General features: G+C 41.2%; 1 protein-coding gene, 2 long non-coding RNA genes and 1 pseudogene across 9 annotated transcripts; all 4 read left to right on the top strand.

The window, feature by feature from the left end:
• Nucleotides 1-62698: 62698 nt before the first annotated feature.
• Nucleotides 62699-76255, top strand: LOC100453731 (ferritin light chain-like; annotated as a pseudogene).
• Nucleotides 76256-110485: 34230 nt separating this feature from the next.
• CADM1 (cell adhesion molecule 1) lies at nt 110486-441193 on the top strand. 7 transcript variants are annotated; one of them, XM_024254578.3, is made up of 12 exons: nt 110545-110797; nt 374580-374726; nt 376327-376479; nt 383469-383606; nt 385684-385842; nt 397380-397479; nt 400613-400785; nt 405736-405819; nt 416972-417004; nt 424459-424512; nt 436639-436770; nt 438853-439164. In XM_024254578.3, the coding sequence occupies exons 1-12, from the start codon at nt 110665-110667 to the stop codon at nt 438969-438971; spliced, it is 1425 nt and encodes a 474-aa protein (XP_024110346.1). In that variant the 5' UTR covers nt 110545-110664; the 3' UTR covers nt 438972-439164.
• Nucleotides 118583-151164, top strand: LOC134759430 (uncharacterized). The gene is made up of 2 exons (XR_010135557.1): nt 118583-124240; nt 133445-151164. It is a non-coding gene; the product is annotated as an uncharacterized LOC134759430 (long non-coding RNA).
• Nucleotides 441194-504907: 63714 nt separating the features above from the next.
• LOC129048995 (uncharacterized) lies at nt 504908-509336 on the top strand. Its single transcript, XR_008511691.1, has 3 exons — nt 504908-505159; nt 507142-507202; nt 509204-509336. It is a non-coding gene; the product is annotated as an uncharacterized LOC129048995 (long non-coding RNA).
• The last annotated feature ends 67380 nt before the right edge of the window (nt 509337-576716 follow it).

Genomic DNA, 576716 nt, shown 5'->3' with positions numbered 1-576716 from the left:
TAGATGTGAGCAACCATGCCCAGCCAAGTCATTTCTTTATTCAACAAACATTCATCTAATGTTGGCTGTGAGACAGGCACTATGCTTGACACACAAACACACATAAAAAAGCCTTTGAGAAAGGGGATTAGAAGGAATATGGGTTTGGGCTTGGTTAAGCGTCTGTGTTGGGAGTAATGGAAAGTACTGGAAAAATGCCTCATGGGTGCACTTGGAAGGCTTGGCTGAGTAGTGGGACGAGGCCTGGCTCTGACCTTCTATGGAGTGAAGCTTAGGGGTCAACACTGAGGCCTTGAGTAACAGACACCTACATTGCAATCCTGGCTTGGCCGCTGTCAATGTTTAGCCATGTAACTTAACCTTGAGAGGCTCATGTCTTTAGCTTCAAATATGGGGAATATAACTGCTACCTCATTTGGCTGTTGTGAAGGCAAAATAATCTAAGTCATGTTAAGGGCTGAACAGAAATGAAGTAAATGCTCAATAACCATTGACCATCATTACTGCATTGGTGGGAAGTGGACAGGTTGGTGCAGGTCTGAGAAGATGTAATGGACCCTACATCCCCAGCTCAGTGACACATTGGGTTCTGATCTACCTACATTCTCTGTATAGACATTGGGCCCCTTTAATGCTGACCTCAGGGGATGATGTGGAGTGATCCAGCTGGCTCTCTGATAGGGCAAAAAGAAATAAAGCAGAAGACAAAAACAAATAAGAATATTGCCCACCCCCAGTGGCCATGAGGTCCTGAGGCTGGATCACTTCTGTTCACCCAACACTACTCCTGCCTGCTGTTGCAACGGGCCTGCTGGCCAAGTTTGCAGGAGCCGCTGTGGAGGCTTGCTCCTGTCTCACACAACAGGTACCACAGGGAGTCTCTGTGAGCCTATGATCTACCTATTTGTCCAGTGACTGCCCGTCAATCTCCCTCGGTGTCACTTCCGATAAACAGCTCAGAGAGAGCAACACCTTGATACATCAATTCCATCTGAGATTCCCCTGACAGGCCTCCCAGCGTCTGAACCATCTGGGTGATTCATGGCCCAGCATAAGCACTGATGAACCCTTTCAACCACGGCTGGGCGCTGCATCAGCCTCACGCTTGTCAAACAGACTCCAGGCTCCTCCTCAGACCAGCCTCGTTTTACTGTCTCCTACCTACTTCCCAAGGATGAGGGGAGTCTGTTTGTCCATCCTTTTAGTAAACATGAATAAATCCAGGGCTGGCAGAGGCTAAAAGAGAAAGGGAGAGGACTGAAATCATCGTCACAAGATCCAGGTTCTAGAACTGTTTCTGCTACCAGCATTCCTGCAGCTCCTAAAAAGTCATTTAACCTCTGTTAGATGGGATAACTACAAACATCTCTATTCCACACATAAGAAGATATACAGGTAAAGAATCGTAGAACGTTAACCTCAAAGGAGAGGTCTTCAAGATCATCAGGTTTAACTGTCTTTATGTTTATTCATTGAACAAATACTTAACTGAGTGTCTATTATGTGCCAAGAACCATTCTAGCATTGGGAACATATCAGTCAACAAACAGACAAAAAATATCCTACACTCATGTGGCTTACAACCTTTATGAGAAGAGACAGAGAGCAAACTAAATAAATAAGTAAAATAGATAGTATATTAGATGGTGATAGGCACTAGGGAGGAAACTACATCAGAATAAAAGGAATGGAGATTATCTGGGTTTAATTTTAAATAAGGTAGTCAGAGATGGCCTCCCTGAGAAGGTGATCTTGGAATAGATCTGAAGGAGGTTAGAAAGCAAACCATGAGGCTCTCTGGGGAAATGTGTTCCAGGCAGAGGAAATAACAAGTGAAAAGACCCTAAGAAAGGAATTGCCTGGTGTGTGCCAGGAAAAGTGAGAACGCCCACAAGGCTGGAACAGAATAAAAACAGAGGAAGTACCAGAGGTCAGCTCACCTAGGGCCTTGTTGCCTTTCCAACTTTAGATTTTATTCCAGGGGAGATACTGGAAGGTTTTGAACAGAGGAGTGACATGGCCTGATTTATGTATCAACAGGTTCACTCTGAGGCTGTGCTAGGAATAATACCAACAGTAATAAAAGCTAATGCTTACGTAGCACTTCCTATGTGCCAGGTACCATTTTAAGTCCCTTCTGCATATTAAATCATTTAATCCTCACAACAACTCTTAAGACGTAGGTCCTAGCATTGTTCTCATTTTACACCGAGAAAAGGAAAGCACAGAGAGGTTATAAGTAACTTGCCTAGGTCACACAGCTAGTCAGCCACAGCGCCAGGTGAGGCAGTTTAGCTCCAGATTCTGTGCTTTTCCCACCCTACTCTGCTGCTCGATCGGGGCAAAGGTGAAGGCAGTTAGTAGCAGTGATAGGGGTCTAGGAAAAGGTGGCTGTAGTGGAGAGAATGGATCAGATTCTGGCTATCTCTGAAGGTAAAACCAATAGGTTTTGCTGTCAGATCAGATGTGGGTGGAGTAGAAAGAGAGGATTCAAGCAACTGGATGGACGGAGTTGCTTCTAACTGAAGTGGGGAAGATCAGAAGGAGAGCAGGAGTTTGGTTTGGGACACACTGAACTTCCCATGGAACATCTGAGTCACAGAGATAGGAGCTTGGAAGAAAATGAGGAGCCAAGAATCTCAAATATTTGCTCAATGCCATAGAGCTAGTTAGGAAAAGGAGGTTAAACCTTCTGGGTAGGAGCTTTTCCCCCTCTTTGTGTTTCTAAGCACCTTTTCCATTCACCGCGGGGAACCCAATCTACAGTCACACGCCATTTGTCTATCAAAGTGGAAATCAGGCACTGGCTCCAGAGTGAAGAGCCTTCTTTTCACCTCCTCATCCCTTGCTCGGGGTGACAGTGTATGCATGCTAAGGTCTGCAGTGGGAAAGGGAGTCCAAGGGGGCTGGTAACCTAGGAGACTCTCCCCAAGTGGTGAGGAAGAGACAGCTTTAAATGTTTACAAAAGTCTGTGATTTCTCCCACTACAAAGGGAAGGCCCCCAAGACCTGCTGGAGCTGGGGCGTTTGGCCACCACAGAAGGCCATTCCATGTAGCCTGGGAAGGCAATTACAGCCTCTGCCGTGTGGAGCTGGATAGAGCTGCCGGTGTTTATTTGGGTGGTGAGCTGCTATTTAAAATCAGGCTTTGTTTCTGAAAATGAGACAGCTGGGGCTACATTTGGTGGATAAAGACATTTTGTTGAACTTTCAAAATGGGGTATTATTTTCCATTTACACTTATTTCACGGAGAATTGTAAGAAGATGAGATTGTAGACGTGTCTGTGATATGCAGTAATGAGTGATGGATCTTTGAAGGTAAAAATATCTCTAGGATATTTCTTTTTCTTTTTTTTTTTTTATCTCCTCTCTCTCTCCTCCAGGCCTCCAGTTGGGTGGATTTAGGTTTTGTTTTGTTTTGTTTTTTAATATCAAAATGGAGAGTGTCTCTAGTGGGAGTATAGACAGTTCTCTGCTCAATGTTTGTCTTAATAAAGGTTAAAAGAAATGAAATAATATTAAAAAGGCTCTCAGGAGACAGGAGCACCAGATGCTTCCAACTCCCCGGACTGTTGCGGAAGAAGGCAGGATAGCAAGACTGGGGAACCTATGGGACAAACGGAGCAGCTGATCCCTCCAGACCACCCAGCCCCAGGCTGAAAAACTCAGGAAACAAAGGAACAAGCGAAGGCAGAGAGGGCTGGAGAAGCAGACAAAGGAAAGGAGAGGAATTCAGATGCCAAGAAGATGCTTCTCTCTCTCTCCACATTCAAGGCCCTCTCTTTCTCTGGGGACTGGCATCGGGAAGGGTATGTATCCCAGAGGAGTCAAATTCGATATCTTCCCCTCTCTCTACCTTCTCTTAATTGCTTTGGAAGAAAACCAAGAAAAGAGATACCAGAAGGAAGAAAAACATTCAGCTTGATTTTCTTGGATAAGAGCTTGTATAAAGAAATCCAATGATGTTTATTGAATAAATAAATGAATTAATCATTAATCTATCAGGCATTATATCAAAGAATCAATACATGAATCAGGGAATGAATTAGGGAATCAGTGAATCTGGCATAAATTCTCAGATTTCTTAACCTCTTGCTTTAGCACACAGACCTCTCTATCTTTGCGTATTGACAAAGGTCAGTATCCTCCATTAAAAAAAAAAAAAAAAGAGCTCACCACTGTCAAAAGCCTGAATCTCGCTATGTACTTATGAAAATACTGGAGAGACCCCATACCCTTCTCAGGGAGGAAAGGAAATATTTTCCAATATACTGAGTTCAAAGCAGACACTGCATGCTTGTAGCTTAACCCTGCCACAGGGCAGGGTTAAACTTTCAGTGTTGCAACTTTTGAAGGTCCTTTTAACTGTGCTTTGCTTCTCTGAATGTTTGAGATACAACTACCCTGCACCCTATCACTACTAACTGGGCAGGGTCTATGTCTTCTTCCTCTTGGTGTCTTCCTGCATCTGTAGTGGCCAGGACTGTGGTGGGAACATAGTGGCCATCAGTAGATGCCTCTTCAGTTGAATTCAAAGTAGTCATGTCCAGTGTGGCGATCCCTTAAGGATCTAGAACTAGAAATACCATTTGACCCAGCAATCCCATTACTGGGTATGTACCCAAAGGATTATAAATCATGCTACTATAAAGACACATGCACACGTATGTTTATTGCGGCACTATTCACAATAGCAAAGACTTGGAACCAACCCAAATGTCCTTCAATGATAGATTGGATAAAGAAAATGTGGCACATATACACCATGGAATACTATGCAGCCATAAAAAAGGATGAGTTCATGTCCTTTGCAGGGACATGGATGAAGCTGGAAACCATCATTCTCAGCAAACTATCACAAGGACAGAAAACCAAACACCACATGTTCTCACTCACAGGTGGGAATTGAAAAACGAGATTACTTGGACACAGGGCGGGGAACATCACACACTGGGGCCTGTGGGAAGGGGGGGAAGGGGGAGGGATAGCATTAGAAGAAATACCTAATGTAAATGACAAGTTGATGGGTGCAGCAAACCAACATGGCACATGTATACCTATGTATCAAAGCTGCACATTGTGCACATGTACCCTAGAACTTAAAGCATAAAAAAAAATAAAAACAACAAAGTAGTCATGTCAGGATTCCCAGCTTTTCTCCCATATTTTATGAAGCTACAAGCAGATGCTAATCAATGGTCAATTGTGAATAGCAATTCTATTATTTAAGGCCAAATACCCTGGAGTTATCCTTGAGGTCTGCCTGGGATAAAACTCATAAATTCCCCTGGCATTGGAACCAGGCTAAAAGAGACAACAGCAAGTTGCCAATTAACTCTTCCTAATGACTTGAAGTAGCTGAGAACTTGGATGCATAAGATTCCATTGAGAGAAAGTGTCCTGCATTTTGAGCTGGGGACAATAAGATCATAAGAAGCAGGAAAGGAAGAGATATTTGTCTCTGAGAGCATAATTTATATTCAATAAATTAAGAAGGGCCACCCAGGGATCCAACACTCAAGTATGGAGTAGGAAGCTAAAAGAAATTCTCCAGTCTGGGAAGAAAGGACTACATGAAAGCAGAAAATGGCCCAGATGTCCTGAGCAACACAGAGTAGATCAGTAGATGATTTTCGGGGGCTTTATTTGGACAAGGGGTGGGGTGATCTGCTTTGGGACCCCATCTTTGTTTAATGGGGATGGAGTGAGAGATGAAGTGGGAGACAGATGGAACAGAGGCCAGAGAGACTCCTGTTGTGCTGAGGAGGCAACAGGCTATGCTGTGAGTGATACATAAGGTGCTCCAACTTCTTTTCCACACCTAGAAGCTGAAATGTTCTTCCCTGATATTAGGCCATGGGGGAATAAGTTTGGCCTGAAGACTGGAGAATCCTAGAATTCTAAGAAGGAAGGGCTTTTAGTGATTGCCCTTACCGATCCCCCTATCTTACCGATAAGGCGACTCAAGCTCCGAGATGGGAGAGTGAACGTCTGTACCTGAGCTCACCTCCCTTTCCATAGTGCTCTATAAGTTCACACCTCCCACGTTCATCCTCCCCCAGGCAAGTAGGCAGATGTTAAAGAAAAGCCTGCCACATTTCAGATCACTTTTTCTCTTTTTTTAATTGCCTCGCAAATGAGACCTGGATTTTGAAAATACCATCTCCAGCCCTGACAAGTTTGAAAACTTGCAGAATGAGGAGGAGGGCACAGGGATCAGGAGGCTTCCAGGAGGTAAGGAGCTGGTCTCCCCCTGCTTAGAATGTAAGGACGTGCCTGGTGCAGTGGTTTCCAAATGGCAGTCCCATAAGGGGGACTTGGGAAGCCTGTTAAAAATATTGAAAACCTTGGCCACCCCTGAGAATTCTGATTCCATACATCTATCCCATACATCTAGTGTGAGAATCTGTATATTTAATGAGCACCTTAGGTGATTCCTATCAATCGGTTTGGGAGAGGTGATTGCTCAGACAAAAGCGGAGAAGCATGAGCTGCTGCATAGATATACACGGTTTCTTTTGTCCATCCATAAAATGGGAAGGAGAGTCTCCACTCACACCTTCTGGCCTCCCTAATGGGTCAATGAAGACAAACAAAAACCGATGACTCAGAAAAGGCACTGCACTCCTCTGAAGATGCTCTGTGTATCTGGAGTAGCATTAATTCAGGTTTTGATTATTGTCAGTTCTATCACTGAGTCCTGGAGGGAAGAGATGATCTGAAATAGCCCCATCCACGTGTGCCCAAAAGTGACCCTCTAACCCCTCGCCCACCTTTTGCCAGCCCACCTGAGACACATACCCCAGCAGCTGACTCCCATTCTGGATTCACCCTGGATTTAAGGCCACCGGGGAAGTAATTAAAGATAATTGAGGCTGCAACTTCTAAATGAAGAAATACTGCCACCCAGGCAGTAATTAATCACCTCCTCCACCTTCCCCCACCCACCACCCAAACCCCCCTTTGGTTCAAACCAAACTGGGTCTTTATATCCACATGTTCAGGCAGACTTCCAATTCTCCCAAAACCCTTGTCATGATTGGCAGTCTTTCATTACCAACATAGCTCAACCACAATGCTTAACATTCCATTTTCTCCCTACTTAACATTTTTTGATGTGCACTGAAAGCAACAGAAGTCCCCACCCAGGGCTTCTGACCGTCTCACTTCCCCAAGTCTACTATGGAACATTCCAAAAAAGATAAAGAGCGACGCTCCCCAGTTGGTAAATGTCAACCATCTAGGTTTTCTGCACAAGCGCAGGGTTTTACGTGCCCCACACTATTCTAAGCTGATCACATAGATAACCCATCTGGTCATGGCCTGCTTTCCCTCCCAGGGTGGGCAAAGGATTATAGCTGTTTTAACGCTGGGAGACTCAGAGCTTGTAAAGAGCCTGTGCTCTGAACAGGGGTACAGTTACATAAGTCCACGGAGCTCTGGCACTGCAGGACAGCGGGCTCCACGTGGCTTCTAATTACAGGGAGGCTGATGGCCGCGGTTGAAGATACTGTCACAGGACCCAGGTCTCAGCCCGCTGATGTCTCGCCAGCCATTGCACTAAAATGGAAATTAAGCACAGTGTCATGGCCATTTAGGACATTAGGAACGGAAGGCACCCAAGAGCTGCTTCCTGGCCCTTTGCCCACCTTATTAACAAGGTGCAAACGAGGACCTCGGCTGGGAGAGGGAAACAGCTGGAGAAAAGAGAGCTTCTCTGCAGGTAGAGATATAAGGAGAGGAAGGGGATGCAGGGAGGCTGTGTCCCAAATCACCTTGGCTGAGAAGAAAATTGGCTTGATAAATGAGAAAAAAAATAATCAACTTCTGATGAAACTGTTTAAGGAATATTTTCTAGGTTGCAAAGTTTCTCCAGTTCCTGAATTTGCACTCTGCCCTCTGAACACACACACACACACACACACACACACACACACAATTGGGGGATGGTCATGAGGGGGTCTGGGAAAAGAAATAGGACCAAGCAACATCCGCATTCTTTGACACCCACCTCTCATCGTTTGTAATTTGTTTGAAACCTTCAGGCTAGTGGCTCTCTGCAAGGCTTCACCAGCCTGCCAAGTTCTCTAGCTCAGAATCTGGGGAAATCCTGGCCTTGGCTGGAATCCAACCCTGGATACCAGGGCTATCTGCTAAATAAAGACCACAAGCCCCAGTGCTGGGGGATGGACGGGGAGCTGCTGTGAGCTCGCCCCCACTCCACTTCCACACTCCCCTACACACTCCCTATTTCCTCTCTCCTCAGTGACCCCGACCTTTATTTCTGGCAATTGTCCTGGCTACATGACTGACAAGGTTTCTCTTAGAAAATGTAAAAAGTCACACAGATTTGGGTAACTTGGCAAAGAGAATAAATGCCATGGTTGCCCTCTGCCTCTTCTTCACCTCCTTCTCACAGACACAGCCACACACTCCAAGGTGCTTTCTTCACTTCTGGCCCAAGGCAGGTCAGGGTCAGGAGGACCCTGGGAGCTGCCACACAGCTGGCCCGAACCTTCTGCGCAGGGCCAGGCTTTCTCGCTTCTTTGCCAACAGCTGCAGCAGAGGTGAACTGGGACATGGGAAACACCAGCTCCCTTTGGAGAGAGGAAAAAAATTAAAAAGCCCGTTTTTCTGTCCTGTCAGGTCTATTTAAGTATTTAATGAGGTGAGATAGTACCAATAAATTTAACATGGCACAATAACTCTGATGATGTGGGCCACAGACTAATAAGTTTCCATCCCGGGGACAGAAGAGTGATCTTGCCTTCGCTAGATCTTATCGGGTTTGATTGCTTTGTTCAGATATTAAAAAGGTTGAGCAAGGACTTTCAGGCACTGCCACAAATCTGTGCGTATCCTCCCAGCCAAGATAGATTGAAGCCAGGCCGTGGAATACAAGGCTGTTTATTTTAATTGACAATCGAGAGGAGTGGAATAGGTGGAAGGTGGAGGGTGGAGGGTGGGTGAGGAGCCGCAGGGGCCCCTGTGATTGGGTGGTTTGCATGTGTTTTCTCCCTCTCTTCAGACTCTATGGCAGACCTTCAAATCCCAGGCGCTATCCAATTGAGTGCTCCTGAGGCTTCAAAGAGTCTCTTCCTTGTGTGTCTTGAGTCAGGAGACAGGCCATTGACCCATGTGTCACCTGTAATTTTCATCCTTGCCTCCCGGGGAATGAGACCTGCTGCGGATGTTTCCCAGCCACTTGTGTCCAGTCCCGAAGCTGCTCCCATTTTCGCAGTCTGTCCTCTCCTTCTGCAGATTGATGGGATGCACACTGGAGTCCTTTGAGGTCAGGGACCACATGACTCACTTCTAATTCCCCCACAGCACAAAACACAGATCAGAACTTCTAAAGTGTGATATACATATATTAGAGGGTAAGTGAAATAATTGTACATGGCATATGTGTGAACATTTTAAAGTTAACGTTTAGATATATTAATGTGTATTGTACTATATAAATATAACTAATATAAGACACTTAATTTCACAGATATTATTACTCAGGATAAGGCTAAGGTAGAACATAAGTTTAAAGATGAGTCACGTGGCTGGGCACGGTGGCTCACACCTCTAATCCCAGCACTTTGGGAGGTCAGGAAATCGACACCAGCCTGACCAACATGGTGAAACCCTATCTCTACTAAAAATACAAAAATTAGCCAGGCGTGATGGCACATGCCTGTAATCCCAGCTACTTTGGAGGCTGAGGCAGGAGAATCGCTTGAACCTAGGAGGCATAGGTTGCAGTGAGCTGAGATCACACCATTGCACTCCAGCCTCAGCAACAAAAGCAAAATTCTGTCTCAAAAAAATAAAATAAAATAAAAATGAGTCACGTTCAGATATACTATTAAATAAATAATGGTACGGGGAGTATCCAAATGAGTAAAGTTTGGAGAACACTGTCTTAGCTGACTTACTAATTGATTGGTTAGCTGTTTGGTCATTTGGTTGGTCAGTTATTGGTTTCAGATCGACAGATATTTTTCCCAACATTTTATTATGAAAGTTTTAAAGCATAGCAAAAAAGTTGAAAGAACTGTATAGTGAACACCCATATACTCACCTCCTAGATTCGCCAATTATCATTTTTCTATATTGATCACATAGCTGTCCATCGACCATCTAGCCATCTCTCATATCCCCCATCGATTTACCTTATGTTTTTGGATGCTTTTCAAAGTAAATTGCAGACATCAGGGCAGTTCACTCTGAAACACTTCAGCATGCAAATCATTAGTCTTCAATATTTGTTTATGGTTATTTTTGTTAAAGAAAAATTTACATACCATGAAATGCACAAATCTTAAGTGTATCAGCCAGGTGTGGTGGCTCACGCCTCTAATCCCAGCACTTTGTTGGATCACTTGAGGTCAGGAGTTTGAGACCATCCTGGCCAACATGGCAAAAACCCATCTCTACCAAAAAATACAAAAATTAGCTGGGCGAGGTGGTGCATGCCTGTAGTCTCAGCTACTCAGGAGGCTAAAGTGGAAGAATCACTTGAACTCAGGAGGTGGAGGTTGCAATGAGTCAAGATTGCTCAACCACACTCCAGCCTGGGCAACAGAGTGAGACCCTGTCTCAAAAAGAAGAAAGAAATCTTAAGTGTAACATTCAATGAGCTTTGATAAATGCATATCCATGTGTAACCTAAAATCCTATCAAAGTATAGAACATGACCATCACCCCAGAAGTTTTCCTCATGATCCTCCCAATTAAACCCCACTCCTGTCCTCCAGAAGACACCACTGTTGTGATTTTTTCACTTTATATTAGTTTTGCCTATTATAGAAGTTCATATAAATAAAATAATGCAGTATGTACTCTTGGTGCCAGTCTTCTTTCACAATGTAAGGCACAACATTTTTGAGATTCATCTGTATTGAGGCATGTATCAGTAGTTTGTTCCCTTTTACTGCTGAGTGGTATTCTTTTATTTGTATCCATTCTCCTGTTGATGAACACCTGGGCTGTTTCCAGGTTGGGGCTTTAATCAATCAAGTTGCTATGAATCTTCTACAAGTCACTTTACCGATACTTGTCTTTACTTTTCTTGGATAAATAACTAGGAGTGGTATTGCTGAGTCATAAGATAGGTGTATGTTTAGTTTTACAAAAAAACTACCAGACTGGTTTCAAAAGTGTCTGTGTACTACAACTCATAATTCATGAGAGTTACAGTTAATCCTCATCTTTGCCAACATTTGATGTTGGCTGCCTTTTACATTTTAGCCATTCTTATAGATATGTAGTGGTATCTTATTGTTGAGTATATTTTCATGTACTTATTGGCCATTTGTAAACTTTGTTTAGTGAAGTATCTGTTCAATCTGTTGCCCATTTTTTTATTAATGTTGTCTGTCTTTTCATTATTGTGTTGTGCCAGTTCTTTTATTTATTTGTTTATTTATTTATTTATTTCGAGATGGAGTCTTGCTCTGTCACCCAGGCTGGAGTGCAATTGCATGATCCCGGCTCACTGCAACCTCTGCCTCCCAGGTTCAAGCGATTCTCCTGCCTCAGCCTCCCAAGTAGCTGGGACTACAGGCACATGCCACCACACCTGGCTGATTTTTTGGTATTTTTTGTAGAGATGGGCCTTCACCATGTTGGGCAGGCTGGTTTTGGCACACAGTCCTTTTTTTTTTTTTGAAACAGTTTTGCTCTGTTGCCCAGGCTGGAGTGCAGTGGCTCAATCTCTCTTCACTGCAACATTTGCCTCCTGGGTTCAAGCAATTCTCATGCCTCAGCCTCCGAAGTAGCTGGAACTACAGGTGCGTGCCATGGCACCCAGCTAATTTTTGTATTTTTTTAGTAGAGATGGGGTTTCGCCATGTTGGCCAGGCTGTTCTCAAACGCCTAACCTCAAGTAATCCACCTGCCTTGGCCTCCCAAAGTGCTGGGATTACAGGCTTGAGCCACTGCACTTTGTTTTTTTTTAGGACAGGGTCTCACTCTGTCACACAGGCTGGAGTGCAGTGACACGATCATGGCTCACCGAAGCCTTGACCTTCCAGGCTCAAGCAATTCTCCCACCTCAGCCTCCCTAGTAGCTGGGACTACAGGCGCTTGCCACCACACCTGGATAATTTTTGTATTTTTTGTAGACATGGGGTTTTGCTGGGTTGCCCAGGCTGGTCTGAAACTCCTGGACTCAAGCGATCTGCCCACCTCAGCCTCCCAAAGTGCTAGGATTACAGGTGTGAGCCACCACACCTGACCTAGAAACTTTGTAGTTTTAGCTTTTACATTCAGGTCTGTAATCCATCTCAAATTAATTTTCATATATGGTAGGGACCAAGGAAAATTTTTTTCCATATAAATATCCAGTTGTTTTCAGTAAAAATTGTTTCCAGTGTGGTGGCTGACGCCTGTCATCCCAGAATTTTGGGAGGCTGAAGCAGGATGACTGCTTGAAGCCAGGGGTTTAAGACCAGTCTGGATAACATAGCAAGACCCATGCTCTACAAAAAACAAAAAAATTAGCTGGGCATGGTGGCATGCAGTTGTGGTCCCAGCTACTCAAGAGGCTGAGGTAGGAGGATTGCTTAGTGACAGAAACAGAGCCTGTCTCAGGAAAAAAAAACTGTTAAAAGACTTTTTTTTCCCTTCTTTATGGCTTTTGTACTTTTGTCAAAAATCAAATGACTATATAAGTGTAGGTCTATTTCTGGGCTTTTTGTTCTGCTCCATTGATTGATGGATTTTTTAAAAACAGTCTTAGAATGTTAGAGCTTGAAGGAAACAAATATTCTTTATTGGTTTGTAAACTTTCTTAGATTACAGACCCCTTTAAGAATCTGATAAATATTTTGAATCATTTCTAAAGAAATTGCACATAGATATAAATGTTTGCATGTGATTTTAGAGATCATAGGCCTTTGAAGCCTTTATCCCAACACTCATATTTTACAAAAAAGAAAACTGAGGCCTAGAGAAGTGATGTGGTTTGTCAAAGGCTACAGACTTTAGCAAATGACAGAGCTCATGCTAAAACCCAGAACCTTCTAATCTATTACACTGGCCCCCTCAAAAATGTGTATGTCACAGTCCCTATTCACCGAGAGCTCACATTTCAGTGAGGAAGTCAGACATGTTTACAGCTAGGCATAATAGAAGACATTACAGGATAAGAACCAAACCAGAATAGATTTGGGGTGATCAGGAAAGGCTCCGTGGAGAAGGGATGCTACAGGGTGCGGTGACTCATGCCTGTAATCCCAGCACTTTGGGAGGCTGAGGTGGGCAGATCACTTGAGGTCAGGAATTTGAGACCAGCCTGACCAACATAGTGAAACCCTGCCTGTCTCTACTAAAAATACGAAAAATTAGCCGGACGTGGTGGCACTCGCCTGTAATCCCAGCTACTCAGGAGGCTGCGGCAAGACAATCACTTGAACCCAGAAGGTAGAAGTTGCAGTGAGCCAAGCTCATGCCACTGCACTCCAGCCTGGGAGACAGAGCAAGGCTCTGTCTAAAAAAAAAAAAAAATGTATGCTACAGTCTAAAACATTCTAGAATGAGCCAAAGCTCTGCAGGAGAAAAGACTCAGAAAAGACTAAGCTCCTCAAAGCTAAAATCTGGGTCTGTGTAGGGATGGACAAATAGACATTGCATATTTATAATAAAAGTATTTGGAAGATCATAACGACACCCTTTACATTTTTTTTCTGATGGGAAAAAAGTGAATAGCTGGAAAGAAACTTCCTACAGGGTTGTTTTTTTGTTTTTTTGTTTGTTTGTTTTTCTCACTTTGTCCCTGAAGCCATCACTATTATGAATTGAAAACTCTGTGTTTCTGGGTGTACTTAGAAAGGCAGGCTGAACCATCCTCAGGGGGAAAAAAAAAAAATGGTAGGGGGAGGCAGAAGACATTGAGCAGAAAGAATTCATAGGCTGGTATCAGCAGACCCCAAATTGAAACATGTCTCTAAAATTTACTAATTGTGTGATCTTGCACAAGTCACATAACCTTTTTGACCTCTTGTTTTTTCATTTGTGAAATGAGATTAATCATAACGCCAACCTCACTAGTTGTTGTGATGTGTCAGCGAAGTAAAATATGTGAAAGCACATTACTCTGGGCAGGGAACTGGGCAAAGGAAAGTGGCATCATCATTATGGAGAATCACTGTGGGACCCAGCTGGAGGAACCCACACACTGGTGCTGGGCAGTGGCTCAGGGAGGCAATTGCTGCCAGGGAAACTCAAAGCACCATGCTTACAGCCAATCCCTGAACAATACCTTCCCTCCCCGAAGGCAAAGAGTTGGGTGGGAACTCCAACTGCACACACATGGACAGGCTTCATTTTTGACATTTCTCATTCAAAGCTGCCTTTGAAATTCTTTAACTCTGCCCTGTGTCTTAAGAGTGAGGGTGGGTCTGAGAAGGGGGGAAAAGGAAACCAAATATTGCTATTTCTTTAAGCTATATTTACTTGACAAGTCAGGATAGAGTAGGTTATGCTGCAGTAACAAACGACCTCAAAGTCTTGCTGACTTGTAGCAATAAGAGGTATTATTCTGTAAACTATACAATATGGAAGAGAACAGAACTAGGGACTCTGTTCTATGTCTCCTCCCTCCACACCTACTCTAAGAGAACAGCTGCCATCTTAAATATTACCGGTCACTGTAATAAAAGAAAAGAGAGTTTGGAAAGTTTTCGTGTCAATAATAAAATGCCCTAGCACAAGTGACTTCTGCTCACTACTCATTGTCAAATGGCCATAGAGTGGAACCCAACTCTAAGGAGGCCAAGTACAAGCCCACTGTATTAGTCCATTCTCACATTGCTATACAGAATTACCTGAGACTGGGTAATTTATAAAGAAAAAAGGTTTAATTGGCTCACAGTTCCACAGGCTGTACAGGAAGCATGGCTGGGGAGTTGTCAGGAATCTTACATCATGGAGGAAGGCAAAGAGGAAGCCAGCACGTCCTGCACGACAGGAGGGAGAGAGAGCAAAGAGGGAGGTGCTACACACTTTCAAACAACCAGATCTCATGAGAACTCTATCACAAGACAGAACAAGGGGGATGATGCTAAACCTTTAGAAACTACCTCCATGATTCAATCACCTCCTACTAGGTCCCACCTCCAACACTGGGGATCACAACTCAACATGAGTTTTGGGTGGGGACACAGAGCCAAACCATATCACCAACAAATACTAAGAAGCTAGAAAACTGGGCTAGCCTCAGTGGCTCACACCTGTAATCCTCACACTTTGGGAGGGCAAGGTGGCTGGATCACTTGAGATCAGGAGTTTGAGACCAGCCTTGCCAACATGGTGAAACCCTGTCTTTACCAAAAAATTCAAAAAATTAGTCAGGCATGGTGACATGCATCTGTAGTCCCAGCTACTCAGGAGGGTGAGGCACGAGAATTGCTTGAACCTGGGAGGCAGAGATTGTAGTGAGCCAAGATGGTGCCGCTGCACTCCCGCCAGTGAGACTCTGTCAAAAAAGAAAGAAAGAGAGAAAGAAAGAGAGAGAGAGAGAAAGAGAGAAAGAAAGAAAAGAAAGAAAGAGAGAGAGAAAGAAAGAAAAAGAAAGAGAGAGAGAGAGAGAAAGAAAAGAAAGAGAAAGAAAGAAAGAGAAAGGGGGGGAGGGGAGGGGAGGGGAGTGAAAGGGAGGGGAAGGGAAGGGAGGGGAGGGGAAGAGGAAGGGGAAGGGGAAGGGGAAGTGGAAGGGGAAGGGGGAGAAAGGAAAGTAGAAAACTTGAAATAGGATAAATAACTTTTATGACTTCCCTCTTACATCCCCTGGGACCCGTTGTGCTGTTGCATATTTGATGGCTTTGTATGTTCTGTTTCATCTTCTGTTTGGAATGCCAATATCTCTTCCTAGTAGCACCTATTCATCTTCTAAAACTCATTCAAACATCTCCTTCTCTAGAAGCCACTGCAGAACCCCTTATCACAGGGCCTCACAAGTGTCAGTTTATCTGTTTGTTTCCCTACTTCATTGAGGATGCCTTGAGGGCACAAAATAAAAGCGCATGCAATGGATGAATGGATGAATGAATGAATTATGATATTCCTTGCCCAAGATAACCTGACCTGAATCCCCCATCCTACTCCACCCGGTGAATGTCCCTGACTGTCCTGGAAGGAGAAAAGCAAGCTTTGCCACACCCTTTCCCAATTTCTTCACCATTAATAGTTAACATTTAGTAAGCACTCACTAAGTGCCAGGCACAATTAAGAGTGCTAATTATATTATCTAATTTAATCTTCACAACAACATTACAAGCTTCCTGTTTTAGAGATTATGTATTAGAGATTATAGTAATCAAGTTTAGAGAGCTTCAGTGATTCGCCCAACACCACACAGATAGTAAGAGAACCATTCCTGAACTCAGGTTTATCAGAGGCTAAAATCCATACTCTTAACTGCTCAGTGTGGTGCCTCCACAGGTTACAGAAATAGGCCACTGACACATGTGACTCAGATTGTTCTACTTTCTCTAAGCACAATGCTGACAACAAAGACAGGAGAATCTCTCTGTGCATAGCCCCTAAACAAGTGTGTGCAAAGGTTAGAGAACTAGAATACAATAGAAGCCCCATCCTATTGTAGTTCCTTTTAGCCAGAGAGCCCACAGCAAAGCCCACCATTGAAACTGGCCTGCTCTGACCATGACAAGAGAAGACTGATATGAATAGTTCATTGAATGGAGATTATTTAGCTAGAAAAAAGAAAACTGTGAGTGATTTAATAGATGTTGGTTGGTCACCAGATGTTCACTAAATCCACTGAGGATAAAAAAGACAGCACTTAAAATTCAGCGTGGGGGATTTCAATTAGGCAGCAAGAAGGCTTTCTCAACAGTAAGAAGTATTAAATATCTTTGACTAATGAGCAGTGATGGAATGCTTCCTTAAGTCTAGGGTCCTTATTCAGGGATTTATTCGTTTATGTATTTAGCTACTTACTCATTCACTCTTTCAGCAATCGTTTATTGGCCAAGCACTGTGGTAGGTACAGCCATCCCTTGGTATCTGCAGGGGATTTGTTCCAGGACCCCTACCCCTAGATAACAAAATCCACAGATACTCAAGTCCCTTATATAAAACGGTATAGTATTTGCATATAACCTATTCACATCCTTCGATGTACTTTAAATCATCTCTAGATTACTTATAATACCTAATGCAATATCCATGCTGTATAAATAGTTGCTATACTATATTTTCATTTGTATCATTTTTTATTGTTGTATTTTTATTTTTATTGTTTTTTTTGCAAATGTTTTTGATCTGTAATCAGCCAAATCCAGGAATGTGGAACCTGTGGATATGGAGGGCCGACTATACTAGAAATACAAATGTGCATGAAAACGTTTCTGTTCTTCATGCTCTCTTCCTGGAATCTTTTTTTCTTGATGTAAAATTTCTTGGAAAGCTATACAACAACTCATAACACTTTAATGCAAACAAATTTTCCCATTTCCCAGACAGGGCCTAGTTATCAGACTTGGTATATGTTGGTTGGATGGTAGAAGCTGAAGAGAAAGGGAGGGAAATTTGGGGGGCTTAGGACTTTATTTGGTTTCCTATTGCTACTGTAACAGATCATTGCAAACTTAGTGGCTTAAGACAACACATACTTTCCTCAGGACTGGAGGTCAGAAGTTTGAAGTCAATTTCACCTTGCTATAGTCAAGAGGTCAGTAGGACTGATTCTTCTGGAGGCCCCGAGGGGAGAATCTGTTTCCTTGACGTTTTCAGATTCCCATGGCAGCCTATATTCCTTGGCTTGTGGCCCTTTCCTCCATTTTCAAAGCTCATCATTCCAGTTTCTTCCTCCTGTTGTCCTATCTCCTACTATCTTTGATTCTGACTCCTCTGCTGCCCTCTTATAAAGACTGTTTTATTTATATTGGACCCATCAAGATAATAAGATAATATTCTCCCTATCTCAAGATCCCTAATTTAAGCACATCAGCAAATACCCTTTTGCCAAATACCCAATGACATTCACAGGTTCTGGGGACTAAGACATGGGCATATTTGTAGGACCATTATTCAGCCTTCTACAAGGACAGAAAGCCTATTACAGCAACTTTACCTATGTGGCAATTGTGCCCAGGATTGGCCCTGACGTTCAACCCTGCTGAGGTTATTATAGACTATGGGAAAAGTCCTCACCAAAGTCACACAGATGATTGACGCTGGCAGAGTCACTGGATTTACCCAATGATATCACCAGCCCTGTGGGGGAGTTTAGCTGTTGGCCTGACTAAAGGCAGGGGAATGGACAAAATAATCTTTTCCTACACACTCTAGTTCTGTAATGATGGTTAATGTTTGTTTATTTATTTATTTATTTATTTATTTATTTTTTATTATTTTTGAGACAGTCTCACTCTGTCACCCAGACTGGAGTGCAGTGGTGCCATCTTGGCTCACTGCAACCTCTGCCTCCAGGGTTGAAGCGATTATCCCACCTCAGCTTCCCAAGTAGCTGGAATTATAGGCACATTCCACCACTCCCAAGTAGCTGGAATTACAGGCACACTCCAACACACCAGCTAATTTTTGTAGTTTTGGTAGAGACGGGGTTTCGCCATGTTGCCCAGGCTAGTCTCGAACTTCTGACCTCAAGTGATCCACCCGCCTCGGCTTCCCAAAGTGCTAGGATTACAGGTGTGAGCTACCGTGCCCAGCCAATAATGTTAGTTAATGTTTATTAAGACTTTAATATGTGCTAAGCACCATGCTAAGCACTTTGTATGTACTATCTTTCTAAATTAATTTTATCAGAGTAATCTATATACATGGTTTTACAAATTAAGTCGTACTGAAAGACTCATATCAACCAATAGCTCTACTCCTCCTTACCTCCTCAGTCCCACAGAGGTAACCTCTCTCAACTCTTAGCAATTTCTACTGGCATTTACCTTTACCATTTTAAATAACATATTCATATTGCTATTTCTCAAGTTAACCATTTTAGACAGTTTCTACTAAATTCCTTTTATTGCCATTGAGAATTTTGTTCTCTAATACACTGCCACCTTCTTCCTACTATTGCTCCCCTATCCTTCTGGTGTAATTATATCACATTTGGGGTTGAATCAATCATCTGCATCTATATTATGATGACTGTGTAAGTATTGCTCTCTGCTGAGCCAGGTCGTCCAAATCCACGCATATCCAAGTCCCACAGTCAGCCCTGAGCAACCTGCCTATATGAAAAGTCGACCCTCCATGTACATGGGCTTCACATCCTGCAAATACTGTTTTTCAACCAACGTTTAGTTGGAAAAAAATACCTGTGTACAAATAGACCATGGAGCTCAATCAAGCCTCTGTTGTTCAAGGGTCAAATGAACTCCCCACCACCACTGCCAAATACTCCAATTGATCTATTGCCTAGCAATAATTTTTCAAACATTTATATCCATCAGATAATCTATTCGCTCCTTTTCTCCCCATGATCCTCCACGGAGTAGAATTCTACATTTTGCTCTTGAGGCTAGAAGCAGGGTGCTTCCCCAAGACTGTCTATACCATCTTCCTACACTAGATGCCCCAAGGCCCCACAATGGATAAGTGTCAGACCTGGGATTTGAACCCAAGTTTGTCTAAGTCAAAATCCCTCATCCTCAACTGCCATCATATATGGCTTTTATAAGTTAAGAATTTGAAAAAGTGGCTATAATGTTTGAGTAGGAGGTAGTTGCTACATAAAAGTAATTACTGCTGATGGTTGCATTGCATTTGAACTCTATCCTTATACACACTCTCAAAACAGACAACAGTTCTCAAAGTGCTGGGACCTGTCTTCACACCTGGGAGAAACAACATTCAAACAGGGAATTTGTTTTTTTTAATCTTGCAGACATTTCCATACGGATTTGTTGACACTTTGGGAATCCTTCTTTCCTATTGTAAGGCTTGGGTGGCTGTGGCTGTGGGGTTTTGTTTTGTTTTATTTTGTTTTTGTTTATTTTGTCTTTCTTCCTGATTTATTTTCTCTAGTTTTTCCTGAGGTCTGGGAAGACTCTCAGTGGGCATATAGCCTGCCAACCCCAGGGGCAATATAGCTTCTATCTGAACGTGTACCCTTCTATCCATCCACCCCCACTCCTTGCACATACATATCCACACACACATACACACACACACACACATTCACACACACACTCTCTCTCTCTGAGCCCACAGCTCCAACCCTGCTGAAGTAAAGAGTCTAGTCAGTGTCACAAAGTATCAGTCTCATCAACCTGTTTGGACTGGAATCATGAGGATGAGGGACACAAGGAGGGGGAAAGAGGAAAGGAGATATGGGTAGACTTAAAGGTGTTCCAAATATTCCTCAATGCTGTTTTGCATCTTTTCCTCTTCAGTTCTCCCAACTCTTCTACAAATACAGACATATATCACAGAGAAGTTAAATTTACAATCAGATTTTACTCTCTGCCTAGGTGAAACCACGAGTACCCCAGAGGGTATAAATCTTTTCAGGAGCAATGCTCCATTGATCCAGCAGTTCCACTAAAATGGTCCTGAACCATAGCCCTCTTTCCTAATTTCTCCCCTTCTCTTTTTTCCTTTTTCTTCTTCTTCCCTTTTTTTTTTTTTTTTTTTTTTTTTTTAGACAGAGTTCCACTCTTGTTGCCCAGGCTGGAGTGCAATGGCATGATCTCAGCTCACTGCAACATCTGCCTCTTGGGTTCAAGCGATTCTCCTGCCTCAGCCTCCCCAGTAGCTGGGATTACAGGCCCCAGCCACCATGCCCGGCTAATTTTTGTATTTTTAGTAGAGATGGGGATTCACCATGTTGGCCAGGGTGGTCTCGAACTCCTGACTTCAGGTGATCCACCCTCCTCAGCCTCCCAAAGTGCTGGATTACGGGCGTGAGCCACCGCACCCCTCCATTTTTTTTTTCTCACTCTCTCCCTTGTTTCTCTGGTTCTCCTTCAAAAAAAAAAAAAAAAAAAAAAAAAAAACCCATAACAAAACAAAACAAAAAAAACAGCCACCCTCTTGTTTATCTGTTTGTGTTCTGTGTGTGGAGCTCAAGGACCTCCCAGAATAGTTTATTATGGCTTTTCTGTTTAGCTCAACTGCAGTATAGCAGAGGTAATACAATCATGTCTCAGCTCAGCTCCATATGGTCTTGGAGGCTGACAAGCAGAACAACCTCTGCTTTGTTTGTGTTTTACTTATGGTATTATGTGAGCCGCGTGGGGCTGCTGTGCTAGGTTCCTCCCGCAGGACAGATCAGAGAAGGAGCCAGGCTCCATGTTGTCTCTCTCCACCCCCTTCCACTACCACACACACAAAACACACACACAAACACACACACTCCACAACTCGGGGCATAGTGGAGATAAGGGGCGATGATCAACCCCAGAGAACGTTAGGGACACACAGGAAAGGTGGTGTTGTGGGGAGGAGGAGGGTGAGAAGAGGAAAGTGAAGGAATATTTATGGAGGCATGCTACACATCTTACTATAGACACGTAATTCTCATACATCTCTTTGGAATATATATTGTTGCCCTATTTTCTCTTGGAAAAAACTGAGGTCAGTAAGCTACTAGGCCTTTTCCCCAAGTGATATACCTGGAATTGAATGCTTATTTGTTTGATCCCCAAACTCACACACAGTCTATTACAACCTTTTTGTCTACAATGTGGGGCTGGGGGGATTGGGGAGGGGGAGTCTTACAAACTCTTCTAGGCAAAGAGCCTAGATGCTGTAGATGATGACAAAGGATAAACCATTACGCTCCCAAACTTGAAACACAATGTGGTTATGACAGTTCTCAGGGGCTTAGTGTCACCTTTATCCACACTCCAATCAGGCATAGGCCTCCCTGGCCATTGGAGCCAATGAGGTACTGTATCTTAAAAGCATTTTCAAAACAGTGAGATTTCAGTAGAACATACTTTCTAGGTAATGTCTTCATTCCTGCAGTTACGTTAATGAGGTTTTACCTAAAAATGCAGAGAGGAAGATTCAGTGGGGTTGAGTCAGGTATATATTGCAGCTGGAATAATGGAAGACCCAAGCCATAAGTAATTGTTGTACCTTCAAGGTGCTTAGGTGCAAAAAGTTGCAGGGAAGCATATGTTGGACAGATTCACTGACCATATAGCCTGTTTTTCTAGACAATTCCAATTCCATACATTCTCTCTAACAAAGAGAACCAATGACAAGTCCTGGATATTCCAAAATGTTGGCATCTAAACCATATGAAATAATGACAATAGCTAACGTGTGTTCCATGCTTTCTAGCTGAGTGTATTTCATACAATATCTCATCTATTCCGTGCAGATCCTCATCTATTGACCCGTGATGTCAATGCCATTTGTAAACTGTACCTGGCACACAGAGGTGATTATTAAATATTTGTTGAGTGGATCATCACTGCTGCTTTCTAGACTAGAAAACTGACCCACAGAGGGGTTTCATAACATGTCTGGCATCACACAGCTGATGAGGGGTGGGGCAGGAAGGTGAGCCCAGGCTACCTGCCCCTGTCACTTGCCTGCTGTCACTACCCAGTCCAGGAACCTCATCCTGCTGCTTCCCCAAGCCTCCCACATTGGCTTTCCCACCTGAAAGCAACCCCAAATTTTTCATTAGATCATGAGATCCAATGTCAAATTTGAAATATAACACCATACTACATGCAAAACATGGCAGAGGATGCCCGGAGAATTAAAGAAGCACTAAGTGGAGAGACCCAGCTCCCAAGGAGAAGTAAGGGGACTCACTGGAGGATACTGAAAACAGGGCTGGGAGTGGTGGCTCACGCCTGTAATCCCAGCACTTTGGGAGGCCAAGATGGACGGATCGCTTGAGGTCAGGAGCTCGAGACCAGCCTGTCCGAGATTGTGAAACCCCATCTCTACTAACAGTACAAAAATTAGCTGGATATGGTGGCACATGCCTGTAACCCCAGCTGTTCAGGAGGCAGAAGCAGGAGAATCGCTTGAATCTGGGAGGCAGAGGTTGCAGGGAGGCAGAGGTTGCAGTGAGCCGAGATTGCACCACTGCACTCCAGCCTGGGTGCCAGAGTGAGACTTCATCTCAAAAATAAATAAATAAATAAATAAATAAATAAATAAATACTGAAAACAGCCTGCATCCTGAGCACCACCATTTGGAGAAACCCAGTGGTGGCTCTTGATCAGTCTGGGCCTTGAGAAAGGACTGGTAGGGAATCTGTTATCAGAAGAGGGACACCAGCCCTCAGGAAATATGGTCCCAGTCAGGAACAGCTTGTCTTCCTCTTTCCTCTTCCAGCCTCAGGCCTGAATCACAAAGAGCAATCTTAGACTCACATTTGTGTTGAGGAACAATAATTAGTTTTAGTGGTAGTAGCTGTGGTACGCAATGTTAGCATACATGGGGCAGCTCTTACGTGCTAGGGGCTTCATCATACATTAATTCATTTATTTTCTTGACCACTTGATGAGATCAATTTTATGAAGCCCATTTTGCAAATGAGACAACCGATATGTTAGAGGTGAAAAATCAAAGTTACATAAATAGCCAGCATCCAAATAGGAATAAGTAATGTTATGGGTAGCCTTGAAGAAGAAAGGAAGTTATAAAAAAAAAATCATATGCTTGGGGGTTTAATTGTGGGAGAAAGCAGAAAAGGAGGGTTCTGCTCTTTCCCTTGGTAACAGTAGAAGGTTATGGGGTGGGTGATATGTATATGAGCATCTGAATTTTCTAGTGCAAGCTAATTGAACCACCTGATTTTCCTCCACCATCTGTCTCCCACACTCACTATCATCCTGCCCAACCACCCCCAGCAGCAGTCACTATAGCAGCCTGGAGCCCAGAATAGCTCCTAAATTCACCAAAGCCAAGAAGAAATGATCTTGTACTATGCACCCCTGTCAGGGTGGCCCTAAAAACCAGGATGCCTAGCCGTTCATTAATTCTACAAATACTTAATTGAATGCCTATTTTATGCCAGGTACTTTTCTAGACATCAGAACAGATGAGTGAACAAAGCAGACAAAAAAATCCCTGCCTTCATGGAGATTATGTTCTGCCAAAGAGGTTTCTAGTGCTCAAAATTGTCAGTCCATTCACCTTCCTAAGAGAAAAGTCAATCCATGGAGGAGCCCAGAGATCATGATAGACGTCCTAAACTGAGCTTCACAGTCCTAAGTTCCTCAAAGGAGACCTGTGGTCACATCCTTCCAGCACCTGCCCTTCCCTCATCAGCCTTTTGTTCCAACAATGAAAGACAAAAAGGGGTGAGCTACTCCCCTAAGGCAAACTCTGCCCCACCTGTGCCTCAGGCCCCCCTCTCCAGACCCTGCGCTCTGAACCCTTGCTTCTTCATTGGTTTGCATCATAAATGTGTAATGCCAGGCTAAGAAAAGCACCCAGCCCAACCCGCTCTGCCTTGCATCCATAACAACCTTATCAAAGGGTTTTTTTTCTGAGCACAGAGAACAGAGAGCCCTCCAGGTTTTGATTCATAGCAGGTGAAGGCTGGATGTGCTGAAAGCTGATTGAAATCAGCGAGGTCAACAAAATACAGCTGAGAGTGCACAATAATTGGGAGAGAAGCATCGCTTCCTTGTTTTTTTGTGATCCCCTGCACTTTCAAGCTCCCACTTCTAAAGGAAAGTCTTTGTCTTACACACTTTATTGCATTGGTGTGTGCTTTATTTTTATAAACTTGGGATTTTGCTGACCCACAATTTCCTCTCCCTTTGCCCTGTAACTATCTAGACATTTTGAAGAGGGAGGGTGGGGGTTGGAGATTGAAGAGAAGAGGCTTTAGGACCCTCTGGATTTTCCTGCCTGGAGGAACCCCCTCCCATGCATGTGTATGCAAACACACACACACACAGACACACACACACAGACACACACACGCATACACAGACACACACACACAGAGACACACACAGACACACACACATACACAGACACACACACATACACAAACACACACACAGACACACACACGCATACACAAACACACACATACACAAATACACACATACACAAACACACACACATACACAGACACACACATGCATACACACAGACACACACAGACACACAAACACACACACACACAAACATACACACAGACACACACACAGACACACACACACGCATACACAAACACACACAGACACATACACACACGCATACACATACACACACACGCATACACCTGCAAGCCCTTCCATTTTGTTTCAGGAGAGGGAAGTCTGCCCTCTAGCCCTACAGTCCTTTGATGCTGATAGGAGTACTGTTTTGCTAAACAGTTCTAACTAATTGAAGGGCAAGTGACTGCATTCTAACTAAAGCCTAAATTCTCACATACACATATTCTTTCTCAATGTCGTGTGTGTGTGTGTGTGTGTGTGTGTGTTTCTCTTCCTTTATGGAGGTTCTGCCTGGACTGAAAGTTATCTGAAGGTAGGGGCTTTGTTTGTCTTGTTCAGTGCTCAAGAGGACTTAGCACAGAGCACAGCGTGTGGTTGAGAATCAATAAATATTCATCGAACGAAAGAAGGCTCACTGACACTGAGTGTTACTGCTCCAAGCCTCCTGGGCCTCTGCTGTCTCTTCAGGGCAAGAGGAATCTGTAGGTGAGCCTTGGCCTTCCTAAGAAAACAGAAAACCATCATGTGGCCACTGCCCAGAGGCGAGACTGGGACTAATGCAGGACCTTGGAGAATACTGGTAGCATGGCAAGGACTTAAATGGAAAAATGACATTCTTGAAACTCTCACATCAGAGAGTGTTTTTGTTAGCCGAGCTTCGTATATTGGAAGATGGTACTGGTTTGGGGTTTTGTTTTGTTTTGTTTTGTTTTGTTTTGTTTTTGAGACGGAGTCTCACTCTGTCACCCAGGCTGGAGTGCAGTGGTGCGATATTGGCTCACTGCAAGCTCCGTCTCCCGGGTTCACGCCATTCTCCTGCCTCAGCCTCCCGAGTAGCTGGGACTACAGGCGCCCGCCACCACGCCTGGCTAATATTTTTGTTTTTTTAGTAGAGACAGGGTTTCACCGTGTTCACCAGGATGGTCTCGATTTCCTGACCTCATAATCCACCTGTCTCGGCCTCCCAAAGTGCTGGGATTACAGGCGTGAGCCACCGCGCCAGGCCGGTTTGGAGTCTTGACTAGGCTGGCCCAGAGAATTTTATCCACTGGATTCAATCCCATAAGAAGGAACTCATTATCCTGCTTTCCAGAGTTAATGATTGTTTTTCCATCTCATTCTCTGCCCAAAGAAGATTTTGTCTATTTTGAGTACCTCCCTGTGAAAACAAGGCAAAATTCCTTAATCCCTGTTACACAGCTGACTAAGAAAGTCCTCACAACTACCATGTAACCGAAGAGAACAGTACCAGTAAACACCAGAAGTATATTTCTTCTTTGATTGAAATCCTTTCCTGCTGGCTTCAATGGGACCCCATGGAAGGGGAGAGGAGACTTCTTCCTCACAGTAGAATGCTCATGTCCGCACTTGTAGATCCACAAGAGAGAAACTGGATCAAGAAGTCTATACACTCAGTAACAGTATTAGTATTGGCAGCCAGTACTGCTATCATCTCTCACGTGGGTCACTGAAATGGCCTCCTAAGGGGTCTACACCTGTCTACCCTTCAAACTGATGCCCTAGCAAGCCTGCTGAAAAACAAATATGACAGATAATAACAAGAGTTGGCAAAGATGTAATGAAATTAGAACCTTTATACATTGCTGGTGAGAGCGTAAAATGGTGCAGCTGTTTTGGAAAACAGTCCATCAATTTCTCATAAGATTGTTAAACATAGAGTTACCATATGATACAGCAATTCTAGTCCTAGGTATATACCCAAAAGCAATGAAAACGTAGGTCCACACTAAAACTTGTATATGAATGTTAATAGCAACTTTATTCACACTAGCCAGAAAGTGGAAACAAACTAAATGTTCATCAACTGATGAATGGATAAACAAAATGTGGCTTATCCAAAACAATGGAATATTATTTGGCAATAAAAAGGAACGAAGCACAATTAGAACACAGAGAAATAATTATGTTAAGTGAAAGAGGGCAGTCACAATAGGCCACATATTATATGCTTTCATTTACAGGAAATATCCCAAATAGGCAAAGCTATAGAGACAGAAAGTAGATACCTGGTTATGAGAAAGGAGAAAGAAAAAAAGCAGGCAGGCAGTTAGGGTGGGTCCTCGGTTGAATATTTTCAAACAAAAAAACAGCCTGCAGGCACAGATTAGGGAACTCGTACAGGAGGACTTGCCTAAGACATGCCCACAGCTGCACAGATAAGAAAGGCTACACAGGTGACTTGCCTGGAAATGCCCATAATAGAAAATTCCATCCCCTGACACATGCGCAGGAAGGGGAACAAAGCAATATGGAGTAACTCAAGCTAAGGGCCCACATGTGCCTTAGGAGGACGGGATGGAGCGACCAGAAATTTGCACCTTATGCAAATGAGACACCAATCCCTCAGCGGTTTCCTATAGAAGCCTTTGCATTCAACTGTAAAAACAGCAACCCCCCTCCAGGTCCCTTCTCAGCAGCAGAGAGCTTTCTTTCACTTATGAAACTTTCGCCTCAACCTCACTTTTTGTGTCCACACTCCTTAATTCTCCTGGTCTTGAGACAAAGAACTCTGGGTGATACCTTACAACGAGAGACTGCAACATCGTGGTGCACAGGTGAGACTGTAACAGTTACCTAGAGCTGGAGAGAGACTGGGGGAAGAAGGGGTGGGTGTTCTTACCATTAAAGGATATGAAATTTCTTTTGGGGGTGATGAAAATGTTCTAAAATTGATTGTAGTGATGGTTGAACAATTCAGTGAGTATAGTAAAAACCATTTAATTCTACGTTTTAAATAGGTGAATTGTGAATTATATGTCAATGAAACTGGTACCCCCAAAAAGAAAAAAAAATTCAACCTGCTCATTCCCCTACCAAAGGCTTCTGCTGGTTTCTCATCACCCAAAAATAAAGCCCACGCTCCTTGGCCCACCATGAAACTCTCCCTTGACAATTTGGCCCCACCTCATTTTTCAGCCTCATCTTCCTCTCTTCTTGACATGTACCCCAAATGCTGAGCTTTTGAGCTTGCCCTGTTCCTGAACGTACCACGCTGTGGCTGCCACAGGAGTCCAGGCCTTTGCATTGTGTTCTTCTCTCCTGCAATGCCTTTTCTTTGATCTCTATCTGACAAATGCTGATTTATTCTTCAGGATCCAAGATGAGCATCACCTGTTCTATGCAGCCTTTCCCAGCTTTCCCAGGAAGAGTTTATCTCACTCCTGGGCTGCCATGACACTCTGTTTATAGTCTATTTTTGTGCTTATCACATTTTATTTTAATTACCTCTCTGCATAGTACCTTCCCCACTAGCCTGGACCATGGGCACTTCAAGGACAGAATCTATGCCTTATTTATCCTTGTACTCGTCTCTCCACCCTACTCCCACCACATGTGATTAAACGCACAGGAGAGAAAGAGAGAGAGACATGCATGCACAACTTAGAGTCCAGCCTATAAAAAGTAGTTAACAAATGTGAAGAAGGGAGAAGGAAAGCAAGTGAAAGAGGACAGTCTCTGGCATTGGAGAACTAGGTTTCATCTCATCCCACTCCATACTGGCTGAGCAACCTTGGTTAAAACTTAACCTCAGTCAGGAGTTCGAGACCAGTCTGACCAACATGGTGAAACTTCATCTCTACTAAAAATACAAAAATTAGCCGGGTGTGGTGGCACGCAACTATAGTCCGAGCTACTCAGGAGGCTGAGGCAGGAGAATCACTTGAACCCAAGAGGTGGAGGTTGCAGTGAGCCGAGATGGCGCCACTCATTGCACTCTAGCCTGAGTGACAGAGTGAAACTCCGTCAAAAACAAAACAAAACAAAACAAAAACACTTAACATCAGTTTTCTCTAGTACAAAAGATGGTTAGCTGGGCCATTTGTGTTACACTCATTAAGCCCTACAATGACGCTTTGAAGGAGGTATTACTATGTATATTTCACAAGTAAGGAGCTCAAGGCCACACTCCTAGCACCCTAAGTGATCTAGATGTTCCAAGTTCGTTCGGGAGGTTTGTTTCTCTGACCCCAAGGCCTGAGCTTTCAACCTCCTCAACAATTTGTAGGTCATAAGCTGATAGTTGCTACCTATTATTTAACTTTCTTCCAACTATCAGAGGACCCTGGAGTCAAACAGCGCCAGGTCCCACTCTCCGTTGATGTGAACTGTATTCAGTTCAAAGTGCTCTGCCTCTCAAACTCAGTTTACTACCCTGGGGATTTCCAGAATGTTACCATGAGGCAAATGCACGCCTGAAACTTCCATTCACTGCTCTCCACCCAGCCAGAGCGCACTCATTTTTTAGCACCCAACTCAAATTCAATGTCCTTTAAGACATCTTCTTAACTCTTTTTTGTATTCTTCGAGGTCTTACATTCTGAACCACTTATTTTAACCACACATCTCTAAGTTTCACTTTCCGTTTACAGACAAAATTGTCCATTCATACCCCTACTCTCGTCTCCTTCCTGCCAAGTCATTTGGTGACACCCTGCGATACGCATTCCATCCTCACCACTCCGTTAGAGCTACATTCTCCCCATTACCTACAAACCTACCTCTGTGCCGGATTAAATGCATTTTTCAGAGCTCTTCTCCCTCCCTCATCCACTGCAGCATTTGACAGCATTCTCTCCTCCCTCCGCCTCCTCCTGGACACAGTGGACTGCCTTCTTCACTGGCCTTCCCACTCCCCACTCCCTCACTCCTTTTTCTCACTGGGCCTGCCTGAGGCTCAGGTGGGTCCCTTGCTTCTCCAGCCTTCACATCTTCTTCCTCGAAGTGTGACATCTCTCATATCTCAAGCAATAGCCCTGACTTCTTTCCTTAGCTCCAGCTGAGTGTCTCCAACTGTCTTCTGGGCTTTTCTACTTGGATGCCTCACTGTCACTCAGCATTTAATCTGTCTAGATCCTGGAAGTGCTATTAATACTTATGTACAAAATGAGCTGTAGATACCAATATCGTGATGAACTATAAAATGCCTCTCCCATTGTTCTGCACCCCCACCCCAACCTGGTCTCTATCAGAATGGCACACGAATTTGTTTATCCCACCAAATGAGTCATCGAGAGCTCCGAGATGAGAATGTACACATATACACACACTGCCTGAGATATTTTGGCCTGGATTTGTCACCAGGACCCTTGCAACTAATAGTCAACCCATTATCATGTAGTGCCTGTTCTGTGCCCAGCACCGTGCTAGATGCTTCTAGAGTACAATGATGTTTCCTGCATAAAACCTATCATTAAACAGATTACAGCACGTACCTTCTCAAAAATAGCATAGCATAAAACCACACTCATCATCTTCCCCCACAGTTGACAATCATTTTGGTCATCCATGTTTATGACAGTGGGGGGGTCCCCCCTCCTCATTACTTCTTCCTCTTCTCCACGTTTTTCCCCAAATCTGATCAATTCCAAATCCTGCTAGTTCCTGTTGGGGGTCAGAAACTGATACCACAAAATATGGTACTTTGTCATGACAAACTGAAGAAGCCTCAAGGTCTCTCTGACCTTCCCCCTGGCCTCCAGCCCCAACCGTCTCTCCCAAAGCCTTTATCTAAGGCCCAGACCCATCAAAAGAAGCAGTTGTTTTTTTCTTCCCCTCCCTCAAGACCAAGAATATCACCACACCTGAACAGACCCTTTCGCAAGATTACGTACAAGTTGATCTTTGCTCCCTGACCCGTTCATTTAGTAATCCCCTCAACAGAATTCTTCTTCTCTCTCCTCTCATAACCTGTTTTGCCAGGATGGTGTATAAGCTTCTGATCTATCTTGAGGGGTAATTATTCTGTGATCCTTCCCATGAATACTCTGTGCATACATTAAATAAATTTGTATGCCTTCTCTCTAATTATTCTACCTTTCGTGAGTTGATTTTTCAGAGAACCTTCGGAGGACCCAGGAAAAAGCTCTCCCCTTGATCCTCACATTCCTCTTCCTTAGCACCCATTCACCCACATTCTTTCTGTCTCTGCCTTGGCACATACATTTATGTCCCCATGATTTTATGACTAGGTCTCTGCAATGAGGCCTTTCCTCTGGGAGCCTTTCTACCTCTTTTGATGTGTCTCTCAGAACTTCCAGATTAATTCTCTTAACGCACCCATTCTAGGAACTCACTTCCTTGTTCAAAACTGGCATTTCCTACAGCAGCTTTCACAACATTATGGACCCTCAAAGTTAGAAAAAAACATGTGGGTCTTTGAGTCAAAACACCTACCCATTGTTGTCCTCCCTTCCACAACACACCCTCCTCTTAAATTCATTCAGGAATGAGAAACACTCAACCAATCCATTCCATGATTACCCTGATTGTTACAAAATCCTTCTCCAGTTGACTTGGGTCTCTTATTTCTACCCATTGGTTCAAGTTATCCACTTTTACCTCCTCCTAGCTCCTTCAACACTTTGTTACAGTACGTAGTCAGGTATGAGCAGGGCAGGAGAGGGCCCCCTACCACCAGGAATGTCAGGTGACCATCAGGTGATGGTCAGGCAGTTGTTAGCTATTTAAAATAATAATTGGTTACAGCCAATGCCAGGGAAAGGCAGTTTCAATAGATAGAAAAAACCTGAAACTGGGGCCGGGTGCAGTGGCTTATGCCTGTAATCCCAGCACTTTGGGAGGCCGAGCCAGGCGGATCACCCGAGGTCAGAAGTTTGAGACCAGCCCGGCCAACATGGTGAAACCCCGTCTTTACTAAAAATACAAAAATTAGCCAGGCATGGTGATGGGTGTCTGTAATCCCAGCTACTCAGGAAGCTGAGGAAGGAGAATTGCTTGAACCTGGGAGGTGGAGGTTGTAATAAGCCAAGATCACACCACTGCACTCCAGCCTGGGTGACAGAACAACACTGTCCAAAAAAAAAACAAAAAACAAAACAAAACAAAAAAAACAAAAACAAAAAACACCTGAAACTGGTGATCAGCAGCTGCCCAATAAGATCTCAGGAGTTGGGTGAGTGGGCCCAGGCATGCACACCAAGAGGCGAAATGGCAGCATTTAACTGGTATGTGACCTTCCTCTAGGAACACTGGACTAGTAAGGGAAGAACGCCTGCGACTCCAGTAAACACACTGCGCAAGCTCCCCTCCCAGGTGCTAACAGGCCACTGAGCACGTGGTCATCCCACCCCAAGGGAAGAATCAGGGGAGAGGTAACCCAAGACCCCAGAAGTATGCCAACGTATAAAACCCCAAATCAGGCTGGGCGCAGTGGCTCATGCCTGTAATCCCAGCACTTTGGGAGGCCGAGGCGGGCGGATCACCTGAGGTCAGGAGATTGAGACCATCCTGGCTAACATGATGAAACCCCATCTCTACTAAAAATACAAAAAATTAGCCAGGTGTGGTGGTGGGCGCCTGTAATCCTAGCTACTCGGGATGCTGAGGCAGGAGAATTGCTTGAACCTGGGAGGCGGAGGTTGCAGTGAGCCAAGATCACACCACTGCACTCCAGCCTGGGCGACGAGCGAAACTCCATCTCAAAAAAACAAACACAAAACAAAACAAAACAAAAAACAAATCAAAGCTCAAATTACGCACTTGATCTCTCAAGTCACCTGTTTGGCTCTCTTCCAAATGTACTCTTCTTTCATTCCTGCTCTAAAGCTTTTTAATAAACTTCCACTCTTGCTCTGAAGCTTGCCCAGGTCTCTACTTCTGCCTTATGCCCCTTGGTCAAATTCTTTCTTCTGAGGAGACTTGAGGTTGCTGCAGACCCATGCAGATTTGCTGCTGCTAACAACTCCATTCTAGTTCCCTTATAGCCCAGGGTGTTCTTGGTGCTGTAACTCAACTCCACCCAGCCTCCCCACCTCCAGACCAGCTCTTGTCCATCCTGTCCCCATCTACTGGGCAAAAAAGGAAAAGTGCAGGAGTTTGACAAGGAAAGTGTGCTGGCTTTCTCACCTCCCTCTTTCTGAAGATGTTTGATGTGTGTGCGTGTGTTTTGCGTATTCACTGCAGCTGGTTCAGTTTTCTGTGTTCACCTAGCGTTTCTGGAGGACAGAATCGTGCATGAGCAAATGTGAAATCTGCTTTGTGCTCACGTTGTTCAGTATATCAATCACATCGGAGCCAATCTGCGTTTCCCTGGGGACAGCTCCTACAGTCATTTGCTATGGCGCACATGTGCACACATGTACACACACACACACAGTACATCAAGAGCAAAATGGCAGCGTTTAGAGAATAGACCCATAGATTAACACTAAAATAATGAAAAAGTTGAGCGGGTGTGTTCACGTTACTGTTTATCACAGTTTTGGTTGCCATCTTGCTAAACATCCTACACTGCTCAGAACACTCCAGAACAAAGCATTGTCTGGCCCAAATTAAAGTAGATTGAGAAACCTTGCTGTGAACCTACTCCTCTGAGTTTTTATTTTCTCTTCCTGGCCAGCATAGATTTGAAATCTTGTGTAGGGTGTGGCCAGCCAGAGTGCTGGGAGGCTGCCAGAGGAGCCGCCTACTCCCAGGGGACCTGGAGGCTTGTGGTGTGGCCTCCCATCCATTCCCTGACCCTCTGTGCCCCAGGCAAGCCCATTGAGATAATTAGGTTAAAAAGCAGGCACTTTGCTAACTATCAGCTGCTGTGTCTGGGCTGAGTTCCGCTTGCGGGTGGAAGCAGAATGGGGGGAAAAAAACAGAGGCAGGAAGATAAACTACAGGCCAGCGAATTGGTGGGAGGGCAGGGGGAGTCCAGGCAAGCAAGAGCAGGGGAGGTTGCATCCGTATGCAAGTAGGGGCTGCTCACCCACTCCCTCAGCTAATGATAAAAACATTTCTCCTTACAGCTTAGTAAAACCTTACAGTTTACAAAGTGTTTTGCATTTGTTATCTCATTGAAATCTCACAATCACCCTGTACCACAGGGAGGGCAATTATGATTGGCCTGGATGTAGAAGGGAAAACAGAGTATCAGGGAGGCTCAAGATCACAGTAGATTAAAAGAGGGAGAAAGGGAGGGGAAGAGGGAGACAGAGGGGAGAGAAAAAAAGAGTAAGCGAGGTACTGAATGTGGAGCCAGGACAAAGAGAAAGTCTTTAAACATAATAGAGGCTCCACAAGTGCTTATTCATTCATTCATTCTTGGCATTTAAGAAAGGAACCTATGTTAGCAAAACAAAGGCATTATCTTCACAGAGGGCAATGGAAAGAACTCTAGACTAGGGAACCAAAGTCCTGGGGTGTACCCCACTTCTTCTGCTACCTGACCGGGCTGCCTCTCCTTGCTGATCTGAACTCCTCTAAAAGTGGGGAGGTCGAATTCTGCCATGTCTGGATCTCCTACCCCTTTTTCAATTTCCTAGGCTGCCTGACCCCAAGTTGAGCCTCTGGCCACAACCTGTAGCCGCAAGGCAAGAGTGGAGGGTTACAGCCTAATTAGGAGTTGGTTAACTGCACTTGTGACTCTTCAGAGCTTTGTCACAGGCTCTATCTTTTCATCTTCAGCACAACTGTTTGAGGAAGATAGGGCAGCGTTAACAAATCCTTCTGTTTCTGGGAAGAGACCGCACATGATAACAGAAAAAACATGAGTCTAGGAATCAGGAGAGGTGAGCTCTCTGGAAGGATGACTCTTGCCCTGTGCTGAATTGGTTTGCACTTAGAAAACTCCAGAAGCTGCGATTTGCCATTAGAATAGAACAAAGCAGAGGGCCGGCCTCTGCTATCTTACTGACTTTAGCCTCCATCGTTGCCTGTTTTCTTACTCACTCCAGCAGCGCTGCCTTGCTTTCTGCTCCTTGAACACACCAAACTCCCTCCCTCTTTAGAGCTTCCACCCACTCCCCCCACTTCCCCCAACCCCACCCCCACGTCTTGAGAGCTCCTTTCCAAATATTCACACAGTGGCTCATTCCCATCATCTGAGTCTCTAATCAAATGTCACCTCCTCAGAGTGCCTTTCCTCACCATTCAGGCTAAAGTAATCACCATGTTCCCCCACCCCTCATTCTCCAGCCTATCATTCTACACTGTTTACCCCACAGCATTAGGAGGGGACAAGGTCCCACGGTTCCCTTCCATCAGACAGAGTAACACTACTGGTCTCCCCAGCCCTTACCCATTCCTCCGCAGAGCAGGTGTGTCTTATCTGGTTGGCAAATTCGGAGAAGTTCCTGGGACTACATGGGCCCCTCCCTTTCTTGTTGGGACATACTTCAGGCAGAGAACATGAGTGCTGATCGGCTATGAGCCAGGAAGTAGGCTTTGGGGTAGAGGCTCTGCCCTTGCAGATGGAGGCCTGTGGTCAACCATTACTGCCTGAAACTGGATGTGCAAATCTGCCTAATTCCAGGGTACAGTGCCGTGAAGCCCATGGTTGCTGCACTCCAACCGTGGGCTGGAGCCACATCCTCCAACCTAGCTATGATTAGCCATGGGGCTTGGGTCTCCACTGTCTGACTCATATATCTGTCTCTCCAACCATTCAGAACACAGGCTGGGAACACGTATGTTATATATTGGGCTCTGCAAAACCACATTTGCCTCTCCCTGAAATCATTATATTTATTGGTTGATTCATTTGTTTACACATCTTTTGCCTTACCCCCAACTGATACATACCACATGGACACACACCTCCCCTTTCTTACCATCCCCTACAGAACATAAACTTCTTGAGAACAGAGACTTTGTCTCTTTTGCTCATACATTCTGAGCAAACCAAACAGTGTTTGGTTCAAGCAGATGTCAAAAAGTAGTCACTGGATGAATAAAAGACTTCCAGATGCCTCTGCACTGCATAAGATCCCAGGACCTTTGCACAGCCCTAGGGCGGGGAGTCTCCTCAATGACTAAGACGAAATAATTATCCACTTGCTTAGAAGAATAGGAACCAAGAACTGGGTTCCAGTTGATTTAAAGAAGTTTTTAGAATATTTCTTATAAGCCTACATTGTAGATGAGATTTTTATCTATAAAATATGATTTCCCCAAGATAAGGAAACTAGGGTGCATGGAGGTTGGGTTATTTCCGTAGGGTCCCACGGTCAGCTGGCAGCAGAGCTCTGCATGGCTGTGGCTCTGCTCCATACTCTTCTCCACTTGCAGAGGCAGCTTGGGCTCCTGCTGTTTCCTCATGGCAAGAGCCACTGCGTGCTGGTTTCCCCGTCCTTCTTTCTCCCTGAGTCTATTCAGCCCCTGCCAGCTTTCAGTCCCATTCTGTTGTAGGCCTCAAGGACCTTTCGTCTGCAGGCTCACACTCTCCTAGACTCTGAGTAGAAGCTGACCCCAGCATGGGGCATGTGACAGCTCCATCTGTACAAGGAGGCACGGTCTGAATTTTGCTATCTTCAATTCAGCATCTAGTGGGCTTGGGTGACCTAGGTGCTCATCAAGGTTTGCATAGATGGCCCCACTCATGATGGCCCAGACAGCACAGTGGGCTCCTGCTTTGGTTCCCTGGTAGAGTCTGCGGCTGGAGAATGGCCCTGAATCTTCATCCACATGGCCAGGATTCCATCGTCTTACATAACTCTTGCCAGCTTTCTCTGCCTCTCCCTCAAGGACTGTAGCCATCTCTGTAGCTGAGTCACTACAGGAGGTCCTGTGACAAAGTATAGGAACCTCCCTGAAGCAAAGCCCTGCCTCCTAACTGAAGTTAAGAATTTCCATGGTCTGTAAGGTCCAGCTTTGGATATTGGGCCTGCCCTGGCACTAATGTGACTTTATCCCTTGGGGAGTGAGTTTATTTACTTATTATTTATTTATGTATTTATTTATTTTACTAGTTGTCAAATGGTCCTTTATCGAAATACTTTCCTTTGTGCTTTTTAACTAGCTGGGCACTCCTCTGCCCTGCCATCGATGTTGTCTGTGATGTCATTAGGGTGGCAGCCGTCAACACTGCAGCCCACAGACTGGACAGTCCCCAGGGTATCTTTAATGGTTCCAGAGAATTCTCCGGCTAAAGATTGGTGGTGCATCTGTCAAGCAATGTTGACAATCTCATCAAAAGCAATATTTCCAGGGCAGTACACAGCTGTCGCCACCATTTCCCTAAAAGAAATCCTTTAGGCCCACCCAGTCGACCTACCAGCCTCACTCCTAGCTTCCCCTCCTGCCCGTCATCGTCCCCTGCACCACAGTCTCAGCCTGGCCCTCCATGAAGCCATTCCCCGAGCAAGGCCTCAGTCTGTTGCCTGAGCAGCTGGAGGACAGCCCCTCCCTCAGAGGTGGGCTCCTCTCTCAGGGGATGGCTGGCCATCCTCCAAAAAGGCCCCTCTTTTCTGAGCATTCCAGTCATCTGCCTCAACTTCTCTCTCCTCCCCCAGGCCCTTCCTGTAAATTTCACATTTGAAACAAATATTGATTTTCTTACTTATGCCCCTTGCCAGGGTTGTAAGACACACACACACACACACACACACACACACAGAAAACAAAAGGCATGGACCTGCTACCACTTCTGGAAATGAATGAGGCGAAAACAGGGAAAGCACAAAGAAAAAAGATGTGGCTTCTGGGCAAAATGCAGCCATTGCTATTATTTTCAGAGTTTCTCCCTGACTCCGGCCCTGAGTTAAGAGCTTAGGTAGTGTGGTGAGTGTTAACTGGGAGTGACAGACCCAAGAGGGCTGTTTTCTTCATTTAAAAATAATAATAAAAGGGCTCTAACTTATCCATCTTGTTACCTGAAATGAGAGCAAAGACCAGGATCTGCTCAGATTCTGTGGCTGCAGGACTCCCAGCCTCATCTCCTTCCCCAATCACTCTCCCCAGCTCCCTTTTCCCTTGGCTAATAAGTAATCCTGAGAAGGTTTGAGCACTTTGCTTATTGTATTTGGCTCAGAAATACATTCTCTTTTTCACCCCCAACCTCAGGCAAATGCTTTCTGATATCCATTTGTATGCCTGAACACATGTGATTGGGCTTAATGTCATTTTCTGAGGAAGTGCGGGAAGGTCACTGGGCACAGTGAGAACTTGGCTCCTCTGGGGTATCAGATGCCCAAGGCCTGGTCAGCTGCTGTCTCAGGCTCAGACACCTTCCCCAAGCCACCATGACAGGCCTCTGGGACACCTAACTAGTTCCATGTCTTCATTATGCTCTCCTCCAGGGGTGAATCCTGAATCTACCAAAGACCATGCTCACATTCCAGAGAGTTTGCATTAATAGCAAGGCAACTTATTGAGGCTTTAATGGAGCAGAATAACTGACTCAGAAATTACCTGTGTCTTGTTTTTCTCTGCAGTAGGCTCAACACAAAGGCACGAAAGGTATTTCCTTTCCTCCTCCCCACCCCTCCTTCTATCTCTCTTCCAGGCTTTTGTGTCCTTGAGGTCTAAGTTTCTTTACTCGGTTAATAACATTTACCTCTGTTTCATAGCACAAAGGAGAAGTTGCCAGATGCCATTATTTTTGCTAAACTCGAGAACCACCAAGCGATTAAATGCGATTTGACATATAGGGGAGAAACCTGGTGGGTGTGTAGTGTGGGGTTTGAAATGAAAAGGGCTGGCTGAGGAGGAGGGCCTACCTCTGACCCTGGAGAGGATAGCCAGATACTCAGGAAGGGAAAGGAGGAGAAGGAAGAGGCCTGCGGTTTCCATTGAGGCAGATACCTGAGCCCCAGGGAATGCAGATACCTGAGCCCCAGGGAATGCAGATCCTCTGAGGAGGGAGGATCAGGTGGCTCTGGAGGGCTCCATGGGTGTCCATGAGGATTGAGCACCCAGGCCATGGCCTTGGGACTCTCCATGGTATCAGTTCACCTGTGTGGACCTGGATGAGGAGCACAGCCAAGAGCATCATAGACTGAGGACCAAACAGAGGACATCTCACCTCCACCTTCTGAGACCTGAGAAGCCCAAGTTTTGTTGTTGCTGTTTTTTGTTTGTTTTTTATGTGAGAATATTCTGAAAACATGCAGACATTGGCAACCTCGGGGGTGTTAGACCAGTTATAATTCTTTTTTTGGCTAATCTTTTCTGTATTATTCCAGTTTTAGTGGATATGCTGCTGAAGCAAGCACTCAGACCAGCTACAATTTGATTTAGACAAAGAAATGTTCTGGACATGTTTTTATCACATGCTCACCATTTCATTGATGGGAGGTGGGCTGCTTGCCTTCAGAGAACGTGGCAGCAAGGGATGCCCTCTGCGGGGCAGAGGTAAAATGGACTTTCCACAGCTCCTCCAGGCTCCCAGAGGCTGTGTACAATGTCTGTAGCCAGCAGGATGACTAGACGTTTAAATGGATCCCTTATTAGTCTGATGGCCTCATTCAATTATTGGACCTCTCCCCACTTATCCCCCAACTCTCTGTGTTCCGATGCTTCCTCTGCTTTGCTGTTCTTTGATCTTTGGCTCACATTTGTGTCTGTGACCCTATTACCTCCCAATCAGGGCTTGGTGTTTTCCTATTAGTCCTGGGCTTCATTGTACTTGCCTTTAGGATCAAGGATATGCTTTTGTTACTTTCTACATTAAATGTTGGCTGCTATTGTTTTCAGCCTTTTGGAGCAAAACCTCATGTTGAAACAAACAGGTCTGTTCAATTGCTCCTCCTCTTTTGAGCTCCAACTTCCAACGTCTCTTCCCCTTGTCACACTCTTCGCAGTCCCACTGAAGCCATTTGCTGACCTCAGTCACTCTCGCAGATTCCTACAGATCTTCCACTGCTAGTGCTTAAGTCTTCTTCCCACCCAAATCTCTGTCATCATCCCAAATGGCTTCAGTCTCCAAACAGGTGCCTCATCTAATAACTTGAACTCACAGTTTCTTGATTTCCTTCGTGACCGACAAATTTCACCTTCATCTCATTTAAATGACCCACTTCCATGGCAACACCCTGGATCTTGTCATCACCTAGAACTGTTTCATTAGCAAACCCTTAAGTTTAAAAAGCCGAATCCCTAAAGCCAATTTCTTATTTTTCTACCTGTGGCTCCTTTAAAACCATGCATCTCCCTTTTCCAGACCTCTAGTCTTTCAAACTCTTTCCATCTTCTCTCCACCAGCCCTCTGGTCCTTCCTTGACCTCCAGATTCAGCCACACAGTTACTTTTCTGGTAACAGTGGCAAACACATAGCATGACTTTTGCTGGGCCCTATGGAAAGCCCTTTATATATATTAACTGTCTTCATCTTTTTCATCAGTTTGCAGATAAAGAAACTAAGGTTGGGTAATTTGCTCAAGGCTCCCAGCCAGGGCCAGCTGCATAATCTGTGGACCCAGTGTGAAATGAAAATTCAGGACCCCTTGTTCAAAGAGCAGGGAGGGAAAAGTAGCCTTTAATATACTCGCCTATATAGCTTTTTTCTTTCTTTTTTCTCTTTTTTAAATTTTTAAAGAATTTTTTGTAGAGATGGGGTCTCATTGTATTGCCAGGCTGATCCAAACTTCTGACTCAAGCAATCCTCGTGCCTCGACCTCCCAAAGTGCAAGGATTACAGGTGTGAGCCACCACACCTGTAAAGCTTATTTATTTATTTGTTTGTTTTTCTTTTATTTTTTTCCTGACTTTTAAGTTCCGGGGTACATGTGCAGGATGTGCAGGTTTGTTACATAGGTGTACCATGGTGGTTTGCTGCACAGATCAACTCATCACCTAGATATTAAATCCAGCGTCCATTAGCTGTTTATCCTGATGCTTTCTCTCCCCTATTCCCCCCATAGGCCCCAGGGTGTGTTTTTCCCCCGATATGTCCATGTGTTCTCACCATTCAGCTCCCACTTATAAGTGAGAACATGCTGTGTTTGGTTTTCTGTTCCTTCTTTAGTTTGTTGAGGATAATGACTTCCAGCTCCACCCATGTTCCCGCAAAGGACTTGATCTCGTTCCTTTTTATGGCTGCATAGTATTCCATGGTGTATATGTAACACATATTCCTTATCCAGTCTATCATTGATGGGTGTTTGGGTTGATTCCACATCTTTGCTATTAGCTTTTTTCTTTAAAAATACTTTATTAGGGCCGGGCATGGTGGCTCACGCCTGTAATCCCAGCACTTTGGGAAGCCGAGGCAGGCGGATCACGAGGTCAGGAAATCGAGACCATCCTGGCTAACATGGTGAAACCCCGTCTCTACTTAAAAAAAAAATTAGCCAGGCGTGGTGGCGGCTCCTGTAGTCCCATCTACTCAGGAGGCTGAGGCAGGAGAATGGCGTGAACCCAGGAGGCGGAGCTTGCAGTGAGCTGAGATTGCGCCACTGAACTCCAGCCTGGGCAACAGAGCGAGACTCCATCTCAAGACAAAAAAAAAGAAAAAAAAATACTTTATTACATATAAAACATGAGAGGTAAGTAAAGTTAAAATTTTAAACCATTAGCATACATTTTACTGTTTTATGTTGTGCAATGCCAGTTTTAGACGCAAATGTAAGAATACACACACACACACACACACACACACACACACATACATACATACAGAATCACTTCACTGGAATTTCATAGCTTGGGCATACACTTGTATCTTGTTCTTACCAGAACAGTGGAAATACTGCACAAAACTGGTTTTGTTTCACTTCTTGGTATGCACACATTCTATCAATACTTTTTACCTTTGGCTCACTGGTGAATAAGCAAAGACTGAAAGGGAAAGGAAATATGTGTTGCTCTGTTTTCACTTTCCTCATATGTCATCATTTTCAGCATAAGTGGTTGGCTAATACAGGAAAGTAATGCACATAGAAAGGGATATGATAAGACTTCTTGGTTGTTTGTGCTTCTTAGAATGCCACTGCCTCCTTTCTGAGTTCAAAGCAAGTTCTGGATGAATGAAAAGTATGGCCTGGTGGGTTGGAAGTGTCTTGCTTACTCGGTTATAGACATGTTGATATGAAGCATGAGCACAGAATTCTGTGAAGGCGCGATGCATGAGAACTCAGCGAGACTGAAAATGAGTACAAATTAAGCATGTGCTGGAAGTTTCACAGTGATCCTGAATGCTCTCTCCAAAGGAGGTAGCAAGAAATGAGGGGCATTCATCTGGGCCGTTTTCCCTCTGTTCACACGTGTGCTCCATTGTCCCATCAGATTAACACAACACAAATTCAAAGATAAAATCACTGAGAATTTCAAGATAGTCTCAGCAGAGCTTTTAACCAGGCAGAAGGACCCTTCTGAGAGAAAGATGTGGGACGCCCCAGGAAGAGCTGTGGCCTTGCTTAAGGTGACTCTTCAACTGAGGCCATTCTCAAAGAAGAGGGGAAACTCAGCAGCTGGGAGGACACATCCTACAGTACTGATGTGTGGATGTGGGCAGCTCAGCTCAGCATTCAGGATGTCTTCCCTATTCCCCTGCAGTAAGGGCGGATTCTCCCTCTTCCCCTGCAGAAAGGGCGGATCCTCCCTCTTCCCCTGAAGAAAGGGCAGATCCTCCCTCTTACCCCGCAGAAAAGGCAGATCCTCCCTCTTCCAGAACTAACCACTCTCTCAGTTCCAGGCCAATCCACCCACGTGTACGCTTATCTCTTCCCCTCCCACATCCTTCCAATCTTGTCCATTATTCATCCCCACTTTCCCTCATCTCTTCAATTTCTTCGCTAATAATGGCTCCTTTAACTCAACCTAATTACATCCCAAGTCTCTTCTGTTAAAAACATCCCATTATTCAACTCTGCTTCCCCCACGAAATCCATGTCCTCTTGCATTCCTACCCACAAAGATCCCTCAAAGAGTAAACTCCACTTGCCATCTCCAATGTTTCGCAGTGCAGCAACACCCAGCCCAGACCAGAGTCATCCAAGAGCTCTCCGACCTGCTGTTTTTTTTTTTTCCCGACGACCGCCCTTCAGCCTTCAACCTACTGGACCTCTTTGTTGCCCACCACAGTGATCACTTCATTCTTTAAGAAACCTTCTTCTTCTTTGATCTTTATCACAGAGCACGACTTGCTTTTGATCAACCACCATTCCTCCTACTATTCTTTCTCAGGAAATCTTAATGAATTTCCCTTCACTAACTCCATAAATCTTGTTAATCTCAAGGGCTCACTTTTTGCTTTCTTTTTTTTTCTTTTTTTGAGACAGGATCTCACTCTGTCACCCAGGCTGGAGTGCAGTAGTGCAATCACAGCTCACTGCAGCCTCGACCTCTTGGGCTCAAGCGATCGTCTTACCTCAGCCTCCCCAGTAACTGGGACTAAAGTTGCGCACCACCATGCGTGGCTAAGTTTTTTTGTTTATTTTTTGTAGATACAGGGTCTCACTATGTTGGCCAGGCTGGTCTCAAACTCCTGGGCTCAAGTCATCCACCTACTTCAGCCTCCCAAAGTGCTGGGATTACAGGTGTGAGCCACAGCATCCAGCTTAGTTTTTGCTTTCACTCTCTGCCTGCTCTCCATGGGTTGTTTCATCCACTCTCATCTATAAGCCAGTGATTCCCAATTCTTCACCTTTAGTACTCATCACCTGCTAAGCTTCAGATTCATCCCTTCTGTAAAAGTAATCTTGATTACCCAAAACTTTAGACTTTTAAGTTACTGTTTAAAATTCCACAAGTAATACATGATTTTTTGGGTTTTTTTTTTTTTTTTGGGATGGAGTCTTGCTCTGTTGCCCAGGCTGAAGTGCAGTGGCATGATCTCGGTTCACTGCAGCCTCCACCTCCCGGGTTCAAGCAATTCTCCTGCCTCAGACTCCTGAGTAGCTGGGATTACAGGTGCCCGCCACCACTCCCGGCTAGTTTTTGTATTTTTGGTAGAGACGGGGTTTCACCATATTGGCCAGGCTGTCTTGAGCTCCTGACCTCAGGTGATCCGCCTGCCTTGGCCTCCCAAAGTGCTGGGATTACAGGCGTGAGCACCATGCCTAGCCTGTAATACATGATTTCTGTAGAAAATTGGGAAATGCAAGGAAACAAAGAAAATCCAAAAGGCAAAAACCTGAAATTCCAACTTCCAGAAATAATCACTACTAATAGTTTGATGTGTCTCTAACTTTATAAACATTTGTGTGCAATATATTGAATATTTGTTATAAAAATCTATCTTTGCTAAAATATTGGCCATACATATTGACCAAATATTATTGATGTAATTACACATTGCTTGGTGATTATTTTTTGTTGTAGTCTTCCCAGATCACTAAGTATAATCCTACACCATTATTTTAATAACTGCACAGTATTTCACGACATGACTATCAAAATTCTTTTAAACTTTTCTTCTAATTTTTGTACATTAGCCTTGTCCAATATTTTATACTACCATAAACAATATGGTGATGGCATTCTTGTGGCTAAATTGCTGTGTTCAAACATACAAACCTTTTTAAAGTTGCTCATAAACGAGGCCGGGCATGGTGGCTCATGTCTGTAATCCCAGAACTTTGGGATGGGCCAAACCAGGAGGATCACTTGAGCCCAGGAATTCAAGATCAGCCTAGACAACATAGCGAGACCCTGTCTTTATATAATAAAAATAAAAAGTTTCTCATACATTCCCTCAAAAAAAATTACCCTCAAAAAAAAAGGTTGTACCAATGTATGTTCTTCACCAACAGTGGATGAGAATATTAGTTTTCCCAAACGCTTACCAAGAATACAAAATGGCATTGTTTTTCATTTTGCCTATTTATTTTATCATTAGTTCAAAAGAATTTCAGTTTTTATTTGTTAATTTTTGGTTAATTGTTCCTTGTATTTCTCCCTTTGAAAATTGTGGTTTTGTTTACTTTGTCCATTTTATTCTATAAAGATGTTCTTTTATTTATTGGTTTGTAAGAAACACCTACTATTTCTAAGTACCTATAACTAGATTTCCCTAGAGCACTTCAAGATCAAGTTTTCAAAACTAAACTGATCATCTCCCCGATAAAAACCTATTATGCTCATATTCCCTTAGTTAATAGTATCACCATCTCCCAAGTTAGTCAAGAGAAAAATGTGAGAAATAATCACATATCCTCCCTCTCCTTCTCTTTAACCCATTTACAAAGTCTTGTCTGTTTCTTTCAAATAGCCCTCAAGCCTATCCCATCTTCTCTATTCTGCATGTTAGTGCCTTAGCTTGATGGTAGTCACCACCTCACAGCTTGTCTAATTTCATTGTCTCTTGTTTGAACCATTGCAAATGGCTTTTTGTGGTATCTGGCCTCCTCCCCCTCTATTTCTTCCTCCATACTGATACAAGAATATGTGTTTTTTTGAGACAGAGTCTTGCTCTGTTGCCCAGGCTGGAGTACAGTGGTGCAATCTCAGCTCACTGCAGCCTCCATCTCCAGGGCTCAGGTGATCCTCCTGCCTCAGCCCCCCAAGTAGCTGGGACTACAGGTGAGTGCCACCACACCTGGCTAGATTTTTTTGTATTTTTTGTAGAGACAGGGTTTCTCCATGTTGCCCAGGCTGGTCTCAAATTCCCAGGCTTAAGCAATCCACCTGCTTCAGCCTCCCAAAATGCTGGGATTACAGGTGTGAACCACTGCACCCAGCATAATTTTTCTAAAGAAAAAATCTGTTAGTTATAATCCCCTCCTTAAAGTTCTTCCATGGATCCCCATCACTTTCAGCATAATGTGATCATTCCTTAGCATGGCATATGAGACCCTGTACAGTCTGGTACCATGTTACTTTCCATATTCATCTACATTATTCTAGCCTATGCACCCACAACCAAGCCTGCTGAATGCTGCTCCCCCAAAATGTCATGCTCTTATACAACTTCATGCCTAATATATACATTTTTTGCCTAGAGCTACCTGGTCACCGCTCAAGACTTACAGCACATCTTGCCCCTAGAAACACCCAAGACATAAGTCAAACATACAAGCTTTGGATTTTTCAGCTAGCTAGGAACTGGGATAAAAAGTTGACTCCTTATAGCTAGGAAACCTGGCTCAAAAAATAGCAGAAGGAATCCTTCTTAGTATAGCACAGCACTTAAAAGATAGACTGCCTGGGTTCAAATTCCAGTTTTGCATTTACTGATTCTGTAATCCAGGGCAAGTTACTTACCCCTTCTGTATTTCAGTTTCCTCATCTTTAAAATGGTAATCATAAGAATGACTTCTTTTTTTTTTTATTTGAGATGGAGTCTCGCTCTGTCACCCAGGCTGGAGAGCAATGGGGCAATCTCAGCTCACTGCAGCCTCTGCCTCCCAGGTTCAAGCAATTCTCCTGTCTCAGCCTCCCAAGTAGCTGGGATTTCAGGCACATGCTGCCATGCCCGGCTAATTTTTTGTATTTTAGTAGAGACAGGGTTTCACTCTGTTGCCCGGGCTGGTCTTGAACTCCTGAGCTCAGGCAATCCACCCACCTTGGCCTCCCAAAGTGCTGGGATTATAGGCATAAGCCACCACACCTGGCCAACCATGACTTCTTGTAGGGTCTCATGAATTAATATACGTAAAGCACTTAGAAGAATGCCTGCCATGAATGAGTTATTTGAATAGATGATATATTTGGGGTAACTAATGTTAGTGCCATCTGACTGTATATGTAAGTGGTTAAGTGGATGAGATGATATAATGTGTGTGCAAGCTCTTTGGAAAATTTAAAGCACTATGGAATTGTCCAGTATTACTATCACTCTTAATTTTAAACAAGATACGTCTCTATACTTCCAAGAAAGTATATATCATCTTGAACTCATAAGATTGCTGCAAGGATTAAATGAGATTAAAAAAAAATATATATATATATACACCCCATCTCATTCCAAAGTGGTGTTGAGTAGTTCAATTCAACCCCAAATTCAACTTACAAGGGAACATGATGATGTAGTAGTAAGAGCACTTAAGATTCCACACACTGGGGTGTAAATTCAGGTTCTCCCACTTATTAAAACGATGACTTCTCCAAGGCCCAAAGATATTTGTGAATCACTGGGCACTCAGAAATTGATCATTATTGTTATTTGGCTGAAAGAAGTCTACATCAAGGCATTCTTCTCAGGAGGAATAGGGCAGACATTCAGAGGAAGAAATAAAAGGTTGACTTATATTGAGTTAGTTCAGAAGAGGTAGAGGACAATAGACATACTTCTCAGGTAGCCAGGGGCTCAGCCTAGACTCAGAAAGCAGCAGATTGAATCTCAAGGCAGAAGTCATTTCAAATGCTGCTATTTAGCCCTTATTCCATTCAGCTTTCTATCATAGTTAATTATTTCTATGTCTGTCTCCTGCATTAAATTGTATCTTCCTTGAAGTCAGTGAGCTCGTCTTTGTAAACCCAATGCTTGCACCGTGCTTGGCATTCAGAATCAGGCACAAATGCTTGTGAGTGAATGCAACAGCAAATGCCATCTGCCTGGTGAACTCTTAGACACGTGTTAAGGCCCAGTTTAAATATAATCTGCTCTCTGAAATGGACTGAATTGAGAAAAGAAGGATATAGATTTCAAGACAGAAGTAATGAGAGACCTGGATGGAGAATCCCAATCCTGGAAAAATGTATCCAGAATTATGGAAATTCAGAAAAACTCTGCCAAAGTAGATGCTGCATTTATACCTATATTACAGACTGTGTGCTCTTTAACACACACAAGTCCTCATAGAGACTGAGAAGTCATCTCTCAAGGGGGCTGATCCTGTGGGAAAAGCTATTGTCAGAGCTGCCTATGAGTTGAGTGTGGCTAGAACAGGCAGCTGGGATCCCAAGGGCTCAGACCATGGCAGAGCCAGGCAGAGCTGCAGTCACCCCTTAGGGCTCACTCTACAGCCTGGGTGAGTTGCGGGTGCTCACTCTGGACTGGACGGGAGCTAAAAGGGACTCTACTATGTCCCCCTTCCCCATCCCACTGCACTCTGCGTTTGCTCTGCCATAAACTCTTCATGATGAGAGTCACAGTCTCAAGTCTGCCAGATGAGTTTCAGATTTCTAGAGTTTTCAAGGCATGTTGAGTCTCTGTATTGTTTTCTTTAGTATACTTCCTTCCCTTCATTTTCTGCAAATCCTGCTCACCCTAACAGCCGACCTTTCAAGAACTGGTCAATGCTCAGAGACAGCATTGCCTAAAACAAACAAACAAACAAAAACAAAAACAAAAAATAGTGACCGAGTGTTTCAAAAGGTCTAGACATCCAGGGATGACAAAGGGCTTTTTTCCCATCTGTCTTTCCCTGCTGCCTGAGCATCCTCTCCCGGCCCGTAGGACCCTCCACCCAAGGCAACAGAACCCAGGCTGGTCTGGACTTGGCTGGGGGTAACCCTCATCTCCCAGATGGATCTAGAACACAAGGTTCCTCCTGTGGTTTCCCAGTGATGTCTAGAAGTTGCATCTGCTCACAGAACTGTGCAGCTATAAGACTAGGTGCAGTTATGGTTGTGCAGAAAACAGTACGCAATCGCCACTGGCCTTGTCTGGGTGAAATAAGGGCCAAAACCACACAGCCATGTGTGTAGACTTCCTTTCCTTTCTCTTCTTTGTTCCTTTTCCTCCCTGTAAATGTTTTCTTTCCTGGACCTGGGGAGTCAGAGAAACCCAGCAAACTGTTATTTCCTTCAGCATTACAACAACTTGTGCTCAGATTAGCCCTGCTGGTTTTAATCGGAACATTTGCAATTCCTGAAGCAGTCGGGTCCTTAGGATGCCAACCCCAGATCACATCACTGCAGGGTGTGCCTATCTCTGCCGATGGGGGCAGGGAGCAGCACCAGAGGGTGAGCTGGAGGAGGGAGTCACACACAGTGGGCTTTTGTCCTGGACTGTGTGTTAAAACAGGTACAATGTGAATCAAAGAGGAGACAAAAGGGGGAGGCTGCCCTGTGTCCCAGTGTGAAGAAAACAGCCTGCTCTGAAGTTATCGCGTCTCTGAGTACAATGTAATTTCTTCTCGGGCAGTGCTCTGATAGCCTGACCAGCAGGGAGGGCTGGAAGTCGTGCACGCCAGACAGAGGGAGAAGTCATGATGAGTGATATCGCGGTTTCAGGCACCAGACTCAGGTTTCCCCAGCCTTCATTTAGGGCACAAATCGCTGACCCAATCTTCAGCCAAAGCTTTCCCAAGGCCAGTCACACCTTCCTCCCTCCCTTCCCCCATGCCTTTTGCCTCTTTTGTCAGGACTATAAAGAATACCACCTGGGCATCTGAAGTTATAAGAAAATTCCTGCAAAGAATTTCAAAATATCCAGGGTCTCAAGAGCACAGGAAATATCCAGGCAATTCTCCTGTCCTGGGCAAGCCTCCACTCATATCCTCCCAGAAGTATGACACCCCCTTAGGTAAGAAGCCCTTCAGGCCAGGCACGTGGCTCACTCCTATAATCCCAGTACTTTGGGAGTCCAGGGTAGGAGGATTGCTTGAGACCAAAAGTTCAAGACCAGGTTGGGCAATATAGTGAGACCCCCATCTCTACAAAAAATTTAAAAATTAGCCAGGCATGGTGGTGTGCATCTGTAGTCCCAGCTACTTTGGAGGCTGAGGTGGGAGAATTGCTTGACCTTAGGAAGTCGAGGCTACAACAAGCCGTAATGGTGTCCCCTGCACTCCAGCCTAAGCCACAGAGTGAAACTGCATCTCAAAGAAAAAAAAAAAAGCCTTGAGAGAAAGACTCATCCACATCCCTCTGTGCCCCATTCTAACCTCCACCAAACCCCACAGCATCTTTTTTTTTTTTTTTTTGAGTCTTGCTCTGTTGCCCAGGTTTGAGGGCAGTGGTGCAATCTCAGCTCACTGCAACCTCCACCTCCTGGATTCAAGCAATCCTCTCACCTCAGCCTCCCGAGTAGCTGGAATTACAGGCGCCGGCCACCACACCTGGCTAATTTTTTGTATTTTTAGTAGAGACAGGGTTTCACCATGTTGGCCAGGCTGGTCTTGAACTCCTGACCTCAAGTGATCCACCCGCCTCGGTATCCCAAAGTGCTGGGATTACAGATGTGAGCCACCGCTCCCTGACCCATTTCATCTTGAGTCCCTTCCCTACCATTCACTCCCCAGAGGCCAGGAGCTGCCTCTCCTGAGTAGGTTCTCCCCCCACCACCACACACCAACTTTCTACCACCTTTTATAGGGCCTGGAAATCTGGGGACTCCAGAAGGTGCAGCCAGTAACATCTATTGTTTAGAGAAGCCGAGACTAGGCTGAGTCAGGTAACCCATGCAGGAGCAAGGTGTCATTTCGTTTTTCTAGGTCATTGTGTCCGTGTGGCCCTGGCCAGAAACCTGCCTTTCTTTCCCTGCCAGGTCACGAGGGAGGGAACACTCCTCTGCTGGTCGTGTCTCCAGGGTTCTTAGGGTGAACAGAAGGAAAGGCCCTGATTGATTTCCCCCTGCCTCAGGGGCCTGAGGCTTGAAAGAGGCCTCCAGCATAGGCCTACGATTCCCATGTACTTTAGCAGGAAGTGGGGGGTGGAACTCTTCAGGGATGAAGGAACAGAGGGGCGTCCATTGTTTCCTGACCCCCAAAAGCTCTCAGTGGGGAAAATGGCTACAATGTGGGGTGAAGGACTGTAGGGCTGAGCTGACAAGCAACTATGGATTGGCTGTGGACAGCCCACAATTTTTCTTAATTAGCCATGGCATCTTGCCCATCATGGAAATAAATAACAGGTGTCCCCTGAGGGCAGCACTTGAGAGGCGCCATTTATCGCCGTTCTGAGAGGAAACTGACAACATGACGGGTGACATAGCAGAAATAATGAAGAAAAATGGTAGTGGGCAAGGAAAAGCCCTGTCAGAGGAACCTTGCAATCAGTCCCCAAAGGGAAGACCCCTGCCCAGCACCCCTGGGAGGGCAGCACCTCCCCAGCAGGCCTGTTCTCCAGGCAGGAGTTCCATCTCCCATTAGCACTAGGCAGGCACCATGCAGTAGCATTTCAGGGTCACTGGCAACCCCTCCTGTACCATCATAGGTCACTGCGGATGTGTGTCAGAGTCCCTGAAATGCCACTTTGAGAGTTTTATTATTTTAGATATTTCAAGTTCAGGCAACTCTAATTTGTCTGTGTGGATTATCTCTGCCAAACGTTAAGAGTGTAGGCCACTGATCTGCCACCTGACATCCTTCTGGTCATTCTCTCTGTCTAATAGGTGGTTGCTAGATCTAGTCTAAAGGTGAAGAGGGGTCCCTCTCCTGTCGAAAGCTCGTGTTTCCACCTGTGCTCAGCATCACATTTCTCTTCATTAGCCAGGCATAGTGGCATGCACCTGTAATACCAGCTACTTGGGAGACTGAGGCAGAAGGATTGCTTGAGCCTGGGAGTCTGAGACCCACCTGAGTAACATGGAGAGACCTCATCCCTAAAAATTAAAAAAAAAAAAAATTAGCCTAGTGTGGTGTCACATGTCTGTGGTCACAGCTACCTGGGAGGCTGAGACAGGAGGATGACTTGAACCTAGGAGTTCGAGGCTGCAGAGAGCTGATTGCACCACTGCACTCCAGGCTGAGCAACACAGTGAGATCCTTATCTCCAAAAAGAAAAAAGGAATTTCTCTTTATCATGAATCCCCTCTCTAACCTCAATACTTAACTCTCCCTGTCTACTTTCCTTGAAGAATCACATACACTAAAGTCTCTTCCATTAAAAAGGAAACAGTCAAGCAGACTGTGATGGTTAATTTTGTAGCAACTCGACTGGATTAAGGGATGCCCAGATAGTTGGTAAAACATTATTTTGGGTTAGGGTGTTTCCAGAAGAGGTTAGCATTTGAATCATTAGACTGAGTAAAGATCTGTCCTCACCAACATGAGCAGGCACCATTTAATCTGTTGAGGGTCCAAATAGAACAACAACAACAACAAAAAGGCAGAGAAAGGGTCAATTCTCTCTCTCTTCTTGAGTTGGGACAGCCATCTTCTCCTGCCCCCAAAATAGAGGAGCTCCTGGTTCGTAGGCCTTCAGACTCAGACTGAATTACACCGCCAGTTTTCCTGGTTCTCCAGCTCACAGATGGCAGGTTGCGGGATTTCTTGCTTTCATAATTGTGTCAGCCAATTCCCATAATAAATCTCCTCTTATATCTCTGTACATATCTATTGGTTCTGCTTCTCTGTAGAACCCTGACTAACACACCAGGCCTCCCTGTAGGCTACATTGCTTTTCAGCTACCACCTTCCACACCTCTTCCCTTCCCAGCCAGCTTTTTAAAAATGTCCTCACCTTCTTACTCCAAAGTCCACACCAGTTTGACCTTTGCCCCAAACTGAAACATCTCTTTCCTAAATCACTAGTGATGTCTGTGACTAAAGCCCATGGACACTTTTCGGCCCTTATCTTACTCATCATTCCTCTTTTTTGAAATTCTTTCCTCCCTTGGCTTTGGAAAGGCTACATTTCTCAGATTCTCTTTGTACTTCTCCTTCTCAGACTCCATGGCAGCTCATTTTCCACTGTCTATAGCATAAATATTGGGAATCTTCCAGGCTCAAGACTCAGCTCCCCCTTCTCATTCTGCACTATCTTCCTAGGCAGACTCATGGATTCAATGACCTTAGGCGTCTCGATGATTCCCAAGTCTATGTCTGTAACCCAGGTTTCTCCCTTGAGTTCTATCACTGTAGATCTAATCTCTTACTGGAAACTCTCTGGGTATACTCTATAAGCACCTCACTTTGAACATATCTCAAACTGAATTTCTCTTTGTCTCTCTTTCACACTTATGTGCACGAATACACACTCATGTGTATTTTCCTGCCCTCAAATACAGGAGCTCCTGGTTCATAGGCCTTCAGACTCAGACTGAATTACACCACCAGTTTTTCTGGTTCTCCAGCTCACAGATGGCAGGTTGTGGGACTTCTTGCTTCCATAATTGTGTCAGCCAATTCCCATAATAAATCTCCTCTTATATCTCTCTATATATCCTATGGGTTCTGCTTCTCTGGAGAACCCTGACTAATACACCAGGCCTCCCTATAGTCTACATTGCTCTTCAGCTACCACCTTTCACACCTCTTCCCTTCCCAGCATGAATGCATGCCCAGCCAAACCTCCTGCTTAGGAGTGGCACCTTAACCTACCCTTACAAGGAACAATGAAGACAGCCATACAGCTTTTACACTGCTTCATGTAGTCCTCAGTGCTTTGGGAGCAATTAGCCAAATTTTACTGGCTGGGACCTTGGGGTGGGCCCAATGAGTCTAGTATGTATATTCTTGTTGCCTATACAAAATTGGGCAAAGCCAAACACAGGTCTGAGAAGTTCAAAAGATGAGATTAGGTGAGGCCAAAGGGAAGGGGATACAGCATCCATGTTCCATCAGTATACAGCAAGCCCCTTGCAATGGGCAAAGGGATGTAGAGATGCAACCAATCCTAGGAAGAAAGACAAATAAGAAGCAGATGGCCTCCCAGAGACCCCATCATTGATGAGTTTCAGAGCAGCGGTCCCAGCTGCAAGGGGCTTAGTAATACCAGACAGAGAGCCCAGAAAATTATAGAGTGGGAGAAAATTACAGAGTGGTGCATCAAAGCAGAAGTCTTGGCCTATGGATTGAATAATAGTAGAAGCATAGGAAATGCCCTGACTAGGAGGTTTCTTGGGTACCCAGTGCTCATCCAAGCACACCAAATCTTGAGTCTCAGAGAACAAAACTTAGTTCTCATCCTCACCAGATGATTGCACTGAAGTCCCTGCCTCATTCAAGACTGCCTTAGAAACTAGGATGTGCCTGAGGCTCCAGTTCAGATCCCTTCGGGAAAAGGAGGGATGGGAGAAAACAAAGTCAGGATAACAAGTTGAAGAGGCTGATAGCCTGTGTCTTATACAATGATTTATTTGTATGTATTTTGCACTGTGGCTTCTGGGGGTCAGTTTTCTGTGGCAAGCTGGCCTTTTCTCTTTCTGGACTTGGTTTTGCACGTGGTGTTGCATGTTTGGGGAATGAGTAGACCAGGGTGGCCGAGGGTATTTTCTATGGAGCAGCAACAGTAGGGTGTTGTCCTACCAGAAGTTTTGACCTTGGACTTATTGATGGGCCAGAAGAGGCTTTCTAGTGTTTCAATTGAGGCCATTGAATACAACTGCAGGAAAAAATAGCCTTGGTGATGTAATAAATCTAAGCCAAATGCCTGCCAAGTATAGATACAGTGTGGATCTTTATGTGTTGCTTGAGGATGTCTTTTGTATGGGAATGAGGCTGTTCTCTAGCCTTCAAGTTTTCCTTCTGATGGTAACATAAAAGGGAGTCTGGAGAGGCTAAGATGGGAAAAAAAAATAGAAATAGGGAAGAGAAGAAGAGATAAGTAGTACTACTTTATGTTTACTAAACTGCTACTGGATGTCAGGCTACTGCATAGATGCTAGAAGAGTCTATGGTCAGGGAGTTCACAGATTTGGGGAAACAAATATGAAAATGAACCATATATATATACATACATATATATATAGAGAGAGAGAGAGAGAGAGAGAAAGACGCAGTCTCGCTCTGTCGCCCAGTCTGGAGTGCAGTGGCGCAATCTCGCTCATTGTGACCTCTACCTCCCAGGCTCAAGCGAATCTCCTGCCTCAGCTTCCAGAGCAACGGGGATTACAGGCACCCACCACCACACCTGGCTAATTTTTGTATTTTCAGTAGAGACAGGGTTACGTCATGTTAGCCAGGCTGGACTCCAACTCCTGACCTTAGGTGATCCACCCACCTTGCCTTCCCAAAGTGCTGGGATTACAGGTGTGAGCCACCATGTCCGGCCACCTCTAATATTTTAATACTATGTGACAAATACACTAGTAAGAGTAATGATGATAATTGATACAGTCTGAGCACTTATTACAAACCAGATGCCATGTGAAATGCTCTACATGCATTGTATTATTTAAACCTATCAATCCTATGAGCACGACACCATTATTTCCATATTATAGATAAGAAAATTAAGGTTTCCAAAGGTCAGATAACTCATCCGGGATCACTCAGCTACAAGTTGAAGAGCCAAGATTCAAACCTATAACATCTGAGTCTAGAGGTCATACAGTTAATGCCTCCACCTGCAGCTTACTCTAATTAGAGTAAAGGCAGAGGAAAACACAGGGGAGAATGATCAGCTCTTCCCAAAGAGCTCAAGGATGGCTTGAGAGATGATATGAGTTGACTCTTGATCAATTAAAAGGAGTTTACAGGATAGGGAAGGAGAGAAGAACATTTCAGGTGGAGAGAGAAGAATGAATAAACCCGAAGTCTATTTGGAGCACTAGTCAGTGTGAGTACCCCAACGCACAAACACACTCACACACTCACTCAGAACTACATTTATATGCACACATGGACATGCTCATTTGTGCATAAGCATATGTGCACATATTATCACACATTCTTACACACAAATGCACTTATTTCACACACACTTAAGACATCAGTCAGACCCATGCACAGGTACACATATGTGCACACACTCACTAAGTAAGCACACACAGGCCAGGCACGGTGGTGGCTTATGCCTGTAAACCCAGCACTTTGAGAGGCCAAGGCGGGTGGATCATTTGAGGTCAGGAGTTCGAGACCAGCCTGGCCAACATGGTGAAACCCTGTCTCTACTAAAAATACAAAAATTAGCCAAGTTGCAGTGGTGTGCGCCTGTAATCCCAGCTACTTGGGAGGCTGAGGCAGGAGAATTGCTTGAGCCTGGGAGGCAGAGATTGCAGTGAGCCAAGATCGTGCCACTGCACTCCAGCCTGGGTGAGAGAGTGAAACCCTCTCTCAAAAAAAAGTAAGCACACACACTTTACCTGCTCTGTGAGATGTCTGCCTGAGGGGTGCATTCATTCCCATTCATCCTCTTTTCCAGTCTTCAACTCCAGTGGTCCAATAATAGTAAATGTTGTCCTTCACTGAGTGTCTCTGTTCTTCAGGAATTGTCCTATGTGCTCTCCATACACTATCCCTAATGCTTACAAGAAAAGGCAGGTGTTGTGGTTACATTTCACAGATGCGGTTAAAGGGCCCCAGGACAGGCTCGGGATCTTCCCAGAGGCAACATAGCTCACCAGTGGCTTTAAACCCAAGCCCATCTGTTTCTAGAGCCTGAGCTCTTTAAGCCAGTGGTCACCAACCTTTTTGGCACCAGGGACCATTTTCGTGGAAGACAATTTTTCCACAGACTGGAGGTGCAGGGGAGGGTTTGGGGATTATTCAAGTGCATTACATTTATTTTGCACTTAATTTATATTATGATTACATTGTAATGTGTAATGAAATGATTATACAACTCACCATAATGTAGAATCAGTGGGAGCCCTGAGCTTGTTTTCCTATAATTAGATGGTCCCATCTGAGGATGATGAAAGACAGTGACAGATCATCAGGCATTAGATTCTCATAAGAAGTGTGCAACCTTGATCCCTCATATGCACAGTTCACAATAGGGTTCATGGTCCTATGAGAATTTAATGCCATGGCTGATCTGACAGGAGGTGGAGCTCAGGCGGTAATGCAAGCAATGGGGAGTGGACGTAAGCACAGATGAAGCTTCACCAGCCACTCACCTCCTACTTGGAGTTGGGGACCTCTTCTTTAAGCCACCAAACTGCCTCTGCAAATATCAATGCCCCTAGAGCAGACTTTGTCCCAGAAGGGATTGGTCAAGCCCATGTGGCCTAGAAAGCAATGGGCTACAGCTGGGACCCACAGTGATGGTCCACACTGAGGCAGCCCTTTCTCCCTTCAAGCTGAGGTGCCTGTGAATGATTGCCAAGATGTGGAAGCATCACTGAGAGGAATGAGAATGCTTCATATCACTGTGGTCACAACTTCCATCAGTGCAGAAGTTTGGTGTTCAGAAGTATATTAAAGAATGAGGAAACTGAGGTGCTGGCCAACAGTTAGCGGACTGGACAGAGACTTGGAGAGAAGCCTTATGAGGCCTGATTCCAGGCCCATGTCCTTCCCACTGACTGCACTGCCTCCCAATTCCTACAGGGCTGCTTAGAAATCTTCAACATGAGTATGTTATATTAATTAATTTGCATGAGGAAATATGTAAGGTTTTAATAATTTGCGTGTACGAATTTATTTTGTTTCTTTGCACATGCTCTAATTTCCAGGAATGCACAAAGCTGAGTGAGTGCATGGTGGGATCCCACCTTAACAGATGGCCTAGTTGTAGCCCAGAGAGATTAGCTAAAGCAAGAAGCTTAGAATAACATCTTGAAGACCAGATTCAAGATCTCCTTTGTCCCAGATCTGGCCCTGCCATGTTAGTATAATTTTTTCTCCATGTTATTTCCTCAAAAGAGCATTCTTCCTTCTTCCCTCCCTTTCTGGGTCTCACACCTCAGATCTGTATGCTTCTCAGTGGCTACTTTCCTCCTTCCTGTATCCCTTTCTTTATTTTCCCACTTCATACTGAGCTGATTTATAGGCCAGAGTTGTCCCTTGGGCTGGACAGAAAAATAGCAAGGAGACAGATTAATGATCCCCTCAGCATTGCTCAGGAAAATGCCAGCACAGGCGCGAGACTGTGGTGTGGCTCCGCAGAAGGTAGGAAGCCAGCATCCACCCCCTGCGAGCGACTATGGTGCCATCTCAAGCCAACACCTGGTTTGGAGGGAGGGAGAAAGGATTGGGAGGCCTCCCCCATCTACTCCACTCATTGCTTTCCTTTTGTTAAGGTAGAATGGAGAGCCTTGGGGCAATGAGGTGAGGAAAGAAAGAGGGGTAAGTACAAAAAGATTCCCCAGAGAATTTGTACCCCAAAGATGACATGGATTAAAGTTTCTGGATTAAAAAGAATCCTTTTCTGCATTGCTCTCGCTTCAGAAGCACAACACATGATTAATCCATACCCACATCCGTACACATCTTTACACACATGTGCACATACTCACATTTTGCTATATACATATTTAGATGCAAAGCCATGTGTTCCTGGCCTTGCGTTGGCCCCTCCCAGACTTTAGCACAGGGCCTGCTAAAGTCACAGGTTAAAAGGGAAGAAAGACATTGAAACCTTTGCAGCTCAGGGTCCCCAGCACGCAGTCCCAACTCCCTCTAAAACCCTGGTGGGCTAGGATGGCTCCCCCCTTTCCTCCTTTTCTAATTATGACAGGCCCCAGGGGGCCAGAGCAAAGAGAGGGAAGGCTGAGTGAGGACTGCAAGTGGGAAAGGAGGGCAGAGAAGGGAGGGAGGGAACGAGGGAGCTGAAACAGACATTTTGTTCTGGGAAAAAACAAGTGCATGGCCAGGCATGTGGCCAGACCACATGAAGAGTGGTCACCCCTCACTTTCCCTGCTTCCTCAGGGAGATGAACCCATGAGCGGTCCAGGACCAGTGCAATGGAAAAGGGAAAGAATCTTTAGGCCTGAGTTTTAATAGCAGGCTGATTTGTCTCCATACTACAGTCAGGTTTAATGTCATGTATTCTGCTGGTCCCTCTGTGAAGCCAGGAGATACTAAGAGTTTGTATCATTACTTTACATGAAGGGACCCTGAGCTGTTAGAACCACTTGCCTGCAGCCATGGCATGCAGGTCTCTTTGCCCCTACTCCAATGCACATTTCACTGCTCTGATGGAGAAGGACTGGCTTCCCCTTGTATTCCTGGGGCTAGGATATATTAATAATAACCTCTTGCAAGTGAACAAACAGAGATGTACAAAATAGTCCCTCACAATTTACAAAACTAATTCATAGGCATTTGATCTAAATGTATATATATATATATATATACACAATCTAGATCTAGATCTATATGGTTTTTTAATTGAGATGGGGGTCTCACTATGTTGCCAGGCTGGTCTTAAACTTCTGGGCTCAAGCAATCCTCCTGCCATGACCTCCCAAAGTAATTCAACACATTTTTATTGAGCATCACAATACGTGCCAAGTACCACGCTGAGTGCTGGGGAGGAAGGAATGGATAAGTCCAATCCTGGCCTCCCTGAGCTCATGGCCAAGTAGAGAAAGCTAAACAGAAGATGATAAAGCCTTGTTATTTCATGCGTGATCCTAGGAACCTGTTAGGGAAAAAAACCATGGGAAGAATAGAACCTTCTGCTCACTTGTCAGCCAAAAAGAGGAGGATAATCCCAGAGCCGAGGAATTCTCCACGACATCTACTTCCGTCTTTGTCAGCAGCTCTTGGTTAATCCAGTTCCCCAGGCCTCTTCTCCTCCCCAAGACTTAGAATTAAGTTAAAATGTCAGGTCCTCTCCAGATGATAGAGTTTCTTCTCTTCCCAGATCTGTTTTGTTGTGGTCGTGAAGACTGCCCAGCCAAAGATTTGGAAACAGCAACTATTCCAATTATGTAAAATGTGATTAAAGGAAGTGTCATGGCCCTTCACATGAGCCTTTCACTTAATTCTTGCCTTGCAACCCTGGCTTGGGCTGACAAGCATAATAGATCTACTTGATACATCTTGTGCTAAAATAAAATGTCTGTTCAAAAGTGCTTAGAATCCCTCTAGGCTGGAGTTGCCTAATGATGTCATTACTCCACAGGGCCTGGCGTTATTTTTAGGATGGCCATTTCCTCCCGTACTAAGGCTCATTAGGATTTTTTTTTTTTCTGTAGTACTCTACGCAAACAATAGAGGTCACAAACAGAGAGATGAGGCCTGGTCTGGGCCTGGACAGCTCACTTACCCTTTCTGTACAGCTGAGCTCCAAGTAAGGCCATTTGAAGCTGAAGGAAGCTTTTCTTGAATGGTGGGAGATCAAACCAAGGTCAAAGTCTGTCTGGGTCAGCCTTGCGTCAATACAGCCAGCATGCTCATATTGCAATGGCCAGGTTTATGCCATTCATCATCCACTCCCACTGACCTCTTATCCCTTTATACGGCACAACTACTGATCAGTTTAGGACACTTCCAGCCCAGCTCAAATCATGGGGCTAAAATAGCCTGGCAAATGTTCTATCATCGACAAGACAAAGTCTCTGACTCTAAGGTGAGGCAACCTCTACTATGCAGGGAAAAACGTTGATTGATTTTTACCAGCATAGGCTTTGCAATCAGATGAATATAGGTTCAAATCCTAGGTTTGCCATTTAATGGCTGTGTCCTCTGGGGAAAGTTTCTTAATATCTCTGAGCTTCATTTTCTTCATCACTAAAAGGAAAACAATACTACCAACCTCACAAGACTGTTACAGAACAAGTAAGAAAATAGATGCCAAGCACTTAGAGACCCTGACACAATGAAAACATTTATTAAATGCAACTGGGTTATTATTTATCATCATCTCTATTATCACTATAAATCAACAAAATGCAATTTTGAAATCCAAAAAGCTCTGAATACTAAAAGATTTTTTCATAACTCATTTGGCAGCAAAACCTGACCTGACCTGAGTTTGTAGGCTTCACTTATCCCACTTAAGATAAATATTTGTTACAGAAATCTGAATGTTTTTTGCTCAGAAGTTATTGCCCCAAACTCTGCTGTAGGTCTTACATAATATACACTAACAGCACCTTATTACCTTTTTAAATTTTTTCTTTTTTGAGAGTCTTACTCTGTCACCAAGGTTGGAGCGCAGTGGTGCGATCTCAACTCACTGCAACCTCCGCCTCCTGGGTTCAAGCAATTCTCCTCCCTCAGCCTCCCAAGTAGCTGGGATTACAGGTGTTTGCCACTACCTTCAGCTAATTTTCCTATTTTTAGTAGAGATGGAGTTTCATTGTATTGGCCAGGCTGTTCTCAAACTCCTGCCCTCAAGTGTTACTCCCGCCTCAGCCTCCCAAAGTGGGACTACAGGCATGAGCCACCATGCCCAGCCCATACTAGTTTTTTAAAATCTGAAAAATTCTGAATTCTTAAACATATCTGGTCCTAAGGGAGTTTGTTAAAGGTTTGTCAGCATTCCTCTTTACGCCAGATGCAGGGCCCAAGCCACTGCTGTTCCTTCCTACCTAGGAATATACAAAAAGTGTTCATTCCTTACTGGCTGTGAGGCAGTTGCCCATCTCCACAACAAATCATAAAGACTCCCAGCCCCAGGGCAGCAAAATTAGCCCTTTTTGCCATTCAGAGACTCAGTCTCTTACTACACCTAGATAGTTGATTCTTGGCAAATCTGGACAGAAAGGGCAACAAAAGCAATTCAAGGCCAGGTGTGGTGGCTCATGCCTGTAATCCCAGCACTTTGGGAGGCTGAGGCAGGTGGCTCACTTGACGTCAAGAGTTTGAGACCAGCCTAGCCAACATGGTGAAACCCTGTCTCTATCAAAAATACAAAAATTAGCTGGGCTTGGGGGTGGGTGCCTGTAATCCCAAGTACTCGAGAGGCTGAGGCAGGAGAGTTGCTTGAACCCGGCAGGTAGAGGTTGTGGTGAGCCAAGATTGTACCACTGCACTCCAGCCTAGGCGACAGAGCAAGACTCCATCTCAAATATATATATTTGAGAGATATATATATATAAAATGATATATATATTTGATATATATATCAAATATATATACACATATATATATATTGCTCCTGAATAAGTAACACTTTTATTTGCTGAGCACCTATTATGTGCCATGCCCTTTACATACACCCTGAACCTCACAACAATAATGAAGAAAGTACTATTATTCCCCACTTTATAGTTTTTTTTTTTTCAGAGGTAGGGGTGGTGGGGAAGAAAAAGTTTCACTATGTTGCTGAGGCTGGACTTGAACTCCTGGACTCAAGTGATCCTCCCTCCTCAGTTTCCCAAGTAGCTGAGACTACAGGCACGAGCCACCTGACTCAGCCCCACTCTAGAGATTTGTAAACAGGAACATAGAAATGATGGGAACTCAAATTCCAGTCTGATTTCAAAACTACTGCTTTTTCCTCTGTAGACTTGCTTGCTGACTTTCATAAAACCATAGAAAAAATACAAAAAGGGAAAGCTTATTTAAATTTATTTTAGTCCCATTGTCTATTATATTTGAAGCATGTGGTATTATCTCTTTTAAGACTAAGGCCCTACATAGGGATCAATTTGCAAGTCTGGGAAATGGCCACTTTGTCAGGTGCCAAATATTCTCTAAGTGCCAGTGTTCTCAGAAAATGACATTGACCTTTATTACTCAGTCACCTCTCCCTTTAATCCTTCCTCAACCTCTTGCAACTTGATTTGTGGGAGGAGTTTTAGAACTGCGGTGGTGGTGGAGGTGGTTGTGTTTGGGGGGGCGTATTTTGTATCTGCGTGCCTAGTTCGGTCCGATGAGATCATTTGAGCATAAAGGTCAGGAAAGGAGATCTGTTAACCTTGGCCCTGGACCCACTGGTGAATGTTCAGTGTTATGCTCCTCCAGCGCACGGCATGCTAAGCCAGGCACAAGGCTCTATCCGGGACAGCCCACCTTTCCTCGCGCCAAAAGGGAAAAATCAAAGGCAGCAAAAAAGATCAAAAAGCAAGTGTCCAAATCCAGAGAGAGCAACTCGCCCTCCCTTGCGACACCCGATGAGACAAAGACCATGAAGCAAAGGTGTCATGCAGCCCTCAGATTAATCTACACTATGCAGAAATGGTCAGAGTCCTCCTTTCCCCCATAATAGGATGCCCAGGAAGCCTCACAATGAATGCTTCAGTCAACAAGATAGCAAGAACTCAGCCTGGCTGGCGGTGCATTGTTTATCAGCTACCTAGGGCTTTGGATTATGAAAAGATGTCTGAAAGAGTCTTTGTTATCTCATTGTACTTCTGCAAGTCACCACTCAGTTCCGTGAGCAGCATTGCTCCTCTTAGAATCCCTGACTTTTGATTTGAGGATGTGATTGTTCGTTAGACTGATAATAGTAGGCTTAAAACCCAAGGGTAGAAAGCCAGGCCTGTGGTTGCCTGCAAAATGGAGGTGCAGCTGGGGCTTCTGACAGGCCCCGGTGAATTCCAGGCAGCTTGCCAGGTGGCATGGCTGTCAGTGATCCATGAGGTCGCCAAGGTATGAATCAACGTTGGCGGCATCCATGGTTGCATCCATAATATAGATGGTTCATGTAGCATGTCACAGGCCAATGAGAAAGTGACTTGTCTTGGAGGTTTTTTCTTTTTTTTTTTTAATCCCAGTAGCAGAGAAAGCAATCATCCAAGAAATGGAGAGTATGAAACAGAGCCCTATCTAGGTGGGATCCTCCTGCGGCTCTGAAATGTGGCCACGGAGCAACTTATATGCTGGCCATTGTGTCCCAAATTATCCAGAAACTCTGATCTCCTTCTGGGCCATAGATATCTAAGCCCATTTTCCTGCTCTACTTTCTCAGTAACAACTCACAGACAAAGTAAAGATTAGAAGAGACCTTAGAGATTATCTTATCTAATACCAACATTTTACAGATGGAGAAACCGACCAGAGAGAGGATGTGAATTTCCCAAGGTCACAGAGCACGCCATGAGAAGACAAGATGGAAGTCATCTCTCCTGGTTCCCAGTGCTTTCCTTACTACTACTCACTCAGAAACAAAGGCCCCCAAATTTTCTAATCCTGCCAATGAAACACTTACATAAGAAAATGTAACTTAAAGTGAAAAGATGTTCTAGAATGCTAATGACAATAGCTGATGACTACTGACTTGAATATAGAGATAGCTTGACACTAACAAAATCAAGTGCTATGAGTGAATGAATATGATGATAATAGACAAGTCTACATAATATATTTTTCATGAGCAAATGAGAGGATATGAAATATATATTATGGATGATGGTGTTAACATCACGTTTATTTACTCTGCAGCAATCTGATTCTCTGAGCATTATAGTTTCTCTACAACAAAAATGGCTATGATTCTCTGAATCTTGAAGTTGGTCCCAAACTTCCACAAATGCAACTAAGGGTCTGTCCCCGCCCTCACTGCCACACATTCCACACCCACACCCATTGAAAGATGACTTCAAAAGAGAGGTCTGGGCCAGGCGTGGTGGCTCACACCTGTAACCTCAGCACTTTGGGAGGCCGAGGCGTGCAGATCGCTTGAGTCTAGGAGTTTGATACCAGCCTGGGGAATATGGGAAAACCTCGTCTCTACAAAACATACAAGAATTAGCAAGGAGCTAAGGTAGCCTCCTTGCCTGGAGGATCACTTGAGCCCAGGAGGCAGAGGTTGCCATGAGCTGAAATCATGCCACTGTACCCCAGCCTTGGCAACAAAGCAAGACCTGTCAAAAAATAAATAAATAATGAATAAAACAGGTCTGTATTTTTAACAAACTGGTGAACCAGTAAAGAACCCTGTCCCCACCGCCCCTCATCGTGTGCTGTCATCTGATTCTTAGCTGGTTCCCATTTTGCTGTGGTATCCTTCCCAAAGCACCTCCCCTCCCTCCCTGCCATAACTGTATTCACACGTTCAAGTCAGCCAGCGTTTTTAGAGCCCTGCATAAAGCACAGCCCAGGGATGAATGCCGGAGAATTCCCTGGGGATCACACACACCCTTCAACTCAGGGAGAAGCAGGGGTCACCCCCCATTCTTTCAGTGAAGGCCTGCCTGCGTCCTCTGCCAATGGTGGCGGCAGCTCCCTGCGAGGGCATCCCTCTCTCCACGTCTGGCACCGAGGCAGGCAAAGTTAGACTGACAACAACACTAACAAAGATTAATTCCTGTGTCTGATGAGAGTTAATTTCTCTGATTAGAGGACTCTCAAAAATGTGCAGTGACTAAATCTTGACTGGAAATTTTCAAAATGCAGAACGGCCAGGCAAAGAGCCCCAGTCACACACCAGTGACTTAGAGGGCCTCCCTGAGACCAGGCAGAGTATGAGTAAGACAGGTATGCGAGATAAACCCACAAGGGCAGGCTGCTTTGGCCAGCTAGGTCTTTATGCATTTATCCATTTCATTCCACTTATTATTTGTTGTGTATTTTCCTTTACAGAGCTTCTTGCAAGATCTGGTCTGAAACCAGACCAGAAAGTATTCAGAAAGATAGGAGGAGAGGTGGGGAAGGCCCATCCACCTGGAGAAACATTATCTGTTCTGACGGAAATTGGCAACTAACAGCTAGCTGTTGTGCTGGTCCATCCACCCATCCTCCAGAAGTGTGCTTTGGGTCATGGAAGGGAAGAAGATGATGGAAAGTGGAGATGAACCACTTCTAGACTGCTTTCTGATGAAGGGCATGTGCACGCATGTAGAACAGGTGGAAAAGGCCATCTGTCTTGAGTCAGTGAATATTCAGAATGACACTCCTCATGGGCTCTGTGGTCAGAGGGAAAACGAGGTGGCTGGGAAGAAAGACTGCGAGCCTGGAAGGCAGACCCACTTGGACTGGAACTCTGGCTCTATCATTCATATGTTTGTGGACCTGCAAAAGGCACATACTTATGAGAGACGCCATTACATCACCTAGAAAGTGAAAATCCTTCCCATCTATGTTGATTTCTCAGCATATAGAACTTGCAAAAGAGCCTGGCAACCAGGGGTCCTCCTTCCCCCGTGCCATTCCTCACCTTTGGGGCCTAACAAGAAAAAGTTCCTCTGGCTTCTCTCTGGGGAGACATGGAAGGCTCTGAAGTCTCCTATTTGTAGAAAATTCAGCAGGTGGGGGACAGAGGGAGGAGCTACTTTTCCTTTTCTCTCACATCATCCTTTCCTTTCACTTCCCAACCCGCTGTTTGTCCTACCTGTCGGTCATCCATCTCATAAATGTATATTAAGCACTCACCAAGGGCCTGGAGCTGTCCATAATACGGTGCTCCAGGTCCTTTTAGTAGCTGACCCCCCTCCAAACTCATTTATCAATTCCATCAACATTTATTGGGAGTCTATTTCGTGCCAGGCACCAAGCTACATCCCAAGGATAGGGAGACAGGGTTCCTCTCCTATGGCGTCCACAGCGTGTCGACGAAAAAGAAGCTAGCTTTGGTCAGAGGCAGTTTGTTCCTTGGGGTTCAGGATATGAGTGCCCAGCGCTCCCCTCCTAAACTGGGCTAGTCCAGATGTAAAGCTGCAGTCAGCACACTGCTAATGGGGCTTTGAAAGTCTCTGCTTTATTAGGGCAGCCAGGAAAGCCGATTTCAGCTGCAAATGCCTTCATTGCCTCCCCAGCAGAAATGGCTAATACCTGCTTTCTGGGACGTGCTCATCAAAAGGAGACTCTCAAAGCCCCATTAGCAGTGTGCTGACGCTGGCTGTACATCCTGAAAGGGCAAAGTCCAGCCGAGTGAAAGGAATCCAGTCTATTTGTCAACACTAGAATGAATCAGAGCTCCCCCCCCGCTCCACCTTCCCAGCCCACCACCCCCTCTTACTTCCTCCCTCTTACCTGGTCCACAGGGCCGGAATTACAATTTCTCAGCAGGGGGCTCTGCAGTCCTGTAACCCACACACTCCCCCTCCTTCCTCTGGCTCACCATCTCCTCTTCCTGCCATTCTCAATTTATCCCACAAGCCTGCAGATGCCTAAACAAGCATAGAACTGTGTGCCCAGGACTTTCCACTCTGCCCTCACCTGAACCCCACCACAAGAATCTTGGGCCATCACCATTGCCTTAAGTGGTCACCCAGGCTCCTAGAATCTGGGGAAGGGTCTAGCCCAACTACTACCCAACAGAGGAATTTCTCCCACAACATATGGGCATTTGGTCTCCTCAGAGTGAAGATGGTTATTACCATAGAGCCTTGGAAACAGACCCACCTGGGGGCCCAGCCCAGCGCACAAGCTGTGGGACCCTGCTAGTGCACATTAGGCTGAAAGAAAGATGCTGTGAACCCCAAGAAGATTGTCTCCCTTGAGATTTTTACCAGACAGCTGCCCCCCATCCCAGCCCTCATATAACCTCATCTCAACTTCTGCAATCATCCAGTCTCATGTTTAAAAGATGCCCAGTACCAAGAAATACTGGCCTCGTCTTCTCCTTGGGGGCCCCCCAAGAAAAAAGGACAGGACAGGAAATGAGATTCTCTCAATTTTGTTTACTGTCTCATTATTAATAGACAAGCAGGGTGATGTGGACCTCGAAGGAACAGGAGTCATTAGAGAGTCTCATAACAAAAATAATATTTTGACCACACTGAGAACGTTCTGCTATGCTGTAGGCATGTGTTAGCCTCTGGATATACAAGGCTGAATAACAAACTTGACCCCTTACATTGAGGACTCATGGCTTAGGGGTGAAGACAGACACAAACAAAAATTATATGTGGTCTGACACTTGCTTTCTTAGCCATCTGAACAAACAGCTTTGTTTTATTCCTGATCTTACTTGTGTTGGCCATTGTTGACCGCTACCTCTTTCTTGAAATTCTCTAGTTATTGAGCTTCTGGTTTCACTTTCTCCTTGGTCATCTTTACTTCTGAGACCACTCCTCAGTCTCCCTCATTGCATCTCCTTCTCTGCTTGCACCTTAAATATTGGTATCCCCTAAAGAATCCATTTCTTCCTTCTTTGCCACTCAATTTGCAGCTTACATTCTCTCTGCAAAATATATTTTGCTCCTAAATACAGACAGCTCCCAAATCCATATCTCCTATCTGGACTTTTTCTGAATGACATCTCCAGAACATATATTTGTTGGAAAAACATTTCTTTGGTATACCATGTACCAATAATAGTCTATGTGCTTTACAAGTATTAACCCTCATTTACTCTTTTTTTTTTTTCTTTTTTTTGTTTTTTGAGATGGAGTCTTGCTCTGTCACCCAGGCTGGAGTGCAGTGGCGCTATCTCTGCTCACTGCAAGCTCCACCTCCCGAGTTCTCGCCATTTTCCTGCCTCAGCCTCCTGAGTAGCTGGGACTACAGGCGCCTGCCACCACATCCGGCTAATTTTTTTGTATTTTTAGTAGAGACGGGGTTTTACCGTGTTAGCCAGGATAGTCTCGATCTCCTCACCTCATGATCCGCCCTCCACAGCCTCCCAAAGTGCTGGGATTACAAGCGTGAGCCACTGCGTCCAGCCCTCATTTACTTGTAACAACATAACAACTCCATAAGGTGGCTGCCATTATTATCCTCATCTAAAAATCAGGAAATGGGGGCATGGAGGGGTTACCTAACACAAGATCACACAGCTTATGAACAGTAGGGGTGAGTTCCAAACATGCATGGTCTGCCTCTAGAGGCTACCGTGCCACACTACCTCTCCATTTCTACAAATTACAGGAATATGACACCTATTTTGGCAAATACAAACTTGCTTACACTTTCTCCTCCAGTCTCCTCTTCCATCTTTATAACTCAACTTTCCACTTTGGTTAATAGCATCTTCATCAACTCAGTCTCAAAGAAAGAAAACACCTGGTACATAAAAAATGTTCAGTGAAGGCTTCTGAATTGAGTTGAACTGTTCTAAATGGAATTGAATTGAAGTATGGAACTCAGGATGGGAACTTCCATTGGAGAACTGGGGAAGATTTTAGAGAAGAGGTGACATGTGAGGTGTGAAAGGTGTATATAGAACCTTGCATTTTAGCATTGTGAGGGGATAAGAGATCAGGCAGTTCAATATTCTCATGTCACAAATGGTAAATCTCAGGTAGGTAAGAGGAACCTGGGATGCAAACAAGTCTAGAGCCCAGTGTGGGAGGAGCACTAGCTCCTTACTACTCATGGCTGGTCCACAGACTGGTGGAACCAGTGGTATTGGCAGTACATGGAAGCTTGTTCTGAGGCTCTCCCATAGGCCTACTGAATCAGAAACTGCATGTTAATGAGATCTCCAGATAATTTTTCTTCACATTAAAGTTTGAGAACTATTGGTCCAAGACTGTTTTTATAATGGGCAAGGGGATCATATTATTTAGCCAAACTTCATAGAATCCTAATGGTTTTATTTCCTCTGGAACACCTCTAAATTTTTGGAAACATACCTCTCCCCTCACCTGCACCCCATGGAGTTAAAATCAATAAATATGATTGCATTCATGTATTCTCTGCTGTGTAGAAAAGGCTTTATCCTGAACAGCTCAAAGGAGACACAGCTATTAATGATGTTGGTAAATGTTCAGCAGTTGATTTTGGTGGGAAGTAGGAGAGAAAGAAAGAGGATGGTTTCGTCTGTGGTGTTAACCCAATCCCAAGCATTTATGATTAATGAGGACACTGGGCCTGCTACAAGTTAGTCATAGGCACTAGGAAGGGAGTGAAAAAAAAATTGTTGAAACAAACTGATTTGATTAACATGGTCCAGGTGGGTGTTGGTTAAAATCCTAGAATCTAGAAGTACTGGGATTATCTAGGCTTCAGAGTACGAATGGGACCTAGATAAAAATTAGATATGATAGAAACTTGGCCAGTGCACTAAGTACAAAGGAAGCCAAGATCTTGAGGCTTGGGCTGGCATTGAGAATGGATGCTGTTTGGATGGAAGGCATAACAGGCTGAGTAGGACCAATGATGGATGGTGGCAAACAAGGTCAGGAATCAAGGGAAAGTGGAAAAGCATGGGCTCTGTGTAAGTAAGAAGGAAATAGTTAATTAGAATAAAACTAACTTTAGCCACAGCTGCTGTGGCTGAGGGCCATTTGCTGGTTGGACTCAGGATGCAACCATACAGGAAAGAGCTACTAATGGAAGGGGGAAGTCTTCCAGGCAGCTCTTCACCCAAAAGTTACTCTTTTCCTGTCTAAACCCATGGAAGACGATAAAACCTCTTCTACAACAGCTGGGAAAGACATTCACAGACATCCACAGACATTCTGTAGAGGGATTTTATTGCAGAAGGCATTCACAGAACAGGTTTACATTGGAAGAGAATTGTACCTCGTGAAATTCCTGCATTTGCATGAATATGTGTGATAGCAAATAGCCGAAATAGCTAAAGTAGAAGAAACACAGGGAGACATCTGTATACTCTAGAGTGAACAGTTGGAGGCAGACTACGGTTCTGCAGTTGGCCTATCAGCTCTACTGCAAGGAAGTGACGGGTCCAAATTAACACTGGCAGGAGCTGCAGAAGGAGACTTGTGGTCAGTGCTGATCCAGCAGGACAAGAAGAGGGTTCAGAGCATATCAGACCAAACTGGCTAGGGGGACAGGACCCAGCCAGAGTTCTACGGGTCTCCTAGATGCAGCAGTTAACTATAAATCATATTGTTCATTCCAGGAAGTCAGGTAAGTCTTGAAGTAATCCATCTTGTTGCTGTCCCTGTAGAGTTTAGAGTCAAGAATCCACTCAAGTATTAACAAGCAGATGGGTGTGATCTCAGAAACAGAAGATCAAGGAGGCAGTACCCTTAGAGATGGTGCCTAACCGGCCTGTCCCTTTCCTTCTCTTCCTCTCCTGCTCTAATCTCTAACCTCCTTTCTTTTCTTTTCTTTTTTTCCTCATTTTTTTCTCCTTTTCCCTGGCCGCCTTCTGACTCTTCTGGCTATAAAATGAAACAAAGTTTGTATTTTATTATTTATTACAGAGAATTTTATGTTTCCTGGTTTGGGTTTAGAAAATGCACTAGTGGAATAGCTTTATTTATTTATACATTTAAATAGACTAAATTAACTGGATTTTATGTTTTATGTGCCTACCCACACTGCCTTTGCCCTAAAAGATGGCACTTTCAATGCCAAAATGGCATCCACCCAGGTCTGTTACTAACATAGCATTTGCAAAGGCTGTTTACAGAGAAATAGTGTTGTAGATGCCTTCTGAGCTTGCCTAGTAAACCCAGCCTTTAAGAGGGTAACACAAAACCTCTTATCTAACACAATGGATTGGGGACAAAGCCAGGACACAAAGACAGACAGTCATGTAGTGATTTGACTCTGTCCACTGATTCTGGGGATATCTCTGTTTGAAGGTCACAGAGTTCCTACCTGCTCACCTCTTAAATCATCTGCTTCTGTCTGCAGGTGGTGACAGAGATTCCAGAAAACTAAAATAGTCATCTTTCAAGGTTAACAAGGAGCTGCTTAGAAGCCTCAGCATGACTGCCAATAGCCAATTCACAGGGAGCTGTCACTGCTCCCCCGAGGAAGGGTTTTGGTTAATGAAGAGATGGGGCTGGGGTGGCTGCCTATGCAGAAGAGCCAGCTGTTAGGCTTCCTGTGTTGGAGCCCTACGCTGAAGGCAAAGGGAGTGGGCTGTTGCCATTCCCCCAAGCTGAACAGACCAGAATGGTCCCTGTGAGATGTCTGCAACCAGGGAAAACTTGCTACAATCTGAGGCTCATTCAGTGAAGTCCATTGTCCTCTCCCATGAGAGGGGTTCTCAATTAAATTTCTCCTGAGGTCCTTTTTCTCCCCTAGTGATCTATTTCTTGCAAGGTTTTTTTAATCTCTCAGATACTGCAAGGTTGACTCAAATAAATACTATAATTATAGTTTAGGGTCCGATTTATGCAATGCCCTTTACTGAACATAATACTCAGTTTTCTTATTTGTAAAATGAGGGAGTAGGCAAATACAAAAGGGCAGCACATTAACTCAGTCCTACAAGAATACTGTCAGGATTTTTTTTTTTACGAGAGTTAACAGACTAATAAAAAATAAAAGGATTTTACTCCAGATTCTCCCATAGCCTTTCCCCCTTCAAGATGAGTGCAAGAAGAAGAGAAGAGATCACTACCTGAGGCAGGTGACATAATGCTAATAAACAGCAGAGAGAGAAGAGAACTTTGCAACTCCTTTTACTTCTACCTTGTCTACCAAGAAGACTAATCTTCAATCTTGGAAGAGTAGAACAAACTCAGGAATAGACTGAAGCTCATGATGGGTGGAGAGATAATGAAAGAATACCTGTAAATGAGTTCAAGTCTTAAAGCCTAGACAAATTGCATCCCAGAAAGGTAAAACTGGGGAACTATAATCTGTAATCTGGAGAAATAGTGAAAAAGACAAGGTATCCAGTAACTGGAGAGATGCACATTTGTCCCCATTTTTGAAGAGAGGTAAAAGCTGCATTCTGGAGACTGTAACTTGGTAAGTGTCATATCAACCCTTTGCAAAATTCTAGATTGCACTATTAGGTGAGTGCAGTGGTGCACACCTGTAGTCCCAGCTATTTGGGAGGCTGAGGCCAGGAATATCACTTGAGCCCAAGAGTTTGAGTCCAGCCTGGGCAACATAGCAAGACCCTATCTCTTAAAAAAGAAAACAGCCAGGTACAGTGATGCACACCTGTGATCTCAGCACTTTAGGAGGCTGAGACGGGAACTCCTCTCCAACTCAAGAGCTCAAGAGTTCAAGACCAGCCTAGGCGCAAGAAGAAACCTCATCTCTACAAAAATACCAAAAAAAAAAAATTAGCCAGCCATAGTGGTACGCATCTGTAGTCCCAGCTACTTGGAAGGCTGAGGTGGGAAGATCCTTGAACCTGGGAGGTTGAGGCTGCAGTGAGCCAAGATCACACCATTGTACTCCAGCCTGGGTGACAGAATGAGACCTTGCCAAAAAAAAAAAAAAAAAAAAAAAAAATCAGAGATTGCCCCATTAAAGAGATGGTTGCAGACATTTAGTAAAGAAAACAGGAATCATCAGAAGCTGGCCTGGGTTCATTAACACAAAGTTGTTCCAGGGATAGTTCTAACATAAGGTCAATTTGGGGGAAAAAAAAAAGCAGGATATTTTTGAATCCTGGGAGATTGTGTTTATTTATTTACATATTTATGTATTTATTTATTTATTTATAAGCCTCGACTAGAATACAAACTCCTTGAGAGCAGGAATTTTAGGGAGGAGTGTTTTTTGTTTACTTTTGCACCTAGAACTATACCTGATGCGTGGAAGACACTCAATAAGTAGGAGGTTGCAGTGAGCTGAGATAGTGCCACTGCACTCTAGCCTGGGTGACAGAGTGAGACTCTGTCTCAGAAAAACAAAGAAGGAGACATAGCAAAAGTTAACTGTGACTATCTCTAGGTGGTTTGATACTGGGCAGTTTTAATTTTCTTCATAATAATTAATATTAAAAAATGCCTATATTTTCCACATTTTCTATTAATGAGCATAAGTTACCTTTATAATCACAAAAATAAAACAACCTTTGACTTACTCATGACAAATTAGCCTAATTTTCTTCTTTTTGGAAGTATAACCAGACTGGTAGACTAAGAGAATGTGGATTTCCATGAAGGATTTCCCAAAAACTCTCATGTTATCCTTTGACCCAGATGGAGGGCCATGAGTCCAGTTAAGGGTTAGTTAGGGCTCAGCTAGGTGAATTTGTTGCATGACTGCACACCAGTTCAGTCTTGCATCGATAACAGTGGGGATATGTCCTGAGAAATGGGTTATTAGGTGGTTATGTCATTGTGCGAACATCACAGAGTCAACTTACACAAACCTCGGTGTTATAGCCTACTACATACCTAGGCTATAGGATTTAGCCTATTTCTCCTAGGCTACAAACTTGTACAGCATGTTACTGTACTGAATACTGTGGGCAATTGTAACACATTGGTAAGTGTTTGTATATATAAATATAACTAAACATAGAAAAGGCACAATAAATATATGAGATTATAGTCTCATGGGACGACTGTCACACATGTGGTCCATGGTCGACTAAAACATTGCTACACAGCTCATGACTGCAGTGTAGGTGAAAGGATCAATGCCAATTCCAAGGAAGATTTCTGGTGTTGCGATACAGAGATCTGTCACATTCACCACATTCTTCAGAGGCTTGGATGAAGATAAAGAAGGCCTACTCACTTACGTTGTAGGCAACACATAGCAGGGAAACCTAGCTGATACGTTGGCGGGCAGGACTCAGATAAAAAAGATCTCAACCTCTATAACTCCTTTAACTTTATTGGCCCTGAACCAATAAAGTTAAACTTGATAGGCCTTATATTCCACTTCCAAAAAGTCGATAGCCCAAGTAGTGAAAGAGAAAGACCTACTTAAGGATGGTTGTGTGAAAAAAGACCCAAGCATTTTAGCCAGCCTACAGCTCCTGAGAAGTCAGCAGAGTGATGTGGCTGCTCAAAGAGCTAATGTAACCTTGGATCACATTACTAGAGCTCTCATATCTAGAATTACAGTTGATTCCAGATGTATCATTCTATGACAGCATTATCCAAAGTGCCTTTTGGAATATTTCATATTAAGTGGATGGTCAAATATATTTGGGAATTATGTTATACTGAGCTTCTTTTATGGAGATACACAGTATATGTTAGCAAACTAAAGATTCTGAGAAGTCCTGCAATAAAGAAACCTGTTTATTTGAACTCAGGTCTTCCTAAATTATTTTACCAGGAAATATTTTTTGTTGTTTTGTTTTGTTTTGCTTTGCTTTTGTATAACATCCATTAACAATCAGAGCACATTTGGGGAAATGCTGATGTACCATAAGCTACCCTAGGCATGAATATATCACTCTATCTTTGTACTCTTCGGCAAATAGCACAGTGCAGAGCACAGGACAGGTCCTCAGCGCATGCTTGTTGAATGAATGAATATGAATGTACCCGAATACTTCAGTATTGTAAAGTCTCCACATCCCATCACGTAGAAGGTGCACAGGCAGCTGGAACATATCCAAAGGCGAGCCAACAGAACGGAGGGTTTGGAACCTTGGCTATCTAAGGGAAGCTTTGCTTGGAAATGGAGAAGATATTGGTCAGAACAAAGGCCTGGTTAGCCTGGGGTTCTTGGGGGTGGGATGGGCTTGACTGAGCCTGGCTGGAGTTTGGAAATGAGACATACTCTCCAGGAAACAATAGGACATCACAAGCTACTAGCAAAGTCCCAAGGCCAAGCATGGGTAGAAGAATATAGTTAGGAGTCCCAAGGTCTTGGAGCACTCTGCTGGGTGACAGACCCCTGAGAGACCACCTAGTCCAGCGATTCCCTACCCTGGCTACACACATTAACCCCTGCCTAGTTTTTCAAAATACCATTATCGGGACTTCTTCCTGGACTACATAGATTAGAATCTCTGGTGTTATTGCCCTGGTAATGGCAGGACTGGGGCCAGGGTGAAGCAAGCCAGGCTCCTAGGGGAGCAAATGTAAGGAGACAGTCACTCTCAGGGCCCTCCCAGGGCAGGGCTAGCACCAGAGAGGGATGCATTTTACATTTTGCATGCTAGGCACCTTTCACTTCTCATCCCGGTTCCAGCCCTGGACACTGGCACTCTATAAAGTTTCCCCCAGGTGATTCTTAGATGGGGCTAGTTTTTAAATCCACCAATGCATTAAAACTCATTCCATTTGCTGGCTGGAAAACAAGGAATCCAAGGCCATGCAGGAAGTTCATGTCAAAGACAGGACCAGAAAGGACCAGTGGAGTCTGGCAGCAGGTAAGGGGCCAAGGAGAAGGCAGGCAGAAGAACTTGGCAGCAACTGCTGGGGACTCACCTACAGGGACAGAGGTTTGGCTCTACTCCTAGGGAGGCCTTGTGAGGTAAGACAGGGCCCCAGTCCAAGGTAATGGATCCCAGGCAGGGAGACAAAACAGAAATCTGGTAATTAAAGAATAAATACGGTCACAGGGGCTAGACTACATGACTTGGTCCTCGTGACCAGATATGGCCTAGTGATGGGGTTGGGAGTATTGGCCAGGGGTGCCTGCAATTCAGGGCTCTCAATGTTCCTTCCCATGGTTGCAGAGCCTGTGCAGAGCTGAGCCAGCAGGACAGGGCTCCACAGCGTGGTAGGAAACATGGGCGGTTCTCCATCTTGGGGAGGCTTAATGGCCATCTTCCAACATTCAAATGGAAATCATATAGAAAAGGAATCAGATTTAATTGAAAGGGTTTCAAAAAGAGAACTCACACCAATAAGAGAAATGGCAGGCAGAGTGTTCAGCAGTCCCATGGATATGTTTCTTCTTCAACAGTGTTTGGATGGAACAGACCCGGGGACTCCCTCTCTGCCAGCCTCCAAGCATCCTCCAGTCTCCTCTTCACTTGCAAACTCCGGGATCATCTTTTTGGCCATCTCCTGCTTCTGGGATCAGCCCACACAGTTGTTGTGGTTAGCTCCTTCTTGCCAACCAATGAGGAGCTCCCAGATTCATCAGAATTATTCCACCGATGTGGAGGCAGCCGCCAACCTCCTGGTCAATTTGCATCGGTGAGCCTCCTCCACCCACTCTCGCTGGGCTTCTGTTTCCATCATGATGATGTGGCTCTGGAAGCTGTGGGCCACTTCTATGAATTGGACAAGGAGAAGCGCGGGGCTCCAAGCATCTCTTGAAGATAGAAAACCAGTGTGGCAGCAGTGCTGTATTCCAGGACATCCATAAGTCACCTCAAGATGAGTGGGGTAAAACCCTGGATGCCATGGGAGCTGCCACGGCCTTGGAGAAGAAGCTGAACCAGGCTCTTTTAGATCTTCGTGCCCTGGGTTCTGCCCACACAGACCTCCATATCTTGACTTCCTGGAGAGCCACTTCCTCAATGAGGAAGTGAAACTCATCAAGAAGGTGGACAACCACCTGACCAACCTTGATAGGCTGGCTGGCCCCCAGGCCAAGCTGGGCAAATTCCTCTTCCAAAGGCTCACCCTCAAGCATGACTAGGAGCCTACTGGGCCCAAAAACTTCTGAAGGATCCCCTTCAAGGTGTCAGGGCTTCTGCCTGAGCCTCTCCCTCCAGCCACTAGGCAGCTTTTTAACCACCTTGGAGTTTTTCTCAAGCCTTGGACCAAATGGAAATAAAACTTTTTGCAGTAAAAAGAGAAAGAGAGAGAGGACAACTCTGCCCCAACATTAGGCATTTCTACTAGCTGGCAATTTCCAAAAATGGAATAAGGCAATGCTTGTAACCTGTCAGATGTGTAAGGAGGTTTGAAGACAGCTGTCTCCACTGGAGAAGCGACCACTTTGCATTATATAAATTTTTTTGTGGCCATGTTTCACACTGTTGCCCAAGTTGGCTCACTGCAGCCTGGACCTCCCAGGCTCAAGTGATCCTCCTGCCTCAGCCTTCCAAGTAGCTGGGACCATAGGTGAGTTCCACCATGTCTGGCTAATTTTTTATTTTTATCTTTGTAGACACAGGGTCTTGTTATGTTGCCCAGGCTAGTCTCGAACTCCTGGACTCAAGGGATCCTCCTGCCTTGGCCTCCCAAAATGCTGGGATTTACAGGTTTGAGCCACTGCACCTAGCCTCCACTTTGTATTGAACGACTGCTGTTGTCTTTCAACTCAAAGATCCTGAATTCCTTGTCTTTTTTGTTTTCTTCCCTTAAGGAGCTCCACTGTGGTTCTCCAAAATGCTCTATCCAGGTATTCAAGACGGTAAGGAAGATCACAGGGGCATTTGCATATAATTGGATTATGAAAGACTGAGGTTTGAATAAACTGTGCGCACTATTTACAGACAATTTTCAGGTTAAAATTACATCACAGCTCCCCTTATAGTCATCATCCTTTGATTTCTCTCTTCTGTTTCTCCTCCTGCACCTATTTACATTGACCCAGATCAAATCTAATCAAATCAGCTAGCATTTGTGGAGGGCTCTCTGTGAGCCAGGCACTGCGTTAGATGCAGATGCTTACCTTGGAAGCCCGGGCAGAGAAGGTTGGGCTCAAAGAGTCAGGGTTGGGGAGCATAAGGAACATCAGGGCCTGGGATGAATTCTCCAAGGCCAAAAATGCTCACTCCCCATTCAGGTAGGCCCAGTGTAGAGAATAAAGATCTTGAATTCCCTGGATGCACTCCCTACAACTGCTGCTTCAATGCTCAGATCAAAAGCCAAGACTGGGCAGGATCCTGGGAATTCCAGGATGTGTGCACATGGCTTCCATGACAGTACAAAAGGGAAGGTTCGCAGGCTGAGGAAAACAGCTGTTGGTTCCACTATAGACAGGGTGGGCTATGCTGAGCCAGGAGGAGAGACACAGATAAGCCCTGCCTGCCTCAGGGCCCTTGTCCATGCTGTTCCTTTGAGGCTGAAAGGCTCTTCATGTCCCCCCTGCCTCCTCATCCCAGCCTCCCAGAGTCCCTTCTTCTTGCTTCTAAAGGACAGCTTAAAACTCCCTTCCTTCAGAAAGCATTCCCAGATCCGCCAGAGGAAGTTGGGCACCTTTCCATAGCATCTTCAGACTTTTCTGTGTAACATTTTTCATAACTATAACCAATAACTGTGCAATTGCTGTCTCTCTAGACTACAAGCTCCTTAGGAGCAGGGAACTTGAATGAATAAATGAATGAATGCTGTGAAAAGGTAACTGGAAGCAGGAGAAGCAGAAACTAAGGCATTAAAGATAGAGGGTTGGCTGGAGCAAACAGAAAACCAGACGGGCAAAACCGAGGGTCAGGTACAGACCAGGTGCGGAAGAAGCAAGGGCTGTAGGTCAGGACTGTGAAGACAAGGCTTGCAAATGCTGGATTTAAACAGTATCCCCTTGAGGTGAGGAGTGGGGCTCCTTTTCTGGGCATGGGGCAAGCTTTAGAGAGGAGGGCTCCCACTTGAGCTCCCCTGGTTTCCAGCACAAGCAAGATAACCTTCCTATGGCAGAATGAACCAACCAATATAAATGAGGGTTTATGGGACATCTGTCCTCAGACCACAGGGACTTGAGATCCGTACTTAGCAAGGTTGCCATGTCTCACTTACAGCTGCCCTGATCTTCTGTTGGGTTTTTGTTGTTGTTGTTGCTTGTTTGTTGTTTTTTGTTTTTGTTTGTTCCTTTTTTTGGTTTTGTTCCCGCCCCCCCAACCCCCACCCCAACTAACCTAAGGGAACTCCATTAGCCTCTATCTCCATTACCTGGTCATCTCATTATCAGATACTCTGGGTTTTCTTGATTATTCAATTGAGACCTCTGGGGGAACTTAAAAGATGGAAGAAGGATGGTGTGTCCCAAGTTGAAGGCAGAGTCCTATCTTAGAACACAGCTGGGTGTGGTCTGATTAATTGAATTATGACAGGAAAGACAGCAGGGGTTCTGAGATCAGGAATTAGACATCTACTCAGATGTGGCAAGCCCCAAGGGGAGAGCAGAGCCATCAATCCAGGGGCCACATGAGAGTTGGGGCCGGATGTTAGCTCTGGGGCTTCAGCAGGAAATATTAGGGGTCACCCACTAGGTAGATGGGCAGAGATGCACATAAGAAATAAGTCAAATACGGTCAACACACAGAAGTCCCAGCAGGCAGGAAGACACCTTTGGGGATGTCTGTTTATAGGAAGCAAGCTAAAAGGACAAGATGTAATCCCCGAGGAGACTGGAGGCCAGGGCAGGACACTTGTCTGAGGAAGGAATGTCCTCAGATTCTGAAGGCCTGAGTAGAAGGAAAATAACCAAGGAAGGACTTAGGGACAAAGGCATATGTCAGACGATCCACTTGTCAGAATGAAGCACAAGATTAGGGACAAGAAGCAAGCAGCCAGGGTGACAAGACCAAATCAACACAATTGGACTGCAGCAGCTTAAATTCTTCCTGCCTGAAGTCAGAATTGATCCTAGAGCCTGGGGCAGAGCTGAGCCTGCAGATCTGGCAGCCAAGTAGATTCAGCTCAGGGAGGAAAGAGGCACAAAGCCTGGGAACCAGGTGAAGCCTGACAGATGGAACACAAATGATGCCCAGTTCTGCTCCAGCTGTTTTTGATAGCCTGACTTCTTGCTCATAGGTTCAGGAAGGATGAAGAATGGGCTGACATGGCCTTGGAGAGCAGCTGCTTCTTGCGAGGAGTGGGGGAGAGGAGGTTTGTGGATGCAGATTTGCAGAGCACTCTGAGTGTCTTAAAAGGGAGTGGGTATCTTATCAACTGAGGGGAGAACCTTAATTCAAATGAAGAAGAGGGGCTTAAGTCCTCCATTCGCAATAAGAATATGGCCCCTCCAAGAAGTCTGAGAAAGCACATCTTGCTGTATGAAATCACTTTATATGTGGTCTCTTTTTTTATTCTGTGTATTTTCTTAGTTTCTCTCTTCCTCATTAGAAAAAAGAGCAAGGGCTTTTTCTATCTTGTTCACCTCTGTATCCTCAATGTTTGTAATAGTTGGAACCCAATAAGTATTGGTTGAGTAAATGAATGCATACATGCATGAAGGAATCAATGAAGTGACGCATGGTTCTGCAGTTATCATGCAGGCTACTTCTCAGGACTCATGAAAGAAAACCTTGCTCCACGTTGCCTGGGAGGTACCTGGACCCAAACCAGCCTCACAGGTCCAGGAGTGCTAGTCTCAACAACAAACCCATCTACTGACTCTTTAACTAAGGGCAGCAAAGCCCAAACCAAGGTTAGGCTCCCATGTCCACATGTCTTCAGACCGCGTCCTCCCTGGCAAGTTTGAGTTCAGACTGTCCATGTGTGTTTGTGAGAATCTGAAGCAGCTGAGGAGAGAGGCCCTGACCAACCGGGAAGGACTGGCAATTCATGGATATCCATGTCCAGGTGACATGCAGGATGTGCTGGCATTCAGAATCCTGGGTGAGGAACCCGGGAACAATTCATTATGTCACGCAGCTCTGGGCAGGGGAAGTCACCACTTTAAGTGAAATGTTCCAAGAAGAGCAAAAAGTAACAAGAACAAAACAGAAAATCAGGGTTAGTAATGGTAATTCATTGATTTCTCTTGTGAGTGTAAATTACAAATGGATGGGGAAGACAGTAGGTAATAGTAATGGAAGCTGTTACAGGGCAGCATGGCTGTGGCAGAGCTTCACCTGTTGGCTGAGTACCTACTGTGGTCCAGCACTGTATCAGGTGCTAAAGATATTATCATGAACAATGATAATATTCTCAGAGACTCAGTGTTTGGAGAGTACAGACACTAAAAGGGCAAACACTAAGATAAGAACTTTAATAGTTCCGTGGGCACACAAAGCAGGAGCACTTATCTCAACCTGGCGGAGTGAAGCGAGGGCAAGGAAGCCTTCCTAGAAGAAATGACATCCAGGTTGAGAGCTAAATAAGAAAAGAATTTGCCAAGCAAAGAGGGAGGGGAGAGAATTCCAAAGCAGGGGAAGTAATAATGTGCCCCACAACCTGGAGCTAAAAGAAAGCATGGAGCATTTAGGAAACTACAGGGACTTCAGCCTGGTTGGGGTGTGAAAGAAAGAGTGGTGAGAAGTGAGAGGTGAGTGGAAGCTTGCTCATGAATAACCTCATAAATCAGCTCAAGAAATTTAGATTTCTCATTTTGTCAACGGTGGGATGGGCGTGAGGGAAGATGGGAAGCACTAATTGAAGGGTCTTAAGAAGGGGAGTGTGTTCTGGAATAGTCTCTATTTCCCCATTGATTCCTTTTTTTTTTTGTGGGGGTGGGGGGAGACAGAGTCTTGTTCTGTTGCCTAGGCTGGAGGGCTGGAGTGCTGTGGTGCGATCTTGGCTCACTGCAACCTCCACCTCCCAGGTTCAAGCGATTCTCCTGCCTCAGTCTCCCAAATAGCTGGGATTGCAGGTACCCACCACCACAACTGGCTAATTTTTGTTATTTTTATAGAGACAGGGTTTCACCATGTAGGCCAGGCTGGTCTTGAACTCCTGACCTAAGGTGACCCACCCACATGGGCCTCCCAAAATGCTGGGATTACAGGTATGAGCCACCACACCTGCCCCCCCATCCCATGGATTCTTCCCACAGGAGGAGGGATCTTTCTGTTTCACCGAGGTGTTCCTAAATCCTCCTCGGGACACTGTGTGTCACTATCCACATTCCCTGGCACAGTGCCTGACACCTAATGGATTCTCAGCACACAGATGTTGCCCCTTGCATGAGGATCATGGTATCATTTAACCAGCCTAAGGGACATGTTGGCTGCTGTCCTGTCCTCATGTTGGAGCGGTAGGGAGAGAAGGAGCCCAAACATATGGGGCAACCAGAGGGAAACAGTGAAGCCAGAAAACAGTCCCAGCCTGCAGCAGAGATTGTGATACACTCAGCAGAGTCCAGTTTTTTCCTCCTAGGCAAACAGGTAGATGCCATCTCCCAGCCTCCCTGAGAGTAAGTGTTACCAGGTGACTGAGTTTCGAACAATGAAATGGTGGCAAAAGAGATGTACTCCTCTTACAGGTCTGGCCCATGAAATCTCTCCTGGCCGGGTGCAGTGGCCCATGCCTGTAATCCCAGCACCTTGGGAGGCCAAGGTGGGCAGATCATGAAGTCAGGAGTTTGAGACCAGCCTGACCAACATGGTGAAACCCCGTCTCTACTAAAAATATAAAAATTAGCCGGACGTGGTGGCATGTGCTTATAATCCCAGCTACTCGGGAGGCTGAGGCGGGAGAATTGCTTGAACCCAGGAGGCAAAGGTTGCAGTGAGCTGAGATCATGCCACCGCACTCCAGCCTGGGTGACAGAGCAAGACTCCATCTCTGAAACAAAAAGGAAAAATATCTTCTCTCTTATAATCCCAGATCTCCTTTCTCCTCTTCCAGCTGAATGAAGAGGAGTCTGAGGGTCTGGAGAGGGGTAGACCACAAGATGGACAAGGCTTTTGTCCCTGAATTGCCACATGGAAAGCCACAAGACTAGGACCAGCTTCACTGAAATATAATGTGAGTGACTAATCGACTTCTGTTGCTGAGCCACTGACTGGGGTGTAGGGGTTTATCCGCTGTAGCTGATAGCCCTGTTTATTCTAACAGTTACAGCCGTCCCTCAATACATGGGAGATTGGTTCCAGGACCCCTGGGTATACTCAAGCCCACACATGCTCAAGTCCACCAGTCAGCTCTGCAGAATTACCTGTAGGAAAAGTCAGCTTTCCGTACACGCAGGTTTCACATCTCAGGAATAGTCTTATTTTTGATCCGCGTTTGATTGAAAAAAATCCACTTGTAATGGTCCCACACAGTTAAAAACTGTGTTGTTCATGAGACAACTGCACGCAGCTTCCTTAGCCCCACCTTCAGCAAACTCATTCCAAAAGGCTCAGAGAAGAAACTTCAACTATGCCGAGCGAAGTCTCAGGTCCAATGAGGAGAAGCAAGACAGCGCAGAAAATGCCTCTCTCTGAACGAAGGTCTCCTACTGGAAGAACACAGTTCCTCCCACGGAGACAGTCTCAAGACCTCTTTTGGAACATTTTATATTGCTTGTTTTGATGCCCAGCTTATGGAATTAAAAATAAAGCCTCTCACTGAAATATGCAACCGACTCAATCATTTAATTCTGTGTTCTCACTACACATAAAAGTTCATATCTTCACATGGATATGAGCATGAAGTTGTTTAGTAAAAATCACCTAGAAATGAAGTAACACAAGACATAATATATAGTCAATGCGTTTTATATGGTGAAGAAAACTTTTCCAGTTATTACTAAGACGAGGAGTTATTTTCTTCTTACAAAAAAATAAGTCAGAGACTAAAAAATCCCTCGCAATGCCTCACAATGGCTCAAAGAACACACGAAGCAGAAAGACAGAGTAAGGCTATGGTTTATAAAAAAATAATGTTGTTAGAGTTATAGGTAATTTCATGGAAAATTCATAGAATGAATACACAAATGGTTCAGTATTACATGGACCTGTATAGTAGCTATTATAAACAGCAGTAGCTAGAGCTACAGAAATACAGTTAATGGAGATTCTGTACTTAGAGGGAAAACTTCAAGAAATTGCTGCCAAAGAGACTGAGAATTTCTTTTTACAATTGGTATAAAAAGAAGCAACCATTCAAAAGTAGGTGGTCGGCTAAAGCAGCAGGGGATATAGTGAAAGATAAAGAACCAAGAAGATAGAAAAGAATTCAAATAGAAACAGGACCTGCTTGGCTAAAATTTTTAAATTCTTAGAAAGAAACTGGAGCTAGAACCACATTAAATATAACAGCCTGCTTGGGATGTGTCTACAGTTAATTCCATCAGATATCATTCAAGAAGGATACCTGAACCAATAGACCCTGGCTATAAATCACAGTCTAGTTGATTTTATCCCAGAGTGGTGAGATCAAATCCTCAGTCCTCTAAATGAATGAAAACCCAATGAGGATTTATTCTGCAAGTGTGTGCATATATTATATCATTTATTAGAGACCATCTCCAGATTATCAAGATTCTTCCCCAACAAATAACCCCCGTGGAATTCCAGTTGTGCCTGATTAAGAAATGTGAGTCGGGTAGTGTGATTAGTGGGTGTTATCTAAATTCAGGCAAAGCCACCTCTCCACCCTTGCTTCCCGCATCTTTCTCTCCTTTCTTTCCCCATCCAGTCCCATCTCTCAGACTCTCTTTCTCCTCTCCCCGTGCATCCTCTTCTTTATCACAAGCCCTTGGTTCTCTTTGTCTACAGACTCCAGAAAGAACGAACCTGGGCCACCAGGCTGTATCTATCACCTTAAGTATGTCCTCATCCACTTGGACTGATGGAGTGGGTGCACCTTTCTACCAAGAAGGACCCTGACCTTCTGCTGCAATAATCGTTCATGATGGTCTCTCCTCCCTGGCAAGGCCTCTGTATCTGCTGTGAGAATACTTCCTCATCAAAGGGCCCGATGTGAACACCAGCCGCTCAGCTGCGCCCCCAGCTGCAGTGTGAGAGCTTGGCTGCTGTCCTAAGAGATAGAGAGAGCTGAGGGGATGGGAGAAAATAGCAGAGAGGAGATTGGAGGGAGACAGTCAATGGGAAGTGTTCTTGCTATTCCTCCTCCCCTCGAGAAGGAGCAGCCTGGGATGAGCTGATTGTCCAAGCTGAAAACAATCCTCTCTCTGGGCTGTGAATGCAGAGGAAGTCCCAGCCTTGCCTTCAGAAAGAGAATGATTTCTGTGCTCTATCTCAGGACTTCAAAGCATCCCTTCAACTAATTATTATGAAGACGTATATTAATCAGGAGGCTACAACAGCTTCTTAATACTTGCTCTAGTACCAGTTTGAAAAGCAACTCTGAAGGGAAAATCCAATTGTGTCTAAGGTGATTGGGGTAGGGAGTAGGGGGTGGTGACAGGGGCTGATGCTAGCCCTCAAAGCATTGGCAAATCAAAGCAAAAATCACAGGACCTGTGTTTCTTATGAGCAGAAGCAGCAACCAGATCATTACTACCACCAATATAAAAATATGCGCTGGTCCATTTTTCCCCTTCCCCATCATTCCACTACCCTTCCAGCACCTCAAAACTAGGTTCGCTAAGTGAAACAAGCTAGAAACAAAAGGACAAATATGGAATGATTCCATTTATATAAGTTATCTAGAATATGCAAGTTTATAGAGACAGATGGTAGATTAGAGGTTACCAGGAGCTTGGGGGAAAGAAGGTAAGGGAGTTGTTGCTTGCTAGAGTTTCTGTTTGAGGTGATTAAAAAGTTTTGAAAATGGATAATGGCAATGGCTGTATAACATTGTGAATATAATGAATGTCACAAATAATACGTATAAAATTGGTTACAATGGCAAATTTTATGTCATCTACATTGCACTATAATTTAAAAACTTAATAATAATGTAATGTACCAAAATCATTGAATTGTACACTTTAAATTGATAAATTGTATGGTATGTGAATTATATATCAATAAAGCTATTAAAAACACCAAAAACCAAGTCTACTAACAATCTTCACTCACAGGCACAAGTCTGATCCAGCTTCTTTCTTTCTCATTTGTTGAGAACCCTTCCTTGCCAGGTACTCTGCTAGGTGCTGATGAACAGAATAGACATGGCAGGAATTGTTTAAGTAGCTTAAATCTCCTTTCAAGCATCTGATGGTTTTAGCATTGAGTATCCCTTTATGTTATTACCTAGGTTTACTGTCCTAATGCTGACCACAGAACTAGATAGCTCCAACTTTATTTCTGAGTCCAGGCCCCCTGGTAGTTCCTGATTCGGGTAGAGAAGTCTCTGTTTTAATCTCCTCCCTGAGTTCCTATTGCACCAGCCTGACCAATCTCTGTTGTCCTGGATGTCTCTGCTTTCATACTAATAAGTCCCTTTCTAACCACCCAAGGTCAATGGTTCCAACCTAAACTCCATCAAACTGCCTGGGGCCCTGATAGCCTGCAGAGAGACCACACTGATATCCACTGCTCATCTGTCTGAACTTCTAAACACCCTCGTTCCAATTTACTTTTACCACATTATTCTCCCTTCTGGCAGGTAACTTCGCAACTTTCCCATGGATCCCCCGTTACCAACTTCGTATCCGCGCTACAACTGAAAAGACCATTTTCCAGCCATGCTTGCAAATATGTTGGCTTCCCTATCAAATGTTCCAAATAGGAGGTTCTGGTACTACCTCATCTCCCTTGCCCCCTTGCCACCTGAGTAATTAACCATGGCCACAGAATCTCAAGATATAACAATTATAGTGAGTGCTATTTCTGAAACACAAACATGGTCCTTCCTAGCCCAGGAGATGACATATAAAACACACAGATACTGGAGTGGAAGCTCTGTACTCTGTAATCACCTGGGGAGCATGCTAACCTGGCCGCACGTTAGAATCACCTGGAGACCTTTTTAAAAATACTGATTCCTAGACCACAACCCCAGAGATTCTGACTTTAATGTTCTGGAGTGGGGTCCAGATAGGGGAGAATTTTAAAAGTGCCCCAGGTGACTCTAATGCATATCCAGGGTTAGGAGTAGCTGATCTAAGAGAAGGGGACCAGATGATATAGAAATGTATTTGTTCATTCATTCAACAAGTATTTATTGACCACCTACTATGCACCAGCGATAGAGTCTAAGATGCAGTGGGCTAGTCAGTAAAGTTTCAGGTTCTCATGGAGTGTCCAGTGGTTGATGTAAAGCAGGCTCACTGTGCACTGGTCACCAACTTGTCTGAGTCCAGTGAGACAGAAAACACTCATATGCAGCGAGTTATATGAAGTGGATTTATGACTTCCAGACAGGCAGCAAGGAACAACAAAAGCCTACGATTCATTGCCAGCTGGTCCCTCCAGGCTCAGGAAAGCTGCCATGGATGGATGGAGTCTCATCAGCACGTGCCCCGCTTGCACGGCAGCTAAGAGATTCCAGAAAGCAGCCCACCCTGGGTTTTATTCCCAGGGGCCACATGACATGCTGGGCTAAAGAACTGAAGGACGTCCTGTTTCTAAGGGGGAACTGGAACAGGGCCCAGGCTGCTCTTGTCATTCCTTCCTTATCTCAGGATGTTGCAGTCCCAGAACATCCTACAGTTAGTCTTGAGAACTGCAAGGAAGAAAGGAGACGAACTGGGTCAGTCTGAGGCCACCTGGAGAACTGTCCTGCCATTGGTGGAAAATGAAAAAGAAAACAAAAAAGTATAATTGTATAGCTAGAGATAAAGCAACTCTAAAATATATAAAGTGTATTTTTATAATATGAACACAAGTTTCAGGGTTCCTGGATCTAGGTTTTTGGAATTTATGAGCAGATTACCGGCATTAGCGGAGTGACAGCGGGGAGCCCACTAGCCTTCAGAGCTAGGCATGGAGTAGGGAAGTACTCTTTTAGAGAGAATCAGAAACTCTTTCTCTATCTCTTAGTGAGCTTTAAGCCATTCAGAAAACCAGGGTGGTATTTGAAGACATAGCAGCTGTGATTCCACAGGGGAAAGAGCCAATGACAGAGCTCTCTTTGGAACAGGGCTTTAAAAGTGAAACAGGATAAACAGGTTTGATGGCAGCCTGTGGGAGGCAGAGGGGGCATTGAGCCTTCCACTTCCTTCTTTCTACAATTGACTCTTTTTCTCTCACTTCAAGTTGTTAAAAAGGAAACAATATGGAGGGGGTAGGTTTTCCCAAATCATCCTCCCTACCCTGGGCTCAGCAAAACTTTGATTAAGAATCCCAGGAGAACCAGGCTGACTTAATCCTTGCCAATTTATGCGTGAACCAGATCCTGTGAGTCTGTACTGGGATCTGCGTACTCCATATTTCTGGAGAAAAAAAACAAAAACACAAAACACACAAAAAACAAAGCAGGATAGCCATTAGTTAGCTCACACTCAAACATAGGGCCAGTGTGTGGCCCTGCTATTGCTGCTTTGTGAAAATCCCTGCTCTCAGGTGGCTTACATTCTGGTAGGAGTATTTAATAATCATGTGTTAAACAAATGAAACATATATATATATATATATATGCAGGGAAGTGGACAGAAAGCCAAGTAGGGTACCATTTTAGATGGTGTTTTCAAGGAAGTTCTTTCTAAGGAAGTGATATCTGAGAAGTGGTATAAATGAAGTAAAAGAATGAATTCAAAACTCCTAACAAACAGAAAGTCTATCACTAAGATATGGCTCTTTCTTTTACTCATTCAAATAAAAAAAACTCTCTGCTTCTAACCAGCTTTAACCAAATTCTCTTCCTAAAGATTTTCCTTCAATGGTTCTGGATTACAAGCCACCTGGACCTGGGATCTTGCTGTCTGCCCATCTCAACAATATGCCTCCTTCTGTAAATGTCTTCCTATAAACAATGCCCATGGACCATAATTTCTGCTACTGAATTCAACCTTATAAAGCTGCAATCCACCGAACTGAGGCCCTCCAGTGCTTCCAGCCAGTTCTTACTCATATTCACAGATGGAACTAGAAACCCCTTTCCAGGTGCTGTTTCATCCTATACCATATGTTAACTGAGGGAGGCTGGTTTCCCAGAGGCAATCATAGCCACCAAGTCATCAACCATGATGCTCCCTGCAAGCCCTATTGGCTAAAACTGGGTGAGCAGAGGGAACTCCTCAGACAGGCTTCTTCTCCCAGAGTCCAGGCACATGAGGTCAAGGTCTCTTCTGTTCCCCAGGGAACAATTGTTGGGAAGTTCTTATGTGTACTAGACTTTAGTTTCTTTTGTTCTAACATCATTCTTTCTATTGTCCTTACTTGTGTTTCAGCCATGAGCTGGACAGCAAAGGGGCAGGCCTTGCTCAGCCAAAATTTACCTACAAATTTCTCTTGCTTATTCTGTAAGTGAAGAAGAGGCCCGAGTGAGTGGTAGAGGAGAAGACAAGGGTGGAGCAAAGCCTTAATAGCCATTCTTCCTGCAGTTATGGAGTTCAGGGCTGGTGGGCATGTCACAGCCAGAAGGATGATATAGACAAATTGGATAAAACTCAGGAAAGAGCAACACACCAAAAAAAAAAAAAAAAAAAAAAAAGATGATGAAGAGGCTGGAGGGATTGAATGATGAGGAAAGATTAAAAGAACTAAATATGGACAGACTGGCTAAACGCCGATTAAAAGCAGCGATCAGAACTGTCTGCGGGTATCTGAGCACCAGCAGGGAAGAGGGGCCGCACTAGCAGGTGTAGGGTCAGGCAGGGGGGAAGTGAGGTGGACTGCGAATAAATGAAGGGAAAGTGTTAGTGGCAAACTGCTGGGTAGTAAAAGAGCCTCTATAAAGGAAAAAGGTGGGAGGGGGTGTGGACCAGTAGATAGAGGGGTAGTGGGTATAGAAAAGGGGGACATTTAACATATGGACCTCCCTCTGAGACGTCTAAATATAGTCAATGACGTTAGGCAAATTCTGGGGTGCAGAGGTGGGGAGAAGGTGTGCTCCAGGAGACCTGAGGTGTGTCACCTGAGCCATGTCCTTATCTAACATCTAAGCTATAGCAGTGAGTCCTGCAGGCCTGGATCCAGGATGATCAGAGACCAGGAAGGATAGGACCATCAATCGGAGCATTGGGACAACACAAATATTACACCATATGACTGTCCAGCTGATAGTGACCTCTGATGCCCCTTTGTGTTTTAAAAGTAAAATCCTGAACCAGAAATATTTCCCCTTCTGCAGAGAAAGAGGCAGCTGGTCAGCTTGACAGGCGGAAACTGCAGCTTTCTTGTTAATGTGCAATCCTGAAACGGTGATGTATGGCTGGTGATAGATCATGTTGGGTTTCCGGAGAGCAGGGAAGGCTAAAGCCGGAGCCTAATTCATGATGCATGAACGCATTGATCTTCTTGGCTCTGAAAATACAGTGTAATGAACCCCCGCTAACACATCATTTTTATTCCACTGCACCTCGCTAATATCTAATGATTTCACCTTCTACTGTGATCAAACATAATTGTATGGGAGTTTCAACTTTGTTCTTTGATATGGGAACACTGCTGCCCAGCACTGTTTTGCTCTTTACTATTGGTAGAGCAAGTCTGGAACTTACACATATAATGATTAAGATCCTACAGAACTATCTTGCAGCCTTTTGAGCACCTTATGTGTTTACATATTCATAACATGTGTGTTTCTGCGTGTATGCAGGTAAATTCAAGTATGTGTTATATGCATATGTTAAACCAAAAGCTAACTGAAGGCAAGAAAGATATTCAGAAGCAGGTACATCTTCCCTGGGATGGTAATACTCTTTCCCACGAATTGGCCCTTAGGAAATGGCAATTACTTTGAATGGAGATTACCTTGTAAATGTTATTGTTTGCAGAATCTCATCTGCTGATTGAAATCACTATAATAATTTGGTTTGAAGTCCATGAAGCTTCTGGAGCACCTCTTGCCAGCCTGTCCTTGACAGCATCATACCCTATGCGCATCTCATGTTTCTTGGACAGAGTTTTTGATTACACTGATCCATTTTCCATTTTAAAAGAGCTTTTAGGAAAAAAATTAATATTAATTTTATAACCCTAGCCATCTGGCCTGAAGGTAGTTTGTTTCTGATGAAGGAACATTTACAGCCCTTCTGTGGATGAGTTGGGCTCTCCTTTGCCAGCACTGTGCTTGGAAGCAGGGCACCAGGGCTGAGTCCCAATTCTGACACTTGCTAACTGTGTGACCTTGGCCAAATCACTTGACCAGTTATTTCATCTGAATCCCAGTTTCCCCCAGATAGAGAAACGCTAATACCTTTCCATGTCTGAATACAGGCGACTGAACCAGATCATTTTTAATGTCTCTTGCAGCTCAAAGATTTATGTTTCTGTGATACCTGAACACACTCTTTCACTCCTCTGTATCTCAAAAGCTCCTTTCTTCCTTATGTCTCTGGAGTTTGGGTTCCTTAAACATCCCAATCCTCCTCACAATGAGAGTTGGATATGAGCAAATCATAACCTCACAACTTGGATAAACAGAGAGAGCTGCACTTTCGGTGTCTTTTGTTTTGTTTTGTTTTTAACCTTAGTCTTGATTTAAAACAACAACAACAACAAAAGAATGACAAAACAAGAGTGAGTTAGGCAGAATGGTGGCCCAATTACTTAGGTTCTTTAAAGACTCTGTAGCAATATTAAGTTAATGCAAAACTTGGTTCTCAAGGTCATGCTCCTGCATGGCTTAATAGGTAAAACTTTGACCCCTACCCAGGCCTTTGATTTTGGCCTGCACTCTGTTCCATGGGGAGGTGGTGGAAGGTTATTACATAAAAAGCTAGTATCCCAGAGAAATACAGTCCAGAACTTGTGATGCAGGTCAGGGTACAGTATCTGACTGCGATCAATATGCACTTAAATGTTTGGATCATCTAAACCTCCACTTAGCACAAAGGATCTCCAGAGAGAACTTTCTTCAGAGCAGAGAAATTACTATTCCAGAGCTGTGAGTCTTCTTGGCCCATTTGTGTTTCAAGGGAGATGCTGGTGAAAGGGGCAAAGGAGGTCTCTTTGGGATGAATTGGCTGAACAGTAAATATGGGATAAAGAGCCTTGACTCTAATTCTGGCCACCACTGCCGAGAACAACTTGGCCCAATTCCTAATTATTCTCTCTCACTTTCTGCCTCTGCAATGGGGGTAATTATTGAAATATGTTAACAAGGTGTGTTGAGATCATTGGATAGAAGGCAAATATCATTTATACTCACAGATTTGACAGAGCTAGAAGAGAAAAAGCATTAAAGTTCCAGCCACTCATTGTTCTAACGCTGAAACTTCGAAAGAATGGAAAATATCATCTATTTACTTAATCTTTCGACTCCCAAATCTATTAATTCCAGAACAGGGTTTGCATTCCTTGTTTTAACCTTCAATGAGTCACAGTCCAAAACTGGATTAGAACTAGAATCTTTTTCTTGTTACTTTACCAATTCCTTGAGAGAGACAAGAAATGGAAAGTTGAAAGAAATGGATAGACCCCAAGGATCATGGACTAAAATACGGGGATAGGGATGCAGAGCTAGACATGGGGTTGAAGGAAAGGAGCGATACTGGCTCCTGGTTAGGGAAGGAACAGAAAAAAAAAAAAAAAACCAGAACCATAGCAAGATAGATGTGTATTGTAATTATTATAATACTTATATGTCAATATAAGTATTATAATCTTATTATATAAGTATTATACTTATAGATGTCAATTCATATGTTTTCTTTCTTTTTTCTTTCTCTCTCTCCCTCCCTCCCCCTTCCTTCCTTCCTTCCTTCCTCTCTCTCTCTCTTTCTCTTTTTCTTTCTTTCTTTCTCACAGTCTAGCTCTGTTTCCCAGGCTGGAATACAGTGGCATGATCTTGGCTGGCTGCAACCTCCACCTCATGGGCTCTAGTCATCCTCCCACCTCAGCCTCCTGAGTAGCTGGGACTACAGGTGCACACCACCATGCCCAGCTAATTTTTGTATTTTTTTTTGTAGAGACAGTGTTTCACCATGTTGCCCAGGCTGGTTTCAAACTTACGTGCTCAAGCAATCCACCCTCTTTGGCCTCCCAAAGAGCTGGGATTACGGGCATGAGCCACCATGCCCAGCCTCATACATTTCCTTAAAGCAAGCCTAAATGATAAGGAAAATATCTTTGATTGGTAATGAAACTTAATTATAGGCAATATCCCAGCTTAGAACAATGTTAGCGATGGGTGATTTTGGAAGACCACCAGTAAATAAAAAGGACAGGCTAGAGACAACGTCTTAAATTGTAAGAGAAGAGTTGGGTAAGACAGAGCTTATTGGTCTTGTTCAGAGATCGAATACCAGAACAAGCAACTGAAAGAGCTAGAAAATCTTCTACAAAAAATGTGGAAGTGAGATACCCTTTCCTGTGTGATTTGTATATGCTACTCCCTAGAGACTTAATACTTTACCAGATAACCTGGTGAGGTTTCTTGCAGGTCTACAGTAAATAAAGGCAAGTCTTAGCTTAGCATAGAGATCAGTGAATTCTTTTGGTAGGTGCCTCTTGTTCCAACTATTCATCATTTGGAGTTTTAGGACACTTTCCCTCCACAAAAGTACTAAATGTATTTTTTACAAAAAAAATACTTAAATGTTAATGCGAAACCTGGGGTGGAAGGAGGATGTCAAATAGCTGAGCAATGCTCTGAAGGCACGATGTCTCTGCCGAAGGATTTGACCCCAGTAATCTAATTTGCTTTAAATTTGAAATGATCCTTCATTCTCTTATTATAAGGCTGCATGTCATTGGCTCATAAAGATTACAGTTTCTTTTCTTCCAATTGTAATAAATCCAATTCAAGCACCCTCTTGACTTGAAATTCGTCACAACAACACACAGAGGGCAATGCTCCCCTGATGTGCCTCTTGGGGAGGGCATTCTAGTCTCATCTGCTGGAGAGAGATGATGCAAGACTATAAAGTGAGGCTCTCTCCCTTCCGCTTTCTCCCCCCAACTTCAGTATAATCTGTGAAAAGAATACTGTGTCTAAATTATAGCTGATTCCTCATTATCCAGCAGTAAAAAGGTTAGGGGAGCCAGAAAGCCAGACTGACTGCAGCTTCACATTTTATCTTTCCGCCTGGGAACAGTTCAGTTTCTCAAATCCATTTGAAAACACTTCAGCCCATTCCATCCAATCTAGGGATTTTAACCTTTCTCTTCCTTTATTTTCTGTTCTTTTTTTTTTAAACTGGCAGCTTAGAATTATAACTGATCAGCCTATATCCTGCATATCTGTCTATCTGTCTATTGATTAGTCATGGGTCTAGTGTCTTACAACAGAACTTGACTTTTGGATAACATTTGGTATTGATTCAAGGCTAAATTGGATAGATCTTTGAAGGACTTGGTTGTACTATTGAGGGGCTTTTGAGTGGTAAATCATCACAATAATTATAGCACTTGGTATGAACTTAGTAATCATAAGGCCTCTGGCACCTAAAGATGTCTTTTTGCTAACCAGTAACTATCTTGATATGAATGGGAAACTTGAGTTTCAAACTACCACAATTTGTTACTTTAATACGAGCTGGAGGAGGAGCCTGAAGATGGAGAGCAAAGGACAAAGAATGAATGTGAGTGCTCTAGAGACAGTAACCCCAATCCATTTGGAACAGGTAAGTCTACAGGTGTAATCTCTATTAACAAAAACGACACATCCCATAACTTCTATGTGATAAACATCATTACCAGGGCCGGGCACAGTGGTTCACGCCTGTAATCCCAGCACTTTGGGAGCCCGAGGTGGATGGATCACCTGAGGTCAGGAGTTCGAGACCAGCCTGGCCAACATGGTGAAACCCTGTTTCTACTAAACATACAACAAATTTAGCTGGGCATGGTGGCACACGTCTGTAATCCCAGCTACTCAGGAGGCTGAAACACAAGAATCGCTTGAACCTGGGAGGCAAAGCTTGCAGTGAGCCGAGATCATATGCTGGCACTCCAGCCTGGGCAACAGAGTGAGACTTTGTCTTAAAAAAAAATCATTACCAGACATAGAAATACATGGGTAGTAGAAGGTGTGTGCCAAGATTCTGGGCAAAAAGGGTTATGACTAAAACAGTATTAAATAGTAGTCAAAATATAAAATGGTAACTAAAATAACTAAAGAAGGCATCAGGAAACTTAAACTGTCTTGTCTCCCTGGGAAAAACAGAAGGAAGGGGAAGAGCCAGATTAATGCTGTGGGAGGATTGGCAGAAGAGAAGAGAAGCGACTTAACCCCCAGAGTGGTTCTCAATGTTGGCTATGCCTCAAAAGCATTAGTGGGGCTTTTAAGGCAACAGTTTCCTTCCCAGAGGCTCTGAGTCAGCTCTGAGGTGGGGTCCAGGGAAACTCATCCCACCAGGTATTGTGCTGCACATCCAGGGTTGGGAACCACTGCGTTAGCTGATATGTTTAACGAGAAGAACAATTCCTTGCCCAAGTGGCATCTCCAGTGGCCAGTGTAGTGCCTGGCTCATATTATATATACAAAAATGTTTACCTAGATGACTGACCAAATGACAGACTGACAAATGGAATGAATAAATAAGCATTTATTAAGTGTCCATGAAGTACAGGATCTGTCCTAGAAGCCTTATTTATAATATCGCTTATCATTCTCACTGTTTCCAGTGAGGAACATATTATTTCTATCTCAAAATCCAGGAACTCAAGACACAGAAAGGCCAAGTAATCTGTCCAAGTTCATGTGCTAGACTGGAAGAAGGAGCCTACCCTCAAGTCAGGTAAGAAAGGGAGGGGAGGGGGCAGAGAGAAAGTCTGGAACCCTGATTGTTTCAAAATTTCTACAGAGGGGCTGCAGTCATGGCAATCTGGCTGGGTGGAGTTTGAGGACTGTCCTCAAATTCTGTTTGCAAGGAAAGCACATTGATTTTACCTATATTTTTACTTGGGGAAATTGAGAGGCTGTTCATGGAGATTCTGGGAGCCTCCCACACCCACCTCATCCTATCCGACACCCCACTAAGCCACTTGTCTGGAAGAAAGAATTTGACAGTTCCCAGTTCATTCGTCTAATATCTCGGGGAAACAGAAGATATCCCAGGGTTCTCTTAACTTCCCTCATTTCTCTCTGTCTGGCAGCTAATGCCTGAAATTTATGCTAATGAAGAAAAAGTTTTGGTTCCCATAATTAAATATGAAAGACTTAAAATACAGATGTGATTGTACATTGAAGCTCATTCATGCTAAAGTCAATCTACCAATAAGAGCAAATGACTGATAGCAGGCACTTTCTTATTTTGAAAAGGAAAAGGAGGAAAGAGAACACCTGACATTTGCCACTGAGGTGGAATAAAGGAATCGTCTTCGTCTTTACAGGTTTGCCTGCGATGAGCCCTATTTACATTCAACTGGGAGGGGACAAATAGAAGCTGTGCTCAGAGGTATTTTTGTCATGGGCAGCTGTGAATACATGCAGCTTTTCTTCAAATGATTTATGAAGGGTTTTTTGTTTGCTTTTAAAATGTGGAATAAAAGAGCTTCATTCCCAGAGGCTTCATTAACTGAGGTACCACCATCCCCAAAGCTGTCTATAGAATCTGCAATGTGCTGGAATTATTCAAACGGGAGTCCAGGCCTGCAAATAAAGAGGCTCTAGATCAGGAAGCTCAGCTTTGCCCCCAGCAGGTGGGGGTCCTTGTGCAAGTCCCTTATTCTTTTGGTGCCTCATCTGTAGAACTAGAACAACTGCACCTGTGTTCGTGGAGTATTTACCAAATGTCAACATGTGAGGCGATTTTCATGAGTTATAGCCATTAATCGTCACAACACCACCCTGAAGTATGCACTCTTATTTTTCAATTTTAGAAATGAAGAAATGAATCTTAGAGAGCTTAAAGTGAGTCATCCAAAGAAGCACAACTAGTAATTGGAAGATCGGTTAAGTCAACTAAGGCCTATCTGACCTCAGAGTCCACTGCCTCAGACACACAATGTCATAATGAATGCTACTCCATGGAGGAAATTATGTGGATAAAGAGAAATGATCTGGCTAAGCATGCTTTGAACAGTTATAAATTCATATTCACATATATTGTGATATATGCACATATGTATATATAAATGTAGATATACGAGATATATATAGATATATGGATATATAGGTAGGCCCCCATTTAGCACTGTCCCATGCAACCCAGATTAGTTCTAACATTATTTAGTTCTAAATCAATTTCTTGATACCAGTGGTTTTTAAAATGTGCCACTGAGGTCAGCAGTCAGTCTCGGCATCACTTGGGGACTTGGTAGATCAGAAATGCAGATTCTAGAGCCCCACCCCACACTACTGAATCAAGAACTCAGGGAGTAAGACTCAGTCTTCTGGTATTTTGTTGGGGTAGTGGAGGGAAGGGGCGCCGAGCTTCCATGTCCTCCCTTGGTGCACCACCCTCCAGGAACCTCCACATGTTTGACTATCTAGAAGCTCCAGTCATCTGGGCTTTAACAAGCCCTCTGGATGATTCCGATGCATGTTCAAGTTTGAAAGCCACTGAGCACTGTTGAGCTAACATGGCAGACAGTCCATTCTCAGCCAGGAACTATAAAGGCACCAGACTGCAGTGCAGTCAGCCATTGAGCTCTTCATTGTCATATAAAGAAACCTATAGCTTGTCTTCTTGTTATTTCATTTTGTATTCTGGCAACTGGTTTTGACTCTCAAAGACTAAAAAAATTGTGCATGTAATATGCCGGATTTACCCCAGGGCAAGAGAGGATGAGTATTAGGTTGAGTATTAAAACAAAGCCTTCCCAGAAAATCAAGGTGTGTTCAAAGAAATGGTCCAGAAAACAGGGAATTACAGATGAATTGATACTTTTATGTTATGGCGGGCATGATAAGCATTAATGCCTCCTAGGACAATTGACCGGCATTTCTAGAAAGAACAGCAGAAAGACATTGGTTGAAGCCATGTCATGGCATCAGGGGATTTGAAGAAAACCGAAGAGGTATTACAGAGAACCCTACCATAAACATGATGCTAGAGGGTGTGTGTGTGTGCACACATGTGGGCACATACCCATATTACTTACCATATCTTTGGCATATAACATGGACTTCAGAATTAGTCCAAGTTCCTAGTTGGTTTCTGGTTGGGTCCGCCACTTCCTAATGGTTACCTTGGGTAAGCTACTTAATATTCCCAATCTACAGTTTCTTTATCTGGGGAATGTGGGTAAAAATAGTATAACCCTAGTACAGAGAGCATTATTTTGATACAGCACTTAGCACAAACCCTGGCATGTACATGGTAATTGTTCAATAAATTTTAATTATTATCATTATACATAGTAGCCATATTGATATTGCTTCCTTAAACTAGGAAAGCTTCTTCAAAAAAAAGAGTTTTCAGGCTGGGTATAATGGCTTGTGCCTATAATCCCAGTGCTTTGGGAGGCTGAGGTAGGAAGATGGCTTGAGGCCAGAAGTTCAAGACAAGCCTGGGCAACATAGCAACATCTTATCTCTACAAAACATTTTTAAAATAAGCTGGGCATGGTGGCATACACCTATAGTCCCAGCTACACAGGAGGCTGGGGCAGGAGAATTGCTTGCAGCCAGGAGGTCGAGGCTGCAGTGAGCTGTGATCATGCCTTTTTGCTCCAGCCTGGGCAACAGAACTAGACCCAGTCTCTTTAAAATAAATAAATAAATAAATAAATAAATAAAGATGAATTTTCAGGTAAGTCCCCAAGGAGAGGAAGGCAGTACCTAATAGAATCCAAAAACAGCCTCAGAAGTTTTCACTTGAGCTTGTTCATGGCTGATGCTTGCCTTCTTTGTGAGAAGACCTCTTTTTTTGTAATTGTTTCTTCCTAATCTTGTGGCTTGCTAAGCATGGCCCCTTCCTCAATCCTTCATAGAGTCTTAACTAGTTGCCTTGCTAGAGTCTCCGTTTCTTTCTTCCTTTCAAAGCTACCTCTTTCGAATTTTGTTTTGTCTCCACTTTCTTATCTCCACCTTTGGCTGTTTCCAATCATTTGGTCAGTAAGATCTCCAGGGATCTTATTTGCAGTCTTTGGGATTCTTTTGATGGCATCTATGCATGTCTGCTGCAGTAGACAGTCATCCTCTGAAAGATTTTTCTTTTTTTCTGAAGGAAAGGCTGAGCTGGATTCTACTCACAGCACTTTGCTACTTGCTTGTTGCCCTTTCCATGCAGCTGCTGTGGCTTACTTCCTTGGCACTAAGCTAAGCCTTATTACAGCACAAACTGTAGTGCATTGTACACTGTAGGTGCTTAATGAATGCTTGTGGCTTGACTAGGCCATGTAGAAGGTTAACATTTTAATAGAAAGAAAAAAGAAGAGGTAGAGAGGTCAGCCCCTGAAATTGCAAAAGAATTTGGAAAGGAAGTGACACAGAGAAGAGGGTGTAAAGAAACAAAAAGAAGGAGACAGATGGCCTTTCCCAGTTTTTTTTTTTTCATCACAGATAATGACCTGGAGAGGAGAATATAGGGTGAGAAGTCAATGCTAAGAGTCATAAAACTCTTGTCCAGATAATGAGCTGGAGAGGGGAATATAGGGTGAGAAGACAATGCTAAGAGTCATAAAACTCTTGTCCAGAGCTGATCCTGCTTAAGACCTCACCACCAAGATACCGGGTGGGATTTGTTACTTGGCAGCTCTCAATGTGGAATACCCCAGGGAAAAAATGCTGCAATAGGGCACACCTCCCAGGCTGGGGAGGGAAGGCAACAGCTCCTCAGTCTTCTGCCAGTGGTGTCTGGGCAGCTGGCATCCCCTCCCACCATGCTGTGTATTTACCCAACTTCAAAGACCAGGGCAGCCATCAAAGAGACGAAGACGAAAGAGAGACAAGATTAACTTTCTCCCTCCCTACCTCTCCCTATCCCTCTTCTCCATAAGAAAGCCTCCATTGCCAAAATGCTAACTAGCAGCACACGCTGTGATGAGATTTGTGTGTTTGCAGCAATAGACAGGAAGAAATTTTCAATCTAGGGCTGAGATATGACTTCCCCAGGCAGGTAGGGATGAAGCTATTAGGGCGTGTTCCAAAGGGTGACCCTTAGGGACAAATCACTGCCAGGTTCCACAGCAAGAGGGCAATGGTGCTTTTTGTTTTGTTTCAAACTAAGGTTCCGAGAGTATCTGTTGGATTAGAATGGAACCTGTGGAGCACACAAAAAAGAAAGAAATCCATACACGTACATGTTGAAGCTGGTTATACTTCATATCAGCCTGGGTTATCTTAACGTGACATGAGAATAACAGACAATCAGGGAAAAAGGTGTTGAGAAAATATAGCACTGTGTAAAGGGCATGGGCTTTGTTTGAAGTGAGATAGATCTTTGCAAGTTGCTCTCACCTTTTTGAGCTGCAATTCCCTCATCCTAATAATAATAGTTGTTACAAGACTTAAATGAGATGTTTCATATAGAATAGTTCATAGTGAACACTCAATAAACATTAGTGTCTATATTTGCTTTCTTAAGGCTGCTATATCAAATACCACAAAGTTGGTGGCTTACAACAAGAGAAGTTTATTCTTTTGCAGTTCTGGAGACCAAAAATCTGAAATCAGCACCACTAGACCAAAATCAATGTGTCAGCAGAGCTGCCCAGCCTCCAGAGGCTCTGTGGGAGAATTTGCTCTTTGCCTCTCCCAGCCTCTCGTGGCTGCTGATATTTCTTGGTCTGTGGCCATGTCATTCCAATCTTCAAGGCCAGCATCTTTAAATCTCTGCTCCATCTTCACCATCTCTTCTGTGTCTGTGTGTATATCAAGTCTTCCTCTGCCTCCTTCTCATAAAGATAATTGTGATGGCACATAGAGCCCACGTGGATAGCCCATCACAAGATCCTTAACTTAATCACATCTGCAAAAACTCCTTTTCCATACAAGGTAACATTCACAGGGGCCAGGAATTAGAAACTGAATTTTTTTGGGGAGGGAAAAAGAGCATTATTCAGCCTGCCACTGTGCGTGACCTTTAAGTTTTCAATGGCAGGAAAGAAGTGAGAAAAAGGCAGGAAACAAGAAGGTACCTTTTCATATGCAGTGAAATTATATGCAAATTTAGTATCCAGTTTTTTTTTTTTTTTCTTCAGATTGACAACTCAGAATAACAAGGCAGCAATGTAAGTAGGTATATTATTTGGATGTATACACGTAGTCTTGTTTTTTGAGATTTATTTGTATTTATTGTCAATTATGTCATATAAGATCTTTTGATTTTGTCAGTATAAGGTACATAAGCCGATTATTGATGTAATTAAATCTGTACCATAAGGAATTGTTTAAGGGGATTTTAATATATTTGCATAGCCTTTTCCTCTACCTATTAAAAGCTTCTCATATATAGCCTTGAGCTATAAGTTAACTTTTCACAGATCTTGCCTCTTTAACTTGATTATAAATTATTTGAGATAAGAGATCATGTCTTTACATCTTTGTAACTTTCTTGGTGCCTAACATAGTATATTGGTCAATAAATATTTGCTTGACTGATTAATTTTAAAATACTCAGGAAGGCAATTGTGAAGAAAGATGAAGGCAGGTCCATTCAACATTTGAGCTTCATGAAGAGAGATATTGGGAAAAAAATATCTTAAACCTTGAGGGAGATATTGATGCTTCTCTCTCTTATTCCATACTTCTCAGCTCTGATTAAAATTTGTATACCTTTGTCAAAATGCATTTCAAACTAATGAAGAAAAAATAGTAATATAGCATTTGAATACAGATCCTATCTCTATTATTGCTTTTATCCAGTGAAGTAGTTTGACGATCTGGATCCCTTCAGCAAAAATTCAAATAATGTCCCTTTAACCTTTTTTAGAATCAGAATAATCTGATTTCAAATTTTTCTGCCAGAAAGGGCCTTTTATATGATATGCTTATCAGTGAGGGAAGAAAAGGGAGAGCTTCTAAAAAAAAAAAAAGATTATGCATTTAAGGCAAGCTAACACATTTCCTGGCACATAGTTTCTAAAGATTATTAATTTATTCCTGTTCTCCTTTTTGCTTCTTTTCTCTTAATAATAAATAAGCTTAATTGTGAAGAGAATGAGTCACTAACTTTCAGAAAAATGATAATTCCTTCAAGACTAGAGGGTTTAACTGAAATGCAAAATGCTTATAAATGATGGATTTCATAGCGGTCTAGACGCCTAAAAAGACATCCAATAAAATTCCTGAAATAAAAAGACTGTTTATTAGTAAGTAGGGGGCTATGCTCATAGTCTTTCTACTGTGACTTCTAGGTGTCCCCTGAGTATCCTTTCAGGGATTCTGAGTTTTTGAACTTTGCAGGAGAGGCTAGGGTCTAAGTGTTAAGCTACCTTAAGGTTGTGTCTTTCCAGAGAGAAAGTGGATTTTTTTCTTTTTCGTGTGTTTATTTGCAATGCTTTTCAGAGTTGAATAGCAATCTTTCAAAAATGATGAGAATATGGAATTGGCCACTGTAACCTGATTCAGCAAACCAGTTCCATTTGGGTGATTTTTAACCTGCCTCTGAGAAACAGAAATGGGCAGGTTGGAGTCTCCCCGGACCCCAGATAATTGAGTTGAACTTGTGTTGTGTACTAGATGGTTGTACATTAGCTTCAGCCCTCTTGCCCTCTGCAAAAACATCTCTTTTTCTCAATTATTTAAAATAAATAAATCAATGATATCATAAAAAAGGAAGAATAAAACATTAGAAATAACCGCCCCTCTGCTTCTGCATGGAAAGCACAGTCTAAACTTCAGTGATTTTAAAGACAATTTTAGTGAAGGGAGAAAACCCATCTGTATGGCTCAGCAAATTAATTTTGAACATTTGAAGATAAAAAGGCTGAGTTCCTTGGAACTGGCTTTAAAAGTCACAATCCATGGCAATCTGAGGTATTCATTGACTAGGGGCTCTTCTGTTTATTCCAAATACCCCTTTATCATTGGTTTTGAAAGAATATGGCTCTCTGTAAAGCACTGCCAATTGGGAAAAGAATTAGATAATGAAGAAGTGATCTTACTGTGATGACACCCCTTTAGGCCCTCAATAGGATTTCTTCTAAATCAAAAGACTTTGCTTTATTAGTGCATTCGATGGAGGAGGGGGAAAAGAAAAGAGGGGGGCTTTCCATTTTTCTTTTGCATCTTCATAACAAAACACATATTGAATAAAAGCCCCTGGATGAGCCACAGTGTAAACCCAGAGGGTGGAAGAGATAATTTTGTAAATTGTAAATCAGAAATTCTATTTGCAGTAGATGCTGAACACATGTAATTTACCAGCATAACATTGTTACCCTGAATATAAGTGTGATGGATGCCTTGTAAGTTTGAGAAGAGGGGCAGAGTCATTTAAATATCAAGTATGCACAATGTTCCTGGGTTCTCTGGATATCAAATCTTAGCCTCCTTGGGAGATTCTTTAGGAGCAGGACATTGATCCATTGGCACTGCTTCGAGACAGAACAGTGGACAAATGACCTGGGAGCCTCCCTTGGGCTTGTTTCGTGATCAAATATGTATTAAACTAGCATGAAGTGAGTTGGTGGCACCTGGTGCTAAGATGATCATGCTTTACAAAATGCATCTTTAGAAGACTAATATTCCAGACATCTTACCAACTTGGAATTGCGAACCCTTTCTAAGTTTGAATTGACTTCATGAGATTTTCTCTCCTTCACATTAGCAAGCAAAATATACTGTTCAGGTTGGCTGTATGAACTGGGAAGCCAGGTAATTGACCCTGGTGGGAGGACATGAGTGGATGGCAGAGCAGAATAAGATCAATCCAAAGTCCCGTGGAGTAGCTCTCCAAGAAGAGTAGTTAGCTCTAGGGTCCTGATCCTCAATTTCTCTTTCTTATCCTAGTGTGGTGAGCAGCCACTATACACCTTCCCCACTGGCAATGCTGTTTCTAGGCCACAGCTGACACAGACAAGAGGACCACTTCAGAGGAAAGATAAATAACAATTATTAGAAATCATAAGGGCTTTTTTTTTGTAATTGGAGTCACAAACTGTACTAATTGCCTCTGAAACTATATGCTATTTACTGTATTTTATTAACTACACTGTAGGAGAGTATGCCCATTGTGTTTATTGGCATCTTGTAGATATATTGAGATTTTTGCATAAATGTGTTATTCATCACAGACCAAGCCACATAAATAAAATATATAGAAAGATATAGTACTGTAACCAAAGTCTTAGAGAAATAGCTTAGCAAGTGACAATGCTGTCAGTGAACATGAAAGACTGAAATTAAGCGTTGCTTTTCTTCAAAACATGATCTTTAAACAAACTGAACTTCAGTTCTTCACAGTCTGGGGACAGGTAAAAGAAGATATTCAAAGCACCACATGGGGTTCCTGCTAGCTGATAGAGAGGCATCCTTGGAGAGCCAAAGTAACTTTTAAAAAAGAAAAAGACAGAACTTGCAATACTTAAATCTGCAAAAGAGTAAGATGATTATTCCTCTTCTGGAACCCTTTTGACAAACCCCTACATTTTCAAAGAGTTACATGGGATTTAGCGAGGCATTGATTTTAATGTGAGTTGCATTGCTAAACTACATGCAGTCCTTTGGAAATTTAGGGTTTGTTGTTCATTACAGAGTCAGACAATAGTTTGATTTATATTGACAGAGTTTGAAGAATGAATAAATATAGACACTTTGGTGCAAAAATATCAATCTCTAAGTTGCCCACTAGTCAGGCAGGGACAACCAGAAAGAAGGAAAAAACAAAAGTCGAATCTCCAGTTCAAAATGCAGTTGAAAAATTTAAGTTTCATTTGAAACCAGAGGAACAAACATGAAAAGTTGGACAGGGCCATCATAAGGCCCCAACAATTGGCTTTTGAGAACATTCTCCTAAAAAGTTTTCCTGTTTGGGACTGCAAGATAAATTATCAAGACAATTTCTATTCAGAACTTGTCCTGTTTACAACCCATATTACAAAAAGTTATATTACCATTGTCATCTTTTAGCAGCATGAGTGATACAATCTCATATTCATAATATGGCTATTTTATATTTGCAGCTTTATGAAAATCTATAGATATCAATATCTGTTTTTTTTAATGGATCTTGCTGAAATCCTGCTGCCTGGGAAGTTGTGCGGTACTGCTATGGAATTATCACAAAGCCTCATCTGACAATTATGATATCATATCAGGAAAATATTACTTTTAAAGTATGGAAGAAAACTTTTACAGTATCATAACCAATCACATTTTAGTTTGGAAATAAAAACTAAGGTCTATATGTGATAATTAGTTGAGTTACCTCAGTTGCCACAATCCCTCTATCCCACCCAAGGCTGTCTGTCAGTGTCAATGAAATTGAACGTCAAATTGAAAAACTCTAAAGCTATTTCTTTCATCTTAGAAAATCACTAGCAAACATATCTTCCTGCCCTACTGGAAAGGTAAGCAAAATTAGCACATATCCCTCTCCTTGTTTTGTCAAACTTCAATCAAACTGTTTATATAGACTGTGAGGTGATCACATACTAGACCTTAGCATAAGAAGATCTGATCTCTAATGCTAACCTTTGATAATCTTTGTGAAATATATTCATTAGACTTCTCTGTGAGCAGTTGGCATGGTTAATCTTTGCATCTTCCCTCTTTGGCTTCCTTCCTCTTTTCATTCTTTTCCTATCCCCATGTCCCTCCTTCTCAAGCTCCGTCCACTCCTTAAATAATTTGTGTTCATCATAGTGGTACCCCTAGCTTATTTTGTTTAAAGTCCTTCAATATACTCTATCTGGGTGAAACTCTCCTCCCCTCCTTCAAGTCCACGACTTCAATTTCTACCTACATGCTCTTGACTCCCAGCTAAGTTGTCTGGCTGAATATTTCAAAGGCATCTCAAAGCCTCCTTGCCCCAAGTTAAAATTATCTTCTTTCCAGCACCTATCCCCCAAACAAACAATAAACAATCAAACCAACCTTTTCCATGTGCCCATACCTGTCTTTGATGAATGACACCAACATCTACTCCAATGCTGCAAGTACAATTTTTTTTTTTTTTTGGAGACAGTCTCACTCTGTTGCCCAGGCTGCTAGGCTAGAGTGCAGTGGTATGATCTTGGCTCACTGCAACCTCTGCTTCCCAGGTTTAAGCAAGTCTCAATTCTCATGCCTCAGCCTCCCAAATAGATGGGATTACAGGCACTTGTCACCATGACTGGATAATTTTTGCATTTTCAGTAGAGATGGGTTTCACCATGTTGGCCAGGCTGGTCTCGAACTCCTGCCCTCAAATGATCCACTGGCCTCAGCCTCCCAAAGTGCTGGGATTACAGGTGTGAGCTACTGCACCCAGACCAATGGGTTCTAATTACCTATAAATATTGAAACTTTTTAGCATGTTAATCAAGACATTCTCTAGTCCCTGTATATCTTTTCCAGCTTCCTTTCATGCCACTCATCCTCTGACAATCTGCCATCCGGCCATTTGATTTGTAATTTCCCAAATATACATGATGCTGTCCCAAGCTTTTGGGCCTTGTAAATGACTTCCCCTCTCGTCACACCTCCCCCCTGCCCCAATAATATCCCTCTCTAACTTGTGGACTCTTACTTAAATTCTAAGACTTGGCTCAAGAATTTCTCCTGTGTGAAAATGTTCTGAGATACACACATATTCATACTTGCCTCCTGAGTAGGTGCCTCCTTTTTGTGTTCACATAGAGCTGTGTGCACATATTGTAAAAACATTTATTACATATAATAGTTGTGCACGTTGCCTCCCCTAACTATACTCTGAGTTCCTTGGCAGTAACTACAGTTTTTCATTTGCCTTTGTATTCCCAAAATTTAACAGTGACTGCTCAGTGAAAGTACACCACAATGTTTTTTTCTTTTACTGAATACATATTTGGATCAGCCACATATATCTGGATATATTCCTAGATATTTGATTGGAAAAAACTATGACTTGAGTCCCAATGGAAAATTCCCTTTCATGGGAATTGGGGCTGCTCCTTGATCCAGTTCATGTGTGGTTTTTCTGCAACCTGCTTCAGTACTTTCCTTCAAATTGGTATTTGACTTGATATTCAAGAGTGTACAGTCAACTCTCTTATCCTAGAAGAATAAACCTTTGGGTAAACTGTTTACACATTTAGAAATATGTTTAGCCGGCTTCATATTTCATAAAGATTCATAGACTGATACCCCTAAAGATGAGCTTCTTAGTCTTAATCTAAGTATATAAGAGCTACTAAATGAGACCAATAGTCTATCTAGTCCAATATTCTAATATATTGCTAACTTACTTGAATGTATGGAATGCTTTTCTATCAAAAGCTGACATTTATGATACTTTTAATGCACCTTTTGAAAATGGCAGCTGAGGCTTAGTGATTGCTTTAGTCTGCTCAGGAGGATATAACAAAATACTGTAGACTTGGTGGCTTAAAAAACAGAAATGTATTTTTGTGCTCTTCTGGGGGCTGGAAGGCATCATTAGGTTCTGATGAGGGCCCTCTTCCTGGCTTGCACAGGGCTGCCTTCTCGCTCTGTGATCACCTGGCCTTTCCTTGGTGCATGCTCACGGCAAGACAGAACTCTGGTATCTCTTGCTCTTCTTATAAGGACTTTGATCCCAGTATGGAGGCCCACCTTCATAATCTCATCTAAATCTAATTACCTCCCAAAGATCCCATGCCTAAATACCATCATATGGGGGGAGTTTAAGCTTCAACATATGAATTTTGGGGAGACACAAACATTTAGTCCATAACAGAGATTAAATCACTTTTCTATAGGTACTTAAATAATCCACCTGCCGGGCAAATGCTGACTCCAAATACTGTTTTCTTTTCCCTGATAATTTGTCTTTTTTGCTTTTTATACCCAGGTACTCAAATAATTAGTCCTTTACAAAGCGAGATGATGCTAGTTCTCATTGATTGTCTCTAATGTATTCCTCAAACATGAATCATCTTTTAATGGTTATTTTTCATATATGTTTATCCATGTTTCTTAACTGTTTTAGTGAAAGCAAACAATATAAGGTCTCTCTCTCTCTCGCTCTCACTCTTGCTCTTTAAAGTTTCTCACAACAACAAAAGGAAAAAAAGAAAAGGAAAACCTGGGCTCTTGGTGCTTCTGGCAATTATATTCAAACACAAGAAGCACCCAGATTGTAATTCTGATAAGTATTTCAGTTCTTTCTTGAAAAATTAAATTCACAAAACAATTGATTATCAGTTATAAATGGCAAAAACACCATCTGGTTTTCAAAATTGGTTAAATCCATGTAGCAAAGGGGAAAATTTTGGAACTTGTAGTTGGCGAGGAGTTCTAGTCCATGAAGCAGAAAATGACGAGCTTTACTATGAGAAAGCCAGAGTAGTCATAACTTGTACTTAGCGGCTGCGGGAATTTGATGCGTTCTTCACATGTTCCATATGTTAAATTGCTTGGCGAGATCTTCAGTGTGAAGGAGCTGGGGGTGGGAAAGGCGTGTGGCTAGTGGATAGACTAGAAACAGCTTAATCCTAAATTCTCTGCTCTGCTTCTTGCTTGTAGACCCAGTCTAAAGGTGACCCAGGACTCAGTTTCTTTACCTGGGGAATTGTACGTGCAAGTTCCTTAACCTTATGGTACAGGTGGCATTTTGGTGGAAATTTCTAAAGCTATTTGCATTCCTCTAGTGAGGTAAATCATACGACATTAGCATTTCTTACAGAAATGTCCCATGTTGTTCTTTGCCAACTGGAAATTTGAGTAGGTGTTCATTTGATGTGCCAAGAGAATGAAGGGAGATGAAAACACCCCACATCTTCCAATGTCCCCATACTGTGTTCTGAGTGTGGGAGGACTGGGGCCTGGCTAGATTCTCCTGGAGATTCAGCTTCATGAGGAATGCTTTTCCTTAGGAGTATACTGCAATTCTGTTATTTAAAAAAAAAAAAAAAAGTTTCTGGGTTGCTGGCATATTTTCACCTTATGTTAAAAATGTAGCTATCCTTTGCTTATTATTCATGCATTGTAATGTGAAATTTATTCATTCACTTTACAGATATTTAGAAAGGCACAGTGGTTAATTGCATAGGCTCTTTCTGCAAGTTAGAGACTGCAATCTTAGGCCAGTTACTTAATCTTTCTAATCATGTTTAAAAAATATAAAATGAAAGATAATAATAGTATGTACCTTGGGGATTGTTCCAAGGATTAAATGAGATTTTGCATGTAGAATACTTAAGAAGAATTCAATGAATGCAAGAGTAGTAATAATAGTAATGGCAGATAATAATGTTACTATGTGCCAGGCTCTGTGTTAGCGTTCTTGCCATATAGGATCTGCCTTTATAGTTTACATATCACTTTCAGCATACATATGGCCTTACTTTTTTTTTTTTTTTTTTTTTTTGAGACGGAGTTTCACTCTTGTCGCCCAGGCTGGAGTGCAATGATGCGATCTCAGCTCACTGCAACCTCCGCCTCCTGGGTTCAAGTGATCCTCCTGCCTCAGCCTCCTGAGTAGCTGGGATTACAGGTGCGTGTCATCAAGCCTGGCTAATTTTTGTATTTTTATTAGAGACGGGGTTTCGCTGTGTTGGCCAGGTTGATCTTGAACTCCTGACCTCAGGTGATCCACCTGCCTCAACCTCCCAAAGTGCTGGGATTACAGGCATGAGCCAGCGTGCCCGGCTGGCCTTAAGTTTTTTATTCCAATTTTGGTGGAACTTTGCTCTCTATTTGGTCCGACCCAGGTACCCCACTGCCAGAGGTAGTAAGAACAGGTAGGACTTTGCAGACTGGGCATTATCCTGGCACCCACGTGGCAATGGTTTCCTGCCTCCTGTAGTGCTGTTTTCCTGTTGGAGCTTTCCCCACTTCTGAAGGACTGCCTGCAGTTCATGCATCGGGGCCTGTAATTACAGAGCAGAATATCCAGGGCTGTGAAGACCGGGCAGTCTCAAAATTAGTTTATGCATAATGGATAATAGGAGGCTGTTTTTAAGTGTAACTCATTTGGTGGGTTGGCAGATCATGACTTCCTTTTTGATATGTATTATTTATTTATTTTATAGCAAGATGAGGACAGAAGGCTGGGGAAGTCATTTGGCGCAGCTCTTCTAGACTATAGCTCAGACTTAGCAATTTACATTCAGTAATCTCTTGGTCATTTAGCCACAGATAATTTGTCATGGTTTGTTTTAGCTGTTGTGATATTGATATTTATTATGCAAATTGTATTTCCTACATCTTATTGTTCTGCATTCTATGAATACTTAAATTATTATAAACCTTTACACTTAATATGGCTCGTCCTTCAATTTGAAGCTTGAGCAACAGAGGGTCAGAGCGCACACGATCTTCTAGAGGGGAAGAAAATAAGTAATTAAAAAGCAGACAAACAAGAGAGCCGACTGCCTGGTTGAAAATAAAGCAAAGAGAATTTCGGGGAGGGAGAGTGAGTCTGGAGATGCAAGTCGCTTTAGCAGGACAGGCTCTCCCAGAGACACGGGAAGCTCGGAGCACCTGTTGGTCCCCAGCTTCCTTAGGAAGGGCTGGGGGCGCAGAGGAGGAGTGAGAGGGTTTGAGCCCCGAAGGAGAACACGGCAGACCCTGCCTTCACCACATTCCCTCTCCCCAACTCCCAAGACTCCCGCTCTTCACCTGAAGCCTTGACTGAATAATTTTTTCCGTTGTTGTGTAATCTTAAATATCTAATATTACAAATATTTCACACATATATTCAACACACGCCTATATATTAAAACCAGGGAGGAGACCCTCGACAAGCAGAGGAGCCTGAGCATACCCTCCTCGATCTACCCTTCCCGAGATTCTGCCGCAACGAGACCACTGGAAAATCTCGGAACCCGACTCTACGGCTGCCTTCTCCAACTATCCCCGAGTCTACCGCTAGGCTGTTGAGCGGGCTCTCCCGCTCCGCCGGACGTGCAAAGCACGCATGCACTTCTCCCAGATTGTTTTGTCAATCCGGGGACCTGCATTCTTACTCTCCACTCCCGCACAGCCCCCGTTCCCAAAGATCTATTCCTTCGGTGCAAGGTGAGTGACGGAAATTTGCAACGTCTGGTTCGCTAGGCCATTTGCACTCGGTATGCGGGACAGAGGACCCTCTAAGGGAGATTCTCTAGTCGTCGGTCTGATACAGCGATTGCTATAAACATTCCTAATAAAGGTGTACAAGAAGCTAGACCCGCCCCCTGGAGCCCGAGTCCTTGCACGCCAGGCGCCCGGGAGAACACTTTTCCCTTGATCCGGGGAAAGCAAAACCGAATTTTAACATAAACATATTTGCATATGCCCCTCCCCTTGGCCCCGCCCCTAGGTGGTGCGGGCGCGCCGCCGAACGCCAGCGCCAGGGGGCGGGGTGGGGGAGGGGGCGAGGCCCTCCGAGAGCCGGGTTGGGCTCGCGGCGCTGTGATTGGTCTGCCCGGACTCCGCCTCCAGCGCATGTCATTAGCATCTCATTAGCTGTCCGCTCGGGCTTCGGGGGCAGCCAACGCCGCCAGTCTGAGGCAGGTGCCCGACATGGCGAGTGCAGTGCTGCCGAGCGGATCCCAGTGTGCGGCGGCAGCGGCGGTGGCGGCGGCGGCGGCGCCTCCCGGGCTCCGGCTCCGGCTTCTGCTGTTGCTCTTCTCCGCCGCGGCACTGATCCCCACAGGTAGGTGTGGGCACCGGCCGGTTGGCCCCTAAATCTCCCAAGGCACCCCAGTAGCCGTAGCCACAGAGGGGGGAAACGTTTCCATGACAACCTCTCCCCACTTCCTAAATCCGAAGCGGAGGGAGTGTGGAGAGGAAACTCAGGGCTGAGAGGGAAGGGGCTGAGGGGATCTGTGAGCCCCTTCTCCCCTGCCCGGCTGAGTGTGAATGAGAGTCCCCAGGGATGGCTGCACCCACACCTTCTCTCCCCGGCTTGGCGCGGGGTGCAGAGTGGAGTGAGAATGGGGGGCCTGGGGGCTGTAAAGTATGGGGGAAGGGGATGGTTCGAAGACAACCTCAACCCTTCCGGACCCTTCTAAACTCGCCGTTGTCCCCGTAACTTGCAGGTCCTCCCACCTCCCAGGGCTGCCCATTCGCCCCCACCTCTCCAGAGGGCCCCCCCAGTTCTCCATCCCCGAAGCCTCCTGGTGGCTGACTCCCAGCCGCCCGCGGCGTGATTTCTCCCCGGTCCCCAGGACATCCCCAGACTTGTCTGATCTCCCCTGCCCCTTCCCCCAACGCGCTCTGCCTTTCTCCCCTGTCCCCAAACTGCACGCCTCTCGTGTTTCCCTCCGGCCGCTCGCAGCCCTCCGCCCCCTCGGCTCTGCTGCGGGTCTTTTTGGCCCAGCTCCAGGCGGGGAAAGTTCCCCGGCCCGGCCCCGCGGGTGGGGGGGGGCGGCCGCTGTCGCCGCCTCTGCGGGAAGGCGCCGGGAGCCCGCAGCCCGCCCGCCCCACAGCGTCCTCTGCCACGAGTGGGGACACGGGATTTCCCGGCTGCCCGTTCTTTCGGCGGCCCGAGGGTGGCGGAGGGGGCGTCGCGGCCTTTGCGGCCAGGCGGGCACCCTGCGGTTCCTCCGCGCGCCCCCTGCGTGAAGAGCAGTCTTGGGAATTTGCCCAGGGGCGGCTCTGCACGCCCGGTGCCTTCCCTGAAGACACCAAGCACTCGGCTGGAGCCCGATGTGTGGCTGCCCGTGTGCCGGGCGCGTTGGCGCGGTTGGGAAAGAAGAGGGCAGTGTTTGCTTTTGCTAACAAAAGGGAGCTGGAGCTCTTCCCCAGCGGAGAGGCCGGCCGTGCTGCACCCAGCCTCCCTTCGCGCCACCTCGCCGCGCTCGGCAGCTGCGCGGCGTCCCCTGGCCCCTGCTGCAGGCTCCAGGCGGGCGCCGGGACCCAGTGGCACGGGGCCGCGGGGGGACGAGCGGCGATGCAGGAGGGGATGCAGCAGGGCTCTGAGCCTGCAAAGCCCCTCCTTGCAGCTCCAGAGCTGCAGGACCCGGGAGCAACAAGTGGCGGAGGACGCCGAGAGCTCAGCCCCCACCTGCGGAGCCCCAGGCCCGGGCGGGAACAGCGTTGGGGCCACCGTGCCGCTTCGGGGGCGCCTCTCCGCTTGGGCTGTGCCTTTTGTTTACACGCTAGAGGACACACAGTTATGTAAACACCGCAGGAGACACGCTGTAGGAGACGGGGGATGTGTGGGGGTGCTAGCTTGAGATTTGGGGGACGCCTGGTTGGCTGCTTGCCCCCAAAATAGGCTTGCAAAGGAGCTCGGCTTGGGGAACCTATTGGGGGGGCGTCTGGCAGCAGCGTCAATTCTAGCGCTGAGGGTTTTTTCTTCCATGCCACTGTCTCCGGATGTTGTTTATGTGTTTTTCCTCTGTGAATTCTTAATTTATGAGTTACGAGATAATTGGGTTCACCCGATGCCGGTGTGGTTACAACTTCATTTCAGGTGATGCCTCTGACTGGATGGGTTCAATAAAATGTTCCTGAAAGAGATCCCTCGTGCATTGTAAAAAGCGCCAGTGTCAGTTAAACGTGAGCGTGAGTAAAGGCTCGGTAACTGGCGCATAATAGAGGCAACAATAGACTTGTATTGGCTGCAAAAAAAAAAAAAAAAAAAAAAAAAAAAAAGCCGGGGGGCGGTGGAAAGCTGTGGTCGGGGATATTGCCTTTTGACTAAAAATGGGAGTCGTGCAATGACGCTTGGCAGCAGAAGTAGGATTAGATTATGCCTTCCCTGTCAAGACTGCTCATTGAAGGCACCGGGTAGTAGCAACGGTACTATATTTGTAACTATCTCGCGGTGAGAAGTTGCCTTCCCTACGAGGGATATATGCTGACTTAGGAGCGGTCTGGAACTCAACCGTCCATGTCAAAGCTACATGAAAATTCTGTTGCCAGTTACCATGGAAGCAGCTTCTTGCTCTTGTGTACATCCCTGTTTGTATGCTGGTTATCAGATTGTGTTCAAATTAGAAAGTAATTGGGTTGGATTTGTAGTGAGGGGATGAGATGACTTTCTTGATTTTTTTTCTCTTAATGCATATATATATATATATATATATATATATATATATATATATGTATATTTCGTGGTGAGTTTGAGAGGAGGTCTTGGCTCATTCCGGGGTCCCATACCCCAGGGGTAAATTTCAGGTGGGCGCCAAGGGACTTTTCCTCCTCAGTTCTCTGTTTAAGCTTTCTCAGAGGCCTCCAGTTCCCACTCCCAGGGTTAAAGAAACCTGTTGGTACATCTTACTTCATTAGGCTTGTTTCGTTTACATCCTTGCTGGAAAAGCGAATTAGGACCATCGTGCGTGGGTCCTGGTTCTGTTTTCTCCTGTAACTGAAGCCATCCATCCCCCGCAGAAAATCTCCTCTCATTTCTCCTATGATGTTTGGATGAAATGGATGTTAATGAAATGCAGCAAAAATGGTTTTTTTTTTTACGTTCAAGGTGCATGCATGATGTTGTTTAGGATCCCGAGTGAACCAGTAGCTGATCACCCCCCTCTTATCATTTTCAGGATTAGAGAAGATGGCTGGTGGATGGGGGGTTTATGGTGGTGATGGGAAGGAGGGGGGCTGAGTTTTGCTTGCTTTGGCCTGTTGGGGCTTGCAAACCGGGGATAGAGACTTCACAAAAGTGCCGCCCTGTTATTGTTGCCTTTCCCTGCATCAGACTGAATAGCCGCAGGAGGGACTTGCACTTGTCTGTGATAGATTTGATAAAATATCCCTCATTAATGCCACTTTATATTTACAGTGTGTCACTGGAGACGCACAAGGCTTCATTTAGTGACTTGTGTGACGAGACAAGCTTGCATTATTTGCCTGGGACGTTTTGGAGGAACAAGAGACCCATTGAGCAATCTTTTGAAATGAACAAATACGAAAAAGGGGGGAATAAAAGAGCAGGCAGTTCTCTGGAACAAAGAGCTTTATTCATATGGATGTTGTACATGCTTTATCCAGTTTTCCCCAATGGCCCTCCTGGTAAAGGGGAGTGGGACAGGGAAGACGCCAACAGGCAGGACACTTTCGTTTCCTCTCTCACTTCCTGACTTCATATTCTTATCGGAGTTGGTCCCCGGCTCACTGCCTGCCCATCTCTCTCTACACTCTCTAAAATCCCAGAAGGTAACGGATTCCTGGGTCTCCAAAGAGAGACTGTGAAATCCTTTCTCCCAGCTCTAAATTTCAACAGAAGACAATGCTAGCTACCTGTTGAGGTTGATGTCGTTGGAGGATATATTGGTTGAAGAGAAAGAGATGTCACTTTTCTATGATATGTGTCAAGAAGTGGTTGATAGTGAATGTCAGATTGGTAAGATGTCTTGCAATTATAACATTAGCCTTATTATTTATTTGGAAAGAAATGCTGTGAAAACCAACATCCAAAAATTGTATTCTTATTGATGGTGCTCTTGGAGTTTTTAGTGACTTTTTCCCACATCTGGTACATTTTAGTCTCATACATAAGTGAATTTTTATTATTCCTAGGCCTATATTGCTAAATGATTTTTTAGGCTTTAAAAATTGATAAGATTGCTATGAATATAAACTGTCTCATTATCTTGGGGTTTCTGTACGTGACATTTTAATGCCTAATTGGTCACTTAGAATTTACATTTTAAAAATGATTGTGTGTGTGTGTGTGTGTGTGTGTGTCTGTTTTTAGCAAAAAGTGCATTTTGATGTGGGGATTCTCTTAAATTGGGCCAAACTAATCAATGCTATAATTTGAATGGAAATTTATCAGCAGATGAAGAAAATTCAAAATAAATCCAAAGGATTCAAATGCTGTATATTTTTCTTGGGAAGAATAGTTCTGACCATTATGCTGGGCATTTTTAACTGAAAATCCAGCACAGAAAGGAGAAATCACACAGCGACATCTGTTGCAGAATTGAAAATTTGCTGCTTTGAGTTGGAAGCAATTAGTCCCATATAAGCACCTAATGGTATCAGTGTGTGTGTGTTTGTGTGTATGTATAAGTACCGATACAAATACATACATATACATACTTATATGTACATATATATGCACAGTATACAAAAACTTGCCCACATACAATATTCATATTCACATTAAAAATTATTTAATAGAAAATGTAACATTTTGGGACTAAAGCTGGTTTTAAAAATATTACCTTTTGAGGAATTAGAGATTCTTATAATCATAGATTTTTTGAGAGGGGAAAGATATTAGAAATCATCTGGTGAAATCCCATTTTGAAGTAAAGTAGCCGAAGGCCAGGGAGGGAAGAATCTTACTCTGCAGTTGAACTAAGGCTAGGTTAGCGACAGATCCTGGAGAGGGACAGATCCCTTGATGTCCAGCCAGTGGACCTTCTGTTCCGCCTCCTGGCAAGGATGCCTGGTCAGAGATATGGATCATGAATAGACACTATTTTGGCTAAAAATATTTTGTATTTTGAAGGCAGCAAGATTAATTGTTGCTCTAGGTAATAAACCCATGGATCAGAGGAGTGACCTCTGGGAAGAAAGGACCAGTTCTTGGTAATGTTGTCTTTGGTGTTGACAAATGATCCTGAAACCTCTGGAATTTATTTGGCAGCCGCAACAGAAATGTCATCCAAAGCACCTTCATAGGGGAGAAATCTGGATTTGTGTCATTGGAATAAGTCTGATACGCAAAAACCAGGCTTCGGAAGGCTCAGATTTAGATTTCTACAGTTTTTTATTTGTCTTTTCAAGGATTAATATTAGCAGTAGAACTGGTTCTGTATAACTAGGGAAAAAAGGAAATGTTCTTAAGTCAAGAACAAGAACAGAGCTTGATTTTCTTACCAGGAACTTCTTTTCATGAAGCCAAGAAAAAGCTGAGAATATTTTTTTGTTGTTTTTTAAAGAAAAAGAAGTTTTATTTTCGAAGGATGACTTTTTTTTACATTGATCAGATTTTTCTTTTTTCCCATTTTATTATGGAAAATTTCAAATATATATACAAAGTGGGAAGAATACCATATTTAACCATGCATGCAAATCACCCAGTTTCAATAATTATCCACCCCTGGTCGCTCTATCCCCTCTGTGCTTCCTCCTTTCCTCAGATTACTTTAAATAAATCCTGAACATCCTATCATTTCTTCCATAATTACTTTTAGAATGATTTCTAAGATATAGCCCCTTTTTTTCCACTCCTCATCACAGTATTATTATCTGGCTGTACGCACAGTATTCTCACCTGGATGTACCGAATTTTTGCCTTAGCTTTACTGAGGAAGAAAGAATGAAGGCTTGTTGCAGTTGGTGAAAGCAAAGGCAGAGACCAGAGAAGCTACAGCACGATTATTGCTTCCACTGAGGAGACCTTCTCATATAGTTTGGTTTATTTTGAGCAAGGTTTTGTTTGGATCGGATAAGATGAGTTTTATTGTTGTGCAAATACAGTTGTGTAAATATGCAGTAATTGTAGCTAGTCCCTCAACTGTGGTGTGCGCTGGAAAGCACCGTTGGCGAGATTGGCCATTTCCAATTGTTCCCATAATGATTACCCTCCATATGAGGACTTCTGTAAGAAATGCTCATGTTAGTTTGATGACTGTGAGATATCCCATTCGTATATTTATCTTTAAAGGCCTCCATGGTATAAATACCTTTGCATTTTGTGAATATATTGCTTAAAATAAAAATGTCTCTTCCCATTTCGAACTGGCTAAGTGCTAATTTCAGCCGCTATTCTGTAACTGAAGTGATCACAAAATGCGTTTGGTGTGGGAAACTCATGCATCAAGCTGTAAGTATTTGGGCCTTATTTTTGTGGGATGGTAGTGAAGGATGGTGGGGAGAGAAAAGGTTACTACGTTTACTTCTTAATATTTGCTCCATTGATTTAAAATGTGAATTTTTAATTTCAGCTAGAAATGTTGGAATGCTTCAGTGTTAATTTCTAAAAGTCTTTGGTTTTTCTGAAAATTGTTCCATTTTCCAAGGTTCATGAAATGTGAGGTGTTTTTTTTTTTTTTTTTTTTTTGAGGCTCTTTCTCAAAAATTTCATTAAATGTGGACTATAAATCTGAAGCATTTAACATTTGGTATTTTTGTTTCCAGACAAACAGGGAATTATGCATGAGATGATTTTGAGGGGTCCAAATGGCCCTGGCCAGGTGAAAACCTGCCCCCTGCACCGCCCCCTCTGAGTTGACCAGGGCACAAGAAAAGCACAAAGGAATGCCTACATTCACGATTTGGGGAGCACCACCAAAATCGAATAAAAAGCCTTAGTTTGGAAACCATCAATGAAGGAAGGAACCCACTGGAATGTTTGTAATTACAAGTGGCACCTCCTTGTTTAAATTTCAGAAGCCACAGTTTCTTTTTCAGAGATTTAAATTGCAGGCTCTAGCCAGCAGCTGCTGTTGTGGTTAATGGGCAGTTTCTCTTTGAAGATCTTCCAAGTGCTGGTTCTCAAAAGCTTTGGTGCAGTTGGCCTTGAACTAGGGTTAGAAAAAAGGGCAATGTAGGTATTTATACAAATGCACAGCTCAAATGACGTGTGGCCTTTATTATTACTCAAAAGAAACTTGGCGTTAAGGTTGAGAAAAACCCAGCACTGAGAAAAGCCTGTTATGACTGACAGGTATCTTGAATGAGGTGATTATCTTAAGGGAGATAAGGTGGGAGAAATTTTTTTAGTAGATGTTTTACTGGAATATAGGCATTTGACCCAACATTTTGATCTAGGTATTTAAAAAATGTTAAATAGGTTTGAAATGAAAGTGCTGTGATATATATTTAAATGCTACTCGGTGTTTGAAGTTGATATTCCAGTGACATAGACTTTTAAAAATGCCTAGAATAAGTATCTTGCTCTTGGCAGACTTCCTTGGGAAGGTAGGTGCTCTGATTCCTCGTCGGCTGTCCAGCACTGGACTGCAGTGTCTAGAGGAGGTGGGAAGAAACTGCCTGAAAACAAAGGGCTCTCCAGTTTCCTGATTCCCATTGTCTGTGCCATATCTCCACTTGGCTGGGATTAACCTAAAAGTTAGCGTTTAAAAAATTTGAACCTTTTATCTTTTTGCAGTAGGTATCAACTTTTCTCAAAGTCTCCATTATTACAAATGACACCATCGACATCCTGGTCTCCAAGGCCCCTAAATTTGGAGTCTTTTTTCCCCTCCTTAGCTTTCCTGCTTGCACTGAAATAAAATGGGCCTGACTGTTTCTAAGTGACATTCTCTGGAAACATCAGTGCCCTCTCCAAACTGTGTTTTGCTAACAGGAGGCTCCTAGCCAGTTCCCCTTACTCTAGTCCTCTGCTAGCTACTGCAATTCTAATTCTTTTCAGGACAGGATCATAACATTTCCCGTTCAGAAACCTAATCTCAAATTCTTACTTCTTGCATCAGATTCAAACTCCACACTGTTTTGTCTTTAGGTTGTTCTTCCTCAATTGCTCTCCCACTCCCTCTCTAATTGCCCTCATTTCTTATTACTTTTCAGCTTAATCCTGATGGGACTGGAAGACTGATGATTCTCCAGTGAAACTGAGGAAGAAAGTGGTTCTGCCTATCAGCCTTCAGCTGGTTACCTTTGCATAAAATACTCTCTTTATCTTTTTTCCCTTAACTGTCTGTCTTGGTTTGTAGGTGTAGGATGGCTGATTTCTCTTTGCCTACATTGAGAATAAACACCTTCCTTTTACATCTTTCATTTTAACTAACACATACTTACCTAAAAGGTACCTCAACCCACATGTTTCTTTCTTGACTTCACAGGTTTATACGTGATTATGTTTCTTGATGCTAAGCCAAACTGTGTTGATATTATGGCCATGATTTTCATGAAAATTTAAAACTTTAGATTGTTGAAAATGTATTGTCTCCATTTGGTAGTTTGTATTTGAATATGGGGATTTACTGCAGCATGAAAATGGTGTAATTGACTTAACAAATTACAAGCTGTCAAAGTAAGACTTTCAGACAAAAAGTGAAGTCGTTTAGAAGTAGGAAGTCTTTTTAAGGGTCACAATCAGAGGGCCTCATGTGGAACTGCTGACTTGTGGTGAATGAGATTGGCGCCTCTGAAGATGATCCAAGAGATACCACCACCTTACAGGAGTATTTGGTGCTTGTGTCTGGTGCGTGTAGTTACCTAGTTACCAGAAAATAATAAATAAAATAAAATAAATCCTAAAAAATCTACCCAGAGAAATGGAAGGGAAGTGCTTTAAAACCCAGGCCTTTATTAGCTAGTGTTTTCAACACGTTTGACTTTGGGAGCAGAGCTGCCTGACTAAACGAAGTTACCGCCATCAGTCACTGCCAGGCCAGCATTGGGACAGGTCTAGGAATTTGGTTACATTTTGCATTTTGGTAGATAACATAGAGGGTGGATTATGACTGGCTCAAGTAACAAAAAAATGAAACCTTTCTTTCTCAGTCTACCTGCTAAATTTGTTATCATAAGGATCTTTTCAAAGCCTTTATCTGGGATCAATATCTGCCAGAGTTCTTCCTTCCTTTTTTCCTTGCCTGACACCCTTCCCTTCAGGGTTCAGTTCTTGCTAGTAGAAAAAGCCTATGTGGCATGATAATACGGTGATTTTAAAAGTTGATTATCTTGAAGTATTTTGGGACAGTTTTGGGGAATGGGTTATGTGGTATGTATTTATTTGGCTCTTTGCTGAATATGTCTGTATAAATCCAGCCTCCTGGATGTTACAAGTCATCCCCTTGATTTCTTCTTCTGAATAAAAAAGGAGGCTTGCTTCATTTTTCTTGCAGAAACCCTTATTTAAACAATGAAAACTTCAAAGATAGGGAGAAAAAAACCAAGTTAATTTAGTACTAAATTACTACTCAAATGGTTTTATCTTTTAAAAGGTTCAAGTAGAGATTAGCTTAAATACACTGAATTTCACTTTTCCTTGTGTCTACATATCTTGTGAGCAAACTTCATCGTGAAGAGCTCTCTGTCTTCTTTAGTTTTGTTAGTAATCACATAATTGTTAGTTGCTGTTTATTTCCCTTTCCTGAAGCAAATCTCTCCATCTCTGGGCCAGGTTGGCAAGCGGAATACCCAGTTAAGGTTACAGGATAGTAAAACCAAGTGCTTTAATCAAACTGCTTACTTTACAAGATGGCAAAAATAAAATAATACATGTGAACACTCTTAAGTAGGAAGTGTTTTCTACCTATTTACCTATCTCTGTTTATCAATCACTTTTATTAAAACAGCAATACCTAGTGGTGGGGGTTATTTCTCTGGCTACGGCTAATAATAATAACTTTTGTAAATCTTCCACATGTTAGGGAATAGTGAAAAAAAAAATACTATGTAAAAAGGATTAATTCAGGATGTACTCAGTCATCTCTAAGGTGAAACTGAAGAACACCGTGACAGCAAGATCCTGACTGGAGTTGAATGTTTTTTGATAAGTGAATGGAATCATCTTGTAGTCTTGGGGAAACTGACAATGATTATAATCTCTAATTGCTGGGTCTTCTAACACAGAAAGGGCATTATTGTTTTACACAATTTTTTATATTTTTATATACTATGTTTAATAAAGAAATGGTGTTTCTGTAGCTAACCCATAAGACATTTGGTAGAAAAATGAACATTTAAAAATGACTTTAAAATTGAGTATCTGCTTTTATACCAGGCACTGTGTTAGGTTCATCTTTGTCTTTCAGAAGGTTCTAGTCTAGTTTTCCCTCAACCTTTATTTCAAAAAATTTCAAAACCACAGGCAACTTGAAAGAAGAATACAATGAATACTTGTATTTACTTTACCTAGATCCATCAACTGTTAATATTTTCCCCATTTGCTTTCTCTCTCTCTCTCTCCAAATAGTATACACACATACTCATTCATTTTTCTTCCCTAAGCCACATGAAAGCACATTGCATCATGATGAATACTTCAGCATGTAGCTCCTAAGAATAAAGACATTTTCCTGGGCACACGCAATACCATTATTACATTAAAATTATCTAGTCCATGTTCAAATTTCCCCAGTTACTTTGTTCTCTCTGCTGCAGAATCTATCAGAGATCACACATTGGATATGGTCTCTAGTCTCTTTTAATCTAGAACCATTACCTTGCTTGCCACCTGTTTTTTCTTTAAGGAGTTTTTAAGTGGTATCTTTTATGGCATTGACATTTTGATGAATCCACCTGCTGCTTTGTAGAATGTTCTGCAGTTCTACAAATTGTTTGATCATTTCCTCATGGTTCAGTTCAGATTAAACATCTTTTGCAAGAGCCCTGCATAGCTGATACTGCCAACTTTCTTGTAACACTGCCTCAGGAGGGACATAATATCAGTTTGCCCTATTACTAGTTTGAGCCCTTGGTTCAAGATATAAATTTAGTTACTGAGTGTAGGTGAATTTATAGAGTTCTCCATTTTTGTCCCTTTATAATTAATAATAACCTTGTGTATACATATCTTGTGAGCAAACTTCGTTGTGAAGAGCCCTCTGTCTTCTTTAGTTTTGAGCCTGAAGATCTTGTTCTCTAATGGCCCTTTACTTAACGGATTGAACAGCATTGATAAATCTTGTCTGAATCAAATATTATGTCAGTGGTTACAAAACTGTGATTTTCTAATTCTCTAATTCCTCTACTTGGGTAGAGGCATTTCTGAATAAAGAAGAGCTTGGCTTCCCTACTCTTCCCTCTTTTTTTTTTTTTTTTTTAAGAAAATTACAATGGGTTCAGTGTGGTGTGTTTAATTACCATCAGATTTGGCCAGTGGGAACCCCTTCAGAGTGGCTCCTGTATCCTTTTAATATATTCTCATTAATTTTTAAGCTCTTTTGTATTTCATGTCACAAGAAGATATCTATGTTTACATTGTATTTTCCCTGCCCCCATACCTGGAATCGGTTATTTCTCCAAGGAGTCCTGGTTCCTTTTAGTCAAAGAATGATATTTAGACAGCAGATATCTAAGAATTGTGCTCATTGCTACTGACTTGTCATTGTTTCTAAACTTTTCAGTGAGCAAACAAGGATATGTGTGTGTATAAAATATCCTTTGTCTCAAAAAAAGTTATATGTGAATTTTCAGCTGCATGGGGGTAGGGGCCCTGTGTTCAAGGGTCAACTGTGTGAGTGCATTTTAAAAATATTTATTCATTTAAATCACAATGTCATGCTAATACATTCAATTCCAGTCTAACATCCGAGGGTACTTTCTCTCCATCTCTCATTCCTTATTTGTGTTTTCTTTCTCCCATGGTGAAAACTCTGTTTCCCAGTGACAGCAACGTCTTTTTAGTACAAAATAGTTTTGGAATTACTCCACCAAAACCATTGTAGACAACAAATCTACCAGGTAGAGTGCAGGATTTTTTGCCACTCTTTTTGTCTTTAAAATAGATCCCACTGAGGGTAGATGAGTATCATGTTCATAAATTTACAGATTAGTTTTTTTGTGTGTGTGTATGTATCAATAGATATACAGTTAGGATCATTTATTTCTGTTTATATTTTGTTTTAATTTCTTTCCTATCATTGTTGATTTATAATTTGAACATATAAATCATTAACGTGGCTCAAAATCAAGACTGTCCATTCTTATTTCGTTCCCTGTTTTTTGTCCCATTCCCACCCAACTTCCTATAGTTGCCAATTCCATACATTTCTTGTATATCCTTTCAATTTTTCCTTTTGAAAATATAATGAGTAGTGTTCTATTCTTTTAAACTTTCACACAGCCTGTGTTAATATCTGCCTATAATATGTATTATTTGACATATCCTAGGTTCTCGTATTTGTTATGATGACCTTCCTCCTCATTTGGCTGTATTTTACTTTAGAAGCCTTTTGTTTTTATTTATTTATTTATTTATTTATTTTTATTTTACTTTAAGTTCTAGGATACATGTGCACAATGTGCAGGTTTGTTACATAGGTATACATGTGCCATATTGGTTTGCTGCACCCATTAACTTGTCATTTACATTAGTTATTTCTCCTAATGCTATCCCTCCCCCTGCCCCTCACCCCATGACAGGCGTGTGATGTTCCCTGCCCTGTGTCCAAGTGTTCTCATTGTTCAGTTCCCACCTATGAGTGAGAACATGCAGTGTTTGGTTTTCTGTCTTTGTGATAGGTTGCTCCGAATGATGGTTTCCAGCTTCATCCATGTCCCTGCAAAGGACATGATCTCATCTCATCCTTTTTCATGGATGCATAGTATTCCATATTATATATATGCCACATTTTCTTAATCCAGTCTACCATTGATAGACATTTGGGTTGGTTCCAAGTTTTATTCCAAGTTTGGGTTGGTTCCAAGTTACTATTTTCACTTTTCTCCCATTTCTTCCTTCCAAGTTCATAGTTTTACTTGGATAGTGGAAGGAATTCATTTTTTTTTTCTTTTTTTTTTTGAGATGGAGTCTTGCTCTGTTGCCCAGGCTGGAGGGCAGTGGTGTGATCTTGACTCACTGCAGGCTCCCCACCCCAGGTTCACGCCATTCTCCTGCCTCAGCCTCCCGAGTAGGTGGGACTGCAGGCGCCCGCCACCTTGCCAGGCTAATTTTTTGTATTTTTAGTAGAGATGGGGTTTCACCCTGTTAGCCAGGATGGTCTCGATCTCCTGACCTCATGATCTGCCCTCCTCGGCCTCCCAAAGTGCTGGGATTACAGGCATGAGCCACTGTGCCCGGCCTTTTTTTCCTTTTAATTCATCAAGTTACTTGCAAGAAAATAAGGACTGCCCTTTTCATACAATATAATGTGTGTCTCTGATATTTAATAACCATGCCTTACCTTGCTTCTGATCGGCTATCTTTTTTTAACCCTTCTCCTTATCCAATAAGTTGGCAAATAAATGCCTCAAACCCCAATTCTTCCCACTTTTTTTTTTAAATTGCAGTATAATTTACTTTTAAGTGCACACCCAAGATGTCTTTTGCATTTAAACCTCGGACTATATTCTAAAAGTGCCTCTTGGACATCTCAGTCCAGATGTTCCAGTTATCTCAAATAATATGAATGACAAAACAGCAGTTATATTTAGTGTCTGTATTCATGATCTCATTTAATCCTCACTGTCACCCTGTAGTTACCACTGTTGCCCATTTTACAGAAGAGGAAGAGGAGAGGACAGTAATAGGTCCCTTGTCCAAGAAACACAAATGGTAAGTATCAGAACTAGGATCTGAACTGTATCTATGTTGAAAACCCATAGTTTTAAACACTTAACTGTATTTTCCTAAAATTCAAGATGTCTAAAACTGAACTTCACATCTGTTCTGGCCGGGCATGGTGGCTCTCGCCTATAATCCCAGCACTTTGGGAGGCCCAGGCGGGCGGATCACAAGGCCAGGAGTTCGAGACCAGCCTGGCCAATATAGTGAAACCCTGTCTGTACTGAAAAATACAAAAATTAGCCAGGTGTGGTGGTGGGCGCCTGTAGTCCCAGCTACTCAGGTGGCTGAGGCAGGTGAATTGCTTGAACTTGGGAGGCGGAGCTTGCATTAAGCTGAGATCGCACCACTGCATTCCAGCCTGGGTGACAGAGCAAGACTCTCTCAAAAAAAAAAAAAAAAATCTGTTCTTCCCACATCTCCCTCTATTCCATGTTTCCTATACTGATGAAGGGTACCACCATCCATCCAATAAGTGAAATAAACCTGGGAGTCCTCATAGAGAATTCCCTCCTTTGTTATCATCTCCCCCTCTATTAGCTATAGGTCCTGCCTGTCTTCATTTGACAGATGAGAAAAGTAGACTTACAATGTTATAACAGCCCCTCAATTGTTTCATTTACTGCTAGCCTCATTCCTTGTAATGCATCCTTAACGCTGATTCTAGAGGAATCTTCCTAAAATACACCTTAGATGTCACTTTCTTGCTCAAAACTTTAAATGTTTTTCTTGGCACCCTAAAGGTGAGGCTTACCCTCTTTCAGTGTGTCCTGCACAGTGTCCTTCATGCTTGGCCTCGCCGGTTCTCCACACCGTTGTTCTTGCTTTAGGACTACCAGAGTAAATGTGTCCTAGATGCACCACGCTGTCCCATGCCTCTCTGCTTTTTATATGCTGCCTCCTCTACCTGAAGCACCTTAATGTATATGGCTAGTTCCTACATATCTCTCAAGATTCACCTCAAGCGCTGCATTCTGCAAGGAAACTTCTGTGATTACTCAGGCTGGTTAGGTATCTTTTCTTTGAACCCTTCTTCTGTACTTCCCTAAGGGCTACTCCTAACTTATCTTCCTCCTTCCTATCAGACAGACTTCTCTGAATGGCCTGAGTCTCTTCTCTATGCCCGCTACACATTTTGTCCAACTTGTTTCCACCAATGGAAATGTCCTATCCTCATACCTTCCATGTAGGCATATTTAAATTCCATGCATATGTAAGGACCGAAGTCCAGTGTTTTTAAGTCTTACGTAATTTCTCAGCTTGAATATGTTTTCCTTTCAACTTCTATTACAACTGCTCTAACCATTTCATGACATTTAACATTTTTTTACACAATTTGATTTCTAATATGTATATATCCTATCCTTTTCATTTCTTATAAATACTGGTTGTTGGGATACAGAATATGCCAAGGCCTTAGTGTCTATGAATTTAATTTAGTGGTGGTCTTATTATCAGCTTTTTTAGGGCTATAATTCTTAGTTGAAGTTGTTTGTTCTCCCATAATGAATGAAGAGCTATCAACGTGCCTGACTCTTTTGTATCTTGAAGGAATGACTTCTAGTGTGTTTGTTCATACTTGGTTGTTGGGCAATCATTAGAGAGATTTAGTCTAGCAGTCCAGATAAGAGAATCTCTTTCCATTTATTTAATCACTTCACAGTCCTGGGATACCTAGACTTTGAGTCATTGCTGAGGCTATATCGTCACTTTAGAGTTGAAGCAACAAACCAAGAAACTTATATCTGAGGTCATCTGTTCCTCTTCACCTCAGCTTTCAAGAGAGGCTTGTCTTAAAACTGAGATATATATATTCTTAGAAGAGGCATAGTAACATAGGGAAATTTAAACCTCAGGGTAACAGTTTTCCTTGTACAGTGATAAAGATGTATGTGGAGTCAGTGGCTACAGGATCAAAAAATAGATCACGGTAATCGGATCAAACCTGAGAAATGGCTTGTTGCTGTGTTTAAAAAAATGACATGGGTAAGGCAGTCTGTTTTGTGGCGATGCTTCCACTATTTGTGTGACTATACAGTCTGTGAAATAGGACTGGCAAAGTTAAGCTTATAAAGTTAATTGCCTACAACTGATCTAGCTTTAAACAGAAAGTAGGTTTCCTTTTGGTCTTGTGTAGAAGAGGGGAAAGATTTCATGTGTAGGCAGAGAGAGTATGTGTTTGCTAACATTACCTTTTAATTTAGGAGAAGTTTGGAGTTTGTTCTTTCCTGTGAATATAGAGGTGGAACCACTCTAACCAGAGTTTATTGCTGTAATATTTTTTAAATGCATTTGTAACACTGATATATCTGTGACCTTGTGAAGGAGTTTTTGAGAGGAGGGGGTGGCAAGCCCTTTTTCTCACTGTCATAAGTGATGCCTACTCAATAACTCTAACTTCCTGACATTGGGAGGGGGAGGAGGGCCTCTCATAACTTGTTTTTGTATGGCTTAGTTCTAAAGTGTTCCCTTCATAGTCACATCATCCATTTAGACTTCCCTTTTCCCTGCCTAAGGCTTGCATCCAGCCTAGTCTGTGTTTGGTACTTTAAATGCTTTGAATTATGGAGAATCGTAGTATTTTATCGATGCGTCCCTTGTAGCTATATAGCTCTATATTGTCTTAGGTTACACAGCTTGCATTTCTTAGGCATTGTGAGTGGATTATTGCAATTAGTTGAAGTTTTGAGAGGAATGCTATGTCTTCCTTGATTTCTACCAAGTGCCATATTCTTTTTCTTGGTAGATTTTTTTTTTTTTTTTTTTTTCAGGGATTGCCTTTTAAAGGACCTTTTAAGTTAGAGGCATTAACCTTTCTTTCCATCATAACTCTCAGCAGATATATGTTTTTCAGCATGACCTACTGTCAAGTAAATAATGATTTGATGGCAATGTTCAAGAAAAATTGTATCTTTGAAATACAAATTTTTGTCAGTGTCTTAATGTATAGTATATGATTGGTATTATCCAAGAAGGAGAAAAGATTAATCAATTTCTTCTAGAATTAAGTGGCTAATGCTTCAAGCATCCTATTTAAAAACAATTACATGTAGGTCCTGTCGGCAGGATTGCTTATTTCATTATTCTGGTTATTTGCATGAAAACAAGTTGATGATTCTTTAAATAACCGCTGTTCAGTTTTCTTTTCCTTTTGAATTATTATTCCTCAAGCATTATATTCCATTCATGCAACAGCATGAATCAGATCTAGAAAGTTATAATTTCAGACTAAGGTAGTAGCAGAATTTTTTTCACCTTTTTTAACCAAAAATGATCTCCCATTTTCATATTAATTTACCTGTGATTACATCTCTTTATCCTTGTTTCATAAGGTGAGTGCATAGAGTTATGTTTTAATAGAATATTTTTCAAGGTTTTAGGATTTTTTTAAATGAGGTCATCACCTTCAAGATTTTGACCTGAACTTTTCATGAACTAAAGGAGCAAGAAAAAGATAAATTTTTTAAAAAGATGAATATATAATGTACTTATAATGGAATAACTGATCGAAGTTAAATTCATTTGATAACGTTTATCTGGTGCTAGTTCCCAAAGCACTCTACCATTTCAACAAGAGAAATTCCATGTTCATACATTGGGTCTCCCCCATAAGATTCTCTTTGAAAAAAGTGTTTAACTTTTTTTAAAAAAGGTTTAAAAACCACTGGACTTAACAGAATGAATCTTTCAATTTCCAAACAACAAGGCTGGAGCAAATGAAGCCTGGTTTACTGGGAGAGCACATCAGGGCTAAGACCAAAGCCATAGGCAGTAACAAAGAATACTTATTTGCCTGACCTTTCCTCTCTTCCTATTCTCCTTGGGGTTCTGGAAGGTGTGGCTGTGGCCACAGCAGAGAACTGGTTCAGGAGCTGAGATTTCAGATCATGGGCACCTGTATCTTTCCATTAGAGGGATATAAAGGAGGGAGCTAGCCTGGAGTTGGGATGCCTAGAAGGCTTTCCATTTAAACAAAGTCTTGAAAATATGGGAAGGATTGCTATTGAGAAAGAGGTGAGAAGGAAAGGCATTCCATGTTGAGGAGAACCATGTGAATAAAGGCTTACAGGTAGGAAAACTAAAATGGCTAGTGAGAGATGGGATTAGCAAGAGATAGTTTGGGGCCAGATTGTGGAAAGACTTTGAATGTCAGGTTTAAATTAAATTCAAGGCCAGGCACTATGGCTCATGCCTCTAATCCCAGAACTTTGGGAGACCTAGGTAGGAGGATTGCTTGAGCCCAGGAGCTTGAGACCAGCCTGGGCAACATAGTGAGACCCCATCTCTACAAGAAATAAAAAAATTGCCTGGTGATGTACAACTGTAGTCCTAGCTACTTGGGAGGCTGAGGTGGGAGGATTGCTTGAACCTGGGAGGTGGGGGCTATAATGAGCTGTGATTGCACCACTGCACACCAGCCTGGGCAACAGAGTGAGACCCTGTCTCAAAAAATAAATAAATACATAAACAAATAAATAAATTCAAGAGGTCATTGGGGAGTCTTAAATTTTTTGAACAGTGAAGTAACATCAGGTTGGTTTTTTAGGAATATGAATCCTGCAATGATAAGAAATTGAGAGGTTCATGAGTCCTACAATGATTAGAAATTGAGAGGATCTTCCATTAGAAATGGAGAGATTGGTTAGGGGTATAATAGTTCAAGTAAGACAACAAAAACTTGAATTAGGGCAGTGAAGGAAGAATAGGAGGTAGAATGGAGCCGCCATTGATGGCTGACTAGAGAATGGGGATTGAGGGAAAACAAATAATAGAAATGAAGGTGTGCTTTGATTTTGGACTTGAATGACTAGGAGAATGACTACTCTAATGAACAAAAATGTAAATGTTATATGTGGGTTTAGTAAGGGAATGCAATGAACTTGGTTTTGGATATGTTAAACTTGAGTTATCACTGGAACATTCAGGTAGAAATGTTTAGAAAGCAGTTTGAAATAAGAGTTTAGTAGAAAGGTTGAGAGCAGCACTACAGATACAGATTTGGAAGTCATCTGCAAAGAGATGTGTCTTAGTCGTTTTCACACTGCTGGTAAAGACATACCCGAGACTGGGTAGTTTATGTAAAGAAAAAGAGGTTTAATGGACTCGCAGTTCCATGTGACTGGGGAGGCCTCACAATCGTGGCAGAAGACAAAAGGCACATCTTACATTGCAGCAGAGAAGAGACAGAATGAGAGCCCAGTGAAAGGGGTTTCCCCTTAGAAACCACCAGATTTTGTGAGACTTACTCACTGACACTTAAACAGTATGGGGGAAACTGCCCCCATGATTCAGTTGTCTCCCACCGGGTCCCTTCCACAACACGTGGGAATTATGGGAGCTACAATTCAAGATGAGATTTGGGTGGGGACACAGCCAAGCCATATCAAGATGATAGCAAAAGTTTTACATTATGCTTTTATTCAGTTACTTGTTTAATACACATTTATTCAAAGGCCCAGTGTGTGCCAATCATTGTATTAGGTGCTGAAAACAGGCAGAAGTGTATGAGAGATCCTTAAGGGGTGCTGCAGAGAGGTTGAATCTTAAGGAAGGTGTGTTGGTAACAAAGAGCCTGTGATGAATGCCAGAAAGGACTAGTCAGAGGACTGGAAGTTAAAGTTGTGGAAGAAGGAGGGAGTCAGTACCAGGTGGAAGATGGGCAGGATTGGTGTGGGGTGAAGTCCTGTTAACCAAGGTGCAAAAGAGTCATTGAAGGTGAGAGTATTGTCTTGAAAGTGAATGAACTCTGGGGAAGAGGTTATTTAAGCAAATGGATTCGACTTAGAGATTTAGCCAGTCACAAAGCTAGGATATGGCAACACCAGAACCAGATTCCAGGTTTTTTTTTCTTTTCTTTTTTTTTTTTTTGAGACAGAGTCTCACTCTGTTGCCCAGGCTGGAGTGCAGTGGTACAATCTCGGCTCACTGCAAGCTCTGCCTCCCGGTTCTGCGCCATTCTCCTGCCTCAGCCTCCCGAGTAGCTGGGACAATAGGCGCCCGCCACCACGCCCAGCTAATTTTTTGTATTTTTAGTAGAAATGGGGTTTCACCGTGTTATCCAGGATGGTCTCAATCTCCTGACCTTTGTGATCTGCCCGCCTCGGCCTCCCAGAAGTGCTGGGATTACAGGCATGAGCCACCGCGCCCAGCCCAGGTTTTTATATTGGAGTCCATTTCTCACTATAGCATACCAGTATGCCAAATTGTGTCTTTACCATGGTATAGGGAACTAGAAAGAGCCAGTTTAGCCTGTCCATATTACTTAAAATGTTTAATTAAGATACTTGAAGTTGTTGAATACAGAGAAACTTAATAAACCTCACGACTATCCTTGTATTTCACGTGACCAATGGCAGCTTTGGCAGGCTTAAGCATGGAGGGAGGATAGATGGAAGCTGTTTTTCTGGACATGTGCAGCTTTTAGCAAGTACCGCCAGAGAACAAAAACAAATCCTAGTGTAGCACAGGGAGCACTTTCCGGATGGCAGGAAGAATCTAGGTCAGCTTAATGGCAACTCCTGTTCTTTAGGTAGATTAATGTTTGCCCCCTGGTTTTCAGCATGCTGTACGACATCCAGAAAGACTGTGCATGGTTCCTTAGCCCATATTAGTTAGTATGGGGTCATGAATGAAATTGACGTGTGGGAGCCTTTTGATTTACAGTTGAGTAGAGAGTGTAGCTCAGGCCTAATATGGAAACATGCTGAGTTATAGTCTGCATTTTCTTAACTCCTTTATGTAAAGGACACATCCTTGTGGACATTTTGCATATTACCTTTAGGAGATGACTGGTCTCCTATGGGTAGGATGACCAAAAGGTGCTCAGTTGATCAGTAGAGCTCTGGAACCTGGGCTGGCTAGTCTAGCATCCTTTTTCTGGCTATGCCGCCAGTGCTGTCTAATAGAACTTTTGTGATGATGGAAATAGTCCATATCTGTGCTGTTCAGTATAGTAACCACTAGTCACGTGTGACTATTTAGTACTTGAAATGTGGCTAGTGTGACTAAGGGGCTGAATTTTTAATCTTAATTAATTTATAGGTAAGTAGCCATGTGTGTTTATCAGCTACCATATAGGGCAGCATAGCTCTAGACTAAAAAACATTTAAAAAGCCAAATTCTCATGCTCATCGGTATTTTTAACTAGTGAGAGGAGGTTGGAAGAGGGTTGAGTTATATTGATATTCGCTCCAAATTTAGTAGGTTTATATTGAACATTGGACTGAGCTATTGTGGGCTTGTGAATTTTTCTCGACTCTGCTCTTGCTTTTCATGTCTAAAAGCCTTTGGAATATCTTAATAGTCCTTTCCTCATTTGAAGAATTACCCCTTTTGGCCTTAGATGGGTGTAGCTCATCTAGTGCATAGATTAATAGCTCTAGCTTTGTCCTTAGGAAGGTAAATCTTGAAGGTTACTGTTACATGACTCTACTGCCGTATGCCAGTTCACATTGTTATTTTTGTGTGTGTGTGATGCTGAAAGTGAGTGAAATGTGAAAAAAACATTATTCATTTTAAATAGTTTTGACTGCCAGGTTAATGCGACTCTTAAGCAGAGCTTCCTGAGGTCTGGCCATAGTAACTGCTTTTAACTTGATTTAAAGTTCTTAAACATTCTGAATTGCTTCACCTAATCTTTTTATACTGAACGTATGATTTTCAGGCTCTTTTTTATTTTCAAATCCATAACTGACAGCTGCTCAACACCTCATTCAAATAGTTTTAAGAGTTTTAGAGAAAAGTTGGGACAGACTGGATTTACTGACATCAGTTGGATTGAGATATTGTGGATTTAAAGATGATACAGAAGGAGAGGGAGAAGTATGAAATAATTATTCCGTGTTCACTGCTTGCCCAATGACAGTGATTTAAAGCCTAATAACTACCAAAACTGAGAGGTGGCAGAAGGACATTTGAATTAACTTCCAAATCTTTATATAAGGAATGAGTATTTTCTTTGAAAACAAAATTTTCATGTGTAGTCCTATTCGTTTTATTATATTTTTAAAAATATTAATGCAGAGAAATGCATGTATGCCAAAACCTCACTACAACCTTTTTCTTGGCATATATCTTCCAGATTATGTGAGATTGTCAGCTCCTTAAAGGAGCTAACTCTTTAGGGGACTCCATGATGTCTAGTGCACAGCAAACATTTTCCAAACAGAATTAACCATCGTATAAGAGAAACACGTTTATACACTCTACTTCCAATGGCAAAGGAAATCATCTTGTGACTCAACTCAAGAAGGCTCTGGGCTTCAGGAAATACTGTTTAAGAGTTAAAATTAATGTGTCTAAATTTTGTCCTCATCCTTTTCAGAAAATGCATGCATGTCTGTGTGTGTATGTGTTTGTGTGTGTGTGTGTATCACTTACTATGTGCTAGACACTGATAAGCACTAGGTTTACAAAGATGAATTATATAGGCTCTCTCCCATCAAGGAACTTATATTTTAGATGTTTTTGCAGGACACAGTAAAAATAACAATACTATGTGCCAAGAACCATAATAGATATAGTTCGGGAGTGCTGTGGAAGCATAGAAGAGGAATGTCTAACTCACTATGGAGACTTAGAGGCAGGAAAGACTTCTAGGGGGTCTCTTGAGTTGAGTCTTGAAAGATAGGTAGGAGATAACCAGATAGACGGTATTAGAGGAGTTTTTCCAGGTAGAGAGATAATGGGCGGAAAGACAAAAGCATGGGGGATTCTGGGAACTGCAGATAGCTTGCTATGGCTGAGGGGAATAGCCTTTGAAGGAGCACCAAAATGTGAAGCTGGAGAGGATACAGAATTGTCAAATCATACAGGACCAACTTGGTAATAATGAGAAGTCTGGGTTTTATTCCATGGAGAGTGTCAATGAGGGGAGTGGGGAGGGTGCAGAACGAATCTGAAGGATTGGAGACCTCAGGTAGGAGAGCAGTTAGGGAGCAGCTGTGGAAGGCCTGCTGAAATTTTGAGGGCCAGAACCCAGGTACTTGCTAGGCAGCTTGGGAGGAAGTTGGTTTCAGGATATGTTTAGGAAAGTAGAATTTCATAACTGATCAAGAGAGTGGGAAGAGGAGGACTCTAGGTTAATGGTCAGGTTCTGGCTTGGCTACCTAAGTAGGTGATGGGTGTAGTAACTAAGACAGGAAATTTAGAAGGTAGACAGTGTTGGGATTAAAGAGGATGTGCTTGACCCTGCAGAAGTTGAGTTGGAGGCACATTCAGGTGAAGATACCTAGCGGCACTCTGTGGCACTCATTTGGAGACATGGCCATGGATGAGATCTCCTAAGAAGAATGTATATGGAAGAGGAAGAGAAGCTAAGGACAGAATGTCAGGAACGTCAACAATTAAAGGTAGGCAGAAGATGAACTAGTGAGAGGGGTGAAGAAGGGGCTGTCAAGAGACTTTGAGGAAAGCCAGGAAAGCCTTTTGTTTTGGCATCTAAGAAGGTGAGTGAGCCACAGTGTCAAATGCTACAGGGAAGTCAGATAAGATAAGGGAGGCCATCATGGCTATAGAACTTAGGTATTCATAGGGGACCTCTGCCTTACAATTTCAGTGCAGCAGTGAGTGTGGAAACCAGATGGCAGTGCGTGGAGCAAATGGAAGTGCAGAATAGGAAGCACGCTGTAGACACGTGTCTGAAGAGGCTTGACTGGTGAAAGTAAGGTGAGGGAGAAGGGGACTGGAAATAAGGAGATGTAGAACTTAGAGAAATTTTAAAGTATGTATTTTTTTGAATCAGGGAGGTGTGAGAAGGTTTATATATATCATAAAATGAGAGATATTACACAGGGAGATGAAAAATAGGGAAGTGAGAGTTGATCACTGACCATCAAGGGCCGTGATGAGGTTCAGGAGGAGGCATTTGCTGAGAGGAGTGGGGGCAAGAGACCATTGTTTTCTTCTGAGGTGGAGATAATGGGCAAGGCTTTAAGAAGGAGGGTGGGTGTAGATAAGATTGCACCCTGCAGGGCTGAGGCCTGGAGGGAGGGAGAACCTTCTTGGGAAAGTAGGATCCCATGCTAAACCTGTTGATGGTGAGATGGAGCTGTGCAGGGTGAGAAACTGGGAAGGTTTGAAATATTCTCCCTCCAGGGGAACTCAGAAATTCTAGGGAGCAACCAGCTGAGGCTGGAAACATTATGTTGCAGTGACCCAAGGCCCCTTGGGTGCTGATTGTCCTTGTCTGAGCAGCAGACTGAAATGTCACTCTTCCCAGAGACCAGTCTGAGATGTCCTTGATATCTTCCTTCCCTTTCAGAGGGAAGGCAGGTCAATGTATCATGGAAATTTAGAGCTGAAGGCGACTTTAGAGAGCACACAGAACTCCCTCATCTTGTAAATGAGGAGACCAGCTCAGAAAAGTGAATGACTTATTCAAGTGGATCCAAGGCCAGGGCTAAGACCAGGCCTGACTTGCAGCTCAGGGTTTTCTTTGTTGTTCCCTTGCTACCTCCTTGATAAGGATTATTAGTAAATCCCACTCATTATAAATGCTCTTAATTTCCCATTTTGTACCCTGGGAATTCTACACCATTTTCTTTCTCTTCCAGTTTTTTTGTTTTGTTTTTCTTATTTGTGGAGTTCAAGCAGGTATAACAGTATTCTAGGATGCTAAAAATAAATAGACTTAGGTATCTTTTCTTAAGTGGAGATGATACTGGATTAGATGAGAATATTATTTGGGACCTGTAAAAAGGTAAAACTTAAATGCTGAAATGTTTGGAATTTCTGTTCTTACAAACTTTATAATTTTAAAGATAAGTAGATTTATTCACACATTTTAAAATTCTTTCATTCCATATTTCAAGAGGATTTACTAGGTGATGATGCCACAGCAAAGAATTTCCATATCTGTCCTGTTGTCTGTTGAGAATTGATGATTATATTACTATTCTCTCCATCTAGAGTATCAAGGTTAATACTGGTAACTTGTGAATGCTTCTTTGGGATCTACCATCCATGTCCTTAGCCTAGACAAGAACTAAGAAGCAGAAAATAGAATGTCTGTTGGATAAACACAGATTTGGTAGGAGTGATTTAGTTTGGAGCAGGGGAACCTTAATTAATTATCACTGTTTATAATACATTTTTCCCCTTTGTTTCCAAGAATGAGAATAGTTCAGCAACACAATTGATAAATAAAACATAAAAGGTCAGTTGTGGTTGCCCTGGTAACTATATTTCTCAGCAAGTATTTTGTTTGCCATGAAATGTGTCCAGGGTGATTTACTGGAAATCAGACTCTGAATGTCATGACTTTTTGTATTTGAATTTCTTATGTACTCATTTAGGAGGGACAATTTTGTAGGTTTTTTTGGGTTGGGATCTGAAGCTCTATGTGTGATGGGGATCCTTGTGTGTTTTTCTTTTTTTGGAAGACAAATAGGAAACTGTGATTACAGTGAATCTATTTAAGTTTAAGATGAATTTCCAAGTCTAAAGTGGGATTTAAGAGTATTTGAATCATTTTGGGGATACATGAAATTTCTTAAAACTGGAATATTTTAATGTACAATTTGAACATAGGATACTTTCTGATCAATGATCAGGAATGTGTTAACATTACATTTTGACTTAATTCCTATGCAATTAATTTTGAGTAGAATAAATTATTCTCAAAAAAGTCTTAAAGATAAAAATCAAAATAATTAAGCAATTAGAGCAATTGCCACTTCTAGATGATTTATGGTAGTGTGAATTAAAGCTAAGTGAATAATTTTTTATACGTTTATTGTATTCGTTGACCCCCAACAAAATCACTTCAGTCTACAGACATAGTTGTACAAGTGCACAAATATATACGTAGAAAGATGTAACTGCTGCATTGATTTTAATAGCAAAAAATTGGAAGCAATCCAAATGTCGATCAGTAAGGGACTGATTCGATTATGATCTGTCCATACAATGGAATACTTGGTAGCCATTAAAAAGAGTGATGTAGATCTATATCTGCTGACAAGAGAAGACTTCCAGGGTGTATCAGTAGGTGAAGAAACGCATATTGTAGAATATTGTGTAAGTATTTTATATATAATTAATCTATAATGCATATTATCTAATTGGCATATTCATTTAAAATGTGAAGAATCAACAGAAAGTTCTTAACAATGGCTATCTCTGGAGAGTGAGATTATGAAGGACTTTTACTTTCTAAGTTAACTTTGCATATTGTTTAAAATTTCTGTAATGAATTTGGGTTACCTTGGTAATTAGAGAAAGAGAGAAGATACAAAGCTGTATTTAAAGGGTCTAAAAAGATCAGTTGAAATGGGTGTGGTATGTAAATACATTAGGCTTTGCAGTAATCTTTTATTTACTCTTTGTTTTTGTCCAGATACATAGGAGTTTAAAGAGGTATTTATATTTATGTCTTTTGAAACATCATACTGACAGATTTTTAAGCCTTTTCTAGATATTTACCCCTTTTTTTCTCACATTTCAGTTATTTTCTGAATATATCCTTTACTTTAGATTATCACTTTGCAAGGTAACCTGTTTTATTTACATTTTAGTTGCTATTGAGTATGCTTTGATGGACTTTGTCTTTTGTTTAAAGCATGATTGCTGGCCTGATTACTAGATTTGTTTTATTTTAAAATTATATGATCTCCATATACAATACCAGAGGATTTAGGAATTTTATGTATAATTTATAGTTTAAGAGTATTTGAATGATTATTGGGATACATGAAATTTCTTAAAACTGGAATATTTTAATGTAGAATTTGAACAAAGGATACTTTCTGATTAATGATCAGGAGTGCATTAACTTATTACCCTTTTGACTTAATTCCTAGGCAATTAATTTTGAGTAGAATTGAACCTCTTATCCAAAACCTCTTTAAAAGCATGTTTCCACCCTTTTCCCAAGGACAAGAATAGAATGGAATCTGTATTCTGCAGGATTTCATCTGGATGCAATTTTCTAGATTCTGCCTCCATTGCACTGAATGTAAAGTTTTCTTGTGTTTGTGTGTGTTTGGTCCCAGGCTCTGCCTGGACCCCAGCTGCAGCAGGAATCTGGAGAAGACACTTCTCCAGTGCAGCCAGTTTGTCTTTTCGCAGAGGAGTCATCAATGCAAATAGGATTAGGAAGAAAATGCACATGGTCCTGCCTTTTATTGCCATTTTCAATGCATAAGCTTAGTTTGTTAGCACACAGAGTGGAGCAGAAATCACTATTCCAGACCCTTGCTGTGAAGTTTACTGTTTCAATACGGTGATGATATCTGTTAGGAGAAAGCTACAAAGTGAGGTAGACTTTAGGTCACAGCGTTGACATTGTGGATATATTTTATGGATCTGTTGACTTAATGCAAGTTTAGAAAACAGCCTTACATTTTTAATTTTCTTCCTGTCTGCTTTGGTTACATGAAGCTGGATAGGCAATTCCTTTTCTTAGAAATAACCATTGGATTCTTGTCCTTGGGAAGAGAATGGAAATAGCCTTTAAAGAGATTTTGGTTAAGATGTTATTATACCTTGGATAAGATTTAAGGCAGTGTTTAATTTTTTTTCCATGATCCATGCAACTGTATGCACAAGAAATTTATATGGTGTATTTATCCTTTACTGCATTCTGTGTACCTTGATTTTTTTCTTCATTGTGCTCTCATATTTCGTTTCCTTTCCCTTACCTATCAATCCAAACCTATCCGCTATATTCTGTCCACCTTAATCTGTGCACCATCCTATCCTGTCTACCCTATGCTATCCTGCCCTATCCTGCCCGACTCTGTTCTGTACTCTTCATTTCTAGTCTATTTCTTTTCTTTTCTTTTTTTTTTTTTAAGAAATGCTGGATGGGGCCCATTACATTTATTTTAAGATTTACCATTTGAAAATCATTGATATGAAGGTGGCAGATTGTAATAAATAAAACTACCAAAGGGCTTGGATGTTATGTATTTCTTGAGTGTCATCTGTCTTTTTCAGTGGACGTCAGCATGCTGTTAACTTTCAATTATTATGTGTGCCCCATGGCTTGTTTGCTGGCATAGTAGGATGACAAAGTTAAGTACCTCATTATGAGATATATATGGTTGTTGATTTCTAAGTTATCGTTCTTCCAGGAGAGTTTTTAACTAGGAAGTCTTTATCACCCTGATTCTCTTATCATTGTATAAATGTTGAGTAGTCTGTTTGTGTATCCGGTGATGCTAATAAGGTCTGCATTTTCTCGGTGTAAATTATGCCCTACAGAATGTTTAATTCTAGAATCATGTTCTCCTACCACCCAGCGTGCTCCTGGCCCCCTCCTGCTGCCATCTCCTGATGCATGCAGACAGCATGCAAACCCATTGTAACACTGGACTAAGTAACACAGGGTCTCCACCTCTAAGTTAAGATAAACCTGCCTCAGAGGAAAAACAAACAAACAAAAACAAATCACCAATCATTCCAGTATAGTTACAAACCACATGGAAATGATCGTGGATTATCTGGTCTTGGTCATCTTTTAGTTTAGATACTTTAGTATTGACTTTGACCAAGATAATTTTATAACTGAATTTTAACCTTTGTTTTTATATTATAAAATTAGAATATAAGTTATATTCTTGAGACTCTTGAGAGTACAGATAATATATATGTCTTGTATATATTGTAGAAGCCAACTCTGTGCCAGGACATAATTGGTTCTTGATAAATGTATTGATTTAATTTGAATGTGAATTGCATATTAAATACTAAGACTTTGGTAATACCATAATAATTAAAAATTTTGCTAAGTGCTTACTATGAGCAAGTTATATTCATCATTTCATTGAGTTCCCACTACTATTTTATAAGAGTGAACCTTTTTGCTAGCAGTAATTTTAATTTACACCTTTAAGGATTTATTTTTAAATTTACATAAACTGAAATTTACTTTTTTTGGGTAGAGTTCTGTGAATTTTGACACATGCATAGAATTGTATATCTACTTTACAGTGGCATGATTACCACAGTCAGTATACAGTTTCCTCGCTCACCCGGATCCCCTCATGCTGTCTCTCTCTAGTCAAACCTCCCTCCAACTGCTAACCTTTGGCAGCCATATTGATCTGTTTGCCAATTGCTATAGTTTTGCTTTTTCCAGAATGTCATATACATGGACTCATACTGGATGCAATTTTTGAATGTAGCTTCTTTTACTTAATATATTGCATCTGAAATTCATCAATGTTACTATATGTACCTCTCTATCAGTTGTTCGTTTCTTTTTATTGCCAAGTAGTATTCCACTGGTGTATGGATGTACTATAGTCTATCCCTTCATTCACTGAAGGACATTTAGGCTGTTGACAGTTTTTGGCGATATGAGTAATGTGGCTATGTATCTGGGTGCACGTTTTTTTGTGGGCCATAAGTTTTCATTTCTATTGGCTAAATGCCTAGGAGTAGATTGCCAGGTCATTTGATAAGTATAGTTGGCTCTCCGTATCCAAAGGTTCTGCATCTATGTATTCAACCAGCTTCAGACAGAAAATACTTGAAAAAATAAAAATTCTTAGCCTAAGGTAGAGAGGAAAAAAATAAAAAATAAAATTAAAATATAAAATAAAAAATACAGTATAACAACTATATAGCATTTACGTTCTATTAGGTATTATAAGTAATCTAGAGATTTAAAGTATACAGGAGAGTATGGGCAGGTTCTATGCAAATAGTACACCATTTTATATAAGCGACTCGAGCATCTGAGGATTTGGGTGTGTGAAGGGGTCCTGGAACCAGTCTCATGAATACTGAGGGACAACTATACATGTTTAAGAAACTGCCAAACTATTTTCTAGAGTGACTGTACCATTTTGTTTTCCCACCACAATATATAGGAATTCCAGTTTCTCTAAATCCTTGTCAACACTATATTGTCAGTATATGTGTGTGTGTGTGTGTGTTTAGTTGTAGTCATTCTAGTAAGTATGTAGAGATATCTCATTATGGTTTTTTTAATTATTATACTTTAAGTTCTAGGGTATATGTGCACAACGTGCAGGTTTGTTACATATGTATACATGTGCCATGTTGGTGTGCTGCACCCATTAACTCATCATTTACATTAGGTATATCTCCTAATGCTATCCCTCCCCCCTCCCCCCACCCCACGACAGGCCTTGGTGTGTGATGTTCCCCTTCCTATGTCCAAGTGTTCTCATTGTTCAATTCCCTCCTATGAGTGAGAACATGCGGTGTTTGGTTTTTTGTCCTTGTGAGATAGTTTGCTGAGAATGATGGTTTCCAGCTTCATCCATGTCCCTATAAAGGACATGAACTCATCCTTTTTTATGGCTGCATAGTATTCCATGGCGTATATGTGCCACATTTTCTTAATCCAGTCTATCATTGAAGGACATTTGGGTTGGTTCCAAGTCTTTGCTATTGTGAATAGTGCTGCAATAAATGACTACTGATGTTGAGCAAGTTTTCACATGCTTATTTGCTATATGATTATCTTTGGCGAAGTGTCTATTCAGATATTTTGCCTATTTTTTTTTTTTTTTTTTTTGAGGCGGAGTCTTGCTCTGTCACCCAGGCTGGAGTGCAGTGGTGCTATCTCAGCTCACTGCAAGCTCTGCCTCCCAGGTTCACGCCATTCTCCTGCCTCAGCCTCCAGAGTAGCTGGGACTACAGGCGCCCGCCACCATGCCCGGCTAATTTTTTGTATTTTTAGTAGAGGTGGGGTTTCACCATGTTAGCCAGGATGGTCTTGATCTCCTGACCCCGTGATCCGCCCACCTTGGCTTCCCAAAGTGCTGGGATTACAGGTGTGAGCCACTGTGCCCACATTTTTTGCCTGTTTTTAAAAAACTAGGCCATTTTCTTATTGTCAAGTATTGAGAGTACTGGGTATAAGCCTTTTGTGAGATATATGATTTGCATACATTTTCTCATAGACTGTAGGTTTTCTTTTCAGTCTCTTAATAGTGTCTTTTGCTGGTTCTTAATTTTTATAAAGTCCAGTTTATTTTATATTTTATGGATTGTGTTTTTGATGAGGTAACTAAGAACTTACTGCCTAACCCAAAGTCATGAAGATTTTGTCTTTTTTTTTTTCCTAAAAGTTTTATAGTTTGAGATTTTGAATTTTGGTCTGTGATTTATCTTGAGTTACTTTTTGTATAAAGTATTAGGTATAGATTGAAATTTCTCTTTTCTGCCCATAAATGTTCATTTGTTTCAGAAGCATTTGTTGAAAAGACTATTCTTACTCCTTTTAACTGACTTTGCACCTGTGTCAGAAATCAATTGACCATATTTGTGTAGTTCTGTATTTGGATTCTTTCTGATTAAAGCATGTCTATCTTTTTGCCAATTGAGGTAGTTACTTTTCTTTTTGAGACAGGATCTCACTGTGTCATCCAGGCTGGAGTGCAGTGGCGGCATAATGGCTCACTGCAACCTTGAACTCCTGGGCCCAAGTGAACCTCCCGCCTTTGCCTCCTGAGTAGCTGGGACTACATGTGTGTGCCACCAAGCCTGGCGAATTTTTTAAAATTTTGTAGATAGGGGGCCTTGCTATGTTCCCCAGGCTGGTCTCAAACTCCTGCCCTCAAGCGATCCTTCTGCCTCGGCCTCCCAAAGTGTTGGGATTATACACGTGAGCCATCATGCCCGGCCTACTTACTTTTTAAACCTCAGATTACTGATGAGGAAAAGGAGTCTTAGTCAAATTAAGTACCTTGCCTAAGATGATTCAGCTAGCAAATGATTGAATTAATACTTAAACTAGGGCGAGTTTTCTGACTATGAAACTTGTGCGGAGAAGCTATGTTAGCACCTGTTCTTACCTTAGTTATTTTGCTTCTGGTTGAAATGTTTGGTTTTAAGAAACTGAACAGTGTGGTTTTGGAAGAGTACATATGACAAGTAGATCACAGAAAATTATCTGAAATAAGAAATCTAAGGTTTTTTTTTTTTCTTTTGCTTTCTCGGCCATTAATTACCAGACATAATTAATTTTCAATATCTTTAACAAGGTATAATATTCTTTTCTAAATCCAAGGTAGCTGTATATAATTTTTCTTTATTTTAAATAGAGCAACATAAATATACGTTCCTTGTACAGCAAGGAAAGGATGTTAGGGTTTATGAATGTGAGAACACAGATGGGCTAAGAGTGATTTGCATCCAGAGGGCTCATGCAAGGAAGTTGGTAAGAGGTTACAGAGTGACAGTACTGTGGCAGTGAATAATAAATTAACATTTCAATATTGGCAAACTGGAGAATTTTGAAGAATGTCATATTAAGTTAATTTCTGATTATTACAAACTAAGCCTGTACATTGATTTGTTAATAATTAGGCATGCATGTGTACGTGCATGCGCACTCACACACACACACACACACACACACACACACACACCCCTATATACATATATATGTTTTTTGAGGGGCATCTTTAATGACTTCAGCCTGGGTACTCTGTTCTAATATATGCTTTTCCTTCTGAGAACCCATTTACTGTCACAGATTCAACTTTCTTCCAAAGGCAAATGACTCCAAACCCATATCTGTCTTGTGATCCACTGTTAAACTTAATTTCCCTCCCTGGGCTCTGACATCTACTTAGCTGTAGGATACAATTACTAGGATGACCTTTTGATATTGGAAACTTATACACAAAACTGAGTTCTGTTTCTCCTCATCCTCACAAATAAGCAACCATTCTCAGTTTCCCTTTCATTTTCTTCAAGATAGACTTGTTCTTTGGAACCTCAGAATCATTTTTGACCCTCTCTTTCTGGGACCCTGGTGTGGTCAAATCTCTAGTCAATTTCTGCTGATTGTCTGTGCCTGGTTGGTTTGGACCTAGCTCCTCTTACCCTTTGCAGTGCCTGCCATGGCCCCTTGCCCTCTTCTTCCTCTCTTGATTTACGGTCACCTTTTTAATGCCTGCTAGCTTCTGTACATGAACTCTTTGCATGCCTAACCCAATCTTTCTTGTTTTATGACCGCTGGTCTTGCTATTCATTCCATCCATGGTGTCTTCCTTCTCCCCCACTATCTCTGCAGATTGAAAGCTAAAGCATAGCTCACTGCCATCTCACGTTTGAAACCCTCCAGTCCACTCCAGTCAACAAACTCCCTCCCTCCTCCGATCTCAGCCTGCCTTGTGCCCAGGCCAGCAGCGTCAACAGAATCTGGGAACATGTTAGAATGCCCCACCCCAGACCTGCTGAGTCAGAAACTCTGGGGGTGGAGCCTAGAAATTTGTGTGTAACAAGCCCTTGGGGTCATTCTGACACCAGCTAATGTTTGAGAACCAGTGTACTATGTAAACCCAGATTCACATACTCAGTGCGAAAGGCTGAGTAGCCTTACCTCCCTTCAGCCCACTACCATTGCTCAGCCTCTGTGAGCTTTTTCATTTTGAATACCTGCATCTCCTTTTCTTAGCCACTTCTAATTCCTCATTTAAAATGTCAGTCCCAAAATTCGCTTCCTTGAGGCAGTCTCAGTTCACTGTTTGAGCAATAGGTGCTTGGTTTATATTCTGCTTATTTCTCCTTGTTGATCATGTTTTTCTGTAAGGACTTTGGGTGACTGCTGTATGTATGTTCTGTCCTTTCGACAGACATGTGTTCCCCCAAACTGGCACAGGATATATTTGGTACAAATTTTTGGTCTGTCAATTTCACTAATAAGTCAGAGAAAAAAAATTTAACTCTCAGCACAGCAAATATGTTCCTGAGTAGAAAGGAAAACGTACATGAATACCCAAGGATGAAAATGTTTGTACTTGGGCAACTTTTGGCTATGTCTTAGGCCACTCAGGGTATTCATTAATTCCCTCTCCTCTGATATTAGAGGGTGTCCTGGTTAAAAAGTCTGGGGCACCTCTGCTGACACAAGGAAAGGGAGCACGTACTGCAGAGAGGGGGACCAGTTTTGACTTCGGGGTCCTTCACTTCTTCCAGTGATTGATTCCCATTGTTTGACCTTAGTTTCCTGATAAAAAAATTGGGATAATACTGTCTACTTCATATGATTGTTATGTTGCAAGGATTAAGTGAGATTTGGTAGGTAATGTCCTTGTATAATCCCTGTCCTACATTAGGTGCTCTATAAATGGTAGCTTTTATTAACTCTACCAGGACAGCACACTTAAAGAAAAAAATCATTCCACAAAAGCAGTTCTATTCGCTGCATAGTAGGCCCTTAGTAAATGTATTGAATGATATATATATGGCATTTCATGGTTCTGGTCTGTGCAAATGTCCTAATTTGCATAGGGCTTTAAGTTTTAGTGCTTTATAATTGTTAATGAATGGTAAGAAATATTACTTGACTTTTTGACAAATCTATTGCATTTCTTAAAAATTTTCCATTCAACTTTAGTTTTAATGGATGATAGCTTACTTTCTAATAGTATCTGAAAGGTTTTTATGGTTTTTTTCCAGTAGACTAAATTAGGCTGGTTAAATGGGCTTTTTGACACAATGCCCTCCCAAGAATGTTGTTTCATTGTCAATGGCTAGTTTAATCAGTATTATTGAAGACAGTTTCAAACTACTCTGCTACTTGGTTCTTTATTTAGTTTTTATTCTTTTCCTAACACACCTAATTAATGGAACCGTCCAGTGGTCTAATATGGAGAATGAGAGAAGATGACATTATGAAAAGTTTAATCATTATAATAGCAGCTAACGTTTGTCTGGCATGTTGTGGTTTACAGAGTACTTTAACATGCATTGTATCATATCTCACAGTGTAGGCATTACTATTATTTTTATTTTCTGATTAGAAAATTGCTGCTCTGCTTAATGACCAAGGTCGTGGAAGCAGAAGGTAAAATAAAAGCCCCAGGGCTGGGCATGGTGGCGCATACCTGTAATCCCAGCAATTTGGGAGGCCGAGGTGGGCGGATGACCTGAGGTCAGGAGTTCAAGACCAGCCTGGCCAACATGGCGAAAACCTGTCTCTACTAAAAATACAAAAATTATCTGGGCGTGGTGGTGGGCGCCTGTAATCCCAGCTTCTCGGGAGGCTGAGGCAGGAGAATCTCTTAAACCTGGGAGGCGGAGGTTACAGTGAGCCGAGATAGTGCCACTGCACTCCAGCTTGGGCAACAGAGAGAGACTCTGTCTCGAAAAAAAAAAAAAAAGCCCAGAAGTTGAGGATAGTATGGTTATGTGAAAGTTTCACTTCCTCATGATTAGGAAAAGAATAAAAACTAAATAAAGAACCAAGTAGCAGAGTAGTTTGAAACGGTTTAATGCATGTAGACAATTTACAGTTTCATGTCATCCTAAAGCACTGCCTCCCACAGCTTATTTATGTGGAACAAGAGACTGACCACCTGGTTTCACACCTTGATTCTGCTACTTCCTTTCTACGTGATCTCAGTCAGGTTGTTCAATCTCTTTGAGCCTTAGTCTTTCCATTTATAAAATGGGGAAGGATAATGGCATCCACCTCATAGAGTTGTTGTATTAAAATGAGTTAATATATGTAAAACTATTAGAACAATGCCTGGGACATAGAAGGTGCTAGGTAAGTAGGTAAATGTCAGCTATTATTATTTTTTATAGAGGAGTGGCTGAAGTGCCTTATGTGAAAGGTGAGTATACTTAGCCATATTTATAATTAGAGAAGTGGAAATCAGAGCTTCTATAAGAGTTCAATAGTGCAGAATGTATATTTTGCATCTTAGGTATTGATGTAGTGTGGCTGTGTCCCCACCTAAATCTCATATTGAACTGTACCTCCCATAATTCCCATGTGTTGTGGGAGGGACCCGGTGGGAGGTAATTTAATCATGGGGGTGGGTTTTTTTCTGTACCGTTCTTTTAATAGTGAATAAGTCTCATGACATCTGATGGTTTTATAAAGGGGAGTTTACCTGCACATGCCCCCTTGCCTGCTGCATGTAGGACGTAACTTTGCTCCTCCTTTGCCTTCTGTCATGATTGTGAGGCCTCCCTGGCCATGTGGAGCTGTTAGTCCATTATACCTCTTTTTCTTTATAAATTACCTAGTCTCAGGTATGTCTTTATTATTAGCATGAGAACAGACTAATACAGGTATCATGCCCTAGTCTGGGTTTTCCTGTAGACTTATGTTCATTTACTAACCTTGGGATAAATGAAAATTTGGAGCATGCCTGTATGATTTCTGTTTCTAAAAACTCAAAACCCACATAACTACAATAAGGTGCTGTCCCCCTTCCATTATCCATAGATCCTTTTGCCTTTCTGAAAAAACACATGCACAGCACTCACACAGACACACCCCTGTAAGACATAAGGTACCTTGGCCATTTTCATAACTGTTGTTAATTCCTTTCTTTAAAATTGAAATCTTTCAGGATTTTAACAAATATCCTATTCATGAAGTTTTGTCTGTTCTTTTCTTCTGGATTTCACAACTCACCTGTTCTAGGAGAGTCTTCATTATTTTGGAGAAGGCTTCAAATCTACTATCTTCAAGCTTTTTTCTTTCCAGTGCACCTTTCTCATCTCATGTAATGTGGTGCTGGGAATATAAGACCGAGATTGTGATGCTTACAGTTTTTCTTCTTCGTAATTTTCTGTGTCTTGATTTTTTTCCCCCAATGAACATGTATCTATTTTACTGTTAAATAAAATTTTGGTAAGCACTGGAAGTAGGAAATTAAAATGTGCAAAATTGTAAATTATCATTACAGTTTACTTATCTTTCTTGTAGATACCAGATACAGAATGCTTTTGTTTTATTATATCTTTTTCTATATGCAAACCGTAAGCTGAGTGTTGCACCTGGTTATGAAATTATGTATTTATAGAATATATTCACTTTTAATTTATTGGTGGCTATAATCAAGATGAAATGCTTTTGTTAATAATTAATGTTAAGAAGAGAAATGTAAACTTTAGACAACTTTATGACTTCTCTCCAGAGGATGTATGGATGTGACTGGGTATGTGATTTAAAAAATTTTTAAAGTTCCTTAGATTTTTTTTCTTTTGTTTAAAGGTCCTTAGGTGTTTGCCTTGGCTTGCTGAAGAGTAAGGAGAAAACCCTGTAAACTCATTCACTCAGAATAGGATGAGAGTATTGTAGATTTCTTTTCTCCTTTGAGACAATTTTAAAATTACAGTGGTCAGCCTAAGTGGTCCCTGTTACGGCTTCTCTGTTTTCCATGCTCAACACAGCCTTTGAGGAGGGGCTTAGGAACAAACCACCTGTTTTCGAGTGTATTTATTTCTTTATGCCTTAATATGCCTAGTGCATCTCAGAATGGAAATGTCCTGGAAATTGAACAGCTTCATAGTTGGGTGGCCCCATGAGCATTTAGGAAATATTTTGTGAAACTGTTTGTGGTCACCTTGTGTACTGGTTCTGGTACTTTCATCCATCATTTGGGGATCATAGCTCTTTTAAGGAAAGAGCAGCCTTGCACCTTCAAGCCTTTCTATCTTCAATCAGTTGGGTTTGCGTATTCGAGCTCATTCCAGTTCATGATTGGCAGTTTTTGTGTTAGGTACCCACTCTGAAGTGTTCCCTATCGTTTAGAAGGTCGAAGTAGTCATCAGTGACTGAAGCCTAATTTAGATTCTTAAATCGAAATCATTGTTGAAGAATACTGCTCCTCCACTACAGACGTCTTGTGCATATCATGAGTGTCTTCATCAGAGAACAAGCTCTCACCCGGTCTCTCATAATATAAAAGCATTTTTAATCCCTCTTAACAGGTGCTGCCGTGGTTTATTTATAACCAATGCATTAAAATGAAAAATACTGAAAGGGTCCTAAGTGGAAGGCGGCTATTGAAATATTGCCATATTTAAATTGTAGAATTTTGTCAGGCTGATTTGTGGAAAGGACGAGTCAATGTTGGCTGGTAAGTGATGTACTCACAGGTTTCCTGTAAGTTCGGGTGGTGCTTTCCGCAGTGTATATAAGTGGGTTGTGAAAAATCTGAGTCCTACGATTGAATTGATTTTCCTTTGCATAATCATAATCATATTCATATTTGGTCAGCTTTCATGCTCTTTGATATTTCTGATCCTTATGAAGCATGACAAATGTTAGAACTCTTTTGGCCTTCTAGACTTATTGCAGCACAAAAACTCGAGATCCTAATTGAATTGTGAAGAGTGTTTCATTTAACCCTTTTCTTCTAGTCCAAATTTGATCTCACACATGGGGAAGGTAAATGCACACCTTAATATTGGTGCAACACGTTATTCTGAAGACACATGCTAAACATTTGAAAGTCTTGTTGATTTATATTTCCACCATGTTTTCTCTTTCCTGAAAAACCTTAGCCAGCGACTGAAGTAGTTGGGTTGTATTAATGGATGCTTATGTTGTCCTGTGACAGCTGGTTTTCTAATTTGTTTTTACAGGGCAGTTTATAGTAAATGAATGGCATGCTGAATATTTTACTGAGATTTCAGATTATCTAAAGAATATTTTCCGGTTTACTAATTGGTAGATAATGCTGAGTACATTGATGTTGACATGAGCAAATGGATTTAAAATGATTTGAAGTGAGCTTCATTAAAAGATGCTCTAATCACAGTCAGCAGGAAATGTCAAACTAGTTCTGCCTTCATTCACTCTGGTGGACAGGAACTGTTGCAGACTTAGGGTGCTACAAGTCATTGCAGTTTTGATTTTGGGGTGCCACAGGGTGGGGGAAATGGTGGAAGTTTTTTTCATAGTTTTTTTTGGCTCATCATGTCTTTACCAGAAAGTAAATAACAAATTACTAATTACCTGTATGGCTAAATGAACATTCTCTGAAAATCATAGTCACATTGCTGGAGTCTTATAATCCATTATGGGTTGAATACATGGAAGTCATGTTTGTTGCTCACTCTGAACTAGAAGTCTGTAAATTACTTGTTATCCATTTTAGCAGAATTCTATTATAGAATTAAAGCCAATGGTGCTCATCAAAACATTAAGAAAAACCTAGGCAAAGGCATTCCAAATTCCCAGGTTAAAACTTACAACACTAGTTCTACTTTTCCTGCCTGTAAAAAGTTATAGAGGCTGTTTCATCAAAATTGAATGCTTGGGAAAAAAAAATCTAAGGGAGGCAGATTCTGAAGTAAGTCTTTTCAGGATTAAAATCTGTCTTTTTCTGATATCGACTGTGCGACTTTGTGCAAGTAACCTAACCTGCCTGAGCCTTTGTTTTCTTGTCTGTAAAATGGGGATAATAATATCTATCTCATGAGGTCATGGGAATATCTTTATATCTATATGCTTTTCATAGTGGAAGGTACTTGGTAAGGGCTTTATTAGTGTTAGCTATTGTAACCTAAATACATTTATTTCCTTCTTTTAATACCTGGGGAAAGGCTGTGGGTGTCATATGCCAAGACATTAACTAGACATCTTATTTCTACTGAGTGTAAGTTTACTAAACACCTCTCATGTCACTCAGAACAGAGCTATCTAGAACCAGTAAGTTCATCATATGCAACTTTTTGGATCTAGGATATAATGAGACTAGCCCAAATTCACGCAGTAAGTTATTGGGTAAGCTTGCTGCAGTAATCTTGTTTTTCTCTTTGACTGTTATCAAAATGTCTTTTTCTTCAAGCCCGGATGTAGTATGCTGAGGTAGTAGCACTCACAGGCAGAGACCAACGGCTCTACTTATTTCACAGTGAAAATAATATGATGCAGGAGTCTGTATAATGCTAATGAAATCTAGGTACATGGCAAGCAACCTGTTCTTTTCAGCTTCCTCATTAGCATCAGATTTGCCTAGATGCCCAGATAAGTGGTTGTACAGGTTGTGTATATTTTAAATAGCATTCCTCTGGGTCAGCCCAACAATGCTGTAAACTTGATGTCCAGTAGATAGGAGTGCCTCCTGGAAATTTCTTGAAAACATGGTACCAGATTAGGAGATTGATAAAGGATGCTGATACTGGCATAGAATGTTCTAGAATACCTGAACAACATCTTTTAAGTGACCTAGTATTGTTGGTTCAAAGCTTCTGGCTGTATTACATATAAATTTGGCCTATGTGGTTGAGTAGAAATTGCCCTACTCACCTATTCAGTCAGGGTTCTGCAAGACAACTGTGAATCGTTTTCTTTTTCTCTTTTTATTCCCCCTTAATGCCACAGTGTGTTTTGAAGAGGGAAGAGTGAAAAACAAAAAAGTTCCACTTGATTGACCCTATTAGCTTTACCCTGGTTTCTGTAAACCGTGCCGGAAATATAATCTATGAGGGCTTTGAGTGCAGGACACAGCCTCTGCTGACAAATATAAAAAATGGCACACTAGACTGCAGATGTGGATTGTGGGTTAGTGTGGCCTTCCCTCATCAATGGGGAAATGGGGCTTAAGTCAGGCTTAGAAAATGAGAAAAATGCTTAAGGGACATAACTAATGTCTCCAATGTGCAGTACGCTACGTAAACCTATTATGCACTTTAATTTAATGTTCTCCATAAAGATTCAGGACCTGTCAGTAGAAGGAAAGAAACAAGCAATCCATCTTCAGTGAATTGTGAATAGACTTTTATATTTTTTAAAATACACACTCACTTATAACATACTATTCCCTTCCTTCAGTTTTCTCCACATCTGATACATTTCCTGTCTTGAACTGCCACTACCTAGGCTGCTTGTGGATTGTTTTGTTCAGTGAAATAAGACTAATGTGTTAAATATTTAACATTGCTAATTGATTCAATGTAAAGGAAAAGGGAATAGATGCAGATTGCCTGCAGTCTGTGTCAGCAGACTTCAGCAAACAAGACTGGAAAGTCTGAATTGAAGATGTTTCATCTCAGGGACTTAGAGGCCTATGGGATAATATAGCATTTCTTGCAAGTGGCGATTGGGCCAAAATTGGGAGAAAAATTAATTTGCACCTGGCAGCTGGAAAGCTGAGGATCTATTTCTATAGAAAATTTGGCTGCACCCTACCCCCACCCAAAAAAAAAAAAAAAACTTTTTGTTTTCAGGCTCCGGGTGTAGATTGAAAAATGACAAAATGGATGTGACATTTTACTGGTCTTACCTCCTTTGCATGTTGGGAGCGTTAAAACACTTAGCTATACTTCACTAAAGCAAGATGAAATTTGCAGATGATTGTAATTGATGAGTAAGGAAGTAGAAACCCCACTGGGTCAGTGAGAATTTTTCCATTATGAAAACATAACCTTTCATAGGAGAACCCAATGGCAGTGAAATGTCAGATACCTAGATTTTTACAAAGGAAAGGAAGGCAAATCTGTATTGTTTCCTATAATACAATTCTGAAACAGGAATGTACATATATATCTCATTCTCTTTTGAGGTTGTTTTGTTGGCTGCTGTGTCTAGGTGAAAAGAACTTCTCACAGTGACATCAGTTTTTGCTTTGAATTGATTTTTTCTTTAAACCAGAGGTGAATGGCACCAAGAAATTATTTAAATCAGGATATAAAAATATTATATGTTTTAACAAATGTTGACATTGGGAGCTAGTCTGAGCTGTTCTTTTTTCTGGAGGAAAGACATTAGTAAACTGAGGTGGGGATAGAATTGTTTCAAGGGCTGTGGTCAGAGGTGTCTAGGTGCTGAAAAAATAAGTTTGATGAGTTAAAGCAGAGGGCTTCCAGAGTGGGGTCCAGGGGATCAATCAATAGCCTTCAGGAGGTTGGTGAGTCCCCAGAAATAACATGCAATATTTTGCATGCATTTTTTTTCGGAGAGTCTGTGTTAAAACTAGATTCTTAAAGGGGTAGAGACCATGCTGAAATAAAGCTACTCCTGCCAGCTATCTCCAAGTGCCTATTTTACAGGTGCCCATGAGCTCTAGCTCAATTTATTTCTCCCCTTTCTTGCCAGTCACCATCCGCTTCCCTAGTGGACACCTACTACTTCATCCCTCTTCATCCTGCTTCATCCCCTTTCCTTCTTTCTCCCCTTTCTATTCTTGATCCCCCTGCCTTTCTTATGTGTGGACACTTTAAAAGAGGATGGTCTAGGTGCTAGCCATATAGACTGCCACACAAACTGGAAGGGCCTCTCTTAAACCTTCCTGCCTTGAAAGTCAGGGAAATAGGCTCCCAGCCTCTGCCTGGACAGAACAATTAAGTCTTGTTGTGATTATAACCCTTACCTCGTTGATATTCAGATACTTTTCAACATAATCATGTTGTTCTAATGTCCCTTACTTTCCTCCCTCCTCTTCCTCCACATCAAAAATAAATTACTTGTAGAATATTTAATAGATTCATGGGGCTCTGCTCTGGTGTTATCTGTTTTAATTCTGTGAGATGAGATGCGGCACTTGTCAGCAGAGGCCGCTGATGATGTCGGTACACCTTACTGAGCACAGGTCACGGTGGCCTGCAAGCCAGATTGGGTGATTCAGCCAAAGGAGCGTCACTCTGTCGAGTGGGAGAACTCACGGATAACCCGAGGTGCTCACATTTAGCCCTGGATGTGTAGTGCAGGTGATATGCAAGGCAGTTCCTTTTCGGTTTAACTCTCGCCTCTTTCTGGGCTGCTTTTCAGCCATTCATTTGTCCGGCGGAAGCAGTCAGCTTTCTGAAATAGATCACGATTTAATTGCTGCTGCCCCCGCTGTACTGAAATGAAACTTTCGAAGGTCACCAAGCATCAGCGGCTCTTAGTTAAGCATTATTTTCTTTGCCCGCCCCACAGTATTTGGCACCATTAACTTCTGTTTCCATTTAAAAATTCCTCCGTTTGTTCTGCAGCACTGCCTGTACCTTTTTGGATAGCATTGTTTGGCAGCACTTGGGCTAGCTCTTTTTTCTCCCTCTACCGGCTACATGTTTCCCAGTGTTTTGTCCTCGGTTATTTGCTTCCCTTTTTCCACGGGTTCTCTTTGGTGTTCTAGATCTTATTCCCTCTCACAACTTCAAGTGTTGCTTTTCCCTACAGCCCAACTTTTTTCTTTTCTTTTTTTAAATTCCTGAACTTCATTGTCAACTACCTGCTGTTCCTGCTACCCCTGGGAGTCCCCCTGCCCTCTCAAACTTCCTTGTTTAAAAAAGAGCTTACCTCCAACTATTCACTATCTCACTTCACAAGCAAATATGCAAATATACCCAAAAGACAAAACCCCAAATTAGAAAGGCTGCCCCTACGGCCATCACCAAAAAGCAAGTCCCTCAACAGGTTCATCCATGTTCATTTCTTTTTCCTTTCATAGCTCACCGCCGTTCACCTAGGCAGCCCCCGAACCTAAATCTCTGCACACATCTTCATCTTCTTTTTATGCTTCATGTGCAAGTAGTTGCCAGATCCTCCTGACCTTGGTAATAAAACATTGCCTACATCCGGACTTCCTTTTGCTTTGCTCAGGGTCAGTTTCTCAGTCCCTCACGGCTGTGGTCTATACCATTCCCCGTTAGCTGCTCACCTGTTTTCCTAACTTGCGATTCTCCACAGTTTGCAGTTTCTCACCTTTAAGAATTTTGTTCAGCATTTATCTTCTCCCATATCCATTCTTTGAGATATTATTTACCCTTTACCTTCCTATATGAAGATGACGCCTTCCCTGACCACCTTTGCTTTATCTCACCTACATTATTATTTTTTGTGAGATGTATGATATCCAATTATGTTTAGAGTTTTAAATCACCCTACTAAACCACAAATATTGACAGAATGGGAGCTTTATTATATATATACTTATTATATAATATGTGTGTGTGTGTTTCCATTTCCATTGCACAGTACCAGGTACATGTTAGGAACCCAGTGAATCTGTATTGAATGAATGAACGCCTACAATGAAATTTTACTTCAGGTTGGTTAGCAGGCTTAGAAGATCTCTTCCTACTAAAGATCTTTTGCTAATTGTTTTTGGAGCCTTTCTACTTAGCCATGCAAATTAGCATGGGTTCATGGGCCCAGAACCTGAAATAAATTAATCTGTACTTGAAAGGAACAAGGCTGTGGCTTTATATGGATTTCAGGGAAAGAAAAATGGAAAACACTGAGCCAGTGTCCAGTTGATATAAGTGCTTGCTTGTTTTGTTTTTTTTTTTTTTTCTTTCTAGTGCATAGGCAGTATAAAGTTACTTTTACCTCCAGTGACCCAGGCCAGAATCATGGCAGTACTGTCACCAGAGCTGAGAAAAGGGAGAATAAGAGGTACATTAGAGAAAGAAAGTATGATGCTTGACCATGTTAATTACTCAATAAATAACTTTGTTATTATTAGGGCTGTTATTATCATTTCTAGTTCCATTATTTATTGCCACTTAAAACAATTCTGGTGACAGTGCATTTAGAGATCTTCGGAGAAAATTATGTAAATCCAGTAGTAAAAGGTTAATGCATGGTTTTTGGCCCAAGTATTTCTATAGCCCTTGGTTATTTGTGGGAGAGGATTTTGTCAAGCTAGTAAAGCTGTGTGTAGTTGAGTTGTATTGTTTTGGGCTATTTGTAAGTATTGTATTGTGTGACATACTTCTAGCACCTGAAAAGCCTGGCCTTTGGGACTGATTTTAAGAGCTGTTCACATCGTGTGAACCAATACCCATGGCCAAAGGGAAAAGGTTTGCGTTAGAGAGCAAACTGCAATTAAAAGGGTGGGTGTGCGGTGTCCTTCAACCCTTGTGTAGACTAGCTGTGCGGCAGCATTTGCTGCCCAGAAGTAAGATTGAGAAGCTTATGATAGCCTAAACCTCAGGAGAGGGGGTTTGGAAGGTAGGGAGGCTTTCTCTAGAAACAGAATCTTTTTTGTGAGTCTACCTGCCAACTAGAAAAAAAGGGTGCTAGGTGTTCAGATTTGCTTTGCAGGTTCTAAAGCACTTAAGTACATTTTCAGTTCCAAAATTTAAATCCTGTTTGTGGGAAATCAGTAGAGGGTTTAATAGAAGCTTAAACAAATTATATATAAACACACAGAAATAGTCTGGCCTGAGTATGGAAAGGCCAGAAAGTCTGAGTGTTATGGTGAAGTAGTAGGAGGTAATTTATTTTTAAAATTTATTGAACCCACTGAAGCATAAGTGTGTGAGGATAAGAGAAAAACCATATGCACATATGGTCCAGAATGAAATTCTTCAGATTTCTGAGATGGTTGCAAGTAGTGACTAAACCATTTTGAATTAACTTTGTGTGTGAAAGTCTTTTCAATCCTTCCAATTTAGTCTCTTCAGGTTCACTAGTGGTGGAAAGAATCAACTGGTCCATGCCACCATTAGACTGGACTGCCAGCAGAGAAGTAAGAGCCTCCTTATCTTTGCTCAGAGTGTGCTCTCTCTCTTTTTTTCTCTTTCTTCTCTCTTTCTTTTCTTTCTCTCTCTCTCTCTGGGAAGCAAAGGGGATGGGTGAAGATCTCTACATTTCTTTTCTTGAGAGAAAGGCAGGTCTGAATGAAAATTTATTCATAGCTTTTTCGTTTCTCTTTGGAAAATGTAATTGTGACATTGCAGCTATAAATTCAATGTTTAAAAAGTATAAAACTCTATCAAGGGAATAGAATACTTTTGCCTTAGTTATTTGTGAAAGTTAGGCGTTTTGTTGGGTGGGGAGAATACACGTAATAAATTGATAGTAGAGAGTAATCTGCAGTAAGATCTAATCAGAGGAAAATCTGAAGGAATCAGACCAGAGACAGATCACTGACCGGAATACAGAAGTGCATTGTGCAGCAATGACACTCCTTTCCATTCATTATTGCAGTTATAATTATGGAACCCAACATATTTAATTGGCACGGTGTACTCTTCTCTGGTGAATAGATTTCATTGTTCCTGTTTTAAAAACCCTTATGCATCATGAATCCATGCACATGTTGCTCTTTGGCTCTCGAGAGGTTTCTTTGTTTACATGATGAGTGATTAACCGAATTGTGGAGCCTTGCTATGTGTTGTACGCAAAGATGAAGTGAAAAGGGGTATCTACTCTGTTCTAACTTTGAAGGGCTTTGATTAATTTTAAAAATCTATTAGATCTTTGTGAGGATGTATGCTTTAACTTAGAAATACGTAAAGTGGAAATATCAGTTGAGTTTGATATCTGGGCTAGTCTTTTATCTGATTCCAGAGGACCTGTTAATGGAAATTATGTCTGGTGGGATGTTATTGGTACATGCATTAGATTACAAGCCGCAGAAGTGGTATTCCTGAAGAGGTATGTGGTTACTGAACCCCTAGAAATGAAATCAATGCTAAATGTGGATGGGGGAAAACACCCTCCCCTTATATAGGACTTTCCAGTGGATTCCAGGGACTTTTGTGTAGCTTGCAAGATAAAATGCATACATGGAATAGGGGCAGGGCATAATGTAATAATAATAATAATAATAATTGCAGCTAGCATTTAGGAATACCTACTACCTGCCAAGCACCCTACTAAGTAAACATTTTACATTTATTGTCTTATCTAATTCTCACCTCTATTCTAGTGTCTACTATTATCCTTATTTTACTGATGAGGAAACTGAGCCTTGGATAGATTACATCATTTTCTTGTTTGAAGATCACACACCTAACAAAGCTGGGATGTGATGATCTCAGTTGCTTTTCACTTTTGCTGCTTGCTGTAGAACATATTGGTAAAGCATAGCTCATTGTTTTAAAGCCTTTATAATTATAGTTACGTTGTTCCTCACTACATATAAGCATTTATACTTTTGAAAATTCATCAGAGCTCAGTGTAATTGGAGAGAGAGAGAGAGAGAGAGAGAGAGAGAGACTTTAGTATCCCCCAAACATCAGCTTATTGCTTCCACAGCTGAGACCCACAGGGGAAAGAGAAGAGTACACCCATAAATATTTTCTGTAAACGCCACAGGTAGTCCTGCTGCTCTTGGATGCAAAAGGTCTCTAGTTCAATTTCCTGCTGGAATGGATTCTTCACAAATAAGGATAATCCCTCATTTGATGTTTACTCACATGGATTCCTTCTGTATTCCATACTGTCCACATTGGGCTTTGCAGTTTTTATATATTCTTGCCAGAATGCACTTATTCATTAGCCATTTTTATTAGTGTTACGGTTGAGATGACATTTTCCCATTCTAAACTCCAATTTTCTGCGACTTTTAATTTTACAAAACAATTACCTATCAGGCTGAAACTCCTTGGGCTGGTTTTCTTCTCAGAAAGGAGGTATAGGGGGGAGGTTTTAAAGTCTGTTCCACTTTTCTTGGCAGCCTAGACATTTAGATTCATGTAAGTGCTCTTTAAATAAAGTTGCAATTGCTTAATTATATAAATAAATGGGAGCTGAATTATTTAAGGATTTGCTGGCAAGACAAAAGGTTCTGGATTTTCTCTCCTACCCCTCCCTCAGAATTTTCAGTCCCGTTTTGTGCTGGCTAACTGAGAATGAATTTCTCATTTGTGTTTTGATATATCTGCAAATCCAGCGACATCTTTGGGAGTTCTTACCCTGGCTAAGTCCATGGATTTTAAAAGTCAAGTTTGAAATTTTAGATTGTATCCAAATACTTTGAATAATGTCTTTTTATGTACATTATGGTTAAAATGCACACTTTTACCAGATTCGACTTATCGAGCACCTCTAATGTGCAGAGGAAAATAGCAGAGTGGAAAGAATACAGTTTTGGAATTTGAAAGACTGGATTTGGATTCTGACTCTGCCACTTATCTGGCTCTGTCACCTTTGCAAAGTTATTTACCCTTTCTGAGGATCAGTTTTCTCTTTTGTAAGCCACCTCTTAGGGTTGTGGAGGAGATTAAGGAAGTGTATGTAGAAGCCCTTAAAATATAGTACCTGGCAATTAGTAGGCACTCAGTATGTGGTAACTATGAAGTCTGCACTAGGTACTATGTTAACAATCAGGAATTTACAGATGGATAAGACAGTCCTTACTGAACTGATAGTCTGGTAGTGGGAAAGCATTTTAAGCAGAGGGAACAGCATGATCAACAGTAGGTTTGAAATCAAGAAAATGCTTGGTTATTTGGGAACCTGTTAATGTTCCAGTGTCCCTAATCTTAACATTAATATAATTGGAAATATTACATTGATATGGTGTTTTCGAGGTTTATAATACACATGACATATATTATTTCACTTGATCCTTGCAAAAACCCTATGTGGCAGACAGGGATTACTGTCTCTATTTTATAAGGGATTTTAGTGATTTACCCAAAATCACACAGCTAGTGGAAGAGCCAGGATTAAAGTCCAGGTTTTTGCATTTCCTATCCAGTGCTCTTTCTACTGTAACATTCAACTAGTCCTATGTCTTATCTATATATACAAGTGCTAAGCCTTTAATGATAATTTAATGAGACTTTTATAATGTTCTTTTTACTTACACATTTTTACTCAAACTCATCTGACTTAAGATAAAATTATATAAAATCAAATTGAGGTTGTACTTTAGCCTCTGTATATATGTCACTTGTGACTGTAATTAAAAAAAAATTAAAGTGTAGTTATTCTCCTCCCTGACTCCATCAAGTATGTAGAATCTAAATGTTACCTCGTAATTTTACTTTATATGCAGTTTTTTTTTTGTATCAGTGTCTTAAAATGTCTTACAGAATGGACAAGTCACATACTTTTATATATATTCATATTTGCTAAGTATGCAATTAATTGCCTTATCTACCCAGTTCTTACTGTTTATCTCCTTTAATGGCAATAATGCATCTTTGGGTGTATTATCTTTAAGGGCCCACATTTGTTTTACTATACTTGATTCAAACATGTTGGATCCTTGCTGGAACTATTAAGATTATGGCTCTTTTGCCATCATTAATTTTAAAAAGTAAGTGCTCAGGTGAGAAACTCATCACCTCAGGACATCAACTTCCATTCTTTTTGCTCTTTAGAACTGTGCCACTATGCCAGTTGTAGGATGTTCAGCATGAAAAGCTCCACTTCTCAGAGGGAACTTACTTGAACCCTGGAGTTGCTTTTGGATCCCGCCAGTTATTGGCATTTCCAAATATGAATGCAGAGCGCGCAATACGCTGCTGTCAACTTGATATTTGAATACAAAGTTGTGGATAGAAATGCTAATGAACCAGCGATCTGTGAAGTACTTCACCATGTTGGCCACATAGCAAATTAACAGGTTCTTTCCTCTTAGGGGGAGGGGCTTTTAAAGGGACTGTCTCTTTTTGTTTTTTGTAGGGAAGTTATTTTAAAGATGTTTTGTTTAGTTAGGGACAAGGCTCATCAGGTGTGAGTGTTGGCTACTCTGGCCACAGAACATGTGTGACTTTCCTGGCATATTCAGAGAATTTCTTAAGAAACTTGACTCTATTGGAATCTTTTCCACAGTTGTAATTGTCACTGAACATTCCAGGGGCTTCATCTACATTTTGAGTTCTTAGTACATTACTATTTAGAGATATATATGGGCATTTTCCACCAGAGACCAATATTTCTCTCTCTCTCTCTATATATATATAATTATTATTTTTTTGCCTTTGAAGTACCTCTTTTCTTAGAGATACTCTTGCCACTACCCTCCACTTTTTTTTGTCTTTTTTTCCATCTTTTTTTCCCAAAACTCACTGAAGACATCCAAAGAAATACATGAACTTTTCAGTGGGAGTTGCACGTGATTTTTAAAGCACCTTGTATGTGGCCTTTTAAGTTTCTGTTTTGATTTTGCAATTGGTTGGAAACGAAGGAAACCTCAAGCTAGTAGCTGATGAGATCCAACAAGGACTTGCCATGTTAATAACAAGAATCTGAAAAAAGAAAAGAATCTATCTGAAAAAGAGTCCATAAAGGATTCACTGCCACTCCTTTGAGGCTTTTTCCAGTCTCACCTATTAGAGAAGTTATTCATTCTATCATTATGGATTGAAGGAAGGTCTAGAAATTTCCAGCACTTCCAAGAAGGTGTGAAAGTTCTTATTTTATGGGCTGGCAAGGAAACTGGGAGAGAAAGGGAAATGATTTCTTTCTAAAATACCAGAAGATAGGGTGCCACACTTGTCCCTTAAGATAGATGGACAGATATACAATATAAGCTGCCGTACGAGGCACATCTTTTAGGATGAAATTGACTGAAGGATTGATCTCTGACCGAATCCTGTTTGCCTGACCTAAAATGAACTCCTGGAAAGACCAAAGCCTTATCGGCTGCACCAAGAGAAGATAGGACCTTGCCCATGGATGGGAGAATCCTGGCCTTTAGTCAGAGACAGCAGGTATGTATGTTAAGTCCATTTGGTTTGTCATTTTGCCAGTAGCTTTCAAGGAATTTGGAACTTCATATGATATAGGATCTTCACATTTTATGAGGTTACAATGAAACTCTTTTGACCCTATAGCAAAACCAGCTTTTTGGAGGATGAACATATTTTCAAAAATTTAGCCCTACAGTAAACGTGAAATGTTGAAAGAGAAATGTCTGTCTGGCAAATTGTGATTCTGTCCCAAGAGGAGGAATTTACTTCCATTTTGATTTACCTGGCAGGAAAGTATCTTTTGCAGGCATTACTGAAGTTTTTCTTAAATTCCTCTGCTTTGAATTGTGTCTCTGGGAGCTATTCATCTTTGTCACCTGTTTTACTTCTGCTATTTTTAGCCAAGTGCCAAAGACCTTACAGCTTCCTCAAGTGAAAGATAAAGAATTAAGATCTGTTGTAAACAAAAGCTCATCACTTTTTTTTTTATGCTGCAAGAGCTTCCTTCAAGTTTTCCTTTGAGTCAACTTTAATTGCTTAGACTTAGACTCTCCAAAAGAGAGACCTTTGTTAATTTTGCTTCCAAATCCATGAAGAGGCAAGGCTTTGGGTTTTTTTTGTTTTTTTTGTTTTTAAAGAACATTTTAGAAAAAATGACCAATGAATGAACTTTTCTTTCATCTCTATTCTCATGTCAAATGATAAGGCATAAAGCAAATGGAGAACCTTCTAGACCTAGAAGGATATATCTTATAAGTGAATCCGTTCCCAAAAGTGCCAGTGCTTGTTCAGCTGAGTCAGTTAATCTTGACACTAAAGAATTATTACAGTGTTTAAATTTCATTTTTTAGGTTGTAGCATGGCAGGAAATACTTGATGAGGCTTTACGTCTTTGACTTGGATTTGTGATAAGAAAGTAAGTTTTGGGAGGGCGAGGTGGGCAGATCACTTGAACTCAAGAGTTTGAGCCAGCCTGGCCAACATGATAAAACCCCGTGTCTACTAAAAATACAAAAATTAGCTGGGTGTGTTGGGGCACGCCTGTAGTTCCAGCTACTCTGGAGGCCGAGGCAGGAGAATCACTTGATCCTGGGAGGCGGAGGTTTTAGTGAGCCAAGATCCTGCCACTGCACTCCAGCCTGGGTGACAGAGCAAGACTCTGTTTCAAAAACAAAAACAATGACAACAAGTAAGTTATTTGGCCTAACTCATAACCACTTCTGGAGAAAACAGTTCAAGGCAGCACATAGCCCGTGACAAGTGCTGCTGTTCCTTTTCTTTTCTTGGGTTTTTTTTTTTTTTTGGTGTTTTTTTGGGGGAGGCGGGTATAGGGTTTCACTCTTGTCACTCAGGCTGGACTGCAGCCTTGATCTTGGCTTGATCTTGGCTCACTGCAGCCTTGAGCTCCCAGGCTCAAGCAATCCATCTCCCAAGTAGCTGAGACTACAGGCATGCACCATCACACCCGACTAATTTTTGTAAATTTTGTAGAGATGGAGTTTTATCATGTTGCCTAGGTTGGTCTCATACCCCTGGGCTCAAGCGGTCTGCTTGAGTCCGCCTCAGTCTCCCAAAGTGCTAGGATTGTAGGCACGAGCCACTGCACCTGGTCGAGTGCTTCCTTTTCTATGAGGCCAGAATGTTTCCATCACACCTAGACTAACTAGTAATGTAATTTTATCTACCTGGTTAATTAGGTAAAATTTATCTAATTAACTATATAAATTTATACTGCAAAGCATTACATGCTTATAGGTTTGGCTTTTCTTTCAAGAAAGTAATGATACCTCCTGAGTATTTTCTTCCATCCCCATATCAATCACTCCCACCCTTTCTCCTTAAAAATCATTTTGGAGACCAAAGTATAATAGATTTTACCCAGAAGTGATATTTCTCACCAATGTAAACTTTGTACTTTATCTTTTAAAAGGTGGACAAAAAGTATAGTAAAATATTACATATGCACAGAGCCTAGAGATTATATTTTATTCTATTATTCTTCCAAGTTGAGTTTTGTGCTGGTCTTATTTTTATCTCTCCATCTATGTTTGCAGGGCTGCCTGTTTCCCCCAAGTGTTAATGTAAACACATTTTATTTTGAGACAGATCAGCTCACTTCCCTCTGGAAATCCATCCCTATAATGTGGTAAACCTCAATATAACTCTCTGGTCCGAATGACATTTCATAACTGTGTACAAATCAAACATACTGTTGATATTAAATGACAACATTTAATGCCTATGTCAACAATTCACTTAAGTCTCATTTCATTAAAACGCTTCTGATCTGGGGAGAAGCTGCTTGTCTGAGTAGATAAAGCACTTGACTTTCACCTCTAGTTTCCGGGTTAAAGTACAGTTGGTGAGCTGTAATTCAAATGGATTTTATAGGTTCTGGGCTAGGAGACTGGAACAAAAATCTGGTTCATATAATCAGAGGAAATCTTGGGTCATCTGAACAAGTGCACGTCAAAACCAGTGATTTTCGCTTTATTTCTTGTGTAAGTGAGCTTGTCTTTGTGGATGATTCCCACCCCCCCACCCCTGCTGGCCCCCACTGGCCCCCGCTGGCCCCCACCAAACCTTAGAAATTTTAAAAAAGAAATTAACATGGTCAAGATAGTTAACAAGCAAATGGAGTACCTTCTAGACTTGGGAGGACATATCTTGTAAGTTAATCCATGTTCATTCCTTGAATAGTTCTCCCTCGGTTTCTCTTCCAGAAGTTACAGCCAGCTTTGGGTCCCCCATTCTTGCCTTGACGAAATTTCCAAAAAGTTTTTTTTTTCCCTCCAGCCCCAGATGCTCTCCTGGCTCTTTCCAGGACTCTCTAGGGGACTGGCTTTTGATGGTTTCCAGAGTGTAATCCTAATTCCACCAGTGTTTTATACACATTGACTCCTCTGATTGTTTCCCTGTAGTTAGGAAAGAAGCCCAGGCTGGTTAGGAACCTCCTCTTATGCCTAAATTAGCAAGGAAAAGTGCTTCCCCCATTTCCATGGTCATGGTGTCTCTACTTCAAGAAGAATCTCTGTGGGGATTGCTCATGGCTTAAACTGAAGCCAATGACTACACTATACCTATTAAGTGGTCTGCAGGGGATATTTGAATGAATAACAATAGTTGCTGCTGCTACTTTAATAATGTTATAATGTTTTTGTTTCATACAACTTACTGAAGTTTAGGACTTGTGCGCAAATCGCTACCTATGTCCTTTTTCGCCTGGGACCTCCTACTTTGTGAGCCCTCAGCAAATGTAGGATAATCAAGAGGGGGAAATTAGCCTTGTGGCTGTAACGGGTATCTTCAAATAGCTACATGTGGTAAAACCCTGGGATTGTGCTGAATTCTTACATACCTGTATCATGCAGAAAGACCTTCAAAAAAATTACAGCCCTTTCCATAGTGGGACAATCGTAATATAAAATAAGTGGCTGTTAGGCTTCTTTCAGGTCTTGATAACTTAGGCAAGGCAGATAATTAATACAACCAAGATGACAGTCGGCTATAATTGGCTGCTTATTATGAAGTTTAGACATTTTCCTCCCTTCTATCTCTGGGAGAAAGAAATTGCTCTAGCATATGTGTGTAGAAGACATAAAACTTGCTACAGCAGTATTTTTATTTCCAAATTATTCTTAAAGCTATTTAAAAGTCACCACAGAATGAGCTTTACAGAAGCAATTTAATGGCTCCTTTAGGTTTTTGTGTAAATTCAGATAACTGTAATGTTAGCCTTGATTGATGATTAAAAAGGAAGGAGGTACACCAAAGCTGATGGTGAACTCTGGGTACAGGATAAAGGAATTGGGGTTGTGGGGGGAAGGATCTCACCATAGTCCCTTAAGTTCTTTTATAGGATTTCTGTTGTGATTGGTAACGTAAGGAGCATTTGAAAGATGATCGTTATTTGAGAAATGTTTCTGAACTAGAAACTTTTGCAAGCTTTGAATCCTGTTAATACTCACTGGCAATGATAGCCATTTTCCATTCCATGAGATCAATCTGGAACTTGAGCATAATTTTATTTCTGCTTCACAGTTCTTAAAATCCTGTTTGGAAATGTCATTAGGAGGATAAGGGATGTAATGAAAAATACGTTTTCTCATGTACCAAATCAAAGTGTATAGTTATGGAGCTGGCTATCTATACTGAACAACAGTTAACAAAATGAATTGGCTGCTTTCTGCATTTGAAGTTGTATAGTGTAAAATTCAATGAAACATTCAATAACTGGAAAGATCACATCAGCATCAAGGAGGCATTTAGCAGGTTTCCTCCTACCATATTACTAGGATAGAAGCACAGTTTAGAACTAGGAATAAAGGCTATGAATGAAGTTAAAAATTGTGGGAGGCCTGGAAGTAGAAAGATAAGTAGGAGTGACTGGGCCTGGAAACTTGGACTCGGTTGCAAGTGAAGCACACAGAAAGATGGGCCTGTGCGGACCAGTATTTTATGATTGGTGCTCTTGTCAGTATCTTCCACTGAAGGCTGAAAGTTATTTCTTGAAACCAGCATCTGTCACACCCCTCCTTAAGGCAAAGGACCTTATTTTTGGTGGTTGAACTTGCTGGGTCAAACAGAATCACTATGCCTGATTCTCATGTTGTATGGAAAGACATAGGGTGGGGTGAAAGCAGCTTTTTTTGCATTCAGGGTTTTTAGCAGCTTTTTAGAGTGAGGAGTTATTCCATGAGTGAATGAATGGAATGAATGAATGAAAAAAAAAATGGCCAGGTTTGTTTTTCTTGGAAAGGTTTTATTTCCTATAAAGAGATATGGCATAATTGTGTTTTCCCTGGCATAAAATGAAAAATAAAATGTAGCAAAATGCATACTTAAGGGATGTGTGTGCGCATGTATATGTCACTATAATATATAATGAGACTGTTGAGCTCTCTAGAATGTTTGGAACTATAAAGTTTAGCTGTTTTGAAATATTGCTCTGTTAGACATTGGCTTAGGGAAATACATGTTTTCGTATAAAACACCGAAAGCATTCAGTGATGGCATTGTCGGGAAGTGTACCTTGCCTTCTTAAGCAGTAGATGCAACTTTTAAGAATGCAAATTTGAAAAACTGACAGGGGAAAATTACAAGAAGCTTACATATTCTTGAATTTTCTCCATCTGAGTTTTAAGTAGGCTGGTGTTAGGCTGGAGCTGCTTCTGATTATGACTCTTCTAGGGGGAAAACACAGTTTTACAGGACTGACCTTAAGTGCAAAATGGATAGTAATTCAAAGCCCTGAGGGGGCTTAAGAAATGAAGGTAGCTTATTGGTTTTGGCAGGGAAAGGGTTGTCTGGTAAGACCATTGAGCCTCTTAGCTGAAAATGCTGACAAGCTGAGCAGAGAGCATGTGTGCTATACCAAGCACAATCATTATTTTCATTGGCAAAATGTATTGCTCACAGTTTTGGGTAGTCTGTCCATTTTGTCAGTAATTTAATCTAGGCTGAAAAAGGCATGGGATATAAACCGCTATTGTTGAGCATCCCTGCAGGCATACCTGGCAGGTTCCATTCCAACTTTTAATGAGGAGCTTTGCTTTATGTTGGGGTCCGCTGGTGGCTTGCAATATCTATTTTGGGGTGTTTTAAGATGGGGGTTAGCTCTTGAAATTGGACAAGGTGCCTGCATAAAAGATGATGAGATATTTTTTCCCTCTTGGTCTCTGCTCCTTGTTAAATTGGTAATTAGGCGAGACTTTCAGACAGAAGTAAAAATACAGATGACATGGGATTGTGTCTAAGGTGATAGCTTTCCTTTCATGGGAAGAATAATCCTGAGGATTGAAATAAAGAATTTGAAGTGGAAACTTAATACATTTGAGATCTTCTATATTTTTATAGTAATTTTATTTCACAATATGTGCCAATAATACATGACACCTTGAATAATGTATTTTTATACTCCTTTACCCAAGAATTAAGCTGGTACATTTGCAAGAGGAGGAAATACATGTTGACTTTGTGATATTGCTAGTAACCCCATTCTTTTTCTTTCTTTTCTTGGGAGTGGTGCTCCACCCCACCCCACCCCCTCCTACCCCCCAACACACATTCATGGGTTATTCTTGGCTGGGAAATGTTCTATGTTTTCTATAATTTTTCAAAATGTTGCAGTTTATGAGTTGAAAAATGAGAAAAAATGGTTACTACTTTTTTTTTAATGTTTTATGTATTAATCAATTTGATTCTTTAGATCATTTTGGGAATATCCTTGGCAAGAAAAAGCAGGCATTTTCACACATTGTGGCATTGTCTTTAGGTCAGACAAGCAAGTTGCAGAAAGAATTTTCTAAGCTGCGTGTTGAATAAGGATACAGTTAATTCTGATGCAGCCCTCATTTTTTTTCTAATCAGATTTATAGCAGAAACTATTGGGACTAACTTATTCACTCTTTTCCCTAACTTATTCATATTCTACTTATACCATATAGGAATTTTGATAATCAAAATAGGCCCATATTCTAATCAAAACAGAATGAGAAAGGGAAGCAATTGCCTTTTAAGAATAGGGATGAGAGGTACTCAATCATCTATAGTTATTCTTATGATATGTGCTGTTTATGGAATACTATATGCCAGGCACTGGTCTAGAAAACTGTATTAATCTGTGTGCAATCAAGAGAGAGGAAACACACGGTAATTTGAATAGGGAAAGCTTACTGTGACTCGTTAACTGTAACAAAGGTATTGGAATAACGAGAGACTTGCTAGTAAGAAGTAAAGAGAATTGTAAAGAATGTAGGAATAGCAGATCTAATGAGCAACCATTACCCTGTGCTAAGAAAGAGCACCCAAGAAAGAACACCTTTCCCAAGCTGAGATCCAGGTTGTGTTGGAGAGGACACAGCTATGGCTCACCATGGCAGAGAAGTTGCTGTGGTGCTGTGGAACTTGCTGGAATTCCACCCTCTAATATGCTGGGGAAAACCATTCATGAGAAGGTGTCTCTTTGGAGCCACTCTGATACAAAATTGTCTGAGGAGGGTGCCAGCAAAGCTACCAGCCACCGTTTGCTCCTGGCTGCTCTGCTCTGCAGGATCCAGGCACTGGGGAATCTGTGTGTACCTGGAGATGGATGCTAGAGAAGCTCAGTTCTGTGTGTACCTGAAGATGGACGCTAGAGAAGCTCAGATGCCTCCAGCGCCATCTACTGGTAAAGATGAACCTTGTGTCTGAGGGTAAAGGAAAAACATTTAAAGGGCCCACATCCATTTTCACAGAGCAGACAAAAAGGGTGATTTTGAAGCTGAGAGGCAATGAACTGATGATGGGCACAGAAGTCTATGCTGCTGCTTTTTTAATCCTAAAGAGATTAGAAGTAGTGAAATGGGATTATATATCCCATTTTACAGGTGAAAAGATTTCTTTAAGCTTAGAGAGATTAAGTGACTTGTTCAGGTTCATATAGTTAATAAATGGCAGGTTCACATTTCAAAATTAGATTTGCTATTTTCTAAGGCCCATGTCTTTCCATCAGCCTTTTTGGAATACAGATACTAACAAGTCTAGAAACTGGCAGTTGTGCCGTATGTTCTTGTCTAGGTATTATACTAGAGATCACTATTTATTCATTATTTAGTTCACTTCTAGCTGGTCCTACAGATGAGGGGAGTTATGCAGGTGAGTACCTGTTATGTTGTACCATATATCAGATTCTGAAACTTAAAGGAATAGTTTGTACCTACTTTAGTGGAGTCCCTGAAACCTTTTTTTTTCTACCTGTACCTTAGCTGTGTTATTATCAGTTACAGTTCAGGATTCATACCTGTTTGCTCATTTGGCAGCTCCCAGGGGTCTCAACTTGGGTTCCCTGGAGGGTAGGGGCAGAAGATGATGGATCCTGGTTTTTTATTTGAAATGCTACGTTTTTTCAACCTAGCTTCTCTCCCCAGGGATACCCCTCCAGGACATGCAACCCTTGGTTGTCTCCTAGTCGAGGCTGAGGGTACAGCCTTGCTCTTTTGAAACAGCAGTGGTCCTATTAGGCTACATAGGTTTATCTCACTTTTGAGTAATAGATTCATACCTCACATTTTTGTAAAAGAAGTGTCATTTTCATACTGATTTGCACTATAATTTTTAGAACTCCTTTATCACTTGACTTTGGGTGAGTTACTTAACCTCTCTGGGACTTAGTTCTTTTATCCATTCTTCAATCTATAAAGGGGAATGGCCTTTCCAAAGCTCCTCTCATCTTAAAAACACTCAGTGGCTATTTCTAGTGTAACATCTTTTGGCAGCAGTTCCAAACACATGAGCCTTCAGTTGCTGATCCTGTCCCTGGCAAGTAGTTGCTGGATTACAAATAAATGGAAGGCAGTGTGATGTGCTAGTGAGAATGTGACTGTGGACTCAGACCCAGAAGGGTTGGAATCTTAGCACCTCAGAACTTAGTAGTTATGAGGCCTTAGGTGAGTAATTTATTTTTCTGTGTCTTAGCCTTTTCCTTTGTGAAATGAGAACAACAATGCCTGACCCATTGTATTCTGATGAGGATTAAGGAAAATGATAATATGTAAAGCACTTTGTACACTTGCTGGCACATAGTAGGTGTTCTATAAATGATAGATATTATTATTCCCCATGAAATTGTAAGCTCCTTGAAGGCAGGGACTCTTAGTCATCCTTAAATTACTGGTAGTACTAGATATCTAACAGGCACTTAGTAATATCACCGTTTTGAACTGAAAGAAAGTCCTTTCCAAGTTGAATCTTTATAAAGTAAATACTTTTTATGTAAATAATCACCCTGGTGTTTATCTATTTGATAAGTTTGGATTGCACATATTCTTCTGTCTTAAAGCAGTACATTGTTATAATTGTATTACCTCTCTCTCTCTCTCTCTGTCTCTCTCTTGTTTTTTCTTTTTTGACAGGTCTCACTTCATCACCCAGGCTGGAGTGCAGTGGCACAATCTCGGCTCACTGCAGCCTCAGCCTTCCCGTGCTCAGGTGATTCTTCTACCTCAGCCTCTCAAGTAGCTGGGACTACAGGTGCACACTACCACGCCCAGCTAATTTTTAAATTTTCTGTAGAGACAGGGTGTTGCCATGTTGACCAGGCTGGTCTCAAACTCCTGGCCTCAGGTAATCCATCCGTCTCAGCCTCCCAAAGTGCTGGAATTACAGGCCTGAGCCACTGAGCCTGGCCCCTTAAATTTCTTGTTAGTAACTTTCGGACTACACAGTTCTTTGATTTTTTTTTTTTCTTAACCATGATTGCATGGTATAATAGTGATAGTATAACATTATTATGGATTTACTATGTGCTAGTCATTATTCCAGGCAATTTATACTCACTAATTTCTTAAATATTCAGAGCCTTCTCATTACCTCTATTGTCTATATAAGAAACTGAGGCACCAGCCGGTTAAGTAACTGGCCCACGGTCCTGAGCTGTACGTGGGGAAGTAGTGGTCTGTCCCCAAGCCGACTGCTTATCACTGCTATGTTATATGCTTCGTTCAACTCTAGTTTTGAGACACTTTACTAGACAGAGGTTATTGATGAAAACCCAGTCAAACCCAAATCAGCCTGAGTCTAGAATGAAAGGGAAGGCATATACTTCAGGACAGGTTGACATAAATCTATTTTTAGTCATTTAAATACATTTTTGAATTGCTTTCCCCCTTCCAAATAAGTTCTGAGATCAGGTTGAGCAAAAGCCAAACACACATTTTTTATGTTTTGAGATTAAAACTGTGTTTGTCACTATGTTATAGTCATTAGTCCCCTACTGTGCTTCACACATAGCCTCTCCTCACCCCTCCACATGCCTGCCCCCTGCAAATATGTCACAGCAACAACAGACTTTAGCTTTGTACATCCCATCTTCCTTACGTAGAAGCTATGGTTGATTTCTCCCTCTAGTGTTCCTATTCTGCTTACTGACCTTTGCTATTTAAGCTGACTTTTAAACATGAGGAAGAGAGGCGAATTGATTTTCTACTAGTAATGTGAAAAATTAGCGATTTAATTTCACAATATTTGTAAATAAGAAAATGGGACCAATGGCCTAGTCTCAGATTACATTAATGACTTCCCAGAAGTTGTCCTCTAGCCCTTACCTCTAGTCACGTGGACATAGAGAACAGAGAACTATGGAACCTGAATGAAGTGTATGTTCAGATGCCAACAGATGATTCCATTTCTCCCTCTAGTTTAGTAACAACATTATTTTCACTGTTCAGAAAAAGATTGGCTTGGTAGACGTTAGGAACCACTTTAGTCAGTGTGGATAAATGAAAAAACACAAGTGATCAGCTTTCATCATGACAAATGGAAACTGTCATTTAATTTTTATCCCCAATTATACAGCTCCAGGACCAATTTTTCAGGTGGAATGTTGGAGCCATTAAAAAGAAATAAGTAAACTATACCATATTCCATCATTTTTCTGGCAGCTAACCAATGATCTGTAGCCTTATTACATGTATGTTTTTATAGAGATATTTTTCTCTTAAGTTTGCAGAAGGCTTTATTAACTCTTTACTGATTTCTTCTGGAATGCATTTTTCCAGATGAATTCCTTTTTTCTTTTTATCACTGAGTGTTGGTTGGGATTTACTTTGGTTTTCTCTGGAAGCTATACTCATTTTCTTCTTTTATGTTTTTTTTGATTACTAGAATTGCATGGAGCCGTATTTCTTTAATTCCAACTGAAGTTATATTAGTGGTCCTAATGTTGATTACAGACTGTGTTAATTTGGATTTCAGAATGTGATTTGTTAGAAATATAGGACACACAAAAAGACCCAACCAGCCACCTTTTGTCTCCTGCCTTAAAGTGATACCGAAAAAGTTGGGTATCCCCAAAAGGCGTGCTCCCATAGCAGTTTGTCCATTCTTCTAATAGGTGATGTTGTAATTTGCCGGACTTCATGTTCCCCAGTAATTTGAAATCTTGGTACTGTGGATACCTTTCTATTTGGCTGAGTTATCTTTGCATCCACCAACTTAGCAGACTGCTTGGCACATACTGAGTATGCAGAAAATGTTTTTTGAATGACTGATTCAATGCTTTTTTTTAAATTTTCTTTTGGGACTATTTGTAATTAAAAATTATTTAACAGTATTGAAATCTAGTCTCTTCTGAGGACACTAAAACCCTTTACAATTATGTGTGTGGTTTTATTTATTCCATATAGAAAAATTTTACATGCAGTGGGTAGCCTTTGAATTTTCCAGGTGGGAGAAATTGAGGTCAAAGGTTACTAATGATATTAAGAACTCCAGAGAGAGGCAGTGCTGTGATTGGAACCACTGACTTCTGGGTTCCAAGCCCTTTTTTCTCCCCAAGCTACACAGCTTTGGGTCTTTCTGCTCAGATTGTACAATCTGCCATTACTTTTATTATCAAAAAAGTCACTGATTTATTTTTGATGCATAATTAATATAGAGAGTGGTGGTGAGAATGATGGTCAGAAGATCGGTTGTTTTAGTTTTGGAGAAGCTGGTTAATGGATGAGGTCTATTAGCTGTGTAGATCTACGTACAGATTTTTTTTCTCCCTTGGTGTTCAAATCCTTTCCCCTTCATTCACCTAATTAGTAATTCACAGGAGCCTTTGGCTCCCAGCCCAAGAATATTTGTATCTACTCGACTTTAGCTTCAGAATAAACTTAATTTTCAATAAAAGAATACGGCAACATTTTCTTCAGATGTATGCCTTGGAATATGCTTAGAGGAGAAATGATACCCTCTTGTATCTACTTATAAAACTGTCATCTGGTACTGTTACCATTAGAATATGCAAGTAAGCTTATAAACATGCTGATGAAAGGATTCTTTTGGCTGGGAACCTTGTTAAGTAAAAGGTGTTAAATCATGTATCTTGTCCTCAGGGGTGGTGGACTAAACAGCTGCGCTTATCCTTATTAATGACTGTAGACTCCTGTTTCAGAAGAAGCAAATAGCCTTTTGTAAGAGTTGTTATAATATCAAGAGTTACTTTTAGTCAAGCTCTTTATTGGGAATATTAATATATAGTCTAGCTTGGCAAACAGCAAAAAACCCTAGCAGTTTGCAAATGGTTTTCCTAGTTTCTTTCCCAGGAGTAATAGGAGGAGTAAACTCAATGAAATAAACACACGTAATTGCCCATCTGTCATAAATCATTCTTTGTGGTAGGTATCTACTTTTAAGGCTACATTAGGTCTTCCAATGGGAGAAGAGCTCTCAGATTTGGCTAATGTACCTGCACTGATGGAGAGATGATGATTTTCTGTCTATTCACTTGTGATATAAATGAGAACTTCTCTTGTGCCATTTTGTTGGGGGTGGAGTGTTGGGATTTGGGATTGGTCAGTCATAGAATTGCAGTTAGAAGGGACCTTAGGGGTTGGACTCAGTATAGTACAACATCCCAAAGCTTTAGAGTGAGCCCTTTCATTTTGGGTAGCTGTAATATTAGAATGCTTTTTCATATATTATGATTGTATTTATTAGTCTCTGTGATGTTCACTCATTGATCCCTTGCCTTGCTTCCCAGGGTCTAATCCTTGTTTGTCACCATCCATCTAGTGTGACATCCTTGACTGTGCATGTCCTTGACTCAACCTGGCCCTCTCTCCCAACACTTAGCACGTGCCTTTTATCTTCCCGTACTTTTTATATACCATATTACATTTCCTTGGTGTTCACTTGGCTCCATGCTGAACTGAATTCTGTGAAGGTAGGGATCAGATCGTAATGCATCATAGAATTTTGGGTGCCTAGTACAATGCCCAGTCCTCAATAATATACATTATTGAATGTGTATTGTTCTCATCAGCTTAAAATAGAACTATCGTGGGTTTTTTTTTTTTTTTGCTTGTTTGTTTTTCCTATAGGTATAGCTGTTAGGATGCCTGATTACACATTGACCATTGAACTTAAGATCAGTTGAAACTCTCAGGGCTGTCAGAGTTGCCTGATGCAGGGTTTGGGGAATTGTAAAATAACGGAAGGGACTAGAGGTGTCCCAGAACAACTTCTCATTGATTTCAGAGTCCACATTTCTATCTGCATGTTAGCCTGTAGCATCCAAGTGATTGGCGTGAATAAGTTAGTACCTTGCTCATTTTCTATAAAGTTTGATCATGTTCACAAATTTAATAGCATAATGATAAATTTCTCACACAAAAATCCCTCAACGTATCTTTATATCATGATAGAAAATCACCTACTGTTTCCAAGCAGTGAGCTTAATCTTTTCTTCAGTGTTTTTGCAGTTCCACATAGGAGTTACAATTATCATTATTAGATGTCTTGGGTAGAGGTGAAACAGCATTCTGGTTTTTTATTTTTGAAATCTGTGTTTGTCTTATATTCAATATCTCTGTAAGCTTTACACATTTTGTATTTGAATGGTTAAACCTCAAGGCTATTGAGTCATCATTTTCATTGGTGTGTCCCATCATTTCTGTGAGATACAACACACCCCACCCTTTTCATGGAATGGGAGAAGCCCTCAGCCAGCATGTGTATGATTTCTAAGCCTACACGTACAAGCATGAGCAGGCAGGACTTCACTGCTTTGGCCCTCGTCATTAGTTTTACTTTTTTTTTTTTTTTTTTCCAGAAGAAAAAAGACACCATGTCCATATTGCTAAAATCAGTGATTGATAAAATCTTGAACTAAACTTGACATAGGTTTCTGTACTTGAAGAAGAGGTGGTAGGATCGCCTGAACCGAGGAGTTTGAGACAAGCCTGGGCGACATAATGAGGTCCTGTCTCCACACACAATTAAAAAAAATTAGTTAAGTGTGGTGATGTGCACCTGTGGTCCCAGCTACACTGGAGGCCAAGGTGGGAGGATCACTTGAGCCCAGGAGGTTGAGGCTGCAATGACTCATGTTCATGCCAGTGTATGCTAGCATGGGCAACAGAGTGAGACCCTATCTTAAAAAAATGAAAATAAAAATGAATGAAAACCAAAGCGACTGAGTATCCACAGTTTTCTCAGATACTCAGAAGGAAAATGTCAAGAACAAGGATGAGTTGGGTGATTATTCAAATGGTGGCCTGTGGGTCCTGTTGAATCTAATGCCTCCTTCTGTGGATTCAGTGGTGTTTCCTCCAAACTCCCCTTAGCTGTCTGTGTGTACTTAATACAGAATGCTTATACATGAGGAGGAGCAGTTCTTATCTCTGAAGTAGTAAAGCATCTTATTGCATTTGTTTAATGACTTTGAGATCTATCTGGTAAACTCCAGGTTATAATTTCTTTCTTTGAATTTGATTGATTTCCTCATTCAAATATTTCAGGAAGTATTTATTGACCACCTATTATGTGCTATGCACAATGCTGGATATTGGGAAATAATGGTTCACAAGACAGATAGGATCCCTGTTCAAGAGCTTAGCATCGAGTGGGAATACAGGCAATGAAACAATTACAGTTTATCACGTGTGGTAAGTAAGGATAGGGAAAGCCTCTGTCAGGAGATGAAATGTTTGCTGTTTAGAATATCCATACAGTGATTATGTATTCTGAGCCAAAATTAGAGCACAAAAAATAATGCCAAAAAAAGAGATGATTATGCCAACTAATTTTTTGCCAAGACCATGTGTGGATGGAAATTTTAAAGATACAGTTTGGACATTAAAATATATGAATTTCTGGGACATTTAAGTAATTTATGAGTATAAACGGGTAGAATATTTGAAATCAAGCCTGCCCTGGCAAATCCTGGATAAATGTTTGCTGTACTTTCTGGTTTCTGCCACTTGTAGAGCTGAATTTATGGAGCTGTTAATTCAGGAAACAGATTTTAAAAAGAAATTTATTAGCATATAATAAAGGCATAACAGAATTTATTAAAAGTCTGATTTACTTTAGAAATTCTGAGCCCTACTCCAATGTTTTGATGGGAAAAAATAAACCAGGAAAAATGAGCAATTGTTCATGTTCTCAGTGCAGATATTATTAAAAGACCTTCTGTGCTACTGGAGTGTTATGGATTCTTTCTCTCAAAACACCACTTGGCTGTGCTTTGTCACTAAAGTCGACCTGACAATTTCCCTTAGATAACTCTGAAATGGATGTACATTCATGACTTTGCATAATAATTTATGCGTTTAATATTGCTGTGGTCAGCATGTGGACATCTCTGCAAAACATTAGTTAAGTAATTGGTCCTTTTCAGCTGCAGTCTGTCAACAGAACACATCCTTTGAGGCCACGAGAAAATACTTGCAATGCTTCAGTGTACTCATCTATGCAAATTGGTGATTCATGGGCCAACAAGGGCAGGATAGAGGAACTAGGAGGCAAAGATGTTTGAAGTAATAAAACAGTTGCTAAAACAGGGTGGGATAGCTAGTGTAGCTCCTCCCTGCAGTCAAGACTATACCCAAACCATCTGAGATGGACACCTATCTAGGCTCTTCTTGAAATGCCATGACATAAAACCTTTAGGAACAGGAATTTCTTCTGTATGTCCATAATATTATCTTTGCCTCCACTTACCCTTTTACATTTTGGGCCAGTTTTCTCTTTGGTGGTAATGGATACCTGGTTAGCCTTTACTTATGACATCATTTTACTAAAAGCCCTTTGCTGGAAGTAGGTCTGGGGGCTCAGATTGCAGGTTTGAAAAGTCTTTTTGGTTTGGGTGAAGTTTTGTAGCTGCTGTGCGTGGCAGGTAGAAGACCCAGTGCACCCCTCCCAGAGTGGGTTCTCTGATGATAATGCTTCACCTTTAAGATTGCTTGACAGGATTTAACCACACATGCAACAAATCAATGCAGTCTGGAGAACAGATGCACTTGATCTATATTGTTTGTCTTTTTTTTGACTGATGCAGGCAAAAGAAACCGTCAGATAGCTTCTCGGTTAATATAGCTTTGTTCTGAAAAGGAGGCAGTGATATATTTGAGGATGCATATGGCCAAGGCCTGAAATGAGGTGGATGCTTACCAGTTGGGACAACATATAGTCAATATCCAACTAAAGCATTCTATAAATGGAGCTTTTTTTTGTTTGTTTGATCAAACCATATTATGTAAAAGTTCTCTAATACTTTATTAGTATCATTAGAAAATGTAGCCTACTAAAAATTCTAAATGATCATTTTAATGAAAGCTGTGTCATTTGTGAGTGGCACTTGCCTATAAATTTTTCTAGAGCTATGAAAATAAGTTAGACACGAGGCCAATGGTTTTTCTTTCTTCTATTTTTTTTTTTTACATTTCCCAAAGCTCTGTGAACAGCTCTGACTGTCTGATTTGTTTCATCGTTGCCTTCCACTGCCTGTAGAACATCTGTTGGAAAATAATGCTTGTCCTGTCAATTTCCAGAATCAGCAGCAAACTGAAGTGTGTGCACAAGGTAGATGTCAGCATTATACTGCTGCTGCCACCAGGCTACTGAAAGGCAGAATTAATCCTGGGCTGGTAAGATTCGTTAAAAATAAAAAAAGATCTGGAAACCCTATTCAGGAATAGAATGCTATGCCAAAATGGACCAAGCAGAACACCAGCAAAGTGGTGATTTTGAACTAAAGGCACAAATATAGGATGATTATTGCCTGTTATTTAGTGGATGACTCTTTGTTCTAAGACTAGATTATACTGTTTTGCTGGAAGCTCACAACAGATCAATAGTAATTTTGTTATGGGCAAGATATCAAAACAGAAATGTGCTTTCAAATCCCACTGACTTGCTGTGACAACTAGTATGCTAAAATACATTCACTCAGCAATCAGGCATTACACGGTGCTCCTGGAGTTCTGTTTTCTTTCATGTGGAGCCTTAAAGCTACGTATTGTTAGCTGAGATTCCCTGATTTTGTAGTTCTTTCTCTGTTACATATGTACCTCTTTTGGTTGAGAATAGAAACACTTCCTCAAATTCTCCCCTTTCCTCTGCCTTGATAATGAACTGGGTATAAAGTCTACACCATAACTTCCCGTTACAAGTATCATTTTTATGGTAATAAATAAAATCTGTGGTAGGAAGATGGTCGTGAAGAAAAGCAAACCAGCAAGAAGCATGTTCTTTTTTTAGTTCCTCTGTAGTCCAACTTTGGAATTTTAATTTTGGTCTGGTGAAGATTTGGGAGTCAAATGTTTTGTGATGAAAGATAATTTAAGGGATGTTGATTTGCCCATCGCTTTGGTATCTTCCCGTTTCTTCTGCTTCTGTGAAACTGTTGGTTGTCTTTTGGATGAGATTAGGATAGCATGCCTTAGTGAGAAAATGTCTTCCTGTGCTGATTTGTTTTTGTAGAAATATCCCAAATTAATCAGAGGGAAACAAATGGCAGTTTTTGGCTGATGTGGTTTGGAAGTGTAATTTTAAATGGTGTTAGTTTCTTAAGTCCAGAGAGAATTGGACTCATGTCTTGTCTATCTGGGCCCAGCTTTCTTCCCCGTTTTCTCCCTAAAACAGGAAAAGAAAAAGCCTTTCCTTTTCAGACCAAGAAAGGATTGAACAAGCTCAGAATTATGTATTCAATAATGTGATAGAGTTTTTTATTCCACCTCTGGGGCAGGTCTTGTGTTTCTTACCATTACTCTATCTTTTGTAGTAGAAATATCTCTAAGTGAGAAGAAACATTTCATCCAAGCATGTAAGTTCTCTTAGAACTTATTACTCTGCTGGATTTTGTGTATATTAGTCTATATAATTCTTGATGCTGCTCAGATTTCTCTAACAGACGTTTTACTCACTTACAAAAAGAATTCCTTGGATTCTGTTGTTCTTTCCTATCTGTATTGCCAATGCTTTTCACAGAACTTTGTTCACTTTACTCTTGTCAGCTTCATCAGTAAAATGAACAGAGTTCAAATCAGATTAAGTACCTTCTGTAGCAGCTTTCATTTATTTACTGACCACTGAAAGATGCCTTTTTTCAACAAAAATTAAATACACTATTGCTGCATTCCAGACCCTATGTTACAAGTGGAAGAGGATTGCAGATTAGTATGTCAAAGCCCCACCCTTTCAGAAACTTATACACATAGAAGGCACAGCTCCCATACCATACCGTTGAGGTACAACAGAGGATGAATTTGCATGTGTCTGTCCTCATTCTCTTAGTTGATTCTCCTGATAGCTAAGTGCATAAATTGTCAAATCATGGGAGAGAGAAGCTAACCTGTCCACTGAGAATTAAGTGGAAAGAGTTAACCACATATTTTGTTGTAATTGTTATTACCTCAGCTGTATTTTCGTACAAAAGAATCACAGTTCATGACAAGGGAACGTGGAACATAGAGCAGAGAGTCAGGAAGAGAATGCCAGGTGGGTCCCCCAAAAACAAAATCCAGTAAATGGGGAGGGGGAGTTGAATATGAGAATTGCAATTATTATCTGAGAGCAAAGCAGCAAAGAAACTCAAGAAGGTGAATTGTGTTTTCAGGAACACTTTTGGAAAAACCTCTAGAAATATTTGCTTAAATAAAAATCTATAAAGGATACCAGAATTAGAAAAAAATGGAGAACTTGGGATCCTTTTGCTTCTTTATATCCTGTTGGACATAAAGTGAGCATTACTTTATGTGGGGAATATGTATGTATGTGTGTATTTATAGATTCTAATTTATTTTAATAGGGTGAAGTGGGTCAGTGAATAAGATGCAGGAGAACAGTAGTTATCTTTGTCAATTAAAGCCCCTGTCACCATGGTATAGGTTAGTCTAAGCTCTCTTGCAGAGTGTCTTTGTAGAGATACTCAAGTAATACCATGTGTAGTTTTGCAGAGATTTTGTAGTTTTCTTAGATGTTTACCATCATGTGCTAAGTATTTTCCAAGCCAAAAAACATTGATCTAGGCCAGATACTGGCAAACTTTTTCTTCAAAGGGCCAGATAGTAAATATTTTAGGTCTGGTAGGCCATGTAATCTCCAGCAAAATCACTCAAGTCTGTTGTTGTAATGCAAAAACAGCCATAGGAAATACATAAAAGCTTGGCTCTGTTCCAGTACAACTTATTTTATTTTATTTATTTTTTGGGACGGAGTCTCACTCTGTGGCTCAGGCTAGAGTGCAGTGGCGCAATCTCGGCTCACTGCAACCTCCACCCCCCAGGTTCAAACGCTTCTTCTGTCTCAGCCTCCTGAGTAGCTAGGACTATAGGCACCGGCCATCACGCCCAGCTAATTTTTGTATTTTTAGTAGAGAGGGGGTTTCACCATGTTGGTCAGGCTGGTCTTGAACTCCTGACCTCAAGTGATCTGCCTGCCTCGGCCTCCCAAAGTGCTGGGATTACAGGAGTGAGCCACCACGCCCAGCCCCAATACAACTTTTATTAGGGACACTGAAAATTTGAATTTAATATAATTTTTATGTGTCATGAAATATTATTCTTTTGATTTTGATCAAGCATTAAAAAATGTGAAAACCATTCCTAGCTTTTGGGCTGGCTTTGACCTGTAGGCCATAGTTTGCCAACCCCAGTTCCAGACCCTTTACTGTCTATGCTTTCTAAGCTATATTGTTGCTTAATTGGAAGCTTTACCATATCATAATTAAATTTGGCAGTAACTGTGTGAGAAAGTGAAACATTTATAATAATCCTAAGAGGGCCAGGCACAGTGGCTCACGGCTGTAATCACATCACTTTGGGAGGCCGAGGTGGGCAGATCACCTGAAGTCAGGAGTTTAAGACCAGCTTGGCCAACATGGAGAAACCCTGTCTCTACTAAAAATACTAAAATTAGCTGGGCGTGGTGGTACACACCTGTAATCCCAGCTACTCTGGAGGCTAAGGCAGGAGAATCGCTTGAACCCAGGAAGTGGAAGTTGTGTTGAACCAAGACTGCACCATTGCACTCTAGCCTGGGCGACAGAGTGAGACTCTGTCTCAAAAAAAAAAAATAAAATAAAATAAATAAATAAATAAAATAAAATACTTAGAGAACTGATACAATTGTCAGAATTCAACTCTCCGGAAAAACTCCTACAGAGAGTATAGTTCATTCCATTTTATTTGGGGCTGGGGTAGGAATTCTTAGTGGCCTGAAGAGTGGCAAGGGGGAGAGGTGAAAACCAGCAACAGGAAGGGCCGATGGTGACCAAGTCCTTGCTGAATGCCTGCCACACCCTGACGCTGTGGCAGCGTCAGGGGTAAGGGCTGTACCCAGATTATCTCCCTTAGTCCTCACAAGATTTCTATGAAGTGAGAACTGTTCTCATCTCTGTTTTATAAAAGAAACCAGTCCTGGTGGGTTAAGAAACTTGTTGAAGATAGCATAATAAATGGCAGAGCCTAGATTCCAACCCAGGCTGTCTGACGCTGTGAGGTGTGTAGTCAGCGTGGGGCAGTGTAAGTCACTTGGCTGATTAACTGCACTTAGCTTGGTGCCTTGCATATGGTAGGTCCTATATATGTATTACTGTTTTGTCTGTAGCAAAAGGGAGGGGTGGGGTGAAGTAGTATTAAAGCATTAGGGACAAAAGAGTATGATACCTTCGTTAGAGTTTCAGTTGGATCTTGTAATCAACCTATGTCTTAATCAAGTCAGAATATGCTTTTGGGAACCAAAGACGAGTGATAAAAAAATAAAAGATCAGAGAAACTCATGCAGTTAAAAATGTGGCAAGTCATAGACATGGGGAAGCCAGTGTGAAAGTCCTTACTACTGAGCTCATGAAGCTCACGAACTTCCACTTGATGGCCAGAGTGTCATGTTTCAGAAGACTAGAGGAAATTTTTTTGACTTATTGCCAATCATTTACATAAACTTAAAAGATCTTAGCATTAAAATTACTTATTTGAAGTGCTGGCAGACTAATAAATCCAGGGGACTATTTGAAACATTGTCAATCTAAAATGTAATCCTATTAAAATAATTGAGTATTTTCTGAGTGGAGAATTCCCTTGTCCTCCTGTCCAAGGCTCACAAGAGAACAACATAAAAGGCATCCTAAAATGTCCTCTGAACATCATTGAACCAGCCGATGTGTTTGCACAGTGTAATGCTCTTTCGCAAAGAATTTCCTCAGTTCTTCCACTTGAAAAGGCAGAAATCCCAACATAATGGCAAGTTTATTCTAATAATGGGAAGTGGGGATTATATTTGAAGTGATACCTTATAGGTCCTGGGAACCTTCTTGGTCTGTTTGTGCTCATTTCTGTATGTGATTGAGGATCCTGTGTAACTCGAAACATGTGCGTTTGCTTCCTTCTGTTCCTTTCTCGGGCTCCTTTTCATCCAGCAGCTTGGGTTACCTTGAATTAAATTGGTTTATGGCATGCCGTTTTCGGTAAAACTCCCTGAAAGAAATGGTCACATAACTCAAAAAGGTTTGCCCTTGGAGTGAGTTAGTCATGCTGGATGATAGCTGAGGAGACTTATTGACTTTGAGCTCCCTTTGGAACCAAATTCAGAAAGCTGTGCACTTCTGTGGCACCTGTGAGACACTCACTTGAATAGAGCTACTGAGAAAAGCATTTCAGTTATTGGCATTTTTCCTAATGCATTTTGTGTGTGTCTATACCACAGGGAGAAATGTGTGGTTATTGTTGAAATATTATCTGCATGGCTTTGTAGAAGAAGAAGAAGAAGAAAAGTCACTGTACAGCAATCAGCAGAGGAAGTCTCATAGTGTGTGTGTGATGTTTGGGTGAGGGGGTGGTCTGTGTCTTCCCCCACCACCAAAACTCCAAACAGCTGTATGGCTGTATTATAAGACTTTGTGACTTACACATCTATTAAAGGGATCTTGAACTTGACAAGTTGGATGTTGGTAACCATGATTTGGAATGCTATTTAAATACGAGCATTCCTTTTGTTCACCTGGTTGTGACTAGGAAGATGGGCCTTGATCATTTGAGTAACTGTGCTCTGTGAATCCAAGAGAGGAAACCAAACTCTCAGAAGTGCATAAAAGTTAATTTCTTTTTCTTTCTAAGCAGATAGACTCTGTTTAAATACAAATTTGTGTGGACAGATTTTTGTTTGTCATGCGTGAGCTGGGTATGTTGCATTTGTCTAAAGGGAGCAGTTTTAAGTAGGTGGATGTGTAATACCCGTAGGCTATCAGAACCACCATTTCAACAAATCCCTTCTCATATAACAACCGTGCAGGAAGTTTGGGTAATTGATTCTCCTGAGCAATACAAATATTGAAATTCTTAATTATTCCAAGTGATGGGCAGAGCTACTACTTTTTTATTTTAAAAAAATCTGTTTATTATTCTTAGGTGTTCATTAAACACTTATTGATCAGCAGTCTACAGCCAGGCTGTAGGCTAGATGCTGAGATGCCAAGTGGGCAAAAGGGAGAATCCTTGACCTCATACTACACTAAGGAATGCTGATCCCATGTGGATAATTATAATGCATAAGTTCATTAATTCAAGAGATTTTTGTTTATTTAGTATGTGCTAGATGCTGGGCGTTGGGGAGGGAAAGACTTGAGGGATGGGGAGAAAGGGACAATGGTGAGCAAAAGCAGACTTGGCCCTCATGCTCCTTATGGTCAAGGATCAGTTATTAAATATATTTAGGGCCGGGTGTGGTGGCTCACGCCTGTAATCCCAGCACTTTGGGAGGCCTAGGCAGGCAGATCATGAGGTCAGGAGATCAAGACCATCCTGGCCAACATGGTGAAACCCCATCTCTACTAAAAATACAAAAATTAGCCAGGTGTGGTGGCGTGCACCTGCAGTCCCAGCTACTAGGGAGGCTGAGGCGGGAGAATCACTTAAACCCAGGAGGGGCAGAGGTTGCAGTGAGCTGAGATCGCGCCACTGCTCTCCTGTCTGGTGACAGAGCAAGTATCTGTCTCAAAATATGGTATTATATATATTATATATATGGTTTTTAATATATATATGGTGTAATTTATTAACCAAACAGTCACACAAATGTACAATTGTAAATGATACAAGTGTCATGGAGGAGAAGCCCATGGTACAATGAAATCATGCACCAAAAGCATTTGATCTGATCAGGTAGGCCAGGGAGGGCTTTGTGGAGGAAGTGAAGATTGAGCTGAGATATGAGGGGCTGGTGTGACCAGGTTAAAAAACATAGGAAGAGCTTTCCAGAGGGAACAGGGTGCCTTAAAGGAATTGAAAGAAAGCCATTAGCTGGAGTCAGAGATCTGGGCAGAGAGGAGAGAAGAGGTAGGAAGGTTCAGACTGCTTAAAGCCCTTCAGGTTGTGTGAAGGACTGGGGGCCTTATTCTAAGAGTTAAAAGCAGCCTTTGAGGGTCTGAAGCAGTTCATGAGGGGTAACATGACCCTAGATGTTTTCTGGAAAAAAATCACTGTGGTTACCTTGTAGAGGGGCTTGAGTGGCTGCAGACAGGTACAAAGAACTACTGTCTGGACAAGAGGTGACAGTGGCTTGTATTAGGGTGGTGGTGGGTTTGAGCGTAAGCATGGAGAGGTAGGTGGAATTGAAAAGTGTTATTTAGGAGGTTAAATCTACAAGCTTGGTGATGGACTGGGTATGGGCTGTTAAGAAGATAAGGATAATATAGTTATGAGACCATATAAATGACATTTTATACCAACATTAGCAGCACGAAATAATCCTTATTTTGCGTCTTCAAAATTAAACTTTGCATATATTTTACAGTAGTTGTCAATCTGTTTTCCAGTTTTTCTGGTACTTTTTTGTGCCATTTAGGAAGGACATTGTAGTTCTTACCCTTTTTTCTCCTTTTAATGTAATTAAGGTGGTGAAAGTACTCAGTTGCAACTCTAATAAGAAGTGCAAAAAGAAGCAATTCCAAGCTAGAAGATAATATCAAACTAAAATATTTCCAGCAATATCAGCAAAATGTAAAGACAACATCGGAAACAAACATTTGCTGCCTCCTACCTTCTCTGTCGATTTTAATTCAGAAAATTTAAATGGTTTTTCTCATATCGAAAATGAGTTAATATACTAGAGAGTCTTTTATTCTTTATAAACTAAGAGTAATTTATTTTATCTGGAGGAGTGTATTAAATTAGCTGTCAACCGTGCTATACAGGTGGATGGTAACTTTTGAATGAAATGACCAAATCTCTGGTCCTGTGGCATTCATTTTTAATCTCTGCTTTCCATTGAAAAAGGCAAAACATGAAATGTTGAGATAATAGTACTAAAACTCCAAGTAATTGCTTTTGTTAGCTCAACTCATGTTTACTCATATTAATTACTGAAATTTGATAACCCCTTTGTTTTTTACTTAGCCTGATTCTGAATGCAGTGGACAGAGCTATAAATCAGGTAGGTGGTTCTCACTAAGGCAGGACTCTTTTGCTTTGATGTTGGCAGCTTAAGGCTAATTCTCCAAGCTTGATAGGTTTATAATTCAAGAAGATGTGATTTAATGTTGATGGAATTTATTTTTGAAACACATTATAGGAAGAAAACCTTTCAAAGTAACAAATGAAGTTTTGAGGTAAATCTTAAGTAAATAAAGATTGTCAGGATCTCTAAATGCCCAGCGTTAGCTACCTCTATAGGGTAGTTCCTCCACCTTTAGCTGGAGGGAAATGGCTGGAGGAGAATGACAAAGTGAAGAGAGAAGATGTGGAAGCTATAGAGGCTTATGAATAAGTCATGCATTTAAAGACATTACTTTTTTGTATCTTCTCTTTCTAAATTTACTTGACATTACCTTCTTTTCATAATGTTTCATTTGCGGGGTTCCTTACAAGTTATTTTCCCAAAGGTTACCCTATTAGGTGTGAATTTTTTTTTGACATTTAATTTGCACTATAGGATTGTAGAATGTGGAGAAATCCTGGGTTCATTTCTTTTTCCAGTTTGCTGATACATAAATTTCTTACCCCCTCACGCCATCATCTCGTTTGTAACACTCATCCTATCAAGAGGAGTGCATGCCAGATGCTGCTCCGGGTGTGGGGGAAGTAAGCAGGGAACAAACCACACTGAGTTTTCTCATGGACATCCCTGCTTTGGACACTATTATTACTAGGACCACCTAAAATCACATTATCTACTTCTAATTTTTTATTATTTTTTGTAACCTCATGGCATTGTTAGCTCAGTAGAGCTCAACAAACTTAGTACATGCTGTTTGAAGAAAATTATCCTAAAATATAATACACAATTCTCTGCCTTTGAAAAACAATGTTTGATTTCAGTGTTACTTAAATAAATGACTTCGGCTTCTATTATTTTTCTTTTTTTTTCTGCTCTTGTGCCCGGGCTGGAGCGCAATGGTACGATCTCGACTCAACCTCTGCTTCCCAGACTCAAGCAATTCTCCTGCCTCAGCCTCCTGAGTAGTTGGGATTACAGGTGCGCACCACCACGCCCAGCTAATTTTTTGTATTTTTGTAGTAGAGATGGGATTTCACTGTGTTGTTCAGGCTGGTCTCGAGCTCCTGACCTCAGGTGATCCACCCGCCTCAGCCTCCCAAAGTGCTGGGATTACAGGCGTGAGCCACTGTGCCCAGCCAGGATCTTTTAGAATAATAATATATGTTGCATATAGACTGTTATATGGGTTTATTGTTTTGTTCATTCTGCATTCAGAGAATGCTATTTTTTTTGAGTTCTCAGCAATTTTTAATAAATCATTTTTTTCTATTTATTTGCTCTCTGGTTTTTCCCTTTTTAAAAATTTGTTTTGATTTTATTGTAGTTTGGAAATCAAGGTAACCAAGATTATTAGAAGTGTGTGAAAAGTATGTTAATAGAGTAAATGGTGACAGCTCGTCATCCTTTCCCATGACTTCAGTAGCACTTACATAGAACCATGACATTTGAGTGTCTTAGATACTCTCTTGTAGGTTCTCTGGCACTCTGGAGAATTGGGCTTTCCAGGTACTGGGCCTCATACGTGAGATGTTACTGAAACTATCTTGTCCAAAATATTTTCCTGTGAAATCCTTTGAGGCAGTAACCTTTTTATTGCAACGTAGTATGATGTTTTATAATTTTATCCTTTCTGGATTTCCTAGTCTGCTCATATGCGCACACACGTACACACACATACACACACTGCTAGTTTTTTTTTCTCTATAGCTAAGCTTTAGTGAGTGAAACCTTTAAAATGATATCTCTACCTTCTGTCAGTGGTATATTAAGAATTATAACAAGGCAAGGAATAGTGAAAATAAGAATTGAGGAGCTTATAGACAATTGCAAGACTTCTAGACTGGATGCTAGATTACATGAACACACAACATATTGATTTGGGGAATAAGAGCTATATATAGTTTAGATGCAAGCTATGACAGATGGGGGTTCATGAGCAACAAATCTGATGACTTCTAGGCATCATTCCAAACTCTTAAAAAAAATTCACCAGATGCAAGGACTCTTGCCTTTCTTAATGAATTCTCTTTTATATAAATGAGTCCCATTTATATATTTTCTCCCATGGCCAATTATCCTGAAGGCATTATAAGAATTATGATTTTATTATTATTTTTCCATTTAGTGGATGTATTGCCACATGGTAGTAGGGTAGTTAGATTGGTAAAGTTGACTTTTTTCTAAAGGAACCCATAAATGTCTAGATATTTTAAACTTATATAAGATTACAATCTAGTGATAATTTTTTTCATAAGTATTTGTACCTTTGTCTTTGCAATGCTTTTCAAAATTAACTCTTTCGGAGGAGGTAGAACAGGTTCATCTAATAGCCCTTTGCCAAAATTTGGAAGAGTCAGACATATTTTCTTTGGTTGTGGATATCCCCTTTAATTACATTCTTTTTTTTTTTTTTTTTTTTTTTTTTTTTTGAGATGGAGTCTCGCTCTGTCGCCCAGGCTGGAGTGCAGTGGCATGATCTTGATTCACTGCAAGCTCCGCCTCCTGGGCTTAAGGATTCTCTTACCTTAGCCTCTCGAGTAGCTGGGACTGCAGGCGCGTGCCACCATGCCTGGCTGAGTTTTTGTATTTTTAGTAGAGATGGGGTTTCACATGTTAGCCAGGATGGTGTTGATCTCCTGACCTTGTGATCCACCCACCTAGGCCTCCCAAAGTGCTGGGATTACAGGCGTGAGCCACCATGCCTGGCCCTTTAATTACATTGTACTTCATTATTAATATATTTTCTTTTTCTTTAATTTCTGTTTGTCGATCAATACATGAATATATTCCCCTTTACAAAATGTTTTAGATAATGCTAAAGTCTCCACTGATGACCCCTTATCCATGTTAGCTAACTTCTGTATTCTTCTATGTTTGCCCCCATATCTATCATCTTATCTGTCAGTTATCATCTATCCATCTATCTATCATCTCTCCTTCTAGATAGAGGCATAAACATAAAATCCATAGAAACCCTATGGGACAGTGTACGTAGTATCATTCTGTCCTCATCATTCTACACCTGCTGTCTTCAGCCAGCAGTGTCCTAGAAGCCTGGCCATGTTGCTGCGTGCTGATTTTGCTTGTTCCATTTAAATGCTGCCTTGTTTTTTCTTCAGCACACATATACCTCTGTTTATTTAGCTGTTCCCCAATTGATAGACATATGGGTTGTTTGAAGATTTTTCCTCATGTAAACTGTTCTTCAGTGAAGATTCTTCTGCGTGTCTCCATGTGCACATGTGTGAGAGTTTCTTTAGGATACACACCCAGAAATGGCATTGCTGGGCCAAAGAGGGTGCACTTTTTAAATTTTAATTTGTGTCTGCTATGCTTGGCTGCTGGTCATTTTAAACTTTGTTTCGGGAACTAGGTTTTTGCTTTTTTTAATGAACAGAGTTGAACCAAGTAATGTTCTCCTATGGAACAAAACTAAAGATCGTTTCATTATATCCTCCTGTATTCCTGTGGCATTCCTATCTGCACCTTTCATGGTGTTTTAGAACAGATTAAGTGAAATTTGTTAATATACATGCCAGGAAACACAGCAACCTGTCCCTGGCTCTTGTCTTACCCATCACATGCCTCTTCCTGCTTCATCTTAGTTCATCCCTGTGAATGGCAGAGACCCAGTCCTGTTATTTTAACGGAAATTATCCAAATTTTAAGAAGAACCAAAATGAGCTAAACCATCCAAGCTGTGGAGGGGCTCAGAGGGGGTAAAGGGGGAAGCAGGGGTGGGTGGGTGAAGAAGAGAGTATTATGGATGAAACTCAACTGGTGCAGCAGAGGATGCAGTGACCTTGTCCTAGTCAAAAGAGCGTAAAGGGCGATTCTCCTGCCACAGGTGTTTCTGCGCCAAGTACACCTACAAGAGGATGTGGAGGCAAAATCCTTTGAACTCTTGCTTCTCAGAGCACGGGGGTAAAAATAAAAGGGGAAAGGCTTTCTTTACAGGCTAAGACTTAGTTAAGGCCAGTGGTCAAGCTACAGTGTGCACCCCACTTCCCCTACCCTCTGGAGAGATGGGGCAGCCCTACTCTGGGTGACGTGGAAGCGACCGAAATCAAAAGTCTCTGTGAAGAAGGGGCCGGGGGTCAGAGTCTGGTCCTGTGTCTTGTTACTACTACTAATTGTAATTAGTTTCTTCAATTTTATATCATCTGTGAGAGCGATCATTTTAACCCACTGGCAAGAGGTGATACAACATTTTTCTAGCATCGACTAATCATGTAGGATAAAATGTTCCTGAAGCTCAAAAGAAAATTCGTGTTTGGGAGATGCTTAGTGCTGCTGCTAAGATTTATTTTCTTTTTAAAATGTCAGTGTCTGCTGCCTTTCCCGCAGGTAGCCCTCCTGCCTCCTTGTCGCCTGAGTCCTTCAGTGTCTTAGGTCGGGCTGCATCTGTTCCCGCAGAGCTTTCCCTTCCTCCAGCAGAAAGCTGGTTTGTTTGGCTGACAGATGGGGTTCCCACTTTGGCCTAGATGCGCCTAGTTAAAGGGTTTCTGTTTGAAGCCCGCAGGTGAAGGCCAACTCCACACAGACCCCTGCTTACAAAGTTCCCTTCATGGTCACATAAAGCAGTAAGGAAGTTTTTAATTGACATTGTCTACTGTTAAGAGGGCATAGTGTGGACATCTTTTGAGAGGGTTTACTTTGTCTTTCTATGAAGTGTCAAGCTATTAATTCATTGGATAATGCAGTGGGTTTGGAAGTGAGGTACATATTATTGTGGCTTATCTTTTAGAAACTCCGCACATCAAAATCCCCTCAGAAGCAACAATCCCACAAACCTATGTTGCAATCTAACCCAAAGCTTAAACTGTTTGAGTGATAGGTGTGGTTAAAATAACAGTATTTAATGCCCAAAGCACATTAAATTTGGGTGAAGAGGATACATTCTGCATAATGCCTAGAGATGTCTCGTTACGATGCGGTTACCTAGCAACAAGTGGAAACTGTATGAAAATGAGGTGCTTATCTGTTGTTGAAGTGGGTGCAATGAAACTTATTACGCTAACCTGTTTGGCTTGGCATGTTATTAAAATCACAGCTAATGTGGAAAGAACTGGAGCCTGTTCTCATTTGATACAGAAGCACTGTTAAATGCTGCTACTGTAAAATGCCAATACTTTGGTTAGGAAAATAGAAACTTGCAGCCTCCTTAAGCACCCAACATTGAGATGTTAGAGTTTGATTTATATTATCAAAGACTTATTAATAAAAGAGCAGACAGAATCTGTAGTGGTGACTTAAGAAGCAGCCAGTTATTTAGATTTTTAAAAACATTCAGGGAGCCATTTATAGTTTCATCTATAATAATAGCTTAGTACGGCCCTGTTTCTTGTAGCCAAATTGTCTTTATCTGCTGAGCTTATTGAATTCTAACCGCAGTCTTCTTAAGTTTGTTTAATTTACAGAACCGGAGTGCATTGTCATGATCTTTAAAGGTTCTCTTTTTGTCTAGCCACATTAAAACAAGCTGCACATCTTTTATACTATATACTGATGCATATTTTGATGGGAATAGAAAATCTTCTTATCCTTACATGGGTTTTGTTGTTGTTGTTGTTTGTATGTTAGAAAAGTGTGTTTTCTGGCTGGGCGTGGTAGCTCATGCCTGAAATCCCAGCACTTTGGGAGGCCGAGGCGGGCAGATCATTTGAGGTCAGGAGTTCAAAATGAGCCTGGCCAACATGTTGAAACCCCCTCTCTACAAAAATACAAAAATTAGCTAGGCATGGTGGTGCACATCTGTAATCTCAGATACTTGGGAGGCTGAGGCTGGAGAATCATTGAACTTGGGAGGCAGAGGTTGCAGTGAACAGAGATCTCGCCACTGCACTCCAGCCTGGGAGACAGTGCAAGACTCCCTCTCAAAAAAACCCAAAAAACAAAACAACAAAAAAAGAAAAGTGTGTTTTCCTACAGGTTTGTCTTACTACTTCTTTATATATATGCAACTTCATATGGAGTCTAATTTCACTACATTAAAAACGACAATGTCAAACTGAGAATTCTACCAAAATATCCTCTCTGGGTGGCCTGTGATCCTAACATGATATAGCACCCGTTATCCTAGAGATGAAGAAAAGTTCAAGTACTTTCTGTGCTTGTCAGACCTGTGATGACATACAGAAGCCTGGCATACAGGACCCAACTCTGTTAGCTGTATTCTGACATTACTTCTGGGGCTTTGGAATGTGTTTATGTGTAGCAGATGGAGCTATTAGTTAGCTGTGCTATCTTGAAGAATTGCTTTCCCAGGTAATCAGCTCTGCTCATTTAGGATGTCGTTTCCCCACCTCGATATGTCAGCTCAAGAAGCAGGAATGATTAATTGCTGCAACTGGACAGTGCACTAGAATAAGGGGAACCATCCCCTGGTACTCCCATTCAACAGGGAGTTTGAAGTGCTATGAGGCAGAGCAAACAAGATGGAAACGATGACCAGGATTCTTCCTGAAGCTTACCTGTCAGTATATAGAGTTGCTGTGGCAACCTGAAGATTTGCAATTCATAGGAAGACTAGAGCGAGACAAAACCTTAAGTCATGGCTGTCATTACAGTGGAATGGGTGCCACCAACACCTGGCAACCTCTATTACTTCAACTTGTTTCTTTTCACGCTTGGAGAAATAAAATGCATAAAAGATTAATATGCATAGTAAACCTTTTGGTAAAACATGTATGTGTTCTGCATTTCAGATGAGTAAAAACTTCAAGAATTCCCCTCTACTTAAATCAATATTAGCTAATAAGGTTCAAAGTGAGGTTACCATCAGACTCTTGATAAAATAAGAACTATGATGCAAGGATAAATAAAGCATATTCTCTTTCAAATTTAAAAAAGGTGGGGGGGATAGATTACGGTGTATTTTTAAAATTGTTGCCCCTCCTGGAAATGCTTATAATGTATTAATGTAAATTATGTGCCCTCTTTGCAGCCTTCTCTGTCACCATGCATAGTAAGGAGAAAGTTAGTTCTGGGTTTTGTTAGGTCTAAATGGTTCTTTTCCATTTCTCCTTGTTAAGTAACGGGTGTTTTAAGTTTATCCTGGGGCAACTACAATCCATAGAGATGAATGTTAAAAGCACTCAGTTGAGGGTTATCTTTCTGGAGGGGGGGAAACTCAAATAACAAAATTACTGTGGTTTGTAAATATGGTCACATCATGTATGCATGTTCTGTGATTTTTGTCACTTAATGGAAATATAGGATTTCCGGCATCAAACTAACATTACAATTGTCCTCCTCAGGTGTTCACTCGAATGTTGAAGGTTGATGGGTATGTAAATCAAAACTCATTTAAATTTTATCCAGTTGGCACTAAGGCCTCGACTTTTGTCTTTGCTCTATTAAAAATGCACAAACATTAAAAAAAAAACAGACTGTAGCATTTTCTAGGTTTATATTTTACTGTGTTTAGTAACTTTCTTTTCATTTTTTGTTGTAGGAGAAAGTGTTTTCCAAGTGTGTATTTTAAAAACAGTTAAACTGAACTTCGCTTGGGGTTTTCTGACAAACAGAATCTTGAAAATCTTCCCTTTCTGAGTGTCAGAAAAATGTACAGTTTCAATAAAATCATAGCAGTCAGTTTCCTGACAGGTGCATTAAGTCTAGAATTAAATCTAAAGGACTGATGTGTTAAAAACACATTAAATATTTAATGTTAAAGATCAGCTTATAGTTTTTCTCTTATCTTTTCAAAGGGCACAGCGAACTATCTGTGCTGTTCCAAAGAGTTGCACTTGTAAAAGGGTCTATTCAATTTAGACCAGGATCCAGAAATGTAGGTTATGGCTAAGAGGATGAGAAAACAAATAGATGTGTTCAGCTTCTACAACTGACTTGATAGTTTAGTGGCCATGTTGTCCCTGTTGAGATGGGAAAGCTTTCTGATTGGTATGTTACAGCTCACCGCTGCATCAGGCATTTCTTCAAACCAGCATACTGTTGTAATTGGAGATCATCTTCTTGAAGATGGAGCCTTTTATTTTTGTGGCTTTCTGGGGAGTTGTAATGCCTGCCTGTTTTTCCTTTTAATCAGATGTTTGAGAGCTGCAGCTTTGGGTCAAACGAACATATTCACACCTGATTTTTACAGTATTTTTTCAGCAACTTGAGTATTATGTTTAAATGGAAAACTATCCTGAATAGTCCCCTTTTAGGAAATAGTCTGTCTGAGAGCAGCATTTTCCAGCATTTGGTGGATTTGAGAGAAGGCACTGACACCTGTAATTTGTAACCCAGTTAAAATCGTTTATCTTGCCTGGACACACCTGTGGACAAGAAGCAAGCTGCTGATTTTAAATTCAGCTGCGTAATTTTACTTGTTTGCTCAGATGTCCTTTAATTTATTTTCTGGGGACCTAATGACAGTAGCAAGATTTTAAAGTTAATTGCCAGATTCAAGGACAAGTCCCATGAATGGGCTGGAAGCATACCTTTAGGGCATAAGCCTGTGTGCGGATCTGTGACAAAGCCCTAATTTTGAGTTTATGTAATCATCGTACCGAAATATTTAAGATGGGAATCTATCAAGTCTTATCTGTTGAGACGTGATCCCTTTTATATCTGGCAGGCCTCATGCAACAAATTTCCTTTCTTTTAAGTGATCTCCAAAGCTGTCAAGTTCATTTGAGTGAACTGTGCTTGAGAGAAACATGTACAATTTTCTCTGGCAATGGCATGCTGCTGATGACATATTTTTAGAATTAGCTTTTTCTCTCCCCCACCCTTCTAGAAACTGAACTTTTATTTAAGCTCCCTGCTGTTAACATTGGAAAGAAAGTTTCCTGTGCCAATGTTTGCCCAAATGGAAGAAAATGTTTGCATTTTGTATGCAGTGTTCATAAACTTGATGAGTCTAACAGTTTGGCACCGCTGGTGAGCGCGTCTGCTTTGAGTTCTGAAGGGCAGGCAGAAATAGGTAGTGAAGCACTGCAGCTACTATGAAAAGGTGTGGCTGAGCTGCTCTGTTGCGATGCGACAGGTCGAGAATTCAGAATTCATTTTTCCTAGTGCTTTGAAGGTCAGTAGTTAGGAGAGAGATCTCCCACTTGTCAAGTAGTTGTAAGCAAAAGAATCATTTATTCCCTCATTCATTTGGTTAAGGTTAGCTGAAACACTGGCTTGCTTTGATTTCTCTGGGCAAGATTGTTTTAGCAAGGCCGTTTGACTCTCTGTTTCTGTGCTTTTGGTTTTAGTTTCAAAGATCTTGCCAAACTTTGCCAGGGCACATTATGGTCTTCAAACCCTTCACTCTGAAAGCTGGTGCCACCAAATTGAATAATTTGCAACATGTTATAGACCCACTGTAGAAAATAATTGCAGTTTGTTTTAACATTAAGTTAAATTTTTTCTGTATGCAATGCAAAGGTCAAAGAAAAAGGCATTAAAAAACATCCCTGCACAAGTGAGTCATTTGCATAGAAAATGCTCCACTTGTTGATAGAGTATGAAAGCAGTAGGGAATTAACTGATAAGTGTGTGGCAAATGACCTAGCCAAGGATCCAAGCAAGAATGATTTGTTCCAAGAACCAGTATAAGATGATTTAGGAAGATGCACTTTTCTTTGGCCCCCATCCTACAGCAGCATTGAATCAGGTGAACGAAACAGCCTTGGCTTTGTTCATCATCAGTAAGCCAAGAAGAACACGGTATGGGTCATTAAGATTTACAGCTCAAATGTAAATAATTCAGGACCCACAAACAATAATTAAAAAACCAACTGCGGCACTGCATGTAGTCAGGTCCTCTGGGCCTCTTTGAGCAGGAACCTCTCCCGCTTTGGCTGGAGACCTGTCCATCTGGGTACAGATGGTTATAAGAGCTTTTTAATGACCTTTTCTAATGCTGGTGAATGTGTCTTTGGACACCGTCGTAACCAATGGATGAGGAGGGTGGAAACAGCAGGATGGTGGCAGCTGAGGAATTAAATGTCCTGAATTTGTTAGACATCTGCAGAAACATGCAATTTGTTGGGCAGAAAATTGTAAACAAAACAGACTGAGTCAATTATCAATACACCTGTGACACCCCGGAATGCCAGCTTCGGTAGTATAATGGCAACTTTCAAAGTCCATACGCCTTGGAGCAACCTGTTGAATATCGCAGAAGAGTGCCAGGGCTATTGGATGTGTCCTTTGCCCATGGGGCCAGAGCTTGGCTGACAGCTTTTAACCAGCTGAGGAGCAGGAGGAAGTTCACAATCATCAGGAGCAAGTCAGTTCCAAGTTTTCTGCTATAACTTGTCCCCTTGCTTGTGTGGTGATCTCTTGTGTGGCCACGTCTTTCCTTGTTACACTATACACATTGTTCTAAATTCTAAGTCATTGGTTCTTAACCAGTGCTATGTTTCAGAGGAGCTTAAGGAGAAAAGGAGCTTAAGAAATATGTCTGCTTGTAGGGGCTTTTGCCTGGAGAGTCTAATTCAGTAGTTGTGGGACCCTGGGCATGTGCATATTTTAAAAAGCAGCCCAGGTATACACACCTGGTTGAGAAATAATCTCACATGTGTCTCAAGTTAACAATGGAGGAGAGCATGAGGTTCTGGACCAGGTCATGAGAAGGCTCGAACTGAATTGATTGATCAAGAAATCAACTCATTATGCAGATAAACATTCAGAGCTTGGGCACAGTCAGGATGAAAGTGGCTAAGGACAAAAATGTGTCCCCTTGATTAATTTCTGTAGAAAGGCCACTGACTTTGGGTTTGGACATCAGCCACTTCCTGATTTTAGCATCTGTTCCCAACTGTGGATTTTCCCATTTAAGGTCCATTCTGTCATCGTGTTCACCCAGTTTAACTAATCAGATTATTGAGTCTCAGGGGCTCATTTTCAGGTTCATGGTCAAAGATTTCTTAATTCTCTAGAGAATTCAGTTAATTTCCTACTTTAAAAGACCAGTTGGGGTACTGGCTTTATGAACCTGAAAACATAGCTTTCACCAACTGGGAGACTTTTGCAAACTGGAAATATCTGATAATTGTAATTTGTAATAATTGTTAAATGTAGTTTGAACTTAAAGACTCAAAAGGAATATGTCTCTTTATGGTGTGTTTCTTAAAGGCAGGGGAGGGGCATCAAAAGGGTCACAAACAAACTTTATGGATTTTTAAAGAATCTTCTACTGGGATTGAAGAAGAGGGGAAAAGGAAGAAATGTTTTCTAAAGTTACTTGTGTACTTCAGAGTATGATGGATTGAACACTGTTGTGAGAAGGGAATGTGGAGAGGTGACCCAAACAAAGGGGGCAGTCTATTAGAAGCAAATGGTTAGAAGTTATTAGGAACTAGAGAAAAGCAAAAACTGTGTAATTGTGAACATCATAAAGATGGGTTGAAAGAGGAAGGAAATTCTAAGTATAAAAACTTCTTAAAGTGGTCTTTGTGGGAAGTAGCATATGCTTCTGTAGCAGAGCATAGCAAAATTAGAGACCCATTTTAGTTTTTGTGAATACATTTACATTTTCTCCCCTTATTGATCATCACCTGTCTTCAAAAAAACCTTCAGTGTGCATTCATTTATGGGACCCAACTAACAGTTCAGATTCCTTTTCCTTTCTTCTGTAATATTTGTATTCGAAATTATGATTCAATGGGCTGTTGAATCTTTTATCTTTAGTAGACTATGATGTTATATAGTTTATGTAAATATTTGTCTTGAGGTGCTTTAAGTACTTGCTCTTGTAAAGTCTCACATTTGAATTGTTTTATTGCAGTCATTCTGCTTAAATTAAACCCTAATCTCTTCAATTCTATTGTCAAGGCCTCACTCTTGGCTTGGGTGTAGTGGAGATAGGATTTGGTTGGTCCTTTAATGTGGTATATTTAATTTAATTTTTCAGGTAGTGACAAACATTGGGGTTTGGGCTATAGCCTTTTTGACATTAATATGTATAAACTTTGATCTCAAATATGGAACAGTTTAAAGTGTTACACTGAATGCAATTTGCAGCATGAATTTTTTTTTTAAATATATAATATGAAATAGTATTTCTGGTTCAGATTCTGCTGTAGAGCTTAGCTGAAGCAAACCCCCAATGGCTTATGCTTTCCTGAGGCTAATAGAATTTTTTTGGAAGCCTGTAAGGGTAGTAGTTTGATATTTATCTCTCAGTTCTCATGTACTATAGGATTTTTCTAAATATAGCCATCTTGACTGTAAATAGATTACATGAAGCAGTAGACTAGTAGACTGTCCATTCTTGTTAAGTGTAATAATCTTAACCACTTGCGTGTTCCACTCTCCTTGTACCCTCAGGCTATACTATTAAAGAAGTTTCATTTTCTTTTTCGATTATCAAAATATACAGAGCATAACCGTTGAGCCACAAGTGACTTTTGCATTCCAGGATGGGTAAGGCAAATGTTCTCTCTCTTAGTGTGTTTGTAAGATCATACTTTGTTGAAGAAAGACTTCTTTTAATGTGCAAAAGGTAAAAGAGGAAGGAGAACAAAATTTTTCTTCACGTCAAGTTGAATTATTTTGTTATTCATTAACATTGCTTCTTATCCGCATCTGAATTAGATGTTATACAGTCAGACCCAAACTGTAATGTGAGGTAATCAGATCCACACTATAATATAATAAGGATAAATGCAGCATCTTCACTACAGGTGTCCTTTGCTTTAGGATGACTTGTATGTTAAAATTTGAATTAAAACTGTCAGGCATGATCCACAGTAGCCCCTCCTTACCCATGGTTTCACTTTTGTTGGTTTCAGTTACCCATAGCAAACATGATCCAAAAAGATTAAATAGAAAATTCCAGAAATAAACAATTTATAAATTTTAAATGGCTCGCTGTTCTGAGGAGCATAATGAAATCTCAAGCCATCCCACTCTGTCCCACTGGGTTGTGAATCATCCCCTTGTCCAGCATCTCCACACCATGTACGCCACCTGCCTGGTGGTCTCTTACTAGCCGTCTTGGTTATCAAGTTGACTGTGAGGTATTGCAGTGCTTGTGCTCAAGTCACCTTCATTTTACTTATTCTATTTTATTATTAGTTATCGTTGTCAGTCTCTTATTGTGCCTCATTTGTAAGTTAAGCTTTATCTTAGGTATGATGTATAGGAAAAGACATAGGATATATAGAGTTTGGTATATCCGGAGTTTCAGGCATCCACTGGGGGTCTTGGAAGTTATCCACTGAGGATAAGGGGGACTACTTAGTTAGGTACTTTAGCATAGTCATGAATTAGTTTCCCGTAAACGGTGAGCTCCCTTAGTCATGTAATGCATGATTGAATTAAAAATGTTTTGATTTGCATTTAACTTTGCAGGAATTGACTGTCAAGGTGATATAACAGTTTAATGAGCTACTATGGGAAATTGTGTAGTCCCCAGCCAGCCAGTTTTCAAGTGAGTTGAAATCTATTTTCCCTTGGATGGTTAAAGAAAGGTATATATTGGACCACATTTCTTCCTAAATGTCTCCTCCTCTCCTGTGTTTCTTAAACACACCTACACTTCCATATTGAATTATCATAAAATCTCTGTTTACATTTAATAAATATTCATCTCAAAAGCCCCTCAACTTACTGAAAATGCTTTTACTGTATTGGTTTAGAGACTGTTCCCTCTTTTTAATCTCTACTGTCAATTAAATTCAGTGCCCTGTGACTGATTCGATTCAGTCTAAACAATAATTATATCAATAGTTTGAAAAAGTCAAAATGTTATTTAGAGCATTTTCTAATTTTCCTTTTTTACTAGCTGGCCACATCTTGTTGCATGCCTGAGTTTTTACACTGTGAGTACGAAATCTACCAGTTTGTGTGTGTATGTGTGTGTGTGTGTGTATGTAATCCTTACAACTGACCAGCATGAAGGGGGTTTGTGGCTACAGTCTTTGATGGTAAACTCAACAAGTTAGTACTGTGACTGTATGCTGAGTCTGAAAATAAGCCATCTAGGTTTGTGTAGGACAGAATACTAGGATACCAGGACGCCAGATGAATTTAAATAGTGTAGTGTGCTTTATCTGTGGTTGTTGGTTCTAACTGTCTGTGCTGCTTAAATACTGATAAGGAGAGTCTACAAGAATACTAGATATGATTTGTGCTACTTGAGTTTACTGTTACCCAGCAGATTTATTCATTCCGTGTTTACAATCTGAACAGTTTGCTTCATATCAGGGTTTAGTGATTCTGATGGGCAAAAATAGAAATATATTGTTTCATGTTTTTTTCACTCTGGAGATTTAATATAAGAAAGCAGCAGACAATTGGCCAAAGATACTCAGCTTTGAATATGATTCCTGCTTTTCACAAAAATATGTCTTTGATTATCTTTTCATAAATGCATGACCTGGAGCTAAAATTTTCTGTCAGTGTCTTCTGTGGAGTTGTATATTAATGGTTTGACTTGGCATTATCAGCGGAAGAGCTATGCCACTACAGTATTTAAACTGCATGCCAGACATGGCAGCTGGTACAGTAGATAATAATGAATTGAAGTTTTCACAAGCCTCGTGGTGTTTTCTCACCATTGTTTGTTTTCGGTTCTCCTTTTGTATGAACACAAAAGGAATAGGATGCACCAACTATAGTGAGGCAGATATAAGGTCTTTCCACCCTAAGATCACCTGGGCCTTTTCTTTCATGCAGCTTCTTCCAGGAAGGCTACTTTGATTATCCCAGTTAGAATCAAACTCTTAAAAAAAAAATTTTTTTTTTTTTTTTTTTGAGACAGAGTCTCACTCTGTTGCCCGAGCTGGAATGCAATGGAGCAATCTCACCTCTGCTTCCCAGGTTCAAGTGATTCTCCTGCCTCAGCCCCTTGAGTAGCTGGAACTACAGGTGCACATCACCCACGCCTGGCTAAATTATGTTGTATTTTTAGTAGAGACAGGGTTTTGCTGTGTTAGCCAGGCTGGTCTCGAACTCCTGACCTCAGGTGATCCACGTGCCTTGGCCTCCCAAAGTTCTGGGATTACAGATGTGAACCACTGGGCCCGGCCAAAATCAGTCTTTTTAAAAATTTTAATCGTTCCTTGTCTTTATAACTCTTCTGTCATATTCCTTATTTGCCTTGCATGTCTTCTCTTAACTTTTGAAAACTTGTAACTCAAGCAGACTCTTTAAAACATCTCTTTTTTTTTAGGTTTTAGCTACCGGCCATAAGATCTAACAGGTGCAACAAATAATCAGTATATAATATATGAATGATGACCACTTGGTGAAATTAACTGTCAGTTTATAGAGAAAGGGTGATGAATTTAAGAATAGCCAACATTTGGTTAGCCATTTACAGATTAGAAATTGCTCTCGTATGTGTTACTTCATTTGCTCTCGTGTGTTATCTCATAATAGTACTATGAGGTAGAGAATAGTTCACTTTCCAGGTATGAAAACTGTCAGAGGTTAAAAGATTTTCCCAAAGTCACTGCAGCCACTCCATATTTTAACTGGGATTTGAAACTAATTTTTCAAGCTCAAAACTCTTCCCTCATTAGACCACTCTGCTAGAAGATGTATATGCTAGTTCTTCCTCATCCAAGTCTAAAGTTGTAGATCCTTTTAAAATGCTGGTAGTGTACAGGAGATCCTCCTTATTAGGGGATAATTGATGCCTAGAAAAGATCACCTAAGTGAATCTACTTAAATCAGGCACCAGAATTTCACAGTAAATAGAGAAAAGGAGATTTGCTTGAACGTCATTGTGGAAGTGAAACTAATAATGAGGAATACCATTTTATATTAAAAACATTTAAACTATAATTGCATCTATGTGCTAATTCTTAGAATGAGCAAAGAATGAAGTGTTGATTGTTTTCCAGGGCAATTTTTCCGACAAAGTTGGATGACAAAATGCCACAATGTCCTTCCCTTTATTGTAAGTGTTTAGCCTGAATTTATTCTTGTGACTTTTCCCTTCTAGTGGTTCTTTGGTCTAACTTTACTAGAAACTCATTGGCTCATGATTTGGCTTGTTATTCAAGCTGTCTTATCATCACTTTCATTGATTTTACCAAATTCTGTTCCTTTGATGAGATTTACAAATTTATTATTATTATTATTTTTTAAGAGTTGCACTTTTATATTGCAGTCTGTTTTCTTTGTATATGTGGCATAGAATCTTCCAGAGACCTACAAAGAATATAACTCTGTGGACAGAGACAGACTGTTGTGTTAATTTGGGTGGGGATTAATTTTATAAGTGGTTTCTGTGTTACTTTTATGACTTTGGCCTTCTGACTAACTATGGGGGCTTAAATGATGAATATTAAGATAACTAGGGTTCCCTGAATTAGTAAAAATATCATAATGATGTTCTTTACATAGTTGAAGTGTTGGGTGTTTTTTTTCTACTCCGCAATTATCTACTTTCATGAAAATAAAAGTCCATTGGGCTAAATATAATTGATGTAACAAAAAATGAGCAAATGATTCTAGAAGAGGGCTTCATTTTAAGGCAGCATTTGCATTACTTAACAGATTAACAATCGTATGCTTTGTGTGTATGTGTATATACTTATTTAAGCAGTATTTGCATAAGGAATTATTCCTTATGAGTGTGATATCATGAGACTGATGGTGGAAATCAGCTTGAGATTAATTTTATCATAATGGTTAAGAACTGAACTGGAGCTGGGTGTGGTGGCTCACACCTGTAATCCCAGCACTTTGGCAGGCTGAGGCGGGTGGGTCACGAGGTCAGCAGTTTGAGACCAGTCTGGCCAACATGGTGAAACCCCATCTCTACTAAAAATACAAAAATTAGCTGGGCATGGTGGCGTACGCCTATAATCCCAGCTACTCCACAGGCTGAGGCAAGAGAATTGCTTAAACCCTGGAAGCAGAGGTTGCAGTGAGCTGAGATTGCACCACTGCATTCCAGCCTGGGCAACACAGCAAGAGTCTGTCTTAGGGGGGAAAAAAAAAAAAAAAGAACAGAACTGGAGCCACACTCCCTGGGATTCTGTCCTGTCTTCACCCTTTACTACCTGTGTGATCATGTTCAAGTTTTGTAATCTCTCCATGCCAGAATTTTCTTGTGTCGATAATGGAGACAGTTATCATATCTTCCTCATAGAGTTGTTTCAAGATTTGAATGTACAAAGTGTCTAGAACAGTGCCAGACATAGTAAGCACTCAATAAATGTTAGGAGTTATTGTGATTTGATTTTTAAGATTATTATGAATATTATAGGGTTTTTGCAGAAGAAGGAAATCTGAAGAAAACTGCTTTAAATTGGCATGAGAATGTTAAGTCTTCTGTTGTTGTCAATAAAGTAATAATCTCAGAAATATTTGTTGAAGGAAAAACCTAAGTTTGCTATTGAATGATATATAAAAAACTAATAATATTTTTGAGCAAATATGTTTAGGTCTTCTAACCATTTAAGTGTATTAAATGCTCCTTACGCACACCCTCTCTTCCCTCCTGTGTCTCTTTATTCCCAGCCCCACTCCTGTGGGTAAATAAACCAGATATTTCTTTAGGTTTTTATGAAGAAACCTGAAAGTAACTAATTTAATGGCTGAATGAAAAGGTACTTTTAAATGTCTTTTCTCATGTGTAAATACAGTGAAATTGCAGTGAGAATTTATCTTTCAGTTGATTACTTGCTTCAGGTTTTAGGAGTGATGGTGACAGATGAACAAGTAATTGAGGTGTGAATAAAATTTTGGAAAAGATAAATGATATCATTTCTCGTAGAAAATATTGCATTCTTCCATTATGGTGCATGGCTGTTTATTAGCTATCTTTAGTGGGGAAAGACCCTTGATGCTTGTAAAACACCTGTGGTTTTAAATTGGCTTAGGATAGATTAATGGTAAATCATTAGAGACCTCACTGGATTGACAACCACATTGCATTTGTAACTCCAGTGAGGTAGTCAGCACATAAGTGGCGCAGCCCTCCTGTGGATTGTTATCTCTCAGGGCAAGAGAGAAGTACAGTTTTACTGCTAAAATTTGTCTTATACTAAGTTCCTTATTTTAGAATTGGTTAGAAGACTGCATCGTTTTCCTTCATATAGACAGGCAATTTTGAATCACTTTAAAAAAGCAGATTCAGGGGCTGTGCACAGTGGCTCACGCCTGTAATCCCAACACTTCAGGAGGCTGAGAGTTTCACTTGAGCCCAAGTGCCGGGCTAGTCAAGGCTAGCCTGGGCAACATAGCAAGATCCTATCTCTAAAAAAGTTTTTAAAAATTAGCTGGGCATGGTGGTGCTTGCCTCTAGTCCCAGCTACTTGGGAGGTTGAGGTGGAAGGATCACCTGAGACCAGGGAGGTAGAGGCTGCAGTGAGCCATGATTGTGCCACTGCACTCCAACCTGGGCAACAGAGTGAAATTCTGTTCTCAAAGAAAAGCAGATTCAAAATAATTTTTAAAAATACTTAAATTTGCTTCATAAAGCTGTTTATAAAAGCAGATTCAGGATTCATTTTTTAATTGCTTAAGTTCACATTATAAAGCTGTTTCTGTGCTTTCTCACATCAACTTAATTTAGTTTTGAGAATAAAAAGCATATATTGCTAAGAGTGAGCTAGCATATTTTCAAGCTTTATGTGTAAAAAAAAAAACTTGAAGTCTGTTATTAGTGGTTTTGTAAAAATTTCTGTTTTTAGTCTTGTCAAGAGGTGCTTCATAAAAACCAGGCAATTAGAATGAAGGGAATTTCAGTCTTAAGTTATTTGAGTTGAAAGCCTTTCCTGTGTTTTAATTTACTTTGTATTTGTTTTTATCAAACTCTGGTCCTATTTGGAGAAATAAAACCACTGACTTAGGGAGTTCCAGCTTACCAGTGAGGGTATTTGAAATTAGAGGCGGCTCCAAATCATTGATAACTTTCTCTTGTGAAACTGTTTTAAAGTAGAATTTCCAGCCAGGCGCGGTGGCTCGTGCCTGTAATTCCATCACTTTGGGAGGCCAAGACGGGCGGATCACCTGAGGTCAAGAGTTCGAGACCAGCCTGGCCAACATGGTGAAACCCCATCTCTGCTGAAAATACAAAAATTAGCTGGGTGTGGTGGCGGGCGCCTGTAATCCCAGCTACTCGGTAGGCTGAGGCAGGAGAATTGCTTGAACCCGGGAGGCGGAGGTTGCAGTGAGCCGAGATTGTGCCATTGCACTCCCACCTGGGCAACAAGAGCGAGACTCCATCTCAAAAAAATACATAATAAAAAAAATATATAAAATAGAATTTCCACTTTCTTTGGCCACAAAGAATTGTACTTTTTTCTTAGTTGTGTATTTTAAGGGTGAAATTCAGTCAGAGACTCTACAGGGTCCCTACTGGGTAGGCCTTCTTTTGCTGTTTAGATTTCATGTAGCAGATTGTAGTAAGGCTCTCCTAATTCTTAACATATTTCCAGTTTTTATTAAGTTTAAAAATTTAAGCCTTTCCTATCATTCCATAACTAAATATAGTAATGAAATTTTATTCGAAGTCAGGAACATTATCCAAATCTGATTTGATGTGTGTAGGGTACTGCACATTCATTGAGTGGTACAGATTGTGTTAAATGGGCCTGAAATAATGTTCAGGAAAGAGAATCACTTTCTGTTCTTCTTGACACAAACAGTTTGTCACAGACATGCATTCATCTCCCTATCTTGTTAGTGTAGTCGTTATATTTTTCATTACAAGTTTTATGCAAATCCTCTAGTTTTCCTTGATTAGGTTTACATGAATACATTGCAATTATAGACTGGGTGTTATTAATATATGTGATTAAACATGTAATTAATATGTGATTAAACATGTAATTAATGTGCCATAGAGTCATGGCAGAACTGGGCTCTATGCTGATTTATTGTATAGGTGCTGCTTACACAAAGACACAGTTAGGATTTTATGCTGAACATTTTCTCACACTGTAAATCTACAGTGGTTTGTCACCAGGGTATATATGCTTTTTCATTTAAGAATCCTTTTTATGGTCATGGCAGCAAATGGATTATGATTGTTTTTTACTGTGGCTATATCAAATACTCCACCCAGAGAACCCATAGAAGAAAAGTTTGTCATGGTTCTGTGTATGCGAGCAACACTGTGCTCTATGCCAGCCACACACTGGAATGCACAGATTTTACTCATTTGTTTGTTTATCAAATGTGTTAAGCTCCATGTTAAACTCATCTGTTAAATAACCTTTTTCTCTTCTGTCTCTTCTGTGTTTGGTTACTTTCATTCTTAGCTAAATTTCCCTTTTTTTTAAACATCGAAGAGCACCTTTCTGCTTTTTTTGCCATCATCTGTATGTCATGTTCTTGTCCATCTCATCATTTCACATTTTTTAAAGCTCTGTAAACAGACATATCGCAGCCTCTGCTTCCTTTTCGGCATTTATTCTGTTGCTCTTCCCCCACCCTCCCATTCTGCCTCTAGACTTTGTTTCTTTTTCTTAGAGAGGAATTCTAAATTAAACAATGGCAAGAAAATGAAAATGGCAAGGGTACAACATTATAGAGGACTAAAGGGGAATAGAAGTAAGTTAGGTTATTGAAATCTCAGTGTGAGGGAATAATGAGGATAACCCAGGTTAATTTTCAGATGTGTCCTTTACCCACATAATTGTCCAGGACATAAACGTTATCAGAGAGAAGCTAAGAAGCACAATTTGTAAGAGTCTTAAAGGGGTAATAGAAGTTAGGCTTAGCATCGTTAATGGGCAGAGAGGTTCAGGTCATAGTTGATTTGAGTCTGCTCAAAACATTGTGCAGCATGTTGTATTCAGTGTTTTGGTTAGGATGTTGGGGATGGCCCAAGGGCCCAATAACTACCACTGTATAATTTTGATTTGAGTGCTTAAGTAGATATGTTTTCCTGAAAAAACATAAGCAGTAAAGGTTGACTTGGATTTGTATGCGGCATGTTTCCAAGGGGGACCTGGGAACAGATGTGTTGTCTGTTCTGAAAGCACTGGGATCCATCCATGTTGTGCGTACAGACCCCCTTCTGTCTGGTGCACTCTGCCCTCTAAAAGCTTCCTGAATTGCTTTGTAAACAAGGCAGCTACTACAGCTGCAACTGTTGGGTTTGGACTTTTGCCAGCTTGAAATTTATCCCTGCCTTAATGCTATATATCTGGGAGTAGGCAGTGGAATTTTTTTTTTTTTTTTTCTTTTCTGCAAGCTTATGGAAGCATTTGCTGAGGAAGATCGTCTTGAAGATCAAGGAACCCAGATTCCTTAAAACTGCATGCATTCTCCGTGGATTATTTTGACCACCAGGTCAGATTTCAGCATCTTTCCTGAACTTTTCTCCAGTTGCTTAGTTGGGTTACTGCTTCATTAAAAACCCATCATTCGTATGTCTTTTATCTTGGTGGGCCACTTGGATTCAAGAGGACTAGATTCAGACCCTTGAGTGAATGAATGAAGATTGTTTCTCAAGATTCCTTTCTTTGGTATGCTAATATTTAACAATGAAAGAAAAGAAAGACAAAACAAAACAAAAAACTGAAAAACAAAAAAAAAGGATAAAGTGAAGAACGGGATTTCTTAAGAAATCTCCTTTGAGGATTAGCGCTACCTGGCAGTTGCTAAAGTGACTCTGTGCTGCATGGATTTTACATTGTCTTTGTGTGTTATGTAGAGAGGTGTTGTGATGTCTTCTTTGAGTGCCTGAAATGCCAGTGTTCTTGCAGAAATTGGAGTTTTGCTTTATTATATTCTTGACTTGTTGATGAGTTTTCCATTTAAGCCTCTTTCTTCCTTCTTTCTTATCTGGCTTTTGAAGTCTTCTGCACAGGTGGATTCCTTTATGCCTTCTCACTAGATCAGGATTTTAAAAATGTTCATTGTTCATCTCTTCATATACATTATAGCTGCCTGGGCTCCCTTTTTGACCTCCTTGGGCTGGTGATGTGTGACATGTGACACCGTGCAACTAGAGTTGGTATTTGCCAATCTGTATGCTTTTGGTTTATTTCATATTACCGGATTAAAACGAAAATCTATTTCATTCCAGTAGCAGCAGAAAGCACAAAATCTTGAGGTTCCTGCCAATATTCTCTTTTCGGAACACTATCAAAAATGTAACTTTTCTGTTGGAATAAGTATTTTCTGGCCAACATCTCCCCCTCTGCCCCTGGCTTCTGTGTGATGAAATAATATTGGCTTCTTTTAGCTCAAGATTTGGACTATTTAGGAGCCGTTTCACATAAGAAATGGATGTCTTAACTAATTTTCTTGGAGTAGAGTTGATTATGAATAAGTACTAGGAGGAGGGGCTATGTAGAACCTTCATGATGTAATATGGCACAGTAAAAGCAGGACTAAATGAGATTTCTCAGGATTGGGATGGGGGCATATTCTTCCTATGTCATGTGATTTTAGGTCAGTAACCAACACAGTTGGGAACTTCTCCACAGCTTTTGGCCGCTCCTCATCTTTGAAGAGTGCTGGCCTGCATAGTGGGATAGAAATCCAGGCCTTCATTGATTTATTCCTTTTGGTTTCAGTCCCAGATCTTGAACTGTGCAGGGATTTAAACTGATCAGGGACAGCCAACTAGCTGTAGTATAAAGAAATGAGCTGTTGTGCTTGGGGGAAAAAATCGTTTGAAGAACTAAAATTGACACATTTCCTTTAGGCAGAGGAAAGTTAATACATTGGAGTGTTACTATTTTTTAAGGGGGACATCATTCCATTCTCATTTCCAGTGTTCACATGTAAAAATAAGAAACAGTGGGGCTTTTGTTTAAGCTGTTGCCAATACCAACATTTACCACCTCCTTTAGAGTTTTTTTTTAAAAGGGCTCTGTTTGACTGAAAATTTGCTTAGGGCTGAAACTTGAAACTTGTCATTTAGTTTCTGAGCCTACAGGCAAATTACTAACACCCCTCAACACCCAGCCCTTTTAGAGCAAGAACACTTTTTAGGAATTTGATAATTAAGGAGCTTTTTCGGCATTTAAAATTGCTTACCTTTCTTCAATACACAAAAACTAAACTCAACTCTGCCTCTTTTTTTTTTTTTTTTTTTTTTTTTTTTTTAAATAATGACAGGGTCTTAACTTTCCTTCTGTCACCCAGGCTGGAGTGTGATGGTATGGCTCACTGCAGCCTTGAACCCCCCAGGCTCAGGTGACCCTCCTTCCTTGGCTTCCCAAGTTGCTAGGACCAAACGGCACACACCACCATGCCTAGCTAATTTTTAAATTATCTGTAGAGACAGGGTCTCACTATGTTGCCCAGGCAATCTTCCTGCCTCTGCCTCCCAAAATGTTGGGATTACAGGCATGAGCCACCGTTCCTGGCCAGCTCTGCCTTTACATGATAGCTCATCCTTTCGAAGTTAAATTTGAAATAAAAGTGGTCCTCTTGGCTGGATTTTTGAAACCTTCCTAATGTGGAATATCAGATTGTTGGGTGCATAGCTAGGCATTTTGGCAGCACTTAATGAAAACAAATGCTCCAGCCTTTCTATACCAAGATGCTGCTGGCCCACACGCCATACCTGTGCTTTGGTGCTTTTTCCTTATGGTGATGGTAGATTTGCATTGAACTCATCCAGCGGTTCAGCTTCAAAGACCATAAGCCAAGGTTAGGGAACCATAGAACTAAATTATTTTGCCTTGTGAAATTAATATTTCAGAGAAATGGATTCATTGTTAACATTATCAACCAATAGCACCCACAGTCTTGGAAAAGTTCAGCGAAGAGGTGAATGGGGTCTTTTTTAGCCTTCACCCAAACCTCTGTAGCACGTCTAAGGCTAGAGTGTGTTGATCTTTCAGGTAGTGAATCATTACAGTTAATCCTGGTGAAATTCAGCAGCAATCGCACTTAATACTTTAGTGTGATATGGGAAAGTGCCTCTCTGGTACATATACCCGACAGTAGATGATTACATTTTACCATGCTTCAACTGTGGGGGCATTTTATGACTATATATCACTTTTTTTTTTTTTTTTTCTTAGACAGAGTTTCACTCTTGTTGCCCAGGTTGGAGTGCAATGGCATGATCTCGGCTCACTGCAACCTCCGCCTCCCAGGTTCAAGTGATTCTCCTGCCTCAGCCTCCCGAAGTAGCTGGGATTACAGGCGCCCACCACCACACTCAGCTAATTTTTTTGTATGTTTAGTTGAGACGGGGTTTCACCATGTTGGCCAGGGTGGTCTTGAACTCCTGACCTCAGGTGATCCACCTGCCTCGCCTGCCAAAGTGCTGGGATTAGAGGCGTGAGCCACAGCACCCGGCCATATCACTTCTTAACATACAAATTGCTTAGTAATGTATAACCTAATATTTATTATTTATAAATATTTTATTATTTATTACAATAATGTATATAATATTATGTAATTATATAAGTATTACATTATATAATTATATATAAATATAATATATAATATTTATAAATATTTTATAATACTGATGACTTTTAAAGGTGTATATTTCACATGTATTTATTCTTTAAATTTATTATGGAAAATGTGATTTTGTTAGTTTAATCTTCAGTAAAGGCATCTTAAATGATCTGGATTTTTTTTTTAATTGTTTTGTTTTAAAAATCAAACCTCTTTAAAACATCTTAACATCTTTTATATATTCTGGGGTCTAGCATACTCCAGAGGGATTTGGTTAAAATTTTTCTGAATAGAAATCCTTTAGGAAGCAAGTGAATATATGAATAATGAGGGAGGAAGTATTTGGATATTTTTAAGGAAACAAAAAGGCAGCCCTAATTTTAGCATATGGGGTCTAAAGATACCATTTACATTTTTATACCAATATAAAGTCAAGGAGAAAAGAAATATCCCCATGAGAAAACTGAAAAAACCAAAGTTAAGCAAAATCTAATTGAAGAATCATTTAAGAGTAAAGGCCTATATTTTATGATGCAGATGCCTTTTAAAGTTGTATATTTCACATATATACAAAAGCTTATAGAACCACGCCCAGCTTTGTCACATCCTAACGCTGTGCCATGTTTGGACGTCCTCTCTTGTGTCTAACCCCTCCCTCACCTTACTCCTTATCCTTCCTCTTAGGATTGAACTATAATCCTGAATTTACTGTTTATCAATCCCATGTCCATTTCAGTCATCTTCCTACGAACATGTTTGTCTATAGGGTGTAGTATTTTTGCATGTTTTAGATAAAATATTAATGATATAAATATTGTTATGCTGTTGTATTCTGAAATTTGCTTTTTACCTTCATACTCATTTGTGAGATTTGTCTTGATGCCTGTGGCTCTGGTACACTTATTTTCACTGCTATATATATTATATGTTTTGTGAATATCGCTGTTTATTTATTTATTCTCCTGTTGATGGACTCTTGCTTGTTTGCAGTAGACTGTTACATCCAGTGAAAGGATGACCATTCTTACACATGTCTTTCTGTGTGCCTTCTACTTTTGAATGTGGGTAGGAATTTCTCTAGGGTAACAGCTGGAAGTGGAGTTGCTTTGGACATCTTTGGCTTTCTTGGATAAAGCTATCCCTCTCCCACGTGATCGTGCTCATGACTGGTAGCATAGGTGCTGTGGGAGAACTCTCATAGCTTTGTATCTTCTTCAATTCCAATACTGGTATTGCCAGAAAATAAAATTTTCATTGATTTGATGGTAGTGAAAACATATCTTCTTGTTTTAATCTGCATTTCTGCTGGACACACTGGCTTGCACCTGTAATCCCAGCTATTTAGGAAGCCGAGGTAGGAGGTTGGCTTGAGGCCAGGAGTTTGAGACCAGCCTGGGCAACAGCAAGACCCCATCTTTAAAAAAATAAAAATAAATTAGCCAGGATTGCATGCCTGTAGTCCAAGCTACTTGAGAGACTGAGGTGAGAGGATTACTTGAGAGACTGAGGTGAGAGGATTGCTTGAGCCTAGGAGTTTGAGACCAACCTGGGCAACATAGTGAGACACTGACTGTTTAACAACAACAAAAATCTGCATTTCACGACTTGTAAGGTTGAGTATCATTTCACATTTGTTGGCCTGTTGGGTTTTCTCTTCCCTCAGTTTCCCAATGCTCAATCCTTTGCCTGTTTTTCTATTGGATTATTTTGTTTTGTCTTTTTTTTTTTTTTTCTGAGGCAGGGTCTTGTTCCATTGCCCAGGCTAGAGTGTCTCACCTGGGCTCAAGTGATCCTGGCACCTCAGCCTCCCAAATAACTGAGACCACAGGCGTGCACCACAGTGCTTGGCCTTCTTGATAATATGGAAATGTGGAAATTCTTTATGTTCTGAATACTAATCCTTGTGGGTTATATGCATTTAAGTATATGGCTTGTTTTTTATTTTTATTTATGTTATTTTTTGTTTTATAAAACTTTTAAATTAATTTTAATGCAGGCAAACTCAATCTTTTCCTTTATGGTTTTGCTTTTTGCTTATTTAAAAAGGCTTCCTACTTCTGAGGTCATAAAAAGGTACTTTCTCTCCCGTTCTCTTTTTTTCTTCTAAAAGTTTGCATTTTACTTTTGTTAACCTATCTGGAATTTTTGTGTATGATATGCAAACAGGGGCCTGATATTTTTTTTTTTTCTGAGACAGATTCTTGCTCTGTTGCCCAGGCTGGAGTGGAGTGGCATGATCTCGGCTCACTGCAACCTCCACCTCTTGGGTTCAAGCGATTCTCCTGCCTCAGCCTCCCAAGTATCTGGGAGTACAAGTGTGCGCCACCACACCCAGCTAATTTTTGTATTTTTCATAGAGACAGGGTTTCACCATGTTGGCCGGGCTGGTCTCGAACAGCTGACCTCAAGTGATCTGCCCACCTCAGCCTACCAGGGTGTTGGGATTACAGGCGTGAGCAACCGTGCCCAGCCTAATTTTATTTTTTTCTATGAGGATATCTGGCTGTTTCCGTGCTGCTTTGAATAAAACACACCAAAAAAACCTTTTTTTTATTCTGAAAACTGACTTTTGTTTTTGAAATTTTAAAACCAATTTGAACTTTAAAAAACTCATTTCAGGCCGGACACGATGTCTCATGTCTGTAATCCCAGCACTATGGGAGGCCTTGGAGGGCAGATCGCTTGAGGTCAGGAGTTCGAGACCAGCCTGGCCAACATGGTGAAACCCTGTCTCTACTAAAAATACAAAAATTAGCCGGGTATGGTAGCACACACCTGTAGTCCTAGCTACTTGGGAGGCTGAGGCAGGAGAAATGCTTAAACCCAGGAGGTGGAGGTTGCAGTAAGCCAAGATAGCGCCACTGAACTCCAGCCTCTGTGACAGAGGGAGACTCTGTCTCAAAAAAACCAAAAAAAATTAAAAACAAAAAAAATTAAAAAACTATTTTCAGACTTACCAAAAAAAATTGCAAAAACAATGCCAAAAATTCCCATAGACATTTCATCTAGATTCTCCAAATGTTAACGTCTTACATAACCACTGTAGAACCATCAAATCAGAAAGTTTGCAGTGGTTCAGTACTATTATCTAATCTCCAGACTTCATTCAAATTTTCCTAGTTGTTCTCACTAACAACCTTTTGCTGCTCCAGGATTCGATTCAGGATTACACATTGCATTGACTAGTGATGTCTCTTTAATCTGTGACTGTTTTTCAGTCCACCTTTGTCTTTTATGACCTTGATAGTTTTGAAGAGTACTGGTCAGATATTTTGAAGAATGTCCCTCATTTTGGATTTTTTTGATATTTTCTCATGGTTGAATTTGTTATGCATTTGTTTGCAAGAATGTGATTTCTGTCCTCAGTGTAACGTATGAGGAAGTCTATAATGCCCATTTATTCTGTTATTGGCAACGTTAACTTCAATCATTTGGCTAAGGTGGTGTCTGCCACGTTTCTCCGCAGTGAAGTTACTGTTTTTCTCTTTGTAATTTTAGCATGCATTCTTTTCTGTGGTGTTTGCTAAATGATTTTCTATTCCCATCATCCTTTCCACATTTGTTAGTTGCAGTTCTATCAGTACCATTTATTGAAGAGTCCATCATTTCTCTAGTGAGTTATGTTTACCTCTGTACTGATTTATAAATCTACTTCTACATCTCTGCTAGCACCTAACTCCCTTCATTTAGAGTTTTATACCCTTTTGCCTTCTCACCAGTAACATACAAAGGTGCTATTTCCCCTCAGCCTCATAAACGGAGTATGCAGTCAAACTTGGAGTTTTGCCCATCTGATCAGTGGAAAAAAAAATGTATGTCTCTTATTATGAATAAAGTTGAACATCAGTTCATATGTTTTGGGCCATTTTTGCTTATTCTTCTGTATACTCCCTGTTTATGTCCTTTGCCTATTTTTCTATGGGAATGCTGGTAGTTTTCTTTTAGATTTCTTAGAAGCTTTTTGTTTTGTTTTGTTTTGTTTTGTTTTTGAGACAGAGTCTCACTCTATCGCCCAGGCTGGAGGGCAGTGGCATGATCTCGGCTCACTGCAACCTCCGCCTTCCGGGTTCAAGCTATTCTTCTGCCTCAGCCTCCTGAGTAGCTGCGACTACAGGCATGCAACACCACACCCAGCTAATTTTTGTATTTGTAGTAGAGACAGGGTTTCACCATATTGGCTAGGCTGGTCTCGACCTCCAGACCTCATGATCTGTCCACCTTAGCCTCCCAAAGTGCTGGCATTACAGGTGTGAGCCACCGTACCTGGACCTTAGGAGCTTTTTATATGTTAGGCATTATAATTCCCTTGTCTGTGATAGGTTGTGAACATTGTTTTTCCGAGTATATCATTTGTCTTTTGGCTGATGGCATTTTGTTTTATTTTGCTATGCACAAGGGTTTTTTTTAAATACATTTTTATGTACACAAAGTTATTATTTTATTATTATTTCTGGATCTGCCTTTTCTCTAACTTTATAACAGACTTCAAGTTTTCTTTCAAAAGTTATGTGGGTTTTTTTTGTGAGGATGTTGGGCTTTTTCTTAAAAAAGACTTAATTTTTTGTAGCAGTTTTAAATTCACAGCAAAATTAAAAAGAAGGTACAGAGATTTCCTTGTCCCCATACATGCATAGCCTTCCCCGTTATCAACATCCCCTACCAGCGTGGTACATTTGTTGCAGTTGATGAACCTACATTGACACACCGTTATCACCCAAAGTCCATGGTTTACATCAGGGTTCACTCTTGGTGTTGTCCATTCTCTGGATTTCAACAAAGGTATAATGACACATATTCATCTTTATACAGTATTTTCACTGCCCTAAACATCATCTGCCTTCTGCCAGTTCATTCCTTCTTCCCTTATATCCCTGGCAACCCCTGATCTTTTTTTTTTTTTTTTTTTTTTTTTTTTTGTTGAGATGGAGTCTTGCTCTGTCACCTAGGCTGGAATACAGTAGCACAATCTCGGCTCACTGCAACCTCCGCCTGCTGGGTTCAAGCAATTCTTCTGCCTCAGCCTTCTGAGTAGCTGGGACTACAGGCGTGTGCCACCACGCCTGGCTAAATTTTTGTGTTTTTAGTAGAAACGGGGTTTCACCATGTTGGCCAGGCTGATCTCAAACTCCTGACCTCGTGATCCACCTGCCTCGGCCTCCCAAAGTGCTGGGATTACAGGCGTGAGCCACTGCGCCTGGCCAACCCCTGATCTTTTTGCTGTCTCCGTAGCTTTGTCTTTTCCAGGATGTTATATAGCTGGAATCATACAGTATGGTTGCTTTTTCAGTTTGGCTTCTTCATTTATTAATATGAATTTAAGGTTCCTTTATATCTTTTCATGGCTTGATAGCTCATTTCTTTTTAACACTGAATACTATTCTATTGTCTGTATATGCCACAGTTTCTTTATTGATTCACCTAGTGAAGGACATTTTGGTTGCCTACAAGTTTTGGCAATTATGAATAAAGCTGTTATAAACATCTGCGTGCGGGTTTTTGTGTGGACATAAGTTTTCAACTCTTGGGTAAATACCAAGGAGCATGATTGCCGAATTGTGTGCTAAGAGTATGTTTATTTTTGTAAGAAACTGCCAAACTGTCGTCAAAAGTGGCTGTACCATTTTGCCTTCCTGCCAGCAATAACTGAGCGTTCCTGCTGCTCCACACCCTCCCCAGCATTTGGTGTTATCGGTGTTCTGGATTTTGGCCATTCTAATAGGCATACAGTGATACATCATTGTTGTTTAATTTGCATTTCCCTGATGAAATCTGATGTGGAGCATGTTTTTACATGCTTATATATATCACCAGCAAATAAGCATATATATATATATATATATATATATATATATAAAAGATATATATAAGATATATATATAAAAGATATATATAAAAGATATATATATAAAAGATATATATATAAGATATATATATAAAAGATATATATATAAGATATATATATATAAAAGATATAGATATAAGATATATATATAAAAGATATAGATATAAGATATATATAAAAGATATAGATATAAGATATATATATAAAAGATATAGATATAAGATATATATATATAAAAGATATAGATATAAGATATATATATAAAAGATATAGATATAAGATATATATATAAAAGATATAGATATAAGATATATATATATAAAAGATATAGATATAAGATATATATATATAAAAGATATAGATATAAGATATATATATATAAAAGATATAGATATAAGATATATATATATAAAAGATATAGATATAAGATATATATATATAAAAGATATAGATATAAGATATATATATAAAAGATATAGATATAAGATATATATATATAAAAGATATAGATATAAGATATATATATAAAAGATATAGATATAAGATATATATATATAAAAGATATAGATATAAGATATATATATATAAAAGATATAGATATAAGATATATATATATAAAAGATATAGATATAAGATATATATATATAAAAGATATAGATATAAGATATATATATAAAAGATATAGATATAAGATATATATATATAAAAGATATAGATATAAGATATATATATATAAAAGATATAGATATAAGATATATATATAAAAGATATAGATATAAGATATATATATAAAAGATATAGATATAAGATATATATATATATAAGATATATATATAAAAGATATATATATGATATATATAAAAGATATATATATAAGATATAAGATATATATATAAAAGATATATATATATATAAGAGATATATATATATATCACCACCATATGTATATATGTAGGTCTGATTTTGAGAGTATTCTGATATATAATGTGAAGTATGAATGCAATTTAATTTTTTTCCATTGGCTATCCAGTTTTCCAAACATCATTTATTAAAAAGGCCATCTTTTCCCACATTGATTTGAGATGTGACCTCTCATCATATACCAATTTTCTATGTATACTTTTTTCACTTTCTGAGCTTTTTGTTTTGTTCTATTTGTTCTGTTTCTTCATGCAGCAAAACCACACTCTTTCACTTGTAGAAGCTTTATAATATTTTAAAATATCTGGTTGTGCCTGCCTCTTCCCTATCCTGATGTAGAACACAGACACACACATACACTGTTTTTCTTTTTTAGGTTTTCTTGGTAATTATTTGGTTTGTTTGTTTTTAATTTATTTAAATTTTTATAGCCAACAGACCTAGTTGGCATCTAAGTAGCTAGCGTTTCTTTGCTATTTCTAGAGACTTTCTTTGCCACCTAGTATTGACCAATTCTTTGTTGATATGTCATTTATTCTGAAAAAGAATGAGCATTTTATATAGGCTGGGTGCAGAATTTTGTATGTGCATCACACATTTCTGGAAATTTAAAGTTTTTGTGGGCTTCTAAAGCAAATTATGAAGCATGTGTAAGATTCAGGGATATCCTACAGCCTGCTCTCATGTCATGTTCATCATATAGGTCAGTGGGTAGACTGCAGGTGGACTGTGAACTGGCTAACGCTATGTGAAAGAGGTTTCTATATGTGATTTTTCTGGAGAGAAGATACATGAATCTTTTAAAGATGTTTTATCATCACAAAAAGTTAGACTGTTCTAGGTAAAGGTGAGAAAAAGACTGGAATTTAAATACTCCGTTAAAAAAAGAATGAGGATGGCTTTGAAAAATTGAAAGATGAAAAAAACAGCTCTTTTTATACTATTGTGCTCAGGCTACATTGACTATAAAATTAAAGTGTGTTTTAATATATTAGTAGGTAAAGTTTCTAAGAGGTGAATGTCTACATTTACAATAATGGTGTTTTCTCTCATATTTCTTTTAGGTAAGTGACAATCTTATGCTTGGATACATCAGCTTCAAAATGGATGGATTTTGAGGGTTTCATTCCTCTTCTCTGATGCTGTAGCAGTAAGTCATACTTCTCATGTGTGCTCTGTTCTGGTCTGGTCTGGGCCATGGGATTGGCTTGACAAAAGAAACTAGTTAATTTCTTGTAAACACTTTGCTTCTTTTACTTGATATACGTGTTTTATTAAGAACTCTTTGAATGTGTAGTCTCTGAGATTACACAGAAGAATAAAAGGACCAGCTTCCAACTTTCAAGAAGACTGGATTTTAGTAAGGATACAACAGAAAGAACTTGGGTTTTGGAGTTGTATTAGGTTTGAATTTCACTTTTTCATTACTGTGTGATAACTCAGTTGGATATCTTTTTCTTCTTCTATTTCCTCATTTACTCAGTAGGTGTAATAATAACTATTTATCAGATTGTTGGGAAGATTAAATCAGGGAATGTCTATCCTTATCACAGTGCTCCAATATACAGATTTTGTTGCTCATTTCTTCTTTCCAGCTCTATCCCATGGCTCAGAAAGAAACAACAATGTCTAGAATGCAGAAAAATAAAGACTAACTCTCCTCTCCTGTTATCTGAAGGGTCTTTGGCTGAGATTCAGGAAATCTTGGAGACCAGGCACCAAAGGATTTTGTAAAGGAATCTGTAGTGGGTCTAAGTAGGCACTTTTCAAAGCATCAGCCATCTTGTTGAATGTCATAGTCACATTAAAAGAGCCTAGTTAAATGTGGCTTAGATATTGTTTCACAAGTGGCCTTAGTGGAATCCCTGTAAATAAATACATTAGAATATTAGGTTGGGAAAATATTGTTTTGTTTAATCTAAAATGGAATTTAAACAAATGACTAAAGAATGTAAGCTGAGATTGTTTGATCTCATGTGATTCTTTAAACAATTGTCACATTGTTGTGTTTAGAATTATCTAGCTCTCTGGCCTAGTAAACAGATGAGCAATATTCACTGAGAGGGGAACTATATACAATTTGGTTTGGAAAGTGGAAGAGAACCATGCCTAAGTTGGAGAGACACAAGTCAGAAAAGTCAGGGGGAAATTCAGGCATGGCCATTTTAGTTCATATGGCTCAAATACCTCTTATCCAGTGGCATAAGGCCTGACAAGAAATGTTCCTCTCTAAGGAGATGCTGGGGCCAAGGGAGACTACAGTTCATTGCACATTCAGAGATTAAAATATCTCAAATTAGTTCCAGTGAATCATTTTAAATTATTTTAAAAGCCCTTTATATTTTAATCAGAGCCTATTCACGACCAGTTAATTTGGATGGCACGTTCTAAAATTACTTTCCCCCAATGATGTGTTGTGCCGCTGCCATTGAATGCAGAAACCTCACGGAAGAGGGGATTAAGGAAATTTGAAAGTACCAAGGAGCTGTTGATCTTAGTCAAGTGTTTACTGGTTTATGAGTAGATTAAGATTTCATTCTTGCCATCTGATTTGGATGGGAAAATGAGTAATGATACTCTTGTAGAGAGGGTGAGTGATTCCATAGGATGCCAAAAGTATGGCAATGTGCCCATTTCCCCAAATATTCAGGGAAGACTTGATGCTGTGGCATTGCTGTAGTACTTTCTTCAATATTTGGATGTAGTCTCTGGGTTTAGGGAGGTATTGTTTTAACCATTTTTGGTAGTCTCAAAATTTTTATCCACCATTTTGTTCATCTGTTCTACAATTAGCAAAGGGGTGCATGCCTTGTGAAGAGTTCTAACTGTGTGGTACGCTTTCTTAGTCATTAATGTAAACACGATAGAGTACAATGTCTCTTATTGTCACTTGAGAATAAAAAAATGAGCTATACAGATTATGTGTTGGTTCAAGTTTGACTTTTATGCTCTGTTATTCTCACTTCAAAGATGATGAAACTGAAACTCAAAGAAAGAAGACCTGCCTTGGGTTACATATCAGTTTAGTGATGGAACTCTAGGCCAGCGCTTTTACTGATAGTGATCTTCACTCTCTGCTCTTCTTTGACTGGGGAGGAGCCTTGTGCTTAGCTGTACTAGTCTATATCTTGATACATAGACTTTTCATTTTGTGGGAGAGTAGCAGTAAGTCCTTGGAAGTTGTTCATTTTGCAGTTAGCTAAGGTAGAGGGGCTGGTAATGTTCAGTTTTTCTGTGCCGTTCTCCTGATATGTTGGCTCAAGATACCAGAATCTATCTTGGAATGTTGTGTATTACCCATTAGTTACCAATCTTCTGCCGGGAAAGAATATAAATAGGAGAAAAAAGAGATGGACATGATGAATTTTTAAATTATAGCACTGAGTAACAACTGCTAGTCAAGAAGTTTTTGGCAGTTTGTTAGAATCTCATTTTAAAGCAATAACACACTCAGAGTTGTATTCAAACACTGAGATAAATGCATCAACCTAAATTCATGGTTTTGTTTTTTTCATGTAGCTGCTAATTATTGAATATAACGAGGCTTATTCATAATTTCTTTTCTCCTGCTTGATAGCCATAATCCTGTATTTATGCTGCTGTCATTCCCATGGTAACAGACTAATGTCTGAAGCATAAGATTATTAAATACAGAACAGTACATTAAAATAATGCTAAGGTTCTGACTTACAGAGAGACTTTCACACTGGGGCAAACTTCAAAAAAAAAGAGAACACTTACACAGAAAGCAATTTACTTGGCCAGTAATGTTTAGTATTCCCATAGCTATTATGGAAGAGATTTGTTTGAATTATAGCCTCTTCCTTCCCAGCCCATCATCTCCTTTGGCTTTGCAGCCAAGTCTTAATCTGGTGTTTATGATGTCAGCCTGTTGCCATGGGATTTATTCTGTCACAGATGTATGGTGACTTCACTGCAGGACAGAAGCAGTGGAAAATTTTGGATGAAATAGAACAACTCTAAAGTTAATCTCCAGCATATCTGTTTTGGAAAAGAAGTATTCCCTTCACCTTTATGTGCTCCTAAAAAAAAATAAATAAATAAAGTTAGTTAAGTGGTGACTTGTTGAAGGTTGGCCAGCGAATATTGTTGAAATGACCAAAATGCCAAAAAGCCAGCACTAAGGAAAAAATGTTACGTAGCTCAACCCTAGCTCTCTGAAGAGTGGTCAAGATTTATGTTTTTAATCCTATGCTACAGTAATGAAGCACAACCATGTCTGTAGGACATAAATTGATACACCATTTTTTCTGGTTTTCTTGTAAAGGACTTTCTTCTATCTTAAATCTAATGTGGTCACATTCACAAGGACACGTGCCCTTTGCTTCCACCGCCGATGACAACCACATCTTTATTATTCACAGACATATGTGGAGGCCCTGCCAAACTGAGAGGCATCTTTGAAGTCAAATTTTGTAGTGCTCATAGCATGTTAGCATTATGGTCCCTCAGGGGCCCCTTCATCATCTGGTATCTGGGACAGTCTCCCATTTGGATGGCATAAAAATAATCCAGGTTCTTTCCTAGGGATGAGAGATTTCTACAGAGTTAAGCTAAGTACACAGGTGATCCTGTGTGCATGATGAACTCTTTGAATGTCGTGAACCAATAGTACAAATGGAATGTGTGTACCTTAAATCATTTCTTTAAAAAAGAAATACGGGACAGAAGGAGAATAAAATGCTACATAGCAAATAAAATCTTTTGGGCTATGTTTAAATAATATGTAAAATTAGAAAATTAGCTACAGTGAGTCTTTTTTAAAAAAAATTGGAATTACAGGGTTTAGGATTTTTTTCTTGCCCTCTTCTTCCATGTTTGAACTTAATAGAGAGTTTTAATATCCTTCCCCTTATTAAAATAAACCATTAAAGTAGGCAAGGTTAAGCAAGTTCACATTTCAAACATCTCTGATTGCTGGCGATTTGTCACTAGAAAGCTGTGGTAGTCACCTTGGAATCTGCATACCTTTTTTTGTGTTTATGAGAATAATCTCTCTTCTGCTCTCTCACCCAAATCCTTCTTAAAGGACTGGGGCTCTGCCGTAGAAACTCATGTCAGCATAATATGCCATGTACTTCTATAATGATTTTTTTTCAGCATTTTGTTGAGCCAGCTTCAGAAACAGCAGTGAGTATGTGTGTAAATGATTTGCTTTAAAAAGCAGATGTAGATTAATGCATTGGTTTAGTAATTTTTTCCCAGCTTTTTCCTTTTCCCTTTATCTTTTTCTCCCCCTTCAGTTCTCTGGGATAATCCCAATGATAAATCTGAAAGAAGGTAGAAGAATTTGTGTGTTTTCTGTACTTTATGTCAATGATTCCCAAACTTGGAGAGCATCAAGAAATCCTGAAAGCCTGCTGTCACCCCCAAAGATTGTGATCTAATTGTTTGGGGGTGTGGTTTGGGCTTTGGCATTTAAAAAATATCTTTAAGTGATTCTAATATACAGACAAGTTTGCTTTCTGCTTTCTATATATGAATAGCTGAAAATTGAACTATCAAAGGCAAGTCTAAATATCACACATGTATTTGATTTTTATAAATCTGTTGTGCCCCTTCCTACTTTATGCCAAGTCTCATTTCCTCTGTATAAGAACATACTATAAAAGTAATCAATCTCTGACCCACGAATTTTCCCCTTTCTTTTGGAATGAATAATGGATGAACATTAATTATCTCTAGTGTTTTGTTTTTTTATTTTCTACTTTTTAAAAAAATCGGCTTCAAAATTTTAAGAAATTCTGCATCAAGACTATAAAACAAAAAATCATGTGGCTCGTAGGGAAATCAACAGAGCTCCTATTTTAGAAACTTGATTAGCACTGGAAATTGAACTTTAGTTTTTGACATTGGATTCCACACTATGCACCATCTCTATAGTGTGCTCAGTCTGCATGCAAATTGTTTTTCCTTAAGCTCTTTATAAATGATGAGATGACATTAAAAGAATAGTTTAATCATGTTTTCGTTTTTCAATATGTAACGCTAGAGAAGACGAGAAGTAGATTTCTTCATCTCATAAAACAAAGTACCTTTGCAATAAAGTTCTGACTAAAACTTAACCCAGCATTTTTTTTTTTTTTTTTTTCATTTATCTTGGTTATTGCTTTTCACATGTCTCGTGGTTCTTGTAAACATGATTTTCCCTCTGGAGCTAGATAGAAAGCTAAAGTCATAAAGCAAAGTGTTGGTATCCAAGCATCTTGCTTCTGATGTTTAGCCTTAAGAAATATATTTGAGCTTAAAAGAAAAGTAATAGGTTTGCTTGAATTTTCTTACTTTTCCTTCACATTCTCTTTACTGCATCTATGGATAGCCCTAATACTTGCTTTAGATAGAGATCTGATGTAATTTTATAAAGCAGTGCTGTAAGATGACTGCAAAGGATGTTAATATTTCTGTTGACACTGCCTTGTAGGTTTCCAGTGAGCATGTGCAGATGTTAAGTCTGTAGATCTAGATCTGTAAGCACAACCATTGTCTTTGTTTTAAATGTTTGAATTTGTTTTAGATAGTCAAAATGATTACTCTACCTGTACATACTATGAAAAAGGGCTTCCCTAAGACCTTGGGTAGTTTTTTCTTCTGACCATCCAGAAAGGTTTTTTGTTTTCTTTTTTTTTTCTTCAATAAATTCAGCCTTTTCATAGCAGATGATTTATTACCGTGGCTGGTGACTCTGTATTTGGCTGATTTATTGAAAAGTCCGTTTATTATCAATAACTTTAGTTTATATTCATGGTAAGGACAGTGCTAATGCCATAATGCTTTGTATTTTCTCATTTTTTTTCAGGTTTGTTCCTCTTTCATAGCTATGTGGATTAGGAACTAAAACTGAAAAGATCCCTTGTCAAACTTCAGATTGAATTTTAAGATACAAATTTTAATGAGATAATTTTGGAATGAATGGACCCTATAAGGTTATTTAGAGCTGTGGATTTTATTTAATAGGGGAATAAGAATGCATTCTGTTTTTAAAAAATGCTACCTCTATGTTTTTTTTTTCAGATACTGTTAACATTTGCTCTTTATTTCTAATACTTTATTTACTAAGACTTCATTCTTCTGTTTGATTAATGACAACCCTGAAAAGTATATTTTATCCCAACTTTTCTATTAAATCTTTCTTTCCTTCAGTCTTCTGTGAAATGTTTCATTTAAAATTTTTTTTCTAATTCTAAAGGTAGAATATCTTTATGTTGATAAAAAAGATAATCCATAAAAGTATAGTTTAGAGGATAAAATTCAGCTATAATCCTACCACTTAGAGAAAAATATTCTTGATATTAATATTTTTCACTTTCCATGCATATTACCATGCCTAGTTCAGATTAGACTCTTCTTGTTTTTATTTATTTAATATTGTATTATTTGCAGTCTTTTATCTTTATAAATATTCTTCAAGCATATGTTTTAAAGACTATATAATAATTAATTTTGTGGATGTATCATAATTGAATGGGCTATTTCTCCTTTTATTTTATTTTATTTTTTTTTGTGGAAGAGATGGGGTCTCGCTGTGTTGCCCAGGCTGGTTTGCAGTGGCTATTCACAGGTGCAAGCATAGCACACTACAGCCCTGAGCTCCTGGCCCAAGAGATCCTCCCTGGGCCCAGGAGCCTCAGCCTTCTGAGCAGATGGGAACTACAGGTGCACAACTACTGTGCCTGGCTTGTTTCACCACTTTTAATCCTCTAGATTTTTCCAGAATTTTGCTACTGTAAATACTGCTTTCATGAATATCTTTGTATTTGATCTTTGCCTATATTTTATAGTGTTTCTTTGCAGGTTTCACAATTGAAATTCCTGGGTCAGATAATGGTTGTCTTGATTTCCTTCCTCCTGGCTGGAAATGACCATCTCACCACATGATCATTTGTGTTTGGGAATGCGAATGTTAGTTTTTAAAGTATCTGATAATTATGCAGAGGAAAAATATAATTTTGCTTTAATTTGTGTTTATTTGCTGTCAGTGAGGTTGTTGTCCTCCAAAAGTTTATTCACCATTTGGTTTTCTTTTCAGTAGGGTTTTAGGTTCTTTAACCCATTTCTGAATCAATGTTTAATGTGTACGTATACATGTGTCTGTGTGGTGTTTAATCAATGTAAATAGGCTTTTTAGAGTAGAGATAATAAACCTTTATATTTCCTATTATAACTATTTAAAAATTCTCTGCCTAATTTTTGCCTTTTCTGCTTGAATAGGAAAAGCTTTAAGAAATCATTGAACTTAATGAACAATTCATTTATTTAACAGACACTTATTGAGTATCTATTACGTGCCAGGCACTGAAGTAAATAGACAAATATCTCCCCCTGCATAGAACATATATTGGAGTGGGGAGTAAGAAATAAACAACACAATAAATGAACAAATTGTATAGTATTTTAAGAATGACAGCAACTATGGAAAAAGATAAGCAAGTTAAGAGGGACTAGGAGTACTAGGGAAAGGATTACAATTTTAAATGGTATGGTTAGGACTGGCCGTAATGAGAGAATATGACATGTGAACAGAAATGACTTGTTGTTTTTCTTGTATAGAAATATTTGTTCTTTGTGGTGATATTGTTAGTGTGGGCCTGCTATTTTGTTTTTTTTAATAACACGGATTTAATTCTGTGCTCTGTGGGTGATCTCCTTTTTAGGATAGCTAAAATGAATCACCTTGGTCCAGAGCCCTGCTGTACACTGTTAAAGGGGATTGTAAGTTGATCTTCCTGTCTACATGCATGGGCAGGAACTCTGCCTTTAATCAGGCTCCACCAGCTGCAGCGCCAGAGCACTGAGTTTGTGGCCTTTGTATGTCAGAGTGTGCATAGCTGTAAGAGAAGTTAATGTGAATCTGAGGGTGGAGTGAGATTTCTTCACCACCTGGTGAGAAATAATCTATCTTGCAGTAAGTGCTAGTGTTATGTTTTGTTTTGGGGAAAAAGGAAAAAACATTTTTCATGATGCAGGTGTTGAAATTTCTGGATTCCTCTCTCCCTCCCCCATCCTCCTCCTCTTCTCTTTTGCCTTTTCCTCCTTCTCCTTTTATTTCTACTTCTTTTTCTTGCTTAATTTTAGAATTTGATTCTGTTGCTGGATGTTATTTATTCTCTGGCATAACCATTGCAGTTTGTTTTTGGAGCTGTGCTCCACGGCCATTCATATTTTAGAATGGAACTGTGTTGTTTTGTCATTCATCACTCAAGTCTGAAAGACCATTGTAATCGTTTTGCTGATAAAGAACATGAATGTGAAGAAGAAATAGTGGTAAACCAGACAGCCCTGAGAGTGTGTTGTCTTGAAAAGGAACATGGGATCACAGAGAAGTTCTTTATTTTTGTTCATTTAAATTGATGAATTCTTTAAATTGTATAATTGTACTCTTTTTTTTTTTATAGTTTAATGCAGACAGGTTATAAGATTCTAGATGCTAATTCACACTGATTTCTTTCACAAGTTAGGAGACAATTGTTGATTCATAAAACATGAGAGGAACTTTGGGTAATTGTCGATTGCATGACTATTCTTCTGTGCATTTCTATTGCTTTGCTATCGGCAGTCATTAAATGGATTCCATTTGAAATCTGAATGAGAAATTAGTGTATTCTTATGAATGTGCCTCACATAAATTTTAAATGAAGTGTTTGACTTTTTCATACATATCAACTTGGCAAAAGAATTTTAATTATTTCATTGGCTGAGTTTATGAGATTCATATTTCAAGATTACTCAAACCAGGGTACATTAAGAAATAAATACAATTAAATGCTCACAAATGTGAAGGTCTTAAACAGGAACTGAGCTGTAATAATTGTTTAATCTAGAAACTTCCTCTTCTGTTTTGTTATACACTATTCTCTTAATACTCCCACCCTCCCCCAACCTTCTTTTTTTTTTTTTTTTTTAAAAGAGTAGCCTAACATTTTGCTGGTGACTCCGGGAACCTATTAGAAAATGAATGGTGGTGCTGTTTCAGTTTTCCTTTCAGCCTTTCAGTTAACTAAACACATCTGATCATTGTCACTTAGTTTTTCAAAGCACAGGTGTTTTCTCTTACCCTTCTTTCTCTGCCTCAGTCTCTCCCCCACTTCTCTCCTTCTTCTCTCCCTCTGTCCCCTACTTCTCTACTTCCTTTATTCCTCCACACTTCCTCTCTCCTTCTCTCTCTCACCTCCTTCCTCCCTCTCCTCCCTGCCCCCCACTTCTCTCCTTCCTTTATTCCTCTACACTTCCTCTCTCCTCTCTCTCACCTGCCTTCCCCCCTCTCCTCCCTGCCCCCAACCCTTTCCCCCCTCCCTCTCTCTCAGTGAATATCACCATTTCCCAATATAATTGGGCTTGTCCAGTTCGACTTGTAGAATATTGGAGAATTTCAGCTTGAACATACACTCTGAGCAGGAGTGGTAAGAAATGTGACTGTTTAGCTCAAAAATTAATAGCTTGAAATCAGTGAAGCCACTGTCACATGCTCCATCTTTGTAAGCACCACTGCTTTTCCTTTTTTCTCCTGTGAGATGGGGGGAGGTGGGATGGGAGGGTACACAGTAATCCCACTATCCTCTGATGGCTCAGAATAAGGAGAAAAGAGGCATTAGTGGCTCATGAATATGTGGATGCACAACTCTAAATAAGTACTACTTACGACTGTCTCCTAGTATGACTATGACTTCTCTGTTTTAGTTCCCATCTTTGAGACTACAAGTAGCTCAGATTTGATTTTGATAGTCGCACATCCACAGTATAATTTACTTACATAACAGGTGTTCCTGAAGAACTTAAGTAAATGTAACTTACTCCTACTAACTTCTATAATTTAAAGAATAAAGCTTCTTTTGTATTATATAATTGTTAGATTATATATCTAATTAATTATTAGTAGAAGAGAAAAAAAATCATCTATGAACCATCTCCTAGGAACAGATGACCAATGTTGACAGTTTCTTGGATTTCTTTCTAGGCATTTTTGTCTAAGGTTTTTCCTTTTATCTGCCTGTTTTACTTAGTTGTGGTCATGCTATATGTATCATTTTTAGTCCTGTTGTTTGCACTTAATATCATGTCATGTGTTTCCAATTGTTATAAACTTTTGTAAACACATTTAAATACTGCATAATGTTCTTTGGAATTTACATAGCATAATTTAATTAACCATTCTCCTCAGTTTTTGAAAACTACATGTGGTATTTTCAAGTTGCTTGCTTTTATAAACAATGCTTTGACAAATATCTTTGCACATATGACTTTTTCCACATTGAGGTGATATTTCCAGAAATAAAGTTATGAGATTAGGAACACCGTGTATGTTATTTTAAATTCACAAGGCTGTGTGAGTGAAGACATTGTTTTGTTTGTTGTTGTTGTTTACATTTTTTATTTGGAAATCATTTCAAACTTACTGAAAAGTTGCAAAAATAGTACAATGTACACCCGTATTCATTTTACACGGATTCACCTCTTATTGACATTTTGTTCCATTTGCTTTATCATTTGTGTCTGTGAACACTCCCTCTGTCTTTTTCACTCCTTCCTTCTTTTTCTTTTTCCCTTCCATCTTTCTCTGTGCATTTTTTCTGAACCATTCTAGGGTAAGTTGCATACACCATGTCTTTTTGCCTCCAAATACATCAGAGTATATTTCCAAAGAATAAGATTTTCTTATGTAACTATGGTATAATTATTAGCTTCAGGAAATTTAACATTGACATAATACTTTTATCTAATCCTCTGTCAGCATTCTCCATATTTCAGTTTCGTCAATTGATCTAATGATATCCTTTATAGCAATTTTCCTCCCTACAGTGCAAGATCCAGTCCAGGATTACATATTGCATCTAGCTGTTATGTCTCTTCAATCTCCTTTAATGGGGAACAGTTCTTCAGGCTTTCTTTGTCTTTTGTGACATTGACATTAAAAAATATACAGAACTCCCCCACCCTTTTATTTTTTAAGTAAAAAAGTTTTTATTTGAGTTTGTCAGATGTTTTGTCATGATGAGATTAAGGCTGTGTATTCCCAACCAGAATAATACTGAAGTAACATGTCCTTCGCTATTATTCTGGAGATTATACTATTACGTCCAGAGATACCCAATGTAATACCCGATGTCCTTCTACTCTTTGTTGGTGATGGTAATTTTGGTTATCTGATCGGGGCATTGCCTGATTTTTCTACTGTATAGTTACTATATTAACCCTTACAGCTAATAAGCAATCCGTGGGAAGGCACTTTAAGAGCATGCAAATATCTTGTTCCTCTTCAAAACTCGCCCCTTAGATTTAACATCTATTGATGATCCTTGCTTGAACCAGTCTTTTCTATGGTGATTTTCCAACTATAACATTTCATCAACCTTTACCAGTCAGTAGTTAACATTATTCTATAAGGAATTTTTCTATCCATCCATCCATCCACCCACCCATCCATCCTCTCATTGTCTGTCAGTCTGTCTGTCTGTCTGTCTGTCTATCTATCTATGTCTGTCTGCCTACCAGTCGTATTGACTTATAGACTCCCCTTTTTAATGGTGTATAAATTTTTTCTTTTCTTAATTATTTTCATGCTCAAATTCTGCTAGATTTAATTGGTGAGGGCCCCTTTAGATTGTCTCTTGTGTTCTTCTAATATGCTCCCATCATTTTCTCAGCACTAACTTTTTCTGGTGTGAAATGTGCTAGGCTTATCTTGTCCTTTCTCTGCCCTAGCCCTGTAATCAATCATTTCTCTGATGACTTCTGTTTTTGTTTTTTGGGTAGTTTTGTTTGTTTTTTTAGAGGAGGAGGGTATTAGAAACCAATATTGGGGTGATAGGTGTGCTGCTTACTAACAGGGTAGATTTGATTCTAGGCCTTTTTTAGGAGACAGGGAAAATAATATACACACACATGCATGTATGCATACACAAGCACATATTTTAGGAATTGTGAGTTCACACTAATACTTGCAAGTTCAAACCATTTTCACAGAGAATGTTTATCTCCATTCTATAATGTATTATTCTTCCACAGTGAAAACCCTGCTTCCTAACACATTTGTTCATTTACTCAGTCCTTTCATACATCTAAAAATAGATTCAAATTATGTCACCCATACTACTACAGAAAAAGACCTACTAAAAAGTTCAGGACATGTCTTCCCTCCACACTTTCTTAGGATAGAGTAGATAGTAAAATTTTGTGTTCATAACTTATATTATTATTTTTCTCACCTCTCTTCATAGTGGTTATGTTTTTAATTTGAAGTACATCTGTTTCCCTTTGCTTCATTTTCCTTTCAATTTTAGGTTTTTATCTTTCCCATCTTTATTAATTTTATTTTTTGAATATGTGGAACACTAATATGCTTTCCAAATTCAAAACTCTGTATAAGGGTATACTGAGACATGTATTACTGCTAGAAGTTGGTCATTTATTTATAGCAAATGGGGTTCATCTCTTCAAATTTAAAATGATCATCTTTATTCTTTATTTTTTAATCAATCATACTTATTAGATATTCAAAGAGAACAAAAGCAACCCTTGATTCTTGTGACCAGCCTTAGCTTTTTGTATAGTAGAAAATAAGAAATGTTTGGTTCACAGATAAGGCAAGTGACAGGCACGTCATGACAGAGGCTTGCTTAGCCTCTTTGTCTGTGTACTATGGGTTATGTTCCCTGCCTCCATACACTGTTGCTACTTGGTTGTTGTTGTTGTTTTTAAATTTTACTTCTTGATGCTAGCTTACTGGTGATAAATTTCATTAGTTCCCACTCTTCTAGTTTAACTTTGAAAACATCTTTGAATACTGGGTATATCAAGTATATGCATTTTTCAAGGGTTAAGCTTGATCACATGTTGCTTTGGTTGAATGTTTGTCTCCTCCAAAACTCATGTTGAAGCTTAATTCCCAGTATGGCAGTATTGAGAGGTAGAGCCTTTAAGAGGTGACTGGGTCATGAGGGCTCTGCCCTCATGAATGGATTAATCTATTCATGGATTAATGGATTAATGAGTTATAGATTAATAGGTTATAATAGAAGTGTAGAACTGGTGGCTTTATAAGAAGCGGAAGAGAGACCTGAGCTAGCGGACTCAGCCCCTTCACCATGTGATGCCCTGAGCCGGCCTGGGACTCTGCAGAGAGTTCCTTCAAACAAGAAGGCTCTCACCAGATGTGGCTCCTTGACCCTGTACTTTTCAGCCTCCATAACTGTAAGAAATTAATTCCTTTTCTTTATAAATTACCCAGTTTCTGGTATTCTGTTATAAGCAACAGAAAATAGACTAAGACACATGTCTTTGTTTTTTTAACAATAAGACTTAAAAATACATTTAGTATAAAGACTGATATATATTCCAGCTCTGCGTAGGATATGTGTTCCTCCCACTTAGGGTTGTGGTCAGATATATAAGCTTTCTTTTTTAATATTTGGAATTTATGGACTTTGCCCATGCAATAGTCTCAAGTCCTTTTCTTTTTCAAAATTACAACTGGGGTTTGTGGAATGATGGACTCACAACAGTTAATCCTGAATGACTTAATGAACTGCCAGACAGGTTAAGGTGAAATGGTGTTCTAGGACAGATCTTGATTTGTAGAATTAAGGGTGGCAACAAACTTCAAAATTGCTCCTTTCATTCCAGCAGGTAATTTTGTTAGAGGTAACTCAAGTAATCTTAATATCTGAATGTGTTCAGTTTTATCCTGTTCTTATACAGGAAATCCCAGTGCAGGGAAGAAATAAAGTAGCTTGAACACCAAAGATACTAGAAAGGTAGAGTCTAGGGAGCTGTCAGCAAGCTTTGCTTGTATTTTTTATACTGGTCAGTTGTGACTTTTGTTAAGTCAAAGAACTTAGAAATTTAGATGAAGGGAGGCTGCCTTTGTGCAGCCAATTAGCTGGTCTGGGCAGTCAATTTGAGTGATGAAATTAAGGCTTTATCTACTTATATTTGGGAGGGATTTTCTGGCAGATTGCAAAATCTTGATTAAGTTAGCCCCAGTTTAATATGTACATGTGGTGGGCTTTTTTTTTTTTTCTTTAATCCTTTACATTTTCTTGCTATAAATTATGAATTGGTCCATTTCTTATTAGACAGACTTTGTATACATTCCAAGGCAAACATAAAGTAAAAATCATATTTTCAAATATGTAATAGAATAAGTGAGATGATTCTCAGATGCATGTCCCTTAGTAGAGTCATAGTAAAGGCATTTGCTGGCTGGCTGGAGGCATTGTTTTATTGTCTGTTTCAACTCTGAGAGAAACGAACAGATGGAGACCTGTATTAGAAGTACTCACACATAGAAAAAGCTTTGGAATATTTTTAGCATTTTACTCAGGAGCAGCAAATCCTATTTCCACAATTTTGTGTATTTGTTAATGTGTTATGTTGTTAAGCCTTTCTTCCCATCTGCATTTAATGGTTCAGTTGTTTCTAACTTGTTCTTTTGAAATTTTTAATTGAAAATTTGTTTTTTTTTTTTTGAAAGCACATTTTACAAATAAATATAAGCTGTTCAGCTAGGTGGCTAGGTGGTAAAAACTAAAATGAGTATGAATGTGTGTTTTCTGTAAGGGTTCTGAAAGCAATAATAGGATCTCTTTAAGCTCTACTGTATAGGGAGGCGAGTGATCCATCAAAAGCACAGTCTTAGATTTGGATCTTCTATTTAGATTAGGAATGTTAAGAAAGATGGATGGTAAATGTCTTTTAGCTGCATTGTCCCCAAAACATGAAATGAAATCTAAAGACTCTCAAAGAAGGTTTCAATTACACTAGCAAATGACTTGAACAAGGATTGGGTAAGGGGAGGTCATGGGCCAATGGAATGCCAGTTGTGGATTTATATTGTTTAAAATGAAAACATTATTTCCATTAACCCCTTTCCACTAACACCTTCACCAGAGTTATTTTCAGACTGTACGTTTGTAGGTGTTAGTCATACTTGATAGAAATGCCATATCACAAGTGTGAATTGCACAGCCTTTCCATGGGTATATATTATTTCCTTGTCCAATACACAATCCAGAGTTTCATTTGGCTAATCCTCTAGAGAGGTACTGGCATCCCTGTGTTCTTCAGACTTGATTTTAAAATGTAGCAGTAAGCTACCCAGTTGCAAAGAAGCATTTGTAAATGTTTTAATTAAAAACAGAATAAATGGATTCTGTGTTGTGGTTTTCTGTGATAACAGCCAATCGACTGCCAAATCACACTGTGTACTTGAGTTTAGGGAGGAAAAAGTCTAGGTTTAAGGGTGACTCTCAATGGATTTGCCCTTAACTGTCAATATGGGTTTGAGTGTGGTTTTTGCCCTCTCACTGCAAATGGAGAGAAGAGTTGGTAAGCAGAAGATGAAGCATCCTTTTAATGAGTCGGCTATAGTGTGCACTCAGGGCAGACACTTTAAAAGAGCACCATTAATTTGAATAAAACAGGAGAAGGTAGGTACTTTGTACATCCATAAAGCACTGAAGGGGATAAATCCAATTATCTGTTCAATATTTAATGGCCATAAAGTTAAAAATTTTAAAGGCAGTACCTCCGAGACTGCTTAGTCAATTCTGTCCATATTATTTTTGACATTCAAACGTCAAGGTAGAAGAGCCATATTGATGGCAGTGCTCATCACATTGGTCTGCCGATTTAGTGGCAGTGACCCTGGGATTTGTGTTGCTCTACACAGATGAAGATCAGTTGCAATTTTTTTTTTTCCAAGAGCTCTTAGGGAAACCTTAGGATCTACTGAGCTTCCAACCTGTTTCTTTCAGTCCTTTGCTATTGGCTCTTGCCGTGAAAGGCAATTAAGGATGATTAACTTAAAAATTCAGATGCAAAAGAACCAGAATGAAAATCAGCCGTTTGGGTTAACAGAAACAGGGGATTTTAAAAAAATCTGTATTTCAGAAATTCCTAAGAAAGTCTGTTAGAGACTCTCTAAAATTCCAACTCAATTTTTGTAAACTTTTTTGCACTGTGCATATTTTCTCAGCAAGTTATGGGGGGAAAAGATAATTTTTAAAGTCTGCCACGTCTGTCTGTTCTACAGCTGTTCTTAACCGCTGATGCAGGTGGGCATTGCTCTGTGGTTCAAAGGCAGCTGAATCATAAAGCTTCTAAGAAAATCGATGCTGTAGCGACACTTGGAATGAATGTCAGTATGACAGAGTGATTTTTGTGATATGGTCTTGAAGCTTTTTATTCTTCTTGCCTATTAGCTAATACAGGATCCTAATTAGCCATTAACATGCTCTCACCTTGTATGGTCCAAACTATAGAAGCATATCTCACTGTACTTCAGAGAATGTAACTGCTGGTTACCTTTTCACTTATTCTGTTTTATATATTTCCTTTCGCATTGAATATTCTCCTTTTGTACATTTCTGAAATAGAGCTGTATGCTTCCTGGGCATGGATAGCATTGGATCCCTTTCAACATAGCTTCAGTTGCCTGTAGCTATCTACCTGTTTATTTATCTAAACTAATACTATGTACAGATAAATTTTGACATGATGCAGGTTTACTGTTAAAATGTTATAGAAGAATCATGCAGGAAGGCAACTTTAAAATAGATTAAAGAAGCAAAAGTTAATACATTGTATGAATTAGGAGATGATAATAAGACTTTTGTTTTAAGATACGTCAGAGTTTTAAGAAGGGCCAGCCTATTATTGTGAGAGCTTTTAAGGAGTCTGTGATTTTCCTTGGGAATACACGTAAAGTCCTTTTCTTTTTCTTCTCTATTTTGCTACCCATTTCCCTTTAAAGGGAGACTTGGTTTGTTTCACTCTATTTTCAAATGCAAATTCAGCTTATTCTTGTCACATGTACCATCTCTAAGGATGATACTTGCTGAAGTCTGAAACTATTTAGCATTCCTGGATCTTAACAGTTTTAAGTAGATTGTTCCTTGTTTTGCTCCAAGTGTCTTGAGTGATTTGGCTGTTAAACCAGCAGAAACCTTTGTTTTCTTAGTTTCCTATAAAGGAAATAAAGGTGAGAAAATAATGATTTCCTGGATAATTCAAAGAGAAGATTTAACATACAAATCCCTAACATGCCACTATACAAGGACTTGCAAATCAGCTTATGTTACAACGCAGCATGACAATTGTTAAACTCATTTATTTTTAAAGAGCTTTTATATGTGATACATGTTAAAAGAGCCAAGAAGAGAGGGACTTTTAGCACCGTTCTTCTCGAATATAACATACATGTTTCTGAACTCTTACTTGGGGTATTTCGTTTGTTTGCTCATTCTTGATCTGCACAGCCCTTAAGCTGTAAGCTTTTTGAGGACAGGAAACCTCTCATGTGCATTTTATATTCCTAGAATGTATTGTTTTTTTCTTGTATGACTTACCCCGGATCTTTATATTAACAGTATTATTATTTACATAATATTTCTCTTTAAATTGGTTTACCTTTTTACCCAACCTCATGCAAATCAGTATTAGCCATGAAATTACAGGTTTGTTGGGCTGTATCTTCTTTTCATACATATTAATATTTACATTAAAATCCTAATTATTGCCACACGCGGTGGCTCACGCCTGTAATCCCAGCACTTTGGGAGGCCGAGGTGGGTGGATCACTTGAGTTCAGGAGTTTGAGACCAGCCTGGCCACCATGGTGAAACCCTGTCTCTACTAAAAATACAAAAACTAGCCCGGTGTGGTGGCGGGCAATTGTAGTCCCAGCAACTTGGGAGGCTGAGGCAGGAGATGGCTTGAACCCGGGAGGCAGAGGTTGCAGTGAGCTGAGATCGGGCCACTGCACTCAAACATGGGTGTCAGAGCGAGACTTCTGTCTCAAAAAAAAAAAAAATCCTATTATTAGAACTTATAAATTTTTATTTGTATATACCACTTTAAGTCATCTCATGCATCACACTTAAGGAACAGTGCCCTAGAGTAGCCTTGCACATTCTCACATTTAGTTACTATTTGTTTAATTGTGGAGGGGAGGGGAGGGAATAAGATTAATGTACTTCTTGTGTCAGGTATTGTTTTCAATAGTTTACATATGGTTTCTCTTCTAATCCCTATAACAACCGAATGAGAAAGATATCTCCATTTTATACATAAGGAAAGTGAGGCTCACAAAGGCTAAGTGACTTTCCCAAGGTCAAATAGTTCAGCAAAAATTAGAGCTGAGCTATGAACCTACATTTATCTGATTTCAAAGCTTGTGCTCTTTTTGCTACATGTTGTGGACTCCCAGTGATTAGTGGGTTAACCCTGTGCATTACTGTCTGCTTTCCTGTTGTTATTCCTCTGTAGTTAGAATAGTGTTGACACTGAGTGGTATTTACGGTTTGTCATCTTGTTCTGGAATTGCATTTTGCACGGTCTTGAAAGTTGTTGTTACCACCATCTTTTGTTTTTTTTGAGATGGAGTCTCACTCTGTCGCCCAGGCTAGAGTGCAGTGGCGCCATCTTGGCTCACTGCAACCTCCACACCCGAGGTTCAAGTGATTCTCCTGCCTCAGCCTCCCGATTACAGGTGGCCGCCACTATGCCCAGCTAATTTTTTTGTATTTTTAGTAGAGATGGGGTTTCACCATCTTGGCCAGGCTGGTCTCGAACTCCTGACCTTGTGATCCACCCGCCTCAGAATCCCAAAGTGGGATTCAGGCGTGAGCCACCTTGCCTGGCCTGTTACCACCTTATTTTTAAGGTTTGTATGAAAGGGAGCCTCTTAGCACTACTGAGAGGAATATGTTTGTTTTGGATTTTTAAAAAGTATTGCTAATGAAGAGTTTAGGCAAATATTAAGCTTCTTATTTAAGTTAGAGGTAGCTTCTTTCTCTGTAGTTGTTTTTCATTTTATGTAGCCTAAATCATGTTATACTTCAGAGATAAAACCTGGAGATGATTTGATTCTCATCCAAAATGAGTGCCTGAGTTCCATTTTCAGCATACACATATCATCTAACTATTGCTTGATTACCTCTAATTATGGTGTTCTCACTGTCTCCTCTTTAACTATTACTAAAAAATGAAAGACGACCTCGACAGCCATAATCTTTTAATACTAATATCCTAGTATTTAAAAGTTGCAAGGGGACCTAATGTTTGCTTAATCAATTTATTTATTTTGGTGGTAGAGAATAGAAAAAGTTGTAAAAATATTGTTTGCCTTTTGATAAATTCAGAAAACATTTTCTATTTCCCCTTAAATCACTTGGTTTCCATCTCAGATAATCATTAGGGTTTCATTTTCATTCAGCTGGATAGCGTACCCAGAGATTGTTTAATGGGATCACGTACACTGATGGATGGTTTAATATTTTGAAGATAGCACACAGTAGCACTTTTAAGAGAATAATCAGGACTGGCATGCGAGGGCTGAGAATTGCTTGAGTTCAAAATCAGAGCTAGTGTAAGTGCAGTTTTGTGTAACTTCTCTTCGGCGGCTAACTGACCATTTTATAATTCTTTTCTTTCCCCCGATTGTATTTTTCTTGGTTTCCTGTTTGACTTATATTCCAAATTCACTTTACATCTTTGAAATTATGGAAATAAGGAAATAGAGGAACTGTATTTCTTCCTTTCTGAGTGTAGCATCTGGATGCTCTGGTTTTAAACACGAAGGGGCTGTAAACCCTAGGAATACAATGTCTTTTAAGGACCGGAACTAGTACGTCTTCAGAACTGACTTCAAATAGTTTATTTCACCCCATTGATCTGACCTATATCTGTTGATTTTTATTATATAGTCTATACTGTACGGGGAGGAAGAGCCTGCAGTTTTACTATTACCTCATAAAATTAATTGGTGCCTAAAACAGATAGTATTAAAGATATTGTATTTTATAACATACCAAGATGACTGATATAGTTTCTGTAGGGAGTTTTTGTTTTTCTGTGTTTATGTCAATAAACTCATAAAATCTGCGGAATGAAATGAGTCATAATCTCATTTTTACTATAAAAAAACGAAGTTGAGCAGAAGCATGACCACGTAGTTCCTCCCAATGGCTCAAACAAGTAAATAATTTAACACGTCTTCATAACACAGGGTTTTGCTCATATCAAGAAACACAATCACCACCCCTTCCCTGTTCAATGTACGGGGCTTAGCTTTATTGGAGTAAAAAAATCTAGTGCAGTACTTTGTCAGTTAGTGAATATTGTGAGCTTCTTTATTTTCCCTGTTGCTTTTTTACACAAATGTGCGAAATGTTGGTATCACAAGAAAATCAGACTACATTTGGTCTTCTAAATGTAACTCCATTGTCCCCATGCTTGACTGGATTTCTTTTTAATGTGCTGTTTTCCTCAACCCAACCTTTCTATAGGGAAGAGTAATAAGTTTATTGTCAGTATTGTGGATATTTTAATTGAAGATAAACGAATTTTCTTTTTAAATGTCTTCAGTATTACATATCTTCAGTTTTATTATCCTAATTTTAGTAGATTGGCAAAGCCAGATAATCTTAGCAACCCTAACCTGATTCAGCATTCATTACTGCTGCTAAATCAAATAAGACCTGGCGAATAGAAACATGGCTTGTGTAGCCATTGTTCAGTTTAATTAGAATATTATACATTGCGTTGCACTTATATGTGTATACCAGAGACAAAACTTTATAATCAGTTTGTAAGCACTCATGCTACATCATCTAGCTACAGACATTTATCATTTATTGTGAAATCTCCTCTTTTGGGAACCTCTTTAAATTACTAAATATCAGGATTGCTTGAAGGGGTGAAGATGGGGCTAGCTCACGTAATGTGCCGTCAAAGGTTAGGAATTTAGGTCTCATTCTACTATAGCAAAGATTGGCAAACTTTTTCTGTAGAGGGCCAGGTAGTAAATATGTTAGGCTTTGTGGGCCATACGGTCTCTTTCACAACTACTCAGCTCTGCTGTTGTAGTGTGAAAACTGCTGTAGACAATATGTAAACGAATGAGCATGGCTATGTTCCAATAAAACTTTATTTATGGACGTTGAAATTTGAATGTTATGTGTTTTTCGGGTGTTGTGATATATTCTTAAGAACTTTTTCAACCATTGACAAATACTATTCCTAGCTTCCAGGCTCTACAAAAGCACACGGTGAGCTGGATTTGGATCACAGGCCTTAGTTTGCTGACCCCTATTCTGTAGTTTCCTTTCTTATGTATTTTAGTTTTCTTATTTATATATTTATGTACTTATTGACTTATACTTCTTTGATGGTTTGCTCTGTATCCGTCCAGTTTTCCATAGTGCAGGAAATGTGGTTGGAATGAATTTTCCTGTCATTCTCTTATCTGTCAGTCTCTGCTTGATGTGGCAAAGGAGAATCAGGTGTTCAACCTCCAATGAGAGTAATTTCTGATATCAGTTGGTAGTTGCTGTTTAATTCTCAAGGTGCAGACAAGGTGGCGGAATTGACTTATCTCATTTTCACATTCTGGGAGATGATCTGTTAGTCCTGAGGATGCTGTCAGTTTTCTGGTATTACTCTCCCTGCGTGGTCATTAACAACAGCAGAGTCCATAAATTGATCCCAGGTTTGAATTGTAAGTTGTTGGCCCTGAAAACTTAGTGAACAAACTTGCTGTCAGTGTTCGTATTGATGGAAATAGTCTGAGGTCAGCTTCATTACTGCACCCTAACTGTCTCATACATTGTCCGTTGATTTTTAGGTTGTGTTGCAAGAGGGTTCTTGTTTCAGACACTTGCTACCAGACATATTCACCTCAAATATTTACAGTACAATGAATCATTCAAACTTAAGGTTGGCAGTGTCTTTTTGAAATGGTGTTCATGAAGGACTGGGTTAATTTATCAGATACAGATTTTGAGACATTTTTTTCTCTTAAAGCAAAAGTTCAATTTGCTAATAAATCAGTGGCAACTCTGTCATCTGACACATGGATACTTGTCTCTTTCACACTGAAACTTGCCACTGGTATCTTTTGCAAGAATGGACATATTCTTATCTATAAAGTATTTTCTAGATTCATTCAGAAAAAAATAAAGTGAGAATACTAGTTTCCTTCTTGAATAATGGAACTTAAAGATAGGTCTGGGTATATGAGTTATTATTGTTGCCCATTTTGAATGACTACTGAGCTTTGGCGATTATTATCAGCTTATTTCTAGAATTATTTATTAAGTAGGAAATTTTATTCATTGTCAGATTTGTAATTTTAGCTAAGTTCTGATTAGATCACCTTGTGGTTTCTTGCAAACATTTTTAGTCCTTGTTTTGCGTCATCATGAAAGAAAATTTAACAAAAAGATACATACTTGCTCTAACTCCTGGGCGTTTTTATTTATTCATTTAGTTTTAGTCCTGTGGTTTCTCTCTATGGGTGATTGGAACACACCAGACCTCTCAGAAGCGTTCTGCTGTTTCCTTCCTCCCAGTAAGCAGATTATTTGCAAATGACTTGAAAATAATTTCAAGTATTGGAGAGCTTTCTTCTCAGCCACACTTGCCAATGTTTTAGGTGATACACAAAGTTCTGTAGGTCAGCTTGAAATCATAATGCTTGCAAGGAAAAAAAAGAATTAAAATTGACTTCAAAGGACAACTCTGACACGGTCAATTAATAATTAAAACAGTTTTTTAATGAGCTATGCAATTACCTGTATGTCCCTGGAGATGATGGTTTATGGTATTATTGCAGTGCCCTTTCTTTAGTCATGGCGCATGACATTTGTAATTTAAAGCCGGCTAGACATTAAAGTGACAGAACTTTCATTAACCTTGTCTAAAGTTTGCTGATGACAAATGACTTATAAAACATGCTGTTGTCAAAATATACCACATATTTAAGTACCTTAAAAGTCCTGTGGGCTCTGAGAAGCTATGGAGACTCAGAGAGAGACCAAGGCCACCAGTGTCCTGTGGAATTACTCGACAGAATCCCCGGTGGCTGGCACTATTTCTTTGTACTCAGGTAAGTGGTACCTGCTTCAGACAAGAGCTTAATGTAGTTTTCATGGCTCTCTGGTTCAGGTAGGTTTCCCATGGGTTTTTATACCACATGATATGATTCTCTCAATCAGTGGTTTATGACTATTGAATAATTTCTTCTAAACCTGCTTTGATATGTCAACTTTCAAGTCTTTAGAAGCAGTTTCATTTTTTCTTCTTGAAACTGTTTAGCAATTATGTTTTGATTTTAGCTTTTTTTGTATCTTGGCTTTCTAAATTCTTAGCCCTCTGTTTGCGCTATGCCATACCTCTCTCTTTTTTGTTTTCTCCCTGTATTTGAAGTTTTCATTTTTTGTAGAAACTATGTAGAAACATCCTCTAATTTTTAAAAATTTTCTCATCGTATTTCTTTTAGAGAAGTATCTTGAAATGCTACCAAGGGAGATATTGCAGGTGGATATCCTTTTATATTATAACAGTAATAAATATATAGTAATCAACATTAATGTGCAGGTATTGTTTGCCAGGCATTAAGCTAAGAGTTCTGTCTCATTTAATCCTCATGGTAGCCAGAGCTTATAGCACTATTTCCCCATTTACAAATTTGAAAACTGAAGCACAAAAAGATTAAGTACTTGCTTACTGTCTCATAGCTTGTAGATGAACCAGGATTCAAATCTTGACTGACACCAAAGATATTATTAGTGAACACCAAGCAACATGGCTTCTCAACTCACTTTTGTTTTTTCAAAATAAATTGCAAGTTTGCCATCTGGAAAGATAAAGTATAGCAAACTTATAATTGATTTATTATTTAATAATTATAACCACCTTTAATAATTAAATAGAAAGAATTGTTATTTCATGTTTGTGCTATGCAATATACCAATAAATATATGCTGGACAGCATACCAGCAAATATGAATTTAATATTGTAAGCCAAAGTTGAGTATTTATAGCTTATTCGAGAGACTTGTTACGAGAAATTATAACCACCTTTTAACTCAAGTGGCATATGATAGATACTTCATAAGTATTTCCTATTATTATTATTAGCATACTCCCTACGTGCAATATATCTTGATTCTGTCATTGGTCTGTGTTTCAGAATTGGTTCCAATATAATTAGAGACTACAACTTTAACAACACATTGTTTTATTCCATTTGGTTAATGTCCATACCTTTCTTAAACACTAAGTATTATACATCACAAAGTATTAAATATTGTCATCGTATCAAATACATCTCTGTGTTCATATTGCTGAATAGTAGTCTACTCTTAACTATTTTTTAGTTGAAGTATAACACCAGAGAGGTACACATAGTGTAAATGTGCAGCTCAGTAAATTGTCACAAAATGAACACCTGAGTAACCATTACTGAGGTCAAGAACTTTGCCAGCAGCACCCCAGAAGTCTTCCTCATGGCCTCTCAAAATTACTGCTCTTCCTTCCTCCCCAGTGATAACCAGGATTTGAACTTTAATGCCATAGTTTTGCATTTTTTTGTTTGCTTTTGCTTTTGACATTTTAAAAACTTCTTATTGTTGAAAATGTCAAACACACAAAAGCAGAGGGCATAGTGTATTGAATATCATGTTCTTATCACTCAACTTCAACAATTATTAACTCATTACCAATATTATTTCACCTGTAATCTCACCCACTCCCCCAACCATGGATCATTTTAAAGGAAATTATAGACATTGTATTATCTCTCCATCAAGATTTCAGTATATATCTCTAAAAGACAGGGATTCTTTTTTAAAAAGTTAACCACAATAATATTTTCTTACCTAAATACTTTTGTACCAACAGTATCCAGTCAGTATTAAAATTCTATAATTGCCTTATATTATTATTACTTTGAAAAAAACCTTTGTTGAGTCAAGAGTCAAATGAAGTCCATGAGTTTGCATGGACTTTTGATTAGCATGCCAAGTTTTTTTTAGCCTATAGCTTCTTCATCCCTTTTCTCTCCCTTGAAGTTTAAGAAACTGGACTGCTTGTCCCGTAATTGCCCACAGTCTGATTTTGCTTATTACATCTTCCTGGTGTTGTTTAACATGTTTTAAAAAAATTTTTTGATTTCTTATTAGTCAAATAAGTCTATCAGATTCAGGCTTACTTTTCTTTTTGGGGGTATGAGAGGGTATAAAGGGCAAGAATACTTCGTAGGTAGGTACATAATGTCTGTACCTTTTTGTATGCATGTGATGTCAGTAACCATTTGAAGATCACTGCGTAGATTTATTCTTTCAGCGAGGGCCACAAAATGGTGAGGATCTTATTCTGCTATTCCTTCATAAAGAGAAACTTCCCCTTATCATTTAACTTAAGTGCGATATATATAGAATGGCAAGACAAATGACTGATTCTTTATCTTTATTTACTGATTTTCAAAATAATTAGTTGGTTCTCAGCATGCTTCAAAGGTAATTATGAAAGTTTTGTTTTGCTTTAGTATTATTTTGAATTTATAGGGTTAAACATACTTATGCTTCAATCCATTCAATTATTATTCTTATTGATGCTCAAATTATACTGCTTTTGGCCAGTGGAAGACTCTTTTATTATGACCCCAGAATCTTTGCTAATATCCTTTTCTGATTGTGATAAGATATTCCAGGCTCATCTTAGAAAGTTTTTTGTTTTGTTTTGTTCTTGCCTCAGAGCTGGAATCAGCTATTTCTCCTAGAAGCTCATTTCTTTTAGTGGGAAATTAGAAACTATACTCTGGTCCCTGGGGTATGCTTATTCCTACTAGATAGGTCACTGTTTTTAGATCTTTTTAGTGTACAGAACTAGGCAATGTATTGTTGTTGTCTTTAAGATAAAATGTATAAGGACTCCATTTTGACTCTTCCAATGCAAATTCAAGACTACGTAGCTTTCACTTAAAATCATGCATTTGTGTTTTCATTCATGCACGTGAAAAATCCTGACACCAGCACTGGAGATTCTTAAACTGGGATACATCATACACACAGTAATGTAGTTTCTGGAAGGTAAAGCTTGGCATCTGCATTTTTAACAAGTTCCACAGGTGATTCTGATACTCACCCAAGGATGAGAACCACTGATCTATTTTTTACGAACTATTTTATGTTATAGATACTTAAATGGAACCTCCCATTTTCTTCTTAGAATCCCCCTTTTCTTTGTTGATTGTCCACATTCTTTCTTCTTCTTCTTCTTTTTTTTTTTTTTTTTTTTTGAGACAGAGTCTTGCTCTGTCACCCAGGCTGGACTGCAGTGACATGATCTGGGTCACTGCAACCTCCACCTCCCAGGTTCATGCAATTCTCACACCTCAGCCTCTGGAGCAGCTGAGACTACAGGCGTGCACCACCACACCCTGCTACTTTTTTTATTTTTGGAAGAGATGGTGTTTTGCCATGTTGGCCAGGCTGATCTAGAGCTCCTGACCTCAAGTAATCCACCTGCCTCAGCCTCCCAAAGCGCTGGCATTACAGGCATGAGCCACTGCGCCTGGCCAAGATTGACCATATTCTTGATGAGCCCATCTGTGTACAATCTGAATTCTTTTCCTGTTTAAGTCATTGCTCTGTGCATCTGATAGAAAAGACTAGTTATTTCACTTCTGTGAAAGCCAGGCTGCAGTTATCTTTGACCACTTGAAATGCTAAAATACAGGTGAACCTCACAACTAAGTCTCTGTCTGAGGCCAGAGAGAGAATCCTCCCTCATTGCTTTGAGCAGAATGCCTGGTACTGTAGTAGATTTGCTTAAGGGCAACTCTGCATTTGATAAAATATCAGAGCAGTTTATGTCCTTATACCCTTGTTCCTTTTCTTTCCTCTTATGCAGAAATGTTAATTGACAATCAAAGGAGTAACAGGTGCATACCTGAATTCACAAGCCTTTGGGGCCCATCTTTAATACTTCTGCAGATCCAGGCCTAGTTTAGGTGATGCCTTCTTTCATCCATGCTCACTTGAGAGTTCCAGTGTTTTCCTTGTTCTTGTTTCTGCATTCAGAGTTCTAAAATTTGACTCTAGCTGGTCATTTTATCGCTTCTCTCTCTTAGACTACAGATCTGTATCTGAACATTTAACTTTTAATTGATTTGTATTGATAATAGGTGAAAAAGAAGTTAATTAGCCTGGAAATGACTACATCATTAGATCAGACTTTGGTTAAAAATTTAACCACATTAATTTTGATAATCTTTTACATTCATTTAATATTAGCTTTGTTTTATGTTAAATTTGCAAACTTTCACATTTTTATCAATGTTCTTGAGAGGGAGGCAAAGATATTCTCAATTTATGATGCAAAATGGAACTTTAGGTCAATTATTTGACCTCTGTGATTTAGGTCACACATCTTATAAGTGAGGGAGCAACTACTTAGTCTGATTCCTGGTATTTTTTCTGTTATAAAGCACACTCTTAAAAAGAAAGAATTCAAAGTTGCTTCCAAAAGTACAATGTAAGAAAAATAATTTTAGGAAAGGTCAAAAATGATTAGAAGAAGGAAGTGAGAATTCTGTTAATTTAGTCTGGCTTTGAGCTTTCTGTTTGTTAGCCAAGACATAAAGGGAAAACTTTGGCTCATAGAATACTTATCTGATTAAAGAAAGCACATGAATTTGCATGGAGTGCAGACTTTTTTTGGCATTGAATTCTGTGAAGAATATATTATATGATCTTACTAGGGAATATTTGTAACAATGAATTATACCTTCACTGCTGATTTTATAAAAGATATAAAAGTAAACTTCAAATGAGCATTTTTCATACTCTTCTTAACCATTATCGTATGAACTCATCGCCAAGGTTTTAGGTATGATGATATCAGATGAAAACGGTACAAGATATATGCTTAAGTGAAGCATTTACATTAGGTTTTAGTGTTGATGCAATGTATCTTTTTTCATTATTTTACTTTTAACCTATTAGTCTTTATGGTTAAAGTGATTTTCTTATTATAAGTATGTAGTTGGGTCTTACTTAAAAAAAAAATCCATTAGCTGGGCGTGGTGGCGGGTGCCTGTAGTCCCAGCTACTCAGGAGGCTGAGGCAGGAGAATGACGTGAACTCAGGAGGCAGAGCTTGCAGTGAGCCCAGATCGCACCATTGCACTCCAGCATGGGCAACAGAGCAAGACTCCGTCTCAAAAAAAAAAAAAATCCAATCTGACAAGCTCTGCCTTTTAATTCGGTGTTTAGATCATTTACTTTTAATGTTCTTACTGCCATGATTAATTTTTAAATTATCTTACTATTTCTTTTTATTTATCTCATCTGCTCTTTGTTCCCCTTTTCTTCTTTTTCTGTCTTATTTTGTGTTGAGTATTGTTTATTATTCCAGTTTATCTCCTCTGTTGGTTTATTAGCTGTAATTCTTTGTTTTAGTGGTTGTTTTAGAGCTTACTGTATATATCTGTAACTTATCAAAGTCTATGCAAATGATGTTATACCACTTTATTTGTAGTCTAAGAACCTTATGACTGTAGATTTCTATTTTCCTCTCTCAGCCTTTCTGCTACTTTTGTCAAACATTTTACTTTTATGCATATGCTATAAACCCCACAATACATTATTATTGTTTATTCAATTTATCTTTTAAAAATTAAAAATAATTTAAAATATATTTTAGATAACAAAAAAGTCTTATATATTTACTATATATAAAGTGCATTTTTTGGTGCACTTTTTTCCTCCCTGTCAACCTATATTTCTATTATTTTCCTTCTGCCTGATAACTTCCTTTAACATTGCTTGAAATATGGGTCTATTGGCGATGAAGTATTGCTTCTTTTATTTTGCACCCCTGTCTCCTTTTTTATAATTGTTATTGTTCAGGCAGGACAGTAAATCTTGTCCCTGTTAACTTCATTTTGGTGAGAAATGAAAGTCTTCATTAGTTTTAAATGTAGGTTAAGTTGTCGGTAGTTAATGCTGAATTCATTAATAGCTGAGTTGCAGTGACATTAGGTATTCACTATGGGTGCCTCTGACTTCCTTCAGAGGTCAATATATAGGGATCAGGGTGGATAACTATAAAATCCAGGTTGTATTCCTCTGTACAGATAGTGTAGCTGTATTAGTCTGCTTGGGCTGCCATATCAAAATACCATAGTGTGGGTGGCTTAAGCAACGGAAATGTATTTCTCCAAGTCTGGAGGCTGGAATGTCCAAGATCAAGGCATTGGAAAGATTGGTTTGATTCTGAGACTCTTCTCTTGGCTTATAGACAGCCAGCATCTCTCTGTGTGTTTGCATGACCTCTTCTTTGGACATGAACATGTGAGGGGGGAAGACACAGCAAGCTCTCTGATGGCTCTTTTTTTAAGGGCACTAATGCCATCATGAGGGCCTCATCCTTATGACCTTGTCTAACCCCAATTTCCTGCAAAGGGCCTGACTCCAAATACCCCCTCATCAGGGCTTAGGACTTCAACATGAATTTTGGGTGGATACAAACATTCGGTGTATATCAGCAGCCACAAGTTATAGTGTTCTGTGAACCTGAAGCTTTCTCCTTATAACTTGTGTAGTTTGTGGCTAAGGACCAGAGCCATACATCTGCTCTGATCTCTTTCTTACCCCTCTAGTCATCTCTGAGGTAATATAAGGAACACTTTACCCATCAATAGATTAGAACCTTACCTGTACTTGTCTGGAGAGAGAATTTTTGTTCCCGTAATTCTTTTTGAAGTGTCAAGAACTTATTTAGTTTCACTGGATTAAAGAGAGCAAAATTATCAGCTTGAATCAGGAGCAACTTGAAGGAGAGATCAGGACTATGAAGCCTGTTGGGAGATCTGCATTTATAAGGAGATGGCTTCAGCAAGGATAAGTCATATCTTAACATCTTAGTCTTAAAGGACAGATTTGTTGCAAAGAAAATGGAAATGGTAGGAAAAAGTGCTAAGTCTTTTTTCCGTGGCAGCATTTCAGAATTAGGTATTGTAGCTGAATTTTTGCTTTTGCCTCTCCCTTCCGTTAATATTAGAGTCAGAAGCCTGATCAGACACAGTGCTGTTTTTTTCTGCCTAACCAAAGCTGTGGACCCGTGAAACCTGTAAAGATATTAATGAATTGAGAAATATCATGTGAGTGAGGTGGTTGAATTTTATTTCTGTTGTTAATATTAGGTGATTGCAAATCTACTTATTTTGTTACAGAGATTCCAGGATGCCAGTATGCCTTTAAATTTGTTCAGAATTTTATGTGGGATTATACTTTTATATTTTAATTTACTTTATAACTTGTTAGCTATTCTTTCTCTAAACATCTGAGAGATATTTTTCTTCCCGGCTTTAAAATTTAATTGAAAAATGAAACTGTGACTGTGTTTTGTTAGGTTAAACAATACTCTGTGCCAGGCTTCTTAAGGCAAATAGGATTATAAAATCTTACATGCCCAGTTCATATTACTCGCTCTGAACAACCGATTAACCACTCCCATAGAATCCTAGGAGAGTTTAAAAATAAAATTATAGCTTTCTTAATGTTTCTCACATTTGCCCAAAGGTTTCAAAGAAGGTGTGATAAGAAATATATGAAGGTGCCCTTGGAAATATATGCAAAGAAGGTGCTGTGGAAATTAGCTTTCTTTTAGTGGCATCTTTGCAGTGAGATTGGGCTATTAGGGGCATTTTAGTTTTCCTGTACCTAGGACAATCTGCTGCTTACAATGATTCCCTGATGCCTTTATTAAGGGAAAGAGGCTTCGGTTTTTAGGATTCATCTAACAAAATGTTATTGCTTACCTAATTTTTCTTTTTTTTTTTAGATTTTTTTCACTCTGCTGGGCACTGGAGAACTATAAGGACTAAAAGGACCTCTTCCCCTCTAGAACCGCATTACTAAATTGGGTAGCCACTCACCACCTTGACTATTTCAATTTGAAGTTAATTAAAAATTCAGTTCCTTAGTAGTACAAGACACATTACAAGTACTCAATAGCTATTTGTGGCTAGTGGCTATCATATTGGACAGCATAGATATAGAACATTCCTGACATTGCAGAAACTCCTGTTGGACAGTACTGTGCTAGAAGTTATTATTCAGATTTATTTACCCACAAAATATGGTTGTTGTAGTAGTGTTTTTAGTCTTAGAGTTATGTTAACCAAAGGATGGACAGGAAAACAAAAATATGCTACAAGGAAAATTATTATGGGCTATTCAGGTGTTCTTGTTACTGTATGTGCCCCTAATATTAGGATTTTCTTCACAGAACATTATCATTCAAAAAAGAAGTCATTATATATATTCAGGTTCTTACAAAAGCTCTCATGTTACTGACTAATCTTTCAATTACAGTACTTTATTTTGAACATCAAAATGGCTTTCATGAATGTTTGCTTATGATGCTTGAAGAAGTTACTGGTAAAATCAGATTTATAAAGAAGAAAGAAATTTAACACAAATTTAGTAATTTGGGCATGACCTCACAACAACAAGTGTTGGGCATTATTGTAAACAACCCTTTTTAAGAACAGATAAAGCAACACCAAAAGTGTCATTGCTATGGAGATCACAATTATACCCCTGCAGGATCTATGACAAACTGTCCTGCTATTTAGCAAATTGGTACTTGTGGTAACTGTGCCATACGTGAATTTCGAAAAGTGCTATACCTCAAACAATCTGGAAGGGAAGATGATTTGCTCAGGAAAGTAAAAGAAAAAAAAAAATGACTCTAGTGATAATAAAGACACTTTTGTGCCTGGGGAGTTTTTAATGAAATGTGAGAGGAAAGAAAACAAGGAGCTTTTCTAAATTAAATATGTTCTATAATATGCCATGTGATTTTGAATGTGCCTACAACTAAATGAAGGAAATACTACACCTAGACATTTAACCATTTCAATCTCAGTCTTAAAAGTTAATGTAAACAAGTTGTTAAAAAAGCTTATTTTTTGAGGAAATCATCTCATATGGAAAATGAGAGATCATCTTATATTCAGGATTCACTTAAATTTGAATTTGGATATATAAAGTATCTACTTCTGGAGATAACCTTACTGTTTTTTCCTAAGAAATTCTAAGCATTTCCAGAGAATTGATTAAAATTTATTAAACTACAGAAAGTGAAATCAGAAGACTACTGAATAATTTCTTAAAATCATGTTAAAATATATAAAATTTATATGCATATAAGTATGCTAAAAGTATATAGAAAAGAAAAACATGGAAGAAATGCAACAAAATGCTAACAGTGGTTGACTGGGCAGTGGGATTCGTGTTCTCATTACTCCTTTATTATTTTCTGTTTCATTTTCTATAATGAATATGCATTATTTTAATAATTAGAATAAAAAGAAAATGTAAATGAACACTTAAAAGGCACATGTTAAAGAGAACTCTTGATTTGATGTATAGGTTCACCCTTCATAGGTTAAGCAAATGGAAAGAAACTTCTTTGTACAAAAACTAATTCCATGTGGGCATTGGGTACCTTTCTCCGAGAAAACAGGTTGTCTAGCCAGCACGCCTTGTTTGTTTTTTAATCTGTAACAACGTTCAGTATATCATACAAAAGAGAAGTCCTGGAAATTCTTACATATATGATGATTATTTTTAGAGATGGGGCCTTGCTATGTGGCCCAGGCTGAAGTGCGGTGGCTATTCACAGGCGCAATCATAGCTCACTGCAGCCTCGAACTCCGGGGCTCATGCTATCCTCCTGCCTCAGCCTCTGGAGTAGCGGAACCACTGGCACATGACCATTGTGCCTGGCTTTACATAAGTTATTTAGACTTTTGTTTTGTTCAGGATATCTGGGTAACATTGCATGGCCTATCCCAAAGTCTGAAATATTTTGAATTCCCACTGACAAGATGTTAGGACACTCAAAGGAAGCATTGACCACACATAAAATTGTTTAAATGTGCTCAGCACTTTTCAGACTATTTCACATTAATTCCTAGTGAAATAATGTAGAAAGATTACTTTAGAGGTAAAGGTAATTTGGGCCTTTTTTGTTGTTTTTTTTGGTGTTGACTTATTCTGACTTTGAGTAACTCAAGTCATATATTTCCAGTTTCCTCTGTGTTACTCCTCATTTGACACCTTAAGAAAGTTTTTGGTTTTGTTTTTGTAAATTGCCTTAACCTATTTGGAGGAAATGCATGTTCTAAGAAATTTGAACACAAATGTATCCTTGGGATGCTATTTCTCTTCCTTTCTTTCTCTAGTGCCATTTTTTACATCACACAGATTTGGAAACAAAATGACGTATTTCTTTGCATGTGGTGTGATGAGTGGAAGAAAGGAAAAAATTAGCAACTCTCTGCATATACGAAGAGACTTTTCAGGATCTCGGAGGGGATATGAACTCCCAGGTACTAGTAGACTAAGCCTCTTTACAACCTTACAAAATCCTGTACAGACGACCTATGTGTATAATGCACTGCCTGTTGCTTTGGACATCACTTGACACTAAAAAGCTATGCATTTTGTATTTTTGCATGTCAGAATCTTAGCCAGAGGAATTAAAAATAAATATTTAAGTAGGTTCCTGACTTTTCCTATCAAGGAGGCACTGAGACAGGCAATTTGCTTAGCAAGTCTTTTTGTTCACCTGTTTTTGTGCTGTGGAGAAATGTGATGTTTGCTTCTGATGATTCCAAATGTGCATGCATTATATGGTCAGAGCAGAGTATAGAAATTGCCAATGCTATCTGTGGAAGGCTGGATGATAACATGTGACCCGAGTGACAGAAATAAATGTGTCCTGGCAAAAAGGAGTCATTAATCTGAATGAAAATATTACCACACAGTGGGCAGATTAATCTTGGCAGTTTATGGCAGTGGCCCTCATATATAAAACCTATTCTGTGTTCCCACAAATGCCCAATCAGTAGACAGCTGCCCCAGTGTTAATTGTGACTGTGTGGGACACTTGGGTAAAATCTTCCCATGTTAATGATCCTGAATTTCTAAATGGTCTTATCCTAAAAATAGATTCTTAGTTTAAGCAAGATTAGCAATGTGGGCCTTTCAGCTTTTTTGTTTGTTTGATTTTTTGAAAATATTTATATATTTGGGGTTTAAACAAAGAATTATTATTTTTTATTTTTTGCCGCACTCAGAACACCTTAGCTAATATATGAGGTAATTAAAAAATTACTGTAGAAGTCTTCCTGTCTGGTTTGATTGATGCTAGTAGTTTATTAATAAAAAAAAGTCATAACAAATTATAAATACCTACCTTCTACTTTTCCTGTTAATATTAAATCTATATATACATATTTTTCTTTTTTTATTTGCCAATATTTGATATTAGGTCAAGGCCTAGTTGAAATTCCCTGACATCTTTCTTGTATAAACAATACCCACCATGCTAATCTCTATGATTTTCAATCTCCGTCTCTCTAAATTGGCATGGTAATTTAAAGATATTGGGAAACAATCTAAATGCAGAATCCTCCTAGATTTTTACTGAATTTCCCCAAAACTTCTCAGTTATCTAACCTACATCAGCTTTAGTATTTTTTAATGACTCATTTTGATGAAGGCCATTCAAACATTCTGCTTAATTTTGTTAGAAACAATGAATCACTTTCTGTTTACCTCGTATTTCATGGATTTATATGGAATAATCTGTTCGCATACTATTTAATTAATACAGTTGGAGTAAAGAGGCTTGGGACCAAACCCAGTACACTTGTGGTGAATGTGTGACTCAGCTGGTGGGGCTAGCCATGCATGGGTATATTAGAGAAGTCCACCAGGATGACTCTGCAGAATGCCCTTCACATCAGGGCATGTTCTACAGAGGGAATGGACATCATCATCGCTTCATTAAGCCTGTCACGTTTTTCCATAAACATCTACAAATAGCTATAAGTGAAAATTGATAAAGAATATAATATTTAATATTATTTTCTCTTTATCAAATGAAAAGCCAGATATAGCTAAGTAAATACTAACACAACTGTTAATTAAATGAGGTCCACGCCAATATTAATAAGTTCTGAATTGTTCATTTTACTACTTTGTACATTTATTATGTATGTGGTATATTAATTGATTGCTTTGTGAAGCTGTTTAAAATTTTTCAAGAGTAGAGAGTGATAATGTGCCAAATGTGAAATAAAATTGGAGAGGTGAAACTGTCAACGACTTAAGTGTTAGTACTGACTGACAGTGACAGGATTTAAGAAGTATCATAGATACCAATATGCTGTGTCACAAGTATAATATGACCAGAGTGGATGTGGTCCCTGCTAAACAAGTTAAACAAAAGGGCTTTTTTTTTTTTCTTCCTAGTGCTTTATATTTTCCCCCACTATAGAAAATGCATGAAGACTTTTTAAATGGTGACATTTATGGCCATGATAGACGTGTGCTTCTACAAGACCAAGTCCAGGTGTTTCCATTGGGAATACAGGGAAGGAGTTGATTTAAGCAAGTGATTACTTAAAAAGGAAAATAAAAAAAAGGAGTGGAAAACGGATAGGAGAGAGTGTTAATTGGGAGGGTTTCAAGTATAAAGGAGATGTAAGGATGGGCATAAATGTAAATGTTAGGAACACATTTGAAATAACTTGGCCTTAGGAAAGAGGTTTATAGAAGCAAATAATTCAAGAACTGTAGGTTTTGAAACTGAGACACACTCATTGCCAGACAGAATAAGAATGAACATATCTGAAATTTCACTGAGAAAGATCACAGATATACAGTCATGTGTTGCTTCACGATGGAGACATGTTCTGAGAAATGCGTTGTTAGGCAATTTCATCATAATGCAAAAATGTGGATTTTTTTTTTTTTTTTTGTGGCTCATAGAGTGGATTTACACAAACCTAAATGGTGTAGCCTACGACACACCTAGGCTATATGCTACAGCTTATTGCTCCTAGGCTACAGACCTGTACAGCATGTTACTGTAATGAATGCAGTAATGAATACAGTAAGCAATTTGTAACACAGTGGTATTTGTGATCTAAACATATCTAAACAGAAAATGTCCAGTAAAAATATGGTAGTATAATCTTATGGGATCACTGTTGTATAAGCTGTACATTGTTGACCGAAAGTTGTTATGTGGTGCATGACTGTATTTAAAATTATAAGAACATACAATCCCAAGGTCATTTGATTCAGGCCCCAATAAAGCACTAAAATAATCCAAGAATCTTACCTTTTCCCATTAGTGAATGAAGGCATTCTTCAGCCTTCCTAGTTGAACTGATGCAATGATCAGTGGACCTTGAATCAAAGGAAACAAATTTCTGTTTATCTTAAGCCTTCTCAATTGTGCTTTTGTATGCATTCATCTTATTCTTTCTATTATTCTTAACTTAGTCATCCAGATTGCTGCTTAAAATGGAAAATTAGCCTAAAATGGAGTGGGCAAACAAACAAATCGATCACTGTCCAGAGTTTCTGAATCCTTAACCCATTTCTTACAAGAAGAGAGGGAACTATTTTCTTTAATATTGAAAAGACGTTACCTGGAGCACCGCTAATCAACCTTGGTCCACAAGTTGAATGATGCAGTAGAATTTAGAGGATTCTGACATTCAGAGAACAGCAGCCAACTGTCAGAAAAACGGTAGGAGATGGTAATAATGACCTCGATTTAAGGTCACTGGTGCTTGAATGCTTGCAGTATTTTGGCACTAGCTATGCCACATCCTGCTGATCATGAAACTGGTGCCAGGTTCACTCAGTGGGGCCAAAGGAACTTTGAGTATAGTGACAAGAGGCTAAAGAGCCTCAGCCGCTTGGCTTATAAGATTGATTCTTAATGGAAGATTGATCTGGATTGGGCGAATCTGTGATTTTTTTGTTGATAGGGACTTGAAATTGGTGAATGAGATAAACATGAAGTTCAGTCTCCTTAGCAGATAACAACAGCTTTGCTCTATATTTCTGTCACCTAGCACCTAGTAGGTGCTTGACTATTGAATGAAGAATCAACTGAACACATTTTCTAGGTAGACTTTTAATAGAATTAATGTCTACATTGGATTTGTAAAAGTAATGATGGTACCGGTGCACATTTAATTAGTGAGGAGTACTTTCTTTGGGGTTATAAGTATAAAAATACTCAATAACCTCATTGCTTTATTGATGTTTGTTTGTGAAGAAGGATTAAATAGTATCTTGCCTTTTTTTCCTTTGCTTTTAATCATTCATTGTTAAATAGAGGCTTAGGCCATCTGTCTCTGCCAAGATCTGCCTTGATATGGAAGACTGTATAATAGAGATACTAAAAAAAACCTCTCTAATAATCTGTTTATACTATTATTCTCCAGGCTTTTCCCTAAAACAGTTTTAAGTAAATTTCTTACCAACTAAACTGCAGACTTATCTGTTAATTAAAACTATTTTTGTTGACTAGGTCGCAGTGCTCTTGAGGCCTGTGGAAACTGTACTTAGCTGCCTTTTCTCTTGAAGATAAGACAGAAAACAGGATGCCTTGTTGGGTTTAAAAAGTAAAATACAAACTGTCAGTTTTCTGATATCAAGGTACATTTTTCTGAGAACCAACATTCCAAATGGCCAGTCTGGTTAACTCATAGTGGTATAAGATAGGACAAAGGAAATTGACTGTGTTTTGGTACTTGGTTTTATTTTATTTTATACTAAGTGCTTCTTAGGCAATTCTGCCTCATCAATATTCCATAGATGTAGGCATCATTAACCTCGGTGAAAAGTTTATTACAAGCCACTGTTAGGACTTGTTTCTGAATAATATTTCTCCAGTATTTAAATGAAACAAACTACCTTTACCCAAACTCAGTCAACAGAGTTTAAAATTATTCAGAATATGGAAAAATAAGGTTTAGGGCCTGGGTGCTGTGGCTCTCGCCTGTAATCCCAGCACTTTGAGAGGCCGAGGTGGGGGGATCACTTGAGCCCAGGAGTTTGAGATCAGCGTGGGCAACAGAGAGAGACTCCATCTCTACCAAAAACAAAAACAAAAACAAAACAAAACAAAAAAACTCGGGTGTGGTGGTGCACACCCATGTCCCAGCTACTTGGGCAGGTGAGTTGGGAGGATCACTTGTGCCCAGGAGGTCGAGGCTGCAATAAGGCATGATTGTGCCACTGCACTCCAGTCTAGGGTACAGAGTAAGACCCTGTCTCAAAAAAAAAAAAAAAAAAAAAAAAAAAAAAATAAGGTTTGGGTGTGCGATTTGGGGCAGTGTTTTTTGGCTGTGTGATTTGGGGCAGTGTTTTTGGCATGCACGGGTGTATTGGGGGTGTGCATATGCCCAGACATATGCACAATCTGAAGACATGATATGCATTTTCCTTGAAATAAATTTGGCTCTTAGAATTGCTTTCTTCTCAGTCACATGCAAAATATGGTGAAGAATCATAAGCAGTCATAAATACTGGCTTGTATACACCATTCAGGGTCACCTTCAACAAAATACAGGTCACTCAATTTTATCCAGCCGTCACAGTGCTGGATCTACTGTGGGACTCTTAAAATGTTTCAAGTGAGAGCTGGATAGTCATAGGTAGAATCTGAGTTATACATTCTGATTTCCTTTATGGGCTATAGATTAACTGCAACTCCGATACTACTTCATTATAATCCTACTGACTTCTTTCTGGCAAGAGAATTGCCAGGTAGCCAGCTCAGAATGTCCTGAATCCTGTCAGTAGCTCTAGTTTATAAAGGATGATTTGCTAATGAGATTTCACAGACAAGCACTAGATATTGATGGTGATTCAATGTTGTATGTTGTCTGAGTGGTTGTTTTGCTTCAGGGTACTTTTTTGTTTTCCATTTCTTTAGCAACTTCTTTCCCCACCCCGCTCTTGCAGAATTTGAGATCAAGAAGTAGGGCATTATTAATTACATATAGACATTATAGAATGTTTTGGGGGTTCTTAGTCAAAATGTAAATGGTAGTTTAAAACACAGTTTGAATACTCTGAATGCCTAGTACCTATGTAGTCAGTAAGTAGTGATTGCCGTGAGGACCACAACTGTATCAAGACAGTTTTATCGTAGTGTTCAATTAAAATCTTAAAAAACATAAAATAAAATTCTTGCTGTATTTTATGAGTAGGCTATAGGAACCTAGTAAGATTTTAAGGCAGAGGAACCTTTAGAAGGGGCTCAAGGTCACAGTTGTCACTCCTGTGAAAACGTGTGAATTGCCTTCCAGACACTTTTATTTTGCCTTAAGACTGCAACTATGTTCTGTCTAGGGGTTCTGCTGACAGCACGACCACACAAGTACAGTTTCCTTTCTGTGCATGAGCACAGTCAGAGATTGCAATGCTGCTTGTGGCCCTTAGGATTTAGTCATGGAACGTAAGGAATTTTCAACAGGAAGTGTATCTGGCTTTGATATATTTTCATCTGCCATAGTCGCTTAACCTGCATGCCTTTTTGGTGTCAGCATTTAATTCTAGGATTTCATCTGGAATATGTGTGTATATAGTTTTCTCCATCACTGTCTCGAGTAACCCATTTGATGCTGTTCATGTACAGGCCCTGTTATCATTAATAATCATGTAAGCAGTGTTAGCAGGTTTTGGCAAATGCTCCGTTTCATCTATGCCGAGGAACATAAAACTCTTATCAGCAATATAATTTAATTTCACTGTACATTTTTGGTTAGGATGCAGCCAACAAAGTCAGCAAAAGTGCAAGTTGTTTTTAGATGGCTCAGTTGTATTGTAGTTATACTTACTGTACCTCACTGCTCTTAAGTGTCTTCAATAACAAATACAGTATCAGTGTCAGCTTTTGGATGTGTGACTTATACAAATGTCAAAGTAACAGGTATATTATTTTATTTCCAAAGAGAGGCTTCTTTATCCTCTCCTCTACATGATTAATACTCTTAGCCAGAATTTAACCTGGCAGGGCCTGGCACATAGTAGGTGAACAATGAATGGATATAACCATTGTTGTGGTTTTTATTCAAGGCTCTCAACATGTGATTGAATGAAGGATACCTAGAAATTGAAATATCAAGGCAATTGTGAGGATAACTGAGGAACACTGGGTGAAGCTTGTGTAATGTCATGATTTAGCACATGCCTTATTATTTTCATAGGTCTCAAACTTAACCCTACTAGGAGAGAAACTGTATTTGGAACAGTACAAAGCAAATATGTCAGTGTTTGCATGTGCCATTCTCTTACATTTAAACTAAATAAATTTAAAACATTCAACAAAGATTGAGTCAGGAGCGTTTTATCTTATTCATCCTTAAAAAAAGCTTTCTTTGGTGCCAGGCATATAGTAGACACTCAGTAAATATTTGTTGGCACACTAGCTTGGTGCTGAATATAAAACATATTCAATTTTGTTGAATGACTGATTAAAAATGTAGGAGTCACTGTAATCATGGTGGGACCCATTTCTCTAAGGAAGTTTCTAATATGACTGTGTCATGTCTTTGCCTTGGGCTGGTCTTCTATCAAGGTTGTTACTGACATGGCTATGCTTTATTGGGGTATCTACTATATACCAACTATTATTCTTGGTTCTTGAGCAATATCATCTCATCTTAATACATTGTACTAGTGAGAATTACAAGAAATTTCATATTAAAATGAAAGAGAAATTTTAATTTAATTTTTATATCCCCAAATTACTTAATAATCTGCTAAAGGGAGTAGTTCTCCTTTCCCTCTATGTGGATTCTCCATCAGAAGCTCATGCCTTTGAGTGGTATACTTAGCCACTCAGCTGGAAAATTGTCAGTCTTCATAACAACATTTTAGATCCTAGAACCTGTATGGAACAGTTTCTCAAAAATTTCTACCATCTTATGAAAAGCCACACAGATATGCCTTCATTTTGTAGTATATTAACAAGATGGTAATGCATGTATGTATACAAATCTATCCTGAGAGTCTCCTTTGAGGGTTGATTCAAAACTCACTCCTCATCTTGGTTTTGTTTGCTTGATATGGGAAGCACAAAACATTTATCTTTATGTTCTGACAATAGAAATAGTAGTTGGTATGAAATACTCGGTGGGCGAAGCAGTGAATGATAAGGGAAATAGTATTTAGCATGTTGCATTTGCAAAGGAAACTCTTAGAAAAGTGGCTAACTTTAGATTTACTTATACTCCTTAGAGTTCACAGGGATGAATTTAGGTGGAGAGATGATATTTGAAGGAAAAGGTACAGGTCTACATACAGTAGACTAGATTAGGTAATCTTATTGTGCAATATGTTTTAAAATTACTGATGTGACATACATTAATCTCAAAATAATTATGCTGTGTGAAATAAGCCGGATAAAAAGAGTATAATAATTGATATGGTTCGGCTGTGTCCACACCCACACACACAATTATGAATCGTAGCTCCCATAATTCCCACATGTTGTGGGAGGGACCTGGTTCGGTGGGAGGTAATTGAATCATGGGGGCAGGTCTTTCCTGTGCTGTTCTCGTGATAGTGAATAAGTCTCACAAGATCTGATGGTTTTAATAAAGAGGAGTTTCCCTGCACAAGTTCTGTTCTTCTCTCTTGTCTGTTGCCATGTAAGATGTGCCTTTCACCTTCTGCCATGATTATAAGGCCTCCTCAGCCATGTGAAAGTGTGAGTCTATTAAACTTCTTTTTCTTTATAATTTACCCAGTTTCCAGTATGTCTTTATCAGCAGTGTGAAAATGGGCTAATACAATACTTTATGAATCTTTTTCTATACAATTATTTTAAAGATTCAAAATAAATGACAATGAGTGAGAGAAGGAGGATCAATGACTGCTTGAGAGGTGGTGGATGGTGCTGCTATAGGAAGGATGACAGATGGGTACCAGGAATTTTTAGAAGTGATGAGTATGTTTCTTCTCTTGATTGTGGTGATGTTTTGCAGCTGTGTACAGCTGTGCCAGAACTTATTAAACTGTACACTTCATATATGTGGACTTTATTATACATTTATTAGACCTCAATCAAGCTATTAGAAAAAAATGCAATTTTATGGCAATTACCACATTATAATCAACTAATTATCTAGTGTCTGTCTGTTGTACTAGACTGTAAGCTCCCAAAAGACAGACTTTTTTTGTTTTATCTGTGTTCTCAATGTCTAACCTGTGAGAGGTTCCTATTAAGTACTCATTAAATTAAAACATAGTTTGAATATAGTTTAATACTTTTGAGTAAGTAAATAGATATGTTATTTAGCTAAAGCACAGACAGCTATTATTGACTGAGCACTTGCCACATGCTGGGTGCTATGCTAAAAATACATTATGTTATGAATCGTCACAGACAATATTTTTGAGAAAGGCAATTTTGTTATCCCCATTTTACAGAAAAGGAAACAGAGTTTAGAACAGTTAAGTAACATGCCCTAGACCACTAGCTAATAAGTGGACAACACCGAAATCAAGGCTGAGTGATTGAAAGTCTGTGGTGGTAACCTCTGCGCTTGGACCCTTTGGCATCTCCTTATGGCCTGTATAGATTTTTTTAAAGCTGTGACAGGGAAATTTTCAAGGATATAAGACTCACTTCCTAGCCCCACACTTTCAACACAATGGGAACTTCAGTAAACATTTAAAACTGAATGAATGAACCCAGTGCTGAAAGTCTGGGAAAATCTTTTTCCTTTTGTTTACTTTCCCGGTATTAATAGAGCAGCGTTGTCTTCCTACACGTGGCTCTGTTTCTACTGGCAGAAACCTGAATGGGAAGCAGGCTGGGGTACAGCAGGAGCTAATGCCTTTGGGGGAGCCTGGGCTTCTGCCAGCACATCTAGCTGGGGTTCCTGAAAGGCCGACGGGACATTGCTTCTCCATTGTCACATTGGAGATTTTGTTCCGGGAGGGGGATGAAGAGACCAGATATTTAAATTTTCTTCACAGTTGTATTATTTGTTAGATTCCTCTAAAAGACAGTTGATTTTTGAATAAGCCAGTATTAAAATTCCAAAAAGAGATTACAAAAATGTTTGTATTGTAATGTTATAACACAGTTGGAATACACTTTATTCTTCCCTTTTGGTTATAATGCTATCTTATAAGAATTGTAGAATACAAAGAATGGTTACATGTCTGAAAATAATATATATATTTTTTCAGGCAATTGGTGTTTTCGTGTTCTTAAAAAAGCCATTACAGCATCAGTTTATCTCGTGTCTGTGTATATTTTATAGTAGTACATTAAACACAAACAGTGACAAAAGTGTTTTAGTTTAGCTTAAAAGCAGTAGTTCCCGAACAGTTATTTCTCATATACTATTAGGTAGAGGTCACATTGGGATTTATTTACATGGACTGCTATTTTCCCTGTTGAAAGGGCTACTTTAAAAAAATACTTGGAATGTTGTATAGCCACATTAAAAAAAAATCCCTTATAAGGATATGGAATATACCCCTGATTTCATTAGACCTGTCATTCACTGACATTCCCCTATTTATTTATTTATTTATTTATTCAAAAAATATTTATCAAGGCCACTTTACATGCCGTGGTCTGTGTCAGGTGCTGGAGGGCCAATGAAAAATGTTCATAAGTGACATCTGCTTTACTGCAGGGTACTAGTCCTTTCCTCCTATAGTTTTGCTTTTGGAGACATTAGATATACCAAAATTGTTAATACTTTTATATTTGCTTGTCATTTCTTCCAAAATCGCAGGTTATTTAGGTCAACTTATTTGACCTTACTGTGCTCATTATATTATATAATATGTATTATATAATATATATAATATAAAATAATATAATTATATGGGAAATACTTAGAAAATATATTACTTTCATAAAATGGGCTAGTAACTTCTTATCCTATGTGAGTTATATTATAAATAGTGTACCTCAGCCGGGTGCAGTAGCTTACGCCTGTAATCCCAGCACTTTGGGAGGCCAAGGTGGGTGGATCACAAGGTCAGGAGTTCGAGACCAGCCTGGTCAATATGGTGAAACTCCATCTCTACTGAAAATACAAAAATTAGCTGGGCGTGGTGGCGCATGCCTGTAATCCCAGCTACTCAGGAAGGTGAGGCAGGAGAATCACTTGAACCCAGGAGGCGGAGGTTGCAGTGAGCCAAGATCACGCCACTTGTACTCCAGCCTGGGCTACAGGGTGAGACTCCATCTCAAAAAACAAAAAACAATAACCAAAAAAAAACAAAACCTACCTCAGGAAAAGAGTAATACAATGCATAAAGTATAAGAGAACTGTTCAGTAAAATCAGCCTGCTTTCTGAATTTGTGCCTGCGTGTGTGTGTGTGTGTGTGTGTGTGTGTGAATAATTTAAACTTGAGTTAAATCTGTTTAGTTTTTGATTTGTAGGTAGTTTGCCTATAACGTGATCTCTGTGTCTTTTTTTATACCTTTTTTTAGGGTCAGAGGTACATATGCAGGTTTGTAATACAGTTAAACTTATGCCACAGTGATTTGTTGTAAATATTATTGCATCACCCAGGTACTAAACCTAGTACCCAATAGTTATTTTTTCTGATCCTCGGCCTCCTCCCAGCCTCTGCCCTCAAGTAGGCCCCAGTGTCTGTTGCTCTCCTCTTTGCGTTGCATCCATGTGTTCTCATCACTTTGTTCCCACTGATGAGTGAGAACAATTAGTATTTGGTTTTTCTGTTCCTGTGTTAGTTTGCTAAGGATAATGGCCTCCAGCTCCGTTCATGTTCCTGCCAAGGATATGATCCATTCTTTTTTATAGCTGCATGGTATTCTACAGTGTATATGTACCACATTTTCTTTATCCAATCTGCCATTAATGGGTATTTAGGTTGATTCCATGTCTTTGCTATTATTGTGAATAATGCTGCAGTGAACATAAGTGTGCATGAGAACTTGATTTCTCTTGAGATGACTTTTGAATGATTTCCTTATCTTTGTGTTCTGGATTGAAAATGCTGACGGCTTTTAGAGTGATAATTTCTATTAATCTCATTCTAGCAAATTAAGCTTCTACAAGATGTAGAGGAGTGTTTGTGTTCAATAAGAAGGGAAATGATTACAGATAGGATTTCTTTTAACTGGCATGAGTGGACACATTAGAGATGTTTAGGGAAATTCTATAATGTATTGGTGATGAATGAAATGAATGCATAATATCTTATAATTAAGTTAATTATTACTAATTTGTTGAGAGTCCTTTTTTAATGATACGGAGAAACATTCTGGAGACAGTTATCTTGAATCACTCTGAAGGTGGTTATCTTGAATTTCAGTGTTATTTGAAAACTTCTAGTTATTATAGTCCTGTAGTTTTCAGAGATATATGTGATATACATAAACTTGCTTTTTCCCATGACCTCACTGTTGCTGTTTAGGGCTTAGGTCACTTTATATTGTAGTTATTGGGCCACCTGTAAATCCCTTCAAGGAAAGGACTGTGTCCTATTGAAGTTTGTGTCTCCAATGCTCCCATCAGGGCTTTAGGCCGTTGTTGGCTGCCCTATTAGAAGGGTCTGTCATCAAGGCTCAGTAACCTCCTATTATTTCTTGACCCCTCTTCCTTGCCCTGCCTTGTCCAGTTTATTTCCAGGTCTTAAGAATATCAGCGTTATGTCGGTGGAAAGAAGTTGCTTCGTCCTCTACTGCAGACGGATCTAGGCTTGCATATCCACTTGGTCTCTTATCAACTGTGTGACCTTCGGAACATTACATATTCTTTGTGCTTTAGTTACTCAATTTGAAAACATGAATAATCATGCTTAATTTATAGAGTTGTGAGAACTAATTAAAATAATGACTAGCATGATTGTCACATAGTAGGTCCTTAGTAAATGATAGTTTCTCCATATCTTTTAATCAGTTCACCTTCTTCAGTAATTTTTGAAACTCTTTTACCACATTAGATTCTTGTTAACTGTTTTCCCTATTTTTTAGTCTCTTGTGCTTCCAGATTAGCAGAGATATTGCTGCCAGATTAAATATTTATTAATTTTGTACTGTGTGCTAGACACTAGTTTTTTTCTGTCCTATGTATGATTTTAAACAAACAAAAACAGCCCATCACTGCTTCGGTTGACAGTCAGTTTGGCCATAACCTAGTTTTTTAGCCTTATCTTGTGCCATTCCTTTCACATACCTAACAATCCTTACAAATTGAATACTCTTAGTTCCTAGTTGTTAGGAATTGGGATGAGATGATATCCCGGGACTCCGGAAGGCTCAAATCCCATCCTACCAATCACGTCTACCCACTTACCACCCTCCTTTCCCAATGCAAGGAGGAGCAGAATGAGAATCTGAATACCACTCCCTGAACTCCAGGTCAGAGCTCTGATAAAAGCTGGATTGGATTATGGATTGAGGCATGAACTCAAGTTATCCCTTCAACTTCTCTGCCTATTCTATCTCAGTCTGGGAATCTTACTAGTTTCTGGCCGACTGCACTAAAGATTGAAGTTGACATGAGAGAAGGAGCTTGCTAAGAGTTGATTTCAAAGAGTGGCATATATAACAGGTCTTGCATTCCATTAACTGAACCAAAAGAAAGCTTTAACAAAATGTTATAGAATTAATTAAACTTAAGTTTAAATAGCAACATGCCGCTATTTAGATTTAATTAAGTAAAATTAAAACTTCACTTCCACAGTCGCGCTTGCTACATTGCAATTCTCAATCGCTGCATGTGGCTAGTGATGTCTGTATTGGACAGTGCAGATGTAAAGGTAAAGTATTCCCATCACAGGAAGTTCTGTTGGACAGTGCTGTTATAAACACAGTAGCATGGGTCATTCAACACCAATACATTACAGAGAAGATTTCCCTAAACGTCTCTAATGTGTCCACTCATGCCAGTTAAAAGAAATCCTGTCTGTACCCATTTCCCTTTTTCTTGAACAAAAACACTCTTCCACATCTTGTAGAAGCTTAATTTGCTAGAATGACATAAATAGAAATTATCAAACTCAAAAAGCCTTTAGCATTTTCAGTCCAGAACACAAAGATAAGGAAATAATTCAAAAGTTATCTCAAGAGAAATCAAGTTTGCATGCACGCATATGTTCACTGCAGCACTATTCACAATAGTAAAGACATGGACTCAGCATAAATGCCCATCAGTGGCAGATTGGATGAAGAAAATGTGGTACATATACACCGTGGAATACTATGGAGCTGTACTGCCTGGCCTTGAAATCTGGCTGTGCCAGACACTACCTGAATGAAACTTACCTCTGTCTTACCTCGACTGCAAGATGGGGATACTAATAATAATATCTATTTCATATGGCAGTGGTGAGGATTAAGCCAATTAGTGTAAAATACACAAAAATACTAAAAACAGTGCCCGTCACTGTGCAATGCTGTGTTTTTTCTGCCTTCTCCTGCTCCTCCTCTTCTTCTTCCTAAGTCTTTTCTGTTGTTTTACTAAGAAACACATTTTCTTTGAATATGGAAGAGAAAAGAATTTACTTTGCTCGTCCTGTAATATTTTTCCTGGAGATGAGCTCTTAGCTGGCTTCTGGGAAAAGAAAATATTTCCTTTATTTTATCCAGCACTCTGCATAGCCTGTGACAGTTATATAAAAATGTCAGTTTAGATGTGTTAGAGATTGTTTTAGAAGACTATTCCATGTAAGCCATGCATTGGTTCATTCATTCGTTCTTGCACAAGTGCGTGAGGATTGCTTCTTAAATGCAGGGCACTATATTTGCATCAGATGGGGACTTAGAATCATCATTCCATGCTGACAAGCCCTCTGCCAAAGGGATCAGTACTCCACTTTTGTATAGAACTGGGACAGGCTTTCCGTCACAATTTTGTTATGAAACTGTCAGGTGAGATGTTGCACTGAATTCCCTTTAGTAGATTTATACAGTTTCAGAGATTTTGTTATGGTAACTTGGGGGCTTTTAATTTGATTTTATTGGATTCTTTTTTTAGACTCTTAAGGCAGTGGTGTTTTCATCACTACATCCGCACAATTTGTTATTGGCATTATTGGGAATTGCTGATGTAAAGCAGTCTATGACTTTTGGGAATATTAATAAACTCCTAAAGTACTTGTTCAATTAGCTTCTCTGACCTGCTGTCCAGAGGTTGAGCTGTCATTAACTGAGGAAGCTTCCTATGGTTTAAGTGGTGGTGAGGAAAACCATTGTCTTTCTTCCTCCTCATCTTTGTCTTGCCTACTTCATTCACTACCTTCTTGGGAGCAGTGCAGGAACAGGCCGTCCAATTCCAGAGCTGCAGAGGGGCTCCTATGCCCTAGAGAATGAGAAAGAGCATGCTGGTTAGGTTTTATATTACTACTGTGCCTATTTTTGATTAAGAAAATGTTTTCTGTGTGTCCAGAGGTTTAAAAGATTAATAATTTATTTTATGTATCTGGAGAATTGCTTCTCTCTGCCTCAAGCATTAGGGCCAGAGTTCGTATTTTGTTTGCATACAGTTTGTGTTTTCTCTAGGTCTTATAGGGGAGAATCTGAAGACTTCATTGCTTGCTGATTTCAGTCTTACTGATGTTGGGCTCTTAGATCAGCTTGCTAGAATACAAAAATTATTGTTTTATCGTGACACCAAATTCTGTACTCTGGGACTCCAAGTGGCCATTGAAAGACTTGGGTTTAATGTTAGTGCCTCATGCTATCAACTGCCTATCTGTTGTGAAATTCTTTTGTTGTCAGGTTTGTCGTTTCCTTTTCAGATAGTAGATCATCTGATTTAGAGCATGAAGGTACGTCGTCCTAAGTTTCTATGACAGAAAGATATTGAAGAAGAAGGAGAAAAGCCAAATACCAGAGACCAGACAAGCTGGCAGGAAATTGCAAACATGGTGGAATTTCCAGTCTTTTTCATTTTTTGAAGTCACGGATAATTTAAAAACTACTTGCTTTTACTTTTTTTTGTTTGTTTCCTTGCTTGCAACCACGTCTATCTGCCAACCTTTCTAAAATGTCATGATGTAATTATTTTAACAGGCACTGTATGCTCCTTTATTTGGGGGATATTAACCTTTCTAAACAAAAGGAATGTTAATATACACTGGAGACACAACTAATGGGATTTCATTTTTCTTGTTAGGCAAGAAGCTTGATTTTTTTTTTTTTTTTAACTTCTCGTAGAAGAATGCGGCAAGTGAAATAATTGCCTTAAGCTAATCCATGATAGTGATTTTAAACGTGACTTTCCAGATCACTTTTATATGGCTTAGAAAGAATAATGTGATTTTCTTGTTTTTGTTTGCTTTAGCTAAATAGTGTTGAAGGATGATATAAATTCAATGAATTCAAAACAAAGAAAATGCTAATTGCTAATGCATTAAGTTCTTTTAAGGCATGAAATATAGTGTTTAATTCATAAGCATTGTTTCGTTTTATATAGATTTAATTTTTTTTTAGTTAGTATAGGACAAACTCAGAATAAATCAGCCAACTAGCCATTTTCTTAATTATTGTGTATTCCTATTTGATGTTTAAATATATATGACCTAAATGTTGTGGTTTTTATTAAAAAAAAAGAAAAAAAAGAATGTTCGTAGGCTCTCAGATAGTGAGGCAAAGCACTTTTAGGATTTCTACAGGGCACCTCCTCTCTCCCTGGCTTTCCACCTCTCCCCTTCCCTGCCTTCTTCCCTCCTTCCCTTTAATGAGTATCCACTGAACCATTTTCACATACTTCCTGAATCACCCTTTTGATCAATAGCATGCATTTGCCATGGCATGGCTGGGCTATACATCTTTAATGTTAAAGATGGTAAGGCTGGCTGGGCACGGTGGCTCACGCCTGTAATCCCAGAACTTTGGGAGGCCGAGTCGGGTGCATCACCTGAGGTTGGGAGTTCGAGACCAGCCTGGCCAACGTGGAGAAACCCCATCTCTACTAAAAATACAAAGTTAGCCATTCGTGGTGGCACATGCCTGTAATCCAAGCTACTAGGGAGGCTGAAGCAGGAGAATCACTTGAACCCAGGAGGCAGAGGTTGCAGTGAGCCAAGATCGTGCCACTGCGCTCCAGCCTGGGCCACAAGAGCGAAACTCCATCTCAAAACAAACAAACAAAAAACAAAAAAAGATGGTAAGGCTATGAAACAAATGAAGACTAATTGGCCCATGTGGTGTAAAGCCCATGACTTTGGCCTTTTTATTGTGAACTACCTCCCCACAGTTCCATAGACATGTATACTATGAACAAAATATGAGTCATTAATCCCTCTGATGGAGGGACCTAGAACAATGAAGTAGGAAGGAGAGGAAGGAGAATGCTGTTGAATTGAACTGGGATCTTCTTGTCTGTCAAGCCCTTGAACAGCTTTCCCTTTAAGCAACAAAGATGACAAGTTTTTGCTATTTTGGATTAGTGAGAGTGTATGAAATGGTTTCCCTTTCCTTCCAGGCAAAAATACCAACAGAATCTGGCTTCGAAATGAAAGTGCTAATTTCATTTGGTGACTTTCAGATTTGAAATATGGGCTTGAACAGGCATTGTGCATTAGTCAGCTCAGGCAGCGGAGGTTATTTTTACAATGCTAATTATTATTTCATGACAGTGATTTACTTTATGTTGTCTACTATTTACACCCCCAAACTAGCCATTGTTTTAGGAACAGAATTGGTTGGGTTGTCATGCTCTTTTCAAAGACAAATCTTACTATTTTATGCATAGAAATACTTTCTTGCAATAAAGAAGAAAGCTTTATTGAAGAGAATCTTGCATATGAAATGTAATCTGGATAAATATTCAAAACTAATAGGTTTATATTTTAGTCTTGATTTTTAAAGTATATTTTTCTGACATCCTAACCACCTTGCTTTATCTGCATTAAAGTTAAATCTGTTTTACTGGGATGCAGCTAAATTTTTGTTACCCATATTGAACTTAGAAAGGAGCGACACATATAGTTAACAAATAAATACAAAATGAAATCGAATATAATCCCTTGATGCGTAAAGGAAGATAAGTGGAAGACAGAGTTGATTGCATGTCTGGAAGCATATCTGCCTGATTTATGCTCTAATTTTAGTACTGAGTTTCCTTTGTAATAGTAAAATGTCACATTAGCATGTCCCTTTTAATAATCTAATATGCTACCAGTGACAATAAATACATGCACTGAGTCTAGCTCAGGGTTTCTCAAACTTCAGAGGCCCGTGACCCTTCCCGATGTAGTTAAATTGCCCAGATGACCCTCCTGTCATATATTTTTAATTGTAAAGCACTTGAAATTAATCATGTTTTATTTCTTTTTAAATAAGCACCTCAAGAGCAGTGGTGAGCAGTTTTGCTCACGGCACTTATCCACTCTTAAAGAAAATTAAAGATTGGAAAGGGCCTTGCGTTTCAGTGGCAGCAAATCCATCTACATGGGGGAAAACATAGCAGACAAGAGCTGCGTTTGATACTCCTCTACACAGTCTCTTGCCTGTCCACTTAGTGAAAATTGGCACTGGTGAATATAACAAAGTAAAACCATTTTGAATTATTACCGCAGGCCTTCAAGTGGTCATAACCCATGATTTCAAGTACCTCAGTGAAGGATAAGGTTTTCTACAATTCGTGTGGTAACTGAGTGCCTTTAATTTAAACTACACGGAGCTAATCTTTAGGAGAATTGGAATCTGCCTCTGAACTAATTATGATTTACAGAAATTGATAATTTGTCTTCTGCATGTGTCTGCAGGAAGAAATTACTATTAAATTTGATTAACAAATGACAGATTTCAGCCTAGCAATTTACCATCTTTATTAGCAAACTTAGAAAACTTCTTATAGTAATCTTTCCACTCATGTCAACTCTATTCTGGTAGTTAAGGTTTATGTAGAAGTAACCCATGTGTGTGGCTTTAGTAAGAACCTACCTTAACTTTAACAAAGAAATCTTGGTGTGGTTTCTCTTTTCAATAGGCAAGCACTACTCAAATGCTCACACTGATTTCCCATGGTACTTACAACTTAATAATAGGTAATTAACTTCCAAAAATGAATAATCTGTTCTTTTGAATACATTCCTGCACTCCCTCAAAATATATAAAATTGTGTAAAAGGAAGTAGAGCATTATATCATATATTCACCTTATTTTTCATGCACCACTTTGTCAAATGTTTTTCTTTCCCTTCAGATTGTAATTGTGTAATGGAGGATACTATTGGCTAAAGCGGTGCCATATATATGATAGACATTGTGAGTGATTCTGAATCCTACTTTGGATGTACATAACTGAGATGTAAAACTATTGTAGCATGGCAGTATAGTGAGGGCATTAAACTTTTCCTTACATGAGTAACATGGTGTAGTTTTCAAAAGCATGTTAATGTACATGTTTTTATATAGTTGAAAAAATATTCCATTGTACTAAGCAGCCTAGCAGAATTGTCACAGTGGTTAAAAATGCCCTTTTATATTTTCATGTCAGGAAAATCTTATCTTCTTGCATGTCAAAAAGGGAAGTTGAACTATTAGCCTTTAAAGACCCAGAGGTAAAGTTTAATTTTATAATGACATAAAATAAATGTTCTATTATCTAAGTAATAGTTCACCAGAAAAGTCTGAAATGGCTTCTTTTCTCAAGGATGCAGCTTGTATGTGATGCTAATATTAAAATGGACCTGCCAAATTGAGTGATGGGAGGTGCTAATAACTCCAAGTGGGGAGATGAAAACAGCATATTGCACACACCTGCTCTCAGCTTTATGTCAGTCTCATTAAGTTATTGAATGGGTGAGTATAATGGGGAAGGAGGGGAGTCAAACGTATGCCAAGAAGCAGTTGGGGGGGGCTAGTACCCCACAACATGATGAGTAAACGGATTGTCTTTGGCTCAGGAAGCCTGCTTGTCACTGTGGTTCATCCATGACCTTTGACCTGAGGATGCAAAAGAAGTTTAGATTCTTTATAGCAGTCTATCCTGGGTATCCTGGGGGAGTTGTATTGGCAATGAAGATTGTTTTATTCACTTGTACCCGCATCTTAGTTTATTGGTGTTGCATTGAGAGTATGTGCTTATATGCTTATTTAGTTTAGGTACTCTAAATTTCGTTCTGTCTCTTTCACCTTTAGGATGAATCAATAGGTTTTTTTTTTCCTTCTGACAATGTTTGATATTATTATTCTTTGTTAAATACGGCTATACATGGTCTGATCTGGGTCGAAGAAAGTCATTCAGGCAGTTTGCTAATAGTTGTTGCTAGTAATGGTCACTCTTCTAAACTGGAACAATTTAACACAAACAAAACAAAAACTTAGGAACTGAATTGTAGGGCAAGCCCATATAAGGTGTGATGGATTCTGGGGGACTCCAGAGGTTAGCCGGTGACCCTTTGACTTGATCCGGGCCTCTCTCTGACAGCTTTCATTCATTTTAAAGAAACCTGGGAAAAGTTGATATCCAGAAAGTGCTGGTTAGCTGTCCGTTATTCACCCCAACAAAAAAGAAGTTTCATGAAATGTCTTTCAACAATGGAAAAATATAAGAAAAAACAAAACAATAAGCAGGCTGGGTGTGTGTGGTGGCTCAAGCCTGTATTCCCAGCACTTTGAGAGGCTGAGGTGGGGAGGACAGCTGAAGGCCAGGAATTCAAGATCAGCCTGGGGAACATAGCAAGACCCCATCTCTATAGAAACAAACAAACAAAAACCAAAACCCCACAATGGCTTCCTGAAGTTATTTAGAGTTGATTTTGTAATGTTTTATGAAATTTTACCCCAGTAGGTTAATCCAATTCTGTTTTGCTTATTCTGACTTTGACATTCACTTGCAGTCCTTAAGCGCGTATCTTTTGAATACAAGCCAAGCCATGCAGTGGGTGGCAAGGTAAGTCAATTTGGGATTAAAAGGCTGTCAGGGATAATGCTGAACCACATGTGGATATTTGAGAGGTGGCTGCACCCACTTTGCTCTCTGTCCAGCTTGCAAACTGAAGGTCTCTGGAAAAAGGAACTTCTTAAGGTAATAGGATTCACATGAGCAGAAGAGCCCATCAGAGGTTGTCTGGTTTCAGTAGAGATGATCAACAGATAGTGTACTGAATTGGTAGGCATAATGAGGATACAAAGAAAAGACATCCTGGAAACCTAATGAAGACTTCACTTTATTATCTTTTCAGATAATTGCTTAGATGCATGTACGTTTTCCTTTTAAATTTAGAGTTAAAAAAATCAAGTTGAAACACAAACATAATTTGAGTGAAGAAATGCTTGAGCATCTGGGAGGTAAAGCAAGAGGGTCCTTGGAAGGGTATGGAGGAGCACAGTGAGGCTGTGACAAATGTCCCCCTAGCCACTGGCCTCTATCAACCCAAAGTGCTTCTCAGAAAATGAATAATAAAACAAGCAGAATGTAAACATCAGCAACTTAAGTACTTGCCAGCTCAGTTGTTGGGAGTGGGTAAAGCTAAAGATTAAAGACAGCTTGACAAAATCCTACACACTATCCAGCTGAGTTTTACACATTATGAGATGTGGTAGGACAGAATGAGGGTGTTTAAAAAAATTATTGCTATTATGCAGCTGGAGGGCAATGGACAGAGTTGGGAATATGCCAGGAGAACTTGTGCTGCTTGTGTAGATAAACTTACAGGACTTCAGCTTTCAACCCCATCCAATTCTTTCTGTCAGATTCTCTTAACCTTGTCCTGTCCCTTGCTGAGCACTGACATTTTCAGAGCAGAGGAAAATCATGTTAAATTTATGTATGAGGAGGGGTACATCTGTGTGTATTGCTGTACTCTGGTTTTAAATGTTTGGGCTCTTTTGATTAGTTCTGCCCTTGGTTTATTTTGTAGTCTCAGAAGTGCTTATAAACCAGTGCTGGTTAAGAGTCTAATTTAGCTTCTCCTCATGTTCTTTGGTCAGCGTGGTGGCAGTCCTTTGTGGTCATGCAGAAGAGCCTTAGTCCCTGCTGTGGGACAAAGGGGACCGAATTGTTTGCTGCCCCTGGACAGCCTAGGCCTGTTGCAGCCCAGATGGTGCTTTTTGTCAGTTTAATTTATTGGGATTCTGCCGAAGACTTTGTTTGATGAGAGAGTTTTAACACTGAAGAATGCATGAAAATCTGGGATGTTGGAGAATTGTGAGAGATGGGCCTGGAAAGGAAGATTCAAGCCAAATTGTAGAGTACCTTGAAACCTGACAAAGGGGAATATATTTTTATTTTATCTATAGACACGTAATGGGGAAACATTGAGGATGACTGAGCAGGAGAGAGACAATGTGAAGGATGGACTGAATGGAGACTTGTATCAAAGAGTCTGAGTATCAGAGACTTGTATTAGAGAGGGTTATTATAGTAATCTAGTCAGGGTATGAGAAATGGTTTGTATTAGAGTGTCAGGAGTAGTCGTGGCAAAAATATATAGATCAGGATGAGGGATGGGTCTCATCTCACACCCTGACTCCAGTCAATGGCAGTGGCTCCCTGGAGTACACTACGATAGGAAGGATTTTGTAAAGTTTTGTCTGGCCTCAGTGGAGGGTGAGGTAGGGGAGGGGTTCTATGAACAGTTAGTGGTGTCTGCCATGGTTGAAACAATGGAAAATGGGGACACCTTTTCTGTGCAGATGTTGTTTCTGGTAGATATAATCCACAGTGTAATGGGAGAAGTACTAGGAATCAGTAACAAACTGAATGTGGAGAATCAGTAAATTATGGAGGGTGTAAAAGACTACTGATATTTAAGCCTGGCGGACCAGACTTAGAGAAATGATAGTTAAAGGAGAAATATCCAGCAAACAAAGTTATGATATTGAAGTTTGGGACTGAGATTAGTACCAGAGATTTAGATTGGAGGTGATTTGTATAGAACGGATAGGTGATTTTACTCTTGCAATTTGGATTGAGGGTGGGAAACCAGAGAGGGCTGGGGGTAAATTAGTAGAGGTCAACTTGAATTCATGTGTCCATATCAATGCTGAACTGATTGTGAACATTTTTACATCTTGAGTCACATTGTAAGGAGACCAAGAAGTGAAGTGAACATAGTAAGCATTTGGAAGTAGGTGAGTGTTTGGGGTTCTCTGTCTACAACTTTTAAATTTTAACAAAGCTCCACGATACCCTATTTAAACTCTTAAATATTACCTTGTTTATTAATTACCAAATTTTAGTATTGACTTGAGCAACAGGCCTCTTGTCTGCTATTTTGAGATTATATAGAATATTGACACTAAGAAGAAACTCAATCATAACTCCTTCTATTAGAGAAGAAAAAGAACTCAGAAGGGTTAAAGTTTTGCCCAACATCACAGAGATAATAGGTAGCGTGGTTGGGCCTGAGATTCAGGTCTTGCGATTTTCATTCTAAGTGCTTTTTCTGTATTCGATGCTATTTTTTTTTTTTTAGACTCTGTATGATACAGATTTGAACATTATTTATAGAAATAAAGGATAAATGATGTGCATAATCTGACAGAATAATTTTGAGAAATGCAGGTATTGATATTCCCCAGCTTTTTGCCTTTTTATTGTGCTGCTTCATTTATATATTCATAAATATATTTAAACCAGTCTCTGAATATTTAGGTCAGTGCTAGTCATTTGCTCTTATAAATGGGAAAAGACTGTATAAGTTAACCAGACTGTCTAGGTTTAAATCTGAGCTCTTCTATTTCTTACCTATGAGATCTTTGATAAGCTTCTTACCTTTGTGTTCCAGTTCTCTTATTTGTAAAATAAGGATGATAATGGTGCTAACCCCATTGGGTTACTGTGAAGGTTAAATGAGGGTGGATATATAAAGTACTTAGAACAGTCTTTGGCACATGGCAAGCTCTATATATGTAAGATCATAGCCTTGAGAGTTGACCTTTTGGATTCAAATTCTAACTCCATCTTTTACTAGTTGTTTGACCTTGGACAATTAACTTAATTTTTCTAAGCTTAGATAACAGTATGTACGTTATAGGGCTGCTACGAGAACTCAGCGAGATAATGCAGATAAAGTACATTCTCAATGCTTGACTTCAAATAAGGACACAATACAAGATAATCATTTTCATTATTACCATCATAATCTTTATAATGAAGAATAATATGATAATGAACATCCATGCACATAACCCGTTGTATGTCTTCATGAATGTTTCCTTAGGGTAAGTTCTTAGAAGTGAAATTGCTATCTTCCTCTTGACTTTCTACAAGGTCTTTAATCTTTACAAAGTTTTGTATATTGAAAAAGACAAGCTCTTATGGAACATATAGTAGGTGCAATTTACCAACATAGGCAGAGAAGGTTATATAAGGTTGAGCATTTCTTTGTCTGTATTGACTTTGTAATCTAGTGTGAGAGTTAAGAAATGAAACTAACTGTGGTAAAATATGCAATGTGAGATATATCTTTGAAAAGGGACAAAGTACTATGGAAACACATCAATTGAAGAGAGAAATTTCGGCAGAGGGAAATCAGGAAAGACTTCATGCAAGAGATGAAAAAATTAGATATCTGTGATGCATAGTGTTTTGACAGGTGAAAATAGGTAAGCATATTCTTGGCATAGCAAGGTTTGTCATATGGCCATTTCTGTCACTGGGGTCTTAGGGTTTAAGTGCATATACTAGCCCTTGACTTTGGAGACTTAGAGACCGGTAAGGAGCTTATCTTCTCTTCACTCACTCTGTTCCTCCATGTAGAATCTCTTTATCTTCCTTCCGTCTCCTTCAGGACACAGGCAATGTTTGGATTTCCTAGTTTCTCTCAGAAACATGATACTACGTCGTGTATTACTTAAGACAGATTCAGGCCAGAGTACACATACAACTCTTGAGTTGGTCAAATTGGAATTCAGTTTCTAGGTTCTCCATGATTACTTTAATCTGATTTATCTGAAGAAAAGTTAATCTGTTGGTATGATCTGATGGCAAGGCTTTACAAGTATATGTGTTTTAATGTAGTTGCAATTTTTAAGGTAAATTAAAGCCTTTCCAGTTGTCACTTATTTTTCAGTGACAGGACAAATGGCTGGCATAATTTATTTTTGCTTTGTAGATGGGTATAACTGGAGATCTTATATATTGGGTATGCATTTTTTATGAATTTATAGAATTTTAGCCTAAGACATTGGATTAGATGTTAAAGCATTTCTGTTGACAAGCAAGAAGTAAATTGTATTCTGATCCAGTTTGTATAATAATGTGCAACCAACCCAATTCACTAAGTTTGTATTGGTAATTTTGCATTGCTATGGGACTTAAGTTACATATATAAGAGTTGACAGTTATTTCAGCATGTGTTAGACTTGAACTCCAGAAGGTTAAGGGGAAGTTCTGCTATTATTTTCTGTTCAAAAACAGAGAAAAAAAGGATCTTTATATTATTCTCTGTCACACACCGGTAAATACATAGTCTTCCCAAATCCACCATTAACCAATGCTGTGAGCTGCTTAGTTTGCTTGTTTCCCTAAAGCTTTCATGTGACAAATTTATAATTTTATATGTTATTTCTAGGTCAACAGTTAGATTAATGTTTTATCTTCTGAGCAAAAACACAGTGCTTCTTTGTAAACTTTGTTATCTTACTGAAACTGAAAATTGCAAAACAAAGAATTTTCCAGTTCTCACATTCCTTGATGGAGAACAGTGTTTATATAGAGGTTATCTTGTGGGTTTTTTTTATATTCTACTTAACTTTAACATTTCTGCAGGTAGAATAAATATCCTATTTAAAGCTTTCAAATCTTATTAATTAAAGGTAGTTAGTTGTCATTACTAATTGTTTACTGAGTTTTATTTATTTTTGCTTCATTGTAGCTCATGAGGAGGCCACCTAAACTGATCAGAATATAAGCTTATCCTACTCACTGAAATAATACTTAGTGCCAGCAACAGAAATATACTCAAGAAATATTTGTTAAGTGAATAAACTGATAATGACCTAGGAGGATGCAAGTCTTAAAAAGTAGTTCAGAATATGCAGATTTTACCATCAGTCGGAGAGCTGGTAACTTAGAACATTTTCTATTTGAGCTAGTATGAATTTAATTTTTTACAATGCAACGATATGTCATCAGTTCTTAAGTAGGCCTGGGAACTCATTCTTTTTGAAATCTATTACATTTTAGAGACTTTATAACAACATTTTCTTCCATTTGCATGTATTGACAGTTTTTTATGTTCTGGCTGGTCACAGTGGCTCATGCCTGTAATCCCAGCACTTTGGGAGGCTGGGATCACCTGAGGTCAGGAGTTTGAGACCAGCCTGGCCAACATTGAGAAACCTTCATCTCTACTAAAAATACAAAAATTAGCTGGGCGTGGTGGCACATGCTTGTAATCCCAGTTACTGGGGAGGTTGAGGCACCAGAATGTCTTGAACCCGGGAGGCAGAGGTTGCAGTGAGCCAAAGTTGCGTCACTACACTCCAGCCTGGGCGACAGAGTGAGACTCTGTCTCAAAAAAAAAAAAAAAAAAAAAAAAAAAAAAAAATATATATATATATATATATATATATATATATATATATATATAATGTTTATTATGTTGTGTGACTCCATTCTCAGACCAGGGGAAATTTGATTTTAAATAGATCCCCATTATATGACGTATATTATGACCTGGCTTTTTTTTTTTTTCTTTCCGCAACCGCACCCCAAAACACTTAATACATTTCAGCAACTGAGTAAGCTTCATAATTAAAAACTCTTAGCATTGCCAATTCTAGTTATTTTTCAGAGTGCCAATTCTAGTTATTTTTCAGAGTGTTCCTAGAAAGACACATCCTAAAAGAGATTGTCATGAAGGATTTTGTATTTCCTCAAAGGAACAATAGAGCTTGCATTTGTAATCAAAGATGGAACAGAGATAATCATAGAAGTGACCCAAATGCCATAAAAGCAAAAATACAGCCATAAACCTACACATTATTTTATCTTTATTTCTATTTAATAAACATTTTGGGTATGTACAGATATGAATCTTAGGTAGTCATTATGCTCAAATTTTTCAGTCATTGAGGGAACACATGATTGGAGTGGACTCCAGATGAACCATGTCGTCAGCCAGCGTTCAGGATGCACACAGGAACACTCTAGCTTTATGGCAGCTGGGTAATTTGGAATCTCATCCTTATAACTTGGATGCCTTAACACTGGTCTGGCATGGTAGAGTGGACCTGATGAGTAGACTGATTTGAAATCTGATGCGAGGTACTTTAGTGATCTTATTGGAAACAAAGAATTACTTAGAATACCTGGAGGGATCAATACTTTTTTTTCTTCTACCCCTTTTAAACTAAAATACTATTAATCTCAGTTGGGCATGAGAGGTAGTGAATTGAAGAGGGTTTGTGTCCGAGCTCTCTGGTCAAAGCTTTGATTGACTTATTCTGTGCTAAAAATTAAAAGGAAATTCGTTCTCTTAATTGGTGATGAAGAGACTTGCTGAAAGTTGCCCAATTTGTAATTAAACTTTGGATATAATGTTCTTTTCTTCATTTTCTATACTTTGATATTAGATAGCTGCTTGTATGACTATACATTATGAAATAATTGGATACATGTTAAAAATGAAAACTAAACTCTACATTAAGTAAAATTAGTGAAGAGGCAGAAGGTAGGGGTGGCCTCTATGAAGCAGGTATGAGAAAAGCTCCATGAAGATATGATTACATTTGTTTGATTTTTTAAATTGCAACATGTTTAGATGGTTATTTAAAAGAAGGTGGAACAGACCTCTTTAAAATAGAAAGTACAGGATCTTACAAAGCATATAGCACTTGCGGTCTCCTCCCCTCTTCTTATCACTTTTATGCCAGGAAGGATTAAGAAATCTGAATGTTTGGAGACAAAGCAGTGTGAGATGTAATTGCCCAGTACTGAAGGAGAGTTGAGCCATAGCACACACCAGAGTAGGGATGCTATAACCAGTTATGCAGGCGGAGACACAGTGTGCTTCCTACATGTCAGCATCTGCCGTTGGTCAGTGGGGGCCTTCCAAAGGCTTAAGTGATTATGATACTTGAAAACATGTTGGGTTCAAGGATTTATAACCTATTTTTAAAAGACAGTAAATTCAAGGTTAAATAGAGTACACTGGTGTGTACCTTAGATATTAGTTCTTTAAATCTTTCTCCAAATGGTAGTTTCTCTAAAATTTGAGACATGAACACTAGGTAATTTAGTATTAGGCAAATATTTAAACAGTTTAAATGAGTTTATTGCATCCCAGCTCTATTACTTACTAGCTGTGTAAGTAACCTTAGGCAAATTATTTGAATTTTTTGTGACTTAATTTTCTCGTCTATAAAAGACATTTAACAATGGTTTCTACCTCTTAGGGTTTTTTTGAATATTAAATGAGTTAACATATGTGAAGTACTTAGAATCATTTCTAGCATATAGTAACACTGTACATGTGTTAGCTGTTATGGTGGTGGTAATGATGTTCTCCTCCTCCTCCTCTTTCTCGTTTTCCTCCTGCTAACATTTGTAGAAGTGTGAACTTTCTCTCAATTCATCTACTCGCTTCATCTGAGAAGAGCCAGTCTTCCTGACCAGTATTTTACAACCCGAGATACCCACTTAGGGCCAACCAGTATGCTACCAGCTTTGTGCTTGGGTTATTTCCAACCAATCTCTTAAAAGCCGGACTCAAAATTCAACCTCAGTTCAGTAATGGTGATTGTTTTTCTCTGGTCATCCCTAAGGTGATTTATTACTAGACGTATCAGTATGACCCTCTCATTACATTTTTATCAATTAAAAGTTTCCTGAGAAATGGATTTTTAATAAACCATTATCACAACAGCATTATTATCATTACTCCATGGTGTATTAATTTAACCACATCTGTGGCCCTCTAGTTTATTTATAGTATTGTGATAGAAGTCATGGGGAATACAAAGAGGGCAAAAAAGAAAAAAATATATATAACTTAGTTGGGAAGACATAGCAAATGCATATCAAACATTAAACAGCATTAAGAAAAAACATTAGTAAAGAGCCTAGGGAGGTTAGAGTAAGGAAACAGAATGCCTGCCCTAAGTCTTGGGGCAGAAATAGAAATATAGAAGGCAGGATCTCAATACACAGAAAGGAGGTTGAATGGTGGAAGAAGAATGTCTGTGGTGCATTCAGAGAAACCATGAGCAAGCTGGTTTCACTGGAAAAGAGAGGTGCTGTTGAGAACTGATAGGATAGCAAGTTGGTAAGTTTGGAAGACAGACAATTACGTGGAAAGAAAGAAATTCTGTTAACTGCAACATCTAATGTCTACAACCTATCAAATTAGCACATGTATTAAGCACTGATAATACCAGCTAAATCTCTGTCGGAAGCTAACGAACTGGAGAACATCAAGGACCTAGTTGCAGAAGCATATCAGAGCTGCTGGCCCTGAAAAACCCTGAAAGAGCCAGGAATTAAGAATTTCATCTTTGGACTCAGCCAAGCTTAGACAGACTTGATTTTAAACTCAGTTTAGCTGCTTACTAGTTGTATTAGTGGAAACATTAATTAATTAATTCTCTGTACCTCAATTTCCTCATCTCTAAAATGGTGATAAGATTAATTTGAAGATGGCATCTTTGAAATGTGTAAGGATTGAATGAAATGGGTAATTTATGTAAAGTTCTTACAAACTCAAATATATAGTGAGTACTTACTTCATGGTTACTAATAATAACAGCAACAGAGTATGTTTCAACCAGACAAAATAAGTTCAAGTTAATTTTTTTTTTTCATATTGAGATGCCATGTAAAATGTTAACTAATGTTCCACTTCTTTAAGAAAAAGTTGGGAAAACACTCTTATTTTTAATCTTACTACTGTGAAATGATAGTGCTTCTAATTCTGGCTGTGAAATCTAGTAATCCTTTTAAAAGGATTAAATTGTGAACAAACACATCAGGAAAGAACTTAAATCTAGTGTTTCCTGACTTATTTTGGTTCTGATTAATTAAATTTTTTTCAGAAAGGGTAGAAACCAAGAGTAGGTATAATTGAAGAGTTAATCAGAAAATTAAATAAGGGTACTCATTAACCAAGTGTTTTAGTAATAGAGGTTTTACTGTATTAGGAGTTCCCACTTGTTCTTTTTCTGCAGATGTGGCAATCAGTTTTATTTTTAAATGCTGACATAAATTGAAAGTCTTTTATAACCTCTGAAGCATGTTTCTCAAAGTGCAGTCCACGGATCCTTGGAGGCTCCCAAATTCCTTTTGAGGGATCGATGAGATGAAAACTATTCTCATAATACTAAGATGTAATTGCCTTTTTTGAGTGTGTTGACATTTGCTCTGATGGTACAAAAGCAATGGTGGGGAAAGCTGTGGGAGCCTTAGCCTGAATCGAGTTAGTGGCACTAAACTGTCCTAGAAGTCATTGTATTCTTTACCTCCACATACAGTAAAAAAGAATATCCCTGATGAAGCAGTAAAAATTATTAATTTTATGAAAGCTTGACCTTGAGTTACATGTTTTTAAAAATAGTTTGTGTGAAGGAGAATTACAAATAAAGCATTTTTGCTACATGCTTGTCTCAAGGAAGAAGACTGGGGAGATTGAGTTAATATAGTTATTCAGACTTGCGTATTTGGCAGACATTTTCTGGAAAGCAGTGAGCCTGTCATTTTAAGAGAAACAATGGACAGTGTTGTCAGTGATAAAATTAAAGATTTCAAGTGAAAATATGAATTTTTTAAGACTTGCATCTTCCTCTGTGAACTTGACAGCTTCCTAATGAACCATTGACTTTTCTTATGATATTGGTGGTGATACTAAGGAATGTGACTTTTTTGATACTGAATAATGAAATGTGTCAACATTTGGAAGAGTGCTGCATAACTCATTGAACTAATATTTTCCAAATGACCAATGCATGATTTTAAAACATCATGAGTGGCTAAAAGATCCATTCAAAGTGCAGGATTGACTAATGAATTTTAATGTAACAGAGTATGAGAAGTTCTTTGATGTGGTTTCAGATTCCACAATCCAATTTAACTATGAAGAAACCACCACTTGTTGAGTTTTGGTATAGTATCAAAGGAGAATAAAACCGTAATTATCTGAAAAGACTGTGAAAATACTTTTCCTTTTACAACTATATGTCTACATGAGGCTATTTTATTTCCCATGTACTTCAGCATAAACAATGGCTCACAACAGATTGAATGAAGAAGCAAATGTGAGAAGCCAGTTGTTCTCTATTAAGCCAAACTTTAGATTTGCAAAATTCTTTTCTAAATTTTTTGCTGTGGAAAATGTAGTTATTTTCACAAAAACATGTCCTTTGTGTTAACACGTGATGGGTTTATTAAGTGGATTCGTAAGATTCTTTAAAAAAGTATCAGTTTTATTTTTAAGAGTTTAAAGTGATCCTGACATTATGAACTTTGAGAACCACACCTCTGACGTGGTAAAATTAAATTTTCCTATGATTTTTTATGGTTTACCAGTGCATGAGATTGCCATCTTGTGACAAAATAGGGAAATGCAGGTATTTTTGAAAAGCTCATCTTTAAGGACTTGGAGTGATTTCTAATGACTACTTGTTGGAAGTTTATCAAGAGAAAGATGTAAGTTCAGATTTCCAAGGGCTATGTCTTAAAATATATGTGCCAAAAATATTAATTTTCAGAAGGCAAGCAAAAAACAGTTAATTAAATGTGTATTTCTAAAGGGCTGACATGGGTTTGGGGCCAGTCTTCTGTGAAGAACACATTTAGTTTTTATGTTCAGTACGTATATTTCCTATTACACTGAGCCCCTTTGTATGTGATGTTATAGACTATTCGAATGTGTATTTATTGTTCAAAACACTGGTAAATGTTTGTGGTGATATTCTGGTGGCATATAGTAGTCCCCCTTTATCCTCAGGGGATGTATTCCAAGGTCCCCAGTGGATGTCTGATTCTGAGGATAGTGTTGAACCCTATACAGACTATTTTCCCATACATACATACCTATGATAAAGCTTAACTTATAAATTAGGCGCAATCAGAGATTAACAATAACAATAAAACAATTATATCAATATGCTGTAATAAAAGTTATGTGAATGTGGTCTCTCCAAATATCTTATTGTACTGTACTCATCAATTTTTAGACCCCCATTGGCCCAGGGTAACTGAAACCATAGAAAGTAAAACTACAGATAAGGGGGGGACTACTGTATCATCACTTGTGATTGACTTAAGGTTTAGTCATTGGCTGGTACCACAAACTTGGCTGATAATATTCTTCTTTCTAAAGGGAAATGTGATCAGTTCTTTATGATGTGGAGTTTAGGTCCACACTCTGGTGAAGAGTTTGAATTTGCTGCCCTTAAATACTACATCACTGTAGTTCTGTGTGATGTGTCCTGTACAAACATGCAGAGTAAACATTGTTCCTTGCCTTCTGCTTTCTTGAGCACTAAAATACACAGTGTAAATATGCACAAACATGTAGAAGGACATATAGACAAATACAGACTTAGCCAAGTCATGAGAGATGCAGCTGCAAGAAACAGGCTTATGCGTAATGAACATTTATGCTATGGCATAGCTTGTGTTTTTGCATCGATGAGCTGTATGAAGAGGAAGGAACCTCACTTCATTTTCATTCAGTTAGAATGAAGGCCCACTGGTCAGTTTTTTGACTCAATTCAGCTGATTGTTTTCAAAATAACCTGTTCTTTTCTAACAGTTGTGTGTAGGGACAGCTGCACTCTGATGAAATGACTGTGAGCCTATACGCTAACTACTGTACTAATTTTCTGCCTATATTCACTATGTGCCCAGTGACCCTGCTGATGAATATTTTAGACATCTTCATGAATAATGTTACTGCCCACAGGAGAGCTGCTTGCTTGTTTGTAAGCCTGGAAATGCTATCAAGATGATACCTACTCCAATTCTATATACCAATGTGAAAATAATAAAATACCTAAGTGAGGTTGTTGGTCAAGATTGTCTTTGAGGAATCATGGATGCTCTGAAATTGGATGCCAAATTTTACATGTAGGTGGATGTGTGTTTTTGAGAAAACGCCGGAGCTTTTATCAGACTCTCCAAAGGGATTGTGATCTCATAAAGACTAAGAACCCCTAGATAAGCTTTATAGTTTTGAAAGTGCTTCTCCATACATTTTTATTTGATCCTCCCAGTGATTTTGAGGGAGGCATGTTGGGCATTCTCTTTCTCTCTTTCTCTCTCGATCTCTCAACAGAAGAGCATGACTCAGAGCTTCAGTGGTTTTGTGCTTCATCCTGTAGGCACTGGGAGCCTTTGAGGGTTTTAAGTGAGGAAGTGATCTGATCAGATCATCCTTTAGAGAGATTGCCCTGGTGGTAGTGTAGAGGATGTTTTAGGGGAGTAGGAGGCTAATTAGGACACCATTGGGAAAATCAGGTAAGAAAAGCTGGTTGGCCGTGAGTTTATTGCAGTCAGATTGGAAAAGAGAGGAGAAATTTGCTAAACATCTTTGATTTTGAAGAACTGATGGGACATCAGGGAGAAAAGACCAGTAAGCAATTGGACGTTCTAGTCCGGGACTGGTGAGGTGAGGAGGACCTTGCACAGGGTGTATAGAGTGAGAAGTGAAGAGTTCCTGGGGAGAAAATGTCAGCTAGTGTTTGGCTGGAGTGATGGTCTTAGGGAAGCGCAGGGAGATCCAGGAGTGGCCAAGGAACATCACTTTTTTCCCCCCATTCTCTGTATTCCTGGGTTGAATAGGGATTAAATATATTTTTTAACCCTCTTCATTTACTATCAGATTATTTCTATTTTTATTTCTTAAGGACTTTAAATTTATGAAATTTACAAAAATCAGTCATACCACTCTAATCTACCTTCTGCTCAGTGGAGGCGTCAAGCAAAGGATGGGTTAAGGGTACTCCCCTATAATCAATATGATCTTCTCCATTCTTAGATGTGGAAATTGACTCGTTATCAAGCATATGTAAGTGCCATGCCATTCCAACTTTACGTACCTCTCACCACCCCTGCTGCACCTCACCTCCCTAATAACACTTCTGGGACCGTGGTTGCTTTAAGATCAGCTAACTTTTTCCTCAGTGATTCAATGCAGAATCCTCAGTAAGTAGAGCATTCCTTTTGATGGCTTTACTAATACCCAGATCTCATAGTTATTTAAATCCCTCAACTAAAATGACCTTCATCTTCATTTCACTTTGGCTGTGCACACACATGCCACACCTAATAGATCTGCTCCACTTTGAATATTTCAAACTCTATTAGTCTCCTCTTTGAAATAGCCTTCTAACTTCTACCTGCCCCATCCATGTTTCTCCTCAACCTGTCTTCTCTTCCATTCCTTGTTCCATTCCGTGTTCTGTCCTTGTTTTCCAGTGTGGGAAGATAGGGGAGGGAAGAGGCTGGCAACTCTCTTCGAATCCCTGCTTCCGTACTCAGCCCACAACTATTCAGATGGTTCAATAATGATTGTGCTTACCTGGCAGACTTCCTCACACAGTATTCTTTGAGAATTTCCAACTCAGGTTCTTTTCCTGTTTTTTTCCCCCGCTCTTATGTTCAGGCACCTGGGCATTGTTAGTAAATTTCATAAAAACTGGGACAATTGGATCAATAAATATATGTAGAATAAAGAAATCTATCAGATCCTTCCCCACGCAGGGGAGGGGAAGCTTAGGGCTGTGTTGAACTCAAAAAAAAAAAAAAAAAGATCTATATTTCATTTTAGTTACATCTCAACTAGCTCTGCCTATGTGAATATTTGTATGTGTGTCACCTGATAATGGTCAGAAATTTGGGTCCTTCATACCTTTATTTCTATTAGAAAATCAGCCTTTATACCCATTTTTTTTCCTTACAGGTATAGACTTGGTAAAATCTTGATAAAAATTTTCTGCACATATTTACTCTATTTGAGTTAGGAACTGGACTGTGTGAATGCTTTTTCTTCTAAGCCATGAGTGATATTTATTTATTTTATTTTTGTCAGTTGTTTCCATGGTTCATGAATTCTTTATTATAGTAGGAGTCATCAATTGGATGGAGAACCATTGAAATTGTAAGTTTAGGACATTAGTTGGAATAACCTGAACAATGTGCTTACCTTTCGGGCCCTTAATTTAATTTAAAATTAAATGAGTCTTATGATGGCAAGCTTCACAGATCTGCCTGCAGGGCTTTCAGAATGGAAATGTGTGTCTCTGTGTGTGGGAGGCTCTTTTGTTTAGTTGGAAAGGCTAGGAAATCTTTGCCTAAAAACACTCATTGTTTAGAGAGCATAAATAACTGAACATAATGTTAGTGAGAAGTTTCATTTGAGATTGAACCACTGACTTCCAAGAATATACCAGAGTGAGTGGAAGTGCTATGAACAATGTCTTCCTTATTTCCTTTAAAATACCCATGAAATTGTCTAAAAAAAAACAAATCCCCAGAACTACAATGAGTGTCAGGCATTGAGCCCATTCTAGTTTCTGGAAGGAATTTTTACATTCTTTCCTGTAGTTGAAATCAGATGGAGTTGCTGTTTCTTCACCAGGCCCCCCAACCTGCAACCTGATTACTCCTCCTCACTTCCCTATTTCAGCCACTAGTCATGGAATCCTGCTCAACATGTACCCTGTACCCTTTTGTTCATGTCCAGTGCTGCTGAGTGTTAATTGACTCTGTAACAGCTGCTAACATGCTCCTTCTTGGGTGGAGGTGGTTCTCATTGAACTGACTCCTGGCTCCCACCCAGGTTCAGGGCTGGTCTGTGACTTTAGGTGCTTGAAAGTCAAGAACCAGGATTTGCACGTGCTTCCAATCATCCTTTGGCTCCACTTTGAACACAAGGGCATCTGCAAAGACGTCTACATTCAGTCACTAGTGTGGGATTTTCTTGTCTCCTCCATTTAGACTGAGTTCCATGAGGGTGGGGAAGGAAGAGATGAGGGTGGGAGTATATTCCTTCTCACTGAATCCCCAACACCCAGAATAGTACTTAGCACATGTTGGGTACTGAAGACATGCATCAAACTCATTAATGTAACTCAATTGTTGGGAAGGACTTAAAAGCAGTGCTCAAGCATGGTAAGCACTAAAGGCCAAGGTCAAACCAAGCCCAAGGATGTAAAAAAGAAATGAAATCACATATTATAGATGAATAATTAAAACAAAATTCTACAGCTCCAAAGCAAAGAAATTGTAGAGATCTGCAGCAACATCTTTCTGAAACAATTTTCCTTTATAAAACAGTTATAAAAGCTCTGCTTTGTAACTTCAGTAAGATACCTGAGGAGTTTACATCTAGTAAATGAGAACTTTAAAAAGAATAAAATGAAATGAAAATTATAGTAGATAAAATAAATCTCCATTGTAAATAAAAAGCTGACTGTACTTAGAAAATTCATCCAGTTGATATGGACAGGAGGTAGGGAAATACTGGGTAAAAGAGGGTGGTTCCCTGGCAAAGGCCCCACTCTCAAGCCCAGAAACCCATGGCCCTAAATGGGAACAGGACTTCCTGTTTTCACACCCAAATGTTCTCTTTTGGCCTGCTGCACCCCTCTATCCTGTACCCATATAAACCCCTGACCCTAGGCTCCACAAACAGAAGAGCAGAGGAGCAGAAGAGCAGCAGTGATGTGGCAGAGAAGGAGAGAAGAGAAGGAATATCTGAACACCGAGAGGAGTTCAGCTGGGGATGGCTGGAGAGGAGATAGGCCATGGAATGGTCAAACTCCAGAGGAAGATCATCTTCCCGCTCCATCTCCTTTCCGGCTCCCTATCCATCCTGCTGAGAGCCATCTCCATCCGGCAATAAAATACTCCGCATTTACCATCCTTCAGTTTGTCTGTGTGACCTGATTCTTCCTGGACACTGGACAAAATCCCAGGTACCAAGAGGGCACTGAGCTGGTTAACACTTAAGCCATCTGTGGCCAGCAGGGCTAAGAGAGCACTGTAGCACACCCACTGGGGCTTTGGGAGTCACGGGCACCCAGCCCTAGACGCTACTGTGGGACCAGCTTCCAAAAGCACTCTCCCCGGCTCCTGCACCTGCCCATCTGTGTGCTCCCACTCCCATAAGGTGTTAGAGCATGCAGCAGCCCAACAGACGAGCCACACCCCTGTTGCATGATCTTTTGGGATTATGTTGAGAGTAGTTAAATAGCGGTTGAAAGTTTATTAAAATTTATTTAAATTTAATAGTTCATTAAAATTTATTGAAGGTTTGTTAAAGTTATAAAAATAACTAATAGAAGTAAAAAACAGGATGCCCATAAAAGTTAATATAGAAAACAGAACCAAATAAAACACCATAATCTCATCCGGCTACAGAGAAACAGAATTGTTCTTCTTTCTTTCCTTGTCTCTCATTTACATCTTCTTAGCACATCCCATAAGATACACTGACAACTTTCTTAGGGACTTTTTTAGCCCACTATATAGTGTGCATGTGTATATATATATTTATATTTAGATAGTATATAATTAATTTGACTCATAAAAATCACAACATTCCTTTTAAACAACTCTGTGATGTAGGCAGACAAGGGAATTTAGCACATAAGATATTGCCTTGTCTTTTTGCAAAAGTATGTGATTCACCTGTCATGGTGCATGGTAGGCACTAAAGAAATACTTGTGGAAGGAATGAAGACATATATAACTTAACTAGCTATACACTTGGAAAATGTAATTTCATCTACAAACAATAACTTTATAAATCATTGCACTGTTTCTCGCCCATTAAATTTACTGTGAAATCTGGACAAAACATCTGTCATGATGTAAGCCGTGGAAGAAATGTTGAGATTAGCATGCAGTAATGAACATGGTAGTAAATGCTGGGGAAGGCAGAAATCAGAAGAGACTTAAATAAGTTCTAATTTTTAGGCTCTCAAAAGGTTAATTCGGATTGTTGTTCTGGGTGTCTTCATATCAGAGAGACTTGGCCAATCTGATTAAAAAAAAAAAAAATCAGAGGTCAACAGAAGTGATTAAGCAGCTAGGAAAATGAACTCAGAAAGAAGATCTTAGTATATAATTTGGAAAAAGAATTTGAATCTCTCAAAACCCAGAGAAACAGAAGGATAATTTAGAATGCTTTGTAGAGCTGTAGAGCTGATGGCATAAAATCAAGCAGAAAAAAATACTGAGTGTAAGACAGTTCTTAATAGACAGACAAATTAAAGAACCATATAGCATTCCAAAGAAGGTAGTAAAGTTGTTTTGATAGAATCTGACACCCCAAAGACAGACAAGCGCTAACATTTATTGAGTACTTACAATGTATCTGGTACTCTGTATGCATAATTTCATTTAATCTTGCAGTAATCTGTGAAGTAGGTACTAACACAATCTTCACTTTACAAATTAGGACATTGAGGCTTGGTCACATGAGGCTGGTAGGAGATAGTGCCGTATTTTGAACTCTTGTTCTGGAGTTCAGTCTGCATCTCTATACTCTCCTGCCTTCTAATCACGAAGTTGGGTCTCAGTAGGTGTGCTGTGTAGAGGTTTGACAGAATAACCCAGCTGGTTTTCCAAATGCTGAATAGGTGATTCTAACAAGCCATTTTAATTAAGTTAAAAAAAAATCTCTTATGTATTCCACTCAAAAGTGTACTTTTTGTTCAGTCTTCTGGATGAATGAATCCTTGCAGAAACAAGATTTGTATATGAAAAGTCATTCTTAATGCAGATTTAAAATAAACAGGTATGAGGCTCCTGGACCCTATAGAGTGAGAAGCATCCAGCAAGTGCCAGCCTTGCAGGAGGTTTTATCTGCTGGAAAGTTGGCTGCATGGTAGTGTATAGGGGATTGGAGAGAGAGGCTTGGGTTGAAATTCCCGATCTGCCTTTCATTTGCTTATTACCTCAAATAAGTCACCTAACCCCTCTGGAAATAACAACACTACTTATCTCATGGAGTAGAGAATCTGATATGATAGCATATATGTAAAGATAGCCTGCACATATGCAAATTAGATAGTATGCATGTAAAGATGGCAACTAGATAAGATAACATGTATATAAAAATAGTATGTATGTTTTTATATGTAAAATGTTTAGCTCAGTGCCTGACACATTATGAATATTTGATTAATAGTAGCTGGCATTATTATTATTTATTATCCAGATACAATCTTCAAGTAAGTATTTTAGAAAGTGTAGCCCGGTGGTAAGTTTTAAAAAAGATTCTAATTTTATGCAGTCCTCTCAGATAACATATTTAATAGTAAAATTTCACCCTCTGTGTACCCTTTCCACAATTTGGGAATTTACCGAATGCTTTGGTGTTTTAAAGGCAGTCGTTTGTTCACTGAAAATGCAGCTTATGACAAATTCAATGGTTGTCAAGCTCTAATATGTTAGCAGGCAGAAGCATGCTTTTAATATTCATCATCTTTAAGTGCTACCAACTGACATTCAGTACTAAATGTGCAGATATGGGTGCTGAGCAAAACAGAGCTAGGAAGAGGACTTGCTAATTTGTATTCTAGATGGAAATCTTAAATTAGTTTCTGAGATTTTTAAATGGATTTTTAAATGCTGGGCACATAGGAGATTGAGTTCATATTAATATTTATAAGGTTTGAGAAGATATTTAGTGAAATATTTGTATAATTTAATTTTGGTCATAATCAAGTAGGAAACCATAACAAGAAGGATATTGTACTTTAGTCTGGTGGCTGTTTTGTGACTTATAGTTAGGAATATCCTTCTGGAAAAGCCCTGAATGACACACACACACATACATACATGCTTCAAAAGTTCTTCTTTATTAGAACCCAGAAACCAGAGGTTATTTATATATAAATACCTTGGGTTGGATTGTTTTGTGTTAATTTTAAGTTAATTAATTTAGAAATCAGTGTTGATAATGATTTCTTTAAAAGCATTTATTGACAGTTCTGCAGAACTCTATAATCTAGCTGCTTTTATATTCTTTATTATACAGAACAGCTCTGTTGGTTCACAGAAAACCTGCTTCCTGTGGTTTTGCTTAGGGCTAATTGAGTTTAATGTAGTTTTGTGTGCAGAAGGTATTGACTTGTGCATAGTATTTAATTTGTGTAAATATGTGTGTATGTAATGTTTTGCCCCTCTGAGTTTTATTTTAAATGTAACCCTTGAAACTGGGATAATAGAAATTCTTAGCCTAGGCCTGCTAGCAATTGCAGGTGCCAACGGTTTAAACTGCTGTAGAAATACAATTATGAGCAGCCAAGAGCAAATCTTGTTTTAAGGTCCATGTGTAATGAATGCCTGTTAGTATCATAGAATACAATTAAAAAAAGGTTTACCTCTCCTAAGCTGTGATTGGTTCTTTGTGATGGAAGTGTAGAGTCCCATGAGTGGAATGTGTATTCAGCTCTTGGTGATTCAGACTCCAGTGAGCCTGGCATTCTGCAGGCTTGGATAAATTCAGGGCAGTTATAGTCAGGCAGAGATGGGAAAAGACTGAAAGATTAATGAGGGAGCTTAAAACAAAGCTTCAAAAATGAGAGCAACACACTGCTTGGTCTTATGTAATTGTGCCGAGTAGAAGTCAGTCTTGGCTGCTGTTTAAAAATTTTAAGAGGTTGGCAGAAAATATTTGTTACAAAAATTGTATCTTGAGAATAATAGTGAAAACCTAGGACATAAGATCTAATTCTTGTTTGCCTGTGTATGCCCTCCAAGACACACCCTTCTCTTCATCCTGCTTTTATTCCAGTTTGACCAAGTCCCCTGCTTTCCCCCTGCCCCCCAGCACTTCTTTTTGGCAAGGACCCTTATTGATGACTGATGTCCAAGCCCTGGCTGCCTCCAGGAGATGCACGTCTGAGACGTGCTCCTAGAGGTCACGTTGATGCTCTCTCACTACAAGGCCTGAAAGATCGGGAGCATATAGAGGTGTGAGAGCCCTCTGGGGAGATAATCCAAGGGATTGTTGGTGACCTATGGCCATTTCTGGTTGATTGATGGTTTTAAATAGCAGTTGGTTAACATTTCTTCTATAGAACTTGACTTAAGGGATGCTAATGGCTTTAAATGCTATTTTGCCTTTGAAAATCCTTTTAATAGATACTCTAACGAACCTTCCATTTACGTGATAGGCACGGTTGAGCTCTGCAGTGAAGCTGGTCGTACTGTTAATGTGAAGCTGGGCGTTTAAAGGGGAAAAAGCAGCTCATAAATAACGTGGCGCAGGTGAATCACTTCTGAAATCTAGAGCTTGCCAATACCAGTGAAGAAGAGCTGCCTTGGAGGAGAAATTGCCAACTCACAAGCAAATTCTTTAGCGCCTCAATCTAGACACACACCAGCCTTTTAACTTTGCTTTCTATTTCCTCTTCAAGGAGTTTGTCGCCACCTACAGGAAACAGGAAGCACAATAACCCACTCAGTCTCTGAGTGACACCTGGTTTCTTCCATTGGTCATTCCTCATCGCAGTTTTTATAAATTTTATCACTTGTTCATCATATAGTATTTATCAAGCTTTTTTCTTGGCTATGGAATGAGGCTAAGCTCTGTGGAAGAAAAGGTTCTATCTGCACTAGCTGTTTGGCAGGAGATTCCTCACCCTTAATTGCTTTTTAAGGTCTCTGTCTGTTTCTGCTGTCATGTACCTTTTCCACCAACACACCAACAAGAGAGAAAAGACTTATCGATTGGGGCTCTGTAGTATATAGCATGTAAAAGTACTAGTGCTGACTTACTCACAATTTTGCCTTCTTTTGTTTGTTGGAGAGAGCGTGGCACCAAAATCATCATTTTTATTGTTGATCTTGTTAATTTGTTTTCTTTTGCCTTATTTAGAGAAAAATGTTAGGTAGTTAAAAACCTACATAGCAAAGAAAGTTCAAGATGCATGATGCAGTTCAGAGAAGTCTAAAGGAAGACATGTGATTACTTTTACGGGTACATTAAGGGTGTTGAAGAGATCATTAGAATCAATTCTTTTCATTCATTAGCATCTCATAACTGTATCACTGAGTTAAGTTGTTCCCCATTGTTTGAAACAAGAGTAAGTTGGCTTGAAAGGAGTTAAGAAGAATGCAGGGTTTTTCTCCTTAATATATGAATGACTGTGGCTCTTTCTTTTCCCACAGCATCTTTAACCCAGACCCTCTCCTGAACTCCTTCTGGGTTCTTTGTATGACTATCTGCTTCTCTCTCCTGGAACAGCAACTTAACATATCCTAGACCAAGTCCATTGTGGCCCAAATTAGATTGATCCCACTTTTTTTTTTCTCCTTTTTCGTATCTCTTCTCTTAAAATAGCAACAGAAATCACTGCCACATAATGAATCCTCCTTCACAATATTTACGTTTTGTTTTGTTCTCCTTTTCCTCCTCCCTCTTCCTTTGGGCAAGCAATACTATAATCATCCACTGTTCTAGGAACTAATTCTTAGTTATCTTTCTCAGTTCAACACCTGTCTACTACTAAGTCCAAATAAGTTGCTTTACCTTTGTAACATTTCGTGAACTTCCTTCATCTGAAACTGAATCTGTGCTTTATTCTTCTTACCATCATTTCATCATCTTGAATTTTCTGTAACTCAACCTCTTCCGCATCATTTATCTCCAGAAATTCTTACTAGTTGACTTTTAGTAGATTTGGGAAATGGGCTGTTGGCTAGAAAGAGCTATCTAATCAAGTGAAATTTTACCCATTTACTTTCCCTGCACCCCACTTCCATGTTTATGCTGTGAAATTTCAAGACTGGTTTTAGATATTATCTTAGAGTTTTTATTTAAACATCAAAAGTAACTTAGGGTAAGAAAATACATTAGTGGCTTGTTGGGAAATGTCACATGGTGCTGGAAGATTATAGATACAATATTTTATATATTTCTACCAAATAGTTGATTAAAAGTTGCTCAAAATTATAGTACATTTATCTAAAGACGATAAACAAATCACCAATAAGCATGAAAAGATGTTCAATGCCATTAGTCACTAGAGAAATGCAAATCAAAACCACAGTGAGGTACCACTTCAGACCCACTAGGATAGCTAGAATTTAACAAGAAGAAAATAAAAGTGTTGGCAACGATATGGAGAAACTGGAGCTCTTATATGTTGCTAGTGGTAATGTAAAATGGTGCAGCCAATTTGGAAACAGCTTGACAGTTCCTCAAAGTGTCAAGCATAGAGTTACCAATATGACACAACAATTACACTCCTAGTTATATACCCAGGAGAATTAAAACGTGTCTGTGCAAAACATGTGCATGAATATTATATTATTATTTATAATGTAATGCATTATATTATTAAGCAGGATGATTCATAATCAAAAAAATGGAAACAATATCCAATATCCATTTATTGATGAACAAACAATATGTGATATAGCCAAACAACAGAATATTATGCAACCGTTAAACAGAATGAAGTACTGATACATTCTATGACATGGATGAGCCTTGAAAACATTATGCTAAGTGGAAGAAGCCCAAAGGCCACATATTATATGATTTCATTTATGTGAAATCTCCAGAAAAGTCAAAAGCTATAGAGACAAAAAGTAGATTAGTGGTTGCCACGGGTTGGGATAAGAGGCGAACCAGAAGTGACTATCAGTGGATATAAAGTTTCTTTTTGGGATGAAGACAATGTTCTGAAATTAGATAGTAGTGATAGTTGCACAACTCTATGAATATATTCAAAGCCATTGAACTGTACACTATAAACAGGTGAGTTCTGTGATAATTATATCTCAATAAAAGTGTTATATATACTTGACATAAGACTATATCTAATGAAGTCATTGGCAGCTGTATATGCTTAACAGCCTGCATCAGATTCATTTTTGTGTCTTCCAAAATGCTAAACACAATGCCTCGCATATGTAAGCCTTTGATAAATGGTTGAAGAATGAATGAGTGGATGATTGAACAAACAAATTCACGAGTGGTCTTGTTACAGTGTGTGGAAGAATTGTTTTTGGCAAGTGCTACAGGAGAGAGGTAAAGAACAATGGCCATGAATTGAAGCTTCTGTCCTCCTGTTCACTTAGGCTGACAGTTCAGCTGTCCTGTCATTGATCTGATGTCAGTCTGATAGAATCATTCTGTGCTTTGACGCCAGCTAGATGGTATATTTCTTTTTTCTTTTGAGTGATAGGTTGGCAAAATGTACTTTAACGACTGTATGTTATGTGGATGATGCATGATGCCAGTGCTCTGTTGTGACCTTTATTTTTATGAGCTGTGAGAATTAAGAACCTACCAGTTTTAGTTTAATTAAGCAGTAAGACACAGCAGATGGTGCATTTGTGGGTGATGATTGCATTCCACTGGTTCCCTCAAGCAGCACTCTAACCCTGTGGAATGCTTTGCCTGGAGTATCACGCCATTGTTGCAAAATTACCAGAAAGACAAACACATTGTAATAATGTAGTCAGAAAATCTTGGAGGACAGTTTACAAAAGGACCTGAACACCACAGGAGTTTTAGTAGTTAGCAGCTACTGCAACTAGGATATTAAGGAGAGGAATCCATGACATAACGGCTGTAGCCGTTTACTACCCATCGTTACTTTCCAATATTTGCAAATAAAGTATATGAAGATTTTTATTACCCTAGTATTCTTTTGTGTAATCTGGGTCAAACATTAAAAATGCATTGGAATATGATTTGCATGTATTAAAGTGCTCAGAGAAGTTTCGGTAAATGGAGAAATACTGGATTGATGTCAGGTTGTTTTATTATGTTTGCTTTTAGTCACTACAGAGGGCCTAGACTGTCCTACAAAATGCATTTTTCCCCAAGTACTGTGTGCTTACTTACCACTAGCATATTTACTCCATGGGATGTTGAAAACATACCTAAGCAGAGAGAATATAGAATTAATCTAGTACTTCTTACCAATCTTGCAACTCTTTAGGAAGAAAACCAAATTGGTAAGTAGAATTACTTTCATTGTTAAGGGACAGACTGCCTAGGTCAGATTCTTTTCCCTTTACTATCTTTGAAAAACTGAATTACTTGAAGGCTGGCATAAAACTTACAATTGCACAATATTTTAGAACCTAAGATAATATGCCTCAATTTTTCTCATTAATGCAATATATGAAATCATCAAAATGAAATATATTCACTTACTGGCTGTAATGTTGTTAAAAGTATGAACTATGTGGATTTTAAAACATATAGCAATGGTTGCTTTAGATAGAATAATTATTTGTCTCATGTCTTTGCTACAAAGGAAGACTAGATTTGGAATTCTAGTAAAATAATGAAATTCAAAAATAATATTTTAACAAGAGAATATAACTTCTCTTTGGAAAAACCCACATTTTATATTGATTTTTCCCCTATATTACATAAAGAATCTCTTTTCTTCGATTTTTAGGGGTATTTTCGTCACAAAAACATGTGACTACATCATCCTTCTGCTTGGAGACCTGACTTATATTTAATTAAATGAAGCTTTTTTTTTTTTTTTTCTGGATTCCCACCAACTTCAGATTACTCAAGCATTGAAGATAAAACTGAAGGTCTAAACACTAATTTTGCAATTCTTCTTGTAGGAATAAAACATCATTAACCTTTTAGTTAATACTGGTACACCTATCTGCATTCAAAATAATAACTGATTTTATCCTATAAATTATTCAAGATTCTGACACAAGAAATTGCAAATTTTATTTATATGGAAACATGCTTTACTGCAAAATCATTGGTATTTCATTTCTTTATAGAACCAGATTTTCATCTAATTAAAATTTAGAAAAGCGCTCATCATGGTAGCTCTCATCTGTAATCCCAGCACTTTGGGATGCCAAGACGGGAGGATTGCTTGAGCCCAGGAGTTCCAGACCAGCCTGAGCAACATAGAGAGACCTCGTCTCTACAAAAAATAATTTTAAGGAAATTAGTCAGCCATGGTGGCATGTACTGGCAGTCCCAGCTGCTCGGGAGCCTGAGGTGAGAGGATCGCCTGAGGCCAGGATTTTAGGCTGCAGTGAGCTATGATCGCACTACTGCACTCTGGCCTGGGTGACAGAGCGAGATACTGTCTCTAAAAAATACATGAATGAATGAATAAATAAATAAAATTTAGAAGGAACTAGATTGTTTCCTATTTACTCAGCATATAGGTAACTTGCCGATTTTTTTGTAGCTCTGTTTAATAAAAATACACTACAGGATCCCCAAATAAGGCCCCAACAGGAAGATAAAATTACGTTTGATAATTTTAGGGTTGTTAGGATTATTTATTTTAGTTCTCTAAAATTGGTAAGATGTTAATTCTTCATCATCGACATGGTTTATCTAATGACAATACCTTTTTGAATGATGATGCATTTTTTGCATTATTTTTGTATTAGAGGAAGTAACAAAATCTGTCAGGATGTACATAAACCAATAACTGACAATCTGCACCTGTAGCCTCAATTGGTCCCTTGAGCAGTCTGGTCCTTTTTGTTAAGATCATAGAATTTAGAATCAAAGAACTGCCTTCAGTTTCTGACTATGCGACTTATTAGCTGTGTGACTGTTTATTTTAGGAGTACTTTTTGGCTCCCAAAGAATTGGCAGGGTACCTATATAATGAGTAAATGGGAATATAATTCTACCTGCAAAATCACCAAAATAGTGATTTAAATAATGTTTTTTAAAACATTATTTAAAATAGAAAGAAGTGGAGAGATGGGCAATCCAGGGCACATATGGTGCTTCCACAAAAATCTTGAAGAATTCAGCCTTCTTTTTTCTGCCTCACCATCCTCAGTTGGTGACATTTTTCCTGATGGTCATCTCATGGTCCAAGATGGAGTTTTTGCCAGTGCTGCTGCCTGTTAGGCAGCAGGAAAGACAAAGAAGAGCTTCTTTTGGCAGAACCAGTTTCTTTTCCAACCCACGCAACACTTCCTCTTTTAAAGCTCATGACCTAGATGTGAGGGGGGTAGGAAATGTTATCTTTACCAGACACAGCTTAAAAAGAGGGGTTCTTTACCAAGGACAGAGAGAAGAATGGATGTTTGCGAGGCAACTAGCGTTCTCTGCCTTAGTGACCTTGGATACTTTCATCTCATTGAGCCTCAGCATTCTTGTCTATAAAAAATGGTTGTAAAAACAGGATCTAATTCAAGATCCTATTGTTTTGAGTATCAAGTGAGTTAATGCATATAATGCATTAAGCACAGTGTCTGGCATATAAGTAACCAATAAATGTTAATTATTGCTACTTCCTTAATATCTCTAGGTTAATATCCTATAGATACTTAAAATGCTCATGTGTATTACAGATCCTTACTGCATTACCTAGCTCACCACCTACCTACTCTAACAGGCTGGAAACCTCAGAGCAATCTCTGAATATGTCTTTATTGCTGTCTGTACCTAAAAGTCATCAAGTATAATTCTGCCTGCAAAATTCTTCATGGATTTCTCAAGCCTGTCCCTCCATTTCCATTCCTGTATCTGAATTCAAGCCGTCATCTTTCCTTGCCTTCTACCCGTCTTCACTATCTACAAGATCACATCCAAACTCCTTAGAATAGTATTCATGTCTTCATGTAGTCTGATTGCAGTATTAAAAGCTTAATCTTGATTCCATCACATCTCCCTAGTCTCCAGATCACACACTTCTTGTACTCTAACTTCACTGAAAATTCACTGTTCCCCAAATAGGACATTATGACTCTAGTTTCATCTTCAGGGTAAATTTTTACGAATTTTCAAGTTGAAACTTGAGGAAACTAAGCATTAGGGTGTGATTTCTGGAAACTCCTTTGTGATTTTATTTATGAGGCCAACAGATGGACAGGTATTCCAGTATTTCTTATCATAGCTGAGTATCTGAATGTATGAATATGAAAGAACAAAGGGCTTTTAAGTAAAAGGAATAGATGGAAGGGAGTTGATGCATTTCTAATGGATGGGTTAGTTTGTTCAGCAGTTCTGAAAGTATAGGTTTAGATCTAGAGACTCATTATTTTTACTTTGCTAGACAGTAGCATTAGTTTAGGTACTTAATGTGAATGTTATGTATGCATTTTGCTTTCAAATTAAAAAAATAAGTAGGAAAGGTTAGCTTTTATTGTGTGTGTGTATGTGTGTGTGTGTAGTGTGTAATGGGATGTATAATGTAATTTCAAAGCCCTCTGATGTAATATTTTGAAACTAAGTTGGTAGTACAATTAAAACATATCTTTGGTCATAGATTACTTGGCCTTATGCCATTTTCATAGGCAATGTCCTACTTAAATAGCCTGGATTGGCTGAGAAAAATAATTGCTGCTATGAAATAATTTTGCAATTACCACTGTAATTAAGGGCAGTTTGTTAATGAAAGTGCTTGGTGAATAATGACTGCAGGGCACTCCATCTTGCAGCTTCATGCCAGATGATTGGTTCATGTGGTGGAGGTAGTTAGGGAATTAGTGACACAGCTGTCATGGTTACAGGATGGATGTAAATATCCTTTGCAGTTGATGATGAAGAACAGTCATTAGCCTCCTGCCCCTTGGGAACTGGTCAGAGGAACAAAAATAAACTTAACACATGATGGTAAAAGCCATTTCTTATGTCTCCTTTTCTTCGGTATGAACAATTAACATTCTAATAGAAGCTGCAGAGAGCACGTGGATGAACCCTCTCCACTTTACAGGCATGTTAGTGGTGACAAATGTTGCTTCGTGTAGGGCATTGGTTGTTCACAGTTTATAACCACTCTTATTAGCTTATAGGCCAGTTAAAAACTGCTCTTTAGAGACCCACAGGCCCTATTTAAATTTTTCGTGTTCATCTCCAGGTGTTGTGTATTCAGTTTGACCCTTTAAAGACTGTCCACGGTTGGATTTTTGCATGCTGTCTGCAAGGCTGCAGGGGCAATTGAAGATCAATTTTCTGTATCTGGGCTTACTTGCTTGTGTAAAATATATATTGTTATGAAGAAGACCTAGATGCTTATCTGATCCTCCTTTATAGTTTGTAAAAGTCATTGAAGGTTGAGGAGCCTTTTTTTCCACCTTCTTCTTAAAATAAATGTCCTAGGTGTTTAAGTGTGCTTCATATTTATATTCATTCCACTTCCTTGGTGTTTTGATGTTGTTTTTCATTGTAAATTTGCTTAAGCAATCTTTTGTGGAGTAATTTCATAACATGCACACACTGTGGTTTTACACTGAGTTGCTCGTGATCTGCAATTCATTAACTTTTGCTGACTCGAAGTCAGTATAGCACGTTGCATTTTCTCTCACTTTATCTTGCTATATAGTCAGTTTTATTCCTTGTAAAAGATGTTAGTAGAACACTTCCTTAAGTATGGCTTCTCTTGCTGTTTCATATGCTAAATCTTTTCCTCTGGTCCAAATCTTCTCAGGCCCTTAAGGAGAGATTGTTGGCATTTGTATCATTGCGTTAGAGGTGACCAGATAGCCTCACTGGAGGAACATAACAGTTTTCTGGGTTTTAGCTCAAAATGACTATTCGCGGTAACACTACACATTTTAAGGATGAATTTATTGTTGCTTGTGTCCGGATAAGATTCTCTGCATTTGCTGCTACTTTTGTGCCCATGTCTCCTCTTGGCTTTAGCAAGAGGAGGTGCCAAATGGAAGGATCGGAATTCCGCCTCGGAACTATCACACACTGTAGCCCAAACCTCTGCCTCTTCCTTTTCTCTTCTTTGGCCATTGTGGAAAGAATGAAAACTATCAACAAGCTGAACAAGGTGAACACAGCCTTGTTCAGATGTTTAAATGCTTCCTTTGCAACTGAGTTATTCACTCTCCCAAGATGAACTTTTCTCATTAGCCATAGCTAACTCACTGTGGAGATGTTTCTAGCTGACTTGATTGTGATCAGACATTATAGGATGCAAGGTAACTTGCTGAACCTAAATAGTAGGGGTGAGTCCCCCAAAGCCAAATAACTTGAAAAACCTTACATACTGAGCATTTTAAAAAATATGTGTATCTTAGTCCAGTAAATGACAAAATCCTTTGGAAAATGAGCATTATTCTCAGACATGTTCATGGTTGGCCAAATTATTTGGGTTTTGGTGGGATATGACTCTCTGGGGACTCTTCACAGGATGACTGGGTACAGGAGGAGCTGGAATGCTCCATGTTAAACCAACATTGGGAAGCAAGAGGAGAGAAGCATGCTAGAAAACACCCTCCCAGTTGAATGAAAATTGCACTGTATTATGACTTATTCTCTTTTTAGCAAAAGTATGGGCTTTGTGGTAGGTCAAGATAACTAAAATGGGAAAGAAAGAAACAATTGTGTTTTTAATTGGTGTTGCTCCAGGTGGTGAGACTGAGAAACTTTTCCTCTTTTCCAGGAGAGTTGTGACATGCTATAGTATTTAGATACTCAGTTTCTGTTCCCATTTTTGTTTCGTTTGGTGGTGTTTTGATTATTTTTGTTTTCGGTTTTTTTTTGGCTAAACATATGTGATGTGTGTTTAATTGAATTTCCAAGGCAACGATACAGGCACCCGTCAAAAAGTATATTTAAAGATATACTGCAGGTTTTCAGGAGAGGTCCATGTGAATTTAACAATCTGCAATGAGAGGGGAAAAAAAGTTTCTGAGTTGTATAAGTAGTTGAGATTCCCAAGTAAAACAGAATCTGTTCTCATGCAGTTTTCTGGGCTAGTTTGGACAGGAGCTGGAATCTCATTTTTATACATTAACAACTCTTGTTGGATTTCTCTCATTTCTTCAGGACAAGTCAAAAACTTTGTAGTTCTCCACAATGAAAATGTGTCGTGTCCCATCCTGTCCTTTTGCCATCTTTTCTATCAAAGAAACACTAATTATAAAAATTGAACATAAATTTGTGCTGTTTAATAGGTTTGGGTTTAATTTTGCCTCAGTGGGAAGATGTTTCCATTAAAAGAGTCCTTTTTTTTTCCCTTCCTCCCTCCTTTTTCTTTTGGTAGAACAGTTAGTAAAGGTGTAGGAAATTGATTTTAGTGTCACAAAGGACATTTCTGACAGGAATGTACTTTGAAATGATTCAAAGCATCTGTTTCTCTTGCATATGCCTAGCACTGCTGAGAGCTGTACCTAGATTAAACTGTTTAACGTGTCAACTCCAAATCCGATCACAATTTACATCCCAGTTGCTTGGTTGGAATTTTTAACATTTCATGAACTTTCTCCCCTAATTTATGAAAGAAGCTTCTGCTGAAAGTGACCATTTGTTCTAGATGCCAATATGTCACAGTCAAAATTGACTTAGCTTGAGAAGTTATTTGTTTTTGTATGGTCACTTTGCCTATGAAACAAAATCATCTTTGCAGTTTTTATTCCTGCTGGCAGGGTTTGTGAATGAACGCTTGGTGGGTGTTTTTGTTACCATTTGCCTTCCACTGGTGCTATGTCTGTCATACAAGCTGGCTCAGAGAATTCCAGTTTTAAGAGTGTCTGAGCGCAGAAATTATGGGTAGTCTGTTTACTACCATATCCATGACATCCAGCATAGTACCTTGGAAAGGCACCTGAAATAAATCTTTCATATACAAATGGGGAATGAGCGCTTTCTACATAGTCATACTACATAGTCTTAGTGATAGACTCTTGATTCTGAGGGCTCACTCATCTACTCTGCTTATGTTTCTCAGAAATTAGTAAGGCTTACTTGTATTACTTATAGTGAAGCATGTCCTTTGAAGTTGAAGGGCAGGGGCAATTATTTTGTGTGTGTGAACTTTCTATATTCATAGAAGAAATAATTTACTGGGGATGAGAAGAAAAAGCAACTATGTTAATGCATAATAGGGACCGGAGCTCATTAACTTAATTGTTCAGTGGCTCCTGACTGTTCTTCTCTCCCCCAGTGTCCCCGCATGTGCCCTTGCACAGTATTTCCCCATGAGCTTTGAGTGAAGAATCCTGAGAAGGGCTTCTACTGTTGTCTTTCCCTCTGCTAATACCGAGCGTAGTGGTAGTGTTTGTACAGGTGTTTCCTGGGGCACTAGTTCCCCAGTGGACTCACTTGTTGACCTTGAAGATGCATGGTCACTCATGACTAGTCAGTTGAGAACATTATCCATAATATTGTTATCAATATCTTGCATCTCTATCAGCAGTTCTCTGGGATTGTGTTAGTGAGGATAGAGAGCTTCACATTTACAATAGCTTGAATGTTTGGAAATTTTCTTTCCTTCACTCACTAGTCTAGGGTGGGTGGTCCAGGTCTATGGATGGGTTGGCTCCATCTAGTTGTTCAGTGACCTAGGTTAATGGCGGCTCTGCCACCTTTTGCATGTCACTTCTGGAGTCACTCTGGTCTTACTGTTTCAGCTTCCCAGAAGGAGGAAGGAGAAAGTACAGGAGGAGCAACCTCAGGCACTGGGCTGGAAATGGCACACATCAATTTCTGCCCACATGGAAAAGAACTTAGTTGCCTGGCTGACCACACTGCAGGGAAGGCCAGGAAATGCAGAGGAGCAGGCCAGCCTTGTGCCAGGCTGCATGGAAGAAGGGGAAAATGGATTTAGTGGACAGTTAGCAGTCTCTTGGACTTTAGGTTTTTCCCAGTCAGTTAGCTGTCCAGCAGCTTTATATTGTAAAGCTAGTTGATCTTAGATTTTAAATAATATCTAGTACTATCTATGATAATTTCCCCCCTTTAGGTTTCTTTGGGTCCAAGCTATTTATAAATTGTACTAACTGGCAGAGCATTCAGCTTACCTTCTTCTGGTTAATGTCAAGGACTCAGTAGTTTGCGCAGACATATTTTTACCCTTTGAAGTGATAAATTAACATTTGAATGGTTGCTTCATTTCCTTCCACTTTTTTATGTCTGGGACACATGGTAGAATAGGGACATTTTTGTAGATTTGTGATTTCTTCTTCATTTGGGAAGATATTGTATGTACTATTGGTATGCTAGTCATTCATTGTATAGGAAAACCCAGAAGGCATAATCACTATTGTCTGCAAATATTATTATATAGTATATGCTGATGGTCACTGCCTAATGTAAAATTAGGTTTCCCTTCAGGATCTTTGTTTAGAAGCAGTTCTTGAGGTGACATGAGAAATTGTTGCCAATATTATTGCTTTCTGCTTTTCTAGTTTTTTTTTTTTTCTCCAAGGATCTAAAAAATCATCTACAGCATACTTTCCTCTGCTTTGATTAGATTTTAGAAACATTGTCTGATTTTCTGCTCACATTGTTTAGAGAAATTATACTCCCAACCATCTCTTGGCTGCTTTAGGGTGAAATATATCAAAATCTTTGGACGTTTTAACCTGTGGTTAGACTGGCTTTAGTCTCTTCTGCTACTTTCCCACAGACAAAGGGTTGTCAGAGTTCTTGCTATGCAATAGATTCTATTTTTAAGGTAGGATTTAGATTATTAGTCATCTGATGTTTTAGGTGTTAGCACAACTAGACACTTAATTTTGGTTTTGTGCCAATACAAATCATCTGGAGTTTTATTTTTGGTGAGGTGGGGACAAGAAATAAATCAAGTGTGTTCTATCTAAGCTCTTTATTTTATGTAGAATGTAATTTTATTTTAAATATACTCTTCCTTGATATATCTTGTTGCTCTAATATTGATACGGCATGAAGTAGAAGTAGATGTTTTTCCTGAGTATGATTTACTGTAAGTCCTGTGATTTCAGCTATATTGAGGCTACTACTAATGGATTAGTACATTCCAGCAGTGTATTTATTTAGCATCCTACCCTCCGGTAATCAAAACATGAGATGCTTTAGTGTAGAATTGCTTACTAGAGGTGATGGAGAGAAAACACACCTCTCTAGTGGTGATATTAATCTGTTTTCACTGTCTTGTGAATGTGCTTAATGTCTAGGGCATGTTAAATTGAGTTATCCAAAAATAGAGTCCCTGAAATTTAAATAAAGCGGCATTGGAGCAAGAAACTAATCATTCTTTTTCTGATAGTTAACCAATTGCCACCTTTCCTGGCTCACTTACTATAGCAGCTCCTATGACTGTCACTACACTGTCACATTGTTCTATAATACTCTGTTTACATTTCTCTCTTCTGTACCAGACTGTGAGCTTCTTGTAGGAAGGGAATGTGTTGTATTCATGTTCATGGGACTCCTAGTCACTAAATAGTTGATGAACAAATTAAAAGATGAAGAAACATATTAAATACATTAAGTAGGAAAATCTTATCCTTGTGCCGATAGGTGAAAACTAATCTGATGACATTCCTTTAAAGTTTGGACGAATAGATTGGTATTTGTGATTTCTGGATATAGGGAATCTTTTGCCCATCACTGCTCATCTGATTAATCTCAGTTTTCTTAAAAATCAAGAAAACATACAGATACCATGTATATTGGTCTAAAATGATAAAAATGATAACATGAAAAAGAGAGTTTTCCCCACTGAGGTGTGTCTGACTTCCTGCAAGCTCCATGCCCACTCTCAGCCTGTTTTCCCATCTGTCAAACTGGGGGCATAATGGGACTTAGCTTTTTGGGACTGTTGGGAGGCCTGAATGAGATATATTTGACCCTTGAACAACATGTGTTTGAACTGCAAGGGTCCATTTATACGTGGATTTTTTTCAATCAAACATGAATGGCAAATATAGTATTTACGGGATGTGAAACCCACGGTCTACACTAAGGGCAGATTTTCCTATCCTCACATTCTGCAGGACCAACGGCAGGACTTGAATATGCATGGATTTTGGTATATGCAGAGGTTCTGGAACTGATCCCCTGATGATCCCCAAGGAATGATTATATTTTGTGGAGTGCTTAGCCCAGTGCCTCACACCATAGTAAGCTCCCAACAAATGTTAGTCATGACAGTCATGAGGATTGTTATAGTTTTTTTCATTTCTTGAGATGTCTTCCATGATTATTAAATCTTGAAAAATTTTTTTTTACCTATTTGTTGTTGTTTTACTTGATTTTACTGTTAAATAGTTCATTTCGACAGAAATCATCAAATAGTGTCTTTCATTACCACGACTAAAACTCAGGGAAAGTTAGGATAGCTATCTACAGTCATGGAAAACAGGAGATAATAAGATCATCTTTCTTTCTCTTTGTTAGGGGTATCATATCACGAAGTAGTTGAACTATGTAAAGTGGTACTTGTTTGTTTATCCAGCATGTAATGCCTGTAACAACAAATAGAATCTCCTGGTATCAGATGGTTCTGAAAGCTTGCACAGAGCACAGTGAAATGATAAGATGCCACAGACTTTTATGTTACCCACAAATATTACTCTTCTTTTTCCTTCATTTTAAAGTGTATATTTCTGGGTCAGACACTGAAATGTATTTAAGCATTTCTCTGCTAACCTTTTATTGAAGCAGGTATTTGTTTTCTATTCTTTCTAAGATCTAGTGATGAGGTGCAGTGCCACCTCACTTATCTGGAGGCCATGTATCAGATAACTTCAGCTACCTGGAACACAGCTGCGGCTTAGGAGTAAACCAGAAAGGCCTCCAGCTGCCGTAGGTGTCACACAGTCTTTGCATTAAGGCCTATGCACACTACTCAAAGAAAAGCCCCAGGGTTTCACCGACAGCAAATCTGTCTTAATTTTACAATCCTGTAGAACTTGTTCAAAATCTTATCTGTCTTAGTTATCTTTTCTCCACCCCCCCCATACATACATGGGAACTAGAAAATTTGAGGTTTGAGAGGTACAGAGTTGGGGGTGCTGCTAGATACAAGCAGGCTCAAGTAGCATGAAGAATTCATTGATAACACTTAGGATGCAAGTGTTGAATCAGCAATAACGGTAAAATTCTTTTTTTTTTTTTCACTCTGTTTAAGAAGGCAGGTACTCTATAAACTTCTGGAATATTTTCATCAGTATAATTTAATTAAAAACTGTCATGATGATTCCAGATAAATTGGAAATTTCCCTTTTCTCTGTTATTTCTGGCTACTTATGAAGTTTTATGGGCATAACCTTGACCTTTTACTTATGAATATGTTTCCTTTACTTGCCTTTCCCCATCGTGCATATATGATTCTTTCCTACCTTTATTTTTTTCCCATCGAAGGAGTAAAAATAAACATTTAGGTAATAGAGAAACTTAACATGTCTTGCATAGTACATTTGCCAAAGTTTGTATTTTTAGTTTTTAGCACACCATTCTGCATTAACTACCCCATCCCAAATACTAAACAACAACAGCAAACCCAGCTGTGTCAGCATCTGCTTTCCCTCCATGACTGGATTTCTAAGCATGAGGCTAGAGATTATTCTCAAGTATCAGTGGAATTTAGCACCATGCTATGCACATAGAAAGTGCTCAGTAATTCTCACAGCAACAGTTATTTGAGATAGATATTGTTGTTATCCCCATTTATAGGTGAGGATGTGGAGGTTCACAGAGATTGAGTGACTTGCCTTAAGTCACACGGCCGGGGGATAGAACCGGAACTAACATCTCACGGCTGGCCCTTTAGTCCATGTGTCTGACTGTCCTAGATGCAAACCTCACTGCATAGCTTCAAGAAAAGCTCGGCATTTCTGGATTTCCCATTTCAGTTCTACATAACATAAAAACAGATTCGTGTTTCCTAACTGACAAAAAGTAAAAGAAAAACAAAGGACTGATTGAAATCCGTTATTAAACTTCTTTGAATGATTGAATTGGCATAAATGCCTAGCTCAAAGAAAATGAACTATTTTAAAAGCAGTAATATTTCATGATACTTTTTTTTCCCCAATTCACCTATTCTTTTCATTTTTACTTTGACAGCACTCTTGGGTTGTATATTAAAAAGCCCATGGGTTAAAGCTAATCTTATATGTTTAAAATTATGCATTGACAATCTTTGTTTTGGTTTTCCTTTTCTAAACTTTTTTGGAATGTTGACAACTTTAAAAGAAATGGCATGTTTCTTTAACCTTAAGAACATTTTATTTAAATTTAGTCACTGGTTTGGAGAAAGAATAAACAGAACTTTTCATTTAAATGTTCTCATATCTTGGAAGAATGAATGGGTAGTGATATGATTTATAGCTTGTATAAGAATAAAGAATATAAAAGAAAATTGAAACCCCAAATTATTGGTTTCAGCAGAGCATTTCTGATTTAATTCTAAATTGTGAATACCATTTACATCTTGCTTAAATGTTTCTTGCCAGTTTGTAGAAGCAAATCTCTACCTTTTGTGTAACACATAGTTTAACTGAATACTCATTGTCTATATAGATAATTTAAAATTAAGAGAGGTAAATCATCATTCATATCTAGCATAGTGCTTCAATAAATATTTGTTGATTGAATAAATGAATAAAACAAGGAAGGAAAGGGAGGGATGGAAGGAAGGAAGGGAGGGAGGGAGGAAGGATGAAGGGAGGGAGGGAAGGAGGGAAAGAGGGAAAGGAAAGGAAAAAGGGAGGGAGGGAAGGGAGGAAGGAAGGAAAGAGAAAAGTAAAAGATTGCTGTGTTACTATTATACTGTGTGTAACAGGAATAGCACCCCCACTCTACAGAAAAGTTGTTGATACCATAGATATCTATACCTTTCTATGAGAAAACTAAAATGTGAAAAATAGAATAGGTTACTCTGTGAAAAAAATCACTCTAACACTACTGTTTTGCAGACGTGCCATAGATCAGCTTTGTATGAAATGGAAATTATCTTGCATTGTCTTCATTTAAATGTTCTGTAGTATATTTATTGAGTAAAAAGACAGATATAGAATTAACAGTGGTTACAATTTCTGTATATATGAAGCATCTACCAATGTCTTTGACTTAACCCTTTTTATGTCTGAGCTTCAATCATGAGTTTTTCAAAAATTATTTCTAGAAAGCAGAGTTGGGTTTCTTCAATAGACAGTGGAGTGTTTTGCTCCAGATTACTGAAATATCCTGTTGTGATGTTGGAAACTTTCACCAATTAAGGACAAAAACCTTCTCTCTCTCTCTCTCTCTATATATATATATCTATATATCTATATATATCTATATCTATAGATATATATATATAGAGAGAGAGAGAGAGAGAGTGAGTTTGTGTCTTTTACAGGAATCATTTTAGAAGTTCATGTAGACTTATTTTATTGAGACTGTTGAGCAAAATGTTTTTTTCTACTTCTCCTCATGAATTTTATTTGGATATTATTTGAATAGGCTCAGAAGTAGCGGATCTTTATTTTTTAGGATAATTTATTTGGAATCAGCCCAAAGTTATTTGGAATCATGCTGTTAAGGTGGACACTGAAGTTGTGGATTTTAAAAAAGAAAGCCCAGTTGTAGCTATCAAACACTAGGGTGTAGGTGTGACACATCGATTGTCATAGAAGGAAAGGATATAAGGAGTAGTTGAAAATATGCAGGACCAATGACAGTATTGTTTGAATAAGCATATGACCTTTCAAGGCAACTATTGTGAAAGGTAATCCTCCCTTAAAATTTTAAATCTATAAATTCCAGTGATTTTTCTTCAAAGTTTTAAAGTCTCACCTTACATAGACTCAAAGACTGATGTGCAACAGCAGGACAAGAAGAACCTGAATACTTAGGATCTAGTTAATCCTAAAGACCTGAAGCAACATAAAGATCACTGTCAACCTTGGCATTAGCCTATTTTAGTAATTGGGCCTCAGCATATATATATATATATATATATATATTTTTTTTTTTCTGGCTTAAATAGTTGAAAATTCATTTAAAAATGTTCTTCTGATTTTTAAATTTTGTATTTATATTTTTTGTCTTCTTGTCTCATTGGAAACAGGGTAACTGCATTTTTGGTGTTCTTGCTGAGAGAGGATAGGTCCCTTTGAGGAACATGTTTTCTGATTTGCAAGATCTGGATACCTGGGACATTTAAACTTTTCAAGTTACTTTTTGCAAAGGAAAATTGCTAAAAATTATTTGGGCTCTTGTAATTGTAAATGCTGATTTCTGCTTAAAGCTTATTACCAAGTATAGCCAACAAATACTTTTAAATGGGTTAGAGGCATATCTATAACAACTATCTCTGCAATGTGGAAATTTAAGTTTGCCCTCAAATATGGAAATCCAGATAAGTAGAAATGAAAGCATTTAAGTATATGTTATAAATATCATGTACATTTGATTGGTGTGAAATACTGTAACTATTTGAATGCTATTGCTTGATGCCAGCTCTCTCTTTGACATTCTGACTACATCACTCGCTCACTCCATGCTACCTTGCATGGAATATTGATGGACAACTTAAATCCTTCTCATTTTGAAAGTGAAGCATGGGTAATTAAGCAATGCATCCATAAGTTGGATACCAAGTTTTTACTGAGGCCCAGTAATGAATTTAAAGTGCATTAACCAAATTAAAACTGTTGCATGTCTATATGTTTGGACATTGACATGTCTGTGAATTTCATTACTGGATAGTGAAGTCATGCTTATCAAAGAGCTTTCCAGAAATTTCCCTTGTATTAAAGCTTTGGTTAACTTCTAAGTTAGTCAGGGGAGATAATTCTGTGATACTTCATCTTGCTTACTAATTTAAGAGTAGTCCTACATAATCCTACTTGTTAATGACCCGGAAATCTAAGACATAGAAAACAAGGCCTTTCTCTTATACCATGTTAGTACTAAATAAGTGTTATCCCAGATTCTCTTCTGTACCAATGACTATGAAAAATTTTAGAAGAATTCTGTTATATCTATGTCTTTAATATAGAACTGCTAAAAGTGAGTAGATGACCATTAATCTTAGTAGGTGATGTAGTCATGCATTGCTTAACAACAGGGATACATTCTAAGAAATGTGTTGTTAGGCAATTTTGTCATTGTGTGAACATCACTGCATCTATTTACATAAACATAGATGGTGTAGTCTACTACACACCTAGGCTTTATGGTATGGCCTATTGCTCCTAGGCTACAAACCTGTATGCATGTTACTGCACTGAATACTGTAATCAATTGTAACACAATGGTGTTTGTGTATCTAAACATATCTAAACATAGAAAAGGTACAATAAAAATACAGTATTATAATCTTATGGGACCACTATCCTGTATGCAGTCCATCATTGACCAAAACATTGTTATATGGCACATGACTATGTGTGTGTGTGTGGGGGGGAGGGGGTACATATCCTCTGCAAATATCCCTTAATTAAAATTTTGTAGTTAAGTAATGCTTATTGCTGAAAGTGGTTTGATATATAGAAAAATGTGTAGGAATTCTGTATAATCAAAATTATATATTATACTGCCTGAAAGTTTACATGGCATATTCTTTTTTTTTTTTTTTTTTTTTTTTTTTTGAGATGGAGTCTCGCTCTGTAGCCCAGGCTGGCATATTCTTTTTACACTGTAGCAGAATTTGATGAGAGCTAAATATCCTGAAATGAATGACTGGCTGGTCTGTTTCTAGCTCTAACATGAGTCACTAATAAAGTATTTTGTTGCTTCACCTTTTTGAATGCCTTAGAATTGGGCTGTTGCCTGTCCTAAAAAAATCTGAAGTCAAGATACTAGTTCCCTATTAGCTGGAGAAAACACAAAGGGGAGGAGGGAGCTAGTGCTGGTAGAAGAAACTCGATTTTAATAGAACTTTAAAGAATCCCTCTTTCATTGTGGCCAGCCAATGCTCTGTTTATCCCTTATCTCATTGTGCTGTGGCTCTCCAAGCTAGAGAGGAGAGAAAAGATTGAGAATCAAGGTGCAGAGAATAAGCACTAGAGACCAAAAGGACAAAAAAGCAAAAACTGACTAGAGGAAGCAGAGGACTGAAAACACAGAAAAGGAGAGGAATTTCAAAGACAGAATTGGATAGATACATATTAAAACCAGTGAGAGAGGAAAGTGCTTTCTGATAATGCGAACTGGGTTGAGGTCTGTGTATATAATCAGATACTTGTCTGAGCTGGAAGGTGCCCATAGGCAGGAATCCAGATAATCTTGTGGCCTTCTGGGTGTTGCATGGCAGGTGAGGCTAGAATCTAATTTTTTTCTATCTCAACATCATCTCATATTAAGCACTTGTCAAGCTTTGATTTGAGGGCTCCGGGTGATTTGGATTTCGGTGTATCTCTCAGAAGCTGGTTTCCTCACTTAGTTGAGTGAGTTCTCATTTCACCATCTGAGCTTCTATGTCTCCTGTCTAGGTGTCTATTTCGTGCATGGTTGAGACAGTCTGTGCAGTCTTGAATTGTAGTTCTGACTAAGAGGAGTAGTCATAATTTACCCTTCATTTCTGTCAGAGATGGACAGTTGATAGGTTTTTGCCATTGTTTACATAATGATTCCATACAGCCGTAAGCACAAAGGCAGTGACCTTATACTACCTGGTAATTTAACTACTCCAAAATCAAGGACAAAAACTGTCTGACAATAGGCGCTTAATGAAAGTGAAACTTGTCATTTGTTTCCTTTTTTTAAATTTGAGTTGTGAATTTAACATATTTGTTATTTTATTAATATTTATATGTGTATGTAACAGGGTTTTATCTTACACAATTTTAATTCTTTGTATACCTGTTTGTGGTATGATATCCAATCAGATTATTGCTTTGATAATTCTAAGATGAAATGCATAGGTAGTAAATGTGTCATTTTTAGCACAATATCTCTATTTAAGTTTTCTTTGAAGCCAGGAAGTTTGGACATAAGCTGTTTATTATGCCATAGTTATATCTCTTCCTAAAGAAAACCACCATTGAATTAACTTTTGCATAGTGTTTTTCTATCAAAGCATTTGATCCTTGTTTCTGCAAGATAATCCTAAGAACTTTTTATTTTGAGAATAGAAGACCATGATGGATTTAATTCATAACGGGGAGCTGCTGCAAGGAATGTAAATGTAAGCGCTTGATAAGGTAGGATTTCCTAGTTGCTATGGCAACCTTTGGGTCATGAGCCTGAGAAAATATAAAGTAAGTCCTGAAGCTGTGAAGATGATTATAAAATTTAACTGTCATTCTTCATTTAGAGTTGATGGCAAACATTATTTACTTAAGTTTATCTCAAGGCAGGCAAAGATCCATTTTTTAAAATCTGAGACTCAGATCACAAATGAATCCATGTTGCACATGTCTAACATTATAAAGCACATGCAGCATTTATTATTCTAACCAGACTATTTGTACATAATATCCCTGTAGATTTGGTCACCTTCCTATAGAAGCCAACAGTTTTCATCTCTTGAATTCTTAATGAAAACTGTAGAATGCAGCTGTATACATGGAATAATTTTGCAAAAATGTGTGTGCTTTCCATGCCAAAAAGAAGGCCTAGGGGATTGTATAGGAAGGAGGCCTTTGTGCCTTCTTTTCAGGTTCAAATATAAATGGTAGACTGTTTAGGGTGGACAAGCGCCAGGATATGAATACAGTTGTATATTCTCAAAATATATCACAACCTGGAGATTAAAGAGGTAGGTTAGAACCTCTTTCACTAATGCTTCCCATCTCCCGGTAGGGCACAGGGTTGTGGGGAGGGGGAGTAAAATCTACTTCTTCTCCGAGGAAAGAATAGATTTGGGGTGTCAAGTTCCTAAATGGAGATGTGACGTTTACCTGTACACTATGACAAAGTGCCAGTTTTTCTTGCTTTATCTTTTACAGAATGCTGTTAGTTTGCACTAATGACCTATGAGACCCATTGCAAATTACACAGTCTTGCAAATTAGGGAGTATGTGAACAAACACTATAAAACTATCAGATGCAAGATCAAACAAATGTAGTTTATTGCAGGAAGAAAAATAGACTTGCATATGGAGAAGGAATGCATTTTCACAAGCAGATAAGTGCTTTCCTGTTGTCTGCTTGCCCACTGGGGAGCGTCAACACATTATATGGTCTGTGGCAGCCAATGACTTACTGGCTCTTGGGCAAAAACATCATTTTTTATAATGCAGGCATAGAAAATCTCAGTGATTACATGCATACTGGAATCTGGTATTGAATTGTTTCCCTTATACTTTGCCTCCTTAAAAGTATTCCCCTTTCCAGCGTCATATGCTGAACGTTTACACTAGAAAGGAGGACAGGATTTAAGGTTATTAAGAAGAGAATGTATACTTGGCTGACTTTTTTGTACCACACCCATCTGAACCTGGGGGATTATTTGTTGCCCACCTTTTGGAGGATGAGGTAGAATCCAGCCCACACACCCAGCAGCATACACTCTGCTCATCAAAGCACTTTTCTCAGTTGGTTTGTTTTCACGTCTAGCAGCAGAAATAGCTGCTCTTTTTCTTTCATTTTTTCTTCTGGCATCTTATAATTGCAACTGGTAATGTGTCTTCTTCCTAACCTGGAAGCAGCACAGAGATGGCAACATTTCGCCACTCATACACAGCCTTGCTCCTGGCTATAATCCAATGCTGCCACCGTTGGGTCACCATTGGTGACCCAGTGCATCACCCTTTGTCTATCACTCCATCTCCCTTCATTGAGAACCTTTCCTGGGCCGACCAGTTGCCTCCTTTATTTTTGTCACCCTGGTTACAAAATACATATATTCTATCAGGTTTGCTAATAACAATAACCCCAATAGCAAAAACTATATCAATAATGAACATTTTCTTTTTTTCTTTTTTAGGTAAGAAAATGAATATTTATTTAGAGTGAGAAAATAAATAACAACAAAGTACAAACTTTACAAAGCTAACACATCCTATAAACTTCACAAAATCTGGAAAATATAATTGTTTGAATTGCCTGATATGACTTCATAATACCTTTCCTGCTGTATTTTTGTAGGAAAAATCTGGAAAACTCCCATCAAGTTTCTTTGATGTATCAGTTTAAAAGATGCACTTGCTATTTGTAGGTTTATTAGAGGTTTGGGGTTACAGACATGGGAATCTGAGAAATTCTATTTCACATAATTACTATAAGAAACATTTCTCTTTTTCTGAACTTTAAGTTCAGGAATACATGTGCAGGTTTGTTACATAGGAAGACTTGTGTCATGGGGGTTTGTTGTACAAATTATTTCATCACCCCAGTATTAAGCCTAATACTCATTAGTCATTTTCCTGATCCTCTCCCTCCTTCCACCCTTCCCCCTCCAATAGGCCCCGGTGTGTGTGGTCCCCCTCTATGTGTCCGTGTGTAGTAATGAACATTTTCAAATTATGTACTAGGCACTGTGGTAATGTGTTTGTATGTGTGTATGTGTCTGCGTTTACTGAATGCTTTACCTGATAACATTTTTACATGTACATATATATTTTCATTTCATTTTTAAAATTATACAGTAACATTTTATTTTTTGTGTGTATAGTTCTGAAGTTTTAAGAAATATATTTGTTCTCAAGACAGAACTCTTCTGTCACAACAAAAAACTTCCTCATGCTCTGTGATAAGCATTTTGAGTGCATTGCTATTTAATTCTTACAATGTTGTGGGGTGTGTACTGTTATCTCTTTTTTACTGTTTTATTTTTAATTTCTGCTGAGGAAGGTGAGACTTAGAGAAATTGAATAACTAAGCCAAAATCACACACCAAATGAACAGCGAAGTCTGGATTGGAACTTGGAACTAAGTTCTGTCTAAGCCTAGAATTCCAGCTTTTATGCTCGCAGAACATGGCTTGGGGGCTATATGATCAGTAAAGCACAAAGGTCTACATGTCAGTTTTATATGATATAAATGTGATGTTGCACCTTGTAGATGATCACGAGATATTATTATGTGATGCACTCTCAAAAGACTCTGAAAGACTAGGGTTATTTTTTGTATGTTCGTTTTGTTTTGTTTTGACTTCAAGTAAGACTAGTAAGAGGACTGAATTGAACATCTCAACTGGAAACCATTAGTGCTCTGCTCTTCAAACTAACCTTCCCGACACCCAAGTCTCATTACTGTCATGCCTGTTTCCCTCCCGGGCTGTGTCATACACATAGAAAGTGAAGCTGGGCTTTTTCATTTGCCATGGCCAACTCACACCATCCTATCCCTCTTTTGAAAAAAAATAGAACCCTTTTCAGTAGCTGTGGGCTCTTCTGTGAGGGTGAGTCAGCTTTAGGAATAATAACCACAATCTTTCATCCATGCCTTCACTCTAATGTGCTGATGCTCAAATCATCCTAAATATCAATACAGAATTTTGCTTTAGACGAGGGATTCTCCTGCCGTCACTCAGTGTAAATCCCCTGAAGTACAAAAGAAACTATGAGCAATAAAGGAGGTGCTAAAGTTCTATTTGAGCGGGGGTGGGGGGGGGGTGCGGAGGCAAAATGCTTTGCTCAGGGAAAGGCTAGTGCTTCGCAGATGGTTAGAGAAACTCCCTTCTCCTCAGAACTTTTGCAGTTTGGAGCCCAGCCTTAAATTGAGCTTTACTAGAACAAATGTAGTTTTATGACCAGAGCCTACATGCATATCTCACAGTTTTAAATAATGTATTCACCTCTTCCGGATGATCATAATTGGTGATGATCATGGTGAAGCTATGAGGAAGCAGCCCTCCATGTGCTCATTTTCTTGTTGTCTTTCCTTCTCATAGTTTTGCTTCTTATTATAATGATGCTAGACATAGGCTGTTAAGGTACATTGTAAATAAGGGATACGAGCATTCCTTTTGTATAGGTTGAGAAATATTACTCCAGCAAATTTTGTTTCAAGAGCTCTTCAGGACAGAATTTCGATAGTACGTGTTTTCTGTGATATATATGCTTAAGAAGTAAGATTCACTGTATATTGGTATAAAAGAAAGAAAGAAAGCCAGATATTAACATAAAATTGTATTTTGGATTCTTTGATGCCTTAATTTTATCTTTCTCAAGGCAGCATCTTAGACCTTCACTCCTGTGAGTAAACACACTCCTGGCTAAAGACAGATGATGGGATCCATTTTTAAAGTGAGGATGTATTTAAAGCCTAAAAGCCAAGAAAAGAGTTTCTATCTTCTATTTGTAGTTACCATTCATGATTAAGAGGGTAGGAATTATTACCATAATTTAGACGCAGGAGCCCCTTGAAAATTCTCATCTTCAGGAGGTCTCTAGGAATGTTATTCACATCATACCGAGTAGCTAACAGTACTGAGAGTTGTATGTATCTATGTTTGTGTTTGTTTTAATGTTTTACTTCCCTTTTTGTAGCCTAATTTAGGCTGGATCAACCAAAAAAAGTCTGTTGCATTTGCTTTTTATAATACATTTAGAGTAGCTAATCTGAAATCACAGTTTTCAATCAGAAAGGAATTTTGGATGCTTTTATGGAAAGATTACTACAAACTAAGTTTTCTTTCTTTTTTTTCTGATTTAGATTCCTCGAATGCACTTTGTTAATGTCTGAACATTGAATCAAATAGTGTATTTCTCCCATTTTTAAACATTACAAATTCAAGGCAGGGTCCTCTGCTTCTGTCTTCAAATGAATGAGAATACCATTTTAAGAGAAAATGGCGGCTAAAGTGTCAGTGCTCTGTATCACCTCTATCAAAGAGACTGATTACAATGTTGATGGTGATTTTCAAGGCCATCTCTGTCTTGCTTCTGCTTCTTAAGAATGTATAATGGAGTCCAACCTTAAGACAAATAGGTCAAACTGCAAAACTCTGCAGGAATATAAGAATGGATTTCAAAATAATAAAGCAGTGCAACTTTGAGATTCTATATACTATATAAATATCTCCTAATTTAGAGGACATACCTTTTAAACATCTTTCCATCATGATGCATATTGGTGTCTGGTCTTGCCATTCTCATGCATTTTCAGCTGTTATTTCTAGAATGTATTGAGTTACTGATGTTTAATCTTTAATGATGGTTGAAGGGGAGAAAAAGTACATACACCGTGTTCACCAATTCTCACTGCTGATAAACTGAAAAAAATTTGTTCTCCCTGTGGAGCAGGAAAAAATATTTTTGAGAATATCCCATCTGCAGATAAAGTCAGTGGCCATTTGTGGTCCTGTCAAAGATAAAAATAAATGCCATGTTCAGCTGTATTAAATACTGTACTTGAGCATAAGGGAGAGTGTGCATTTGTCTTATTTCATTTGTCTTCCCAGTCTATGCCCATTTAGCACTGCAATAGCAGTGAACTTCACGGGCAGTCAGGCCCAGTCTTTCATGTTTCCTTCCAGTTCTAAATTGAAAATATTTTTTTGAAAAGAACTATGACAAAAGCAATTTGAGTTAGTGATATCTTGAAAGAGAACCCAATTTAAGATTACCTTTATGGTTGGTCATTGTTAGCTACAGTAGGCAGATGTCATGGTGATCTTCTGGATATTAGTATTCTGAGAGAGTCTGACCTGGCAGTGTTCAGGTAACATCACAGATTGGGCTATAATATTGAGATTTCAAGTGGTGGTGCAAAGGGCTGCTCACGGAAAGCTAGTGCAGAGAGAACCGCTGTAACTGAGAAGGAGGGCAGCCAGCCATTCTCCTCATCCTTCTATATTTAGTAAATACCACGTGACAGTGAGTGGCTAATTAAAGTGTGTTGCGATTGAGCTTTGTAACTGTGAACTGTAGAGAAGGAAATAGGAAAACAATGGTGTCTTCGCTGATTTTCCGACCTGTAACTTAAAATGTTGCATCTTTCCAACTCTTTCTCAAAAACTCACCACGCTGGTAAAATGTCATCATACCTTTCAGATTTGTGTCATTACAATTGTAACAGGATCAATGATTCATGAACATAGGAGCTAAAGTCTCTTACAAGATGAAGTGGGTGACTAGGAGGAGAAGTTGTTGTTAAAGAGGACCATCTGTCTTTGAAAGTGTGATTTACTGAGGCATTCATCTCTGCCCCAAGCCATGAAAATAGGATCTAGTGACTAGGTCTCATCGTCTTTCTCTTCCTGCCTCCTTCCCTTTCTTCTTCTCCTCATTCTATCCTTAGAGCCAGAATCAGTCAAGAGATTCCGTAAGAAATGATGCTACTGTGAGTCACATAGCTTCTTAGAGCATCTTATTTACATTCCTAAAATCCCTACCAGACAAATAACAAGTGTTAAAATTGTTTCTGTGTTTCAGATGAGGAAGCCAAGACAAGGAGATGAATTGGCATGCCCAATACAGAAGGGTGTCAGTAGCATTGCTGAGACTTGTGTCTAAGTCTCTACTTTGTGGATTACTCATGGCAACAATTATTCCCATGAGAATCCCTAATTACCACCTACATCCCTGTCAGTTGGTGGTGAATCTGTAACAATTCACAAACTGCATATTCTGCCTCTGTGTGATGAGAGAATCCACTCTTATTTTAAACTATGCAGAAATGAAATGAGAGGCCAATGTTACTTCTAAGGGACCATGCAGTGCAATCCAGAGGCAAATATGAATGACATTTAGCTTTGCCGTTTTGGCTGTTCCACATTAGTGCAGCTCTCCATTCTTCTACGTAACCAAGAGTTAGTTATTCTTAAACCCCAGCATTCTGTCTACTCATGCACAATTTACCTGCATTTCTCAAATTCACCATCCCTTAGTGGGTTTGGCTTTTAAATCCATTTTGGTGCTTACAGTTTGTGTCATGTTCTTGGCCCTTAGGGATGCATTGGATCACATAGGATAATCTATTGAACATATATTAGTTTCTTGATCTCAGTAGAGTAATGGATGCTGAAATATTTCAGAAAGATGTATTCTGTAATGATTCAGGAATTGCATACTCTGCCTGTGTCAGAAGCACAACATGTATGATTTTATTTGTGGCTTAATCAACAGGAAAAAATGCCAAGCAGCTTTGACTAGCTGGCAGTGGATCTGTTTGTGTTTGCCTTATTTTCTCTTTAAGACACCTGCTGGAGATGAGAGCCGGCACAAACACCGAGTAGGTATCCAGGGCTTCATTACAGCAGTATCTCTAATGATCAAAGAAGCTTTTTTTATACAATCTTGTTCCTGATCATGCAGCTGAACATCTGTCTACCTGTCTGTCCACCTTTTAATTGCATCATCCAGGTTTCTCTGATCCTAGACGGTCTGTCAGTGCAGCTCTGCTTTCCACCATTTCTGATCATAGTTAACACAAAATTTCCCACAAAGCAAAACAGTAAAACTGAGAGCTTTCTAATAAACTTGAACTGAACCATTTTATGAGAAGCTAATTTTCTATTGCATATCCAGTGAAACCCTTGTGCTAATTTATTCTTCAAAGCCAAATACTGTATAGCAAGGAGGGGAATGTACTATAGGAATACTTGAAGCATTATATTTACTGGATACAAAAGGAGCTTGTTCTACATAGATGCTGCAATCTGCTAAACACTGATTTGTTTTAAAAAATTGGCAGTGGAAAGTCAGGAATTTAATTCACTGATTTATTTATGTATTCACTTGTCAAATACTTATTAAGACAAACCCATTATGTATAGGACTGTGTGTGATTCAAAAGTAAGATACTGTCCACACTCTAAAGATGAGATTCATGTAGATTAATTATAAGAGAAACATTATACATTGATTTCTATAAGAAAATACTCAAAAAGTGGCATGGTACTTGTCTCATTCTGTTTTGTCTTGCTAAAACAGAGTACCTGAAGTGAGATAATTTATAAAGAAAAGGGATTTATGTAGTTCATGGTTCTGCAGGCTAGGAAGTTGAAGGGCATGTCCCTGACTTGTGGTGAGGGCTTTCATGCTGTGTCATGACATGGTACAGAAGATCAAAGGAGACGCAGACACGTGCAAAGAGGAGGAAACCTGAAGAGTGTCCTGGCTTTATAACAACCCACTCTCTAGGGAAATAATCCATTTCCACAAGAGCTAATCCAGTCTCACCAGAGTGAGAACTCACTACTGCAAGAGCAGCAAGAACCAGCACCAAGACGTTCATGAGGGATCTGCCCCCATAGCCCAGACACCTCCCACTAGGTCAGATCTCCCAAACCCACCACACTGGGGGCCAGATTTCAACATGAGTTTTGGTGCGGACAAACTTAAGGCATAGCAGTACTCCAGTGGAGGGAGAACTCACTTCCAGTGGGGCTGATAGAAAATGGCTTTATGGGCCAGGCACAGTCGCTCATGCCTATAGTCCCAGCAATTTGGGAGTCTGAGATAGGAGGATTGCTTGAGCCCAGGAGTTTAAGACCAGCCTGGGCAACGTAGTAAGACCCTGTCTTACTAAGGCAAAAAAAATATTAGCTGGGCATGGTTGCACTCACCTGTAGTCCCAGCTACTCAGGAGGCTGAGGCAGGAGGATCACTTGTACCTAGGAGTTCCAGGTTATAGTGAACTATGGTTGCACCACTGCACTCCAGCCTGGGTGACAGAGTGAGACCCTGTTTCTTAAAAAATATATAAGAAAAGAAAGAAAATGCCTTTATGAAAGGAGGATCCCTTAAGTTGAGCATTGACAAATGAGGAAGATTTGTATTATTTAAGAATATAGTATTAATAGTTGAAGGTATTCTAAATAGAAGGACCAGCATTAGATAAAGCATAGAAACAGGAAACCCCAAGTCATGGTGAGAGAACAGTATGTTGTAGGCTAGTTTGATCAAAAACATGGAGAGAGTAATTCTATGAGAAATCATGCTGAAAAAGCAGATTGTAGTAGATCCTTCAGAGATTTGAATATTATGTTAGGAACTTCGGATTTTCTTCAGTAGAAAGCAGGAAGTAGAAGTAATTGAAGACTTTAAGAAGGGAAATTGCAGGATTTATATATGTGTGTGTATATTATATATGTGCATATACATATATATAATATCTTGATCAAAGCATATGGTATGGATTGCAGACGGCAGAGAGTGGAGCCTGGGAGATCCTAATAGTCCAACAAGGAGTACTGAGTACTTTAACCAGGGCAGAAGCAGTGGGAGATAGAGATGAAGACCAACCTCAAGGATGTAGAACGTACAAAGGCCAGAAGGAAGGGCAGGTGGATGTACTGATGTGATGGATTTTGCCGCGAACTTGACTTGTTGAATACTCACTGATGCAAGTGAAAGTGCCCAGGACTCTGTTGTCAACATGGAGTTGGGAGTGGATAAAATGTGTCAGAGTGTAGAAACAATTCATGGTTGAATTGATAGCATCTAATAAAACATCTCTAAGCAAACTTGATTAATAAGCATTGCTATGTCATTGAGCTGATATAATACTTTTTGTTGTTGTTGTTGTTGTTGTTGAGACGGAGTTTGACTCTTGTTGCCCAGGCTGGAGTGCAGTGGCGTGATCTCGGCTCACAGCAACCTCCACCTCCCAGGTTCAAGTGATTCTCCTGCCTCAGCCTCCTGAGTAGCTGGGATTACAGGTGCATGCCACCATGCCCGGCTAATTTTTGTATTTTTTTAGTAGAGACGGGGTTTCACCATGTTGACCAGGCTGGTCTTAAACTCCTAACATCAGATGATCCACCCACCTCCGCCTCCCAAAGTGCTGGGATTACAGGTGTGAGCCACCGTGCCCAGCTGAGCTGACATAATTCTATGTATGAGTGAGGAGCCTTATCACAAGTACAATTTTTATTTAGGCTTTTTGAGATTTTTTTGAAAATTTTGTAATCACCTGTGGCTTCCCTCTCTATTTTATTACCTTATAAGAACCCTCAGAAGAATAGCCACATTTAATGGGCAGGAAGCAAAGGAGGAATTGGAGGTGGGTGTGGTACAAAAAAATGAAAAAAGCCAGAGGAAGGAGGAAGGCCCTTCCCGAAGTTGAAGGGAGAGTGCTGAGGTGGGAGTGGGTCAGCACAGTATTAAATACTAGAAGAGATGGAGGTAGATGAGAATGGGCTATTGAGTGTAATGTTTAAGAAGAAATTGTTTCAAGAGAGTAGTTTCAGTAGTTTAGTTGCATTAAAATGGTAAGAGCTGAAGGAAGGAGGGTTTGGTGAGGAAGTGGAGGCAGTAGGTATATAAACGCCACCACTGGAGAACAGGCTGTGTTTCTCAGTGGTGCTGGCAGAGGCCTCCTGTGGCAAATGCATGACTTGAGAAGGCAGCCCAGGTTCCTTGTGAAGAGTCTAGAGGGGTGTGGTAGGGGTCACCGGAGACTACATCTGGAGAGGCAGGCTCATTCTGATCATGTTTCCTGGCCAGTAGCCATCTGAGCATTGTCCTGGTTATTACCTGTACTGCTGAGATACTTCACCCCACCTGATACTCCAAACTGAACAGTGGGGGGTATCAGGAAGCCATCATGAATCTCAGTATCTTATTCTTGCTTGTGAAATAACTTAAGATATGTTGTTTTAATTTCCTTATTTACCTCTTTAAATCATAGAGTCTGAACCCTATGAGTTCAGATCGTAGAGTACCTTCAGATTCTAAATCATAGAGTCTGAAGATTATTTACATAGAATAACTGGCCTTATGCCTGAGAAATAAAAAGTTTGCTTCTTATTCTGTTTCTGTGCTTGAATTTGGGACTTAAATTACAGTTGTTGATTACTAACAGAAGTCTGCTAAATCCTTGGCTTAGGCAGCATAGTAACACCCAATAATAATAAATATTATTAAGCAATAATGAGACAAAAACTACTGTGGTTGTCTCATTCAATAATACTGGCTCCAGGGCATTTACAGTATAACATTTTGTATGTTTGCTTCAAGTTTATGATTTTGGGTTAGATGAGACTGTAGGATAGAAACTTTAATTACAAGTTGGGTTTTTTTGTTCGTGTGCTGTGGAATAAGGGATAGAAACCTCAGAGATCTGCAGAAGAGTTTCTGGGGTCTCTGGAGGACAGAAGAGTTATACTGGATCTTTTTTTTTTTTTTTTTTTTTGAGACATAGTCTCACTCTGTCGTCCAGGCTGGAGTGCAGTGGCGCGATCTCGGCTCACTGCAAGCTCTGCCTCCCGGGTTCATGCCATTCTCCTGCCTCAGCGTCCCGAGTAGCTGGAACTACAGGTGCCCACCACCACGCCCAGCTAATTTTTTGTATTTTTTAGTAGAGATGGGGTTTCACCATGTTAGCCAGGATGGTCTTGATCTCCTGACCCCGTGATCTACCCACCTTGGCCTCCCAAAGTGCTGGGATTACAGGTGTGAGCCACCGTGCCCAGCCCTGGATCTTTTAGCTATAAAAAAGTCATTGGAAACTTTGATTTTCTGCCTCTTCCCCTCATTTAATGTCGTTTCTTCACAGTAGTTTAAATGATGGCTAATTGTGCTGCAGCATTTGGTAAATGTCATATATCTACTTTTCTAAAAGCATTGAAGTAATGTAAACATGTGGCATCTTTTTTCAAAAGATCTATCCAGTAATTATCCTGAAGGCTATTACAGTATGCAAATAGCAAGGGGCATCCTTGTCTCCTAAATTAGAATATCAATATTGATTCAACATGTTCAAAAAGAAAACAATATTTCTAACAAATGTTAATCCTGCTGCAGGATAGTGGAAAAGACACTGGACGCCAAGGTTTGATAGGATTTGAGTTCTGGGTCCCCCATTGACTGATCTGCCTGTCATTTGAACTACCGCCCCTGGTTTCATTTTTCACATCTACAAAATGGGCATGCTGATGTCTGTCCTGCCTGATACACATATCCCTTGGAGGATGGAATGTGATAATGACTTGGTATATCATAACATGCTATACAAGTGTAGATGATTATTATTTCAGGAGAAACTTTGTCATCTCTGAATTATTAATTATTACTAATTTAAAGTGTTCTGAGCACCCGATTTGTTCTGGTTTCCACGTAGAATTTAAATTGGCCTCAGATAAGGATGTGCTGTGCTTCGCCTCTTTCATATTAGGGAAGTTGAGGCATGTGGATATGAAATTGACTGCTTTTTGTTTTCCATTGAAATCATTTCTCCTTGCATATTATTAATGAGCTTACTATACTTGGTATAAATTAAATTCACATTGCCTGAAATTACTGCATGAAGCTACAAAAAATAATTTCTTCTGACAATGAAATGATACAGTCTTACAGGTACTTTCAGTTTTAATGTAAACATGACTGCCTCTGATCCATTTAATACTCCCATCTTGGTGTGCTTGTATGTATTTGGAATCCCTTGACTTTAGACTTGAACAAGGTTGTCAGCGACTGTGCAGAAGTAAGTGTTTTTGCCATCACACCAGGTGGATGACCCCTCCAGCTGTTGTTTCAGTGGGTGGTAAGAAACAGAAGACAAGCCCCTAGTCTTCATTACTCTTAGGTGTGAAAAATTCTCCCAGTTGTGTTTTCCGTAGGTTCCCAATATGCCAATTACTTCCTGATGTCATGCAGACACCTGTATTCTCAGAAATGCCAAAGAAAGGCTGCTCTGCAAATCTCTCAGAATTATTTTCCCAGCTAAATTTGTCAGTCCAAATTTAAAAGAGCAACAGGCAATTAAATATTCATTTTTAATTTTTTTGTCACTCACTGCTGCAGGTCACAGATTTTGTAAGATTTCTCTGACTGTGTAGTACTGTATACTAAACACTGTTTTCATAGTATTAATTAATATTCCCTCGCAGGCCCAAGTGAGGGTGAGAGAGATTTGGCTGCGCATTTTGGCAAAGCAATGCTAATTTATAGGCCTGGGTAGTGGAATATTATGGAAGTGTGTAATGATAATATCAAAACTGCATTTAATTCCTGAAGAGGAAGGAAGGCTAGCACATGAGAGAGAGAATCTGCTGTTCTCTTTGTAAGTGAAAGGTCATGCTACTGAGCGCTGCGGGGTGGATTGGTGAGAAATGAGCTCCCGTTTGCTAGGAATTAGAATGAGTCTATCTGATTTTCCTTCACTTGTGACCTTTAAAGATGCAGCTTTTAGATTGATAAGCAGGTGGATGCTTTTAGTAACCCAATGCAGAATTTGTTTCATATAAAAAGACTATCTTTCAGACACTGAAGATATTGCTTCCACAAAGGGTTTTTTTCTACAAAGCCTCTGGAGAAAGAAATTCAATGATTATATCTTATCTGTCACACAAAGAGAAAATTCAGAATTACTGTATGTTCAATTAGAACATTTTTTTTTCCCTCAAAGCATTAATCATTTCCTGGAACACACATCCTCCAGTTAAGAATCTCTAGGAAGGCTTGACAGTGGGCACTCCTCGTTGCTCTCGCCTCTGGATTTCCTGTGCCACTCCACAGAGCCTCCTCCATGCCCATAAAAGAGCTTCCTATGTTGCTATAGTAATCCTTTCATGTTGGGCACTACGCTATCTTGAAGGCAATCAGATGGGAACAAGGAGTGGGGAGCACTATAGAGTTAATGTCAGGCAGCTGAAGGTGATCTGCACTATTCTATTTGGAGATGTTTTGGTATGCTGAAGACGGGATGCCAGTCAATGCAAGCCCTTAGCCCACTATGGGCCCAATTTGATGTTTAGATATTTAAATATAGAGTTTTTTATGGCACTTGTGAACTCTAAACAAGCCTTTGGATTTAAACAAGTTGAAATAGCTTACTTTCCATAGCCAACAAGCTCAAATTTCTCTTCCTCTCCACTTGTTTTCTGTTCGTAATTACATCATCCATCTTATTTGTTCTAATTTCCTCCTTTAATTTTCCTTATCTCCCCAGCCATCAACAGCTCAAGCCCATCAGTGTGTGTTTTATTTTGTCAAATGCTGGTGTTTTATTGGGGCTTCTGTGCTGTTTCTGTTTCTCATTTGATACTCCTACCTGATAATAAATTCTTCATAAAGCACCCCTGATCAAATACATCAGGTCTTCGTTCTTTTCCTGTGTACAGGTTTTAATTTCCTACTCAAAATCACAAATGAGGTTAAAAAAATGCGTTTCTCCCACACAGTATGCCTGACTTTTTAAACGTTTAGGGAAAGCAGAGGAGTGAGCTGAGTGACTTCCATCCAACAGACTTCCTGCCACTGTCTATGGCAAGAGTGATCAGCTCTGTTTTCCTCTCTAATTTAAAAATACCCTGCTTAAAAAAAAAAACTAACCCAGTAGCGTGTTGTATAGACCACGTAAATAAACACTCCCATCAGAAGTGTCTCAACACTGCAGAGCCAGTATGTATAGAAAATGCCAGCTTATCTGCAGGCAGAACCACCAGGCCTCTTGCAGACACTGCTCTCACCTTTCCGCCCTTCCCTCCAACGGTTTACATGTGCATGCGTAATTCCACATTCACTGAAGTCCTCCCAGGCACTGTTCCAGGATCTGAGCATGACGCTGTGGCGCTCGTGGAACCTACATTCAAATCAATTTTGACCTATCTGAAAGAGAGGATACCTTTGTAGGAGGCTCTAGACCCACACTGTGTGTCACAGAAAGCACTTAGACCATATGGCTATTGAATTTAAGTTAAGCAAAATTCAATACAATTAAAAATTCAGGGCCGGGCGCAGTGGTTCACGCCTGTAATCCCAGCACTTTGGGAGGCCGAGGCAGGTGGATCACGAGGTCAGGAGATCAAGACCATCCTGGCTAATGCAGTGAAACCCCCTCTCTACTAAAAATACAAAAAATTAGCTGGGCGTGGTGGTGGGCACCTATAGTCCCAGCTACTCAGAACGCTGAGGCAGGAGAATGGCGTGAACCCTGGAGACAGAGCTTGCAGTGAGCGGAGATCGTGCCACTGCACTCCAGCCTGGGCGACAGAGCGAGACTCTGTCTCAAAAAAAAAAAAAAAAAAAAATTCAGTTCCTTAGTCGCTGTAGCCACACTTGCAAGTGCTCACATATGTTCAGTGACTACCATATCGGACAGTGCAGATACAGAACATTTTCATTATCCCAGAAAGGTATACTAAACAGTGTCACTGCCCCCATTCTTAAAGGTAAACAATTATTACAGAGGAAAATCTGTAAATAAATAACTTTTATTTATTTTTTGAGACGGAGTCTCACTCTGTCACCCAGGCTGGAGTGCAGTGGTGCAACCTCTGCTCACTGCAACCTCCACCCTGCGGGTTCAAGCGATTCTCCAGCCTCAGCTTCACTAGTAGCTGGGATTACAGGCGCCCACCACCACACCCGGCTAGTTTTTGTATTTTTAGTCGAGACAGGTTTTCACCATGTTGGCCAGGCTGGTTTCAAACTCCTGACCTTAAGTGATGTGCCTGCCTTGGCCTCTCAGAGTGCTGGGATTATAGGCGTGAGCCACCGAGCCCGGCAATAACTCTTATTTTTGATCTCCAGAAGTGTTTAAGCTTTTTTGGCTTCTTCACTTCTTCCTGAGAACAGTCAGCTAAGCAAAATCAACATGTTCCTTATCTTAGGGGGTAGTGTGAGGTTTACAGGAACAGGACATGGAGGGAGGAGGGCAGCTGAAATTGAGGCTCCCTCTGAGCTACCTGAGTCATCTGCCTCCAGTGGAGAATCTCAAGATGGGAAGGTTAAAGAAGAAGGTCAAGGTGAGAAAGCTGAGTACCAATCTACTTTTTCATTCATTTTTTCCAGAAACTTTTCTTAGGCATTGAGAGGCAATTGCAGTGAAGTAAATACAATATTTTTATCTGTAGTGGAAGGAAACAAGGGTCAAACAGTGACAGGGCAGCATGATAAGTGCCATGATATAGGAATGCCTGAGAGACTGTGGGAACTTGGAAGACATTGTACCTGACTGCCCTGTGAAGTGGGGACAAGGGAGAGAAATAGGAGGAGGTACATCAGAGAAGGACCACAAGTTGTGTGGGCAGTGTAGTTTTAGTTTGCTTGTCTTTGATGTACCCCTCTTTAGCATAAACTGATTTGAAAGCCAAGTTATATAGAAACGGGTTGGTGATTTTTTTTTTCTTAATCCTAAATGTGATGCTGTATTTTTTTAAATCCCGAAGGTGACTGTTGATTTCATAAAATAAGCACTCATAAAATTCTGCAAGTAACAAAACCCTGTCGTTCCTTTGAAATATTTGCTGTAAAATGTAATTTTTTCTCCTGGTCTTCTGGAGGAAGAGTATTTTATTTGGAGCTACGTGTGAGGTCCTGCTAGAATTCTAGATGACCCATTCTCTCCCCAACATCATCTCTTACTCCTGGTCATGCTGGCTTCTTTGCTGTTTCTGGAACACACCAAGCCCATTCTCCCTGTAGGGCCCTTGTTTTATTGCTCCATTTGTCTAGAATGAAACACACTTCCTCACAGATATTCACTTGGCTGTCTCCTTCACATGCTCCAGATTCTGATGGAATTTCATCACACAGAATGTCATTTCATCACAAGGCCTTGCTGACCACCCTATATGAAATATCAGCCTCCCGACACACGGCCCCAACTCTCCTAAAGTTTTCAAAGCACTGATCATCACCTGACATAATGATGTTATTGTCTATTTATGGCCTGACTCCCATCTTTAGAATATATGCTCCCTGAAGACAAGGACTTGGATGTGTATACCGTCATATGCCCAACACCTAGAAGAGTCCCTGGCATGTAGTAGGTCTCAGTAAATAGATACTGAGCGAATCATTTCTATCTTGATTTATGTTATGGATCCCCAAAAAATGGTTAGGTTAACCTTTCTGATGATCTATTTCACTATTCCTTTTGTAAAGATAATTGAGACTTGGTGTTTTGTGGCAATTCGTAACTCAGTAATTCTCAGTAACCTAATCTCAGAGGCCACTCTCATCTTCACCACACCAAAGAACTGTTAAGCAAAACTGATGCTCTGGTGCTGTTTGTCAGCTGCCTGGTTGTCTCTAGTGTGGTAGTGTTCAAATACAATTCACTGTGTTGGAACGTTTCTTCTGGCAGATGACTAGAGTGCGCTGGAGAAGCAGCATAGCGTGCCTGTGAGGCCAGGAGTGTGGAGCTCTCAAAGACCATCTTGTTTTTCTGGTTTTAAACCAGGTAATCTGGGCTTGCCTTTTTTCCTGCCTCCCTCTCCTCACCCTCCGTCCCTTTCTTCATTTCTTTCTTCCGTCCATCATACCTTTCAATAGAATAACAGCAACTAATAATGAAATCATCCCCATGGAGGCAGGTGTTAGAGTTCCATCCCCATCAACCTTGTTTTCAGTGCTGTAGAATATCAATGTATAAACTTCAGAAGAAAAACTTCAGTGCAAGATATACAAGCTCCTTTTCTTGCATAGCATGTCATTCTTAATTGAGAGAATGCAATGTGTTCCTGCTTTTCCTTGGATGCTTGGCCCTAAATCTAAACAGGAAAGAAAAGGAAAGGCAGTGTTTCAAACAGGCAATAGTTGGGAGAAGGGGTCGGGAGAAACTACTTCTCTTTTATTGATTTTGTGAAATTGTTTGAAGAATGATTCAGCATTTTGGGATATAAAAATAACAGCTTCGAGTAGCTTTTCAATTAGGCGAATGTACTTTTGCTGAAAGGTTCTGTTGTTCTTGAAATGCACTTTCCTTCTGTTCTTTTGGAGCCTCTTTAATCAGTAGTGATGTGACAGGAGGTGCGGCAACCTCCCCAACACCCCTGCTTCTTCCTTTCCCTCTCTCTTTTGTGAGGCTGAGTTGCCAGGAAAACTGATTGGCAAAATTGTTCCTTAATTCGGGGGAGAGGTAGTTCTATAAAGACAGGCACTATCCAGAACATAACAAATTGAACTACCAGAATGTATGTTTTACCCCAGTTGGGTTCTGTTTCAACTAGAAATCCTAAGCAGCCATGGACTGGGTTTGAAGCAGGCACTTATTGTAAATTAAAATATTACTGAGGTTTACATTTTTAAAAATATTACTTAGAGCATGGTCATGAGAATTTTTGTTTCATTATTGTGTCCACTGTCAGGTCACTGTATTTAAACTCCTTTTAAAATGCATATAGTAATCAGTTTTGTATATAAGCTGAATGCCCTGGGCTTTAACAGAATGGCTAATAGGTGTTTCCTGGCCTAAACAAAATGAAATTTCCTTTGGTTCTCTTTGTGTATTTGTTCTGGAGTGTGAGTGTGGGTGTGAGTGTGTGAGTGTTGATGTGGGGGAGAAAAGATTATAATGTAGTATTATATTAGCCCTTGTTGAATATTTATGATAATGGGTGCTACAAATTTGCTGCAGTTGCAAAGTAAACTTCAGTGTGCATATAACGAGTAGCAATTTTGTTTGCTAATTTAAAAAGATTATATAAAAACATTTTTAAAATTTAATTTTATTTACACATATCTAAACTACCACCTCCTTTAGAAGAACTGAAGAACTAAGAGCTGATTATGTTTCTTGTTACTTATGCTCTTATGATTGACAGGTGTCTGTGGCCTTAGAGTATATCATGGTGCCTTCTGCTAAATTATTTCCTTTTCCCCTCAAAACAACCATGTCTATGATAATTTTATGGATGAAAAATATTGAGGCTGAGAAAAGTAAAGTGACATCACTCTGTAAAAGCTGATACTGAGTGCCAAGGTTTCAGGCTCTTGGCTGGGCACTGGGGATTCATGCTAAGATTCAAGCTCTGCCCCACAGGACCCACCTGATGAGAGAACTACAGTGGCTCAGAGGGAGGGGTTCACCGAGAGCTCAGAAGCTCCAGGTGTAACCCCAGCTGCCTGTGTGCTCTTAGACACATTAATTTCTGTTCTACCTCATCTATCAAACTTAGGCTACTGAATACCCTCTTTGTATTTGTTTTCAGATTAAATGAAATATATGAAAACACGTAGCAGTCACTCAGTGAGTGTTAAATTTTTCTTTATATTTCTAGCCCGTGTCTTTTCTTCTTTCCTTATACCAACTTGCATCATAGACACCACACTTGTAAAACTCTATCGACGCTTCCACACTTCGCTCCTTACTAGCCAGGTGACCTCGAACAAGTTATTCAACTCTGTGCCTCAGCTTCCTCACTTAAAATGGGGATAAAACTACTACTTCATTGGGATTTTATTGAGGGTAAATGAACTACTGTATCTAAAGTACTTAGAACAATTTGTAACACAGAGTAGGTACACAATGAAGTTTACATATTATGAGCTATAATATTAGTTTTTCTCCTTTAGATTATAAATTGTGTTCACAATTGTTTTCAGTGTGAATGTGTCTATTAAAACGTTTTAGTAAGTTCTAAGTGTTTGATCTGATTTTAAGCCTGAAAGGTAAAGTCATACTCTCCTGAGTCCTTCGACTGTATAAATCAGGGGGTTGGCAATTTGGTTTCTGATTCCTTGGCATTGACTGATCAACATTTAGTTCATTGGTGAGCATTTAAGAACCACCAGTGAGAGCCTAAGAAATTAGCAATCCTTCATACTGTCAGGAAGCATTGAGATTGAGCTGTCAGAGGCTGAGGGTGAATGCTTCATTGGATTGAGCCACTGAACCAGCTGTATTTCTTTGTCTTCCATGGCATTCTTGGATAGAGTCCATTTAACTAGGAAGTAAAGACTTGGTCAGTTCATTTAATAAGAACGAACTTAGAAAATCCTGCATTAACCACTTAGACGTATTGAAAATAGGAGAACATTAGTTATTGAACTAAACTCCTTTAAAAATAAATCAAAAATATTAAGGCATGAAATAATACATAACCTTTGACTTTAATGCACACCCTACATTGTAACTTTAAGGCATTAGAAAATTTTTGTATTCTTTCTTTTTTAAAAAAAATTAATCAGAGTGACTGGGGTGGTTGTAGTAGTGAAGAAAAAATAGAAAAGGAGGAACTAGACATTTGGAATTGTGCTTGGTTACAATATGTAAACTTTCATGAATGTGCTTTATTCCTTTTTGAAAACTATCTTCCTCTCACGTTTTTCCTTTCTGTTATTTTTTTAGACAAACCTTGTCTGACTGACTATAACCTTTAAATAATTGGTAAACTAGAGCAGTAAAACTGACATGAAAATCTATTGAAAAGAAATGGAAGCTGGGAGCATTATTCTGGTAAAGGACTGGCCAGCCTATTGTTCCCTTCTCTTGTGCTGTGTGTGGGAATTATTTCTGCTGGCAACAGACGACATCGACAGTAGTAGTATTAAAATAATTCACATCTATTTTTGTTAGTAATAATGTAATACTGGATCATCTCTAGGCCACAAAATAATTGACCCATTTCTAGGAGCAGAAAGTCTTCAAACTACAAGTTCTTCTCTTGTCTGCCCACGTCTGCTTCACTTTCTCTGCCTCCTCACCACACACACACAGACACACACACAGACACACACACACACACACACACACACACACAGTGTCTGGGCTTGTAAGTCTTCACCCTGGTTCTTACAGGCCCCCCTGCCTGGAACACCACTTTCAGCCTCAATAATTTTATCATTTTTCAGGAGCAAGTCTAGGACCCGATCCCTTAAAGCTTTTCTTCACTTGTCCATTGCATTCAGTCCTATTCAAGAGACATTTGTTGAGTGTAAAGCACTGGAGATACCACGCTGAACAAGGTGGGCAAGCCTCTGCGCTCAGAGACCTCACGGTGAAGTGGGGATTTGTAAGCAAGGCCAGGCCTTCACAGCAGCATGGTAGACACTAGGACAGGTGGCACAGGGCGCTGTGGGAGCCTTGCCCAGACCTTGCCTAGTCTTCTGCACCGATCCCACTTTGCCCTGAATGTCTGGCGTGGCTTTAGTAGCTTCCAGGGAAGTTGGCACTTAATTTTTTGCTGCCTCGCATTGTTTTCTTTCTGTCTGTTATCTCCCTGGCTGGATGGTAACTACCTTGAGGATAATGGACTTCATTTTATTTTTATGCTGCCTTTTTAAACCCTATAGGGTCTTAAACAGCACTCAATGGATGGTAAATACTCAGTAAACACTCACTGATTTGCTTAGACCCTCTTCCCTTCCCTCCACCTCTGTGGCTTTACACAGGGATGACTTCCCCTCACTGCATTCCTTCCAATACCTTCTATAATTTGAAAATGGCTGGCCTCTGAACCTTGTTTGCTTAGGGGCAGTGAACTCCAGCTGATTATAGTCATTGTCTTCTGGCCCTGGGTTCTTGGGTAGCAACATGTCTTCCTTCTACCAACCTATCCTTTCTTCCTCAGCTCCCATCGATTTAATTATACTTCAGGCTCTCCAGGCGCAGATCTACCATCACCTCTTTTTGCATAGCCTCTAAAATGCTTTCTTTTTTCAGGGACTGTTTTCCTAATGAGGGCGGAATATAATTTAGAGGCTTAATTTTAGAAAACTATATGAAGCAGCAGACCCATAAAATGTTATGATTCACAACCACTTGTTTTGTTCTCATAATGCAACCTAAACTAAAAAGCCATTCATCAAAGCTATAAAAGCTGTTCATGGCTGTCTTTAGTATATCGTGTGGAGCGTAATTCAGCCCACAGAGAGGCTAAAGATGGATTCATGGGGCCATTTGCCTTGGTGTACATTAAAGGCCAGTAATTTCTATGCTCTGTAGAATACTGTATTTTACTATAAACCCTGGATTTTTCCTTAACCCCACTTAGTTTTCCTTTCCATTTTAATATAAGCATGTCCCTATTTATAACCTCTTCCATCCCCTGTAAATAATTGCCAGGATCCTGACTGTTCCCTAATTCATAGTCCTTCTTGTCTCAGCTACTTTGACCATTTAAGGTGATTGGTGTATGAAGATGCATTGACTAGAAACCCAAAATGCAGACTCTATGGAGAGCTGCCTTGGTCATCTGTCTCCTCTAACAACACCCTAGGAGAACCATTGGTCCTCCCGTCACAGCTCCCCAGAGAGCAAATTACCAACACTTTCCTAGAAATGAATGAGGGAACAAAGCTGTGGTCATTCTGGGCTATGTTTTTATAGTGTTGTGATAAGAATGCACCAGTGATTGTGAACCCAAGTTGCTAACTATAGTGTCGTCAAAACTGAAGATGCCTCTTATATTGTGTTCATATTTAAATAATGAGGTCTGACCTTTACATTTACTCATAATCATGTATCTAGGTCATCACATCACATTTTCAAAAGTACAAGATAATATCCTGGAAGCTAAAGGTTCCAGCCATAGGGTAGATGCAGCTGGGTTTGAATCCTGGCTTGGGTACCAGTTTGGCTGTGCTTCCTTAAGCATGTTACATAACCACTCATTTTCTTCATCTGCAAAATAAGATTACTCACTGAACCTATCCCATAGGATTACTGTGATGATAGCAAAAGATAATCCGTATAAGACATCACCATAGTACTTGGTTCATGGTAATCAGCATTACTTATTCAGTAATTCTTCTTTTTATTAAGAGTCTACCAAAAAAAAATAATAAAGCAAGGAACTGGAAGGATCTTATTAAATCTAGACAAACATTTTCAATAAAACTCTAAGATGGATGGCTTGTGTGTCTTTGATACATGTTTTACTTTATAAAGCTAGTTTAAATTGCGTTGTAAACAGAAGGACACCTAACAAAAAATGAACCAGTTGTTTATTTAACCCCATGATTAAATGTCAGTGACATGATGTTCTTTTTTTTCAGTTAGCTATTAAATATAGTATTATGATTTTTAACGTACCTTTTGCACATCAGTTGTTTAGCTGAAAAGTACATTCTTTTTATGTATTAGGAACTAAGCTTTTTTTCATTGAACACTGCTGTAGTTATAGACAGCTCATGTATTTCCACTTAAGGTGTACCTTGTACTGCATATTTGCCCTGGATCTGAAGATCCATCTTTTTTTTAGCAGACTCATTTTAAACTCTCATAGAACTAAATGATTTCCTTGAAGAACAAGTTTCATTATTTGGCAGACGAAACTGGCGGTGGCCATTCAGAATCTTAAGCTGGATCACACAATTTTTAAAAGCTCAACAACTTTGAAATAAATTCATGCAAAATTTATAATAGAAAAATGGTTAAAAAAATTGAGAATTGTTTTGAAAGTGGCTTTGCCCCCGTTTTAAAAATCTATTTTTCTGCAAGTTGTAAAAATAGCATTTATCTTAGTGTTCTCTTTAAGCTCAAGTCTTGAGGGGGACAGTTCCCTAAAATTAAACTCTTTTGGCTGAATTAATACTCTCATTATTTATTATTTTTATTGGGAATTCCTGGGCATTCCCTGTGCAGCAAAAGAGCCTGCTTCCTACGCTCTGGATAAGTTTGTTAGGTCTGTTCAGAATAGTTTGACGCAACTGTGGTCAGGCGTCTTCCAGGACCCACAGCTTTAGGAATGCTCAGGCAAAAAGATACAGTGTGATTCTTTCTGTAGCCCTTTTCCATAATTAAAGAAACAGATTCTGTCTTGTAGTTGGGTGGATTTTCCCAATCTACTGGGAGTTCAATCCATTTATAGCTAACATCAGGTCAAGGCCAGAGGGGCCATAGCCCTCGCAGTTGTCATTAGTGAGCTCTTATTTCTATTCCATTGAGAAGCTGAAATTGACAAACTGTCTAGGGAGATGTGCAGTTTCTAGCTGCCTGTTTTTGAGCAGAACGCATTAAGGATAGGTCACTTGTCATGGTAGAATTCCTCATCATTAGTCACTGAAAGACCAAATTCCTAGGTAAATAAGTAAACTCGTTGATAAAGCCACATCTTGATAGAAAGTGTACCTTCTTGACATCCTCCTGTCTGCCAGCCTGGTCAGCAATGTTGCTGCCCACTCGGAGCAGACTGCCTTATTTAAGTCTGTTGATGGAGATACACCATGGATCTGTGAAGATCTGAGTCGTAGCTGTTGCAGGAGGCCTGCTTTGATTTGTATACAATGTGAATAACTCTCTGTGTATTCAGAGTGCTGTAATTTTTTCTTCTTCTATGCCTACAGGGACTGGATTGCCTTATCAGGGTAAAGTTCATTCGGTAGGACTAATAATTAATCCCCTGTTCTTTCTGTTTCCTGCTTTCTTATCTGGTGGCTACATTATATACAAATTCCAGCATTTTTCATCACTATGCCAAATAAAGCAGTTTGGAGATGCAAGCAATAAAAAGCTTATTTTTATAACCCCTCTAGAAAGAAAACTGCTCAGATTCCATTTGAGTGAAAAAGGCATTCCATTTTGTGGCCATGTTTACATCTACTACCTAAACCAAGTTCTGGGGGAATGAGATGACTGGCTGTGACTGATGAGTCTGTATTGTCCAATAGAGTCAAAGAAAAGATGGTATATTTGTTAAAGATATTCCCACTATCCATGAGCTTCCTGTACACACCACACTGTCTGTTTTGTTTCTCTTGCATTATAACTTTTGAAACACAGAAATAAGATAGTCTGTAGAGGTTATCAACTCAAGATTCACATCCTTAACTGGATAGCAAATGTCTTACTAATTGAGGCATGTATTTAACTGGATTAAATCCAGTGGCTTGATGTTAGCATGCAGTGCGGCCAAGTCTGCTGTCCTTTTATGAGAAGGGGCTTAGCTTTCTACAACTGTGCAGTATGCGAGTCACGCACTCATCCTAGGGTACTGGCTTGCCGTAATTTCATTTGGGGACAGGGGAACATTGCAGCGCAATGAGCTGGGTAGGAGCTAAATATTTCACATGTAAGAAGGAATATTGTTCTAATTAAACTGAATTCAGTGCCCATGGCAAGATCTGCGGTTAATATATTTGGGTATGTGTGAAAAATTACATTTATTTTTTATTAAATTGGTCCCCACCCCATCCTTGACAAAAGGCTTTTGTTTTGGATATCGTTTACCATAGAGGAATTATGTCATTAAAGATATTTCATAGCACAATAAAATCTGAAGAGTTGTACCAGTTTCCCCGGCCCTTAAATGTTTTTCTTTAGAAAAGGGAAGAGTTCAGTTTTCACCTATAACTTGTAAAATGAAAGAGCAAAATTCTCTTTGCATTATCTAATACAGAATCTATTGTACAAATCCCTGGGGTTTTAACTGTTTTTCATTTAGAGAAGAAAAGCAATTATAGCATAAAGTAGATCTTGGATATTCAGGAGAAAATTGGGACTGTGTACAGGATACTCCCCCTTTCTTAGCCTGAAACTTTGCTCTTACGTGGTCTTTGTGAAATATTTGGTTGGGGAGGAGGTGGGTAAAAATGTTAAGTATCTGATTTCACTTGACAACGCATTGGTAGACATTGACTATACCCCCAAATCCATTTTTGCAACATTGAAACGTCTACTTAATATATTACAATTAGAAATAAGTGCTAATGAGTCTAGTTTTCTGACTTGTGGGTTGTTAAAGGGTCTGTCCACAAAGGGCTAGTGGAATGTGGGATTGGAGAGGATGACATTCTTAGGGACAGGATCGTCTTGCCAGTAGTCTCTGAAGGTCTGATTCAACTGTCATCTTGATTTGGGTGATTCCCAAATCTGCGGCTTCACCCTTGAGCTCACTTGGAAAATGTAGTCCTACACACCATCCAGCTAGTTGAACACATTATCTGCTTTTCCCTGCCCACATCCTGCAGGCTTCCCATCTTTGGCAATAAGTCCTAGTCCTCCAGACTCAATCTTGGCATTTTCCTTTATTCCCTCCATCCTCTCTCACCACCATTTTGTGATCAACCACATTGTATAAACTCCTACCTTGTAATTCTAGGATCTGATCTTTCCTGTGGAGACTGCTGCTCGTCCCTCCCTGGTCCAGGCCAGCATTGACTTGCCTGGCAATGCTCCAGTAACCTCTTCGCTAGTCTTTTAACTTTCATGGTCCCCATTTCCCACGCTTATCACACAACATTCAGTCCTTCTTACAAACTTCTGTAGAATTGTTCTTCCTGGAATACACTGTGGAATGTGGTACCTCTTTACCCTGTTCCCTCTATACTCGTCGACTTCTAACTACCTTCAGTCACTTTTCAACATCTATAGGATAAAGTCTCTGTTTCTGGCTCTGGCATTCAGAACCCTCCACAGTAATGACAAAATAAGGCCCTTCTTCCTCTCTCTTAACTCCTACCAGTCCTTTCTGAAATATTCATGTGATCTTTATTACGCCCTGCTCCTTATCCTAGTTATATGAAGACCTTTCTTATCTATCCTACTAAATCCTGAGTTGCTAGAGGTTAAGTTCTATTTCTTTTACTTGCTTATATCCACCACATACAATTCTAACAAACTGTGACTAGTAATAATGATAGCTAACATTTACTGAACATTTTCTATGTGCTAGTTACTGTTCTAAGTGTTTACATATTTTTTTCTCATCTTAGTTCACAGGGCAGGTATTATTATTCTTTCCCTTTATTATGGTGCACATGGAATTTAAAGAGGCAGAAATGATCACTTCTATGCAACATAATCAGGCAAGGTTTCATGGCAATCCACAGGATATAGTGGTGAGGGAATTTATTGTAGAGATAGGCATCTCTGCAGGGGATGAAAATGTGATTGGGGAGGGGTGGGAATTACAGGATAGGTAGAGAGGGGCATGGTCTTCGGAAGTTTGATACCAGGGATGGAAGAAACTGAGGATGAGGATGAATCTTGTATTAAGTACATTGGCAAGCAGTAGAGAAAGGAGTTCTGCAGAGATTTGTGCCTAGACCACTTGCTCAGTATTTAGCACAAATGGCTTCATATTCTTCTTTTTGTCTATTCTGTCTGCACAACTAGATCCTAAGGTCCTTGATGAAGGGGAATGCAGTTTATTCTTTTTGGTAGTTTCAGCATTTAGTCTATACTAAATGCCTAGTCAGTGTCATTTGATGACGAGTATGAGAGCAAAAAATAAAAATATTACAAAAGGCAGTCTCTCCTCCATTAACAGAAGCCTTCTTCATGTGAACCAAGCATGAGGATGGTGTATAAAACCTATTTGGAGCAGGAACTTTATGAAGAATAGAAGAGCTTCTTTCCTCTCATCTTTCACAATTACTCAACCCTAGTAATTGTATTGTTTTAATCTCTGAATTCAATGAAGGGATTTATAACTAGCATTTCTACTAGTTAAGATCTGCTTTAATTTTGACATTTAGTGGAATAGTCCCCATAATTTCACTGGATTGTAGATTATTGTTGTTATTATTATTAATGATAGTGTTCTGCACATTCTGTTGTTGTTAAAGAAGAAAGCATACCCTACTCTTCAGCATGCATTTCAGGGAGCTGTGGGTCCTGTGTATTTTGTCAAGCCATGGCTTTCATTGAGTCTCCGTAACAACATTAGAGCTTGGTGGTTGATGTGAGCTTTCAGGGTATCAATGCTGCATAATAATACTAATAGGCAAAACAAAACAAAACAGAAACTTGCAGGAGCAAAAGATGTTGCTATGGCTTACTTTGTGGTGGGGCATTGTGTTGCTGGTCAGCAATATGTTCCTGTCTGCTCAAGCTGGCTTTTGGCTACCAACTGTGAGATGTTTCGTTCCTGACAAGCCTCCCCCATTCTGTATTTTGCCCTCGGGCTCACAATTTACTGGATGCAATCTTGTTGAGAAAATGTGGTCTTTATTAGTGTTCGGCACAGATCGACTTTTCTTTTTCTGCTTCTGCAGAGCTAGTGGGATGCTTGGTGCAGGGAAGAAATGGGACAGATGACAGTATGAGGGCAGGAAAATAAGGGTTTTTGGGTGCTGAGAACCAGAATGCTGGCTTAGTGTAGAGATGATTGGAACATCTAGGGTAGAAACAGCTTATTTGTACCCACAGGGCTTTTGACAGCATTCTAATCAACAACTAATTGTCAGAGAAAGATATTTGTCAATAAAAATACTTGTAAGTTAGTTTTTAGGTACATGACAAATAAGGAAACTTAATTGTATAAGACAGTTCTTGCCCTCCAGAGTTTTATGATGTAATGAGAACACAAAAATAACATCGATGCTCCCCAAATCACCATGAATATGTATGGCTTTACATACAATATTTTATTTTTCACTGTGAGGATCTATGCATGTATTCTTGTGTATATTTTTCTATCTGTCTCCACGCCGCTTTGTCTGTTGACTTGGCTCTGTTTCATTCATCTAATGTATTCTACAAAGAGATTTGTGAGTGGCATGCTGCAGCTACCTCTTTTCCTTCTCCCATATGCTGTCTCTTTAACAAATGCCCACACATGTGACTTTCCCCCTCCTAATCCTGATGGTGCCTATTGTTTTAAGCAGTTCCTCGATTTATAGGTGTTACTGGGTAGCTTTTTAAGCACAAATACAAATGCATTGCAAGTGGAAATTAAATGCCAGAGCATCTGTGAAAAACGTAAATCATAGTCATTTAAAATAGTCATTCTATGAAGAATTGTAGAGATGCGAAATTAATAAATACTAGTATAAGCATTAAATATTCACTGCCTGCTACTTCTGAAATGGTACAACAGCATCATTTTTTAATGATGGGTAATGATAAAACACATCAATTTTAAATAACCTGTTTTCTCCTTTTCTCCTTCTGAAGCTATGAGTTGGCAAGCTTGAAATTAAATACAAGTAATGGTAATAACTAAGCTTCTGTTAACCTTAGTCATGGAATAGACACATTTTTTTGTTTTCTGGATGTTCTGTGGCTATTTGAAAAGACTGGTAAATTGAAAATTGCAGCTAATGGGATCAGCTTGAATTTAAAGAAAAAAATATGTCTCCGTTAGTGGAAAACAGGAAACGTGGTACCTTAAGTAGCAAGCGCACCATTATGCTCTAATGCATTCTTATTTGTCTCCTTATTAAGGCTCACTGGGTCCTCTTAGAGAAGTTAAAATGAACCTTTAACTAAGATACATTTCTATTCCCTCCTCTCTAACCCCTCTAAAATCTCTTAAAAACACCTTTATTTTTAGTTATGCTTCACTTGTTCTTTAATAAGTTACTTGCAAAATACAAGAGTAGAATTAAAGAGCCAACAACTATATCTTGAATTCATGTGTCCCTATGCTATCAAAGAACTGTGTACACCTTTTATCTTCAATCTTATATGCCATACAAATGGAATTGACAGAAATTTTTCTATTTCATAGATGGGAAACACTAAAGCATCTGTCTCCTAAGGTCACGTTGTAAAGCATGTTACGAGTTTATGTGTCCTAAGATGGGGAAGGGCAGGATGTTGTGAGTCGCGAGCCTGTCTAGGGAGGTTGGAGTGAGGTAAGGCCTCCTGAAGGAAATCGCACCTGCACTGAGATCTGAAAAATGACTTGGAATTGATTGGGCAGCCAAGGGGTGAGCAAGATGTGGGTGAGAGGAGGACATGGGTGAGAGGACGTGAGCGAGAGGAGGTAGGCATATAGAAATGACTGTATGTGGCTCCCACGGGGAGGGGCCATGCCATGCTGTTAGTGGGCCTGATTCTGGGCAGTGGCGCAATGTGGGGAAGGATTTTTGTGAAATTGAAAGGAGTGGGTTTCCCCAAGTTTTTCCTTGCTCATTCTTTCTCTTGAGCTGGTTAAGAAAATGGCATGACCATTTAGAGTGGCTGAAATGTAATCCTGATTGCAGACCTCAGTTACCTCAACTGAAAATACCATGGCAGCAAAGGGCCTTGAGACAAATTCGTGGGAAGGGACTTTGTAGAGGACACAGGGCAGGAGTCAAGACGGGGCCAAAAGGAGAGTGCTTATGGTGAAAGCAGGACAGATCTGGGGGAAGACACAAGATCTGAACTTCTGATGTCATTGTGGGGTCCTGGGCTGCCACCCCACCCAAGAAATACCAGTATTTATAGATGTCTAAAGCATCCAGCCTGTAAAGAAAGATATAATGAAGTTATTAATCCTATGAGGACTGTATAAAATCAAAATCTCGTCCTGTGGTTCTACCTTCTTTACTACACGTTCAAGAGCTAGTGATTATTTCTCCCAGTTTTTGTTGTTGCTGTTGTCTTGTCTCCCCCAGTTTTTAGGCACTGTGCTGCAAAGGCCAGGAGTGGCTCTGACAGAAACATTGCCAATGGCATTATTACCCTGGACCATTGTCAAGATTTTGTATTAACAAGTTGTATGAAACTGAAATGCGGACAAGGGAAGAAGTAGACTTTTTTAAGCCCAGCCATTTTGTTTTTCAAGGGACAAATCTCCCTGGGCGATAACTACCAGATTGATGGGGATAGTGAAATGGCACTCAGAAAGGAGAACTGTTAACACAGTGTGCTAGCAGAGCCTGGTGCTCATGCTTAAGCACCTGTGCCATTCCGTGATTCAGAGCAAGAAATAGGAAACAAACCCCTGTTGTCTAAAGGGAACCTAGCAGGAATAGTCTCTGTGTTTCCATTTGAACAGAACTCCATTAAGAGATTACTAACTAAGAAGCACTAAGATTTGTGGTTGAATAAGCAATTGAAATCAAACCCTAAAGCTTATCTAGATGAATTCACATGCTCCTTTACCTGCAGAAGTTGGCTGGAATTATGCACACCTTATGTCAACGTTGAAAAGCATCGGGTAGGAAGTATGATTTTCAGGGAGGAAAATAGATCTTGAAACCCACCAAAATGTACTGTGGTTGGGGGACTTTTCTGGAGAGAACACAACTTCTATTTAATGGATATGAAGACCAACACTCTAGTATGTAATGTCAGTGTGTGTTCACTGTGACACTCCTTTGTCATGTATCTTCAAAGATGGCATTGAATTTATCATGAGCTATAGCCATCTCATTCTTTCTCCAGGCGATGTTTTGATAAATGTTGATGAGTTTATAACTGTAAAACCAAATGACATTTATAGTGTGATACACACTTTACCCATTGCATAATTATATCTAATGGCTTTGCATGTAGAAAGGCATTTACCATTTACTTTTGTATAAAATGACGATCTAAACCCCCAGGCCTAAATTTTTTTTTTAAACACAAAGATAAAGACTTAATTAAGAACCAAATACAATTTATTTTTGTAACTGGCATTTAAGGTACCTAGTTCTTTGGTTAAATATGTGATAAAAATCATGATGCTTCTAGTAACAAAGATCAGTGGGTTTCATTTATTTCCCTCTGTCTTTGAAACATTGGTGAACTCATTTAATTATCGAACTGATATCCGGTATGACTTCTTGTTTCTCATTTCTAGTTAAAAGAGCTATTTTGAAAGGTAGCACAGAATTGAATAATGTGTTCAGTTAATGAGGAACATTTAAGAGATGTTTCTGAATTTAGTATGATGGCAAAAAAATAAACCACCACTGTAGTATAGACATACTTTATCTAGACAGTGATGATGTCTCAGGCCTCTTGGTTGTGGTCAAGCAAGGTTTTATTTTTAGCCATTTAGACATTTTGGAATGTTTATCATCATACAGTAGGTCACTTAATAGATCAAAACAGTTTTGTTCTTAGTCTTCATGTCAGAAATAGCTTTTAGTATCTTGTTAGGATATCTACTGTGTTCATGTGTGACAACTAAGTAGCTTTCTCGGAAACAAGTCTGCTGTTGTAGTAGGTTTATCTTTCTGACCCGGTATTGACCCTACCTGCCCTGACATTGACGGCCTCTGATCAGCCTACTAATGAGCAGAAGTTAAAGTTGTTCTGTCTGTCTGCCTTTCCATGGTAAAAACTTCACATCATTGCTCTCTTTTTACAGGAAATAAAACTAGATCGAAATAGGTCTCTTCTCAAGTGTTTCATCGCAGAAATAATCTTATTTTGAGTCTCAATACTTATGAAAAATACTGAATTATTTGTGAATAACATGAAGTTTGTCCTCTTCAAATTGCTAATGTTAGATCCTATTAAAAATCTAAGCCTCATGGAATGCTGGAGAGTTAAAAGTTTGTTTTTGTTGGTTTGTTCGTTTGAGGTTAAACTCATAATAATCTAGCTGTATACTAGTTAGGTCTAACTGATTCAACTAATGTTTTTTTTTCTTTTAAAATATGAAAACAGTTTTTATATACACCTGAATAAATATGGAACTCATTACTATTAGATAATAAGCAAAAAAAAATAAAAAATCTGTTCATCTTAGTGAGTAAGCTCAAAAATCAAGAGTAGAATGTTCACTGATTTCTGAACTTGAATGCACAATTTGGAGAAATGTTGCAACTGAGTATAATCCTTTGGCTAGGAGGCTTAGTAGAAATGAGAAATGCATTGACTGCAATTAAAACGCAGAACTGAGACTCTTGCTTGTGTCTGAGGTCGGGATTTTAATAATGCATCTGTGAACTGCTTTCTTTTGCCTTTAACAAAATTATAGAGCAATGGTCTTTGCAAGTTCCTAAAAAAAAAAAAAATCTATAATGAACCAGGAAAAGTGATGTTAAACTAACATTTAAGACCTTCCAGAGAGGTTGCAGAATTTATTGGCAGAAGGAACAGAGTAATTTTCTGTGTAAGAGTGATTAGGAAGAACCATTTTCATGCTTTTAGTCTGGGACAGGTGGTATAGATTAATGTTGAATACATACAAAATCTATTGAGACTAATTAAAGATGCATATCCACATGGAACACCACATCTCATTGGATCTTTGGCAGCCAATCCAACAAACACATGTAGTGTTTATACCAAGCATTTTTCAAATTTAGCCAAGAATGGTACCAGTGAAACTTCTGAAAACTGCCCTGAAAATCCTTAGTCTCTTTGTATTATAGAGTCTTTCTTGAGAATTTCTACCTCCAATAAATGCTTCTTGGAATAGAAAAGATTATAACCTGTGTTCATCTATAATGGGCACAAATATTATGTAGCAATATAGAGTACTAGTTGACTATACTGATCAAAATCCTAGGCCGGGTGTGGTGGCTCACTCCTGTAATCCCAGCACTTTGGGAGGCCGAGGCGGGTGGATCACGAGGTCAGGAGATCAAGACCATCCTGGCTAACACGGTGAAATCCTGTCTCTACTAAAAATACAAAAAATTAGCTGGGCGTGGTGGTAGGTGCCTGTAGTCCCAGCTACTTGGGAGGCTGAGGCAGGAGAGTGGCATGAACCCGGGAGGTGGAGCTTGCAGTGAGCCGAGATGGCGCCACTGCACTCCAGCCTGGGCGACAGAGCAAGACTCTGTCTCAAAAAAAAAAAAAAAAAAAAAAAAAAAAAATCCTGTATACAGAGCTTCAATTTAAGTATTTGGCAGTGGCTATAAGAATGAACTTGACCCTTTACTTCCCGAGAGGGCATCCATTTCTAACCTGATGCTTAGCCTGATAAAGATGAAGCTGTACTGAGGACCTATCTCGGATGTTTAATCCAGGAGAGTGAATTAACACATCAGTCCCTAAGCCTCTGTCCTTCATCCAGGTTGGCTTAATACCCTTTGGTGACTTGATTGCTTCTTACAAATGCTAATGAACAGTTCACTTTGACACTGTACACAAACACAATCTGGTGGTTGTGTTCAGATGTTTTTCATACTGCTAATGAATAAACTCCCAGTGGTTCACAGTTAGCTGAAATAAGCAGTGACTTGAGGTATATCCCAAAAGTGATTTATTAGCCATGTTGTAAACCAAGTGGACTGGATTTTAGAGAAAGTGGGAATGTTCTCTTGAATTCAAGGGCCAAAGTAAGAAGGATATTTTAAATAAAGGAGCTTAATAACCTTAGATATTTTTCCATACCAAAGTTTTTATTGGGAGTGGGGGTGAGAGTTGGGAATATGTACAGGGAGATAAGAATGCGTGTTTATCATTTAACAGAAGAGGTGTCAACATTGGTCTGTAAAGCTTTCTTTTTAATAAACATTGAATTAGAGCTTTGCTGGGCCATCAGCTATCCAGTCAGTAATGGGCTTCAAAGAGGCCACCCTTTCCTTCCTTTTAAGGTTTTCACCAATAAAGCAAATCCTGTAGTTGCAGCAAGAATAAGAAGGAAATGTTCTGGAAGAAAAGGGGAGGGGGTGCCCAGAAGTTATGGGCAATAGATTAATATTTATAGACATCAGCAATGGTCTCTTACCAACATTTATAACTCCAACAGTAGCAGATTGAGGGCTGAATCAACATTTTTCCCCCTCTGTAAAATAATAAATATGGTAAAGTAGCTCTCAGAACTGCCTTTATCATAGGGATAAATCAGGACAGTTTGTGTTGCAGGAGAGACTTAAAACTTATAAATATGTTGCCCTTTAGGCTACTATTCATCAAAGTGTCTGATATGAAATCTAGACTAAAGGCTTTTGTTATTGTGTGTCTGCGTATTCTCTTTTAGAAGTATAAATTGGAAAGAGCGCTGTCATTTTGGTCATACTGGCCTGCTGTGCTACTTAAATGCATGTCCCTTTTGGGATGTATTTGAAGAGAAGGAAATAGTGGGAGTTGACGACTGCACACTTCTACACAAATCCTCTTCGTCGCCTAAACCTTCCTTGCAGAAGGCATAATTTCCAGCAGGAAAAATACAGTAAATAACCGCTTGACAAATGACCTATTTTGGTGCAGTCGACTTTCTTCCTAAGACACCGGAGTAGAGAAGTTGTTCCTTAAAAGCCTCATCAAATCCAGAGGGACATAGCTTTCCTTCTTGGTGCTCCAATTCAAATGTATACAAATGGGCATGGCTAAAGGTTCTTTCAGTTTGCAGAGGGAAGGCATATCAGGCTAGTGACAGATGCTTTAAGTCACATGACTTGATGGGTATTATGGTATATGAAATCTCATATAACTGTGCAATTCTGATCTGAATTTCCTGGCTGCTGTGGTTTGGAGTCAGAGTTGAAGCTCCAACCCTGTCCTCTACTCCCCTCGGTGCCGTTAAATGTTGAATCACATATGGTATATGGAATCACCTGCCATTTGGAGGCCCCCACAGAGTATGTACTGAGCAGTTTTCCTTTTTTAATGTGTAGTACAGCTCCTAGTTTTCAAGAATAACTAATTGGGAGCATAAACCTCACTTTGTCCTTGAATGGTTTGCAATTTAGGAGTCCTGAATAACGGAAATGGAGGGCCTACAAAGAGGGCATCGAAGCGTGCTGCAGTTTGATAATTTGCCCACTTGGCTTGGGTAAGCTGCTGGTGTGGAATTGCCCTGGGAAGAAACAGCAGACTCTCTCAGGTCGGTAGCTTGTCTCTGATGTTGGTTTGGGGGAATTTAGAGAGTTGGGGAACTCTGATGACCCCTTGGGGCCTCTATCCAGCCATGCATATTTTCACAAGAGCAAGTGTGGGCCACTGGGTTAGTTTGGATTTGCTTGAATGCTAGCATGTGGATAGTACACTTAGATTGGAGCTCTGAAGTTGCACCAGGCCACACTCATTTATAGGAACCATTGTTCCTGGGAGTCCAGTCTAGAAGCTATGGCCGAGGAGAGAAATACTTTGAACTATGGGATCCAAAAAGCCCATTGGTCCCTATCTGACACCCAAGCATGTTTACCTCCTGCTTGGCCACGTAGCCAACCAGAAGAGCACAATATGGTGATGTCAAGTTCCACCTGTGTGTCGAACTGAAAAGACAGCAGCTCTGCAGCCCCACTCATTCTGTTGAGGTGGTGGCAGTTTGACTTGCCAAGTCAAATTCCTTGTACTCTGTACAAGTCAGAATGCCCAACCTTATCACTGGTAACTGACTCTAAAGAGGGGCTCAGGAACGGGAGAGCACAGGTTTTCTCTTTATCAGATGCCTTTAAAGCCGCTTCACAGAACATCCCTGTGATCGCTAACACCATTATGAAGATTGACAGTTTCATCAAGAAAGCAAAGAAGAAAATCTGCAGACAATAAATGGAGGCAGTGCTGGGCCCTGCTCTGGTTACCCTCAATAGTGCTTCCAGAGCACTGAGCTGGGGCTAGGGTCCTTTCCCTGCTTCAAGGACCTGTGGCTTTTTTTATTGAGCACAGAGCCTGAGAACTTTTGTGGCCCTTTTCCTAGTACAAATAGGTAGCTTTAAGACTTAATGAGGAGAAATCTGAAGAGTGTAGATAGAGACTTGGTTGTGGTGGTGAGGATTGGTTTTTTCCTTGCCTGAAAAGGATGACCTGAAAACAAGCCTCTAGCATTGTCCAGCAACTTTTCCAGCTCACAGGCTGAAATGCATATCCCAAAGTCTGCAAATATTTTAGTACAGTGGCCAAACCGAAGAAGCTCAAGTGTGAAAAATCAAGAATGTTCTTCTAAGGACACAGAATATCTCTGAATTGTTAGCAGTTATCTATAGCTAATAATTCTGGGCACTCTCTTACCCCAAGCCAGCTGTGTCACAAATATGTGGGCTGTTGGCTGCAAGGCCAGTGGTGTGAATGATTCAATGCAAACCCATCAACACTACTGGAAAAACAATTCTTCGTAAAGACTTACTGGAGATGATTCAGTGCCATCATCAGCAGAAGCGAGCAGCTGTGTGAAACCACCGCTTCTCAGAGCTTGGGATGTGTTAACGGTATATTCTCAGAAGTAAATAATCCTTTTGCTAACAAGACGAACCCTATTTACTCACTTTCATTCCCTTGAGCTTTGAATTCAGTCCAGTGACCGTGTCATAAATATCATTCTGACCTCCAAGGGGGCTGTTCCTGAATCTTAGTTCTTTTGCAAGTGTCCTTCTCGGAGGTTAAACTGTCCACCCAGCCATGTTGCCTTATATTCGTCATATTTTTTAAAGGAACCAAAGGGGTTAATTGGTTTCTTCAGTAAAGAGACTTTTGCCAAAGAAAGCAATTTTAGGAAAAAAAAAAAAAAACAGTTTTAGGTGAGTTTGTGTAGTAGCCAGGGAAATGTACTGAAAGGGGTGGACCGTGTTTCTGTTGTGCAGATAACCTACATACTGCTTTAGAAATGTGTGATTTCCAGCGTGTGCTAAAATAAGAAGTGGTTGTTTGATTTGTCTCCCACAATGGTATGGCATTCTCTTCTTAAGTGGCATTTCATTCGCAAGCCAGGCACTGTAAATTTGAACTGAATATGTAAGTAAATATCCCTCAAGGAGATAGCACACTGGCTGGCCTCGTCTGAGAATACGGCTGCTAAAAATGAAGCTCTTGGCTTGTGGAAAAGGCTCAGCACCTAAAATACATTAGCATCCAAAAGAGTGCATGGTGTGCTAGCCAGCCAAACAAATTGAAAGTTAGTCTGAGCTATAATTGTGGAGCGTCGCCTACAAACAAAGTAATATTTGGGTTGTACCTCCTACATTTGCCCTCAAGCACTCAAACTTACATTTAACCCATTGGAATTTTGCTTTGAACTTTCTTGTTTGGGCACATCACCTCAGTGCATGGCAGCTTAGTACATCATAGCTTTTACTATAGCATCTTTGCATGGCAGGGACAAAGACAGTGACAGTGTTTTATCAAGCCCTAACAAGATTGCTGCTGTGCATAATTGTTAAAGGGCTGTCGATCTACTGATGTGGAACAGGCAAGAAGCTTAAAGAATGGAGAAAACCCATAATCGCAGAGTAACTTGTATTCTGATTTATTATTTATCACATCACGGTTAAAACAATTTCCTAGTTTTGTGTATTTTTAATATTGACATTGAATTTTCACCTAATGCAAAGGCAGGTTTCAGAAACTTTTTAAACATTTATATATGCAGGTAGTTAAGGGGGAAAATCCCTTTTTTATTAAGATACAGAATGCATGTTTATCAAAAGTCATCTCAGATTCCATTTAGAAATATAGATATCTTGGGTTTGAAAGAGCTTACTGAGCTACACGGAATGACAGATATTACTGACAGAACAAAGTTATGAATGATAAAAGAACCCAGGAAATGCTTATACTCATGTGGCTATAAATTAAGTAGTAGAAGGAAGATTGCTATTTGTTGGCTGGCATAGAGCAAGCATTAAGTTGGTAAATGTGGAAGACAACACTCAGTGTACATCTTGCTTCATGGAGAGGTACTGAACCTCCTCTGTGGCCCAGTCCTGCGTGGCTGATGACCTGTGAACCCAGCACTCCCACGGGGTTCTCACTGTCATAATGCAGACATGGCACTCCAGGAGGCCTCAGGCAGTAGCACAGGAGTCCTGCACAGAGATCCTAGCTGAAAAAGTTATAGTATTCTAGAACAATCGAGCATTGTAAATGCTGGTTTATGCTTCAGAATGTTACATTTCGCTGCTATGAGTAACGTCTGTCAAAGCCACCTAATATTAAGACATGGCTGAGTAATATTACCTTTGTTTTAAGCACAATAAGCAACTCCCTGGAATAACTGGTGCAGTCCAGCCCCTCTGGAAATCCTACTGGCTGATGCCCACAGCACAGTGAATGCTGGCTGCCTTTGCACACCTTCATAACTCATCTCTTACCACAATGGTTCTCAAACTTCAGGAGGCCTCAGAATCATCTGGAAGGCTTATTAAGACATTGTTGGGCCCCACTTCTACAGTTACTGATGCATTCAATCCGAAAGGACACCCAAGAGTTTGCATTTCTAACAGGCTTCCTCATGATGTGAGGCTGTGGTCCAGGAATGACCACTGGGGACTACTGTCCTCCTAATTGAGTTACATGGTTACCAATTATCAATTTCATTGATTAACAAACCACCTCAAAGAAAAGACCTGAGAGGGGAAGGGTGGTGAGAAAAGACCTGGACTTTACACCAAAAGATTAAATGAATGTACAGCCATATATTTTAAATCAAAATGTTTATGGCATGTGTGTATCTCTTTTTATGATTTCCCACCATGAGTCATTCTTTTGGATTAACCCAGTGAATTACTGGGCCCAAATACAGATTAGACAACCTGTATTGTAGGAGTAGTGTTTGTGTTTACAACACAGGTAGGTGTATTCAATGGTGGAGACAGGGAAACTTTTCCATGATTTTATGAGGGATGAACACTGGAACATGTAAAAATATAAGAAATACATACCAAAAGCATTTTCTGTGTGGATGGAGGCAGGGCTAGATAGCTGAGTAATGAAAAGCCAGAACGTAAAGGAAATACAACAGCAAGAATGCACTGTCCAAGGTTCCCAGATTTGGCATAGCCTGTATCTTATAGACCAGAAGCCAGAGGCCCAGGAAGACTAAGGGCCAGATACTGGTCTAGGCACTGGAGAAAGCACCATGAACAAAACACCCAGGTTCCTTCTCTCTTAGAGGTTAAAGTCACTTCTTTCCTTTCCTCATGAGAAAAGAGGAAATTTCAGTATTGGTATTGAATTCCTAAAAATAGGAAGATATTATGATTCCTTGGTTTTAAAAACAGGCAGAAAACTGTTTTCCTGATGTAAGTATGTATATTCAAGAAGGGGAGGGGCATGTGGTAGGTGGGAGGCAGTCTAGTAAACAATATTTCGAGAGCAAACATAGTCTAGTGAATGCCTTACATTTTTCTTAACGCTAACAGACTTTTCATTCCTAATATAATGGTTTGCGTGTGTGCGTGTGTCCCACCAAAGAGATGGAGAAATACTGTGGTGTCATTCACTTACTTTCATGGCACCCTTGTTTAGTAAATGGGGTCAGGCAGTAGACTCTCCTTCCCCATTCCCACCCCATTCCAGCTTGTTCTCATGTGTAGGTGTGGAAAGAAGGATAGTAAGAGAAATCATCATCATTGTCATATAATAACTGCTGTTTATTGAATCCTTATAATGTCAGACAGCACGTTCATTGTCTCGTTTCATCCTCGCATCAGTTACAATGGTTCTTAATATTTCCATTTTTATGGATGACAAAATGGGGCTTAGGTTAAATAACTTACTCAAGGTCACAAAGCTTATACAAGTTGAAACAGGATTTGAGCCTAGCTCCATCTGGTTCCACCACCAGAGCCCTCATTATCAGCACAGATATCCTCGTACAGGAGCTTTTGTTGTGTTCATGGAAAAACTAGGTTTCTGAAACCTTCATTTGGCAGAGAATGTTTTTCTGTGGTCTTGAGATAGGGTACACCTGTCCTTGGTTGCTACAATAGATTGCAGAGATGGGAGTGACTATTTTAGAACTGAATGTGCCATCCATTAGCCCACAGAAAGGAAACATTTTTGAATGTTTGTTTTTTCTAATTGCGTGTGTTAAGTAAAGTGATTGGACAAACAGTTCTCTCCTGCTTGGTAATCTGTTATAAATCAACCTTCAGATGTTAATAAAACAAGTCAAGACTGACAAAGGAAGTTCCATTTGTATTTTAAACTCCCAATTCATCAGGGTCTCCTCCTTTAGATCTTCTGTGAGAGTGTCCTTGGTCTTAATGTAGCTGGAAGATAAAATGCAGATAAAAGAGCCATTGTCTCAGAAGAGCATTAATAAAAAATGAATGTTGATCCTAATTGAGTATTATTTAAACACACGGGGTGGAGGCAGCAGTCTGCAGGGAGCATCTGAGTCTGTTAGAATTTGACTCTCGATCTCATCTTCCTCCTCTTATTACAGGGACTTCACCACCCAGCTGCCTTCTGTGAATGTAAACTGTCACACTGGAATCGGAAAAGATATATGTAGACACAGTACTATAGCAGATTCTCAGTTCTTTTGCTATTGTTGTTCTTATTTTGAAACAACGCACTACTATTCCTCTATCTTTTCCTAAAAATCTGTTCATAAAATGTGCAATTAACTCATTTTCTGTTCTTCCCTTTTCATTGTTTGCCTGTTTCTGTTTGCAGTGGTTCTTGATAACTTAGTTTTAAGTTCTCCTTAATTCTTAATTCTGTTATGCTGGATATAACAGAACTCGCAATGGTCAAAGGTGAAAGAATTTGAACAAAAATATTAGTGATGATAGTATTGGATTATAAACCAAAGAACAAAATAAATATCCATGAGTCCATACTGATATAATTAAATTACTGAATAAATACATGGGAGGAAAGAAAAATGTCTTCCTTACAGAAGAATGTCAATTTAAGGAGTGAAAGAAATAAAAATACTACCACTTGAACACAAGTAATTTCTGCAGACGAGATCCACTAGTGGATGCTAAAATTAACAAGTGAAAGTTTAAGGAGAAACATGGTAGTTTCACAGCCTCCAAGTATTTTCCCCCAAATATTTATTAATTCCTCTGGTGGTTTTAACATACACATATATCTACAGATTCTTTAATACTGCTCCCTCTTAGGAGATGAGGCTAAATTCCCCTCCTTGTGAGGATGAGCTGGATGTCAGTGACTGCAATTCCAATGAGCAGACTCTGGAAAGGTAAAAGTCATAATTTTTCAGTGGAGAAACCTGGCATACATCACCTTAACTGATGGATCAAAGTTAATGTCACCAATAGTAAGACTTTGACGTCATGTACCTCATGATACGATGCAATGAAGGGGAGCGTCGCCTCTGTGGCATTCTTCCCCAAATTCATAACCTCAGTGTAATCTTGAGAAAGCATGAAACAAACCCAGATTGAGGGACAGTCTACAAAATAGCTGACCGGTACTCTTCAAACTGTCAAAATCATGCAGTATTGTACCAATGCTCATCTCTTAGTTTTCATAACTGTACCACAGCTAAATAAGATGTTAACATTAGGAGAAGGTGGATGAAGAAGGCTTTATGATAACTTTTTGCATTATTTTTGCAACTTTTCTGTAAGTCTTTAAGTATTTCAAAATAAAATGTTTAAAGAAAAAAAAAAAAAAAAAGACCCATCAAGGGCATAGAAAAGCTTAGGTGAAGAAAACCTAAAATGAATCCTCATTTATCGACTCATTCATTTATTGATTCATTTGTTCATTCATTTGTTCACTCAAGAAGTATTAGTTGCCAGACACAGTACCAACAAAGAAAATAAGCATCCACTATGGCTTTGCAGAGCTTGGTACGCAATGCCTGGTTCAGAGGAGATATTTGTTCATCACTTGCTTTTAACTGTATCACAGCCTAGGGTGGCATGTAGAGGTTTGAATAAGTGCTGAAACAGGACAAGTGAGGTGCTTATGGAAACACACAGGAGAGGCACTTAACCTAGTCATGGGAGACCACAAAAGGCTCCCTGATCAGCCTTTGTAATATGAGTAAGCCTATTGTTTAATCTTTCATTTAAAGTGTGTTCAGTGTTTTCTATGGGACGAACATACTTATGACTTACATTTTGAAGTTGATTTCATCCTTTTAGATTCTAAATGCCTTAAAAGTGAGTGCTTTAAAAGTAAGAATAGCATAAGTTGTTTATATATATCCATCAAATCCTAGTTGGTAACACAGAGTTTTTATAAGGAGTAAAGGGATCTCAAATCCCTTTGGGTTGGAATCATTTGTTACTTTGAGTTTTCCTTAGCAGGAAAAAAAAGAAAGAAAGAAAAAAAAAAGTGTGACGCATAATATATACATGCTGCTGTGATTTAAAAAAAAATCGAATAGTAAAAATATCTTCAGTGGCTCACGCCTGTAATCCCAGCACTTTGGGAGGCCGAGGTGGGCAGATCACGAGCTCAGGAGATCGAGACCATCTGGCTAACATGGTGAAACCCCGTCTCTACTAAAAATACAAAAAATTAGTCAGGTGTGGTGGCACGTGCCTGTAATCCCAGCTACTCAGGAGGCTGAGGCAGGAGAATTGCTTGAACCCAGGAGGTGGAGGTTGCAGTGAGCCAAGATCGCACCACTGCACTCCAGCCTGGGCGACAGAGTGAGACTCTGTCTAAAAAAAAAAAAAATTCTTATTGGAGTGCATGAAATTTTTGATGTTAAAAAGATGTTTTCTAAATAGGCTGAAACCAGAGCAAACATTTTTACGAAAGTCTTCTCAATGGAACATTTTCAGAAGAAGAAACTTAGAAACAACGTAAATATAAAACAAAAAGGAGACAGTGAAATGACTTCTCGTATTCCTATATGACAGACACATAAGACAGTAATTAAAATTATGGAATTTATGTAGATGTGCACATCACACACATATACCCCTTCAACATATGAAAATGAAAAAGGAATACACTAAAATATTAATAATCCTTATCTCAGAGTTATGGGATTGTGGGATTTTGTTTATACTACTTTGTTTTACTTTTTCTACCATGAGTATATAATTTTTATAATTAGAATGAAATTGCCCTGTGTTAATTTTTGAGAGAGGCATTAATTCTAAAAAGTAGTGGTACAGAGGTCCTGGGACTCTTAATGTATGGGTTCAGTAACAGATGCTTTAATTGAAATGAGAATCAGAGCTCAGGAAAGCTAGTCTAAGTCTTCCTGTGTAGCTAAATAATAATTTCATATTAGCATTATTTTTGTATACCAGTTCTCAATATGTTTTTAGATAACATTTTTGATGGTTTTATACAGGAAGAAACATTGTGCCCATAATAAGTGTACCCTCATGACATTTAGCCTACCTCATGGTAGGCTTTCTTACAGCTTGTAAGTCTCAGGCATTGAGAAGCACTTGGCCTATGTAGCAACTGGGTAGACTCTACATTGCAAATTCCCAAAAAGGTACCTACCAAAGGTCTGATTAAAAGCACCTGGAGGTAGGGCAGGCATGGTGGCTCATACCTGTAATCCCAGCACTTTGGGAGGCCGAGGCGGGCAGATCATGAGGTCAGAAGATCAAGACCATCCTGGCTAACACGGTGAAACCCCGTCTCTACTAAAAAAATACAAAAAATTAGCCGGGGGTGGTGGCAGGCAACTGTAGTCGCAGCTGCTCGGGAGGCTGAGGCAGGAGAATGGCGTGAACCCGGGAGGCAGAGCTTGCAGTGAGCCGAGATCGTGCCACTGCACTCCAGCCTGGGCAATAGAGCGAGACCCCGTCTCAAAAAAATAAATTAAATAAATAAATAAAAATTTTTAAAAAGCACTTGGGAATCTTTTTCTTAAAATTGATTATGACTCAGTAAACAAGCACAGCCCCTCATCAATCAGTGTCGGTCACTCTCCTGTAGCCATTTGACCTAGTGTCTTGTCAGCAACTATACCCCCTCATTATTCTGAAAACTGGCCAGGCCTCAGCCATTCAGGCCATCAGGCACAAAGATAGAGAGGCCCTCTGGCCACATATTACCTGATACAGTATGATACAACCATTGAGAGTTCTTTTTGTTATATCCAGCGTACAACCAATATGTATGATGTGACATATTACCTGATACAAACCAGGGAAGGGAACCGTTTCTTAGAGTGTTGAACTCTACCTGTCGTATTCTCTGCACATTGGATCATTAGAGACTGTCCTGAGACTAATCCAGAGAGGTCAATCTAAACACATTAAAACAAAAGGGTGGCCAGGCATGGTGTCTCATGCCTGTAATCCCAACACTTTGGGAAGCCAAGCTGGGAGGGTCTCTTGAGTCCAGGAGTTTGAGACCAGCCTGGGCAACATAGACAGACCCCGTCTCTAAACAAAATTAAAAGAAAAAAAAAATTAGGCATGGTGGCATGTGCCTATAGTCCCAGCTACTCAAGAGGCTGAGGCAGGAGGATTGCTTGAGCCCAGAGAGTTCAAGGCTCCAGTGAGCTATGATAGCACCTCTGCACTTCAGCCGGGGTGACCCAGTGAGACACTGTCAAAAAAAAAACAAAAAACAAAAACAGAGAGGGTTAAGAGCCATTATCTCAGAGATGGAGACAGGACTGAGCAAAGGAGAAGGCTAGAGCTAAAGTGAAATGAAGTGGGAAGGGCATAGAGCCAGGAGTGACAGAGGGAGAAAACGATGCTGAAGAGTTCAGGATGAGATCTTTAGGTGACAGGATTTCTGCTTGGACAGTGTTTGGAGGAAAGCTCCTTCTTTAGCTCCCCTTGGGCTATACTGAACCTTAAGGAGGTAGACTCCTAACAGAGAGGTAGAGACCCGAGCTCTGCTTTCATCTGTAGATTAAGCAACTCTTTCATTTAAAAAAAACAAAAAGTTGGCTGGACATGGTGGCTCACACCTGTAATCGCGGCACTTCAGGAGGCCGAGGCGGGTGGATCACCTGAGCTCAGGAGTTTGAGACCAGCCTGGCCAACATGGCGAAACCCCATCTCTACTAAAACTATAAAAATTAGCTGGGGGTGGTGGCGTGTGCCTGTAATCCCAGCCACTCGAGGGGCTGAGGCAAGAGGATCACTTAAACCTGGGAGGCAGAGGTTGCAGTGAGCTGAGATGGCACCACTGCGCTCCAGCCTGGGCAGCCGAGCAAGACTCTGTCCCCCCCAAAAAAAAAAAAAAGTTAAGACTGGGCGCGATGGCACAAGCCTGTAATTCCAGCACTTTGGGAGCCTGAGGTGGGCGGATCACTTGAGGCCAGGAGTTCGAGACCAGCCTGGCCAACATTGTGAAACTCTGTCTCCACTAAAACTACAAAAATTAGCTGGGCATGGTGGCACGCTCCTATAGTCCCAGCTATGTGGGAGGCTGAGGTAGGACAATCGCTTGAACCTGGGGAGCAGAAGTTGCAGTGAGCCAAGATCATACCACTGTACTCCAGCCATGGTGACAGAGCAAGACTCCATCTAAAAAAAAAAAAGTGGGAAAGTTAACATTTTTCTTTTTTTCATGTTCTTTAAAAAAAAATTAAAAGCTTTCTAGGGCACCTATGACTACCATTTGTTTTTCTTTATGCTTTGAGCTCCAATCATCTAAAAAATAAAAATAAAAATGATTGTGCTTCTTATCTTCATTTTCCCCTAAAGTACGACTCTTCCTATTTGAAAGATGGATAGAGAAAAGGAAAAGTATATGTGAACTGCTACATCTCCTTAGATTTGAGAGACGGAGGGAGAAAAGGAAACCTTAGATTTCTTTAGTACTTGCCTCCAAAGAACTCAGATATCTTATTGATCTTGGTAACATGTTATAATAAAAGTAGAGTTTTAGCTTCTTGGTTTTGGCTGCCAGTGTCCACGACAAGGTTCACCAAAGATGGTTTTAGACTCTGGGCCTGGCTCTAAGCTGTAGGGCCCAAATCTTAGACAATTGAGATCCAACAAAGCTGGGTTCTGGAGTAGGTCGGGAAACAGAGCTGGTGGCAGAGTGCATCTTGGAGTTCCCTCTTTGACCTGTTCACAGGCCTTTCATTGAGCCTTGTTTACCATGCTTTTCTTGTGGTTTGTGACAGATAAGAACTGTATTGATTCCTAGCATCTGCTGGCAGTAACCTTTGAAAGGGCAGGCAATGCATCACCACAGAATTTTATCTATCAATATCTGAGTAATAGAAAGACGGGGATGACATCTAATCACAACACAGCTGGCAGATCATAAATCTGAGCTGATACGGTACTATTAATGGGCAGCAGAAAAAAAGGGACATGGATTAACATTTGGATAAAGTCAGGGGGTCGTTTACATGGAAAGGACACGATCTGGCCATGAGAAAAGTCCTCATGGAAATGATCACCCTCAGAGGCCTGAGAAGTTAAGTAACCTGCCCAAGTTTATCCAGTTAGTCCGTGGAAGAGCCCTGCTGTAAGCCTCAGTTTCCTCATCTATAAAATAGGCAAATACTTTGATGGATGGTAAAGGATTCAATTAGATTACATATGCCAATTCGTAAAACATAGACCCTGGATCAGCAGTGTCATCATCACCTGTGAGCTTACTAGGCATGCAAACGCCTGGGCTCCACCTCACACCTGCTGAATTTGAAACCCTGGGAAGGCCCCAGCAGACAGGCCCTCCAGGTGATGCTGATGCATGTGACAACGTTTGAGAACGCAGATGTATGCAAAACAACCAACAAACACCCTTGTGAAAGGGTGGCCTGGCATAGAGCTAAGGTTCAAAGAAGCAGCATTTAAGTGCTGCTTTGATTACTATTAATATTACTGTCATTTATACTAATAATTTACTCTGTCCTGTCATTTATACTAATAATTTACTCTGTGTACAAGCCCTACATTCTTCATACTTTTTTCATTCACTGGCAAATTAGTGATAAAAATAAACATTTTTTGACAGATAAACATTTTTGACATTTAAAAGATGTCATAGAACTGGATACACTAACTTCTGTGCTCCTCTGGTTACAATGCTAGAGAATACGAGCATTCTAAAGGTTAAGATTCTAATGTGTGCTTTGGACATATTTAGTGCTTTTGACATGTCAGGAAGCTTCCAGCCTGGACAGTGAATAGTGCTACAATTTAATAACATAAATGGAGTCTGTCTGATCCTGCAAAGAAACGGCCTTCCTTGGGGCCCAGAATATATAGTTCCTTCTGCAGTTACACTCACAGTATTTTTAATCATTTCATGTTTTTATTATATCCCAAGTATAAGGTGCTACAAAGAGTCCCTGGTGCTGGCAGTCACTCAAAAATTGGCAAATCTAAAAAGTGAATAGAACAGCAAGTAGCCCATTAGGTTATTTTTTTCTTTATTAAAAAAAAAACTTTTTTAAAAAGAAAAACTACCGTATAACATTGGAAGTGTTGATTTTGGCATCTTATACATGAAAAGTAGTCATAATAAAGTGCCTCAATTGTTGGTGCTTGTTCTGCAGAAATTATGGCTGTGCACAATTGTGAGGGCTTAACTGGGTTTCCATGAAGTACGTAATTCACACTCTAAATGTGACAAGCATGACTGCCCATAAACCTAACGACTTTTTTAAGAGACCAAAATTCAGAATGTTATTCTCTCTGAAACTGCACTTCAGTAACCCCAGCAGAAAACTGTTCAGAGATCTGCTCCATTGCAATGAAGGCATCTGGACATACCAGTGGTAAGAACAGCTAACAGCTTTCATATAAGAACAAATTTTTTAGAGGAAGGAGTAAGTGTGAACCTATTGCAATTGCCATATGTTAAAGAACACAAACAATAGGAACTAGAACATGGCAATGGCCATTTTGCTGCTCCCTCTCTCTCCGTGCCCACCTCCAACCAGAAAAAAAGTTTACTGGAAAACTGAAACAAATTGAAGTCCTAGGTATATCAATTTTCAGAGTGAAAGGAAAGAACCTTCCCCACACTGAGCCTTTCACTCTGAGGTGAATTCTCTGGTTTCAAGGTAAGTGTTACTTCCTCCTGTGAGCAGCTGCTAACGATGCTGTTAGCCTATATCCAGATGGCACAAGGCACACTGACTACAGTGACTGAGAACAGGGCCAGCAGTCCAGGCTGATCCATGGATATTCATTAAGAGGTTGCGTGAAATGAAACTGGTGTTTACTTTTTCTTCGCCTGAACATTCTGTGAGGCTCATTCCAAGCCTGATTCTTTCTGCCTCAAGCTTAAGACTCTTGTTATTTCTCTTAAACTTTGGTTTATGCTGTTACCTATATTTTTGCAGCAAATTTTATCTGCTAGCCAGAGTGAAAAGGCCTGTTGTAATGGGTAGGATAGCTTTTGTTTTTTTCCTGCCTTCAAATCATATAGCTGAATTTCATCACTTCTATAACAAACCTCTGCAGCCTCTTTTCAGTTTTCGTTTTGGAACACTTGCTTTGTTTCCCTATTTGCTGTTTTTTCTTCACTGGCCTAATGCTCACAAACACAAAACACACAGTAACAATAAAACCAAATAAGCAAAAATTTAGCTAGGATGCTGCAGCTTGTGAACTGACAGACCCCACTAAGGGTGAGAGCGCTGGCTAGAAGTAGTCATTTTTGCAACTAAGTGCAGAATAATCTATTTGCATGGTCACAGTCAGCTAGCTGCTTTGGGAGAGGATTTTTCATTTGTGCATTGATTGTTGTTATTTTTCATCTGTGCATTGCTTGTTGTTTGCAACTTAAGGAAGAATGATACATTCAGTTTCCTATTGATTTTATCCATGAGCCAAACCAATTTATCTTCATGCACCCTTGAATTTTTAAAAATTTGTTTTTAAACATATTTATTCCTGGAAACTGGCCTCATTTCATGGCTAGGATTCATGATCTTCTTTATCCCATGACACCAAGATTCACCAGTTTCCTCAAAACAAGTTATCTAGGAATATTTCTCTTTCTAGGATCTCCTTTGGTTTAGCTGTTAGTCTTGTGTTTATGACTGTGATATAAAAGAGTGATTGGAATTAATATACTCCAGGCCAGCGCTTCTCAAATTAATATGCATAGGAATTATCTGAGTCTCTTGTTAAAATGCACTTTCTGACTTAGTAGGTCTCGTATGAGTTTGAGATTCTGCATTTTTAGTAATCTCCCAGGGACTGTCAAAACTGCTGGTCAACAACACTGCATAGCAAAGCTCTGAGGGGACCAGTGGGCAGGTGTCCTAATTATATTTTTGGTACAATTGGGTGCTACGGAAAACTCTCTTGAGTCATATTGGAGAATGTATGTGTCCTTTGCCCTCTAACTTCTGAAATTAGCTCTTTGCTGTCTTTCCTTAGAAGGCAGCTAGACATTAACTGATGTTTATAGAGGCAAGTAACGCTCATTTCTTCCTTTAAAAGGGGAACACTGATGCCAAAGCCCGTGCGCCTGACCTGTGACATATTCTCGACTCCTGCTCACTCTCTTTTCCTTCTCCTGTGTTCTGCTTCCTCCTCTCTGTACTCTTTTCCCTGACTCTTATCAGCTCCTGAGCACTCTGTGGCAGTCTCTTAACTGATCCTCCTGACTCCAGCCCTTTTCCTCCTCAGCCTCCCATCCCTCTCTATATAGAAGTTATCTTTCAAAATACAGGTGTAATCGTTCCCTGGATTAAAATCACTTAATGGCTCCCTGTTAATTACAAGATAAAGTGCAAATTCCCTAGCCTGGCATGCAATGTCATTCAATATCTGGACCTAATGACCTTTCCAGAAAACGTTCCTTCTTGTCTCTATTCAGAGCACACTGTATTCTTCAGATTGTTCCAAATATGCCACGATCCTCCTTTCAGATTTCCTCTCCTTCTTCCCCCTCTCTAGAAGCTGCACCCTCATCCCAACTGAGCTGGTCATCCTTTTCTATGGTACCCATAGCATATTAGTAACTTGTGACTTACAAGTATGCGTTCATTGTCTCTCTCTCTCTCTCTCTCTCTGTGTGTGTGTGTGTGTCTCCCTTGCAGCATTAGGAACTTCTTAAAGTAGGGCTGTTTTCTCTATTAGCACTCTAGGTCCAATACTAAGGCCTGTTTCTTTCCAAGAGTCTTGTGAAAATCCCCGAGACATCGAAAAATATTGGCTTCAAAATAAAATATACAATTGGAAATAATTTTGAAAGCAAAAACCCTTTGAAAATTTTAATTCAAAATTATATTTAGTGTGGGATATGGATGCTACTTAATATGTCTTGATGTTATATGGATCAGTTACTTCAAAAAGTGAGAGCACCTAGCACCTATGAAGTCTTAAAACAGCCTATCATTTAGTAACTTTATTCAATAAACATTTATTAACATTTGCCCTCTTAGCCAATACTGTATTATGCTTTCGAGATACAAAGATGATTACGATAGTGTGACTGCTCTCAAGGAGCTCAAGATAATTAAAATAACAATATATATTTTTTGGCACAGAGGTTTTGTGTCAAGACTCAAGCAGTACAAATATATGGATTATCCCATTTGCTCCTCAAGATAACCTAGCAAGGGAGGTATTTCATACCCATTTTATGTGTGAGAAACCTGAGGCTTAAGAGAGTTTAACTTTCCCAAACTCTGCCTAATAACTGGCAGAGCTAGGATTCAACCCAGATCAAAATCAAATGAAGGAAATAACCCTATAAACAAATAATCACAGAGCTATCCATGTAATGAGTGCTGAGACTGAGACACACATGATTTGTGTGAGTTAGACATCAAGAAACCTGAGCTGTCATCAGAGCTCTCTTCATGGAGAAAGCTGATGGCTTTGAGCTCAATCCTGCAGGACAAGTAGGAATTCCTCCACGGTCAGTTTTCCTGCTGTGGTGAGTAGATTAGTAATAGGTGGGTTTGATTAAACAATAAATTAAGAAATTATGTCAGTAACTACTGTCAGTCATCAATTACATATTGATTTGCTTCCTACATTCAAGGGTATATTTTTACCTAAGAATACCTATTAGTGTCATTGTATAGTTATCAAACTAAACCAAATATTATTATTTAATTAAATTTTGTCTGTGCAACTTTTCTTGGTTCAGTGTCAAATGAAAGGGGAAAATTATGTCCCGTGATGCCATAGGAGCACACCACTTAGTGAAGGTTAGGTTTCCAGACACCCCAAACATCTTAGACACACCCAGGAACTCATTAGGAAGCAGGAAAGGTCTTAACACCCCATAGCTTTCTCAAAGCTCATGCACTTAGTCCTAAAGGCAGGAATTATCTGTGAGATGTGACAGCCAGCATTCGAGGGAAACAGCAGAGAACACGCACAAGCCTAACAGGCTAAGACTGTTTAGGGCCAGCTTGTCCAACCCGCGGCCCACAGGCCGTATACAGCCCAGGACGGCTTTGAATGTAGCCTAACACAAATTCGTAAACTTTCTTAAAACGTTATGAGATGTGTGTGTGTGTGTGTGTGTTGTTTGTTTGTTTAACCTTATCGGGGTCATCAGTGTTAGTGTATTTTATGTGTGACCCAGGACAATTCTTTTTCCAGTGTGGCCCAGGGAAGCCAAAAGATTAGACACCCCTGGCTTAGAGGAAGGCCAAGTATTCCTACATATTTCAGTAACTCATGATGTCCTCCCTGTATAGAAGCATAGAACAGAGAAAATGGGAAGACAGCAAGCTTTTGTGCGATTTGTCATTTATTTCATTTTGTCTTAGTCTCAGTGTTTAAAGAGAGGTTTAGTTATATGGAAAGCTGACTTTTGTGAAACACCATATTCCCTCAAGATGTTTGGTATCTGAAATATTGATTTTTTTTAGGTTTTACAGGGAGAAGGGTGTATTGGGTTACCAGCCTAACACTAGGCACCCTTCACACCCTTTGAATATGGCGATTGCTCTCTGAACTACTTATGGGCTTATACAGAAAGGGAGGAAACCCAGACGATAAGTCATGTTTTTAATGCTATAGATTGCAATTCCAAATGTCTGGTCCTCTGCCCTCATCTGCTATTTACCTTATATGTTTCATACTTGTGGTTTTTAATTTGCAATTCAATATAAATGTTTGATACAGATATTTTAATTTGCTCTCTGCTTTTTAGTTAGCCTTAGAATTAAAACAATTATAGCTAAACCTCTGAAATAAAAAAAAATTCAGCAGACTCTGGAAGATCATAAGAAGGTCCTAATAAAATAGACAGAGAGTGTGTAGGTGGTGGTGATGCTGATGAAGAATGTGGAAGAGAAGGTCATAGTTCTCTATTTAGCATTTTTGGAGCTTAAATACTTTCATAGGCATTACTTCACTCAATTCTCATAATAATCCTTTTGGAGAGATAACATTTATCCATTTTAAAGTATAGAAACATTCAGGATTTCAGAGGTTTTCCTGTTTTCACCATCAGTAAGCTCAGAACTACAACAAAAAATTCCTGTTTTCCAAGTGCGATGGTCTCATTTCTTCTTAGCTGCCCCCTATTAGTGAAAAATAAGTCACAGGCAATGTTCTTCTCACTTATCTCTAATTTCAGTGATGATTAATCAGCAGCCCACACTTAGATGATACTAATCAAGTTATTGTTATAATGGCACCAGTTTGTATAGTTACTGTGCATAATTGTCTGACATAGGCTTTGCACTGGGGAGTCAGCAGGCATAAGAGTAGAATCTGGAATCTCTTTGCTCCACTGACTTCTCTCCATATGAAATTCCTTCATCAAACTGTGGCTTAAAAGAGCTTTCTGCCTCTAGTATATGTCTTCTCAGGTTGAGCTGGGACCAGCAACTGAGGAAACCAGTTTTAAAAACTAATAAACAAAAAACCACTAGCACTTGCTTTATGATTGGCAGATGATAGAGTGAATAACTCAGCAATAAGGGCCTTAGTCATGGACCCCAGTTTTCCAGCTAAGAAATTGTGATTTCATATAATAGTTCAAAGCTACTTGGCTTCCTGGTACGAGATGTGGATAAGTTGAATGTCGCAGCATTATTCAGCATGATGATTATCATGGATTTACAGCTGTTTCTTGAACAAACCATATTACACACACTCACAGAATACACTCTAGAATAAGAATATAAAACACCTCTCCCCTCCCACGTCCCCATTTTCTGTTTCTGTAGTAATGTCAGTTGAAACTGACATTCACTGAGTCCATATCTGATGTGTTCCAACTGATATCCTTACTTGCTTGTCCTGTCGGCTCTAAGCTTTAAATTTGGAAGGTTTTCAATGACTCTTGTTGGCAGGAAAAATGAATGAGGAGATGTAGAGAGAGACTGCTATTGCAGCCACATTTCAGCCACATAGACTGTCAATACTAATGAATGCCCTTGAAGCAGGTACTGTAAATGCCGTTAAGTTGGAGTTGAGCTGCCTTTCGAGTTTGGGTCCTTTGGCAGAACAGACATCTCCTCTCTAAATACTAAAGACCCTGTTGTAGAGCTAATTTTATCAGTATCACATATTGGAATGTGCTGATTGCTGATAGATTGGCTGTTTGGCTTCAGATTCCTTGATATGCTGAGAATGTTACTTTAGTTTTGTTCCTGAGTTATAAAAATGAGATACTATAAATTCATTCATTAGTTCTCCTTCATTCTTTTAGCATCGTAAAGCTTAATGTCCTTTCAGCTACCTCATTAATATAGTATAATTGTTAATAGCACCCAATCTAGAGTTAAACAGACCGGGGTTCAGATATTGGTTCCAACCACTTATTCAGCATATGTAAATCTTAGCTTCCTTGTCTGTGTAATGGGGATGATAATGGGATATTGAACCACATAAGATTGTTGTGAGGTTTAAATTAGATAATGTGAAGAAAGGAAAAAAAAGAAGCATAGCGCCTTGCATAGAAAACATTTTAAAAATACATTAGCTATTGTTATCATGCAGATGATTAAAAGAATATCCTCCTCCAGATAGCAGTGAGAGTTTTCATAATATTAGAAAAATTAATAATAAGTGCTTTGGAAAATAAATAATTTGTTTTTCTTGACTCTATACATATGGAGAATAGCAGCCACTTTCCTTTTCTTCTCTTTATGTAGTAATTATTGTTACCTGTTATAGTCTTATGATTTTAAATATCTTACACTAGTTGTTAATCTTTTAACACCCTGGAGACAAATGTAAAGAGGGAAAAACCCAGCTTTTAGTGAGCTGAAATGAAAAGTGACCCAAGTTTAATCACAGTACCTCTTATCAAAGAGAAAATCATATTAAATTGGGTATTTAAAATTAGGATATATAAAATAAGGGAAATACACATGTTATCTCCATTGAGACTTGAGGATGGGGTTGTAAAGAAATTCAATTTAAATAATTTTATAAAGAATAACTAGTAAGGGTGGGCACAGTGGCTCATGCCTGTAATCCCAGCACTTTGGGAGGCCGAGGCAGGCGGATCATGAGGTCAGGAGATCGAGACCTCCTGGCTAACATGGTGAAACCTCGTCTCTACTAAAAATACAAAAAATTAGCCAGGGTGGTGGTGGGTGCCTGTAGTCCCAGCTACTTGGGAGGCTGAGGCAGGAGAATGGCGTGAACCCGGGAGGCAGAGCTTGCAGTGAGCCGAGATCGCACTACTGCACTGCAGCCTGGGCGACAGAGCGAGACTCTGTCTCAAAAAAAAAAAAAAAAAAAAAAGAATAACTAGTAATGACAAGTATTGTGAACAGCCTACATCTCTGATATACTTACGACTCAGGGGGATAGAGAAGTATCCGTTAAAGTAGAAGAGACCACAGTAGGGTCACCCATCCCCATAGCTTTGAAATCCTAAATTTTTCCTTAATTTGGTTAGGGAAAGCCAATGTTATATTTTCTTACAGAGTAAGAGCTCACCAGAGGCTGCTGCGGTATATATAATAAGTAGTTTGGCTACTAAGATCTCTTCTGGGGTAAAAGAGAAATCTAAGTTCCCTTAGATTTTATAGGAACAGTGGAACCTAATATTTGTATCTTCCTTTGTGGTTTTCAAAGATGTGTTTTGAGTTTTAATCCAGTAAACCTTTTGTTTTAGTTGTGAATAACTTGTGGTTTGGGAAATGTAGATAGTTCTATTTTGAATTAAATCAGTCGCTTCCTATTATCGCAGACTTCAGCTAACTTTGGGGCCTGTGACCAACACACCGGATGAAGTGAGGGTTTGTGCTTCATCAGCTGTCAGCTGCTATTTACACAGTTCATCCCTTTTAAAAGAATGTGAGTTTCCTTCTCAATAGTCCTTGCTTGTCAACAGTGGAATTTTGTATAACTGGTTTTCACTCTAGAAAGCAGTCATTTAATATTTCCTAGAGTAGAATATCATATTATAAGTTCATTAGCAAAGTGGTTGATACAGAAGATCAACAATTGGCCTTCAGCACAACTCCATTTTGTCTAAAAGAAACTTCATATGTTTTGAAATGCTGGAATACCACCCAGCTTTGAATTGCTACTAAAGCAGCTCAATCTAAAACTATTCTTTTTTCTTTTTTTGCCATAAACGAGCATCACAGAATCAAATCCATTGAGAAGAAACTGCTTGCTTTGCCAACACAATTAGTTTCATAAGAAGCCTCTGCCTTCAGATTGTTCTTCTCCAAAGTCCACGTTTGTTGGATGGCTGCAGTTATTGTTTAATTAATATTTTTTAAGAGCCCCCCTTCTCCCAAGAGCCTCTAAGCAGATTTAGCAGGCTTAAAATGACTCTTCCACAAGGTGATTTCAATGCCATCTCACAAACAAATGAAATAGTGGCTTTTCTACTTTGGGGGCTTGATTTTTTTCTCTCTCTCTTTTAATTCTCATAAAACCTGTCCACTAGAGACAGTTTTTCTTCAGGGTTAGCCTATCTTCTCTCCAAAAAAGATGCTATGTTGTTTATGAATGAAAAGGCCATGCAACCTATCCAGCTATGAAAAGAAGTGAGAGAAAAAAGTCTCAGGTTTTCACCTACCAGTGTGAAAAGCAAAAGGATTCAATGATTATTATTATCTTTTATGGTTTATTTTTATATTCCTGTTTCTTTTATTGCCTTTAGCTTCTTTGATAAGTGAATTTTAATGGAAAAGCTAATTCAGATCTTCAAGTTTAGTGGATGGGTGTCACTCCGCATAAACATTCTATAGAGGGAATTGCACCTCTTCCTTTTATGGGATCAGACAGCTGAGACCTTAAGCGTCATAATTGCTTGGCCCTTTTAGTGATGTGGGCCCTGATTAAAAAGTCGTATTGAGCTCAGTCTTTTAAAGGGAAGGCAGCTAATGTGATGGTTGAAATTGTAATAGTACAGGCAGGGATGCTGTAACTACTTTCTTTTGTCACAGTCTTCCTTGAAAAGAGTTTTCACCCATCTAATCAATGTTTTCTTTCACAAGAGATACCCATCCTGTATGTAAATACAAGTTGGACTGTGCTTGACCTCCGTTCTTCAGCCTTAATGTCATAAACCAATACACACAAAGGTAGAAATGGTTTGATGCATATTAGTCTTTGAAGTCAAGACTCTGGTCACCTTTGGTTTGGCATGGTGTAAGAGATCATTCTCTTGGGAGAGAAAAGCAGAAATAACTCTTCTTGCAGCTGATATTAAAGAATTTCATGGGGACAGAAGAAACTTTACATAATTCTTTCCAATAACTTTTTTCCTAATTTACATAATTCTTTCCAATAAGTGTTTTAAAACCTGACTACTTTCCAGTGTGTAAGTTGAGGGTGGAATTATCGAAAATCTATTCACTAGGTAAGTTTTGTTGGCCTTATAGCTATAGAAAACCCAGTCTGGGGACTCTGAAGGAGAAATCTTGCTGTGCTATTTCAGAGCTGCCTCTCCCCAAAGGAACTTCAGAATATAAGGGACACTAGAAGACATGAGGTTTGAGAAAACGGGTCTTCGTGTTATTTGGTGTGGTTGATGTTGAGTTAGACCCTGAGTGGAATGCATTGTGGTGAGCCACCACCCTAAGCATCAGTATTCTTGGCTATTCTCCCTTCATGTGCATTTTGGACTTAAAGGTGAAATTCCATCTTTAACCCCCTTGTGGTTGTCTGAACAATGATTAATGAACTAGATGTGATTCCCTGCAGACCTTTCAAAGGGTGGATGAAGGATGGAATTTCAGCCTTTTTTTAAACCAGGCCTTTTGCTTAATACTGCTTTTAAAATTAATGTCCTCTTTTGAATGCCAAGAAAACAAAAGGAATTTCTCAAAAGTGTATGCAGCTTGACACAATAGACCTTAATTGGTGTCAAGGAGATGTTAGGATGAATGGGAAAATGCCCAATAAGACTGAAAAGTTGAACCGTGTTATGAGCTGTCATTTCAACGTGTATTTAAACTATAGCAAAACTGAAACATATTTGCCATATAGATAATAATGACTCCAAAGGAGCCATTATACTCTATTATGTAATTACATAATCAAACCATGCATAGTAATCAGCTTTTGGAATTCAATGCTAATCAAACCTACCTATAGTATGTGTTTAAGCAAAAATAGAGAACGTTAATTTGCCATTAGTCAACTAAACAAGAATGTGTATACAGAATATTCATGAATAGCTTAATGTTGTGTCAGATGATATTTTTTGTTGTGTATTCAGGGGAAATCAACAATTTTCATTGAAGAAAAAACCAGCACAGAGGAGGATTACTCTTTAACTTGCCATTCGAAAATTTGCCTCACCTGTTACTGATTATAAAAGGAGGTTAAATTAAATAAAATATTTTTTCCTTTTGTAAGCTCAAGTGACACAACAATAATTATATAGCAGAAGATTCTTTTGAGATCCTGACCATCTCCATGCCATACGATACAGTGTTATAAATGCTACATAAAACTGTCAAAACAACAACAACAAAAGCCTTTGAGCATATATTGCTTTTGTAATTAGCAATAAATCAAAGGTGTTATCTAGAAAGAGCCAAGAATAGAAATATCTTGATGACTTGGTCAGGGGGTCTGGCATCTACTTGTGGCTGGGCCTCATGCTTGTCATATGATTTCAGGCCTATCTCCTCCCTGGGCCTAAAGTGAGAGAGTTGATCTCCAAGTTTCTTTCTACTCAGTTCTATTGATTATGGATTCCATAGGGTTCTATAAAAAACAAGGTGACACAGATGAAGTGTTTGGGTCAATGTCACATATTCTTGTTCACTCCATTATTTGTTGAGTTGGTTTAGTTTATTTTATCTCTAAGCGTGTGAACTGTATGGTTGGCATTCATAATTATTTTCACCATTAAGTAGACAGTCTTTGGAGCAGACAATCAACATATTTGACTTAACTGTTTGGTGTAACAAAACATGGAGAGGATCAAAAAGGTTAAGAGGGGCTTTGTAAACAGCAGACAGATTGATTGCTTTTGATTTTAGATAAATACTAAAGTATTCATGCAGGTTGATATTTGCCTGTCTTAGAAATAAAGAATTGCATTTGTCTTGAAGAGGTCACACCCTTAACCTTAAATCTACGGTTGATGGGCCCCTCTCTTTGGACCCTGGTTCTCACTGTCTCTTGTCTGCACATTGGATGCCTAAAAATGTTACTGTAATATTTAAATAGAACTAAATTCTTTCATCAAACGCTTTCGTGGCTTGAACTTCGAATAATTTATTTTCAAATTACTTTTACTGTAATTCTTATTAATTCAAATAGGTTTCTGATTTGATATAAAACTCTAAATGCAGGGAACAGTTTAATGAATTGAAAGATAGGATTGAGTCTTTTAAAGGAAATGTACAAAATATGCTGACAATAATTGCTTAGATAGAAATCAAATCTTAATGGCTTTGTTAATGATTTGTAGTGAACACTGTGTTTACATTGACTTGAGGGAACATACGTAGTTAGAAAGATTTTTCCCTCTGGGTTTCAGCAGAATCTTAATTTTTTTCATTCTTTTCCTGAAACGTACTCAACTCTGTACTAGCTCTCAGAAACATTAGCAGGAATTGCAGTGCCTCTACTAGTGATGGTTTTATTTCGGGTAGGGATTAGAGGTTGTTCTTCCAAGTTGGGCCCATCCTGAACAGGGTTGTAAAAATAGTATCCAACAGAAATGAGCATAATTGAGAAGTCATTTGAAGTTTCAAGTCAGCGAAGGCTCACACATCTAAAGAAAATAAGTTTTCCAAAACGTGATTCTTTGAAAATTTCAAACCTAGGAGGGTGGGAATGCGTAACCCTGAGCCTTTCATTTGTGTAAAATTTCAAGAACTATAGTAGAGTTTTTAAAGAATAACTTACTATATTGATTAGCAGGATTTTTTTTTTTTTAACAATCAATAGTTTTGGTTTGACTCCTATTTAGACAATATGTGCTGATTTAATGTTAGATTGAGTCTTCCATAGAGCAGAAGGTTTTCCTAATGTGATTAGTTTTCCTAATATGATTTTGCTACTAAAGGAGCAGGTCAAGGGACTGTATTTGCTCTTTCTCTGGGCAAACTGTCTTCCCTGTGAAGAGTCGCTGGTGCTCCTTCTCTATGTCAGTAACGGCTTACGTAGTTGCCATAGTATAAACTCAATTCTGTTTTAACTATGACTTGCCCTTCTATTATAGTCTTGACTAGAGAGACTCCCCCGGTGTAAATGAAGTGCTTTATTTATGAACAGCCAGGCAGCGGGGGCGAGAGCTTGTGGTGCTGGCAAAAGGCCGCCATGCACTGGTAATAAAGGCTTTCTCTAGGGGCAGAGTGCCGAGCACTGAAAGAAGGAAGCAGTAGTAAACAAGGTCTTTTACATTCAGGACAGTTTCTCTCTCATCTTAAAGTGTGTAATTGTGTTCTGAATGAAATATGGAAATAAAAAAAATCAGAAGTTGCTCATAGGCAAACAACCCTCTTTAAAAACAAGTACATTTTCCAAGGCAGAGCCAGTATGAACCTTGGCATCAAAGCCTGATGCTGGCTGGTGAAGAGTGCAAGCTGTGTGGGCCGGAGAATCTGATAGAACCGGGTTCAAGCACCAGCTTGGCCACTCAGCTGAATGACATCAGGCAGCTTATTTAAATCTCTCTGTCTCAGGTTTTTCATCTCTAAAGCGGGGATACTGAAAACTCCATGAGTTTGAGAGAGAAAAGTATGTAAAGCATCCTGCACAGTGCCCAGCCCTGGATAAACATTTGTTCCCTTCCCCATGTCTCATTTAAGATTTGCCCTGTCACCTCCCTACGGTGGCCATATTGTTGACTGAATAGATTCCAATCCAGGCAAGTGTTTTATGTAATGTCACTGAAATGGAGTTTATAACAAAATGAGGTTTTAGGAAAGAATCTGTCAACTATGTTAATTGAAGATTGAATTAGTAGGGGATTTATGTGCCTGCTGCACCCCCACCCCAACAACTCTGCTGTCATGGTCATTACTAATCATAAAAATACATTTTATCTTTCTTTAGACAATAAGATTTCTCTTCATTGTGATGAATGCCCTAACAACTTCTAGTTTACTACAGGAAGCTTGATTGTAAGAGAATGGGACTCTCCAGTGCCATAGTTTTATTTTTAGGAATCGTCTGGCAAATCGGGGAGTTATAGGGAATATAGTTGCTGATACAAATAAAAATCCAGCTGGATTCTGTCTTCTAAACCTCACCCATATACACCGATTAGTCTATAAATGCCAGATATTGTTCCACCCTTAAAATAAATCACCTTCCTGTTAACAGCTTTATTTAATGGCTACAGTATGTTGTACCTGTTTGATTTCTTTTGCCCAGAACATGTCCTATTTCTGCCTTGACATTATATCTGCTAATTGAGTTTTAGAAAATCAGAAAGGTTTTAAAAATGGATTCTTGAAGAAAGGCACCAAAGTTGCCTATTTGTACCCTTCTGCTACACATCAAATTGTGTTTTGTAGCTACCTAATTGTCATGATATCTATTTCAAGGGGGAAATTTATCAAGTCACAGTGCACTCTTCTGTTTGGAAGAAATATTTGAGGATGTGAGCAGAAATTATTTTTACATAAAGGCTTCAGGCAGTTAAGAGTACTGACATACATACCGTATTTTCATCACTGTCATTCACTTCCTTTGCCTCAAATAAATAGGTCATTATTATTCCTTTGTAGCCATCTTATGGCGCCTTAAAGTGTGGAGCTCTGTGTAACATAACTGCCGTCCAGCTGACCCATATAATTTATTGGTGATTTTTACAGAATGGCATCCTTGGGCCACCACCATCAGACAAAGCCCTTTGATATCTTTCAGCAAAATATTTCATGATCACTTATAATTTTTTAGCATTAGTATTATAACCATGTTAACATAGCTAGGATTTGGCATTTTCTGAGACACTGGATTTTAGGTTAGCCTTAGCAATTTTAGAAAATAATACAGTCATGATGATGATACCACCATGGATTTGCAGAGCACATTATGTGCCAGAGCACAGCAAGGGCAAACATTTGCAGATGGAAAAATTTTTACCTGAATGATTCACTCAATAGTGACACATTAAAATAGTCTGGCCTTATAGTACTCAATTATAAGTGATTAAGAATGTCTCTGGAAAACAAACAAAACCTCACTCTGTTTTATTGTTGTCATTGCTTAAAAGACAAAATCATGGACAACATGCCTCTTTTCCCATCCCCTATATACATGTTTTGTAGCCTTAATATGAGTGTAGTATTCTACTCTCAGAATATGCTAGCCTTAGGATTTCAATAAAGAGCTAAAATTAAAGCATACAGTTATTTTCACAGGAACTATTCTATTAAAGCATAATTGAATTGCAACTGGCTTTAAGTACCAGTGGCTGCAAGATAGTGGTCAGGATTTGTAAGGCCTTGCTTTATGTTGAAGGGATTAATGCCCGTCACCAGGCCTTTCCACGTGTACCTTTTGTAAACTGAAGATTATTTGTGTTGCTAATATACTTCCTTTGATAGAAGAAATCCCTCCCATAACCCAGTAAGACCGTGTTTGGTATTCTAGTCTACTCAAAGCAAGTCCTACGCCTTAAGACAGTTATAGCCCTTGAATCACACAATTAAATTTTTTCTTAATTTTCTTAGTAGATTGCGCGTTACCTGAGGCTGTGAGAGTGGTGGCTTTTCTGTACACACTTTTGCCAGGGCCAGCAAAACCACCTTGAAAACCTCGCTTGATTGGTAGAAATTTTCTTCTCCTTTTTCTTTTTTCCAGTCTGGGAATAAACTTTCTCCAGCTGGGTTCTGAATTCTGTGTTTGTCACAGTAATGCACTAAGGAAAAAATAAGCATCCGTTCTTTTTTTTTTTTTTTTTTTTTCCTGATCACCTTTTCTCTTTGTTGTTATTCTGTAACACTGTTCGGCGTACTAAGCCTCCACTGCTGGATCAAGCTTTCCGGAATTTACCCTCTCACTCACTGCAAGCCCTGTGGGCCTGCATTCTCACACCTGGGTTCATTCCCTGGATCATAGAGCTTGAGGTTGGGTTTCATTTTGGTCTGCTCCTCAAGCACCAGAAATTTTTGTCTATCTGTGGCTCTAATACTTTTTTTTCCTTATCCTTTTAGTTTCCTCTTTTCTAATCCTCTGCCAGGGGCTGGTCTATTTCTAGGTGGATTTGGCTTAGAGCCATCTTAGCCACCCCTCTCACACTTTCCCAGTGTGTCCTAGCAAAGAAAAAAAAAAAGGATCCTTCAACAGAAATATGATAGCAGGTGGAAACCTTCCATTTATTCTAATTGCATCTCTATTTATACTGTCTCAAATTTTCTTTAGATGAGTATTTATCTTTGACCTTTGTTTCTTTATGTGGGAACATTTTTTTAAGGAGCAAATAATCTGCCCTGAGTTGGTGTAAAACAGCTGCATAGGGAGGTCCTTGAGAGCAGGAGCCTTATTCTTGGATCCACCCTACTCCCAATGCATAATGGCTTAATAAATCTTTGTATTTGATGTCTAGAGAAATGATGACGATGATGATGATAGCAGCAGCTGCCATTTATTCACTTTTATGAGAAACTAGACACAGTGCTAAATGCTTTATATTTATTATCCTTTTTCATCCCCCCATCAGCCCTGTGAGATAGCTTTTAATTACTAACCCCATTTTTCAGATGGGAAACTGGCTCAGGGACTTTAATTAATTTTCCAGAGATCACACAGCTAAAAAGCAGCCTCTCTCTCTCCCCTTCCCGATTGACCATTACATCTACTGCCTATACCACACTTTTTGTTCTGTAAGTAGGGATAAGGTATCGGTTTTCACCCACATGGCAGCTTCTTAAAGGCTAGGACAGCATATACTTCTGTATCCCCTACTATGCCAGGTCTGGAGAATTACTTCATCCTTTGGTTCTGAGTTGAACTCACTTCTCCTCCTACCTGTACTGTGGATCATTTAGGACATTTATGAGGTGGCCCAGGCTGCCGTCACTAATCTTAGAAGCAACAAACTAGGGCAGATCTGAAGATAATCCTTATATATCAGTGAATCTGAAAGCCTCGACTTTTTGACATGTTCTGAGGGAGATTTTCCAAATGGCTGGCGGGGGTGGGGGGTGATCTGCAGATAGGGGTGTCAGTTCAGAAATGCCTGGGACTTTGGGTGAATCATGAAGGTGTGAGTTTCAGAGAGCAGAGTAACAAACTCCAAACCCTAAGCCTTCCCAGGATTTTATTGAGATCCTAAAGAGTCACTCATTCACACACGATGAACTGCCTATACATTGGGACTGTCAACATCAACTAACAAGACGAGATTATTTATTGAACCCTCCTACCTACTTCTATTAAGTGGCTCCTTGAGTTTCTGTGAGGCTGACCAAATAGCTTAGCTCAAGGGCAGGCAAGCTAAAGTTGGCGGTGTCTATCTTCCCTACTCCATTTGTGAGGGCTTCAGCATTCACAAAAGCTGGTACTCTGACCTTTTCCAATACCTCCTCAATATACTACTCAACTAGTACAAAGTACTAGAGGCCGAAACCTTTTGTATCACAGCTTTTGAGAGTATGATGATTCCAGGCTTAGTTGTATTTTGTCCTTTGATCTGTCTTCGATTAATAGACTCGTTTTGTAGACTACGAAGAAAGGTATTAGAGCCATGCTAAATGTTGCTACTTGTGTTCATTTTCTAATATGCCTAGTTCCCACTTTAATAGATCCCATTGATCACATTTTAATTGATGGAAATTTTCCTCTGACCTTTTCTTCTCTTTTTTTAAGGTGATGGACAGAATCTGTTTACGAAAGACGTGACAGTGATCGAGGGAGAGGTTGCAACCATCAGTTGCCAAGTCAATAAGAGTGACGACTCTGTGATTCAGCTACTGAATCCCAACAGGCAGACCATTTATTTCAGGGACTTCAGGCGTAAGTTTCCATCTCTATAGTTGTAGATGGCAACTTTTTTACCTACATGTTGTCTTGATAAAGAGATTGCTAAGGCCACCTTTTTTAAATTTAATGTTAGATGCTTAAAGTTTAGTCAGTTCTTTAGAGGGAAGAAGAGACAGGCAATCATAATCTTTCTACTTAATAGAAACCTTGAATGGCCCCTTTTAAAAGTAAGGCAGTCTTACTTTGCAATAGAAATTGATTGTAGTAATTCAAGGTGAATTGCAATCGAGTCCCAAATACTTAGCTGACACAAACAACTCAAACAGGGTAAGGCAAGGAAAATACAGCATTCTGAAAGGTAATCCCTTTGGTTTGAAGATTGAAGTTTCCAAGGCAATACACGCCTATAAGCATAAAACCAAGTCTTCTCTCATGATAGCCTTTGGCATATAGAAGTGTCCATATGCTGAAATCTTTCCAAATGCAATATCACAAAAAACAAAATTGCAACGGACTTGTGTAGAATAGAAATGGTTCATATCAGTGTCAGGGCTTAGTAAGAGCAAGAATCAAATCTTTCTGGAAAAAAAAAAAAACTGTTATTGGAGAGCATCGGTGCCTAACCAAAGCGAAGCATGTCCCTTCCCAGCTGCTTGTCCCCTTCCTCCCCAATACCTCAGGGTCATTCATGACCTGTGGAAAACGTTGATAAACCTAAGGAACATTTAAAAGGTTGAGAGAAGATAAAAGGAAATAAGCCAGCTTCTTTTCTTAAAGTTAATTTTTGTCATATACTAAGTTAGTCTTTGCCAAAATTAAGAAAGGATTTTGAAAGAGAACATTTGAACTAAATAAGAGGCCCACATATATCAGTTTTGCAGTGATTTTGATTTCCTGCTTAATGCCTAATTAGTTTCATACTGTGAAGCCAAATGTACTTAGGAAACCACAGGACCAGTTTAAGGCCTCCGTAGGCTCGAGGTCATCCACTTTTGGCAGCTCCACCTCAAATCACAATCAGATATGTTAAGGTGCATCCAAGTTGATTAGGTTTATTTTGCTATTAGATTATAAGTTTTTAAAATAATTTTTCATGTTGCTTTTGTAATTAATATGAAGGCTTTTCTAGTTCTGTTTCATAATTTGAAACCCTTGTTTTTTGAAGGCCTTACCTACAATTTTTGAGGTATTTTAAAAGGCTGTAGGCCTTAGTCCCTGAACTTCCAGTGCCCAAAGGCTAGGGTGCCCTGGCACTCCCTGCTTCAGGGAACTGAAGACCTGCTTTTTCCCTTTGTTTTCTTTTTGTCTGTCTCTAGTATAAAACCTGAAAACATGTATGAATAAGTGCTGAAAACTGACAGCATTTGGAATTGTGCCAAGTTAGAAGGGTGCATAGCTGGGTATGTGTGCATATATATATATGCACACACACACACATACACACACACTCACACATGCACTCATATGCGTAAGTTTCCTTTGGACAGGGTTATTTGTCTACATGAAGTTACTGCAAACACCCAAAATAGTAAGTCAAGAAGTATCAGATACAGCAAGATTTAATAAATAATTAAGGAAAATAGACTGTCCGTCCACCTTCTCACAATCACTAACTCTCTGTTTTGTTTCACAGCTTTGAAGGACAGCAGGTTTCAGTTGCTGAATTTTTCTAGCAGTGAACTCAAAGTATCATTGACAAACGTCTCAATTTCTGATGAAGGAAGATACTTTTGCCAGCTCTACACCGATCCCCCACAGGAAAGTTACACCACCATCACAGTCCTGGGTAAGAAATGCATGTGGGGCTTACCCGGGGAAATGGAATAGGGATGGCCCTTTTACAGCAGCAAGGAAAAGGTTAATGGTGAATTCTCCTGTTCAAACTTGTTTCAGGAAGAATCACCACCCATCTTGCTGAATTTTAAAAATAGCCTATTTTACCAAATGCTGTAAGGAATGGCAATCAGCAGTCTTTATAGATTCCACTTGCTGTTGGGTTTCAAACCTCAAGCTTCAGAAGCAAAGATCAAGAGAATTTAGAGCCCTCAAATGAATCACTCACCACATGAAATGTTATTGCTTCTAACTACTGGGATTTTTTTCTTCCTTGTGTGCAGGAGAAGGGGAGATGGGCTACCAAATCTATACCCCATGGCAGAGCTCAGTTATGAAATCCACGTAATGATTTTTCCGAGTTACATCCTCGTTTTAATATTGTTGATCTCCTTTTCATTGGCTTGACTTACGGCCTTGTTTATTGCTTATACTCTAGATTATGCTGTAAAAAAAATCATACTCCATGAATATATTATATACTTTGCCACAAATTGCAGTCATTGGACATAAAAGAGTTAAGAGCACTTTAACTGATAATAAGCAAAGAACTGTTGATGGGCTGCTAGGTACACCTCCAGTGAGCTGAGTATCTTCATTTATGATCACCAGATTGTGAGTTTCAGCAAAATCCTAGTAGCCAGGTTTCCATGTTTAATTTTAATATAGTCAGCAGCTATTTCTATGTTGAAGGTGGTTTGAATTAGTCACCTTTGGACAAGCTTACTCTACTGCATAACACCAGCTGATGTGGATTCTTGAAACTGAATTTTCAAGGACATACACTATAGCATGAGGCAAGATCTCTGATTTACACCTTCGGGAAGATGATGAATCAAAGTCTATTTGAGGCGGCAGACTTCAGCTTTTCAGTGTAATGATAGGAAGATTAAAGAGGAAAGATAAATATGAAGGACATTTTTGCTTGGTATGTGTGCACATATATGTATTTATGGATGTACATATTGAGCTGCTGCCTCATTACTTTACTTCAACACAGCTGTAGAAGGGAACATTTTTTTATTCATTAAGCTAAAACATAACCCTAATGCTCACATATATGTTTTTGACAAGAGGAGTATCAATTTTAGAAAGATGTGTTTAAAACCAGTCCATACAATTTCTAATCTGGTCTGTGTTTAATGATAGATGGCTTTCATGTATTCATATTTGTCACTATTGTGGTCTTAATCCAGATTAGACCTGTAGAAATAGTAAGCATGGGAGGTTTTGGTGGGATGACTATTTTGGTATTTTGCAGATGTACCAAATTCGCAAGCATAAATTTGAAGTTTTCTGTCTATCTGCTTGTATCAGATTATTTGAAAATGCTCTTTGCTTATTGGAGTAAGTCATTAGCAGCATAGACTTCAAATTGACCATCCACTCATCCACCCTTTGACTCATCATCATTTATGGCATTTCCACAAAAGTGACAGTCATAAAATAAAATCTATTTATGGCATTTTGAATTTTCAGAGTATTTTACTACATATACCTTTACGTATTTATATGTTGTTTTCACAGAAGTAAAATGATAATAACAGACGTTAGACATCTTGCCCGGGTTACAAAGCACTCAGTAAGAACCAAAAATCTTAGAATTCGTAATAAATCTTACAATTCTGTCTTAAAATTACAACCTTTGTATCTTCCAGTCTAGGTTGTTTTCAGTTAAATACCGAATGCTTTTGTTTTAAGATTTTTTTTTTTTCCTAAAGGCACACATCTTTTGTTTTCAGGAGTATGTCTAGCCATTGGCAAGCAGTTACTACTGCCTGTCATTTTCTGGTGCCTGATACATTTATTCTCAAAACAACTGCTTTGGATCGGTTTGGCTCTGAATACACCATGTGCTTGGGAGCCAGTGTGCCAGCACTAGAATTCTGAGAGGCATTATGCCTGTAATCCTTTTGGAGGTCTGATTATTCTAGAAGTAATAGGTTCCTACTTGTATTTTATAGAAGTATTAAATATACTTGAAAGTAGCACTTTCAAGTATAAAGAGTAGTAGATGTTCTTTCTGTAGATATTATTCATTCACTTAATATTCTTTCCATTTAATTTACTCTAGGATTCCTTGACAGAGTAAAATTGTTGTCATCAGTGTTTGAGTCTTTCATTTTCCAAAATCTGACAATTTCCACTGATACTCGTATATTCACACCTTTCTCGTAAGGTTTAGAGTTTTCAGATATTACAATGAATGAAGAATGACATTAGCATCTTCGTTGCTATCTGCAGTTCCCTGAAAAGGACTCCATGTGTACTTACACAGCTGTCAAACTTCTTGATAGGTTGAAGATGCTCATTTTAGTACATGTGTCTATTAGTTATTTGATGCATTCAGTAAAAACTTCAGCATAATTATAAGATATGGAGACGGGTACTTGTTAATGTTGTCTATGCTATTCTATAGTTACTATTATGCTTATGATCTTATCCATGTAAAATCTGAAGACTCTCCTATGATATTTTGTATACATTTGGTGCCTTTAAGGATATTCATTCACTCCTTCCACTTGTGACGATCTTGTTTCTTTCTCCAGAACATACCGTAGGACTCTCTTTATACTACTATTCATAAGAGGAGATGAATGAGACAGAGAATACACTTCTTTAAGATTAATATAGTTACTGGTAATAGTAGCTAATATTATCACAGTCCTGTCCTTCTAAGATTAGTGTTCGTTCTTAAGATTCCAGGGACAGGAGAACCTAATTATTTTAAAGGGTCTTAGAGTGAGATTTCACATACTCATCAGCTTTAAGACTCCTCTTTTGTTGTAATTAATGTGACTCATCTTGATATTGCTGATTTTTGTTAAATGTTGTAGGCGTAATGTTTATAATTAGCACTCTTATAGATTTGAGGTTAGCTAAGAAGAACCTTGACATTTCATTACTGTTTTCTAGCATTTCCCTCTGTGATTTTCATTCAGGTTTTCATCTATACGCACCTCCTTAGAAATATCTTTGGTTATTTTCATTAATGGCTGCAGGCAGTTTTTACTAAATGTGCCTGTTTAGTGGACCATGCGTAAGTATATTCTCTGGTTAGCAGCAGTTTTAATTCATTTTTCTTATAAATGGATTTTTATACTTTACTAACCTTTTGTATTAGAGTAGACATTATGAAGCTAAAGGAAAAACACGGTAGAATTAATAGACCAAAATAAGTTTTAAGATTTTCTTGTCCAACCCTTTTTTTCAGAAAAACAGATTTAAATCACCTCATTTATATTTTTGAAAGATTTCTTGCTCTTAAAAAAAAAAAAAACTGAGCAAAGTCAGCTTTGTAACATATCAATAAAGTATTATGATTCACATTATCAGATTTTATTTTATAAACCAAACAACTCCCAGTATACATGCCTGTTTCTTCTTCTAACCTTAGCTAAGATCAGAAATACTGGTCACAATCTTGAGAAAACTATTTATGGGCTTGGAAAAAAAAAATCATTCAGTGATTTCACAGGATGGTGATCTCAACAATGAATAAGCCCTTCATTTTTCTACACTGGGCAAATTTTTTTTTTTTTTTTGAGACGGAATCTCCCTCTGTCGCCCAGGCTGGAGTGCAATGGCATGATCTCAACTCACTGCAACCTCCGCCTCCTGGGTTCAAGTGATTTTCCTCTCTCAGCCTCCTGAGTAGCTGGAACTACAAGTGCCCGCCACCTCACCTGGCTAATTTTTGTATTTTTGGTAGAGACAGGGTTTCACCATGTTGGCCAGGCTGGTCTCAAACTCCTGACCCCAGGTGATCCACCCACCTCTGCCTCCCAAAGTGCTAGAATTACAGGCTTGAGCCACTGCAACACTGGGCACATTTTCTAATGCTTTTGAAGTTTTCCACATTTTTACCTTAGCCATAAAGTTGAAGATGATGTCAGCTCTTTGGGCATATAATCCTAGGAACTAGCACTGGTTCAGGACTCACTCTGAAGAGTTACAGAGTAGAATTTATCTGTTGCAGTTGTTTGGATAATGCCAAACAACAAATAATCCAGATGAGGACCTAGCTGCCTGTCAGGATCTCAGCCCCAAAACGAAATCTGGAGGAGACATTGGTGAATTTTCCTCAATCCTTATCTGTACCTGTCCCTTTTCATTTCCTTACTTTGGACCAGCAGACATTATTGATAATGTGGAAGGAACACACCCTCATCTTTATGAACCAAATGGAGGGAATAAAGACTTCCCACCGAGAAACATCATTGAAGATGAACGGGTAGTGAAGGTTAGGAGAAGCTTGGGGTAATCAGAGACAAAGGGTTTCCAGGCTCAGCATGAAAACTGAGGGAATAAAGGAAGGGCATCCAGGAACAGAGGAAACAACTATCTGAGTATGTTTGAGGCTAAATTCCACTAAGACTCAACAGAGATATATAGAGGAGTCTTTTAACAACTGCTGGACTGTCGCATCAAGAAGATTCCCGTGTTTCCACAGAGGGAGCATCAAAGTGTTTCTCCCAAAGTTATACAGATAAAATGGGATCTGATCTGCCCCATTCCCTAGGGATTTCCCAGGTTGCCAGTGGCTTTAGCCATTTGCCTTGTCCTCTTTGTCACATACTAAGAGAGCCTCCTTCCTAAGGTCCTATCCCATCAGTTACATTGCTCCGTTACAGTTCTCATTAGGAACCACTGCATATTTCAACATGAAAAATTCTTTTCATCACCCCTATTTTTTCCTGGACCTTGAAAAGTTTTTTTTGTTTGTTTGTTTACTTTCATTCCTTCATTTGTTGAAAAGACACTCCTATATTTGTTACACCTTAGTTGTTTTCTTTTCATTTTTTCTTATACCACTCTTTAAGGTCTTATTTTCTTCAGGCTTTTCCTCTGACATTTGATCTAACAATAGCATGTAAAAAATATTCCTATAATACTGCACTCAGAATGCAGTAGTATTTATTAGTCCTAAACATCTAGTCTCTCCGTGTATCCCCTATCAACCGTCTAGGTATGTATGATGAAAATCTATAACCTACCTGACTATCATCTAGCATGGATAAACTATGTGAAAGATACAGCTAGTTGAAGTCATTCCATTTCTTTTGTTACAGCCTTTCTGTGTCTCATAAAATGCTAGCAGATGTGAAACTCTAAATTAGATGTTAAATTATCTTTTTGTTTATTTTTTCTTAAAATGTAAACTAGGGTAGTTCTTTGCCATGTGTAACTACTCATTTGGGCCATATCATATTAGCAGCACATCCATTTGAGCAAATATGTTGTTTTCCTTGTACACGGGAAACAAAGAAGAGGGATCCTTTGGCTCTGCTCATTACACCCCCCACCACCACCACCACCAAACACTATCTTGCTAAGGAAGTATGTGCAACAAATCATTTTACTTTTACTTTTCTATCATTCTCTGTAGGAATTTTCAACTGCTCCAATTCAGTGTAAAAGTCTTCCTGTGGGCAGAGTTTTCACATTGTGGACTAGAACAGTTGGAAATCCCAAATACATGGTTTAATCCCATAATTTATTGAAGCAGTATCAGAGATTTATTATTCAACTTGATCATCAGGATGGCATGTTTATACATATTTAATTTCTTGTTTCTCTTCTGAGTTGAGAAACTTATTAATCATAAGTCTCGGAACTGTCTTTGCTTATTCATGGTGGTCAGGACACATATTCTTAGATTCACTGTACTGAATTCAGTATTCTTACTGATTTTTATTTCAACAGGCTCAGTCATGAGGTAAGGTTGCATATGAAGTTTTACTGTCAACTCAGTTTCATAAAAGATAACATATTTTATCATCATCATCATCATTGTCACCATCACCATCACTATCACACTACATACTCTTGATTTGATAGTCAGTACTTTAACTTCCCAATCCGTTATTTTGACCATTTTATCACATATATGTTTAATATGCTTACAGAAGGGTGGTTTTAATTCTGATATGTAAATCTACTTATAAGCACTTAAGAGTCTCTTTCGTCTTTCGTTTCGAAAATCTGGAGCATTGGAATTCAGAATATGGAAAATTGCTGCAAACTAATTGGCATTTCTTATATTACTGCATCTTCATATCCAAAGGACTTTATTACTACATTATCCCTCAGAGGTTATGATTACATTCTGGATCTCTATGAATCATTTTAATTACATGGAACTAGTTTGAGACACAATTTTTCTGTGCATTTTATGGTGAGTGATTCTTTTAAGGGACTCAAAGATTTTTATCTTTGCCCCATTGACTTTGGAATCTTTCATTTGAAGATTGAAATTCAAGAGTTGAGTTCAAGGAGAAATACTGCTTTCTGGGGTTTCCTGGTAAGGATGATCATTTCAATAGTATGTACTCCTCTTTTATATCTACTTTCTGGTTAATTTTTGAATGACTGGTGACTAATATCTATATTGATATAATGCGCTCAGTGATAAGAATGGGACATTGGTTATTATTATTATTATTGAGACGGAGTTTCGCTCTTGTTGCCCAGGCTGGCATGCAACGGCATGATCTCGGCTCACTGTAACCTCCGCCTCCCAGGTTCAAACAATTCTCCTGCCTCAGCCTCCCAAGTAGCTGGGATTACAGGCACGTGCTGCCATGCCCGGATAATTTTGTATTTTTAATAGAGATGGGGTTTCTCCATGTTGGTCAGGCTGATCTCAAACTCCTGACCTCAGGTGATCTGCCTGCCTCGGCCTCCCAAAGTTCTGGGATTACAAATGTGAGCCATCATGCCCAGCCACACTGGTTATTTTATAACATAAATTTAGGATAGAAATTCTAAATTAACTGATTTTGCATAACTCACTTTATTTGATGATTACTTTGTATTTCTTTTTCCCCTCTTGTGATGATTTAAATTCCCATCCGGAATGTCTACTGTTTTTCTCGTTTTTGATAGCAACAATGCAAAAATGCATTCTGTGTTTATAAAGCACATATGTTTAATTTGTAGTCCCACCACGTAATCTGATGATCGATATCCAGAAAGACACTGCGGTGGAAGGTGAGGAGATTGAAGTCAACTGCACTGCTATGGCCAGCAAGCCAGCCACGACTATCAGGTGGTTCAAAGGGAACACAGAGCTAAAAGGTAAGCTGCAGATTGCCCCACACTGAAGTAGTTAGTTGATTCTAGCAGGTATGCCTTTGTGAAAATCAAGGACAAATACAAAATATGCCCATGAAGTGAAAGTATTCATTTAGATATGGTTTATAATCAATTACTAAATATGTCTGAGGCCAAAGCATAAAAGCATTTTATTGTTCTAATCCATGTCCTCATTCTGCTGTTTGAGGGTTCATGGTGATAGCTGTCGCTCTACTCAGATGCCCAGAAAGAACTAAAACTGTAAACTAGAACTCTTTAGGCTAGGAAAAATTTTCATGAGGGCTGTCTCCTGAGCTCAGGCTGTCTCTGTCTGTACCTTCAATTCTAATTGCTTTTACCCTGTCTTTTGCAGAGACCTAGAGGGGATCAGAACCCCACATTTTCAGGGTATACATTTAAAAAAATGTTTAACAGTCTTTCGTATGGTAAATTCCAAGTCATTCTGACATCTATTGCACTATCAACTGTGTTGACTACATGCTTTCCTACAAGAGTGGTTGCACTAAGTGGACTAACAATTTCATCTTAATTGTGAATTTACAGGGACCACCTTTCTTGTGAAATTTGTGATTCAGTTGCCCAATTCACCAGCCTGTTCTTATGCAGTCTGTGATTTTGTGATGACAGTACAAGGCAGCTCCTTTAGCCCCATTCTGATCACCTTTACCTCTGTACTGGGCCATCCCGGGTTTGGGTCCTGGATCCTCAAATACCTGCCACCTCAGGTGTTGCATCAGATAAAGGAGACAGCCTATACCCTGTTTGACCATTTTTTGCCAGTTATCTTAAATTCCGCGTGTATTTCTGCATTGAGATTCCTTCCTTTTCAAAGTTACCCTGCGGGTAGTACCCTGCACAAAGGTCTTAGGGGCTGAACTCCTCTAATTGTTTGACAGAAATGCTAGTGGAGTGCTTCAGTTTCCTCTAAAATAGGGATAATCATATTACATACTTTATGGACTTTTTATGAAGATGAAAAGAGTTAATAGTTGTAAAGTATTTAATACTTGGGCCAAAGTAAGTGCTGTATATGTGCTTGTTAAATAAATAAAGAGCGTGAGAAAGAAAAGAATCAGCCCTTTTAGAAAGAGGATATAGAAATCTATATCTGGAAGCAGATAAATCTATATATAACAGCTTAAGTTTCAAGAAGCTTGTTCTGTTTTAATCTCCTATTTCCTAGGTATGGTTTTGGAAGGAAGGAGTTTCTCATTTCCTCTCTGCTTTTCTGTCTAAGTGAATTCAGCCATTAAATGTGTACCGATAAGTACAAAACATTAAAAGAAAGTTAATGGTGTGCCATGTTCCTGGGAGTGCTGAGTTCAGGAAGGGACTGCCTTGGCCTATTCATTCCATCCGGAAGCCTCCTCCCTCCTTTTCTGGGTGTTCTTGGACGTGTCTCCCATCTGGCCCCAAGCCCTGTATCTTACTTTGCTCTAGCCCACTGCCACTGCATTTTTGTGGTCTTCCAAAAGTCTCAGAGTTTAAACATTTCAATTACAATTTCAATTATGTAAATCCATTTAGTTACTTTCTCTCTTAATTGTTGATGACGGGAGTAGGCAAAGGGGGTTGTTTGTAACTCTACTGCTTGTTGAATTACTTAGGGGATTTGGATAATATCCTAGAATTTCTAAATGGCATGACAGCCTAGTCGATATTTCAAGTTCAGATGGTTGTAGGGGTGAAAAACATTTTTCTTTTTCTCCTCCTGAATACCTTGAGCAGCCAGATGTCAAAATGCTTCAACTTTCAGCTGTCTTTTTCTGGGAGGTTTTAAGATAGAAAAACCATACATAATATATTTCAGTAAAAATAGTATATGGTATTTGGACTTGAAATATATCTTAAATACTATGCTGCCAGGTTGAAAAGTCATAAATTAAGGAAATAAACATTTTATCAGGTAACTATCCACAGGTTACTCTCATCCCAAGTAACTGCCATCATATTTGTTAAAATAGCAATATTGGGGTTAGAGGACAGAGGGGAGGACATAAAAACAAACTGATGGAAATTCACCAAACTCTGGTGTCTTGGTACATTTTCTGTTCCCCAGGCAAATCGGAGGTGGAAGAGTGGTCAGACATGTACACTGTGACCAGTCAACTGATGCTGAAGGTGCACAAGGAGGACGATGGGGTCCCAGTGATCTGCCAGGTGGAGCACCCTGCGGTCACTGGAAACCTGCAGACCCAGCGGTATCTGGAAGTACAGTGTGAGTACCCCGGTATCTTATTCTGAGGGTGTAGAGTTGCAATTACATAGAAACTCTTCAGAAGCCATTTATTCAATGCATTCATTTTATATAGTATACATAGAATTCTTATTTTTGCTAGAAAAATAAAGGATTATTTTATTGAAATATTGTACTGCCGTATTACAGAGTGCCAATGAGGATTTGAAAATGCTACATTGAACCCAAAGGTAAAACTGAAATGATTTCAATCTGCTCTAACACATGACTTAATTAATTTCTTTGCATATAGACTGTCATCATTTCTATGCCAACTGCAAAATCTAGGGTAATTTTCCCCCTTTTTTAATCCCATCATAAGTACTGAAGTTTTTATAGAAGGGATTTTTTTCCCGTTCTACGTCAGCATTTTGTTTTAAATGGCATGTCCTCCTCTATTGTAGCTTAAATTATAGCAATGAGTTGAAAAGTCGACTCTTTGGGATCATTGCCACAATCTTGATAGCTTCATCAATAAAAGCTAGATCGTTGTGAGTGAGGTTTTCTCCTTACCATGCCCTGTAGACTGAATATGTTGTCCTCATCTTCTCCTCTGGACCCTTCTGCTTAAGAGGAAAAAGTCTTTTTCTGCACAAAGCCATTCTTATGCCAAGGTTGTGGCTAAGTAGCCAGCCTCTCACTTTGTATTTGGCTTCTGAAAAATCAAGGTGATCTTTGAGTATGCATAGTGAAATGTTACCAGAGTTTGGTTGGGATGGCAGTGATTGGATGTCTGATAAAAGAAAAGCTTTACCCTTTGTGAATCATTGGATTAATTTCCTAGGGCTGCCATAACAAATTGCCACAAACTTGTAGCTTAAAATAGCAGAAACTTCTTTCCTTACACCTCTGGAGGCCAGAAGTCCAAAATCAAGTTTTTGGCAGGACCACACCGCCTCCCCCCACAAAGACCGTAGAGATGGATCATTCACTGACTTTTCCAGCTCTGGGAGTCCCAGGAGCTCCTTAACTTGTGGCTTCGCCACTCCATTCTCTGCCTTCATCGTCACATGGCCTTCTCCTCTCCTCTGTGGGCCTCTCCTCTGTGGGTCTCTCCTCTGTGGGTCTCTCCTCTGTGGGCCTCTCCTCTGTGGGTCTCTGTGGGTCTCTCCTCTGTGGGTCTCTCCTCTGTGGGCCTCTCCTCTGTGGGTCTCTCCTCTGTGGGCCTCTCCTCTGTGAGCCTCTCCTCTGTGGGTCTCTCCTCTGTATGTTTTTCTGAGGACACTTGTCACTGGATGTAGGGCTCACCCAGATAATCCAGAATGGCCTCATCTTGAGATCCTTAAGCTGATTTCATCTGTAAAGACCTTTTTTCCAAATTCAGCTACAGTCACAGATTCCAAGGGTTAGAACATGGACTTATCTTTGGGAGCCACCATTCAACTCCATATAAGCCCTATTATTTGTCTAAATGATCTGAGCAAAATGGGAAGGCAGGAAAAGTTATAAAAAGTTGCTTCTAAGAAACCATCCCATTCCAACCTTTTCTTAACTCCGTGAGCTTGGCTCAATTTAACATTACATAATGTAGGGTTTCCTCGTTAATTCATTTAATCTGCTTCATTATAAAGCTCCATTATGGGCATCATGCTTATAATTTTCATATCACTAAAACTATTGTGGTATAATGTCCCTATAATGGGAAAACAGAAACGATCAGATATTATCTAAATTAGCAGATAGTAGATTTCTTGTGACTTTGTTAATATGTAATTCATTTAAGCAAACTTAATATCCATTAACTTTCCTTGTAGGGGCCCATTAGCTTTAATAATATATTAGCTCCTTTGTACGTCCTGAGTAGATATTCACCCAGTTTCCACCCCTAAACTCTTTCAGTATTTTCCCAGAATATCTTTTAAATAGAATATAGTCCCACCCACCTACCAAATTACCCTCACTCCCAAATGCAAAATATTTCGAGCGCTACACCTCCCACTCCTTGGAAAACTTGATAATGATCCTTATAAGCCTTGGTTTCCATAATCTGTAGATTCTAAGACAAGGAATAAGGCTCCACATCCGAATCCATTTGACTTCAATCTAACAAAGTACTGCTAGCCTTTAATTGCAGGAAAGTGACTCTAATGCCCTCCAAAAATAAGGATGCACCAATTGATCATTTTAAACTCTAATATGGCACCTTTCTGTGGGAGACTGTTTTTTATCCAAGAAAATCATACAAATATTTTAGCCTTTATTCCACTTTTTGGAATATACATAAAGAAAAATATTTTTGTATAAAGGAAAGCTAAGATAATTACAATGCATTATATTAACCTGAATGGAACTTTGCATCTGGTTTGATATCTTAAGTAAGGCTCTCTGTGCTCAAGAAAGTTCACTACCCTCCACTCCTAGAGCACTATTGAGAACTTTGCAGAGTCAGCCAGGAATTCCTTTTGTAGCTTCTTCAGACACAATTGGAATTCTCTACATCATTTCCTACCAGCTTTACTCTCCTTGAACACTAGCAGCTATGCAGTAACAAAAAGTTTCATTCCTCAAATGCTTGAAGCACTCAGTCACTGGGCCTTGAAGTCTGATCAGTCATTGCCCAGTGCTGTTGATGGCTCAACTCCGGTGCCCCCCACAGCCGTCCTCTCTCTGCAGACAAGTAGCACCATATTTTGATGACCATGAGGAAAGAAGAGACACTCGAATACATGAGATTCCTACAATAATTTATTCAGTAGCCACTCTGCATGGAGGTTGAATTATTTTGGATGCCTGTGAGGAGTAACATTGCGCCTGTATTTTAATGTTGACTCATGCCCTTGAAGTCAGCAGTTCTTAACCTTTTGGGAATCATTGGCCCCTTTAAAAACCCTTTGATAGCTATAGACCTGGAAAAGATGAATACAATCACATATTTGCCATATTCTACTTACAATCTAAGGAGTCCATTTACCCCTCAGGGTTTTCCTAAATTCAGTTATTTGAGGACCACTTTCACAAATTTGCCATGTGCATACATCATCTGTATTTTTACCTGATTTAGAATTTTTCTTCAAGTCACTTTATTGCTTTAACCTAACCAGGGCCTATGTAAAAATATCTATTAAATTACACATTTCATTTGTTATATATAGTGTCTAATAAGCTTTAAAATAAATGTACAACTAATTTTTTTCAATGTCCTTTCCTTTGCCACCTAAAAAGATTTATTATGTTCTCGGTGAGAAATAATAGATTATCACTAGGAAATACTGATCCCATTCATGGACCTCAGAGTCTACTCCGAGTAAATAAGGCTACCTTGGGGGCAAATATAATCTGATATCATTAGTATTAAATATGCTCACTTGTTTAAGCCTGGCTGATTTTACTCCATGAAGGTTTATGGAAACCTCTCTTTATCCCCATCTAAGATGAATGGATGTTAACCAGGACGTGAATAGGGTTAAATGACAGATCATGGATTTGAATTCTACATGAAGTAATTTTTATGGACACAGGAAGGGGAACATCACACTCTGGGGACTGTTGTGGGGTGGGGGGAGGGGGGAGGGATAGCACTGGGAGATATACCTAATGCTAGATGACGAGTTGGTGGGTGCAGCGCACCAGCATGGCACATGTATACATATGTAACTTACCTGCACATTGCGCACATGTACCATAAAACCTTAAGTTTAATAATAATAAATAATAATAAAAGAAAAAAAAAATACTATTAAAAAGGAAATGAAATAATGAAAACCTGCATTATATGTCATTAAATATCTTACTTTAAGTAAGACAGGGAAAAAAAGAGAGGAGGGATAAAGAGAAGGGAAGTGTTGCCCTTCTGTCCTTAAAATGGAGTGCTACCATACTGTATAGAAGACAAGGCTTGAGCTACAACTTGGAATTGCTTTTGTCTTGTGGATTTAAGTCCTAATTAATTGAACCAGGATTTTGCAGTGTTTGTTTGTTAGGACCCTTATTTGTGATAACCAGGAGAAATTGTTGTGCCCAATTATGTGAAAAATCAGCCAGATGTGTATGCTGTCATACTTTTAATAATCCTTAAGTTTTCGGTAAGTACAGATATTAATTGTGTAGTATGCATTGAAGTGATTAACATCAATGTAATTTATCATCTGGAGATTTCTGAACATAAATAAATGAGTTGTTTTGTTCAGCAAGGTGTTGACCCCTTCAGAATCAGTGAATTAAAGTCCCCCCCCTTTTTTATTATAAATATGAAAGGCACCACAATCAGCCAAGTGTTCAGTTATTTGATTTTCTGGGGCATTAGCCGCTCTTGTTTGTGACATTTCCCTGTTGGGTGCTCGTTTGCAAGCTCATTAATAAGGTTTTCTCATAGGAACGTTGCCGGGAATGAAGAACATACAGTAGGTCTCTTAGTTTTCTAGCTTTCATTCTGAGACTCAGCAAGGGTACAGCAGCAGCACACAGTTAAATGTTTAAAACAGAAAATAATTATGCTCCCAAGCTGGAAGAGCTCAAAGCTCTCTTTCCTTAGATGTTATGCAGAGAACAGTTTTGCTTTTTAATGTTCCGAGCTGTATGACCCTAAAATCTTTCCGTGCATTTTTTTCTTGCGAATGTCTGTACAGGTGGTGGTGCCCAAATTTACAACATGGTTGATTATAGCAGAGCGTGATACAATTGTAGCACGGTTAGTAGAGCTTCAGATCTGAGGGAATGTACTCTTGTCAAATAAAAGCCTGTTTAAACGGGAGCAGTTCACTGTCTGAGCGTTAAGAGAAAACTGTCTAAATAGCATCAAGGTGGCAACACATAGCGACATAAGCTGGGAATTCAAAGAAAAGCTGTGACCCTCAGTATGGAATTCAGATTGCTTTGCGCAAGGGAGGAAAGCCTTCCTCTGGACTGGGGTGAATATGAAGCTCTTGAATTACTGCTGTGTGGCTTCTGCTTTCACCCATCATAGCCTTGCTCTTTAAAATGTTTGGCAAAAATCCTCATTTTGTGAGGGTTTTGTGTTTGTGCATATTTGAAAAAAAGAAAGAAAACTCAGAGATGAGTTTTGAAAAGAAGAATGAAAACAAAGACTCTAGAAATGGGTGTTTGAATGCCATGCCTGCTCTGATTATCATCTAACAGTTAATCGTATACGTGGGCATCATTTTCAAAATGAGTTTTATTGACTGAATGTAGCTAGGTATTTTATAAATCCATAGCCCTGTTCATCCAAGGTCCAGAGAAGGGTAGATTTTTTTTTTCTTTCATTCCCTCAACTGGAGGAAAATTGGGCATTGAGGAGATGATCAAAACCTGTTCTTTATTTGTGCCAAAATAAATGTTTCTCTGGTATCGATAGTGCCCTGCAGTGAAGGAGAGAGGAAAACCTGGAAATCAGAAAATCTTTCCTATTTGGAGTGGAGGATAACACTTAGTTTCCACGAGCAGCTTCTATATCAAATCCTCTCCCTCATCAATTCTGTTTCCAGATTGTATTCTTCAGAGCATAATAGCTGGCGTTTTCAGATTTGGCCTGTTTCTCTCTGATCTCCAGTCTCTCACTCTCTCTCTCTTTTTTTTTTTTTTTTTTTTTTTTTTTTAAACGGAATACGCTCTTCCTCCCACTCTCCCTTTTATTTTTTTTTTTAAAGCAGTGAATTGAGTTTCAGGGAGGTTATTTTAGTATTTATGATTCCTTATGAGAAATAATCAAGGAATGAAGAACCCCGATTGAAGCTAAGTTTTTAACCTATTATTTCTTTGTGTTAACACAGAGTAGTGTTGGTTCCAAGTTCCTGATATTATAAGGACTATAGATTGTTAGTGATACAATCTGCAGTGCCAAAAGTGTCAAGAGGCTGAGTAACCAGTATTCAAAATACAAAGAGTGAGTGTTGAGCAAATACATCGTGAGCAAGACTGGAATGACCCTTAAGGGAAAAGCCTTTGCCTTTATACCTGCCTTCTGAATGCATACCCTGCAGAAAGAGGCCTGTTTTACTAAGAACCACCTCCTCTCATCTCACTGACCTTAATGTATTTGTAAAAGATGTGTCTGTGTGGCTGTGGACATTGAATACTTACATAGTGAAACCAGTCTTCTAATGTACATACTTCACTTAATGGTTTTTAACTCAGGGTCAGATTTTGATTCTGTGGAAGGTTAACTAGTTGTGAAGCCGGCATCTAAAAATCTAAAAGGAATGGTCAAACAACATCCTTTCTGATTTCCTGTAAGATACCACTTAGAGACACATCGGAAGTGCTAAATAAATGTGTAGAGAAGTGGAAATATGTAAAGCAGAACACCTGGGCTGAACCTCCAATTTGGGCAGCTGGATTGACCTTCCAAAAGAAAAACACAATTATATTCTGTGATGAGGACTAACAGGAACTCGTGATTGGATTTTATTTATTTTTTAATCAGTAGTAAAGATGGAAGGAGAAGTCCATGCCCCAATATTGCTTCACTTTCTCATTCACTTATTTCTTCATTCATTCATCCAGCAACTATGTCTTGAATGCTTACTGTGTGCCAGTCCCTGGCACCATTCTAGTTACCAAGACTTCAAGAAACAGAACAAAGCAAAACCAAAAAAAACCCTCTCTTGTTACAGAGGGAACATTCTACAGAAGATCTTGCTATAGGGATTTTCTTGCCCAGTGTTTGCTTACAAATGATGAGAATTGCTTCCAAGACACAGAAGAATATTCTGTGGGTATATACCCCCATTTAAAAAGCACTGGGAACAAAGCTTTCTGCCACCACACCATGGAATCAAATTTGATTCTTTTTTGTAAACGGTAATTCTAATACCCACAAACCTACCTGAAAGTTGCAGCAAGAGAAGATTGCATTCTACTGTGGTATTGGTCTTACGTCAGTCCCACCAGATTTGACTCATCCCACTCACAATAGTTCAGCCCTCTTCAAGAAGCCCAGTTTCAGTACTATGATTCATAACAACAGATGTAACAGCAGGAGGTTCTTCACCTTGCAAACAAACAGAATAAATGGCAGTGAAAATTATTCATGAATGTATTATGACAATAGAAAGCAAATCTTTTGCAAGATGTTCTCTTTAACTCCTCTGAGAGCTCTGTGTGACTCTGTTCATTCACCAATCCCAGTCACCAGGCGTTGCTAGACATTGCCCTCCTTTAGTTACAAAGCCGTCCTCCCCCAACAATTTAGACAGCCATATTGTAGGGGTTGATTCTTGCTTTGAGCTCAGACAGCTTCTAGCACTCACCAAATCTCAGGTTAATCTTTGCATTGTCGTTCTACTCCAAACTCCAATAATCCTCCATGATTGACAAAGACTCTTCAGTCAATGCCTCCTCACTTGAATGCACAGGGGCTGACCCAGACCCGCTACCCAGACATTCTGATATCATCTGTGCTCATGCTGCCCTGGAGTTCTCCCTGGTAGGACTTGAAACAATTAGCACTTCATCCACAAGCATCAAATCCCCATACTCCCTGGTGTTTCAGAATATTGGGTGAAATCTAAGTAAGAAACATGAAGAAGAGCCTGTGTCCCAAATGCAGTTGCAGAAATTAGATTTGCACTCAAGCCCCTGGACCTGGTTGCATTGAGCACATCAAAGAAAATATGACAACTGCATTTCCTGATTTAGAAATTCTCAGGAAGAGAGGGAAGGTTGTGGGAACTCCAGGGATAATAGGTCTCCCGCTGGCATGTCTCCTGCCAGGGTATCAGGATGCCTTTTCCACTGACTCAGCTCTGCTCCTGTCTGCTACCCGGGAAGGGTGACATCCCAGTCATGAAGAAACTGCAAAGTACCTTTTTCTAAATAAAGGAATGCAAAGACCTGATACGTTAGTGTTTGGACCTACAGAGGAGACTGTGTCTTTTCATTTACATAGGAAACTGAAATACAGGTTCAGAATCTGAGTTTCATCTTCTGAAAAGATCACAGAATGTGGTGCAAGGTCAGACTGGCATGAAATCAATAGTAATCTGCCAGCAACCCATTCCAACCTCTTTAAGAGTTTCCTTTTATATATTTTTTCCCTTTATAGAGAGAGCAAAGTACATTTAAAGAAAGTCTCATCAAATCAGAATGTCTTTCTAATATTATTTTTTTAATTGGTTGCTACTGTAGTGTGACCTAAAGCCTCCTGGTGTTTAACCCTCTGTGCAACTTTGACTAATGAACAAATTTGTCTGCTACAGCAGTCTTGCTAAATGTCTTTTACGGGGTTTAAAAAAATTTACAGTGTATTATGAAAACCTCAGATCCCTCGACCTAATTCATTGGCTGTTGGTGATGCCGTATCTATAATTGTAATGTTCTTTAAGTGTACAGACCTAACTATTTTTCTTATTTTTATATAGCAGTTCCATTTTATAATGACATTAAGCCATTCTGAGTGATACATTTCTGGGCAGTTATTGTACTTGGGTAGAAAGTATCGTCTGGCTTTTGGCCTCATGCCTTACAACACCAACCGAGGCGTAAAATGATCCCCCAGAAAATGTACTAGGCTTTACCTCATTACTTAAAAATAAATCTTGGAGGCTGGTTCTGTTTCAGAAAAGGTTTGGTGGGTTATAACATTTGATTTATGAACATAATTAAAATATAAATGATGAGCTCTGGGCTATTCAATCAGCCATCTGGATTGTTCGGTATTTTGACATATTCATATCGTAGTTAGGCTCTTCAATGGAAAATTTAATGTCCCTTAGTTCTAGAGGTGCCAGTGGAATCCCAGGGTTTCTATCTCACCTGTTGAGAATGGTTAAGTTTCTCTTTCAGGACAAAGGAAGGGGAACAGAATTTGTTTTTAAGTTTCCATCACCCAGGGATAGATCTCGGTACATAGACCTTCTATAATATTTGATTCCTAGACTGGGCGAGAGGATAGCTCATCTGCCCGTGGTCAGATAATATGCCTATAAATACTGCATGTGTCAACAGAGGGGAACATTTTTCCGTATAATGCAGGCAAGACTAATGCTTACCTTTTCAGCCAGCTATTACGGTAACTGTGGCAGCTGTAGCCATAAGTAGATAGTAGATGTTTCTCCAGAACTTAAAGAGTAAATTGGGAAAATCCGTTATCAAAACTGAAGGTGTATTTTCTATGATTTAGTAAATGGTTTTTAAAATAAATCTCGGGTATAACAAATCCTTAGCTTGTTCTTCCTAGTTTATGTGAATAATTGACAACTGATAAACAGCTCATTAGGAACATAAAAGAGCATTTAACTAAAACTCAGTGGTACTGAAGAAGCAGGGAGGATTAAGTTTTTCAACACTGTCTTTATCATTGATGGAAGTTGAGCATGTAAAATCCTTAGTGCACTGTGCTGAAAAATATGCCCTCTCTGTTTGCTTGTAAATTACATTAAGGAAAAAAGAAGAAAAATAAAATCCTTCCACATAGGCCAGCAAGCATTCTGCTGCTTCTTAATTAATGGCCAAAGTCAGCAGTGCATGAAAAATGTAGCCTTTCCGTAGATCAGAGATTAACCTATAAGCAGATGTTACATTTCAGCCCAAATTTTGGGCTTTAAATTTAGCCTCACCCAGAATGGTTCATGGGTAAGAATGATAGAGGTCCCCTAACTAGGAACTCTATATAAAGTGCTGCTGTTTCTGGGTATGAACTATGAGGTAGCAGGTCTTTTGTTTTCTGTGTGTCCAGTGTCACAACCTTCTTCTTTCATTTTTTTTTTTTTTGTATTTTTTTAAAACTAAACTTCACCAACTAGTGTGTGTGTGTGTTACACGACCACAAACAATAAACCCACACCTGATGCCCAGCAGTTGTAGTTAGCCTAATATATGGCCTTTGTCTCTAAAAGGGGGTGCCCAGGAGCTCTTGAACCACCCAGTGCTGGTTCAAGGTCATCCTGTTTATCCTTTACAAGCATTTCTGCTTTTCTTTAATGACTACCTTCCTGACCCAGTTATCAGTATCTGGAAACCTCAACACCATTTTGCTCTTAAACAGTTTCTTTGCCAACGTGTCCAAGAATAGAATTGTGTAACTTGCAAGGGTCAGCTGGAGCTTCTGGGCTTGTTAACTTTACGTTCTCTGGCATGAGACTTAAGCTTCTCAGAAAGCACTACCAATTCTCAGTATGCAGTGTACACTGGTGGGTGAACAAGGGGGCTCTCTTAAAAGGTTTTGAATGCCATGTAATTTTTAGAGACATGAGAAAAAGATTTGTGATAGGAAAGAGACTATAAGAATGCATCTAGAAAGCAGCCATCTCTAGTGAGGACTTCCTCGTGCAGTTTATATAGCTGTGTACAGGATGAGATTGGTTGAGCCTTGCCGTAATATTTCTATCTTCTCCCTTATTCCATAGGATGAATGTTAATGAGCTAACCACAGCTTGTAAAAGGCCAAGGGGCTGTTGTTTAGGTGGTATGATTGTCTGAGAAAGTAAAACTATGGTAATTGTTTTGACCTTTCAGCCAACCGATGTCTTGCCCTCTCACATTTATTACTCTTGGGTACATTTCCAAAAATATGCATTTACAGAGCCACAGAATTAAATGAGAAAACTGATTTAGGGATTAATAGCTTGTTAGTTCAGCACTGAAAAAAACAATCTCCTAATTTCATTCAGGTTTTATTTGCTAATGTATTTGTATGTGTACCTATGTTAATTCCAACTTCTGTAGCTTCTCTCCCTATTCCCTGAACCTCCCATTATTCAGCCCTCATAGCCATATCCCCACACTGACAAATACAGTTTTAAGTAGCTGGTGGAAATAAGAATACTTATATCTCCTTCCTAAGTACCTCACTGCATGAGGAAGCTATACCTGGCTTTAATTATGGATTGCCATTGGAAATGCACTTATGAATCAGAAATCTATCCCAACATACACTTATGGGGCTGTCTCTCTCTCTCTATGATCTTGGATGAGCTACTTCAATCTGTGGGTACCAGAGTTCCCATCCCTAAAACTAGGCTTATTCTACCACCAATGATGGTTCCTAGGAGAGTAGATGCTGAGTAAATGTCAGTCTTTTTTCTTTTTAATGTTTACACTGAGGTGTCAAAGAGTTTTCACTGGGAGGGCTCCCAGTTGTTTTTTTCTTAAAGTCATTTGAGTGGAATTCAGAAGTTCTGCCTTTCCCATTTGAAAACAACAACATAGAAGAGGCAAATTTATTAAATGCGGTGTCACAACATATTGTCACATAGCAATATATGATATATGATAAAACGTATCAATTCTGAGCACCACAAATATCTATGGCTTCACCTCAGCATGAAGGCAAATGAGTTTCCTTTAGCTTGAGTGAGTTTGGAGATAAACTTCAGTGTAACAAAATGTATTTCACAGGAAATGTTTGATGTGGCGCAGTTGGCTTATGAATCTCTTATCTATTTGCGGTTCACTCCTTAGAGTTATTAGTCAATTTAATTTGAGCAAATGCCAGGATTACCAACTAATTAGAAGGGTGTTACTGAAGGCATCGGATGGGAGAGAGTAAGTGCTGGTACTGTGGTTTTGAGGCAGTGTGTGAGTCTGATTTTGCCTGATGATATCATTTGCTAAACATCATACTTTGTGTTGTTGTCACACAGATAAGCCTCAAGTGCATATTCAGATGACTTACCCTCTACAAGGCCTAACCCGGGAAGGGGACGCGCTTGAGTTAACATGTGAAGCCATCGGGAAGCCCCAGTAAGTTCTGAAGGCCGAGGTTGGCAGAGGGTCGTGCGCAGTAAATGTCACAACACAGACATGTGCATTCACCAGTCCTTGGCCTGTCACCTGTCTCCTGCTGCAAAGGATGGATGGTTTTTCAGGAACTAAAGAATATTCAGTGAGAGGGGAAATAAATATCCATAGTTCTTAATGGTCAGGACTGGGAGAAAAATTAAATGCCCGCTAAGATTGAAATCTCAGCTAATTCTATTTTATTATCATCAACATGATTGTCAGAACTATTTTCTCTCTCACCCACGAAAATAATCCTAATAAATTCTTGGTGTCCCTACAATCTAATAATATATCTGCCACCTTTTGTGTTAACGTCTAAGCTGCTAGAAAGACGGTTTTAAGACTTACATTAAGCTGCTATGTTTAGGGCCAGCTGTAGGCAAATGAATTTGCCCTACCTTTAGTTTTGCATCTTCTTCCCTCAAAGAAAAGCATCATTCATACTTGACTCCCAGAAATATTTTTGTTAGTAAGGAAAAGCTCAGGAACTTTTCTTAAGGAGGATATATATGCCACTTCATAAGAGAAAAAGAAGAAACAACTAAGACTCTTATTTTATTGAAAGTATAAAGGAGCCACTTGAGTTGCCCTGTGAAATGATGCAAAGTGAATTTGAGGAACTGCATATATCATCACTAATACAACAAAAAAAGCCACACAGTGGTACCACTTTAACTATTATTCAGTTTACTTAGTGGGCAGGGGACACTTCTTTAGTGTTTCTAGTAAAGATTGTTTTTAACTGTTCCTTAGGGGGAAAAAAAAAAAACAAGTTGAGGATTCATGAAATGGAATAATAGGTCAATGTTGGGATTAAGGACACTCAAACTTTAGTGGTACCCAACAAAAAACAGCATTGAGCTCCCTCTGCTGTCCCCGTAGTATGATTTTTTTTTTCCCCCTCAAAGAGTTTTGCTAGCCCGCATCATCACAGGTTTCATATAAAGAATTCAGAGCATCTTAACAAAGCTTCCCCAGAAATCTCTGGAAAGAATCCTCCCTACTTTAACTAAGGAATGATCTATGACAAGAGACCAGAAAGCCAAAGGGGGCTTTGGCTGCTGTTGGTTCTCTCTTCTCATTTCAAGCCTCCCTATCTTTGCACTTACCTCTCCATGTGCCGGAATTTCCTTCCCTCTGTGCTAACCATGTGGTGTTTTAAATGACCTTTAGGAGCTGGAAAGTGGTCTTGGTTCTGTTTCACTTTCACTCTGGTGTTCCCAAGTTACTTGGTTTTGAATGCTTCAAGCTTCAGCAGAGTGATCTTTTTCTCTTTTGAGCACTGCCAAAGATTCAGATCTTTCTTTTTGTAAACAGTCTGAATTATTCCCTGATTAGCAGCTTTCTTCCAAAATAATCCAATGGAGTAAGAAAAAAAAATTCTCAGAGACCTCTTGCCGCTTGCAATACCCATGCTTGGCCACATTAACCACAGTTACAGTCTATGGCTTGCTAACCTATACTTTGTTTTTGTATTTTTCCCCTGAAGAAGGTACTGTGTTCAATTGAATGTGCCACGGGGACAGTAAATTACATGTTTCCTTCAGGACATTTATGCCAGAGAAGGGATTTGTTTGTTCCTTTCAAACAGGGACTAGTATATATGGTTGTGTGAGCAAGCTCACATTACTCTACTGCTACCCCTTCTAGCATATTACCTATTTATTTTCTCAAGAAATTGCATACAATAAAAATGGTAATTTAACTTGCCATTAAATGTTGCGAATATTCTCAGCACTTACCCCTACTGATTGTTTCAGCTGTCAAGCAGCAGGACATTAGGTCTGATTGCCAGGCAGGCCCATTTGCCATTGCCTACAAGGAGGACATATGCAGTACTAATTTTTAAATAATTTACTGGGTTGTGATGACAAACCCATGTGTAATTAAAGAAAAATTGTAACTTCACATCCCATTTGAAAATTGGAATGCTACTTGACAGGGCTAACTTGAGGATCCATCCGTTCATCGTTAAGCATGGGTCTCTTGTCGTGTCGCTGCTCCTAGAGGCAGCTGTAGGAACTGGAGGGAAGTCACTTGTGTGCTGGATCTCTGTTGTCCTTCCTTCAAAATGAAAGTTTTCAGGCACAATTCTAAATGTGGCCTCAACTTCATAGGAGGTTGAGGGAAGTGCCTTGAAGAATGGAAGTTTTCAAAAGATACTTGGTGTGTATGCATTTTTAGCTTTGGCAAATCTTACGAAATTTGCTTTTTCCTGATGGATACAAATGTGGCACTTTAAATCACTAAAACAAACTTGTCTCTGATGAGCAAATGCCCTGGGCCCTAAGGGATCCATGTGGAATGCATGCCATGGTGATTAGCCTGAGAGCCCTACCCACGAGCTTGGGGGACTGCAGGTGCACACACAGGGAAAGTTCTCGCAATATGCAGGCCTTGGAGAGCCAGTAAAGAAGGCAATTTGCCAAGGAACAGATAGACATGGTGGACTAGGGCATCAGAGACAGGGGTGGCATTCTGGGTAGGGGGAGGCAGGTTATGGGGAGGGATTAAAGGGAAGAGGAAATGATTACATCTTTCCAGAATCAAAGGTGGTTTTTCAGACAGAGGCCCAAGAAAAGCACTATTCAGATATAAAAGTCCATCCCTTTTGGTGAAACTCAAAATCCATTTAAATATCACAAGAGGCTTCTAAACAAGTCTTGGTGTGTTAGTAACCATCAGATGAATGCATGTATCACTAGCCAAGAACTTGATTTCTTTCCTAATTAATGAGATGTTAACAATGGGTGAGCTCTGTCCTGCCTGAATTGGTGTGAAACCACACAGCAGGGCATAAAAATAGGCACACTGTTTTATTTGTTGATTTGTCGAAGATGAATTGGAAATAATGAGACTCCTGCTTGTGGTCTGTTCAAAGTTTTTCAACACCTGATCATGTTTAAAAGAAAAAAATTGTATACCAAACAGATTTTTGGAGACTTCACAGTTGTAATTCTGTGAACTTAAAATATCTCCAGTAGGTCCTCATTAATTGTGTCACCCTGCATGTGATTCATTTAATGCGTGGGTGAGCAGTTTGATGCAATGGGAAATGATAATGTGACTTGTCTTCCTCCCCTTCCTCCTGCAGGCCTGTGATGGTAACTTGGGTGAGAGTCGATGATGAAATGCCTCAACACGCCGTACTGTCTGGGCCCAACCTGTTCATCAATAACCTAAACAAAACAGATAATGGTACATACCGCTGTGAAGCTTCAAACATAGTGGGGAAAGCTCACTCGGATTATATGCTGTATGTATACGGTACGTGAGAAGATAAAATGCTCTTCTACTAGAGTCAGTCACATGGAGCTGCTACTTGTGATTTACTCCCAAAGCTTTTGGTCAAGTTGAAAATCAAAAACCAGTTGGTTTCCTTCTAGAACTTAAAGAAGCCTGGCCTGAGGTGGACCCTAGTGTCTCCACCTGGGATAGTGACTTTTCTTCCCTCCCTCTAATCGTGGGTGTTTCTACTAGATCACAGTCTTTGGTCATGCTGAGAAGGAAAGCTGTGTCCTCAGGCACAAGCCATGGAGATTATGTTAGAAGTAATGACTGAAACTTTCAACCTTACCAATTAGCAGCTTTTCAGCTCAGAAAGTTTATTCCCAGTGGTATTTTACTATGATACCTGGGCCAGCTTTCTCCTGCTTTGATGAGCAGAACTATTCTATTTTCAGCATGAAGCTATTAATTCCAAAAGATGTTGTAAACCAGTAAATACTCAGAACAAATACAAGGTCCTTTGTAGCTACATGAACCACCTGTAGCTACTGCTTCAGAACAAAAGCTTTTTTAAAAAATGTGTCTGTTTTGTTAATATCATTTTACAGGATTATTAAAACATCATGAATTTTATTCTCTAGTCAACAGATATTTATTGAGCATCTACTACATTTCAGGCATCTTAAACTTACTTCCTGTTTATAACTTACTGTTGATTTTGCAAATGGTGAATATTTGCTATTTAGTTGAGATGTGCACCTCCTCTCTAGTTTTATAATATCAAATTAAGTCTCTTCTGTTCAATTGAAGCCTCATATGCCAAAAAATAGCCATGAACTGACATGACAAAGAATGAGTAACCAGAGGCATTGGCATTTCAATGTGTTTTAAATATTTGAATATGTGTGTGTGTGAAGGGGGCATTTTTTTCTTCATGTTAGCAGTGTAAATAATCCAAGTATAAGTATATATGAATAAATGTTTAGAGACACATAAATTATACCTATGACATATCCACACCACAGTGTCTTAGAATCAGGGTACTTTCCTTATGAAGAAAATAAGAGTGGCAGTCTTTTTAATCAAACAGAAGCATGCTTTACACCGTATCTGCATGGATATTAAAATATAATCCTTAGCCTATACCTGAGGTTTTTTTCCTAGCATAATGCAAAATTAAAAGATCACATCTAATCACCGTATTTGTAGACTTCTGAAGTATATTTTATCTTTACGCACTACCAGTGTTGTCTGTGGTTGTATTATGTCTGTTCACACATAATAACATTAATTCTCCCAGTAGTTAAGGAAATCCACGTGAAGCAAACAGCTTTTCTACGTAGGTGAGAGGGGACACAGCATGGCCCGTTTTCAGCTGGCGATATGCAGAGCCACCTCTTTCCACAGACTGCTCGGCAGGGGTGAAAAGTACATTCCTCCCTTTTTCTGCATGTGTTCTTTTCACACAAGGGCCTGCGCCTCATGGGAGTCCCCGACATTGCTGTTGCCCAGGTTTACTGGCTTTCAGTCCAGCTCTTTACAAACTGCAGATTATAAAAAGCAGTGACAAATTTCCATTAGTCTGTTATGTGCGTCCTTGATTCAGAACACTAAGTTATCTGGATAAACAGTTTTGATTTATTGTACTTACTGCCCCTACATTTCAAGAGAAGAAACATTTTGTGGGTTTGATGGACAGATATATTTGAATAATTTTGGATAGTAGTTTATAGCTAGCATTTATTTAGTGCTCACTTTATTCCATGCCCTATGGTAACGATTTTACAAGCATGGTCTCCTTTAATCTCCACGATAACACCAGGAGGCAGGTATTATCATGATCCCATTTTACAGATGATAAACTGAAGCTCAGAAAGGTCGTACAGTATTCCCCAACTTCACCAGGTTTCTTAATGTGTTTTAGAACAAAAATACTTTGGCTCTAAAGTCCACAACAAAGTTTGTCTTTCTTTGTGTATTCTCTTATTCTCACTGCTTTCCAGTAGAACAATCCCCTTCCATATGAGATGATCCTTTTAGAATTAACTGTCTGGGCCAGAGTGCATTATTTGAAAGCCAAGAAATATAGGGATCCACCTGTTTAAGGGAGACACAGCTACATACACGTGTCTCCCTAATCCAAGATGGTACACCTATCCTTGTCTGGGGATTTGCTAGATCTGTAATATACTACCTACCTCCCCTAATCAGTCCTAGTAACAATACTTGGGATGACAGATTAGAATATTAGCCTAAGGTATTACTAGTCTATTAACAAAATACTCTAGCAGTTTGGGAAGGTGTTGAGTACACTTTCTTTCCAAAGCTGATTTGTTGTATTACTGCCATAATTTTGGAAGTATTTTATGAACTAAAAGTTAGCAAGCCCCCATAAAGTTTCACTCTCTGGAAGCAACTTCTACACATGAAGAATCTAGCTGGTTAGTGCCTGAGCCCCAATTGGTTTTATTCTTTTAGCCTCTACGTGTCAAACCCAGCTCATTAACTCCCACTCTGTACTTAAATAGTGGCCTCACGTTGCTCTTATTGCTAGAAATGATCTAAGCACTGAGGTTATTATACCTGTTAAAGGAATCTAATTCCTTCAGGTCACTTTAGCCAGATGTGAAGGACAGCAGTTGCCCCAGTCGTGATAAAGATAATTGAAAGTGTGTGATTTGCACAAAATGGGAAGGACTGATGACCTTTCTCTGAAGTCTGTGCCTTCATTAGTCTGGTCCACCCCTTGGTTCATAATCATATTTTCAAATCACCTTCAGATCTACTCTTATTGTATTGTGGACATCACACACTTTATGTCAATACTTTCAGAATAGGTGCAGAAATAGGATTATAGGCTGGGCGTGGTGGCTCACGCCTGTAATCCCAGCACTTTGGGAGGCCGAGGTGGGTGGATCACAAGGTCAGGAGTTTGAGACCAGCCTGGCCAATATGGTGAAACCCCGTCTCTACTGAAAAAAAAAAAGAAATACAAAAATTAGCCGGGTGTGGTGGCGCATGCCTGTAGTCCCAGCTACTCGGGAGGCTGAGGCAGAAGAATTGCTTGAACCCGGGAAGCAGAGATTGCAGTGAGCCGAGATCATGCCACTGCACTCCAGCCTGGGCAACAAAGCAAGACTCCGTGTTAAAAAAAAAAAAAAAAAAAAAAAAAAAAAAAAGGATTATGGTATATCAGGGAAAATCTCCCAGGAACAAATGTTCCTTTTCAGTGGTAGATATAGTAATTGAAGCAAAACAGAAAAATCACATTAACTGACCCTGTGCTGGGCGGCAGGCACCTCTCTGGATATAATTTAGTTGTGTAGTGGAGGGAGCGGGACGTCTTTAGTGCTGGGCTCAGGGGTCAGTGCACTTAGTTCATTTATATCTGTGCTGGCACCTGCAGCAGGTGTGTAGGTGCATCCAAATGAGTTTCCAGGTCGCAGGAGCTTCCCCACCTGTGGCCTCCATAAAAAGTGTGAAGGAGCAAGACTGAACATATGGCCTGAATCACCGCATTTCTCATTCTGCCTTTCTTTTAAAAAGGTAGTCTAAAATCACTAACTTAACCATTTTTACCTCTTGGAGGAGAATGAGATTTTTTTTAAACGACATTGTTTTTTGGACTCGTGAGGCTGCTTTAAATGAAAGTGTAAACTGCTTGTATCCCCAACTTAAAGGAATGGAGCCTCCCATCGAACAGAACAGTTGATTCTTCTCTGTTAATTTCATCCAAGTGTGTTTGTGTGAGAGAAGCAATTTGTGAGGAAAATTAAAAGCTCAGATTGTTGATCGATGGTAGGAATCATTTTAAGTAGACTTTGCAACCAAGCACCAAAATAATATTTCTATAAACTTTTGGGAAGTTGCACCAAACCCAATAAAGGTGCAGTATATAATTAAAGTTTTGATGTATTAATTAGACAATCTGAGAGCTCACTTGAAGATAAAAGGACACCAGATGTGTCAGGGAGAAAAAGTTGACGTGCTTTAGATAAAATTTAAAATCAAAAGCTTTCAAATCGTCTTATGCTCTATTATAGCAGAATGATTGCTTAGTTCAAAGTCTTGCTGACAATTTAACACATTCAGTTTGATCATTTTGGCTTACAATTTTTTTTTCTCTTTCATATTTGCCCTTCCCTTGTCTCCAAATAATTTTTGAGATGATAGAAGAATATACAGTATATCAAATATCTGACAGAGGGTTCCCTATCAGGTTCCTGGCTTTGAAGGTTGAGTCTCATTTATATTTAGTTCTCTTGTTTACAAGATGGAAAACGTTCTTTCAGTTTTATCACTGTAGTCTACTTAGGTCAAGCTTTTAATATGAGCAAAGGCAACTTATTAATATTTATAAGTTGTACAATTTATTGACTTTTAAAAAATAAAATCTCAGTAAAATCTCACATGCCTGGAACTTGATATTTAGTGGTGACATTCTCTCTTCTTTGTATTTATTATGAGTATAGAAGTAGTTTTACTTCCTGCTGGGTTGTATTGATGGAGAATAATGAAGTTAACAGTCACAGAGAGCAAGTGTGCAGGGGCACGCTCATCCTTGGCTGATATGAGCCCCCTAATAGAGCAGCACCACCTCCTCCTCCTCCTTCCTCCCATCTGTAAAAGCTGAAATGAAATGACAACCATTGTACCCTCTTGGTACTGAGTTGATTTAACCTCACCTTTGAAATCTGGTAGGGAAGAGGGGTGTCATATGTTTTGATTTTTCCTCCCCTCTCTTCACATCTCCTCATCCCTAATTCACTTCATTAATGAAAATTCTCTTTTCTTCTTTTCTCAGCTCTTCCAACTAAGGCTTTGGGATATAATTACAAGACATAAATCTTGCAGGGAAAGAACTTTTGGTTTTAAAGGGGGGAAGCCATCAAACAAACATCTCAATGTCCTCATGCCTTTGTTTTGTCATTACTGGTCATTGTTGTGTTCAGCATTGTGGGTTTGATTTTCCTTTTTTTTTCTATCCAGATCCCCCCACAACTATCCCTCCTCCCACAACAACCACCACCACCACCACCACCACCACCACCACCATCCTTACCATCATCACAGGTATGGTACCTTCATTACCATTGAAAATGTCCTGAATGTATATTATCTTTCTGGTATGTATAAAAAGAAGCCGAAAAGTTCCCTTTAAATCCTTGGAATTTAATTGTTCCTTTATTTTGGAACTCCAACGACATTAGATACTATGTTCTTAAGTTGAATCTTAAGGACCTCAGAAACATCCAAGCATTTAACAGTACGTCAGATATTTTGCAGCTTATGCATAAAAGAATTCTTTTTTAAGCATCACTATTCAAAGCAAAATGCTAGGGAAAATGGCAGCTGGCTATTAGAGAACACGCCTATAGCTTCTGCTTAGCCATGTTTGATGAAATGGTAAGTACTGTGGCTTTCAATCTTGTCTCTGTCTTAGTTTCATCTCAGTCCATGTAAGGGAAAATATACACAACTAACTTCAATGTGCCTATTTGGGCCATGCTACTAAATGCATAGTCATCCTTCCTGCTCCAGAGAGTACCCGCTGACAGTGTTACTACCTGTTTGTGTTGCCTAGGTAGTCACAAGAGATCAGAGGGAGTCACTGTCTTTTCCATGCTGAGCACTCGTGTGCCCCTCCCTGCCCTCGGTCACATATTGGAAGAGTGGAAGAGGCAGCCACTGTGGTTCTAACTCTGCGGCTTGATCTTTTTGGACTGTCTGAAACTCTTATTCAGCATGAGTTTTACTGTCTCTTGTTTCTGTCACTGAGGGAGGTGGCATGCCATCCAGCCCTTCCTGGCATCCAGCGGTTCTCTCATACTGCTTGATGTGGCTTGTCTGGGAGCCATGGGGTTTCTTCTGCCTACCTAAGTAGGAAAGCTTCTGGCCACACTATGTCCACTTGACATGAAGGATTTCCCTAGATAAGGCCCTCCCAACCTGTGTTTACAGGGACTTACCACAAAAACATATGAAAGTAATTATTCTGTGAGAAAAAAATATCTCTTGAAAGAGTAACTTTTCCGCTGCATTTTGTGAGCTGGTGAGACTACAAAGTATCTGAACCGTGTGCCCCGGTACCCAACCCTGTCTCTGGACTTATGAACACTGAGTATTTGACTCACCACCTTTCGTGGTCAGCTCCTTTTTAGCACCCTAGATATCATTGCTATCCTTTTCATTGACATGCTAAAGACATTTCCAGTTTTCATGGGAATCAATAAGATAGAGATGATGAAAATTCAAAGTGTTCAAAGAAAGAGGAGGCCTCATCAGTTGATAGAATATACAACAGATTGTCTAATCTCAGTTTTCTTCACTTTTCTACCCATTACAGTGGAAAAACAGAACCCTTAAGGGAAACCAGTGCTTCTCAACATTGGTTACAAAACCATCAGTGCCAGCACTTAATTTAAAATCTTCTGAAAAATCCATCAGTTGGTTTTCATGTCTCACTCTAAATGCAGCTCCAACCAGGCTGCTTCCTAGATTCTTGTCTGTGTGTGTTTCTGTTTTGGCTCTTTGTTACTTCCTTTTAGAAACTTAAATAAACTCAGTTTGTTGACCTAGTGAATTGATTCTTTCCATTTTCTATACCATTCACCAGCATATCAAAGATGCTTCTTCCTAACTCTGATTTCCAGAGTAACTGTGTTACCAACTTTTCATACTAAGAACTAGGTTTTTACATTTCCCCATTTCTTGCCTCCTACCCAGTTCGTAAGCCAAATTAGACTGGTACTCTTGTGAAGTGCCCTTTAGATACCAGTGTAAAATATATTGCCTAATTCTCCATTGCCCTACATATGTTAACCCTTTAAGAAAACGTATCAGCAGTCTATTTTATCTTTGCAGAACTTGCCCAGGTATGAGCCAGCATTTATTACCACTCATTCTAGAAGGTGCCAGCTAGGTAGCTATCCAGGTTTACATTTTAAGGCAGTCAAGACCTTATTCACACGGTATATAAACACCACATTTCTCTTTTATGTGGAACAACACTTTTCATTTGCGGCTGGCCTTCTCACTAGCTTATGCTTTTTTTTTAAGACCTTTCTTAGCACTCGCTGAACTCCTCCCCCCTCCCAATCAATCTCAGCAACTCAGCAGAGTCGCTTCAGTTCACAGCTCTTAATCCTTCACTCCAGACTAAAGCTAATCTTATGTCCTCAAACAGCTACAACTCACTGTTATCACAGTTCCGACTGCAGAGACTCCATTTAAGAGGAAATTTAAAAAATAAACAATGCTCTATTTCTGTCCACATCAAAGGTACCTCTAACAGAAACTTGTCTTTGCTTCTGTCTCTCTGCTACCGGCCTCTCAGCTCAAGGTAATGTAAGATGATCTCATAGATGCACTTTAGCCTCTTGATGTTAGCAGTTGAGTCCTCCCTGCACACGAAATACATTTGTGGTAATGAATGCCCACAATCTCACTGGCACACCCAAGAGTAGTTAAACTAAAATTGCTACTAACACAACATTGTCGAATTCGTTGCCTTAATGGATGTGATCTTCTAGGCTTACTGTGTCTTAACAAGCAGTCTTATATATATTTATCTTGCCCAGAAAGTACACTTGTAGAATTTAACATTTGCTCCTTTCTCCAAACAGATTAAAGGTTATGCAGCTGAATGATTCTGTGTCCCATTTTAAAGGTCCAGGCTATCCTCTAGATTTAGATTAGTTCCTAAAAAAATCTTCCAGACTGAATCCTGACAAATGGATAGCTAAATTAATTTCCACTCCTCTTCTCTCTTGCACTGTTTGGTACATTACAGCCACCATTAGCCTTAAAAGCTGCAACAGCCAAATTCGGTGACAGTAACATAAAGCCTGAGCTTAAAAAAAAAAAAAAAGAAGATGTCCACAGTCATCTATTTCTTTTCTCCCAGTCAAATGCAATAACTGAAACTCATTCCCTAGGTCAGGGTTTCATTACAAGAAAAATGTACACATGCAATAGAAAAATATTTTTAAACTCGAGAAGTCATAGTTGATTTCTGATTTCTCTGAAAGGAAGTGTTCCAGTGTTATCTTTTATCTTCCATAACCAGGATAATCAAATTGTTCCCCTTTTTAGGAAGGCAGACTGGCATTCTGTTCTGAGTCACCTGACTTCCTTGAAACATGTTAAAGCTTCATCATGGAGACCCTTCAAAGAGAAGAATTACAAGCCAAATCTGACTCTGCTTTGCCCACCCAGAATCACACCCCTCATGGGTGGGAGCACAGGGCGTTTTCTGCCTCCTGCTTACCCTACACGGAGCAGGTCTGGAGAGTTACACGTGAAGGCATACATCTAAGCGTGGTCTTATCTAGGGAGAAATTTTTGTAGTCTCTAAAGTACTGAAAGGAATACAAACAGTCCCTGATTTATGATGGTTCATCTTACAATTTTTTGACTTTAGGATGGTCCAAAAGCAGTACGTATTCAACAGAAACTGTACCCATACAGCCTTTCACTTTCAGTACAGTATTCAATAAATTCCATAAGATCTTCAACACCTTATAAAATAGGCTTTGTGTTAGATGGTTTTACCCAACTATAAGCTAATGTAAGCGTCCTGTGCACGTTTAAGGGAGGCTATGCTAAGCTGTGATGTTTGGTAGGTTAGGTGTATCAGATGGATTTCCAGCTTACAATGTTTTCAACTTAGGGTGGGTTGATTGGGACATAGCCCCATCAAAAGTCAAGGAGCATCTGTATTTGATGTCAACTTGCCATATCAACTTGTTGTGGCTTTAAAACCATTAAGCCATTATAGTATCATTAACATTTTTTTCCAACTATAAAACAGTTTTAGATTGGGAGCCATTCAGAGCCTCACTGTGATTTGCCATGAGGTTCCTTGGAGTCTGTTTTCTTTCCTGTGTATTGATATTCTGACCATATATTTCTGTTTCAACTATTGCTATTGGCAAGCCCCTGTTTCTTTTTTTTTATTGTGTCAAATTGTCCATGTGGTTTCATTCATGAAGATACATGCTGTCATATGGAAGCATAAATTGCATAATTTAAATTGCCCCTGGAATCCTTTGTGAAAAGGTGGAGACGGCCAGCCATTACCCCGGATAAGAGTCCTTCACACAGATTCCTGTCAAAAACTAGAATAGAAGAAAAACCTGATGCCATGCTGGGGTGGCGGGAGGAGGTGGGGGAGTGTGAGTGAGTAGGGAGTGTTTGTTCTGTCTTGTTTTTAACTTTCTTTGTAATTAGTTGTCTTTGTGTGTTAGGTGTACATAAACTTACCCATTTCTGTGATAATGTTAGCCCCTGTCTTCCAGTTGGATCAAACTTTTTCCTGTAATCATCTCAGGAAAACATGTTGTGTTTCCCTTCCTAGTTAGCGTGGCTGTTGTTTTGTTTCTACCTGGTTGCATCTTGAGTTAGATGCTTGATGAGGAATATCATAGAAAGGACTCCACACTCAGTTTTAAATACCCTTAGCAACTTACAGAGAAAATTCAGGCCGGGAGGAGTTCAACCTGGAGGTCACACTATACATGTGACTGTCATAAATTTAAAAATTAAAACCACCTTAGAATAAGAAATGAATAGCTATAGGGCCAAATTCTGAAACACATTAAAAAATCCTTTCATAAGAATGAAGTGGGTCATTTCCAAATGAGTTTTCGTCTTTTTAAAAGTACGTACCCAATTAAATATTTTGTGTTCCTAGGAAAAGAAAATGGCCAGGCTTTTCTTATTGGTATCTAAGTACTCGAAAACCAATATAGCTTGTAGCAAATGATTCCTATCCCCAGGCCCACATTATTATTTTTGGCTTTCATAGTCTGAAATCATAAGCTTTTGTTATGTGTAATGTGGATTGGATCACATAAATAAAGAAGGTGTCTATAGCCTTTATCCTTCAGTGATATTTATAAAATATGCCCAAGTGGGAAAACTTGACACCAGAGCACATGTTTTTAGTTCCTTAGGTACAAAGCAAAGAAGCACACCTGTCCTTAAGACTGAATCTATGTCATGACCATCTAAATGATGATAGAGAGCTTTCCTCCAAATAGAGCTGGCTATTCCCCAGGATCTTAGCCTCATGATTCCTACTCTTTGCTATTGATATTTGCATGGTTCAAGAGCTGGTCTGCTTTTAGTTATGCACCCAACAAATATTGAGTGCCTATAATATGTACAGCACGATGCTAGTGCTTTTAGAGACAAAATACTCCCTAAACCCCTTACCATGTGGTTGCGAGGACAGGTTACACACATTGGAACCCAATAAGAGATACTGTGCAATTGGGGTGATTCGGTGGCACAGGCAGAAGGTGCCACAGATGCTGAGGAGAGTGTCACAGTGGACTTTGGTCTGTGCCATCAAAGAAGGGACAAAACGTGGATAAGAAAGGATGGCATTTTGGAAGTTACGCATGAAGGTCCAATGTTACTTCAAGCATCTATCTTCAATGTGTGTTTATTTTGCATGTATTTATGTTCCAGGCATAGATTAGGCCACTCTTGCTAGGAAATACACATCTTCATCCTAGAATGTTTACTAAATTGCCTTTTTTTCTAGAGTTGACTCTACTTCATTAAGATTATTTTTCATTCAGCATTTATTGAATATTCATCAAGTGTTATTGATATGCCAGTATGCCTAGTGACAAGAATATTTTGGGGGCACTGGTAACTACTCATGAGCCACCTTTTACATAATAAGCCACCTTTTCAAGTTTTTACTCCAAAAATTATGTGTCCATTTTTCTTCATACCGTCTTAAGTGTCTACATGTTTTTTTCTGATGATTGTAAACCTGTTACAAATAACAGCATAGCTAACCAGCTTTTGACCTATATTGATTTAGGAGGGAATGAGAAAAGACTTGAATACTACAGTGATGGAGGCCACCTGACCCCATATTTTTTAAGAAATGAATGAGAAATGTGATGCGAGTGGAAAAGTTTTTAATCCCTCTATCATAATTTCAATAACTTTATGCTCTTTATTTTAAAAATAATCCTGGAGATAAAGATGTGACATGTTTTCATACTGAAGACCTATCAACAATGCAAACAAATAATACTGTGAATACAAGTTTCCCAGAATTAAAAAGTGATGTTTAGAGCTATCTTGGTAGTGAAAAATAAGACTTGACTGGAAGGACCCAGCCCTCCCATACCTAACACAAAATTTGCCAAGACTTAAAAATGTGCTACAACAACTTATAGAGAGCCTCTTTCCTGTCTCCGTCACTACCCTCGTGGTGACACCCTCATCTTTTCCTTCCCTCCCCTCTGCCTTCCTCTTATCTGTACCCCCTTCCACTGAGCATTCACACACAACATGATATAGGAATTGTTTTTCTTGTTAAATGAAACCACTATACAGATTCCTATTATTTTGCAGAACATCTGGTTTGCAAATGAAAAGATCTCAGGGGCACAACAGCACTAGTGAACAATTCTGAAGAAGCTTTTAACAAAACTTGAAATTGCTTATCCAAAAAAAAAAATCATCCCCCGTTGCTGCTGTTCTGTAGCACACAGTCTCTTCACTCACAGGGGAGGTGACTTTAACAAGGAAGAGAGCTTTATCCTGGCTCTCCTATTTTGGCCTTTTAGTTTTCGTTCTATTCCTATCCACTTCTCCCATCCCTAAGACAGGGGAGTTTGATTAAAACATAACATAGATGGAAAGAAAATTAGCCAGGAAATCAGGAGAAAATAAATTCCAGAGTTTAATTTTCCAGCAGTTATTTTTGTTTTCGATCGAGTTCAAATAACTTGAAAGAGAAGAAAAAAAAAAAAAAACCCCACCATATATTTAATATATATTGGCCAGCACAGCACGACTATGAAAAATTGTCAGGGGAATTCCTTGCCTGCCCTAGTGTCTAGATTTAAAGCACCTCCATAACACAAACTGAAGGGGAATTCAATTAAGAAAACCCATTGGCTTCTTATTGACTTTAGTTAAGAAAATAAACTGGGAGCAGGTGTATTAAAATATGTCTAACTGCTTAGTATGCTTTCATTTAGGCTTATGACAATCAAAAATGGGAGAATTTAAATTTTTTACAGTTAAGCTCTGGTTTTGAGTAGATCGTGGGTTATCACACCGTGCATTTTTTTAATGTACATCTTACTCAAACACACCCTAAAATGCAGGCTTGCAGTCTGCGCGTTGTAAAGCAGGAGCACCACAGATCAATTGGGGGAAAAAATATTTAAGGTTGTAAATTTAATTTTGTTCTAGGATTTTCATTTTCATTTATGGCACCCGTTGTGTTTGAGACCATGGACCAATTTATGGATTAGTTTTAAACCCCCAGTCTGTCACACTCAATGAACAATTCTAAATTGGAGAGAATCCATATGAAAGGATTAGAATGTGCCACAGTGGAGCTTACACATGACTGTTTCAACTAAATATTGCCCAGCTGCCTCTCCTGCAGTATTTTTTTTTTTTTTTTTTTTTTGCTACTTAGTTAAATTGCTAGTGTCTCTAATTTCACACATTGTCAGAGCTTTTTTTATTTTGTAAATATACTGCAACAATAAATGTATGTGATGTTTCATTTATTCAAGATGGGGTCTGATAAACTGTAGGACTAGGAGACTAAGAAAAGAAGTCAGTTTTGAGTAGAATGTGCATCTTTCAAATAATAGTGCTGGGCCCTTCTTTGGATACCTTGTTTGACTGTACTCATAAAATAGCCAGAGAGTGACTTTTAAGACTGTACACACTCACTGGGTTTTCAAGAAGGTGGGATTGTTTTTTTCTTGGCCATATAATATAAATGTATAATAAATTTGCTCTCTTTGTAATTAAAATTAAAATAAGAGACAGTAGCTCAGCTAGGCCTTTTAAATGTCAAGTATAACCCAACACCACCGTAAGTCCAGCTCAATTTTTTGTGACCTATTTTTCTCATAGGCTTGCTCAAAGATTTTTTTTTTAAGGCAGCAGCAAGATGAGGTTTTAAAAAGGCTTTGTTAGGGCAATTAGACATTTTCATTTTTCAAACTGATAACAGCATTTATCACTTATATTGAAATTTTATTATTTGCATTTTGCCTCTACACTTAGAATGTTACCCAACAATATGGCAACCGCACAAGTTGATTCACAGGGTGTGCTTGCACATTTCTCCAGTTTTCTGATTAAGATACCCTAATAAATCCTGCCTCACAGAGTTGCACTCACTTCAGAGCCAGCGTGTCTGTGGTTTCTGCAAGAAGTCATAACGCAATTATGAAGGAGAATTAGATTCTGTCATCGTGGTCTCCTGCAGGGACACAAAGTTACTTTTAAAGAATGTTTTCTTAATTCTTTACTTGAAAATAACCTCTGTTCAAGTAGCATACCAGATGCTCTTAGAGAAATGGAGTCAGTGACTCCCCAGACACACCGTCAATCTTGCTCTGAACTTTGTAGCCAGCCTGTGTTTCTCCTGCAGTCTGCTACCCCGTTGCTGCTCATGGTTTTGCCATTTCCAGCTGCAGTAATCATGTGTTTGACTTGAACATGTGTTTGCTGTTAACCATTTTAGAATGTGTTTTTTCTTCTCAACATCCCCCTTTCCTCCCCTTTTGGGTGCAGTTGATGGATTTCCCATCCCCAGAATGGGAAAGCAAGATGCACTGTGGATTTTCCTTCATTTATTTTCTAGTACTCACCTAGGAGCAGACGCCTAGCTTCACTTGGTTTAATTTCATCTTAAAGCTGACGTGATGTTGTGATGTAGGAAGACAGTAAATTGGGGTCACTGGTTAATGCTGATATTATTTTTGAAGACTCTAACCCTTAGGTCTTACTCCACCCCCCGCCCTTCTTTCATTTGTACTTAATTATTTACCTGGTGAAAATAAAGCTTATGCCGGGCACAGTGCCTCATGCCTGTAATCCCAGCACTTTGGGAGGCCAAGGCGGGTGGATCACCTGAGGTCTGGAGTTTGAGACCAGCCTGACCAACATGGAGAAGCCCCGTCTCTACTAAAAATAAAAAATTAGCCAGGCGTGGTGGTGCATGCCAGTAATCCCAGCTACTTGGGAGGCTGAGGCAGGAGAATCGCTTGAACGCAGGAGCTGGAGGTTGTGGTGAGCCGAGATCACACCATTGCATTCCAGCCTGGGCAACAAGAGCGAAACTCCATCTCAAAAAAAAAAAAAAAAAAAAAAAAAGAAAAGAAAGCATATTAGAAGAGCTACTACAAAAATAATGAGCCAGAGTGTTGATTGCTTTTTTGTAATTTTGGAAAGGAGCCAATGCCTATCTATACAATGTATTAACATGCATATAAATGTTTCTGTACAAATGGGCATTTGATCCTGCCCCTCAAATTTAAAGTACCTAATGCTGCACTTGGATGTTTCAACTAAGGAAATGTGTCATCTATGTCAGGAGAATCTGTGACAGAGTGTGTTTCAACTGTACAGTTTTCTGTATTGTTTTTTACTGCTATTTTATGCACACAGACTTGACTTGTAAGTATTTTGTTCTTATGCGGTATATTGTATGTTTCTCTTCATCTATTCGTCAGAAACTAAGCTATCAGTAATATTAAGCTGCATTGGCCTTTCAGACTTCTGGTTAATTCTGGCTCCTTAGAAAGGATCTAATTTTTGATGGTATAGGATCCTCAGGAAAGCATGCCAACTGAAGGGGAACGCCGGTGTGAATTCATGTGTCATATTTATACATCAGAAGCACCAGGCTCATTTACCCCCCAAAAAAGCTTCATATGAAGTTCCAGTGCATTTAAACATTGCCTGTGTTGAATCAGAAAGTCTTTTGGCATCTCCACAGCTCATGAAAGCAATTACAAGCTAAATAGCTGCATTCTACAAAAGGACAGTGAACTGCTTGCTTGCAGTTTAACCCAGAATCTTACTTCAACCACCGCCGTTTGACTAGAGATAACTAGCTCCTGTCTCAGTATCACCATTCCTTTTTGCCAGCAATGGGTCGTAGAAGGAACGTGCCTGGGAAGTTTAGAACTCAAAATGAAAGTATGGCCAGATGGGTTGACATTGGAATGAGGTTGACTAGAAGAGTGGTGATAGAATGACTCTGGAAAAAGAATGTCACCCTGCATTTTGTTAAGATATTTATTCCACTTCCCCTGTAGCCAAAAATAAAGAGAAAATTCCTTGAGCTCCTTGGAGGAATTTCTTGTGAACAGGAGCAAGTACAGCAAGCTTGGCTTAGAAGCCTGGTAGAAGAAGGAGAAAACTTGAACAGCATCAGAAATAGAAGAAGAAAAAGACAAAATACATTTCCTTCCACAGCAAGTTCATCTAGCAATGGAAAAAGAAAAAACAAAAACAAAGAACTGCACTCTCTCCTAATCCAGCCATGAAAGCAGGACTCCCGGCCCCTCAGAACGGTGAACATGGTTCTGAATTGTGAGCGAAAGGATGGCTGGATACTTAAATTTTTGGAATGTCATATGATTAGAAGTGGCATTTGGCAGATTGTGTGAAGGGTGTTTTCATGAAAGGCTTCTGCTCTTGGATTTTAACATGAAGAGCTTTAGAGTGAAGAATGGATGTGTGTGTGTGTGTGTGTGTGTGTGTGTGTATGTATAGAAACTAATCTGTGAAAACCTTGAACATGTTCATTGCCATGGCCTCCCAGTTAATTGAACTTTCTGGCTAAACTATGCTGAAATAATACACTGGATGGAAAACTTAAACCTGTCTATTCATCTACAGGCATCTGAGCATAAGCAGTAAAAGGATCCTAAAAGTGTGATTGATTCAGTGATGCCTAATTGGCAGTCAAGAAGCCCAAGTGCCCGGGTGGGTTGGGTTAAAACAAAGGCAATGTTTGAATGTTATGAATCCATTGTTTAACCGGCCTTTCGACTGAGCTTTTCTGTCGCAGTCCTGAGCCTTGATGCTTTAAGAGCCATCTACCAGCCACTGAGTTTGCACTGGTGTTTCTCATCACTTTGCATGTCCACCTGACTATTGACTAGCAAATATATGTGTCCTGGCAAGACCCCCAGAACCAAAGAATTTACTGTTTTCCTCACTGGCTCGCAGCTTTGAGCTCAAGGCATGTCCTAAAACAGTGCAACTCACTTCAAATGCTTTTTGCTTTTCATTTATTATTGCTTGTCACGCGGTGTTCTTTGAAAGCTTGCTCATATATTATCTGTTCCATTTTTTTCCATTTTCCCTTTTTTTGCATGCCGTTCCTCCTGTTTCTTCCCTTCCTCCAATCCTCTGTTCCCGTCTGTAGACACAACGGCGACGACAGAACCAGCAGTTCACGGTTGGTATCACATTACTGTTTATCTACTTTCTCAGCACTGCTGAGACGCAAGGCAAGCCTGGGAAAAAGAGAAATGTAGTCTTCAAGGGAAATCATGTTTCAAGTAGACTGACCTCATAAATATACTGTAATTTTTTAAGGTTTGAAAAGATGTCGAGTCTTGTCATTTCTGTTGTGAGTTCAGTAGCCAATGGATGCAAGCTGAGATGAGACCTTCTCCCCACTGGGTGGCTGCAATTGTAGGAGTTTCAGTGGCACAGAGTCCTCCTTACTTACAGAACTCCACCAAACCTTGAAATACATGGGGCTTCAAACAAACGAGTATTTGCAAGAAAATTGTAACATCTGAATTAAAGGCCCAGTTGCTTTGTTTATATATAGGCCATAGTCCCAGGTAAATCTTGAAGAGGAGTCATTTGTGTCACTTAGTAAAGTTGAGATGGAAGGGCAGACGAGGGAAGAAGATTTCTGTTTAAAATTGTGAGCTTCTGATGAGGAAGGTCATTGGTCTTTAGAAAGGTCATGATTTTAATTATGTTGCTAATCATATTTACCCCACCACCCCTCACTGGTTCACTCCTAATCTCTATGTGTTCATATAACTTTATGCTCACATTTGGCAGAAAACTCCTCCAAACCAAGAATGATACCATACGTCAATTTTATCAGCATTAACTGGGACTTTAAATAAGTTACTGGTGTGTGTGTGGCTTGCAGGTAAAATAGTAATACGTTTTTAACCACAAAGTGATAAAAACTGAGTGAGTCAAAGCTCAGGAGGGGCATCAGGAAATATGATCTCTTTTTCCCCATCTCACCAATGACTTACTGGATTGGAATAAGTCTATTAACTTTTCTATGTCTCTCCAATCAGAAAATGAGAATCATGTTTCATCTGTATATTACTTTATTACTTAGCTCAAATCTAGCCCTGACAAGACTGTGCTTAGAAAAGATATGTTAGTTTAAAACTGGGCTGAATTTTAATAATTGAATCCAAGGGAATTATTTGGTAAAGGCCCTACTTTAATCTCTTTGCCTGTTGTTGTACAGGATGGAAATCTATCATTTAAATGACAAGAGGTGATCAGCCAACCCTGCCATGTTAATTCAACTTTTAGAGAAACATTTCCTGGCACAGACTGACTCACTTAGAGACCTACATTTGATAACTCACCAGTTGGAAAATCTCTAAGCTCTGTAGGAGCTGTCCTTGAAGGTCAGGGCTTGATGCTTGGCAGGTCACCCCATCTTTTAACTTTCCTATGACGAATTCTGAGAAAGCAAAACGAACTTACGTACTGAGCAATATATCCTTCCTCACCCCATTCCTATTTCTTTCTGCCCTTCCTGGTCATTGGTGCAAAAGGAAAAGTTCACAAAATAACTTAAAGGGGCCGGGTGTGCTGACAGTCATGAGAAATCAATTAGGTATAAAACTTCCACTTTCTAAGGTAATGCCCCATAGTGCTTGCTACATCTCAGGCATTGCAATCCATTAAGCTCAGTTATTTGTAGTTTTCATCATTAATTGAGCACCTTCTGAGTTTTATCGATTATTCTCAAAGGGTTATTTTAATGTAGTTAGAGAGATTTCATTCTATTCTTTTTAAGATACTTAAGTTTCTTTTTAAGATACTTTAAGTTTTGAGCTTACTGTAATTAACTACAAGGTAAAATGCAAGCTCTTCCAACCCATAGCCCATGGGCCACATGCGGCCCAGGACGGCTTTGAATGTGGCCCAACACAAATTCATAAACTTTCTTAAAACAGTGTGAGATTGTTTTGCGATTTTTTTTTTTTTTTTAGTTCATCAGCTATCATTGTTAGTGTATTTAATGTGTGGCCCAAGACAATTCTTCTTCCAATGTGGTCCAGGGAAGCTAAAAGATTGGACACCCCTGATATAATGTAACCATACAATTCCTAAATTCTCTGAGATCCTTGAAGAAATATTGACCATTTGTCTCCTAAAGCTCCAGAATTCTATTTTCTAGGTCCCTTCAATAAAATTCATGTTCTTACGTGACTCTAGTGGATGTAGGTCTCAGAGTTGGATAGGCTATTCGAAGTAGGAAATTTGTCCCCTAATCTGAAAAATAAGTTAACTTACAGGCTGATCCTGATTTTAGAGTACTAGTTTTAATCAGGTCTTTCCCTGGAGAGAGAGAAAGAGAAGGTGATCTCTTTTTGTGGTATAAGGAAGAGACACTTGGAATGGGACTTTATAGCATTTCTGTGGCAGGTAATAGAGGTGTTGGTGTACTGTGAGAAGCAACTGCCTTCCTATTAGTTTGGAGACGATGTTCAAGTTAGTGATACCTCAGTAGGAAGTTATTGACTAGCAGTGCATGAAGAATACACCTAGAGCCAAGGGATTTATTGTATTTTATATATATACTTGGAATTTGCTTCTTAACGGCAGAGGGATAGAAAAGTGATAGATAATCTAGGCTGATCCCTGTATAATACACTTAAAATACATTCTTTACCTTGTCCAAAATCCTCGTAGCATCTTCACAAAGGGCTCCAGCCACTATTTTAAAGAGCATACTCGTTAACCCACAGCAAAGAAGCTGTAATGAAAGCCAGATAATATCTAAAATTTTGCTTGATGTGGGGGAAAAACTTCCAGGTCAGTTGTCAGGGTAGGAAAGGTAATAGAACATGGTGGAAATTACAAAGCAGCATCTGAGATTTCCAAAGAGATGATGATACAGAACTGATTTTATTCTAGTGAATTGTAGCTGAAAACCCAACTTCTTCATTACAGCAACCATTTGACTTAGATTCATTTGAGAATAATCTCAAGATGTTTGTTATGGTGATCTGGGCCTAGAAATGTTGAATGGTTTGATAACTTAGCAACTTAAATGACAAGACATTAAGTCAATCAGCTATGGCCATCTTATTTGGTCTTAAAAGTTTTCATACTGGATTTCCTTCTATATTTCTGTGTTTTTATAAAAAGGAAAAGAAAAAATAACAATTTTTAAAGCTTTCCCTTTGAAGACTCATTAAAATATTTTATTCAAGCTTGTTTTGCTACAGTATGTATGAAGTTTATACCAGTTGTTTATGTATGTTGACCATTTGTTCTTACCAATATCTGATTGGAATAAGCATGTATTGGAAGGTTAGAAGTGCATGGGCATGATTCAAAATCAAGTGGATTTTCTCCAAAAAGAAAGCCAAACAACAATTAGCCACAATATGCTTTTAAGGATTTAATTGATAGTAAAGATAAATGTGAGTGTTAAGAATGGGATTTTTAGACTAGGCTGACACAGAGGATCTTCTCTGAATAAGGATCTTGAGCATTTGTGTTTTTGGAGCTCATCCTTAAGGCCTGGACAGGAAGAATCCTGTGTTATGTGTGCATGTTGAGCAATGCAAAAAACACTCTGCCAAATCCTGATACCACATGGTCTGAGAAATGCATGAGTGATTTAACGCACGGATGGTGTAGTCATTATGTTCTTGATGTGTGGGTGCGTGTGATGGCTTTTGTTTGTTCATATGTGGGCGCTTCTGTGTCTTGTGCCTTGTTCCTTCTGCTCTGTGTGTCCCCTCTCCCCTTCCCCACCCTCCTCCCCAATGTGAGGGGTCGGGTGACAGCATGCCCATGGTCTGGAATAGTGCTTGTGCTTTTGCTGCACTGCAGTCAGCTGGCTTCCTCTGGGTTTGAGGTCTCTCTCTCTGTGTCTCTCTCTCTCTTTCTCTCTGTGCCCCTTCTCTCCCCTCTCCATTTTATTATTTTCAAGTCTACCTGTCCTCTTGCTTTTTCACCTCTTAATACAGTAGAGGCTGATGATCTCATGAATTTTCATATCCCCAATGAGTTTTTAAATCGTTCTTAATTCAGTATGCAGTTGTGGTAAGACGCAAACTGGAAACCCCCCTGAAGAATAATTTTTCATTTTCAGTTTTGGTTTCAGAATGTTTGGCCTGTGCTAGCTACATGCTCGTACCCTACGAGCACAGCCCTTAGGAAACTGCCCCCATAGCTCTTCCTTTTCCCAACTCGTTTATAAATTATGCAAACCATGGTCAAATTCTAAAAGCACATACAGTTTTCTTATTATACTTTATATTCAGTTGTGGGGAAATTCCTAAGCCCATTTTAAAGAAACATAGCCAGCAGTGCGCATTACTACAACCGCTATGTCCACCATCTGTGTATGTGCCTCTATGTACATCTCTCTGTATGAGCACATAGCAATGGCATTCAAAGGCTGTCATTCAGTCACGGGACTCTGCAGACATTGTATGTTCTACACAAGAGCAAAGCTCAAGAGGTTTACGAATGGCTGCAGGACCTGAAGATTGTGTTTCAGCCTTGATATGCAGTTTGGAAACAATGTGCTACTGTCTAACGGCGTGAACCAAATTTCTGCTAATGGGAAGAAGGGAAAACTCTCCACAAAAGCTGACAAAGCAGGAAGAACAGGATGACTGAGTTTTTAGATTAAAACTACTGGGGGCGTCTGAACTCATGGCTGGTGGTGGAAGTAAGAGTTTCCATAATATGGCCAAGTGATCAGATGTATGCTGCTTAGGTAAGAGAGAGACCATCGCCTACTTTGTTTTTCATAATGGGAATGGTATTAGGTCCAGTGGGCTAAGTTATTCTTTTCTGGAGGTTTTATTCGATCATTCTATTTCAAAATTTTCTGGAAAAAAAAACGATACCCTGAAAAACTGAGCCCATAAACATTTAAATTGTATTTGACCTTGAATTGATTTAATATCTCTAGAATTTCTTACTGTTTCTAATTTTTTGAGGTTTTCCTTACCCTGGTTTTAAATGGCCACATCGTATCACTTTTAGAAGCCAGCAATTACTGTTGAAAAGGAAGAATCACAACTGCAAAAGCATTACCTGAGAGGGCTTAGGGTATGTTATAGCACATTGTAGCACCATGAAAAAGTTAAATACTCGTCTCTGCAGAAGAGATGGCTATCATGCATATATTAAATTACCATGTTTGCGTCTTTAGGACTTTATTAATTGCTCAAAAATAATCCCATATGGACAAAAAGTAAACTTTCATTTGTTTAACAAAGTTTAAAGACATATGTTGAATACATTTTAATTAGCAGTGACTAGAAAGGGGCTTTAATGGATGATATGAAAGTTTCAAGAGAATACACAAGAAGTAATTTCCCACTTAGAGTGAAGTCTCCTTTTGAAGAATGTTCTCTGCTTCATAAAATACGTCTTTGTCTTTTTCTTTGAGAAAATGAAAAGTGTATAATTTTTAACATGAAAGAAAAATACCTAAGCCAAATCAGTTTTAGGAGATAAATTTTGCTCGTCCCCACTTGTACACCCAGTGCTTCAGTAAATTCTTCTTAATTATATTTATTCTGAAATTGTCCAACTATGGCAGAGTATTGTAGGTTCATACAATATAATAGTGCTGCAAAAACAAATTTAACGCCACTAGCCTAAATGGCTTCCTGCTTTAGAACATAATCCGAGCAGTAGATTCCAGATAACTTGATATATTTTAAAGTTTATGCTATTAAAAATGACAGTTTCCACTTTAATGAGGTGTATATCAACTGTCTGTTGCTTTTAATGGAAACCTTTGCATATCAGTGATATTTCATAAACATATTTGTCTTTTTGGTTTTTTTAATTAGCTTTCTAATGCCCTCCCCAAGGAAATAAGCCTTTAGCAGTAAAGCTACCTACTTGAAACATCCTTGTTTAATGTGGTTCAGTGGGCACCAAGCACATATGTAGGACGCTTTGATATTTGTTCGGCCAGGTAGAAGTGAGAGATTAGCCTTCTGAGAACTGCAAACTTATAATTAACTACAAAGAAGTACTTTATGTTGCCTGTTTATAACAGTTATTTAAATAATTGTATTCATCAGTCTTTATACAACGTATAAGCCAATTAGAAATAGGAATACTGTCAACCAATCAGATTTCAGAACAAATGGATATCCTCTCTACTCAGTTGCCTCTATAATTGATTGCATTGCTCACTGCTTTCCCTTTAGTTGCCTAAATCTATAGTTTGGGAATACCTGTGGGCTCAAAATCTTCCCATTTTTAATCAGCACCTGCTGTTAACTATTAGCACCCAAGGGTCATGATGGAAGTTCTTCTTCCTCAAGGGCTGATGGTGTGACAGCCTCCTTTCACAGAATTGACCTGGCTATCAATGTTCGTTTGGTTTCTCTATAAAGCAACTTACAAAATGCAGGCTTCAGTGATCATTTGCACATGACTGTTGTGGTTCATTTGGGCCTTTAAAAATAGTGATCAGTTTGACATTACTTGTTTCAAAAGCATTTGTTTTGGTTGCTTTTATGCTCTGATTGGGCATTATTCCCAAATTATTAATTCAACAAATACTCACTGAGAATACACTTTGTGGGTTGGCTGTAGCAGAAGGGAAAGATGCCAAAATAAACACAACTTGCTTCTCCAAAGACCTTGCAGTTTATTAGGTCCACAGACATCTTCAAAAGGGACAAACTTGACTAGAGAAGTATGAGCGAACTGCTGTGCAACTTAAAGGACCTAGGCAGTTAGTCACACCGGACTTTGAGCAGAACAGCAAAGAACAAGTAAAGCTGCCTTGAATGTCTTAACATTTTGTGTTATTAAATAAACTTCATTAAAGGATCAGCTCACAAGTAAAGCAAAAGGAAATGGAAACCATCTCCTATCTGAGCCTCCCATTGTTTATCTACTTCCCTCTTCACCCCTTTTAATTCAAATCAGAGCTAGCTGAGAAGCATCTCAGCTGGCCAGCATTGGAATTGACTCGGATATAGGTGTTTCAAGCCCCCATTTGATTACCTCCTGACCTAACTGCTTTTTCAGCTTTGAGGGTTTTATTTTTCAGGAATACCATTGATTTATGAAATTCTCTTTTTTAAAAAAATCATTTTGTGAATCAGATTTTCTGATGAAGGCATAACCTGCAATCTGCACTTAGCAGATGCTGTACCATTTTGAAATATGTGATCCAAGATCATCATAAATTGATAATGAACTGTGTTTGTCAGTATTGGCAGTGGATTTCAATTTACAGTAAAATGCGAAATAAAACGTACATACATCGGTATGTAACATCTAAATACATTTGTATTTAAGAGCTATCAGAGCATCGACAGCTAACAATCAGGCTTTATTGATTTTTTTTCTTTTTGCATGCTGTTATGAATGAGTGATTTTAAGCATTCACCTTCATGTTTCATGTCCTTTGAACAGTGGAGACTGAGGAATCTTTCTGCCTCGATTGCGTATTAAGAACAAAATTACATAATTGAAGAAATGTACTTATGGATTAATACATTCACGCTATCAAAAACATAGATAGCAAGAGATTTGGCTCATGTTTTTAAAGAAATTCATCCTCAGTTCTTAAGTGTTTTGTTTATGTCCCTCGAGGAATGAAAAGAAAAACGATTTGTTTTTACTTGTAAGGCCTTACTCAGTTGCCCAATTCCGCAGAAGAACTGGACAGTGAGGACCTCTCAGGTAAGGGCTAGTCATTAGGTAAGGCACTGCAGTGTCCAACCTGTGGGTGCTCTATCCACTTCTACAAAATGGCCATTTGGTTTGCTGAGCAATCAGTGTGGATTTTGAGGCTAACAAAAAACAAATTTGTATCAATACTGTCTTCCTCCCCGGTCACCCACTCACCTGTTTTCTCTGTGGTAGCGATATTTATATTTCAGAATGGGGACAATTTAATTAATGCAGGAGAGGACAAGTTACCTTTGGGATTGTACTAAAGCCTCTCTGTTCAGTGGCTTCAAATAATGTTTATGTCCTAGTTATATAATGTGTTGGGAGAAATTTTGTTGTATTACAAAGCAATTTAAGGATGTTGGATTATGTGACAAGATCTTTTTTTAAAAAAAAAAACAAGCAACTCATTGACTGCCTACTTCTGTGGAGGGGACTGGAATAGCCATGTTGTAGTTATCTTAGAAGTCAGGGGTAGGGAAGGGCAGGGAGGAGGGGGGAGCAATTGTTTTGTCACACACCATGATGTAAACTAATTATCCACCTCAGACCTCTTTCACAGCACACTGAGCTCTTGCAAAAGTAGGTTTCATGCTTGATTCCAGGATTTAGGTGTTACTAATCCAGAATAAGAAGCATATCCTACAAGGGAGGGAGGGAGGGAGATTTAAAGTGGTCAGAGCTAAACAATTATATGAGCTTCCATGATGTTGTGGGACTTAACTGCCAACCAGCTATAGCTTAAACCTTTCCATCCGTCACTTAATAAGTCAGTAAGCAAGGCCCTTCTTGTTATTGCAGTGGAGAAATTAAGTCATAGGACCGTAGACACTTACTCAAGCCTGTTGGAAAGAAAGATTCCAGAGGCGCTTTTACTGAAGCTCCCTTTAATAGTTGGCTATTGAGGTGCAGTCCTTAACTATAAGTCTGACCCGGTGAGAGAATAAGATAGTACTACTCGATTTTTCAAAGTGCAATAGATTTATTGCTAACTACGTGCTTCTGACAAACCTCAGGGATATCTTCACTTTGCTGTTATGTAGCCTGTAGTTTGAGTTTAGCTGTTGGATTTATTTTTCTACAGACTGGAAGCTCCAGGAGGCCATGCTGGTTTTGTTCACTGCTGTACACCTGTCATGTACTAAGTACCCAGTTGACACTTATTGGATGAATGAATGAATTTCCAAATCCCAATGCATAGATAAATAAATAGATTAGAAAGATAGCCAGCCAATCAAGAGAGTGTTTCATTTTTTGCCACTTCCTTGTGGTGTAGTTGGAGAAGTTGCAAAAACATTTGCCTAGTTTTATTTTAAAATAAGGGTGGATAAGTCCTTCTCCCTACGTAAAATGTGATGCTGGAAGCAATTTCTGCTTGCATTTCTGGTGATAGACAGTCTCAGTTCTGATTGACCGTAAAGAAAACAACTCTCTTTGACACAGTAGCCCTGGCAAGTGGATCTTCTCAAAGATCCTAAGAAAGCTGGTGGGTGTGTTGGCCCTGATCCCTCTTGGCACAATAGCCAGACAAGGATCACTCAGATATGCAAAAGTCATTTTTCTCCTCTTTGGGAAAATGTGACTGAATCAGCCATCCACCCCTTCCACCAGCATCATCAATTAGGAATACTCTGGGCCTCAGCACTGCGCCATGTCAGATGAGTCCCTGCTGCAGTTCTATCAATCACCCAAGTCAGAAGCAATAAACCAACAACTGTTTGTGTTCATAATAATTCGGTTAAATTAATAATTATGTTGTCCCCCTCCCCCACTCCCTGCAGGAACACTGCAGTCATATATTGCTCAGGAGCCGTAAGTCATGTAGAACACTGATGAACTATCAGGCTGGGCCGGGCTGCCTTTGCATCTGGTTTGATGAACTAATCAAAAACTGATTAGCACCTTCGTTCAAAGGGGATGCTGATTAATCAATTACTATTGATTGTGAGCTTGGCTTCACTCAGCAGCAAAGAGACATCTGAAGGGAAAAAAAAACAACCAATAAAAATTGAGCAGCTGTCATAGTGTTTAAATTTATTAAAACAAAATACATTATTTTTATGAAGCTGTCTTGAAATGGGTCACTGAAGGGGAGCATATTGATTGAGAAAGGATGAACTTCTCAAATTTCTGTAGCCTAGAGACTGAATTCAATTATAATACAAGACAAACCGGTTAACACCCATCTTAAACAGTCCATCGATAAATTAGAGTAGGTGTTGTACATTTAATGCTAAACTGTGGTAATGAATAATATCATCATCCATTCCCTGCTGCATCAGGGTAGAAATTTCATCCTTTCCATATTATGGATAAATGTTATGTACTCAATTTCCTTCCAAATGATGGTCTATCTTCCGTTTGTCCCCTTTGCCCCAACCTCCCCCACGCACCAGTGCTAACTTCATTAATGACAATTTCATAAGCAACATATGGTGCTCCATTCTCACCCAGCAAAACAAGTTGCCCAGCTGATCCTCCTCTTTAATCTGCATAAAGAAATTATGCTCGTGTGTAGTTCAGTGATTTAATTATTGGCAGGCCTGGGGAGCTTACCCAGTTCTACTTTGAACCCTTTCATTTACTTTTTGGGTGTTAACTTTATTGTTGATGGATCCATAAGAATTTTGAATTGTTTTATCAATTACATCTGCTCTTTCCTGGTGACAGCTGGTGGTTATTGCCACTCATGTGGAATGGAATAGCTTTAAGCATATTTATCCTTCAATTTTATTTTAAAACTTTTTCAAAATGTCTCCAACTGCCTCTCTCCCTTCAGCAGTGGAGGGGCCTTGGGGAACTGTTTAGTGGAGTGAGGTGGTAAATATACAGTGTGCCAGAAAATGGCCCTCCAGCACAGTTCAAGAAATCCATCAGTCTTCTGCTTTGGAAGCAAAGGCACCGACAAGAAATTCCAGAACTGTCATGATTCCTCAAAACATGTTATCAGCTCTTGCCCTACACACAAGAAAGTGATCTGGAAAACTCCTACAACATGTCCCTTACGATCCAAAAAAAAAAAGCATGGGCCTCGGAGGGCAATTCTAAATGGCTTTGCTAACCCTCATGTAGGTGTTAGGAAGAATCTAGGTGAACCAACTGCAGTCCCCTAAATGGATTATACAAGAAACATGGCTTCAAAATATAGCCTATATTTAGCTGGGCGTGGTGGCTCACACCTGTAATCCCAGCACTTTGGGAAGCTGAGGCAGGTGGATCACTTGAGGTCAGGAATTCGAGACCAGCCTGGCCAACATGGCAAAACCCCATCTCTACTAAAAACACAAAAATTAGCCAGGCCTGGTGGCGTGCACCTGTAGTCCCAGCTACTTGGGGGTGCGGAGGGGGGGTCAGGGGTTGGCTGAGGAGAATTGCTTGAATGAGGAGGCGGAGGTTGCAGTAAGCCGAGATGACGCCACTGTACTCCAGCCTGGGCAACAGAAAGAGACTCCATCTCAAAAAATAAATAAATAAATAAAATAACAAACCTACATTTAGCTAATAGGAGCACTTAAAGGTCTTTTGATTTAGATGATCAGTCCTGGGGGTGGGGATATATGGCCTTCCGGTTACTGGGAGTGTCTTCAGTCCTGGCTAAACTTGCTTGAAATGTGTGTGAGAAACTGTCAGTAGCTGTACCATTTAGAGGGAACTCTTTCCTAACCCCCACATAAAGAGTGGCCCAGATTTGGCAAACAGGCTATTTTATTCCCTTGGTAGAGTCATAACAACAGTAATGATAATAAAACATTAAAAACCAGATGGGCTGTGTAGATATATTTATGTTATGGCCCATAAATCTAAAGTGTGGCATGATATGGCTTGTATCTGTATCATACTTTTTAACTTAGAAAGCTCTTTCACACATATTACTTCGTTTGATCTTTATTCATTCAACAAAATTATTTGAGCTCATTGTGCTGGGCTCTGAGCTGGGCACCAGGGATGCAGCAGTGAACAAGACCAACAGGAGCTGGAGCTGCCATGGCCTCCAGAAGCCAGGGCCCCTGCTCTCCTATGGCGACACCCTACTGAGGGAGACAGACTCAAAATACGAGTTAATCTTGGACAGTGACAAATGCTGTGAAACAATAAAACCGGATAAAGTGCAAGTGAGGGCTGGGGCTGGAAGAAGGTGGAGGTCGGTTTAGAAAAGTTTACCAGGGGAGGCCATTGGGACAGGAAGACCCAGATAGATGAGAATGAGCCAGATAATAGAAGATTTTCATGAAAATCTCGTGAGATTGTTAAGGAAGGGCTCTTGGTCTCCATTTATAAATGAGGAAACTGGGGCCCAAATGGCTAAACAGTTTGCTTAGGAGACAGTGAGAAGCGAAGCGTGGGTCTTCCTGGCTCTAGAGGAAATAGAGGACTTTGGTTTGCAGGGGCCGCCGTTCCCCCTATGAAATCCACAGCTTCCTGTGTGCTGGGCCTTTGGTAAATCCTCTTGACCCTTTTCAATTCAGTGTGCGCACCCGGGGAATGAGGGAAAAGTCAGGCTCTCTGCAGCCCATCAGGCATAGAGCAATGTGCTGACTAACCTGGGAAGATTTTTTTTCCCAGCATCAAATCAAGCTCTTTCTCCTCAAAGAAGACCTAAACTCTGCTTCAGTACTTTAGTGCTGTTGTCCCACTGATTCCCCTAAATTATGGGATCAGTTTCCCCTGGGAGGTGACCCTAAGTGCCATGGGAAAGTGATGGCTGGAAAAGGTTAAACCACATCAATTCCCTTTTAAAATTGAGTTTCATACAAGGCAGTAGACTGAAGAAATCACATTGGATCCACGCCAGCTCACCCGCGACTTCCCCACGATGTGTTTGAACTGCATCCTGCTGCTGATCTTTCTCATAATCCAACATGCTCCTGTTTCCACCGTGGGAAGGGAGAAGACCATCAAACGGGAACTTTTCTTCCAAAGTTAAAAAGTTGGCAGGCCACGGTGCAAAGTGCGAATTCTAGTTCTACAGGTTGGACACTGCTTTGGGGTGACTTCACCATATTCATTAATCCATCCTCCTCACACCCCCAAATGCCTGAGGTCCACTGAAGCATCTTTCTCCAGAGAGAGATTCTAGTGGGAAATGTATGTTTGGAAATACTTGACAACTGTCCTGTTTATCAGGCGTATATTCCTTTAAGGGAAACTCTGGTGTCATCCTCAGTGCCTTCCTGTTGCTTAAAGTGGAAAAGACGATCACATTTCTAAATCTGTGCCACCATAAGATGAACAGAGGGGACTCAAGCACGACTTTTGGTGTCTCTGGTGGTGGTAAATGCCTTGGGAGAAATCTTGCATCCTGTTGGGTCAAGTCATTTCCACTCATGGTTAAATTAACTAAATCAAGGAATTTGAGATGGGAAAAAAACTAACAAGAAAAAACCCAAAACACTTGTTTTCATATTTAGCTACAATAGTATTTAATATCCTTATACTCAAATGGTACACCTGAATTGAAACTTGAATCAGACGGCCTTCAGCTGCCAGGCCCACAGCCTTGACCTTCATAAAGGACAGTTAAGCCATTAGTTACACAGTTTGTCAATTCTGTATGAATGAAAAGAACTTGGTGACTTCAACTCAGTAAGTGTTCATTGGGCATCTTACCATATGTGGGCAATGCTGAGTATGCAGTACCACGCTTACCCCTAACGAACTGGTAATTACTTGCCTTGGGTCGGGGATAAGAACTGGAAAAGCCCTCCTTAGGCTCTAATACAAGAGATTTGAATTTGGCAAACACTGAGTCCCTATGATATGCCAAGCCCTGAGCCAAATAGGCATTTTCATTTTCAGGAAAACAGTGGCCTCTCAAAGTGACCTTGTGAAGTACATAATTGTACTCAGTGGCTCAGAGTGCCTCATTGACCTGCCTGAAGTCACAGAGAAAAGTAATGAAGCTCAAGTTCTGTCCCAGAAATGACAGCAAGTCCAGTGCTCTTTCCAATGGACCATGCAGGAGATGAGCTCCTAGCTCGTCCCCTGTTCAGGCCTGTTTCTGGAAAGCAATGTAGCCAGTGATAGTCTAAGAGAGCCCTGAGTCCTGATCATTGAGTAGTGACAAGGTACAGCCAAAATCTGTGTGCAGTGCTTCTAATTTAAATGAACACATACTGAGCTCTGGGTGGCACAATGAGGATGATCACTGCAGTTTTCCTTTAAGTAGCTTAACATAACTCCTTTGAAACGTTAGTATAGATGCAGTTACATTGCTAGAATTGAATGCAGCTGACGTGTAGTATTAGCTGCCTGGGATGCTATATGGGAGTCTTCATGATTTTCTTGCTTTACGTTTATTCCTTCTCGTCCACTTTCTAAGAAGACGGAAAAGAAAGGTTATGCTGCATAAAGGCTAGTGTGCTCCAATATATATTAACATCTTAATGGGAAAGCTGTGCATGTACTGTATACATTTACTACTCTCTGACAAGAGGGAATTAAATGTCAGAAGGATTTGTAGCATCTATAATTGAATTGGTGCTGAGAAAAGCAAATCTTAAAGAAGAATAACATATTAGGATTAGCAAATAATGTGGCATTTTGTCAGCGCATGCCATTCAGTTTGTTCCCCTTCAGTAATAAAGTTGTGCTTTTTAAAATGCACACCTATTTTTGTTGCCATGGACGGGAGCTACAAAAGATGATGAGAACGGGTAGCTACATTTTTCAGATGGTGCCAGGTTTTCTTAAGTGTCATTTTTTTTTTTTTTTTAGGTCAGATTATGGTTTCGCTTCAGATTTGGGTAATCCACTACCAGGCTTTTTCTTTCTTCCTAGCAAGAAGTAACAAATGACATCATAGTCACTAAGCTTTCTCTGAAATAGACTAATCCCTACAACCCTAGGAAGCTGGAGGCAGCATTTCCATTACAAACACCGATTCTGAGAGTTTGTAATTAAACTGACTTGTCCAGCAAGATCTCCACCCAGGAAAGGAACTAAAACTGAGCCACGTGACAGAACTGTTGCAAAAAGTCAGCAACAATTCTTTTCCTCCAGTCATCCATGGATGGGGGAAGCACAGAACGCTGAGCATCTGAACTGTCCCTAAATAGAAGTAGGAGGACTAATATCATTAGAACCTCCCTATGGCTTAAACGTTAAAGATGAGAGCTGAGGTAGTTTATGACCTATGAAAAGAGTTAAAGTGTGCGTTTAAGCACCACGTTGCTAAATGTACCTTACAGCCTGAGCCAGGGATGTTTGAAATGTGAAGGTGACCAAGTGCAGGTGGCTGTCATGCCTCATGCTGCATAGTTTATTGTGTATCATTGTGTCACCCTTCACTCCTTCTCAGAGGTAGAAAGCTTGGTGTCCTTTTGGCAAAAAGACTGACCTTGGACTCTGTGTAGCCGAGGGCTTTAGGGTGGGCAGGCAGCAGTTGCAGTGAAGGTTCTGCTCAGTGAGTCCTTCTGCCAAAGTCCCTATTTGCCAGGAGCTTGTCTAGGATGTACTAGCCACTCTCCAGTTATCCATGGATCCCTGCTTTGGCAGCAGAGCCTTCTAGGCTTATCACAGATCCATGATTATGGCATTTGCACGGCGGTTTATGCTACACATCTCATGCCAGTTGGTAAAGTAGCCATAGAAACCAGGATCTCTTGCAGAGCCCTGTTTAATACAGGCAGCATGGCTGCCAGAGTGCTGCGTTTAAGACGACTCTGGCAAGCAGTTTGAGGAGTGAAAACAAGTAGAGAAAGAAAAGTCTCCTAGAAGGAGAGGGGAAGAAGACTGAAGTTCCACTAACAGTCACCTTTCTTGTCAGGCCCTAGGGAACTACTGCCTTTAGAACTTCCCCCTTCATGTTGCCCATGAGGAATGGATTAGGCCAGGTCAACTGGCCCAAGGTAAAGAAATCTGAGCAGTTTGGGGCATCACTCTTGGGAGTTTCTTTGAGATTTTTCTGTCCCACAATTTCTAAGATGCTAAAGCGAGCCCAGGGTTGTTGAAGCTGTGACCCAAGCAGTAGTGGCCAACTTAACATTCTGCAAGCAGCTTGTAAACTCTCACCTGGAGCCAAGTTGTTTCAGCTTTTTGCCAAAAGAAAAGCTAACTCACGAATACTAAACAGCTCATGATTTATCTGTCACACTTAGAGCCATGGAAGTGGCTGCGGGATGGGACATGACAGGCAGGGAGGGTTGTACCACAACTGTAAGCTGTCAGGAACACCTCCCTGCAACTGCTGCCTGCCCACCCTGAAGCCCTCGACTACACAGAGTCCAAGGTCAGTCTTTTTGCCAAAAGGACACCAAGCTTTCTACCTCTGAGGAGGAGTGAAGGGTGACACAGTGATATACAATAACCTTTACAGGGTTCATCTGCAAGTCAGAATCATTCAAGGACTAGGCCTAATTCACCTGAGGTCACATGTGAAATGATTTGGATGAGATTCTTAACTCCATTTGAACTGTGTTATGCAATCATGCTTGGTTCATTGAGGCTGGAATAACCTTTATGCTGGAACCATTCACCAAGCAAAAATGTGGCTTTACTTTTCAGGATAATGGGGCAGGGCTTAGTCCCAGAAAAGAAACACTCTTACACCTGTTACTAGTAAGAGGAACACTTGTAGCCTCTTAGGGAACAAGAAAACATGACTTTCTAAACCGAAGTGATGTCCATATGCCTGAGCATCAGGCATGTTTAAAAATGCTTTCCACTCCCACATTTATTTTTCAATTGACAAGCTAGGGGCAGCTGTAGAATCTGCCTCTGGTTTCGTTGCCCGCCCGATTCAGAAAATGAGCCGGGAATCTGAAGAGGATGTCCCCAGGAAAGCCAGCACTTCATGGGACCTGAATGAAGGGGTCCGCACCCTACAGGACCAGGATCTGTGGCTCATGGGGAAACCCATAGCTTTCCCACTTAGAAGTCATTTCTCATGGAATTGGTCAGAGTCCTTGCCTTGGGAATGGAAGGAAAGGTCAAGCAGCTGACAGACTTTGTCGCAGCCATGCTTCTCTTAGTGCTCGGTATTTCCTTCCGTTTCTGGTTTTCGTGCGACTCCAGTAGCCCAGTGCCCCCCTGGGCAGCATCTTGCATGGCTGCTTCATGTCATGAGTGAGGCACAGCCCGCAGGTGCAGGCAGCTCACGCCGGCCCTGCTGCCTTGAGCCAATCCATGGCATTATGAACACTCCCCCACCCACCCCACACGTGGAAATAAAAGAACGGACTGAGATGACTCCAGAAACAGCTCTGCTTTTCATAGGGAAGGCCAAGACAGAGGCACTCAGTGAACAGGCACAACTCTATTAACACCTCCCACGTAAACCCAGGAGGTGGGAGTGGGGGTGGGAAGAGGCGGTGAGGCGCTCGTAACCGGCAGTGTTCCCTGTAAATTAAACATCAGTTACCTTCTGTGTCCATCTGCAGTAATTGAAGGCAGGAGAAATGTCTTGGTGATTAACTGGTGGTCGTAAACTTTCTGATCAAAGTGGGTATCAGAAGATAGCTGGAGAGATTACCCTTATAAATAAGTATCTGTAAAATATGTCCTTGAGGGTGGGGAAGATAACTAGAACATCTAAGGTTCTAGTTTAATTTGGGCAAAGTGCAGGGAAAAATAGCAACACTGAGCATATTTAGCTCAAAGTTCATGGAGGGCAAAGGTCAAGGAGGAGTTTTGGCTCAAGAAATTAATCTCACAGATACATACCTTGTGAGATCTTTTGGTTTGGGGGAGGTTTTTGTTTGTTTTTCTTTGTCACAGAGCCTCTCTCTCTGTCTCTCCCCTCCGCCCTCCTCCCTCAGGCTTCCAGAATATTCTTGTGTCTAGGCATGGAGAGGAGGCGGTCTTCTATTAAGAGTGGACAAGAGAGTGCCTTCCCCTAAAAGGGTTAGAACTGTCCTGGACAGCTTCTTGAAGCTTCTCTCTGTTCTCAGTCTTCCTAGAACCTCTCTTCACCTCTTGCCTCTTGTGCCTAACTTTCCCCTGTCCTCAATGTCTCACTTGTTTTCCTCCCCCAATTTTAAGACATATGGAGTTCATCGAAAGACACATAAATTTTAATAGGTCTGAAGCTCATGGCCATTGGAGATGAGTTAATTCTCATTCCCACAAGATTCCCTATTTTGACAGCTCCCTAAGGAAAACACAACTTGCTGGCTTTTCTGTTACTTTTGTCCCCCATGAGCAATTTTGCATCTGTGCAGTTGGACTGAACATCTCCAGTGTGTCAAGTGCTCTCCTCCAGCAGACACCCCGTGTCCAGCAGCACCCCACGGGGAATGCTCCCCTTCAACGAGCTTTGTTGTCTCTAAAAAGGAAAAAAAAAAAATTCCCTTGACCGAGTTCTGCCTTGTTGGAATGACTTTCAAGGCAATGGGGGCTGTAGCATCTGCAGTTGGCAACACTTTTGGCTGAGGAGAGAGATTCCTCTCCACCATGTTTCAAGTTGAGCTTATTAGACACGTTGCTGGAGGGGCTCGCTCAGCTCGGAGCGGGCTAATTGGCTGCAGTGCACTCTGCCTCCAACCCAGCTCCCTTCTCCAATTAAACTCCCATCATCCTGTTGTCCTGGGCGACCTGCTGCTGCCTCTGATTTGGCATTTCTGTTTGGGTTTTGGTTTTGGTTTTTCTGTAGTCCTTTCAAAGATAACTTAATGAAACACTTTAAATAATCCATTTTAAAATTTAAACTCTTTTAATTAAAGCACTTTTCATGGAACCCTCAGTCACGAGTTATTTCCCCACATCCTTCAGTACTTAATCTCAGAGCAGAATTGGAAATATCGATAGAAAGTGTAAATCATGCCCTCCTGCTGAAAGCGTTGTATCAGGTTTCGGCTCAAAAGAGCACCATTACCTTTAGCTGTCACGGATCTGTACACTTGATCGATAAACTTCAAATATTATTAGAGGTGGAGGCTTCAGAGATTTGCTCTGTTCTTTGGAGAGAGACAGAGATAAATCTTTCTTAAAAATTGACTTGAATTTGCACTCTCAGTCTTCCTGGTGAAATGCATTTCTCTTAGGCATCCAGCAACTGCAAGGGGGACAGATTTATAGGCCATGTGCTTCTTGTACTGAAAGATTCAAATGGTAAATCCTTCACATATGACTTCACAAATCATGTAAAGTTAAAAGATTTTTACCGTTTCTGTTGCTGCTGTGCTTAAATTGTAAGGTACAGCTAGTAAATCATTTTAATGGAGGTGTCGTACTTGACTCAATAAAAAAAAAGACAATGGTTTAGCTTCCACTCCAAAATGTTAATGTATTAATCAACGGGAGAATAATTGTTTTTTACTACATTATAAATCTCGGATGCCATTAGGATTTCAGCAAGGGGTGAGGTAGCCACATTCCTAAATTAAAATTGTTTACACTGCCATACATCCATTCTGCATTGCCATAGCTCATTCTGGGTTCATTTTGGAGTTGTTCCCCAGCCAAACATGTCGTTCCTCAGTCGGAAGAAGACATCCTGAGGGAGTGATGCTTATAAAGGAAAATTAATTGCATTGCAAGGTGTTAAATAAATAAAATAAAAACCGTCGGTGGCAATGGACAATTATTCCTTGCTGTCTCTTTTGAAATAGGTTTTTAGGTTTTAAATTGAGGCTTACTCCTTCATACATCCTAAATGTAGCAAGCCTGTCATTTGTCTTTAGTCTTATAATCCTTGTTTTATCTCTAGGCAGCTGTGGCTTTTGAGCACCTTACTTTTCCTATGCATATCCCTAATCTACCAGGGAATAAAAGTCATTGGGCGTCTATAGAAAGATGCTGTATCCTCCTTTTGCCTAAAGGTGTCATTCAGAGCACCCTCAAATAGTCAGGTCAGCTCCCTTAATTAGGCTCCACAACTGGATACAGATAAGAGTGAACGCTAAGACTAGGTCAGGGCCGGATAGACTATTTCTTTCTTCCCTGCCTCCCTAAGCTTGTTCCACATGCATTAACCCTCCTATGCTGCTTATCATGAAATTGCCTTGTGGGGAGAACAGATCAATTCAGCACTGGACAGGTCAGCCTGTTCCCTCAGTGTAACTTGATCCATCTCGATTGTTCTCTCTGACTCCTCCATTAAAAAAGAAGGTGACCCTCTGACCCTGGAGACAGTGTCGCCGGGGCTTCTGGTACCTTGTAATAAGCTCTACATCCCTATTCCTCTTCTGATTTTAACAGATTCCCGAGCAGGTGAAGAAGGCTCGATCAGGGCAGTGGATCACGCCGTGATCGGTGGCGTCGTGGCAGTGGTGGTGTTCGCCATGCTGTGCTTGCTCATCATTCTGGGGCGCTATTTTGCCAGACATAAAGGTAAGCAAAGCTTCAGCAGGCAGAAGCAGCGTGTCCCCACAGCTTCTGCCTTTGGAGACTTTACAAGGTTGTCCTTGATAGGCAATTTGATGTATGTGGCCACACGGCCTATCTGATTCCTGAAACTGGAAGAGAGAGAAGAGAAAAAAAAAAAAAAAGAAATCTTAGCAGCCGCTGATTAGGACTCGGGGAGTTGATGAGTAGCACTCCTTGATTCGGATTTTCTCTAAATATAAAGCTTTGTAGAGTTGTTATGCTGCCATCCATAATTAGGGATAGAGGCAAAATGATAAAGTAGAGGCTGGTGTGCAAGATGTGGTGTGAAGCCCCAAAGGATAAACATGGAAAAAGCACATCCACAACCTACTGTTTTCTGGGAGGCAGAGGATTTCCCCTTATCCCCTGTCCCCAGACTCTGTGTAAGCTGGTCACAATGGCTAGAAGACTGCCTTGGTTTGATGTGCCCAGGTTAAAGAAAATTTTTTGCCTTAAAAGCCGCATAAATATGTATTTTTAAAATTATCAGTGCAATTGATTTAAATTGCCATTAATCATCACACTTATCAACTGTGCAGTCTGGATGGGCAATCATCGTTTCCAATGCCCCTCCCCTCTGCCCCGTGCTGCTCTGATCCTCTTCTCCCCTCTTGGTAATTTATTCTTCCTTTTCTTTGTCCGCCCCTGTCTCTCTCAGTTATTTTTCTCAAGCACTGTGCAATGAGCTTGCGGGGTTTTCTAGGTGCTTGCATACTGCTTGATTGTTGAACTTGGGCTTGCAGGGTTTTCTAGGTGCTTGCATACTGCTTGACTGTTGAACTTGAGTTTGGGGGAAGGTCCCTTGGGCACAGCAGTGGAGGTCTAAGGTACTTAGGCACCTTTAGGATACAGAGTGCCTGTCTCAAGCATAAAACAGTTTAGGACGATCAGAGCTGTCCATACTCCGCCCTCTGCCCACACTCAGGAGGCAGTCTGCTTGGCCAAGAACTCCCAGCCTCTTGGTGGTAAGCTTGATAGAGACAGGAGGTAAGGCCAGAGAGCAGGGCAGCGTCTGAGCAGCAGCTGTGAAGGACCAGGGGAGGGGAACATGTGTGTCACTCTACAGCAAGAAAAAAGGATACCGAGAAGCGTTTGACCGCTTGCTTTCTCAGATTTGTCACTCTGAAAACCTGAAAATATAGCAAATATCTCAACCTTTTTAAATAGAAGACTCTTCAGGAATACAGTATGTAATGGGAGGAAGATTATTTGATTATGATAGGCAGTTTAAGTTCTACCGATATAGCATACTGAGGTGCAGTCTTTGTCGTTCTCCATGTAAACTGTTGGGATTTGGTGATGAGTGTCCCCAACTGTGTAACGTCTGTCTATTGTCATTATAAAGTGGCTGTGCCAATTAGCAAATCCATGAATCCGGGTCCAGGCTAGAGTTATATGATGAGAGAGACCTACTTGCTCATTAAGACAGATCCCAAACCTTGATCCCTGCCATTATAATGTCAAATTCTTTCTCGATCTGGAACCTCACTCTGAAATGGAAGACAGGAAAATCAAACATACTTGTGCAAGTTCAAGCACATTCTCACCTATGGGTAGGCAATAACGATTCACATAGACACGGGACAGTGATTCAAATAAATGAGCTGAGATGACAACAGAAGCATCATCAGGGCCCTAATTCATTTATTGGCTAATTGCTCTTCCTTGCTTTGGTCTTTAACCATGTACGTGCACGTATCTGGTCATTGGTGTTTACTGTTTATACGTTAGTCAGCCCCTCTCCAGCTTTCTGCATTTTTAGCTCCCACTCACGTCTTCTTCTGCTGACATCCTCTGGTGATAATCACTGCTCTAATGTCTCATTTGCTGAATTATATCGCAGCGGTTCAGTTGGAGTGGTGCCTTTGGAACCCCCGGATCCCCATTTGTCTCACCCACCCCGCTCTCTTCTTCCAATTGTTTTTTCCCCTCTGCTGCCTGCACACCACTTCGGCTGATGATGGCCATAAAGCAAGTTGCCATCTTTGTACCACTTTACACAGAGGCCATCAGACAGTCACGGTGCTTTACCCCTTCATCTTTCAGGTACATACTTCACTCATGAAGCCAAAGGAGCCGATGACGCAGCAGACGCAGACACAGCTATAATCAATGCAGAAGGAGGACAGAACAACTCTGAAGAAAAGAAAGAGTACTTCATCTAGATCAGCCTTTTTGTTTCAATGAGGTGTCCAACTGGCCCTATTTAGATGATAAAGAGACAGTGATATTGGAACTTACGAGAAATTCGTGTGTTTTTTTATGAATGGGTGGAAAGGTGTGAGACTGGGAAGGCTTGGGATTTGCTGTGTAAAAAAAAAAAAAAAAATGTTCTTTGGAAAGTACACTCTGCTGTTTGACACCTCTTTTTTTGTTTGTTTGTTTGTTTGTTTGTTTAATTTTTATTCCTACCAAGTCAAACTTGGATACTTGGATTTAGTTTCAGTAGATTGCAGAAAATTCTGTGCCTTGTTTTTTGTTTGTTTGTTGCGTTCCTTTTTTTCCCCCTTTGTGCACATTTATTTCCTCCCTCTCCCCCCGATTTTGGATTTTTTCCAAAATCTCCCATTTTGGAATTTGCCTGCTGGGATTCCTTAGACTCTTTTCCTTCCCTTTTCTGTTCTTGTTTTTTACTTTCTTTTGTTTATTTTTGTGGTAACTGCTTTCTGTTCCAAATTCAGTTTCATAAAAGGAGAACCAGCACAGCTTAGATTTCATAGTTCAGAATTTAGTGTATCCATAATGCATTCTTCTCTGTTGTCGTAAAGATTTGGGTGAACAAACAATGAAAACTCTTTGCTGCTGCCCATGTTTCAAATACTTAGAGCAGTGAAGACTAGAAAATTAGACTGTGATTCAGAAAATGTTCTGTTTGCTGTGGAACTACATTACTGTACAGGGTTATCTGCAAGTGAGGTGTGTCACAATGAGATTGAATTTCACTGTCTTTAATTCTGTATCTGTAGATGGCTCAGTATAGATACCCCACGCTGTCCAGAAAGGTTTGGGGCAGAAAGGACTCCTCCTTTTTCCGTGCCCTAAACAGACCTGACAGGTGAGGTCTGTTCCTTTTCTATAAGTGGACAGATTTTGAGTTGCCACAGAAGGGGAACTAGGGAGGGGGGAAATACAGTTCTGCTCTGGTTGTTTCTGTTCCAAATGATTCCATCCACCTTTCCCAATCGGCCTTACTTCTCACTAATTTGTAGGAAAAAGCAAGTTTGTGTGTTGTGCGAATGACTGAATGGGACAGGGTTGGTTTGTTTTTTTTTTTTTTTTCCTTTGTGCTTAGTTAGGAAGGCAGTAGGATGTGGCCTGCATGTACTGTATATTACAGATATTTGTCATGCTGGTATTTCCAACTCGAATCTGTGTGAAACTTCCATTCCTTCAGATTTGGCTTGACAAAGGCAGGAGGTACAAAAGAAGGGCCGGTATTGTTCTCACACTGGTCTGCTGTCGCTCTCAGTTCTCGATAGGTCAGAGCAGAGGTGGAAAAACAGCATGTACGGATTTTCAGTTACTTAATCAAAACTCAAATGTGAGTGTTTTTATCTTTTTACCTTTCATACACTAGCCTTGGCCTCTTTCCTCAGCCTTAAGAACCATCTGCCAAAAATTACTGATCCTCGCATGATGGCAGCCATAGTGCATAGCTACTAAAATCAGTAACCTTGAACATATCTTAGATGGGGAGCCTTGGGAAAAGGTAGAGGAGTCACGTTACCATTTACATGTTTTAAAGAAAGAAGTGTGGGGATTTTCACTGAAACGTCTAGGAAATCTAGAAGTAGTCCTGAAGGACAGAAACTAAACTCTTACCATATGTTTGGTAAGGCTCCAGACTCCAGATAACAGTCCCTATGGAAAGATGGCATCAAAAAAGATAGATCTCTATATATATATAAATATATATTCTATTACATTTTCAGTGAGTAATTTTGGATTTTGCAAGGTGCATTTTTACTATTGTTACATTATGTGGAAAACTTATGCTGATTTATTTAAGGGGGAAAAAGTGTCAACTCTTTGTTATTTGAAAACATGTTTATTTTTCTTGTCTTTATTTTAACCTTTGATAGAACCATTGTAATATGGGGGCCTTTTGGGAATGGACTGGTATGTAAAAGAAAATCCATTGTCGAGCAGCATTTTATTTACCCCTCTCCTATCCCTAGGCACTTAACCAAGACAAAAAGCCACAATGAACATCCCTTTTTCAATGAATTTTATAATCTGCAGCTCTATTCCGAGCCCTTAGCACCCATTCCGACCATAGTATAATCATATCAAAGGGTGAGAATCATTTAGCATGTTGTTGAAAGGTTTTTTTCAGTTGTTCTTTTTAGAAAAAAAGAAAAACAAAAACAAAAAAAACAAAAAAAAATCACACCGTTGCTCACGGAATTGGCATCTCATTTTTGGGACCTCCCATCTTTCTGTTTTGAAAAGTGTACAGTAGTGCAGTGTTCCTGATGTAACTTTATGGCTTACAATGTTGACATGTCTCAGGTTCATGTGTTTCGATTGGTGTTTTCCGTCTCAGGTAGATTGCAAAGTGTAGGCCCCACACATTGGAAAAAAATAATAATAAAACAAAGCAAAAACAGGAAATTATGGATTTTAGTTGTATATTGGTTTATGTATTTTTTCTTAAGTATACAGTGCACTGTTTGAAATGTATTGTTGAGTATTACTTTGTACAGGTTGATCACTTTTTTTAGAGTGAAGAAAGAACAAACTTGTTTTTTGTGTTTTTTAAAGGAATATAAAATAATGAAGGATGTATAATTGATGCCAAATAAGCTTGTTCTTTAGTCACACCGACGTCTTATTTTTCCCTTTAGGCCAGTTCTGTTTTTAAGGTGTACATGGACAATGTTACAGTGTAAGAAACTCCATATCCATATGTTCCCATTCGCATTTTGTATTGGTTCATGTATACCATTTTTACAAAAAAAAAGAAAAAAAAGAAGTACTATAAAATATCTGTCTTCTTAATAAAAAAAATTAATGTTACAAAGTGATCCTTTAATCTCTTTATGGACTTTTTATGGACTTCTTATGGACGCCTCCAAGTGAGAGAAGAGATGGGCCTCTGGTCCCAGCTTCCTCCTTAGGACCATGTACGGGGCCAGGAACGCTGGCAGTAGATGCTAGGACATGCTGCCGGCTGGGTTGCTGGGGGCCGCACTCTCTCTCCTTCTCCACTCATCCTTCCTGTCCTTGTTCTCTTCCCCACTCTCAGTGGACAGGTGAGCCAGGTGCCGTGCCGTGGCTGAGTCTGGGCTCCCACGTGGACTCAGCGATTTGTGCAGGTGTGCAAGCTGTCATGACGGGCCCGCCGGAACAGGCCGCTCCCATGGATGTGTCTTCCGCACTCATCCCCTCTCTCACCACCCCCTCACCCTCACCAACTTCCCTGTGTTGGCTGCTCCACCTGTCTCTTACTTTGGGAGTTTGTGTCTTAACAATTCATTCTGCCTTCTTCATTTAAAGTTCTCTCTCCTTTCGTAAAAAGAAGATGTGAGCTGTGGAGGACTGGCTTGGCTGCCTGCAGAAGATTGTTGTCACTTGCTGTTTAGGTTGCTGAGCCTTCCAGGCCTGGGTGGATGGCAGGATTTGCTCTGTTGTCATCGTCCTTGCCTTGCAGGCTGAAGTGAGCAATGACTACACTTCATGGTGGCTGATCTTATAAATGCGCAGATAATGTCTGCCCAGGCCCAAAGTGCCCTTTTCCCACCATCCCCTCAGCTGTGGTTGATGAGTTCCCCTTTTCTCCCTTGGCCACGTCATGGGGAAAGTTCCATATGAAAAGCGAAGGTAAGCTCCAGAAAGCCTGAAGGCTGTGCATCTGCCCTTGGGCCACTTCCATCCTGGCCTGGTCTCTTACCTGTCTCTGTATTAAAAAAAAAAAAAAAAAATCGGTTAATCAGATATGCAGTTATTGAGCACCTGCTGTATGTCCAGCATGGTGAGGGATGCAGAGAAGTATAAGGTGGTCTCTGGAGGCCAAGTGGAACATCAGTTACATCACCTGAAAACCTGAAGTGACCCTGAGCCATGGGTGCCCCACCGAACACAGAGAAGCCCAGTTCCGTGTGCAGGGTGGGATGGGTCTTGTGGCTGTACTGAAAAGTCCAGGCAGAGGAGTCGATACTTCAGTGACCTCTCCCAGCCTCTGCCGGAGGGCAAGGAGCAGTAGGGAGTACTCATTCATTGCATCTCTATAAAAAGACCCGGAGAGATAGAATAAGGATCAAAAGCACACACTAGAGAGAGGCTGCCTGCGTTCAGATCCCTGTCCCACCATGTAGCAGTGAAACCTCTGGTGAGTAGCCCAGCCTACCTGGCTTCGGTCTCTTGCTCTGCAAGGTGGACGTCACCATAGCCTCGAAGGTTGTTAGGAGAGATCAGTGAGATATGCAGTCAGCGCTCAGCCAAAAAGGTGCCAGACACACACTACTTGTTCATTACATGTCAGTCACAGGATAGAGGCAAATGGTGACTAAAACGATAGAAGGTTACCCAGGGCTACGAAGAAGCGGTCACTACTCAGAGGGAGCTCTGCGGGCTCCTCTGCATATAGACACATCATGCCCTTGCGAACCACAACTTAGAAGGTTTAATGACCCTTTTCTCTTCACCATTCATTAGCAGACTTATTCCAAGCCACGTGGCATGCAGTATGTTTAGTCTCCCCACCCCTCTCCCTCTTGTCTGCAGCATGAGGCTCCAGCTTTAGCTGTACCCTACAGAAAAGGGTCCCAGAAGTTCCTTGAGCTGAGGCAGACAGGAGGTGGTGACTGCTGCACATTTGCCTTTTGAGCTCCACAGGGTATGCAAATGAGAAGGTGCTAGAAGCAGTCCCTGCTCAAAGGATCTTGATAAGTTGCCCGCTCCTTCATTTGAGGAGAGTGAAAATGGCCCTCGTTTCCTCCAGGGAGTTTTCACAAACGTTTTGGCCTGGCATTCTCCAAATACATCAACTGGAACCCTGAGGTGATATGCAGGTGTTAATTGGTGCAATCTTTCACTGTCCTCTGTCTACTTGAAATGTAACTCTTGTACCGCTGTGGACTTGCTCCGTGGAGAAATGCTCCTTTGATTCTGTCATCCAGAACCTCAAAGAAACCATGCGGCCACTGTGCTACAGGTAGAAAGACCCTGCTTAAGTGAAGGTATTTTTGTTTTATTATAAAATCATGCCCAAGATTAATACACCTTTTTGCCAGGATCCCAAATACGCAGCCCTTTGTCATGAAGAACTGGCAGCCAAATTCCTTCAGGGTGAAATTTGTATTCACAGCCATACATGTATAGTTTTTGAAGCACTGGCCCCCTGTACAGGAGAAGAAAGAAGGGACTCTTGGCTCATCCATGACCTTGTAGGCCAATACCATATTAAAGTTCCTGGCAGGCATGCAGTAGTCACCCAGCAAGTGTGAGCTGATTAAAGGGAGAATAGTCGAGCACCTGGCTGACTGAGCCTTACGTTACACTTAATCTGAATGGGCAACCGATGCTGTATTTCAAACCTTGATGTTTGCATGTCCATCCTTACTACAGGTGGCTTTCAGGTTGGCCTTGAAGGGACAAGCCAGCCAGTCCTGAGTTTAGAGTGATTGGCCCTATCATTCTCAAGGACCCACTGGAATAGTATCAGGGAATATCATTTTGGGTAATGGCCAAGCAAAGCCTTAGTATTGCTATCATATATTGTGCGGGGCCTTCAGAATGCAATATGGCATATTTTAAAAATGCAAACTATAGTCCTTGCCTTATTTGTGTTTATCTCAAAATGTTGAAATGTGCCTCTAATAGGAACTGCAGGATTCAGTGCCCCCCACCCCCCGCCCAACACTCACATCATTGCACATGAGCATCCCTGAACTGAGACCTGAAAGCAAGAATCTTCTCTGTTTTCAAGTCTTCCAAACCTCAGCTTCCAGGCTCTTCAGTACACAGGAAACTTTGTTTTATTTTTATGTTTTTTTTTTTTATTTTTTTCATTCCCAAATAAACATAAAATGTCTACTTCCCCTGGTGGTCAGTGCTGGGAAATAAAACTCTAGCCTTGCCTATTGAAATGCAGAATTAATTCCAACAAGGAACCTGACATTGTCTACTGCTTTTTCTCTCACACACATGCGCACCTACCTGCGCCTCCCATTTTACTCCCTCCTAATCCTTCGAAGTGTTGATCTGGGGAAAGTGAGAACCACTACTGAGGGGCAAATCAACCGGTTCTCTGGGCCCGGGACTTCAGCTGCCCTCCAGACGTGCACAGGCTCACAGTCACATTTCAGATGTGACCGTCTCAAATCTTCCTTAAGCGCTATCTTCTCAGGTTAATTAATCACCAGGCTTAAATTTGCTGTTACCAGCAGGAAGTCCATCCTGAAGTCAGCAGTGTTAACGATTGCATCTTCTAATACTGTTTATCCTGCATTAGTGTTTACTTAGGGGGAAAATTGATCCGTAATTGATATTTCAGTCTTCCAGAGCTGGTGTTGGAAGAGCCTAATGCAGGCCTTTAATAGCAAGCAAATATTTAAATCCCTTAATGGTTGCTGAATATTGAAATGTGTGACTTTATTACTCTTTTTGGTTTGTTTTCTCTGTAGTTGTGTATTTCATCGTTTAAACTTGCAGTGGATGCTGGCAAGCTCAAGTCTAGCTAATCCACAAAAGCTGTTTGCCCAGACACAGCAGACCTGATTAAAAAGTATTGCTATGGAAGGGAATCTTCTACACTAATCAGTCTCTGTTAGCTAGTGACGAAATTACTATCCGTCTCTCTCTCTTTCTCTTTCTCTCCCTCTCTCTAGGCCTGTTTTCTCTAACCTCCTCTCCCAGAATAAAGTGATGAGGGCAGCTATAGTGTTGCAATTAGGAACATGAATCTTTTATCGTTTGGACAAGGAAGGGAAAATGCCATTACTGTCAACTGAAATGTCCTACTTGGGTTTTTTGCTCCTACTTCCCTGCCAAAGCCCATTGCTGCTGCTGAAAGTGTATAACATTCACAGCTGTTCTTGATGGCTTGATTCTTAACACAGCCAGAAGCGTAGCCCGGGAGATGCTTAAGACAGTTTATGGAAAATAATAGATTTCCTTGCAGAGACACCAATGCATCGAGAAGGGCCTTGAGTCACGTTAGCCCCAGCCAAGATCACCAATTTTCTCTCTATCTGGCTTCAGTTACAAATGCTATGGCTTTAAAAAAAAAAAAAAAAAAAAAAAAATGCAGGCCCTTTTGAATTCTCTGTGTTTTCCTGGTTGGTTTCCATCAGCACCCACAAGTCTCTGGCTATGGCACCCTTTGTCTCACCACTCACCTGCAGCAGCCGTAAGACCTGAAAAGAAGCCTACAGAAGTGGAAATAAAAGGATGCTACTGAGGGGAGAAGAAGAGCTCCCAGGAAAGCCACCCGATGAGAGCTGAGACTAGGTCTACCACCAGCTGGGTGCTCCAGAGACAGACGGCTATGTTGGAGGCCACCCCTACAGTCCCAGCACATGGGTGGGGTCCTTCCCTCCCTGTGTGGCATCCCCGCATGGCCATCAGGAATGTCAAGAAGTGGTGTAGTTAGTTCCACTAGCCTCATCACTGTGTCCTGACCACTCTCAGCCCCAGCCCTTAGTTAGGAACCTCTGGGATTGGCACTCCCTTTGGCAGGTAAAAGGGAGTGGCTTCACAGCCACAAATATTGGGAAGGATGCAAGAATGAAACAGCAAACAGTGCCTCACAAGGTTGCAGCTTTCAGACTGTTTCTGCAAAAGCATGTCAAAAGCCATGTGTCTCTGCCCCACTGTGTCTCCCCAGTCGTGCCTGGAAGTTAAGGTTGGAAGATACGGGCTGGCAGGCAACGGCCAGCTCTCTCTCCCTTTCACTCTAGTATCAGCCGCAGACACCCCCAGCGAGTGCCACCACTCCCCCACTGTTTTCATTCTCAGCTTCTCCTAAATGGAAACCATTAATCATACTAAATTATGCAATGATTCCGTGATAGGGAGAATGCTGATGGCAGAAATCATTCTCCTTTGTTGTGCCAGGCAGGCAAAAGGCAGAAGTATTAGCTCGTCGCCCTGCCTGGCTCCTTGCAAATGCTGACCATGTGTTTGCCTACGCAGCTGCCTCTATGCACACAGCTTATTTTAGCACTGGTCTAAGGCATGCCAACTGTTGACAGAAAACAAGGCCACCTCTTCCTTAGTCCCAGGACTGCCAGGAAGACTGTAACTGCTGGTGCTCCCTGAAGTGTCTCCCATCTCAAGGTCCCCATGTCAGAGGTAGGGGGTGATACAGGACTCGTGGGGAAAACCCAAGCTGGTCTCAGATGGGGTGAGCTGGTGGGGTAAGCCGTGCCCCCCATGCAGTTCTGCCAGCTGGATTGCAGAAGAAGCCAGGTGTGGGTACCAAGGAGGCTTTTTGCCTTTCAGAATTTGATGTCTGCTTCGCTTTCGACAAGCCTCTTTGTAAGCCACCACTTCTGAATTAGAATCATTTTCCAAAAGCTCTTAAGCTATGATTAATGCCAGGGCTGTTTTTAACAATCATCCTGCCAGTCTTAAGCTGTAGTCATTTTCAATAATTTGGAGTGCTCAAAGGCAAGCCAGGAGTTTGTTGACAACAAAACCCGTAAGAGCACAGCCAGGCAGCCACAAAAGATGGAAAAGCAAAGGGACCATTTGGGCTTAGCTGGCTTTCTGCTCCCAGAGTTTCACTACTAAAAGTTTGATTGAACACTCACAGTGCATTAAGGATCCAACTGTGAACATGGCTCGGCAAGAGGGCTGCCAGGCTGGCTTTCGTGTGAACAAACAAGCAGCGTGTTTGGAGGACTCCGGGTTTATTTATGGACATGTGTGGTTCATTCATGCCATCCCCAAACCAGAGTGTCCTCGTTTGTCTTCCCTCTGCCAACATGGAAGACCAAGAAAGAAATGCAGTTGCTTTTCTTTGGGGCTGTTTACCTCCCATGAATGCCGAGCAAGTCTCTGGCCAAGATGTGGGAATCCTGCTCTGTAGATGGCCCCGGCCATTTCCCCAGCCATGTGTGTTAAACTAGCTTTCTCTTTTTAATCTTGGCAATTTCATGGTAGAGTATCCATCTGTTTGAAAAGCCCAAACCGAAGGAAGCTACTGTTTGAAATGTCCGTGATTGCAGATTTACTTAGACTCAGCTTCCGATAGCACTTATTTCTAGCTCATTACTTCCTCTGGAAGGAAAGGGTCAGCTCTGGGTGATGGGAGTTTAACCCAATGAATTTGGTGTGATGGATAGATATTTGTGTCTCCATTCGACTCTGCCATCACACCAACTATTATGTAGGGTGTGTTGCCAGCCAGGGAGAACACAGACGCTTGAGTATAGCTGGGAGCTTTTATTATCTAACTTCCAATAAACTCCCTTCAACCATGAATCACAGCAGAGCCTCCGCCCTGCGCTCCACGTGGCCTTAGCAGTATCTATCACGTCCCGTCTCTGTCTCTATTCACTTCAAGCCCCTTTCTTCTGAAGCAGAATGAACAGATTTCTAGTGTCGGGCTGCTAGAGCTGTGTTTCTGTCTTGGCTAGGGGGACCCGAAAGGAAACTCGTAACCTATCCGGACTCTGTGTCCCTACACCCCATAAGTGTTTGCTGGGTTTTCCCAGCAACTTTTCAGGGGAATCTTTGGGACATCATCCCCCCTAGCATGGCACCCGCTTGAGGATCCTGAGGCTTGGGGAAAGGAAAAGCTTCCTCCAAACCTACTTCTTCCTTTATATTCCATCTCAATGAATAGCATGATCAGTCTCCCAAACTGGAAACCTGGGTTATTTGCCTCCAGTGGTTACCAATTCCCGCCCATTGCCCCCCTAAATGCTTATCAAACTTCACCTGAATGCATCATTTCCATGTCACTCACCTGGTTCAGGCTGTTTACCTTCAAACAAAGGAATGTGGCAGCCTCTGAACTGGCTTCCCCTCCTCCTTCCCCAGCCCCATCACCAGTCCCTCCCTTGCCAGGAAACCACTCTTGGTTAACCTTTGACTGCAGCCTAAATCCAAATCCTCACAATCTGCCATCAGTTCAGTTTGGACTTTCAGTGTCACCCTGCAATCCTCCACTGCCCCTGGCCCCTGGCCCCTACCTTATCCCACCTCTGTGCCTTTGAATATTCAGGGGTGTCCTCCTCCTTTTGAGAATGTCTCTGCATCCTTCGGGTTGCTTCTCTGTGCTTTTTCAATTCCTCATGCTTACCTTAATTTGTGTCCTTATCACATATCTGAACTGTTTGTTTACCTTTCTGTCTCCCTCAATAAAAACAGTAAATTCCTTGAGAGTAGAGACTGTATCTGATCCAGTGCTGTATCTCCGAAGCCAAGTGCAGTATCTGGCCCTGTGCTCAATAAATTATTGAATAATAAGAGAGAGATTTTTTTTCATCCGTGGTTGGATGGGTCTTTCAAGTGTCTGTCTCTTTCCTAGAAATATCTTGGTAAGCCCTGGGTCTCCTTTTTCTTTCTAACCAGCAATTTTAAAGTTTTGAGAACTCCCTCTGTATGCTTCGTTAAATTTTTATTTGGGTTTGGTTTTCAAAATTTTGTTTCTCGCTCTGTCATCGTCAACATCATTTTTTCCCCACGTCTCCCTTCTCCTATCTCTCTAAGCTGTTTTCTCCATTAAGGTCGGAAAGCACAGTGCCTATGCCATAGAAACATTTCAAGAACCTGTAAACATATCTGAGACCTGGAAAGAAAAAAATATATATATATGAGCTCTAAAATCCAGGGAAGGCAAGAAAACTGTAAAATCAAATGTATTAAATGTTTAATTAAATATCTACAAAACCATAACGTTGTCATCAGCAAACTGCAACCTAACGTAACTGGTAAATAATCAGAAACTGTATTCAACGTGGGACTGTAATGTATGTGACATAGTGTGGAATGGAGCCTTCACAAAAAGAGGTTCTAGGGCCTGCACAGGTTTCAAAACAGTCTCTCTTCTGTCTTCCTTCTTTTCTGTTCCTCTTTCTCTCCCTCTCTTGTTCACTCTCTCTTCTCTGAATCTTGCACTCCAACTCTGAGCACGTAGAGCAAGTTCTGGAGGGAGCCACCCCAGAAAAGAACCAGACCTGCCACGTAGGCAGAGCAAACTGTCGCATGAACCATCAACGCCTCCTGGAAGGCCAGGATCTGACATATACACCTGGTGGTTCAGGAAGAAAAGCTGATCTGCCCAAATATGCAGAGTGCACTTTCAGCTTTCATTAATGACTGATTTCTCCTGGGTCCAGCAACGGCAATCTGCAGAGATATCTGACCTGCACACCCAGCTTCCAATGTGTACAGCAAATTGTCAGTGTGGACACCCAGGGCTGTGGAGGGCAGGTGACTTATCTTCCCGCTGCTGTTTTCTGGCTTTGGGGTTTTGTTTTGGTGTGTGGGGGAGGTGGCAGGCTGGTGGTGATGAGCTCCGACTCCAGGAGCCAGTATTCATGAGTAGTGTTTCCAGCTGTGCCTCTGATTCAGCCGTGACCTTGGGCAAATCGCTTCCTCCCTGGGCCCTGCTCTCCATCTGTAAAAAGCCTCAATCCCAAAGTGTTTGGAGGTATTTGTTTGTAAAGTACTTTGACATCTCAGATCCAAGTCACGGTAAAGAGCAAAAATACTGCTGTTGTTATAGTGCATTTAAAACCCTAAGGAAAATATGGGTTGCCCTCTCTTGAGTTGAAAATTAAAAAGCTGTAATAATTGATGACTAATTCCATTGTTGCTTTAAGATGTCCTCGCCATCCTGGGATCATCCAGTTTTTGCCTTTTTCCTTTATAAAAAATAAATAAACGCTCCTTGGTGAAGAATGGCTTTCATTTAGTAAATACTTTTGACTTGTGTAATTACTTCTGCGACTTTTCTTAACAACCTCGCTTCGCTGAAAAAAAGCCACACACCTCCCCCCGCCCGCCCCTCCCCACTGCAGCCTTCCATCCCTGGTGCTTCTTAAAGTAATTGTGCAATTAGGAAGAAGTGGCTGGAGCATCGCGTTTCTCTATATTTTAAGTTGGGAGTCTGACTTTGACTCCCTGCTTGCTGGAGTGGGTGAGCCAGCCAGTTATTAAAAAAACAATTATGCTGTTAAAAAATCAGGAGCTCCACAAGTGAAGAGCATCGATTGGCGAGAGCTGGTCAGTTATCACCAGAAGGTCCTGACAACACACTAATAGGTTTTTCTGAAGATCCAATCAAATTTTCTAGGCAGAGGCTTGAGGTGTTCCACATGGGATAATGCTTGTCCTGGGCGGTATTGATTTCAGCGTGTAGCTCTCTCTTCTCTCCCATCTTACTGGCTCCCACTCTTCTCCTGCTGTTATTATTATTTTTTTTTTGGTAATGAAGACTTGAGCTTTGTATGCCATGTTAACAGTCTGATGGGGGAGGGGAGAGCCTCCCAAGCCTCATCTGCCCTTGACTTGGTGCCCCCCTGCACCATCTCCTTTGTTACTGTATTCCTAGAGTCAGATAGATACAGCATCACCTGCTCTGCTTCTCCCTGACCTTGTGGATTTCATTCTTGTAGCTGCTTCCAGCCCAGCCAGCAAACCCTCTTAGAAGAAATTCTGTTAAAAAGCCTGCTGGGAAGTAGGAAATGAAACAGCTTGAAGTCACAGAGGTTTCTAGTATCCCTACCCCACAAGTAAAGAATTCCCTGGGGCAAGGAGAGGGTGTTGGTTTATGCACACTCGTGTGTGCGTGTGTGTGTGTGTGTGGTGTGGACGTGCATGCACACACAGTGGTAGGGACACAAGCCTACAAGATGCAGAGGTACACTTAGGAATTGACCAGGCTACAGGATCAAAGGGGTGCATAGAGATGGATGCGGACACGGATCCAGCCTACCCTCTAGCCAAGCTTTGTGTCCTGACATGGAGTTGCAACTTCTTGAAGGGATATCTTTTTTTCTAATTCACACAAAGATGTCTGGACCATCAGTGGCCTGGAGAGATGTGGTGGAGACTCAGATCCTCCAGGATCTGGAGTAACTCTGCTACTGTGCACTGATGTATCCGAACCCTGGCCACTCCCCACAAACATCCCTGGATGAGACGAAAGTGTTAGCGATGTATTAGATTGATGCAAAAGTAGTTGCAGTTTTTGCCATGACATTTTTTAAATGACAAAAACCACAATTACTTTTGAACCAACCTAATAAAACACTCCTTGTACCCATTCCATGATTTTAGTATTTTCATTGTACTCAAGGATCCCAGGGTGGCTTTTCAGATCTATCAAGTTGGCATTCACTTTGCTCACCTAACCTCTCTGCCAAATCATCTCACCCAAGCCTCTGCACATGGCCTAGATGGGAGGCACCTGGCACATCTTTGCTTGTCCCTCCCTTCTCCCTTGCTTCACTTCCCACACCTTTTGCAGAGCAAGGGCTCTGTTATCAGCAGGCTGGAGTTCAAATCCCAATTTCTTTACTTAATAAAAGTTGACTTTGGGCAAGTCTCTGAGTCTGTTTCTTCATCTTTAAAATGTCCACGTCACACCTTGCCATGGGGCTCACATGGGTTAAAATACTGTGCTGTACACAAATGTTAGTTATAGGTTCTCAAACTCTTAGGTTCCAGGAGTCTTACCTTCCCCCTGGGGCTCCCTAAACCCCATAGGTAGCTCCTAACCAGATTCACGCCAATTAGCACTTGGTTATATACTGACATGTTTTTCTCTCATTGTTTCCAGTGTGTGTTTTGTCTCCACAACCAGGCTGTTAGTACCTGGAGTAGCAGGGTCATATCTTACACTTGTCTTGGATTCCCCACAGCCCTCCAATATGCTGAGCACACAGTGGGTACTCGATAACTCCTTGTTATACAATTTTTAGTCTGTAGCACTTCCCACCTAGGAAGAGACTTAAATGGAATCTGTAGCTTTGGTTTCGCTCATCCAATCACAGAAAGCCTGTCAGATCTGCAGAGCACCCTCAGAGCTCATCCCGTCCAACCCCTTCATTTTACAGACTTCGATTGCAGGCAGCCTCACAGAGGAGGACCAAATACCAGCCACCCGAGATGTTATGTTCGTGGCCCCCAAGCTCCTCCAGCCATGACACCAGAGCCAAGTTAACAGAGGAAACGCTTCTCACCCTCCCCAGGCAGCATGCTGTAGGGAAGCCATTCTCAAAACATAGGCACTGGACCTGCCACCTGGTGTCACCTGAGAGTGCATTAAAAATGCAGATTCTCAGGCCACCCACCTTCCTCCCGCCGCTTCTATTGAATGAAAACTAGGGCGAGGCCCAGCCAGCTGCATTTCCTCTGGTCCTCTAGGTGATTCCGATGCCTGCTCCACTGTAAGAGCCACTGACTGCTCTGGCGGAAGAGCTCTGGACTTCAGCCAGCAGACCTGCATCTAGGTCCAGGCTTCACTCCCAGTGTCAGTGTCTTCATTTGCAAAGCAAGAAACACAGCACTCACCTCACTGAGCTTTTGTGTGCCTTAGCTGGAATCACACACTTGGCACACAGTAGGCACTTAAGAAATGTTAGCTGCTTTTGAATTGCCACTTGTCTTGGGTGAGTGGATGAATGGCTGATTGCAAGGCTGATTGGAGGACATGCAACTTTCATCACCTTCATCAGGAAAAACAAATCTATTAAGTGGCTAAATGCATGATATTCTGTTCTCTACATGGGGAGGAAAAAAGGCATTCCATAAATCAGGAGTGACAACATGGTAGAGTGCAAAGGCCAAAGATTTTGCAAATAGGAGGATCGTGGTCCAAAGCCCACCTCCATCACCATGTGCTGGCTACGTGATCTGGATGGACTTACATTGGCACGCTCATTCATTCAACTGATATTCTGGAGCTCCTACTGTGTGCCAAGCAATGTGCTAGACATGGAGAACACACAAGGGAACACGTTGGTTAAGATCCTATGGCGGATCAAATAATCAACCTGCTCCTCTGCAGGTCTCAGCCCACTTGCAGTTGGGCAGAGTGCGTGCCTCCTTTCTGTGCTGTACCTGCATTTTACCTATGTACACGTGATTCCCCAATGTTTCTCTTGCCTTGCTGCAGCCACTGAAAATGCCAATGTTCCACATGGTACAGCCACAAGGTACTGAAGCTGCCCCTGTCCTGGATCTCTGAGTGACAAGTTGGAGCAGAGGCTTTGCTCAACCTCATAGGACACGTTACAGGAGGGAGAAACGTAAGATTTGGGATTTATGTTTCCACCACAGAGCCCAGTCTCTCCTGACTAACACAGACCCTGTCCTGATGGGGCTTGCATTCTAGTAAGACAAACAACACACACAGTTGAGCATTTCATTACAGTTGTAAGAGGTGCTATGAAGGAGGCATGAGTTACTGTGAAAGCATATGTGAATGGAGCCCTATCTAGGAGGTGGGGATGGGGGTGTTGGAGGTTGGCAGTTCAAGGAAGACTTCTCTGGAGAAGTGTTAAGTTGAGACCTGAGGGATGAATATGAATTGTTTAGGTAAAAAGGGAAGGAGAAGTCAGGTTCAAGGAGAAGAAAGAGCCTCTGTGAAGGCCTGGAAGTGGAAGGGTGTAGGATGTTGACGAACAGGCCGATAAGATAGGAGTGCCGAGAGTGAGCAGGGGTGAACGAGAAGGTGGGCTAGAATCAGATTATGGATTAACCAGGTTAAGGATTTGGGATTTTATCCTAAAACAAACGGCAAACTGGAAATTTCAAACAGGGCAGCAGCAGGAGGTCTGTTTTTCAAAAAGCTTTGAGCCTTACCTTCCTCATCTGTAGAGTGGGCATAATAATATACATGCTTCAAAAACCTGTGAGAATGGGATAAAGTAACCTCCATTAAACATGGTGCTGAGCACACTGTTAACACTTAAAATGATCCAGCCCTTTGTCTTTGTCTGGTTCCCTCCTGCTTAGAGCTCTCATCTAGCACACGTTCTCTGGCATGCTCTCTTCCGGGGATGCTGCAATCAGCAGGAAGAAAGCCAAGATATCTTTGCAATGAAATAATGACAAACCTTTACTGAGCACTTACAGTATGACAGGTGCAGTTCTAAGTATTAACTCAGCAGAACCCTATGGGATAGATACTATTATCACCCATTTTACAGATAGGGAAACCCAAGCACAAAGTGGCTAAGCTATTTGTTCAGGACCACACAACTGGTACATAGCAGGGTGGGGCTCACGCCTGTAATCCCAGCACTTTGGGAGGCCGAGGCGGGCGGATCACGAGGTCAGGAGATCGAGACCATCCTGGCTAACACAGTGAAACCCTGTCTCTACTGAAAATACAAAAAATTAGCCGGGCTTGGTGGTGGGCACCTGTAGTTCCAGCTACATGGGAGGCTGAGGCAGGAGAATGGTGTGAACCTGGGAGGCGGAGCTTGCAGTGAGCCGAGATCATGCCACTGCACTCCAGCCTGGGTGACAGAGCGAGACTCCATCTCAAAAAAAAAAAAAAAAAAAAAATAGCAGGGTGAGATTTAAACCCAGACACTCGGAGTCCAAGGTCCTCACTCTTAATCACATCTTTCATTGTCTCTTGGAAAGAAATGAGATTTCAGGGAAACAAAGTGTTTAGAGGGAGCTGCTCTGGTCAGACCCAAGGAGTAGGAGGAAGAGATGGACCCAGCCACTGATGCTGAGCAGAACACCTGTAAGAAGCAGGGCACACCCTCCATGCTCTCAGACCATCTGCCCATGACAGGCAGAGGCTGGACCTCACAGCCAACCCAGGGCACTGCCCAGTTCCCAGCCACCCTGAGCCAGGGAGTGATGCATGTTCTCTAAGTCACCTCTATCCGCCTCCAAGTCCCTTCTAGAGATGGACCCCTCAGGGACAGCCCAAGGCACACCTCCCAGGTCGCTGCTTGGGAAGACCCTGGGGGCTGTGGCAAGGCTGCAGTGGGGGCAAAGAGGATGCCATCGAGCCTGGTGTGTGTCCATGGCATTGAGCCTGAGGCATATGGTATCAGGAGAGCCCCAGAGGAAGGCCAGCCTCACTGGGCTTTGAGGTAAACACACAGGATGGCCGCCCTGCCCTGTCACTCTCTGCAGTCAACCAGAAAGTCAGAAAACGTGCCCAGCGACCAGTGAAGCAGATGGTTGAGAATATCATGTGTATACAATATTTATGAAATGTGAGCTGAGCAGAGCTGTGGCTGAGACTCCCGTCCCAGGCAGAGTAATTCAGCCCTGTGTGATGAACAAGATTGTAATTGGGGTAGTTCCAATTTACTAACCATTTGCAAAAGATTACATACCTCTCACATATTATCCTCTCCTAATCTTACTTTAATGAACACTACTCTATCTGGATGTATAATTTCAGGGTGGGGGGAAAAACAATTTCTAGCCTAGAAGGCAGAGCTGCAGCTAATACATTAACATCCAAATTAGAGAGAGGGAAAGTAATTGTGAGATCTATAGCTAAAGTAATCTAAAGGCGCCCTCCCCTTCCATGCAGAAAAAGACAGATGTACAGTGGAGGCAGTTCTTGTTACCACCAGCGACTTTCCAGAGGGGTGAGGAATCTCCCTCCAAGATGGCAGCCTCACATGGAAACGCACACTTCACTTCAAGGGACTCCAGATTAATGTGTTTCTCAGCTGAACTTCACTGGTGGAAATGAGCCATGCTTGTATTAGGAAGGAAGCGAGTCAGACTAGCAGAAGAACTTCCAGGGAGTAAGGGTTGTTGGTAAGCACACCTTCCCCAAAAGCCTAAGGCTAGGAGGGATCCTTAGGGGTGAGTTCATGAACCCATCTTTATTTCAGTTTCATCATTTGTAAAATGAGGCTGGAATAGAATAATAACACTTCCCTATTCATGCCTTCATTTGGTGAATGATTTTATTGAAACCTGCTTTGTGCCCGGCACTTTTCTAAGTGCTAGGGAGACAGAGGATTTTTTGTTTGTTTGTTTGTTTTTAAAGAAGTTCTTGCTCTCAGGAAGCTTACATTTTCATGGGGAAAGTAAAACAAATAAATAAGACAAGGGTAGGGTGCTTGTGTCTGGAATACTCATGACAGGCTCACGCCTCTTCAAAACCAAGGGTAGCCCAACTGATTTCCCAGGCAGTGGACACGGGGAGTCCCTGGAACTGCTTTGCTGCCTCAGTCCTGAAGGGGAGTGCCCAGCGCTGAGCCATCCCCACTCTTCCACTGCTTCCCTCTGTGAGGCGTGGGATACAATTGAAGCTTCCAGAAGGCAGCTGCTGCTCAGCTCACATCCAGAATGAGGGTTGCAGATGGCAGAGAACCAGTGCCCAGGGCTCTGCTACTCAGACTGCTGTCTCTGGCGGATGGTGGTCAGCAGCCCTTCCTCCCCTACCTGTACCTTGTGAACTCCAGGAGGAGGTCAGAGAATACAGCCAATGAAAGGCAACACTTGCAATCCTGGAAACGTCCTTCTGGAACTCCTTCCTGATTCCCATCTGCAATGCAGAGCAGGACTGCAGGGGAGAGATGCTCAACTGTGCAGCCCATTCCCTAGGACTCACCAAGTCCCTATCAGGGTGGATGGGGCGGGAAAAACAGCCAAAGCCCCTGCATAAAGGGCCAGAGCCTCAGCCATGTTAGAAGCACATACTGTGTGCCAGGAGAGGACGGCACCCCACCTGAACTTCACTGGCCATACCTTGTGGTCTGGGTCAGAGCTTCCCAGGACAGAAGCACAGAGGCTTTGTGGGTCCCAGATGTGATCCTGTGACACCCCTCCATGTCCTAATCTCTGATCTCAGGAATAGCAGGGAAGGGTTATGGCCAGAGCCCTGGACCCCATCTCTTAGGAGCCCTCCCCAAGCACCCTCTTCTTGGCTTCCCTCCCCGGTCCCCCTTCCACTCTCACCTAATTACCTCTCAGAATTGTTTGCCAGGGTGAGGGAGACTGATTGAATCCAGGAGCTCCGTTCTGATCTTGTCAATCAGACCTGCCCACTTGTCTGTGCACACACAAGCCTGCTCTCTCCCGCGCTCTGGCCCTTTGCTTGCTCTCTGGCCTCCACACTTTCTCTTAAACACACCCAGACACCCAGACAGTAAGGCACAATCTATCCAGCTTGCCAGGAAGCCTAGAAAATTCACAGCCATTTAAGCCCACACTGGAAGGAACGGGACACAGGGCTGGAGGCTTGGAGCTGCAGCTCCTCTCTTCTCTCTGCCACCTCAGGGAGCCAAGGGCATCCAGTTGCTAGTTCCCCGGGGCCATCCAGAGAGAGTTTGGACTTGGTGAAAATATTCAAAAACCTTTGTATTAATAAGTGCTACAGACTAAATGTTTGCCGCCCCACCTCAATTCATCATCGAAGTCGTAATCCCCAATGTGATGGTATTAGAGATGGAGCCTTTGGTCAGTAATTGAACTTGGATGGGATCATGAGAATAGGGAACCCATGATGAGGTGGTGCCCGTATAAGGGGATAAAGGGAATGGAGCTCATTCTCTCTGTCCTGTGAGGATACAGCAAGAAAGCAGCAGTCTCTAAACCAGGGCCCTTACCAACAACAAAATCTGCCATTGTCTTGATCTTGGACTTCTCTGCCTCTAGAACTGTCAGGAATAAATGTCTGTTGTTTAAGCCAGCCAGACTATGGTATTTGTTAAAGCAACCCCAACTGACTAAGACAATAAGCAACAGAGCTCGTCTGGTCCCCCTTCCAGACACTGGACTCTGCCTGGTAATTTGGCAGGCTCCCCAAGCAACCCCATTGCTTAATAGCTGGCCACGGTTTCTGCTGTTGCAGATGCGTGTGCTGCTGGTCAGCAAATGAAGGGGGAGAGGGATGAGCAGAATCTAAGCTAAATAAACAAAATAAGAGAAGAAAGGAAGGAGAAAAGGAGGAGAAGACAGGAGGGAGGAAGAGAGGGAGGGAGGGAGTGTGTTCAACTCAGTACAGTGCATACTAAGCAACTGCGTAAGTGACTGAATGTGGGGCCTCTCTGCTCTCTTCTCAGAGGTGATGTGGGATGACCAACCATCCCAGTTTGCTAGGAATAAGGAGGCTCCTGGGACCAGAGACTTTCACTGCTAAAACCTGGGCTGGGCCCAGTTGGTGACTACGGAGGGCTCAGTCCCATCTCCCTGCAGCCTGTGCCTTACAGTAACACTGTGTTCTAACAGCCCAGAAGGAGCCCAGGGACAGGATTCCGATAAGGGATTATATTACCAAGAAAAAAAAAGACCTTTTCTTTGTTTCTCCTGCTCCTGTGTTTATACTGCTTCTTCCTTATCTTTTCATAGTGGTAGATGTAGTAGTGATAGTGGGGTAATAATAACAGTTAACACTTATAGAGTGCTATTTATGTTGCAAGCACAGTTCCAAACACTCTAGAGACCCTGACTCCTTTAACCTTCCTAATTACCTTTGACATAGGTATTGTTATTGCTGCAACTTGCAGGTGAGAAAACTGAGGATAAAAAAGGTTCCCTGTGTCCAAGGATGCCAAGCCCACAGTTGGTGGGTGCTGCTCGCCCTGTGCCTGGTTCTAGTGGCTCCTCTCTCCTTAGTCACCTGCAGCCCTGCCTCTGCGCCTTTAGCCTGAGGTTCCCATTCAGCACCCAGGAGCATCCCAGCCTCCTATTCCTATGGCGACAGTGTGTTGGGCAAAGCAGTGGCAGTTGGGCTCCTTTCTCTGAAAGCCACATGACCAGGAGCGCTTCTGTTGTGTCAGGGGCTGAGTGCCCAGGGTGTGGGCCTAGGTCTTTGCAGCCATTGAGGTATTCAAGTTCCCAGGGCTGTGAGTGGGGCTCTGAGGCCACCTCCTCTCTGTCCTTTGAGGGGTGGCAGCCCTGCTTCTCTCTCCCAGGACTTAACGGCCTGTGCCACCATGCTGTCAGGAAGCACGTGGCCTTCTGGCAGTGACTCTCCAAGCCCGAAAAAGGAGCAAAAGGAATATTTGATCACAGGTGGCTGCTGTCAGTGCTGCTGTCTCTGAAGTCCTGAGGGCCGGGTGCTTCCTGTCTGCTAGGAGTCCTATGAGGCCCCTCTTCATGTCCGTAGCCCCAGCCTGGGGCTCTGCAGCCACCTCTGCAATGGGAGCACGTGAATCACGCCTCTCGCCTCTTGGGTGTCACCCCTGTGAGGCTGCGTAGAAACGCCCTCAGAGGGCAGGAGAATGGAGTGAACCCGGGAGGCGGAGCTTGCAGTGAGCGGAGATCGTGCCACTGCACTCCAGCCTGGGCGACAGAGTGAGACTCCGTCTCAAAAAAAAAAGAAATGTCCTCAGAGACAACACTCCCTCACCTCCCCTTCTGCCTCTTTCCAAGGACAGAGGACGTGTTGCTTGGACAGAGTGTGCCTTTTGAAACCAGCCAGGCTCCGGGTTGTTTTCAACGCTCATGTGCAGCTCCTGGTGACCTTCTTCTGTGTCCTCGTTTTCAGGCTACAACACCCACCTGCTAGGTATGAATCAGGGGTTAAGTGGAACATTATGCCCAGAGCACCCGGACGCGAGCCAGGCCCACAGAAGGAACTCAATCAACAGTAGAGAGAATTCAATCAGGTAGGGAAGCTCAGAGCCTGGTGGGGTCCATCCACCCTCTGAGAAGGCCCCATGCATAGCTCATCTCAGACTCAGGCATTACTGTGATTCTTTAAAGTTCTATAGAAAAAGAGGTTTTGAAACCTCCTGTTGTATCCAATTTCATGTTTTAACACTCCCCTCTGTGATAATTCCTTTTTTTAGGTCGAATCTGAGTCCCTCAAGCTGCAACTCGAGTTAATATTCTTTTGTCTCCTTTTCAGAAGAGATTGAGAATCACCCGGTCCCCTTCTGGTATTTCTTCAGGAGCATGAGGACGTTAACCTTCTCCTCTCCAGGCTGTGGAGCAGAGAGAACGATCGTACTCATTTGGTCCTGGTCCTGCTTCTGAGGTCCAGACCTTAGAGACCAGGGGCCCTGTCTGTCCCAGACGCAAGAAAGAGAGTCTGCCTCGGGGGCAGGGACCAGGACCCAGGTCCTCAGATTGTCTGATTCTGGCTCCCATAATCCTATCTCCTGTACCCAGGCATTCTGGGCCACACAGCCTTCTCTGAGTTCTTCGCATTCTGAAATTCTTTGTTCTTTTTCTTGAACGAAAAGAAGGGTGGGGTTGAAATAAAGAAAAAGAACTTTCAACGAAGTCTAAACGTGCCTCCTGAACTGGGCCATCTTCCCTGGGTTCAGGGCTGAGGCACCAGAGCCGGGGCTGCAATCCGCGGGACGGGAGCGCGGGACCGGGCTGGCCTTGCCTATGCCGCTGCCCAGCGCACGCCCCGGGCCTCCCCGGCTCCTCGTCCACAGGCGCCCGCTGCGCTTCCCAGCCACTTGCCGTCCCATAATCAGCACCATTATCTCTGGATAATTTTCCCTCCTCTCCGCAATGCGGCCTGTGAAAGGAACCCGAGGAAGGACCGTGTTTCTGGGACTCCGAGGTGGGGGATGTGGTCTTGATGGCAAACGAAAAATTAAGCCCGCGTGTCTCGCCTTCAAGCCGGCGTGATTGCGCGACGGCCGCTGCGCGTCCCCAGCTCGCCCCGGCTGCCTGAAGGGTAGCAATGATCTGTCTACCTTTTCTTCGGCTTGCCTCTGGTTTAGCAAATCTATAACGCATTTAATCTCCGAAAGCCACCGCGCTTGGCTTTAGTTGCCTAATTTGCTGTCGAGAGCTCCTGCAATTCTCTTCCCGCCAACGACGTTTAACACGAGGCTTTTGTTTGTCCAATCAGCCGGGCTCCCCTTGCGGTCGAGGGGGTGGGAGAAAACAGCCCAAGTGGGCGATCACGGGCTGAGTCCCCCAGCGCACCCCTCACCCTCAAGCGGGCGGCCTCAGGAGCCCGGGCACCCCCCACTGCGCCCCTTTCACCCCACCTGGATTCTGTGCCTTCGTCTGACCTGAAATCCTTCCTCCGTGTGCCAGGCATTGTGCCTGCCGCTGCAAAGATGAGGGGGAACAAGTCCCTTCCTTAAGGAACTGGCAGGCTGCTTGGGGGACAAACCCATACACGAATAATTACCACACAATGACATAAACGTCTTAATAGAGGTGTGTACAAAATGCCAGAGAGAACAGAGAAGGAAGTGACTCATCTTCTCTTGGGAAGATGATGAAAGCTTTACAGACAAGGTGCAATTTGTGCAGCCTTGCAGGGTAAGCAGAAGTTCATTAGGTGGGGTGGTGGAGAAGGCATCCCGTCTGGGAACAGCTTGTGCCAACAAAGGGACCCTTTGGGAAATGGGGAGGAGCAGGTGTTGAGGAAGCCCAGTCGCTGGGGGAAGAGGGTAACTGGACTGGAGTGGTGGGAACTGAAGAGGAAAGTAGGGCCTCAAGTGCCAGGCATCACATCCTGTTCTGTGACAATGAAGAAGCATTGGAAGTTTCCAGGCAAGAATATACATGCAAAGACAGAGATAGAGATGTGGGAATATAGATGAATCTGATAGGTATAGATCTACACACGTATATATATGCTCACACAGACACAGACATATATATATGATAGACTGAAAGAGAATATATTGCTGGGTGCAGTGGCGCATACCTGTAATCCCAGCACTTTGGGAGCATTGACTGGTTGAATTCAGGAGTTCATGACCAGCTTGGGCAACATGGCAAAACCCTGTCTCTACAAAAATTAGGTGGGTGTGGTGGTGTGCGCCTGTAATCCCAGCTACTCGGGAGGCTGAGGCAGGAGGATGGCGTGAGCCCAGGAGGCAGAGGTTGCAGTGAGGTGTGATCACGCCACTGCACTCCACTCCAGCCTGGGTGACAGAGCCAGACCCTATCTCAAAAACAAACAAACAAACAAAAAACAAAACAAAACAAAAAAAACAAAGAATGTATATTTATATAAGCTTTATTTATTTTATTTTATTTTTTTTTAGAAGCAGGGCCTTGCTTAGTTGCTCAGGCTGGAGTGCAGTGACACAATCATGGCTCACTGCAACCTCAAACTCCTGGGCTCAAGCCATCTTCCCACATCAGTTTCCTGAGTAGCTAGGACTATAGGCAAGCAATGACATACCTGGCTAATTTTTTAACTTTTGTAGCGATAAGGTCACGCCATGTTGCCCAGGCTGATCAATCAATTCTGGCCTCAATCCATCCTCCTGCCTCGGCCTCCCAAAATGCTGAGATTATAGGCATGTCCAGCCTCTATCGCTATTTGTACAATTTATTTCATATATTATATTTATTTGTTAAGCCTGTCATAACAAAGTACCGCAGACTAGGTGGCTTAAACAACAGAAATGTATTTTCTCATGCTCCTGGAGACCGTAAGTTGAAGACCAAGATGCAACAGGGGTTGGTTTCCTCCATGTCCTGTCTCCTTGGCTTGTAGATGGCCGCCTTCCCAATGTGCCCTCACACTGTTTTCCGTCTGTATGCATATGTTTGTCCAAACGTCCTCTTCTTATAAGGATGCCAGTCATATTGGGTTGAGGCCCACCCTCATGACCTCATTTTACCTCTTTAAAACACCGTCTATCCCCAAATACAGCCACATTATGAAGTACTAGGGGTAGAACTTCAATATACAGATTTTTGGAGGGTTACAATTCAACGCGTAACATATATGATTTTACATTCATTTATAAATGTATTGATTGATTTCACATTTGCTTCCAGAGGGTTCCATAGCCCTTGGCCTTAAAGAGCAGTGGCTTGGGGAGAGGGAGCACTACTGCAGATGCACTGGCTCTTCCCAGGGTGGGAGAAAGGGAGGGAGAAGGGCTACCTCTCCACAGCTAACTCAGGGCTTGGTACTCTGCAGCCAGGTTATTCCCGCAGCCCCCAGAAGCAGCCTCTATTCTTGGATAAAATCCACATGCCCACTCAGTTCAGAGGAGCAGGCATTTCCAGAAATGCTAAGGAGAGTGTGGTCTGCTCCTGAACGGAGATCTCACCTTGGAAGTGGATCACCCTCCCACCAGGATGGGGGGCTGAGGCCAGATAATTGGACTTTTACTCTTTTCACTCTGCTATAAAAAAAAAAAAAAAAATCGATTAGGACTTTTCTGTTTGTGAGTGACAGACCACAGGATTCAAATAGGCTGAAATCAATGGAGGATTTTATTGGCATATATAACTGAAAATTCCAGAGGGTAGATCTTGATTTTCAGGAATGGCTGAGTGCAGTGGGTGGGGTGGTCAAGGGTATGTGACATTTTCATCTATCAGCCCTGCTGTCTTCTAAGTCAGCTTCTTTTTCAGGCAAGGCTTAGGTGGAAGCAAGATGGCTGACTCAGCTGTAAGCCCACACCCTGCCAGGGCTAAATTCAATGTCAACAAAAGAGAACATAGTTCTCAACAGGCCTATAGGTTTGCTTTTTAAATAATGTCTGTGCATCTCCTTGGAGCTGTCTAGATCACAGGAGCATCCCAGAAGCCATCACTGTACTAGGAAAAGGACTGTCCAGTCCTACCACCCCCACACCTCATGGGGCCCACAACATCCAAAGCAGGGGGAAGAGTGATTCCCCAGAGAGAAATTGGAATTCTTTTACCCCCCAAAAGGCTAAATGGCTGCCCGTTAGTAAAAGCAAAAGACACCCACTACACACTCCAGGAGAAGACTCTGTGAGACAAAAGTATAACAAGATGTCACCTATGACACTATTCTGGTTGTGTATTTCAACAATAATCCTGGTTGAAAGATAGCATTGAATTTCATTATGTTACAATCTTTCTGCTTCTTACCCAAAATGATTTTATTTCTGTGAAGTGGAATATTGTTTCAAAGAGAAAGAAAGAAATGTTTTTCTTAAGTGGTTTTAAAAAAAAAGTATGACAAGGTGGCTGAGAGAGTCCTGGGCTCTGGAGTCCACACTCTGCCGCTTGATAGCCCTTTGACATTGAGCAAATTGCTTAACCTCTCTGAACTTGTATTCTGTTTACCAACTAGGGTTAATAAAAGCTTCTTATTATGTACATTAAATGACATGATGTGCACAAAGCACTTAGCACATAGTACAGGCTCAAGAAATATTCACTGCTACTTTTATAAGAAGGAGGCTATGGAGAAATCACAGACTCAGTTTTGCCCCTGAAAGGATGCTTGGTGTGGCCATGACACTTTTCAGTTAAGAAAATAGAAGCAAAAAGAGGTTAAGCAGCTACTCTAAAGTCACTCTGCTCACTAGTTATAAAAGTGGGCCAGAGGCCGGACGCTGTGGCTCACGCCTGTAATCTCGGCACTTTGGGAGGCCGAGGTGGGCGGATCACAAGGTCAGGAGATCGAGACCATCCATCCTGGCTAATATGGTGAAACCCTGTCTCTACTAAAAATACAAAAAATTAACCGGGCGTGGTGGCACGCACCTGTAGTCCCAGCTACTCAGGAGGCTGAGGCAGGAGAATCCCTTGAACCTGGGAGGCAGAGGTTGTAGTGAGCCGAGATCACACCACTGCACTCCAGCCTGGTGACAGAGGGAGACTCTGTCTCAAAAACAAACAAACAAGCAAACAAAACAAACAACAACAACAAAAACAACAACAACAACAGTGGGCCAGAATCCAGGACCCCGAATTCCCAGTGGAGCCAGCTGCACTATGTTTTAACCAGTCTCCTACACCTGTCCAGGGCAACATTCCCGGGACATGGAGAATCCAGCAACCTGAGTCTCTTTGAGCATCTGCTTGGGAGGAGTGTCTTTGTCTTTGCAGAGGCTCTTGCATGGTGAGGGAAGGGGCCTGGTGTCTGTGACCCAGAAGACTGGCCTGTGTGCACTTGTGTGTGTGTGCCCCCATGGTTTCAGATCACAAATAGGCAAGTTGAGGACGTTGTTCAGGGTTACAGATCCTGAGAAACAGCCATTCCCCTCTGAGCAATGCAAGAGCTGAACGGTCCTGTGATTCTTAGTCCTCTTCAAAGAGGGCATAGGATCTTACTCTGGTTACTTAAGGGATAAATGCCAAGCCTGATCCTGATAAACCCAGGCTCCCACACCCTGCACATAGCTGGCGCCCTGAACCCTGCTCACCGAACGCTACACAGGACTTTGGAAATAACGTGGAATTTAGAGTCTGGGATCAAGCCTGGGGCCACACCCTGCCTCATCTTGACAAGTTGTGAGCCCCAGGGGAAGTCTCCTGTCCTTTCTGAACCTGTTTCTTCATCTGGGAGATGAAGATATGCAAGTTGCCATAAAGATGAAATGATGTTTCTAAACTTTATTAACATAAAGTGCTATATGAGGCCATTAGATATTACAGATCAAGACCAGAGAGGCAACTGGGCCTGCTCTACAGGGAAGCGGTCTTGGGTGGTGACCAGCTGAGGCTGACAAAGTGATGATGAAGGATGTCAGAGAGGCCAGGCTGCCCCATAGAGTTGGGAGGCAAGCTTGGGTCAGTGCCCGGCTCCATCCTTGTGGTCAGTACCCTTTCCCTGCCCAACCTTGCACACATACTCTACACCCCCCACACAGCATATCTCTGTCACACACACACACACCCCCACACACAAACTCTGTACCCCACACACACACTCCACCCTCCCACACACTATCCTCCCACACACACACTCCACACCCCTCACACACTCCACCCTCCCACACACACTCCACCCTCCCACACACTCTCTATCCTCCCACACACACACTCCACCCTCCCACACACACTCCACCCTCCCACACACACTCTATCCTCCCACACATACACTCCACACCCCTCACACACTCCACCCTCCCACACACACTCTATCCTCCCACACATACACTCCACACCCCTCACACACTCCACCCTCCCACACACACTCTATCCTCCCACACATACACTCCACACCCCTCACACACTCCACCCTCCCACACATACTCTACACCGTCCCACACACTCCACCCTCCCACACACACTCCACACCTCGCAAACACTTCACCCTCTGACACACATACTCCACACCTCACACACAATCCACCCTCCCACACACACTCCACATCCCACACACACCCCACGCATACTCCACACCCCCCACACACTCTACCCTCCCACACATATTCCACACTGTCCCACACACTCCACCCTCCCACACACACTCAACACCTCACACACATCCCATCCTCCCACACACACTCCACATCCCACACACACTCCACCCTACCACACACACTCCACCCTAGCACACACACACCACACCCCACACTCCACCCTTCACACACACTCCACACCTCACACACACTCCACCTTCCCACACATACTCCACACTGTCCCACACTACACCCTCCCACACACACTCCAAACCTCACACACACTCCACCTCCACACACACTCCACCCCCCACACACTCTACACCCCACACACCACACACACACTCCACCCTCCGCCGACACACTACACACCTCACACACACTACACACCTCACACACTGCAGCATCCCACACACAGTCCACACCCCACACACGCTCCACACCTCACACACACACTCTACACTCCACACACGCTCCACACCCCACACACGCTCCACACCCCACACACTCCACAGCCCCACACACACACCACACCCCACACACACACCACACCCCACACACACTTCACACCTCACACACACTCTCTACACCCCACACACACTCCACACCCCACACACTCCACACCCCCCCACACACTCCACCTTCTCACACATACTCCACACCCCACACACATTCCACACCCCACACACACTCCACCCTCCTACACACACTCCACACCCCACACACACCTCACACCTCACACACACACTCTACACCCCTGACACACTCCACACCCCACACATTCCACACCCCCACACACACTCCACACCCCACACACACATCACCCTCCCACACATACTCCACAGCCCACACACACACCACACCCCACACACACACCACACCCCACACACACACCACACCCCACACACACTTCACACCTCACACACACTCTCTACACCCCACACACACTCCACACCCCACACACTCCACACCCCCCCACACACTCCACCTTCTCACACATACTCCACACCCCACACACATTCCACACCCCACACACACTCCACACCCCACACACGCTTCACACCCCACATACACACCACACCCCACACACACTTCACACCCCATATACACTCCAAACCCCCATACTCTACACTCCCACACACACTCCACACCCCACACACACTCCACACCTTTCCCACTCCCCAACCCCCACACACACCTCACCTTCCCACACACACTCCACATCGTCCCACACACTCCACCCTCCTACACACACTCCACACCTCCCACACACACTCCACACCCCCCACACCACACCCCACAGACACACTACACCTCACACACACTCCACCCTCCCACACCCTCCACACTCCCACATACACTGCACACCCCCTACACACTCCACCCTCCCACACACACCACGCCCCACACACACTCCACTCTCCCCCATACTCTCCACTCCCCACACACAGTCCACACCCCACACATGCTCCACCTTCTCACACACACTCCACACCCCTACACACTCCACTCTCCCACACACACTCCACATCCCCCACACACCACATCTCTCACTATCTCTCTCTGTCTCACACACACACACACACAGCACACACACTCCATACTCCATACACATGCTCACACAGGTGCTCCACACATCACACAACATACCACACACCACACACACACACACACACAGAGTCTCCACCCTCCCACCCACATTCCACACCCAACACACACCACATCTCAGACACACAGACTCCACCCACCACCCTCCCCACACATACTCCACCCTCCCACACATATCCCACATACCACACAGACACATCACACACACACACACACACACTCTCCACCCTTCGCACACACCACACACTCCACACACATACCCATGTACTCCACACACCACACCACACACTGTCCTCCCTCCACACACATACACGCACTTCACACATACATTCCACACCCCACACAGACCACACACACACACACACTACACACACATTCACATTCACCACACATGCACATAGATTACATACACACCACAGAGACATGCACATAAACACACTTAACACCTGTGGTCATCTGTTTGCACAATGCTGTAAAGATACTACCTGAGACTGAGTAATTCATGAAGAAAAGAGGTTTAATTGACTGACAGTTCCACAAGGCTGGGGAGACCTCAGGAAGCTTACAATCATGGCAGAAGGCGAAAGAGAAGTGAGGCACGTCTTACACTGCTACGAGAGAGCGAGCGAGCAAAGGGGAAGTGCCACACTTTCAAACCATCATCTCGTGAGAACTCTCTCACTATCATGAAAACAGCATGGGGGAAACTGCCCCCATAATCCGGTCACCTCCCACCAGGTCCCTCGCCCAACATGTGGGAATTACAATTCGAGATGAGATTTGCGGCTGGGCGTGGTGGCTCACACCTGTAGTCCCAGCACTTTGGGTGGCTGAGGTGGGTGGATCACCTGAGGTCAGGAGTTCGAGGCCAGCCTGGCCAACATGGTGAAACCCTGGCTCTACTAAAAATACAAAAATTAGCCAGGAGTGGTGCCAGGCGCCTGTAATCCCAGCTACTCAAGAGGCTGAGACAGGAGAATCCCTTGAACCTGGGAGGTGGAGGTTGCAGTGAGCAGAGATCATGCCACTGCACCCCAGCCTGGGCGACAAGAGTGAAACTCCGTCTCAAAAAAAAAAAAAAAAAAAGATGAGATTTGGATGGGGACACAGAGCCAAACCATATCAACACCCTTCCCACACACACTCCATACTGTGTACACCCCCCACACACACCCCATATCCCACACACATACCACACACACACACCCCTTCCTCAGCAATACCAGTTTCAACCAGGTGCCATGGTGAGAGCTACCAGGCTAATTAAGGTTTCCTAGTGCCCCCCTTGTATTCATAACTGAGGGTGGCACACCATAGACACAGGCACTGAGGCAGCGGTGGCAGCAATGGGGTGGCCATTAGGAAGAAAAAGCCTCCAAATCCTGCCAGGTGGACCACTGGTTCCCAGACCTGCCTGCCCGGCACACTCATGTAGGAGTGTGAGATCCGCAGGTCCCACCCAGACTTTCAGAATATCTGAAGGTGAGTCCTGGAAGTCCACGCTTCGTGAGCACCCCAAGTGGTGCTGATGCCCAGTTCAGCCTGGCCTCTTGCACGGAGCAGCTGCCAGCTGCTAAAGCTGGCCATCTATTTCTCCCGAATGTCCCAGCCCTTAGTGCTAAATGGTCTCTCCCAGGACCTGGTGTCAATTGCTCCTGAAAACAGAAATGAGCCTTCTCCAAAGATTTATGGGGCTCCTGATAGACTAGGCTGCCAAGTCCCTGGAAAGGCTGGCATGGGTGGTGGCATCCTCCCCACCCCGCCGGACAGCTGTGGTGGGCAGGATTCCTGGAGCAGGCATGCCCGCTGGGGCTGGGGCTCCCGCCTGCAGATGCCCATGTTTATCTAGGGTGGGCTGGAGGGACCTGGACGCTTAGCCTGGTTCTCAGGAATTTAGACAGCTGTCCCTGGACAGCCACCAAGTTGCTGCCTTCCAGACTGAGATGGAGTGCTGGGCACGTGGCAGCAGCATGGATGCTACAGGTAAGTGACTTGGTCTTCCCGGTGTTCCCTGCCAAACTAGCATCTGTCACCTTATATTATTGTCATCTTCCATTTACGTTCCTGCTTTGTGATTCCTTTTTAAATAAAAAAAGGCAAGGGAAGCAATCTGTGGCAAGGATCCAAGCTTCTCTTAATTGCAAATTCCCTTAAGTACCACTTCCCTGGAGCTGCAGGCCCTGCCTGCTAGTCAGGACTACTTCAGCATGGCTGATTTTTAATAGGCATGCGGTAATTTCCAGCCTCTTCTAACTTTCCCTTTTGTTCGTCGGAAAATCTTGGCGTGTCCTCATCTCAAATTATTAGAATGAACCCACCCCTTACTTTCATCTTTATATTAAAAGGAAAGAAAGAGAAAGGGCCAAAGAGAAAAGGGGACAGAGTGAGAGAGAGAGAGAAGATGAGGGAGGGAGGGAGAGGGGAAGAGTGATTGAAATTGAATGCTGTGGTATTAGCATTCGCAAGTAGAGCTGATATTGAAGCAGTAGGACTGTGCGAGTTGATCAAATATTGAAATACATATGGATTCACCTCCATAAGGTCCTCCACTCTGTCTGCCCAGCCCCTCTGCTGAGACCCCATAGAGCTGGAAAGGTAGACACTAAAGGATTTAACGTGGCACATCAGGGGGTTTTTCAGAACTATGCTGGGTCCTAAGGCATTTGTTCTGCTTGGTTGCTGCCTTTGCCTTAGAAGACGGTAAATGTTCTGAATATCACCTTGGGCCAAAGCATGGAGAAAAATGGAGGAGGAGGTTGCTTTTCATTTGTGGGAAGATGGAAAGAGGGAAAAAATACATAACTGGATGTGGAAATCAGTAGACAGCATCTCAGTGTGGCAGGTCAAGTACTGTTTGTGCAACTCAGTTTCTGCCTTTGTAAAATGGGCCAGCTCGTATCTGCTGTAAAAGTGCTTTGAAGCAATGCAATTGTATTAGCAAAGGTCCTGGCCAGCCATCAGAGCCTTGTGGCTTCACCCTAAGAGACGTCTTGAAGTGGGTCCGGCTCCCAGGAGAGCAGGGTTGGCCCCAGGTGGCGCCGCCATTGCCTCTTGCAGTCAGGAGAGGTCATGTAAGAGCAGGAGAGGCAGCCCAGAGAAAGTCTGGGGAGAGTTAATAGCAGAAATTGATGGACTGATGCAAAATACACTTGCTAAATTGCCCTGGTGCCCAAGGAAACAGTTGCACAGTAATATGAAGGGAAATGAAGGCCAGGAGATGGGAATTGGTCTGGACACTTCATTCTTCCCTGACTCAATAGAACCTCTCTGCTGTGATTGCCAGACCAGTGACTTGGTTTGTTGGAGCCAGCAAGGCCACCAGGGGCCTGAGAGGGGGCTCTGGGCTCTCTGGAGGAACCAGGCCTGCTGTCTTCCAGAGAGATGCATGGCTGGTGCAGCGGATGGAGCCACAGAGAGTCAGAAAGAAATGTCCCCAGATTTCATCCAGCTCTGTCACCAGCTTCTGGTTAGCTTTGGGCAGGTCCCACAACCTCACTAGGCTCTTGTTTCCTTGACTCAAAATGGAAAAAACAACATCGACTCTTTGGGAGAATGGAATGAAAAGTGGACGGGAGAGTGTGCTGGGGAGGGTAATTTGATTTGCAGAGATAACGAAGTTATTTTCATTACAGACCATGCTGCCGATGATCTTTCTTCATCTTTCTCCCTCACTAGACAGTGAGAGGCTTCTTGAGGGCAGGGACTTTCCTGCTGGTCTCTGTGTGCTCAGTGGCCAGCACAGAGTGTGGTATACTCTCCAATACTGGTTGATCTGCATGCCCTAAGACTGCTCCCTGCCAGCCCATCACAGGATCACCTGAGCCCCAAAGGTGGGAATGCACTGCAAGTTGCCCTTCGGGCCCCTTGTTACTGGGCACCCCTTTCCCCTTTTACTACATCCAAGGAAAGAGTGGCACCCTTTAAGGGGAAAGATTAGGGGACTGGGCTGTGTCTGGGCAGCTGCGGTGGTCCCTGCAGCTTGTATCCTATGTGAACAGTGTCCCTGGAGTTGTGCAACCAGCGTGTCTGGCAGCCCAGTTTTGGGTGGAGTAGAGAAGACATGGAGACTATGGTGAGAGAAGTTCACCCACAAAACACTTTGGGCTTATAGTCCTACCACCTGGTGACCACTTGGGCCAGTGGAGTCAGGGCCCTGGAGGCTGGCTGGACTGCTACCATTGCTGGAGGAAGAGGATGAAGAGATTTGATTCCCTCCACAATTTTCCCCCACATACAAATCCATTTAAAGCTTAGTTTCTGTGGCTCAAACCAACTTAGAAGTTTCACATAAAACTCAGTGACACTTAATATATCTCCCCACTTCCTAAGGCTGTCTACAAATCATCCCTGTTAGAGAATGGAAATTGGAACCAGACACAATTGAGACCGCTGCTTTGAAACTGCATACTGTCAACCTCAGTTGAGTCCCAGTTGCCTAATTGTAAAATGGGGTCACTCTACCCACAACACAGGGTTGTAAGGAGTAGAGGAAATAGAGTCTGGCCAGGTACAGTTAAAGCACGCCTGTAGTCCCAGCATGTGGGAGGCTGAGGCAGGAGGATGGTTTGAGCCCAGGAGTTCAAGACCAACCTGGGCAACATAACAAGACACCATATCTACAAGAAAAAAAAAAGAATTAGCAGAGTGTGGTGGTGAGCACCTGTAGTCCCAGCTACCTGGGAGGCTCATGTAGGAGGATCACTTGACTCTAAGAGTTTGAGGCTATAGTGAGCCATGATTGCACCACTGCACTCCAGCCTGGGCAGAAAAGTGAGACCCTGTCTCTAAGGAGAAATTAAAATTCAAATTTAAAAATTTAAAATTAAAAAAAGAGATAAAGAGTCTACACGTCGCCCAGCCAGTAGTAAGAGCTCAGTCAATGCAGTTTTTCTTTTCTCTCTCTGCCCCACCTTGAGGCCACTAATCCCATTAGCCTGGGCATTCCATGCAGGTAACAATACCCATCTCCTAGGGCTGTCATGGGGACTAAAGGAGACACCGGCACATGCCAGGCCCATAGCAGGCAGGAGGCAATTTGAGGTTTTCTCCTCCTGTGTACTCTGTCTCCCCATTTGTTCCTTTCCAGCTCAAACATCCTTTGATTCTGGAGATGGCATTCTGGTTAATTGGGGTTCTTGGATATGTAATCCATCTGCATAAGTTTCTGAAAAGGAACCAAGTTCTGCCCCAGGCCCAAGGAGCACTGGTTCCATCTGCCGACACTGGCTTCTCCCCCCTCCCCGTTCTGCCTCAGCAATGCCTGACCTTGCACTTCCCCAGCATCTATCTCCTTAGGGGCCTCAGAACCCCATCCCCGCCAATAATCCTGGCTCTTGGCTGCCCCGCGCCAAAGGCAGATGGTGTTGAGTAATGGGGCTTCTCCCTTGGTTGGATGGGCCAGCGTCAGCAGAGCTGACTTCAGCATCAGGCTGGCATGAGGCTTTTGGAGCTTAGCACTTTCTCTTCTTCACGATCTGGGTGGGGAAGCGGGAGGGAAGCAGGGATGGCGGTTCTGGAATCTTTCCTGAAGCTGGGGTATTTGTGAAGACATGGCATCCTGAGCCTCCAACTTCCCTGCCACCGAACTTCTCCAAAGACATCTCTCTTTGTTTGCCTGTATTTCACTCTGGCGGTGTCTAAGAGGCTTCCTCCATTTGCTTTTTTATATTCATTTGAAATGACTCCTCCAATATTTAATCTTTATCAGAACCTGGAAGCCTGGTATTTATTTTGCAGGTCAGTTGCTCATCCATTTTCCTTGAGGCCTCTGGCAGGAGGCTGGAGAGCCAGATGCCCCTGGGGGGTGCTGCCATCAACATTAGTCCTGGTGACAAGAGGACAAATCAAAGCCCTGCAGGCTACCGGGGAGAAGATAAATCTGGCAAAAGACTAATGAGTGAACTGTGGCTGCAGCAAGAGATGGCCTCCAAGACTTCCAAAGCCTTCTAGTTGCAGGGAGAGGGTCATCTTCTGGGGACTAGAGTGAGAGGGCATATGGTTGGCACGAGTTGGGTTTTTCCAGATTGCAGCATCTGGGCACTGGAGTTTAGACTTCTGGGTGGTGGGGAAGGAACAGGGAAGGAGATCTCCACCTCTCAAAACATACGGCTTTTATCTGCCTTGCATGAAAAGCCCGGCAGTTCACCTACATGGCAGCAGGAAGGATTTGGGGTAGACAGCTGAAAGAATTTTAAGACAGTAGGTGTTGACCAGATACTTCTGGAAAGCTGTGCAAGAGCTTTTCTTTGTAGACCCAGGGATAGTTTAGAATGCACACTCACTCGCATGTTTAGGCAGGGGAATAGTCATCTGTTTTATCTCCAAATATGTATCAAACACTGATTTTCTGCTGTGCATGGTAGCAGGCTCTTAGAATTTAAAGGTGATCCCTGTTTTCAAGGAACTTTACAGAGGGACACCAGAGAACCAGGATGACAAATAGGTTTTAACCTCCTAGTCAATTCCATTTGATTGGAAGTAGCCTCTTGGAGCCTTGTGTTAAAAACAAAACACAAAACAGAGAGCTTCAATTAGGCTTAGGAAGAAAGTGTAGAACTTGTTTTCTGATGCCTGCATTGGTACAGCTTATGTAGTTGTATCTACTAGCCAACCCTGCCAAGGAAATGGAGTATATTTAATTCAGCAAAGATGTTTTGAACATTTTTGCCATGTGCCCCGTTCTGTGTTAGGAACTTGGGTGTAGTGGTGAATGTAAGTCTGTTAGCAGAGTCCAATCAAATTGGGTAAATACAGGAAACGGTGATAAAACACTCTTTTCTGTGCTTGTCTACAACTGGGGAGCTGGAGGAGCTCATGGAAAAAAGAGGAAGGGTGGGCTGGAGTTCCAGGGAGGCTTTGTGGAGTGGAGAGGGAGAAGAGGAGCCCAACAAAGAAAAGCAACAGTCTACCTGGAACATCAGCATTCCACCATCAAAAGCTGTTCTTGAAGAGCAGGTAAGAAAGGAGGAACCAACGAGGACAGCAAAGCCTAAGTGAGCTGGTTTGTTTTTCTTCCTTTTAACTTCCTCTGCCCCTTCTCTCAGAAGCTTCTCAGGTTGAGGCGGGGCAGGGGAGTTGCACTGCAGTGTTTCCAGTCTGCCTGGGCTGGTGCATTTCAAAGCGCTGCCTGGACGGAGAAGCTGTTCCTGGGAAGCAGTGTTGACCCTGCTCTTGCGGGCATGTGATGAATATTTCATAGCCCAGATGTAATCCCATCCAAGCTTCCCTCTCCTTCCCCTGTCCAGCACCCCTCTCCTCACGTCCCCCACCTCCACCCCAGCCCCAGTCCCCCATCGTTCCCAAGTCAGGAAAATCAGTCAAAACATTTATCAGAAATTGGTATGAACCAGCCAAGCGCTGTGAAGAGCTAATCTGTGCAGAGCTAATAAGAATGAACAAAGTCACCACAGACTCCGCCATGGGCATCGCTGATAAGGATTTGTCAGAAGAATTGCAGGTAAGATCGGAACAGCCCAGGGAAGTGGAATGCAAATGCCTCGCTTCCCATCAGCTCTACCGGTGCCCACTCTGGGCAGACTGGAGACTCAGAACAGAATCAGAAATGCACCCAGGAGTGGGGCCAGCAGGGGGGCCAGCAGGGGGGCCAGCTGGGACGCAGGATCATGCAACAAAATCAGCCAGGCCAGCAAGCAGCAGTTGATGGGAAGGCGGGAGCCGGGTGGGGAGCAGAGGATGGGAAAGGATGAGAAAGCGGGCTAAGGAAGAATTCCTTTTCTCTACATTTTAGCAGAGGGGACACGGTGTGTGGGCTATGATGCAGGAAGTGCTGAATTGGGTAGAGGAAATAATATTCCAAACAACCGGAAGCTGCTGAAAACTGGAAGAGGATTTGGGAGTTGCCCACCTGGAAACATGAAAGATGGTCTTAGAGCAGTAGAGCAGTGGTCAGAGTGAGGCTTTGCAGCCAGACACACACAGAGTTGAATCCCAATGCTGTCGGTTTCTAGCTGTTGAGACCTTGAGAAAGCTCCTTGACTTCCCCAACCCTCAGTTTTCTCATCTGCACTGCTTCGCAGACCTGCTTGTGAGGGTTACATCCAGTAGCATTCATAGCCAGTGCATGACACCATGCCTGGCGCACAGTAAGGCTAAGCAAAGTTAGCTATCACTCTGTTGTGAATTTTATGCCTAAAGACAATCTGTAATCTAATGATCTAACTCAGGTGCCAGCAAACTTTTTCTGTAAAAGGCCAGATAGTAAATAGCTTAGGCTTTGCAGGTCGTATGGTCTCAGTCACAACTACTGAACTCTCCTGTAGTATCACCAAGGAGCCGTAGATGGAATGAATATGGCTGTGTTCCAATAAAACTTATAAGAACAGGGGGTGGTCTGGATTTGGTCTTTGGGGTTGTAGTTGCCCACACCTAGTGTAATTGGTCTGCAAACTGTTTGAGCCTATGTATCTTATGGGAACTTCAAAGGGAGGCCAAAGGGCAGGCTGCCTTTGAGCCAACAGGCTTCCCGCAGAGGCTGAAGGCACCTGGAGGAGTGAGACCCCACAGTTTGCAGAGGCTGTGCTAAAGGTATGGGCTGGGGGTGCACATTCTAATAGATCTCTGAGAAGATTTCCCTATAAATGAGACATTATTGCCGTGACTGCGTTATATGTTTCCCCTCTATGCATCTTTACTGAAAAGTTTATTGTGGGCCTGATGCATTTTTACTGCATCTCCTAAAAGTAGACACATTTTCATCTTTTTCTTGAAATACATATCGTTAAATCTCTCTACCAATTCCTTCTGGCTTATTGGACTTGGGAGCAAGCTGTGAAGGATGATTTGTTTTCAGGCCACAAAGCCACCCCCAAGACAGGCCTTTGTCACAACCCTCCAGCCACAGGGGAGAGCGGAGGCAGGGAGGGTAGGAGGCTTTGGTGTGGGGTGCAAATGAGGTTTTTGAATAACATTGGTTTCCTATTCCCTCACATGTTTTAAAATCTGTTAGTTTTCTCAAGTGCTGAACTTGCCACTCTCCCAGTGCAATAATATTTTCATGCATGTGCGTGTGGCTTTACAGCTCAGAAAATGCTTTCAATATATGTATATATATAAAACCTCTCTCTCCACCACCACTCTTCGAACAAGTGGGAAGATAGGGAAGATCATTCCTGTACCACAGAAGGGATAACTGAGATGCAGAAGGGCTGGCTTCTCTAGAAGTTCAGGACCAGAGGAGCCAATGAGGAGCAATGCAGCACACTCAGTAGTGCCCTTTCAAAGGACTCAGGTCCTAGCCTTTGCAGTCTGGCAAAGTGACCTTATTTGGGAAAAGGGACTTTGCTGATGTGATTGAGTTAAGGACCTTCAGATGAGGAGCATCATCTAGGTGAACCTTCAATGCCATCACATTCAGATGGGGGGAATCATCCACATGAACCCTCAATGTCATCACATTCAGAGTGTCCTTAGAAAAGAGAGGTGGAGGAAGATCACACACATACCGCACACAGACAGACATACACACACATGAGAAGGCGAAGTGAGGACAGAGCAGAGAGAGATGTGAAGATGCTGGCCTTGAAGATTAGAATGAAGCAGCCACCAGCCAGCGAATCACAGAAGCCCCCAGATGCTTCAGGGAGCAAGGCACAAGTTCTCCCCTACAGCCTTGGGAGGGCATGTGGCCCCGCTGATACCTGGGATTTCAGCCTAAGATTGGTTTCAAACTTCAGTCTTCCAGAGTCATAAGAGAATACATTTCTATTGTTGTAAGCCACCCAGTTGGTGGTCCTTTGTCACCACAGCCACAGAAACTCACACAGGTAGTGGAGCAGGAGCTAGGAAGTGAGCCCATGTGTGTGGGGAGGCAAGCTCAGATCCCCACCCCCAAAACTCACCAAGCTACTAGCCTGGGGAAGGGCCCCAGCCTCCAAGGAGGGTCAGGCTGGCAGCAATGTTGCTGGGTTCAGCCAACCATTTGGTATTGACTGAGCCTTCAGTATGGTGTTTGAAGCAGTGGACTTAGGGGAGAATTGGAAGCTGGATCCATGCCCTCAAGAGGCTCACAGGCTGGCTGTGACTCAATTAGCAAGTGGAACAGCGCAGTGTGTGATGAAGTGCCTGCCTGCAAGATGTGCACCATAATTCCTGAGTTTGTCTGTCTTCTAGCACAGACTGCAGCATGCTCTGGCTTCTCTGCAGGTGGCCCAGGGAGAGGACCTAACTGCAGACATAATGTATTCCCCAAGTGCCTCTGAGCCCCTGCCTTTTATGCATACTATTAGTGTGAAAGTACTCTATAACTCTGCCACTTTCCTCCTGTCTTGAGAATGAAAGTGGCCATGCCCAGGCAGGACCAGTGACTGAGTGCCAGGATGTCCAGACTTCCTGGGCTGGGATTTTCCACTGGAGGAGAAGGGAGAATGACATTAGATGTGATCTTGAGAAGGATGGGGCAGGGGGTGCAAATACAGAGGAGAGTGAAAATAAATTAAAACGGAATTGATTTCTCATGTCTAACAGAGATTTTCTCTCTGTGTCTTTTTTTTTTGAAACAACATTTGGCATATGTAATAAGACACTGTCTGAAGCCACTCCAAGGAATTGGAACCTAACTAAAAAAATGGGGTGAGGGGCTCAGCTTCATTTGAATTTCCTCCCAGAGCTAGCAGCCTTCCCAGTGTCTCAGGGAGAGGCTTGGGCTCACACAGCTGGAGGCCACTCTGATGTCCATACTGATGACAGCCTAGTTAGGAGGGCCTCCACCCTCTGGCCCACCGCTGGGAAACTGGGCATAACTTGAGGTTGAACCCAAAATGTAAATATCCTAATTGGCACCTTATTAATACAAGTAGAAAAGCCCATTGTTAAGGAAGAGAAATCTCCCAATCCCCCACCAATTAATCTTTGGCTACAGGCAGCTCTCGTGCTCACCATATCAATGGGGGCCTGGGCTCCAGAGTGTGCTGGGGAACAGGAAACAGGGACAGCATCACCAATATGGCTGTGGAATCTCTGGGCTGGAGAATGTCATCCTCATGGAGTCCATACTTTGGCCACCCTGGGGTGGGAGGGGCCCATGGTGAATGCAGGGGAGAAGGTTCAGGAAGAGGAAGGAGCACCTGCCACCGGGCCGTCCTGTGGGCAGCACAGGGAAGGCTGCTGTGGAGGAGAGGACGTGGGGATGGAGGGCTGTGGTAGTGGACATCTGCTGGGTTATTTTTGTAGGGTGGGATCTACAGCATCTGAGCTGCCCAGTGTGTATGGGGATTCCCCCATCATTTGAGTCTTGGTGGGAGACAGAGCATGCTTTTCCTCTAAAGGAACAGGAAATTCCAGCTACTGTTTTCCAAGCATGGATGGCACATGCCCCAGGCTGGGCCAGTCTGACCTTCCACTCTAAGCTGACCCACTCAGGAGGCAAAGCAGCAGGGACCAAGAGAGTTTTCTCTGATGCTGGTGGTTGGAGGAGCCTCATCCCTGTGATGTGTGCTGGCAAGGCTGGTGGCACCATCTGAAGGGGGCAGGTGTAATGTCCACTCCTAGCCTCATAGGCTCTCTTCATTTCCGCCTGTTTTCCAAGTCTGGATTTGCTGATTACCTTCCACATAATGGGACCACCAGACACTTTTTTTTTCTTTTTTTTTTTGAGACAGAGTTTCACTCTTGTTGCCCAGGCTGGAGTGCAACGGCATGATCTCGGCTCACTGCAACCTCTGCCTCTCAGGTTCAAGCAATTCTCCTGCCTCAGCCTCCTGAGTAGCTGGGATTACAGGCATGCGCCACCACACCTGGCTAATTTTGTATTTTTAGTAGAGATGGGGTTTCACCATGTTGGTCAGGCTGGTCTCAAACTCCCACCCTCAGGTGATCTGCCCACCTCAGCCTCCCAAAGTGCTGGGATTACAGGCATGAGCCACCGCGCCCAGATACCTTTTAAATAAATTCATTTTCTGCTTAGATCTGCCAGAGTTGGTTTCTATTGTGAACACACCTGACTTAAACAACATGTTTTACCAGACAGAACAGGAGGCAAAGGAAGGAAATTCATATTTCTGGAGAGCCTGGTGTGAGCTAGGCTCAGAAATTGTGCCATTTGATACTCACAAGATCTGTAAATGATTCCTGTCACTTTGCAGTTAAGGGAGCTTCAGGCTCAGAGTGCTGGCTTGTCTGTAAGTGGCAGGTGGCCGTGCTCCGCGTCTGGAGTCTTGCACTGCACCACGCTGCTCCAGTTGCTCTGGCGAAGCGGAATAGGTTTCGCCTTGTGGAGCACCTCCTTCTCCAGATCATATCCACTCATCTTTTAAGGCTTGACGTACAATTTTCCCGGGAAGTTCTCCAAGATCCCGTACCCCCAGGGCTAAGTATATGCCCCCTCTTCTCTACTCTTATGGTGTGGAGATCTCTTCTGAGCAGAAGTCTTTCCTAGTGCTGATCCTGTTCTTCCATCATCCTGGTTGTCATCTTCTTTTCCGGAGACTCTAAGTTTATTGAGGCCAAGAATGAGGCTTTTGTCTCATGGGGTCTTATAACTTTAGCATCTAACACAATGCCTCATGCTTCTTGGTGCTCAAGAAATGCTTAGCAAATGAAATTAATAATGATTCAAGTCTTGGCAATACAGATGAAGTGGAATATTTGTTTTTCACTACAAAAGGGACCGTCTTATCCAAAAAAGAAGATCACCTTGTGTGTGTGTCTGTGTGTGTGTGTGTGTGTGTGTGTTTGAGATGGAGTCTCATTCTGTCACCCAGGTTGGAGTGCAGTGGTGTGATCTTGGCTCACTGCAATCTCTGCCTCCCTGGTTCAGGTGATTCTCCTTCCTCAGCTTCCCGAGTAGCTGGGATTACAGGTCTGCACCATCATGTCTGGCTAAATTTTTGTATTTTTAGTAGAGATGGGGTTTTGCTTGTTGTCCAGGCTGGTCTCTGAGCTCCTGGGCTCAAGTGATCCACCCGCCTCAGCCTCCCAAAGTGCTAGGATAACAGGTGTGAGCCACTGTGCCCAGCCACCTTTATTTTTTAATGATAAACCTAGAATCAGTTTATTGGTCAGGATTCTCCAGAGAAACAGAACCAATAAGATTATCTATCTATCTATCTATCTATCTATCTATCTATCTATCTATCTATCACCTATCTATATCTGTCACTGTATCTATCTAATCTGTCACTCTATTATCTATCTATGTATCTATCTATCTATCTATATCTGTCACTCTATCTGTCTAGCTACCTACCTCCCTATCTATGAGGAGAATTATTATGGGAATCACAATTATGAAGGCCGAGAAGTACCACAATCTGCTGTCTGTGAGCTGGAGAACCAGGAAAGTCGGTGGTATAATTCCCTCTGTGTCCAAAGGCTCAAGAAGCAGGAGCCCTTGTTCAAGGGCAGGAGAGGGTGGCTGTCCATGCTCAAGCAGGGAGAGCAAATTAACCCTTTCTCTGCCTTTGTGTTCAATTCACACCATCAACCAGTTGGATGACACCCACTGACGTTGGTGAAGGCAATCTTCTTACTCAGTCTACTGATTCAAATGCTAATGTATTTCAGAAATACCCTCATAGACACACCCAGAAATAGTGTTTTACCAGCTATCTGAGCATTCCTTAGCCCAGTCAAGTAGATACATAAAATTAACTATCACAGGCAGGAATGGAAGGGCATGTACAGACTGCTGTCATAATTAGGCTGAAAAAGTTCAAGGTCGAATTCAAGGCTTGGGGACTGCTATGCTTCTTTTGGCCTTATGGGTAGTCATTAGCTAAGACTTCTTGAGGGGTAAGGTAATGATGGCAGCTGGGCCTGCCCTGTCTCCACCCCTCCCAGTTAGCATTGCGGTGGGTTCTGACACTTGGCTTACATGATGGTAAATCTCCGTAATGCACCACACTGGAGTCTTCTGAAAATGGCCCAGCTGCATGAACTTTTCTGGAAAACTAGTTTTAAGAAAGATTCTAGGGTATTGCCACATAGATAGTGGCAATATCTATGGGTGAAGGGTTAAGGTTAGGGGCCTAAGGGATGGTGAGGGTGGTTGGGGTGCTTCCCACTCTCTCAACCTCTTTCCCAACGTCAGCACTGGGCTGTCCCAGCAAAACGCTGACTGCAAGAGGACTCTTGCCTGTAGGTGGTGCTGCCTCCACCACTTCACTACTGGAGGCCATGTTTGTATTCAGAACAACTTTGATCAGGTGAGTGCTCCAGAAGCATGACTCAAGAGACCATCCCAGACCACCTGTTCTGCATTGAGAGGTGGTCTTGGGAGGCAGCTCTTGTCTGAAAGAACTTCCCTCCATTTCATTACAGAGTTCCACTCATCATGGCCTGAGGTCCCCCACCTGCCTGAGCTCTGCTGACTGAGGGGGAGAAGACTGTCCTTGGATTATTCTCATCACTAAACAATTTCCAGCCAGCTAAGCAGGAGCCTCGGAATCACATGAAGTGTTGTCTGGAGAAATCTTGCCCAGATATAACATTGAGACAACATTTAAAACCTCATTTAAGTGAACACAAAGAGAGGGCTCCTGGGTAAAAGAGACTTAATTAATCTCGTTTCTGTGTAGATACTTTTAATTAAATGTAACTCCACATTCCTTCCAAGTAGATTGGAAGGGCTGGGCAGTCTTGCTACTTGGTGGAGCTGAGTTGGGAGGGGCCGGCAGGTGGGCTGAGGCAATTAGAGATGCTGGAAGTGCACAGCCAGCCCAGGGCTGGAAACCTGGCATGTGGCCCTGACTCCCAACTCCCTCCATCCCCCAAGCCAAAATGTACCTCTAACCATAGGTTCTGCCTTCATAATCATCTCTTGAATGCCTCGTTTCTCTCCAATGCACAACCTTAGTTTGAGTTCAGGCCCTCAACATCTGTCTCCTGGATTATGACGTTAATCTCTGACTTGTTCTCCCACTCTCCAGTCTCAATCCCTTTCAGTTCATTCTAGTTCATCTGGCTAAATGACTTCTTAAAACCCTACTTTCATTCCCCTGATCAAGAATTCAAAATAGCTTTCAACTTTCTGATTAAATGCAAGTTTTTCCCCTTGGCATGGCCAGAGTATGGTATCTCAGAAGACTAGTCAAGATTAGGAGTGGCTATAGTGCCTGGAGAAGAAGGTGAGATTGCGTGGATCCAATAAGAAGTCTCCCTGGGGGGACACTAGACCAGAGTCAGGCAGGCTGTACAAGTTGCTTTGAAGAGTCTAGGCATAGAGGAGGAATTTGGATTTCTGACAGTGGACTCTGACAAGACTAGAAGAGAGGCAGTTGCAATTGAAGGAGAAACCTAGAGGAATTTCATGAGCCAATGAGAAGTAAGCCACAGAGAATATTTATAGTGTAATCTGCTGCCCTGGGCAGAGAAGAGGGAGTGGTTAAATAAACCATGGATAGAATTACATATGGCCATAGATTGAATCACACTATCTATGTGACAAAGATTGGTTGCTGACCAATACCAGTGTTTCTCCTCTTAGTTCTGTCACACAAACTACATTCACTTCACTCTTCCCTTTCTGATAGACGGGGCCATTTAACTGAGTTTTGGCAAATATAGGTGAAAGGGATGCATGCCAAAATCCCCTAAGAGGTCTTCTATGTTATCTCTTTTTGCTCAGTACCTGGCTGGATGGAGTGGATCTAGTGGAGGATGTAAAGGATGACAAAGACATTAGATAGATGGATCCGCAGGCTCTGACTGACTCTGTAGAGCACAGCCTTTCTTCTCAACTCCACCACCATGTTGGATTGTGACATGATTGAGAAATAAACATGTACTGTGTCAAGCCACTAAGATTTTGGGATTGTTTGAGACAGAAGTTAGCCTGTCGTGACTAATATAACAGGCATCCTGTCATGAGGACACCTAGGAGAAAAAGAAGCAGGTAGACCTGGACCACATTCAGCCCCTGTAGTGAAGGCATGTGAAGGTTCCTCCAGGGTAAGGCCACTTCTAGTCCTACCAATATCTCTTGATCCTTCTTTCCTCTTCTTCTGTAACCCCAAGGAGATCCCGATGACTTAGAAGAAGAAACCTAGGCAGACCTTGCCTCAAGGGGAAGGGTTGGAATATTGTATTATTTATATTTCTGCTTCAACACTGATGCAAAACTAAGGCTTACAACAACAAGCATTTATATTTCTCATTCACAAATCTGTGTGTTGACTGGGCTGGCAGCTCTGCTTTAGGCTGAGAATTGTGTTCAAATCTGCTCCATGTGCTGCTGATTCTGGGGTCAGGAGCCTCATAGCAGACTTCAGAAGCACACACCACCCCACCAAGCCACACAAGCACATTGGAGCTTCTGCTCATGGTGCATCCATTAACACTGCATTAATCAAAGCAAGTGACAAGCCCAAAGTCAATAGGGTGGAGATGTTTCCTCTGCATACTAGGAGCCACGGCAGGGTAAGAAGGAAAGGAGAACTGTGGAAAATCATATAATATGCCACAGGTACCATCTCTAATAAGACAACTACTTGCCTAAAAGCCAATGCCCTGGGCCCCTGTAGTCCTGTTTGTTTGAGTGGTGTCAGAGGCTTCATAAAGCTTCTAGGATTGGCCAGGCTGTTTTAGATAATGAAAAGGGAGAGCTGGGAATAAAAAATCTCATTTCTTGTCCAGCTGCTAAGTGGCCTTTGGCAAGTCACTTCTCTCTGGGCTTCAATTTAATTATCTGGGACATGAGAGAGATGGACAGGAAGATTTCCAATGTCCTTTTAAACTCATACCTCTGAAGACTAGAAAGCCAGTCTTCATGATCCTAATCCAAGATCTTTGAGAGGCTGTTGTCTTCAAGCCAGTGGTACATGCCCTGTCCCAGCAGAGAAGTCTGGGAGGAGGTGGTGTCTGCAGAGCCCTCCCCAAAGGGGAATGGGGAGGAGAGGGCTGAGAGAAGGCCCAAGTATATTTCTCTGTGCACTTCTAAAAGCCCTTAGATCAGGCTGCTCGGGGCCTGATAATTTTTCCATTACGAGGAAATAATTTTCTGGGTCTGTTTTGGTTGTATTTATCTGGAGTTGACAGCATCAGCCACCGCAGCTGTGACATGCCGCCTGTCTCCCAGACCAGCATGCACTTGTGGGGACAGAAAGGGGCAGAGGTCTTAGTGTCCCCCGGCCTGGACGAAGGGGAAAGAGAGCTACAGCATGACCCTGGTATACATCTCATGTGACCCAGCTGTGACCTCGGGTACCTCCCACTCCATTTTCTTCTCTAAAAAAGAAATGTAAACAATAACCCAACCGTGAAACCCACCAGTGTGCTATCTCCACCCCAGCCCCCACCTTCTGCCTATCGCTTCTTCTAAGCCAGCTTGACAATAACCATTCATCATGAAAAAGAAAACAAAGTACGGAGAAACAAAAACCAATCTAAGGCTGCAAATTTACGTCAAACTTTGAAAAATGGACTGTGAGATGGTTGTGCAGTGAGCTCTTTCTGCTTTCCAGAACAGATGGGGCTGGGCACCTCCTGTTGCAAACCCACATGGCCCCGAGTTCAACTGGAGGTGACTACAGCCCATGGACCAGAATTGACTTTCAGAGGTGACATTGGGATGAGGAGGGGGATAGAGTCCTCTGGGAATTGTGGCAAAGGAGAGCCACCTCTTGTGTTGGGAGTACACCTGCCTTGGGTAAAGTTCTGAGTGGACCTTGGCCTGGGACAAGGTGACACTGGCTCCATCCCATCCTCTGGATTCTGCCTCCTTTGGAGCTGGGGTATAAGATCCTGGCAGGTCTAACTTCAGGTGAGGCTGGGGAAGGAGGAAATCACAGATATCTAGTCCTCATGGTTGTGTGTCTACAGAACTTTACCGATCTCACAGTGTTTTCATAGCATGTTCTCATCACTTTAAGCAAGCTTAGGTTAAAGGCAGAGCAGCTTATCCTGTTGCACAGCAGAGGAAAGTGAGGCGCTAAGCTAGTCTGTAACTCACCCAAAGTCATGCAGCTTGTGAGTGACAAGGTTGGACTTGAACCTACGTCCTCCTAGCTCCTGAGCCAAGGATCTTCTCCCTTTTCAGGGCATTTGGAACTGGATCACAGCATCATTAAATGCATTCATTTCCCAGAAGGGGCATCTCAAGACCAGAGAGGAGAGCTGACTTCCACAGGGCTATACGGCCACATGGGTGGTAGATTACAGTCAAGACCCAGGGTCTCCTGATCCCCGAGCCAGGGGTAAGTGCCATGCTGGCAAAGTCCCAGGGAAGGAAGACCAGGAATCCTACAGCTGAGTTTCCCTGGGAAGGGGCTGGGGTGGTGATTGGTGGTAGCCAGGTGGGATGTTTTGCCCCTGGGCTTTGCTGGGGATGTGGTACCTGTTTGTCCCTTAGACTGGTCCTGATGCAGCCTTAGAGTGACTGACAACTAGGAGGGATGACAATTGGCCCACAGCTAATAGTGTGTGGAGAGGAGTTGTTTCTGCCTCATCGGACCCATTTCTTCCTTCCCTTCTCCTCCTTGTGGAATCTCATCCCTCTTTCTGCTCTGCCTCTCCAAGCTGGTCACCTAGTGCCCTTGGCCTGTCCCCAGATACTCAGGACCCCCTAACACCCTGGCCCATGTCTTATCTCCTGAGGAGATCCAGACACTGTGGGCGTCCCCCACCCCTCGCTGTTCACCCGCAGACTTCCCTCTCTCACCATCCATTTCCTTAGGGCCCACGCTCCGTAAGAAGATCCCACTAATCTGACAGGCTTAGGGAGGGCGCACTGCCCAGGTTCCAATCCCGGTTCCACTGCATATGAGCCCTGTATCTCTGAGCAAGTTAATTAACCTCTCTTAGCTTCAGTTTCCTTATCTGAGAAGTGAGGATAATAATACTCACCTCATAGGGTTATTGGGAGCTTTAAATGAATTTATGTAAAGAACTTAGCACAATGCCTGAAGCATAATAAACTTTCAATAAATGTTAGTTATTTTTAGTTTTTAAACCTATTCATGCTCCTGTCTCAGTGGAGGCTAATGACTCACTTCAACAAGAAAATAGATGTGTTTTTACAGAGATCTAATTGAGGAAAAGCCTTAAAGGTATGGAGACTTTAGTCTCTGAGTCATACACATAGGGAGGACCCCCTAGAGTGCTGGGGGTGTCTCTCTGACCTCCTCAGAGAACATTCAGGCTCCAGGGATGGGTCATGAGTTGGAAATTTGGATCTGTTAAGATTTCATGTGAACTGGAGCTGGGCGTGTTGGCTCACGCTTGTAATCCCAGCACTTTGGGAGGCTGAGATGGGTGGATCGCTTGAGGTCAGGAGTTTGAGAGCAGCCTGGCCAACATGGTGAAAACCCATTTCTACTAAAAACAAAAAATTCGACGGGCGTGGTGGTGCGTGCCTGTAATCTCAGTTACTCAGGAGGCTGAGGCAGGAGAATCGCTTGAACCTGGGAGGCAGAGGTTGCAGTGAGCTGAGATTGCGCTACTGCACTCCCGCCTAGGTGACATAGCGAGACTCCGTCTCAAAAAAAAAAAAAAAATCTTATGTGAACTGGAACTCTCATCCCCCAGCTGAAGCACAGAGCAGGAGGTCTTGGAACCACAACCATGGGATAAAGGGGACACAGCTGGGGAGTGGAGTGGAGGAGAGCAGCAGGCCTGTGGCCCTGGTGCATCTCACACGGTGGAGTGGAATGCCAGTGGGGTTTGGAATCAGATGACCAGGATTCAAGCCTTTCCCCCTCCATTTATTAACAGTGTTCTCTTGCGGAAGTTATTTAATTTCTCTGACTTTCTGTTTTCTCATGGGGAAAAGATTAGAATAAATAATGTAGACAAAAGGCACTTTGTAAATGATATACCAAGGTACTATTTTTCATTTGGGTAGCTTGAGTCAAAAGAACTTTAGATTTGGTAAATCTGAACTCTAATACTCAAGAACCCTGTGGCCCTGTTGTTCTTGCCAGAGCTGTGGGTTGTAAGGAGCAGAGACCCCTAAAAGGGGAGGGGAGGGGAGGGGCTGTCAAGGACGTGGAGTCTCGTTGGTGTGCAGGGCTGTGGCTCCATGAGCCTTGTGGGAGACAAGTGAAGGGGAGCCTAGTTTCACAGTAGCCCCTGGGAACAGCTTCTCTGCCTCCCTTGGGCAGCCTGGGTTGTCGCTGTTGGCATTTTGGCCTTTTTCTGTGCGTCTGCTCTGTTCTCTCTCCATTCTGTCAGCTTACATTGCTTACTTCTCATTTCTACTCACCTAATAATTTCACCTTATTTGTGCCCACATCATCCTTAGCCCTATCTTTGCGTGACATTTCTGTTTTACCATCCGCTACCACTGATATGGTTTGGCTGTGTCCTGACTCAAATCTCACTTTGAATTGTAATAATCACGTTTCAAGGATGGGGCCAGCTGGAGATAATGGAATCATGGGGGATTTCCCCCACACTGTTCTCATGGTGGTGAGTCTCATGAGACCTGATGGTTTTATAAATGGGAGTTCCTCTGCCCAAGCTCACTCTTGCCTGCCTCCACGTAAGATACGACTTGCTCCTCCTTGCCTTCCACCATGATCGTGAGGCCTCCCCAGCCATGTGGAACTGTGAGTCAATTAAACCTTTTTCCTTTATAATTACCCAGTCTCGGGTATGTCTTTATTAGCAATGTGAGAATAGACTCATACAACCACCAGTGGCAATTTTCCTCTAAATGTTTTTGCTCAAAACCCAGAAAGAACCTGATCTTCCTCCTCAGCCTCCGAGAGCACAGGTCACTAGCCTTTCTATGGATCAGTTACTCTTATGTCCCATGCCCGCCCCTCATCAGTCATCTGTGGCTGGAAAAACAGAGTCATGTGCTACCCAGGGGGCTTGGAGTGGGGTGGATTCCCTTAGAATGAGCTTTAGATGGGTTAGTAAATGATCAGCAATCCTAGGACATGTAGGCAAGTCACAAGATCTCCACAAGAAACTCTCCTGGTTCCTCATCTGTAAAGCACATTATCAGGCAGGTGAAATGAATCAATTAGTGAAAGTGCTTCCCTTGATCTGACCCCACCTCTCCACACCCTCGGCCACTCTCTTAATCCAGGCCTTCATCATCGCTCACCTGGGCTAATCCAATGTCCTCTAATTGGTTTCTTGGCCTCCAATGGTACTTCTCCCCCATTGGATCACATCTATTTTCCACTGAATTGCTGTAGTGATCTTTCTAAAATGCAGGTGTGAAGAGCTACAAGATCAAGAGTTGATGAGGATCTGATGAAACAGGCATTTTCTGTTTTGCTGATGGGACGGTATACTCCTACAATGTTAGGGGATAGTAAGATGGCAATCTATTAAAATTCAAAACACCATAACCTTTGATTCAGCAGTCCTACTTTTTTGGGGGGTGGTCAATCCTATGGAAATAAAAGCACCGGCATGTAAGATTACATGAGTTATGTGAGTTATTGTAGCATTATTTTAGGTGTTGACGTAATTGTAAATAACCTTGATATCCAACCATAAATGTTTGAATGAATGTTACTACCACCATACACTGGGAAATTATACATATATTTAAAAATATTTCTGTGTCTATTGACTAGAAGGAGTATCACAACATGACATAAGCAGATTGCTGAATAAAGGATATGATGCGTTTTTCTAAGAAACCAGTAGTTTAAAAATGGCATATATGTCTACATGTTCATATTTCCTTGAGGAATGACTGGGCACCTAGGGTGGTCTAGGACAGCGGTTCTCAAGCTTTCATAAGCGTCAGAATCACCTGAAGGACAGTAGCAGATTGCTGGGCACACCCCGGGTTTCTTATTTAATAGGTCTGGAGTGAGGCACAAGAACTTGCCTTTCTAACAAGCTCTGGGAGGATACTGATGCTGCTTTTCCAGGGAACGCACTTTGAGAACCACTGGTATAGAGGTTACTGGGGCAATTAGAAGTGGGGTGGGAGAAATTATGAAAGTTTTCTTTATAAAACCTATTATATTATTTCACTGGCTTTAGTACATTTATGTAACTGCTATCAATTTTGGAGAGGAATATAGTAATAGGGAAAAAATTATATGAAAAAGGAAACGAAATCCACTTAGCTCCTGCCACTCCCTTCCCCAATCTCCTTCAAAGGATAAAGTCTTGCTCAAAGGATAAAGTCCAAACTCGTGGGTGTGGCATGAAGGTCTTTTGGGATTGGGGCCTTGCCTTTGACCTCTTCAGTCTCACATCACCTGGCTGTGCTTAGCCCATCTACTCCATAGCCTGTGGAGCCTCCTGCCATTCCGGGATGTGCCTGCTGTTCTACACCTCATTGCCTCGGCTCCTTTGTTTGCCTTTGTGAGCTTCAAAGACAGGAATTGACTACCTTGTCTTTGGATTCCCAGCATGAAGGTGCAGTTCTGTGCCTATATAGTAGGTGCTCAATAAATTTTTTTGAATGGGAGGATGAATGAATGAATTGTAGGCACCAAAGGAAGCTGCTGGATTTGAACCTCCCATGTAGAGGAGTTAGTCCTGCTCTACAGAGCATCCTCTGAGGGAGCAGACCGCCGCTGTAGTTCCCAGGTGCCTGTCTGTCAAGGAAATGCAAACAAATGCAAACAGCAGGGAAAGCGGGCAGGTGTGGGTCGAGCAGTCTGTGTTCCAGACCCACCTGCTTCTCCTTGAAACTCTTCAGGCCCTCCTCAATCTTCCCAAACCCACTCAGTCTAAGTGGGTAATAGCAAAGGGAGGAGGCAGGGTGCAGGGAGGTCCCAGCATGGGACTTTCAAAGGGGCTGCATCGTGATGCTAATTTGTCTTCGGAGCAAGAGCCTGTGAATGTGAATGAATGCATGGGTGCCTAGAGATATGGGTGTGTGGGCATGTGCTCACTCACCTATAATTAAGCACAAAGCCTCACATTTGTGTGGTGCTTTACAGTTCACAAAGCATTTCATATCCATTATTTCATTAAGTCCCAGGAAGCCCTGTGACTTATGCAGAGAATTGTCATTTTCATTTTTGAGATGAACAAAGTAAGGCTTGGAGAGTCGAAGTGACTTGCTTCAGATGACACTTGGAGGGAGCCCATAGAGATAAAGAACAAAGGTATCACCTGGTTCTGTTTCCAGGGCCCATCCTTCCTTCTCACATCCTCAGCAGTAAATGAGATGAGGGCAGGGCAGTGCAGGGCCAGGCAGGACTCCCCAGATCTGTCCATGCAGTCCCTCCTCCTTAGTGAGACCCAATCACCCTTCCTGTGGGTGGTGCTGCTCAGCGTCTTCATGCCCTATTAATCAGCTGGTCGCTCATCAGACATTGTTGAATACCTGCCATATGGCTCGTCACTGTGGGGGACACAGAGATATTTGTAAGACAGAGCATATAATAATCTACAAAAATAAAGAATGCTTTGGAGTCAGGCAGGCCTGGGTTCAGATGTTGTCATTGCCTCCTTTCCTAGCTGTGGGCTTTTGGGCAAATTATTTAACCCATCTAAGCCTCAGTCACCCTATCTATAAAATGGGATCAGTAATACCTACCTTGATTGCTGTGAGTAACCAATGAGGAAATGTATGTAATGTGCTCTGCATACTGTCTGGTACATAGTTAGTCCTCAATAAAAACAACAATCATTGTTCCAGATAGTGCAGTCAGGAAGGGCCTCACAGAAGAGGGGCCTCTTTAACTGGGTCTCTTTGGGCCTAATTGAGCCTCTGAGGTTCCAGGAGCTCATTCAGCGTTTAAATCTGTGTAGGAGGAGGTCTGGGTTAACCAGTCCAGTCTGTTTGTCTTTGGGGATTAGTCCCTGGTGTGCTGGCCTCAGCCCCTCTAGGACTCTAAGTGAGCAGCTGGCAACAAGGAGAGCCTCTGTGAAGAGAGCCAGCTTCCTATGAGCTCTGGGGCAGAGAGGAGGGTAGAGGGAGAGATCCAAGAGGAGAGGGCAGTGAGTGACCCAGGCAGATGCCCAGTGCAGGACCTGGGCCTGTGGCTTGGCTGCCATCCAAGGAGACAGTGCACCAGCTTTAGCCCGGAGGTGCTGCCCCATTCAAGGCTGGAGGGTGGGACCCACCAGGGAGGTGCCCTCACCCCACCCACTGTTCATTCTTTCATACTCTGACACTCTCTTTTAGTGTTTGTGTTACTATCATTTCCTTTTACCATCTTAGCCCCTGGGTCATTAGAAAGGGGCAGTGGAAAAAAGCATGGATTTTGAAGCCTGGTAAATATGGTTGGACCCTGTTTTCCCTACTCACTAGCTGTGTGACCTTACAATAATTCCTTAATTTTTCTGGGACTCATTTTCCCCTTCAGTGAAATGTGGATGATAATAATAATTCCAAAACCCACAAGCTGATTGCGAGGATTACATAAAATAATGCTGTGAGCCCAGCACATGGAAGGTACCCAATAAGTATGGATTCGCTCCCTTTCTGCTATTGAGCTTGACTCTTGTTTCTATCCCTTTTCACCAGATATCAGAATGGCTGCCCACCCACAGAAAGCTGCAGGATTACACTTGTAGGAATATCTATTTTTCTTTCCTTTAAAAAATAGGATAGAGAATTAAATATAGCTAGAAGCAGCACCTTCCCCAGGGAGAAAGTCATCTGATTGTGACGTCAGGGATGAAGCCACCTGCGGGACCTGGGAAGAATGGGTGGTGGAAGATGGGAGCCAGAAGAGTAAGATCCCAAGGCAGCCACATCCACCCGTCCCTGAGCATGCACCTCCCCCTGGCTGTCAGAGCACCATCCAGAGATCATTCAGGAACTTTCAGAATTATCTTAGACTCCTTTTTTCTCTTCTCCTAGATTCAATTTGTTAGACTGCAAATATGATTTGCGTGCCCACTATGTGCTAGGCACTATTCTATGTGCTTCACTTCGAGCTCATCCCTCCTGCGATTTTGCCTTAAGATGACCCTTTGTTTATTGAGTGCCTGCAGTGTGAGCCAGGACTCTGATATCAGGCAGCTGATAATATTATCTCTGTTAATTCTCACCAGAATCACAAAGGTGTATTCTCTAGTATCTTCATTTTACACATGGCATCCTGGGGATCAGTGAGGCTGAAGATCCTGCCCAGCGCATCACACAGTCAGTGGGAACCAGAACTGAAGCCCAGGTAGCCTGGCTGAGAAGGTTCAGCTCTACTTCTCCACACTGGCTTTGTCTCTTTCTAAGGCTACCGCAGGGGCATCCTCACCCTTCTCCACCCAAGCCATCCTCCAGGCCACCATCAAAATGGCCTTTCTAAAATTCCAACAGCCTAGGTGGCCCTTCAAAGACCTTCTCAGGCTTCCTTCTCTTATCTCTCCTGCTCATCTTCTGACAATTGCCTCCCAAACACTTGCCTCTCCAAGCAGGTCATGTGTTTCCACACCTCTGTGCCCTGCACACATGGTTTTTACTCCATTGTCTGAATGGGGAAATAAACTTTTAACCTCCTCTGTGAAGCCTCCCCTGACCCTCCAGGCTGACCCCACAGTCCTATCCTGTGGTCCCACAGCATCAGCCTCAGATAGCCATTGCAGCACCTATCCTAGAGAGTATTAGAATTTATTTGTTTGCATTCCTAATTTCTCCTTAGGCTGTAAATTTCTTGAGGCAGAGAATGACTCTTATTTATCTTTGTATTCCTAATGTCTTGTACAGTCAGTGTATGGCACATAAAATAATGTCCTATAAGTGTTTGTTGAGCTCAGTTAAAGTTGGGGCTATTGTTGAAAGTCAGGCCAAACTGCCAGAGACGACCCCCTACATACTCCTCACCTGGGTTTGCTTTCTGAGAACTGTTCTTTATGGGACCCCTGCCCACCCCTGACCCCTCAAAACCTCTCTTGGGTCTCATGACTTCAGGATCTTTGGACTGAGAGCCAAGAGTCATACCGACCTCTTGGCACCACCATCACCTCACTCTGGGATCACAGACAGGTTTCTGGCTTCCTGAGGTCCCTGCTGCCCTGCCACTCCCCCTCTATCTGCACCAGTTTGAGCTGCTATAACAAAATGCCACAGACTGGGTGGTTTATAAACAACAGATGTTTATTTCTTACAGTTCTGCAGACTGGGAAGTCCAAGATAAAGGTGGTGGCAGATTTGGTGTCTGGTGAGGGCTTACTTCCTGGTCCATAGAGAGCACCTTCTTGCTATGTCCTTGCATGGTGGGATCAAGCTAGCTCTCTGGATCCTGTTTAGAAAACCACTCATCCCATTCTTGAGGGCTCCACTCTCAACCTCATCACCTCCCAAAGTCCCCACCTCCTAATACTGCCACCTTGGGGGTTAGGATTCAACATATGAATTTGAAGGTGGCACTAACATTTAGGCCCTAGTGCCACCACTTCTAGCATCTCACTACCATTAAAAGAAAAAGCTGGAGAAGGTAGACTAAGCTCCCAGGAATTCCTATAAGGCAAGAATTGGCCAGATAGAATAAGCACCATCCACAGGTGGGATGTAAGTCAGGAGGAAGAAGATCATTCAAAGAGCAGGGCGTTGTGCCTCTAGGAGAGCTATAGGTCTCTCTCTGGGACTCTAAGATGGGGAGAAGAGCCTTTGCCTCAACTGGTCCTCCCAGATTGAGTGAGGCAGGGGAGCTTGCATCAATTGAGCATTTCTCTTGGGCTTTACAAACATTGTTACAATGAATGAGGGAGGAATCATGATCATCTGCACCTTCCCAAAGAAGAAACTGAGCTCCCAAGGGGTTGTGTACAGACACCTTGTGTCTGTGTCCACGGTCAACAGAGAGTAAAACTAGTAAAGGCAGGATTTGAATCCCTCCCTGGCCAGCACTTAGCTACTGAGAAAAGGCCTAGGGCAGAAAAATCCCTTGGATATCCGAAATGATTTGACTTTTTAACATGCTGGCTGCAAGGGTCCCTGCAGCTAGCCTAAACCCAGTGCAGGAAAATAGTTCCCTGATAGCCTTACCCAGGCTTCGCTGAGCTCTGCTTGATAAGCACACTCTTTCCCGGTTAGCTGCCCATTGAGTGCTGTCTGATTTTGCCAGAAAACAAAGATAACCCCCTCCCAGACCAATTTCTCGTTCTGCTCTTCCTTCCCTAGAGCCCATTTCCAGTGACTACTGATGAAGATTCTCTCATTGGCCAAAGTTTAGTCTGGCTCCCCTGAGCCTTCTTCTCTACTAGTCTTCAGCCTTGGTCTTCCTTGTCTGCCTATCTCTGCAGAGTCTAATATTAGTAAAATTCCCAGAAAGCTAATTTAGGAGGAATCTTTCCACCCTTGATATCTGAGCACCCTAGTCTGCCTTCAGCAAGAATCTCATTAAGTTGACTTAGAAAGAATTCTCCTCTTCTTGGTCCACCGACTCCCCACATTCTGCTCACTGGCTATCAATCCCCACCTGTCCTTGCTGTATTCAGAGTCAAGCCCAGTCTTTCTTTCCTATTGCAATAGTCTTGCTGCCTATGGTGACAGTCCTGCAGAAAGTCTTCCTTACCATTTTAACAAGTGCCAGGATAGTCCTTTCAACACTGCCCCCACATCCTGAGCATGGGCAGAGGCAGAAACAAGCAAAAACAAGTGAGTCACTCTCATGTCTTCCCACCCCCGACTGTCTTTGGGCCTGACTGGTACCAGTGAGTGGGATTTGCTACAGGAATCAGGGTAGGGGTCTGGAGCCTCAGGAACCCAGAATAAGCTGGGCAGGGCAATAATTAGCTGCCCTCAAAAGAACAGGCCACCTTGGGATGGAGTCTGCCTGGCAGCTGGAGCTGTTGGTCCGAGTAGTTGCTCTGGATTTTACCATGCATTCTGGTACACAAGAAATGTCATGCTACTTGATTAAATTAAATGAAATCTGGTGTTGAGCTTCCATCCCACCAAGGTGTCAGGGATGCTTTCCCACCCGCCCCCTTCCCTTGGGCCAGGTTGTGCACAGAGCCAGCACTGGAGAAGTCCTTTGATCCTGGGTCCTCACTGGTCCCCAATGACATAATAATCTCCCGTCCTGCGTGAACCCAGAGGGTGGATGGTTCTGTTGCTTTTGCATCAGACTTGGAGATGGGAAGGGAATCTGCTGAGGCTTCTCAGGTAGAGCCACGAGCCACTCCCTCTGAAGCCCTCCACTTCCCAAACCCACATCCCTATCTCACTTTAGAAAGTCCCCATTCCTCTGCTTCTCTGGGAAGGCCTGGTGCAATCCATCTGAGAAGCCAAAGGTGGAAGCTGTCTTTCCATCCCTTACAGTTCAGGAAATGACCTGCTACCTTCTTGAAGAGGGAGAGAAAATTACTTGAGGAATAAAACACACAGGAACATCTCCACAAGCCATCCTGCCTGCACCTTTCCTCTCTGGGATGAAGAGAATGTGTGTTTAGGTTGCCAGGTCTTGAGGAACAGCAGGGGCAAGGCTGGGAGTGGGATTGAGAGTTTTAATAAAAGGAGAAACATTCACTCACTATATTCTTCCCTCCCAGTCTTCTCAACCGCCTACCTCAAAGGCCTTCCGGAAGGGGAAACAGGCTTGGTACATCTTCCCTTGGGAGCTGAGCCCAGGTTTAAGGAGGCAATATATTTGTTTATCGAATTTGAAATGGGGAAAGTGTCCACTGGGAAGGGTGAGAAATATTAAAACTTCTGCCAGGGCTGAGCAAAGGTTTCTGTCCTTCTGCCTGTCTGGGGACCTGGGTGTATACTGGGGGCACCGTGTGTGTGTGTGTGTGTGTGTGTGTGTACACTTTTCTCTCTGGCTGTACTGGGTGGCAAGGCACCAAAGGGAGAAACAGTGTGCCCACCCACCTTGAACGCACTATGCTAATGAATGAAGCATTACAATGTCATTCCCCAAGGGCCCCAGGCCCAGATCACATCTCCATTAATGCACCCCTGGAGTTCATTGTGATTGGCATCGCTACAATAAACAGTAAATGAGTGAATAATAATTGGCCATCTATTTGAAAGTGTTTCTGAGGTTGCCATGGTAATCACACCTTTTATTAAGCTTTATTAAGCCGCAGCCCAGGGAGTGAGGCAGCAGGAGCCCGGCCTCCCTGGGCCTGCTGCAGGGGATCTGACCTGCTTGGTGACCTTTCCTGGGAGGCTCTGGGGTACAGGGGTGGGTCCCAGACGCTGCCTTTTTATTTTCTTATTTAATTGTTTTTTAACTATTCACCTTCTCTGGGACATTTGAGATGATCCCTTTAATCCCCAACTAAATAGAAAAGAAAAGGTTTACCTCCTGTTTTTTCCCCTCCTCAACTACTTAGGGATGGGAATGGAGGGAGGGCAATGTTATTTTATTTTTGCCCTAAGAATTTCCTCTCTGAACAATGTTAAGAATTAAAATTAGAAAAATTCTGGAAAATAAAATTTATTTTATTTTAGGATGATGATGAAAATCCTTCAGATAAGGTGCTATTATCCTGTCTTTATTATTCCTCTCTCTCCCCACCCTCCACCAGTGAATTCTAAATCCCTCTATGCAAGGAAAAGACTTTAATGTGAAACTACCTAGAATATCAGATCATTGTAATTCCTGTCCACCAGGAACAAGCAGTACAATATTATTCTCGCATGAAAGAGTAAAGCACAGTTCTGCATCCAGGGGCAATACCATTCTTTCTCTCCCTCTCTCTCTTTCTCTGTCTCTCTCCTCTCTCTCTCTCTCTCTCTCTCTCACACACACACACACACACACACACACACACACACAAGAGATTCAGGAACTTCTTGTTCTGCTTGTGGGTCTGCTCTTGCTGAATTCTGATTTCAATGTCAGTGGGTAGGCACCTAAGCTTTGGGAGTGATGGAACACGGATTGTGGCAGGAGCATCTATTCATCTCTGTGGATGTTGAGACAACTAGCTTATTGTTACACCTGCTCAGAACTGTCTAAATCTGCAGCAGGAGAAAAGTTATGCTTGGAAATGGTCACAGTAAAATCAGGGAAACAATAACTTAAAATATTATTTTCGTCTAGTCTATACCGCAAACCCCCATGACACACGTTTACATATGTAACAAACCTGCACATCCTGCACATGTACCCTTGAACTTAAAACAAAAAATTTAAAAAGAAATACATGATAAAAAAAATTGTACTAAAAGACATTTCCATTAAAAAAAGTATTTTTTTATTCCAAAAGGTATATGTTATACTGTCTGTAGTTCATTTTAAAATACCTCAGTGCAGTACAGACTGTGAGTAGACTTGCCAAATTTGGCAAATAAAATACAGAACACAGTTAAATGTGAGTTTCAGGTAAATACCAAATAATTTTTTTAGTATGTCCCAAATATTAGATATATTTTATCTGGCAACCCTAACTGTGAGATATTCTTTTGATCCAAATTCTAGGGGGTGATTAGTTAACATATGAAGAATTCTAATCAGGAATACACACTTCAGGGGTGGTTAGTTAACATTTGAAAGACTCCAAGCAGAAGATACATTCCCTAGGCAGCTCCTGGAAGACCTCCAGCTATTTTTATATCCTATCAAGACCAGAGCTTTGCTAATTAGCATAATGGATGTTAGAAATAATTTTCTTGGGTGAAACAAGTAGTTTGAGATGTGTATATTGGCCAGAAGTATCAGATACAAGAGCTCTCCCTGCCCTTGCACGGAAAGGTATATAAATTTAGCAAGTCCAGTGGCAACAGACGCTCTTTGCAATGGTGCCCTAAGATTTTAAACCAGTCCTATTTATAGACACTAATCAGAGAATTTTAAAGCCTGACTCCTAACCCACCACTAGAATATTGCTACATCTTCATGCAATGTGCTCTCACATAGACTAAAAATGTCAGAAGGCTAGAATTTCATTCAGTGTGCTGGATAGGCTATGTGTTTGGGGCCAACTTGCTAATAAATATTTGTATGCATGGGAGAATACAGCCTGAAACTTGTTCTTATTGTAACACACCAACTGGGAATGAGAGCATCGCCTTTAACTGTCTACAGAAAGAACCCAATTGGTGTAGGTCGGTACAGAACAGAAGAGAATCTTACAGTAACTAAGGCAGAGTTTTGGTTCTCAGAAGTGTGCAAATAAAAAGAAATGAAAGATTTAGAAAAAGTGGAAAGTACTGAAAGGAGTAGCTCAGCAAATAAAACAGATTCCTGGGGGCAAGAATTACATCTAAATAATCTTCGAAACATTTGTCAACATAATCATTGTTAAGTGTAGAATAAAATGGCATGAACTATATTCACAATACTGTGCAACCATCAGTGCTATCCATTTCCAGAACCCTTATCATCCCAAACTGAAACTTTATACCCATGAATAACTCCCCATACTTCCTTCCCCCACCGTCTGTCAACCACTGCTATGAATTTGCCTATTCTAGATACCTCATATAAGTAGACACATTCTGTATTTGTCCTTTTGTGTTGGGCTTATTTCACTAAGCATCATGTTTTCAAGGTGCATCCATGTTGTAGCCTGTGTCAGAATTTCCTTCCTTTTTAGGGCTGAATTATATTCCATCGTGTATACATACTGCATGTCAGGGAATCTTCTGACAGTAGGCTTGGGATTCATAGACACGCCTGAGTTCTGCATGTCCTTGGGCAACTTGCTGTGTGACTTTGGGCAAGTCACTTAGTTTCTCTGAGTTTCATTTTCCTTATCTTTAAGTGCATACATCTTTCTTTTTATTTAGAATTTTATTGTGAAAATCAAATAAGGTAATGTATGTAAAGAGCCTTATAAATAGCAAATGATCACATTGAGTAATATTGTGCTTCTTGTGCTTCTTGGCACTAGAATACATAAAAAAACTAAATCTTCTTTCCATCTTACTCTAATGCTGGTGATTTCTTCTGTTCTAGAGGTTTTACCTATTTGTCAAACACCATTGAATGCAAATACCTTGAGGCTCAGTATCTTGTAGCTCAATTTATTACAAAACTTTGAAATATTTAAGAGTAAATTCAATTAGTAAAAGTGTAATTACTGCCTGAATAAACTATATTTTAAATTTTAATATGCCAAAGTGGATCATGTTATGAGCAGAACAAGCTCTATGTTATACATTTTTAATGCTCCTAAACTAACAAAATGACATACAACGTATAAAAGATACTAAAAAAATTATTGTGTTCATTTTCACATTCCACCCAAATCTCCACCCTGCCTTTAGCCAAAGCAAAATAACTCATTTTATTTGATCCCTTCAATGATTCCATTTTGCATGTTTAAGCACTCCCATTTTTTAAACTAGTCCAACTTCTCTAACTGGAAGAAGGAAGCTACAAGGGGTTAGGCCCCTGGAGTTCAAAGGAGAATGGAGAAGGCCTTTGTAAAGAAGCTGCATGTGGACCCCAAATCACTAGCTAGCGGCAACACAGTGAAATCAGCATCTTGTATAGACTGGGCGGTGCGGGGCCTGTCTCAATGCTGGTCCTGGATTTAGGATTGTTGTAAGGTGTTGCTTCCATCACAGCTCTCAGGTGCAGGTCTAGGCTCTGTGGGGTGGAGCAGGGTGGAGTGGGAAGGCGCAGGTGTGGCAGGATTGGGTCTGAGCTTCGAAGACACTAGGAGACCACTGCAGCCTCTGCTTCCCAGCCAAAATGCAGGCCTCGGACACTTTCCGACAGCCTTGAACTGGTGCCAGAAGGAGGGGGAAAGAAAGAAGGAGGAAAGAAAAGATAAAGTACATGTTCACAAAGCAGCCTTTCCCTAGTCCATCCACAGTCTAATTTTCAGCTGGGCTTCCAGCTCACGGGAGATATGAGGCCTTGTGTTGGCCAAGTTCTTTCACCCGCGGCTTCCCAGACACTTGGAGGTCCAGCAATTACCCAGTAATTACCCCATTTATTGCCTCATTATGGGTGACCACCTTTTGGCAGACATTTCCCTGGGAAGGTCTCTTCTCCAGCACAGGCTTCTTAATACCGGGAAGGGAGCAGGCAGGCCTGCTGGGCCCTGCTGCTGTGGCAGTGGTGCTGAATTGCACTTTCCTCCTGCACCCTCACCCGACCCCAGCTTGCCCTTGCCTGCTTTTGGCCCTGCACCAAGTCCTGAATCTCTGCTTTCACTAACACCTAGCTGGGATGGGTGGGTCACACTAGAGCTGCGCTCTGCCATTTAACAGACCCCCATCTCATTTCCCCTGTCTCCATCACAATGGCCAAGGCGCCACCAGGAGTTTCCTCAGCATTTGATTCCTTTCCTGGAGCTTCCCCAGTCCCCACACCTCTCATATGTATGGTGGCTTCAGGTTCTTGGTTCAAAGGGCCCGCTTAGTGTCCTTTGGATTCCAGACACCTTGATGCCTGCTAGTTCTAAGTCTCACATCCTCACCCTGTGCTCCACAAGACCAATTTTTAACACATCTCACATTCTGGTGAGCAGTTTAGGAATTTGCAGGTTAGGGGGGTGGGAGGTTGGGATAAGCGGGGGCAGAATATGCTAATGTCTGTGTCTTCCAAGCAAGTTATAGGTAAAATTGGGTTGGTCAGAGAAGAATGGAGCTGGGATAAAGAACTTGGGATTTTACAGAATATAAATGAATGAGTCGCTTTTTGGGGTGAGATGGAAATTGGCACGGATTTATGGGCAATAGCTCTAGGAAGGACCTTGGGGATCACCTTGTGTATCTCCTCATTTTACAAAGGAAAGCTCAAGGCCTGGAGCAATGTGTGCCTCCTCCCTTCTAGTCCAAAGTGATGCCCTTTGGGGGTGGGCACCTTTTATGCGTATTTCAGTCCAATGTCTTTGTTTGTCCCTGTCTTCCATGCCCTAACAAGCCTCTCCCATTCTCCTCTTGAGGGCATCTTGTCTGTCTCATTGTAGCCTGTGAAGGAGCTGAGCTCTCCTCTGGGCACTAGCCTAGGACCTCACATATGGATAGAATATAGTTTTTTTGAGGATGCCCCTATAATTCCCCTACATTCAGCTTTTTTCTCACTGCTGAGCCGGGACTACCGAAGGCCTCCCTGGCCTGGCAGGACATCCCAAAGGGCACCCTGCCACTGACCCCTCTGAGCATGCTGTGCTTTTCCGTGCATCCAGAAAGACCAAGCTTGCCTGCTAAAGATACTCCTTACACTTATCCCTGAGTAAATGTGTGCCAGGCCTGCTCCTAACAGCAGTGTCAAGGCCTGCAGGGACCCAGGGCAGAGGTACAGATTCCTTTTCACACATGCTCTGCACTCAAGAGAAGGGTGGGCCCGGGTGCCTGCTCTCATTGTCTGCAGCTTCGTCTCTATAGAAGCCCTTGTTGCTAAGTTACCACAGCCCCTTCCATGCAGCTGTTAGAGCTGAGGAAGGGGAGATGCACAGATGGCATCATGGTCCTATACAAGCAGTACTCAAGGCCTCGGGCCAAAAGCTTTTGTTTAGGAGGAGAATTTTATCTCACTTACTCATCCATCCATCCATCCATCCATCCGTCCATCCAACAAATATTTATTGAAAACTTCCTATGTGCCAGGCTACCTGTGGGACTCTATGCCAGGAAATAAGGAAGAAGGAATCTCTCCAGTCTTACCTGGCAGCCTACTCTAGTCCTTTTTAATAAAGCTCTAACTATCCAGCGCCCTAAGGTAATAACAACAGGGGCACCAGGCAGAGATTGTTGCGTGCCAGGCACCATCCTAAGAGCTTCACACATACCTACTCACTTGATCCTTACAGAAACCGGTGAGGTGGTGGTTCCACTAGAAACCCCTTTCACTGAGAAAACTGAGGCTCAGAGATAGTGCCAACACCTTACCAGCCAACAACTAGTTTAAACTCAGTGAGTCTGGTTCCCAAATATGTCCTTTTAACCAGAAACTCTACTGTTGAAATTTGTCTTTATATATAGCAATGGAAGTGCAATAGAAGATTTTAAGCAGGGGGTTAATATGGGCAGAAGGTTTTTCAAAAATCAGACTGACTGTTGTCTGGAAGGTGAATTGGATCATGGCAGGAGTGGGTGAAGATGGGCCTGTGAGGAGGTCTTTGCAGGAGTCCTGGTGAGGAATCAAACCGCAGTGGAGGGAGTGGGGTAGGGAAGATTTAGGTCAATTAAAAAAAACTCAATGTTTATGGGCTTGGTTTAAATTTCTTATCTTTCAATGTCTGCTTTCAACTATGCTCCTTTTCTGCCCTTTGGCACTTAGGCAAAGTCTTTAATTTACTTGAAAAACAGTCAAGTTTAAACTTCCAATCCGGAATCAGATTCAAACTTCATCAGCTTTTCTTAATCCTAACCGGGCTTTGGCTTTGGGCGGAAATAATGTCTCTCCGTCTTCTGAGTCTTTTCCATCTGATGTTAAGGCTTGGAGAGGAGATAGAACCACTGTTAGAATGATGACGCCTCTGTGAGTATGGTACTTTACCCACAGAAAGCATTGAATACATGTGTGTAGAATGACTGAATGAATGCCTGAACTTAAAAAAATGAACTTATGATCTTATCGCTAATGTGGTACTGTCTGTTCTGGAATGAAAGCTCATGAAGGGTGGGAAACTGTGTGTGTGTGTGTGTGTGTGTCTCTAGATAGATAGATTTACTGTTTTTGTGTATGTGCTTTGCCCCAGTCAGTATCCAGCGCAGTAGTGGACTCAGGGTGATTTTGTTAGTGATGATTCTGGCATTTAGCGCTCCATGGTCCAACCCACCCCTTCAGTTTTTATTTTCCCTGCACAACTTTTCTGCCCTAGTAAAACTCATTGCTTTCTAGTATGCTTGGTATCTTTTTCTTGATGTTGCTTGTATAGAGCACTACAGTGAGGCATCTTCCAAGAATCTGTAGATAAGGGAACTAATATTGTCTGTTAAGCATTAAACTTTAAGATCTGTACAGAGCAGAGATATGCAAAGTCACCTTCAGGAGACAGAATGGTTCCCTCAGCGGCACAACTTGACAGTAACCTGATTGAATGTATTAACACACCTACAGGAAGCATGTGTTAATCAGAAGTGACTCTGCTCAGCCATAAGGCAGAAACAAAAGAGTCACAGAGGCGGTGACCATACAAAGTAGAGGGTGTTTGGCCAACAGACCTGCAATATTATGGCCAGCCGTGTTATGGCAATGGAAGTGGGCGTGATGGCCATTGGATTTCAGGTAGCTTAGCCTCACTGGCCACACCATCCTTGTTGGGAAGACAGACACATCAGTTCATCTTAGTGTGATGCCAGCACATATTACACTTATTTGTTTGGTTTCCATTGCTCAGATAATGCTTCATGCGTGTACCACAGAGTAATAACTCAATAAAATATTCACTATTGTTTTTATTGTTTTGATTATGAGTTGGGAAAAGATGTACTAGTTGAATAAATAGAACTACTGAGTCCAGGAGTAACACAGTCCCTGATGAAAATAAATAAACTGGCATTCCACATTTACATACACTAAATGTTAACATTAGATAGCCTCTGTAATATGAATCTTTCCTGGGTGAGCTGAGAAAATCAGGTGTTCTGGCCTGCAAAATTGACAGTTAAACCCTGGATGGGGTGAATTCTCAAACGGAATGGATGATATTCCCTGAGCAGCCTCTTGGAGACAGCCAGTTTGGAGTGAAACCAGTCTATACCCTACCCTGGTCTGCCCCAGCTTCTTTCTCCTATCTAAAGCCTACTCTTTTTAGAAGGCTCAGCTTAGCCACTGTCGCTGGTGAGGCCAACAGTGTGTGCTCCCTCATCTAAGTTCCTTAGCACCTGCCTTTGGTACCCCATGGAGCATAGCACACACTATGGGCTCTATAGTTGGACTAACTGTGTAATTTTGGGCCAGATGCTTCATCTCTCTGTGTTTCAGTTTCCTGCTCTGTAAAACTGATGTAATAATAGTGCTGACCTCACAGGGGTGTTGCAAAACTTCATGAACAAATGCATATAAAGCCCTTGCCACCATGTCTATCACACAGTAAGAGCTCAGTGAAAGTTAGTCATTGCTGTTAATTGCTGCTTATTTTTCTAAGCATGTGTCCTGTTTCTGCAACTCATTGTGAGTTCCTTGCAGTAGAGATGATGCCTGTGAGCTTCAGTGCCTCCATCTGTAAAATGGGAATAACAGTCATGCCATGGGTTTATTGGGATAATAAGTTAGAGAATAAGCATAAACAGCCCCATTGGTACCTACATATAGTAGGTGTTCAATAAATCCTTTTTGATGTTATTATTATTATACCTATTAGTAGGCCCTCTGCCTGACACAGGCTCTGAACATGGTTGCATCAGACATATATGTGATTGAGTGGTGATGACAGAGGTCCTATGGAACAGGAATAGAATAAGTAGCCACCCTTGTTGAGGCAGTTAGAGCTAATTCCCATAGGCTAATGAATTGATTCCCAGGAACTTTGAAATTGGCTGTGTGAAATGTGGAGCACGCTGTCCAGTGACATGGCCAAGTATTGGTATATCTCAGCGCCTTTGCACAGGCTGCTCTCCCCATCTGAGCTACCCTCCGCTACTCATCCTTTAAGGCCCAATCAAATGTTATTGTCCTTGCACTTTCTGACTTCCTGTCTCCATCACACATCCCCTTACCTGTCACTCTTCCTTCCTCTCACTTTTCATGTATGTATCACATGGCATGAACCATACTTTATCAGTCATTCATATATGTATATGTATCATTCATTCATAGATATATATACACATACACACGTATATACACACATGTACACATACATACACATATACAGTCATGTGACACATAATGAAGTTTTGGTGAACACCTGACTGCATATATGACAATGGTCCTATAATATTGTGATGTCATATTTTTACTGTACCTTGTCCATGTTTAGATACACAAATACCATTATATTATAGCTGCCAACAGTATTGAGCACTGTAACATGCTGTACAGGTTTGTATGCTAGGACCAAGAGGCTACACCATGCAGCCTTGATGTGTAGTAGGCTGTACCATCTAGGTTTGTGTAAGTATACTCTAGGATGTTCACGCAATAATGAAATTGCCTAACGACACATTTCTCGGAATGTGTCCCCGTTGTTAAGTGATACATGACTGGACTATACATGGCATATCTACATGTATATACCTGTCCTAGTGGGTGCAGACCATGTGTTATTCATAATTTGGTCTTCAGCACCCAGCAGCTGCTCAATTGATGTTACACATGAAGATAAAATGGCTAAAATTGTTGGTGGTGCATGTGCCTTGAGTTCCTTCTCCAGTGCTGGGATTGGGGTTGTTCTAATCCATCTATACTGCAGCTCCGAGTCCCTGCTGTGACTGGTAGATCACCTGGGGATCAGTGTGTGACTCTGAAGCAGAGAGAGATCACAACGCCACCCCTTCCTACAGAGCCAGACGCAGAGCAGACACAGGGTAGCGGGTCCTATGATGCGTGTGTGTGATGGGGAGTATCCACTCAGCCAGAGGAGAGCAGGAGCAGGGGTGGAATGACTTGTGGTCCCTGGTGGTCTGTGCCCCGTTGTCACCACAGACTGCTTCTGGGAGATGAAGTTTCCTGCCCTTTTTTGGTCTAGAAACACTGGAGAAGAGCTTTGTTTTTCTTTGGTCCTGGCTGGGAGGGGGGTGAACAAGACTGTGATTTCCTGGCTCCTCTGCATAGCTGACATTGTGAGTGATCAGGGCCAGGTGGTGTTAGGACTACAGGGAGAACTGCGCATTCAAGAATCTTAAGGAGGGGATTATTACCGATAAATAAACACAGACACTGCTCTAAAGCAGAATTTGTGTTTTCTCTCAAGGGCCCCAGGAAATCAGCAAGCAACCCACATAGTTGAGAACAGCCAGGCAACCCCTCCTGACCTCAGATTACTGCTAATGATAAGAGCTGGAAGCCCAGCTCCATGCACGTGAGGGAGGGGTGCTCAACCCCCTGAGGTTAGGGATGCGCTGCATCTTTTGGGATTTTCCACAATAGATTTATTTTTAGCAAGAAAAATTTAAAATCCCATAACTCAGTGCAACTTCCTTGCTTAAACCCAGTTGCTTTTCAGAAGACAGCTGAAGGAGGAGGTTTGAAAACAGTCCTCTCCGGCCATAGAAGGTAATCCCACTTTTGCAGAAGTTACCAAGAGCCTTGATCCTGGCAAGTGAGCTTCTGGGAACCTGTCTGAAATATGCCCCTAAAAGTCCCTCAACCGCTCATCAGCCCTTTTCCAAACTGAGATAATCTAGGGTCTTATTTCCCAAAGAGTGTTCTGTGGTCAACGATCCCAGAAGTTGCGCTCCTTGAAAAAATACTAAGAAGTTAGGGTCCTGGAAATACTACCCACTCACCCTAGCCAAGATGGTCCCTCTCTTCTTCCTCAAACGTGATAGGCATGCTCCTGTCTGGAGTCGTCATGCCTGCTTCACCCTCTGGTTGGTATGTTCTTCCTCCAGACACCTGCATGGCAAACTCCTCCCTTCATCTTCAATTCTTTGCTGAAGAATGAGGTCTCTCTCTTCGCTTTTATATCCCCCTTCTATGCCTTTTTTCTTTTTTAACACTCACCACTAACTTTAATAAACTATGTCCCTTTCTGCCCTGTAAGTTGTTGCATCTTCATAGCCACTCTGGCAGGAGGAAATAAATATGGTACAGTGTCCACTGGCACTTAGAGCTTCCACAGAAAGAAGCACACAGTATTTTGACTTACATTTCATTGGACCAAACAAGTCACATGGCTGCATCTAATGTCAAAAGGAAGAGGGAAATGCATTGCTACCCTGGCACATATGTCAATGGTTCTAATGACTACCATACCAGTTTAAGAGCTGTCAGTGAGTGCCTTTCCATTGCTCATGGAATAAAGTCCAAATTTCTTTGCTGGATTTAAAAATCTCTGCATGATCTGGCTCCTGCTTATCTCTCAGACTCACATCTCAGCTTAGAGGTCATTTCTTCCAGGAAGCCCCCCCGATTGAGCTTTCTGGGTTAAGGATTCTTCATCCCATGTGCTTCCAGAAACTTGGTACTTCCTAGCATGTTAGTACTTATTCTATCTCCTGATACAAGGTTTTCTGGTGATCTAGTTAGTGTTAAAAATCAATTCAGTTGTTCATGACCAGTATTATAAAAAATGAAACAGAACATAATGGATCTCCTAATATGTAGTAAGGATTAGTAATGCTTTGTGAAATTTTTGTTTCATTATATGCATGTAGATCAGTCCTGTGTGTTGGGATGACTTGTAAAATGTATTTCTTAATTTGGCTTGTGGTTAAAAGCCTTTGAAGGGCACAGCCCTCTTAGGACAGTAAATTTCACGGGGCCTGGGACCAGGTCTATCTTGTTTATCCTGGACCGCTGCTGGTGCCTAGCACAATGGCTTTCACGAAGTATGACCTCAAAATAATTTTAAAATTATTTTATGAATGAATTCTCTGTCACCTGAGAATTTCGACTTTGTTAAGAACCAGGGTGGAAGTCCGGACTGCTTTCTTTCAGTACCATTACCCTGGATGAATGATGCCAGCTTGGATTTCCAATGCCAAGACTTCCCTCACTTCCCAAGCAGGCTGAATGGATGTGGGCTGCAGCTTACAGACCACTGGGCTTGGAAGCCTACAAGAGCCATTTCTCTTAATCAAGGCCCTCACGGTGTCCTGAAATTCAGTGCCATCCTTATGCACAGGGGCAGTAGGATGCTAATGATGCTGCCCCAAAATTACTGTCAGGGGTCAGAAAAACGTGTGTTCAAATCCCATTTTATAATGTGCTGGCTGGAGGACTTTAGGCAAGGGGCCTCTCTGAGCCTAAGTTTTTTTCTCTGTAAAATAGAGGTAATATTATCTTCCTTCCAAAGTTGATGTAAGGATTAGAGAAAATGTTTATTTCCTATTTCTGGAAATATAGGCATTCAATAAATCATGTCTGTTTATTATCGTTAGCAGCTTTAACCAAACTCACTTTTAAAAGTACTTGAAATCCCTTTATTAGTAAACCATTCCTTTGAGTTAAGACATCATTTACTATAAAATGCTCTAGTTTCCCTGGGAGCGTAAGTATCTGAAGTCATGATCAACATCTTTGTATGAATAACTTGTTATATCTTTCTTTCAGTGTGGGATCAGCTGAGATCTGGCTTTGATGGGAGGAAAGGAGGAGAAACAGAAACAGAAGAGAAGCCTGGGAAAAAGGAGGGGATGTGTGGCCAGAGGAGTTGGGGGTGTCTAGAATAAAAGACTTATCCTTCATGAGGTTCTCCTTCTGTGGCAGGTGACTGGTGGGGATGATGTTGCGTCTCTGAGTCTCAGATTCCCTATTTTATATCCACCTCTTTTAGCACGGTCGGCTGCATAATGTCCAGGGACAAGTGCAAAATGAAAATGTGGGGCTTCTTGTCCAAAAAGGAGGAAAATTGGTTTTTCTTTTATTTATTTATTTATTGTTATATAGTGTGTGCTCTCCTGGGAACATAGTCCTTACCAACAAGCACAGACCCTCACCTGGGGCCACCCTCCCACCCCTGCCCCCACACCCCAGCAGGCTGGAGGGTGGCAATGGTCATGGGGCAGGGTTGGGGGAACAGGCTGCTGAGAACCCATCTTGGGGAGGCAGGAGGTGGGAGGTCAGGAACACAGGTTAGCTGATCTCACCAAATGTGACCACAGTGGTCACACGTCCATGAAACAGGTCCTGCCCTTCAGCTGTGCTGAGCGCTGCTTCTGTGATCCCACTGTCACCTGGCCCTGGCTTCCTATGACCTCCAGGTCTTCCCATCCCTGAGCCCCCTGGGCCGAATCCCTAGGGGCAGGTGCTGCAGCTGCTCCTGCCTCTGCCTGCTCTTCTTGAAGTAGTCTCTGTTGGAGCTGCTGTATTTCTGCACTGGTGCAGCCCTCAAAGCAGGTGCAGCCGGGAAGCAAGGTGTGGAGAGAGCAGAGAATGTGCTGCCTCTCCGTGTGTGCTCCTCCTGCTCCCCAGTTCTTGTCATGAGGTTTCCCAGAGTGAAAAATGATGACTTGGGTACTTTATTAATCACCCTACCCTTCCAAGGAAAATGACTGTAACTTTTCCATCATGGCAGCAACCGTGATCTCCTTCTGCCTTGGCTGGAAGCGACCTCCAGGCTTGGAATGCCAGCCAGGCCTGGGCTAGTGCCTGCGAGGCCTGGCTGCTGGCTGCTGGCTGCTTTCTTGCTTTTCCTTTCCATCAAGAGAGGAAGAGCTCTTCGGCTGAGGGAAAGGAGCAGGTTGGATAGCAAGAGCTAGTATACAAACATCACCAACCAAAGATCAGTGCGTGTGTAGGAAGAGAGCATCAGGAGAAGACACCACAGGAAATAGCTTCAATGCTTGGGATTTGGAGTCCCCACACCTGGGTTCAACTCCTGGCTCAGACACTTCTAGACCATGTCATACTGAGACTCTGTTTTTTTTCTTTGTCTGCAGAATGGATATACAAATAATTCCTGTTTCCTACCATTGAGGCAAGGAGCAAATGCAATGTGTAGAGAAAGGTCTTTACGAAAAGCTATAAAAGATTGGCTGGCCTCATGGGAGGTAACACAGAACAAGAACACAGTTCACGATTGCATTACTGGTTTTGGTAATTCCAGCATAATGGGTGCTATACCATTTTTAAGTATAAAAGTACTGGTATTATTGTCGGTGCAAAATACTGTTACTTTTATAATAGTAAAATAATAGGATTTAACTGTTATAATTTATGTTATCCTATACTATTACCTACTAGTATAATGTTTATATAATATAGATACAATTTAAAGTACATTACTGTTATATTCTAATAAATGCTGAATACTATTATTTCTAAAGTATTAAAATGTGAAATCTGAATGATTTCACATCTGGAGACATACTGGGAGAAATATGCTGCGTTAAAACTTCTAATCAAACAAAGATATATTATTTAGAAAACATTTTGATCATAACCTTCTTCCATTTAAAACTCTCCAAAACATCTTGTTTTTATTTTTATTCCCATTTCCCAGCGTCAGTGATGAAGTTGGACATTATTATGTACGTTTATTAGTGATTTATATTTTCTCCAGAGCTGGCTTAGATCTGCATCTACCACCAGGGGGTTCTGACGGTGTTTTCATAGAAATGTGTCCTGAGATATAATATGGGGAGGAGCGGCAGGATGAGGCAGAGCAGCGCAGTAGGGGACTGGGGAAGAAGAGGGGAAGAAGGGTCCCCTCCATTCTTCTGAAACGTGCCCACCTCCCTGTCCTCCTCACTCCTGAGTTGGACTTCTTCAGCTCTTCTCCCCTTAATCTCTACCAGGTACCAAGTCATTCTCTCAGGGACTAGGACAAAGGACTCTTAGCTGTAGTGGAACTGGCTTTCTTACCCTGAAACAGCATCTGAGGATAAACTGTAGAAGAATTGTAATTCAACCTTTCATTCTTACAAAACAGTGATATTCAATAAAAGTGGATTTAATTTGCTATTTTGCTGTGATATTGCCATTTTTATTGTTAAAATATGGGAATTTGGGGTCAGACGACTCTGCCATTTTCAGGAGTTTAACAAATCACATCACCTTTCTGAGCCTCAGTTCCCTTATCTTTAAAATGGGAGTTCTCAACTAGATGCGTGGCCAGAAGTCAATGTGATAATCCACGAAGTGTTTGCGTGGTACCTGGCCCATGGTTACGTACTCAGGGAAGACTGGCTCTTGTTCTTAACTATTATTAGACTTTGCTCTTCCACCCCAGCCCTGAGAATCATCTAATTAGATAAATCCCACTACTCTCCCCTCTTTCACCCCCAGACAATGTTTAATCACTCGGCCTAACAACTCAATTACACAACGTTTGTGGCAACGGCTGTAGTGGTGAATTGAATTCTCTGATTAACTGAGTGTTACTGGGAAAACCCCCTTTGTCTTCACCTGGGCAGTCACACATCTTTGTAAAATAGAGTACAATCCATTTTCCTGCCTTAGCAAGTAGGGCTGGAAACAAAATAGGCTATCTGTCTCTTCGATGACTCAGTGCCCCTTTCCAAATACTGCCCCATCTTGCTAATAGAAAGGGCAGAAGATTCGATGCTGAGCATATCCTGGCCTTGAAGATGGATTCCAGAATAAAACCTGCACTCACCTGTCAGCTCACTGTTTCCTCTGTCCTGAGAAAACTGAGACTCAAAAGGTATATACATATGTGGTAAGAGTGTGCAAGGGGAGTGTGCAAGCTGAATTCTTAAACTAATTAATAATTTCTAGTTTGTGATAGTTGGTTTTGATTATTTGAGGATTTTTTAGCTTGGGAATTGTTACCGTGTGAATGCGTCCCCCAAATTTCATGTATTGGAAACTTAATCCCCAAATTCATCTGTTGATTAGAGGTGGCATTTCTGGGAGGTAAAACTAGCATTGGATGAGGCCACCAGCGTGGCTCCCCCATGGTGGGACTGGTGGCTTTATAAGAAGAGGAAAAGAGACCTCTTCCTCTTCTCTCAAGGACTAGGACAAAGGACTCTTAGCTGTAGTGGAACTGGCTTTCTTACAATGAAACAACATCTGAGGATAAACTGTAGAATTGTAATCCAAGAGTGGACATGCATGCTCTTGCTCTCTCGCCACGTCATGTCCTCCACCGTGTTATGGCATAGCATGAAGACCTCACCAGATGTCAGTGCTATGCTCTTGCACTTCCTAGCCTTCAGAATCGTGAGCCAAATGAACGTCTTTTCTTTATAAATTCCCCAGTCACAGGTATTCAGTTATAGCAACAGAAAACAGACTAAGACAGGGGCCTTTGAGATGTCAGTCTGTGGCAGCACTCTCTGACTCGCTGCTGGGATCCTGCAGCCAGGCCAACCTCTGAGAAGAGTGGTGCCAACTTGCAGCCCAGTTTGCTGGGGACAGAGGAGCAGAAAAGACCGGGGCTTGGAGAAGGCCCCTTTGGGGCACACAGCCCGAGAGTCAGTTGGCTTGACTAACATTTGTTGTTGGATTGCTGTTTCACATGCCTTATTATCCCATTTGCTTCTCTCAGGACAACATCCATTTTATACATGAAGAATGTGACGTTCAGAGATGTTAAGTGACTTGTCTAAGGTGACTTAGCTGGAGTGGGGCTGCGTTTGGAGTGTGTAAAGAAGACTGGGTATTCAAGGTTGTATCTCTCTCATTTTTTTTGAGATAGAGGGTCACTCTGTTGCCCAGGCTGGAGTGCAGTGGTGCCATCTCAGCTCACTGCAAGCTCCGCCTCCAGGGTTCACGTCATTCTCCTGCCTCAGCCTCCCAAGTAGCTGAGACTACAGGCACCCACCACCACGCCTGGCTAATTTTTGTATTTTTAGTAGAGACGGGGTTTCACCATGTTGGCTAGGATAGTCTCAAACTCCTGACCTCGTGATCCACCTGCCTCAGCCTCCCAAAGTACTGGGATTAGAGGTGTAAGCCACCATGCCCAGCTGGCCATATCTCTTACGTTGCAAATGTATCATGTTTAAATATATTGGATTATTCACAGCTGAGTGAGAAGAACTTTTTAAGTATAATGAGTTTTGTCCTATCTAAGTGATATCGACCAGAGAAATAGAGTAGTGGGGATGCAGGGCAGTTGGCAGAGATGGGGGTCTGACTAGCCTGAGGAAAGAAGAGCAGAAAGGAGGAACCCCAGCACCTCCATGTGCCAGGCTATTCCGTTTGATCCCTGCAACCCATTAACTCAGATATTATCATCTCTATTTTACATACAGCAAAACTGAGGCTCAGAGAGACTAAGCAACTTTCCTTAATCAGAACTGGGAAGCAGCAAGGCCAGGCTAAGCTTTTTGTTTCTCAAGCCTATACTTTTGCCTTCCACTATGCCACTTTCTAAAAAGCCATCAGATACCTGGAGGTCACATAAAAGGGACTGTTTAGAATCCCAGAGTGATATGGGGGAGCCAGATTTGAGTTTTGGGTTTAGTTGTCCAAGGCCTTGGTGGCCGTAGAAAAACCAACAGTTCCCACAGCTGTTATCAGAACATGCTGGGAGTGTAGATGAGGAAGCTTATTATTGACATATCTGGTATAACAAAAAACAGCAAAAACAGAAGCAGCAAAGTACAACCATTGCATGCAAATGTCAGCCTTAGAAATAGTGACCTTCCGGAAGCTCAGAAATCACTTCTGAATTCTGTAGCATCTCCTGAGCCACAAGGCAGGGTTGGCACTTCCTAGGTGCACAGTATACCATTGAACCAGCAGTGACACAAAGGAACCTGACGGTGGGCTCCAAATCCCTTCCCATTACCAATGCGCTCTGTGCTAACAGCTGGCAGGCTGCAGTTCTGGGTCAGGCTAGTTTGGCCTCCTAACACTCTTTATCCGAGCACCAGGTACTAACTGCCCCAAGATGACTATTTTAAGTCCTTACATAAATTATTTCACTTACTCAACAGCCCTAGCTGTACTACAAAGAGGACCATTTTATAAATAGGAAAACCGAGACATGGGAAGGTAACTTCCTCAAAGGCACACAGCTAATAAGTGGTAGGTATAGAATTTGAACCTATGTCTTTGAGATTCCTCAGTCATTTTTCTTCCAGAAAAGCACCTGTGGTTCCCCAAGTTCTGATTTATACAACTGTGTTGATTGGTTTTATCAGAATCAACTGGGAGGTTTAAGTTGCCTATTGCTGGACCCACCTTAGACATTCTCTTTAAATAGATTTGGAGTGGGGCCCCTGAATCTGCAGTTTTAATAAACTCTTTGACTGCACCCCACATGGAAGAACAGATAACCCCATAATATCAGTGTTTCTTCAGCTGCCTTCAGCTGACTGTAATGTCTGTCGGATCTCCTGCCACCCAGACGCCTGGCCAAATCCCAAAGTCAAGTTTAATTTTCTAACTTTGGTATCTGTTCCTTGCCTCTGTGCCTTATTGTATCAACTTCAGTAATTAATAATTACTGAACAGTAATTAACAGCAATTATTATTCTCAGCATCTTAGAATTCTCATGCCATCTTGGAATGGCATCTGTGATGGTTAGTTTTATGTGTCAACTTGGCTAGGCTATAGTACTCGGTTACTTAGACACTAATCTAGATGTTGCTGTGAAGGTATTCTGTAATGGTGGTTAACATCTACAATTAGGCTTTAAGTCAAGGAAACTACTTGATAATATAGATGGGCCTCATCCAATCAGTCAAAGGTATTAAGAGCAAAAACTAAGGTTTCCTTCTCAAAATGACATTTTTCTTCAAGACTGCAGCACTAACTCTTGCCTGAGTTTCTGGTTTTCTAGCCTGCTTTGCAAATTTGGGACTTGCCAGCCCCCACAATTGCATGAACCAATTCCTTAAAATAAATCTCTTAGTATATGTGTGTATGTTTGCATGCGTGTATGTTTGCATTCATGTATGTATCCTATGTGTTTTGTTTCTTTAGAGAGCCATGACTGATCCAGCATCTTTTCTTACCTCTTGACTTGTTCTTCCCCCATCTCTTCCTTCTGTCTTTTCTCTCCTCCCTCCACCCCCTACTCCTTTCTATGATCCAACAGTGCCTGTTGCATGTCAGATACTGCACTGAGCCAAGACTATACAATAAATGAGTAAGATGTTTTCTCTGCCCTCAAGGAGCTTACAGTCCAGTCGTTCTACAATAAGGGGATTTGTAGACTACTTTTGCCTTTATGCTATCCTTTAAATCATTACATACCCTTTAAGTTAGAAAATACAACCACAATTCTCCTACTAGATATGAGAAGGGGCAGAGACATTTTAGGAGACACCTTGATGACAGACTGAGCCAGAGGGGCCCCGGTTCTTCTGCCCGAGCCCAGGGACCCTTCCCTGTGCTATGCTCCTGCTTCCCAGACTCTTGGCTGGTATTCATCCCTCAGTACTTGTTTATGTTTCTCTTTTGATGCATTATATCATATCTTGCTTTTCTGTTATTTGTTTACATATTTCCTCTCTGTATTGTAAGCTTCTCTGGGGCAAGATACAATGCTTTATTCAACAAACATTTATTCAGCATTTACAGTGATATAGGCACATTTTTCCTTTGTAGTGATTCACAGTGCTGAGTCTGGACTCAGACTTCGGGGTATGTTGGTTTCTTCAATGTGTGCCCTCAGGCACATTACTTAACCTCTCTGTGCCTTACTTGTCTCATCTGTAAAATGGGGATCCTAATAGTGCCTAGAACTTGGGCTTACTCTGAGGGGATAAACAAGTTAATTTACATTAATTGCTTAGGGTGGTGGCAGGTACACAAAAAATATTAGCCGTTGATAACAATAATTATTATTCTCAGCATCTTAGCAAAGAGTAAATATTTCCTAAATGAACATCTGAATGAATAAATGTAGGATTCTTATAAGTTGAAATCACCCCATGTAATGTTTACTAGAGAGCTTGAGTATTCGAATTGACAGTGAAGCAAAAATATACTTTTAGCAGACTCGCTTTCTTGTTCTAGCTCTGCTGCTAACTGGACATACGTGCTTGGGCAAGTCATTTTACCTCTTTATACCTCTGGTTTCTAATTTGCAAATAAAGTATTTTGCAGGAGATGATTTCTTTTAGCTTTAAAAGCCTGACCTCAGTCTTCATGCCCGCCTGCCTTTGGTGGCAGGCGGGCATGAAGGACCCTGCCTGCAGGTGTGGTGTGGAAACTTGCAGGACAGATCGCCAAGACCTGACTCCACGTGGCAGGTGGCCACAGCTCTGGACCTGCTGGCTTTGGTTATTAGCAGTGAGGATCCAGATACCAGATTTATAAAGTCAGCATTTGCTGAGTGGTCTATTGTGATCGGCTCAAAATAGCCTTACGCCTCTTCGCGGGGTATCAGGCCTTCTCCTAATACCCAGTAACTTCATACTCAAAACATCAGCCAGCTATTGTGTAACTCCAATGACAGCAGGTTCTTGCTACAAATCCTGAAAGCTGTCTCTTGGATACCCTTAACGTATTCATAACATTGGTATTTATGTATTTATCTCTGAAAACCATAACCTTGGAAAAAGCATTTAGGGGAAAGAAGGCTGTAGTGATTAAAGAAAGCTCTGTTCATTTGAACAACATTAAATACAACTGGCATAATGACAACTGTGAGATCTGATAGAATATAGAGAAGGCTGCAAATAAAGGGCTTGCATTTTTCCCTGATGTAACATAATGGTCACATTTTTCTTTCACAATGGTTTTGCCGAGATAAAGAACAAATTATACTGATTTGATTGCTACTTAGAAATACTTAAAATTGAAAAAGACAGCAGGTGGGCCTGGTTAGAAAGGATGGTTATTTTAGCATAACAGATGCATGCATAAAACATCACCCAGCCAATTTTTTAATCATAAGACCCCCCCAAACTTTTCCTTTACTACTTTTCCTTGGGTTGTGAGCAAGTGGGGGAAATAAGTGGGCACAGCTTGAGGACGCCCTCTGGGCTGAAGGAGCCAGACGTCCCCAGAAAAGCCTACAGGAGGAGCAAGGTTTAGAGTGGAAGTTAAGTCCAAGGCCTGGCAGATTACAGAGCTGGGACGCAGAGCTGGACCCACAAGCAAAGGAACCCAGGAGGCAGGGGCCAAGCACACAGTGTTCTGAGCCACAAGAAGCCATGCTCTGCCCTTTTTAAGTGCAATTTTCTGATTGCTAAAAAAAGGGATGTGCTTGGCTTCCCAGCCTTGCATTTGTCACTGGGACTCCTCTTTCTCAGATGGCAGAAGGCAGCAACACCATCAAACCATCCTCTTTAACTTCCACCTTCTCTGTTTCCAAGAAACACAAATTTAAGATTGTGAAAAGAAGATGTGCCTGTTTACACTCCAGATGAGGCCTCATGGACTTGCAACCTTGCTCCCAGCTCTTGGTCTGTATCTGCATTTACTCTGTTAGAAGGTGTACAAGCCATCGACTTACTCAGCTATTTGTTAAAAATGAAAGAGCTGCTTTATTCCAGGTGAGTGAGTCCAGGAGTTGGAGACTACAGAAAATAGCACGACTTTCAAATGGTGGGCATGCAGCAGGGTTTCAGAGGTTAGCTTTGCCTTGCTTAACGCAAAGCCTTCTGATCTTGGCTCCAGCTTGCTTTACTCTCAACCAGGCAGACAATCCCTTTCAGATTTGGAGGCTTGAGTTGGCAGGAGCATTTCTGGCAGGAACCGGCAAGAACCTCAGGTTCAAGATGAAACTAGCTCTCCCCAAAGAGTCCCAATTCTCCTGGCCTATTGGGTTGTTTCTCCTGGTTTCCCAATGTTGGAAATTCATCCAATTTGTTTCTTTCTCAGAGCATTTAGCCTCAATCAACTTCTACAAAATGCTTACACAGGTCAACCCAGGTCAAAGCCTCTCTGGCTTCTTTCTTAGACTTTTTTTTTTTTTTTTTTTTTTAAATAAACCTTTGAAGGCCAGGTGCAGTGGCTCATGCCTGTAATCCCAGCACTTTGGGAGGCTGAGGTTGGCAGATCATTTGAGGTCAGTTTGAGACCAGCCTGGCCAACGTGATGAAACCCCATCTCTACTAAAAATACAAAAATTAGCCAGGTGTAGTGGCACATGCCTGCAATTCCAGCTACTCAGGAGGCTGAGGCAGGAGAATTGCTTGAACCCAGGAGGTAGAGGCTGCAGTGAGCCAAGATCATGCCATTGCATTCCAGCCTGGGTGACAGACTGAGACTACGTCCCAAGAAAAAAACAAAAAACCTTTTTATTATAAGATAGTTTTAGATTTACAGAAAAAACTGGAAGATAGTACAGAGAGTTCCCGCATCCTCCATCCCAATTTCCTCTATTGTTAATATTTTATGTTAGTATGGTACATTTGTCATAATTAACACCATAATATTCACACATTATTATTAATTAAAGTTGACACTTTATTCAGATTTCCTTCATTTTTATCCATGTTTCTTCTCTGTTCCAGAATCCCATTCAGGACACCCCATGACATTTAGTCCAGGTGTCTCCTTCGGCTCCTCACGGCTGTGACATTTTCTCAGACTTTCCTTGTTTTTGATGACCTTGGCAGTGCTGAGGAGCACTGTTCAGGGATTTCATAGAATGTACCTCAGTTAGGATTTATCTGATGTTTTAATCTTATGATTTGTCTTATGGTTAGACTGGGGTGATGGGATTTGGGGAGGAAGACCACAGAGGTAAAGGGCCATTTTCATTGCATCTAATCAAGGGCACAAGCAATCAACATGAATTAGTGTGTTGGTGTTGACCTTGAACACCTGACTGAGGTACTGTTTGTTGGACTTCTCCACTGTGTAGTTACTCCTCTTCTCCCTTCCCATACTGTACTCTTTGGAAGGAAGTCACTACTTGCAGCACACACTTAAGATGTGAGGAGTTACATTTACTCCCCTCATTGAGGACAAAATAGCTACATAAATTATTAGGAATTTCTTTTGGCCCAGGAGATTTGTGTCTTCTTTTCCATTTATTCATTTATCCAATAATTTACTTATATTAATATGGACTCATAGATATTCACTTTTATATTCTGGGTTATAATATTATAGTATTTATTCAGTTGCTCAAATTGTTCCAGCTTTGGCCATTGCAGGCTCTTTCAGTTGGCTCCCATGTCCCTTTGACATGCCCCATCCTTTTATTTTTTGAGCACTTCCTTACTTGCTGCCACTATAAGATGGTCCGGGCTCACCTTGTGTATTCACTACCCCAGCCCTAGAATCAGCTATTTCTCTAAAGACCTGGTTCCTTTTATTGGAGAATGGCTTTAGAAAGATTAGTGCCAAGATCTGAGCACTAGGTATTCCTCCTTAGACCTTCTGAAAGCTCAACTCTTTAGGTTCTTCTTTGTCTCACACAAATCTCTTCTCATTAGCCATTTCCAAGGTAACTTTGCCATCCTTTCCCAGCAGCTTGTCATTAAACTGAAGTTGCCTCTCAACCTAATGTTTTCTAAAGTCCCCGTAGATAGAATAGCCCTGATCTATGGCTAATGATGAGGTATAGCACTGTGCCCCAGTCTTGAGGAGGGGCAGCAGTCATCACAGCCCACTCTGTCCCTCTTACTCTGTGTCTCATGTCTCTCCAAAGACCATAACTCTATATACTGAAAAGGCGAATGGGGCTCCAAGTGAACAGGAAGAGATGTGTGGCTGAAAAGATCACCCATGCAAAACAGGCCAGTTAGGGGCCAGGTGTGGTGGCTCATGCCTGTATAGCTACCACATTGGGAGGCTGAGGTGGGAGGATCACTTGAGGTCAGGAGTTTGAGACCAGCCTGGCCAGCATGATGAAACCCCATCTCTACTGAAAATACAAAAATTAGCCGGGTGTGGTGGTGGGTGCCTGTAATCCCAGCTACTCGGGAGGCTGAGGCAGGAGAATTTCTTGAACCTGGGAGGCAGAGGTTGCAGTGAACTGAGATTGTGCTACTGCACTCAGCCTGCGTGACAGAATGAGACTCCGTCTCAAAAACAAAAACAAAACAAAACAAAACAATAAAACCAAAAATCCCAGGCCACTTAGGAAGAGAAAAAAAAAAATCTCATTTGGAAGCCTAGAAAATTAGGCCAGAACCTGACCTACATGGGCTGAGTGAGGGGCAGCCATCCTTCAATAAAACATGGCCCAGGACAGCAGCTTGGGGAATCCATCTGCTGTCACTTGAGTAATTTTATGGCTGGTCAGATTTTCTACGTGCCCTGGCCATACCTTTACTCTTCATACCTCTCCTTTCAGACTTCTCCGTCACTGACCGTGCTCAGATAGGTGGTTAGAATGCAACAGCTACTAGCACAATATTATAATGTCAGGGTTATAAGGCTTTTTGGGGTCAATATCATATTGGTGCCTGAGTCTCTTTTACTGTGTCCCCATTTAGTGGCTGCCCAACCTTGGTTTGAATTCCCCATGTATCAGGGAGGTCATTACTTACCCAGGAAATCTTTTACAATTTTGGGCAACCATAACCATTAGAAACATCTTCTCATATTCTCCTTAAATATGTTTCTAGGTAGCTTTCTCTTATTTCTAGGTGTTCCTTCTGTCTCTTCCCCCAAAGCCACTTGGAATAAGTTGACTCACTCCTCCACTCATCAACCCCTCACATATTTGAAAGTTGTTTTCTTTTTTTAAGAAATCTAACTCTATATCATGAACAGTTTTTCATGTCTTTAAAATATTCTTTGAAAACATAATCTTTAAAGACTTCATAATATTCCATTGTAGTTATGCCCTATAATTTATTTAACCATCCTCTCATTGTTGATATTGAGATGGTTTCCAATTTTTGGTTATTATACATAATATGCAGTGAGCAGCACATAAATCTTTATCTGTATTTCAATTATTTCTTTAAGGTAGATTATTAGACGTGGTATTACTGGGTCAAAGGGTAACTGTTAGATTGTATTTTGATAGAGAGTGGAGTCTTACTATTCTATGAAGAGATCTGAATATCACTATGTGATGTGAATCTAGAATGTGGAGATGAAATTTTCAAGTGGTTTGTGGAAGCCAAGGATCCTTGGTTGTAACTGAAATGTGGTATAGGGCAGGTCATTCTGTTTTAAAGAAATAACTGTGGTGACCAGAATTGTGTGTTGTCCTGGGTGAAGCTTAGAGTGAGTAGCTGATGTTTCAAGTAAAATTTAAAGTCGCATTTTACATGGAGCTGCATAAATCTGCAGGTGAGACCCCCGGCAAGTTAAAAGTGGAATATGCAGATGGAGGAATGCCAGAAGCAAGGCTGTGGGAAGGCACCCACATTTTTGAGACCAAAGTCAAGCTGTCCACAGTGATACATGAAGCAGCTGTCCAGTGGCCCAGTGGAGATATCGAAAAGGTCAGAGATTTCACACATTCAGACAGAAAGATGACTGAAGAGTTAAAATTAGATAAAGGGACAGATTCATTCTGGAATGAAATCTGAACAGGAGGAAAGTGCTGTTTTTTTTTAAATTAAACTTACACTGAATGATAAAGAGAAACAATGAAGTCTGGGCATTTAGTCTGATTTTTTTTTTTTTGGAGGATGAGAGATGAAACAATACATTTTGAAATAAAATGGTAACTTCAGATGGCATATGGTATTGAAGAGAAGCATAGACATTAGCACCAGAGGGAGCTGGAATTAACTCTGGTCTCTTTCACTACTAGCCAGGTAACCTTGGATAAGTTACATTCTGAGCCTTGGTTTCCTCCTCTAGAAAATAAGGATTACGATTCTTATTGCATAGGCCTGCTGTGAGGGTTACATAAGATTAGATGCAAATAATAGTTTAATACCTGTCATATAATAGGTGCCTAGTTAATGTTCACTGTCGTAGCCATTTCTGCTGTGAGCTGGAAGCTAAGAGCCCAAGCGTGTCACAGAGAATTTCCATATTTCTTAGACCACAGAAAGCATTAGTCAACATCAGAAGACAATGTTGACTTGTTTCTTCGACATCAGTAACATTACTCACACAGAATTCATTCCAGAAGGTCAAACGCTTGACCAGGCTTGCCATATAGAAATTCTGAAGCATTTGAGAGACTTTGTGCTATAAAAAAGGAGTAAAATGTGATCCCTTGCTCTAGAAAGTCTCTGGGATAGAGAAAAAAGGAGAACTACTCTTTCTTTTGGTTATTGTTGTTTTGTTTTGGTCTTTATTTTTTAAAAATTCTATTGTGGTAGGAACGCTTAACATGGGATCTACTCTCTCAACAAATACATTATGTTGTACAATACATTATTGTTGACAGAACGGATTTCTTTTGTGCTATTTGTATGGTCTCTTTGGGACCAAGCCCTTTGCACACATCATCTTATGACACCCTCAGAGCAATGCTGTGAGCTGGGTATCTGTACCTTTATTTCGTAGAAACACATAGAAAGTGACAGAAGCATCATTTGACCTCAAGGCTTGTGCCCGCCACTCCACCATGCCAACTGCTGTAAAGATTTACTGAGAGAACCTATGTAAAGAGTGCACTTGTCATGTGATCTTAGGCAGTCACATACTCTTTCTGAGTCTCAGAGGCTTTTTGACTAGAAAATGGCAACAAGGCCTGGCATGGTGGCTCATGCCTGTAATCCCAGCACTCTAGGAGGCTGAGGCAGGCGGATCACTTGAGGTCAGGAGTTCAAGACCAGCCTTGTCAACATGGTGAAATCCAGTCTTTACTAAAAATACAAAAATTAGCTGGGAGTGATGGTGTGCATCTGTAATCCCAGCTACTCAGGAGGCTGAGGCAGGAGAATTGCTTGAACCCATGAGGCGGAGGTAGCAGTGAGCCAAGGTCGCACCACTGCACTCCAGCCTGGGCAACAGAGTGAGACCCTGTCTCCAAAATAAAAAAAAAGAAAAAGAAAAGAAAATGGCCAGAGTTACCAAGAAAACGTGGTTACTGGTCAAAATATGCTATTACCCACCTTGGTCGCCCACTTTATTCACCGTTATTGTCTCCAAAAGACTTTGGACTCTGCAGATCCCAAATCTGTGCTCCAAGAATGGGGATTAGACTCCACAGCAGGCATCAGCATGGAAGGGAGGGCACCGGCAGCCTTAAGAGAAAGTGGTCTTTCCTCGCAGCCTTCCTTCCCTTCTGCTCCCTACTCTTCCCACTGCCACTGAGCTGTGGTGTTTTCTGGGGACCATTTAGGCTTCTTTTAAAGGTGATGGGGATCCCAGCACTTTGGGAGGCCAAGGCGGGTGGATCATGAGGTCAGGAGATCAAGACCATCCTGGCTAACACGGTGAAGCCCCGTCTCTACTAAAAATACAAAAAATTAGCTGAGTGTGGTGGTGGGCACCTGTAGTCCCAGCTACTCAGGAGGCTGAGGCAGGGGAATGGTGTGAACCCAGGACGCGGAGCTTGCAGTGAGCCGAGATTGCGCCGCTGCACTCCAGCCTGGGCGACAGAGCTAGACTCTGTCTCAAAAGAAAAAGAAAAAGAAAAAAGGCGATGAGGCCAATCTCCCTGCTCCCCAGCCTCTTGGTGTTTGCAGTTGCCATCACGCCATGGCCCTTCTTCATCTTACTTTGGGGGTCCAGTGCCTCTCCCCGAGAGAATGTCATTTCTGTTTCCTCTTCTGTTTCCTGGACAGTCCTCCATTCCAACAGTGGAGTTTCTCCTCTTTCTAACTCCCCCGACCCCCTGAAAGATGAATGATTCAAGGGCAAACTATAATATCCCTTGCTTTAAAACTTTAAAATCTGTGCACAGCTCCTTTAAGAAGCAGGGAAGAAAGCAAGGAGCAAGCACGGACAAAGAGACATTAGGCTAGACCACCTTGCTACCCGGCGTCTTGTCTGAGCTCCACTGTGCCTGTGGAACCTGCTACACTATTGTAAGATTCCCTGACATCAGACCCATCTTAGCTCTGGCCTGTTCTCTGAGCTCATCCGTGGTCTTTGCTCTTTTGACACGTTCCTCCCTGACACAGTTGTGTGCTGGCCTCTGCCCTGGTCCGCGTTTCATCCAGTTCTGCTCCAGACAATGAGCGCCCCAGGACTCTCTCTGGCCCTGGACCCACTGTGTCCTCAGCTTCTCTCTGAGTGGGTGCCTATGATTCGGTCTTTGATGTGGCTCCTCCTTCCTTGTTTTATGTCTTTCTTCCTGCACTCAGCCCCAAGTCCCTCTGGAACTATCTTGGGAGATAATATAAATATCATGGCTAAGGGCAACAGCCAGTTGTCCCACTTTTTCAACAATCTACCAGTGCCTATGGATCAGACTCCATCTTTCCACTGGGAGAATTCCCAAGCCAATGGAAGTCACTGTCCAAGAGATTAAGGTTCTTTGCCTTCCTTCTTGATAGTTCCAAAGTTTCATATTTCTGATGAGATTTATTGGAGCCTTATGGAAAGAAAAATCCTAAGGTTCCAGCCAGCTTGCCTGGATTCCTGTTAATAGGAAGTCCCTTTCTGAAGATGTTTATTATTTGTTGAAATGGTTTACAGTTCATTCCAGAAAAGAAGTTCTAGACATGCTGGAGCAAGGGCAGCCTTGTCAGAATAGGAGCAAGGAAACAGAAATTGATTCAGCCCACCCACGTTCGGATGGACAGAACCAGCTTCGACCTTGTGCAAGTCACCCAAGCCCCTGGAGCCTTCACTTCTTCATCTGTAAAATAAGGATGAAAAGAATAGCTTTCTGACTGTATTGGTTTGAAGATCAAATAAAATAATAAATGTGAGAGTGTATTTTGAAATGTCAGGCATGTTTTAATGTTCACTATTAATAGTAATATATATTATTATTAGCCTATGATTCCACAGGATGCTTCAGCAACAGAGAACAGAAACCTGGAGTCCAGCTGGCTTAACAAGAGGGAAGTTTATTCTCTCATGTAGCTGGAGATCCAAAGGCAGATCAGGCTTCAGGGTTGGTGGGTTCAGGGTCTCAGGGGTGTCACCAGGGGCCTAGGTTGTTTTTGTCTCTCTGTCCTGCCATCCTGGCTATCAGATTTATCTTCAGCCTGGTCGAATAAAATGATTCTGCAGATTCGGGCATCACTCAGACACAGCACTATTCTGACAAGGGGGAGAGGCTGTCTCTCCCTGTAGCTCTCTCCTGGGAGAGAGAAAGCTTTTCCCAGACTCTCTAGCAGCCTTCTCCCCATGTCTTAGTCTACAGGAATTGGTTCATAGGCCTATTTCTGGAAAAATCAATAGCGAGAGACTCCTTGAACCCATCAGGCCCATGAGTGTTGGGCAGGGTTAGTACTAGACCATATGGATGGTATTGGTTCATATGAAGGCTCTATCATAAAGACAGGTGAATTGACACTGAGTAGGTGTGTTAGGCCATTCTTGCATTGCTGTAAAGGAATACCTGAGTCTGGGTAATAAAGGAAAGAGGCTTAATTGGCTTACGGTTTTGCAGGTTCTACAAGAATGACACCAACATCTGCTCGGCTGCTGGGGAGGCCTCAGGGAGCTTTTACTCGTGGTGGAGGGCTAAGTGGGAGCAGACATACCACATGGCAAGAGCAGAAGCAAGAGAGAGTGAGGGGAGCTGCCACACACTTTTAAACAACCAGACCTAGGCCGGGTGTGGTGGCTCACACCTGTAACCCCAGCACTTTGGGAGGCCGAGGCAGGTGGGTCACTTGAGGTCAGGAGTTCAAGACCAGTCTGACCAACATGGTGAAACCCCGTCTTTATTAAAAATACAAAAAAAGAAAAAAAATTAGGTGGTCGTGTTGGTATACACCTGTAATCCCAGCTACTTGGGAGACTGAGGCAGGAGAATTGCTTGAACCTGGGAGGCAGAGGTTGCATTCTAGCCTGGACAACGAGAGCAAAACTCTGTCTCTAAATAAATAAATAATAAATAACCAGACCTTATGAGAACTCACCATTGTGGTGAGGACAGCACCAAGCCATGAAGGATCTGACCCCAGAACCCAAATACTTCCCACCAGCCTGCACCTCCAACACTTACAATTACAATTCAACATGAGATTTGACAGGGACATATATTCCAACCATATCAATGGGCAACAGTAGTACCTTTTACAAACGGTGTAATTGTCATTGTTATCATTAGACTGTACACTATTTCTGTGTGGCCACATTTATATCCCCAGTGCCTCCTACAGTCCCTGGCACATTGTAGATGTTCCACAAGTATCTGTTGAGTGAAATAAATGACAGGAATGAGAGATCTGATGAGGACAACACCATTTACATGAGTATGCTTGAATGCATCTCACTATGTAATAGGTACCCCTTGCTGAGTGCCAGGGCTGTTTCTCACTTGTTTGCGTCTTCCCAGCACTGAATGCACTGTTTTCCATATAATAAGTGCTCCATAAAAATGTGTTAAGGGAATGAATGGCACATATTTTATGGAAGAAATTGGACTTTTAATAATGATAGCAGATACTTACCTAGTGCTCCTCCTGTTACTGGTGTTGGGTTATGTAAGCACTTTATAGGTATTAACCTTTAAAATGCTCACAATGCTCACAGTAATTCTGTGAGCCAGGCATTGCAATTATTCCTGTTTTACAGGCGAGAAAGCCGAGGCACAGACGTGTTAACTAACTTGCTTTGAGCTTCACAGGTGGTAAGTGGGTGGGGCTGGGATTTGAATCAGCCCTTGTGGTTCAGATTCCTGCATTTAATTCAGTGCCCAGAAAAGCTCCCTCTTCAACCTGGCCTTTGTTCTCTGCCACTAGCAGTCCTCTGGCCACTGAAGAAGGGACTGCCTATCTGCAGAGAGGGCTCTGCTGCCCCTCCCTTCACCTGCTCCTGTCCTGTGGTGCCTAGCTGTAGGAAGAGCTGGCAGGCCACCTCTGGAGGACTCTTCTTTTGGTGGCTGGAGAGGGCAGGATGGGTCAGACTGGGCTTAGCCTGCTTATACTAACCCTTCTACTGATCACAGACTCAAGTCACTTCCACAACCACCTTCCTCCCCGAGAAGCCCCAGCCTGCTGGAGTGAACTTGTTTTACCGAAGAAGGCTGCCATACATCATCATTTATCAGTGAGCTTCCATTTCAGGCTGGCCATCCTGTTTGTCAGAAAGGGGGACTATTTATGGGGCTGCCGCTTTGCATAGCTAGAAGGGAATCAGGCTGCATTAGCAGTGGCATTGCTGCTGTAGGGCTGTCATGGCTGGGCTGACTTGTTTGTTCATTTGCAGGGCCTGGTGTATTGTGAAGATAGTCCTTCCCAGGAAGAGCCTGCCCCCGCACTGGCAGCTTGGCTCCCCCTTGGATGGCTGCAGAGAACTGGCCCGCTTTTGAGCTTATGGTTCTATGACCCTGACTTTGTCACAATGTCAAATGGATGTTGATAAAATAACAACAAAAACTAACTACTTTAAAAATGAGCATTTATTATGTCCCAGACACTAATCCACAATTCTAAACACTTTACAGGTATTAAATCATTTACTCAAAATAGGAACTCTTTGTCTTCACTATGCAGATGAGGAAACTGAGGCATGGAGAAGTTCAGTTACTGGTAAGTGGCCAGGCTGGGCTTTAAGCCCAAGCATCTGGCTCTGGAGGCTGCATGCTCACCTGTCACTGGGGCACCCTGAGCACTTGCCACCACTCTCAGGGCTTTACATGCATGTCTTATTTAATCCTTACAGCATACCCAGAAGACAGGAACTATTGGTATCCAAAGAAACCAAGGCTGAGAGAAGTTAAACAGCTTGTCCAAGGTCACACAGCAGCAAAACAAGCTAGGATTCAAATCCAGGCAGCCTGCTTTTGTCCTTCACTACCACACTCTAAGCGTCCTATCTCTTTTTTGCAAGACATAAGGATCATTCATCAGCAAAAATGGTTCAACCTAGCTTGTTCCTTGTATTAACTCGCTTCCACTACTCTAGTTCTTTCCTTTGGGAAGTTCTTCTTTGGGTTCAACAGCAGCCCATCATATAACTGGATTAAGAAAATGTGGCACATATACACCATGGAATACTATGCAGCCATAACAAATGATGAGTTCATGTCCTTTGTAGGGACATGGATGAAGCTGGAAACCATCATTCTCAGCAAACTATCACAAGGACAAAAAAAACAAACACCGCATATTCTCACTCATAGGTGGGAATTGAACAATGAGAACACATGGACACAGGAAGGGGAACATCACACACTGGGGCCTGTTGTGCGGTGGGGGGAGGGGGGAGGGATAGCATTAGGAGATGTACCTAATGCTAAATGACAAGTTAATGGGTGCAGCACACCAACATGGTACATGTATACATAAGTAACAAACCTGCACATTGTGCACATGTACCCTAGAACTTAAAGTATTAAAAAAAAAAAAAAAGAATAAGAATGGAAAGTGCTCGGCATTGGTTTCTCTAAGCCTGTGTTTCATAGAATCCAAGATGCCGTTGGCTAAAAGGGACTTCCTGAGGTCACTGAGCCCATCTGCTGGCCTCCAGGCAAGATCCCCTTCAGCACAGCCTTGCTGTCCTGATGACGTCTTTTTTTTTTTTTTTTTTTTAATGATTGTTTCCAGGGAGGGAGGGAGGGAGTATCTTCCGTGTGAAAATACAAAGGGCTGGCCGGCATCTATGATAGGGTGGCCTGAGTTGTCTGGAAGTATGGCCTGAGTGTCTGAAAGTGCAGGTGACACAGGGATCCGGGCAGCGACTATCTGGACAGCACCAGCAAAAATAACCCCCAGGGCCTTGCCAGCCCCGCCTGCATCCTCTGATGCCAAATGCAGATGACAGCCTGAAAACAATTTGTCCAGTCTGTGAGTAATGTCTAGTAACTAAATGCTAATTAATTTGCTGTAGCATTTGAGTTAATTTATGGGGTGTTCTCTTCACCAAGTAAATTTTAATTAAGAAGAGTAAAACAAATGACAAAGTAATTTCCAAAAAATTAATTTTCAGTAAACACAAGCCATTGTTTTTCTTTGTATCAATAATACAAGTTAAAGTGAAGCCTTTCTAACGTCCCCTTCCCCCAACTCTCCAGCTCTAAAAGATGAAGTTTGAGCCCAAGCCAGGCTCTTGGAGCGTAAAGACAGTTGTGCAAATTAGCAGCCAGGCAAGGCCAAAAGGAACTGGGCAGAGAGCCTGAGAGAAATCAGGCAACAGACCTCAAAGAAATGCAACAATTGCTACTTCTTTGGTGTTCATTGTGTATAATTTTCATCCAACTCTGCACTTTTTAGGAGCTTGGAAGGGGAAAAGTGCAGAGCTCTTGCTTCTGATAAAATACTAAATGGGGCAGAAGGGGGAGACATTCTATTATTATTTTTAAAATTAATCAAATTGCATACACAAACAAGAAAAGAAGAAAGTAAGGAAGCATCTACATTGCCAACTTTCCCAGCACTGCACCGGAACATTTTACATAGCTTCTCTCATTTGTGTAACAATTATCCGAGGAAGGCAGTTACCATCAGATCCCATATTACAGATGAGGAAACTGAGAGTTTTAGAGCTGGCCCAAAGTCAAGTCCATGGCAGTAAGTCAGAGTTGGCACTTGCTTTGCGGCCTCCAAGCTTGCTACCACATCACGCTGTCTCTTCAGTTACACGGATAACACAGTGATTTCTGAAATCGATTTGCAAGGCTGTGGTGGGTCGGCTGTCCAGGACTTGTTGTTGCTGCTACTCTATGCCTGGCCTGTTTGAGAGTTGGGAATTGGGTTGGGGATGATGGGCACCTACAGTTGGAGGGATAAGATGTGGGAAAACCAGAAGGAGGCCTTGGGGGAGATCAGAGCAGCTCTGAGCATAACGCAAGGCCTGGTGGGGGCAGATGAGTAGGAACTCAGAGGGGTGGGCTCTTCCTATACTGTACCCCACCCCTTGTTCTCCCCTCACAGCTTCCGCATCCTGAATCAATGCTTCATTGACCATGTCTGAGCTGAACTTGCTCACTCAAGAGAGTGAAAGCATCAAATTCTATCTTGGGGCAGCCAGGCAATGGTGAGGGGTGTCACCCCTCACCATTGGGGTGAAGCAAAGCCCCTGCGGTGATCACATTACACAGAAGCTAACGTGAGCGTCGCTGTTTCCCTAGGATCTGGCTTGTCCTGCTGCAGTCACTGGGGGCTCCTATGAAAGTATGGATTTGTCTGGGTTTCCCTGTTTAATCCCAAATCTGTCAGGCCTTGTTAAATTTGATGGGGCCTGAAAGGTCTGGTGTTAAGCAAATACTCGGTGACCAGAGTCTTTGATGAGAATCAAACTGAAGCTTAATCCTGAGGTAATGGCTTTCCCCATAATCCCAGGAGGCTGGGACTCAGTGAGGGGTGGTGGAATGCAGCAGGCTGCCTGACGCAGAGCTCAGGGAGTGGGGAATGGCTGCTCCCCTGTGGAGAGGGGTTCTAGACTCCTCCAATAGCCTGCCCCTCGGATGAGATGTAGAGGCTGTCACTTGGGAAGGCATTCTGCCAGAAGCGGGGTGAGGAGAGGAGGAGAGGAGAGGACAGAGTCCTTTAGTTTGTGCAGATGGCTTTGAAGAAAGAAAGAAAATTAAAGGGAGGCCAGGGAAGAAGGAGGATTAAGAAGCCGATCCAGGATTCCCAAGTGGGCTAGCCTTGAGTTTTCCTCCGCTTCAGTCTGGGCTCTGAGAAGCAGATTTGTCCAAGCAGAGAGTTTGGCTGGGGGCTGGCTGAGGTTCCCTCTGTTTCCAATTTGTGCAAGGGAGGTCTGGCTCTGCAGGCAGCAGGTGGAGGTAGTGGTGGTGGGGTAAGGACCCCCAGTTACTACCTGAATGAGTGTATGGGGCAAACGTGACCACATCTAGAGCCCTTCTGCCAGCCAGGGTAGCTGGACACCCTGGGCTTGGCACAGTGGGGTGGGGGATCCTGTGGACATGGGCTGGGGACAGTGAGGCAGTGTGGAGGCGCAGTGGCTGCCCTCCAAACTGCCCTCTGTGACAAATAGGGCTGATGATGCCATCTCTGCCTGCTCTCTGGAGAGGGCTGCTGTGCGCCTCGTCAAGGTACCTGATTAAACATTCATGGGGAAAAAATAAATAAAATAAACATTTTGCAAAGAGATGCTTAAGCAATCAGGCGCTTCAGGGGTTGGGTTACCGCAGCGCAGTAACCACATGCCCCAGGGGTAATCGGCATTTAATGTCACCAGCACCTCCTGGGTCTCGCACGGAGATGTTGATGCCGCCCTCCCCAGAAGCCCCACCCTCCAGGGGAGGCTGGGATATCCCAGACGTTTATGCTTAGCTGTTTATTCTTTTCTCTTTCTCATCCTCACTTTGTTTTAGTGCATCACATATAACCTGTGCGGGAGGAAGGAGCCAGCTCTGCATGGAGGGAGGCAGGAAGGGGGCCTGGTGCTAAGGAAGCAGGCCCTACCTCCTGCAAGGTGTGGGGTGACAGAGCCTGTCTGGAGGCTGATACGGAGGCGCCGCATTGCCCAGTCCTTCCTTTTGTCGCTATGACAGAGAGTGTATGGTTCCTGCCTTCTCAGAACTGGATATTAATAAGCAAACAGAGAATGCAGATGATGATGAGAGGCACCAATGTGTCAGAAACTATTGTTAGATGATTTACACGCATTATCTCCTTTAATCTTCATAACAACTGTATGAGGGAAAGACTGTCAGCCCAGTTTACAGAAGACAGCAGCCAGGCATGAAGCAGCTAAGTAACTTGCCTAAAGTTATGTAAGGCAGGGATTTGAACCCAGGTCCTTTGACTCCAGGCTTGTGTTTTACTCACTAGCTACTTCTAATAACTAAAAATAGAATTGGTGCTTTGAGTTCCTCACTCTGGCTTAGGCAGCCAGGGGAGATTTCCAGATGAAGCGACATTTTAGCTAAATGCTCAGAAACACTGGACTTGTCTAGCTCAAAAGCACAGCTGGGTACACTCATAGCACAGTGCACAGAATTAAAATCCCAGGCGTCCTCCCATTCCCAGGTAAGATTCTCCCAGGCTCACTTCCTCCCCTTCGCTCCCTGCCTGAAGAAATAAATGCCTAGTGACAGCAACCAGGGTCTCCTCTTTCCATGGGTGCTGCAGGGGCTGCTTGGGCATCACACAGGCAGCTGTACAGATGTTCCACCTACTGGTATGTCAATTAAAGAAGTACATCAAGCATTTCCCCCACTGAGCCTTTTCCCTGCCACTGAGCTCCCCTGAAGAGTAGGGGCTGATTTTCTGGAGGTGTCCATCTCTCTGGCAGCAAAACAAGCTCTTCAGACCAGATGAGTTTTCTTTGCAAATTAAAGTAATTCATTGTACCTCTGTAGTCAAACACATACCCACACCCTTTTATTAATACAGTCTCTGTTTTAATTGGCTTTCTCTATAGAAAATGACCTGTCAGATAAAGGGTTACTCATTGTACAGAGGACATTCATCCACCAGAGCATGGACAAAGCCTGGGCCAGAGCACTGTAGGCAAATCATCACCCAAGTGGGGGCCACCAGGCCAGGTGGGGTCTAAAATAGACTTTGGGAGCTGTTCACCTTGTAGTAGACCAGAAGGTAGTGGAGGGAGGGAACAGAAAGTCAAAGATGCCTGGTCATTTACTCATTTACCCATCCACTCATCCAGCAAACCCTTATGAAATACCATTTCTGAGCCAGCCGCTTTTGCCAGGAGCCGGATTTATCATGAGTCACTGTGGCAGGTGCCTGACATTGTTACCTGAGCTGGCAGATGGGAGTTGCAGCATGGGAAGATCTCAGGGCCCCAGCTTTTAGGAAAGAACTAGACTGTTCTAGTCAGTGCTGACTGCTCCTTTGTACTCCATGCAGGGCAGTTGGAAATGACCTTCTCCGGTGGAGACGATGGGTGTAGACTCTTACAGTCCAAAGGGACATTTAGTCCAACCTGTTGATTTTGCAGAAATGTAAAATGCCCAGAGAGAAGTGACTGCTTGAGAGCTCACAGCAGAGTTGGAATTTGAACCCAGCTCTCTAGGTCCTAAATGTGTAGCTTTGTTCCCATGCCTCACCAGATACTGTGGCTGAACAACATCCCTGGTGATAGAAGGATGGTGCAGCAATCTGCCTAGGGAGTGGCCTGGGCAGTGCTCCATACGGTCCTCTTTTTTGCATTAAAAAATGTTTTCTTTAGAAAGTGGAAATCCTTGAGTAGGATAAGGGCTTGCTGTGGACTTCACTTTTTGTATCTGTCCAGCAGAGTCCATTGAGAGAGACAGGCCTCTTGGAGGTGAGTGAAGAGTGTTGCCCTGCTGTCAGGGAGGATGAGGGCTGAGCGGGTGATCGATGGCTCTGATGGTGACATCTGGGAGAGGCAGCTAGCTGGTGCTAGGCCCTTGGAGGCACGTGGGAGTGGATTCTTTCTATCTGGGCTGCAGAGGAGCAGTTGTGTGTGCTGTGTGTGGTGTGTGTACACAAGCACATGTACACACACGTTACAGGAGGCAGACACTGCCCTAGAGAGAGTTGCGATGCTTCTCTGCAAGGAATATGTTCTGCTAAAGATTTATCAGTCTCCCCTGGCATTTGGAACTAGCTCATATCCCTGGTGTTTTGTCCTCAGTTCATCATACCTTTACTCCTGAGGTGAGTGTGCTAAGAGCTCTCAGAGATACTTGCAGTTGTACACCTGAGGATTTAGTGGAAAGGGGCATGGATGAGTTCAAATCTCAGCTTTGCTTCTTACTAGTGATGTGACATTGGGCCAGGTTCTTAATCTCTCTGAGCCCCAGCTTTCTTCTCCATGTAGTGGGACTATTATGGGATGATTGCATGACACAGACTGTAACAAGGTATTCACTTACGTGTCAGTCTCCCAATACCTAAGCTAATTCTATATTTGCCTGTAGCCCTCTTCAACAAAGGGTCTGGATGGCCATTTTCAAACAAAATGATGTAATGGGTAAGAAAAGATGTTGTTAACTCTAAATCATCACTCAACTTGGTAGTAGTAGTAGTTAGTACAAAATAAAACCATTTCCATAGATGATGGATCTTTGTTAGTCACAAACTCTTATTCTTGCAGGGTGGGGGCACAGCACAGCTTTAGTGTTAGGTCCTGAGAGGGGAGTGGTTTCCATGCTGGGGTGAAGGATCTGAGCAGCCAGAATCTTTGCTTCTTTCCTCCCTGATTGAGCTTCTTAGATATTAGGGATGCCCCAAATTCAAGGGTATGGTGGTTTTGCTAGCTGTGAAGCCTTAGGAGAATTACCCAAACTCTCTGTGCCTGAGTTTTCTCATCTGTAAAATAAGACAATAAAATATCTATAACATAGGTGGAACCCATAACTTGGGTTAACGCACATGAAGCATGGAACATTCCTTGTTCATAATAGGCACTCAAGAAATGTTAGCAGATTCATTTTATTTTTCTATCCTATCTATCTATCAGCTATCTATCTATCTATCTATCTATCTATCATCTATCATTTATCTATCAATCATTAATTTATCTATCTATCATCTATCTATCATCTATCATCTATCATTTATCTATCAATCATTAATTTATCTATCTATCAATCTATCATCTATCATTTATCTATCAATCATTAATTTATCTATCTATCATCTATCTATCAATCATTAATTTATCTATCTATCATCTATCTATCTATCATCTATCTATCAATCATTAATTTATCTATCTATCTATCTATCTATCTATCTAATCTATCTATCTATCTATTATTTGGTTTTGGCATCAGATAGACGTAAGTTTGGAGTCCCAGCTCTGCCACTAATTACATGTGGTACTCTGGGCAGTTGCTTAATCTCCCTAAGCCTCAGCTTCTCACCTGTTGTGTGAGGATGCTAACAGCACTGCCTTATGCAATGAGTGGGATTAAGTGAGTTAACATACACGAAGTATGTGATACAATGTCTGGAACAGGGCAAGTGCTCACCTAATTTGATTTGTGATACTAAGCGGGGGCTGCACTGATTCTCTCTAAGGCTCATCTCTCTACTGCCTTCTGGCATCACCTCCCAAACACAATGGTACATGTCTAAGAGGATGGGGCTGGTGAGACACTCAGAGCCTGTGGCTTTTCTGTTCTTATGTCCAAGCCTTCTTTCAGTGATCCCAATGCATTACAGGCATGCAGCTCTTCATATTTTTCTAGGTCATTTCATATCTTTTATCTTTGTTTGTCCTCACAGCAATCCTATGAGACAAGGTGTATGGTATTAATCTTGTTTCATAGATTAACAAGAAAACAGAGGCTCAGAGAGGTTAAGTGATTTACCTAAGTCATTCAGCAAATAAATTCACGTCTCTCTATTCCAGTTTCAGCAGGAATAATGAGCATTTATTTATTGCTTTATAATGAAGAAAGACTTCCTCATATACTGTCTTATTTGATTGTTGCAACAACTCTGGAGGGGCGGGGATTACTATCATCCCATTCTGCAGACCTAGAGAGGCTGAAAGACATGCTTCTGATTCCTCAGCGAGTAGATGATGAAAGTGAGCTTTCCATTCTGACTTCAAGTTCAATGGTCTACTCGCCATTTTTTAGTCTTCTCTTCAAAAGTCAGTTTATCTATTTTTTTTAAAACCCCCAAACAAATAAAACACCAGCTAAAACAGAGGCAGGCAGCTACCCTCAGACAGGCAGGCTGCACCATAACTTTTCTGACAACAGCATGGATCAAGGTACCCAACAAGAAAGTGTGGAAATCTAGCAGGCAGCTTTCCACTGAAGGGTGTAATTAGAGAGCTGACAGGCTGTACATGCAATGCCATTAATGGGTCCACCTGCGAGAGAGACCTGGCGAGCACAGGTAATTTGGACAGAGTGGAGTACTCAAAAGAGATCCATGCTGCAGGTGCCCAGCCTGACCCCCCAGGCCAGAAGCCTCCCCAGGGAACAGGAGGAAGGGCCCGGCCTGGACCCTGCAGGTGACACAAAGCTATTTGCCGTGGCGCTCACTGCACATTATGCTAAAAGTGTGACAGATTTTAGAAGCAGCCTGGGTGGGAACCATGGAAACAGGTTAGGGAAGAGGAGACGCTGATTGCTGCAGCTCCTGTTAGTGAAAGAAGAGTGAGCTGGGGAGATATGCCCTCCCTCCTCTGCCATCCTCGGCCACTGGTCCTCTTCCTGACCCCCCCAGCTGTCTGTAAGCATCATCCTTCCTAGCATGAAGCCAAATTGGGAAGAGAGGTGGGAAGCAGTGGGGGAGAGGAGGAGCAGTGACAAATCGTGTTGGTCCTGAAGCCTGTGCTTCTGGACTCTCATGCACGCCCAGTCACAGTCATAAGTCCCTCCGTGCAGAATACCTGCCATGTGCCAGGCACTGTGTGGGGTGCTTCCCCTAGGCTAGTTCCAATCCTCCCAACCACTCTGCAAGGTTGACATAATTACCTTCATGATGCATATAAGGAATCTGGGGGCTGAGAGATTAAGCAACTTGCTGAAAGTCACACAACTACTAACAGAGTATGAATTTGGATCTAGAACTGTCTGACTCTGAAGGCTATGCTCCTTTCTTTACTCTGTGCTCACTTTCAGGATAACAGCAGCCGTCTATGAACACTTAAAAACCATACTCTTAAACCAATCATTTAGCAAAGAAAAAGAATCTGTGAATTTCCCTTTCAGTATGCAAGAGGTCACCGGCGTTTGCCACAGTGGTGGTCCTGTCTTCAAGAAGAATAGAGAGGAGACTGTTAGACTTTCTGCTGGTAGAGCTGCCAGACAGAAAGAACTGATGCTCTATCCTGTGGTCTCTTTCCCTAAGGGTCTTCACCACCTCCCCTCTTTCCTTGCCTTGATTATGACTATCAGCATGGTTCCCAGTCTCTTGAGCAAAGAATCCCTCTTCTCTTCTTGTCAGGAGTAAGGAAAAGGTGCTGGATGTGTAGGCTGGAAGAGCGACCCCTGGTTAAGCAGTGAAGTGGTTTTCTGTTAGAGGCGCCAAGCCGAGCAATGCAGATCCAGCTCCCAGATTCATGCAGCTGTCTGTGGTAGTGAAAGTGGAGGAGGATGGGTCAAGGACACCACCCAATTCTGAGACGTCAAGACAGATGCTTTCAGTGCCCAGAAACCTCTGGCCTCTGGGAGTCCTGAGCTTTGCTTTCAAGTGACTGAGATCAGAGACTCACATTGAGGAGATTTGAAACATCTAGTGTTGCAGCACCCTGTCCAAGGAGATTAGCCTAAAAGGCAACATGGAAAAACATCAGAGATGAGCTGACACAGAGAGGGTTGGACTTAAATGGTTCTATGCAGAGAATTGTGGGGAGGTCAAGGGTAGAGTATCCTAGATTAGAGAGGGAACAAAGACCTTAGGGCAGCTGTTTTCTGGAGGGAAGAGGAGGGTGTAGCCTGGGTCCCATGAGACAGTGGATAGAGGACCAAAGCCATCTAAGAGGACACTCTTTATTGTTCTCCTCTGGGAGCAAAATTGAAAAAATACACAAATAACCCCTCATTCGTGTCCCATGAGACAGTGGATAGAGGATCAAAGCCATCTATAAGGACACTCTTTATTGTTCTCCTCTGGGAGCAAAATTGAAAAAATACACAAACAACCCCTCATTCATGAATTCAAATTGAAAAAAAAAAACCCACAACAGTTAGGGCAGATGGGCAGATAAGACACCAGTGTGGGATGCTGTGGAGACTTAATTTTTTATGTGGAGTATCCTCTTCTCCTTGTTTAGGAAAAGGCAGGTTCTTCTCTTGTTGTAGGCTAAGCCCTTCACCTGGATACATGATTTCATTCCTCTGGAAAGCTGGTCCAATATTATCACCCTGACCTGGTGCCACCTTGTAGCTTTGATCTTGACCTGGCACTGTTTCCATCCTATAATCTATAGACAAATCTTTCCCCTCCTAAACCCCTTCGATATTCTGTATTCTCTTTTCTCACTGTATTTCTTTCCTTCCACTATATACTTTCTTTAAAAAATGATCAACTTTTATTGTCCCTGTTTTTCCTTATTCCATTTGCTCTCCAGTTCATGAAATTAGCTTCTCTCTCACTGTTCATGCATGCCTCAGTTGGACAATACTCATTGAGCATCTACTATGTGCCACATGCATACCAGGTGTTGAGGACACGACCAAGTAGTTCCTGTCTTTAGAAGCTTCCATCTAGCAGGACAGGCAGATATTAATACAAAAGACACAAATAAATGCCAGATGATAATGGTGGTAAGTGTTAAGAAACCATGAGATGGGGTGCTAAAAATCCAATAACAGATAGACATGATCTAGTTACAGAGCTGGGGACAGTGTCCAGTGGTCAACTCATTGCCAAGTCCAGTGGATGCTTTACAGTTGAGAGATGATGATGATATCTCCCTTTAAAAAGACTTCAAGGAATGCTCTGAGGGTCAGCAGAAGAGCTCAAGAGAATGGTGTACCTGAAACCAAAGGGTGAGAGAGTTTGAGGAAGGGCATCTTTGGGCTCTCTCTGCCTCGAACGTCTTCCTTCTCTCCCATGATTGGCCACCATCTATTCTTTATTAGAAAACTCACATTGGACTTTTTTTTTGCTGAAGTCTTCTCAAATCCCTCTAACCCATCCTACCCGATCTACTCTATGCTAAATTGCATTATGAACACACTCTATGAGCATATTGGGCTGATATTTTTCATGTGTATGTGCCTTTCCCTCTTAGGAGTGAGGGAAGCAGGGAACTGGACAGAATGTGATTTAATTCATCTTTTTATGGACTTGCCCCTTGCTACCCCATTCACACACTTAGCCTTGCATATGTAGAAAGGAGGGATGGATGGATGGACAGACAGACGCCTGTGAAGTCATTGCAGACACACATTTCGCAGAGGTGCCAAAGTGTCATTGAAGAAGCAGTGGAACGAGGACTCAGAAGAGCTGGGTTTGGGGTCTGGGTGAGTGACTGAGTTGTGTCACTGTTTGCAATTTTCTTTACCTCTTTGTGCTCAGTTTTCCAATGGGCAAAATGAGAAAATTTGATGGTTTGATTTCTAATGCTCTTTCACGTGCTAAATTTCTATTTATCTTCTGTCTCATCAAGGGAAATAAGATCATCTCTTGGTTAGAAAATATGTTTTCTGCCAGATCGACAAATCGTCACTGGTTGCCCAATGTGAGGCCATCCACTGTCATGTGGTGTAGAGATTCATAATAATAAAAAAAGAGTGTGCTCTTTGCCTTCAGTGAAATTACTGTTTGGTTGGAGAGGTAAGTTCTGGAAGCTGCCCAGGTCAGGAATGGTGGAAAGGAACCCCTGCTTTCACTGGGCTCTTTTGCTCTCAGAAGCCAAGATAAATGCCATCTTGACCCTATACCCACAGCTACCCCATTTACTTAAGAGAGGATTTGGCTTCTTCCAGCTCAGTGCCTCTGTACAGAAGACTCTGCTAGTTTAGGATGTTCCTACCCTCTAAGGACCTGCCCTGGTTGCTTAGACTATAATCTAAACTGACAGCAGACTTTCTGTTTTAAAAACAAGTCCTATCATTTTCACCCTCTCCGCTCAGCTTCTTCCCTCATCTCTCCCTCCACCGGCTTCATCATCCCCCTTCCTAAGTTGATAGTGAGTCTTATTAAGTGGTGCTGTGTCATAAACTGTTGAGTTGTGTCAGCTGGAAATGGAACATGATTAAGTATATAAAGGAGCCCCAGCCTCGCCTGCCACAACATTACACAACAGAAGCCTTGGCAATGTGAGAGCATCTTTTCTTTCTTGCTTTCCTTCCTGGGGAATGCTGAGACCCTCTTCTCACTATGTGGGCCCTGTTACTGGATCCTTGGCTCACACTGGCTTAGGAATGGGCACTCCTGGTTAGCCATACCAGCATAATAAAAGCTTTCTTATGGCAGTGTTTCTCAAGGCCGACTACATTTCAGATGAACCCATGACTGCACCACTCCCTTGTTTGTCCCTCCCCCAAACCCCATTTCCATATTTCGTGCTCCCAAAAGAGCACTAGGGTCAGCTGTAGTTGCCATAGCACCCTCTGGCCAAGCCACCTCTTCTATTCATCTCCTTCATAGACTCCACAGGAGGATGCTATTTTCTTCTATGTTTCTCCTGAAAGGCCACCTACTCCTGCAACACTTTTGGGACTGATCATATGATGTCTGCCTTGCAGCATCAGCTGGCCCTTCTTGCTCATTAGGAAGTGGAGATATGGACAAGCCCTTATCAGGGGCCCAGGAAGGATGCATGCTGCTGGAAAGTCTGAGCATCTCGGGTGTAAAGCAGGGCCCAGGAACTGGGATCTCTTTTCCAGGTCCAGCTGCCCCTGAGCTGGCAGAATGCAGCAAAAATTAATGAGTAGTCAATGTATGGTCCTGGTTAGGCAATTGAAGATGGCACAAAGTGAGCAGAACTCCTGGATAAGTCCAGAAACAGGCACAGGAGAGCCCAGTATATCTCCTTGGGCCAGGGAACTGAATACTCCATGACCCATCCTCCTACCTATTTCTTGTTTTTTTTTTGTTTTGTTTTTTGTTTTTTTGAGACAGAGTCTCACTCTGTCACCCAGGCTGGAGTGCAGCGGCGTGATCTCGACTCACTGCAAGCTCCACCTTCTGGGTTCACGCCATTCTTCTGCCTCAGCCTCCGGAATAGCTGGGACTACAGGCGCCCGCCACCACGCCCGGCTAATTTTTTGTATTTTTCATAGAGACGGTGTTTCACCGTGTTAGCTAGGATGGTCTTGATCTCCTGACCTTGTGATCCGCCCACCTCGGCCTCCCAAAGTGCTGGGATTACAGGCGTGAGCCACCGCGCCCGGCTCCTCCTACCTATTTCTGATTTGGTAAATTTTCTAGCCGATGGCCTCAAATTCATCTGGCAAAACAGCATTTTGTGTTGATGTGAGGAATCTGGGTACCTCTAGTCATATCACCCTAATTCTGGTCTTCCTTCTGGCCTCAGGATCTGGTCTGGATCTGTACTTTTAAGGGGCCTTACTTGTAAGTTCATTAAAATAGCACCTTGACTCAGTGTACCTCTTCTGTGTCCTATAAATGAAACTGAGGCTCAGAAAGGGCAGGTGACACCCTTAGTGGGTGTTTTCCCTCTCCTTTTTCTCTTTTGTTTCATAGCAATCTCTGTTTTCACTTGGAGTTAGGGGCTTTTGGCCCACAGCAAAGGGCCCTTCATGCCCATGAATCTAGGACCCATCATTGTCTTCCTCTGGGAAATATGATAGTACTGTCTGTCTGTGACCTTGGGCAGAGGTCGCAGTATCTGTGAGGTCCCACATTCCCTTCTGAGTCCCAGACCCTTCATTCCAAATGCCTGCTGGATATATTTGCCACAGATGCATTCTCGAATTCTCCCTTTCCTTATTGCTCACATTCAATCAACAAGAAGTGCTATAGATTCGCCTGTCTAAATACCTCTTAAATCAATCACTGCCCGATTGTCTACAGCCATAGCTTTAGCTCAACTTGTTTCGGTTCTCCCTGAGATTATCACCTCTTCTCTTCCTAGCTGCAATCCCTGTCTTCATCCTCACCTGCCTTCAACCCCCCGCACATTGCCTTGAGAGCTATCTTTCCCAGACATACACCTGATTGTGCCACTGCCCCATGGAAAAACTTTCAACAGGTCTCCATCATCTTTCGCGTGACATACAAGGACCCTCACAAATTGGCTTCAGTCTGTCTGTCTGGACTCATCATCTGACATTCTCTCTTTTCTATCCTATACTCTAGCCATGCTGAACAACGTGTCATTCCTTGACATGCTGTTTGCATTTACATATTTGTGCCTTTTGTGTCCACTCTATCTTCTGCCTGGAATGCCCTCCCTTGCCTCCTCCTGTCATTCCTACCTGGCTAACTCCCCTTTCTTGAGACCAGGTTGAATTGCCGCCTCCTCCGTGAAGCCCCTCCTGATTGCCCAAGGAAGTATGCTTCTCCGGGCTCCTCTAGCACAATGTTTGCCTTCCAATCATCCATCTTATTGATTTATAATTATTTGTACATATGCAGTTCTCCCCCATTGCATAAAGAGTTCCTTGAGTGTAGGAACGAAACTCCTAGTACAACGCATAGACCAGAGGTGCTTGATTAATGTTATTGAATGAATGTAAGACATTTGCAAGACGAGAAGGGAGGGTTTGTGGGTAAGGGCTAGTAGAGGGTGCTGAGAGGAGACAGAGAGAGCAGGTTTTGCGTCCCCAGTGGCTGTTACTGATTTTCAGGAACACTCCCAATGTAAAATATTTAGTCCTGTTTTCTTTTCACGTACATACATTCACAAGTTGGATAAAATCCTTTGTCTGACCATGTGTTTCTATTTCTACTTTAGATAACATCATCACAGTAATCGATAGGTGATTTGAGCCTGTACATAATGGTTGCCTTCCTTCTCCCTGAGGCCTTCCCTCCCATAAACTTTGGACACTCTTAGCCTCTGTTCCATGTTGCAAAGGCCTGTGTGTATCCAGAATATTGGGATTTGGAGAATGTGTGAGTCTAGGCTTGAAAATATGACCAGAGTGCAGAACCTGTCAGGTTTCTTATCAGCCACCAGTGTGGTAAGCTACTGTTTCTTAGTTTCTGGAATGACCAAAGGAAGAATCCGTGTATGGTTCATGAAAAGCGGGAGCTCACTTCGACTGCCCTTGGGAATTTGGCATTTAGCTAGCTTTTATTTGCCTTGCAATGTTTTGTTCAATTCTAATACATGGCTTTATGTGTTTAGCTTGTGTACAAAGTTTACTCTCATAAGTGGCTTATATTCTGTCTAGAGGGAGAGCAAGTCCTGGGCTAGAGTCTGTGAGCAGAGTGTAATATAATTCTGGTGTTTTATTAACCATAATAACCAGAAGTCTCTAGCCACTAATATATCTGCATAGAGGTTTTTCCTGAATTTCCAATTATTTTAACTTTCAGTACAAACTGGACGGAAAATTCATTTCAATGCAGTTGAGCTTTTTATTCTTTTTAAGCTGAGATTAAGTCATCTGCTATGTGAACCGTAAGTCTGGGGGCAGTAAGAGTAAGTACATGGGCTTCTCCCTGGCACCATAAGTGGTCTCTGGAGCCAAGTGGATGGAATAGACTTGGAGGAGTTACTTTCCCATTTTCTTGCCACCTTTCCTGTGAAATTTACATCCTTTGGCCCTATGAAAACTGGCAGAAAATATTAAAGAGATTTACTTTCCCAAAAAGAAAAAAATATGGACCTTTTAGGCCAAGTTATTGCTGGTTCTTTTTATTTTTTAAATTAAAATTTTTTTTTCTGTCTATCCCTTTAATGGGCGATAAAATTGATTGAATCTCTGGCTGCAGATGACTTCAGAATATTAGTTGGGATGGTATTGATTTTTTTCTCTTTATAAAGCTTTTCTATAAAGAAAGCACCTGATGACTTTAAGTTACAAACTTTAAGTTAAATTATGAACCTTTTAGCTTTGCATTAGAAGTGATATCTGAAACCTGATTTGCTAGATCAAACCACATTAGTTGTGTTATGTTATTTTCTAAAAACACATTTCAGAGAAATAACTCCAATCTGTGTTGCATTTTATAGAGCAAAATAATTGAATGGCGGCTGTTTGTAATTTTAGCAATCTCTTAACCTTAATCATATTTAATGGCTTTTCTCTTCAGGCTAACAGGAGAGAGAAAAAAAAGGTTCCAGCTCTGTTATATAACGGCGCTACAGTAATGCACCCCGGTCCTTGGCAGCACTGTAAATTCCTCCTCTCTGAATTGTTGGTTCGGGACAATCATTCAGCAGGGAATTACTTTCTCATCTATGAAATAAATGAGATGTTAAACTAGTTTTCTGCTTCCTGTGGTACAAATGTATCAGTGTGCAGCCCCGTGCAGTGAGAAAACAAATGCCCAAGGCTTCCGATGATGGCGGCCGGAGCTGGAGAGGGGCACAGGGCTCTGGGATGAGTGAGTGAGAGTGTGGCCTGGGGGAGAGGAGACCGGAATGAAATGAGATGTAAAGGAGAGAGAGGAAGGGTGCTCCGAAGGTGCAAACCCCTATTCAACAGAGCGAGGGAAGCAACTCAGGAATGCCTGGGATCTCTGTGCTGCTTCCTGTGGAGATTTTTTTTTTTTTTTGGTGATTGATTGGTTGCAGGTGACGCTTCTTGGGATTTCTTTAGAGCTTGAACACATGTCCACTCAGAATCTCACTGGCTTTTACAACCTTGATGGGTCATTGGAAAGAGTGGGGAAGGATTCTTCTTAGTTCAGAGAGGGGGAAGCTGAGAACCGGGAAGGGGAGATGGTAAAGACTATTGAGTTAGGGGTAAAGTTGAGATTAAAAGTCAAGTCTATCAAGAAAGACAGACTGAGCATCCAAGCTCGCTGCTTACAAATGGGGATGCTGCTGCTTCCACAGCCTGGGTATCTCCTCTCCTCGCATTGGCTCTTACTCCTCATAATGACCACCTTCAATGACCTCGGTGCCAGGCTGAGACGCCCGGTGGGATTTGATTTACTGGCAGGCTCCTACTAAGGTGAGCTACATCATGAGGTGCCCTCTTTTGTACCCTGTTTGCCTGTTCTGTCAAATGCTGCAAATTCCCTTTAGAAATAGGGCCCAGCTCTCTTGGCTGGGTCCCTGTGCCTCTGTATGCCCCAGAATGGCAAGAATCATGTCTTTCTTGGTCATACCCTTGGCATATCATCAGTAAATAAATGCTGAATGGGTGAAGACACGCTCCTGCCTACCAATTCCATGTAGCTTCCGGGCCAGTCTGTAAGGAAATGGTCCTGGTAGCGGGGGAGGTCCTGGTGCCTGACTGACCTTGAGCCCCAACTCCATTCCAAAGCAAGGTCCTGGGGTTTTCGGGAGCCCGTGTCTCGGACTAGCAAGGCAGTTGGTGACTCACATTCAGGCTTGGTTTAGCCCAGGACCCAGCTCCGCTGGGAGAACTGCTCACAGATTGCGAAGGCTTTGTGTGTCGTTTCTAATTAGAAAATTGCCTTTGGAATTGAAATATGTTTCACAGATGAATTTACTGAACTCCTTGCCGAGGTGCGATTCTCTCATGCTTGTTGTGAGACAATCCCACTCTGAGGCGGCATATGGAGATATCAACATCTCTGCAAATTATGAAATCATCAGCGGTCAAAAATAGTCCCAACTTCTTGATTGCCTGAAAATAGCTGGGCTGACCACTGGGGATATCTGAGGTGTGGACCTACCCATGGGGACGGAGCAGGAGCTTTGTCTTGCTTCAGTCTCCACCTATAGGTTAGTTTAGTGCCCTGTCTGTGGCGTCTCTGCTCCGGCCTGGGGCTTTAAGGGAGTCTTTCTGGAAGTAAATCTAGAACCACAGTCCACAACTCATTTATATAATAGCTGAGTCGAAAATGCACATTTTCACTAATGTTTATTTAAAATAGTACCATTCTTCCCACTGACTGCAATAATATTTTTGGCATTATTAGAGAACAATTCTTTCATGTTCCTAACGTACCTGAAATTTGGGGGCACCATTTTAAACATTACCAGCAAATGGGAAGATTGGCTAAGAGGTCTCACCAAGCCATGATCAGAAAGAATTTACCAGCCATTGGCCTATGGCACAGACGCTAGGAAAGGTGTCACTCAGAAGATCTTTGTAGGAGATGAGTAAGTTCTCATCTGCGAAGAAAGCATTGGTGCCGCAGAGATTCACATCACGTGATTACTACTCATACTAGTATAATTGCCAGTACAATTGCTGCATATTATGTAATATTTAATTTTCCCAACAGCCCCCAATCTGCAGGTGAGAAAAAAGTCTCCGAGAGGCTGAGTAAGGTTACACAGCTAGTAGAACTAATGAAACCAGATTTTAGATTTAGATGGGACCGACCCCAAGGCCCATGTTCTTCCCATGATGTGATAAGGCCTCAGGGAACCACGTGAGAGAGAAAGCATGAGAAGGCTGGGAGGGGAGCCGACTGGGGCAGTGGCTTTCGTGACTTCCCAGCCACAGCCTGTTCCCTAAGGCTCCTCACTGCTTCCCAGGCCTTTCCAACTGCATCTCCTGGCATACTCTCCCTAAAAATGCTCACCTAAGTGAATCTGTGTAGGAGCAAAGTGAGGAATGCATGGAAACCCTAGCTTCAGAGGCCTCTCCATGGGCAGATGAGAGTAAGGATTGGTGTTAGGCAGTCTATTAGTTTCTCATGCCTCTAACAAAGTTCTACAAACTGGGCGGCTTGAACACAACAGGATTTTTTCCCTTTTCCCTCTAGACATTCTGGAGGTAGAAGTCAGGAATCAAGTTGCCAGTAGGGCCATGCTCCCTCTGAGACTCGGGGTGGATCCTTCCCAGCCTCTTCCAGCTTCTGGCTGTGGCCGGCAGTCCTCGCCATGGTGCTTGTTGGCTGGCAGCTGCATGGCCCCCGTCTCTGCCTCTGTCCTCACCTAGAGTCTCTGTTAGTGCACGGCATTCTCTGCTTCTCATAAGGACATCGGCATATTGGATGAAGGGACTTACCCAAAAGACCTTGTTTTAACTTCATTACATCTGCAGAGACCCTATTTCCAAATAAGTTCATATTCTCAGGTACTGGGGATGAGGACCTCAACATGTCTTTAGCGAACGTAATTCAACCCATGGCAGGCAGGGTATTTGAAGTGCTGCCCCCTGGAAACTGAGGAGAGATCCAATGAGGTTTCAGGGGCTTCGTGTGATGACGCTCGCAGGAACAGAGGAGCTTCCTATGGAGACTGGCCAGAAGCCTCACTCCCTGCTCCCTTCCCTTCCTCTACCTGGCATCCATCAGGGATGCTCCGGGCTCAGCCTCACATCTGGCACCAGCCAGGACATGAGACAGGGAGGTGCAGCCCGTGTCACCTGGTTCGCCAAGAGGCCCTCCTCCAGGCCTTTTCTTGGCGCTGGGGCCACTTCCTGGAGGCAGGTGTCGTGGCCCCTGCTGTGGGTTCTGCCCAGGAAGGCTCTGTCAGTGTCCTGGGCTCATCCATGCCCCCACCCAATTGTTTTTGGGCCCAGCCTCCCTTTCATGTCCCCCTCAGCCTGCTGGGCATGACAGGCATCAGAGGCTTTGCCAGAGAGTTAGCTGCCTTTCTCTAGCCCCACTCATTGCCAGTGCCTCCAAAAAGCATTAAAATTGCATCTGTCATGTTATCTGGCAATGTTGTCTATGTGTGCGTGTGTGTGTGTCCACAGCTCCTGTCTGACATCAAAAGGGAAATATTAAAGAAACTAATCATCTCCCTCTTCCTCATCAAAAGTACAAATAACTTAGTTATCTGGGGAGCATAATGGCCTGACTTTCCCCATCCCCCTACATAACGAGCTCTTTCTGAGCTGCCTCACCATGATCCTAATTGTTTTTAAATGTCTATGCTAACCACTTCATACAGAGAGCATCAATCTGCACGCGGGTAACTGAGAACCACGCTGCTGCTTAGGATGACACATTCTTGCAGTAATTAAAAACATGCTTAAGAAGATTCAACCCCTCTGTTGCTGGCACTTGGCAGGCAAGTGGGGTTGCCCAGCCTGTTTCCAGTTGGTTTCAGCCCTGTGGGTTGCAGCTGAGCCCTAACCCTTCCCTGGGACGGGAGGACCCTGTCTGCTTGTTAGGTTGCTCAGTGGCCTTTTTCTTTTTTTTTTTTTTTTGAAAATGATCTTTTAAGTCCCTCCAGGGCAGGAATGGTCTCTGTGGAGTTGCTTTTCCATCTCCACCTTATGCTAGGTCTGAGAGCTCTGCCCAGGTCAGCACTCTACCATTGCGGTCCACCTGACTGTTTATTATCTGCCATTGATGGGTGAGCTCAGCCATGCAGAAAGTGAGGCCTGGGCCTGCAAAACCAGGCAGAAGGCAGAAGGAAACTCTGGGATGATGGAAATATTTTAGTGTCTTCTTTCGGTTCTCTGAGTTCCTGGAATCTCAGGAGGGGAAAGGAGGGGCTCTCAATTGTTTTCTGTGAGCAGATGTTTGTGTTGCTGTATTCAGGGAGCCTGGGATCTATAGGATGGAAGCATGGGAAGATGTGGAGTTGTACAGGGATGGGGAGACATGGTTGGAGTCAGGAACTATTGTAAAACAAAAATATTTTTTGCATCTGTGCAAGTTTTGGTGACTGCCTGCAAGGCTGGGAGAGACGTAAAGGATCTACTGCCAAAGACAGGAGTGAAAGGCCAGAAACAGGATGAAGTTCTCGAAGGATGCTTAGGTAGATGATGGCGTGACAAGGTTAGAACAGAGCTGGGGTGGAAGCAGGGTTAGATACAGATGTTGGACATTCTGTAAATCCTTGAATCAGTGAGCCAGGAAGGGGTCACAGGCATCTTTGTCCCTGCACGTTCGAGTTGTATTGGGCTTGGCTGGGGCTGGGATCGGCCAGTCAGAAGGTCTCATGCTTCTGACTGGAAAGAGGTAGATCAGCCTCAGGAGCAGACAGTGTCCGGCTGGAGGAGCAGTGGGTGCCTGGCATATCCTGATGCTTCCACCAAAAGCAAGGGTCCCAACACACTGTAGGGCTTGTGAGCTAACCCTAACATCAGCTCCCACCCCACCAAGCTGCTCCTGGCTCCAGCTGTTGCAGCATCTGCTGAGGCCAGGCTAACAAAAACCAGGATCTGCTTGGGGGAGATCCCTCCTTTCTGAACTCCAGGCGCATAACATTTCTTCTAACCACAACTGCATACTCCACATCCCCACTTGATAGGAGAGGTGTGTGTGTGTACACGTGAGTTCAGAAAAACATAGATAGATTTCTACAGATACATTTAGCCTACCCAACTCAAACTTCCTGTGAAATTAAGTTATACACCAGCCTCCAAGAGAAGCTGAACCTTGGTCTCTGCTTCAACTTAAGCTGCATGAAAACAATACATCCCTCCAGGTCTCTAGCAACAAATAAATAAATAAATGAAATAAATAGAATTCGCAACGAGTAGAGCTCTGAAGTCTATCTGTTGCTGGAAGGAATTCTACTCCGATGCCTCCTCTATCTGAACCGGGAGGTGAAGCTAACGTAGAGAGATGAAATCCAGCACGACTCCCAAGCAGTTTTCTGTAACCAGCTTATTATGCATTAACCTGTAAGACAATATGTTTTAAAGAGAACCACATTCATCACCTCAGAAAAGTCATATTAACATAATTTCTGGGAAAGAACAATGGGGGAAAAACGTTAGTCATTGTTGATGGAACAGGTAAGTTTCAGTAGCATGATCTGTTGAATATTCATACGATATTGTTTTTGACATTTAAGAACTCAATTATCCGATGACTAATCAGTCTTTTACAGTATGTTATTTTTGTGACTAGAACTGAAATACTGATAAGCCCCAAGAGAGCACAGTGTTCAGATGGATTTATTAGTATTTTTCAACCCTGGCTTTCTCTGGCATGCATGTCCAGGGGAATTTAGTACCTGTGACAGTGAGGCGCCGAGGGCCTGGCTGGAGTCAGCCAGTGCATGCAGACCAGATGCTGTGCTGACTGATTTCACTCGGGTAATTTTTTCTGTTAGTGAGGGGCAGCCAGGACTGTGATGTGCCCTAAAGCTCCTGGCTCAGAATCAGCTCAGCTCCTTTTAGCTATTACATTCACTACAGGTCAGGGGGAAGGGTACCTGTCCAATCTTCACCCCAACCCGTACCCTTGGGCATTGAATGAATGATCTGTACAGGAGGGCAGTTGGATGCCACAACAGTTAAATGAAGTCTATTTTAGGAAAATGTCAATAACTTTCTCTAGAGCCAAGGTCCCCATGGTGAATTAAAGATTGCAGCAAATTTTTGGAGATTCATCCTAGTGAGAGGTAGAGTCTAATTCCCTTCCTCTTGAATCCTGGCTGGCCTTAGTGACTTTCTTAACCAATAGAATGCAGCAGAAGTCACATTCTAGAATGTCTAAGACTGGGTCAAAAGCAACTTTGCAGGTCTTTTTAGAACACTCGTTCTTGGAAGCTGGTTGCCATGTTGTGAGGAAGCCCAAGCCACTTCAATGGAGAGGTCCATGTAGAGAGGACACCAGGTCCCTGAATGACGGTAGTAGTTGAGTTCCTAGGTGACAGCCATCTTAGAAGTGGACCCCCCAGCTCTGCTGAAGACACATGGATTAGAGACCAGCAGCCATTGTCACCAAACCCTGCCCAAATTGCAGGCTTTTGAACAAAATTACTAATTGTTTTTGTTTTAAGTCACTATGTTTGGTGATGGCTTTTTAAAGCATACCAATAGATAACTGGAACTGTCCCCAAACAGCCAATGACAGTTGCTCACTGAATTTGGACAGAGACCAGGTTCTAGTCCCAGCTGTGCTGCCAGGTAGCTCTGTGGCTCTGAGCCAGCAGTTGTCCTCTTGAGGTAGCTCAGCATGACAGAAAGAGCTCATGCTTCAGGGCCAAAAAAATCTAAGTTCAAATTCTTGTTCTGAAACTTATACTATTTAGGGCAATTCATTTAGCCCTTTCCAGTCTTTGTCTTCTTATGTGGTAAGTGTGAAGAATATTCTCTCCTGAAGTGTTATTATAAAAAGAATTGGCACATGGTAATGTTTAGTGAGTGGAATCCCCAGTTTCCTCATCTGTGAAGTGAAATGCTGGAGTGTTGGGAGCCTGCAGGGCCTCGTGGGAAGTGCTTGGACTCTGGAGTTGGGCAAATCTGGCTCCTAACTGAGGCTGCTGCTAGCCCATATGGCATCCTTGTCTGAAGAAGAGAAAGGCAGATGCAGCCTGATGGATGATGGCACCACAAACAGACTGTGCCCTGGTATAATTAGAAATGGGGGGTGTGGCCCCTTACCAGGTGCCCATCTTGGTAAGCGGAGCACAGATTGGATTTCAGCACCTAATATACCTCTCAGTTGAGTGCCTTTGGCCACTGGACCTGTACAACTGTAATGAACTGCTTCTGTTCAGACCAGACTTGCTTTGTAACTCAGTAACCAACTTTAAACAGGAATTGTATACTCTCAGTTTCCATATCTGAAGAATGGGTAGTGCAATACTTATGTATCCGGCAGAGCTGCTGTGAGAATTGAAGGAGTAAGATGCCCAGCAGTAAGATGCCCAGCAGGGACTCTGCACAAAGTATAGCAAATATTAGTTTATTTTCCCTTTCCACACAAAATAACACTGGAGACTTTTTAAAAAGAAATTAAATCTCCTGTCTATCCCAGAAGTAGAAGAGGACAGAGAACAGTTGGCAGCAACACCTGCGGAAGGACTGGGGAAGGCAGTGGGAAGAAGTGGGTAGCAATGTACAAGAAGGGTCTATCAGTGGGTTTTGGAAAATTCCATATCTAATATTTATTGTATAGTTCTATGACCTGTGAATCTGAAACCTCAAAAGAGCTGATTGTTGTTGACATTGGCACCACTGCAATAGTCAGAGATGGGCACTGGCTGGCTGAGCCAAATCAAGAATTCATGCACAAGCGGGTCAGATGGTCAGCGAAGGTGAGTATCCTCCTCAGTGCCCCCACAGCACCCTGCACGTTTCTTTATTTTTGCCCCTTTCTAGTGTTCAGTTCTCTGTAGAATTGTCTTCCCACCACCCCAGACCATGAGTTCTTTTTTTTTTTTTTTTTCTGAGATGGAGCCTTGCTCTGTTGCTCAGGCTGGAGTGCAGTGGTACTACCTTGGCTCACTGCAACATCCACCTCCCAGGTTCAAGTGATTCTCCTGTCTCAGCCTCCAAAATAGCTGGGATTATAGGTGTGTGCCACCACACCTGGCTGACTTTTGTATTTTTAGTAGAGACGGGGTTTCACCATGTTGGCCGGGCTGGTCTCAAACTCCTGACATCGTGATCCACTTGCCTCGGCCTCCCAAAGTGCTGGGATTCCAGGCATGAGCCACCATGCCTGGCCCACACTGCCTTTGAGGGCAGTGCCTTTGCCTCTTCATCCTAGAATCCCCAGCACATGGTGGGGCTCAATGAATGTTTTCTTTTTTTTTTTTTCATGACTAAATGAACATAGGGACAGTAAAGGGAGCTAGCATTTATTAGACAACATAAATATGCAAGGAGCATTACTGAAATTTTCCATTGACTCTTGACAACATCCCTATTTGTGGGAAAGTGGAGAGGGAAATAATATTTTATTTGGTGAGCTTGATCTGTGTGTGAGGAATTCTTCCAGGGACTTTATGTACATAATTTAATCCTTTAAACAAGTTTGTGGGATAGGTGTTATTATACCCATTTCAGAGATAGGGATAAGGAAGCACTGATTAAAAAAAAAAGAAAGAGAAAAACTAAGAAAGTTGCTCAGATAAGCATCACTTACAAGTGGTATACTAAGGCAGGAATAGAAAACCAAACACCACATATTCTCACTCATATGTGGGAGCTGAACAATGAGAACACATGGACATAGGGAGGAGAACAACACACACTGGGGCCTGTTGGAGAGGTCGGGGGAGGCAGAGCATCAGGAAAGATAGCTAATGCATGCTGGGCTTAATACTAGGTGATGGGTTGATAGGTGCAGCAAACCATCATGGTACACGTTTACCTACGTAACAAACCTGCATATCCCGCATATGTACCCTGGAACTTAAATTTCTTTTTTAAAGTGGTATAGTTGATATTTGAATCTAGATCTGTCTGACTGTGAAGTTCTTTCCACTCTACCATACACCCTCTTTCAGGAAAAAGCCAGACACTGAGTGTTGCAGAGATGGGAACACAAGAACCCGTGTTCAAAGGTAGAACAAAACGAAGAGATTAGAGAAAAATGCAAGACATTAGTCAGTAAATATTTACTGAGCACCTACTTTATGCCAGGAAATATTCTAGTATTCTAATTACATGACATATATCAATGAGTGAACTGGATGCAAATCTCTGCCCTTGTTGAGCTTCTAATCTATTGAGTAGCATTATCAAAGAGCAAAGCCGCGCATTAGATCCAGGATGTTTATTTAAATCTGCAAAGTTTCCCAAAGCAGAATTGGAGGTCGCAGGGCACCAACATGCAGGGGAATGCTGTTGGGATCCTGGCTCAGTTAATGAGAACACCATCACTGTTGCTGTATCAAGGGGGAACCTTGGCTTCTGGAGTAACTCTGCAGTAGATGGGACAATAGCTCAGTGATTTGACATCTGCAGTACAAATAGCTGATACAAGATAGGGAGAGACTAACTCAGTACTGAGACATACGTTTGCTAATATTACCCTGTTTACAGTTAGGATTGATCTTCTGAGATGGGAGCAGAGTGGAGTCTCCAAAATGGGATTAAGCAAATTTAAAGAGTTAGGCAAATTATTTCATTGGAACCCTCCAGAACACAAGACCTCTCCACTGCTCAAGAGTAACAGTGGCAGCCACAGTTTTCACCACACCGAGGAATCTGGACTGTTTGGACACCTACCATCCCTAACTTGAGTGACCCTAAGCTCCTTGGGATATGAGCAGTAGATTCTTTGAGATCAAGTTGAGGGTCTTTGCTTTAGAATCTAGAACAAGCAGGCCATCCAGAAGTATAATCAGTTCTTGATTATCTGCATGAATGTAGGTTATCTTTCCAGTCTCTCCTGGGCACAGGTAACCTAAAATAATGGAAAATCTAAAAACCATTTACATTTGGCCTTGGGATGCATTATATGATTTTTTTCCAGCAGGTTTACTTTCATAATGATGTTTGACTTAGGATGAAATTAAAATTCGTAAGCTTTCCCTGAGCATACATCAGCTGGGGAGTGGGAGGAAGGAAATACAATGCAGTGGCTGAGAGACGCTGGGAGGAAGAGGCAGCTGACCCTGGCGGTGTAGCAGAAAATCCCTGTTGCTGATTGCACCCAGTTCAGAGGTATGGGCCTTTCTCTGTGGGGCTTGGTGAGGTCAGTGTTGGATCTCTTAGATTCAAATTCAACAAGATTTATTGATGTGTCAGACCCTGAGATAAGCACTTTAACATCTTTATTTCATTTAATCTGACCAATGGCCTCATAATGTAGGTATTATTATCCCCAAATTACAGAAGAGGAAATTGGGTCTCAGAGAAATGAAATGCTTCAAAGTTACATAACTAGCAAATGATGGAGCCGAGATTTGACCCCGGGGTTTCCTCGTGGAAAGCCCACTGCACTTTCCACATCTGGCTGTCACTTGCAACAACAGCATCCAGGCAACCAGCGGTCAGTGAACACGTTTGTGCGTCGGGCACGGCATCAGACACCAGAGATGTGGCAATGAAAAAGGCTTTGCTTTGGGATATTGGGCAAGGCACCAAAGCTTTTCTCCCCTCTCAAATTCAGATAAAAGTAAGATGAATGCCATGAATTAATCACAGAGAATTTTAAACAAGTCCCTCGGTGGCTTATATCCAGAGGTTGTAGCTGCTTTAGGAAAGGGAAGGAGAGAGTGGTGGAGCGGCTGACAAATTCAGGTGTGTCCTTGTGTCTTGTTGCAATTATTCAGGCAAGCATGGGTCCTGTAACCTCCCTACTCCAAATGATTCAAACTGGCCCTGAGTCCAGTTTTCATTTATAGATTCCAGAATAGGCTATTTCTCTCCCTTCATCAAGGTGGCTGGGAAGACAGATGGAAGTGGTTGGACGAGGCTCTCTGGCCTTTCTCATAATGGCCAAACTGCTTTTCCTTCTGCCCTGGAATCTTTCCCACCAGCCCCACTGACTTCATTATTGTCCTTATAGCCCACAAAGTGGAGGGAGGGAGCTGACATTCCCCAGCCTAAGAATGGCTCACATCTCTCTCTAGGGCACCTTCTACTTTCTGAAGAGAAACAAGTGGCAGTTTGGGTCTCTCTGTGGAAGCCACTCTGTCTTGGATAAAATGTCCTGGGGCTGTGGAAGTCAACAGCAACAGTAGCATTTACAGCAACTGCCAAGCTTAATAGCATCTTGTGATGAAGTTTTACCGTAAACAGCCATGAGGGCAGGGGGCTGTGGGGGGACGGGGCTACTCATCCTGGCAGGATTGAGTGCTTTGTCCCCACTCAGAAATAACATTTCTCATGTGTGCTTCTTTACCAGCTCTTTAAATGGTTCCATGTATGAGAGTCCTGGGATTAATAACCATGTCATCTGCTGACTTTATTGTCCACATTTTTTTTTGAGAGGAGGGGAAAGAGGAGGAGAGATTTGCGAAGGCCTTTGATGGTGAGCAGTCCTGGCCACAGTGAATGCGAGAATGCTCTCCTTCCTCTGGGCGTGAGAGATTCTGGAGGAATGAGGAGAGAAAGTCAGTGGCTGCTGGAGACAAAGCCAGCCCAGATCTCAATCCCGAGGGTTCAGGGACACATGGGACCCCAAAAGGCCTCATCTTCTGGACTCTTCCTCCAGCTGATGAATCATCTGGAAATGTCTGAGAAGCCCCATCCTGCCGGGAGTGGGGCTGGCACAGTGCCTCAGCTGCCAGGATGGGCAGAGGGATTTCAGGAAAGGAGACGAGGGCTGGGCCACAAGTGGCTAAGTGCCCAGGAAGGTTCTCAGGGCTGCCAGCTGCTGGCCACCATCTTCTCCCCAAGCCCTGCTGAGGAAGGGCCTTGCACACTACGTGAGAGGTCAGGGAAGGCAGAGGGTAGACTTATCACTCAGTTTCCAACAAAGCAGCTTGCATTTGGATGGTGGCTGTGCTCTGTGGGTGCCTGGTACCCTCTCCATCATCTCCGGCCCACCTTATTTATCTCACATTATCAGAGAGATAAAAGTGTTCCCTCTCCATTGTTAGGGGACCAGGACCAGGCAGGGATGGGGGTGAGAAGGTATAAGAGCAACTCACTTGGCTTTCTTGGCCTCCCCTGCACTGCTATTTGTGCTGATGCAGGCTGGGCAGTGCAGGTAAGCCTGGGTTTCTGTGAGTGCTAAGGGCTGCAGAAGCAGGCAGCAGGCACCATCTGACCTTCCCCGATTATACCCGAGAGCTTGCTGCAGGATCAAGGGCCAGAGTACAGGGTGGACTCTCAGGGCGGGACTCAGCTATAGAAGTAGTACAAGAGCCGAACAATGATATGGTAATCATAGTAATAATAGGAGCAAACCTGGGTGTCCGAGGCATTGTTCTTCCTTGTCTCTTTCTTATCTTTGCTTCTTTTCAAACTCTTACTATGCTGGGAAGATGGGAAGTGTCTATCTTCATTATTTACACATGGAGAGACCAGGCTTAAGGTCATATTTCACATCCATGGTAGGGCCAATAAAGTAATAATAATCATGACGGATATCATTGTATTGAGTGTTGACTCTGTGTTGTTATTTAATTTTATCTTTACTACAGTCTCACAGCAATGGCATAATTATCTTCCCATTTGACAGAGAAGGATCCTTGGGCATGGAGAGGAAAATCAATCTTCCCATGAGCCCAGCTCATGTTTTAACCACCAGGCAACACTGCCCTGCAAACCAATGGGCAGGATTTCTGCCTTCCACACTAATTTGTGGTGGTCACTAGAGTCAGAATGACTCATCTTCCTCTCCTTTAAGACACCAGGGTACACAGGGACAAAAAGAGTAAGACAGGTGTATTAGTCTGTTCTGGCTATCATAATAGAATACTACAGACTGGGTGGCTTAAACAACAGAAATTAATTTTCTCATAGTCTGGAAGCTGGAAGTCCAAGATCAAGGTGCTGGCAAGGTTAGTTTCTGGTGGGGCCTCTCTTGTTGGCTTACAGATGGTTGCTGTCTCAGTCTGTTTTGGCTACTATAACAAAATACCTTATACTAGGTACCTTATAAACAATAGAAATTTATTGCTCCCAGTTTTGGAGTCTGAGGAATTGAAGGTCAAGGCACCCGCAGGTTTAGCATCTGGTGAAGACTAGTTTTCTGCTTCAAAGATGACATCTTCTTGCAGTGTCCTCACATTGCGGAAGGGAGCAAGGGAGCTCGCTTGAGCCTCTTTATAAAGGCACTAATTCCATTCATGATGGTGGAGCCCTCAAAACTTAACCTCTTCCTAAAGGCTCTGTCACAGGCTGGTGTGCAATGGTGCAATCATAGCTCACTGCAGCCTAGAACTCCTGAGCTCAAGTGATCCTCCTGCCATAGCCTTTCAGTGTACCTGGGGCTTCAGATACTCTACCATGCCCAATTAATTTTTTTAAATTTTTTTGTGGAGATGGAGTCTCACTTTGTTGCCCAGGCTTGTCTCGAACTCCTGGTTTCAAGTGATCCTCCATTGGCCTCCCAAACTGTTGGGGTTGCAGGTGTGAGCCACTTTGCCTGGCCAAGGCTCCTCTTCTTAATATCACTACAATGGGGATTCATTTTCAATATGAATTTTGGAGGCACACAAACATTCAGTCCATAGCATTTCACCCATGACTCCCTAAAATTTTCACTTCACAGACAAAATACATTTATATAACCCCAATAGTCCTAAAAGTCTTAATGCTAGTTAAATCTTAACTTAGTTCCAGCATCAACTAAAAAGTCGAAACTCCAAAGTTTCATCTAAATATCACCAAAATCAGATATGGATGAGAATCAAGGCAGGATTCATTCTGAGTAAATTTCTCTCTAGTTATGATCCTGAAAAATTAAACAGGTAATAATGTGCTTCCAAAATACAATGGTGGGACAGGCACAGGGTGGACGTTTCCATTTCAAAAGGAAGAAATAGAAATCACAAAAGGGTAACAGGTCCCAGATATGTCCAAAACCCGACAGGGCAAACAACATTTAATCTTAAGTCTCTAGAACAATCTTCTTTGATTGATGTCCTGCCTTTAAACACATGGGGTAGGGGTTTGGCTCCCAAGGACTGGAGTGGCCCTATTCCCATGGTTGTGTTCGTTGGTGCAGCCCAGGCCACAGATCTCTTGGTTTGAAGTCATGTGCCTGCATCTCTCCCAAGCTGGGGATGTTTGCTGGTGGCTGCACTGTTCTGGGGTCTTAGGGGCAGAATTGCTCCCATGGCTGCACTAGTTATTGCCATAGTGGAGGCTCTCTGTGGAGATCACATCACTGTGATGGTTTTCTGCCTGAGCCCTGAGGCTTTCTGGGACATCCTTGGAAATCTAGCTGGAAGTAATCATGCCCCCACAGCTTGTGTACCCTACACACCCATGAATATGATACTGCACAGATGCCACCAAGGTTTACCAACTGTGCCCTTCAGTGAGTTGGGGTTTGCTTGAGCCACATCTTGGGTAGCTGAGGAATGCTGTGCCAATATGCAGGGAGCAGAGACTTGAGGCAGGGCAGGGCAGCAAGCACAGAATTCCATCAGGTGCCCAAGGAACTTCTTTTGATATTGTTCTGTCCCCCAGGACTTGGTACTCTGAGCCAGTGTCAGGACAGGCAGCCCTGCCAATCTCTGAAGTGCCTTCAGGGTCATTCTTCCATTGTCTTGATAAACAGCACCTGGCTTCTAATGACCTGTACTAATCTCCTTATCAAACATTCACTTGGCCACACACTTAGTGTTCTCTATCAAACACACTTTTTCATTCTTTACATGAGAAGTTTCCGAATCTTTAGGGTCTGCTTCTCTTTTCATTATAAACGTCATTTTTAATTCACTAGTCTCTTCTCACATTTTACTACAAGCATTCAAGAGAAGCCATACTGCATCCTCAATACTTCGCTTAGAGATTTTTTTTCACCAAATATCCAATTTCTTGATTCATAAATTCTACCTCTCATAAAACATTAGGAGATGAACACAATTCAGCCAAGTTCTTTGCCACTTTATAACAAGGGTTGTCCATCCTTCAGTTGTTTCCAATAATATGTTCCTAATTTCCCTCTAAGACCTCATTGGGATGGCTTTTACCATCCATGTTTCTACCAACATTTTGTTCACTACCACTTAGGTAATCTCTGAGAAGATTAAGGCTTGCTCTCCAGCTCTTCAGCTCTCCTCTTTTTCTGAGCTTTCACCAGAATTTCACTTAAGGTTTCTTTCATGGCAATGTACCTCAAAACTCTTTCAGCCTTAACCCATGACCCAGTTCCAAAGCTGCTTCCACATTTTTAGGTATCTGTTATAGCAACACCCCACTCTTGGTACCAATTTCTGTCTTAGTCCATTTGGACAGTTATAACAAAATACCTTAGCCTGTGTAATTTATAAACAATAAAAAATTATTGCTCACAGTTTTGGAGGCTGGGGAGTCAAAGATCAAGGCACCAGCATATTTGGTCTCTGGTGAGGAATTACCCTTTGTCCCAAAAATAGCACCTTCTTACTATTCTCACGTGGCAGAAGTGGAGCAAGGGAGCTTGCTAAGCCTCTTTTTAAGGGAACTAATCCCATTTATGATGGTGGATCCCTGAAGACTTAATCAACTCCCCAAACTCCACCTCTTTATACTTCCCACAACATCAGGGATTAGGTTTCAACATGAATTTTGGAGGAACACAAACATTCAGACCATAGTGCCACTTTCTCATTGTGTCATCTCATCGCCTTTCCTCTGTTCATGCAAGCACACATCCCTGGTATCTCTTCTTCTTATAAGGATACCAGTTCTGTTGGATTAAAGATCTACCCCTATGACTTCATTTAACGTTACTTACCCACTTAAAGGTCCTATCTCCAAATACATTCACATTGATAGTCAAGGCTTCAACACATGAATTTTGGAGAAACACAATTCAGTCTATAACAGTAGAGATCTAGGAAGGTGAAGATTTGATTCCCAGGAGTAGTTGCACATGCGAACAGGAAAGAAGGACACCCTCCAAAAAAGGTGGAACCAAGCATCCATTTCCAAAGGAAACAGACATCAGGGTATCATAGGGCCAAGTCTTGTTCAGCAAACCTGATTCCTCCAGGGGGCTGGGGCCAGAGCAACTGTTGTGCAGAGTCCCATTCAAAGAGGGCAGTGTGAGCTCCACAATTCATTCTCTATTTCTTTTGCCCTATTTGGTGTCTGTGATTGATGCCAGGGCTCATCTGGGGCCCTTGACCGCTCAATCCTGGCAGAATAAATACACAGCAGAGAGCTTTGAAGAGGGGTGTGTGTCCCTTGGCATTGGCTAAAGCCCCATGCAGGCACTTACACCTTCCACCAATGACCAGAACTTTCCTTTGGGAAAGAGAGGTGGAATAGGGCTGGAGGGGGAAGCAGCATAAAGCTATGTGCAGTCCCTTCTGAGATACTTTTTTGACCCTTTGGTTAAGAGCACAAAAATGAAGGAGAGCTTGAGCTTTCACCTTGTGTGTTTTCCCATGGACGTTCTTCTAGGTGAGGTGGGAATGATGTGTCTCACATGAGAAGGAGCCTCCTCTCCAGCAGGGCTTCACCCCCTTGACCTGTTGCTTTCTTCAGGGGTTCTGGACACATCTCTGTGAAAGGGAAGAAGTTGGCCCACACTCCAGCCACTGGCTGGGGGCCCAGAAAGGACAGAACGTCATCAGCTTGGGTTGTATGTTTCTGTTCCAGAGCTGCCCTGCCTGAGCTCCAGCCCCAGAGCCCAGCAACCCGCAGAACATCCAGACCCCTCCCTCCCACCCCCTTTTCTCTTCACATCTCTTCAGCTTTCTGCCTTCTTCTTCCTCCCACCCAGGAGTGGGAGGCACAAAGCCCAAATAAAGGTGGCTTTTCTTTGGGGTGACTGACTGGGCCAGGAAAGAGGTCAAAGCTGCAGGCAGAAGGGAGGTTTGGGGATTACATGTGAATTTCAAATACCCATGTTCTTGCCTGAGGCTAAGTGAGGCAGGTTTGTTCCTGCTTTTGCATTTACCATGGTGACAAACCTTTCCCCGGGACAATTACTTACCCCTGTCTGCATGGCTGGAGGAAAAGTTGTCTGAAGAGAAAGCTGTGACTGCTAGACTCAGAAAATTCCCTGTTGGTTGGTTTTAATCTATAGTAGAATACCTCCACATTATTCTGCCATCCTGGGATGTGACAGGTATTAATAACCCTATTAGCTGCAATCCCATCCGGCGCTATTTACACAGGCCACGCCTGAGTCACAGCAGCCACTCGGCTGCAAGAGACTCTGGCTTCTCTGGCTTTTGTTTTTCTCCTTTGAGCCCAGGGTGTTGACAAATTAGGTTTTCGGAAGGAGATTCCCCCATCCCCACGTGCCAACATTGCATATGGACCCATGCCAAATAGCTCCCGTGGTTGTAAGGTGATTTTCATATCTTTCAGGAAGGCTTCCCTGCCCTTTCTCCTGCTGCTTCTTCTGCCCAAAGAACTCCTTCCCCACTCTCTCTTTCCCTGCACCAAGAGTGAGTTCAAAGTCACCTCTTCCTTGAAACCTCCCCTGAGACCCTCAGCTAAAAGTAAACTTCTCCCCTGAACACTGACAGCACTTTATCTGTAGCTCAGTGATGACACCCTGATGGTTAATTTCATGTCATCTTGACTGGGTGAAGGCATGACCAGGCAGCGGGTAAAAGATGATTTTCAGGTGTGTCTGTGAGGGTGTCTCCGGAAGCGATTCACGTTTAAATTGGTAGGATGAATAAAGGTCACCCTCCCCAGTGTGGGTGGGCACCATCCAATGTACTGAGGGACCAAATGGAACACAAAGGCAGGGGAATGGCGAATTCATACTCTCTTCTTTACCTGGAACACTCATCTTCTCCTGCCCTCAGTCATTGGAACCTCTGGTTCTCAGGCCTTTGGACTCCAGGATTTACACCAGTGGCCTGCCCTGGTTCTCGGGCCTTCAGATTGAAACTGAATTTCACCACCAGCTTTCCCTGGTTCTCCACCTTTGCAGACAGCAGATCGCAGGACTCTTTGGCTTCCAAAATTAAGTGAGCCAATTCCTATAAGAAATTTCCCCTTAAATCCATCCGTCCGTCCGTCCGTCCGTCCGTCCGTCCGTCCGTCCGTCCGTCCGTCCGTCCGTCCATCCATCCATCCATCCATCTATCTATCTATCTATCTATCTATCTATCTCTCCATCCTTCCTACTGGTTCTGTTTCTCTGGAGAACCTTGACTGCTATAGATACTAACCACTTTCTGGTTAGTATTCCACATAGTTGTCTTACCTCTCTTCCCAGGTGATAAGAGGAGCTTTGAAGGCATTTCGCCTGCCTGGCATCTGCACCCTGTTTTGCCCATAGAAGGTGGTTGGTCCATGCCTACTGGTGAAGGAACCTGAGCAATGCAGCAGGGAATCAACCCAGGATAGGTGCAAAGTTTGCTCAGCCCTGTGATGGCCCTGGTGAGCTTGGGGAGTGTGATTGAGTGGGGACTCATTCAACATGATGCTTTATCTGACTGTGCCACTGGTTTTGAACATAGAAACAGGAATAGAAAGTGAAGGGTAGGGCTGGCCAGGGCTGGAGATTGACACAGAAAGAGCTTTCAAAGGAGGAGGCTATAAAAGAATCTAGAGTATTAACAAACATGGGGCTGGGAAGGTGCAGTATGGATTTCAGGCCAATTGAGCAGGCCAAGGTAAACTAGGAAGAGACATTTAGACTTCCTAAATGGATGAGAGACAGAGAGATGAGGGGAATGGATAGCTTTGATTGTAAAGGGGTTTACACTAGCCCACATGGTGCCTTTGTAGGAATTAGGAAATAGAATCCTTTACTCAGTGGGACACAGCTCTAGGTCAGGTGGTACAGCACAATGCAGGCTGGATTTTAACCCCTTCACTCTCCTTTACTGATTACCCATTATTAGTTAGCTATTGCCACAAAATGCTGTGTAACAGACTGCCCCAAAAGTCACTGGCATAAAACAGAAACCTTCTATTCTTTTTTTTTTTTTTTCCCTGAAACAGAGCCTCACTCTGTCACCCAGGCTGGAGTGCAGTGGCACAATCTCTGCTCACTGCAACCTCTGCCTCCCAGGTTCAAATGATTCTCCTGCTTCAGCCTCTCGAGTCACTGGAATTACAGGCATGCACCAACACACCTGGCTAAGTTTCGTATTTGTAGTACAGACAGAGTTTTACCATGATGGCCAGGCTTATCTTGAACTCCTGACCTCAGGTGATCCGCCTGCCTTGGCCTCCCAAAGTGCTAGGATTCCAGGCGTGAGCCACCACGCCCAGCAAAACCTTCTGTTCTTGCTGATCTGATGGCTAGTTGAGGGTTCGCTGAGCTCATCTGGTAGTTCTGCTGATTGCACTTGGCTCAATGGCATGGCTGGGGTAGTTGGGGGTTTGGTGATTTAGGCAAGACTCAGCTGGGGCAGTTCACCTCTGTTCCATGTCTCTCATCTCCTTTCTGTGGATTAGTCCTATGGGACAAGTCTGTGCCTATTCTATTCAAGACAATGGCTGAGGTGCAGAGAGCAAGTCCAGGTGCTTTTGGAGCCTGTAGACATTATGTTGACTAAGATCCTGCTGGCCGGAGCATACCACATGGCCAAACACAGTCAGTGAGCAGGGAAATAGAATCTGCCTCTTTGGTGAGAAGAACTGCAGAGTCACAGGTGAAGAGGTGAAGAATCGGGGCTGTTAGTGCATGAAGGCCCCTGTGTAGAGGCCACAGCATGACCATATGTTGCAGCCCTGCCTGGCATGGAGGTTCTTTCTGAGCCCTGACTTCCTGACCCAATCTGAACCTTTGCATTCCATTCTGTGTCAGCCTCAAACCTGCAGCCTTCACCACTTACAATGCGAACGTACTTCTGTCTTTCTGCTTTTGATTTTTGCCTCTTCAGACTGGTTTTCTGCCCTTATCTCCTGGCAGATCATCCTCTGACCACTTTTGTGTGCAGCTGCACCTTTCTGAATCCCGCCTCCACCAGCATTTCCCCCACCCAGCTGAAGTGATGCCAGGACATGATGTGGTACAAAGGTATGTGTAGGAGAAGCAGGAACTAGAAAATGAGGAACAACAAGGAGTTGTAGAAAAGTACTTTTCAGCGTGCATAGATTTGAAGATTTAGTGCATTCTTCCAGTCTGATGCAAGCAGATATTTGAGCTACCTTGGAAAGGTCACTTTTCTAAGTCCATCTCCAAAATACCCATTAGCCATGCGTTTCAGAAGTTCATACATATGATGTCTGAAAGTTCTCCCTAATACCTCACTCCAAGGCCCACTGTCTTTGAAATCTATTCTAATTTTGCTCAGCATTATTGCTGTTTTTGTTGGCCAGGTGCTTTTTTATGTTTAAACCAGCCAATTTTTCTTTTATCCTGAAGAAGACGTGCACTCGCCAAGTGTGTGTGATACCCCCATTAAGGAAAGAAATGGAGACCCATTCTTCCTGCAAATGCTTCTATTGTGAAGCAAAGAATCCAAACATTTAATCCTTGATGCCTGGACCCCACTTTAATGTAGACCCTTTTTTTGTGCACTTACCTTCTCTCAATACACACAGTTCCTTCTTGATGGAAACATTTGTATGTTTTCTCAGTGGACACTTTGGGGAATCAGGCCCTTCACGCTGCGTTTTGGGTTATTACACTGTCACATTTTACCACTTTGCAGAAAGAACATATTAAGCAAAATAGAGTACTCGGGAGCAGGGATTGCTGTTGTTAGAGAAACAATACTTGGGAAATAATTCCCCCCAATTTTGTCTTCATCTTTTCTCTGCTGTGCAAAGAGAGGAACAATTTATTAACAGGAGGCAGACAATGTTACTACTGCTTATAGGCAATGGAGGTTTATGAAGTCCACGATATACGTTGTTTCAGTGGCTTAGAAAGCAAGAGACTTTGGGAGCTGCAAGAAAAAAAAAAAAAAAAAAAAGAATTCCCAGTGGGGAGGGTCGCTAAGGAAAAAAAGCCTCATTTGAATTTCACAAAGCTTTTGAAAACTGTGGCGGTGGTGCCCTCCTGTTTGTATTGCAGACCTTTATTGTTTCAACTGCGTTCAGCTGGTGAAGAAGGAGGTTTTGAGTGAGGGAAGGGGGCAGCCTCCTGATTCTGCCTGCCTCCACCCCGTGCCCGTAGCTGGACTGACCTGTGCCTCGAGCAATGTTTATAGCAAATATCCTAGAGTTCACTGCCTTCACTGCTGCCCTCGATCTTCACTGCCTTGGACAGTCTGGCTCCTGACTTTGGTTTTGCCTTTTTTCCAACTCCAGCCTTGTCCTTGGACTCAGTGCTAGATTTTGTTTTTTTTTGTTCTGGCAGTCACCACTGTTTCCGGAAGGTGGATTTTGCCCATACCTCTGGCTCATCATGCTTTGGGCTAGTCAGGAGCAGCCTAACCTAACAGCTCTAAGTCCAGGACTGCTTCTTGGCTGTAGCTCTTGTGACCACCCTTTGGCATGGGGCTAATTTGTCCTAGCCCTTTTATGGGGGATGACAAATGCTTGGTCCACATGTGGAGGGGAGGTGACCTCAGAGGGCCTCAGTAAGTCGGGAGAGACTTGCGTCTTAGACTGTAGAAAACAGTTGAGTTGAAAGTGAACTAAGCTACAGGTATGAATTTTAAGAGAAAATACGGATTCTCAAAACTGCATAAGGTTTTCTAAGATATGCACTGCCTTCCATGGGCAGTGGAGCCATCTCATTAAAGTTAAACAAGCACGTGGAAGGCGTTTTGATGCTAACTTTGGTCAAGCTGGAGACGTTGGGCTGGGAGAGGTCAGAAACAGGTGCACCTGGGGTCTGTCTGTAGTTCGAGGCTCAAAATGCAGCCCAGTATAATGCAGCTCCGCCAAGCAGAAGTGTAGGCAGAAATCTTACCCAGCGCCATAGGAGGGGCTTGTGTGACTCTATTAATGAAGCAAAAGATATTGGAATCCAATTGTTGATGGATCATCACACGCCGGGAAAACTCTCAGCTGCATTGACTGGGCGAGCAGGGGGTATTGTTTTGAACTTCTGGAGTTAATGAACTATGGCCTGAAATTTACAACCTGGCCGTGAGTGTTATGGATTTAACTCTGGAGCACAACTCTGGGGAGCTGGCACACTCTTCTGGCCTCTGTGCGGGCCAGAGCCCTCCAGGGTTTGGCTTCTGTATTCCCCCATGTGTCTGTAGCCCATTAAAGGTAGCCCAAGAGGCCTCTGCTTCGCAGGGCCCCTTAGTGCTTGTCAGTAAGAGACATTTGCTTCTGAACCCTGTTGCGACTATAGCAGCACCGGGCAGAAAACGAAAAAGGTAAACTATAACTATAGTCCTACTTGTTTTGGTTGCCTTGAAAGAATTTAGAAAATCATTTCATTCCTGTGGAGGTTGGATGGGGAGGCCTCTCTCAAGACTCTAATTTAGGACACATCACTTAAATTTTTTTCCATCTGGACACATTCATTGAATGGGTTCAGTCCACAAAGAGGTTTTGAGTTCTATGCGGGGGAAAAAGAAATGAGAGCTTACTAACGTTGTGCCGTAATCTTTTTTGGGAACCAGTTGTGTATACAGATACCCAAATTGCACCCGTTCTAGAAAAAAAAAAAAAAAAAAAAAGTCTCACAATATAAAACGAGAGACCAGGGCTGGTGACGGGGGGATTTCTACACATAAAAACACAATACATAAGTAGAAATCAATAAGTATGTTATTATATACAAATAGTATAACAATACTTCATTTGAAGAGTATAGTAAAGACTTTGGCTTCTGTTATGAGTGAAATTAGAAGAGTTACATTTTGATTCCTGTCTTTTCATTTTCTGTTTGTTTCCATTTGTTTTTACTGCTTAACTTCAAGAGCAGTCAATAGTTGCTGCTTCCACTTCTTAATTTGCCATTGGTCTTGGCTCACTTCCTACTTTGCTACTAAATTTGCTCTTTTGAAAGTGACAAGTGCTCTTTTGTTTGCCCAATCCAGTGGTCCTACCAGGGCCTCAACCCGCTGCATTTCTTGTTAGTGTTCAACACCACTGCTCACTCCTATGTCTTAAAGTTTTCTTTTCCCTGGATTTTTTTCTTTTTCTTTTTTTTGAGACATGGTCTTTCTCTGTTGCCCAGGCTGGAGTTCAGTGGTATGACCACAGCTTACTGCAGCCTCAACCTCCCGGGTTCAAGCAATCCTCCCACCTCAGCCTCCTGAGTAGCTAGGACTACAAGGCACATGCCACCATGCCCAGCTAAATTTTTAAAAATCTTTTTGCAAAGACAGAATCTCACTGTGTTGCCCAAGCTGGTCTTAAAACTCCTGGGCTCCAGTGACCCTCCCAGCTCAGCCTCCCACAGTGCTGGGATTACAGGCATGAGTCACCATGCCTGGCTTTCCCTGGATTTTTATAATAAAACACTATCTTGGGTCTTCCCCAGGCTTGCCATCTGGGCATTTCTTGGCCTCATTTGTCGATTCTTCCTCTACTTATCTCATAACTATTGATACTGAGAAAAAATTCTGACATCGATTTCTCTTTGCAGTCTAGCTTCTTCCTCTACATCCTGTTTGGTCACTTCCAATTCTTCTTCCTCCTCCTCCTCATCTTCCTCAACATTTGACTGTTTATTGTACATCAGGCTCTGTCTCAAGTTTTTTCATGCTTCAGTTTGTTTAATCCTGACACTAACCCTGCTATGGAGGGACTGTTGTTATTCCATTTTACAGATGAGGACGCTGAGGCATACCTACTCTCGTCTACCATCAGACCTCCAAAAAGAAAGTGAGGTAGCTCACAATAAAATACATGGATAAAAGATTCGTAAAGCTATTCATACAAAGATTAATTTATTTAGGGTCAAATAATAAGGAGGGAGTATAATTGTACCAGAATATTTAAACTAGGTATAACAAGTCTTTTACAGAAAAAAACACAGCCTTGAGCTTCTTGGCAGCAGAAATAAAGAGGCAAACAGCATGAACATCAGTTCATCAGGAGGGATGAATTTTTCTTAAGTGCTTAGTTATTTAGTTTTTAAAATAACCTCTCCCGGGGGAGTGAAGTATATTCTTGGAGGGATTCTTAGGAGGCAAAATAAGTTATAGAAAAGATTGAAATTGGTTAGATTAATCTCTTTTTTTGTTCACTATGTTAGTCAGTAGTCACTTATTAAGCAATTATATATGCAAGCCTATATATAACTGTGCTAATATTGTGAGAAATCCAAAGATGTATTAAACATGGTATTGGCCTTCAAGTATCACAGGACATAATTTAAAGATAAAGTGTAGGTACCAAAAATGACCAACAGTGAAGCAGCCACATGAAAAATGGACTAAGGCAGGTTGTCACAGAAATAATTTGATTCTGGGACTTATGAGACCTGAGTTTTAGAGCCAGACGTCCAGCTTCAAATTCAGGCACCACCCCTTACTAGTGCTGTTTCTCTAGGTAAGTTAATTCACCTCTCTGTGCCCAGTTTCTTTTTCTAAAAAAATAAGGATAATATTAATAGACCCTACTTCAAAGGGTTGTTGTAGGATTAAATGGGTTAATAATATCTATAAAGTGCTTATTGCCATGCATGGCACATAGTAAGCACCATAGAAGTATTCGCTATGGTTATTTCATTTTATTTTATTTTATTTTATTTTTGAGACAGGGCCTGGCTCCGTCACCCAGGCTGGAGTGCAGTGGCAAAATCTCAGCTCACTGTAGCCTCCTCCTGCCCATCTCAAACGATTCCCCAACCTCAGCCTCCCAAGAGCTGGGGCCAAAAGTACATGTCTCCATGCTGCGCTAATTCTTGTATTTTTTGTACAGACAGCGTTTTGCCATGTTGTCCAGGCTGGTCCCAAACTCCTGGGTTCAAGTGGTCTACCTGCTTCGGTCTCCCAAAGTGCTGGGATTACAGGCATGAACCACCTGGCTTGCTGTGGTTATTTGAAATTGTAGGGACAAATACAGGTTAAGAAAGTACTTCTGTCACTCATCAGAGAAGAGAGAGATCCGTTTACTGTGAGTTGTTCAGAAAAGCTTCGTGCCAGTGGAAAGATTTGAATTAGCTCCAGAGGCTCTCTAAGTGTAGACACGATCATCCTTCTGGCCCTTATGACTGGTTTGATATCACCAAAGTTTTCCCCTGTATCACCAAAGTGATAGTCACCCAACTTTTCTAGCTGGATCTTCTGGTAGCAGCTTCTGGAAGGTGATGAGGTATTGAAGTGATCTTGTTAAATGCAGCTAAGTGAGGGAGGCACCATATTAGATCAGAATCATTTTGCAGGAGGTTAGTGGCATCTGAAGGTACCCAGACCAGCTCCAATCCCCTCCTTTTCATGCCTAAACTACAGACAATGGAAAAATTCATAGTGAGACTCACTGTGTACAGACAGCAACTATCCAGAGGTCCTAAGTCCCAGTCCCAATACTTCCAGGCCTTAAATGCAAGAGGGTCCCCATCACTCCATTGCAAAGGGCTTCGGCCTCAGGACGATCAGAAGCCACAGACATATCCATCCAAAAGGCACAGCCATGGTCCAAGTCTAACCAGTTATTTCGTTCAAAGTCAGAGGAGACTGTGTCATAAAGCAGGACCTTAAAGGGACAAAGAAAGGGAGAAGGGAATGCTAAGCTCAGGATGGGCATGAAGCAGAGGATGAGGACAAATGCCAGGGTAAGGAGGTAGGAGGAGGAGGTTGTCAGGGGAAGTAGGCCTAGAAGAGCATTTTCCGGAGTCTCAAACATTGCTGAGAGAGTAATTTGTGTCCTTTGTCATAAAATGAACCTGAAAAATTGTATAAAGAGGGCCTGGAAATATGGTGCTTTTGATGAGGGCCATCTGGTAAGATGCCAGCTCACTTTCTGCCATGCCCTGACCCTCACAGGACACAGGCCCTGTTGTGGTGGTGTACACTGCACTTAGAGATGCCCTGCTCGGCCCTGATTCTCTGGAGCAGGAATCCTGTATGTAGCTCATTAAAGACAGCTGCTCAGGCAGGTCCAGAAAATGGAAAACATACGGACAGCAGTGACAGACGGAGATGCTTTCCAGAACAGAGGACCTTCTGGAGCCTTTAGCTGCAGCTGCAAGCACAATTAGGGGCTAACATGACCTTGCAAATAAGTGCTGAGGACATATCAGACCTCCAAAGAGCCAGGTCACCCTAACCCTGGAGGAATGACAAAAAGGAGCCAAGAAAAGGCAAATGGGATTTTTTCAACTCTTTTTCCTGGGATAACTTCACCTTCTAGGAAACGTTTCCCCTTTCTTCCTTGTCCCTCTTTGGTGGATGTTGTATACTTGTGGCTGGGGCAGGGAAATGAGGACTATGATCAGATCTTGCCTGGTAGGTTTTGCAAGAGGCAGTTTTGCAAGGTGGCCCTACCCCTACTCCCCACTCAATTTAAGATGGTCCAAGCAGGGTGGATCAGAGCTGAGGTTTGCACATCAATGGGAAGACCAGGTCAGGGTATTCTGTGGTCTAGAGTAGATTCGAACTCCCAATTTCGGAGTTCAGAGGAGGGAAACTTAAAAATCAAACACCCCGAAGAAGAGAGAAGCATCAGAATTAGTGAGACAGGAAGCCCAAAGGTCAAGGTAAGAATTATAGCATGGCATGGAGCCAAGGTCAGGAGCCAGATTAAGGCAGAACCAGGATGGTGTCCATCTGGGATGCTTGTTAGGAATAATGAAGGGGGTGCCTCTGTCTGACTTCATCCCTGGAAATTAGAAAGTGGGTGTGGACGGGCTTAAAGGCATAGTAGTGGTGCGGTTATTCATACCAGCTTAAAATGTACACACAATGCTTTGGATGGGTCATGGCTGGCCACTAAGAATCAAGGCTGTGGAAGTCTGGCCAGCTCCCCTCCCACCCTCCACTGTGCTGGGAGTCAATACCAGTTTTAATTTTATTCATGGTGCTTGTACTTGTTCTGTGCTGCAGCTCCTCAATGAATACTAATGGAACTCCAGATTGTTTTAAGTGAAGATCTGAGCAAGACACCTCCTTTCATCTTGTCAAGAGCTGTCATTTCCAACAGAGGTTTTTGGAGTTTCCTTTCTAGCAGATTCAATGCAAACTCCTCTCTACACAGAGCTGCATATGTATTGCTGGAACTGGGCAATTGCAAAGCAGTCCTCATGGAAAAGAAATCATCCTTGGCCTCCTGCCCCCACCATGGTCACTGTCAGCAGATAATTCTCCTGTAGGAGGACAGAAGGAATGGAGAAGGAGGCCAGCAGGGAGGCAGTTCAGAGGGCACCTCTTAGAAGGCGGTGAAAGCTGAGTCTCTCTTTCATTTGCAAGGTTGTTTTGATCATTTGAAATATCATTTCCATGATTTTTATAGCCATGAGGCCTTTAGGGTTTAGAAGAATGCCTTCCTGGACATTTGAACTGCTTTCTTAATTCTCATCTTTGCTTGTTCCAGTCCACTTTGCCTACAGTTGCTATATAATTATTTTTTTAATCATAATCTCCCCTACTCAAAACTCCTTAGTGGTTGTGGCAGTTGAGTTGGCCCTCTCTGACTGACCCTCTAGTCCCTGTTCTACCCCACTGTCCTCATCATTCCAATCTCTCCCACACATTGCTTCTGCCTGCCTCTACCTCACCCAGCGGCAGGGGCTGAAGGCCAGCTTCTTGTATGCTCTTGCTGGTGTGGGCTTTAAACCAATGAAAGGCACACTTGCAGCTAATGGGTTTGCTTTTCCACCAATGAGTACAGTCTGGATTAGTCCTTTTACATAAGTTCAGAGGGCCTGGGTCATCACGAAACTACTGCCTTTCTACCCCTACTTCAGCCTTCATTGTCCTTAACTTCATTGTCCTAACCCCCAAATCATTTGGAAAGACTGCAGCCTAAAGTAAATTTAAGCTTTTTCTGATTGGCATAGATCATCCAGCTCAAAATCTACTTCTAATGATGTGGGAGGTAGTGGAGTGTGATACTTAAGAGCTGGCGACAAATGGTGCCATCCTAGTGCTCAGATTTCATTGTCATCTTGGGCTACTTATTTAATCCAAGTTCCATCTTCTCATTGACAAAATTAAAATAATCATATTACCTACTACATAAGTTTGTGTTGATTAACTGAGATAATAGATATGAAGTCTTAGCACGGAGTGGGGCACAAGCGTGGCAATTATATATAATTCAGTATTCAATGAATATTAGCTATTATTACGCTATGTCTCAGTTCATGTTGATTGAGCCAATAAATGAAATAGGCAAGGCTTAATGTATGCATAGATAGATAACAATGTATTGTGATTTCACAGCCCCTTTCTTTCTTCATACAACCCACCCTAAGCAAAAAACAAGCCAAACCCACAAAAGCATAGTATTTTCTTTTCTGACCTACCACTGTGCAAGAAGTGGGTTTTTTGTTTTTATTTTTGTTTTTCGCTTGGTAAAGGCATTGCCTCTCTGGTATCTCGCTGGCCTGCTGCTTGGCCACCATCTATCCCATAGGAGACACACTCCCTTGCCTCTTCCCTCCCCTTGCTCTTGGTGACTGTGGGGAGGGAGGTGTAACATCTGTCAGTGATCTCCTGGGGCCAGCCAGCTGCCCCTGCAGCAGAGCAATGTTCTGCTGTAATGGCCTACAACATGATGACTCCCAGGGTCCTCTGGCAGGGGGTGCCTGCCAGGACTGAGTAGGTGGAGAACGCTCAAGGGCAGTGCTGGATGGCTGCTGGCCAGAGTGGCCCATCTGTGAGGCTGGTCAGAGGGCAGGAGACAGGCTTCATGCAGCCCATTCCTAGGAAGACACTTTCTTTGCTTTAAAAAATCCCATTCCATAGATGGATGCAAATCTAAATTCTGGGTGTAAGGTGTGTGGGGGCCACACTTTGCCAGTGGGGTTTTGCTGTTGCATTCAGTTGTAAGGGAATTATTCTAGGTTTTATCAAAGACATAGTCTGAGGACCAATCTTTCTTTAGAAATAATATGCCTCTATAAAGCCCAGAAGTTTCATGTTTTTGTTCACGGTTGAAATTCCTCTTTCGGGCTTTCGTCTCTGGAGGACTCCAACTCTCATTTTCCTATCTACACTGAGCCTTCCTGCTTCTTTTCCCTTCTCTGCCTCCCATTCCAATCCATGGTTAGACAAGGAGCTGCCCCAGATAATGGTAACTTCTTCAAAATGTCATTTCCCCTTCTCTGTATTGTGTCTTTTTGTCTCAAACAATCCATGAGTGCATTTTCATTAAGATAAAAACAATATAAAAGTAAGTAAAGCAAACATGAGAGTCACCGAGTTCTTCCTCTCCTGCCATCTCACTCCGGTCTCCAGAGGCCCTGCAGTTAACAGAGGTAACCACTGTCCACAGTGCATCATGCAAACCTCCCTCTGTCCATTTACATTCATATGTCTATACAAGGAAATGCAATTTTTGTGTGAGGTTTGTGTTTATAGAGTCTTTTTTTAATCAATGTTTCATATGCACATACTTTAGAGTATCAGCTACTCCAGGCTTATTATGAAAAGCTGAAGTCCTCCCTGCTCTCTTCCACTCTACTTCTCTCTCTTCTGAAACAGCCACACTCAAGTCTTTTGGCTGATTTTTCCGGCATTTACCTCCCACTTCTCATATTGCTACTTGAATTGTTTTTGTTTCAGGCATAATCTCTTGATTCCCCACCTGTAAAATGATGATTTGGTTATCTTTGGCCCCGGTTCCCCACCAAACACCTATATTGATGTTTTGTGTTTACTTTATTGTGACTGTTAGCAACCATGAGATACACTATATCCACTCTTTCTCTTCTGTAGAACATGCTGTGTCTTGGAATTAATAATTGCCATGCTTGTCTATTTTTCCCTCTCATCAATAACTCAACCTCACATACTTCCTCAGTTGCACGGATTTCTTCTCTGTATGTTTAAACATACAATTATTTAGTCAGTATCTGCTATGGATTGAATGTGTGTCTCCTCAACTCCACCCAAATTCATGTTGAAATCCTAACCTCCAAGGCGATGGTATTGGGAGGTGGGGCCTGTGGAAGGTGAGCGGAATGAGGACGGAGCCCTCACACATGGAATTAGTGCTATTATTAAAAAGGGGAAACTCAGTGAGCTTTCTTATCCTCTTTTCCCCACATGAGAACACAGTGAGATGTCAAGTCTGCCATCCAGAAGAGGGCCCTGAAGAACCCAGACATGCTAGTGCCCTGGTTTCAGACTTTCAGCCTTCAGAACGGTGAGAAATAAATTTCTCTTGGTTTTATGCCATCTGGTCTATGGGACTTGGTTATAGCAGCCCAGAGACTAAGACAGTACCATCATCTTGATGAAATAACTCTGGGGCCTTTCAACCTTCTCCTTTCTGCACGGGTGACTTCCAGGCATGGGACACGGCTGTCAACGTGGGTTTTTCTTTCTCCATCATCCTACGCATGCCCATTGCTTCTCTCTCATATGTGATCCTGTGGGACTTCATGTTTCTTGAAACCCATGTATTTCTATTATTTGATTTCTCTCTTGTTTTGGGAGTGTACATACTTCAGATGCCTCCTTAAAGAACATACATAAAATTAAGCCACTCATTCATTAAATTTCATTGAACACTTATTAAGAATTCTAGAAAAAAAACTGTACATATTCTAGGGTCTTGAGTTATAGCAGTAAACACAATCCTAGATCCCTGCCTTTGAGAACCTTATATTCTAGCAGAGAAAGTCCAATAATAAAAATAAACATAATGGAGAAGTAAATTACATAGTATATTTGTAAGTGGCAAGTGCCAAGGAGAAAGAAGTGGAGAAAGGTGAGGGGATCAGATTTGCCTCTAGCATCTGTGGAAACTTGGAGAAAGAGTGCAGGTGAGGACCCATTTAACTGGCATCATTCTTGACCCATGTTATGCCTGGACCTACAGCTATACAAATTTAAGAGCAACATAGATCATTTCACTTTACAAAATATTCCTCAGCTAACATTTGTGACTGCTGTGAATATCTATTGAATTTGTGTGTACCTTGGAAACGCAAATTGAAATTCAAAGAGAAGCAAGGAAATGGATGTACCACAACACTAAAAATTGTTACTTTCTTCTGTGAGAATCTATTGTATTCAGGCTATCTGAGAGAAAGCATTTGAAGAGTTAATTTGTCTCTTACTTAAGTGTTCTTGCTGCTGAAATCCTACCTGTACTCCAAAGTAGTATCCCTCTTTGAAGTTGGTAGTGCCCCAATCTGCACACCTTTGTGGCATCCACAAACAGTTTCCTTTTATTTCCAGGACATCTGGAAAGAGATGGAGAAAAGCATTTGCCTGGTGCCTGAAGGGTGTTAATCATGAGAATGGAGGTTTATAGTTATAGATAGTGCTGGGCCAGCCTGGAGGGACAGATTCCAACTGACAGAAGGGTCCAGATAGTCTTTAACAACGTGTGTATTCATTATAAGTCTAATCCTAGGGCCCAGGTTAGAGGCCCTGTTGCCTGGATATTAGTGGGGTACTGGGATCAGGAGCTTTAATGTAGAATTGGAGGAAGTCAGGGTAGGCCTTGGTGAAAAAGTGGCATTGTTAGAAAAGACTTAAAGAAGGGGAAATAGTTACAATGTTATTTTTGGGAAGAGCATTTCATAGAGGATAACTCTCTATGAAATGTTCTAGTATGAGAACTTCAAGTGTTTGTAAGTGTCTTTAGCAAAAAATTGACAATTAATACTTTGTCTATAGGATTCTAGGAAGGACCTTTTTTTTCAGAATTTTGAATAAATTGTTCCATCGCATCTACCTTCTATTATGGCTGTTGAAAAATTAATGATATTCTGATTTTTGGTTCTTTGTAAGTGACCTATTTTTTTTTTTCTCTGCAGAAATGTATAAGGTCTTTTCTTTGCCTTCCTCCTGATTATATTCTTGGTGTGGACCTACTTTCATCCACTGTGCTATGCACTCAGCATTCATTTATTCAGTCATTCATTCCACAAATATTTATTGAGTGTCATTATGTGCCACACACTATTTTATATGCTGGTGATGCAACAAAGAACAAAACAGAAAAATATCAGCCCTCAAGGAGCTTACACTCCTCTCAAAGGGAAAGACCGCAAACAAAATAAGTAAACAGTTAGTGTGCTAAATGGTGACAAATGCTACGGAGAAAAATAAAATGGGGAAGATGGATAGGAAATTCCAATGGGGGAGAGTTGGGGTGGTTGCAGTTTTAAATAAGGTGCTCAAGGAATACCACACCAAGAAGGTGACATTTGAATTAAGACCTGAAGGAGCTAAGGAAGCAAGTGATGCTGATTCCTGGACAAAGGATGTTCCAAGCGCATACGTAAAGACCCACAGGACAGATGTCCAATGTGTTCAGGGATGACAGGAGACCGATGTCACTGGAGCAGAGTGAGCAAAGGTGTCCGTAGAAGGGATGAGGTATGAGAGGTAAGAGGCGTCCGATTATCTATGACCTTGTATGCTATTGAACAGATTCTGCTTTTTTAACTTACAGTGATCAAGGAAACATTCAGCCAAATTCTGGTTCTCTTTGAAGTTGGGACCAGCAGATTTTTTTGGTGTTGTAGATGTCGGAATGTATAAGAGAGGAAAGAGTCAGAATTGATTATAATTAATTTAGGTATTTTTGCCTGGGCAACTGGAAAGAGGAAGGTGTCATTGAATGAGTTGGATAAGATTTCAGGAGCTGTGTGTCTGGAGGCAGGTGGTAGAGGACAGCAAATTTGGCCATTGGAGTTAGCAACCTGAAAGTCATAGGTG

This window comes from Pongo abelii, chromosome 9 (assembly GCF_028885655.2).
Source record: "Pongo abelii isolate AG06213 chromosome 9, NHGRI_mPonAbe1-v2.0_pri, whole genome shotgun sequence".
Classification (NCBI taxonomy): Eukaryota; Metazoa; Chordata; class Mammalia; order Primates; family Hominidae; genus Pongo; species Pongo abelii.
This window is presented reverse-complemented; position numbering and strand designations above follow the sequence as displayed.

Excerpts from the sequence above, each read along its gene's own strand:
- CADM1 (XM_024254578.3), top strand. The coding sequence starts at position 110,665 with ATGGCGAGTGCAGTGCTGCCGAGCGGATCCCAGTGTGCGGCGGCAGCG. Across the intron at positions 374,727-376,326 it reads TTATTTCAGGGACTTCAGGC|CTTTGAAGGACAGCAGGTTT; the intron begins GTAAGTTTCCAT and ends TTTGTTTCACAG. Across the intron at positions 383,607-385,683 it reads AGGGAACACAGAGCTAAAAG|GCAAATCGGAGGTGGAAGAG; the intron begins GTAAGCTGCAGA and ends TCTGTTCCCCAG.